The sequence below is a fragment of the Mustela lutreola genome, chromosome 2 (assembly GCF_030435805.1).
Source record: "Mustela lutreola isolate mMusLut2 chromosome 2, mMusLut2.pri, whole genome shotgun sequence".
Lineage (NCBI taxonomy): Eukaryota > Metazoa > Chordata > Mammalia > Carnivora > Mustelidae > Mustela > Mustela lutreola.
Genome location: NC_081291.1, coordinates 144,727,701 through 145,304,416, shown reverse-complemented (window position 1 = coordinate 145,304,416; position 576,716 = coordinate 144,727,701). Strand labels below are relative to the sequence as shown.

The 576,716-nt window shown below is 37.9% G+C and overlaps 3 protein-coding genes, 1 long non-coding RNA gene and 3 other non-coding genes across 14 annotated transcripts; 3 read left to right on the top strand and 4 right to left on the bottom strand.

Moving 5' to 3' along the window:
• Positions 1 to 129,516: 129,516 nt before the first annotated feature.
• LOC131826260 (small nucleolar RNA SNORA8) lies at positions 129,517 to 129,649 on the bottom strand. Its single transcript, XR_009351509.1, has one exon. It is a non-coding gene; the product is annotated as a small nucleolar RNA SNORA8 (small nucleolar RNA).
• A 31,644-nt stretch (positions 129,650 to 161,293) lies between these two features.
• Positions 161,294 to 284,761, top strand: ARHGEF26 (Rho guanine nucleotide exchange factor 26). Of its 4 annotated transcripts, none has more exons than XM_059163714.1 (15): positions 161,294 to 161,445; positions 161,869 to 162,994; positions 164,359 to 164,398; positions 168,589 to 168,734; positions 189,808 to 189,864; positions 194,049 to 194,209; positions 228,439 to 228,591; positions 230,645 to 230,774; positions 234,756 to 234,830; positions 243,670 to 243,759; positions 250,214 to 250,368; positions 268,108 to 268,317; positions 280,463 to 280,530; positions 281,834 to 281,938; positions 282,534 to 284,761. In XM_059163714.1, the coding sequence occupies exons 2-15, from the start codon at positions 161,915 to 161,917 to the stop codon at positions 282,674 to 282,676; spliced, it is 2,613 nt and encodes an 870-aa protein (XP_059019697.1). In that variant the 5' UTR covers positions 161,294 to 161,445; positions 161,869 to 161,914; the 3' UTR covers positions 282,677 to 284,761. The 4 variants fall into 4 exon arrangements, with proteins under 4 accessions (XP_059019697.1, XP_059019696.1, XP_059019694.1 ...); XM_059163713.1 differs by having other exon boundaries at positions 161,312 to 161,746; XM_059163711.1 differs by having other exon boundaries at positions 161,312 to 162,994.
• On the top strand, positions 260,601 to 260,707 carry LOC131826147 (U6 spliceosomal RNA). Its single transcript, XR_009351444.1, has one exon. It is a non-coding gene; the product is annotated as a U6 spliceosomal RNA (small nuclear RNA).
• A 4,652-nt stretch (positions 284,762 to 289,413) lies between the features above and the next one.
• Positions 289,414 to 342,672, bottom strand: DHX36 (DEAH-box helicase 36). Its single transcript, XM_059163707.1, has 25 exons — positions 342,328 to 342,672; positions 334,941 to 335,065; positions 333,771 to 334,002; positions 330,864 to 330,902; positions 328,666 to 328,836; positions 326,617 to 326,696; positions 325,763 to 325,837; positions 325,453 to 325,619; positions 323,899 to 323,980; positions 319,503 to 319,643; positions 319,140 to 319,242; positions 318,680 to 318,767; positions 315,325 to 315,380; positions 313,595 to 313,659; positions 312,731 to 312,874; positions 310,012 to 310,129; positions 309,266 to 309,364; positions 301,035 to 301,208; positions 300,808 to 300,894; positions 299,729 to 299,812; positions 296,828 to 296,927; positions 296,638 to 296,728; positions 294,519 to 294,639; positions 293,108 to 293,260; positions 289,414 to 292,701 (listed from the first exon to the last, which is right to left on the bottom strand). Exons 1-25 carry the CDS (start codon positions 342,583 to 342,585, stop codon positions 292,516 to 292,518), a joined length of 3,039 nt encoding a protein of 1,012 aa, XP_059019690.1. The 5' UTR covers positions 342,586 to 342,672; the 3' UTR covers positions 289,414 to 292,515.
• A 50-nt stretch (positions 342,673 to 342,722) lies between these two features.
• LOC131824966 (uncharacterized) lies at positions 342,723 to 535,389 on the top strand. 4 transcript variants are annotated; one of them, XR_009351063.1, is made up of 6 exons: positions 342,737 to 342,776; positions 344,064 to 344,156; positions 349,512 to 349,608; positions 512,803 to 512,879; positions 518,401 to 518,787; positions 535,159 to 535,389. It is a non-coding gene; the product is annotated as an uncharacterized LOC131824966 (long non-coding RNA). The 4 variants fall into 4 exon arrangements; XR_009351062.1 differs by lacking the exon at positions 344,064 to 344,156 and having other exon boundaries at positions 342,723 to 342,874; XR_009351064.1 differs by lacking the exon at positions 344,064 to 344,156 and having other exon boundaries at positions 518,583 to 518,787.
• Positions 354,552 to 418,251, bottom strand: GPR149 (G protein-coupled receptor 149). Of its 2 annotated transcripts, none has more exons than XM_059163709.1 (4): positions 416,696 to 418,251; positions 415,498 to 415,690; positions 410,248 to 410,705; positions 354,552 to 357,089 (listed from the first exon to the last, which is right to left on the bottom strand). In XM_059163709.1, exons 1-4 carry the CDS (start codon positions 417,635 to 417,637, stop codon positions 356,517 to 356,519), a joined length of 2,166 nt encoding a protein of 721 aa, XP_059019692.1. In that variant the 5' UTR covers positions 417,638 to 418,251; the 3' UTR covers positions 354,552 to 356,516. The 2 variants fall into 2 exon arrangements, with proteins under 2 accessions (XP_059019692.1, XP_059019691.1); XM_059163708.1 differs by having other exon boundaries at positions 416,624 to 418,250.
• Positions 491,739 to 491,848, bottom strand: LOC131826227 (U6 spliceosomal RNA). The gene has a single exon (XR_009351481.1). It is a non-coding gene; the product is annotated as a U6 spliceosomal RNA (small nuclear RNA).
• Positions 535,390 to 576,716: the final 41,327 nt, after the last annotated feature.

The window sequence follows — 576,716 nt, the reverse complement described above, 5'->3', positions numbered from 1 at the left end:
CCATTTTTTACAAGATATTAATGCATATGTAGCCTAGCAAAAATATACTATCTGGTTCTGATAGACTCAAAAACCTTATTTATAGAATTGCCTCTATTTGACCTATGTCATATGTAAAAGTGGCAATTCCATGTAATTCAACTTCAGAACTTAATTTAGTTTTATAGCATTTCTGTTTTTCAAGACATGTTCCTTCTAAAGAAGGAAAGAGTTCTCCTCTACCCTCCTCAGGTCTCCAGCTGAGCCTAAGAATTAGACTGACATAAAACAGATTAACAGGAGCAAAGCATGCAAATTCCATTAAATTTTTACATGTACGTGGGGACTTTCACAAGAGAATGAGACCCAAAGAAGTAACCAGAACAGGAGGCTTTTATACCTTTTCGACAAATAAACCATAAATTTGTGAACACTTGACAACACAAAGGCGTTTGGCCTGGGGTAGTAAATGATGAAGTAACTGGGAAGACACAAGCTTAACAAGGTTAGTTTGCACAGATTTCTTGGCCCCAAATTGCCCCATCTCCACTGATAAGAGTGTCTTCCTTCCCCACCAGAGTAGGGAGGAAACCTTTCACTGGAGAATTTTACCTCTTACTTTCAGGAAGAAAATGGGCAATCAATGTCTTTTTTGCACCTACTGTTTCTTAAGTGCCTTTAATTCAAAATAATCACCATGTAGAAGTGGCACATATTAAGTTTCCTTCACCGCGTATATGTATAGTGCCTAATTTTCACTATGAGGTAGGTTAAAAGGAATATGCCCATTTTATGAGGAACCCCAGAGAGGTGAGTTCCCTTCCAATGTTTACCAACATTGCTGACAAGGGTAAGGTTAAAATCAGCAATCTTGCCTCACTTAGCTCATTCCAACTTCCTACACTCTTAGAAGGAATAAATTATTTTTTTCTCCTTTCGTATGTGATTCTCTTTTAAAGATCATTAAATTCTGTGTGTTCATCAAGTTGGAAAGGACACTTGTCATTTTAAGACCTGATGGACCAAGATGCCATCTCAACACTGAAAATGCATATTTTCAAAAAGAGCACTAGGGCATGAAGTATTATAACCAAATAATCATTCAAGACTTTTAAGAGGATAAAAGTTGTAAATCCCAACAAACCCCTAATCCCCCCCACTAAAAGTTGGAATCATTTTACAAGTGGTGACCAAGACTCGTGTTTTATGATTAGCCAGCCAAATAGTTGTTAGGTTTTAGAAATGACATTATAAAAAATTTTCCATACCAATCCTCTGGGAAAATTTCAACTGTCCAATTTTATTTCTTGCCCCCTCCAGAATTCAGTTAATTTACATAAAATATTCCTCTAAGCCACAAACCACTTAAACTTCTTTTTCCCAGAAGTAATCTTCCTATTACTATTTCCTATTTTAAAAAGAATTATGTTCATATGGAACAATTAATCTCAACGGCATCTGTTTTTTTTTTTTTTTTCAGCAAGAAATTTAGTTCTTAAATAAGGATAATAATTATTCTCAGCTAAAAATCTGATTAAAGCTCATAGCAAAAAACATAGTCTGGCATAGGAAAAAAAAAAAAACTAAGTAAAATCTTTTTGGAAAAGAATTCAGATAAACCTAAAACTAATGAACATTCCTTTGCATTTTACTTAAATTCTAAGCTAGTTTTATCCCTCAAAGATTTAAGTTAGTAATTACTTGAACTAAATTCTCCTAAACACTGAGTTCAGATTTTATGTCAAAATCTATCAAATTCTAACTTGTCTAAGGATTTTCAAAATCAAATTTTTATACTGTATTTTTCACAACAAACTTGAAATAGAGAATAGGAATGGGATGGATGAGGAATGGACCTATCTTATTCCTATTCTCTTCAGGGTCTTTCTACACGTAGACCCTACTCACCACCTCCTTTAAGGACACATATACAACCTCCTATCTATAAAATCCCTAGTAACAGATCATGTGTATGTAGGTGTGTATGTTGGTTTCACTTGTCAATAAATATTTACTGAATATTATAAATATGTAGAACTATTTTAAGCAATGGAGATACAAGAATAAAAAGGAAAAACAAGGCTCCTACTCCCATAGAGCTTATACTCTAGTAGGAGACAGATAAGCAAGAGGAAAAAAATAAGCAAGATGATCTTAGAGACTATAGTCAAGTCATTTAATTTATAAAGAGCAATCATTTCACATACTCAGAAAAAATCTAACCCATAAATTATTTTATATGTGATGAAATGATTTACACTTTTTAGAATTTTTAATTGAAGTAGAGTTGACATATAATATCATATTAACTCCAGATATACAACATAGTGATTCAGCAATGACATATACTGTTTGCCATGATAAGTGTAGTCACCATCTGTCACCATACGAAGTTATTATAATATTATTAACAATATTCCCCATGATGAAATTTTTATCCCTGTGAAATATTTATAACTGAAGTCTGTACCTCTTAATCCCCTTCACCTATTTTGCCTTTCCTCCATCCCCCTCTCCTCTGGTGACCACAAGTTTGTTCTCTACATGTAATGAAATTTTTATGAATACTAAATTTAAAAATTTAATAAGGCTGACCTGTTACATTGAAGACACTTAAACTTATCTTTTACATTTTGTTGTTTCCCTTTTGTATTTTGGGGCCATTGATTGCTTTTTTCCAGTCACAGACATTTTTGTAGGCTGAAAGAGAGCCTAGAGCCTGGACACTGTGTTCATAGATCCCGGTGGATAAGGAGACTGTCCTTGTAGGCTATGTAAAGGTCTGTGTTGCATGCTGAGGGTGGGTAATGGGAAGATCTGCTGAACAGCAGGGGAGTCCACTTCCTGCTGCCCCACACACAAGGACGCAGCTCCCATTAGCTACAGGGGCTCAATCCAGGGGCTATCTCTAACTTAGGGGCTTAGCAAAAAATTCTGAGTGGTTGGGGATTAGCAAGCTAAAGAGAAGCACATGAATGGAAACTGTGGAGTGGGGTCTATCCCCACTTTGAAAATTACTGTAATATACATTTGTAGTGACTTTCATTAAAGTGCTTTTTTGCTTGCATGTTAATCAGTGTTAAAAGGTTAAATAGTTGGGGCGCCTGGGTGGCTCAGTTAGTTAAGTGTCTGTCTTTGGCTCAGGTCATGATCCCATGGTCCTGTGATCAAGCCCCACATTGGGCTCCTTGCTCAGCCGGGAGCCTGCTTCTCCCTCTCCCTCTGTTGTTCCCCTTGCTTGTGCTCTCTTTCTCTCTAACAAATGAATAGTCTTTTTCTTAAAAAAAAAAGGGGGGGGGGTTAAATAGTACCACCCTGAACTGTTGCCTCAGAAAGGGAGGTACAGTTAATGATGCTGCATAGGAAATGTCATGGCTGCCCTAGCACCATCAAGGAGAGAACTTATTTTCAGTTGTTCCCTTAATCAGGAAGTTATGTTTATCACACAAGGTAGTTTTAACTCATTACTTACCAAACTACCACACAGAAAGCAAAGAGGGCACACCCCCAGGTAGAAACACAGAAAGTTGAAAAGGCTACAGGTTAGTTCAGGAAGACACCCCAGCTTTCTCATTCTATAAATCAGATGTGTGAGTCACACCCTAGCTGTGAGACCCTAGACAAGTTGGTCAGTATCTCTGAGCCTCATTTGCCTATCTATAAACTGGGATAATTATCATACATAATTTATGGGGTTGTGATCAGTAAGCAAAGTGACAAAGTGACACAATAAATGTTGACTGTTTGCAAAGAGAGAAGTAGCACCATGCAGAAAATGAAATCTTTGAGCGACTAAAGAAGAAGTAGGCGCCTGGTGTTTTGCAGGTATATTGTTTAGAAATTCTCATATAAAGGGGTTCCTGGGTGGCTCAGCTGGTTAGGACTCTGCCTCAGGCTCAGGTCATGATCCCAGGGTCCTGGGATCGAGTCCAGCATCGTCAGGCCTTCTGCCCAGTGGCAAGTCTGACTCTCCCTCTGCCCCTCCTCACCACACATGCATGCACACTCTCTCTCTCTCAAATAAATAAAATATTATAAAAAATAAATTCTCATTTCAGGGTCACCTGAGTGGCTCAGTCATTAAGCGTCTGCCTCTGGCTCAGGTCATGATCCCAGGGTCCTGGGATCGAGCCCCACATCAGGTTCCCTGCTCCACAAGAAGCCGGCTTCTCCCTCCCCCACTATCCCTGCTTACATTCCCCCTCTCGCTGTATCTTTATCTGTCAAATAAGTAAACAAAATCTTTAAATAAATAAATAAATAAATAAAATACTTGAAAAAGAAATTCTCATATCAAAACTTTGTATTTGGAGGAAATTTTGAGCAATAATATAGGATCTGATAGTTTTATTCATAATTAGTAGTTAGATTTTGTTTTTTTTTTTTTTTAAAGCAAGCCTCCAAATATCCTATCCCATTTCAGCACAGTTTGAATAACACTTATATCAGCAACTCAATAATGACTTAAGTTTGAGAAAAGCAGGAAAAAGTGGAGTGCGGTTTCTTTTAGATCAATTCTTTATAGAGGAAAAATTGAAAATGGTTATTCAAACCATCAAGGTGTCAGAAACCCAATATTAGATGTTAAGTAATAGAACTGTAACCTGTACGGAGTTCTCATTCATTCTAGCGAACCCTTATGATGTATTCTTAAAGTTTTGATTGAAAGATTCCCTCAGATTACTGACATTGATGAAAACTTGGCCTGAATGAAGCCTTCTTGGTGCCCAGATGGCCCTGGCATCAACCAGGATGGGTTTCTTTTTTTTTTTTTTTTTTAAGATTTTATTTATTTCCAGGCTTCTAGTGGACTCTATTGCAATCTCGTTATTCTTCTATACTTGGTCCTGTTCCATGTGTTCCTTTTATGATAAAGAAACTTATATCTAGTAAAAAGATCAACATTAAACATCAGCCTAGCAGAGCGTCGACAGAATGCTGGACTCATGATGGTTTCAGCAGACTTGACTGGCCTTCCCTGATTGACTCCATGATAGGAAAGCAAACCTGACCAAGTCAGCACTGGATTTTCTTGTGGACCCAGTCTGGCTAGAACACAACTTCCAGCTACATGGGAAAATCGTGACTCTTGGAAAAGAGACTGCAAAAGCAGCATTTACTCAACCAACCTGAAAATGGATGCGTGCTTTTACAAAGGTTCTGAAAAGCTATCTAGATATTCATGTACATTTCTGTATAGTCAGCTGCTACATGGGTATTTTAAGAAGCAGTCTGGGAAGTCACAGCAGGAACCTGGCTTTTGTGTTTCAAAAGTATCAGCTTTCTTGAAGCTCAAACAGAAATAAAGGGGAAACAGAATCATTACCTGGCAGGTTTTTCAGAGTGACTCCAGCAGGAGTTCTCACCTTTCTAGCTCCAACATGCTTGCCTCCCCAGCCTTGTGGAAAAGAATGCTATCTTGGCAGAACCTGAACCAAAAATAATGAAACGTGGTTTCAACATTTTCATGCCATTTTTACCAGGAAATGCTTTCACTGGGAGCATACTGGTCTCCTTAGAACATGTGTAACTCTTCTTTTGAGAACAGAACATTTCTTTATTCGGTGGCCTCAAGAGCCCTTTTACCTTCAGCTGGATGGAGGGAGGAAAGAAATGGAACTCCAGTGGAAAGGTAACTATACATCTCTGTCACACACTTTCTTGCTGAGCTACATAATGGTTTATAAGCTCTCAGCTGAGACTTACAAAAGTGTTCCCAATTGCTGGTTCAAGGTCTGCAGCCAGCTTAGAAATTGTTGAAATGTACAAAATAAATGAGGAGAAAAAAAAAAAAAAAACAGCAGGGAAGGAAATTCTAGGTCATGCTTTTAAGAGCTGTCTGACCAGAAAAAAAAAAAAAAAAAGAGGATGGGAACAATTTTAATTTTAATGTTCAGTTTTTTTAAGGGTCACAATATGTGCATCTCTGGGACAAATGATTCGATGATCGAGGAGGGTTTAATTCTACATCTTACAAAATGCAAATACACTGAATAGTATGGAATCCTGCCAAATACCAATAATCCTCATTTGTGTGGCTCAGTTAAGCCTCTGTTGCCCTCTCTCTTGTAACAGCAGTTAAAAAAAGAAAAAGAATTTTGAGTTGAGGTCAAAGACAGGAGACAAAGTGATGGCACAGCAAGAATAGTATATTAAATTTTCAAGACAGTCCTAAAATACCTGAAAGGAACCTGAGAAAAATACTGCAGTGCCCTTTGGAAACGATATGCTCACGATGTCAGGTGAGGATACTCTGCTGTGCTAGGATATGGGATCATGGCCTCAACAGAGTTGAGGGTCCCTATAATGTACTCTATCTCCAGAGAATACACTTCACAGTTGATTTTGTATTACGAATAAGGGATTAATGGCTGTCTCCCACCATCTCCTTAGAGTTCAACCTAGTGCCTGCCTTGGTAGCAGGTCTTCAACAGACATTGGTTAATGACTAAGTTTAGCGACGGATAGATAAATAAACTGAAAAAACAATAGAATGGAGGTGGTGAGGTAAATCGATCTCCTACCGAGAGAGAGAAGTCAACAGTCTTGACTCTGTTTCTAGACACAAACAGACCACCCTATGTTAACTTTTAAAATTTATATAGGAAATTCAGTAACATTATTTTCTCTCCCCACTCTATAGAATTTCTGAGGCATGTTACCACTTTTCTGCCCATCTTAACATTTAGCACAGTGCCCGCCGTTAAAACACATCCATTCTATATGAAGAAATTTAAGTCTTATCTGCCATGTGGCATAATCATTCTGTACTTGGGATTGGTGGATCTCAGAGACAGAGAGACTTCAGAGAAAGGAGGCTGCTAAGGCAGATGTGGGACCTCCACATTTTCTTTTGTGGTATATGCCACGAGCGGCAATCACACAGCTCCTTGGTCATTTAATACCCTTGAGACACAGCACAGGACCTCTTCCTAAATGTGAATTAGCCCGGTTTTTTATTGTGCATTTTTTCAATGACCTATGGTAATGGATTCATGCAAAAACTAGTCATCTCTAAGGACTTAAAGTTAGATGCTCAAAGCAGACCGCAAAACATAATTCTTCCTACCCTCACTCTTCTCCTTTCTGGTCATTACATAGCTGCATAGAAGAAAGTACAACAGTGAGGCAACTTCAGGGATGATCGTGAGGAGCAGTCTAACATCGTGGAATCCCAGGGATGCTAGTAAAAACAAACATGACTGAAGCCATAAGTCAACAGCGATAATTCTGTAATGATCTAGCTTTCGAAATGGGAGATACTGGTATATCACTTATAATGGAGGTCTGATTCAATGCTAATTTAAGTGAACCACTTGGTCCTTACTTTGCTTTTGGGTTTCTGCAAAAAAATTTTTTGTAAAATGCAGGGCATGCCATCATGATTCTCAAATTTTCAGACATATACAGCCCTATTTTATGTGCAACTGTACAATTTGCATTGAAGTTATTATATACTACCTTCCCTTTTGCTCTTTTTTCCCCTACAGACAGAAACAGTCCTATGTGTTCCAAAGCCCTGTCTAAACAATTCACAGTAATGACGGTCTAAAATACTTTCAGAAAAAATATAAATAAATAAATAACTTTCAGAACCTCTTTATTCAAAAGGCAATTCACTCTCTATATTCTAAAATCACCATTAGACATAGAATTATCTTGCCTTATCTGGAAAAAATATTTATAATACTTACTTGCTCATTTATTCATGTATCTAATAATTTTTATGGTAGAAATATACATTTTCTTCTAGGAATCAGTAGCCCCAAGTTTGAATTCTATTCTAGATGGTTCTATGATCTTTGAACTATAACTTAATAGCTCAGTAACTAAGTTACTGTAGAATTAAGGGTTTAGACTAATGCACTGTAAAGTTCCAGACCAGATTTGATATTTAAGATTAAGTAATTATAATAACTGTTGACAGAGATGGGGGCCAGATATTCTGCTTAGTATCATATATTTTATCTCACTATCTCCAATAGTCCTATGACATAGGTACTATTATTATTATTGACATTTTACAAATGAAAAAAGGAGACACAGGGAGGTTATGTAACTTTCCTAAGATCATTAAGTGGGGCTGGAATGGAAATCCAGCTCTGACAAACTATTCTGCACAAATCAGAGGTCAGGAAGTGAAGATAAAATTAACTCAAATATTAAAGTCAGTCACTTCAGATAATCTCAGTGGTATCTCTGGTTATGAATATTATAGATTATTATGAATTATTCAATTACAGGGAGGATATTTTATGTCTCCAGCTCTGTATGACTCCTAGGTTATATTTGACCAACACAATTCCCATAGACTCTAGTCACCACAAGCCACCACATAGAAGTATGCACAGACTCATGTATGTATATGGACACACACACAGTTCTGGTTCAAGGATATTTACCTACTCTAAGTCTAGCTTACATTACATAACAGTTTTTTGTAAAGCAACCCTTACATAATAAGATTGATGTGTTTGAAATTCAATTTTTATAGAGGTACTAGTACTTTTCATTTAATTTCCACAGAAATACCTACAGATACAGCCACATACATACAGTCATTGGCCTGAAACTATTTAAAACATTTTCTTATTACCAAAATTTTTTTTCTCTTCAAATTATTTAGGCTTAAGGAAGAAACAGACAAAAATCAAAAAGACTGAGAAATTATGATGACACAGAAGGAATCCAGAAATAGGAGTCAGAGGACTTAGATTTGACTTTCAAGCCATGTGACCGGAGCAAGTCCTCTTGCTGCTTCATGCCTCAGTTTTACCATTTGTAGCATGGGGACAATGACAGTATTTACCTCAACAGGTAGCTGGGGTCTTAATGAATTAAAAAATATTCTAAGAAAGCATATGTGAAGTTGCTTAGAGAGTAGATCTTAGTTCTCATCATAAACAGAAAGTTTAGGTTATAGGTTGAGTTTGGGTTAAGAGAATATATTTAATTTTGTTAGTTAATCTTTAACTCATTTAAAGAAATTGTTGCTGGGACGCCTTGGTGGCTCAGTTGGTTAAGCCACTGCTTTCAGCTCAGGTCGTGATCCCAGGGTCCTGGGATCGAGCCCTGCATCAGGCTCTCTGCTCAGCAGGGTGCCTTCTCCACCCCCACCCCCCCACCTGCCTCTCTGCCTACTTGTGATTTCTGTCAAATAAATAAACAAATAAAATCTTAAAAAAAAAAAAAAATACCACATCAAGTGACCGTCAGTTGAAATACACCATGGATGAAGAGATATAGGATGAGAGAAGACACCATGAATGACAGACAGTAAAAACAACAGTAGAAGGAGATCCACAGAGGTTCCATATATAAGAAGGATAAGCCATAGACTTTAAAATAACTGTTCTTACTATGTTCGAGAGTATAAGAAAAGCTATGGCAAGAATTAAAAACTATTAAAAAAAAAACTATTAAAAAATTAAACAGCTGATGTGAAACAGAAGAAAAAGGGAACTCCATAACCAAAAATTGCAACAGAAATTAAGAACTCAGTGTTTGATTTCAACAAACTGAGCCGAAGAAACAATTAGTGAGCTGGAAGATAGCTTAAAAAAAAGGGGGGAGGGGGTGCCTGGGTGGCTCAGTGGGTTAAGCCGCTGCCTTTGGCTCAGGTCATGATCTCAGGGTCCTGGGATCGAGTCCCACATCGGGCTCTCTGCTCAGCAGGGAGCCTGCTTCCTCCTCTCTCTCTCTGCCTGCCTCTCTGCCTACTTGTGATCTCTCTCTGTCAAATAAATAAATAAAATATTAAAAAAATATATGATAAAGCAAATAATGGAAAACCGAGAAAAGCAATTGTGAGACATAAAGGATATAGTGAAAACATTACTTACAATAATCAGAATTTCAAAAGGAAAGTAAAAAAAAAAAAAAAAGAATGGATCAGGTACTATATTTAGAGGTAATTCCTAAGAATTTTTCAAAAGTAATGAAACTGTTTAACTCACAGATTAAAGACCAATGGACTCCAAGGTGGATAAATTAAAAAATTTACATCTATGGTAGGCAAAATTCTGAGATGGCTTCCAAGACTCCTACCCCTTGGTGGATATACCCTGCATAATTCCCTCATACCCTGGCATATATAGCCTGTATAATCCCCTGTCATGATGAGACCTGTGAATATGATGGAATAATCCCTTGATTATAAGTTACAGAACATGGCAATGTTGACCAGATAGCTACTACCTGTAGTTATGCTAAATTATATGACTCACTAGTAACAAAATGAAGAAAGATTTTCCTGATGGATTTGAGTAAGCTGACATGTCAGATGGCCACATGCATAGGACCTGATGGCCTCTAGGACTGAGAGCATTCCCAGCTATTAGCCTGACACAAAATAGGGACCTCACTCTACTGCAAGTAATTGAACCCTGCCAAATCTAAATGACCTTGGGAGAGGATCCTGAGACTCAGATGAGATTGCAGCCCTGACTGAACCTTTCACTGCAATCTTGTGAGCCCCTAAGCAGAAGACCCAGTTAAATATGCCAAAATCATGGTTGTGTCTGTGTTGTTGTAGGGTTTTACGTAACACTTTTCCTTTTCATTATTTTCTAAATTTTCTTCAATATTTTGTATTCATTTTAGTATTTTAATTTTATTATTTCATACTTCAGTTTTCTGAAGATATTACAAATGGAATTTTTCTGAGTCAGGTTGGCATGAATTAGAAGTTTTCTTGAAAACATAGCTGCACCCTTTTTGATCTTTATTTTAAATATTCATTTCTAAATCTAATTGGAATCACTGATCTAATACCTTATCCATAGCTCATTTCACTTCAAATACAAAATACTTCTGGGCTTCTCCCCACAATCTACCACACTATTAAATGAGTACTTATTTCCTAACTCATTACTCCAAATAGCAAATGGAAAATAAAACTCTCTTTGACCTTGTTTTGACTTTCATAAAGAAAAATGACAAATTTGAACATGCTTGTACCATATGACAATAATTAATTTCCTGGGTAAGTGAAGTGCTCTTTGAAGATTAATGGTTCATTCATATAATAAAATTTATCAAATTTTTCTTTCATGGCTCCTGGATTTCGTTCACTGTTTAGAAAGTTTTGCCATTTAAAGATTATTTTTCTTTAATTTCTATATATATTCTTATATTATTTTTATGGTTTCAACTTATTTCCACATTTAAATTTGATCCACATGAAATTTGGTGGTAAAAATTAGTAAAAATCCACCTTTATTTTTTCCAATTTTCCTGACACAATTTATTGAATAATCCATCATTTTCGTAAAATGTATGTTTTATTATATTTTCATGTTTTCATTACATTTTCATATATTTCTATTTCTATATCTTGATTCTGTTTTATTTCATCAATCTTTATACCTATGTTTATTCTTATACCAACTGTCTTATTTACTGCAGCATAGTGCACAAGTTAAGAGCATCAGATTCTGGAGCCTGATTATTTGGGTTTGAAGCCTGGTTCTTCTACTTACAAGCTGTGAGACCTTAAGCAAATTACTTGACCTCTCTGTGCCTTGGTTTTCTTATCTGTAAAATGCAATAATAATAGCATGTTCTTAATAGGTTTGTTATAAGAATCGCTACAGGATAGGGGCACCTGGGTGTCTCAGATGGTTAAGCGTCTGCCTTTGGCTCAGCTCATGATCCCAGGGGCCTAGGATTGAGTCCCACAGTGGGCTCTCTGCTCAGCTGGGAGCCTGCTTTTCCCTCTTCCACCCCTCCCTTCCCACACTTATTCCCTCTGAGTCTCTTTGTAAAATAAATAAAATCTTTTAAAAAAAAAAAAAAACAAGAATTGCTACAGGATAACATTTAATATATATAAAGAATTTATAACCATGTATAGCATACAATAAATACTACCAAATGTTTATTAAACACAATTTAACATCTATAACCATGTACTGTTTTGTTTTGTATTATTTTCTGTAATTTTCTGAATATTCTTCTATGTTTATTTTCCACGTGAACTTTAAATGTCAAAGACTAATGTTTCATCTTTATTGGGTTCATATTAAACTTGTAATTTATATAGTATTGGTATTTTTACAATAATATCTTTCTCTCCAAGAACAAGGTATATATCACTACATTTGGTCAAGTTGTCCTGGGGGTCTTAGAAGCAATTTAAAATTTTCACAAAGATTTTACAAAATTCTCGAAGGTTTATTCATAGATTTTATATCTCTGGTTATTACTATAAATGTAATCTTTCCATTATGTTCTGGGTTTTTTGGTATTGTACAACCATTGCTTTTTGCATATTAACACAGTAATCGGCTACTTTAAGGAGTTCTTGTCTATTGCTTTTATTATTTTATCAGCTAATTAATTGGGGTTTCTCTATATATGGTTGTTAGGACTGAATTATGTCCCCACAAAATACATACACTGAAGTCCAAACCATATATGTGATGATATTTGGACATCGACCTTTGAGAAGTAATTAGGTTTAGATGAAGTCATGAGGGTAGTGTCCTTATGTCCTGGAGGGTCCCAGGCACCCCAAGAAGAATGAGAATATTATCTTGTCAAGACCGCTCAACCTGGGATGCCTGGATGGCTCAGTGGGTTAAGCCTCTGCCTTCAGCTAAGATCATGATCTCAGGGTCCGAGGATCAAGCCCCGCATTGGGCTCTCTCCTCAGCAGGGAGCCTGCTTCCCCCCTCTCTCTCTCTGCCTGCTGCTCTGTCCACTTGTGATCTCTGTCAAATGTATAAATAAAATCTTAAAAAAAAAAAAAAAGCACTCAACCTATGGTATTTTGTTGTGGTAACCCGAGCAGACAAAGATAATAGTCGAATCATTTCAAAATAATTGTCATTTGCCTCTTTCCTTCAATTTCCATACCTCATCTTTTTTTTTTTTTTTTTTTACTCAATTGCATTAGCAAGAACGTCCAGAAAAATATTAAATATTAGTGATGACAGAACAGCTCTGGGGCACCTGCATGGCTCAGTGGGTTAAGCCTCTGCCTCTGGCTCAGGTCCTGATCTCAGGGTCCTGGGATCAAGCCCTGCATCAGGCTCTCTGCTCAGCAGGGAGCCTGCTTCCCTTCCTCTCTCTGCCTGCCTCTCTGCCTTCTTGTGAGCTCTCTCTCTCTCTGTCAAATAAATAAATAAAATCTTGGAAAAAAAAAAGAACAGTCTAATACTTCTCTACTAAACATAATAATTAAGGCTTCATTTTCAGTTTTGCATAATGTCGCTAATAATTATTGAATACTTAGTGTATTCTGTGCCCTTCATATATACTGATTGAATTAATCCTCACATTAACACTATGAGGAGATCCTATTGTCTCCATTTTACAGATAAAGGAACTGAAGCACAGAGAAGTCATACAAAATGTCCGATATCCTCCTCCCAAAACAAGACTTGCACTAACTACAACATTATAGTTTTTGTTTTATGTATCTGTTTCCTCACTATTCTGTACTTGTGGAGAGCTGGCTTTCTTAAGACAAAGCCTGAATACATTACACATTCAGTAAATGTTTGCTTAGCAAAGGAATGAAGGAGTTGGTTTCTGAGAAAACAATGGATTCTGCTTTGGGGATATGACAAAAGTGAGTTGCCTGCAGAAAGTCTGGGCAATATCCTATAGACAGTTGAATGAACATCATGAGCTGGGAAAACATCTTGGCTAAAGCTAAGGTTTGCAGTCTCGAATTCTATTTTAATTATGGGGCACCTGGGTGGCTCAGTGGGTTAAAGCCTCTGCCTTCAGCTCAGGTCATGATCCCAGGGTCCTGGGGTCCTGGGATTGAGCCCCGCATCGGGCTCTCTGCTCAGTGGGGAGCCTGCTTCCTCCTCTCTCTCTCTGCCTGCCTCTCTACCTACTTGTGATCTCTCTCTCTCTCTCTGTCAAATATATAAATAAAATCTTTTTTAAAAAATTCTATTTTAATTATGATTTTCTCATACTACCTAATATTAATTTTATATCTTATTATTAAAGATATTGAAATGCTAGTCAGTAGAGAATTCCATTTAATAGGAGCTTTGAAGTCATGAGAGTGGTTGAGAACATGCAAAGAGGACATGTAAAGTGAGCAAAAAAATGTGAGGAATAGGCACATCATGATATTTCTCCCAGTACTGAGGATATGGCTAAACAATATGCCTAGGAAACAGGGAGGATAATTTCATGCCAACACATTTTCTTAACAGATTTTTCTCAAGAAAAATGTATATATTTTTAAACTATTCTAGCCTGAACAAGAATACATTGTCTGGAAAAGAAATTTTTTCTCAGCTCCACAGGTACACTCTATTACCTTATCCTTCCCTTCAGTGATCCTTATTGTTTTTCCCACTGTTGGTTTTACTTAATCTACAGCAAATGCACTTACCTATAGCTTTATTTCCTGCTGCATTATCTAAATTTCCCCCCAGTGTCTTTACTATTCCTTCTGACACAGATAACCAATTCATATCTTAAAACCACTGACTCATCAGAATAACGTAAAACATGAAAAAAAAAATTGGCGTTCAGTGGAGTTGCAGGCTCACTGACGGAACCAGTTGTTTTTGTTTTTGTTTTTGTTTTTGTTTTTGTTTTAAAGATTTCATTTATTTATTTGACAGACAGATCACGAGTAGGGAGAGAGGCAAGCAGTGAGAGAGAGGGGGAAGCAGGCTCCCCACCTAGCAGAGACCCTGATGTCGGGCCTGATCCCAGGACCCTGGGATCATGACTGGAGCCAAAGCAGAGGCTTTAACCCACCTAGGTGCCCCTTGATGGAACCAGTTTTAATGAGAGCTACCAACGCAAGGAACAAGCCAGATGCCAGGGCCTAGGAAGTTTAGGTGAGTCAAGATCAAAGGAAACTCAGGCACAATGACAGAGTAAGTTGGCAGAAGCTAGACTTCAGTGACCTGTGTCAATTTCTGCATCTCCCTGTCAATACTAAATGCCACAACCATGGCCTCCCTGGAATTCCCAGAAAACATGTTTGTTCAGAACTGAGTTTAGCCACAGAATAGGGTTAAGAAAATTCTACTGTCAAATTTAAAATGTAAATGAATGAATGAATGAATAAATGAATAACAGACTACCTTCTATATCTATACCCATAATGCCATTTTGTCTGTTGAGTGATTTTTGTTGCTGCTGTTTGGAGTGGGGTGTGCTTTTAGAAATTTTTGCTGGGGAAAAAAAAAAACAGAAATGCCAGTCAAGATTAGGTTAAGCAATAAGAAATTTTTTTTTCTGTTACATAAAAGGAAGTCTAGAGATTGATTCAGCAGCCTGGTGATGTTAACAAGAATACAAGCTCTTGGGCTCGTGGGAGGCTCTGTCGGTTAAACGCCTGCCTTTTGCTCAGGGCAAGATCCCAGGGTTGGTAGCCCCGCCTCCAGCTCACCACTCTCAGCTGGGAGTCTGCTTCTCCCTTTCCCTCTCCCCCTCCCCCCACTCATACTCTCTTTCTTATTTTATAAATAAATGAAACTTTAAAAAATACAAAGAATAGGGCACCTGGGTAGCTCAGTAGGTTAAGCCGCTGCCTTCAGCTCACGTCATGATCTCGGGGTCCTAGGATCGAGTCCCGCATCGGGCTCTCTGCTCGGCGGGGAGCCTGCTTCCTCCTCTCTCTCTCTCTCTGCCTGCCTCTCTGCCTACTTGTGACCTCTCTCTGTCGAATAAATAGATAGAATCTTTAAAAAAAAAAATACAAAGAATACAAGCTCTTTCCATTTTTTTTACTCTACTGAGCTTGTTTTTCCCTACTCTCCGAGGCCAGTCTACCTCAAGGCTGTGGCTGCTAGCCAGCAGGAACTAGAACAATAAGTTCCCTTAATCACGTTACAACAGGAGATGAAGAAAACATCTCCCCCAGTTGGAGATTGTACGATGCTCATTCTGTCAAATTGGGCAAACCTAATGAGACACAATAAAAGCTACTGGGCATATTCTATGTACTCATCCTCACTCATACTAATCAAGATCCAGCCCTAGGGTTTCAGATGGGAAAGATTTATGAAAAAAGAGAGTTTTATTTGAAAAGAGGGGAGAGGGGAAATTGAAACTAATGGGTCCTTTACATCCAATCAGAAAATCTGAGGTAGTAATTATAGGCACAAATTTTGCTGTGATTTTCCAACCTAGTATATTCTGTAAGTTTATTGCTATATAAAATATTTTTATTGTATCTTAAAATATCTCAGTTTATTTGAATATATTTTACAAAACTACAGATTTTCATTTAAGATAGAGTTGAATATGATTCCATTACATTTTAGAGTCATTTTTTGACCAGAAAAAAAATACAACTAATTTTCCAAGGGGAAAATGTATAAACTAACAGAGATCCAGCAAGCAAAAAATACGAGCTTCTGCATTACAAAAAGTAGAGAAATAGAAACTCTTTAGAATAGTTATTACTTTCAGGGGTGCCTGGGTGGCTCAGTTGGTTGAGTAGCTGACTTCAGCGCAGGTCATGATCCCAGGATTCTGGGCTGGAGCTCTGAGCGGAGCCTAGCATACTGCTTGCCCCTCCGCCCCTCCCTCACTCACACACAAGCAAGCACTCGCCCTCTCTCTCTCCCAAATAAATAAATAAGTAAACTCGTTAAAAGTAATTAGTGACTACTTTCTGAGTCAATCAGTGGCATAAATTTATTTATTTCCATATTTCTTGTAGCACCTATAACCATTATTGGTAGTTTTCAAAATGATGTTAGTGCAGAAACATCTTTTGCAAATGAAAGCTTGCAAGAAATGCCAGTGTATAAAACAAGCAAAAGTGGAATTTCTCTGACTGAAGCAGCATTTCCACCTACTTTGTCTCCTTTCACCATCGTGGATATCAGCAGGGGTGGGGCTGGCAGTGCTGTGAAGCAGCTCAAACACAACTGACCTATATTATTGCCAAATATCATGGAAGGAAAAAAATGTAGAGGGCACTTGGAATTAAAATGACATGGCAATAATGCTAATTTTTCTCTGAAGATTCAGATTCACATCCTCCTTACATTAATTTTACATTTATTATTAAAGATGTAGACAGAATTCCATTTAATTATCCAGGGCATGCTATATTGTGAACAAATATAGTAAAAATGTCCATGTTAGAGTATATGATAATGAAACACAAATAAACTTCTTGTTGAAAAATAATGATTCTTTTGTGAATGCATCATTATATATATCGCTCTTATATGTGAGGCTTTTTTCTTACCACATCATCTTATCAATTATGTACTGCAGATCAATTTCCTTCTAGTTTAATTATGATTTTGCTCACACACTTGCTATTACCAAATCAATATAGGAAAATATAATGCATTATAAGAAAACATGCCATTATGTGGTTGGCACTGTAAAAAATTCCAAATAAGATATTTGTTGGAATCACCATAACTTTTCTTCAACATGATAGAGTTTAGTTTACCCCTATATTTAAGTATTGTGTGTGTAGGAATTGACATGGCTTTTGAGATTTGTCATGATTTAAGGAGAGCAGGTCAAGACTTATTCCTACACACACACACGCACACACACACACACTCACACACCAATCCTAGTGACCAATCATTGGGTCTGGGTGTCCTCAAGAAGAAGGGTAGTATATAACCTTGAGTAAGATAGCTATTTCTGTTGAGGATATTTCTAGGGAAGGTTCAGCTGTGAGTCAGCAGCAGCCAACTGTCTCCCTACACACACACACACACACACACACACACACTCACATGCACCAATCCTAATGACCAGTCACTGGGTCTGGGAGTCTTCAGGGAGAAGGGTGGTACCTAACCTTGAGTAAGATAGCTATTTCTGTTGAGGATATTCCTAGGGAGGGTTCAGCTGTGAGTCAGCAGCAGCAAACCTTCTCCACAGCTGGTGAAATGAATGTCTTGATCCTTAAGAGAGAATGGTGATGTACCACCAAATCAACTCTGACTCCAGTTCTTTCTTCTGAAAATTGATCATTGAAGAGAAAAATTAAAAATCCTAAAAAATACCATAGGCAGTAATTTCTCTGTCATCAACCATAGCAACATTTTTCTAAATATGCCTCCTGAGAGGGGCACCTGGGTGGCTCAGTGGGTTAAGCCTCTTCGTGTCAAATAAATAAATACAATCTCTTTTTTTAAATTAAATAAATACGCCTTGTGGGGCAAGGGAAACAAAAGCAAAAATAAACTATTGGGACTACATCAAAATAAAAAGCTTCTGTATAGCAAAGGAAATAATCAACAAAACTAAACAAAACTAAAAGGTAACCTACAGAATGGAAGAGGATATTTGCAAAGAGTACAAAACACCATTATTCTGTTTGTGAAGAAGAGATTATATCTGAGACTTCTTGCCCCAAGATGAGGCTATTTAAAATTCTAGCCCAATTTGCTTTTTTTAACTGAAACTCCCATTAAAATATGCAGGGGGAATTTCACTCTCATAGCCAACTTACTACAAGGTTGAATCCTCTAACTATATATTTATACTAATTTCTACAAATCTAGAGACTTGGTCAAATTGGAGCTAAGGTTAATATCTGTTTGAACACTCAGACTTTTTAGATAGAGTGTCATAGTATTGACTAGAAATATCACTGATATCAAATTTGGGGAGACAGGGTGAAAGATGGAGAATACTGGGTGTGATTGGAGTCAGGTGTTTGGGCAAAGGAAAGTGTCAGACTCCTGACATCACGAGCCTTTAAATGAAATAGGTTCTTTCATTAAGAAGGTGTTCACCATAATGGAGATAACTCAGAATCCTGATATTCTCCTTTACAAACCAAGGATGCATAAAGCAAGCCTTACTACCTCTCTTTCTTTCTGTCTATATTTCAGTGCAGCTCATACTATTGAACAAACACTAGTTGTGTCACATGAAGCATGCACCCTTTTCTCCAGATCTGGATTTTTGTGTTTCTATCTTAATCATACCATTTGTGATGTTCTCATTGCCATAATAAATGAGATTTTATAGGACAGTTCCTTAACTATTTGGGGGTTACAGGCTCCTCAGAGTATCTATATCACTCAGGGTTCTATTTGTAAGCAATGAAAGCCAATTCTGCCATGTTTAAGTGGAATATTGACTCACTGAAGAAATATTGACGGTTTCTAGAATGGAGGTTTCAATATGGGAGGTAAGCAAAACTATGAGTTCCAAAACAGATAAAGGAAAATTTAAAGGATAAATATCCAATACAAAATCTCTAATGAATGTAGATTGTTCCCAGAAAAAAATATACACATACAATGTTTTTATTCATTTCTGAAGGTTCTTGAATCTTTAAGACCCACCTGTTTGACTGCTAGAGAAAAAAAAAAATGGGTCCTCTTGGTGGTGGCTGTCCTCATTGTTTGAGAAAATGAATCCTGCTATACAATATAAAGCCTCCTAGAGAGAATTAGTTCTAATTTTCTAAATAAAATATTCAAACTTATTTATATATCAAGTTGAGTTCTAGATGAGGAGTGTGGGTATAGCTGCATGTTTAAAATGAACTTATATAAATTACCTCTTCCCTTGTGAGTGTTATGTCCATAAAATTCCTCAATTATCATCATGCTAATGAAAAGAATTTTTATTATTATCAATGTAACCATAATATTAATCAGGGTCCCCTGTGTCCTATCAGCTTTGAATCCTTAGCTATAAGCTGCATCATATATATATATATATGTATATATATACACATATATATATTCCAGCTCTCAAAACTAACTTCAAATGAATTCAATTTTTTTTAGTTGAATCTCTAAATAAATAATAGGGAGGATTTAACTCACAATCAATGACAATATCTGTTAAAACTTCCTCTCCTATTCTTCCTTCCATCAGATTCTCATATACCCTAGTTTCTCAGGAGAAGTGCTATCCAATAAAGTAGCCACTAGCCATATATAGCTATTTAAATTTAAATTAATTAAAATGCAGTGAAATCTAGCATTCTGCAGTCACACTAGCCATATTCAAATATTCAATAGTCCCAGACATGTTAAAAACAGAATAATTCCATAACTGCAGAAAGTTCTATTGGAAAATACTGCTTGAGGACCTCTCACCTGAACAAAGCACCAGCCTCTTCCTGATACCCACCCAAGTAGCCATCTGCACCCCCAAACTTCCTCAGATCTTTGAAATGAAATGGCACTCTCTTTCAACCTTTTTTTTTCCTTTCTTCCACTTTAGTTCACCTCCTTTTCTACTGTATTTTTCTAATTTTATACCACAAAGAGATACAGGGACTGAGCTGACAACAAACAGAAAGCTCTCTAAGAGAAATGCAAGCAGGGAGTCAGGCAAGAAACATTTACATGTTAAGATGCAATCACATCAATATAACAATTACTATCATTTACTAAATGTTTTCTGATGCACTCATCACTTCTAAGATTCCGGAAACCCTTCAGAAGTAAAAGTACTTCAATTTCATTTAAAGAACAAAAATTAGGCTTGGAGAACCAGAGATAGATACATTATTTCCTCCCTGTAAGGCCCATGTTCTCTCCTCTCTACCATATTGTAGCTCTCTGAAGATATAAAAATGGACATTCCCATAGCAACACAAGCAGACACGGGTAAAATTCCCAAAGATCTCCCTTAGATAGGTTAAATGAAAAGCCTCTGACACAAATATATTTTTGGATAAACTCTTTGAGGATAGAAAAACCTCCTTGATCATGTCCCAGCACAGTCTGGACATAGACATTTTAAAAATTCACAATTCATTATAAAAATGACTAAAAAATGCTTTCCATTTTGGACTCCCACAACGCTTTCCAACTCTTCCAGTTTGGTCTTAAAAATAAGTACAAAATGTATAATCAAATAAGCAGATGGAAAAATGCCAGTTTTATCCTCATTACTGACAGTCTATGCAAAACCATCTGATTTTAATCTTCCCACTTGATTTACCTCATGTTTTAAAAATTCATCCAGCCAGTGAGGAATAAATGCAAAACAAGTATAGTGTTATGTTTTAAGGCTTGCCAGGAATTCAAATGTAAGCATTACCAGTTTGCTATAAAAATCAAGGTAAGGAATGTTTTAATTCCACAAGCAAAAGCAGAAAGGCACTTATTTCCCCTCAAAAATCATGTTAAGAAAAAAATACTTTCCTCTTGTGGAATTTACGGAGAATATAGTTTAGAAAAATAAAACAGTTAGAAGAGAAAAGGGGGAAGACGGACCTTGCTAATCTCGCCTTTCTCCTTTTCCTAGTTCTTCAACACATTTCCCTTTTGCCAATAGTAAAATTCGTTCTTTATTGTACATATTGGACCAAATTCCTGCCCAGAATATTGGTATTTATCTCCTACTAACTAAGGAAGTGGATGTGTATCCAGACTCAATTTAACACATATTCTTTAATCAAGGAATATAACACTATCACATGCAAGGTGAATTGGGCCGATTATATTTACTAGTGTCTAGGAGCTCTTTACAAGCACCGTATGTGATTTTAAACATTAATAAGAACTGCTGAATGAGGATAATATGATTTTCAAATACCCTTGTAAATTTGAGTTGTTGAGTAAAGAAAGTGTTTAGATTTTACTGAGTTTTGATAGACTATATATTGAGTTTATCCTACAAATTATCACAGAACTAACATAGAAGACTACAGTGGGAAGAGACCACAGCTACTTTCAGGTTGTACCTAAGTCTCAGCTCAGCTGTGATTGCATCTGTAACCCTGTTTTTTCCCAGCCTATTCTATATTTTTTTAACCTAACTACGAACCTGAAATATTTTCCAACTCTAACGCCCTGGTTCTGCACTTGGCAAAGCACTAAATCCTCAGGATTTTTGAACAAGATTTCTTATTAGTTTACAAACTAAGAAATGGTTCAATACTATTCTAGAATTAGCATTAATAGGATGTCAACAAACCAAAAGTCTTTGCACTCAACTTACCTCCATTCCCTTTCCAAGTCCCACTCAATATCATGTCATCTCTTCCCCAACATCCGTGTTCAAAGTAGCCTCTCCTTCCCTTCTGTCACTATCACCTACATCAAGTCTAATAAAATCATGAAGAAAATGAGTTTATTCCATGCTAATAGCATAGGAACTGACTAGAAGTCTAGAGATTCATGTCCCAGCAAAGTCAAACAAAGTGACCAACTTAAGCCAAAGGGGTCAAAAACTTCATTAGCAATTTCAATTCTTAAGTCATACTCTGGAATACAGTGAAGTGGGCATCCCGTGGTTCCCAAGATCATGCTTCAGCTAAAGAAATGCAGAGCACCTTGATTTATAGACCCCCCCAAACTGCAATGAAATGGTAATTCCAGAACCAGAATCAAGCACTGTCCTGAAAAGGGGGGAATGCATAATAGGCAAATGTCCACTGCACCATTCATCTGACAACACATCAGGCTCTGCCTACAAATGTCCTCTGGTTTTCATTCTCAAATGTTATTTACATTCCTTTTTATTACATAACGTTTGATGAATTTCTTATATTTCATCTTTCCTACTAAATTGTTAGCACCTCGAAGGCAAAAATAACATGTGCTTAAACCACCTGCAGTACCCTGTACAAAAATAAGTGGTCAATAATAGTTTATTAATTTAATATAATTTCTTAAAGGTTGGCTTTACATCACAGTAAGTCACTTTTGAGGTTTTTCAATAATGTATTTTGGAATCTTCTTAAAAAGTAAGGTTCTTACTATCTGCAGCTGTTTTTTCTTTCAAAAATATTTGGTATTTCCTTGGCAAGAGAAGCTGCTGGAATAGTTGCTGAGTATGAGAAGAACATGTCAACAAATGAGAAGCTTAGCATTCACAAAGGGTTTATTTAAATCTTAAATATTTACTTCACACTCTAAAGACATCAGTCATTGCCAAGTAGGGAAACTGTGTCCAACATACTACAGGATCTGAGCTCCAAGAGTCAAATAATCTCTGACCACTTTCGCTTCTCCACAGAAAAACTGCCAATAAGACAAATTATAACCATCTATAAGGAACAAAAGTCTCTGCACAAGTGGTTATCAAACAGAACCCCAGAGGCATATTCCCTACAGCTGTCCTGTGTAGACAAAGTGGCCTATGATGGAAATGTGATGCTTCCCTTTCCATTAACTGGCTGTTTCACCCTGGGTATTATTCTCTCCCTTTCATCTTGAGCTTCCTCTCCTATAAAACAAAAATGCTAGATTAGGACATCTCACCAGACTCTACTGTTCTCTGTATCTGTTTCTAGGCCTTTCATCTTCAAATGAGCCCCAAATCATACTTTCCACTTAATAATAATAATAATGACTAACATTTATTGAGTTCACACTATGAACTAGCCTGAAAGTTCTACATAGTAGTTACTGTCATTTACCACAATCTTCACAGGTAACAATTATACCCATTTTATATAAGAAAAAACTAAGGTTGCAACTAAGTAGTAACTAACCTAAGTTCACAAAATGAAGAAGTTTTAGGGTCAGGATTCATATCCAGTTCCATCTCTCTGCAGAGCTGCAGCTATTAGTACACCTACAGCTTTGTAAATATCCTCTGTCACCATACATTAAGCCATTTTAAATAAGTAGACTCGATAGTATCAACTTAAGCTACTAACTACAGGCATAGTTTCAGTGCTCTAGCATAGATCAGTGAAATATCCACAAGTATTTTAATACTAGAACATGAATCTTTTCTTTTATTTTTACCATAGTAGTACATTATCATTTCTCCATCGTAACTCCTTCACTCAACAACACAACATTCAAATGTCCACACTGTGAAAGACAAGCAGGTGAAAAACTATCACAAAAACCATCATCATGCATAGAATGTCTATTTCCATGGGTTGTATCCATATGAAGTGAGGCAGGAGACTTCAATCTCAATTACTTGAAAGTAGTAGCTGTGAAAATAATCTCAACATAATAAAGGCCTTATATGAAAAACCCACAACCAATATCATACTGAATGGTGAAAAACTGAGAGCTTTTACCATAAGGTCAGGAACAACACAAGAATGCCCAATCTCACCACATTATTCAACATGATACTGGGACTACTAGTCCCAGCAGTCAGACAACAAAAAGAAATAACCAAATTAGTAAGGAGGAACTAAAACCCACACTATTTGCAGATGGCATGAAACTATATCTAGAAAACCCTAAAGATTTTACTAAATAAATAAATAAAACTAGTGGGACTTATAAATTAATTCAGTAAAGTCACAGGATACAAAATCAATGTACAGATCTGTTGCATTCCTATACACTACGAAGCAGCAGAATGTGAAATTAAGAAAACAATCCCATTTATAATTCCACCAAAAACAATAAATATCTAGGAATAAGCATAACCAAAGAGGTGAAAGACGTGTATTCTGAAAACTATAAAACACTGAAGAAAGAAATTCAAGACAGCGCAAAGAAATGGAAAGACATTCCATCCTTAAGGGTTGGAAAAACTAATTATATTAAAATGCCTATACTACCTGAAGCAATCTGCATATTTAATGTAATCCTATCAAAATACCAACAGTATTTTTCACAGAACTAGAAAAACAATCCTAAAATTTGTATGGAAACAAAAAAGACCCCAAATACCCAAAGCACTCTTGAAGAAGAAAAATGAAACTGGAGGTACCACAATTCCAGATTTCAAGTTACATTACAAAGTGGTAGTAATTAAAGCAGTATAGTGTTGGCATGAAAATAGACATACAGATCAAAAGAACCCAGAAATAAACTATAATTGATCTTCAACAAAGAAGGAATTTGTATACAATGGGAAAAAGAGAGTCTCTTCAACAAATGGTGTTGGGAAAACTGGATAGCCACACGCACAACAATGAAACTGAAGCATTCTCTTTTATCATATACAAAAATTAACTCAAAAGGAATTAAAGACCTAAATATGAGACCTGAAACCATAAAAATACTTAGAGAGAGTACAGGCAGTAATCTCTGACATCAGCCATAGCAATATTTTTCGAGATACATCTCCAAGGAAAGGAAAATAAAAACAAAAATAAGCCATTGGGGGTGCCTCGGTGGTTCAGTGGGTTAAGCCTCTGCCTTTGGCTCAGGTCATGATCTCAGGGTCCTGGGATTCAGACCTGCATCAGGCTCTCTGCTCAGCAGGGAGCCTGCTTCCCCCCCTCTCTCTGCCTGCCTCTCTGCCTGCTTGTGATTTCTCTCTCTCTCTCCCCCTCTTTGTCAAATAAATAAATAAATAAATCTAAAAATAAGCTATTGGGACTTCATCAAAATAAAAAGCTTCTGCATAGCAAAGGAAACGATCAACAGAGCTAAAAGACAACCTACCCAACGGGAGAGATATTTGCAAACAACACAGCTGATAAGGGGTTACTATTCAAAATACATAAAACACTGATACAATTCAATACCTCCAAAAACCAAATAATCCAATTAAAAAATATACAGAGATATGAACAGACATTTCTCCAAAGAAGACATACAGAGATGGCCAATAGACACATGAAAAGATGTTCAACATCAATCATCATCAGGGAAATGCAAATCGAAACCTCAATGATATATCACCTCACACCCATCAGAATGGCTAAAATCAAAAACATAAGAAACCAGTGTTGGCCAAGATGTGGAGAAAAAGGTATCCTTATGCACTGTTAGTGGGAATGCAAACCAGTATAGTCATTGTGGAAAACAGTATGGAAGATCCTCAAAAAATTAAAAATGGAACTACCCTATAATCTATGAATTGCACTACTGGGCATTTACCCAAAAAATATAAAAACACTAATTCAAAGGAATGTATGCACCCCTATGTTTATTGCAGAATTATTCACAATAGCCAAGACATGAAAGCAGCCCAAGTGTCCATCAACCAATGAACAGATACCAAAGATGTGTACACACACAAATATGTACATATAATAGTATATTATTCTGCCATAAAAAAATGAAATTTGCCATTTGCAACAATATGGATAGAACTACAGAGTATAATACTAAGTGAAATAAATCAGCCCATGAAAGACAAATACCATCTGATCTCACTCATATGTGGAATTTAAGAAATAAAACAAATAAGCAAAGGGAAAAGAGAGAGAGAAGGAAACCAAGAAACAAACTTTATAAAGAACAAACAGTTGGTTACTAGAGGGGAGCTGGGATGGGGGGATGGGGAAAATAGAGATAGAGATTAAAGAGTACACTTATCATGATGAAAAAATAAAATTATTTTTTAAAAGTACTGGTTAGTTTTTATAAGCGATGTCTCTGGAAGGGAAGATGAAATCTGTGTTTGATTGTTTTTTAAGTTGAAGCAGGAGCTTTGCCTCAAACAAAATTGCACAAAAATTACTGTCACTCTCATTCTCTCAATACTGCCCATAGTTCCCTCATTCAGTAATGCTTCTCTCTTTTCAGGCTTTATACTTCTGTCCTTTGTCTTTTTTAAAACCTTTCTTGAAAACCACTGGGACACATAAATGTCTCAAGGTATTCAAGAATGAAAACAATTAAAAGATATGAGGGCTGAGGCCATCTGGCTGTTAAAATGGCTTAATTAAGAATATAGACTAGCTATGTCAACATAAATTAGTTGTTCCTTTCAGGAAACTTTGCCTGGGAAAGATAAAGCTGTAAACCAATTGGGGGGTGGGGGAAAAAGAAAAAAATCTTTGCTGCTTGCTTCAGGAAATTCCCACTGATCAATTGTCAGAGACAAGAATCTGCTCACCCTGCCAAACACTTGGTTATCATACCACGTTTACTTATCAGAGCTTATTTTAAGATCCTCAGTCACTAAGTCCATTAATCACAAACTATAGTATCACAAACTTTGCCCAATTCAAATCAATTCCTCATCTTGAAAGACCTACCTCAAGCCATTTGAGCTCTAACATGAAAGCCCTAAAATTATACCACTTCTGACTTCATCCTTCTGAGACACTTTTAGGACTGGTGAGATCGTGAACTACCTTGCAGCGAGTTCTAACAAATTTAGCTTTGCTTTATTAATAGTTCAACCGGTAATTTGGGGAGGAATCCAATAGCACTGTATATAAGGTGATATAACCCATGTTTCTCTAGATCACCGAAATCTGGCAATAAAACTTTCAAGAAATAATATTTCTCTGACAAATAGCTAGTTGCTAAAATGGGAACCAAATATGCCCATCTAATCTGAATTGAGGGACTTCAAGTTCTCCAAAACTATGCAACTGTTTCTAGAAGATGCCATGTGTGTCTCAACTTTAATTTTGAACAAGTTTTCTCAGTATCTACTTACTCCTGAGACTTCTGCTGCATTAAAAGTTAAGTGAAAGAAATGGCACTGTAGGGAGCCCAGCTTCTGCCTTGGCTGTAAAAACTACTGGTATCCCCTAAAGTCACTAGCCTTACTGCCCACCATTTAGATCACCACGGTTTTAGCCTTCTGTAGCTGTTCCTGTGTTGAAAGCTGAACAAAATCAGTGCTGCACATATCACTGCTTCCAGAGCTGAAGTTAGGGAGTATTCACAGTGAGAGATGCTTCAAAAACTACAAGGCTACACTATGTAAGCCATTACCTGCTCCACATATGTATATGATCAACGGAAGCCCACACATCCTCATTATTGTTGAGCATTTGGACCATCAGGGAAACAAGCAGGATGCAAAGATCAAATGATATTTTACTCATTGATTCCATCTTTCATGCATACAACAAGCATTTGATTGTCTTGTTACCAAAAGGAATTCATGAAGGGTCTTAAAGTGCTGGTATCCATCCAGTAGTTTTGGCATCCATTCACCACTCACTCCATATTTACTGAGCACCTTCTATGTGTCACAGGCAGTGCAGCACTGATGATTAAATGGACAAAAACAAAAACAAAACAAACAAACAAACAAAAACAGAGAGTCCTCACCAAGCCTAAAGGTGGAATGGGAAAATAGATAATGAAAAACTAAAACAATAGAATGAGGGGCACCTGGGTGGCTCAGTGAGTTGGGCCTCTGCCTTCGGCTCAGATTGTGGTCTCAGGGCCCTGGGATCAAGTCCCGCGTCGGGCTCTCTGCTTGGTGGGGAGCCTGCTTCTTCCTCTCTCTCTGCCTGCCTCTCTGCCTGCTTGTGATCTCCATCTGTCAAATAAATAAATGAAATCTTTAAAACAATAAAATAAAATATAGAATGACAAATTCAATACAGGAGTAGATGGTAATGCAAGAGCAGAAAAAAGGACCTCACAACTAAAGATGCATACAGACTAAAAGTGAAGGGATGGAAAAACAGTCATAAAGATGAAAGTTAAAAAAAAAAAAAATAAAAAGCCAGGAAAGCAATATTTATATCAGATAAAATAGACTTTAAAACTAAGACTATAACAAGGCACAGAGAAGGGCATTACATAATGATAAAGGGATCAACCCAACAAGAGGATATAACAATTTTTTTAAAGATTTTTCTTTATTTATTAGAGAGAGACACAGGGAGAGAGGGAATACCAGCAGGGGGAGTGAGAAAGGGAAAAGCAGGTTTTCCACCAAGCAGGAGCCCGATGTAAGGCTCGATGTGGGGCTTGATCCCAGGACCCTGGGATCATGACCTGAGCCAAAGGCAGGTACTTAATGCCTGAGCCACCCAGGTGCCCCAACATTTTAAATGTCTATGCACCCAACACTGGAGCATCTAAATACATTTAGAAAGCAAATATTAACAAGCGTAAAGAAAGAAATTGACGGTAATAAAATAATATTAGGGGACTTTTAGCATTCCACTTACATCAGTGGATAGATCATTCAGACAGAAAATCAATAAAGAAACAATATATTTGAATAACACATTGCACCAGATGAACGTAACAGTATATACAAAACTTTCCATCCAAAAATTAAAGAATACATATTCTTCTCAACCATACATAGAACGTTCTCCACAACAGATCACAGATTAGGCCATAAAACAACCCTCAATAAATTTAAGAAAGTTGAAATCATATCATGCATCTTACTGGTCATAATAGTAAATAAATCACAAGGAAAAAAATTGGAAAAAAAATAGAAATACATGGAGACTAAACAACATGATACTAAACAACCAATGGGTCAATAAATCAAAGAAGAGCTCAAAAAATAAATGGAGACAAATAAAAATGAAAACACAAAAATACAAAATCTCTGGGACACAGCGAAAGTGGTTTTAAAAGGAAAGTATATAGCAATATACCTCAAGAAACTGGAAAACTGCCTCAAGAAATAAGGCGGAAAAAATCAAATAAACAGTCTTACCTTATACTTAAAGGAACTGGAAAAAGAACAACAAAAATCCCAAGGGGTGTAGAAGAAAGTCAATAATAAAGATCAGAGCAGAAACAAGTAACATAAAGACTTTAAAAAAGGTGTGGGGGGGGGGGTAAAATCAGTGAAACCAAGAGCTGATTCTCTGAGAATATAAACAAAATTGATAAACACTTAACCAGACTCATCAAGAAAAAGAGAAAGGATCCAAATAAAATCAAAAACAAGAAGAGAAATAACAACTGACACCACAGAAATACAAAGAATTGAAAAACAATACTAAGAAAGATTATATGCCAACAAACTGAACAACCTAGAAGAAAAACATATAATCTTTCAAAACTGAACTGGAAATACATAGAAAATCTGAATAGATGGATTACAAGTAACAAAATTGAATTAATAACCAAAACTACCAAAAAATAAAAACCCTAAATCAAATGGTTTCACGAGTGAATTCTACCAGACATCTAAAGAAGATTTACTACCTGTAATTCTCAAACTATTCCAAAAAATAGAAGAGGAAGAAAAGCCTCCAAATATATCCTATGAGCCCAGCATTACGCTGATAACAAAACTAGTCAAAGATACCAAAATAAAAGAGATCTACAGGACAATATACCTGATGAACATAAATGCAAAAATTGTCAACAAAATATTAACAAACCACATAGAAGAACATATTAAAAAGACTGTTCACCATGATCAGGTGGGACTTATTCCTGGTATGCAAGGGTGGTTCAAGATGTACAAATCAATGAATTTCATACACGATATCAACAAAACAAAGGATCTAAATCATAGGAGTATCCTAATCAATGCAGACAGTTTTTGACAAGACTTAACAACAATTCTTGATAAAAACTCTCAATAAAATGGGGCTAGAAGGACCATACTGCAACATCGTCAAAGCCATATATGGAAAACCCACAGCTAACATCGTACTGAATGGTGAAAAAATGAGTTTTCCCTCTAAGGCCAGGAACAAGGCAAGGATGACCATTCTCGCCACTTTTACTCAACATAGTACTGGAAGTCCTAGACACAGCAATCAGACAAGAAAAAGAAAGAAGAGGCATCCATATCAATGAAGAAGAGATTAAACTGTCACCATTTGCAAACAATATGATATTATACACAGAAAATTTTAAAGATTCTACCCAAAAACTGCTAGAGGTAATAAATGAATTTAGTAAAGTGACAGGATACAAAATTAATACCCAGAAATCAGTAGTGAAAAAATAATACCATTTACAACTGTACCAAAAAGAATAAAATACTTAGGAGTAAACTTAACCAAAGAGGTGAAAAACTTCTACTCTGAAAACCACAAAACACCGATGGAAGAACCCGAAGGTAACACAAACAAATGGAAAGATTGGAAGAAATATTATCAAAATGTCCATATTATCCAAGCAATCTACAAATTCAATGCAGTCACTATCAAAATACCAGTAGCATTTTTCACAGAGATAGAACAAATAATACTATATATGGAACCATAGAAAACTGTGAAAAGCCAAAGTAATCCTAAGAAAGAACAAAGTTGGTGGTATCACAATTCCAGATTTCAAGATACACTACACAAAGCTGTAGTAATCAAATCAGTATGGAACTGGCACAAAAAAAGACACATAGATCAGCCCAGAGACCTCAGAAATAAACTCACATTTATGTGATCAATTAATTTATAATAAAGGAGGCAAGAATATACACTGGGGGAAGGATAGTCTTTTTAAATAAATGATGCTGAGAAAAGTGGACAGCTACATGTAAACGAATGAAATTAGACTACTTTCTAGCACCATACACAAAAATAAATTCAAAATGGATTAAGGGCCTAAATCCTAGAAGACAACATAGGCAGTAATTTCTCTGACATTAGCCATAGCAGTATTTTCTAGATACAACATCTAAGACAAGGGGGAGAAAAAGCAAAAATAAACTATTGGGACCACATCAAAATAAAAAACCTCTCTATAGCAAAGGAAACCATCAAGAAAACAAAAAGACAGCCTATTGAAGGGGAAAAGATATTTGTAAATGATACAGTTGATAAGGGATTACTACTTAAAATAGAAGTACCTGGATAGCTTAGTCAATTAAGTGTCTGATTCTTAATTTCAGCTCAGGTTGTGATCTCAGATCAAGCCCCACATGGGCTCTGTGCTCAGCGGGGAGTCTGCTTGAGATTCTGTCTCTCCCTATTCCCTGCCCCCTCTCCCTCCCCCTACTCACGCTTCTTTGCTCTCACTCTCTCTCACTCTCTCAATAAATACAATATTTTTAAAATATATCCAAAATACACAAAGCACATACACAATTGAATATCAAAAAACTCCCAAACAATCCAATTAAACATTGGGCAGAGGACCTGAATAGAGATTTTTTCCAAAGAAGATGTACAGATGGCCAATAGACACATGAAAAGATGCTCAACATCACTAATCATCAGGGAAATGCAAATCAAAACCACAATGAAATATCACCTCACACTTGTTAGAGTCACTAAATTCAGGACAATAAGAAATGACAAGTACAAATGAGGGTATGAAGAAAAAGGAAGCCTCATGTACTGCTGGGTGGGAATGTAAATTGGTACAGCCACAGTGGGAAATAGTATAGAAGCTCCTCAAAAAATTAAAAACAGAAATACCATATAATCCAATAATTCCACTACTGGGTATTTACCCAAGGACAGTGAAAACACTAACTCAAGAAGTTAATATGCATTCCTACTGCAGTATTACTGACAGTAGCCAAGATAGGGCAGCAAACTAAAGGCCCATCAATAGAGAAATGAAAAAGGAAAACGTGGTGTACACACACTCCTCCACACCCCACACACATCCACATACAATGGAATATTAGACATCCATAAAAAGGTAAGATTGTGCCATTTAAGAAAACATAGATGGACCTAGATGGTATTATGATAAGTGAATTAAGTCAGATGGAGAAAGATGAACACCATATGACTCCACTCATAAATGAAATCTTAAAAAATGAATAAAGAAACAGCAGAATTAGAACTATAAATACAGGGGAAAAATTGATGGCTCCAGAAGAGAGGAGTATGAGGGTTGGGCAAAAGAGGAGAAAGGAGAGAAGGGGATATAATCTCCAGTTATGGAATAAGTAAGTAACAGGAATAAAAAGCAGAGCATAAGGAATACAGTCAATCATATCGTAACAGTGATGTTATAAGTCAGATGGTAGCTATACTTGTGGTGAACACAGCATAATGAATAAATTTGTCAAGCCACTAATTGTATATCTGAAACTAATGTAACATTGACAACTGGACTCAAAAAACAGTAAAACTTAATTTAATTTTTAAAAAGGAACAGAAAGAAGGTGAATCAATCCAGATTTTTAAAATCAGGAAAGGGTTCCTGGATTAAATGATCTCTGAAGGTTCAGAAGCAAAAAAGAGTATTATGTATTCAAGGAACAAAAGTTCAGTATGGGCAGAGCATACCATGTGAATCAGGAGGATAGGGATACATTAGGCTGCATCCTGGGAAATATTAGGAAACAGACCACGAAAGTCATATTGAGGAGTCTGGGATTTATTCTCAGGGGGAAAAAAGACTATTGATGGCTTGAACTAGAGGTGTAAATATATCAGATTTTCAGACTGATTAGTAACACCATAGACACTGAATTAGAAGGAAGCAAACAGGAGGCAAGAAGACCTAGTAAGAAGCTGTAGAAATGACTCAAGTAAAAATTAAGGTCTCCTGAACTAGTGTGGTAACAATGATCATGAGACAGGGGGAAAAAATATGGGACAGATCTAAGAAATAGGGTGGAAATAGAATTGATAGCCATAGTGATTGACTATAGGGGTGAAAAATATAGAATGCAATCTTTCTCAATGGATGAGTCAGGTGACGTCACTCCTAAGCTCAAAACCTCACAGTGGTACCTGTATCACTGAAAACGAAAGCTAAGATCTTTACAACGGTCTATAAGGTTGACGAAGATTATACATACCACACATACCCCTCCCAGAGCACCATTGCCTCACTGATTTCACCTCCTACTGCCCTCCTACAAGCTTGTTCTACCTCTTGAAAATCAACCAATGTTTCAGGCCCAAGTCAGTAAGACAGTGCATCAATGTAGATCAGTAAGATAACCCTATTCCTGTACTGTTCAGCATCACACAAGGCATTTGTCAAAATAAAGACAAATATGTTTTAGGGATTCTATTAGAAATCTTACATAGGGGCGCCTGGGTGGCTCAGTGGGTTGGGCCACTGCCTTTGGCTCGAGTTGTGTTCCCAGAATCGTGGGATTGAGTCCCGCGTCCCGCATCAGGCTCTCTGCTTCGGCGGGGAGGCTGCTTCCCCCCCTCGCCCCCCACCTGCTTCTCTGCCTACTTGTGCTCTCTGTCTGTCAAATAAATAAATAAAATCTTAAAAATAAAGTTTTTTAAAGTATTCATACATAAATAGGGGTGCCTGGATGGCTCAGTGAGTTAAAGCCTCTGCCTTCAGCTCAGGTCATAATCTCAGGGTCCTGGGATCGAGCCCCACATTGGGCTCTCTGCTTGGTGGGGAGCCTGCTTCCTCCTCTCTCTTTCTGCCTGCCTCTCTGGCTACTTGTGATATCTCTCTCTGTCAAATAAATAAATAAAATCTTTAGAAAAAGAAAAAAGAAGTCTTACATAAATAGACAAAGGATTGACAAACAATCATAGACACATACGGTTGTAATTTACTCAACTTTTCATCTAGCAAGGGTTAATACTTTTTTCCCAAACTGTAAGTCAGTTATCAAATAAGAGATAGGCTAATGGAGAATAATACAGGTTTCATAACAAGAAAGTGCTAGTAAGAGGCAGTTAAATTCTCGGTACCTAAACCTATTTTCCTTTGTATCTTTAACAATTTAGAAACCTCAATCAATTCTAAATAGTGTTTTGCAGTCCAACTGAGAACAAGTTTTCTCAAACTTTAACATGCATCAGAATCACTTTGTTAATCAGGCTTGTTATTGCTGGTGACCAGGCCCCAAATTGGATTCAGTAGGTCTTGGGTGGGCCCCAAGAATTTGCATTCCTAACTAATTCTAGGTAACATAAATACCGCTGGTTTAGGGACCACACTTTAAAAACCATTATAGGTAGGGCACCTGGGTGGTTCAGTTGGTTAGGCAACTGCCTTTGGCTCAGGTCATGATCCTGGAGTCCCGGGATGGAGTCCCACATCAGGCTCCCTGCTCAGCAGGGATTCTACTTCTTCTGCTGACCTCTCTCCTTTTCTCTCTCCCTCACTCTCTCTCTCTCTCTCAAATAACTAAATAAAATCTTTTAAAAATAATAATAATTATAATAAATTTAAAAAAATTAAAACCATGATAGGTCAATAAGGCTTTTCTGAGCCAGTCTGTGACCAGTTTGACCATTTCAACTGGGATCTCTAGGACTCCCAACTGAAGTTGGTAGAATTAAATACCTGAACACAGAATCACTGAAAGGTATAAAATTAATTCAAATTATTTTTAAAACTTCCTTTAACTTAATTCTGACATTTTTCACAATATAGTCTGTCAGCTATCCCTTTCTTTTAATTTTTGATTAAAGGAACATTTACATTTACATGATTGTATAAATATTGTTCATTACTAAACAAAGCATTATGTGCATTGTTTCCTCTTTTATATAACTTTTTATTTTCTCTTAAAGTTAGTAATTGCTTCATTTTTAATTTGCTTAGTTTTCTATGACATCACTATATGTGATAAATCTTTCAAATACTTAGTGATAATATTTTCCAAATGATCAAATCCATTGGATAATCAAAGAGTACAAGTTTTTTCCCCTGGAGACCCCACTCCATCTTCCTGTTCCAGTCTGACAGATAGTTTCCCAGGCTTGCTGCACAATCATTATCCTAGAAGTCCCTTTACCATCTTCCTGTGTTGGATCCACTATTTCCTAATCCCATACTTATTATTTTTTTATTTATTTTCTTACACTGTTGAAACATATACTCTAGTTGTATCAAAAGAAAGGAGATAGGTGAGGTAAATTTTGTGTTGTTGCATACCTCAGGATTTCTGCATTTTAGATTAGCTGGGTACCATATTTTCAGCTAATTTTTCTCACTTTAATTTTGAAGGCTGTGCTTTATTGCTTTCTAACTTCCATTGTTGCTAATGTTTTTTTTCCTTTGTATGTGACTTTTGACTTTTCTCTCTTGAACTCTTAGAATCTTCTCTTTCATCAGGTATTCTGAACTTTCACACTAATGTGTCTTTTCTCATGGGTCTCTTTTCATGGGCTGGGCCCTGAGTGGACTATTTTGGTTGAGGGACTCACACCTTTCAAACTCTGAGACATATTCTTATACTATTTACTTGACAATCTCCTCTAAGTGTCCAAGGAACTCCTATCAAGTAGATTTTAGAGGTCTTGTATGAATCCTTCCAATTTCTTGCAAATTCTTTCCAATTTCCCAACTATTCATTTTGATTTTTTGTTTTGTTTTTTTTTTAATTTTAAAGATTTTATTTATTTATTTGACACAGAGAGAGAGAGATCACAAGTAGGCAGAGAGGCAGGCAGAGAGAGAGGGAGAAGCAGGCTCCCCGCTGAGCAGAGAGCCCCATGTGGGGCTCGATCCCAGGACCCTGAGATCATGACCTGAGCTGAAGGCAGAGGCTTAACCCACTGAGCCACCCAGGCGCCCCTTGTTTTGTTTTTTAAGTTGCCTTTTTCAGGGCACCTGGGTGTCTCAGTCAGTTAAACATCTGCCTTTGGCTCAGGTGGTGATCCTGGGGTCCTGGGATAGACCTGCCCTGCACCAGGTTCCCTGCTCAGCGGGAAGCCTGCTTCTCCCTCTCCCTCTGCTTGCTGCTTCCCCTGCTTGTGCACACATGCTCGCTCCCTCTCTCTCTCTCTCTCTTCCTGTCAAATGAATAAATAAAATCTTTTAAAATTAAAAAAATAAAGTTGCTTTTTTCAACTTTATCTTTAAACCTTTCTATCAAATTTGTTTTTGTTCTTGTTTTTTTATTAACATAATTCTATCAAATTTTTTAAATTATTTTCTTATATTTTACATACGATTTTATTTTAATTAATTTAATTATTCAATATATATATTGAAAGGAGTTATATATATTGAAAGGAGTTCCTTCTTAATTTCTTTCAGAATATTCTTTAATCTTTGTCATCATAAGTATAGTTTCTTGGATTTTTATTAACATAATTCTATCAAATTTTTTAAATTATTTTCTTATATTTTACATACAATTTTATTTTAATTAATTTAATTATTCTAATCAAATATTTGTTATATATATATATTGAAAGGAGTTATATATATTGAAAGGAGTTCCTTCTTAATTTCTTTCAGAATATTCTTTAATCTTTGTCATCATAAGTATAGTTTCTTGGATTTTCTCTGCTGCTTTCCTGTATTATTTTTTTAATTCAGCTTTTTTTTCATAATTTGATTTCTCTCTTTCATTTGGAAGCTACTTCTCTATGTTAGCAGATCTAAATATTAACCAACATCAGAATCATCTGAAAGCTTATTAAAACGCAGATTGTAAGGTCCCATCCCCAGAGTTTCTGATTCAGTAGGTCTGGGGTGGGTTCAAAGAATTTGCACTTCCAATGAGTACCCAGGGGCTACTGATGCTACTTATCCAGAAACCAAACTTTTGTTCAGGGTGACTGGGGTTGTATACCTTGAAGAGTAAAGATGACTCATGTCCATAAAGTTGAATGACCTGATCTAGGCATTCTGTCTAGACTCTTCCTCAGAACCCCTGAGGCTGTGATTTTAACTAAACCCCAAAATTCAGTGCTTTGTAGACTGGGCTCAGAATTGACTCTGGATGGTTGACCTAAAATTTTTAACATATTTCACAGCTTGGTACAAAATTACTGTGCAGATAAAACATACAAATACATAACAATATCACACTACTGTAATTCCAAAATTTGTGCTTGTAAAATAGAGTTTTCATAGAAAAGAAAAGAGAATAAATTAACAGGAAGTTTCCAGGAAAAGTTTAGGATTTAAGATGTCGCTCTGACTTTAGCTACTGTAAACTAAAAGAATGAGTAAATTGAATAATACATCCTGATTATTCTTTACTGGCTATTGACGTCTTCCCTGTAAGTGGAAGTGTGAAATTGAGTTGCAGCTTCTAAACAATCTGGAAATGATGTACTACTATCAGAAAAGGAGCACGAAGTATATACTTTAGGAGTGTCTCTCATAAAAGATATCATTTATAGTTTTCTCTTTTCACGGACTCCAATTCTCTAGCAAATCCTGAACACTCCAAGGTCAAAAATAAGACAAACAGCTCTGTCTAGTGGCAGATTTGATCATTGCAGCCAAAGTCAAGAACAGCACTCAAGTCAGACTCTTTAAAAATCTGTCTAAAACTTGGCAAGCAATCTTGACAGGAGGTGGCTCTTTTATCCCTGCTCAAAAGACACAATGGATAAATACTTAAAGCCATCAGTCATGTCATCTCCATTCGGGATTCTCTCAGTAGTTAAGAGGGACAGGTGCAAAACCCAGCTCAGTAATTTAATTTAAAAGGAAAATACTTCTATTTGTGAAATTGTGCTTTTTAGATAACTTTGTCCAAAACATAAGTTCACACCTTAGCCTGCTCTTATCGTCACTCTCCTTCCCCCCACCCCTTTCTCCTTTAATAGAAATCTGGAATTGAACTGAAATTCAAAACCTTGTCATCCTTCATATGGCAAATCTGAGCTACCCCATGGCAGCTGAGGTGTCCTGAATTTGACAACTGTTTCCACAAAGCCCTCCAGAATGTGAATAGAACATCGCATGGAGAAAAGGAAGAACAGTAGCTATTTGCTCCTGGTTCCATCATAAAGCATTCAGAAAATGATTTTTTTTTTTTTAAGCACTGGCATATCAGGGCAAAACTTTTTTTTTTTTTTTTAAGATTTTATTTATTTATTTGACAAACAGAGATCACTAGTAGGCAGAGAGGCAGGCAGAGAAAGAGAGAGATAGAAAGAGGGAAGCAGGCTTCCTGCGGAGCAGAGAGCCCGATGCGGGGCTCGATCCCAGGACCCTGAGATCATGACCCGAGCCGAAGGCAGCAGCCCTAACCACTGAGCCACCCAGGCGCCCCATATCAGGGCAAAACTTAACCACTTTCCATACCTTTCTACTTTGAAAAATAATGTGAAGAATCTTATAATTTTTTTAAAAAGGAATAAATAAAGTCATAAATTTAAAAAAAAAAAAGTAAGGGGTGCTTGGGTGGCTCAGTGGGTTAAGCCTCTGCCTTCAGCTCAGGTCATGGTCTCAGGGTCCTGGGATCGAGCCCCGCATTAGGCTCTCTGCTCAGCAGGCAGGCTGCTTGCCTCTCTCTTTTTCCCTGCTGCTCTGACTACTTGTGATCTCTCTCTGTGTGTGTCAAATAAATAAATAAATAAATAAAATCTTAAAAAAAAAAAAAGAGTAAGAAAATCAAGTTAAAACAAACAAACAAACAAAAAAAACAGGAGATGAGGCATCCAACTTTGGACTAAGACTGGGGTCCATCGTATTTCTGGGTATGAGATGGAGAGGTTATTTGGTGAAATGAATTAAAATGTATTAAACACAGAGAATGAAAACTTGGTAGCTTTTTAATACATAGTAGTTACAAGATATTAAGCTCTTGGTTGTACCCCCAAAGGAAAATGATCAACGGCTAAAATCCTGCATGTTTTCTAAAGACAATATTCAAAAACATAATTAATGTTGAAGAAGTCAATTAGAAAACTGTAATTTAACATATATTCAAGAAAGATTCCCGGATTATTTATCTAAAGATAAATGTAACAAAATGCATATTATTAAGACAAACAAAGAAACTTACAATACCAAAACACCACAAAGAAGGTAAAAATTACCCATAATACAAGATTTACAGATGGGCACTATCAACATTTAGTGTAAATCTTTTACAATTTTATTCTTGTAGGAAAAGAAGCTACTTGCATTCTGAGGAGAGCGATTATACTTTTGAATGCATTAATATGTATGGGGGGAACACTCATGGTAAACATAAAAAAGAAAAAGCTAGCTGATCCAATAGGAAAAGTAGATAGGTCTTTTTTTCTTTTTTTTAAGTGTAATTTAAAAGATTTTTTTGAAGTTTTTTTTGAATTCCAGTTAGATAAGACACAATGCAATATTATTTTCAGGTGTACAATACGGTGATTCAGCACTTCCATATGACACCCAGTGCTCAGCACAAGTGCTCTCCTTAACCCCCTTCACCAATTTAACCATCCAGCACCCAGCTAGCTCCCTTCTGAAGCAAATTATTTTTTAAATGTATCAAAAGGATGAACTTGTGTAAACAGTCCACATTGTGAAGTCAAAAAAGATAAATTTCAAGACCCCCCAAAATGGCAGTGATACACATGTTTTAGATTTTGACATATTCAGCTTGGAAGGAGAAGATATATATATTCTATCAAACCTCCCCTCAGTGGCAATAAGTTACAAAATGATGACCATATCATATAAGCAAAAAGGCATGAAATCTAAGAATCCTGCCTATGATTTAGTGTTATAATTGAATAAAACCCATCACAAGGCTACTCTGACACATACGTAAAGACGGCATAATCACTGTAGCATTACACAGCAATCTGGCATAAATGGCAAAGTATTACATAAATGACTGAAATTAGCATGACTTTCACACAGACAAATCAAACATTTCTGGAGTTGGCTGGAGAGACGGATGACAAGACAGACTGAAAAAATGCTTTAAGACCCTGCCAAAGAAGACCAGGCAGCTGAATCCCCCTCCTTCTCTGGTGGAAGCACAGGATTGAGGGAGGGAAAGCAGTAAGGTAGGGGTGGGTCTTACCAAGGAATCGGGGAAGTACAGCTTCTGGCTGCTCGCTACTTTCTCTTGGTTTTCCTCATCTGAGGGTTCCTAGAAAACTCAAGACAACGTGAACTTCCTTGCCATATCAATGGTAGCCTCCAACCTCCAGACTTCTGGAATTAAAAACAAAAGCATCGGGCCCCCTGGGTGGCTTAGTCGGTTAGGCAGCTGCCTTCGACTCAGGTCATGATCCCAGGATCCTGGGCTCTCTGCTCAGTGGGGAGCCTGCCTCTCTCTCAGCCTGCCACTCCCCCGACTTGTGATCTCTTGCTCTTTCTCTCTCTCTCTGACAAATGAAAAATTAAATCTTTAAAAAAAAAAAAAAAAGCCCTTGAAGCTAATTTCTGCATTTACTGCTACTGTCACCCTCATCATCACCACCAAGCAGAACCCCTATTTAGTCTGAAATGCCAGCCACTTCTCCCAGTTATTAATAAACAGCCTTGGGATGGTTAACAAGTGTACTGCTGGACATTCATGCTTATAGCAGGAGCACTGGGTGTTTGGGTTGTTGGAAAGGGAATTATAAGAGGGAAAAATAAAGACAGCACAGAAATGAGAGTGAGAAAGAAAAGACAAATTTTCACCTTCTTCAAAAATTTTACCAGAATTATTTCTGCCTATTAAGGCATCAAAAATAATAAAAGGAACATAATCCTTTTTTTTTAATTTTATGTATTTATTTGAGAGAGCAAGAGAGCACGGAAGCACAAGTAAGGGTAGAATCAGAAGCAGAGGGAGAAGCAGATGCCCCCACTGAGCAGGGAGCCCAACGTGGGACTCTATCCCTGGACCTTGGGATCATGACCTGAACCCGAGGCAGACATTTAACCAACTGAGCCACCTAGGCACCCAAAAAGAACATAGAATTTGAAGTTAGACTTTAAAAAGTTGAGATCATGGTTGTACAACAGCAGAGTGAGCTTGGAAAAATTATTTAACTTCTCTGAGCCTTGCTCTCTTTATATGAAAAAAATAAATAAGAAAAGTATACCTACCTGATTCACAGAAAAATTCAAAAGATTAGTTAGCATATATCATGCTTCTCACATGCTTTCACCAAAGAGCTTACCTTAGTCTGCCCTGCTGTATCAGAATACAATAGCCTGGGTAGGTTAAAAAATAAACATTTATTTCTCCTGGTTCTGGAGAATAGAAAGTCCAAGATCAGGGTGCTGGCATATTCGGTGTCTGGTGAGAACCCCCTTCCCGGTTTGCAGATGTCTTCACATGGGAAAAGGAAAAGAGAAAAAGCAAACTCTCTCATGTCTCTTCTTATGAGGACACTAATCTCATTCATGGGATTCAGGACTCCAACTTCATGACCTAATTATCTTTCAACAGCCCTACCTCCTAACACCATCACATTGAGGATTAGTCTTCAACATAGGAAATCTGAGGGGATATAAATTCAGACTGAATAATCCACAGAACCCAACAGCAATTGAGAGTGCTTTCATGCCTGTGGAGATCCTGGGGGCAGAGCAGTCCTGAGGGACCAAACTGGCTGCAAAAGTATTTGAGATTTCATACTTTAATTTCACTTTTTATACACACTTTATATTTTATTCGTTATGCATGTTGTTTAATATAAAAATAAATGTTTTAAATATTTACATCAAAGAAAATGCATACCATAATGTTTAACTTCTGATGCAGCATAGCACTGGCCCACACTCCAGTTTGGGAAGTCCAAGTTCATGTAAAAGCAAAAACAGAGTGCATCTAGGACACAACAAATAATTCCTCCCCTGTCTTCCCCTCTCCTCTTGTCTCAGAAGCCAAGAGCAACTATCTTCAACCTTCAACAGGTTTCTCTCTCCCTCTTCCTGCCTAAAACGCAGAGATGAGAGAAGAAAATGCACTAGCTACTGGGTAGTTTTCAATCGGGAGTGATTTTGACCACTGGGGGCCATTTGGCAATGTCTGGAGACATTTCTCACTGTCACACCTGGGGAAGGGAGGTACAAGAAGATGAGATCTAATGGAGGAGGCCAGGGTTGCTGCTGAACTTCCTGCAATGCCCAAGACAGCTCCCACAACAAAGAACTAGTCGGCCTAAAATGTCCCTACTGCTGAGGTTGAGAAACACTGAGCTAACCAGCCCCACTGTAACCATCACCACCAGAGACCCAGGCTAATTGAGCTATGTGGGAGTGTTTTATGTTTTGCCAGGCTGTAGACACTCCCAGGCTTCAGGGGACCTAAATTTAAACTTGAGCTGTTGAAAACTGTTTCAGAGTCTTTACTAGATTCTGATTTTTTTCAGATACATGAAAGGCTCATGTATCCAAGAAATACATGTCTGGAGTATAACTTTTGCCAAATAGTCTGAAGTATAACTTTCTTCATCATATATTTCATATTCCCCTGCAGGCACGGAAAAACCTATAAGCTAATCCACTTATGCTCTAAGGGAACCTGGTATTCTAACCTTAAGATTTCTGCAAAAAGTGTGAAAAATCGAAACAGTGTTTGATACCAAGTCTTGATTCAGAAACACATACTCACTCATAAGCTCGTCAGAAAATTTTAAAAAATGCTTATTGCACTGGGTGTTATACACAAACAATGAATCATGGAACACTACATCAAAACTAATGAAATACTGTATGGTAACACAACTAATTAATTAGTTAATTAATTAATTTTAAAAATGCCCATCATCCTCAGACACGAAGTGGGATGTGATATTTTATGATATGGTTGCTGAAGAATGATCTTCTGCATGTATCTGCCATCTCCATTCCCCTAATTTCTCGATTTGGCACTTGAGATCAGCTCATTGACATAATCCCCATGCTGTGAGGTGTTCAGAAGCATCAGGCCTGAGCTGAGAAGCAATTCAAAAATGATGATACTCTCAAGGGGGAAAGAGATGTGAAAACTAATGAACGAGACAAATCTTAACGGAAATTATATAACTACACATTTACCCGATAAGAATGACAAAATGTGTATCCAGCTACACAAATTATATCTGTACACACTAAGGAACGCTGCAACCCAGGCTTCATATGTGTCTGAGTACAGATTTCCTTTAAAGCCTGATCAATCTGTTTGTATTGCCTCCTTCTCATCTCTGGGCACAGCAAACATTCAACATGATGGTCAGCAGGTGGAAACCAAGGGGAAAAAAGCCTTTGGAATCCAATGTAAGTCAAATATAGCCGGAAAAGTTGAGAGTTAACAAATGAAATACCTGTGCTTTCCATAGAACTTTGCTGTGACAGAAATTAATTTTTTCTTCCTCTTACTATAAGAATTCCTGGTTTTACTTTACAGAATTTAGAAACAAGAACTACCTTTAGATTTGGGCAAGAGGGCACCCTCTCCTTATCCCCATGCTGTAAAGACATCCATTTTTCCTCTCCTCTGGTCTTCCCTGTTCGAAGGCGTAAGGAATCATCTGCCCATAGACCATGCTCTGGGTACACAGGACCTGAGTTCCTTTTCCAAAGACCTCAAACACTTCCATGAGCTACAAAAGTCTTTCCTCAGATCTTTCTTTCTTCCTAAGAAGGACCTAGGCCTAAGAAGCAAAGAAGACCTAGGCCTAGGAGCAAAGGGTGCTATCTCAGAAGGGGTATAGAATGGAGCTTAGCTATATGAGCCAGAGAGTCCACAGTCTTAGCAGATCAGGCCTTATGGTCCAGGACAGGGTGAGAGATGGAAGGGCTGCATGGCTGGGTGAGCAGAGTACAGGCCAAAGCCCCGGGGAAATGGGTCAGCTTTCCAAATACTGACACAGGCTGGCTGACTCCAAGTCCAAGAATTTGAAATGTGAAGTGGCCTTCAAAGTCTTTGGGAACGTGTATTTGTCAAGGTAGTGAACAGAACATTTTATTTGACAGCTTAGTAGCTTGATTTGTAAGTTTTAAAATATTTATGCATGCGGGATACGGGCTTCCGTTTGATCTCTTGCCCCTGGCCCCAGGTGTTTTCACCCTACTCCTCACCCCATCCTACCTCCCGTGCTAGCCTCTGTCTTATTTGGTTCAGTAAACATGGTTTTGGTCTTAATGCTACCATATCTCACCTGGCTATTTCCCCTGCCTCTCAGAGTTTAGATGATGGCATGTGGTTTAATTTGCTGGCATTTTTCATCTACAATCTTCTCCTTGGAAATCTGCTGAGCAGTTCCTTGTCTCAAGGCAGCTTCTCCAACTAGCTTTGAACTTGTATTTTGAAGCTGCTGTGTTTTGACCCTTTCTTTCCTCTCCTCACCCTCCTCTGTCCCAGGGCCCACACGCGTGCATGCCTATTCCTCCCTGACAACTCTTTTTACAGTGTCTAACTCGCTCCAGGCCCTTCGTGTTCCTTTCTGGCTCCATCGATTGTAACTCCCTGCCAATTTCCTGCAATCTTTGTCTGCTCCTCTGCTCAGCATACTTTCTGGCTGCTTCTCCCTTCTCATTCTTTAGCAATTTCAATAGCTTTTCCAGGGAGCACTTCCCTCCTCCCTCTGCTTCATGTGTCTTTATAGGAAATAGGGAATTAATCATTCTACTCCCCTTTGGGGCACTCTCCCTCCTTCTACCCCCCCAGACACTGAGTCCCCACCCCACAGAAGGGGAAAAAATATAATAATAAAACTAGCTTTTAGTTCAAGACTGACTGGTTCACACTGGCTTTGAAAGTAGGGTACTGGGGCACGTGGGTAGCTCAGGCAGTTAAGTACCTGCCTTTGGCTCAGGTCACGATCCCAGCGTCCTGGGATCACGCCTCATGTCAGGCTCCTTGCTCAGTGGGGAGCCTGCTTCTCCCTCTCCTCCTCCCCCTGCTTGTGTCCCTCTCTGACAAATTCTTTTTTAATCTATTAAAAATAAATAAATAAAGTAGGGTATTGCCATATTCACCTATGATTTTCTAGTCATTGCTCCATTTTCATTTCCTTTCCACTTCCTATTTTTCTCCCTTTAATGGAAGTTGCCAAACAGATTTCCAACCGGAAACGTACCAAAATTAAGATCAGTTTTGCTTCAGACCACTTTACATACCTAACCATGAATTCCTGCGATGGCTGAAGGGCTCCCCTGCATTCATGCTTATGCTTTCTACTTCACATGGAAAACTGTACTTTTTCAAGGCTGCCAAAATGACATGAGACTTTTTGTAAATGTATCTTAGAATTTCAGGACGAGCTGTGGTGGAAAGAACCTCCACAGAGTTTATCCAGCCCCAATCCCTTATTTACACATAGAGAGATTTGGAACAGAGAATTTGACAGAGAAGTGGTTTCACAAATAATAAATCATAGCTATTATTTATAGTTTATGTGCTAAAGACCTCAGTCAATACTCAAAGCAAATCTGTTCTAGAGTAAATATACTATTTTTGGGTGAAACTTTAGAAAGAGTCCAATTAAAGTCAGGAACAAAACAATGACAGCTGTTATCATTGTCACCCTGACATTGCTCCACAGGGCTAACTAACCCAACAAAACCAGGGGAAAAAAAAGTTTTCAATGTATAAAAAAAGAACACTTAGAAAATAGTCTTAAGATCCATAAGGTGAAAGACTGACAGATTTAAACCACATGAAAAAAAGTAAAACTTTTTTATTTTAGAAAAAGGACAACATAAGCAAAGTTAGATAACAAGTGAGAGACAGAGGGATATACTTTGAATCCATGTTGAAACAAAAAAATTAATATCTATAATATACAAATCAGTTAAAAAGAATGAAACTCCCAAGAGAAAAATGAGAAAAAAATATAAATAGCTAATATATAGAAGAGGATATTGAAATGGCCAATAAATATAAAAGACAGGCTTGACTTCAGTTTGAGATTTCATCAATATTTGTCCATTTCCACTCTCATTCCCATGAGGTGGTTTTTGTTTGTTTGCTTTGTAGTAATGCTACCTTGAAGGTGCTGGATTAATACGGTAACATTCTGAGTCTGATCCCATTGGATCAGACTGATCCCACTGATCCCAATACTGGAATCTATCCCAATGGTGGATACAGGAGGTCTCCACACTACCAAGCAACTCAATTCTGACTCTATCTACCTGGAGCTAGCATCAGACCCCACAGGTTAAGGGCTCAGTCCTACAAGACTGCCTTCCCCTACACACATTTCAGATACCAGTCACAAGTCCAGGCTGTCCCTTGTGCTTCTGACCAACTGGCTACAGAGGGGACGTTCCAAGGACCCCATCTATGGGTTTGATTAATTTTCCAGAGAGGGTCACAGAACTCACAGAAATATTTTGTTTGGTAGATCACCAGTTTGTTGTAAAGGACATAACTCAGGAACAGTTAGGAAGAAAAGATACAAAGCACAAAGTATACAGAAAGGTTGCAAAGCTTCCATGCCCTCTCCAGGTACACCATTCTCCCCACATCTCCAGATGTGCACCGACCTGGAAGCTCCCTGAATCCCCATCTCCAATTATAGTCACATTCGGGGTTGTACTCAGGGTTTAGGACTTCGACATATAAATTTTAGGGGTTTGACACAATCTCAGTCCATAACAATAGCAAAAATAAGCAGTGTCATATCTTAACTATAATACAAAAGGAAAATATAAGGAAAGAAATTTATGATGAAATCGTGTGTATTTCAAAGTGTAAATTCTTGAGCATCACTGTAACAGAAGATACAATGAAACAGTAAGATGCTTGCATCCACTTATAATGAAAACATTTAGATTTAAGAAAAGTAAAATGATCAGAAGCCAATTCTATCAAGGAGATGGAAGAAAAAAAGAACAGTGGCATGAGTAGTACTGGAGTAAAACCTATTACGATGATGTTATAATGGACCCGAATTTTTTTTGTACATGGTAAGGCAGAGAGGAAAATAGCACCTTGGATGAAGCAGGGATAAATGCCAAGATTAATTACATACTGTAAAAGTGGAAAAAATGAGTAACATAATCTCACAAATGAGCTGGACCATATTTATAAGTATAGTGTTAAAATAATCATCTTATTATGACATGGCAAGAAACGGCACAAAAACCTCTTCTGAAATATCTCCACATGTTGAAGTGTACATTTAATCTCAGAATTTAGAAATGGACAGAATTTACAATTTTCTAGGCTACCTAGTAGTCATAACCTTTAAAAGGTGATGGAGAATAGACTGTGGTTTTAAAAAAGGAACTTCATGCAAAAGACTTAAGAGAATCAGTAATGTGGGCCTCTGACAAGAGTATCAGAGTAATGTTGAAAAGCAATGGGCAGTGAGGTCCTGGGATTGAGCCCCGCATCGGGCTCTCTGCTCCGCAGGGAGCCTGCTTCCCCCTCTCTCTCTCTGCCTGCCTCTCTGCCTACTTGTGATCTCTGTCAAATAAATGAGTAAAATCTTAAAAAAAAAAAATTAAAAAAAGAAAAGCAACGGGCAGTCCAAAATAATATCTAATTCCGTTATGTAATTTTCAAAATATATATCATTTTTAAACACACATAAAAATAAAAGTATATGGAATGCTATGAAATTATTTAATGAAACAGCTCACTGGTAAAATGTAATGAGATCCTCATATCTCATGTGATTCCATCAGTTAAATGATATTTAGTTCTGAGTCTGCTCAAAACAATTTCTTATTTTCTCTATTACACATGACAGTCAGACATGACAAAATAGTCCAGATTTCTGATTTTGGAGATTTATGTAGCATAAGTGCTGTTACTGTCAATAGGTTGATTTTCTGAAACGGTGAATAATCCTTGATTAAGTAAAAAACAAAATAAACTATGTTTCTGTGAATTAACATAACAGTTGTATCTTGGAAAATTCAGTGTATAGTAAAATTTTGTCGAAAAAAAAAACTTAGTAGTACCTAGCATAAAATATGTTCTTCACTTATGTAATTTTAAATAAGTGTTTCACTCACATGACTGGGATATTAGAAAATAGCTCAGGACATATTATAGTCCTTCAGTGTACAAGACTGTTCTGCAACCATAGTTGGCTCCCACCTACTAACTATCAGAAGCTCTCCCTCATCTGTGACCACCAAAAATACTACCATCAATTTCAAAAATATCCCCTAGGCGGCGGTATAGCTCTGTTGGGAACCCTGTTCCATCTCTACTTGGATACTGTTTTCTAAATATTTGTAATGTATCCTTCTTTCCCCTATTATTCCTGTCACAAACCATTCTTTATCTTTTTTCCTGGAATTCCTCAGAATGAAACTCCTGTCTCAGGCCTCAATGCCCTTTAATTCACTACACACTCATTCCAGACTTAATTTTCTAAAATATAAATCTGGATTTCTGGTCAGGATGGTCTGTGATTTCACAGGAAAAACCAATCTTCCACCACCCACCTCCACCCCAAAATAGCAAAGACATAATACAAGAAAATAGACAAACATATAGTCATCCTCACAAAGAAATACCTCCATTGGGAGAGAAAAAAATAGAACAAATATTAAGGATGTAAGCAGTGGCTGTGAGACCCAAAACAGGCAGAAAAATTTTACCTCTGCTATGGTAGATGGGCTTTAAATCCTCAGTAACTGTGGGGAAACAGAGCAAACAGACCTACTACATCAATCCTGATTATCCTTCCAAAGTCAGTGTTACCTCTTCTGCAGAGGCTGTTGAGGAGTCATTGGCTAAGTACTCAAGAAGGAGCAATAAGATGTGGACCAAATTTCTGAAGTTGATTTGTGGTATCTGTTCACACAAAAGTCCTGACCCACCAACATAAGACTACTGGAGGATCTTGCTGAGACCAGTGGAAGCAACTGTAAATCTACCAGATACCAAGAAGCAGCAAAATAGCAGGAAAGGGGGTAAAGTGAGAGGGAGACACAACAAAGAGGAACTTGCAAACTAAAATTCTAGAGCACATACAATTCTAGAGCACAAACTAAAATTCTAGATAACAGTAAACAAAATAATTTAAAATCGTCCAATAAATGGGAAGATTTTAAGTAAATGCAAAATTTAATTAAATCAATTTTAAATAAATGCAAAAATAGAAAAGTCTTCTAGAAAAATTAAGTCCTCAAAAAATTTTAAAGGAAAAACTTCCCCCTGGAAAAAAGCTAAAATAAAAACTATGCAACAAAACAAGATGCTATATATTGAGGACAACAGAGATTTTTGAAAAAGCAGGAGGGAGTAAGAAAAGGAGGAGAGAATATGAATGAGAGAAACAACACTTAGAAATCCTAGGACTTAAAATTTTAGTTGTTATTATTAATTACATAAATCTTTAAAATTAATGGATTACATAAATCCTAGCCAAAGAACTGTTAAAAAATTGGAAGACAGTATAGGAAAAATGAACCAGAAGTTGTACAAAGATATGAAGAGCTTTTTTTTTTTTTAATTTAAATTCAATTTAGTTAACAAATAGTCTATCATTAGTTTCAGGGGTAGACTTTAGTTATTTCTCAGGTGCATACAACACTTTGTGTTCATTATATCAAGTGCCCTCCTTACTACCCATAATCCATTTAGCCCATCCCCCCACCCACTCTCCTCCAGCAATCCTGTTTGTTTCCAATAATTAAGAGTCTCTTATGGTTTGCATCCCTCTGTTTTTATCTTATTTTATTTTTCCTTCCTTTCACCCATGTTCATCTGTTTTGTTTCTTAAGTTTCACATGTGTGAAATCATATGGCACTTGTCTTCCTCTGACTGACTTATTTCACTTAGCGTAATACCCTCTAGTTCCATCCATATTATTGTAAATGGCAAGATTTCATTCTTTTTGATGGCTGACTAATATTCCTGTGTGTGTGTGTGTGCATGTGTGTGTGTGTGTGCATGTGTGTGTGTTTGTGTGGGTTCTTCTTTATCCGTGCATCTATTGATGGACATCTGGGCTCTCCATAATTTGGTTATTGTTGACAATGCTGCATAAACATGCGGGTGCATGTGGCCCTTTGAATCTCTATTTTTGTATCCTTTGGATAAATTCCTCCAAGTGCAATTGCTGGGTCATGGGGTAGTTCTATTTTTAACTTTCTCCACACTGTTTTCCAGAGTGGCTATACCAGCTCACATTCCCACCAACGGTATGAGAGGGTTGTCCTTTCTCAGCAACCTTGCCAACATCCATTGTTTCCTTAGTTGTTCATTTTAGCCATTCTGACTGGTGTGATAGTATCTCATTGTGGTTTTGATTTGTATTTCCCCAATACTGAGTGATGTTGAGCATTTTTTTCATGTGTCTGGTGGGCCATCTGTATATCTTCTTTGAAGAAATGTCTGTTCGTGTCTTCTGCCCATTTCTTGACTGGATTTTTGCTTTTTGGATGTTGAGTCTAATAAGTCCTTTACAGATTTATAAATGAGAATGAGTAAGAAGCAACAACTGAAAATACAATGCTGATAATTTTCTGAATTGCAAAAAAATATAATTCTTACACACAATGTGCACAATAATTCTTGAGTAGCACAGCATAAATAAAAGTAAATCCACACTTGAGCACAGCTGGTATAAAGACAGATAAACAGAGCAGTAAAACAGATAGTGTCCTCAAACAGTTCCATTCCTACATGGGCAAATAGTATGTGCCCATTGGGAGTGGTACAAATCAGCCAATTATTTTCAGTCTTGATATTTTAGCAACAGTTCTGTGAAAAGAGGAACTCCCCTTCCATATTTTAATACATGTGTATTCAGAGCTTTTTGGAGATGAAAAGAAGTGAAAATAAATAGCACTCTCACTTTCCTACAGCTTCCCTGTAATACTCATTATGAGATACTTTTAAATACTTTATGAAATCACCACTCTAAAAGTCAAAAAAATTTTCACATCACTAAAACCCTTTGATCTATCTGAGGAAATGTCTCCTATTTATCTAAATAATGATCAAATAAAGGGTATGATGCCTGGACACAACTAAGGGACTAGCAGCAGAATGAATATCTTAACTCTATGTAAAAAAGATAAAACCCAATGTACGTTTCATTAAAGGTTATTATACTTTCTAAAAAAGAAAGATAATCTACATGGAGAAAATTTAAGTCCCAATTAAAATAATTAGAGCATCAAACGATCCTAACTAATGAATAATTATTTTCATTATACATCTACTCTAACTAATGAAGCAGTAATCCTAAAAGCTAAAACAAATAATAAATTTCCTTAAATGGGACCAGAATTAAACTAGCAGTGAGTATAGAAACATCATTACTATACTAGATAAGAGCAATATTTAAAAAGAGAAAGTTATAGACCAACTATACTCATGAATAAAGATGCAAAAATCATTTTAAAATGTAGCAAACAAGTGAATTCAGCAGTGTTTTGTTTTTTGGTTTGGGTTTTTTTGGTTTTTTTTTTTAATCATGAACAGGGTCACCTGGGTGGCTCAGTGGGATAAAGCCTCTGCCTTCAGCTTGGGTCATGATCCTGAGATCCTGGGATGGAGCCCAGCATTGAGCTCTCTGCTCGGCAGGGACCCTGCTTCTCCTTGCCCCACCTGCTTCTCTGCCTACTTGTGATCTCTGTCTGTCAAATAAATAAATAAAATCCTTTAAAAAAATTAAAAAATTTTAAATTTTAAAAAATTTTAAAAATCATGAACAAATAGAATTTACCCAAGGAATACAAAGACAGTTTATCTTCAAGAAGCTTATTAAATTTAATACACCATATTAACAAAACAAGGTACATAGAACAAAGAACAAAACACAAGTAACATACACACCTGGCAGTAGTTGCTCATATACAGCAACTCAATACCAAAATGCACTTGGTAAACATAATGCTCACTCTGTTATTAAGACAAAACAAAACAAGTAAACAAAACCATTGGAAAAACAAGAATGGACTGGAACTTTACTAACCTGATGTATTAGTTAGAGTACAGTCAGAAATATAGTCCTATTTAAGGAATTTAAAGAACTAGTTACAATGATGTGGGAAGAACTGAAAGCCAAAAAGGTAACAAATTCATGAAGTTGTAAGTTATTACATAGCTAGAGGAGGAACAAAAGGAAGAAGTGTGTGCATCCAAGACCTAAGGCCAGCAAGCAGCTGGATGTACATGGAAACTATCTAGTATAAACTATATAAACTAGCCCCCACAAAACAAGGGGCTGTCTAGTAGGCGGTGATAACATGGAGTAATGGAGCTATGGTACACCAAGAGATGAGGAGAAACTCCCTGACTTCTCTCTTCCTTCCATTCTAGTCTCCTTCCAATATATTCTATTGCCCCAAAATATCCAAAATAGTTAGGAGTATCTGGGAGATGCAGTTTACAGGAAAGCAGCAGAGATCTGAAAACAAAGACACAAATGACCAACATACCAGATGTGTATCAATAACCTAAACAAACTTTAAAAATCTTCCTTTAATGTCAGAAACAAGACCAGAAAATACTCATCAACACTTCTATTCAACATCGTATTGACACCTAGAAAAAGAATTGAGAACGTAATAATAGGAAAGTAGTATGCAAAACAGTTATCTGCTGACAATATGATTTTCTATATAGACAATCCAAAAGAGAGGCACTTGGGTGGCTCAGTAGGTTAAGCATCTGCCTTCGCTCAGGTCATGATCCCAGTTCCCTGCGATCGGGCCCCACATTGGGCTCCCTGCTCAGTGGAGATTCTGCTTCTTTCTCCCTCTGCCTCCCCAAGCTTGTGCTTGTGCTCTCTCTTTCTCTCAAATAAATAAAATATTTTTTAAAAAAAAAGAAAAGAAAAGAAAATCTAAGAGGAGTGGCTGGTTGGCTCTGTCAGTTGAACTTACTTTGTTATTAAGACAAAACAAAACAAGCAAACAAAACCATTAGAAAAATAAGAATGGGTTGGAACTTTACTAACCTGATCTATTAGGGTACAGTCAGAAACATAGCAAGAAAATCTAAAAGATAACAAAAGGGTGCCTGGGTGGCTCAGTTGGTTAAGCTTCTGCCTTCGGCTTGGGTCGTGATCTCAGGGTCCCGTGATCAAGCCCTGTGTCGGGCTCTCTGCTGGGCGGAGAGCCTGCTTCCCCCTCTGTCTCTGCCTGCCTTTCTGCCTACTTGTGATTTCTGTCAAATAAGCAAATGAAATCTTAAAAAATAAATAAATAAAAATAAAACTGACAAAATTTGTGCAAGATCTTTATGAAGAAAGTTGGAAGATATTATTAAAGATCTGAATAAAAGAATAGCAATTCTATATTTATGGGTGCCAAGGCTTAAGACCTAAAAAGTAATAAATATCCCCAAAATAACATTTAAATGTAATGCAACTCCAATCTAAATCCCAACAGGGTTTTATTTAATATGCTGATCCCGAAACCATATGAAAAAATCAAAGGAGGAAGAATAAAAAAGAAAATTTTGAAGAATAAGGAGTACAGGGCTAATATTAAGATATACATTTTTTAGGGACACCTGGGTGGCTCAACCGGTTAAGCATCTGCCTTCAGTTCAGGTCATTATCCCAAAGTTCTGGGATCAAGTTCCGCATCAGGCTCCTTGCTCAGTGGGGAGACTGCTTCTCCCTCTGCCTGCTGTTCCCCCTGCTTATGCTCGCTGATAAATAAATATATAAAATCTTTAAAAAAAAAAGATAAATAGTTTTTATCCTATCCTTCAAGTTAGAAGAACATTAAAACAGGGAAAAGCTAAGAGACCAGGAACAGAATATAGTTTAGAAACAGATAGAGAAATATATGGACTTGATATATGATAGAGGTGGCATTGCAAATAATTCAAAAAATGGGACTAAAACAATTGATTATCCAAAGGGAAAAAATGAAACCATATGCCCACCTTACATCATATATAAAAATGAACCCAAAAGGATTAAAAACCAAAATATTAAAAATAAAATTTCTAAACATTTGAAAGAAACTATAAAATATTTTATGACCATATTATAAGAAAATATTCCTTAAATAACACATATATTGCACAAATCAAGGGTACCTGGTTGACTCAGTTGGTTAAGCATCTGCTTTCAGCTCAGGTTATGATCCCAGGGTCCTGGGATTGGAACGCCCACATGGGGCTAGCTGCTCAGTGGGGAGTCTGCTTCTCCTTCTCCCTCTGCCTCTCCATCCCCCACCCACATGCATGTTCCCTCTCTCTCTTAAACAAATAAAATCTTCAATAAATAAATAAATTGCACAAGTCATAAAGTTATGAATAAATAAGCAAAAATTAAAAACTAGAAGATATATATCAGCAATACATATAGCTAAAAAAAAAACTGGTATCCAGAATAAATACAAGAATTCCTAAAAATTAAAAAATAACATTAATAATCAAGCCTAAAAACTGGTAAAAAATTAGAACAGATACTAGTCACAGAATAGGAAATCTAAATGGCCAACAAACATGTGAAAAGATAACCAACCGGACAGAGAATGCAAATTAAACAACTATAGAAATAATCTCTTAAAGTATAGTCTTAGAGAATGCAAATTAAAACAGTAAGCTTAAACAAAACTTGTTAATCATCCATCGAATTAACAAAAATTTTAACAATGTACCAATAACAAGGTTTGGCAAGTATGTTGAGAACCCAGTCAGAGGACCGTAAAAGTGGTACAAACACCCTGAGAAGAAATCTGGTAATAAAGTTAGTGTAATAAAGCTACACAATAAAGTTTGTCTTGTATTAGTTAGCTATCATATTATAAGGCTGTATAACAAACCACCCCAATAGCCAGTGGTATAAAGCAGTAATTATCCTCATACTCGCAGCTCAGCGAGAGAATAGATGAATGATACAGTACATTCATAGAACAGCCTAGTACATGACAGTTTAAATGAACTAAAGCTACATGTATCAAGATAAATAAATGTCTATCCCACAATGTGGACTGAAAGAAGCAAGTTAGAAAAGAAGAGCATTTAATATAATATCACTTATATTTAATGAAATTTTAAATTCAAACCAAATATGGCAAAAGTGTTTTCATGGCCCCGTGTGTTTATTACAACAGTGTGTCAGAAAAGTAGATTAGCTGACACGGAAATATCGCTTTGAGGGAAGTTATTTTGAGAAAGCTCATGGATATTCCGATGGTTTCAAATTCCACATGTAGTCCCTCTAGACCGTTAATCTGCAACATATTTTATGTCATTCTTTTAGGCATCTGTGCTAGAACCTGCAGGAAGCCAACAGTCTGTTTGCTTTTATAAAGAACTAAGTACTAGTTTGAGGTCATGTTGGGAAAACTGAGAGTCAATAAACTGCAGCCCCACTGTACTTATGTCATAGCCTCCAGATGATTGCACTGGTCTCTAGCGCCATTTACAGTCCAACTGTACAGCAGACACATGAGAAAACACCGCAAACCTAAAAATACCCATACTGTTATGTGTTTTCTTATGACACAGTCACCACACTTGAAGAGCTGACCATATTGCAAAGAGGAGACTGCTTGGTTTGAGACAAGAGCTGGGTGTTCCCCGTGGTACCAGGCTGTTACCAGATGGGAAGCCATGCTTGACTTCAGCAAAAAAATCTGTCTGGAGTTAGCAGAACCTTTGCCACAGACTGACATTCAAGGGCATAGCTCAAAGCCCTAGTAAGGGAAACAAGAAAAAGCCAGGACACAGAAGAAGAAAAATTGAACACCAGACAGTCTTTAAGGCAGAAGAGGGGGCCCAGGTTTCAAGGTACTCAGGCATCAATCAGCCATCTCACAGCCCTTGACAGAGGGCCCACTGTGTCAGGCTCTGTGCTGGAAGCCAGGCACAAGGGCCAGCTCTCATTTCTACTTGGGCCTAAGAATTCCCATACTTATATATGCACATATTATTATTGAAAGTCTACAGGTTACTGGTAAGAGAGACTATAACTGGCGAATGAAAGGTAAGAACTGGGGACTAAAGAATCAAGTATTTTACCTTTGCAATTTTCATACAACTTGAGTTTATTATGATGAGCTTATTTTAATAATCTATAGTCATATAATTTCTTAAAAATAAAGTAATAGAAAGACTATTCTATAATCAGCTTTACAGATGTGTAAATTGAGGCTCAGAGACATTAAGTGACTTATATAAATTCATGTGTTGGAATAGCACTAGTGCCAGTGACCAAATTTAGGTCTCCCATGTTTCAGTAAGTGTTTTTGTTCTGTTTTATGCTACACTTTCTGATCAGGATATATATTTATACATACTTACTTAACTGGACATAGCCAGAATTCTAAGAAACTTTAAGTGTCTTAAGTTTTGAGAGTTAGTGGAAGAAACAACTTGGTTGATAAGTCTGATAAACAACTTTTAATGCATATTTTCATAATGTTCTCTTTGACAGCCAAAAATCTGCCTTGGTTTTATTAATCATACTGCTATCTAAATTCTATAAATAGTCCAAAATAATGAGAACAGCACAGAGCTAATATTACAAGAACATGGTATTTAAGATTTGATAGGCAGCTCTGATTTTATAAGAAAAACATAAAGCAGCAACATAAAAGTCTAGTTCACTAAAAATTTTTTCCAAGTTGCTTCAAAAAATATCTCTTATAAATGACACAAACAAGCCTAGCTTACCAAGTCTTGATTCTAGCTTGGATTTTGTACCATTTTTTTCCTGACTTATTCTTCCTGAGCCATATCAACCTTCACAGTTTCCCACTGTACTTTCCACTCTGCTACCTCTGCTGATTTCAGTCAATAACTATTGCATTCAAGAAACTCTGCCCACATTAGGCTCTTGGTAATAGCTATTGATTTGAGATTCTTATTTCTGCCTTAGCTTTACATTTTCAGTCTTAATTCATCTACTCTCTTATCGTCTATCTCATCTTATTTCTTGATTAGCACATTTAGCCAGATGAGATTATAATTTTGATAATCTATATTTAACACCCACAAAAATACCATCACATTTTTCTTTTACTCAATATTGGTCAAAATTAAAGGGATATTGGAAATGACTAGAATGTATAAACTGTTTGTTCCAGGGCCAGGCAATCAGAAAACTCTCAGCAGAGAGCAGGGGTGAACCAGGAGAGCATGGCAGGAGGCAACAAGTGGGAAATCTGGAAAGGAGATAAATTTCAGTATTAGAATTTGGTAGCAGGAAACAGAATGGGCAGAAAATCTAGAAAGACAGGACGTCAGAGAGATCCAGCAGCTATTACACCAAAGATATGAGAATACAATATAACGAATGATGATTGTCAAAGCTGGCTGCCTACTCAATACCCATTTGTACCACTTTCTTTACAACAAAAGAAGTGCGGTAGGGGTGGAGAAGAGAAGAGAAAAGCAAAGGGAGAGGAGGGGAAAGAAGAAGAGAGTGAGAAGGGAAAAAAGAGAGAAGAAAAAAGCAAGGAAGTAAAGAAATAAGTGTAATTTCAATGTCAATGTATCCAGCTAAATGCTTTTATTGTCCAACCCAACTTCTAGCTAGGAACACACTGGCATCTTTCTATCAGTGGAAAATTTCATTAAAGGCTCCAAACCCATGATTCACTTTGGCCAATAAAATGATCTTTGTCAATTCTCAAGGCAAGAGTCCTTGAATATATTTGCGTGCTTACCCTTACACTTCTGCCCTACATGTGATAGTTCACTAGTTCCACAAAGAGGAAAATAAACCAGTGATGTCAAGCCTAGAGAACAGCACCTCCCGCCCCCACTCCACCCTGCCCACCTATAGATGTATAAGTGAGCTCAGCAAAACTTAGCAGAAACACCCAAATGAGCCCAGCAGTCCTGGTTTGCTAAACCCCACAGCATGATATATAAGTGTATGTATTCATTGTTGTATGTCATCAAGGTTCTGTAGTTATTTGTTATGCACCAAAAACCAATACACTAATCAGGGAAACATATGTTAATATCTGAAGGCAGGGGAAGGAGAGGCACTGAGTAAGCTTTTGCTTTCCTAAAACAGCAATACCTCGTTTACTTTCCTCCCTGCTTCAAGCTTAAAATGAATATAGGAAAGTATGGCAGCCATCTTGCAACCAAGTGAATAAACAAAAACATGCACAAGGTGCCCAAACAAAAGGACAGAAAAGACCTAAATGTCTAACAGCATCGTTAAGCAACATGGCAGTCCCAGATTGCCTCACTGTGGACTTCTTGTTAGGTGAGGCATGCAAGATGTACGAAAAACTCCTAATTTTTAAGCCATTGTATTCAGAATTTCTGTTATAAATAGTCAAAAAATTATTCTTCATCCTAGAACTGAAGACTGACCCAGTTTCTAGAATTGGACATCTGGGAGAAGCAAACGGTAGGAGTCCAGCTAGTGGAAATAAAGACCAAGTCAGGATGGAGTAAGAAGCAGGACTGACCTGACACCAGACCATTGCTACTGTCCAGCAGAATTTATCACTCCCAGTTTACAATAATGGGATTAAAGCCAAGAAAGAAAGGAGCTGAGTGAAAATGCTTAGAATCCTGCAGAGATAAGGATCCAAGAAGCAATGACATTTTGATGTTTAATTTGACCCACTGGCCACATGTTTAAGTCCCTAGACTATTTGGGGGCATAAAACTTTTCCATTTTCTTTTTCAAAAACATTTCATTACTCTTTCTTTTCTAGTAGTCTCCCTTTTCCTATTTTTTTTTTTTATATCTATACACCTTTGAATTGGCAAAAACATTCACTTCTGCCTTGAAATATATTTTTTATCCAGCGGGATTTAATTTTTTTTGGGGGGGGGATTTAATTTTTTAAGTCAAACCATAATAGCACAACTTGTTTCTATGTTAAGTTGTAAAAAGGACATACTAACTTACGATAACCAAAGAAAAGACACATTCGTTTGAAAAGCAGCTAAAATTTCACATAATCTTTGTATAATTTATAGCACAAATGAGGAATGAGTATCTTGAAAGCAATCTTAAGAAATCATCAATGTGGTGTGAATGTGTGAAAATACAAGTCAAATATGGAGAAATATCTGAGAAATGCCACAATATAAGGAAAACCTTGCCTGTCCCTTTTGCAAATATACTTTCCTAGAACTGGCTTGCCCTAGGCTACTGGAAAAATAGTTCCAACTTTCAAATGCAATACTGGCTTTTCAAATGCCAGATGATTTAATAATTCCCTTCCAAACATGGTTAATATCCATGGAATTATCCTCCATGTCTTTTTGTTGGTGATAGCCAAACCTAAAATTTGGGATTTCATTAACACAAAAAATTAAATTTATTAAATATTCTCTATGTGTTAGCCTTTAAGCACTGATCAGTTATATCAAAACAAGTACTCGGGGCGGGGGGGTGGAAACTTGACAAAGTCCAGCTGAATTCTTACTGCCTTGGGACACTGAGGCCTTTGAGAATAATAATATGATAAATATAGGACACCTTCAGTGGATATAGAATTGAATTTAATTTTTATACAGTTAAATGAATTTATCAATTAGGATTCTTTGACTGCAAGCAAAGGAAAAGTAACTCTTGGTAACCTGAAGGGCGAAAAAAGAAATATGCTGAAAGCCTATAGGGACAGTTCAGATTGAAGGAAAAGCTGAAGAACAGGCTTTAAGGAAAGGCAGGAACCACAGAGGCTCCAGGGATCTCAGCAGCAACCATTACTAGGCTGTTTCTTAACAGCATCAGTTCTGGGAATAAATCAATCTCAACTGGTTTTTGTCTAGGAAGAGAGTATCTGATGCCTAGAGGAAGACTAAAACACTAGCTAAAGGGTATGAGGGAGAACCCCAAGGGAAATGTAATAATTGTTGTGAAAGGAACAGGTCATACATGTTGGGGAAAGTCAAAAAATAGCCACCATAATGATGAAATTACAAAGTCCTAGGTTCAATTTCCCTGTGAAGAATAAGGCACCAATAAGGGGAATTAAATATTACAAAGAGACTCAGGGTCGAAACAGAGCTTGCATTCTACTCAACAGATTCATCTACCTTACTTCTCCTAATATAATATGGATAGGAAGCAAAAGAGATAAGAGAATTTCCACTTTCTAAATTAGCATAAACCATCTCTAGAGAGCAAAGGGTAAAAAATTAGGTTTCTACAATTGTTCTTCCTTAAAAAGTAAACTACTACTTTTTAAAAAATGTTGTCCTTTGCATACAAATGGTCATATAACTCACATTGGAAATGGTTAATACTAATATTACATCTATATCATCACACTTTTTCTGAACCTTTATTTTTCATGAGTGTAAGTTAAAATGCAAAGTGGTTACATTTTATAAAAGCAAAGTTATTTCATTTCATTAAACAAATGGGAGGGGATTAAATGCAAAGATTAACACAATCATAATCAATTAATATTTGCTTAATGTCCTTCTGGATACATACAGGGGCACCTTGGTGGCTCATGGGGTTAAAGCCTCTGCCTTCAGCTCAGATCATGATCCCAGGGTCCTGGGATCGAGCCCCGCATTGGGCTCTTTGTTCAGCGGGGAGCCTGCTTCCTCCTCTCTCTCTCTCTCTGCCTGCCTCTCTGCCTACTTGTGATCTCTGTCTGTCAAATAAATTAAATCTTTAAAAAAAAAAGTCCTTCTGGATACAAATCAGTATTTCCATATAATAATATAACACAAGTACAATCATGTATTAAATGGCAAGTCAATTAATCATGTTAAAAGTGCTGATTTAAATGCCAAAAGAATTAACATGACCTTTTATTATCAAGAACTATTGGCATTTTGAAAAGAAAAGATTTAGAAATTCATTTTTGTGCATACTTCAAGACCCTCAATAACCTTCTGAGCTTATTTCTTTCAATGACAGTCCTCTCCTCAAATGTAATATTATAAAAAAGAGCTAAAAGTTTCTATAAAGCAAGATTTAAGCATTCCTCTACATGAAAGAATCATACTAACACTCAAAAGCTCTTTTGAAATATGTACCCATCTTCATATACGTGAAGTATACATCTCAGCTGCAGCAGAATATGAAATCCTGATATGTATGGACAAATTTTCAAGACAGAGGGGGAGAGTCCACCAGAAACGTATGCTTCAGGAGATTCTGAAAGCTAACTCATCCTAAAGGCAGCAAAATGAAGTAAAAATGAGTGGGACTATGTATGATAGGCGTGACTCTTTTTTTTAAAGATTTTTATTAATTTATTTGATAGAAGATGCAGTGAGAGAGGGAACACAAGCAGGAGAAGTGGAGAGGGAGAAGCAGGTTTCCTGCTGAGCAGGGAGCCCAATGCAGGCCTCGATTCCAGGACCCTCGGATCATGACCTGAGCCAAAGGCAAATGCTAAATGACTGAGCCACCCAGGAGCTCCGATAGTCATGATTCTAAGATGTCTCCTGAGGACCGCAGGACCTAATCTTCACACCTATAAATGTGATGAGCTAGCACATCTGCTGTTATGTTATCTTATGTGGCAAAGGAATCTTGCAGTTACTAGCCATCTGACTTTGAGTTAATCAAAACTGAGGTGAACTACATGGGCCCTATACACTCCTATAAACCTTTAAAGGTAGAAAAGTTTGTCGGTGTTGGGGTCCATTATCAAATGAACAAGACTGAGACAAAGTGAAAGTTATGCAAGGCCTTATTCTATGCCAAGGATTAGAAGTTAGACTGACCAGCCAGGGCCGCCTCCAAAAAGAGCGACCCCCTCCTGATCTCACAGGCTGGTTTTATAGGGCATAACCGCAGACCCAAGGACTTCTATTGTTAAGGCATTTACTCCTGGAATCGATACCCGGAACCATACCAGGAACTATGGGGGCGTTTACTCCCGGAATGAAGTCCGTGGATGTAAACAACAGTATGGCTACCTAGGCAATATGGAGTTGCTCTGGTTAAGCAGGCCCTAATAGTTAAACAGGTTTTGACATTAAATTGGCCCTAACAGTCTGCTGGTGGTGAAAGAGAAAGTCAGAGAGATTCAAAGCACAAGAAGGATTTTAAGCAATACTGATAGCTGTAAAGATGGAAAGGACCATGGTCGAGGTCCAGAGAGAAGCCCCAGGAGGGAGAATGGCCCTGAGCTGACAGGCACCAAGCCAATATGGACCCCAGTGCTACAGTTAAAAGCTACTGAGTTCTGCCAACATCCTGGATGATCTGGAAGCAGATTCCTCCTCACAGCTTCTGGGTAAGAGCCCAGATTGCCTGATACCTTATAAACAGAGCACTTACACTCAAAGGGTGAAAAGGAATCTCAAGTACAAAGATAAGCTTTTTTTTTCTTTTTTTAAATCAACTATTGAAGTGAGGCATCCAAAAAAAAGTAGAAGAAATAGTATCTGATGCAGTGAAGTTAATAAAAAAAAAAGAAAAAATTTACATGAAGTATAACATTCTAAAATGAATATGAGATGATACCATTTCCATGAGAAAATAATATTCATTATAAAAACATAATTATTCCAAAATAACAAAAATATACATATTTTAATGATATTTCTCTTTTGGGGATACATAATTATGCACAATAGGAAAAGCAAAAGAAGTTAAGCTAACTGAAGGTTGCTGGGGGGCGGGGGGTAGGGAGAGGGTGGCTGGGTTATGGACACTGGGAAGAGTATGTGCTATGGTGAGTGCTGTGAACTGTGTAAGCCTGATGATTCACAGACCTGTATCCCTGGGGCAAATAATACATTACATTTTAATAAAAAAAGAAGAAGTTCTGCTAATAGAATTAATAATTGAGATTTTAGTAGATTGGAAAATAAAATCAAATAATTAAGTAAAAACTCTGCAATATTCTGCTAAATAATGCAGTAAAAATCCCTTTTAAACTGGAAATATCAGTAGGTACATATTTTTTAGCTCTGTGTAATTACGGACATGGAAGCAATGATGAACCAATAGCAAGAGTATTCCTAATAGCAGATTGTCTCTAAACTGGACCTTTTCCCACCAAAAGAAATCAAGGTTACTTGAATTATGCCCAGTATAAACCTGGGCAGAAAACACACTACTTAAGCCTGGGACATCCTGCTGTGCTAGAAAGAAAGGCAGCTATCAGGGATGACTCCTGCCATTTTAAAAAGACACAAAGCCCGGGGTGTCAGGGTGGCTCAGTGGATTAAGTCTCTGCCTTCAGCTCAGGTCATGGTCTCACGGTCCTGGAATCAAACCCCGCATCCGGCTCTTCTGCTCAGCGAGAGGGAGCCTGCTTTTCCCCCCTCTCTCTCTTCATGCCTCTCTGCTTATTTGTGATCTCTCTGTCAAATAAATAAATAAAATCTAAAAAAAAAAAAAAAAAAAAAGACACAAAGCCGGTTCTGAATCCCATTGGCTAAAGAATAGAAATTTGAGTATCAAAGATGAATCATGAGGGGTACTTGAGTGGCTAGGCCTTCAGCTCAGGTCTTGGGATCCAGCCCAGCATGAGGTTCTCTGCTCAGCAGGGAGCCTGATTCTAGTCTCCCCCTCCCTGATGCTCTGCCTACTTAAGTATACTCTCTCTCTGTGTCAAATAAATAAATAAAATATTCAAAAAAAAAATCATGACTATAATAGAAACACATCAAATACATAAGAATCCATGAGTTCATAATAAAACGCCAAAATTCTATGTTTAACGACCTGTGAACTTTGTTAGGACACCATTTTTTAAATTCTAAAAGATGAAAAATAAGGTGAATTAATTAGTATTTATCTTATTTTTTCAGAACAAACTATTTCAGGGTAACTTAAACTTAATGAGGGAAAGTTCTCCCTTGTAGAATAATTACTTCTATTAGAAAAATCAACATTTTTCTGCCCCTAATAATGGTTAATTCAACATTCATTAATGTCTGCTAAAAATACTAGGTAATACATTGATAAGGATCTTTATAATGGATGGATCAGGCAAACAATTCCTGAACCCACTGACTGACCTTAACATCACTAAGAGAGAACACACTTTTTTTTTTAAGGATTTTATTTATTTATTTGAGAGAGAGAGAATAAGAGAGAGAAAGCATGAGAAGGAGGAGGGTCAGAAGAAGAAGAAGGGAGTCTGATGCGGGACTCAATCCCCTGACTCTAGAATCATGACCTGAGCTGAAGGCAGCTGCTTAACCACCTGAGCCACCCAGGTGCCCCAACCACAAGATCTTTGCATACATATCTAATAAGATTTATGCATTAATCTTGTCACAAATTGAATCTAAATCTCACCAAGTAGCTATATCAAAATGTTAATTTATACGAAATTCAGGTGAAGGAAAAACATATTAATACCACAAAGATACAATCCACGAAACTCAAAATATAGGAAGTTCTTCAGGACAAAAAACTTCATTTCTTCTATTAAAAACATAGCATTTTAGGGGCGCCTGGGTGGCTCAGTGGGTTAAAGCCTCTGCCTTTGGCTCAGATCATGGTCTCGGGGCCCTGGGATTGAGCCCTGCATCAGGCTCCCTGCTCAGAGGGGAGCCTGCTTCCTCCCTCTCTCTCTGCCTACTTGTGATCTCTGTCTGTCAAATAAATAAATAAAATATTTTTTAAAAATAGCATTTTAAAAATCAGGTGGGGGGCACCCAGGTGGCTCAGTCCTTACATGTCTGCCTTCAGATCAGGTCATGATCCTGGGGTCCTGGGATCAAGCCTGCCATTGGGCTCCCTGCTCATTGGGAAGCCTGATTCTCCCCCTCCCACTACCCCTACTTCTGTTCCCTCTCTTGCTGTGTGTCTCTCTGCCAAATAAATAAATAAAATCTTTCTAAATAAATAAATAAAATGAGTGGGGACTGTTAGAGAATAAAAAGCCCAAGATACTTCCAAAGGTGGCAGGGTAGGAGAACACCAGGCTCCTCTCCTCCCATGGATAAAACTATATGCCACTCACTGGTGCAAATAATCCAGCACCACAAACAGCCCAGGGAGATACAGCAGACACAAAAGAGTTGAAAGATGCCTGGGGAATACTGGAGGTAGAGTTATTTACTAATCTCAGAGCATGTCCTGGAGTGACAGAAAACACTGGGGAACTCCTCCAAAAACAAAGGAATTGACAACCACCATTTCTCTCCCCCACTCCCCAGCTTTAGTGTGGCAACCTGCAGGATTCCTTCCTAACTACCTAGCACTGTCACCTCCACTACCCTGCAGCCATCCCCCAGCACCAAGCTGTCCCCCCACCCCCGTCCATGCTATTTCCTCCAATCCACCCCTTGGAAAGCCTACCTCAGTCCAGCAACTACAGAGTCCCTCCCATAGAAGACAAGGGTCATGAGCAGCTTCCCAACCCACTGCATTGCTCCCTGCACTGTGCTTCCAGGGACCTACCCCTCCAGATGGCCTGCCTCAGTCCTGGCACTGTAGAGCATCTCCAGCATAGGACCAATGGCATCCAAAGCCTACTAACACCCTAGCCCCACCAAACAGTCCCACCACTATGCTTTGGCAAATCCATCCTCTCCACCAGGCTCTGGCAGTGTGCAAGTAGCCCCTACAGTGGCCAGCACTGCTCTAAAGAGATTCCTATCCCAGAGAGAGGGAAAGATAACCACACACACCAGTGAGGCAGAGGTCCTAGCAGTGGACTGGGGCCAGACACCTGGTCTAACTGCAGACTCCACCCACCCCAGAGGAAGCTTCTCAGGGGACAACACAGAGAAAGTGCCTGCAGTTTGGCACTACTACATCTCTGGCAAATGACTGGTCTGACTCAACTCAAACCCAAGACATCCCCAGACTGGCTCACTAACACTATAGGGACCTAACCCTGTCCACACCAGGCAAAGAGACATACTGCAGATGACTGGACTAAAGGAAAGTGCAACCTAGCCACAACAACAGAGCACACACATCACACATAGGAGTCATTCCTGAAGTGCCAGGTTCTAGTGAACAGGGCACATGGCACAACAGGAGAGCACTGGATCTATTTTTTATATCTTTCAAATGCAGGAGATACAGCTGTCTTTCCCAACACAGAGATATAGACACAGAGAGACAAAATGAAAAGACAGAGGACTGTGTCCCAAAAGAATGAAGAAGAAAAAAATCACAGGAAGATCCTTAAATGCAATAGAGATATAAGTAATATAACTGACAGAGAATTTAAAGTAATGATCATAATTATATTAATTGAACTTTAGAAAAGAGTGAAGACATCTGTGAGACCCTAAACAATGAAATGAAAGAGAACAAATCAGAGATAAGGAATTCAATAACTGAAATTAAAATGCAATAGATGGAATAAATAATAGACCAGATGAAGCAGAAGAATGAATCAGACACCTGGAGAACAGAGTATTGGAAAAGTAATCAAGCTGAGCTGGTGAGAGAAAAAAATAGATATATACAAAATGAGAAAAGATTTAGGAAACTCAGCAACACCATCAAGCATAATAACATTTACATTATAGGTATCCCAGAGGAGAAGAGAAAGAAAAGTGGAAGAAAAGTTATCTGAAGCAATAATAGCTGAAAACTCCCCAAATCTGGGGAGGAAACAGGAATCCATAATTCAGGAAGCACAGAGAGCCCCCCAAAAAATCAATACTGGAAAGTCCACACTAAGACATGTAGTAATTAAGATGTAAAAACTAGTGATAAAGAGAGAATTTTTAAAGCAGCAAGAGAAAAGAAAGCAGAACATAAAAGGGAAACCCCATAAGGCCATGAGCTGACTTTTCAGCAGAAATTTTGCAGACCAGAAGAGAGTAGCATAATATATTCAAAGAGCTAAAAGGAAAAAAATCTGCAACCAAGAAAACTCCATCCAGCAAGGCTACCATTAAGAATAGAAAGAGAGATAAAGAGTTTTCCATGGGCGGGGGGTGGGGGGGGAGTTAAAGGAATTCATGACCACTAAACCAGTCCTATAAGAAATGTTAAAGGGGAATTTCTGAATGGAAAGAAAAGACCATAAGCAGAAGTAAGGAAAGTAGGAAGCCAAAAGCAGTAAAAATAAGTATTTCTGTACAAATCAGTCAAAGGATTCACAAAATAAAAAGATGTAAAGTATGACACTATATCCCTAAAATATTAAAGGAAGAAAAGTAAAAAATCAGCTCAAAATTAAGTGACTATCAACTTAACATAGACTGCTATATACTGAAGATATTATACATAAACTAAATGTTAGCCAGAATTCAAAAACCAATAATAGATGGGAAAAAATAAAGAGAAAAAGTCCAAGTATATCACTAAAGAAAGCCAATTTGTGTTGAGAAAAGAGAGCAAGAAAAGAAAGAAATGGAAGAAGACTACAAAAACCATAAAATAAGTAACAAAATGGTAATAAATATAGACTTATCAATAATTACTTTGAATGTAAATGGACTAAATGCTCCAATCAAAAGACATAGGATGATGGAATGTATTTAAAAAAAAAAAAAAAGACCCATCTATACGCTGCGTACAAGAGATTTGTTTTAGACCTAACAACATGCAGATTGTAAGTGAAAGGATGAAGAAGAATTTATCATATAAATGGTTGTGAAAAGGAAGTTGGGATAGCAATAATTCTATCAGAGAAAATAGACTTTGAAACAAAGACTGTAATAAAAGACAAAGAATGACACTATAGAATGATAAAGAACAATCCAACAAGAGGATATAACAATTATAAATATTTATGCATCCAACATGGGAGACCCAAATATATAAAACAGTTAATAACAAACATAAGGGAAATCATCAGTAGCAATATAATAGTAGGGGACTTTTAACATACCACTTGCATCAAAGGGAAGATCATCCAGATAGAAAATCAACAAAACAGTGGCTATGAATAACAAACTGAACCAGATGGATTAGCAGACATATTTGGAACATTCCATCCTATCTTTTCAAATTCACATGGAATATTCTTCAAACTAGATCACATATTGGGCCACAAAACAAGTCTCAACAAATTTAAAAAAATCAAAGTCCTATCCTGCATCTTTTCTAACCACAACACTATGAAACTAGAAATCAACTGCAAGAAAAAAATCTTGAAAGAACACAAATACATGGAGGTTAAGTAATATGCTACTGAACAATGAATGAGTCAACTAAGAAATGAAAGGAAATTAAAAATTACATGGAAACAAATGAAAACACAACAAAATCCTTTTGGACTGTTGGGATGCAGAAAAAAATGATTCTAAAAAGGAAATCTATAGTAATAAAAGTCTACCTCAAAAAGTAAGAAAAATCTCAAATAAATAACTTAAATACCTAAAGGGCTAGAAAAAGAAAAAGCAGCAAAAGGAAGAAAATTATAAAGATTAGAACAGAAATAAGTGATATTGATACTAAAATAAATAAATAAATAAATAAATAGATACAGATCAATGAAACCAGAAGCTTGTTCTTTGAAAAGATCAACAAAATTGAAAAACCTCTAGCAGGACTCATCCAAAAAAAGAAAAAAAAGGACTGAGAGAGAGAGGACCCAAATACAAAAATTACTAATGCAAAAGGAGTACAACCAACACCACAGAAATAAAAGCAATTGCTACAGTATTATGAAATCCTACATGCCAATAAATTGGAAAACCTGGAAGAAATGGATACAATTCCTAGAAACATATAACTTATCAAAACTAAATCAGGAAGAAAGAAAATTTGAACAGAACAATTACCAGTAATGGAACTGAATCAGTTAAAAAAAAAAAATTTTCAAACAGTCCAAAGTCCTGGATCAGGGTGCCTACGTGGCTCAGTGGGTTAAGCAACTTCCTTTGGCTCAGGTCATAATCTCAGGTCCTGGGATCAAGTCCTGCATCGGGCTCCCTGCTCATCAGGGAGTCTGCTTCTCCCCCTGTCCCTCCCCCTGCTCGTGCTCTCTCTCCCTCTCTCTCTAATAAATAAATAAAATATTTTTTTAAAAAATAAGGTAAATGAAATGGTAGTATAGACTACCCAAAGCAATCTACGCATTTAATGTGATCCCTATCAAATTACCAACATTTTTCACAGAACTAGAATAAACAATCCTAAAAATTTTATGGGGAAAAAAAAAAGACCTTGAATATCAGAAATAATCTTGGAAAAGAAAAGTAAAACTGGAGCTATCACAATTCCAGTTATATTAATTCAAGTTATATTAATTAAAATAGTATATAGTACTGGCATAAAGATACATAGATCAATAGAATAGAACAGAAAACCCAGAAATAAACCCACATTTATATGGTTGATTATTTTTTTACAAAACAGAAAAGAATATACAATGGGAAAATAAGAGTCTCCTCAAAAGTGTTGGGAAAACTGGGCAGCAACATGCAAAAGAATGAAACTGGACCATTTTCTTTTACCCCACACAAAAATAAATTCAAAATGGATTAAAGACTTGAATGTGAGACTTGAAACCATAAACATCCCTGAAGAGAGGACAGGCAATAATCTCTCTGACATCAGTGACAGTAAGATTTTTCTAGATATGTCTTCAGAGGAAAGGAAATAAAAGCAAAAATAAACCACTGGGACTGAATCAAAGATAAGAAGTTTCTGCACAACAAAGGAAACAATCGACAAAACTAAAAGGCAACCTACTGATTGGGATAAAATATTTGCAAATGGCATATCCAATAAAGGGTTATTACCCAAAATACATAAAAAACTGATACAACTCAATACCCAAAAAACAAATAATCCAATTAAAAATGGACAAAGACATGAACAGACATTTCTCCAGGGAAGACATACAGATGGCCAATAGACAGATGAAGAGATGTTCAACAACACTCATCATTAGGGAGATGCAAGTCAAAAACACAATGAGCTATCACCACACACTGTCAGAATAGTTAAAATCAAAAACATAGGAAACAAGTGTTGGTGAGGATGTGAAGAAAAAAAAGAATCCTTTTACACTGTTGGTGGGAATGCAAAGTACATATACCACTATAGAAGGAAATTCCTCAAAAAATTAAAAATGGAACTATCCTACAATCTTGTAAATGCACTACTGGGTATTTACCCAAAGAATACAAAAACACTAATTGGAAAGGATATTTGTACCCCTATGTTTATTGCAGCATCATTTACAATAGCCAGATTATGGAAGCAATGTCCATTATGTCCACTGATGGATGGATAAAGAAGATGGGGTGTGTGTATGCATATATATACCATGTATATAATGATGTAAATATAGTATATATAATGTTATAATAGAACAGTATGCAGCAACAAGAAAGAATGAAATCTTTCCATTTGTAACAACATGGATGGATCTAGAGAATACAATGCAAAGTAAAATAAGTCAGACAGAGAAAGACAAATACAATATGATTTCAATCATGTGGAACTTAAGAAACAAAACAAATAAGGAAAAAAGAGAGAAAAAGAGAGACAAAACCAAAAAACAGGCTCTTACCTACAGAGAACAAACTGATGGTTACCAGAGGGGAGATAGGTGGAGCGATGAATGAAATATGTGAAAAGAAGTGAGAATATACTTACCATGATAAGCACTGAGTAATACACAGTATTGCTGAGTCACTGGTTTATACACACGACACTAATATAACACTGTAAGTTAACTGCACTGGAATTAACACTGAACACTTAATAAAATTTTTAAAAATAGAGATTTAAAAGACAAATCAACCAAATGCTATATGTAGACTCATTTGAACATATTCATAAAGATACTCAGAGAAAACTGGCCATGAACTAGGTGTTCGGTACTATGAATCATTGGTAATTCTCTTAAGAGTGATAATAGTACTGTAGTTAAATGGAAAGAAAAGTCCTAATCTATTAGAAATACTTAAGTACTTACTGGGACAGCTGTGTGACCCAGTTGTTTAAGCATCTAACTCTTGATTTCGGCTCAGGTCATGATCTTAGGGTCATGAGATCAAGCCCCAAGCAGGTTCCATACTGGGCATAGAACCTGCTTAAGATTCCCTGTCTCCCAGGGCACCTGGGTGGCTCCGTTGGTTACGCATCTGCCTTTGGCTCTGGTTGTGATCCCTGGGTCCTGCAATTGCCCCACACTAGGCTCCTCCCGGAGCATGTTTCTCCTTCTCCCTTGGCCTGTCCCTCCCCCTGCCTGTGCGTGCTCTCCCTGTCTATCAAATAAGCAAATAACAATCTTAAAAAAAGAAAAGGTTCCTCCTATCCCTTTCCTGCTGCCCCCTCCCCATGCTTGTGCGCTCTCTCTCTCTCTCTCTGTCTTTCTAAAAATAAAGAGAAGAAAAGAAAAGAAATATTTAAGTACTTACTGATAAAATAATATGATGTCTTGAATTTACTTAAAATACTTCAGAAAAAATACATATTTTATACATATATATACACATATGGAATATTCAAAGGAATAGATCAAAGTGGAAAATGTGGATAGTTATTGAGATTAATAATGGATATGGGAGGCTTCAATATATGCATGCAAAAACATTCACATGCAAAAACATACATACACACACACACAATTTTACTATTTTATTTAGAATGCAGCACAAAAGGGCCATAAAGAAAAAAGATTAAAGCTCAAAAATCTCACTGGAAATGCAAATGGGAGGACCAAGAGGAAAAAGGTTTGCAATTTTTGTGTTAATACAGAATTTTAAAAAGGCAGGAATTTTTAAGTCCATGGTAGAATAAATGAAAAAGATCCATTCTCTAGACACATAAACATGAAATTTCAGGACATCAAAAAATTCTAAAAAACCTTTAGAGAGGAAAAAGGATATCTTATTAAGGAGTAAGAACTAAAATGACCCATAACTTCTCATTGGTAAAAATGAATACACAGCAATGTAAAAATATCTTCAATAATTTATAAAAGAAATACTTTATTTTAGCTTTTTGAGGTATAATTGTCAAAATTTTAAGATATTTAAGTTGTACAAAATGATGATTTGATAATCATAGATGTTGTGAAATGATTCCTCCATCTAGTTATTAACACATCTATAATCTCACATATTTACCCTAACCCCTTGTTTGTGTTAGAGAACATTTAGGTTCTACTTTCTCAGCAGATTTCAATTACAGAATACAGCATTATCAACTACAGTTGCCATGTTATACATTTAGGTCTTCATCCTTATTCAACTTATAACTGAAACTGTGTACTTTTTTAGCAAGCTTTCCTTAAGAAGAGGAATTTTTAAAAAAAGAGAAATAATTTTGATTCTAGAATTTCATATCATTTATATGAAAAGGCAAAATAAAGATAGTTTCTGTTATTTAAAATGTAATTCTCAAAAACCTTGAAAGATTAACTAGGGAATTTAAGAAAAAAATCGATAATGAAACAAAAGCAGAATAGTAACTGTTAAGTACTGTTTACAAGGAGTATTATTAATAAAAAACATGTAACTAAACAAGTAACTAAAAACATGTAACTATATAAAATATTTTTAAAAATCAATAAAATTTTCAAAATTTAGGAAAATTTAGAGTCCCTAAAAAATATAACTTATTCTTTTTTAAATGTATAACTTCCAAACTATGGATGGCAATGAAAATAGAATAACTGACCAACCTAAAAATAGGTAGAAAAGGAAACATCAAGGAATAAAAAGCATGGCAAGTAGAGTATAAAACATGATGTGAGGTGCCTCGTTAGCGCAGTAGGTAGCGCGTCAGTCTCATAAAACATGATGTGGCAAAGATAAATACAAACTTTATAGTAATCAAAAAAAGTGAGTAGTTTAAATTCTCATCTAAAAAAAGAGATTCTCAGATATAATTGCTTTATTTATTTTTTTTTTTAAGATTTTATTTATTTGTTAGAGAGAGAGAGAGAGCACAAGCAGGGCGAGTGGCAGGCAGAGCAGGCAGAGGGAGAAGCAGGCTCCTCCCCAAGCAAGGAGCCTGATTTGGAACTCAATCTCAGGACCCCGCGAGCATGACCTGACCTGAACACAACTGTTTAACCAACTGAGCTATCCAGGAGTCCCGATAAGTCAGTTTTAAATCTAGTTTATATGATTTATAAAAGACCCATTTAAGCAAGATGACACAAAAGATTTGAGATAGTAGATGAAAAAAGTCTGTAACAGGTAAACATTACAAAGGAGACCTGCTATATTAGTACATAGTAGCAATAGAGATTTTAAGGCATTAAGTAGGACATTGATATTTCAGACTTCTTAAAGGAAATAATTCACCAAGAAGTAAAAATAGTCAAGTATGTCTTCAAAATAAAAAAAATCAATAGAGAAAATGACAAGACCATAATCATATGAGGAAACCTTAATATGGGCTCTGTCAAATACAAAATATGCACTCTGTTCAAAAATGAATGGAACATTAACAAAATGTAATTATATACTACATAATTTTATTTCAAATCCTGTAAAATCAAATTTAAAAACCCTTTACTAAAGATAAGAAGACAAATTATCATATAATTATAGGTGGCTATCTCAATCATGAGTGAAAAATTTATTACCATAATAATTATTTTTTTCTCCTATAACTACAATCTGGTTTATGAAAAATAAAATTATACAAGACCATGATGAAGGTCTAGTTACTGTTGCTCAAGGCAGTCTGTGTGAAAAACAAATAATGTTTGAATGAACAGAAGAATGACCTAAATCTTACAAGTTTTCTTAATAAGTAGTCTTGTGATAGAATCTTGGACTGCACTGGTCTGCATATCAATCTATTAAGTCTCTAAAATCAAAAACTTTTAACATGGGAACTCTGGATCAGAAGAGAGGAATCTCCATATTACATTCTGAAGGTTCTTTAGGGAGAATAGATGCCAATGTCAGCTAATTCACACAGTGTTGTTGCACCTAACTGTCAGGGCAGCAAATGTGTTCAGCTCTTAGTACTACGACCAATATTGACTCTTTACTTTCCTTGTGTGTGCAGTACATTAGTACAATAAAGGCCCTTATAACTGGAACAATATAAGCAACAGTATTTGGAACAGAGTGCCCTGAGGCTAATTCTATACTGGCAAAATAGCACTACAATTATCATGCTTTGCCAAGAAACATCGCCTCACATTAAATGGGAACTGAGTCTAAGTTTGGGTTCCTTTTTGAGGCAAGAAGAATCTTATAAGAAATTTCCCTGAAAAAAAGACAGTTGCTCAGCTGTAAATGGGGCCCTTGTCTAAGATAATAAACCAGTTATTCATTTTCACTGAACATGTTTTCAGTCAGAGAGAAAATCTAGAACTGTATGTTCTAATACCAATTTATAAATTTTCTATGAGACATTCATCTTTTGTCCAATCTTCACCTTTTTTTCCAAAGAATATATTTGATTCACAATTTATCAGAGAATCTTAATGGTCAACTGAATATTAATCATTGAATTTTTTTTACCCCTACCATACAAATTCTGTGTGTATGTACATGTGTGTGTATTTTGTATAGTACACTTACAGGTAATGGTATATTGGTTAATGTTTAAGAACTGGCCCATCTTGGAGGGAGAAAAGGGAGAAGTCTCGGTTTGTAATCTTTGCTGGTTTCCATGGTATAAATACTCTCTCCATGATCAATATCAAGCTACACCCACTCCTGAAAATGTAACAATCGACTCTGACAAGCCAGAGCAAGCCAGTTCCAACACACTAGGGGGCCAGAAATGCTTTTGAACCATCAAAACAATTGGTGACAGTATCTGTATCTTGCTATTCACAGTGTGTAGTTTAGGGTATATGACTTTTGGTAAATGTTAACTTTGATGCTGTACTCAATTATACTTTTACTTACGCAAAAATTCTGCCACACAAATATCATCAACTACCAAAGAGACGGTTGAATATACTAGCACAAGAAAAAAATTAATGTTTAGTAGTAGGTAACACTGCAGAATAAAAGCAGATTTTAAAGAAATATTTGAAGAGCTCTTTAAAGTACAACCTAAAGATAATAAATAGGTCTTTGTACTGATTTGTTTCATTTTTTAAAATGTGAGGTAGATAATAACCTCTTCAGCCCTGAGAAGAGATTTTCAAGCTATATTTCAGAAATGCAACATTAAAGTCATGCTGAGAGCTTTTTCTTTTAAAGCAGACAACAGCTTTTATAGATGTGAGAAGTCATTCAGCTGCATTCCTGACTCTTGGCCTATGTGACTCTGAAAAGCTTTGTATGATTTTCACATAGGAGAAATGATCTTACTGACATTTTCTCCCAACCTCGAAATGGGCTCCTTTTAATTGGAAAACTAGAGAGCATGAAGTCTCATTTTTTCCCCTAAGTTAATGTATTGTCTAATTGTTATTCAAATTTTTGAAATTAGATATCACTTTCCAAACATCAGTAAATTTGCTCTATTTAATTCTATCCATTATACCAAAACACACACAGACACACACGTTTTAGAATTCTTTCTATTCACATGAACTCTCCAAAGAAATTGCAGTACTTAAACAATTTTAAGAATGAAAGGAATTCACATGATGCTTCAAACATTAATCAGCACTGCCAGTTCAATTGACACAGCCATGGAAATTCTGTCATTAGGATAATATTCCCCCCATGAAAAGAACAAAACAAGCTAGGGGGTAATAAGCACAGCAAATGATAACTAACACTAAACACTTCTACATATTAATTCACTTAATGGTTTTTAGACTATATTTTATGAAGCTAATTAATTAAGGTTATGTTTCACCAGTAAGAATATGCCACAGTATTGGCAATATAAACTATCCAAATGAAATAAAACTGCTTATAGGTAATAGGTATTAAGCTTTTGCTACCAGTAGGCCCTTTTATTCTATTTGTTTGTCATCATGTTCTAACACCTTTCATGTCCATCTATAAAAAGAGTTATTTTCATGAAAGTGATTTTTTTCAAATACCCATAACCATAATTTCAAGTAATTAATGCCTGAGGATCTATTTTGCACTTTTAATCAATTCATCAAATGTTTAAAAGCTTCTACCATGTGTCAAATGCTAAGTCTGGGAGAAATCTTAGGCTACAGCATCAAAAATACTTGGGTTAGGTGTCATGAAACATTGTTTATATCCCTTTTTTGTGATGTATGACCTGAAAGTGAGTTTTTGGTACAAAACTGCACCAAATAGTAATTCCCAATTATAATACTGTGTTCTCTCAGTAGTAAAATACATGAGTCGATTACTCAATTAATCATCAATTACTTGATATATTAACTATAAATATGTAAAGATGTACAATGAAGTTGCAAATGAACCATAAGGAATTTTATCAAAGGGCTCTAATTTGCTTAAATATGTTTAACTTAATATCAATGACATCTTTAATGTCATTAAAATATCAATTTCCAAACAAATGATCAGCACTGTTTTTTTTCCTTATTTCTGAGCTTAATAATTTTTATTGTATTTTGTTTCTACCACACTCAAAATGTTATCCATAAATAAATAATAATAGAAATAATATTTAAGAATGTACATAGCAAGATGATTTACACCAGCTGTTTTCAGACTAGGATATAGTAGCTCTGAGGCAATACCTTCCAATGAAGTATAAGAACAAAAAATAGGTTTTTTGTTTTGTTTTGTTTGTTTTGTTTTGTTATTTATTTATTTATTTATTTTTAACGATTTTATTTATTTATTTATTTGACAGAGAGAGAGATCACAAGTAGGCAGAGAGGCAGGCAGAGAGAGAAAAAGGGAAGCAGGCTCCCTGCTGAGCAGATAGCCTGATGCGGGGCTTGATCCCAGGACCCTGGGATCATGACCTGAGCCGAAGGCAAGGCTTTAACCCACTGAGCCAACCCAGCGCCCCAAGAACAAAAAATAGTTTTACATAAATCCATTTAAAATGGGTCTCCAGGGACGCCTGGGTGGCTCAGTTGGTTAAGCAGCTGCCTTCGGCTCAGGTCATGATCCCAGCGTCCTGGGATCAAGTCCCACATCGGGCTCCTTGCTAGGCGGGGAGCCTGCTTCTCCCTCTGCCTCTGCCTGCCATTCTGTCTGCCTGTGCTCGCTCTCTCCCCTCTCTCTCTCTGATAAATAAATAAAATCTTTAAAAAAAAATAAATTAAATTAAATGGGTCTCAAAAAAATAAATATATAAATAAATAATATAATAAAATGGGTCACCAACACCAAAAAAAAATGAATAATCTGATTAAAAATGGGCAAAGAACCTAAATACACATTTTTCCAAAGATATACAGGTGGCCAACAGACACAAGAAAAAACGTTCAACATCACTAATCATCACGGAAATGCAAATCAAAACCATAATGAGTTACATCTTATACCTGTCAGGATGGCTAAAATCAAAGACAAGAAATAACAAGTGCTGGCAAGGATGTGGAGAAAAAGGAACTCTCATGCACCACTGGAGAGAATGCAAATTGGTAAAGCCACTGTGGAAAACACTATGAAGATTCCTCAAAAAATTAAAAATAGAAATACCATATGATCCAATAATTCCACTACTGGGTATTTACCATAACCACCACCCCAAAAAAATACTAATTTGAAAAGATAAATGCACCCCTATGTTTACTGCAGCATTATTTACAATTACAAGATTTGGAAATATCCCAAGGGTCCACTGATAGATGATTGGATAAAGAAGTTGTTACACACACACACACACACACACAAAATGGAATAATAATCAGCCATAAGAAAGGATAATATCTTGCCATTTGCAATAACATGGATGGACCTACAGGGTATTATGCTAAATGAAATAAGTCTGACAGAGAAAGACCAACACCATATGGTTTCAGTCATATGTGGAATCTAAAAAACAAAAAAAAATGAATAAAGAAACAAAAAGTAGAATCAGATCTATAAATACAGAGAACAAACTGATGTCTGCCAGAGGGGACAGGGGTAGGGGGATGGACAAAATGGGTAAAGGGAAGTGGGAGACAGAGAGTTCAAGTTAGGGAATCAATAAGTGACAGAAATAAAAAGTACAATGTAGGGAATATAGTCAATGGTATTATAATAGCATTGTTGGTGACAGATGATGGCTATACTTGTGAGCCCAGCACAACATATGGAGCTGTTGAATCACTATGTTGTACACCTGAAACTAATATAACATTGTGTCAGCTACACTCAAAAAAATTAAATTAAAAGGTTTTCTTTAATAATTGTCCCCCTCTGCTTCACCATAACATTGCCTTCGGGATGTAATAACCTCTGGAGCACCAAAGACACTATTTGAAATATTGGTGTAAATGTTGAGAAAGCTAAGAAGTGGATACAAAATCATTTTCTTTTCTTTTTTTTCTCTCTCTCTTTTTTTTTTTTTTGCAATCAATGAGTATTCAGTTCTTTGCCTTGAAAAAATTTAAAAAACTAAATCAACTGCCAAATGATAAGGGATTAAAAATATTTTTGATAAGAGATTGTATGAGTCAGGGTCCTCCAGAGAAACAGAATCAATGGAATCAAACTGAGTGACACTGCCATAACAAAATTTCCATTCCTATTTAAATAGACATTATCTTTCCATCTGTAAATATAAAAATTAGAACAGAATTAATATTCAATCCTCTCTCATTTTACTAGTAAGTAATACCCCTCTATGTCTACATAAAATCATTTGTAAAAACTTCCATCTCCCTAAGAAACGTGTTTCCTTAATTATTATTTGTCAAAACTTATAATATATTTGCATTTAGTTTGATTATATTATGATAATTGTAATAAAAACTCACCTCAAAAATTTTCATAGATCCTTAGGGACACAAATCTTTTAAAAAAATATTTCCAAATAGCATACATACTTTTATTAAAAGGTAATCTACTATGGTGAGTGCTGTGAAGTGTGTAAGCGTGATGATTCACAGACCTGTACCCCTGGGGCAAATAAAACATTATATGTTAATAAAAAAATTTTTAAGGTAATCTAATGATTAATAAAAGATGTTGAAGCATAAATATAATTTAGGGTAAAATTCTGTTGAGGAATAGAATAGAAATGTAAGTACAAAGCAAAATAAAAATGAAGTTGTTGGTTTGAAAAATTCATTCACAAATTTTGGGGGGAATGGGGCAGAGGGAGAAGGAAAGAGAATGTTCAGCAGGCTCCACATCCAGCACAGAGCCTGATGTGGGGCTCAATCACACAACCCGGGGATCATGACCTAAGCTGAAATCAAGAGTCAGGCACTTTACTGAGCCACTCAGGTGTCCCTATTCACCAATTTTTAAACGAATTATAGTTAACAACACACTGTTGTAGCTTTTAGGTAATACTGAGTGCTTTTTAAAGAGGTCAATATTTACATTATCCTGAAATTATACCCTTTGTGACTATTTATAATTATGATAAGAAATTTTAAAAGTACACTTAGATGGCAAATGAATATGTAGTTTTTCCAACATTCTTTCAGCAGATTTGAGAGAAAAACTATTAGAAGACTAGTGTCATAAATCCAGCATCCTTTCCTGATTAAAACGCTTCAAAGTATAGGGATAGAGAGAACATTCCTGAACTTCATAAAATCCATCTATGAAAGACCTACAGCAAATATCATCCTGGGAAAAAGCTTTCAGCCTTCCTGTTGAGATCAGGAACACAAGGATGCCCACTCTCACCACTCTTGTTCAACATAGTATTAGAAGTCCTAGCAACAGCAATCAGACAACAAAGAGAAATAAAAGGTATCCAAATTGGCAAGGAAGAAGTCAAACTCTCTCTCTTCGCAGATGACATGATTCTTTATATGGAAAACCCAAAAGACTCCACCCTCAAACTACTAGAACTCATACAGCACTTCAGCAATGTGGCAGGATACAAAGTCAATGTACAGAAATCAGTGGCTTTCTTATACACTACCAATGAAAATACAGAAAGGGAAATTAGAGAATCGATTCCATTTACTATAGTACCAAGGACCATAAGATACCTGGGAATAAACCTAACCAAAGAGGTAAAGGATCTATACTCGAGGAACTACAGAACACTCATGAAAGAAATTGAAGAAGACACAAAAAGATGGAAGACCATTCCATGCCCTTGGATCCAAAGAATAAACATTGTTAAAATGTCTATACTGCCTAGAGCAATCTATACTTTTAACACCATTCTGATCAAAATTCCACCAGCATTTTTCAAAGAGCTGGAGCAAATAATCCCAAAATTTGTATGGAATCAGTAGAGACCCCAAATCGCTAAGGAAATGTTGAAAAACAAAAATAAAACTGGGGGCATCATGTTACCTGATTTCAAGCTTTACTACAAAGCTGTGATCACCAAGACAGCATGGTATTGGCATAAAAACAGACAAATAGACCAATGGAACAGAGTACAGAGCCCAGATATGGACCCCTAACTCTACGGTCAAATAATCTTTGACAAAACAGGAAAAAATATACAGTGGAAAAAAGTCTCTTTAATAAATGGTGCTGGGAAAACTGGGCAGCTATATGTAGAAGAATGAAACTCGACCATTCTCTTACACCGTACACAAAGATAAACTCGAAATGGATAAAAGACCTCAACGTGAGACAGGAATCCATCAGAATCCTAGAGGAAAACATAGGCAGTAACCTCTTCGATATCAGCCACAGCAACTTCTTTCAAGATATGTCTCCAAAGGCAAAGGAAACAAAAGCGAAGATAAACTTTTGGGACTTCATCAAAATCAAAAGCTTCTGCACAGCAAAGGAAACAGTCAAGAAAACAAATAGGCAACCCACGGAATGGGAGAAGATATTTGCCAATGACAGTACAGACAAAAGGTTGATATCCAGGATCTATAATGAACTCCTCAAACTCAACACACACAAAACAGACAATCATATCAAAAAATGAGCAGGAGATATGATCAGACACTTCTCCAATGAAGACACACAAATGGCTATCAGACACATGAAAAAATGTTCATCATCACTAGCCATCAGGGAGATTCAAATTAAAACCACATTCAGATACCACCTTATACCAGTTAGAATGGCCAAAATTAGCAAGACAGGAAACAACAAGTGTTGAAGAGGATGTGGAGAAAGGGGAACCCTCTTACACTGTTGGTGGGAATGCAAGTTGGTGCAGCCACTTTGGAAAACAGTGTGGAGATTCCTCAACAAATTAAAAATAGAGCTTCCCTATGACCCTGCAATTGCACTCCTCGGTATTTACCCCAAAGATACAGATGTAGTGAAAAGAAGGGCCATCTGTACCCCAATGTTTATAGCAGCAATGGCCATGGTCGCCAAACTGTGGAAAGAACCAAGATGCCCTTCAATGGAAAAATGGATAAGAAGATGTGGTCCATATACACTATGGAGTATTATGCCTCCATTAGAAAGGATGAATACCCAACTTTTGTAGCAACATGGACAGGACTGGAAGAGATTATGCTGAGTGAAATAAGTCAAGCTGAGAGAGTCAATTATCAGATGGTTTCACTTATTTGTGGAGCATAACAAATAGCATGGAGGACAAAGGGAGATGTAGAGGAGAAAGGAGTTGAGGGAAATTGGAAAGGGAGGTGAACCATGAGAGACTATGGACTCTGAAAAACAATCTGAGGGTTTTGAAGGGGCGCGGGGGCGGGGGAGATTGGGGGAACCAGGTGGTGGGTATTAGAGAGGGCACGGATTGCATAAAGCACTGGGTGTGGTGCAAAAACAATGAATACTGTTATGCTGAAAAGAAATTTAAAAAATATATATATATATATAGTTTCATTTTGGCATGGCTTATTATGAGCAATAGCTGACTGATTCAATAATCAATGTAAATAGAACTGAGAATATTAAGAATTAAAAAAAAAAAGAAGACTAGTGTCATGGCTTGAGAACACGAAAGGCATTTCTGCCTAAAAATAACAGTATTATTGTTACATCGGGCAGACAACTTGCTCTTTTTGTGTCTCAATTTCTTTAAAATGAGAGATTTGTACTAGATTACTTTTCTAGTACCTTCAAGTTCTAAAAAAAAATCCTTTGATATGTGGCATAACAAAAAAAGGCAAAGTGAAATTTTAATTTCAATGTTTCCAGTCACAACCACATCCTGTATGTTTGAATTAATGGTAACAACTGTATATTAAGGAAATATTCTGTGGTATTAATATTTATTTATATATTCAGCATATAAAAGCACCACAACTTACATCAGATCCTTGCTTTAAAGAAGCACATATTAAGGCAGTGAAATGGATATATATCTATATATGTGTATTTTCTCAATAGTTTTAGGTATTTATATGGAAGGATATATGTCATTTATAACTGGATAACATTAATGTAGGTATGTAGGGTTTCTGGAAAAACAGGGAAGTACTTGAAGGAGAGTTACACCTGTACTATATTAATCTATTAATGGTAGCAAAGTACATAGGCAGGGATTTATTTGAGATAAGAGAAGTGCTAAAGAAAAAAAGTAGAGTTAAACTCGGGAGGTAGCATTGTGAAATCCTTTGGACGAAACAACCTTAATATGAGAATAAAATTAAAGGGAAAGTTCTTTTTTTTCTCTCTCTCTTTTAAGATTTTATTTATTTGACAGAGAGAGACAGCAAGAGAGGGAACACCAAGCAGGCGGAGTGGGAGAAGGAATTCCCGCTAAGCAGGGAGCCTGATGGAGGGCTCAATCCCAGGATCCTGGGATCATGACCTGAGCCAAAGGCACACCCAAAAACAGAGTCACCCAGGTGCCCCTAATGGGAAAGTTCTTAATGAAATGAACAGAAAAAAAGGGGAAATATTGTTAAGAGGAGGCCATGTGGATGAGAACAATCTCGGAAATCCTGCCTAAGCTCTAGGTATAGCCATTCATCCCTGCTGGTCCGTCTGGAGGGCCATCTTACCACTCTGGAACTTGGACCCCTCACCTACAGAGGGAGAAATGACTAACTCTCCTACCTCTCTTACAGGTATATTGTAGGGGCCAAATGAACCCATGAAAGCAAAAATGCTTTGCTGCAGTGTGTCAGATCCCATAGCCTGCTGATGGCTCAAGAGACACTTAAGGAAGGATGAGAAAGAGAAAAAGGCGTTGCTTCTACAGGTGGTGATACAGTGGTAGGATTAACACTATGCCTCCTGAAGACCTGTGTAGGCCATCCTTTGTGTTTCTGTTAACTGATTTAATCCTGGTATGGACAAATAAAGGTTTTACTTATATGTAAATAAATTAATTAATTAAAAGGAACTGTATTAAATCAAGAAAACTTCAGGTTCTCAACTCTACATAATACATTGCTAAAATAGGACTGAACCTTAGAAATCATCTAAGGTTCCAGTAATTTGGTTTCATTATTATAAATGAAAAAACTGAGTCCAAAAAAGGTCGTAAGAGGGTTCCTCGACCTACTCTAGTATCTTTGACTACGTTATGTAGAGATGTCTTGACAAAGCCATTTGGCACGTCATCTTGCTCTTTGGACAATAAAGTAGAAGAAGCAAATATACAATATAATATTAAATATATGAAAAATACGAACATTATGATGGTACCTCATTAAGAAATTACATTTACTCAGTATTTTCAAGATTATCCTTTTTCCTAAGAATAAATTTAGACTTTTAATCTGGGTTTTCAGAATTTAACAGCCATTAACATGAATTTGTTTGACAATCTGACATATAAACTCTTGAACCATATAAAATAGCTACTAAATAATCATTCACCTTGGATTCCAAATGTCCTGAGAGCCAGTGTGTTACTGTGAAAGGAGAATTTGTGTGTTTTTTCTGAGATAAAGTGTCAATATAATAATTACTAGGTTTTTATTAAGCAAAAACATGGACACAAAATAACCAAAACAGTATCATATTTGTCTATGGCAATTTATATCAGGATAATACTATTTTCAAAAGGATTTCCTTTTCCTTTTTTTTTCAGAATTTTCTACAATGTGGTATTATTGCTTTTAGAATGGCATTCTCTTTTCAGAAGTGCTCAGAGAATATACACTGCTGTAGGTTCACTTGATCTTAGCCAAAAGGCCGAGAAGTGATACACTGCTCTAGGTTCACATCTTTAGAGCTTAGATAAAAGCCCAATATTGGGCAGAAGAAGACAGATTTTTAGAGTTTAAAACAGAGCTGCACTAAGGGACATAAGGCATGGTAAGAAATAAATAAATACTAAATGCATTTATGTTTTCAGTCTTCAGTTTTACTTAATGCAATTATTTCATACCGTCAATTGAAGAAGAGGTAAGTCTAACTCTGTTGGGTTATAATGCATAAGAGTTAGCCCTAGAGTAGCATCTGTCAAGATTCTCAGTCCAAACTTGCAAAAAGAGGCTTAAGTGGAATTCTATTGCTTAGTTAAAACCTATGCAAAGACAGTAAAGGGAATCTATTTCGAAGCACTCAGCAAAACATCACATCTCCCTCTCCTCTCCAGTTCTCTCACATTCTGTACCCGCAAGTGCCTCCCATTTGCCAGAACCCAGGGAAGGGGAAATCAAAACAACAACAAACAAAAAGAAAAAAGAAATATTTTCTCTTCAATTTCTGGTCTGCAACTATGTCTCTGTCTGCCCCCAGTCTTTGGAAAGCAGAGACTCAAAGTCTTTGCTGGGTTCCCCGCCTTCTCATGGTAGTGATGGATGTTAAGTGGGATAGAACAGTGAAAGTGGGTTGGGAATTAACAAGATTCTTGAATAGTTTTTGGCTCAGCTGAGCCCATTCAAGTTTACCTTTAGAAAAGACAAACACTAAATGTCTGCTCACCAAATCATAATGAATGCATTTTACTCATCATTTTTGCAACAAAAATCAAAAGTTGCAGCGAACACTCACTTCCTAAAAAGTGGTGCTAATAAAAACAAAATCCCATAGTCTCTGAAGCTCTATAAAGTGTGCACATTGGGAGAAGTGTGTGTTGATGTGCACATGCAATGTGTCAGAATCACCTACTACAGGAACATAGATACAGCGCGTGCAGAAGCCTATGGAGATGAGGATGCCCTTGGAAAAATCCAGCAGCACCAGCCATAGGATCTTCTTCACCTTTGCTTGGCCAATCTGTCTTTCAGCTTCTGCAACTCAGATGCCTCTTGCTCATGATCAATCACTTTTATTTCATAAAATGGCCTCTTAGAGTATCTTTCATCTAGGCATGACAGTCCCCTGGATCACACCCATATCTTGAAGGCAACAGCACCTGCTGAGTGGTTCTCAGTTCTCAGCCTCCCGGATGACACCACTGCCTGACCCCTGCCCCTGCTGCTCGGGAGCAAAGAGCAAACCAACTTACAGTAATTTTTTAAAAATTTCACAATAACAAATAAATATTAAAATATTTTAAAGCAATTTTTATCTTCCAGATAAATGATCAATGTATATAAAACCCAGGACTTTTTTTATTTTATTTTTTTAAGATTTTATTTATTTATTTGACAGACAGAGCTCACAAGTAGGCAGAGAGGCAAGCAGAGGGAGGGAGGTGGAAGCAGGCTCCCTGTTGAGCAGAGAGCCCATACGGGGCTCGATCCCAGGACCCTGGGATCATGACCTGAGCTGAAGGCAGAGGCTTTAACCCACTGAGCCACCCAAGTGCCCCCCCCATGACTTATTTTTAAAGGAATGAAGAGAATATATGAAAGAGGAGGTAGTTCTGGAGAGAACGATACTGGCGAGGCATTCTGCAAATTGGTCCCTTGACCAAAATAGAGTCCTTTGGTCCACCTAAAGCCATTGGGGATACTTTCAGGTTAGTATACATACCTTCCCTCAAAGTACACACAATCTTGGAGTATTATTTTTAAATCAGATGACTGTTCTACTAAAATGTGCTTAAGAAGAGTTTCAGAAAAAAAATGGATTTTATTTGAGAGGTCTGAAGAATCTGAGTATGGAAGAAATAGTCAATAGTGGACAAGGAGGCCTTCCATGAGAAAGATAAGATAAAAAACTATGGTCAGGAACCGAGGAGGTACTTTAGAGAGGTCCTCAAGATGTTGAAAAGTAGCATAGATAGGGAGGTATGATACAAAAGATATTTTGTGAGCATTATAGCTTTGCCTAGGGTCAGTGTTTTGCCCAGGGTAAAAGGAGAAAATGCCTTCCAGCACTGAGTATCACCCTCAGATCCTCTCCATGGACTAGCTCTCCTTTCTGCCTGGTATCTATTCAGTTATTCATTTATGCAGTATTTATTCATAGCCCTGTTTATACAGCACAAGAAAAGTTAACTGGGGTGTTTTTGGACTGGTCCGTCAGCTAACCATCATTTCATAGCCACACTTCATGGGGAAATGCACACCAAGTACCTAAAAATATGAACTCAACTTGTTTTAAAAAATATAGGGGAAAAAACGTAAGACTCTTTATAGAGAACATGAAGAAAAAAAAAAACATTATAAGGAGCTAAGTAGAATGCATAATGTGATTGTCCTATTCAAACAACATCGTCAATTAGTCATTTATACAATAATGCAAAGTAGTTAAATTTGATTGTTTTCCTCCTGATTATTAGCTGACACCACTGCCAGGAAAGGGAATTTGTCTTTGGGGATAAAATGTAGGTAAAAGACAACACTATTTTGCAACATGTATCACTTTTGGGGGTCTTATAGGCCATGATACAGAAAGGCAGGGGAAAAAAAAAAGTTGGAGTTATATAAATCATAAGGGTCTGCTGAAGACCCAGTAGGAATTCGATCATTTTTTTTTTTTTTTTTAATTTGAGAGAGAGAGAGAGAATGAGCCTGACGAGGGGCAGAGGGTGAGGGAGAAGCAGGCTCCCTACTGAGCAGGAAGTCTGATGTGGGGCTCTATCCCAGTACCCTGAGGTTATGACCTGAGTGGAAGGCAAATGCTTAACCGACTGAGCCATCCAGGTGCCCCATCGATCATGTTTTAGACAAATAACCTATATGTGAATAACTCAGGAGTTAAATGTTAAGTGCTGAGATGATCCCTCTCATTTATATTTATTAGGAACTATTCTATACAAGAAGGGAAAGAACATTTAAGGGAAAGGAGGATTGCCAGTTGGCAAGTTTGAGGAAAAGGTGTAACAGAATGTTGTGGAAAAGAACAGGTATGGGATGTCCTGCCTGATGCATTAACCCAGACAGGGCAAAAGGAGCAGACAGAGGTGAGAGGGTTTTTACAGAGTTGTATTTCTTAAGTAATTCAGTGCAGGTATTAAGGCCTTAAAGGATCTTGTTCTTAAAGAGAATGAGAAGCTGAGTTGTAAAATGACTTAACAAAACACATCTCACACCTTTGAACTAGGCCTTCTATTTTAGACAAGTTGTATACTGCTCGGTTTGTTTCCATTTATAGACAGAAGAACACACTGAATTAGGTCATTAACAAGACACACCCAATGTAGTGCCTCCTCATTACATAAAAACATGAAAATTCTTTCTGGTAAAAGTAACCCTGTCCTTCGACATTTTGGTTGTTGGACATTGTACTGGATTAGATTGCAAAGATTACATAATCTCTCTGAGGGCTGCAGGCCTTTCATCCTCTCAGCTGGCATAAAAACAGCTCAGCACTGTCAAATAGCCCTGGAAGAAATATGTGGGTATGTTCTATCACTTCATTTATACCACAAATTCTTGGCTTTTAAAACATGAAGTTGATTTATCCTTCCTCTGAGTAATGCTCCATCATGATCCAAGACTGAGGAAAGTAGGTTCTGATTTCAAGAGTTTTTAATCCCTTGAAAGAAGAATTCTTCAACAGGATCAGGATTGCAGACTATCAGACTTCAATAGATCTTAGAGCTTGTCTAGTCAGTCCCACCTTCTATAGATAAAGCCACTAAAGACCAGAAAACTACTTGTCCAAGATCACACACCTAGCTAATGGAAAAGGAGAGATCACATCCTGGCCTTTTGAGTCTCCGGTCTGCATACACGTAAACTAAAACTAAAATTAACTTAAGCTAAGGTGTCATGTGTCTCAAATCTGGCTAATGCAATAGAATCACCAGAAGAATTTTTTTTTCCCCTTAGGGAAATTCTCAGACCCCACCATAGACAATCCAATCAAAATCCGTGGGTAGAAAGATAGGGCTTCTATTTTTTGAAAGTTTGTTTGAATTTTCCCAGACAAATTCAATGTTTGAAAACTACTAGTCTCGAGAAAGAGCCAATCATCTTTGGCTAGAATGACCACATATACCCCCCTTTCCCCAAAATGTTCTTGGTGTGCTACTGTTGTTCCAGATCTAGTTATTAGTAGAAGCTACTTTCATTTGTAAAAGTGTCTCAGAGAGGTGCCTGTGTGGCTCAGTTAAGTGTCTGCCTTTCGCTCAGGTCATGATTTCAGGGTCCTGGGATAGAGCCCTGACTCAGGGTCCCAACACAGCAGGGAGCCTCCTTCTCCCTCCCCCTCTCCCTCTGCTCTTCTCCCTGTTCATCCTCTCTCTCATATAAAAGATAAAATATTAAAAAAAAAAATGTGTTCCAGAATGTATGACAAGCTAACATTATCTTTAATTCACCTGACTTGTAAGCACTGAAATAATATCTCCAATGGCAAATGCAAAATTCCCCCCTAAAGTACTAAAAGCTAGAGCTAGAAATCATGGGGCTACCCCAGAAGAAAAAACCTGTTCAGCCACTCTGGAATTTACCCCTTAAAAAAGAGACATATCCATCTCCATAATGATTTTTGGCTTCCTAAGCTAATGGTGACAGTGTGGTCAAGTTATGAAAGACTTTAGGAAGGCTGTTTTTCTGGGATCTCCCTAAACTTAATACTATAAGAGTTCCCTATATCTCTAATCAAGATTTGGCAATTTATTAATGTCAGATACAGGAGGAGCTAATAGCATCCTGACAGAAAACCAAGTTATTAAAAAAAAAAAAAATACTTAGGCCTGCAACATATCCAAAAAAAAAAAAAAAAAAAACCTCTTATGTAATTCAAGGGATTACTAAATTGTTGCTTTTTAAAAAAAAAAAAAATCCCCATTTCTGTTTGTTGCTGCTTATTTTAGCCTGGACATTTTCAGTTACAGTAAGAGAAACCCAATTCAACTAGCTTAAGTAAAAAAAAGAAAAAAAAATTATTGACTTATATACCTGGGGAAGGAAGGAGTGGCTCCAGCAAGCATAAATAAATCTGGGACAAGGTCATCAAGATCCTTTCTCAGATGTCTCAACTCTGCTTCCAACTAAAGAGACAGGAGCCTCATTTTCTCCTATTGTTTGCAGATTCCATCAACATTATAAGCAGGATAGTTGCCAGTGGTCTAAACTTCATATCCTTCAAGCAAAGGGACCATAAAAACAAGAGACAATTTTCTACCCTTGTCCCAACAGAAATATACCAAGGAGTCTGAATGGTTGTCTGAAGTCATTAAGTTACTTTCTGAACAAATCTATTACCCAAGGAAATGGGTGCTCCAATTAAACAAGACTGTGCCTCATAATTATCCACTAATATCATAGTGAATAAAGAAAGGGTTCATTATATAAAATTGGGAAGGGCACAAGAGAAAACTACCATTTAACTAAAAACTATAATAATCCTCGTAAACCCTCAAAAAGCAGATGCTTCAATTCAATAGATCAGTAGAGAAAATCCTACAACAGTTTTGGGAAAAGACCCGTGCATTTTAAAATTAAAATAAGAGGGTATGCTGAGTGAAAAATATAAACCTTATTCTTCTAAATGTCTAATTCCAAATTCGACATGCAGCAAGAATGACCTTTCTTCACAAAAGCACCTGCATCTCTATTGGGAAGTTGCTATTAGAAACGCAGTTACATACCAATGAAAGAGAGTGACTGAAATATCTCCTTTATCTTAATAGGACACTGAGTGCATTTGGAGAAGCACAAAATTATACAGGAAGTCTAGAAAAGAATGAAATCCAGACCCAGGATGTCCTAACCCTTCACTGACCCCTAAAAACAAAATCTTTGCAATCAACACTTTAATGCTTTATATTCAAGTATCAGGTGGTAGCAAGAATTTGTAGATTATTGAAATGAAGACTGAAGAAAACAGGTAAACAGAAAATAGTCATGAGAATAGGTAGTTAATTTTCTCTCTGATCAATTTTAGAATGTATTTCTTAGCTCTCTGTCTTCAAGTTGGGACCACATTCAAATGTGAAAAGAAATAAATATTGATTGAACACAGATGGTGAGCATGTTAATACTGCAAGTCCAAGAGAATAAAAGTATGATCCCATGAGCTCCTCTCCAATGTAATCTCTATTTATTATCAGATGTTCTAATGTATTCAATTCTGCTGCAGGAATACACCTTCTGCACTTTGTAAACATGAAACAGTAATGTGAGTCCATAATTAATTCACAGAGAAGAAAATTAAAGCATGAAGAAGTTGGGCTTTTTCTGGAAATCCTAGTAAATTATTACAGAGGTTAGAAACTGGATGCTGAAAAAGATGCACTAGTCAGTGTAATCACAATGGTCAGAGAGGAAAATGTTTTCCATATTCAACTACTAACTTCTCAATGTTATGCTTCAGGGAGCTAAACTGTTATTCTTCAGACCAAGGTTTCTCCGAGTTTGAGATATTAGTGTAAAATGCACAAGACTGGGTATTACTTCACCCTTGGTGACTCAGAATCTATGAAGAAAGGGAGTGACCAGGAACTTTTATTTAATTAAGCATCCTCAGGTAATTCTTCAGAAGCTAAACTTTTAAAACTTCTGCTTTACTCTTTATTAATTACTACTGTAATATTCACCAGCTGCTATAGATTACTGCTTTTTTTCCTTTATACTAGAATCTTAATAAAAACAATACATAATCAGTCTTGACTTATATTTTTTAAGTAAATTAGAAAAGCATTCCTTAAACAGAGTTGAACTTATGATCAGCCTAAGGAACGTGGTCAAAGTTCCCCTATCATCCCTTCAACAAATATTTATTATTTATTATGTGACAAGCTCTACTTTCTGTGTTGAGGGTAGAAAAATGAGCACAATAGAAAAATTCTTGCTTCCACGGACCTTACATTTTAGGTGAAAGAGAGCCATTTATTAAGACTTTTTGTTTTTTAATGAAATATACGGTTTAGATAATGATACTTGCTAAGAAAAGAGATGAAACAGACTACAGCAAAAGGCAGTATACCAAATGAGAGGGAAACCATGTTCAAAAATTTAACAACTGACTCCCCAAGTGAAACAATGAAAGCTTGAAGAGTACAGTATCTTTAACTCACTGAGAGAAAAAACAACAGCCAATGTAGAATTGTATACACAGTGACACTGCTCTTTAAAAACAAATATAAATAAATGCATTTTCAGATAATAAAAAATTGAGAGTATTCAAAGTTAATGCAAGATCAACTTCCAATAATGGTGGAAGAAAGAGTAGTCCCATAAACCAGCAGCAGGTAAGAATGATAAAATATGGGGAAACATTTTTAATAAAAATATTTAAATTCAGTAAGAATTATCTAAACATACAAATAAACTCAAAGACCTATATTGGATGGGCGCCTGGGTGGCTCAGTGGTTTTAGCCTCTGCCTCTGGCTCAGGTCATGATCTCAGTGTCCTCGTATTGAGCCCCACATCGGGCTCTCAGCTCATCGGGGAGCCTGCTCTCCTCCGCCTGCTCTCCCCCCCACCACCTGCCTCTCTGCCTGCTTGTGATCTCTGTCAAATAAATAAATAAAATCTTAAAAAAAAAAAACTATATTGGAAAGGCTAAGAATTTTCAATTCACAGCATGAAAACAACAGAGCCAAATTCAGAACCTAAATGCCCTAAATTCGGACAGATAGCTAAACTATGTATTATGGGACACTACAGAGAAGCAGGTAGGAAGCAGAGAGAAATATATTTTTTAAAAAAAGGAGTAATGCAGAACTGGGTAAGTGAATTTAATACTGTCCTTAAAGGAGTACATTCCAGAGCACCTGGGTGGCTCAGTTGGTTAAGCAACTGTCTTGGGCTCAGATCATGATCCCAGGTCCTACTGTGGGGAGCCTGCTTCTCCCTCTCCCTCTGCCTGCTACTCGCCGGCTTGTGTGCTCTCTGTCAAATTAATAAATAAAATCTTTAAAAAAAAAATGTTCTAACCTGGGGGAAAATCCAGTAGCAGAAAATCTGAAGGTCGGAATACAAAGCCCAAAGTAAACAAACCAGGAGGTAATTACCTGTATCCTTAGAAGCCTTCCTTGCTTTTTTGCCTTGTTTTTATGTCTGTTCTGCTTTTTAAACCTGGTCGTCTGTGAGTTTCCCCTATACCTAAAAAAATTTTGCAGTGAGCCAAGTACTTAAGCATGTATGAGGCTCACCACAGTGAGGCTTATCTTGTCTACAAATACGTTCAAATTGAAAAAAATATATACGGTATCAATGAATAAACAGATACTCAATCTCACCCAAAAATAAATATTATTTTTAATCGATAATTCTAAATCTGAAGAATATAAATATTAAAGTTATAAAATCCCTAACTGAGCACTACAATAGACTGGAGATGGCAGAAAAACAAGGAAAATCTAAGACAGCTATTGAAATTACTCAATTAGAAAAAAAAAGAAAAAACAAGACAGAAGAAAAGTAAACAGAACCGAAAGAACTTATGGAACAATAAAAAGCAGACTAACACATGAGTAGCTGGAATCATAGGAAAAGAGAAATAGGCAGAAAAAACAAAATATTTGAAGAAGTAAGGGGTGTTAGAGAGGAGAAGGGAGTTGGGGTAAATTGGATGGGGAGGTGAATCATGAGAGACTATGGACTCTGAAAAACAATCTGAGGGGTTTGAAGTGGCCGTGGGGTGGGAGGTCGGGGTACCAGGTGGTGGGTATTATAGAGGTCACGGATTGCATGGAGCACTGGGTGTGGTGAAAAAATAATGAATACTGTTTTTCTGAAAATAAATAAATAAATTTAATTTAAAAAAAAAAAAGAAGTAATGGTTGAAAACTTTGAAAATTTGATGAAAAGCTTTAATTTACATATCTAAGAAACTCAACAAGAAAACACAAAGAAATCCATGCCAAGATAAATCACAGTCAAATTGCTGAAAGTCAAAGATAAAGAAGAAATCCTGAAAGCAATCATAGAAAATCAACCCCTTAAACAGGATAATAGTAGTAGTAAGACTAAGAGTTGACTTCTCAGAAACTATGAAAACCAAAAGACAATGGGATAACCTATTCAAAGGGCTGAAGAAAAATGCTATTAACCAAGAATTTTAAGTTTAGTGAAGTTTTTCTTTAAAAGTGCAGGTTAAAAACAATAGAAATATCTCAATCATTCAAAAAAAAAATAGAAACACTTTGATAGACATCACTACCCAATAACAATTTTTTTTTAAATCTTGGCAAAGTAAAAATAGAAGATGATGTCTTTCATCACATACAGAAAACACTGTACGTAACGGGAAAGAGGCCATGTTAAGAACTCAGTACTCTGTCATACTCCAAAATGGTTCTTTCTCCCTCCCCCTGCTGGAAACATGAGGAGATTTTTCTCTGACATTTACTGTGAAAACCTGTGTGAGTTCCCAGAGATAAAACCACAAAAGTATGCCCTCCCAACTATGACGGAGTCCCCTGGAGTTTCTGACTCTCAGATTTGTCCACACCTAGCCACCAGCAATTCACCAATTACAGTTCAGGTTTTCCTTCCACATCCCTGGTTCCCACAGAGATTTCTGCTCTGGTATGCTGTGATTCTCTGTATTCATTTGTCTCTTCAATCTGGGGGAGAGTTATTTGCCTTGTGGCTTTCCTTTTCTTACAGATCTAAGAAGAGCTGTCAATTTTTCAGTTTGTTCAGCTTTTTACCTGTTGATAGGACAGAGCGGTGACCTCTAAGATCTTTACATGTGGAATTAAAAGTACAGTTTCTTTTTGAAATTGAGAACAAGACAAAGATATCTGCCATCACTGCTTCTATTTAACATTATTTGAGTTGATCCAAAGTTAAATAAGGAAAGAGAAATGAATAAAAAGAATAAAATTGATAAACGAAGGACTCCTGTTGACTTAAAAAAAAAAGAAAGAAAGAAAACACCATTAAAGACTGAAAATGCAAGTCACAGAATGATAGAAAACGCATAATTGTAACCAAGGACTCAGATCCAGAATACATTGATTCTGCAAATCAATATGAAAGAGATGACCACAGTAGAATGAACAGGAGATGAACAAAAATTTAAAAATAAATAAATAGAAGAATCAATGAAACAAGATGGGATTGGGAGGGAGACAAACTATAAGTGACTCTTAATCTCACAAAACAAACTGAGGGTTGCTGGGGGGAGGGGGTTTGGGAGAAGGGGGTGGGATTATGGACATTGGGGAGGGTATGTGCTTTGGTGAGTGCTGTGAAGTGTGTAAACCTGGTGATTCACAGACCTGTACCCCTGGGGATAAAAATATATGTTTATAAAAAATAAAAAATTATAAAAATAAATAAATAAACAAAAAGTAAATTAGATTAAAAAGTTTTAAAAAGGACATCCAAGTGTCCAGTAAATAGAAGAAAGTTTCTCAATCTCATTGGTAATCAGAGAAAGGGAAATTAAAAATCACAGTAGTTTCTCACTACATATTTATCAGAATGGCTAGAATAAAATTAACAGAAATCCTTACACTCCATCAATGCGAATATAAATCAATCAACAATCTGAAAAATCATTTGACATTATCTAAGTTGTGTATACATATATCTTGTCACTTAGAAATTCCACTTTTAGATAGGCTTCCTACATGTAATTCAAGAGACATGTGCCAAATGTTCATAGAAACATTATTCATAATGGAAACATTATTCATAAACATTCACTCAAGAATATAATAACTCAATAGCTTGAGTTATTGAAGTAACTCGTGTCCATAAACAGTAAATGGATGAATAAGTTGTATTATATTCATTCAGTTGAATACCAACAAACAACGAAAATGAAGAACTGACTAACAATTAGGACTGGATGAACTAAAATTCCAAAGACAGAAGAGTCCTTCCTAGGAGACATGTCGATCATGGTCATTAGCTATTTTCTGCTCTGGGGGTTTTGCCAAATCCTGGTAGAATCTGAGAGCAAAGTCTGATTCAAGCAGAGAGTCTCTACTAGCAAAGATATTGAGCGAGAAGTCAGAAAAGTTCCAAGGGTCTTAAAGAGCTCCTGCAACAGATGAAAAACTATAGGAGCCCAATTTGTAGCACTTGATATTTTTTAAGACATATCCAACTTGAATGTGTTCTTGTATTTCTATGTTTTTCACTTTCCTGTATTCTGTTTGCTAGAGTTTGTTCAGGAGTTTTTGAACATGTATTCTTGAATGAGACTGTCCTATAATTTTCTTTCATTATAACATCCTAGTCTGGTTTTAGTTTCAGAGTTTACTAGGCTCATAAAATGAGTTGAGGAGTGTTCACTCTTTTCATATTCTCAATAAAGTTTTTTTTTTTAAGATTTTATTTATTTATTTGACAGACAAAGATCACAAGTAGGCAGAGAGGCAGGCAGAGAGAGAGAGAGAGGAGGAAGCAGGCTCCCCACTGAGCAGAGAGCCCAATGCGGGGCTCAATCCCAGGACTCCAGGATCATGACCCAAGCCGAAGGCAGAGGCTTTAACCCACTGAGCTACCCAGGTGCCCCATATTCTCTAGAAAAGTTTTAAATTGCTTTTAAATTACATTACAAAAGGGTTTTAAATTATACTATAATTGACTCCTCCATGAAAACTTGATAGAATTCACTAATAAAAGTGTTAGTGTCTAGTATTTTCTTTGTAGCGGTATTTTTAACTATTCCTTCAATATTTGAATAGTTATATACTAAGGTCTTATTAAAATTACTGAGTTTTGCTGAGTTATGTTTTGTTTTCTCAAAAATTATTTATTTTGCCTGTAACTTTTTAATTCACTGGCATAGATTTGTTCACAGAAATCTCTTTACATTTTAAATATGTCATTCTTGGGGCGCCTGGGTGGCTCAGTCAGTTGGGCATCTGCCTTCAGCTTGGGTCATGATCCTGGGGTCCTGGGATCAAGTCCCGCATTGGGTTCCCTGCTCAGTAGGGAGACTGCTTCTCCCTCTTCCTCTACCCCCTTCCCCACTTGTGTTCTCTCTCTCGCTCTATTTCAAATAAATAAATATATATATATATATATATATATATATATATATATATGTCATTCTTCCAATGGTATCCTTTTTTCTTTGATTTGCCTTTTCATTATGAACATTTTCAAACATACACAAAAGCAAAAATATTGGTACAAACTAAAATAAGTCACCTTATAGTTGTTTCTGTACTTTCATTTTGAACTTCTTGTGTCTTTTGGCTTTTGAGAGTACCCTTGGGGACAGCATTATTAGACTTTTTATTTTTTAAACTTGCCCTCCCAACTATGACCTGACAATCTCTGCCTTGTAAAGGAAAATTTAGCCGCCACTTTTGTAAGTTTAATTTTTAATTCTACTTTTTACAGTTTTGAAAAGTATATACGCTATTTCTATTAATTTGTTAACCTTAAGATTTTAACATGAAAATTTATGTTAACATCTAAATTTTTTTCAGTATTTAAAACCTTCTCCCAAACACAAATATTTTACATTTAACTCCTATCACATCCCTCCCATCTTACATGTTAATTTTGCTGAATATTTATGTTCTATCTTAACTACCCAAATCAACTATTAATATTTATACCACAGAGTTGTGTTTTCTTGATTTACCCATGTGTTTCCCAAGTTCCTTGCCCATCTGTCCTTCTTGCATTTCAGAATTCCTTCAAGGACAATTACTTTCTTCTTCAAGAACATCATATATATCAGCTTTAATGAGCTCTAATTCACAGAGAGGATTAGTTTCCTAGGGCTGCTATAACAAATTACCATAAATTTAGTGACTTAAAACAATAGAAATTTATTCTCTCACAGCTGCAGAGGCCAGAAGTCTGAAGACAGAGTTGGTAGAGCCACGCTCTCTTCAAAGGCAGAAGAGGAGAATCCTTGCTCATTTCTTCCAGCTTCTGATGGCTTCCAGGATTCCGTGGCTTGTGGTAATGTAACTCATTGTCTGCCTCATGGTCTTCTCTCTGTGTCTCTGCTGCCTTCTCCTCTTGTTCTTAAGACATCAGTCATTGAATGTGGGGCTCCTCTTAAATCCAGAATGATTTAAGCTTGAATTCTTTAATTACATCTACAAAAACCCTATTCTCAAATAGCCATCTTCTGAAGAGCCAAGTAGTCATGAATTTGGGCTAGGCACTATACAATTCTCTACACATACCATACGATTTACCCATTTGTACACAGTATAAGACAATGGTTTTTAGAAAATAGTTGTGCAATCACCACAATCGACTTTAGAACATTTCCATCAACCTCCAGCCAAAAGGAATACTGTACTCCCAAGCACATAATATAAATCTTCCTTTAATACCTAATGGTTACAATTGTTTTCAGTTTGTTTTTGAATTTTTTCTTATGTTTGAAAGTGTCTTTACTTTATATTCATTCTTTAAAATTTACCAAAGATTAAAATTCTAGATGAACATTTATTTTCTCTCAAGTTTAAATAAACTATTCCATCATTTTTTGAATCTTTTACTATTGTTGAGAAGACTGCTATTAGAATGATTGTCATTTCTCTGTGCGATCTGTGGTTCTGTTTTGAAAATCTTCTCCTTATTTTTAGACTTCTGTAGTTCCACTGTATCCAAGTATGATTGGAATTTGTTGTAATTATTAAACCTGTAAATTTCTATATTTCATCACCTCTAAGAGAATATCAACCATCACCTTTTTATATAGTGATTCTTTCTTATTCTTTATACTCTGCCCTTCAAGAGACTTACATCAGAGGGAAAAATTAACTTCCAGTTAGTTCAAAAGATTGCTGTGATCTGGTCCCTTTTTTAGTAGAAAGCCTTTCAGGGACAGCATTATAACCAATGGCCAACTCACAGATATGTAAGGTTAGTCACAGGAGAAGCTGCAGGGAAACATGAAGTTCTCAATATGAAGTCATTTCCACACCCATCTGAGGAAAAACTCAAAGCCATTCACCGAGAATGGTGAGTATATTAAGAATCATTTCATATTAAGGACTATGTTGCTAATCCATAAGCGAAGAGAAGTACATTAATTATAAAAGAAGAATAGAAATAATTGCCTGGTTCGTAGATAAATATTTGAGCTTAGAAACTGATCTCTATTATTTCCATAAATGTTCCAGAGTAAAGGTACTACAGAAATCTAATCAGTCATACTTGCAGTTTTCAAAGAAAACACATAATACCAACTGAGCAATGACTGTAGCCAATATCCTAGTATATAATTCCAGTTAATTACAGTTTGTGACAATACTTTTCTTTCAGTGAGCAAAACTTAGGCTCCGAGTAAGACATTATCTTATTCATTATGCCAGAAATGAATTTCTAAAATAGATGATGAAAATAAACTACTACAAATCCAACTGTCTAAATGGAAGTTATGTCTTTGTCATAAAACTTACTCAGGATATTTGGAAACTATAATTTGAAAAACAGAAATCAAATATGTCCGAGGGCAACTGCACATTTATCAGAATATTTCCATATGCATACTTTAATTGGCTCTCCTACATGGTATAATATACTTATGTATGTTTGGCAGAAGTTATTGCTGCATGAACGTGAGTTTTTTCTTCTCTATTTTCCCTTCCCCCTGTCCAAGAAGGTAGACAGGCTCTTTTTTAATATTCTTCCCTCAGTGTGGTAGCCACTGCCAGGCCTGCCCACAGAAAGTCCTTAAACAGACTTAAATGAGAAATTCAGATAAGGAGAGAAAAGTCCCCATGCTGGCAAAGTAGCAATTTCAAGACCTGGAACCCAGGTTTGGTTTTTTTTTCCCCCTCTGGTTCACATGGCTTCCTGGAGAAGCTGAAGGATGGCCTTTTATGGTAATAGATTATTTCAGGGTGCTGATGTGGCTGGAAATATAAAGGGTAGTGAGCCTACCTCCCACCTGGTGGACATTTCCCTTTTCCCATTTCTCTTTTCAGGGATTGCCAAGACCCCAGAGACGAGGTGCATAACTGTTAGATACAAGGGAGGCAAGGAAGAGTACACCTATACACTTCTATCTCTGTATTTATATGTTTATACTCTGCTTTTATTCTGCTTCAGGAGGAAACAGAGTCCGTATTATACTCCTTACCTATCCTTAAACCTGACCAGACTCCATGGGGATATTTGCATAAGCAAAACTACTCGAAGGCAATCTTTTGTAAACGTCTACACTTGTCAGATATATTATGCTAGTTCTGGAGTCCCTTTGAAGTATGAGTCTGTGTCTGTGTTGATGGGTGGGGCATGGATTTTGGAGGGGTAGCCTGGAAGGAGAGAGAGTCTAGAAGATCTACATCCTGCTCCCTAGGGCAAGTGACAAGCCTATAGATGAGTTCTGTCCAACATATGGCATGGAAGAAAAGAACTGCTGAATTTCAAGGGTTCAAGGGCTTGGGTCATGAAGGTATCAGCAGCAGCAACACCAGATTAGAAAATCAAGACCCTGCCTTTGTTTCTAAGCCCTATATGAGCCTCTAGATTTCCGGGTAATCCTGGGGAGGGGAGAGAATTGCCATCAGGATGGATACCACATTCCCCAGCAACTTCTCAGAATGGAGAAACCAGGTTAGGGTCTAAGTTGATTTAAAGGAAATAAAGTAATGCATTATTTCTGACTATGTGACTTAATATTAATACCTACTATATATGGTATATATCTATAACTTATCTTTCAAACTGACAAAATTTCAAAGATACCATCTATCATTTTGTTATAAAACACATAAGCACACCCACCCAAAGGCATATACACACATGGACACACTCACGTGCACAGTCCCCTTATTCTTCTTCTCTTTCATAGGGGTGTGTGTGTGTGTGTGTGTGTGTGTGTATTACTTTTATATATTTCCCACTTTCCACAGTATCAGATTTAGTGTAACTGTGATTCTCCTGTCTACCTTTTTCTCTTTGGTTGGAATCCAATCCTTACGAACTCTTTGCAGATGCATTTTATCCACCCTTCATCCCCCCTTTATCTCCACCTCCTTCAGCTACCAGGACCACTGAACCACTGAACCACTGAACCACTGGCTCCAATGGCTTCCTCTCTGGCTGAGGCACAGTGAGAATTGCTCTGTCTTTAAAATGTTAATTTTTTAAAGATTTTATTTATTTCCTTGAGAAAGAACGTGAGTGGGCAGGAGGGGCGGGATGGGGGGGGGAATCTGAAGCAGACTTGGCACTGGGTGTGGAGCCCCATGCAGGGCTCAATCCTACGACCTCTGAGATCATGATCTGAGCTGAAACCAAGAGTTGGATGCTTAACTGACTGAACCACTTAATTAATTTTTTTTAAAAATTGCTCCTGCATCATTTTCTTTTTATTTGAAGTGTTACATTTTTTTTTCTTCCCTGCTCTAAAACTCCAAATACTTAACCTGTGGATAGAATAAACTCTGACTTCTTTTGTAAGAACCTTAGTAGAGAAATGAAAAAAATAAAAAAGTATAGTTCATTACAAAAGCAAATAGAGGGATGAGATATTTTCAACATAAGACAGACATAGAAGTGATTCTCCTCAGAAGGAAAAAAGTCAGAAGAGTAGGAGGAGGCCCTGAATATGTGAGAAAGAAATGGAAAAAGAAGCAATTGCTACATGAGACAAGAGAGAGTGGCAAGAGGGCACCTGGGTGGCTCAGTGGATTAAGCCTCTGCCTTCAGCTGAGGTCATGATCCCAGGGTCCTGGGATTAAGCCTGACATGCAGCTCCCTGCTCAGCGGGGAGTCTGCTTCTCCCTTTCCCTCTGCCCCTCCCCCCACTGGCATTCTCTCCTTGCTCTGCTCTCTCTCCTTCTCTCTAAAATAAATAAATCTTAAAAAAGAGAGAGAATGGCATCAAGGGTACCCAAAAAAAGAAGAGGTTTTCAGGGACATCTTATAATTAGAATAAAGAAGAGAGACAATTAATAAAACCACATTTAGCGTTTTCATAACAGTCCGCTTTCCTCAGAGGTTACCACAGTCCCTACTTTTTTTTTTTTTTAAAGACTTTATTTATTTGCCAGAGAGGGGGGGCGGGGAGAGAGCACGTGCAAGCGAGCACAGGCAGAGTGGCAGCAGAGGCGGAGGGAGAAGCAGGCTCCCGGCCGAGCAAGGAGCCCGATGTGGGACTCGATCCCAGGATGCTGGGATCATGACCTGAGCTGAAGGCAGCTGCTTAACCAACTGAGCCACCCAGGCATTCCAGTCCCTACTTTTAAAAAAAGACACTGGAATATGCCTTCCTCCACTCCAAGAGTCAATACTTGACAGGTAAGTAATTTTTTGAGCCACAGTAAAAGAGTATTTAACCCTCAATTTTTCCTGCCCTAAAATGATATCTATCTTGCTCCTCTGCCTTGCCATAGTTATTTTATTCAAACTGGTATCCCATTTTCCTTGGCAGTGGTGATTTTTTTAAGTAGGCCCTAGCATCTTATATTTAGAACTTCCTTCTCAAAGATAAAGAACAATGTTCACACTTGGTTGATGAAATGAATTGCCTTATAAATCCTCTAGCATACTGTAATTCCCGAACTCCTGAAACCAGAGGGGAAAAATATGAATCTGGACTGTGACCCATTTGTGCGTGCTTCCCTGTGCTCTGACAGACTTCTTCTCAGCTGAGTCTGTGGAAGATTCAAGATGACCTCAAAGTCTCTGATACATTTTTTTGTCAAAACATTGGATCTATGTACCCACCCCTTGAATGTGGGAAAATTCTGTGATTCCTCTGACTAAATAAAATATGGTAGGAATACTGCTTTGGTCACTTGTGGGACCAGGTCCTAAGAGACTAACAGCTTCTATTTCTTCTCTCTTAGAAGACTCACATATGACACCCTAAGCACATTATGTGAAAAAAACTGATTGCCTTGATGAAGAGATCAAACAGAAAGACTTGAGGGCACAAAGAAAAGAAAGACTCAACTGGGCATCACCTTCCTGTCATTACTAAGGCCCCAGGCATGTTACTAGAGTCTCTGGGCCAGACCACAAACCCCCTGTATAACACTGAGTAACCCCAGTGAACACCATGTGGAGCAGAAGAATCACCCAGCCAGAGCTTGCCTAAATCTCCAAACCACAAAGACATGAATATATAAAAATTATTATTGTCTGAAGCCACAGAATTTGGGGGTAATTTGTTATGTGGTAATAAATAAACAAGGTCTCTGTGGGCACACCCAAAGGAATACCACTCATGCATAAATAGATGACCCTCATTTGTTCCTCAGTATATCCACATTTTACAGACAGGAGAAAAAACAGCAGTGCTACTGTTGTAGTCAGTAGAGTATGCGGTTAAGATTGTGGACTCTGGAATCAGACTATCTGGTGTCAAAGTCACCTTTGTCATTTACCAGTTGTGTACACTTCTGAAGCAAACTGAGCCTTAGTGAGTGTCCAAATAAGCTTGTTACAATGAATTATAGAACATTTAAAGTAGAAGTGATCTTGGGATCATCTAGTCCAGTGGCTTCCAAACCATGTTGTTGGGAACTCCTCAAGAAAAAGATGGAAGGATGGGAGGTAAATATTGACCAAAGTAACTATCCAATCCGTGTTAGGCTTCCAGACAGAATTTCCTTAAAAACAAAAACAAAAACAAAAAAACCACACACACACACACACACACACACACAAAATACACCTGCTGCTAAAATAAAATACTAAAACACACACATATATTCTATACAAACTCCTAAACCCCCAGATTCAAAGAGAAATTCTCAATTTGTCAGAATCTCCAAATGGCAGCAAAAATGTTATTTGCTTAGTTATAATAACAACTTCCAGGGTTTATCTACTCTTTTTTTCTGAATTTTAACAAACATATGTTTGTAGCCCATGATGTTTAGAATGAGGTCATTTTCATTAAGCTGAAAGTATATCTTAAGTCTCGTACTTGATCTTTTTTCAAGCATGGCTGAACATCTTTCCACAACAGCTTATGTTAAATTTGTCTGTAAGCTTTATGCATAGGCATTACGTACATAGGTGAGGATAGTAGAATATGTCAACTATTATGAATAATAATATTTTTATTTGTTTTAATGTGCTAATGTGCCCTGTCATTTCATCCCAACTCTGTGACTTTCCATGCTATCATATGGTCTTGTGAGTGCCACACAGGATGTGGCAAAGGTCAGGATTTGCAATGAAAGGCCCAGACTGGGAAGTCTGATAGATCAGAGGAGGCCTGATAGAATTTGGAGTAGGCAAGTCGTACAACCCAGTGAGTCTCAGCTACTAGAGTGCAGTCAGGAAGCAGACACCCGGCCTGAGTCCAGAGTCCAGGTCATGGGGTAAACAACAATAGAACTGTTAACCGGGATCGTAATTTCTTTTTTTTTTTTTTTTTTTAAAGATTTTATTTATTTATTTGACAGAGAGAAATCACAAGTAGATGGAGAGGCAGACAGAGAGAGAGAGAGGGAAGCAGGCTCCCTGCTGCGCAGAGAGCCCGATGCGGGACTCGATCCCAGGACCCGGAGATCATGACCTGAGCCGAAGGCAGCGGCTTAACCCACTGAGCCACCCAGGCGCCCGGGATCGTAATTTCTGATCCAAATCATAGACTATGTTGTTTCCATTCTGTAGAGGTGGCCTTGGGCCTATAGGATTTCACCATCAGAAAAAGCTCTAACAGCATAAAAAGATGATTTTATCCCCAAGTATAAAATTTCTAAGAAACTGAAGAATTTGGAATTAAAATCTTTCAGGTTTGAATTTTAATCCAGCTCTAAATTTCACTTCTGCACTCTTACATGTTAAAACTCCTTTGTATATACCTAAATTTTGGCATCTGCATCACCCACATGAAACTGGTTTTATTTTTTTTAAAGATTTTATTTATTTATTTGAGAGAGAGAGAGACAGTGAGAGAGAGCATGAGCGAGAAGAAGGTCAGAGGGAGAAGCAGACTCCCCATGCAGCTGGGAGCCCAATGTGGGACTCAATCCCGGGACTCCGGGATCATGACCTGAGCCGAAGGCAGTCGTCCAACCAACTGAGCCACCCAGGTGTCCCATGAAACTGGTTTTAAAACAGTTAAACTCCTGAGCTTCTCTGCATCCAGGAAGAATGTTTAACAAACTAAGACTGGAATTACAATGGCATTATGCTTCTTGCCCAATGGGGATCTTTTCCAGCTCAGACTCATACTGCAAAATACTTTCCCTCACAAAATAAGTAAAATAAATCTCATATTGCAACATGCAGGTAGAACATAAAGGCAATAGAGAATATTCAAAAAGAAGCCAAAAGTTGCAATGCAGCAAACGAAAAAATAAGCCATTTTCAGGAAAATAAGCAGAATTGCCAGAAGGCATTTAGCAGAAATGCCTGGATAGAAGCCATCCTCTTTAAAAATAGTTAATAGGACTTCTATACTTAAAGTAAACTTAAAGTAATAATACTTAAAACACACACACACACACACACACACACTTTCTCTACTCAGTAATTAAGGCACAGACTCAAGAATATAACTTCCCTAGCACAGTCAAGCACATACAAGAGATGTATGACAGAACAACAAAGACAACTTAAGAAAACAAAACAAGAACAAGGATAAATGTATGACTTCATTTGTTAAAATTTTCAGCAGTAAATTTTTTAAAAATAGGAATATTATTTTCAGCATTAGTTCATTATTCATGTTTTATCATTAACTCAACAGAACACTTAAAGAGTCCTCATTCCAAAATACAGGCTTGGTCATTTTCAAATGCTGCTTTCTGCTGCTAGAAGTTCCAAGTCAAGAACCATCTAATCATTGGTATAGATACTGATTAGGACTAAATGTACCCACTTCTTTATTTTGGTTGAGACACTGCTGCCCAGAGCCGGATAAGGTAAGCAAGCAGCCAGTCACCTAATCATACATGTTGGGCCACCATGGTGGGCAATGGAGAATACAACACATTTCAGGTAATTCTGGTATATGTGTAAATCTCTCCCATTACACACCATACACTGGAACTACAGCAACTAAACTAACTCCAGTCTCCACTACATGCTGATCTTGAGGTTATGAATATACTTCTTGACCTGATTAAGGATTTCTGTGTTGTGTGTGTTTTTAACTCTCCTTGAAGCCCATATTCACCTCCAGCTACTTTCCTGTGACTATTTTCCTTTATGCAAAATGTTGGTAAACTGCTAGATTGGAGTACACTGAAGAATATATGGGAGATGCAGAGAGGGTACACACAAGACATTTTCCATATAGGGGAGCATTAAAGCCAATCCGCCGTGCTATGATTTGACAGTAGCTATAATCTTCTCTGGAGGCCACACAACATGTGGCCTTAGGACTCACCACCAGTGCTGGGGCACCTGGGTGGCTCAGTGAGTTGGGCCTCTGCCTTCAGCTCAGGTCATGATCTCGGGGTCCTGGGGTCGAGCTCCGCATTGGGCTCTCTGCTCGGCGGGGAACCTATTTCCCCTTCCCTCTCTCTGCCTGCCTCTCTGCCTACTTGTGAAACAGATCTCTCTCTCTCTCTCTCTCTCTTTCTCTCTCTCTCTCTCTGTCTAATAAATAAATAATCTTTAAAAAAAAACTCACCAATGCTTCAATATTTACTCTCTTTGCCTTTCATATACTCTTCAACACACTCTATAATGCAGACATTAGAAGAATGAAGCTACCATAAAACTACAGCATAAAGGAAGGGAGCCAGGGAAATGTATCTGACCTCTCTCTCAGAGGCTGAGTCCACCATCAAGCCAGGGTCAAGGGAGTCTGGATTATACAGCTCCTAGAAATGAACTTCCCATGGCACAGAGTGGCATGCAGAAAGGCAGAAAGACAAATGGAGAAATTTCAGTAAGCTATTCTCTCTTGGTTTTGTCTTCATATCTCTGACCACCCTACTCAATTTCATGATTTCATTTTCTCCTGTCTGACCACTAGATGTTTGAATAGCACAGTCTTCACTCCTAGGCCCCCTTGTCTAATTTAATTCACACTGTCTCCTCAGGAAAGCTCAGCTGCACTTACGGATGCACTTACCACCAGGGATCCATATAGGTAGTATTCTTTTCCAGATCACTCCCTGGAAACTAAAACTTCAATTTTCAAATGCCTTCTGGACATCTCCAGTTACATGTCTCAAACTCAAAATGTCCACAACTGCCTTCACAATCTTCTCCTTTACATGACCATCTTCCAGTTCTCCCTTTCTGTGAATGACTGCACTAATGAGAAAGTTCTACAACCCCAGAATCCTCTCCTTCACATTCCACATGCAATATATTACTAAGCCCAATGGATTTGCCTTGCAAAGTCTCTCAAGTCTATCCATTACTATGTATACACACCATCACTAAGGCCCAGATATCTTCATCCACACCAAGACCACTATCACCCATCTCACTTCTGCCTATACTCTAATCCACTTTCAATACAGTATAACCTAGTGATCTTTTAAAATATTCATAACTGTGATCCTTCCACTGTCATGCTTTAATTTTTTTAAGTAACCCCTACCCAAATCATGGGGCTCAAACTCAAGACCCCAAGATCAAGAGTCACATGCTCCACCAACTGATCCAGCCAGGTGCCCTTCCACTGTCAGGCTGTAAAGGCTTCATTCATTTCTCTTAGCCTACTGAGGAGAATCTTAATCATAATCTACAAGGTTTTGTTTAGATCCTCTCCCACCCTGTTCCTTCTCATTCTCTAGGCTCTTGTCTACATTCCTGGGCAATACTGACCCTCCTCCTGCCAGAGGGGCTTTGTGCATGCCCCCATCCCTATGAAATCCTCTGCTTACCCCCACCTCACTCCTTTAGCAACACAACTCCAACTCATCTCAGAAAAGCTTGAATTTTTCTGGGAGAAAGCCTTGCTGCTGATCCTCCCCACTCCCCAACCTGGTATCCTCTACCATAGCAGCCTCTACCTTTTCTCCGTAGAACTTGGCTCATTCTTAATTGATTGGGACTGATTATCCCTTACCCTCAGTAGACTGTAAGATCTGTGTGAACAAGACTGTGTCTCCTTTTGCTTACCACTGTATTCACAGCACCATGCCCAGTATATAGGACAAAACTGTCTTAGTTTGAAATGCAGTAACAGGATACTATGGACTAAGTAGTTTATAAACAACAAATATTTAGTTCTTATAGTTCTTGAGGAGAGATTCGATATCTAAGGAGAGCCCTCTTCCCATTTCATAGACTTTTTACTGTGTCCACAAACAGTAGAAGGTGCTAAGGAGCTCTCTAGGGTTTCTTTATAAGGACACTAATCCCATTTATGAGGGTTCTGCCCTCATGACCTAATCCTAAAAAAGGCCCACTCCCAAATACCACCACACAGGGAATTAGGTTTCAACACATGAATTTTAGGGTGATATAAACATTGAGTCTGGAGCAATGACTAACAAATAAAATTGGTTAAATGAAGATATGGATAGACAACTGGATGGATGAATAAATAAATGAATGAATGCTAAGCCTGCAGCTGGGAAGCACTACGATTCCAGCTGGGAGGTCTTGGGTGGAGACTAATAGTACAAGTCTGAGACATGAAATAGAATGTGGAAACCGGATTTTTAATGATTTCAAGATCTGTGTAAATTAGAAAGTCTATTTAGCAATCCCTTGGGTGGGCCCTGCCTCAAGGCATTCTGGGATCTCAGCACTGGAGGCCAGGAGACGAGGGGAGGTACCTCCCTTCTGCATACATTAACATAGGGCCTGGGGGAGGTGAGGAGCTCAGGAACACAGTTCAGCCTTCTTGGATTAACGCTCCGGTGCTCAGAGTTGACAGAGAGGTGAACACAGAGCTCAGTTTCTGTTACAAAGAGCTGTCCTGCAGGGGTTTGCCATACCTATCAGTCAGTGGCAAAGACTTTCCAATCAGATAACACACATGAGAGCCTGGCAAGTTGAAAACTGGTCAGACTGGCTGTCTGGTCAAACCGGCTGTCTTTACATGGCCGAGTGCTCTCGTTTCAAGGAAACCATTTTGCGTATCTTGATGCTCCCCGCATCGATGCCAACACTCCTTTTTTCCACTTCCAAAATGTTTTTTAGCTGTCATGTAAACTCGGCCTCTGTGATTCAAAATAATCACCAAAATTATTTTTGGAAAGAAATACACTGTTCATTGTTTAACCCAAAGTGAATGAAAATACTTAAGAAACCTGTTTTGGAACTAGCACATCTTTGTGTCTGAATATAACATACTACCATGGTGAGAAACAAAAATCCACAACTAACAACTGTAATACATAAGGCTGAATTCTTAGCCTGAGGAGTTACCAAGGATGTATGGAATTTGAAATTTTTAAGTACCAGGAAAACTGGTCTTCTTCAACATCAGATAAATGGTGCCTTATCCAACTTCAGAAAATATCAAGTCTCAGACTCCCTGGCAGGCTGGGTTTTGTTTGTTTGGTGTTTGTTTAACTTGTAAAGCACTTCTCCATTTTTTAATATATGCAGTATTCCCACTTTGATACAGTCTTTTCAGTTATTTGTAGAGCCTGACTGGACACACACAGCGTGCATACAAAGAATGAAGGGAAGAAAGAACAGACCCAGGAAATGCCTTCCCGTAGAGGCATACTAATGCCAAGGCTCAGACTTGACTTTACAGTTTTCCAAACTTGTCTCTGTTTCCAATGGCAACTGTGAAATACAACCAGCAGAGTGTTTCACATTTAGATTGCTTTTGTCAGTAGGTTGCATAATTAGATTGAATGTGCTTAATCTCTCTTAGAGCTAAAACATGGAAAGATTTCATTTGGTGAAAGAAAAAAAAAAAAGCAGTGGAAAGTATTTGAAACCAAAGCATTTGTGGATTTCTAACATTAATATATAGTGTCCTTTCCTGGTTTGGTGGCAGATGTTGCACACTGGAACTCTACATCTAAATGTAGAGTTTTACAGAAAAATTTGTTGTGGTTGCTTCTTACAATCAGAGCCAGAATGAAGAAGGATTGCATCATATCTCTTATTATTGGGTTAGGGAGAGAAAACAAAATTATCCCTCTCAACAAACCTTTTTTGAGGACCTATGATGCCAAGGCATTGGGTTTGGCCTGCTAGGGAAGATACAAACGCAGTCCTGCCTCTGTGAGTTCGCAGCCAATTAAGGAGAACTGCCCTGTTAAAAATGATAAATAATATAACAGTGACTATTTTGCATGTCTTAAAATTGTCAAAGTCCTCTGTGCTGATGTGATCAAAGACTTCTTGGGAGAAAATGTCAGTTGAACTGAGCCTTAAATGAGCAAATGCATGGAACCAAGACTCACATAACACCATACAATCCCTTCCCCAGTCTAAAATTCCACTGAAACAATGATCAAAGCACACATTTTGAAAATAGCAAGCAGCTTTAAACTTTCACGTTTATCTCCAAGGACTGCCAGACAGGCTCTCTCTCCCTCTCTCTCTCTCATTCATTCTTTTTTCCCCCCAAATAAATTTACATACCAGAACTGGCCCTACCAGAACTCTGGAAATCACCTAAACTAATATAGATATTCCCATCCTTCAAGACGAGTAGAGAGCCTGGGTTTGGTTTGGTTTGTTTTTTAACTTCACAATTACACAGACATATTTGCAACCTCAGGTAAGGCTTAGATTAGGCTCAAAAATGTGTTTTAAAAGCTTTACTGGTCAAACTTTCATCCATCTCCACTATCCCAACACCTCAAACATTTCCTCTTCCACTACCTCAAATGTAGTGACCTCCTACCAGATCCATTTCTGCCAGGAAACTGAGGCCCTTACTCTCTTCAGATTTGTGTTTCCTACATACGTAGCCATTCCTACATACACACACACACACACACACACACACACACACACCACACGCAGCATGCATAGAGGCATCATGGGAGGAAGAAATAAATTCTGTCCTTTTATATCTCCTCACTGTCATGAAACTATCTCCTGAAAGCCCAAAGAAAAATGCATTTTAAAGAGGGAATATGTGTTAACTTCACATAGTTATGATAAGCTTACTTATAAAACCAACTCCTAATGACTGGCTCAGAAATACATACATAACAAATGCAGTTGATATATATACAGCCATATAAACGGGGGTGGGGGGGCTAGATAGCTGCCCAGTCTCTCTTTGACTACCTCAGAATGGAGAAGTCAGTGCATCGCAAAATAAGTCTTTTTGCAAAGGCTACTTTATTCAACTAGCTGTCATTCAATAAATAACAAAATCCATTGTGAAATCATACTTTTCATTTTAAAGCAATAGTGTATACACTCTTTTTTTAATATCATATTTATTTATAGTATTTTTTTTTACTTTTACCACTTTACTTCTTTAGTACAAATATATCGGACATTTTAGAAGCTACAACTAAGCAAAAAGAATAAGAAATCTCAGGGTGCCTGGGTGGCTCAGTGGATTAAGCCTCTGCCTTTGGCTCAGGTCATGATCCCAGGGTCCTGGAATTGGTCCCACATTGGTCTCTCTGCTTGGCGGGGAGCCTGCTTCCCCCTCTTTCTCTCTGCCTGCCTCTCTGCCTCCTTGTGATCTCTCTCTCTGTCAAATAAATAAATAAAATCTTTAAAAGAAAAAAAAGAGAATAAGAAATCTCCTACAATCTAGCCATCTCTTTCCATTGTAAAATAGTCTGTGAATGCCTTTTTATCTTCAATTACAATTCCCCTGAGTCTTAAAAACATATCCTATTTATCTGTTTAGCCTTCACATTCATTGCACATAGCTGGGAGTTTGTAAATAAAGCACAAGTTTCAACTTGGCTGGAGGGAAGGTATAGAGAATCACACAGGAAGCTCTTCCCAAATCACACAGACTGCTACAGGTCCCTCATCCACCATACCACTCTTTCCTGGGAGATTCTAGAACAGTGATCTGCAACCTTAACTGCACACTAGAATCACCAGGCCAAACCCTAGAGCAGGGTTTCTCAACTTTGGCCATGCCGCCATTTTTCCCTGGGTAATTATTTGTTGGGGAGCTGTGCTGTGTGTTGTTTAACAGCATCACCAGAAGCACCCCTCTCCCCAGCTGTGAGAATCAGAATGTCTCCAGACATTTTGTCCCTGAGGAACAAAATCTCCCCAACTCCATTTTGAGCCAGGGCTCTAAACCACTTAAATGAGATTCTCTAGGGGTGAGACCTGGGAGCGTCAAGATTTTCAAAGCCCTCTGGGATATTCTAATGTACATCCATGGAGGCTCTAATACAATGGGACCACATCTGCCATTCCATCTTGTTCACTGCTCTACCAGCAGGGCCTATGCCTGGTAATGGCAGGTTTTTAAAAAAGTAACATTAATCAAGTGGTGATTAATTAAAATAGTACATGACTAATTAATAGTACTTAATTAACGCAACAGAAAAAAATCTCAGTAGAGAAGGAAAAATAATTTAAAATATCTCCGAATATAATCCTGATGACATTATCAACATGGACTACTGGACTGGTACAGCTGAGAATCACTAGGTTGGACTATACAATGTTAGAACTAGAAGGGCCTTATAGATCATTTAGTCATTGCTGTCAGGCTGTGCTCTGCGAACCTCTTTAAGTTCCTTGATGGGTCTTCAAGGGCAACTCAGGAGGATAAGGGAAACGCTAAGCAAGAGCGGGGTACAGACTCCATGGCATCCCTGCCACACAGTTCTTTTATTCATTTACCCAGCAACTATTTGCTGGACACATATATTTTGCCAAATATATGGCAATGCTACAGACACAAGAATGAGAATAATAATTAACCTTCCTGCAACTTATAATTATTTATCTTACTTGTTGGGTTCCACAAAGAATTTCTTTGAAAAAGGGTTCTGCTTCAATACACAGATAGGTAAAGAACATGGTAAAAGCCTAATTGCTCATTTTGTAGATAAAGACATTAAGGTCAAGTGAATTACATAATTAACTTAATCAAAAATTATCAGAACAGACTAAAACTTACCTTCCCTAATAGAAAACCCAATGATCTATCCATATAGATAGATATACTACTTCTACATTCTAGATGTAGTGATTTCATGAAAGAGCTGAAATTATACACAAGAACAGATCTCCCAGCACTTCTAGTCACCTCATGGAGCTCTTTTGTAAAAACTGAATTACCTGGGGGACCTGACTATCTCAGCTGGTTAAGCATCTAATTTCAGCTCAGGTCATGATCTCAGGGTCCTGGGATGAAGCCCCCGTTGGGCTCTGTGCTCAACGGGAATTCTGCTTCTTCCTCTGCCCACCCACCACCCACCCCCTCTCATGCTGTCTCTCAATTAAATAAAAAATAATAATAAAATAAAATCTTTTTAAAAAATGGAATTACCTGAAGTTCAATGTATTTGTCAGGGTGACTTTAGTTGCAAGTAACTAAAATTCCAACTCAAACTGGATTAAACAATACAGGGAATGTATCGGCTCACGTAATTGAAAAGTCCAGAGCAGGTCTTGTCTCAGAAGAAGCTTAATCCAGTGATTAAAACAACGTGACTGGAATGTAGTTGCTGCCTCTCATTCTTCAGCAATATTTCCTTTGTGGTTGTTCCATTCCCAGCAGGCACTCCCCTTGAAGTTTCAAGAAGGTCCAAGGCTACATGTTTTTAGCAGAAAAGAGAAAGTCTGCTTTCCACAACTGGTATCCCAGAACATTGGATTTTGGGGTCTGATTGGCCTCACTCACCAGTACCCTACTGAGCTCATAGGCTGACTGGTTTATGGTGACCTAGAGCCACTAAAACCAACACAGGTATAGGATATTTGAAATATTTTTAGAAGAAAGGGAGGAATGATGGAAGGAAGCAACCAACAAATAAACACACTTCACTGGCTATTCCAAGGTATTGTATGTGAATCAAACTGTGTAGCCCAGTAAGCAAATGAGAATACTAATGAGAGATAAACTTTTGATTTAACAAACATTCAAATGAGGATGTACAAATATTAATGGTGGTAAAGATTCAGGTTATGTCTATCTTTATTACCATACTCTATATTGTTTGAATTATTTATAAAGTAATATTTAAATCATTAGAATGAAATACATGACAATGCATGACTAACTCCAGTCCACCCAAATGCACTTTGGTTATGCAAATAAGTGGCAAATAAAAATCGTTGGCTTATTTACAGCATTGCTTCAGAAGAAAAGTAAACTTGATCTATTTGCTCCTGAGTACTGAAAGCCACAACCAAAATATGCTGGTTTTTTTGCTTTAAAGTACAATTGATAGGGTCACTGGCTGGCTCCATTGGAAAAGCATACGACTCTTGATCTTGGGCTCCTAAATTCAAATCCAACATTGGGTATAGAGATTACTAAAAATAAATAAATAAGCTCTACAAAAAGGTACTAATGACTTACTCCTAAACATGGTATAGATATTTAGTTTTTGCTTTTAATTAAAATATTCATATTTCAGATTATATTTTTATAATGTGTTGACCTGATATAAAAGTAATTTGCCTTCATAAGGCTAAAATTTAGCCTACACTGATTCCACTGACAGCATCTGCCATGTCTTCTTACTTCTGAAATTATATCTGAAATTATATAAATTGGTAGAAATTATTTTATATGTGTGTACAATAATAAGCAAGGTTTTTGGGTGGGTTTTTTTGTTTGTTTGTTTCTTTTTGTTTTAAGATTTTGTTTCTTCTTTTGAGAGAGAGACAGAGAGACGAAGAGGGAAATGCAGACTTCCCACTGAGCAGGGAGCCCAGCACTGGGCTTGAAGGCAGACACTTAACTCAGCCACCCAGGCACCGTAATTGATTTTTAAATTTTATTTACTCCATTTTATTTCCTAGACAATTAAGAGAAATGTTTCCTAAGCCAGTGTTTTGAGTTTGCAGGAAAATCAGTATCTTTGGCTCTTCATAAATCTTGAGAATACTTAAAACAACGGAAATTATGAACAAGATAACAAATCCTTATTTTCTCTTGCTTCCTATCCAACCACTTTTTTTATGGATTTATTTGTCTGGCATTGCCAGATAATAACAAAAGAAGTGCGTTTTATGATCCTCCTCCCTGATGAATGGGTGAATGATACAGGAGTATCTAGGGAGGGCTAGCGCAGTTTAGTGGAAGAATGTACCCAGGAATGTTCACTATTTAGTACACTCTATGACGAAGATATAATAATAACAGTTAACATTGCAAACATAATGTACTTTGCAAGTCTTAACACACTGAAATCCTCACGACAAGCTTATGAAGTATTATATAATTTCATGAATAATTACATAACACAAGGAGATTAAGTAATTTTTTCCTCAAGATTATTCCAAACATCAGCCCTTATTCTTATCTATCCAGTATGATTCTCTCAGATTATAGGAAATTGGTTCTCACTTCCTCCTGACCAAATACATGAATGTGTTTTACTATTGATAATCCTGTAACCAGCTATTTGATGAGGACATAGAGCAACCGAATTCCCATATACTGCAGGTAGGAATGTAAATTGATACAACTGCTTTAGGAAAAACAATTTAATCTAGTAAATCTAGTAAATTAAAAACAATTTAATCTAGTAAATTACTTGCTCAAGTAATTGAGCAAGTAATTTACTGCCCTAGAAGTAACAGCTAGATGGCCTTCACTGTCTTGGTTTTCACTTGTTTGATTCGTGAATAATATCTGGCTCTGAACGACAATTTGAAGCTATCAGATTCACTCCTGCCGACATCCCAGAAAACTGGGTTTTGAATCCTCCTCTATTTTCATAGTTAACATTCACTCTCTTGATCCAACTTCTTCCCAGTCCTCCCTGATTTCATCTCAAAACTAATTTCCTGTTTACTTCCCTAAGCGTCTCCAGACCTGATGCTCAGCCCCAGTGCGACTTCCCTTTCCTCCTTAACTATTACTTGTGCTTCCACTGTTCCTGGTAAACATTCCTCCTATCCCCTTCCTTGACACAACCCATAGTGGGCAAGGTTTACCTGAGATAAATGTGCCCCTGGCATTGGGACTGAAATATCAGGTTGTCTATCCCGTGGTTTCAGATTTGCCTTCTCAAAATTCAATTCCAGGAAAGACAGAGGAGTTTCACAGTAATTTCTTGGTATTCTCCAGTAACAAGAATCATCTGCCATGCTCTACATGAGAGCTGGATATGCAGCATATTATTTTGGGTCTAGCACAATCCCTGGACACAAGAGTTACTCAAAAGTTTGTAAAACTGCATTAAACTTCATACTTTCTCATCAGAATCTAACATAAAGTCAATTTCTTATGCTTTCTCAAAAACGATTTGCTGTTTTTACAAGATTATACATGTGTGTGTGTGTATACACACACATAAATTAGCTCGAAGCTATTTTTCAATTTGAACAAGTATCATGAAAGTGTCAAACAGAAAATTAAGCAGTAAATAAACAGGGTTTTATAGGCGCATACTGAGAGAAGTATAGGAATTTTCTATTTAACGAAAGAAAAAATAAAATAAAAAGGCCTCATAATGTAGGTAACAATATCCTCAAGCTATTTACTTTTAAACTTGTTCCCAATAGTCAGTTAAAGCAAAAAGGAGAGGAAAAAGCAGGAGTGTTTATCTAAAGATGTCACCGTGAAGTATTACATCATAATTTTAAGATGATAAATACATAGTAAAACTCTTTAAAACATCTTTAAACACACAAAACCAAGGACACATTGCTGATACAAATCATTCTTGATGGACTCAGGCAACCAACCCTCAGTGCTCTGACGTCCTAATTAAAACTTGTATATAAACCCACCTTTCTATGTGCTAGACCCAGAATCTCCTAAAGGGATTTGCTTTTCTGTAGACCACAATACTCATGTCATTTTCCTCTATCCTTTTTCTCTATCCCTAGACCAGAGGTAAGATTATTTTCTCCCCAGTTGTTACTTTTCCATTAGTATAGATGACATACAAATGACATACAGATGATGTACAAATGGTTCATTTCAGGATTCTCAGCCTCCTAGAATCTAACGCTTGCCAACTATTCAGCACGTTGTAGAATAAAATATATAAAGAGAAACATGTATATAAAGTATATATGTATATAAAGTATATTGTATATACATATACATATATATTGTATATACATATGTATATATGTATATAAAGTATATTGGTTAATACTATTTTGGTTGTGAGAGAAATTAATTCAATGTAGCAGATGCAAAGGAAAAAAAATGAGTAGGGCAGGGAGTAGAGTGGAAAACTGATTTCCTCAGTGGACTGGGTAGGTCAGGAGTATTTTTCCTGACAGAGGCAGGTCAGCCTTATACAATGACTTCATCTAAAAAAAAAAAAAAAAAAAAAAAAAATCAGTCTTGTCTGTAATGTTTCTCTCCACTCCTGAGTTTTGCGTCTCTCTACTGTACTGGCTTCATTCTCTCCTACTACAGACGACCTCCTCCTTGCAGTAAGGGAAGAAGCATGGCTACAGACAACTCTAGGTTTATATAATTCAGCCAATGAACCCAGAGGAAAGAGAGATCTTCTGTTCTTCTCAGTGTCCTAGAATATAAAATTCTAGGGCAGTAAGATGGAATCCAGCAGCCAGCGACTGGCACACCAGACATGTGTGGAGTGGGGGAGCATTAGTTTACCAAAAGAAGGGCAGATGCCATGATCCAAAGTGGGTAAGAAATATTGGCCAGATAAAAACAGATATCCTGATTATCAGTGTGGCAAATGCTCTTGGTGTCCACCCCATACCCTCTTGGCATGCCTCTGTGTTCCCCTGTAGCTATGACAGATGGTTTCTGGCACACTGCCAGCCCCCCAAATCAAATTCCTGACTCTCCCTCATTCTTCTCCCCAAGGGCTTTCTCCACACTGTGGTAGCTTGCATCACTGCAGAGAAGCACAATAGAAAGAAGTACTGGCAAGTTAACCTCTCAGCATGCAGTCAAGCCTTTATCTGGTGGAGAATGGGGTATGGAAGATTAAGTCCTAGCTTTCCTGTTGTCCCAGGAAACAATTCTGAGTCCTGTTCTACAGGGTTTCTCAGAATGCCCCCACTGAGACAGAACTTCTGCTGTCTACAATGATATGTGGCTTATGAACACACCTTTTCTTGCTTCTTCTCCTCTTTCTGGCTCACTTTCCTACTCTATTGCTTGACTGCCTAAGTTCACATCCCAAATACACCATGTCTTTCCAAGTCCTTACGTCAAAGTCAGCTTTCAGGGAATCTATAGGTAGACAACCAGATTATCCACTCAGTTTGCCAAACAATAACTGTACTAGATCCTAGGAATATAAGACTAAATTAGATAAGAATTGTCTTTCTGGGAGAGGATAGCAAAGAAATTTATCCTCTAACTACAATTGTCAACGTATTATTCTCATGTGCATTCTTGGTGCCATTAAAATAAAGAAAATAATTACATAGCTTTGTCTCACTTATTGGTATAGACATTGGCTATAAAGGAAATTTATTTTTAAGTATTCAATTAATTAATATATTTATATGCATTTATGTTTTCCTTTGCCCTAGCCATTATAAAATTAAAGTTCAGGTCCTACTCAAAAATTTAGTCCCCAATTCTAAGAAAAAATCAAATTTAAAAGTGCTATAAATGGACTCAGCCCCAGGCTATTTCTTAGCCTATCTTCATCCTGTCATCAAACTTGTTGCCATCTGCAGGTTCAACTTTCACTTTAAATTTTGGAATCAATCCTAATCTTCAATAAAAGACATTTAAATAGTTTTTGCCCCATCCTTTGGGATTCAACAGCTGGTCACCTCTAGCTTCAAGTCACCCAAATCATAAGACTTTGGTCTTCTTTCTGAAAATTGGTGCTCAGCATGAATCATCTCCTAACAACTGGGTTTCTTTACTCCCGGTCAGCATCTAATGTATCAGATATCAACCACAAGTGAAAGAACCCAGGTAACTGCAACAATAAAGGAGTGCCTTGGTCCAAGCAACTAAAAGGTACTAGGGTAATGCTGTCTTCAGACATCAAACGATTCAAGGTTTACCGTATGCTGAGGGTTTTGGATTCATTTCCCTGCCAATTTCCAGCTCTGCCCATCTGCTTCTATCAACTCCTCCTTCAATACAGCTCCCCACATGATACTAGAACTGGCAGCAACAGTGCCAGAGCAGATCTGCATTCTAGCATTCTTTGTAGAATTTCACTATGATTGATACAGTTCATGTCATGGATAATATGCCTCTTGGCTTAAACTATTCAGGGCTCACCCCAGGACCAGGGTGGGGTCAATTCCATGCTTACCATCTGGCTGGTTTCCCAAAGGAACACTGTGGTAGGAAAAAAGAAAATGGAAGCTGGGCCCTGCGTTGATGACACTAGAATGCCACTGAAGAACCTTTCATGTTCCTTCCAAATGAGACAGGATTCAGAATAGGTTTAAATAATTTGTACATGGCTCATCTCTTTAAGTTCACACTCCTAAAGTGTTTGAGAGCAGCTTGTTCTTTTTTCATCTTAAGCATCTCATCTGTAGATTCCTTTCTAATAGTAAGCTGCTTTAAAAAATCCTTTCACCCTCTTTTAAATGGTTCAAAAACAAATTTTACCCTATGTCACAGCTGTTTTATTACAAACTGCTAATTAGCCAAAGCCAAAATTACTAACATTTTATTGTACCAGAAACTAACTCTGTAAGTGGCTAAAGCAAGTAAGGTGGTTTACCAGTCCCAAAGATGGTTTCTCCCCTTCAAGGAAAGTATTCCTTTCTAAAATGTCACTCTCTTAGATCTTTTACCAAAAGAAAGAAAAATAAACAGAATTTAAAATAATATACTATAGTAACTGACTTAAAATAATGTGATCCTTCCATTTCAGATCCTCTGCCCTGTGCACATTAGTGACTGATAAAATGGTAACTAAACAAATTTAGCATGTTTTTGATCACCCATTTATTCAGGTTTCATTTTAATGGGGTATACCAGTGTCTAGAACAAAATGTTGTCTTTCATAAAGAACAAAAAAGAAAACAGAATTTCAGATTTCAAAAAGAACTTAAAAATTTTCAAATGCAACCATCTATCTAAACTACTTTCAAGGGTATTTCCAGAGTATTTAATTATTTCACTGCTGAAGTATGCATATAAAAGTTCTTTATTATCTCCAGAGGACAAAAATCTGTGTTTCTTACTAAAGAAAAGGCAATTTTACCACCGTATTTTCCAAATCTGAGAAGCACATAAGAAAATATGTCAATCCCCTTTAATATTGGCTGAATAAGTACTCTTATTATTTTGAAATAATTTTTCCTGTCAGATGATGTGGTTATTTTCTAAGGAAATAAAATATTTCACTATTTGACAATCTTTTTCTGGTTGCCCATTTTTACTACTAAGTGGAAATATTGGTGCATTTATTTTTTTTCATAGCATGAAGCTGAATAAGGTATAGAATTACTATATGTTTCTGTAAATTTCAGTATTTACTTTAACCACTTTAAACAACATAGAAAAATATGATAGAGCAAATATTGAAAAGAAACAAAACATATGTCTGACCTTCTTAGGTTTGGTTTTGTTTTAATTACTGTTTAGCTTAGAGCTAGGTTACCTTCTCCAAGACTTTTTGGATATAGGTTCCCTCCTGAATTAGTTACCTTACTTCTGCTCTCTCATGGTATCTTGGACACATCTCCATCATTGAATTTATCACACTGTATTATAATTATATGCTCATGTGTCTGTCTCCCATCTAGATTGTAAGGGAAGGATCATTTTACTGATATCTGAGCCTGTAAGGCACTATTAATACTGAGTATATAGATATAAATAAGATATGGCATCTGTATTATGGGAAATCACAGCTTTATAAACTGGCCTCTTGCCCTCCCAGTCCTCAAAAGATGGCAAATAAACAACTATGGCTTTCGAGAGGCCTTTAGATATGTTTTCTTTGACTCACATAATAGAAAAATTTGAACCAACTTTAAAATGTGGGTGATTTCATACAAATCTCAGGATTTCAGTTACTCTTCAAATATCAGAAAACAGGGTAGAATTTGGCCTGATGTCTCATATGGCATTTTCAACTGCTGCTGATCAATAGTTATTCTTTTTTTTTTTTTTTTAATACTTCACTTATTCATTTGACAGACAGAGATCACAAGCAGGCAGAGAAGTAGGCAGAGAGAGGAGGAAGCAGGCTCCCCGCTGAGCAGAGAGCCCCATGCGGAGCTGGATCCCAGGACCCTGGGATCACGACCCGAGCCAAAAGGCAGAGGCTTTAACCCACTGAGCCAACCAGGTGCCCCTATAGTTATTCTTTTACAGGGCATACAGTCTCCTGTTTCCCTCAATCCCTATTGCTCCCTATTATTCCCTGATGTCCAGACTGAGAATCAGTAGCCATTAATACTTGCACTGAAACTCTTTTGGGTGCAGAAATATTTTTCCATACCAATGTGGTTCGTTTTTGCTATTGTTGTTGTTATTGTTGTCAATTTAACCAAAAAAGTAAAGAAAAAAAAAATAAAACCAAAGACAGAGCTAGAGGACTACCTGATTTTCAAAAATATACCAATTTTCTTTATTTACCTGCTCACTTGAAATATTTCAATAGCCTTTTGATTAACCCATTCAATACATTCAAATGTGTGCTCCTGGATCTAAGCAGTCTTCCCATCTCCACTTTCTCCCTCATTCTAACCCATTATATGTTCTCTTAGCATGCTATTACTCCCTTCTACAATCTTTAGTAGTAGTGGGAGAAGTAGTAACAACAACAATAATTAATATCTACTAATGCTAATGATAACTAGCTGTCCTGCCTTGTTCTATGTACTTTACTTACATTCACATTTAATTCTTATGTCAACCATGATAAGTCGGTAATATTATTACCACCTCTGCATGGACTCTGGCCAGTTCCACACAGACAGCACTCAATAGTGGCTGACTTTGTGCCTGTACCATGCACCTCTCCTCTGCCAGAGGCTTCCTTGTGGTTACGGACACTGTGGACTCCCTAAGGAACCATGTGGTGCAACTCAGAGGAGTACAGCATCAATGCCTGTCAGGCATATCTTTGACATTTAGGAACTAGGAGTCAGTGGATAAATTCCTCCCCATGGAAGTTAGAAAAATCATTGTTACTGAATATTAAGTGACATCCGCTCAATACCACATCCTCATTGTATCCTTCTCCTCTCCTATCTCTCTCTTTCCTCTCTCATGCCTGCCCAGCAGGGCTGCACTAATAAATAGTAATACTGTTGCATCTTCCCCAGGCTCTGCTTTCTCAGAAACCTAGACTGAGAGATACTTTCATACGTCCTCTTTCCTTTTTTAAAAAACTTAAGTTTATGATAATTGTCTTTCTCTGATTGACTTATTTCACTTAGCAAAAGAGCCTCTAGTTATCACATGATCTCATATCAATATCAATTATCACATGATCTCACTGATATGTGGAATTTTAAGACACAAGACAGAGGATCACAGGGGAAGAGAGGAAAAAAATGAAACAAGATGAAACCAGAGAGAGAGGCAAACCATACAAGACTCTTAATCATAGGAAACAAAGTAAGGGTTGCTGGAGTGGAGTGGGGTTGGATGGATGAGTAACTGCCTGATAGACATTGGGGAGAGTATGTGTTGTACTGAGCACTGTGTATTATATAAGACTGATGAATTACACACTGTACCCCTGAAACGAATAATACGTTATATGTTAATTAATTGACCCTAAATTCTAAATAAAAAACTTAAATTTATATTGTCTTCAAAATCCACCTCATCATTTTGTTCCCCCTCCCCACCCTCCCTCTTTCTCATCTTGGCTCTAATCAGCACATCAGTATCAACTTAATTTTCTCTCTGGTCCAGCTTCCTCCACATGGAGAGGGCCATGGTGTGTGAGAATTCCCGACAGAAATTTCCCACAGCTCCTACACACCCAGTGTGATTGCTTCTGTTCCTTAAAATTCCTTTTGAGAATTCTCAAAAGAGATCGCCAGATGACTTGACTTAGGATGGGACATTAGAAAGAGAGGGAAGGAAGGTCACAGAGCACTGGTATCAAGAGGAAACTTCATGGGGCAGGACTACACTATAAACAACGTCTGTAAGACTCAGCCCCAATGTTACTACCCACCTGAGCCTCCTTGATCCTGAAAGGCACCACGTGGTTGTGTGTGTGTGTGTGTGTGTGTGTGTGTGTGCTTAAGAGTATTTATTTATTTGACAGAGAGATCACAAGTAGGCAGAGAGGCAGGCAGAGAGAGAGGAGGAAGCAGGCTCCCCGCTGAGCAGTGAGCCCGAGATGCGGGGTTCGATCCTAGGACCCTGGGACCCTGGGGCCATGACCCCAGTCGAAGGCAGAGGCTTTAACCCACTGAGCCATCCAGGCGCCCCTACTATGTGGTTATTTAAAAAGCCCCATAGTAGTATGCCGGCGGTCCCCCTCGGATCTGTCTCGAGCTTCAATACTATTCCGGCGGAACAGACTCAGGGACGCGCCTTTTCGCAGCCTCCCACCACCCTCCAACCCCTCTTCCAGTCGCCGCCTTTGGAACCCTGTTCTCAGCCATCCTCGTCCTCGAGGACCAGCCAGCGCCGTCCTCTGAGCTGCGCTCCTCCCTGCCATCAAGCACCACCGCCTCCCAGATTCCCCACAGCGGCTGCGCGCAGGTGAGTCCCGACAACCGCCCGGTCAACACGCGACTGCGGCCTCCGCACCTACCTCTCCCTGGGCCGCCGTTTCTCTGCGAAGACGTAGCTCGCAGTGGCCGGGCAGCGGGGGCGGCGGAGGCCCCCCTCTTCCCGCAGGGCTGAGGGGCAGCCGGACGGCTGGGGGTCCCCGGAAGACGCAGAACCAGCGCGGGGCTGTGCCCTCTTCCAGGACGCACAGAAGCCCTCCCAGGGTCTGGGGACACCCCTGGATGCCAGGGAGCCGCCGTTGCTCTGGACAAGAGCCTGCAGCAGGCCCTTCCAGACCTGCACACCCTGAGGTCCACCCGCGCACACGCCCGCTCTGTGACTTCCTGGAGAGCCGCTTCCTGGAGGAGGAGGCGCAACTCCAAGGAGATGGCGACCACCTGACTACATGCGCAGGCTGCGGCCAGGTCCTGCTGGGCCAGTGTCTTCTCAGTGTCTCTTCACACCTTCATGCTCCCCCAAGAGCCTCCGCAGCCCAGCAGTTTTTGAGGGGCCCTCTAGCATCTCCCCCTTGGTGCCCACGCTTCTGCCCGAACCTCTCCTGTAGCCACTCTAACCACCCTGGAGGTGTCTGGACCCCTCCCACCCAAACCCTGGGCCAAGGGGAAACAATAAAGCTTCTTGCAGCAAAAACAGAGAGGGCGAGCCCCACAAGCCGTACATATCCAGCTCAAAGTGACAGCTCTGAGTTCTCCACATGCAAACCCTTATGAGCCTCAGTTCCATCACATGTGAGGTAGGTATAATAATGCCCTTCTTTGTGAGAGAAATGATTTTTTTAAACACCTAGCATGAAGTAAGTATTCAGTAAATGCCCTGAGACAAAAATTTCCCTTTAATAAATTTACACACATAATAAATCTCTATCACTCTGTGTCTTTGTCACTATTTTCTATTGTACCTCCCTTATTTGATCAAATATTCCCTAAGAGCAAGGAATGTCTTATTCCTCTTCTTAACTGTGTTAGCCCTGGTACACTCCAGCACATTCCAGTCAAAGAATAAACATTTGTTAATAGAGTAACTTCAACTGTGCTCAATAAAATGATCTGGTTTTTATTTGTGGATTTTTACCACTTTTTTGAAAATGATTAGTTCTTCCACAGATTCAGGCAGCTAAGCCTTTTCCCAACTGTTTTATGAGGAAAAACTTTTCCTTCCTCTCTCAAAAATGTACCAAATGCCTTTTGTGTAGCAAGCACTGTTGGAAGTACTAAGAATTGAAAAATGAATAAAACCATCTCTGCCCTCGAGGAGTTGAATATTAACTTGTTGATGTAGTTATTTAACTTTCAGATGTATATTTCTATATAGTTAATTCCACATGTTCCTCAGATGCCGAAAAAAATAAACATCCTTAAATTTGGCTTCTTCCCTATTCCATGTTGCCTTTGAATCCATGCCTATGATGCAAGTGGAAACTGTTCATGTGTATTTGATTACATGAAAATAGCTTATGTATTTCCTTCTATTAATTAGAGTGACTCTAAAATTTATAAACTATTTCCTTCTCCATCCCATTTGCCATATTCTCACAATATTAGTTATACATCTTTGATTTAATGTAGCACAAAAATATTTGAGAGATATAAATATGGGGCTTTAGTCACATTAATTTTCTAAGTTTTATGTATGAATCTTTTTTCTCAAAATTTTTTAAAGTTTTGTTTATATGAATATTTTAAAGAACTCCTAAGTAAAAATGAAAAAGTTTAGCTTTTCTCTCAAACTAAATGAAACAGATTATTCTGTTACAGCCTATTTCACTCTTTAAGGCTTAAACCATGTTTTCTTTGACTACTTCAGTGAAGCTACTGAAATTTAGCCAGTTTTGTGTAGTTGAAGGCACTGGATAAAGTAAAGAATCACACCCACTCAGAACACCCAAAACCAAATGAACAGAACCATTCCAGACATCTGGTCTGGACATCACTGACCTCTCTTGGGCCTCAGTCAACTGCAGAGTTTCCCAACATAGAAACACGTACCTGTAGAGCTGGACGAAGCAATTGAGATCAAGAAATCCAGGCCCTTGCTTTGCAAGTGAGGATAAAACTCTGGTGAGATAAATGTTGACACAAATGGAGTGACTTGCCCAAGTGTACATATAAATTACTGAGGGAACCTTGTAGAAGGACCACATATCTTTATAAAGATATGTGGTCCTTCTACATAGGAGGACTAACCTCTAAGGGCCAGCTCTCTTTGACTCCTTATTACTCCTTCCCCAGTGTAAAATACTGAAGTGAAAAATATATATATATATATCTTAGGGACTTAGTTCCACTCTTCCCTGAGTGCTTTCATGCACCCCACATTCAAGCAGGCCTGCTTTTCAGGTGCACAAAAAATTCACATTCTTTCCTTTCAACCATCAGAACCCCTTTCTTTTCCAGCCTTCCTAACCCCATTGGTCAAACCAATCCATCCTTCACTGTACATAATTGATTTAATCCTTTCTGGAGGGCTTGCTTATTGAAAGAGTTTTGTTAGCCCCAAAGAACAACTCTAATGATAGCACCAGAACAAGTTCAGGGTCAGGGCTTGGCAACAGCTTTAAAACTTCTGTAAAATTAATTTAGGTGGTGGCTGCTCCAGAATTTTTATGTAAGAGGCACTCGGAGGAGTGTTCTTGTTGGAAGGGGGTATTGTGGGGCTTTTGGTGAACCTGCATTTGCCTAGCAAACCCACTATTTTTACATGGATTTTCCAGGAAATTTATTTATTGTGGCTTTGGGAACAATGATGGAAATTCAGGCCAAGTCATCCCTTGAATACATCAACTGATTATAGCACTTTTCCAAACTGGTAGTATTTGGCATAGGAGATGACCTAAAATCTTGTCTCACTTTCTTGGAAATTCCTGCCTTCCCCATGCTGGTCACAGTTGTCTTAACCTTTCCTGAAGTAAAAAAAAAAACTGCAGAAGCCATGAGTACTGCCCTAAAAACGCTCTATGTACTTTTAAAAGCAGTTTTAACTGAAGTAGTGAATAGGGCCAGTTTATGAACTGGCTCAACCATTTTCCATTTTACAAATTGATTAGAAAAACAGCAATCAATATCATAACTTACACATATTTTGCACACTGTAAAAGAAGGGAGTGAAAGATACTGCTTAATGTATCAGACTGGAGATTTGATGCCAGCTCAGGGTTCTGCCCAAATTCATCCTGACATATGGCCTATCGTAGCAGGTAAATAAGAGAAGATATTGTGTGGCAGTCGATCAATCCATACTTTGGAGTAGGAGATTATCCACCTCAAAACAGCCAAACAGACAAAAAACATTTGTCAGTAGCTGTCACCAGGCCTCAGATTCCTGGAGCAAATTATAAATTCTTTGAAGTCTGCACTGAATCTTAATCATATCATCTTTTTCTCTCTGCCTCCCACCCAAATCCAAGCAAGCGTTTAATAAATGATTCCTAAGTGGAAAAATCAAATAGAATTCTGAACTTAGTTTATTATCAACTTTTCCAAAAACATATAGCAGATAAGCTGCTTCTCTAAGCCGTATTTCACTTGGCCCAGGTATTATAAAAGACTATACTTCCCATTTAAATATATGCTCCATTTGCCTCTTATGATTACATAATTTTTAGATCATTTTCTGTACTATTTTTTCACAAAAAGAATAAAAAAATGTTAGAAAAAAGGAAAATTTTGATAAAGAAGGAAAATGCTTACATGTATGTTTTAGGAAAAATAGGCCACTTGTGGTTTTACTTTTAAGCTTTTTCATAGGTCATAAGTTCCTTAAGACAAATGTACATTTTTCCATATTTTATTAAAATGCATTATACATTTTAGATATCCAGCAATTTAAAATAGTACAATTTAAAATAATAAGCCTTCCGTGAGCTTCATTGCCCAGTAGCACTCTGAATAGTTTTGTACAAACAACTCATCACCATAGTTGTAAACTTGATTTGATGGGTATACAGCAATATTTCACCTCCCCAACCTCTAGTGCAGAACATAATTTTGTACTCACAGCTTTTTTTCTAGAAAAAAAAGGCTAGTGCTTGTCTACTTTTACTATGCTACCCTTCCCCCACTTCAAGATGTCACTCTGGCTTCTATTTCCCCCTTAATTCTGAAATCTTTTTCAAAAAATTTCTCATCCCATCTCTTAATCCCATCTCATTACCACTAGGACTACCTTGCGTCCTTCCTGCTGGTCTAACAACTGGCACAGAGAGATACAATGGCTGATGATTTTCTACCTACCAGAGTAGGAAGTATAGTGATCATCTTCACCACCCCCCTTAAGGCCATGATCACTGATAATCATTCTCTTGTGCACCCAGAAACAAGTAGGCTTTTCCCAAAATTCACTGAACTTCTCATTGCAGAACTTAATGACTAGAAGCCTTCGCTCCAGGGTCAGATCGTTGGGTTCAAATTCTTGATTATCGCTTAGTCATCTATGACCTTGGGCAAATCAGCGTCTTTAGGCCTTTGTTTCTCACTGGTCACATGGGGATAATGCTAAAAATAATTTTGAGGCCAAGGGGTTTTGAAGATTAAATGAGATCATGTACATAAAGCATTTAGAATATTGTACACAAAATAAGCTACTAAACCTATGTATTATTGTGACAAACTCTGTATGAGAATTACAGATTAACAAGATTTACAAATGGAAGAAACTGGAAAATCATACAGTCCAGGGCTAAAAATATCCAAATGCCAACAGGGTCTGGACAGGTGATCTGATTGATACGACTGAAGCAAATGTACATGATGGGAGGGTTGGGGAGGCAAGATCTGGGTGATCTTGCTGGAGGGACGGCTGCTACTGGGTGAAGTACATTGCTGTCATATGAGATCAGACTAGTCTTACCAGTGCTTCTAGTTTTTCAAGAAAAGCCAGTAATACAGATTTTTATTGTATTGTAATCTCATTGTTCAGATGTTAACGGTTAATTCAAATTTTTAGAAAATTCTTTATTGGTTTCTTTTTTTAAAAAATACAATAAAAGATGGTAGCTTCTAATTTAGAGCCTCTAATCCAATCTAATTACATGTCATTTGAAAAATGGAAAAAAAAACAGGATTAAGAAGAAAAATGTCACACACTTAGTTGTGTGTCATCGGTACACACAACTAATTGAATAGCAAAACTCTAACAAAGCTCCAGAAGATTCTGACATCCTTCCGCATGATGCTTTACCTTCCTTATATCTACTTCTAATCTGTCACTAAACACTGTTATTCTATACTTTCCAGTCCATTTTCATGGCCATCAATGCTTTCTGGGCCCCTCAAAATCTCCTCACTAAAGTGTCTCCTAATCTGATACACACTGCCTGTTTGCTAAAATCACACTGACCTTCTTACTATTTGATCACATCCCTGCCCTAAGTCCTTCAAAAGTCTTTGTCACCCACTGCATTAGAGCCAAGTGCACGGGCCTGTAATTCACTCATCCAGCCTCAGACTGACTGCCTTTTGCTAGCCTGCTTCCTGGTTCCTCCATGAACAATCTGTGTTGCCTTAGGTGGATTAGTCACTTTACATCAGGATTTCTCTAACTAAGCTCAAAAATGATAGCAAAGTATAATGATAGCACTAGCCTCACAACGTTGTTGTAGATATTAAATGAGTTAGCCCCCCTAAAGTACTTCGTATAGAGCAAGCACTCTTAAATGCTGATTGTTGACGCATGTACCTTCATGTATCTCTGCTACCAGATTCTAAGTGTCTCCAGAGCAGAATCTTTGTCTATTTGGCTCTTCCCACCCAAATATGAAGCAGAATCTATGTCTAATGTGTTCTTCCCACCCAAATAGTAAGCGCATACTATGTACTCATCAAATATTTTTTCACAGAGAGAATGAATACAGAAGTAAATGAAGAATCTGTACAATCAGATAAACATGTCCGTGTACCAGAAACGAAGCAGAAATGAAAAGCAGTGGGTGTATTTAAGGTCCGCTTGACTCCAGGGACAGAAGCAGGCAATGATTGTGGGAAATTTGTCTTCTGCCAGGTAATGGTGACTTAAAAAGTTTCACTTAAGTGATGAGCCAGGCTCTCTGCTTGAATGAAGGCCATGGATGTGGCCCCTTTGCTTGTAAAAGGAGGCTTAAGAAAGTTGTCTTGCTGCCTAAGATTACAGCTTACCTGGACCAGGGTGATGAGAGAATAGAGGCACGGCCTTATGGCTGGGAACAGAACCAAGCCACTGGCTCTTTCTGTGGCTGGACCTTCAGTGTTTGTCAGAGCACTAAGGAGGAGTAGTCCTACATCACCATCACAAAACCGAGCTCTGGATCTTGGGCACTGGGAAGCCATTGGAGGTTTGAAACAGAAGCATGCCATCATCTGATCCATATCTAAAGACTTTTTCATTGTCTTTTGTTTTCAGAAGTTTAATTATGATGTGTCTTGGAGTACGTTTCTTTGCATTTATCGTATTTATGTTTGATTCACCTTCTTGAGTCATTTTGACATCGTTCGCCAACTGTGGAAAGTTTTCAGCCATTATTTCTTTAGATACTTTTCAGTCTCTCTCTCTCTCTCTCTCTCTCTCTCTCTCCTCTCATTTTGGGACCCCAATAATATAAATATTAGTCTTTTTTATTTTTTTTAATTTAAAGCCAATAAATTTTTATTTAAGGAGTTTTTATATGTGATTACTTCCACTGCCAGTCACTGCTCATCACCATAGTTGCTCCAAAGTTAGAATCATAATCTTCAAAACAGCCCTTTTAAAAAGAACTTGATCAATTCACAGTTGTCACTGTCACTCCAGAGTTCTTTCAGCTGGGTTTCTTGCATCTCCATTTGAATACGGACATACTTTAAGAACTCCCCACCTGTAATCTTTGGGATCCAATGTCTTTACTTCAGGGCCCTGTTTAGGGTCTGAGTGTGGATCTGTCTGGTTCTCAATTTCAAACACCCTAGAAAAGGAGAAGCATTACTTCCTCTTGAAAATTATCTCAAGCTGAGCAGTATGAAAAACCGTTAAGATACTGTTTCAGGGACGCCTGGGTGGCTCAGTTGGTTAAGCGGCTGCCTTCGGCTCAGGTCATGATCCCAGTGTCCTGGGATCGAGTCCCACATCGGGCTCCTTGCTTGGCAGGGAGCCTGCTTCTCCCTCTGTCTCTGCCTGCCACTCTGTCTGCCTGTGCTTGCTCTCGCTTCTCTCTCTATGACAAATAAATAAATAAATTCTTTTAAAAAAAAATACTGCTTCAATAAAAATACCAGGTTTAACATGCACGAAGCCAAGAAAACCAACGATGCCAGATACTGAGTTTCTATTGCACTGTCTTTTGAACACCCAGCAGGAATGAGCTGCTGAGTATAAATATTAGTCTTTTGTTATTCTCCCACAGGTCTCTGAGACTCTGCTCATTGTGGGGTTTTTTGGTTTTTTTTTTTTCAGTCTATCTTCTTTCTGATATTCAAATTGGGTAAGTTCTGTTAGCTGTCCTCAATTTCACTGATTTTATCCTCTGCCGTCTCCAATTTACTATGGAGCCCATCTACAGAGTTTTTCTGACTTATTATATTTTCCCATTGATAATTTCCATCTGGTTCTTTTTTTAGGACTTTTTTTGCTGATATTTTCCATTTTTCATTTGTTTCAAGAGAATTTGGGATTGTTTATTAAGACATTTTTAAGACGGCTGCTTTAAAATCTGTGTCAGATCATTCCAACACCTAATTCATCTTGGTATATGCATCTGTTAATTTTCTTTGCTCATTCAAGTTGTAATTTGTTGGTATGACAAGTGATTTTCATTTTTAATTATATCCTGGATATTTGGGGTAATATAGTATGAGACTCATGATCCTATTTAATCCTCTTTTTTAACCAGCAGTCACCCTGTTGAGATGTAGTGTAACGACAGAGTGGTTATGCATGCTTAGCTTTCTCTTGGGCCCTGCCAACAGCACCCCAGCAAAGGTGGAACACCCACTTACACTGCCTTGTTGCAGATGGGGAGGTGGAAATTCAGCTCCCCCATCAGCCTCATTGACACCTTCCACTTAAAGCAAGGTACCAATGAGTTTTGTCTCATTGCATCTAAGTGGGAATATAAGTTTAACTTCTTTTATTTAGTTTTTTAAAAAGAGTTTATTTATTTATTTGACAGACAGAGATCACAAGTAGGTAGAGAGGCAGGCAGATGGGGGGGGAGGAAGGAGGCTCCCTGCTGAGCAGAGAGCCCGATGCGGGGCTCAATCCCAGGACCCTGGGACCATGACCTGACCCAAAGACAGAGGCTTTAACCCACTGAGCCACCCAGGTGCCCTGGTTTAACTCTGGTTAGGCCCTGCTGATAGCAGGGAGAGGAAAAACAGAAGACTGAGTCACACTGCTTTGAACTGCAGCATCTGGGCAGAAGCTTGGTCCCCCACTAAGCCTTGTTGATACTCATGGGTGGGGGATAATGAAGTCCTGACTCATTCAGTCTCTTGCCCAAGGGGTGTGGAAGTGCAGCTTGCCACTGGACCTCCCCGATACTACCTTGGCAGGAGAATTGGAGCCATGCCTGCTTCTGGTGAAAAGATTAGCTCCTCGTTGAGTCTTGCCGATGCAACCCAGACAGGGGAATCAGAGCACAACTGCTTCTGCTGAGTGGGAGATAGAAGATCATATCCCCACTCATTTTCCCCAACTTTACCCCTGCAGAAGAATCGGAGCATCCCCACCTGTTTTGGGGGGGGTAGGGGTGATGACAGGGACAAAGGAGGGATGGAAGATCAGCTTCCTGTTGGGCCCACTGAAACGACAGGAAGACAGGCAGTTTTTCTGTTGGTGTTTGACTAGAATAGGGTAGGCATTACCAGAAAGATTTTCTGTTGTGAGGCTTTCCTTTTCCTGATCCTTTGGTTATGGGAACAGGTTTTTCTTGGAGCTTTTTTGTCCATGCCCATTGACAGTTCCAGGTTGGAGGCAACAACCTGTCTGGAACATAGGAGAGGCAAGAAAGAAACTCCGGGAACTCATCACTATGTCCTTCCTCAAGTCCTGAGGTCCCTAGACCATCCGCCTTCCTCTTTCTACCTTTTGGAGTCTTTCTATGCTTGTTTGGTTTGTTATCTCCAGGGCTTTTTTAACTTGTAAAAGGAAGGACTTGGAGCGAATGGGCCTCTCTTATTTTGAACCTGGTCCGTGTTTTTAAACAATTGGCATAACAAGCAAACAATGTAAGGGGACATTTTTGAGACAAATTGGAACATGGACTGAGGATTAGATGATATTGAGAAATGACTTTTAATTTGGTTTTATTTGGCTTGCTGTGATAATGGCATTATGGCTATAGAAGGAAATATTCTTTATTTCTTCAGATGCTTTTTGAAATATTTAGGGTTGAAATTATACAATATCAGGAATTTCCCATTAAAAATACATTCACAAAAATAGAGAAGGCAGTGAAGGAGGAAGGAATGAAAGAAAGGAAGAAGGAGAAAAGGAGGAAAGTAATGAGGGAGCATGGAAAAAGGGAAAGATTAAGCAAGTAAGCAAGTGTGGCAAGATGCTGGTAACTGTTGAACCTGTCTGATGAGTAGATGGGAGTCATTATTCTATTTTTTCTACCCTTTGATGTATGACTAAAATCATCTATAATAAAAAGCTGTTTATGTAAAGAAGCACCCTGGCTGTATTGTGGATAATGGGTTAGAAGGGGCAATATAAAATAAGAATTGGAGAAAGCATTTAGGGGCCAACACAATCAACCAGGAGAGAGATAATGGAGGTGTTGACTAGAATGATGGTAAATAAATGAGAAAGAAAGACGACAGAAACAGTAAGCAGAAGATAGGAGAATTTGTGGTGATGATTTGGGAAAAACATGTTTAAAAGAAGATTAAGTATGACTGCCTGGTTTGGGTTAGGCCACCTACCTATGACAGAAGAGGTGGAAGAAGGTGAGTTTGGAGTGGAAGTAGCTAAGTGGGAGGATTAAAAATTGGTTTTGAATCAGTAAAACAGCAAGTGGAGGTTTATAGGTAGCATGTGATATAAAATCTGAATTGGAGAAGGGAGGTCTAGTTGGAAAACCTCAATAGAAAAAACTCAGTAGAAACCTAGTGTTGGAAATTGGGAAAGAGATGGTCTGCAAAACCAGGGTTGAGAGACTGGAAGATAAAGAGGCTGAGGGATTTGGGGCAGAGCTCTAGGGAACTGAAGCATCAGTCTATAGGTGGGGCAGAGGAGAGCTTTCTTAAAAGTGGCCGAACAATAGGAATGGCTAGCACCCAAGAGCTTGGTTTCTAAATACTATTCATTCCTTCATTTCTTAAGTTAATAAGTTGGGTGACCCCTTAATTCAATAGGACCAGTGTCCTTAGAAGAGAAGAGATACAGACATGCAGGAAGAACACCATGTGAGGACAGAGGCAGAGGGTAGAGTTAGGCAGCTGAGAGCCGAGCAACACCAAGGATTGCTAGCAATTACCTGAAGCTGGGAAGAGGCATGCTCTAGAGCCTTCAGATAAAGCACAGCCCTGCCAACACCTTAGCATCTGGAGCTGCAAGACAATACATTTCCTCAGCTTTAAACCAGTCTGCTTGTGGTAATTTGTTACTGCAGTCTTAGGGAAAAAATACACCATTCATTTACTCAAACACAGTTAAAGAAAATAGAGAAAAGCACTTTCCCTTCTTCTTTCCTTTCCTGAAATTTCAGTCCTAAAGCTATAGGGACCATTAGTGATCCCCTTAACAACTACAGGGTATAGGAACCCCAGCTGGTGTGAGGAGGGCATCACTGCATGGGGGTGAGGGGGAGTTTGGAACAGGTGTCCAAACCTGATCAAGGTAAGCAGTGCTTGCCCTCGAGGGGACAGTTCTAAATGGGAAATCAGAGCATCACTGGGGGAAGAAGGTATTCATACATGGGGTCAGTACCCCATGGAGTATCAGATCTGGGGTAAGGAAAGCAAACATGGAGAACCAGGCAGATACAGTGTCAGAGCCTGAATGGGATGGCAGGGGAAATGTAAATTGTCAACTTTCAGGTAAACTGATTAAGTAAATATATTGAAGAAGACAAGGACTAAGTTTCTCACTCTCAGAGAGGGGAATTACAACAAAGAAAAAAGAGAAATCAAACTGTGACAGACTGGAATTGAAGGTTTTAGTATAAAATCATGGTTTTGGATAAATAGGGAAGTGTGTGTGTGTGTGTGTGTGTGTGTGTGTGTATGTGTGTGTGTGTGTGTTACATGTACATACATCTAGTCCTTAGCTCAGTTTTCTGGGAGGGCAACAAGAATGCCTAGTGCTCAGATGGGTTTCTGAATACCATTCTCTACTAGAAAGATCCAAGAATTCCTTGGAAAATGATGGATTCCCTGGCTGGTTTTTAGGGTAAGTGTCAGATGACCAATATTAACACACACACAAAAAAACAAAAATTCAACAGAAACATGTCAAAAGGACACAGAAGTCAATTATGAGGTGCTTCCGTTGGCCAAATTAGGGCAACTTTGAACAAACAAACAAACAAAAAAAGGTATTAAAGGACCACCAAATAAAATGAGTTCAGTTGAATTAAATCTAAACCATGAATCTAAAGACATACATAAATGAGTAAGTTGGAAGTTTGATGAAAAATGGAATATTTGCATAACCTGAAAGAACTCCCAACATAGTCCTTATAAATTACAAGAGTGACGAGAGTAACTTTTCAGCAGAGAAACATGGCAGGCATTACTTTAATTAAGTAATGAAAAGTGACCATCATTGATAATATGGCAAACTGAAATCATAGGTCACCTGACAGGATGCAGTGAGAATACAGCATCTCCTCTGTGATGTTCCCACCAGTGATTTGTAACCTACATCTAATTCTAAGGAACCATCAGGAACTGAGGGACATTCTACCAAATAACTGGCTGGCTAATCATCAAAAGTCATCAAAGTGAAAAAAGGTGGAAAAACTGTTTCAGAATGAAAGAGACCAAAGAGGGGCGCCTGGGTGGCTCAATTGTTAAGCGACTGCCTTGGGCTCAGGTCATGATCCCAGGGTCCTCGGATTGAGCCCTGCTGCATCTGGGCTCCATGTTCAGCAGGAAGTCTGCTTCTCCCTCTCCCACTCTCCTGCTTGTGTTCCCTCTTTCACTGTGTCCATCGCTGTCAAATAAATAAATAAAATCTTAAAAAAAAAAAAAAAAGAAAGAAAGAAAAAAAGAGACCAAAGAGAAACAAAGAGAAACAAGTAAATGCAGCACATAATCCTGATATGGATCCTTTTGCTATACAGGACTTTATTGGGACAATCAGCAAAAACTGAATGAGCTCTAAGGTTTGGTTTAGTAATATAACAATGCTAATTTTTTTTATGGCATTGGGGTTATGTAGGAGAATGTCTTTATTTGTAGGGAACACACATTAAAATATTAAAATATTCAGTGAAGATGGGGCATTATATCAGCAACTTTTCCTTAAGTGGTCCAGGAAAACAAAACAAAACCTAATTACTACTTTTCTCTAAGCTTACGACTATTCCCAAAATACTGTTTTAAACCTTCTGTATTTAAGACATATTTTGAGATACGGTGCAAAATACCAAGTTCTAGAAGACACAAAGAATTTACAACTGAGCAAAGAAGTTGAGACACCTGCATATATTCTCCTGGTAAAATTATACTGAGCCAAGCGTATTATGACTGAAAATTCCTCCACCCTGACAGAGTGCTTGCCAAATCATGTATCACAACAAGGAAGGTTAATACCCCTTTTAAAAAATGGTTGCCCTAACTTGATCCAACTTATTTGCAATGTTATATCTGTGAGGAATTCTTCACGCTTCAATCCAATCCTCTGGTAATTGGTTAGTGTGGGACTGAAGAGAGCACTTTCACTAATGACCCAAATTTATAAAGGAAGTTGTAAGTGAAGAAAAATGGAGCTCCAGAGACCAAAATAAAGAACTTTTTGTTTTATATTCACTATACCTGTTTCCTAGTAACATTAATCTCCAGAGTTGCAATCATCCCCCACAGAAAGCTAATTTCTGAGATAGAAGAGGCTACCACAGTAAATTTGTCACAGTGTTTTTCAATCTCCTAATAAAGCAACAGGACCCCGTGATCACTAGAGGGCACAGCTGGGTTGTTCTCAGGCATGTGTAAAGGAAGGAATTTCTTCAATTTCATATCTAAAAGGAATTTATGCTATCACTTCACCTTTGAAACACAGTAGATAAGGGAGTTCATTTCCAAGTAGGTGGCTTGTCTAATACAGATGATTTAGTGGCAGAGGAAAAAAATGCTTTGAGCAAATTAAAACACTCTCTCATTTCTGGGTTTTAATGTCATTTAAGTTTTTTTCTGGTTCTCATATCTGTTACTTTGTAGCATTTAAAACAGAACAATATGTCTACTCTCCTGTGATTTGTTTCATTGTGAAAGCAGCTTTGCTTTCCGTAACTTCTATCGGCACTGCAGACACCATCTTCTTGCTGACATCTTTCCAATTGTTTTACCTTTCAACTTTGTACTGGGAATTCATCTTGAAGAAGATTTTTAAAGACTTCCTCAGGGGTGTCTGGGTGGCTCTGTGGGTTAAGCCTTTGCCTCCGGCTCAGGTCATGATCTCGGGGGCCTGGGATCGAGTACTGGCTATCAGGCTCTCTGCTCAGCCTGGAGCCTGCTTCCCTCTCTGCCTACCTCTCTGCCTAGTTGTGATCTCCCTCTCTGTGTCAATTAAATTTAAAAAACAAAAACAAAAAACAGAACAAAAAAACCTTAAAAAAAAAAAAAAAGACTTTCTCAGTAACTCAGAGTGATCACTTCTTTACCATTCTCACTACTGAGTAACAGAGCTTTTAAATCCTACTCTCTACTACTCTACGGAAACTTCTATTTTCAATTAGATTCTCCTGTTATGTTAATCAAGCAATTGGGAACAAGAGTTTCTCCATGGCTACTTAGTACCAGGCTTAGCAGCCTATGCTGTGTGGTGTGTGGAAAGCCAGCTGAGGACAGGCTCACCATTAGTGCTACGTACACCGCTCCTACATCCCACATCCCCACCACACCATACAGCTTTTCCTGCTCCATCCCAAGCATAACCCAGCCAAAAAACACTTGCTAAGCATCTAAGCAAGGGAAAGAAAGATTGAAAAAAATAATCATGGACCCAGACCTTAGAATCTAGCTAGAAAGACAAAGCACAAAGCTAGGGAAAATGTCAATAATACAAGGCTATCTAATAATAATTGTTTAGTTCTAAATGTTCCAGAACTGCATCAACTTATAATATTCTGATGCACTGTCACTTCATGTGCTTAGATCTCAGCCCTTAGTATTCAGCTCTACCAACACTGAGGGGTCCGAAGACATAGATTAGAATGGGAACTTTGCCATTTATTGTGGGACTTGGGGCACTCTTTATTTCTCGGCACTTCAGATTCTTCATCTGTAAAATGGGAAAAGTAGGAGGAAACCTAGAGTTAATACAAGCATTTCATTTTCTGGAACAACAAGCAGCATGTGTCTCCCTACAAAGGACAATTTTATCATCATCATGTGTGAAAATGTAGGTTCAGAATTTCTCATTTGAGAACCAATAGCATGTATCAGGTACAACACTGAGCACTAGAAAAAGATAACACACAGCCACTGCCCTCGAGGGGCTTACTGCCTGATGTTAATATTAACTTTAGCATTAGAAACATGTAACAAGTATGTTTATATTATAAGTACACACATATATACATACATATATATTTATGCATATGAAAGTATAAATAAATTAAAATACACATGGAGGAGGCTGCCCCCAGAGTTTTGGGCAATAGGGGTGCATGATAGGCAAAGCTGAGACACCATTGACAGGTCCATTAACAACTAATTACTGTCATGAGTTAAAAAAATTCTGCAGAGGGAGTATGAATTAAGTGTAATAAGAGCTCAGAGATGCATGATAAATCTCAATAGTCTTAAGTGTGGCTGGGAATTCACCAGCCAGAACAATACGGAGAGGAAAGTTCAGGCAGAGGCGATACTTGTGGACTGTGAGCAAAGCTGTGTTGGAACACGGACTCCATTACTTTCCATCTGTGTGAACTTTGATTCCTCAGTGTGGATATGGGGATAGTACCGCATACCCCAGGGCTGCCTGAGGATCCCTTGTTTTTTCATTAAGTGAAATAATTCTCATGAGTTTATGCTGTTTCCTCACTCAATGTCTCCTCCTTCTCTCAGGAGAGTACTCCTAACTAGACTTGTCCGCACATGCCAGGCAGGTAAAGGACATAAGGGTTACTGGGGTTCTGGATTTTTTGTTATTGTAGGTCAACCATTTGTCTGTGGTTCGTGCCTGCATTTTAGCCCTTATGACTCTCATTCTGTGTGGGTTTCTGGGACCTGTCGTCTTTCATCCTGAACTTCTGACCCTCTGTCTGGCTTTGAACTGGAACTCACTATAGTGGACATTTCTTATTTTGTGTCCACCCACATGTTTTCTCCCTACTACTGGCAGCAGCACTCTGCATCCTTCAGCAACACACCTATTTCTCTTTTAGTTCGTATGGTTCCGGGGGTTCTAGTCAGTCACAACAACTTATCCACCTGCCTAGAGCAGTTGGGTTCAACGTGGAACACAATATGAGTCAAAGAGAGCCAGGCTTTCATTGGAACTTGGCAGGAGAGATTTTCTCTTCCAAATGTGGAGCTCAGTTGCCAGGGGCCACTATTAAAGAAATACCTGTTTGAGAATGAAGTCAGTATAATAAAGTATAACCAAAAGATAGAAAGAAAAGAACATTTTTTTGAGCACCTGGATCCAAAAGTTCCTGAAGCCAATAGATCTACTATTGAATCTTTTCCTGTGTGAGCCAATATATTCTCCCTTCCTTTAGCCTGGTTTTGATTTTGGGTCACCTGTCACTGAAAGAGTTCTACTATCTCTGAAATTTGTCAGCCAATCCAGTCTTCTGACTCACTTCTTTTAATATTGGCTGCCTCCCTAGATCAAGTTTCCAGCTTCACTGCCATCATTGGTAGTTGAGCTTATTATGAACTACAGAATAAACCCCGCTGCTTTCTTAGATCTGTTATATTTATGGTAATTGTAGCAATTTGCCTTGTGTTTGTGGACTACTTCCACACTTTGAAGCGTATGGTAAGCTCCAAATAAGTTTCACCTCCTACTTCTCTCCTGCCTTTAAAGCGCACTGCCTTTAACCAGCTCCTCTCACAGTTTCGGTGCTACTACCAATAATAATAATGACAATAATAACAACATCAAGAAGAATAACTGCCACTTATTGAGTATCTAGTAAGTACCAGGCATGATACTATTAGTGGGTTATGTTTGGTGGGCTATAGCCATCATTAAAAAAAATAAAATGGAATAGAATAAAGTAGATCAGAAATGAATGGAAAGGAATTGTCCAGAAAATAAGTATTCAGGATGCATACAATTTGTAAGAATAAATGTTCATGTGCAAATTTTTCTCTCCATTATATTGTGTCTGTGTGTGCATGTGAGTACTGATTTGCAATATTTTAAAACATACATTTTTAATGTGGGTCGTGATGAAAAAAATAACTTACTGAAAGTCGCATGGTTAGTAACAGAGCCAGCTTTGAATCCAGACATGTGGCTCGCCACTGACTGTCTCAAGCATATGGCATGTATAGATAAGGAAATGAAGTTGAGAGAAGTTAAGTAATATAAGAAAAATGATAACGCCTCCCATATAGAATGGTAAAGATTAAATCAGATAACACAACTGACTGGTATATACTAGAGCAAAATAAAAGTTAGCTAACATTAAGCCATTTTGGAAGTAATTTTTTCATGTAACATTATATTATGAACAGATTTCCATTTCTTTAAATACTCTTTTACAACAACATTGTAGATGTCTGCATTGCATTCCTTTGTTTGTATCTGTAATGATGTCTTTGCTTTCCCAGTCTTATATCTTCAGACATTTAGGTTGTTTCCGTGTTCTTGCTATTTATAACAGCTGTTAATAGCTTAAAGCACAATTTCAACATATAAATATTTCCTTAGGACAAATCTTGAGAGGAGGAATGGCTAAGTCAAAGGGCATACACATTGCAAACTTCAGAAAGTTTAAACCAATTTGCACTTTCTCCTAGCAAATTGCTCTAATCTGGCATCAGTAAAAATGGGGTATTATTTTCAGGAGCTTTCTAGTAACTTAAAAACCCATTTGTGGGACACGTTACTGCTGCCATGGTAACGCCAGCCAAGCTGGTTTCGTGCAGAGCTCATCAAAGCATCCCCATGCCTGTCTCCAACTGCCATCCCCCTCGTGTCGTACAGCCTTATGTCTCTCCTCAGAGTACTCTGTTTCTTCACATTCATAATGATTCCCAGGGCGTCTGGGTGGCTCAGTGGGTTAAACCCTCTGCCTTCGGCTCGGGTCGTGATCCCAGGGTCCTGGGATCAAGCCCCCGTGTCTGGCTCTCTGCCCAGCAGGGAGCCTGCTTCCTACTCTCTCTCTCTCTCTCTCTCTCTGCCTGCCTCTCTGCCTACTTGTGATCTCTGTCTAATAAATAAATTAAATCTTTTTTTAAAAATTAAAAATATAAAAAATAAATAATATAAAAATATATAATAATATAATATATAAATATATTTATATATTTTATATATATATATATATATATATATATATATATATATATATATATATATATATATATTTCCCTTCCTGACCATCACTGGGTACACTCACCTGGACCTCAACCTGTCTCCTGAATGCACAGGAACTGAGCAGGATCCTATTTTATTTCCCAAACATAATCATACTTGGGTACAACAATATTGGTTGCATAATTACTTCTGTAAAGTCTTATAACTATTACTTGTAAATAACAAAAAATAATACTCTTGCCCATCCCTGTTCCTTTTTTTAAAGATTTTATTTATTTATTTATTTGAGAGAGAGAGAGAGCATGAGAAGGGAGAGGGTCACAGGGAGAAGCAGACTCCCTGCAGGACTTGATCCTGGGACCCCAGAATCATGACCTGAGCCGAAGGCAGTCACTTAACCAACTGAGCCACCCAGGTATGCCCTATTCTTCTTTCAAAAGCATCCTACTTCTTTCCCACTTGTTTCTTTTAAGGTACACCTCCCCAACTCTGTGTCCTAGTGAGGGCTTTTAGCACAGTAACTCATCCTTCCTGTCGGCAGGGGTGGAAACAAGATCCAATCTGGACCTGGATAATAGTAGTTTTGTTTTCTGGATAGTAGGTCCCAGGGGCAGACAGAGGACACAAAGAGGGCCGATGACAGCCTCTCTCAAAGACTGCTATACAAAGTTGAAGAGAAGGTACTTCTCTCACTGTGGTTACAAAATTATGATTGGGTAAGCATGGTGCTGCTGGCAGCCATCTTCCCAAGCGGCACAGAGGAATCTGTTGGGTCCAGAAGAAAAAGAGATCAGCACACTAAGAGACCAAGAGACCTGAGCCCCTGCATCCTGCAGGGCCTAAGGTCAGGGGCCTTCTGGGTTTAAAAGAAAAATGTTTTGGCTAAGGCATGTTTGATTAATTTTTGTTTGCTTGTTTGCTTGTTTGTTTTTGCTTCTAGTAATCAAGAGTCTTGACTGACATAGTTGTAAAATGAGTGGCGTTAACCTGTATCTTGAGTTCAGAGAAAAGAGGCATATAGCAATGAAATATGGTAATTGTAGACATTAGGTGGAGTAATAAAAGTATATAAATAAGAAGAGTTACAAGAGAATGGTCAATGCAAAATACCTCAAAGAAAGTTATTTATAAAGATAACAACATAATGACTTTCAATAGAAGAGTGTAGAGTGAGGAGACTGGTTATGGTCTCCAATTTACCTCTACACAGCTACACGTCCTGACCAAATCACATCCATCAGGGTTTAATTTTCTTGTCTGGAAATACGTGGACGGAACTGGTTGAGCTCTAAGCTCTTCCACTGTAAAATCTGTAAACCTCGTCCTGGAAAGTCACTGTCGTTTGGTCCCTGTGTCTAGGAGATGCTGTGTGCTGATTGGCCCCGGCCTGGGTTACTGACTATTGATGTGGGCAAGGAGGATGCTATATGCTGGAGGGGGACAGTGGGGACTGGCCCACCCAAGCCACCTGTTTTTTACGCATTAGGGGAGGGGCAAGGTAGGTATTGAGGATACGATCACTATGATCATGCAGTGCCTTTAAGAGGCATCTCTGTTGCATCCCCGAATAAACCACTGTGATGGACAATGAAGCTGTTGAGGATTTCATGAAATTATTCTGGGCTGTGAATGAGTAAACTTCAATTTACCACCACCCTCTCTGAATGTCTGGCCTCCTCTGGAACAACTCTTAGGGCAAAGGTTACAAACTGGTAGGCCACAGATGGGTTTTGTTAGGACCACACAATATCTGTCCACATAGTATTTTTAAAATTTAGAATTAATTGCCAACATTTTTTAAAAATTGGGAGATTTGCATAAGAAATCTGGATTTCTGGCTTCTCTTGAATCAGAAGCTCTCTTTGGCAGTGCTGAGCCCACATTCCCACATGGCAACAATAGACCAGGGCTGAGTAGCAGCTGTTCCTTTTAGACAAGGCAAGCATTTTCCAGGTTTCCACAGATTGCTGTGGACTATTTTGTACAGGTAGGTTACTTTGGCCTCTGTAGACTTGTTAATCTGTTATCATTGTGTCAAAGCCTGGTAATGAAATTGCCCACCCACTATGCTGGTGCTCTCAATATGGTAATAATCGAGCTTACCCTGGTACTGACCCTGGACTCCATATGGCAAAACTGCTCTAAATTGTGGCTGAGAAATAACTAGTTCGTCAAGAACAAATTCCCAGAATCTCCATCTGCAGAGTCAACCGAATACCCAGTCTAGCACAGAAAAATGGAAAATTCCACCTTCCCCTCTATTATGATATTTAACATGACAAACTTTTTTTTAATTGGCAAATTCTAATCTGAGACTCTCTAAGTATGAGTAGAAAAAAAATCAATAATCAAATAAAGAGACCAAAAGTTCAAAGGAAATGGATTATTCTGAAGAATCATAACAAATATTCATTAGGAAGTAAATTTACTCTAAGAATCCAAAATTTAAAAGAAAATCTAATTCATAATCTCTGTAAGGGTCAAAAAGACATTGTCTCTCTAAGTACATTATGAAATAAGGAAAAGTTTTAACAGATGGAAAATCATTTTCTGTATTGTTTTTAAAGGCAGGTTTATTAAGGTACAATTTACACAGTAAAATTCAGCTTTTTAAAATGTACAGTCTTCATGAATTTTGACAGCTACATAAGGACCACAATCAAGTTATTGGAAATTTACATCACCCCAAACAGTTCCTTCCAGCAACTGGGTATTCTATTTCCTCCCCCCACACTGATGCCTCTAGCAACAACTGATCTTTCTTCTGTCTTTATAGGTTTGCCTGTTCAACAGTGTAAAGCCTTTTTGTTTTTGGCTTCTTTCACTGAATATAATGATTTTGAGATTCATCCATGTTGTTACATGTAAAAGTAGTTTGTTCTACCTCATTGTGTGAATGCACTACAATTTGTTTATTCATTCATTGGTTGATGGAAATTTGGATTGTTTCCAGTTTGTAGCTATTATGAGTAAAGGTATTATAAATGTTCATATAAAGGTCTTTGCAGGAACATATGTTTTCATTCCTCTTCATTAAATACTTAGGAGTGATATAGCTAGGTCATACAGCAAGTGTGTACTTAACTGTATGAGAAACTGCCAAACTGATTTCCATCAGCAATTTATGAGGGTTTCAGTTGCTTGCAACCTTGTCAGCACTTGGTATTGTCATTCTTTTTAATTTTAGCCATCCCAGTAAGTGTGTAGTAGTAGCTTGCCATGGTTTAAACTTGCATTTCCCTAATAGCTAATGGTGTAGAACATCTTTTTATGTGTATTTGCCAACTGTACATTTTTTTTCTGGTTAAGCGTCTGTTCATATCTTTTGCTCATGTTTTTACTGAGTGTCTTTACACATTAGTAATTTATATATGCTAGATACAAGTCCTTTATCAGACATGTGTTTTGCAAATATGTACGGATGCAATCTGATGGCAGAAAAAGCTTCTATATATTCAAAAACAGGCATCCAATTTTAAAATACTGTGTCAGTAATGAAAAAAATCTATTAGATATTGCAAAAAACATAGTGATTTAGAAGGTTAAGAAACTCTCATTTTACTATGAAAAATTTCAAGCGAGAAAAAAAAATAATAGTATTTATTCTCATGTATCATCATCCAACTTTAGTAATTGTTGACATTTTTTGCTAATCTTGTCATCTCTTACATATACTTTTTTTGGCTAACATATGTTAAAGCTTATTTTAAGTAATATCAATGATAAGATATTGATGCTAATAAACAACTAGCATGCCAATTTTTTTTTTTTTAATTTAAGGCCATCATTAGATAAGTATTTATTGATTATCTGCTATGTGCCAGGTTTCTAGGCAAATATACTATGACAAAAATTGGATATGTTCTTCTAATCTACATTAATGAGTGTCTATGTGTCAAACAACATAGCATAAAATACAAGGGGCGCCTGGGTGGTTCAGTCGGTTAAACATGTGACTCTAGATTTTGGCTCAGGTCTCCATCTTGGATTCCTAGGATTGATACCCGTGTTTGGCCCCCTACTTAGCAAGGAGTGTGCTTCTCTCCCTCTCAGAGCCTCTGCCCCTGTCTCCCTCCTCACTTGTGTGCACAGGCAGTCTCTCTGTCAAATAAATAAGTAAATCTTTAAAAAATATATATACAAAATAAAATCTATAAGAAATCGGAGTAACAAACTGAAAAATTAGAGACATTAATCTCTCAGTTTTGTACAGACCAAGTTAACAAATATACATTATATAATTTTAAGGCTTAATTAGTATGTGTATTGAACTTTTTAACATATAGACATATATTCTTTTCATAAACCCATGGAGCATTTACAAAATGTTGTAAAGCAAACCTTAATAAATCTCATATGGTATAACTAGTAAAGGCACATTTTTATTGCAATGCGATAAGTCAATATTTGTACAGCAGGAAAACATAAATAATAAATAAAATCCACCTATTACCTAAAAATAGAATGTATGTGACTACTGAGTCACAGAAAATGAAAGCATCAATAACATTCTAATTAGAAAACAGCAGTAACATGTAGACATGACAACCCCAAATTTAAAGAGAATCCCATACATCTGCACTCAGAACAAAACAGGTATCTTTAAAATGCTTTTATTGTTCAGTAAGAATTAATGACACCATGTGAGCTAGTTAGGGATTGATTACCTCATCTCAAGATTTATCCTTTCTGACTGCACTGTGAAAATGGACCTGAGCCCTTTAAATATCCTTTGCTAGCTGGCATTGCAACTCTATTGCTGGAGAACTGGATAGACATTGCAGAAAGAAAGGACTTGCTTCCTGCTTCTGATGTCCTTGTTATTAGGCAGGCTCCTATGGTGTATAGTGGGTGGTTTTCTTAGCGCCAGACTCCTGCAGCACCTACAGCTTCTTGAGCTCTCAGCTTCTGTGGTGCCTGGAGGCCAACAGCACCTAGATCCGACTTAGTATTGTAACAACAACAGCAGCCAGAGGTCAGCAGCTCCCTGCTCCATCCCTTATCCCTCATGCACTCTTCCTTCTAAGTTTTGTGCCTACAGGACTTTCTGTCTCCTGCAGGGTTGTTAGCTTCTCCAGCACTAGGTTCCTGCATTACTCTCAGCTTCTCCAATGCTCAGCTCCTGCAATGTACAATTGACATCGGCACCCCATTGCCAGATGCTTGCCCTAGCACCTCCCTTGGGTAGTTTTGTAGCAAGGTGACTCCAGTAAGGCACCTCCTTATGAAAAGATTTTTCTGACACACTAGAGGGCAGATTTCCAGCAAGATTCACCAACACAGTAAGGTAATGACTTCTCTGACCTCCAGGGAGCCAGTGTAGCACCCTTTCCAAGCAGATCTGGATCTCAGCACCACCACCACTCTGGCTATCAGTGTTCCAGAAGAAAACATGAGTAATCATGTTTTAGGTTTTTTATAATCATAGAATGGGACAGGCCTTTCCAAGTTTGACATAAAAGAAAATACTGAAACATTTTTAGATTTTTTTATAGCAAGGGACACAGAGTCAAAAGACAACAAACTGGCAGAACATATAATCAGCAAAGGGCTGTTTTTCTAGATAGGCCAGGAGCTCAGATTCAATAAGAAAAGGATCAACCACCCAACATAAAAATCATGAAATATGTATATATGTGTATATATACACATACACATTAGAGTTTAAGCCAGGAAATCTTTTTTTGCTTATTCAAATTCTATTTATCATGCCCTCAAGAAAGCTCTCCAGTCTTCCAAAAGAAGGTCCCTCCCTATTCTCAATATTAACCCATCCCATTCATCTGGAAATACTAAGAACTTCTTTGAACAAATAATATATGCATACAAACCAGTTAACATTACACAAAGTGAAACCAACATTTTCTTAAAGTGAGGTCAAAGGGTTACGTACATCAGAATCACCTGGACATTTTATAAACCACAATTCCATGGGTCCTGCTGCAGACGGCAGAATAAGAATCTCCAGAGAGCCCAAGTGGCCGAGGCAGATGCTGATCTTGGATATGTTGAAAATTCTCAGGTGACTCCTACATTGACTTGGCTTTGAGAACCTTGCCCCTGTGAATCAATAGTAAAATATCCACCTTTGTTTTGTAGAATTCAGAGTATTTTCCATTAAGTACTTTTTAATTATACACCCAATCCTGGTGACTGTCAGACATTAACCCCACTTAAAAATAAGGAAAAAAAAAAAGAAATAAAATTCAGGGAGATGGAGGGACTTGCTTCAAGACTCACCTAGAAAATGGTGGAGCTCTGATTTGATTATCTTTTCACAAGGGCAAACTCCAGCTCCACCCCACTTACATAAACCCCCTAAAATTCACGTTTCTTCATGTTTATACAGCAAACTCGCGGTGGTTCAAAACAAGTTGATAATCACAGGCAGAAATAGCAGAAGCAGAGATGAAAGCACCTAGGAAACTCATGGCTCTATGATGTGGGAACTGAGGGCCAGTAAGGTGCATAATCAGAAGGCAGGGCCAGGAACACACCACTAAACAGGAGACAGCAATAGGAGTTAGAGGCACTTTGAGAAGACGATAGCCAACTTATAAAGAAAGGATGCTCAGGGATGCCTGGGTGGCTCAGTGGGTTAAGCCTCTGCCTTCTGCCCAGGTCATGATCTCAGGGTCCTGGGATCAAGCCCTGCATCTGGCTCTCTGCTCAGCGAGGAGCCCACTTCCCCCTCTCTCTGCCTGCCTCTCTGCATACTTGTGATCTCTGTCTGTCAAATAAATAAACAAAATCTAAAAAAAAAAAAAAAAAAAAAAAAAAAAGAAGAAGAAGAAGAAAAAGAAAGAAAGAAAGAAAGGGAGCTCAACCTGAGTTGAACTCAAGTTCAGATGAGGTTCAAGAACAGCTGGGCAGAAGACACTCAGCAGCAGAAGCGATAGCAGTCCTAAGATCAGCAACAAGGACCCCAGGCTAGAGGCTAGGAGCCAGTCATGTCACCCAGAACCTCTGCATTGATGGATTCCTTAGTCTGAGGGACCACAGGTTTCTGCACCTCCTTTCTAGATGCTTGAGATGCCTGAGAATCTCCCCGCCCATAGCAGAACCAGCCCTCTTGATCCACAGCTGGGCCTGGGAGCACCGGTACACAGACCCCAGTAGAGGTTCTGGTAACCTCAGCCCAAGACTTGCTTTCTGATCTCTGATACCTACTTTATGGCATTGTCTGAATGTTTCCCTGGCTTCGCAGTCTACGTTTCACCCACAAACCCCTTTAGTGACTCTATATGTCCTTCTTCCCGCAACCCCTGTGACCCTGCAGACCTCCAGTGAAGCAGGCTGTCTAGGTGGGAATATCCCAGTGGGACAGTTCTGAATTGCTAGAAGAGTCCATCCACTGAAATGAGCTGAGGATCCCCTAAGGAAATCCTAACAAAACTCTATGGCAGCTATCTGTTGGTGGGTTTTATTCTGAAGATGCTGTTTTTTCATTTTCATCACTGTAGAATTCTGTAGTGGGGCTATATGACATTTTTAAATCCATTCCTGTGTTGGTAGATAACTGGGTATTTTCCAGGTTGGGCATGTTACAAATACTGCTGCTATGTTAATGCATTTCTCTTCGATACTGAGGAGTGGAATTGCTATGTATTGTAGCTTTAAAAGATAATGCGAAGAAGGGATCTTTACTGGATTAACCAGTTTTCTCACTCACAGACAATATATGAGAGTTCTTGTTGCTCAGGATCCTTACCGACATTTGGTACTGTGATACCTCAACATTTTTTCCAATTTCTATGTAGTTTTCTTTTTAAAAAAAATTAATTAATTAATTAATTGGACAGACAGAGATCACAAGTAGGCAGAGAGGCAGGCAGAGAGGGAGAGAGGAAGAAGCAGGATCCCCACAGAGCAGAGAGCCCGATGCAGGGCTGGATCCCAGGACCCTGAGATCATGACCCCAGCCGAAGGCAGAGGCTTTAACCCACTGAGCCACCCAGGCGCCCCTGCGTAGTTTTCATTTTCATTTCTCTCGTGACTAAATGAGAGAGTGCTTTTCATAGGATTTTGATCATTAGGAGTTACCCTTATATAAAGTGTGTTCAGTGGCACCTGGGTGGCTCAGTCATTAAGCATCTGCCTTCAGCTCAGATCATGGTCCCAGAGTCCTAGGAACAAGCCCTGAATCCGGCTTCCTGTTCAGTGGGGAATTTGCTTTTCTCTCTCCCACTCCTCCTGCTTGAATTGCCTCTCTTGATGTCTCTTTCTGTCAAATAAATAAATAAAATCTTTAAAAAAATAAATAAAATGTGTGTTAAGTATTTTGCCAGATTTTCTAATTGATTGGCCTGAGTTCTTTACATACTATAGATACTAGTCTTTTGCCAGTTATGCAAGTCACAGATATCTTCTTGCATTCTATTGTGTTCTTTTCACTCTTTATGGTACCATTTAACTAATTATTTTATAAAAACGTATTTATAATGAAACTTTTACTCTTTAAGAAATAAACTTTTTTTTCTTTTAAGAGACTGAAGTAAGCGATTATTGGGAGGAAAGAGATTAAAGAAGATTATACATCCTGTATTGTGTTTTTCTGTAATGTTTGAATTTTTCTAGTGGTCATGTACACCTTTGTTCAATTGAGCACATAAAATGTGCCAAGAACTAATTTAGGTCCTAGAAATCCATTACTGAACAAAAGAGACAAAGATCCTTGACCTAATGGAATTTACAAGATAAATTTACAGGGTAAATTTTTTATTTTAAAAAATATAAACCCTTTATTTAGTTTCTCTCAGACTTTCATTTTGAGCTTTTAAATGCCTATACATAAAAACATGACACAGAACTCAGAGTAAACATTTAAAAATATAAGCAAAACCTTTTGGGGTTGCCATTGATTTGCCATTGATTTGCCATTGATTTCAGCAGCTAATTTTCCAGAAATCATGCTGGAATGTCAGAAACCAGTCCTCTCTAATAGATACAAATTGTGCAACATAATATAAAGAAATTTATTTTCAAACACCTTATTGTAATGAGCCATTTTATTTTATTATTTTTTTTAGAGGGAGAGGGAAAGAGAGAATCTCAGACAGTTTTCATGCTGGGCCCCAGTATGGAGCCTGATGCAGGGCTTAATCTCAGGACCCTGAGATCGGTTGTCAGCTGAAATCAAGAGTCAGATACTTAACTGACTGACACCCAGGGGCCCATAATGAAAAATTTTAAATCAGAGATACAAGTAATTTAAATGTAAGTTAGATTCTGGACTGAATTTGTCATAATCATTTAAATTTTTATTTAATTATTTTTATTTTTATTTTATTATTTATTTAAATATAATAACTAGTAATACATAGCAAAATAAATCAATGAGTACATAAGATATGTGAGCAAATACACCTTACTGCATTCCCAACCCACCCACTCCAAACCTCTTCAACACTCCCTCTGCCCTGTACCCCTGCATTCCCTCCTCTTCCATAGTTAGCAACCTCTTGTTTGTCCTTCTGGAGATGTTCAGTTGTGTGCAAACACATAGAGATTACCTATGCATTCTGTGTTTTGTACTTCTGGGGTAGGTTGGTTCCGAGCAGCAGATTTCGGGGGTGGGTATGAAGAGCAATGATCCAGATTGAAGACAATGTAACAGAACTGGGCCAGGTGAAGTTGGAAGGCAGGGTTAGGACTAAACCTCTGCAGTCCCAGGCTGGCTCTCCATGCTATTGCAAGTGGCCTGAAATTGAATACTGCCTGGAGGTAGAAGTGTCCACTGTGGGATCCCCAGGTTGCACCCCTCCCACCTCAGCCCAAGCTTTAGAGTGCATTTTTACTTAGAAGGCTTTACTTCCTCTCCTTCCTCCTCTAAGAAACAAAATGAATGCGAACTGGTGTGGCCAGAGGGGACGGGGTGGGTGAAATAGATAAAGGGGATTAAGAGGTACAAACTTCTCATTATAAAATAAATAAATCACAGAGATGAAAAGTACAGCACAAGGAATACAGTCAATAATACTGTAATAACATTCCATGGTGACAGAGGATAACTACACTTAACATGGGAAGGATTTCATTGTGTCTATGCTGGTTGAATCACTATGTTGCACACTTGAAACTAATGTAATATTGTATGCCAACTATACTTCAATTAAAATATAAAATAACATCAGGTGCCTAGGTGGCTCAGTCTGCCTTTGGCTCAGGTCATGATCCCAGGGTCTTCCCAGGGTCTTGGGATCAAACCGAGCCCAGCATCGGGCTCCCTGCTTGGTGGGAAGCCTGCTATTCCCTCTCCCACGCCCCCTGCTTGTGTTTCCTCTCGCTGTCTCACTCTCTGTCAAATAAATAAATAAATCTTTAAAAAATTAAAAAAAAAAATACATGCTGATAGGCCACTTCTGTCTCCTCCCAGATTTCTAGACAGTTCCCTCTCCTCATCACACAGCAGTACACTCTGTTGTACATACATGTCTGTTCCTGCACTACCAACCCCTTCTTTTATCTGTCCTCCCCTCCTTTTCAGTTTTCCTGATGCAACCTTAGGATGATTCTCTTGTTCCTTTCTGTCAGGTTCTGCCCTGCCCACACCTGTGCTTCAGGCTTCTTTGGAGGCCCACTAGTCAGTGACCTGGATAAGAGGTTTTAGATCCAGAAAGTTGGCAGCCCTGAGGATCAAGTCACTATATCTGATGTATATTTTATAGATACTTCTCGGCTTTGCACTACAAGTCTCCCCCAAATTGGGTTACCAGATTTAACAAATAAATATACAAGGATGCCCAGTTAAATTTGAACTTCAGATAATTAACAAATAATTTTTGAGTATCAGTCTGCTTGATGTGATCTTTAATCTGTATTTAATCCGCCAACCCTATTCCAAAACCCAGTTCAGCAGTTAAGTTAAACAGTCTTTCTAATCTGCATGTCTTTGCCCTGAAAACAAAGTTCTAATCCTCCCTTCAGTGACTGTGGCCTATGCACAGCAAAACACCCCACCAATTTTAAAATTGGGCATTTTGAGTAGTCTCCAGCCAGCGCAGGAAGCATTTCAAAGTGGTTGCTAGGTGGCAGATCTCAATTCTCGAAAGCATTTTTCAAATTCTATTAATCCTGCTTGGTGAGAGGAGCTTGGTAATGAGCCCAAATGTATTTGGTTTACCATTTTTCTTCCAATTTAAAATCTATGGCAAGACCGAGTTTAAATAACACTTCTAAAAAGCTTTGCCTTTTGAACCAAATGCCAGAATGTCTAGGTAAACACAGAATTCAGTAATCATGGGCTTAATTTATTTCAGCTATTTTTTCCTGCTGAATTTTTGAGATAGGTAAGACTGGATTTCTTCCAAACAAATCTGGGCAGAAAAAAACTTGAAAGTATCGGCTAGTTTTAAGTGTCCCCACATGATTCCTGATACAGTTTTACCTGAAAAATGGAGTGTACCCAACAGATTTTTTTTTTTTTAAATCTCAAGTTCTTTCGCAAACACCAAGTTCTTCACACAAAAGGAACACTGTGGCCCATGCAGATATCTCTTGTTCAAATTACTTAAAAAACTTTAAGAAATAAGAGTTGTGATTCTACATTCTGTTTTGATGATCTAGAGAACGAGCAGGGTCCAGGAAAGGACAGAAAAGGGAAACAGACACTGAGAATTTATCACCAAAGGAAATTAGTGAGTGATGATGGCACCTGTAATCCAATTTCCCCAAAAAGGAATAGAACTCTGCTTAGAGCACGTTCTCCATATTTCACCATTAAGATTGTACAAAAGAACAGATTCCAAATTACACATAATAGAATTCAACCATACCTACATCGTTGTTCAATAAAGTGTTCTCTTTCACTTCCCTGCCTATTCCAGACATTGAAGAATGAGAACAAAGCAAGGAATTACGGAAATTTAGAGCTAGAAAGAAACTTTTTTTTTTTTTGTTATTGGTGCTCAGGTTTTGAAAAAAAAAATGATTTAAATATTTATCAACAGAAAATTTGCTTACCAATTACATAATATTAGATGAAACCATATGAAGTCACTGGTATATGACTGCTTTTGACTTACAAAAATGACAATTCGGTTTGATTCTACCTAAGGCTATGCAGACATTAAGAAATACATGATAGTTCTAGAAAGTACTGGAATGATATGGTATGGAATGATATCTAAGGTAAATTATAAGGCACAGAATGTTGTGTTCCAGCATATTTGTGTATGTGTGTCTACTGTATGTGGGGGTATATATATGCTTACATTTCACCATAAATCTGAAAATTTATAAAATACAACAAACCTTTCACAGCGGATACCTCTGGAAGGCCAAGTAGGAAACTTTTTTACTTTGTACAATTTTTACCCCATAAAAATATTCAAATTTTAAAGATGAAGTGGAAGGAAAAAGCCAAACCACCAAGGAAAGTACTGTATAAAGAAGGGAAGAGTCTGTTCAGGCCAGGCAGTGACCCCAGACTAGAACCCATTGAAAGTGGCTGCCCAATCGCTTATCTCATTCCTACACTTCAAAGAACAAAACAAAAGCTGCTGGAGCCTCACCAGTTCTGAGAATCACTCTCCACACTGACCTTGTGGTTTACCTGGGATTTTAATCTCTCTAGTTCAATGAAGACCCTCACTGGAGGGTCAATATATTACGTCTGAATCGTTCTCATTGTAATCATGGATTAGCTGATTGGATGCTGTCTTCGAGGACTAGGAGCAGGAAAGCTCTTTCTTTCTGGAGCACGTCTTCCTACCATTTCCTTGGACCCTGTCAAGAAGAGTCCTCAGAGCCATTTTCACCAAGTTCTAAACTAGCCGAAACCTTTTTCTCATTATGATCTTTGTTTGTTTGTTTAACTCTAGAGTTAGAATAACAGAATTTTATTCTGATTAGCTGCTGTTCAAGATAAGGGGCAAGTTAATTAGGAGTTAGTTTTCATACAATTATCTGCCCAGGCCCCCCTACAATCCCCACTCCACCTCCATGTCACCCTTCCCCCCAACCGTCAGATGGACCACATCCAAATCATTCTGTCTGTACCAGTGTTTTCCAAATTCTACTGAGGAGGAAGAGCAACTTCAATTTATACTTGAAGGAACTGGGAGCTTAGAGATTAAGTGACTTGTAAGAAAGTGGCAGGCACAAGCTGAGACCCAGCTTTCTGACTTCCAGTCAGGTGTCCCCAGTCTCGAAATAAAACTGCTTGTTTCTCCTTTTCCCTCACCTGATTGTCCTTTCTTCCCTTCCCTTTTACAGTCAAAATGCCCCGCACTTGCAGTTAAGGGCCTGTGGTCTTTCCTGATAGGCTGTTAGCGGACTCTGGCGGGGGGCTTTCTTCACTACTCTTTATCTATAGCCAGCCCAGGGCCTGGCATTAACCGGGAGCCAGATAAATACTAGTTCATGACCAGGACTACCGATTTGACTTCCGTGGCTAAAACCCTCCCTTTCTAAGGCTTTTGTGTTTTCCCAACTAGACGGTGACGGCGTGCTGACCACACTGACTCCATCTTGGGTCCTCCTTCTTGTCGGTGAGTGCGCAATGACCTCCCTCGGGGCTCCGCGCTCCCCGCTCCGTGGGGATTCATGTGCCCTGATCAGAATGCAGGAAGGCTTGTTCAGATCTTCCCTAAAGGGGCCCACTAAAGGTACGGTTTTAGGTGAGTAGCAGACGTGATTGGTGCACAGAAGCCCCGGCTGTAGCTAACTGGTAGAGACCGGCCGGTGCACAGACGGTGCTCCTTGACATAACTATGCTTTGACCTCACCACCGCACCCTTCGCTCTGTAAAACCTGCGCATGAAAGTTTGGATGGGGGTGGAGAATGCGGGCATAGCGCCATGGATTCCCCGTCTGTTTGGTCCTTCTATCAGTGAGTTACCCTGAGTACCCCGCACAGGGTAGGGAGAGGCTTGCTTCGTTTTTCCATCTCAAACTTGGTTTCTCTGGAGGATAATTTGCTGACCCTGCCCCACCTTCTCACAGCCCTCTTCCTCTGCCTCCTCTTTTTATGGACGTTGTCCTCAATTAATCAATCTGTCCATTACTGAAGAACTATAGGAGATAGAGAACCAGTCTGACATTGGGGTGCTTACATTTTGTGTGTGAAAATGTAGATATAAATGAATAATGGAGTCACAAACAGTATAAAAATGGAGTAATAGTTGAGAGCCAGATTGGAGCTAGTCCACTGGGACTTAGCCTCTCTGTGCTATAGTTGCCTCATTTATAAAATGGAGATAGTGGCAGTTTTTAATTCATAAGGTTAGTGTGAAGATTAAGTTATTTACATTTGAAGCCCTTCTGCAAGGACCTGGTATATCCTAAGTGCTCAAAAAATGTTTTTAAAAACACACAACGTAATATATAAGTCATCATTATAAGTGCTGTAGAAAGTCTCCTTTTAAGAACTTTTTATCCAGGGGTGCCTGGGTGGCTCAGTGGTTTAAGCCTCTGCCTTCCGCTGGGGTCCTGGGATCCAGCCCTGCATCGGGCTCTCTGCTCGGCGAGGAGCCTGGTTCCCTCTCTCTCTCTGCCTTCCTCTCTTCCTGCTTATGATCTCTCTCTCTGTCAGATAAATAAATAAAATCGCAAAAAACAAAAATAATCCCCTTTTTCCAGTGAGAACTCTTCAGTTCTCAAAACTTCCTCTTCACATATCCTTTCCAAACTTTCCTTTGTCATTTTGACTTTATCTTTTCATTGTACCAGCCAGTAAGCCAGGCCAGGTTGTCTTAAGGTCCAAGAAAGAGACAATTGAGGAGCCCCAGATAACAGCCAGCCCCAACCGGCAGGTATGTGAATGAGGCTGTCGGTGTCCTTCTGATCCAGCCCATCCCATGGCTGGTGGGAGAGCCCAGGGAAATCAGTAGAAAACCCAAGAACCAGCCCACAGGATGGTGAAAAGCCATAAATAATAAGTTGTATTTTTTTTTAATGGAACTGGTTTCTTGTTTGTTTTAAATATTTTATTTATTTGAAAGAGAGATACACAGCAAGAGAGGGAACACAAGCAGGGCGAGTGGGAGAGGGAGAAGCAGGGTTCCTGCCGAGCGGGGAGCCAGATGTGGGGCTCCATCCCAGGACATTGGGATCATGACCCAAGCCAAAGGCAGATGCTGAATGATTGAGTCACCCAGTTGCCCTTAACAGTTGCTTTTTAAGGCACTAGGTGGTAAGGTGGTGTGTTTCACAACATCGCATAATAGAAATTTTGCTGTCCAGGGGTGACTGGGTGGCTCAGGTGGTCCAGAGGTAAATATGCTAACATTTTAAGTATGCCAAATCTGGATATGACGTCTATACACATAGGTATTTGCATTTTTAAAAACACAAAGTAGGACATTCTGTATGATGTGTTTAAAGGCTATTTTTCCCTACATATTTTGAATTTTTTAATGAATAATTCTATATCTGTACTAATCATTGTACATCATGATTTATTAATGAATTTCCTATCGATGAACACTTGGTGTGGTTCTAATTTTTTTGGCATAGTAAGAAATGTTTTGATGAACATCCTTGAGCATACTTCTTTGCACACCTTGAGGGTTATCTTCTCAGGATTATATCCTACATAATGGAATTAATACATCAAACACTGGTCAGTTTACAGGATTTTGAGTATGTATCATCTGATTCCTTTCCAGAAAAGTTGTACCAATTTACATTCTTACTGTAAATGGGTCAGAACTTTCTATTGCCTGCACTTTTACCAACAGTGGATTTTTAAAAAAAGATCTTTGTTGACCTAATGGATGAAGACCTATGATCTCATTATTATTTTAATTATATTTTTACTATTGAGACTGAAAATATATAGATATATAAAGATTTTATTTATTTATTTGAAAGAGAGACACAGCAAGAAAGGGAACACAAGCAGGGGGATTTAGAGAGGGAGAAGCATGATAGAGAAGGAGAAGCAGGCTTCAAGCTGAGCAGGGACCCCAATGCAGGGCTCTATCCCAGCACCCTGGGATCATGGCCTGAGCGGAAGGCAGATGCCAAACGACTGAACCACACAGGCACCCTGAGGCTGAATATATTTTCATGTATGGTGGGCATTTGTGTCTTCTCTAAAAGCTGCATTCTCACTCTGGTCATTTTTCTGTTGTTACCTTTTTCTTACTGATTTGTGAATGTTACGGTTATTAATACTTTGCCTATTCTCTGTGTGTGTGTATAGATAGATAGAGATAAATTAGAGAAAAATATTGAGATATATATCTCTAAGATTTCCCTCAGAGTTTATGGGGTTAGGTGGATTTCTTTTAAACCCACAAACAAATCTGTTTATTTTTATTTCTGAGACGAGTGTTGACAGATTTATTGTTGTTGTTGTTTTTTAAAGATTTTATTTATTTATTTGACAGAGAGAGATCATATGTAGGCAGAGAGGCAGGCAGAGAGAGAGGGGGAAGCAGGCTCCCTGTTGAGCAGAGAGCCTGATGTGGAGCTGGATCTCGGGACTCCGAGATCATGACCTGAGCTGAAGGCAGAGGCTTAACCCACTGAACCATCCAAGTGCTCCATCAAATTTATTGTTTTAAACAATTGTGAAGTTTACATCCTTTCAGAGAGTGTCAGATACCATCCAGGTAATACCCAGGTCCCTCAGTTTAGGACACCTACTATATTCTGTTCTCACCATATATAGCCACATGAATCTCTTGCTACTTCCAACTACAAACTCTCAGTTCTTGTGAATTTAGTTTCTGGTATGTGGTGCTTGTGGGCTCCGAAGTCTGAGTCTAACAGATCTGAGTCTGAGTTAGGATTCTGACTCAGCCACTCACCAACAGTATAAGAGCTTTTTGAACCTCGACACTTCATATTTAAGGGGAGACAGGATTAATGAAAGTTTGAATTATATGTAATGAATGCAATGTTTGACGTACAGTTGGCACTAAATAAATGTTTTCCAGTCATCCCCCCCATGTTTTTGCTCATGCTGAGACATGTTTCTGGGGTATGCTTCTCTTGTCCTCCACCTCCCAATATTTTACCTATTCTTCTGACCTAGTTCTACCCAGACTTCTTTACAAAGGTGTACAGAGAACAGAGAGCCTACCATGCATCTTATTCAGGTTAGGTTCTTATAGTATCATTTCAATATTTTAGATCTTGTTACCTAACAAATGACACTTAAAAATAGCCTAATTATTATGCGAGTCATATCATTAGGGATTAATGCAAATTGGTTTAGTAAATAGAGCAATAATTGGTCTCTCAGCCTCTGGTATCTTATACCATTGAATATATTAATATCTTTGGGCAAAGGAGGGAAAGTGGTCAAAAGGGGCAAACCTGGGAGTTATAAGTAAATTCTTGGGATCTAAAGCATAGCATGATGATCATAGTAAATACTTTATTGTCTCTTTGAAAGTTGTAAAGAGCAAATTGAGAAAGTTCTCATCACACACATAAATTATAACTGAGGTAATGTCTGCTAACTAACTGGTAATCATTTTGAAATATATACATATATCAAATCATTATGCTGCACACCTTAAACTAGTACAATGTAGGTCAATAGAACTGGAAAAATTAATTTTTAAAAATTAAAAAAATACATATATACCATTGGAATATATAATTCCTCATTAACTCAATATATACATCTCCCCAGTTCTAAGAAGTGTTTATACATTTTAATGTATCTGAAACTAGGATATGTCTTACTTAAGAAAGAGACCTTGGCCCAATGGCAGTCATGATATTGTTGGCATTGGCTCTGTATTTGTGAAAATGGTCATAACTGTTCTGTCATCATTTCACTGAGTTTTATGCAATTTAATTCTATACACATCAAAGTCATATGATAAAAGATGCTACTGAAGGCAAAAGAAATCACCAAGTGTGTTAGATTAGGTAAAAAAAATTCTAAAGCAACAAGAGACTGATGTAAGCATCTAATGTATTATATAGGCCTATAGTTAAAGCATGGAATTTAATCTGTCAGAAACTTCTTTGTGGCCATTCACAGAGAAGCTGCAGAGTTTATGGTGGCATAGGATTCAGCTGAAAAGGAAAACTATGCTTTTGATCAAATAGGATAGCACCAGCATCAAACTTGCAGAATGATTGTCAGTGGCTAGGAAGCAAATTCCAGAGATCAGATTAGGGTATTTTAAGAAATACTGTCCTATCAATGATATTGTGCAGAAAAACAAACATATTGATTCTTTGTGTGAAAAGGGATTCAGAAGAGTTAGATTTAGTGTACAGAATTTTTAGAAATTCTTTACTCAATTTATTTTGCTTATATTTCCCTTTGCCCTATATGCACATTACTGTAAAAAATCTATGTCTAAGTCTAAAAGCACTCTTTAAATAAGTAGAAAACAAAAGTCCTGTATGACAACATGTGTCATAGTTTAATTGGCAACTCTTTCTTGGTGGCACATACTATTGATGATGGCTTCAATTTGGATATGATAAAGTGAATGGAGTCTAAACTATGCCGTATGTCTGTGAATTTCCAGACTTCCCCTAGTGAAGGAAGGAGTTTGGTGTCTTGCTGTTCTTGTTTTGGTGGATATGATGTAGTTGCCTAGGAATGAGGTAGGAAGATCCTGTGATTTCCTTGACAGTCTTTTGCTACACTTGTTTGCAGACCCAACAGAGGTTGAAGAGATTATCACCATTTATAACGTTTTAACATAAGTCACAGATTGCATTCTGAATCAGGTAACACTTCATTTATCATTAGTTAAACATTTTTAAATTATACTTTCCCAATATAAAAGTATTATGTTAGTATGGAAAACATTCTGTGTTAAAAAGTGGGTATGTATGAGTATGTAATTAGCTATATTTCTTCTTTAAATTTCTTAAAATTTTTTAAATTTAATTTTTTTAAACGATTTTATTTGACAGGAGAAAGCGAGAGAGGAAATAGAAGCAGGGAGAGTGGGAGAGGGAGAAGCAGTCTTCCTGCTGTGTAGGTAGCCTAATGCTGGGCTTGATTCCAAGACCCTGGGATCATGACCTCAGTCAAAGGCAGATGCTTACTGACGGAGCCACACAGGTACCCCTGAATTTCTTAAAATCTTTAAAAAAAATTCTTGGGGAGGGGGGCGCCTGGGTGGCTCAGTGGGTTAAAGCATCTGCCTTCAGCTCAGGTCATGATCCCAGGGTCCTGGGATCTCTGCTCAGCAGGGAGCCTGCTTCCCTTCTTCTCTCTCTACCTGCCTCTCTGCCTACTTGCGATCTCTGTCTGTCATAAATAAATAAAATCTTTTTTTTTTAAAGATTTTATTTATTTATTTGACAGAGGTCGCAAGTAGGTAGAGAGGCAGGCAGAGAGAGAGAGAGAGAGAGAGAGAGTGGGAAGCAGGCTCCCCGCTGAGCAGAGAGCCCCATGCAGGACTCGATCCCAGGATCCTGAGATCATGACCCGAGCCAAAGGCAGAGGCTTTAACCCACTGAGCCACCCAGGTGCCCCAATAAATAAAATCTTAAAAAAAAAATTCTTGGGGCGCCTGGGTGGCTCAGTGGGTTAAGCCTCTGCCTTCTGCTGGAGTCATGATCTCAGGGTCCTGGGATAGAGCCCCACATAGGGCTCTCTGCTTAGCAGGGAGCATGCTCCCCTCACCCCCTGCCTTTCTGCCTACTTGTGATCTCTGTCGAATAAATAAAATACTTCTAAAAAATTAAAAAAAATTCTTGATGCCATTTCTCCTTTACAGAAGTGTCTCTGATCAAAGTAAGTATACTTAACGTACAACATTTGGTAATACAGAAAAGTATAAAACATAAAAATACTCATTCTTCATCTCACAATCCAGAGCTTGCCTCTTACTATTTTGACCATTACATTCAACGTATGTAGGGCAAAAATGAGTAGCTTAAGTTGCACACAGTGGATGTGCACTGTATCTCTGCTGAATGAATGCATGAATGCTGAATGAGAACTTGGAGAACAGCCCACAAGTCTTGCTGATAGAATTAATTACATAGATCTTACGGTCATTTGTCCTCTCAAGTTGGCCTTATTCTTCTCACATAACAGGAACTTGGCGAGGATACAACCAACTTTCTACTATTTGGCAATGGAGCACTCTGGAAAGATGGTTACTGTCCTTACTTCATTCCTCTCACAAATTCATTCAACAAATACTAAGTACCCACTGTGGGCCTGGAATACAGAGGGGCAATAAATCAACATGGCTTCTGCCCTCTTGATGCTTACTGTCCAAAGAAGACAAAACAGATAGTAAACATAAACACAAAAATAAATGTGTATATATGTAAATTGTCATTAAATGTAGAAAAGAAAGAGAACAGGTGGCTGGGGGAATATAAACAGGGCTGTGACGGTTTGATTCAGTAGGGGTCAGGGAAATCTCTGATGGTGTAACACCTCAGAAGGTCAAGGAGAACAAAAGGGCAGGTTCTGGGGAGGTCGAAATTGGAAGTAGCTGTGGCCTAAGAATAATGAAGAAAAAAATGTTGGGAGAAAAGACTGTTGCAGAGGTAGGCAGATCCTGCAAGGCCTTGTAAGTTATAGAGTTTGGGGGGGGAAAAAAAAAAGAAAAAAAAATATATATGTTTGTAACTTAATTTACATTTATCTTTTACATGGTAAAATCCAGGATTCAAAACAAAATGTTCTGGGCATTTGTGTGATTCAGAGTCACGATCTCAAGGTCTGTGAGATTCAGCCCCAGAGCGGCTGGCGCTGGGGGTGGAGTTCCCTTAAGATTTTCTTTCTCTCCCTCCGCCTCTCCCCCTTTCTAAAAACAACCATGACAAAAACAAAAACAAAAACAAAAAAACACAAAGCATAAAAGATCCAAGATCTTTTGAAAGAAAATTCCCGCTCCCACCAGTTTCCTAGGTACCCAGTCCCACCGTGCTCCGCCCCCCCCCCCCCCCCCCAGCTGCCTGCACACAAGCCTCTGGAAATACTCGAAGCACAAGCAAGGGCATCTATCAGTCTCTATTATAAAGTATTTTAAGCCGGGGAGTTAGGGGATCAGAGTTGTGTTTTAAGACCACCCCAGCGCTGAGAGGGCACTGACTCCCAGCGTTTAGAGCTACGCCTCCCATCTCACGCATTTCACAGACCCTCCACTCCCCGGACTACCCCCCCAACCCCCTCAGCACCACCCCCCAACCCTGCCCCCAGGGCTTTCTAAATTGCAGCTTGGCCTGGCTCCCACGCTCGTTCTCACGCTGTGCTCCTGGCAAGCACTTAGCGCGCCCACAGCTCCCCGCACGGAACCCTGAAGTTCCGCACCCAGCCCACGTGTGCACCAGTGTTTCAAAGCAAGACGGCAGGAGACGGAAGGTACGCCAAGGCAGAAGGCAGGCTCCGATCCTCCGAGCTACTGCGACAGAGGCGGGTGGGAGGAGGGCTAAGGCTGGGGTGGGGCTAAGGCTGGGGCGGGGCTAAAAGGCTGGGGGCTGGACCAAGCTTGAGGGCGGAGCCGACGGCTCGGGTCGGCTGCTGTGCTCTCCGGAGCTCCCCGGCTGCTGCGATTCTGTCCGAGACCCGGGCCACCCAAGGGCCGGTGGACGCTCGCTGGCCCTGGGCTCTGTAAAGCCCCGAAGGTAAATCCGCCTAGGAGCCGGGCGGCTCGAGCGAGAGGGGGCCAACGACCGGGCTGGGCAGCTGGATGGCGGCGGAGGGGAGCGTCGCGCGGCGGCAAGTTTCTCCAAAAAGCTGAACTCGTCACAAAGTTTCCTGTGCATCAGCTTGCACCCTGCGTACTGGTGGCGGGCTTTTTCCGTGCGGGTGGTCTTTGGGCGCTGGAGGGACGCGGAGGTAATTGGATTATTCCGCCTGGTCACAGCTCAGATTTCTCTCACGGACTGCGCGTTGCGGAGGGCGCAGATTTTTGCCCTAGCAGAGGTGGGTAGTCCACACGCAGTTGGGTCGCGCACAGCAGTCGGGTGACCGCCAGGCTTGGAGCACGTCTGCAAGGCGTGCCTACTTGTCCCGAGGCAAAGTTCCATGATTTCTTTCCTCTTTAGGCAACTGGGTGCTGTTCCTTCCCGGGCTGACCTCGAAGTCTCCGCTATGGACAGCGAGAGTGAAGTGGATTTTTCTAGCAACAGCTTAACCCCTTTGTGGCGGAGGCGGTCAACTCCTCAGCCTCCGTTGCTGGGCCGGAGCAAGCCGAGGCCCCAATCCTACCAGAGCCCCAGCGGGTTGCTGATCACGGATTTCCCCGTGGAGGACCGAGGGACGCTCCCCGCCATGCAGGCTCCCACCCAGGGACCCACCGCTTCGGAGGGCAGGACGGTCCAGGGGAACCCACAGCTTCTGTGTGCCCATAGGAGGGTGGTGACCAATGGGAGTACGATCTCACCGGAATATAGATCTGTCTCTCCTCGGCTGCGACGGCCCAACTCTCCCCAGGCTCCCAAAGCAGTGTCAGGGGTCTCCTCGAAATCCCCAGCGAATGGCACTGTGACCTCGCCCCTACCGCAGCCTGTGTGCCCCCAGCGGACTACCAAGTCGCCCCCCTGCTGCAGCTGGGAGGTAGACCTGACCGCATCGACGACGAGCCCCCTGCCTTCAACCGCTGCAAATGGGCTTTTCCCTGAAATCGACTCCCCAGGCGCTGGTTCGCGATCTGGCCAGGCAACTAATGACCCTGAGCCAGAACTCACGAAACTCTCTCCTGCGCCCCAGAAAAGTTCTTCGGAACACAAACTCCCCCTCCAAAGGCTGCCCTCCCAGGAGAAGGAGCTTCCAGAGAATCCTTCAGTGGTTTTGAGCACCAACAGCCCCGCCGCCCTCAAAGTGGGGAAACAGCAAATCATTCCGAAGAGCCTGGCCTCGGAAATTAAACTAAGTAAGTCCAACAGTCAGAATGTGGAGCCCCACAGGAGACTCTTCAAGGTGCGCAGCATGGTGGAGGGCCTTGGAGCGTCTCTGGGCCCCTCAGAGGATGAGGGCGACGCGGAGAACGACGTAGACAGCCCAGGGTCTCTGCGGCGAGGCTTGCGATCCACATCCTATCGCAGGGCGGTGGTCAGTGGCTTTGATTTTGACAGTCCTACCACTTCAAAGAAGAAGAACAGAATGTCCCAGCCTGTTCTGAAAGTGGTGATGGAAGACAAGGAGAAGTTCTCCAGTCTGGGAAGGATAAAGGTAAGAGTGGGCAGGAGTTTCGCTGGCGAAGCCAGGCGTTCACCAAGCCAAAAGCAAAGGTGTTGGGGGTGGGGAGGAGGGGCATGGAGGAAACCAGAAGTTATTGTTCTCTTTCAATTCTCTTGTTGATCAGACCGGTGCACGTCTGTCTCTTGGCCATGCTGTTTCTGGCAGTCACAGCCAGGTTAATGCAACTTTGTGGGAGGAAGTAAAACTCTTATCAGGGTTTTACCTTTTTAATCTCAGTCAAAATGTGGAGGCCTACCTAATGTGAAAAAGAAATGCAGCGAATTAGGTATGGGCTGAATCCTGAACACTTTTAATACAGGAAACTGAACAGAGGGTGGAGAGCAGGCATGGTACTCTTGACTCTAGGTCAACTGTCTGGAGTTGGTCTAGAGGTGTCAGTTAGGGGTTGCTGATTCATCACCCGGTGATACAGGAAACTCCTCATTTCTTTTGAGCATGTTGATTATTTTAGTTACTTGAAGTAATTGATTTATGTTAATTAATTAGAATGACTTTTTGAGTGGTGATAACCTACTAAATACCATTCAGGTAAAATGTGAATTTTAAAAATGATTGTCAGAATTACAGAAGATACAAATAGTTTGTCATCTTTGTTGTTGCTTCTTTCTGTCACCACGGTCTGTGGTTGTGTTTTATTCCCATGTTGTACCCATTTATTCTTGAACTTGAGTGCATCTAACTAGTTAGTAGCTCAGAACTTAAGGTTCCAGTGAACTGTGTGTATTGCTCCCTGATAAAGGCCTGGGAGTTGCATGTGTTAAAATATTGCCAAACATGACCTAAAGAGATAGAGGAAAACCAAAGAAGGATATTTTGGAGTGTGCATCTGCTGCTTTCTCTGGGAACAAGGCAGATCTCAGCAGAAATTCGTTTGGGCAGCCACAACTTTTCTTGATTAATAAGAGAACTGGAACCAGTTATATGAAGGTCAATATGTAATATACTAGGAAGGCTATTTTATTTTTTATGTCATGGCCTTAAAGAAATTACATAACACTTTAGGTGCCCCCCCCCCAACAAGTATAGCAAAGTTCAATTTAACAGTGATGGTGTATTTTGAGTAGTGAAATGAGCTGAACTACTGGTCACCTCAGGGTTCTCAAGCTCTTTTGCTGGGGGTGGGGGACATTGTACATTTCATTTCACCATTTTATTGGATTATGATAATCAGATAAGTGAACTACTTGAGGGATCATCTGCTATCTGCTTTTGGAAATCTAATGAATGTAACAACAAGAAGTAATACTTTTTCTTAAAATAGCTGTATTTTCTATTTGGCTCATTCATACATCGTTTGCTTTGCTTTTTCCTTTTTTGCTTTTCTTGTTTCTTAGAAAAAAATGCTGAAAGGACAAGGAACATTTGATGGGGAAGGTAAGCATTTGATTTTCCAGACTTTTATTGCTGTTTCAATGTGGAATATCAATTATAAGTTGAAATCCAGCTGCAGTAACAAAAACACTTAAGATGAGAAAAATGTCCAACTTCTTCCCAAATTATACAGTACAAAACTCTGCACTGAGCTAAATTTTCATCCAGTAATATCAGCAGTGAATGGAATTAATAACATTTTTTGTAAGTTGATGACTTTGTCAGCCAATGTCCTGGATTTTTACTTCTTATCTACTCTGCCTCACCTCCCTCGAAAAAATGGAGACAGAGTAAGAGCTAGTCCAACTTTTTAGTTAAAAATCCTGAGTTTGGGGTACCTGGGTGGCTCAGTTGGTTAAGTGACTGCCTTCAGCTCAAGGCATGATCCTGGAGTCCTGGGATTGAGTCCTGCATTGGAGTCCCGGCTCCATGCGGAGTCTGCGTCTCTCTCTGACCTTCTCCCTTTTCATGTTCTCTCTCACTCTCTCAAATAAATAAATAATATCTTAAAAAAAAAATCCTGAGTTTGGCATTTAGATCTTAAGTCTTACTTCCTTTGACTTAATATTCTTTTCCCCATATTTCCACATTTTAGTGTTACTTCTGACTTCCTGTTTGCTTATCAAGTTTCAATTTTGGGGAATTCTAACTCTCCTGGCTGCTAGAAATATATTCCTAACAATCTGTAATCCGTATAGAAAAGCTGCTTCGGCCAGGTGTTCAAACCCTAATCAGATTAGCAGACTTTGGTAAACAGATGGGTCAAGTGTCCACCAACTGGAAGGGCACAAAGTGAGTGAGGAGCCCCACCTGCAGCCTTGCAGGTCTGGGGAGCATGGTGAAGGTGAAGGTAGTTCCTTGCTGTCGTATTTTGAAATGTTAAGATTTTTTCTAACGTTTGAAGAGTCATGAAGAAGAGTATACCTCTCTGTAAGTAAATCTAATGTAAAAATCACCCAGAGTTATAAAATACATAATCTTAGGTGATTATAAACTATTTCCCTATACATTTCTTATAAAAATCAGCTCCTTTGGAGGATTGCAACAGGACCAGTTTAAAAAAAAAAAAAAAAGTTTTCATTGCACGAATCTTAAGAAACTGCTCTGTATGGAGAAGAAACCCAGATACAGTATTTTAGTTGGTTTGGACAAATTCATCTCCCTGGTTTTATAGTTGAGGAAACTGGGAGCTCAGGGAGGTTTAGTGCCTTGCCCACTGTCACACTGGGGTAGTAGGACAGATAACTGGTTCTTAGTCCATTTGGCTTCCTCTTGTACCTCTTTGTGACCATCAAGTGAACAGAGTGTCTGCCTAATACGTATTTAGAGATGTTTTGCATCTTCTTGAATTTGACATTAATTTTGGGACCTATGTCTTAAAGGGTTAGAAATTGTGGCGCTTTTTTTTTTTTTTTAAAGATTTTATTTACTTATTTGACAAACAGATCACAAGTAGGCAGAGAGGCAGGCAGAGAGAAAGGGGGAAGCAGGCTCCCTGCTGAGCAGAGAGCCTGATGTGGGGCTCGATCCCAGGACCCTGAGATCACTACCTGAGCCGAAGGCAGAGGCTTTAACCCACTGAGCCACCGAGGCGCCCCACGCTTTTTTTTTTTTTTTTTTTAAGTCAGAGGACACAACTTTTTTATAGTTCTATGTTGTTTTCCTTTTTTTTTTTTTTTAAAAAAAATTATTTATTTATTTATTTGACAGAGAGACATCACAAGTAGGCAGAGAGGCAGGCAGAGAGAGAGAGAGGAGGAAGCAGGCTCCCTGCTGAGCAGAGAGCCCGATGCGGGACTCGATTCCAGGACCCTGAGATCATGACCTGAGCCGAAGGCAGCGACTTAACCCACTGAGCCACCCAGGCGCCCCTGTTGTTTTCCTTTTATATGGAGCTTTTCTATGCGTTCACTTGTGTCTTCTCAAATATGATGACCTGGAAATTGTTCTTACATACATGTACATGAGGAATACAGAATTCTTACCGATAATGACTAACAAGACTGTAAGTCAGGATGAGGTGCAGGAGAGTGGTAAGAACCTGTCATGGTGGAGTCAGGGACCTGGGTTACTCTCCTACTGCTTCTGTTCATCAGCTGAGTGACTCTGAGCAAGCATCGTAACCTCACCAAGCCTTAGTTCCATCATGTTTGAGAACTCTTACTGCCTTTGTTATGATGTTATGCTGAGAACGAATGAGAAATCTTATCAACTGTGTGCATATGTTTTGGGTCAGCCTCTAAGTACTTTAAAGAGCACTACAGACGTGTGGTAACCCAGTCTTTTCCCTCACCATCAGTTTCACATGTGTAAGACAATCCGCGAACAGGAAAATCTTGCATTGAGTCCAGTATTATTTTAGTCACGGTGCCTACAGAACATGCAGCAGTTGCTGAGAGAGGGGGCAGACGTTTGCCAGCTTTGGTAGGTGGGAAGGGCAGGGCAAGCTCAATGCGTCCCAAGCCAAATTCAGTCTTTCCCTCTGCCCGCTGTATCTTTTCGGGTGTTGCCATCTCCTCCTGTGCTGTTGTTGGGACCTAAGGACCTAGGAAACATCCTGATCACCTCCCTTTCTCTGCCCCGCATCTCCAACCCATCCCCAGGAACCCAGGTGATCATTCTCCCATAGCATCCTAATTAGTCTCCTACACAGTCAGCATTTTCTCCAACAACAGAATCCAGTTTTTCCTTTCAGTGGATTCACACTGCAATCAGGATAAAATGCAGTCTTTGCAGTGTGAAAGAAATTCAGTCGTTTTGGATGTGGGATAAAAATCTAGTTCTTTAACATTGCCTGCAAACCTCCGCATGATTTAGACTGTCTGGCTCATCTCCCTAAACTCACCTTATACCTTTGCCCACTAGACACCCGTGCTCTACACGTGGACTTTTCCTTTTTTCTTTTAAGGTATTACATTTCTTCTTGCCTCAGGGCTTTTTTTATATGCTTTCTCCTTACCTCTGTTACTTCTCATCTGTCATCTTAGATTTTTTCCTTAGAAACACTGTCTGACCCCCAGACTGGGTCATTCCCTGCTGAGAGACTCTTGTTCTCAGAGCACCTGTATATAAATTATCCAGCTTGTAGGTATGTTTATGTACAAGATTATTGTGTCCTCCACCCAACAGTGACTTGCCTTCTTACGTGGGGTGAAAACCAGAGTCCTTTAGTGGCATGGAAGCAGGGGCCTGCATGATCTGCCTCCTGTTCATCCTCAGCCCCCCTTCTTAAGCTTTCTCCCTTTCCTTACCCCATTTCAGCTGTACAGCCTTCCCTGCTGGTCTTTGTACATGCAGATGTACAAAACAGACTCCCGACCCAGAACCTTTGTACTTGCTCTTCCCTCTGATGGTCTGTTCTTTCCCTGGCTGTAAGGTGGCTTGCTTTCTCACCTCTTTTAGGTCTTTGCTTAAATGTCATCTTGGTGAGGCCTCCCTAAATCACCCTATTTAAAAAATACAACCCCCTTTGTAACACTCCCTTCCTTTCCCTGTTTTCTTTTTCTCCGTGACACTTACCAGCATCTGACATACGCGAAGAGTTACTTATTTATTGTCATTCTTTGCTCACTTTGATGTCTACTCTATGAAGATCGAGATTTTCATCTTTTTTGTTCATTGTTGTATCCCTGTTGCTCAACAGTTGTTGGCATCTAGTAGGCCTTTTCCAGATATCAGTTGAATGAACAAATGAGTGAATGACTTGGACTATTTTCTCTTCCTATTTTTAGCTCATGAAGGCACAGGAAGTATCTTTTATTTTCCATTTACTCCCAGCTCTTGGCACATTGTAGATATATAGTACATGTTTGTTAAATAGGTAAATGAATGGTGAGGGACTTTGAAGGAAAAGAAGGATATGAATTCAGTTTACCACCTCCCCCCACAAAAAACCCCCAGTGATTTAATAGGCCTGGCTATCCTCCAAGAGGGGTAGACAGAGATGTGGAAACTTTGCTTCAGTGGGTATTTTATGCATGGATCCTTTCCCTTCCTGTGCATGAATTTGGGACAGAGCTGTGCGAGTGAGAAAATCACTTTTTGGTAATTTTTCTTCCGTGACAAAATCCATTTGCTTCTTTGTTGTTTATTAAACTAGAGACCAAACACTTTATAAATCTGGATGTTTGTTTAGAACAAGTAGCATAATGATGGGAGCCATTAGTGACATGTAGGGTTTGTGTTTCTTGCAGAAAATGCTGTCCTGTATCAGAACTACAAAGAAAAGGCTCTTGACATTGACTCTGATGAAGAGTCGGAGCCCAAAGAACAGAAGTCAGATGAAAAAATTGTGATTCACCACAAGCCACTGAGGTCCACGTGGAGCCAGCTGTCTGCGGTAAGTGTTTACCTTTTTCTTCCCAATGTGTGGCCCTGAAAAAACCAAGTTGTGGAAATTAGGTTTGGATGTGGTTTAAATTTTTTCTGCCAATGATCCTGTAACCTGAAAGAGAAAGACTCTTCTTTTTAGATTGTGATACGTTTCTTGAAACCCTCCAGACACTAGTGAGAATGTTGATTTTGATTCTTCTGATCAAGAAAATTAGGTTTTGATAAAATAAGGTATCTTGACAATGATATACTCTACTCTGGAAGCTTCTTTTCCTGCTTGGTCTCTCTTTTTTTTTTTAACGTAGTGTGTATATGCAGAGGTAACTTAATCTATCCTGAACTTTATCATAATTATGACTATATGTATAAATATATGTGTGTGTATCTATGCACAATAGGGAGTTTATGACAGTTCTTCCTTGGAAACTTCATTTGATTTAGACACTTTTATATGTTCTTGCAGCTGATTAATGAGTGGCAGTCTGTTTCCTTTCCCTCTGTGCATCTTTTGTGTGAGTGTGTCTGACAATTATGTTGTATTGATGAGTAATTTCTCCTCTCTGCATCAAACATCTTTTGTTTGTAGCTATAATTTCTCTTCCTCTTGGCTTAACAAATGTCACAGTGTGCTGCTTAGTTTACTTGATATGAGTTTGAGCTCAGTATCTGTGGGCCTCTGATGCATTACCAAGTAGAAAGGAATTCCCATGGCTGGCTTGGGTGGTGGGAGCATTGCATTGAAAACAAGCCAGTACACCTCTGTGAGTCCCTTAGGCAACACGGGAGCAGAAGCTATTCCCTCTTAAGCTGAAATGGGCATTGTTCAGAGTCCTGAATCTCATGTGTTCAGGGGACACGCTGACCTAAGAGAAGGAGTTGTGTACGTTGGAGCTCATAAACAGGCCATGGGAATGGATGTATGGTGATGATGGGAATGACTTCGGTCATGTTCTTCCTTCTTTCTTCTAGTCTGTGTTGGAATTCAGAATTCTAGAAACCGAGCCCTTTCTCTCTGTCTCCCTCCCAACCTCTAATTCTGCTCTAAGGAGAATTTATTTATTTCCAGTGCCTCCAAGGTGTGGCACCCTTAATATGTGCCATGGGCTAAAATGCCTACAAGGGCACAGCAAGCAACATTAAGGGGAGGCTGGTGAGTGTGGAGGTTGAGGCCTATGGGGATTATGGTGAACAGCCCTGATATAACTTCAGTCGCCGCCACTTAGCTCACACCAGCCCAGTGTTGCTGGTGTTCCTTCTGACGTTTAGGAAATGTTCCTTCTGACATTTAGGAAAGAGAACGCAGCAGTCCAGAGTTTTATGAGTATTATCCCAATTCATATGATAGAGAAATGATGTGTAAGGCCAACAAAGTATCTATGGGCCAGTCTTGTCTCCTCTGCTGACAGTTTGGAACTTCTAGGATATTTCTATGATTTTTGCCTGTGCTCAGGTGATAATACCTACTCACAGAACTGACATTTGGTAACCTTATACCCTAATTCAATGATTTCATGATATTCTATCCCAAGTGCACATGTGGAGAAACTGGTGACAAGGCCCATGGAGGCCATGTTGGCTCTAAATGGCTATCATTCCATTCTGGTGTGGACCATTTGGTAGAGGACTCTTGAAAAGAAAGCTGTGGATTTTTTGAGTTCTTCCTCCGTGGAAACAGCTGCATTTGTTAGCCCAGGCCTGAATCTTGCCATTGTTCTCTGAATGCTGAACAGCGATGTGTACTGATGTATCACACTCTGATCCTACCTACTCTGAGTACTGAAAAGCAAGCTGCCATACTTAGGCCTCCAAAAGTTTGGCTTTCAGCTAGATTAACAAACGCACATTAAAATAATACTACACATCCTTCTGCACAACTGCAAATATGGGCATGCATTTCATTGGGCCAAGGATACGTGTACCCATGTGCCTTTTGTTAACAAGATTTCTATCAAAAGACTGGTGACAAAATGTAAAACTATAAAGTGGGTTCTAACTTCAGTGTGTGTTATCTTGGGTTTTAGTGCTCCCAGGAGGCTTGTGTGTATTTACTGTGTTGCTTGGCAATTACATTTAATCAGAGCAACATTGGACTTTGCCACCTCCCATTCTTAGACTTCAGCCCGTGATTTCTTTGTGCATTTTGTGTCTCCTTTTCACATTTAAAATATTTTACTTTTTTAAAAAAATTATAAAGTACTTCAGGGGCGCCTGGGTAGCTCAGTGGGTTAAAGCCTCTGCCTTCAGCTGGGGTCAGGCTCTCTGCTCAGCAGGGAGCCTGCTTCCTCCTCTCTCTCTGCCTGCTTCTCTGCCTACTTGTGATCTCTGTCTGTCAAATACATAAAATCTTTAAAAAAAATTATAAAGTACTTCAAACATGCAGAAAAACTTAAAAATGAGTATGTGTAAGAGATTTATGGGTACCTGCCACCCCCATTGAACAAATGCTAACATATTTACTGCGGATCTCTCTTTTTTTGGGCAGATCCAGTTCACCACCCTCCTCTCCAGTACTTTTCTCCTTTCTGCCATCCCAAAATAATCACTGTCCTGAGGTTCTCTTCTATACTTCCCACATGGGTTTTCTATCCACTAAAAAGATGCAGACAGCTCTGGCTTTTAGGAAAGTGGATATTTCAATGAAAAAGTGGTCATTTCTTTTTCAGAAGCTTAGCAGTTGTTAGGTCTAAGTTGCCATTAGGATCCTAAAGAAAGGAAGCTTTTGTGAATTATGAGCATTGTCAGGATGTCTCTGTAGGGATCAGCACCTCCATTTCTCTGTCTGACCTCATGCCCCAATCCTTCCTTGAAGACGGGCCACAGGGGTTAGTGCTGGTCTCAGAAACATCTGCTCTTCCCATGCTTACCTTTAATGTGCCAAATTGACACGGTAGCTGCCATCTCATCATGCATACATCACTTTAATACAAAATTCTTTTTTGAGTATGGTCTTGATCCCAGAAAGAGGGTAGGGCGGGTGGTTTTCTGTGTGTGAGGGTTTGCATGAGCACATATGTGCATTAGCTGTTGTTGGTTGTTTTATTGTCTTAAAATCTCTTTGTTGCAAACACCTGCCTGCCTCTTGGGATGATGAAACTTTGCTTATCAGTTGACAGTAAGAAGAATTCAGTATGCAAAAGTCTCAGTTTGCAGTGATGATATACAGTTGTTGCATAGGTCTTCAAGTTTTCAGTCTGTAGTATAATGTTTTAGTGTGCTTGTCTCTATGTCTCCTTTGGTTCCGTTGGACAATCACACAGGTGACAGGTGCCCCCCCCCCACTCCCCCTTAACATTAAACCTTAGTAGGGCAGGTTTTTTTTTTAATTTAATTTTTTATTTGATTTTTTTTTTTTTTTAATTTATCTGAGAGAGAGTAAGAGAGAGTATGAGAGGGGAGAAAATCAGAGGGAGAAGCAGGCTCCCTGTGGAGCTGGGAGCCCAGTGCGGGACTCAGTCCTCTGGGATCATGACCTGAGCCGAAGACAGTCGCTTAACCAACTGAGCCATCCAGGTGCCCTAGCAGGACAGGTTTTAACTGTAATGTTGTGATTATCTAACAATAAGGGAGAATTAGAACTGTATAAGAAACATTTACTTGTTCCTCAATAGAAGGGAAAATCTAGCTGCCCAGACTTCTTGAGTCAGCTTAAAGTAAGCAAATGCGGATGTACTTAGCAATGGTGCCTCTGCCAATGGGTTCTCCATGCAGCAGTGGCTATTCTCCTATAGTCAGAAATACAACCTGGGCTCCTTAGTCTCATAAGAGGGTGACAGGTTTACTTTTCATTCCCTTGATCATAGAAGGAGGTAGAACTCTTCGAGTATATACAGAGTAGGTAGGTAGGTGTAGGATGTCTTCATTCCAGGAATTATAACTTTTCAGGCCTGGGAGAACACTGGTATATGAGAAATAATTTAAAATCATTATGGTTCGTGGATTTGAGGCTTGACATTGGAAAGTCATTTCTGATTTCTAAAGATCTGTGCCCAGAGACCCAGAACCTGCCACACACACAGGTCAGGTGCCCAGTGACTCACCTAAAATGGCAGCATGAGGATGAAGCCAGTAGTTCTCGGACCTCTGGGAAGAGCTTGTGGGTTTGAAGATAAACATCAATATTATTAGTTGGGGATAGGACACTAAGTCCTTGGTATAGTGACTGCCAGGTAACCCGTTGAGTCCTGGATACAAAGAGAGCTTTAGGATTTCCTACAGTTCATCTTTTAATGGGATTCTGGAAGCATTTGCAGTATTACAGAAAATAAAGGATAAATCTTGACTGGAGTCTTTTTGTTTTTCCTCCTAACCACACCTCCCTGCCCCGAACTCACATACTGTGCATGTCCTGAAAAATGATGGTTGTGAAACCAGTGTTTGTTTTTTCAAGATCAGTGACAGCACCGAAGCCACACTCACCAGCCGTGCCCTGACCCCATTTATTTGCTATGGGGTGTGTTTGTGTAATTTCCATCACCTTGACATGCCAGGTACCTTTGAAAAGGGTGTTTAGGCTCTAGAGGCAAAAACAAGCACGCAGGCGAACTTCCCACTGGGATTCAGCACCTAATAGAGTCATCCTCTGCTCTCCTCTTCCTTTGCACTTGCTGACGGGGGTTCATCAGTCATCTTCAGTCATTTTGATCTCTTCAGTTTGTTCAGAAATGTTAAACTCTCTAGTTTTTCCATTTTCCTCAGAGTATTCCTTCCGCTGTGCAGAGTGGGGCTAATGGTTTAACGGGAGGTCTGATGTCAGGACATCAGTCTCTGAGTCCTGGCTCTGCTCTTCAAGCTCACATCGTTTGCCACTGGATGACTTTCTGAACTGCCAGGAGAGGAAGGATGATTTGAAAAATAGTCATTTTGTATATGTATAATTCCATCCAGTTGACTATATAACAGACACCTTGGTGACTTAGCAGTTTGATCTGATGGGGCTTACCCTTCCAGAATTTACACCATGTTTGTTGTGAAAGGTCTGTTTTCTATAAAAACTAGAGCTCAACAGATGTAATAAACCTGAATATCATCCTGTTTGCAGAAAATGTTTTATGCATTCAGAGATCATAGAAAAATGTGCTCTTTTTCCTTAAATTTTCATACTTGTCTGAATTAATTTTCAGCTGTTCAGTAACTTGCTCCTTAAAATAATCTCTTCAGTCATATAATTTTCCATTCATATTTTGCAACATTGCAGTCTCATAAAATTATTTTTTACCTTAGATGATTAATGCCTTTTACCATATCTATCTTTTCTGTTCAAAAAATTTTTTAAAAAATGCTCATTTTTCATGCCTGGCTTGGTTTTAGTGCTCAGTGGAAATTGTCAGAGCTTTAGATATGTACTTGTCCACACTTTTAAATTGGGCAGTAGTTCTCCTGGATTGTTTGTATTTTTATAAACAGAAATAGAGATCCATGTGCTTATGTCTGAGAGGTACTCAGAGATTCTGTTCTAGTCAAGAGGGCTAGAGCTGGGGGCCCGCCTAGCTGTCAGTGCAATTAGATGATGCTGTTCTTTTAATGTTTTTGAAAATTAATTTTGATTTATATTAAGCAACATATAATATGTTCTCCATGTAAAAAATAAATGAACATTTCAGGTAAGACTAAAATCTCTTTCATCACGTCTGCAATCCCAATCTCTTTCCCCTTCTCTTTAGGAATGCCATTCTCAATTTGATAACATTCTCAAAATCCACATATATACATTGAAGAGAAATATAAAGATTGCATGTGTTTACTTAAATATATACTCTGTGGCTTTTACAGTTTGCTTTTTTTCTGAACCATGTGTCTTATAAATCCTTTCATGTCTATACATGATGATCTTCAGTATTCTTTCTAGCTTCGGCATTATTTTGTAGGATGGATATCAGTTTTGCTTCTCTCCCTTTGAAAGGTTATACATGCTTTGAGAATGAAAACTTTGAGGCATGGCTTTTCAGAAAATGCACACACAAGTATATAAATATTTGTTTATAATTTTTTTCTGTTTCTTTATTTCAGTTTGAGGTTTTAAAAGATTTTATTCACTTATTGGACAGAGAGAGAGGGAGAAAAAGAGGGGGGGAACAGAGGGAGAGGGACAAGCAGAGTCCTTGCTGAGCGCAGAACCTGATGCCCATGATCTCCATGTCATGATCTCCCATGACCCCGAGATCCTGACCTGAGCTGAAATCAAGAGCTGGATGCTCAACCAACTGAGCCACCCGGGTGCCCTTGGAGCTCTCTATGTATTAAGTATAGTTCCCATGTTGTTCATATCACATTTAGAAGTTTTTCTTTTTCTGAATTGTAGCAGATTTGGAACTTGAGCTGTGTAACTCTTTCTGAAGAATATATGTAGTCTTCAGAAAATGAAAAAACTTTTCCAGCTGGAGCTGAGTAATGAAAGGGCAATTGAATAGTAGATATGGCAATGTTTATGTTCTTAATTCTCCCAAGAGAACAATAGGGTGTGAAATGTGGGTATGTGTGCGCCATGCCCCTAGGGAGGCAGAGTGCAAGAGACAGGTGCTCCAACCAAGTGGGAGGAGATGAGAACAGGGATATTAAATTTTGATTGGCATAACTACAAAAAGTCATTTCAGTCAGAAACCTAGACTTGGGACCCAATACAAAAAGGGTCTTATTATTTCATTGAGCACAAAACCAACAAGAGAGGCTGGCGAAAGATTCCTTCATTCATCTAGAGTTAATGGAGAGCCAGCTCTGTGCTAGATGCTCAGAGACAAACTCCACCTTGGTTCACTTCCTTACAGACACCCTTCATGGTGACACAGATATCAAATAATCACACAAATCAATGACAGAATTAAAACTGTATGAATGCCACGAAGGACGTGTTTGTGCTGCTCTGAGATCCTACGGGGGAGGGCACCTGTCTGGGCAAGGTGCTGTCAACTGATAGATGGTAGCAAAGGAAGAGACATGAGCCGCTATCAGTGGCGTGTCAAGACAGGTGTCTGTCTGGGTGAAGTTGGTGTGGGGCCCAGGGACCGAACTGAGGAGTCCCAGGCAGGGAAACTGTCCTGTATGTAGATCCTCAGGGGTAATGGTGGGTGAGAGGGGTGAAAACAAAATTACTGCAGCTGGAGCTTCTTGCTCTGGTTGGTGGCACTTACTTCCTCACTCCTCCCATCTCTAAATGTTCCAGGCTCCCTAGGCTCCATCTCTGGGGCTCTTACCTCCTGTGCTCGGTTGGTGATCCCCTCCAATCATTTTTTTTTTTTTAAGATTTTATTTATTTATGTGACACAAAGAGAGAGAGAGATCACAAGCAGGCAGAGAGGCAGGCAGAGAGAGAGGGGGAAACAGGCTCCCCACTGAGCAGAGAGCCCGATGCGGGGCTCGATCCCAGGCTCCCGAGATCACGACCTGAGCCAAAGGCAGAGGCTTAACCCACTGAGCTACCCAGGCGCCCTGGTGTTCTCCTCCAATCTTGTGAATTTAAATACATCATATACTCTGGTGACTTCGGAGTTTCTATTTCTAGGCCAGACATTTCCCTGAGTTTTCAGACAAGGGTATCCAGATTCTTTTCTGATATAATGGGCCTCTCAAAGTTAATCTGTCTAAAAGTTTATGTCTGCTGATTTTCTTCTCTCCTGCCCAGACCTGCTTTTCCCACTATACATATATATATATATATTTTTCCTAAGCAAATAACAGCTTCATCTTCCTAGTTGCTAAGGTGAAAAAACCTTGGAATCATTCCTCAGTCTTCTTTTTCTTCCATAACCTTTTCCAATTTGGTACAAATCTGGTTTGCTGCCTTCACCTTCAAAAGTGGATTATCCCCACTGCTTTCCAGCTCAACTCCTGTATCTCCTGGGATCCCTTTACATTTCCTCTCCATGTGGCAATATGGAATTATATTGATTATTTTTTATGCTGTTAAAATATGCTGAGATACTGTCTCTTTGTTTGACTCCCTCAGGTGTTCTCGAGTCCACTTAGAGTAAGGGCCAAGTCTTACAGTGGCCTGGGAGGCTGTGTGATCTGGCTTGATTCCCTTCCTGGACTGATCTCCTGGTTCCTCCTCCATATTGCCCAATGCTCAGTCACTCTGATGTTCCTAGAATATAAGGTGTACTCTGCCCCAGGGCCTTTGCATTTGTGGTCTGCCTAGCGTATAGTAGCTCTTCCTGCAGAGAGCCACATGGTTTTCTTCCTCATCTTCTCCCTAGCACCCCTTTAATATTTTTTATCATTTTCATGACATTAACTCTGTCACATACTGTGTGATTTACTTTTTTGGTTAATTGTCCAACTACTCTGCTGAAATAAAAGCTGCATAAAGGCAGAGGTTTTTGTCCATTGTGTTTCCTCCTATTTCCCTAGGACATGAAACAGTGCTTGACTTATAGTAAGCTTGCAGAAACTATTGGGTGAGTTTATGAATGAATGTATAAATAAATGAATACATGTAGACATCTAATCCCAGAAGTGAAAGTAGTAGAAAGTTACTCAGCAGTGAAAGCAGTGAGGAAGTTTCCTACTCAGAGACCTTTTGGAGGCTGTTTTTTATTTTTATTAAAAAAAAATCTTGAGGGACGCCTGGGTGGCTCAGTTGGTTAAGCAGCTGCCTTCGGCTCAGGTCATGATCCCAGCGTCCTGGGATCGAGTCCCACATCGGGCTCCTTGCTCCGCAGGGAGCCTGCTTCTCCCTCTGACTCTGCCTTCCACTCTGTCTGCCTGTGCTCGCTCTCACTCGCTCTCTGACAAATAAATAAATAAAATCTTTAAAAAAAAAAAATCTTGATTATTGGTTGGCTACATCCTGGATTTAATATACATGTCTTTGATACATTGGGGAATTTGGCATCTTCATAGTTTAAAACTGTGTTAGCCCATGGTAGGTATTGGCTGTTGTGAAATCAATTCAGTAGTAACCTAATTTTTCACTTGGTATTTCTTCTGGGGAGGTCAATGGGAGGCATTCAAGAATGATAGCCTTCTATAGGAATACAGTGCAATTAGGTCAAAGGAGGGAAGGCTGAGTTACTTTGAGCAGTTCTGAATGTGCAAAAAAAGGTCTAAAATACTGAGCTTCGGATTGTGGAAATCATCTATCAGATTCTTGTTTTTACCCTCTCCATCTTAAGATGTGCCCGTGTGGCATCTCCAGGCCTTTAGTCCAGTGGGGAGACTGTTCCTCAAGGCCACATCCACAGAGTGATTTGTTTCCATGATGATTTGAGAAGTCATCACTATAGAAACTATTATTAAATCTTTAAATGCTGGACTTAACATTTAAAATTTCATTTCTCAATTTTTTTTTTTTGATTTATCCAGAATGCTGATAGCCTGTTGATTTTCTACTTTAGTCTGTGCTCTAATGTCTTACGATTATTACTGCATTCATTATCTGAATATCTATTATTTGAAGAGGTGAAGATTACAGAGCCAATGGATAGCTTCTACAGAAGAAGTAGTATTGCCATTGAAAGGAAATGGCAGATTATTTTCCCTTTTGGTGTAAGGGATCAACACAGCCACCCATTCAACTGAAATAACACAAAAATGGAGTGGTTCCCATTTTGAAGCAGCAGGAAATTCTGCTTCAGGTAGTGATATGCGAAGGAGTAGGATTGTTGTTCGCTCAGCTGAGCAAGAGGGATCCCCTATATCCTCATGGGTTCAAGGTCTTGCTAGGAGCAGGCAGTGCAGGGGCTGACTTGCAGAGCTGTAGCTCAGGGACCTGCCTTTGGATCATTATGCTTTTAATTTGTTGACATGCAGTTAAATTGTTGGCCACATATTTGCAGAGGACCTACTGTGCACCAGGGGTTATACTCGGTGATTTCACTACAGTTTATGTGGCCCTTAGGACAATAGCAGGATACCTTGTCTACTTTGTATCAAGGCAGTTGAGACTACACCAGGTTAAATATGGTTTCTCTCCAGCTATTTTTGTTAGGGTTTTGAGATTACCTAGAATGGAGCTGTGGGCTCTGGAAAAGCAGGAACGGTATTTCTCTCTGGTACCTGGCCGATAATGTGTCTTAGCAAGTATTTGCCTGGTGGCTCTCATCTTGCCATGAATTCATTTTCCTTTTTGCTATATCTGTCTTTTCTCCTGAGAGCTCCTGCACATTCTGTTTCTGAGTTCTTGTAACATAGACTTAAGGTTATCTTGCGTGGTCCTACTCACCTCATGTTTTCCTGTCAGCTTCCCTGTGTAAGTACCCAGTTCAGTTTCTTGAGAGAATCCTGTCAGATCAGAGCAGCTCAGCACTTTCCCCCCATTTAATAGGCCACTTAACCAATCTTTGTTGTTTGGCCAGGTGCCTAACTAGCTCTATTCCAGTCAGCTTTAGCCTCCATTATTCAATATTGTGAGAGATGTGGCCCCCTTGGTTGGTTTGTTTTGTGGAGGCCTGAGTAGAACAGTGTTCCTTGTAGGGATCTGTGAGATTGGTTAGCAACATGACTGACCTATCTAGTGTGAATTTGCACCTGGTGGCTGGGGTGTCTGGATGGCTCAGTCCGGTAAGCATCTGCCTTCAGCTTAGGTCATGATGTCAGGGTCCTGGGATTGCCTGACATTGGGCTCTTTGCTCAGGGGGAGCCTGGTTTTCCCTCTCCCTCTGCTGCTTCCCTTGCTAGTGCTCTCTCTCTATCTCAAATAAATAAGTAAAACCTTTAAGAAAAATTTTCACATGGTGGAGTTGGTGTTGGAAACACTGTGTATATCAGAGGCTTAGCAAATGAGCAGCACATTTTACCTTGTAGTCTTTTGTGTGTATATGCATGTGTGTGTGTGTGTGTGTGTGTGTGTGTATCTCAAACAAAAGTTAGAAGTTACCCTTAATACTTGCATTATACTATGATATTTCTGTCTTTTCTGTTTTGTTACATTTCAATAGGTGTTGACCAGAAATTCATGGACGTTATTGTGTAATTCACTTGTAGTTTAGAAAACACTGGTATCTGATTCGTAAATTCATTGGTATTACACTGCGTCGTGGTGGATGTGGCAAACAAAGCAAGCCTAAATCCCAGTACCTGCCCTGTAGGAACTTAGAAGCTGGTTCAGAAGACAATAGAAATGAAACAGCTAAATGGTGTTTCTGAAAGAATGTAGGGTACAGTGCCAAAATGAATGACATAGATAGAAATCACAAAGAGCCGTAAAGATTATGGAAGCTTTCTCTAGGGAGGGTGACTAAAACAAGGTGGGCAGAAGAGTAGGAAATAAAAGCATTGAAAGAATGAAATATGGCTTGAGTGAAGTTCAATGTCTAGGTCAGTGGAAGAACAACAGTAGTAAGTCTTGCCAGTGTCTCAGAATCTCCTCCATACGATAAGATAATCCCTGTCTGATGAAAACTTTGCATGCTTTGTGCATCTAATGTTAAATATCAATTCGCTTTTGGGGCTCAGTCCTTAAAGTGTCTGTCTTTGCCTCAGGTCATGATCCCAGGGTCCTAGGATCCTGGGATCCATTGGGCTCCCTGCTCTATTGGGAGCCTGCGTCTCCCTATCTGACTTCCTCTGCTTGTGTTCCCTCTCTCACTGTCTCTCTCTGTCAGATAAGTAAATATTAAAATTATATATATATAATATGTATTATAAATTTTATTTATATATATATATATATATATAAATATATATATATATATATATATATATATATATCAGTTTGCTTTCTTACCCAATTTTCCAGGACAGGTTTTCCTCAGGTTAGGTTTTTATTGCAAATCTAGGAAATTAACTTTGTTGTCAGTGTTGTTTTAAGTAACTGACTGGTTTGGAGTTGATCATTCCTCTCCATCTGCCACTTGACAAAAACCACAAATAAAAATGGAGTAGCATCCAGACACCCGCATCACGTTCACGAACAGGAACTCCTCTCCTACAAGGGGGGGCACCGCCCTGTTCTGCCCTTGTCAGACCTTGTTGATGTAGGCCTTCCGTAAGTCAGGGGTGCCGAGCTCAGTTACCCCAGTCCTAGCCCAGTCCCCGTTGCCATCACACTTGCACACCTGCCTGGCCTCACCTCATTTTCATCACTGCCTTAGAAGCCACTGTGTGGTTTGGGCTTGTCTGAAATCTGGCTTTCTTATTGCCTCCCTTTCCCTGCTTTACTTCCTTTTTCTGCTGGTGGTCACCTGCCCTGTCTCTAGCTTTCCTTGTGGACAACAACAAAGAAACGCAGGTATTATTGCCATGTTTAAACAATTCCATGTGTTTGCCCTGCTTGCTTTATTCCTTTCTTGAGAAAGGACTTTGAAACCTATTTTAGTTTTTATTAAAAACGAGGCTTTGATTACAAAGCCGAGACATGTCTACTAAGCAAAAATAGTTATCAATAAACATAAAGAATAAAATAAAGATTAGTTGAAATTTCTTCCTCTCCTCATCACTGTTGACATTTTGGTATAGAGCTTTTCAGACAAGGGTGTGTATGTGTGCGTGTGTGTGTGTGTGTATAGAGGTTTTTTTTTTTAAATGTGTGTACATATGGAGGTTTTTTTAAGCAAAAATTCAATAATACAATATTGTCTTATTACACATATTTTCCCCTTAGCAGTGTTGTCAATATCCTTTCATGCCATTAAACCTGGTGTTTTATAGCACATCTTTTTTTCTCTTACCCATGTTGTGAAGTGACTGTTCATGTCATTAAACTTTCTTCATAAGAACTTTTTAAAACCCATATTGTATTTCATCAAATAAGTGGGTGTTTGGTTCTTTTATCCAACTCCCTATTCGGTTTTCAATTTAAAACCCTTAATTTAAAGGTGATTAAATTCTTTAAAACAATCTTTTTGAATTACAGGAGTAAAACAGATAGGTTGTCCTTACTACAACATTAAACACACCAGTTAAGACTGAAATCTGCTTTGGTTTTACCACAATTCCCAATCTCTTCCCCTGTGAACCACTATCAACACTGCTCCTCAGTATTTTATGAAGTGTTCCATTTATTTTTTAATTTTTATTTATTTTTGTTTTAAAGATTTTTTATTTATTTATTTGACAGAGAGAGATCACAAGTAGGCAGAGAGGCAGGCAGAGAGAGAGAGAGAGGAGGAAGCAGGCTCCCTGCTGAGCAGAGAGCCTGATGCGGGGCTCGATCCCAGGACCCTGAGATCATGACCTGAGCCGAAGGCAGCGGCTTAACCCACTGAGCCACCCAGGCGCCCTAAGTGTTCCACTTTTTAAAACTGCTCATCTTTTATTAAATACTTGTAGAGAACTGTCCATCGCTTCTAAAGCCGGTTTCCTTTTCATCCTTTCCACTCCATGTCATTGGCTTTTCATGCCTTTCCTAACTTCATTTTCTTCTCTTTAATTGTTGATAGATAAAGGAAAGCTGCTTCTCTTGCTTATCTGGAGGGGGAGAGGGTGAGGATGTTGGAGTCTGGGCTCAGTAGCCCCACAGGGGAGAGAGAAATGTGCTTAGCAGGAGTAAGGTCAGGACTAATGAACGGGTTAAATCCCAGGGCACCCCACGGACAGTTTAGCTTTCACAGTAGCTGAAGCTGGGAACCCAGTGGGAGATGAAGTGTCTGGGGTATTCAGGAGGAGGGCCACAGTTTAGGGGAAGAATAGCTGCAGATAGCAATTCACAAGTATTAAAAGGCAGTCCTGCCGGGGTGGTTAAGAGCTCACAGACTCTGGGGTGGGGAGCAGGCAGGCCTGGGTTGGAGCCCCAGTTTTACTACTTTGTAGGGCTAATGCTTTAACTCTTCCGTGACTCTGTGTTTTATCTGTAGAGCAGGGATACTGCCAGCTTCCTTGTGGGGTTGCTAAAAGGTTCTGCTGCATGGTAAGCATTTGAAGCAGGGGTAGTTTGAAAAATAAATAAATGAAAGACTGGCAAGAACTCTGTGTCAGGAATTGGCTGATATGGAGAGCTAGCTCTAGCCATAGAGAGGGCTGATTACAATGAAGTAGTGCATGCTTATCTCCTAAATTGTACAAAGGACAACAGTTTATTCTTGTACTTTTAATTACCTGTCTGCTTGTGGTTTGTACTCTCAGCCTCCTATCTGTATTGAAATAATTTGGGTTCATTCAGAAATCCTGGCTCTGTCTGTAGAAGGTGATGCAGGGCATAGGGGAGCAAAAGCCTCAAGCCCCAGCGTGCCCTATCTGAGTTTGCCATTGGTTTAGCAGACCTGAGGTTACCTCCAGGAGGCCGAGAGGGCTGGCTGCTTCTTAAGATCCAAGAACTTTGGCGAGGATTGCAGAATTATGAAAGATCTATTATTATAGATCAAAGGAGGGATCAGTTTTTAGAACAAACAAATTAAGGGATCCCTGGCACAGTAGTTGAGATATTTTTAAAATAATTTTATTAAATGGGACATTGTCTTCTACCTCTCCATTTTTTTTTTAAAGAGTATTTTATCTGTTTACCCATCCCTTCCTGAAAGTATGATACTGTCCTCCTCTTGATCTCATTTATCTGATCTTTGGTGACACAGATCTCTGATCCTTTAGACTCCTGTCCCAAGGAAGCTCATAGCTTAGGAGTGATGTCTCAGGATCTCCTGCCATGGTTGAGTGGGCCTGGAGAGAGCCTACAGGCCTGGTTACAAGGACACTGTTTCTAGATTCTGTCAGATTTTTCATTTTAGGAACTTCAGACATACTCACGGAGAGTGGCTGTTCCCATGTTATTTGCAGTGAAAGGACTCTAGCTCATTTGTAATTCAGGGACTATGTGGGTTGTATTAAGTCTATAGAAAGGACCTTGGAGTGATTGTGTCTCATGGTATAATTTTGCTTGGCAATTCATTCCCTTACCACTTTTGAACTCTTGAGAACAAAAGCCTGGGAGTAGGGAATCACCAGAAAGCATGAATAACCAGCTGATTTCAGCAAGTGGGTAAACTTCAGCAAGTTTAAAGGTCTTAGCTCAAATTGAGTATTCTGTGTACATTAGTGATTTATGGAGCCGGAGTGATCTTGGATTATAAATATCTGATCTAATTTTTAACTAGCTATGTTTCGGAGCCTTTTGGGATGGTCAGTCTTTTGGGACCCTCCCATTCTGGTTTCCCTGGCTGGTGGGGAAACATGGAAAGAGTGTGCCACCCACATGATCTAGAAATGGTATCAGCTCACAGAGGGCCTGAGAATATACCCCACGGAAAATGGTCATCTGCTCGACCCAGAGACTGGTGTCATTAATGTTGGCTCCCTCCCCAGATACTGGACTGGTTCTATTCCATAGATAGAGCCCCAGGTTCTGTAGAAATGTCAGTACTGGGGCTCTGTTTGGGCCTAGAGAACAGGCTCATAACCTATTCCAGAGAGTGAAGTCAAAGGCAAGGAAAACTTTGCGAAGTTTATGGATGTCGTGACACAATTCTCTGCAAGGTGAAAAATCCCATAGCTGAGCTGAATGCAGGAATGGAATTCACTGTCAAAAACCTGCCTGTACCCTCATAGGGTAGTCCTCTAAGAAGTTCAGACTTGCTACATATCAAGAAGCAGCCAGGCGTGAACTGTGGATGGAGTAGTAGCTAATAATTAACTTCTAGCTTTATATGTTTAAGGAGTTTACCCTTTTATCAATTTCAAAAATTTTAGCTCTAACCAGACAATATCATTTTCATAGATGAAGTATCTTATACAGTTCTTTATTAATTTTAGCCAGTTGTCAATCTCCCTCCTGTTTGGTTATGCAAAATATATCCATTACAAAGATCATGAGTGAACAGTTTCAGTACTGATTACAGCAGTACATATATAAGTGTGTGTGTATATATATAATCTATAATTATGAATGTAAAACTATTATAGCATTAGTGAGTTCTCTGCATTCACTGTTTTGATAAGCCACATATATGTTTATATTTTTAACTTATGTTAAAACTATTTAGATGTGGGCTCAGTTCTGTTGTTGTACTTGAATTAACTTTTATCCACTTAAAAGGATGAAGATAGCAACATGTATCGTACTTTCTTTTTAGAGTCTAGAATCTTCCATGGTAGAATTTGAGCACTTTTGTGAATTGGTTAGGTGATACAGAATCAAGAACCCGAAATTGAATCCAGTTCTTATTGCTTCATTAAACTACTTCTGCAGTTCTACTCACTGATGACATTGTTAAGTAAAAAATTTAAATCTGTGAGGAATAAGAAAGCTTGAGTGAAGTTCAAAGAAACCTCTAGAGGCATGTTGCTGTGGCTGTCCATGTGTTCCCAGTTGACCAGAGCTGCCAGTATGAAATAGAGGTTATTAAAATATAGAAGAAGCCTATACAAGTTTAATTTTTTTCATTTAAGGTAGCAAATAGGAATCAGGTGTTAGAAACTGCTGTACTATTTCTTTTTTCTTTTCCATACATGGAGACAAGAGGAACACTTGATGAAGTGTGATAAACTTGATAATTTTTCAGATTCTCGTAGCAAACATGTACAAACTGCAAAAAGCAGGTAAACTTTAAAATTATAGGTGTAAACATATGCTTTCACGCTTTTTTTCCCCCCCTTGGAGAGAAAAAAAAAAAACCTGAGCCTTCCAGTGAGTTAAGTTTACTGATAAGGTTTGCTGTTTTTGAATTAGAAAATTTCTAGAGGTGTTTGCTTTTTTTTTTTTGAGAGTGAGTGAGCCTGGGAGCAGGGATGGGGGAGGGGCAGAGAGAGACTCTTCAGCATGCTTCAGGTTTAGCACACAGCCCAACATGGGGCTGGATCTCAGGATCCTGAGATCATACCGAAATCAAGAGCTGATGCTTAACCAATTAAGCCACCCAGGTACCCTTAGAGGTATTTACCATTAAAAACTTGGCACACAGGGCGCCTGGGTGGCTCAGTGGGTTAAGCCGCTGCCTTTGGCTCGGGTCGTGATCTTGGGGTCCTGGGATTGAGTCCCGCATCGGGCTCTCTGCTCAGCAGGGAGCCTGCTTCCTCCTCTCTCTCTCTCTCTGCCTGCCTCTCTGCCTACTTGTGATCTCTCTGTCAAATAAATAAAATCTTTAAAAACAACAACAACAAAAAAAAAACTTGGCACACAGTTTCCTTTTTTTTTTCCTTCCCTTTCCACCCCCCCATCCCTCCTTTCCTTCCTTGTTTTTTTCTGCTTGATATTTTGCTCCACTGTGTTCATTCTACCCTAATATTCTGTTCTCTGCCTTTTCACCAGCCTCCCTGGGGGCCCTCCTTTGTATCCTTCTACCCGTTTCTTTCTCTGGTTTTGTTTCTCTAAACCGCTCAGTCTCTAAAAGCATCTGGCCTGTTCATGACCTTCTCCATCCAGGCATCTGCTCTCAGGTACTACTTAATTTCGAGTTGAATGTGGACAGAAGTCTCAGGTGGACGTAATGACTCCTCTTGGCTCAGGAGGGAGAAGCTGTCCAGCCTGCCCTGTACAGGGGACAGAAGGGCCGGGAGAGAAGGACGGGCGCTGGAGCCGTGGCGTGGCAGCCGGCCAGCAGGGGCTGGTCTGTCCTAACTCCACAGCCAACGTGTCGTCTCCTCCATTGTTCTGCACATCAGTGTTCTTAGTTATGATCCAAGAACGCTCCTTTCTTTTTCTTTTCTGTCTCTGTAGTTTTACATGGGTTGCTGGTTTCTTATGGATGACTTTTCGGTCAAAGGAGTACTTTATCATTGTTTGTATCAGTATTAATGAAATATGATAATTCTGGGAGTTAGCAATTTGTCTTTTTCAGAACTACCTTTTTCCCCCCTCAAAAAAGAAATTATTTTGTCTGGGGATTTTTTTTTTTTTCCTTCTTCTTCTTAATGGGATAAAGTACTCTTAATCCCTCAGTAAACTCCCTGTCACTTGTGTAGGTCTCTAAGTCCACATGGCCCATTGTCTTTCTCTTAAGATTTTTGGGTCTGAACTCATTAGTAACTCTGGATGACAAGGCCAGTGCAAGGAAATTCTTGCTGGTGATCTCACCTGCAGAGATCGTGGGCATGGCGCCTGGGTATCAATCTGCCAGGACTGTGTGTCAGGAAGGAAATCTGTGAAATTCCTCTTCAGGGTTAACCAAATGGGAGTAGTTCTGAACAGTTTCATTCTTCTGGCTGGTCCCCTCCCTTATTAAAATGGATGAAGAGGCCTTTTTAGCCATGAACTCTTGCTGACAGGCTCACCCCGGGTCAGGATGGTAGGTAAGACTAAGAACATTCCACAGTATGGGTGGATGAAAAAGAACATATGGAGACTTGATACAGGCCTGGCATTAGAAGGTATTTTAGTAATGATTGCCCAACCCTAGAAATGGAGTGCCTCTTGCAGAGAACAGGGCTCCCTCAGCCACCTGGGGCATGTGAGTGATGCAGTTGGCTGGGGTTCCGACTCCTGCTTTTAGCTCAGGCCATAGTCTCAGGGTCATGGGATCAGGCGCTGCATGGGGCTCTGCGCACAGTGGGGAGTCTGCTTAGGACTCTGTCTCCTTCTCCCTCTGTCTCTGCCCCCACTTTCTTTTTCTCTAAAATATATAAACCTTAGAGAGAGAGTGTGTATGGGCTCTGGAGTTAGATAGGCATAGATGCAAATCCTTCCCTCACTACTTGTTAGCTGTGTGATCTTAGATCTTAAGCCTCACTTATTATCCCCACCTGAATTGGGGTAAGGATAGTATTGACTTTCGTGAGTTTTTAGTAGGATTCAATGGGAAAGGGGATGTAAAAATACTTACCACACATTTAGGCACACAGTAAATGTTCCATAAATGATCGCTGATTTTACCACTGATTTAGGACTCTTTCTACACTACTGTACTACTTTCTGTTCTTTTCTGAAAGTTAGGTTAGAGACCATATCATATATCCTCATTTCCATGACAGCACGATGTAGGGCCCTATGCTCCTATAGTCTTCAAACTAAGGTTTACACCACAGGGGATTCATGAAGACCATGCAAAGTGGACAGGGATCATTTTAAGGATATATTTTTTCAATCTTTATGTTCCGGGTATCTTCCTTTCCAAAACTGAGACTGCGTCTGCTCAGTGTTACCCCCAGAGTTTTTTCCAGTCTCCTCTTACATTTGTCCTTTTTACAGTTTTACTGAAAAAAGATGTTCCTCTTACCCATCTCAAATCTTAGTGTGGTGCCTTGTTCCAAGGTGCCAGTCCACTGGGGTACAAGATATGGGGGGTCAATTTAAAATACTGGTTTCCATGAAGCCTCTTAACAAAGCCACTACAACCCTTCACCTTACTAGAGTTTTCATTCTTAGTAAAATTTACTTTTAGAGACTGATGCATTAAAATCTGAAGTTATTGTGTTATTTTGGTCACAGTTTATTAATGATATTCGTGGTGATCATATAATCCAGAAGAGTCTCTTTTATACTTAGCTCAGTAGTCACAGGAAATTTTAGAAAATTGAGTTGAAAAATATATTTTGCATCAGGGTATGCTAGGGTGATTAACAAGATAACCTAACAGATAGAATTACATTAGGAAATTTTGGAGGAAAATTTTGACATAGAAATGTGATTTCTAAGGAGAAAGAAGAGGAATCTCCAGCTGTTATGGGAAGCATATTTATTTTTAAATGGAGGATGGTAGATACCAGATCTCTGTGCCTTTTTTTTTTTTTAAAGATTTTTATTTATTTATTTTGAAAGAGAGAGAGACAGAGTGAGAGAGAGCACAAGAGGGGAGGTCAGAGGGAGAAGCAGACTCACCATGAAGCTGAGAGCCTGATGTGGGGACTCGATCCCAGAAGTCTGGGACCATGACCTGAGCGGAAGGCAGACGCTCAACCAACTGAGCCACCCAGGCGCCCAGATCGCTGTGCTTTTTAAAAGTGTTTGAAGACCTGCATTATATTTTATTGTTATTAGTTTCTCACAAAAGGGGAGAACTCTCCCCTTTCATGCTGTTCTGTTAAGCACAGAATTTAATCGGTCAGTATTTTATGTATGCCTTACCTTCTGCTAATTTAATCTTCAGCTGAAAAACAGGAGTATCTTTCATGTGCCAGACTCAGTGCCAGGTATACCAGAAGACACACCAGACCCTGCCTTCATGGAGTTCATGGAGCCTCCACTCTGGTTTAGAAGCTGAATCATGTGCAGCACCTGGGTGTCTTAGTCGGTCAAGCACCTGCCTCCGACTTGGGTCATGATGCCAGGGTCCTGGAATCGAGTACCACCACATCAGGCTCCCTGCTCAGTGGGGAGTCTGCTCCTTATCTCCCTCTGCCCCTTCCCCAGCTTGTGTGTCTGTGCATGCACACACTCTCTCTCTCACAAATGAATAAAATCTTAAAAAAAAAAAAAGTTGAATAATGGTAGGCACTGTAGTAATCAAATAAAAATGTGTGGTAATTTAGGTAGAGCTTGCAGTGATTCAGCCAGTGGTCCAACTGTGTTACTCCAAGTACGGTACTGGTGTTCTTGGTTCTTGTGGGTATTGGTGTTTCTCCAAAGACTATCAGGTTAACATCCTTCTTTGCCAAATTGATCAATTAATTTTGAGAGAGAGAGAGCATGTGAGCCAGTGTGGGAGGCAGAGGGAAAGGGAGAGAGAGAATCTCAAGCAGACTCCTGGCTGAGTGCAGAATCTGATACAGGGCTCAGGACACTGAGATCATGACCTGAGCAGAAATCAAGAGTCCTTCTGGTGTTCAAAGGACTGAACCACCCAGGCGTTCTCTTCTTTGTCAGTTGTCACTGTACTGAAAAGAATGCTGAAACTGGGACAAAGGGGTCTTTTTTTCCTGTTTGCTTGGGTTGCTATGGCAAGCACAGGTATTCCATGGAGTCTGGGTGAAAAATAGTGTGATCCAATGTGTGATCCAGGGCAGTAAAGTCTCAGGAGGGGTGGCTTTACTTTCTTTATTGTTAGATTTCTTCATTTATGGTTTGGGAATTTTTTTGATAAGCATTTTAGAAATATCTAGACCTAAGACTAGGACAGATTAGCACAACCTGATGAGATAATGTTCTAGACATTTTGCAGTTCTTTTGTGTTGATGCTAATTTATTATTGTGATTAAATATTGAGGGGCCCCCAAATTAATATGTGCTGAATTCACACATTTTGCATAATTTCCTATAATTCATTTCTCAAAGGGCATGGAGTTATGTGTTACATAATAAGTTGTTGAAGTAAATGAGCTCAACTTTATTTTGCTTTTTCCTGTAGGTGAAAAGAAATGGATTATCACAGACAGTTAGTCAAGAGGAAAGAAAGAGGCAGGAGGTATGTTTTCTACTGAGCAGATACTTTTAAAGCTCCAAAGAGTGAGTGTTTTCACCTACTGTGTGCACTGGGTCAGGGTTTTCTTTTGAAAACTTATTCATTTTGTTCTTTTTGCATAAGAGGTATGTGTTCATTGTCAAATAAAACTACATCTAAGAACCAGGAAAGAAAACTTAAAACACCTTAATGTCATTTTAGCTTAAACAACAAAGCCCCTAGTCGAGGTGTTGAAACTGGAAGAAATATGTTGAAAAATGAAAGAGATATTAGATCCCAGATTGAAACAGGATATTAGTGGGAAAACTGGTGAAATCTGAGTAAAGTATGTACGTTTGTCTACAGATAAAATGTAATGTACCATGGTTATGTCATGTGCCCTGGTTAGGGGAAGCTGGATGAAGAAATAAGAGCTCTGTTCCCTCTTTGCAAGATTTCAATAAATCTTAAATTATACCAAAATAAAGGTATACCTAATAAAAAATAAAACAGATAGTAATAGGATTATATAACTTGAAGTTTAAATAAATGCTGTTTAGGGAAATTACTCATTGTAATAAGGTAGTGAAATTCTAAAAACACTTTTCTCCTGTTTGCATATTATTACGTTTATGTGTATACATGCCTGTAAATTGCACAAAGGACATGCACTATATTTTTATTTTATTGGCATGAAATAACAAAAAATAAGGGGAACTTATACTGTCATTTTTTGTTTAAGTTTAAAAAAACAGAATAGGGGGCGCCTGGGTGGCTCAGTGGGTTAAGCCGCTGCCTTTGGCTCAGGTCATGATCCCAGCGTCCTGGGATCGAGTCCCACATCCGGCTCTCTGCTCAGCGGGGAGCCTGCTTCCTCCTCTCTCTCTGCCTGCCTCTCCGTCTACTTGTGATTTCTGTCTGTCAAATAAATAAATAAAATCTTTAAAAAAAAAAAAAAAACCAGAATAGTATATAATATTGGTGTACCCATCACTGAGAATTAACAAATGTATTACATTTATAATTTTTTCCTCATATTTTTTAAAGAAAACAAGACTTTCAGTAAAGTAGAAGTCCTATGTTCTCCTTGGTGCTTTTTCCTTCCTTACCTCCTCAGAGGCAACTATAATTATGAATTGATGTGTACCTGTCCAATCTGTGTTTGTTTGTTTGTTTGTTTGTTTTAAGAATTTATTTTTTTATTTGAGGGAGAGAGAGAGAGAGAATGCACAAGTGGCAGGGAGGGGCAGGGGGAGAAGCAGACACCCTACTGAGCAGGGAGCCTGATGCAGGGCTCAATCCCAGGTCCCTGAGATCATGACCTGAGCCAAAGGCAGACACTTAATCGACTGAGCCACCCAGGCGCCCCTCAATCTGTGCTTTAAAATTATGTATTACATATATTTATGTACATATTTTTGTGTGAATATGTGAGCATTAAAATGTAGATGAGTGATGATTCTGAATATATTTTTTCTTTACTTTTGCCACTCAGCCGTTTTGGGATTTATCTATGTTAATATATATTAATCCAGATCATTCATTCAGCCCACCATATAGTATTCCACCTTAAATACCACCTTAAAAAAATCTTTTGTCCAAATTTTACACAGTAGGTGGTATGTTTTTTTCTTCATTGTTAACACTGCAGCATAAATAATGTTTGTGGACCAATTCAAGAGCTACTCCAGGGTCCTAATCCCTGTATTCTTTTAAACCTTTTCTATTTTGAGCATACTCATTTCCTTTATATTTTGGAAATATTCAGATTTGTGATATTAAAAAATACTAATAATGGCAGCAAATCAAACTTTATGGTTCCTTTCTATTCCTGTATAGCTGTTTTTAGAAAGTTAGACTCAGTTTGCTTTTAAGTAGTTGACGGCTCTATTTTAGGATGCTTTAACAGTTATTACAGTTAAATCTATTAATTTAAACTACTACTTAATCATTTTTTCATGTGATCTGTTCTATGTAGTTCTTGCAGTCTTTCTGTTTAAATCTTAGTGTTTTGCATTTGATTACAAAAGCCTTTGCTTTTGAAAATATTTTGTCATTCGGGGTGTCATAACTATCAACAACGTGACATCCACTGTTTTTGGTCAGGAAGCGACCGTTTCCTTCAGTTTGCACTACATTTCCCAGGGATAATTGTGTTTATTGGATAGAATTATACAAGATACAGGTCAAGTGAGACTCTTCATGTTCTTACCCTTTACTCATTAGATGATTATATCATTTAAGTCCCTGGAACATGACTGAGGCTAGACTAGCACATTTAAATAAGACTTCCTTTAAAGCTTGTGGATGCTGAAATGGAGATGAACATTGAGACTGGCACCATTAACCTGACCTTCAAAATATGGACCACTTACCAGCAGCTAGGGGGTCCACTTGGCTGTGCCTGCTTGCCCCCACCCAGCTTCAGCCATAGCACTGGGACTTATGGGAAGAACCTCCTGTGCCTTCTGGGCCAAGGGCTTGAGGGGGGAAGAGACCTGGAGGCCAAGGGGAAGATCACAGTGTTACCAGGAAGAGATCTAGGAAGGATGTGACTCTCCAGCCTGCGAGGGTATTGACCATGCCTGCCTAAAGAGGAATCCCTGTTTTGCCATTCTTGGAGGATTTGAAGTTGAATCTGTTAGGGAGCTAGGTGAATTCCTTACCCAGGGCGTTGGTGCCTACATATGTGGGTTGGCTTTTTATCTTTTTTTTTTTTTAAAGATTTTATTTATTTATTTGACAGACAGAGATCACAAGTAGGCAGAGAGGCAGGCAGAGGGAGAGAGGGGGAAGCAGGCTCCCCGCTGAGTAGAGAGCCTTGATGCAGGGCTCGATCCCAGGATGCTGGGATCATGACCTGAGCTGAAGACAGAGGCTTTAACCTACTGAGCTACCCGGGTGCCCCAGGCTTTTTAACATTAATGAACACTTATCAGGTAAATGACTGTGTGCCTGACACCACGCATTTCTGCAGAGGGTCCTTCACTCCTTGAGATAGTGACGGGAGCAGAGCAGGTGTCTTGTTAAATGAACAGAATCACTTTCAGTTGTATGAGCTTAATGTAAAAAAATTCCTGTGCCTGATAACCTTTTGAGGATAGATACAGTCAGGCTCTTCTGCTACACCCAGACTCTTCGCTATAATTGACTGCAAATTTGTTGGATTAAAATATGGGTTAGATGATCCAAAGGGGCACGTGTACTTGAATGTTTATAGCAGCAATGTCCACAATAGCCAAACTATGGAAAGAACCTAGATGTCCATCAACAGATGAATGGATCAAGAAGATGTGGTATATATACACAATGGAATACTATGCAGCCATCAAAAGAAATGAAATCTTGCCATTTGCGACAACATGGATGGAACTAGAGCGTAACATGCTTAGCGAAATAAGTCAGGCGGAGAAAGACAACTATCATATGATCTCCCTGATATGAGGAAGTGGTGTTGCAACATGGGGGCTTAAGTGGGTACGAGAAGAATAAATGAAGGAAGATGGGATTGGGAGGGAGACAAACCATAAGTGACTCTTAATCTCACAAAACAAACTGAGGGTTGCTGAGGGGAGGGGGTTTGGGAGAAGGGGGTGATATTATGGACATTGGGGAGGGTATGTGCTTTGGTGAGTGCTGTGAAGTGTGTAAACCTGGTGATTCACAGACCTGTACCACTGGGGATAAAAATACATGTTTATAAAAAATAAAAAATTATATTAAAAAATATATATATGGGTTAGAGAAGGGGAGCCTGCTTAGGAGGAGAGCGAAGAAATGTATTTGTGAAAATGTTCTTGGGATTCCAAGTGATGTCTATAAATCCTTCGTGTCCCAGAGCAGCATACTTTGAAAACAGACCTGGAAGAGATGACCTCAAAGGTTAATTAATGTCACAGTGAGGTTTTATGACGTTCTCTAGCTTTCCTTCCATATATTCTACCCCTTGACAAAGCATGACCTCAGGATGCAGTCTCAGGTCACCGAAATGCTTTCGCTTTTTCATTTTTACACTGTGGACAGTGACTCTATTTCTTGAGGTTTATGTGCCTTAGATGAAAAAGACAGTAGTTTGGTGAGGCATTTTTCTTCATGCTTATCTTTTTGTGCTTTTCAAGATATGTTATTTTTATAGGAGAATTATGAAAGCTACATTTAGTTCTTCAATCACAGTAATTAATAATACATTTCTTTTTCCTTCATACCAGGCTATCTTTGAAGTCATATCCTCTGAACATTCCTATTTACTCAGCTTGGAGATTTTGATACGAATGTTTAAAAATTCTAAAGAACTGAGTGAAACAATGACCAAAACAGAGAGTCACCATCTTTTCTCCAACATTACAGATGTCTGTGAGGCAAGCAAAAAGTAAGTTCATCTTAGTTGGCCTTTGGTCAAGCTGAGACCTTCCTTACTAACAAACATCTATGTTATCTCAAAGGGAAGACCCTTAGAAATATGAGGTCTCTCATTGATTTGGTTGGATTTTGTCTTGATCCCTTGAAATAAAGTTCAAGATATGTTTTGGGTTGTTGATGTATAGACGGATGGCAGGTGTGTAATGAATTGTCACCACAGACAGTTACATCTGAGGTTTCTCACTCCTTCCGTGTCCCTGCCTCTTCTCCTCACACTTGTCCTCTTCTTCCTTTTAAATTATTTGGGTTTTAGAGGGGAAGGGGTCAGGGGGATGAGTGAGCCTGGTGGTGGGTTTTAAGGAGGGCACATATTGCATGGAGCACTGGAAACAATGAATCTTGGAACACTACATCAAAAACTAATTATGTACTGTATGGTGACTTACATAACATAATAAAAGAAGAGTAAAAAAATAAAAAAATAAAATAAAATAAAATATATGGATAATAGAACAACCCTTGGTTGTGAGGGAAAATAACTCATGGTATTTAAAATAACTCATTGTATTCAAATACAAAAATTATTTTTGTTTACATTTTCATATTTTTTGTTCATCTATGTAAATATTATTTTGAAAATGTAGTTACAGTGACTATCATGGTTACCTTAGGTTTTCCCTATCTAACATTCCATAAGTACCATTTGAGGTGAATTTTCATTATCAGTTTTAATAAGTGTAGGAATCTCAGTTTATATACCAGTAGTGAGCTCTTATATTCTTCTGAGTGAACCACAGAGCCGATATGGGAACCCTTTGCCATCAGTGTGATCCATCTAAGTGGCTATTTTGGTAGAACAAAGTAGTCGAATATTGGCAATTTTATATCATTGGGTCAAAGTTGCCTTTACCATATAATCAGTGAAGCTGAAGCTTCAAGGTTTCTCACTTGCAAAGGTACCTCTTAAATATTTGCTTTTGTGCCTCATTTCTTTCTTGGTGGGCCTGCATATTGTACAAGCCCTACGGCCACGAAAATTGGATCTGTCCCAGAGGTGAGTATCTAGAAGTATTTTGCAAATTTGGACCTTGCTTATTTGTCACATGAGGGCAGAGCCAAGCAGTCAGGAATGATAACATATTCCTGCCTGCTGGCTCCATCACCGTGTGCAGGTAGACCTAACTTTTGAACTTACAAGATAGAACATTCATGGCAAACATGTTAACATGTCAGTTGGGGCTACTTCAGAGAGCTGGGGTTTGTGGTCAGATCAACGAGATCTTCAGATTTCCACGAAGCCAGCTTCCACTACAGGAGGAGATACTGGCAATCTTGATATTGACATGGATACTTAAAAATACATGGTCAGAGGACCCACTGGGCCTTCGGGAACACTGGTGGCCCATACTACCACTTGGGATTCCTTGTTTAGAAGCTGGGTTGTTCCTTGTGTTCAGCCTACTGGTCCTTTTGGTACCAGTCTTTCTAGTTTCAGTAAGAGAAATGAAAATCTCTTTTCTCCCTCCGTGAAGAGGTCAGAACAAGAGGCTTCAATGATATGTCCCTTTTTGAAATGTATTCTGATTTCAGAAGGAGTCTCTTTCGTTTAAACTTGTACTTTGGTTGACCTACAGAAGCAAAGCTCTGTATTAGATACACAGCTATCAAGAATTTTTACTGTTTTGATAACTATAAAATGTAAGTCATGATTTTAATGAGAATATGTTTTCAAAAAACCACAGTGGCATGTTTTTCCGCTGCTACGAAATTGTGCTTTGAATTGTGTGCGCATGTCAGCTTCTTACAGTGTACACATGACTCCAGAGAAGGCCTTTCATTAATTCCATTGTAACGTAACCACAGTTCTTGAACAGAGGCTGACTTGGGTCCTTAAGGCTTTGGGCCCTGACAGCACGGCTTGTCCATCAGTGTGGTTCATGGGTGCATGGCCTTGAATAGTCACTTCTTCTTTTGGTAGTTGGTTGATCTTGAGCAGGTTGCTAACCCTCACCCCCTGAAGTATTTACCAAATAGGGATTGAAAAAAATCCATGCCTGGTTAACCTTGAAATAACTAATTTAAATTATAGATTAAAATTTTATGATCTTAATTGTAATCTTTTACAAAATTCAGAAGACTCTCAAAATTCAGGAGACTCTCAAGTGATAACTACTTGATGTGCTACCCCCCAAAAGAATTTCCAGTCAGAAGAAAATGCCACATAAAATGTTGAATAAAGCAAATGATGGGTGTTTAAATTAGTGATTACAGGGGCGCCTGGGTGGCTCAGTGGGTTAAAGCCTCTGCCTTCAGCTCAGGTCATGATCCCAGGATCCTGGGATAGAGCTCTGCATGGGCTCTCTGCTCAGCAGGGAGCCTGCTTCCTCCTCTCTCTCTGCCTGCCTCTCTGTCTATTTGTGACCTCTCTCTCTGTCAAAAAAAAAAAAAAAAAAAAAAAAAACAAACCACCAACTTTAAATTAGTGATTACAGAGGCATTAGCATGGCATTGTTCAAGGTGGCATAGTGAAGACTACGTTCATTGTTGTACTTTCCCCTAAGGAAAAACTAGCCAGAAAGGATGGGATATTTAGAATAGAGTGAGGTCAGAAAACGCTCGATATTCAGCTTTGTGGATTCAACAGTGTGACATCTGGTCCCCTTTATAGTGGCTCGGGGTCTTCACTGCTTGCTGATGAATAACATTGAGAAGGCTTTCTGTGTAAGTAGACATTATATGAAAGCAGCAGAAGACATTATATGAAAGTGTGCGAGATCATTCTAATGCTGGGTGTGAGTGCTTATCAGTGGTGTGTCCCTACTAAATTCTTTTCTTTATAAAGAATTGCTTACTTTAGTCAACACTTGTGGAACCTTTGATTCTATTCTGCAAGACGCCTGGGTTCTAGAGCATTTCTGATGGCGTCCACACAGTGACTGTTTGTCCTCAGGGATGGATGCTTGCTGGTGGAACATCCTCGGCATGTGTGCAGAGGAATCCTCTAGCCCATATGGGTCACTGAAATGCACGGGTATGAGTCGCTCTGGAGATTGTGGGCTTAAGGATCCCTGTGAGAATTGAAGGAGAGGGTTAGAACAGATGACACAGGCCTTTGTGTGCTCTGCTGAGGTGTTTTTATGGTTTCCTGAAGGCTGTGTGGAAACCTTAAGTGATCCAGTAGGAGATGGCCGTGGTGGTCCAGGAGATGACAGCATGGTGTTTGCATTAGAGAGGAGGTGAAGGGGGCGCCTCAATGGTGGCTCAGTTGGTTAAGCAACTGCCTTCAGCTCAGGTCACGATCCTGGAGTCCTGGGATTGAGTCCCGCATCAGGCTCTCTTCTCAGTGGGGAGTCTGCTTCTCCCTCCAACCCTTACCCCTCTCATATTCTCTCTCTCAAATAAATAAATAAAACCTTAAAAAAAGAAAAAAGAAAGAGAGAGAGGAGGTGAAGTTGCTGACAGATTTGACGTGACAGCAATGTAGCCAGACTCAAAGGGAAACTGGGGGTGGGTCTGAGAGCGAGGACTTGAGGAGTATTTGGAACATGGAGTCTTGAGGACTTGGTGAGAAAGAGTTTTGTTTCCCTCCCAGGTGTCTGCTAAAGAACTTTGCAACATGCTTTTCTTCTTCCCATTGCAAAGTTGAAACAGCATATTTCTTTAGGAAGGAATTTTAAAGCTAAAACTCTGCTGTCTTCAATTTCTGCAGAGTAAAATAAAAATATCCATCAATTTGCTTTTGTGTCCTAAGGAACTGAATTTGTTCCCAACCTGTCATGAGCAGCTGATGCCAAACTTTTCAGTTTCTGCCTTGCGTGGAAGAGTAAATAATAAAAATGATAAATGTATAAAATAATCCCAGCATTTGTTCCCCCAGAAGATTCTTTTTCCTGATTTTAATCAGATTATATTGAAATTAAAGTATCATGTGACACTAAATACCGTTCTAATGCATATGCTTTCATGTTATTCTGTGAGATAACTTTTTATTTCAAAAACCGACATTTGACTCAAATAATGCTACAGTATATCTGCATTGTGAAGTGTGTTTCCTACTTGGTAATTAAAAATTCTAAGCTTTAATGAGATAACAGGAAACTTTGGATAGAATTTTGTCTTTCCCGACTAAGTTTTAAGGCTAAATTTTAAAAGAAAAACATTAAATTTAACTAGGCCAGAGAATATGGAACTCTTCATGTTGTAGAACCTTAAATATTGGCTGTTGACACTGTTTTTTGTTAACAGATGCTCTTGTCTTACTCAGTAGGCAACAGAAGTTTTTTTTTGTTTTTTTTTTTTAAGATTTTATTTATTTATTTGACAGAGATCACAAGTAGGCAGGGAGGCAGGCGGAGAAGGGACAGGGGAAGCAGGCTCCCCACTGAGCAGAGAGCCCGATGTGGGGCTTGATCCCAGGACCCTGGGATCATGACCCAAGCCAAAAGGCAGAGGCTTTAACCCACTGAGCCACCCAGGTGCCCCAGTAGATAACAGAAGTTTACCACAGACTCTTTGGTAAATAAAGCAATTGCCCTATTTCTCTTCATGTAACAGAAAAACTTCCTTTTTAAAACCAAACTTCTCTGGCTGGTCGTTGAAAGACAGTGACCCTCAGAAGCCACTTTTTATGACATGCTTTGACTTTTTTTTTGTCCTGAGATAAATGAAGAAGTTCATTTGAAATTCATGAATATTTTAGTCCACATTGTTCAGCATTTATCAATAGCTGGTATCTGGGGTAATAGTAAAAGAAATAAGCAGTTTTTATTTAAGTATCCTTTCAAGTGGGGGAAGAAGGACAACAGCTGTCTGAGTAATAGTCCCCATCCTTTCAGGTAAGACTGTGGAAGAGCAACGGGTCTGAAGTCTTTATAAAAAGTCCTTGTAACTGATGCCACCCGTTTAAGATGACTGCTGAGACACATGCCCTTCAGTTCATTCCCTTTTGAAATCCCACAAAAACGATAGGATAGTCAATGCATAAACCCCCAAGGATTAAACAACGACAACCACAAGAAAAGAAACAAGAGCAGCCGTGTTTTGGTCCCTGAAAACAGATGGACTCTTAGCCTTCCCAGATTGCCTCAAATCGTTGCTAACTCTAAGCTGGTACTAAGGAAAGCCAAGAAAGAACCAGATTTAAACCCTAGAACCTCTGGAAGGTGCAGGAAGTGATGACATTGGAGTAAAGGTATGACTAAAAACAAAATTTTTGTGAAATCCGGTGTGAGAAGTGGAGCCCCAACATACACCCCCCACCCCCACCGCCCTTCAGCACTACACAGCTGGATGGTACCCTGCTTCACCCAGTAGGACTCCAGACCAAGAGATCCAGGCCCAAGTGAGGGGGGGGGGGCTACTGTAGCATAGGAAACCAGGTGAGAGCTGACACCTTGAAGCCCCACTCTCCTTTTGGGATACTGGTTACAAGGTGCATGGATAGCCTTCACTCTGTTTTTGTCAGATGGCAATTGGCATTAGTTTGAGTTAAGTAATATTTAAAAATTTTTATGAACACTATTTTTGTTTATTTTTTATTTTTAAAAAATTTTATTGTGTTTATATTATTACTTCAATTACCATTATTACGATTTGTAGGAAGCCTCAAGTTGAAGATTACAACACAAATATGTAAAGCCTCAAGCTTTGAAGACTATCTTTTTAGCACTGTGGTAGGCAAATACTTACTCTCTCTCAATCTTAGTTCTTCCTCTCTCTAATGGGGACCATAGCTTATCTAGCCTCTTAGGGCTGGTATGAGAGTTAAAGGAGATAATACTTAGCACCACAGTAGGTAAGCTCTCAAGGGGCAGTGATTTTGTTGATAATATCACTGTGCTTTTGATTCTCTTTGCCTGGCATTCTGAAGAAATGTGTCTGGATTTTTTATGTAATGACTTTTGAATGATGTCGCCTCTATATTTGCCTTTGCTGGCATTGTTCCAGGACTAGGTTAAAGGACAGGTCTTGTCTTACAGTATTTGCACAGTGGTTTGCGTGGGTTTGTTTTTAAAGGTGGTGGTGGCGTGTCTTAACGACATTCTAAGAACCCCCTTCGTTTTGACATTGAACGAAGTCTAGATAAATGGATTCCTCCCTCACCATAAAGCGTGAGCTGTTTGCTTCCCCTCAGCCTGGGGCTTGCCTTGCAAGCAGTCGATTCCTTGAACCAGTACTTCCCAACAGGCCCTGACATGCTGCAGCTGCCAATGAGGCCGTTCTCCTGGTTAGTTTTTGCAGACATTTGGGGCTACTACATGCTTTTTTCCTTCTTGCATTGCTTTTGCAAGTTCCAAGAGTCTGTGGATTCTGAGTTGTCACATGGAGATTTAAACTTGGACAATGCTCCTGCTTGGGACAGATGAAAGTGTTACCAAGCTTAGTCATTAGCTGTTATCAATCTTAAAAGAGGGTAGAACTTTGGAAAAAGAAACAATGGCTGGGGTTTAGTTGCAGTATTTCATCTGCATTGCATTTACAGCTGGAGATTTTGAAACATTACATGGATTTTTGACTCTGCCAGTTGTGAGTTAAACAAGCAGGACCACACAGTTTTTCTGGCCGATGGAAAAGATTTTAATGTAAACTTTGTGATCAAGCCAAGTTAAATCTAGCACTTGATTTAAGCATGAGGAGGATGGTTGATGAATTAAATTTCAAAAGCAAGCTCTGTTAAGCTTGCTGATTGCTCGTTTATTGTGGGATGTTGCCTTTAAATGTTGTGTGTTAATTATTAGCACCTAGGCATCAATTCTGTGTTTTTACAGGGCTTTTCTTATTTCAGCTGAGTTAATCTCTTATAGTGTCCTGGGGAGTGCTGTCATTTCTCTGCTGCAGGTAAGGGGATTGAGATCCAAATCACGTGAATTGGCTTAAGGTCATTCACGTTTTTAAATGGAATTGAAACCAGTGACTTTATTTATTTATTTATTTATTTATTTAAGATTCTGCAGTATACATTCCCCAGGACCACTGTTTTCAAAACTACACATACATTTTAAGTGCAGTTGAGGTTTCAGTCTAAAGAACTAAATTTCGGTTTAGGCCTCTGCTAGGGATTCCCTATCTGGAAAATAATTAGGATTTGCTCTTTTTGGTGTCTACCAGTAGACATAGAATGTGTTTAGACTCTTATCTCATATTTGAATGTCTTTGACCTCTTAGAATGTAGAGACCTTAAAAGCAAAGAGCATCTGGTTTTCTGACACTGCTCAGTGCATGGCCCATCATAGCTGTCATCTTGTCCTTTCCCTGTGGTCATTGTTCCAATAAAGATATTGTCCAGTGTCTTGACCAGAGTCTCTGAATGTGGCTCGTGGTTGACGTGTTGACAGTATGAGCTAACTGATTATGAAAGTGTCCTATAACTTATATCTTATCAGAAGCCCTAATGTGCAACTATACAATAAAATTAAAAAGAAATCCAAATTGTTTATGTTAAAGTCCCAAACTGCTTTCACTATGATTTGGGGGAAGAAAATGAAATACATGTTTGGAAAGTGCTGTCTAAATTCAGATTAAAAAAAAAAAAGAAGAAGAACTAAATAAATTCAGATTATTTGCTGCTGCTTTGTGGAAAGTCTAATGTTTTCAAAGTAAACTTTCATAGAAAATGAGTTTGCAAGTCCTTCTTGGGACTTAAATGAAAGAATTCTTTGTTCCTTAGGTGGTAATATAAATACTGAGCAACCTTGCAGGAAAATATTTTAATTTTTAAAATGTCAACTTTGTGTAAAAGCTGTGAAAATATGATTTTATTAAAAAATCTGAAATCACTTTCTATATACTAAGTAGACAGGTGAATACTGTCTTAAATATTAATTCAGTATATTATTACCATATTGTTAGCCTATTTTTAAAGGATGTGGATTAAGTCATACAACCCTTGCGATTTTAGATTTTATAAGCGTGTCTATAGAAAAATTTCTTGAGGAAAATGTGTATCATGAATGGTATTTGTTAAAGGACCTAACTGATACTTTATCTATACAGTGTTTTCTTTGGATTTCAAAAAGGTTTTGGGAAATGATTTGAGTTTAGAAAAAAATTTGGTGGAAAGGTTCCATAGAAATGTCAAGATTGGCTAAGATTGACCTTGTCACTTGTGGGGGTTGCAAACAAAGGTCCCTTTGTAGCAAGAAAACTGTCTCTGTATCGGGAGTTCATTGGAATTTCTTTTCGAGCACAGAAAAGTGATATGAACGAGCAGAACAGGGCACAATAGCAGTGTTTGTGTTTATCTGCTGGAGTTGTCCTGTCCTGGAGCTCCTACTTCTGATTCTCTAGCATCGTGTGTATAGTCGATGGACAATGCTTTGTTATATATATTTGTGCAATATATAGTTGTGCCATTTCTGTATATGTTTGTGTATGTATGTAGACAGCTTTGAAAAATCTGCTAAGAAGAAGATATTCTCCAGGACATCTTTGATAACCACTCTCATAAGTTGAAATTTTACTTGAGGTCTGTTCTATTGAAAAGAGAGCAGAAATGATTAAGCCATGAAATTATTCGCTAGGATTTCAGTAAGTAAGGTGAAGTGAAAAGATCATTAAGAAAACTGTTTTTTAGAAGTCTCTAGGACAGATTTAGTGGCCTTTTCTCTAATTTTTGGAGCATCTGGTAGGGCCATTTGAGAATTCATGTTTTGCAGGTTTTAAACCATACTAAATATCAATGAAGAGTTTGGTTTGCTTTGTGTCTGTGCCATCTGTAGGGATCACTGTATTAAAATGCCTTCAGTTGGACCCTTGCCCATCCCTTAATTTTTATTTTTCAGTCATTCTAGCCTATATCCAGTTTACTAAGACAAAACTATCTTTGTTATCAGAATATAGTTTAAGTTAGGACATCAGAATATCAGTTATTAATAAATCCATAGATCAGGATGTCATTTTATTAACATTTCTGGATGGTATACACTAGGTGGTTCTGCTTTTTTGCTTATTAAGTATCCTTTCCAACAGAGAAAAACTGTTAAAACTGTGTTTAAACTGAAAATACTCTTCCCTTGCATATTTTTGAATAAAACATATTCCTTTGGACTCTTTGAAGACCCCTATGTTTGGAAGCTCAGAGGTTCAAACTGGAGAAATTTTGGCTTGCCTTTGTCTGTTTTATTGCAGACCTTCTTGGCATGAACTGATTCCTAATTTTGAAGACCAGTTCTTGCTGATCACACTTCTCTCTCCTGAGACTGGAGTAAGGAATGCTAATCTCATCTGTAGGCAGATCACTTCATCCTTCCACATGTCAGCTGTTAAGTGAGTTTTCCATCAGCATGGAGCTCATGTTTATCAGACTAACTAAGGAATCTAAAGCTGGGGCCCTGAGGTCCTTGTCTGCTTGGGAGTCTGTTATCACCAACTCACACTTGGAGAATTACTTATTCCTACCAGTGCTTTTGCTAGACGGTATATTCTTCTCGTGGTATGAATTTAGGAAAGTTGGTCTCACGAGGGTGAGCTTTGCAAACATTTCCTTAGGCTCAGGAGTCTGACTTCCATTAGGGCCTGGCTGTGGTAAAAGCCTTTCGGGGATGGTATGAAAAAATGTAGCTGTACGCATTGCCAGTATTTTGTTTTTTAATGTGGGAAAGATTGGCTAGAAGAAGTGAAGATGTGAATAACCTGCTAATAAGATAATATGTGAAAACGGTTTTCTGAGCATCAACATCCAAGCTATGAAAAACAGATGGGGCAGAGGGCCTTCTAAGCATAACTGCTTTCCTTTCCTCTGCAAACTGTTGAACACCATATTTGACGAAACGTGGCATAACATTTTGATCATCTTAGTGGATGTATTTCTTCTAACAAGCCTGGAATTCAGTTGTAGGCAAAGTGTGCCGAGATAAAAGTTTAATTTGTCTAGAACTGCTTAGATCCATTTGAAATAACTGCTTTTTCCCTGTGAACTGTGTATGCCCTTGAGAAGGGCTGGCTAGATGTGGATCCATCTGGAGGAGGCTACTTTGTTATAATCCAAGAAAGAGTAGCTGAGAGGTCCCCCCCCCCCAATAATATGTATATATGCTGAAAAATTTAAATTCTGCCAATGGGTTTGTTGTAGCTTCCAGAAATGTTCTTTGCACATACAAATATGATTTTTTTTAATAGGATGATAGCTTACTACACATGCCATTATGCACCAGTACCCATTTTCTTTTCTTTTAGTTTGTCAAACAGCCAGAGTCTTAACTGAAGAATAGGACTAGATATTTTCCTTTTCTCTTCCAATACTGCCCAAATTAGCCAGGGCTTCCTCTCTTTTTTTCTACTTTAAATGAATGGTTCCATATGAGTTAATGGAATTTATTTTCTTGGGGGAAATAGTCATTTCTGTGAATTTGAGATTTTTAAGCATTACATCTTCCTCTTTAATAACATTTTTTATCAAAATATTGCTATGATGAGATCTTTTTTCCCCCCAGCATAATTTATAGAGCACCTACTATGTACCAGATTTTGGGCTAGGCATTGGAAATGTAACAATAGATAGGTCAGGCATAATTCCTGTCCTGGTGATCTAATGAAGTAAACACACATGGAACAGGCACCTGAGAAACAGAAACCTGAGAACCCCTCAAAGCAGGACTCAGAACGGCCCATGAACCAGCAAAGTGACTTTTCTAACTGTTAATTACTCTTCCTTCCTCCTGCTCCCTTATTAATCTCCTAAGATTAATAGTCTTTAATAGATGTTTTAATTCACATATAATTCAATTTTGTCTTTAACTATATGTAGAAATACCATACTAGTGATATGTTGTTAATTATTTAATATTTGCAAGTAACTTCATTAAATGGGCAACTGATATGTATAGAATGGGGATTAGGAAACCAACATTTCTGTAATGTTATAAATTGATCGTTTAACTACAGTATGAAGATTAAAAGAGAGCCTGGGTTGTCTCTGTCACAGTTCAAAATACTAAATATGCTTCTAGTTTGAATATATCATTCTTCAATTTCCTTACTCCTGAGTGATTTATAAATCTGGGGGATTTGGATACTGTCGGTTTATCTAGCTTAAGGAAAACTCATCAGATTTATGCTTTATTAGAAACCCCTTTTATATCATGTTCTTAGATAATGTTCAGTTCTGTTAAGATTTCTGTAATTCTTTTTTTTAAAATATTTTATTTATTTATTTGACACAGAGAGAGAGGTCACAAGCAGGCAGAGCAGCAGGCAGAGATAGAGGGCGAAGCAGGTTCCCTGCCAAGCAGAGAGTCTGATGCGGGGCTTGATCCCAGGACCCCGAGACCACAACCCAAGCCAAAGGTAGAGGCCCAACACACTGAGCCACCTGTTTTTTTAAACATCCAGATTATTTATTTGAAGTAGGAAATAGACATTGTAAAACCTACCAATCATGTTTGATAATTAGCTTTACTAAGATCTAGGCTCACTTGTATTAATCTGTGCCTTGTAGTAAATGCTGACGTACCAGTGAGTTCGAGTAACACTTTTACTTTGTTTTGCGATTAATAAACAATTTCCCTGGACTTTTGGGCTTGAGGGTAAGCTTAGAGGCCATCTATCCCCGTCTGTAACTTAGAGTTTCCTAGGCCTCAGAACTGATAAGAATCAGAGCTAAGTCTAGAACCCAGATGCTGCCCTTGCTTGACTCATTGTTTTATAGGAGAGGCTATTTCATTGTGTTTTTAATAAGTCATATATGCACACGACTTAAAAGTGCAAACAATGTCAATGGTATGGACTTATGTACTGAGATGTCCTCCATGACCTCCTATCCCCATTGATCCTCTTACTCCCAACCCTCTTTTGCTGTGAAGGATGTCTTGTTTCTCCTGCCAGCATTTCTGCAAGCAAGTATAGGCAAATACAAGTGGTTTCTTGCTGTCCCTCTTTTCCTAAGAGGTAGCATATTGACAAGATATACTGTCCTGCATCCTTTTTTCCTCTCTTTAGGGTTTAGATTTAGGCTCTCTGAGAAGAGTCAGTGTGCCTACCAATACCGCTGCATTTGCAGTTAGATCAGAACCAGGTTCCTATATTTAGCCTGACTCCATAGCATATGAGAAATTTGGGGGCTTAGCTCTGTAAAGACCATGTAGTGAAAAATTATTAGAAATGGAAAATAAAACTCAAGATGAAAAGTTACTTAAATTACTATTATGTGACCCAAGGAAGAGAAGGCTTGGTGAGTACGTATAAAGTACCTGAGTACTTTACAGGTAAAAAGAGAAGGCTTAGCAGGAGGTAAGTTACTGCAGTCACCCAACCATTCGGTGTCTGGCTGGGGATTTGCACTCAGATTTGCCCGTCAGTAGCAGAATCTCTGTACTCTTGGCTGCTGTGGGAACTTGGTATCTTTGTGAGTGACATGTTCAGTTGATACTCATTATTTGTGGATTCCATATTGGCAGATTGGCCTGCTACTCACTAAAATGTATTTGTAATATAGAATTAATACTTGCTGTGCTTTTGCAGTCATTCAGACATCCAGTCTATTTAATGTCACTTTTTTTTTTTTTTTTTTTTTTTTTTTTGCATTTTTGTGGGCCTTTTGCTTGGCGATCTTTCTGTTTAAAATGTCATCCCCCCGCCCCTCCCGAGATAAAGTGTGCAATTGCTGCCTGGAGTTTCTAGGTTCAAGAAGGCTGTCCTGTGCCTTATGGAGAAAATGCATGCGGTAGATAAGCTTTGTCAGGCATGAGTTGTGGTGCTATTGGCCACAAGTTCAATGCTAGGGAATTAGTAATATTAAATGAAACATCTTTAAACAAAGACATACACCAAACAAGGTTATGTATTGATCAAATGATGAAAATGCGTTGACCAGAGGCTTAGAGGAAGCTAAGCCTGTATTTCCACGAGGAACAATGTTTCAGTATTTGCAAACTCAGTGTTCACAGTAACTTTGCAGAACATAACTACCATGAATAATGAGAATCGACAATACACATAAAACCTAAGTGGCCAGCTCCTTGCCAGCTCTAGTTGGGCTTATCTTTTCTCATCCTACCCTAAGTACATCAGGAATAATTTCAATTGGATGTAAAAGAAAGGAAATTACACAGTAAAGAAATAATCCAGAACTACCAAGAACTGTGATTAAGATTTAATTGCTTGTTCTAAAGCATTGTGAAGAGTGAGACTTCTAGAATGTCGCTAAAGTCATCCTACGGTATAGCATGGTGACTAACCATGAGTGTCAGCGGTTGGCCTGGGTTCCAGTTCCTGTTCTACCTCTGTGTGTGTGTCCTGTGTGACCTTGTGCAAGCTTTTTAACATCATCGTGCCTCAGGAGTCACATACATAAAATGGAGATAACAGTACCTGGTTCCTTGGGTTGTTGTGGAAATTAAATTAGTCAGTACATGAAAAGCAGTTAGAATAGTCGCTGGTATTCAGGGAGTGGTCTTTAAATTATTAGCATAATTGAGCCTTCTCATTTGCCTAGGATAATTTCAGTTGTTCAGAAGTAATTATTAATTGTCCCATTTCACTCTCAAAAGGTTTCTCAATTTGGAGGATAAATTATGCATTGATGCTAGCCAGCTGTGAGGGTGATTCTTCATTATCAGATAATCCCTAATCAGTGGCTACTTCTGTAAATACAAGCTGGGATGATTATTTTCTTTTTTCCTCCTCAAGAGCTAGGGTGAAAACTTCCGTCTTCTAGTTTTGGAGGGCTGCTAGGGGGAGAAGAATTGGAAGAGGAGCATGGTGAGTATTCAGGTGTGGGCAGGAAGGTGTGTGACTTACTCATTTTGCTTCCTGCTCTCTGAAAAAGAGTAGCCTGGAGTCTGGTTCTGGTTAGAGAGTGAGGTCTTTCCCACGGGGCAGCTCTTTCTCCAGGAGCCAGGAAGGACTTGGGGGAAACACGATCTGTCAAGGGATCTAAGAGATCAGGGTGGGTTAAGAAGCTTGCATAAAACTCATCTTAACTTTTTTTTTTTTTTTAAGATTTTATTTATTTATTTGACAGACAGAGATCACAAGTAGGCAGATAGGCAGGCAGAGAGAGGAGGGAAACCAGGCTCCTTGCTGAGCAGAGAGCCCGATGTGGGGCTCGATCCCAGGACCCTGGGATCATGGCCTGAGCTGAAGGCAGTGGCTTTAACCCACTGAGCCACCCAGGCGCCCCTCATCTTAACTTTTAACCATGTGAGAAGAGTCAGGGTGCCTGTGGACTCCATTGATGGAAGTATGAACCAGGGGCTGATGTCAGTGCTCCTGAAGGTTGTTGCCAAGGACCCTCCTTCCTCTGGAGATCTTTAGAAAAAGCATTATGAACCCTTCTAGCTAGGATACTGTAAATATACCCTGAAATGCATGAATAGAGATTGAGTGATAAGCTTTGGGGAGTCCCTCTTCACTTAGCTCATTCACTGCTGTTGTTTTAAAGTACTTTATTTTTTAGAATAATTTTAGGTTATAGCAAAATTGAGTGGAAAGGACAGAGATTTCCCAGATACTCCCTGACCTCCCACAAACCCAGCCTCCCTCAACATCAATACCTTCCTCTAGAGTGGTACCCTTGTGACTGTCCAACCTTTCCTTGACCCATCATTTCACTGAAAATCTTAGTTTATTTTTATTTTTTTTAAAAGATTTTATTTATTTACTTGACAGGTGGAGACAAAAATCACAGGTAGGCAGAGAGGCAGGCAGAGAGAGAGAGGAGGAAGCCAGCTTTCCACTGAGCAGAGAGCCCAACACAGGGCTCGATCCCAGGACCCCAGGATCATGACCTGAGCTGAAGGCAGAGGCTTTAACCCAGGCGCTCCTGAAAATCTTAGTTTATATTAGGGTTCATTCTTGGTGTTGCATGATCTATGGGTTTTGACAGATGTTTAAGGACGCACATCCACCATTATAGTATCATATAGGTTAGTTTCACTGGCCCAGAAATCCCCTGTGTTCTATCTGTTCATCCCTTCCCTCTCTCTCTCCAAGCCCCTGGCAACCACTAATCTTTTTGCTGTCTCCATAATTTTGCCTTTCACTGTAGTGTTGACTTTTTAAGTGGTTAGTTGTCCCACATGCCCTGTACCTTTTGAAGTGGCTGTAAGATCTGGAGAGGCACTGGTGAATAGACAGTTAGGTATGTAAGTCTGGATTTGGCACATTGATGCTTGGAAACATATTTGGGAGTGGTTGGCATTTAGATGAAATTTCAGACAAGGGTGGCTGGGTGAGGTTACGGGGGAGAGGATGGAGGTAGAGAGGTGAATGCTGGGCACCAAGCCCTGGGACCTTCCAACGCTGAGACTGGGAAGATGGGAGAGGGGCCAGCAAAGGAGACTGAGAAGGAGCAGCTGGTGGGGATAGAAGGAGACCCAGGGGAATGGTATACTCCAGAAGCCAAGTGGCACCTAGCTTGTTTTTTTTTTTTTTCTTTCTATATTTATAAAGGAAACAAATCAACATACCTTAAGAATGACTTCAACCTTGTGGTATCCTTTTGGAGATCCATATTTTGTACTGTGTCTGTGAGTTGCCAAGTTCTATACCAGAAGCACTGGCTGTAGGGTTACCTCACCGTATGAGCCGTGCGTGAAGGTTGCACCTTCAGAACCCATTAGTCTCAGCATGGCTTTTTGGAGGATTATCAGAGTAATTGGCATTCCTGCCAAGTGGAGAAAGGAGGGATTGAGCCCTTCATTCAGAATGGCAAGATGCCCTTAAAGTTTCTCTGGGACAGTCGGACATAGGTGTTTCTTCCTGGTTTCATTTGTTTTCTGAATGCAAAGACAGGTCTTTAAAGACAGGCCAGCCTAAGATCTGGACACGGAGAACAGAGATCTTCCAAATGGGAACGTTTTCATCCCCAAACTGCTTTTTTTACAGAATGAACCATCCAGTGTTTTTTGTTTGTTTGGTCATTTGTTAGTGATTTGATTTACAAGACAAATTAGCTTTATAGAAGCATCTGTTGCAGAAATAAGGTACCTGTTTTTATAACTTCAGGTGTTGTTGTGTTAGGGATAGGCCCTGTTTTACTAATATTGACTTTGAAGTAAAGTGCTCATAAGGATCATAATTTAGCCCTTGTTTATATCAATTTTCACATAGACAGTAGCCAAAATCAACATTTGAGAAAAATGGTTAAGGCTTCACGACACCGTTTACTTACCCTCAGAATGTCATGTGTTCAACCAGGTGGTATTAATACCTAAATATGCCAGCGCAAGAGAATTTATTACTGAAGTTTCCATGGATTCCTTTTGCCTCCTTGCCCAGCCCCTCTAAAAATTCATTATAGTCCTGCCTTGGACTTTTGCCAGCATGCTATAAATAATTGGATTTAGCTTCTCATCTGCTTTCTTCTGGTTCACATTATGAATATAAGTTGACAAGACTTTCCTACTAATTCTTGCTCACTAAGATTGCATTAAGGTTATGAAGAGATGGCTGAGTATAATTTTTCTTCCTTTCTTCCTTCTGTAATTGAAGTGTAAAAGTCCCCAATTAATTAGAGTTCTTACAGAAATTTCTGTTACTGCAATTTGCAAACTCCAAAGCCTTGATAATGTGGGACAAACATTTTATAACCATATATTTGTTAAAATTTGATGCTAATTGCAGGAATTAATTCTTCCTCACAGTTTAAATAATATTTTAAGGGTTAATAAAAGCTTGATTTCTTTCTTTTATGTTACGAGGAGAAACTTTCAGCTATAGGGAACAATCCATAGATGTATAAAATGTTTAAGATTTTATTTATTTGAGAGAGAGAGAGGCTGGGAGACGATGAGTGGGGGAGGGGCAGAGGGAGAATCAGGGAGCTCAAAAGGGAGCCTCATGTGGGCTCTGTCATAGGATACCTCTTGACCTGAGAATGCTGGGATCATGACCTGAGCTGAAGGCAGATGCTTAACTGACTGAGCCTCCCAGGTGCCCCCTATAGAACTATTTCTGATGAACAGTATATTGCTTTTCTTAGGAACTGAAAGAAAACCAGAGGTTGCAGAGGTTTTTATATTTTTCTACATATGTGGCCCTTGCAGTTTCCTTACAATTAAAATCTAATTAATTAATTAATTAATTAAATTTAATTGTAATTAAATTAAATTTAATTACAATTAAATTAAAAACTTAGCTTTTAATCACCCATAAATTTGAGGCTCTAGAAATGGTGATATCAGAAACCTTTTTGACCTGGATGGAAATTAGCATCTTCTCAAGTATCCTTTGGATGCTCTGTCATTTGGTGATGATAACACTAACCACCGGTTATTCCGTCCCATGTGCCAGGTGCTGCTGTGCTGAGTCCTTTCTCTATTTTGTGTTAAGTGATCCTTGGACACTCTGTGTGGCAGATAGTATTATATCCTTTTTAGCAGGTGATAGAGAGGTTAAGTAAATTGCCAGAGTGGTAAGTACTCAGATACTAAGTGATAAGCCAGAAATCAGACCAGAATCTGATTCTGGAGCCCTCTCGACAAGCGGGAAATTCAACTCTCTGCCTTGGCAGCCAGATGGCATGGCTGAATACAGCAGGATGGGTATGAGATGGTTCTCGGTAGTGATGGAGTCACTGTCGACAGCCACTGGGACTGCTGTGGGAATTTGAGCTCAGTGTTGTGATCTGGTATTTCGAGGAGAGTGCGAAATCTGGATGTGTAGGTGCAGTCTTTTGATTTTTAAATATTGGGAGCTAATTCTGGTTTTTTAAATACACATGTATAGGACAGCTTCAACCCATTGGCCACCCGTCTGAGAGCTCTGATGCACATTTTGTTGATTTAAATTAGCCTGATAAAATCATTTTGGCCTTGTGCCCATCCACAAAGTCACACTCTTGGAGTTCCCCAGAGACCTTCTTCATAAATTTAGCAGCATCGGAGGACAGAGGAAAGGGAAATATGTTTCAGTGTATTAGGGTACATGCTGTCACCAGGACTTAGGGAGATTAAGCATAAAGTATTTCAAGTACGTTTCTGTCTAGTAGTATGTAATTTGAGGCATTAAGAAAACACACTTGTATAATTTTCAATAGCCCATGCTTATTGTTATTTTTCAGACTGTTACAATTCGATGGGCACTTGAAATAATACAACTTTGTCAAATTTTTGATAATAGAACGATCGGGTAGACTTGCCTTTTTTATGGCATTAACTTAGAAGTAAACACAGTGTCCATTGCCTTTCTTTTTAAAGAATAGGGAAATGTGTATACAGACATAGACACACACACACATAGTTGAGTCTTGCGGACCTTGTATAAGCCCGGGGAGGAAGGGTAATGGGACCTGTTGTGTTGAATCACTGGAGGTCCAAGATGTAGTGTAGATACCCACGGCATGCAAGTCACGACCTACCGGTGAAGGGTCTCCTACCTAGAGTGCTCTCAGCCTCTACTTTTCCAAGAATTGAATTTTACTACCATTATCAGAGAGGAGAGGGTAAAGTTCCGGTTCTGAAAATCTAAGAAACTGTGATGACATCCCTTTCACCTTGTTTTAAAGGTCACTAGAAAAGGTGATGGTTAGATTTTTTGACCCCTGTTCTTGCACCTGCAGCTACACTTAAACCATTGGAGTCTGACTTGGCTCAGCACATAGAGCTTGGGGTAGGGAAACTGTGGATCCGAAGGTTATGTCGCCTGTTGGAGAGGGAGGACAAGCATTCATTCATATGCCTGTTAACTTTCCCAGGCAATAAAATACTTCCCTCTTTTTCTTTGATCTTCAAGCTGACCTTAAACAAGAACAGAAATACTTGAGGAATTAATATACAGAGACCTGAACATTTGTAAAAGAAAAACCTTCATGAAATTATATTTTTCAAAAGTCTTGAGTTCATTGAAAGTTCCTGGAGATAGAGGTGCCTGGGTGGCTGAATGGTTAAACCTCTGCCTTCGGCTCAGGTCATAATCTTGGGGTCCTGGGATGGAGCCTGGTATCGGGCTCTCTGCTCAGCAGGGAGCCTGCTTCCCCCTTCCCCCCTGCCTGCCTCTCTTGCCTACTTGTGATCTCTTTCTCTCTGTCAAATAAATAAATAAATAATCTTAGTAAATTTGGCATTGGTTATTTAACATATTGCCGATTGATAATAATAATAAAACCTCCAAATGATTTTTTTGTTTCAGAGACCACTTCTCATGGAACAATCTTCTATAGCCAAAAGATCCAAAAGATGGTTTTTTAGTTTGCCAAAAATATTTTTTTTCTACCGTATGTTTTGTTTAGTTTTGTTTTAGAAAGAAGCCAGTGGGTAATTATTTTGCATAGCTATGATGAATTCTAAGGAAGGCCCCTAGAAAAGGTACAACAGCTTAATGGAAAGAATAAGACCAGTTGGAAACTGTGAAGCACTTAACTAGAAGGTTTAGTTAAGCTATCACTAGAAGGTGTGATAGCGGATGGTAATTCTGTAGTTGAAATTGATGTTGGCTTCGTTAGCACAGGTGCCAAGGCATCTTCATTTTCTGATGCATTACAGAAACTAGAGAAGCTGCTGACAACTTGTGTGGTGGGTCGCTTGCTGCAACAGGACCTGGGTCCTGATGTCCTGCTCTCCAGTTCTCCAGTAGTACACCCCATCCCTCCCACGGAGGTAGCCACTTGTATTCCTTTGGAGTAGAGACCATCACCCTACAAAGGGATCACAGTGCAGCTTTCCCTTGAGTAGACTACAAAGAGGCAGTTTCTTTAGCTTTTTTCTCAAATTCCTACAACTAGCTGAGAGCCGGCTCTGCTTCTGTGGCAGGAAGGAAGGATGGAGAGTACGGTTGGGTGCTCCTCTTTGATGGATGAGTGACCAAATGCAAGTATATGCGTATATTGGCTGAAGTCCAGATTAAGCTTTATGCAGGAGTTTCCACTATAGCTATTAAGATGTCAATAAAAGAGAAAGAAGGCTAGAGGATGACAGACTCCCTACAAACTGTAAGGGGTTAGCTTGCTCCGGTCCAGCCATTGGGTATGCTGGCGAATGACCTAGTTGTGGTGATCTTGGGTGAACATTCTTAGCAAGCGATGCAAGAAAATTTTGCAGTGACCTTGTCCTTCCACAGTATGTCGGTGGGTGCAGGCATGTAGGCTGGCTTTGTAGAGTGGCTCAGAGAGCTGTTTGGGAAGGAACCAAGAAGAGGTATGCATCCGTGGCCATTCTTAGAGGGAGTTGTGTGGTTAGAAGCCAACAGTTAGAAATCTGGTTTGGACAGCTGGGTCCCATCAGTGGTTTAGAAGGAGATGATGGGACCAGAGTTTTTAGAAGGAATTTTGGTAGGTTCTTAAAAGTGGATTGAAGCCGGGGAAAAAAGAGAGGAGGGGAGGTACGGAGGTATCATGAAGAGGAAAATACCATTGCAGAAGTGTGTTTTGGGGCCAGTGATGTGGTAGGGAAATAAGAGGAGGGGGTGCATCCATAAAAGAGAACACAAACACTGGTGAAATGTGACTGCTCACAGTTTATAAATTACTGCCTAGCAGCAGCATATGTAGATTTAAGACGTGCACATACTATAGACATTTCTCTAAAGGAATAGAAAATGTGCCTTGTAATCCTCAATTTAGCACTATTAAAGAGAGTAAGTATCTTGGTCGTGGTCAAATGCTAGGTAGAATTTTTGGAACATTTGGACTCTTCTGGATGAAACGCCATCACTGGACCTCTCTGAAAGTCTTATGGGAGGGTGTAAAAGCAAACCTTTCTTTGTTTTTTATAAATGAAACCATTATCCCCTCTCACTGCGCAGTCTTGTCTGGTGAGGGAACAGAAGGCTAACAGTTGTTACTTGGGTCAAAGGCCTGTGCAAGTGGGGCAGGACTGCTTTAGAGTGGACATACTGTGGATATACTGTGTCCAACTGCCTGGTGTGGCTGGGGAGATTTTGGCTAGGTTCCCTCTCAGTGACCCTGCAGAGATGCTTAACATTCCCACCTCTCGCAGCCCTTTGGATCTGTGGAGTGGTTTCAGATTGTGTTCCACGAGGTCTGGAATTCCTTGAAGGCACGTTAGGCTTGGCCAGTTTGGGTGTCAGGGAAACCAAACAACTGGACTCTGGGCGTCCAGACCCACCTCAACCAGGACAGCTCACTTATGTTGTTTAAATCCCGGAACTTTTCAGAAGAGTCACTTGAAAAGAGACCAAACACATACAGAATCACTCTCTGGGAAAGTAGGAAAAGACAGTGCTTTAGACATAAATGAAATTAATGGACATCAGCTTTTACCCCTTCTGTCCATTTCCCAGCTGTTGCCCCTTTGATTAAACAGCTTTATTGAGAGAACAATTCACATACCATACAAATGATCTATTTGAGTTGTGTAATTTGGCGGTTTTCAGTACATTCACAGGCTGAACTAAGATCACCATAGTCCATCCTGCAACATTTTCATCACCTCAGAAAGAAAGGCTGTATCCGCTAGCTCCCACTGCCCATTTTCCCTCAGACTTCCGCATCTCTAGACAAGCGTTGATCACTTTCTGTTTCTATGGATCTGACTTCTGGACACTCCCTATTAAAAGAATCATGTAATATGTGGTCTTTTGTGACTGGCTTCTCTCACCTAATGTAATGTGTAATCTTTCTGTGTCCACTGTTTTCATTATACAAAGCCAGTGGTTCCAAAACTCCTCTGCATCATGGACTCCTTTCAAAGTCTACCATTCGCAAACTCTGGGGTCCACCACCGTCCCTGGGCACGGACTGCCAAGTTCCCATCTTTGCTCATACCATTCATTCCCTCACTTGCCCATCTCCCGCCTCCTTTCTGGGAGTTACCTAATCCAAAGCTCTTACCTTTTGAAGTGTCTTTTGGGGGACTTAGAAGAGAAAGTGTTTTGTTCTGTTTTTCATCAGTGCTGCTACTACTTGCTTGAACAGTTCTCCAGTAGGCCCAGAAGGACTAGAGCAGGGAGAGCTCACCTCCCTAGGAGCTAGGGGATTTTTGTTGGAATTACCCTGGGCTGTGTGTTCTGTGGGTCTAAAGTAGAGCCTGACATATAATAGGTGTTCAGTGAATAGTTAATGAATGAGTAGGAGAGGGAGCTGGGTCTCGCACCTTCTACTTTCTGGAAGTGATGAAGCTCTGAAGTCAGGCCTGTGAGTAATAGAGGGGCCTTCGAACAGATATTGGATATTAGATATTGGAGAAGGAACAGAGATTAGGCCCTCTCTTCCATCTCTAAAGCCAACTGCATCCTGTTTTCTTTTCTCTGGGACTTCTGCTTCTGTCCTTACCTCTTCTATCTGATCCTAATCTTCCTATCTTCTGCTTAGAGGGACCCTTATCATTGTACTGGGCCTGCCTGGATAAGCTAGGATGACTTCCCATTTCAAGAGCCTTAATCACATCTGCAAAGTCATTTTAGCATGGAAAGGGACATGGACATCTTCGGGGACCATGATTCAGCCTGCCACAGGGCGCCCTACACAGAAACACAGTGCCTTTTGTGTTTTTGCCAAGTATGCCTGTGCCTTGCCTAGCTTAAAGCCTCTTAATTGTGACATGATTTCTTACAGTGTAAAGTAAATTTCTCAGTAGAAAATGGTTATTTTGCCCTGGTTTGTTGCTTTCCCCTTTATAACTCACGGAAAAGGTACCAAAGCATAGTAGGACCTCAAAAGGACCGATTAGATCCTCCTCTAATTTTGTCATTGCTAAGTACCTATTAATTTTTTTTTTAAGTTATTGAGGACATGCATACCTGTGATTTTGAGACTTTTTGGTGGATGGCAGGATTAGTTTATTCCTGCCCACCCACCCAGACTTAATTGATAGAAATATAGGAGTTGGGCTTATTGTCCTTGAACAGAGTGGACTGGAAAAGCAAGACCACTTAATGGCATTATTTAAAAGATCTGTGAGTTCTAGGCATTCCTATTGGAGGGAAAGGCATTTGTTGCACTTTAAATGATAATGTTAATGAACGTGTACCATGTGCCAGACCATGTTGTAACCACTTAACATGTTTTAATTCATTCAGTCATCATGACAACCCGCATGAGGTCATACCATTATTATTCCCATTTTACAAATGAGGAAATGGGACTTACTGATGTTGGGCAAGTTGCCTGAGGTTATACCACTAATAAAAGAGAGAACCGGCATTTGAATCTCGGCCATTTGGCTCCTGAGCCTGCGCACGTGTTCCAGAGGTGCATTGTGATGGTACACCCTTAGCCTTGTTACAATATGTGTGAAATTGACTTTATCTGGAAGTGTACTCATTTACAGCTATTACTGTCTAATAGAGTTTACTCGTGAGATAAGAGATCATAGTTTCCCAATACTGGGAAAAAGCAGGAACCCAGGTCTTTGGTATTGAGATGGTGATTTGGAGGCTAATGATCTCACCATCCCTCTTTTTGTTCCTTCAAGTTCCCCTCCGTTTGGCCCCTCCCTCCCCACCCCCCCACCCCGGAATGTTTCCCTCTTTGCTGTGTTGCTGGTGGTCTTTCTGGGGCTGATTACTGTGTGTGGCAGGACTGAAGATTGACCCCGTCTTCTCCATTCAGTTGTTGTTTTGTTTTAGTAAATGAAGAAACAGATTTATCATGATCTAAAATCAACTTACAGCCAGGATGACAATTTGTTTATCCCATAGATCCTGTTCTTTGGGTATTTTGCTAACCAGTGCTAATATCATCTAAAAGGAAAGCATTTTAAAAGTCCTTGATGAAAGTTGGAGAGGGCTGTGGGAAGGGGGTGGGGGTGGGGACTGGAGCCAGCTGCTGTATAAACTGGAACAGGTTTGAAAAATGTCAGAGAGGATATGAAATTCTATTTCCCTTGTATAGACAAGCAGCATGTTTCTTTTTCTAAATTGTGCCTTAATTGTTTTTCTTTTTGATGAAATTGATGGGAGCCATAGGAAGTATCTCTTACTTGAGGAGGACAGCTTTTGGGGACATGGTTAATAAAGAAAAGCAGAGATGCAGAGATGTGGGGTTTACTTTAAATGTTCTTCTTTGCGGATTGAATTCTGATTGAAATACTGTGGGCACCACCTAAAAGGATCTGGAAATAGTGCCTGAAGAGAAATGTGTTCTTTTGTGTGCTGGTTTTATTCCAGAATGACCAACCCACAATAGGAAAGGGGGCTTCAGCACGAAGACTGTTTTGTTTTACTTGACTTTGTTCCAGTATTCTATAAATTTATTCTCGGTGCTTTTTCCCAGCAGCCACCAGAAATCCACGTTTTCCCGGTTTGTTTATAATTGATAATTTATATTCCCAACTGCATCCACAAAAGGCCCAAGGCAACTTACAGTAAAGGACATGTTTGAGTGCGGAATGAGTGTGTCCGTTTAAGTGGGAAACAGAAGACCCGGTAGTGAGGAGGAGAGCCCACGTGCTCAGGTACCTCTCCTGCTGGCGTTACTAGGAGTGAGGGTTAAACACAGTAATCTTCTTCCAGGTGGCGATGGTAAAGGGGTCACAGAATTGGTTATGTAACTGTCATCTAATAAAAGGAAACAGTTCCTCAGAAGTCATAAATCTTGCCTAGGTTGTGAGTTTTCAAAGGATTTTTGCCAGGCCGTGGATTAGAGGAATTACCCCTGAAGTTACAAACCCAGGATCTCAGATGCTGTGTATAAAGCGTAAACACGCATGCGCCATGCAATATTTGCCGACCTACAAAGCTGTTCGGAGCCACCTCGCCCCAACCCACCCATACCACGAGCACCCTGGTAGTTTAATGTAGTTATTAAAGCACACCTGGTGGGTACTTGCTTCATATTGTTACAGGCTGTAGCTCTCCTTGGAAGATGGCACTTTAACAAAGGGGAAAGGGCAGGCATCTAGTATTGATTTCATTTGGCACATTTATTGAGTGCTTATTCTTTGCTAGGTTCCTGCAGATTCAGTGGTGAGCCAGGCTTACTTGATCTCCGTCCACATGGCCATATATAAAATTGGGGGGTGATTTTCCATTGTGTGGAAATTAACAGTTGTGTTCAAATAAAACAAAAATTAAAAACTGTAAAGCAGTGCATAATAAGTCAGGGCATCACTGGCCCATTCATACAGCAGCATTTATCTCTTCTAAGGACCTTTGGATAAGAGTACTGGCTGATGCTTTCTGTCCTTCATTAGCATGTGACCCTCATTCTGGGAGAAGTACCATAGGGATGAATGCACGTGAGTAGCACCGAAACAAGATAATCTAGCATGCAGTCAGTTACCATGGGAACAAGCCCCTTTTCCTCCAATGTATTTTTGTGAAGATTCAGATGATAACTACTTTAAATTCTCATTTTTAAGTGAAAATAGTCTAATGACATTAAAAATGCAGGAACTTTTAAAACACTGTTTTCCTATCTTGGTGTGGTCCTTTTTCTTTCCCTTTGAGTATGTACATTACCAGTGAGAGGAAGAACTAATTAAAGGGGAGCCTTAGGGGACATAGAGGAGCATTGGGGGCACTTAGCTCCCTAGTCTCTCTTTGCCTTTCTCTTCCCTGGTCCCCAGCTCCACCCTCCTTTTTTTTGGGATTTGCTAGGTGCCTTGAGCTAAAGGTACCCAGGGGAGCAGGATTTAAACGCAAGCAAGCTCTGTGTTGTGTGGTATCTAGAGTAAGAAAACCCTTAGTTTCTTTCACCTTTCATAGGACAGTCTCTTCTGTCCTATGCCTAGGCCGATCTTAGATGTTTTCATAGGATGATAAGCATCTCTTGACAAAGACCATCCTGGAGATTTAAAGGATCCAGCAGGAGATATCAGAATGGGAGTTAGGGCTCCCAGAACATTTTTGTTTAGGATTTTTTTTCATCTCACATTCCCAACCACTCTTAATTTCAACCCTTATCCCTTACCCATTTAGAGAGAAAATTTCAGAAGGAAAGGCTAAATAGAACAGGGCAAGATACATCGTCTGCTGAGGAAGAAACAGCCTGAAACCTTGACCAGATTAGGATGTAGGGGAGTCTGACTGAGAAACTACAGCCTCTGTTTTTGTCAAATTAACATATTTTCCATGATTGCCAGTCTAGGGAAGCATTCATAGGTGAACTTCATCTTATTCATCGATTTTGACTGATCCCAAATGTCTGCTTGGAGTGCAGACTCTGCCTCTGGGGAGAGGGCCACAGTTGGTTGGTGATGCCTACCGTGGGTCTGTGGTCGTACTCTTGTCCTGCACTGCTATCCCCAGTCCAGTGCAGTCGTAAAAGAAATCAATGCCCATCTTTTAGTGTTGACACAACCACCAACGCAAAGCCCCGAGCAAGCCCCAGGTCTCACTTATCTACAGCAGAATATAAATTCATTTTTGGTAGAGTACAGAATGTTCTGTTGGTGCTCTGTTAGGAAAGTGTTTCCAGCAGCACATAGTTTGCTGCTACTTATCTGGAATATTTCTTTGTTTAGTGGAGATATTTTATTATATAACAACAACTTAGACGTGTGAAACCTGCCTGGTATGTTACATGTCTCCAGCCCAAGTGAATATGACCCTCTCTGGTGGGAGACAGCAGCTGTTTCGATTGACAGCTTATTCAAGTGAGGTTGTAGTCCAAGAATGATTTGAGTTTGCTTTCTGGGCAGATGGATATTAATGAAGGAAAAGTACCTTGAAAGGATGCCATTCCAGGAAGGGCACAGGACAGCGGTGATTATAACCAGATCCCTACTTTCTGGGCTCTCCCGCTAGAGTGCAGAGTGCTTCTTAGACCAACTAGAATCCTCTCTAAATTGGGTAGGGGAAGGGGCTGGTCTGGCAGGTTTTTTAGAGTGTAGCTGGCACTGAACAGACTTGGACTGCACCTGGTCTCATTTTGGTGACCCTACTTGACAGGACTGTGTCTTCATCAGCTGGTGACCCTCCCTGTACCCGGCATTGTTCTACGAATCCAGTCGTTAGTTTAAAAAAAAAAAACAAAAAACAAAAAACCTCGTTCACTTGATTTATCCGTGAGTAAAGCAAAGTAGAGACTGACCAATTTGTGGGTGTTACATGTTTGGTAAAAGACCCATAAAACAAAATTACTTGAACATGTTTTATCTTTAATTTTCTATTTCAAACACAAATTTGATTTGTCACATCACATATTTGATTAATATGTTTCAGGTACTGTGGCCAGGTTTTTTGGTCATATAATGGTTAGGGTCAGTACTTGAACAAAGAACACATGGTCCCTGTCCTCTAGACCTTGCTAAGAGAGACAAACATAAACACAATCATAATATAATTAGTTACAATGATAGTAGTGATACCAAAGGAGAAGTAGGTGTTTATAAAGACGTGGAATGACCCAACCCAGAGGGCCAGGGAAAACTTCTTGAAGGATATGGAATTTAATCCGAGACTTGAAAGATTGAGCCAGGGTTTGGTAGGGAAAGTGGAGCGCAGCTGGGCACAGGGGGGCAAGAAATGAATGACTCTGAGTTTTGCAGGGCACCTGTAAACCAGTGTTTGCTTCTGGTGCAACAGGCAGGACCAGAACACATCACTAGCTGTGGCCTTCCTGGTGGTCTCTCCTGGAGGCTGCCCCTGGGGTGGCCCACAGCTCTTCCACTGTCCTGTGGATCTGGCCACAGCATAAATCCACAGGGGTGGAGGGAGTCCTGACTACGCTGATGTGTGCGATTTATGTGCTGAGATGATTCAACAGCTGACGGTCTTCTTGGAAAATACTTTAGTGCTTTCTCAGCTCCAGCTGTAAGTCTTTTTGCTGGCTGTCTAGACTGAAGGATGGGCGGTGCTCAGGGGCAAGCTCAGTGGGCATCTGTTCGCAGAAGTGGTAGGGGTGGTTTGAGCACGGGCGCTGGACTCAGGAAAGCCATGACTCTGGTTCAGATGGAGGCTCAGATGTTTTGAGTTTTGACTTAAGCTCTCTTAGCCTTGGTTTTGTCATCTCTAAAATGGGTCTAATAGTCATCTCAGGAAGTAGGCTTGAAGACTAAATTTAAAATGAGGCGGTATATCGCAAGCATGTAGCACTGGGCTTGGTAATCATTCGTATCGACTGTTTGCTCCTTGATGTCTACCGCAGCCTGTCACCTTAAGCTAGACACGTGTGAGGAGATTTCGCTGGTTAACTGATTGAATCACATTTGTTGTTTGTTTAATTCCTCTATATATTGGTAGATTTACCCTACAGTCCTCAAGAGCTATCAGGAATACTCCCGTTTGACATGCCAGTCACAGTGCCAATGAGCTTAATTCTTAATTCTTAATGATGGCTGTTAGTAAGGTATTGAGTATATGTATAGCTCAAATTTGTGTCTTTTCTACCCATTACAGAAGGAAGAAGGGGAAACTAACAAAAGGACATGTGCCAATTATATCAGAAACAGCTACCTCATTGGTGACTTTGTTTTTACCCCACAATGCAGTTCTGCATTTAAGACCATCACTTGCTAAAGCAGCCACAGAAAGCCTTGAGAATATGCAAAGAAGTCTTAGAAGGAAGTCTAGGAAGTCTTAGAGGAAAAAGAATACCAGGCTATGATTAAGCTTTTCTACCATAGACTTGCTTTAAGTCATCTTGAAGTTCCAACTCCTGAGACGCCACCGTGGTGTCCTTGGTGTCTGACCATTCTCTGCACAACTGGGGAGCTACATGGGCAGGTCGCAATCATCTGAAACATGGGTGTGATAGTGCTGTGCCCTTGAGACAACAGTCAAAAAGGGCTAACTTGGGTTTCTGGTTAGGAGGTACTGTTTCCAGGAAGCCTCTTCTGGTACCTTAGAGGTTTCTCAAAATCTAGACTTTAATGATGAGAATAGAATTTTGGGGAGAAAAAAGAAAGAGCAAAAGATTGTGTAACATTGTTTATAAAACATGATCATCTTGGTAATGCTACAGAAATGAAATAATGAAGTATTGTTCCAGAAAAACAAAACAAAACAAAACAAACATTCACAGTACTGAAATATATTTCCATTAAAATGTTGTCCTTCAAATAAGCCAAATTACTTCACAAACTCATTTAAATTTCATTGAGGGAACCAGAATGCTGTTACTCAGGTTTGATTTGGATCTCCAGCATCTTTGGTTATTGAAATAATATCTCATTCTTCAATAATAACTTTTTTGGTCTTTTTGTAGCTCAGCTCACTTAGTAAAATATGCAAATTTGCCAAAATAACCAGTAGATAATTTCACATAGGAAGCTTTAAATTATGTCTTAATTATGCTAATGTCAAAATAAAAGATGGGTGGCTTGGTTTATATTATACTGAAGTAAGTAGCATAAACACATATTTCATTAGTGCTTTGTTTTTAATCTTGTACTTTGGCAAGGCTTTTACTGTGATAAATGAATTTTCCTTTTCATTGGGAAAAGCCAACTTACTGTTGTTTTTGGTTATGTAGTTGCATTCCTTCAGACTATAATAGTTAGTTAAAGACAAGAAACGGATTAGGAATATTTGCTTCTGAAACATTCTTTTCTTAGATTTACATGGTAATGACCTTATGAATGGTTTCTTATTTTTTCAGTTTTCTTTGAACATTTTCCTGAAAGACACGTGGAGTTAAAATAATGAACAAATATTTTGCATTTATATGAAAACCAGCTAAAAGTGAACTAATCCTGACCACGTACTACCTAGATAGAACTCCTGTGGCTCTGAATTCTCACAGACATGTATTTTCTAGCTGTCCTTTTGATGTGTCCAAGGCAAAATTAAACTGTTCCTTCTCACATTCCCTCACTCCTAAATCCCTATCTTTGTGATCAATGGCCCCCCTTGCTGCTCAGCTGGAAATCTTGAATAGAAACCCCAGCATCTTCTTGACTTCCCATCTGATGATTTTTGTTGTTGTTGTTGTTTTGTGAACTTTTCCTCCAAATTGTTACCCCACTCTGTGTCTTCCCACACCCCCGCACCCCCACTACCAGGCTCGATGTGCACATTAGCCGTTTTGTTGGCCTGCTTGTGGTCTGTCCTCTCCCCACTTGGACTCCATCCCTTCTCTGTCCTCAGAATTCTTTGATCGAATAATTGGTTGTCTTCATCACCTCTAGTGGTTCTCATTGTCCACAGATGAAGACAAGCTCCTCAGCACACAGTCAAGCCTTTGCAGTCTGGCGCTGACCTACTTTTCAGTCCTCATTCTCTGCCTTTGGTCCTCCTGTGGTCAACACCTCAGCCCCACTGAATGCCAGTTTCCCGATTCGTGCCTGTAGCTACATTGTTTCCCCTGCCCCTTTGCTCCCCCTAATGCCATCCTCATACCTTTCCTCGCTATCAGTCACCAGCCCTCTGGACTTTTCACTGGATGCCTCTGTTATAGGTCTTGTATTGTAATTAACGGGTGCCATGCTTCCCATGGGCTACTCATCTATGCGTGCTGGGAAGGAAAGGATCATTTTCTATTCAATTTTCACTTAATGAAACAATCTCTTCTTGGCTTATAGCTCAGTTTCTTCTGTACTGATTCTTGGTATTATACTATCACTTCCGGGTATATACTACTTTTGGCAGAGTCAGTGAGGTTAAAGTTCCACCTCTAGGTATATGACTCCAAAGACTTGGAAACAAGGACTCAGACGGATGCTTGTGTGCAAATGTTCATAGCAGAATCATTTATTCACAATGGCCATAGGGTAGAAACAGCCTAAGTGTCCATCAGCTGATGAATGGATAAGTTTAATATGATATACATACACAATAGAGTATTATTCAGCCATAAAGGGAATAAAGTTCTGTTATATATGTCAGCATGGATTAACCTAGAAAACATTACCCACTAAATGTAATAAGCCAGACAAAAGGCACAAATAACTTATGATTCCACATATATGAGATATCTTGAGTAGGCAAATTTATAGAGATAGAAAGTAGATTAGAAGTAGTCAGAAGGCACCTAGGTGGCTCAGTTGGTTGTGTCTGACACTTGATTTCAGCTCAGGCCATGATCTCAGCATTGTGAGATTGAGCCCCATGTTAATGTTGGGCTCCATACTGGCTGTGGAACCTGCTTGGGATTCTCAATCCCCTTCCCTCTCAGCCCCCCCACTCCCCACCAAAAAGAAGTGATTAGTGGCTGAGGAGAACAGAAATGGAGCATTATTACGTAAAGGGTATAACATTTCTATTGGAGGTGATGAAAATATTTTGGGAATAGTGGTAAAAGTTGTACAACATAACGAATATAATTAATGCCATTGAATTAAAAATGGTTAAAATGGCAAATTTTGTTACATATATTTTACCCCAATTAAAAACATACATAGTTCATGTAATTTAATAAAAGATACTGACGCCACCACCCTTAGGCACATGTGTTCCAACATGTGGTTGTATGCAAACATGTTGTCTTTCTTTTTTTTTTTTAATTATTTTTATTAACATATAATGTATTATTTGCCCCAGGGGTACAGGTCTGTGAATCATCAGTCTTACACATTTCACAGCACTCACCATAGCACATACCCTCCCCAGTATCCATAACCCCATCACCCTCTCCAGACCCCCCTCCACCCAGCAACCTCAGTTTGTTTTGTGAGATTAAGAGTCTCTTATGGTTTGTCTCCTTCCCGATCCCATCTTGTTTCATTTTTTCCTTCCCTACCCCTCAAACCCCCCACTATATCCTCAATGTTTATCGTCCTTACCTTCACAATATAACACGGATTTCTTGAAGTCAGGAACCCGTCTTTATAGAAAATATCTTTTAAGAAATGGCTTTTAGGGGCACCTGGGTGGCTCAGTGGGCTGAAGCCTCTGCCTTCGGCTCGGGTCGTGATCCCAGGGTCCTGGGATCGAGCCCCATATCGGGCTCTCTGCTCGGCAGGGAGCCTGCTTCCTCCTCTCTCTCTCTCTCTGCCTGCCTCTCTGCCTACTTGTGATCTCTGTCTGTCAAATAAATAAATAAAATCTTTAAAAAAATAAATAAAAAAAAAAAAAAAAAAAAAGAAGAAATGGCTTTTAAATATCCTTTAGCAAACAGAGGTTTAGAGTAGGTTGTTTTTGCAATTGCTGAAACTTTTAGGAGAGCATTTGATATTTTACGTGAATGTTAATATACTTAGCCTTGACAAAGTGATATGAAGTTGTTTTGGAACATAATTTGGTATTTCTGACTATTTAGGAATTGTGCATATTAACCCTGATACCTTTGGAAGGAAAGCCAAATAACCCAGCCAAGTGTGCTTTAAGTTTTTTCTTTTGCTCTTTTCAACAAAGGGCTTGGATAATTAGGCCGATGACAATCTATGGATAGGAGTCCTACTTATTATTTTCCCTAAATCCTCCTTAAAGGAAATAAAAAATATTCTATACTTTGTCCGAGCATAAATAATTTTACTTTTCTCGGAGTTAAGGTGTATTTCTTCATCTTTTAAGATCCTATGGAAATGCTAAAAAATAAAATTGGTAATGATGACAAACTAATAGTTTATACTGCATTGTGTTTAATGTACATGTAAATATGTGAAATCAAAACCTCTTAAAATCTAGATTGTTTTATTGCTGAGTGTCAGGATATTTTTTGAAAATAACTGAGACGTAAATGTGAGAAGATGTTAGCTCATATTTACTGTTACTCATCTTGTGAAAATTTCTGTTGTCTCATTCGCTGTCAGCCTTGAGTTTTGTATTTGGAATCCACCCAGCAAACTAGTTAGGAGTGATGATGTGATGAATGCTAAAAAGGTTATTGAAAACTAAATTTCTCATGGGGCGCCTGGGTGGCTTCCTCAGTTAAGCCTCTGCCTTCAGCTCAGGTCATGATGGGGGTGGGGTGCTGGGATTGAACCCTGCCTTGGGCTCCCTGCTCAGTGGGGAGTGTGCTTCTCCCCCTACCCCTCTTCCTCCTCATGTGCTCTCTTTCTCTTGCTCTCAGATAAATAAAATAAAATAGAATAAAATTAAATTAAATTAAAAAAGAAAACTAAATTTCTCTTGTATGACTATTCCAGAGGTCAAAATTAGAAATCACTGTTAATTTCACTTTCATTAGACTTTTTTTGGAAGGTGCTTTGGCCACATGGTAAAAGTGCTTTCTAACAGATTTTCCTATCCCTCCAAACATGGACAGTAAATGGGATCTAGGGAGTTTCATCTCAATTTTTACTGTGTATTTGAATTATCTGAAGATCTTGATAAAATGCAGGTTCGGACTAGTGGGATGGACATGGGTGGTGAGATTCTGCATTTCTAGTAAGCTCTTAGATGCCTGGTCTGTGGACTGCAATTTTGAGCAGCATTGCTCTGGGTGGAAACTTATTTCAAATATCTGATTTTGATGTTCTGTTAAAATTGGCTGCCCTCCAGAGTTGCTAGATAAAATACAGGGTGTTTGCTCAAGACGTCCCATTTACTATTTTTGCACATATCGTGTACTACAAAATAATTCATTTATCTGAAATTTAATTTTCACTGACTGGACGCCAGATAGATAGATATAAATATACCCCAAATCTGGCAATTCTAAAATGTGATCTTAATAATTTCTGAATACAGTTAAATATCAGCATATTTTTAGATATAAAATAATATGATTATTTTCAGAGAAAAGATGCAGAATTAGGTTTATTTCAGACTTTTCTTTTCTTTTTTTGAGAGAGAAAGAGAGAGAGAGAGATCGTGATTAAGCAGGAGAGGGGAAGTGGGAGAGGGAGAGAGAGAATCTTTTTTTTTTCATTTAAAGATTTTATTTATTTATTTGATCGATAGAGATCACAAGTAGAGAGAGGCAGGCAGAGAAAGAGCGAAGAGGAAGCAGGCTCCCCACGGAGCAGACAGCCCAATGTGGGGCTCGATCCCAGGACCCCGGGATCATGACCTGAGGTGAAGGTAGAGGCTTTAACCCACTGAGCCACCCAGGCGCCCAAGAGAGAGAGAATCTTAAGCAGGCTCCATGCTCAGTAGCATGGAGCCAGACACAGGACTCTATCTCAAGACTGTGAGATCATGATCCGAACAGAAATCAACAGTTGGGCACTTAACTGCCTGAGCCACTCAGTTGCCCCTCTGACTTGTTTTTTCAGTACTTATTTAGATATTTTGCTCATAGGCTTTTCAATACAATCAAATATGGAAACATGACTGCACCCCCTCCAGTATCTAGGAAATTCTTGGAAAAAGAGTGAAATCTGTACATTCTAAAATATATCTGATAGCACAGAAGTACCTGTTATCAGTATTTTCAGTTGAACACTTGAAATAATAAGATGTTAATATGATAGATTTGAATTTAGACAATCTTTATAGTTTTTTTCTTGTTATCTCTTCGAGTTGGTATTGTGTACTCCTGGTACTTTCAAATCCTGTGTATAATTACATTACATGAGAATGGTCTTTCATTTTCTTCAAGTGTATGTAAGAAAACGTAAATGCTTTTCTTTGTTTTTCCAGATTCTTTACAGAGTTGGAAGCAAGACATCAGAGTAATATCTTCATAGATGACATAAGTGACATTGTGGAAAAGCACACAGCCTCCACATTTGACCCATATGTGAAGTACTGCACAAACGAAGTCTACCAGCAACGCACACTACAGAAATTGTTGTAAGAGATGTTATTGAACGTTACGGTGAATAGCCTAACCTCGTTTTAATTAGGTCACATTGATTGAAATTAATTGATCTCTTACATCGTATTTAGAAATGCCTTCTGATAAGCTGCTTCCCAGTACTGCTTTCAGGGTGAGGGTGTTTGAATAGAAATATCTAGTCTGTGGACAACTTTCTCTCTAAAGCAATTATGAAATTATGGCTTCTGTTACTGTTTTCCTTGTTGTTGTTTTAAATTGCTGTAAGACACAGAGTGACCATTATTCTAAAACTTCCGTTTTCCAAGCCATTAACTGGCCATTGAGTAATTTGCCTGAGGCCAAGAGAGTATTTGAGTTGAACTAGTGGCTAGGATTCAGATTCTCTGCTCTTCTAATCTTCCTTCATTCAGGTGACAACTCCATTAATTTTTTTTTAATAGGAATTGCCGATTTTCCCCTTCTGGGTACTTAGAAGTGAAGAGAGAAGGGAAGGTCTGAAGGATAGCAAAAGAAACAAATGTTCTTAAAGACTTTAATTTGTGAAAATGATGCTTTAAAAATCCTTCCTCACCTTTTTCCCTTTGTCCTATTTAGGTTACTGAGAGTTTTGATGTGATGTGTATGGCTTTAGCCTTAAAACTCAGTGATTGTCTGTAATGTCTTGTTTTATTTCAGAAGACCCTGCTTATCTCACATAGCTCTCTGTTCTCTAGCACAGTGTGCATTGCCATTAACTCAGCTTGGGGGCTGAAGGCTATTATCAATCACCCCCCCCACCCCTGCCCCAGTGGGCTGTGACATTTACCACCACAGCCTGGAGCTCTGGTCAGCTGCTACGCAATGTGTGAGCCCCTGTGGGGTTGGTGCAGAGAGAAACGGTGCACTGAAGTTTCCAAGTCTTTGGGAAGGGCTGATTGTGCCCCTTCTTCTCTCTCCACAACCTCATGAAACTCTTGTGTGGGCAGGGGGGAAAACCAACAGCGGGCAACCCCGAATGAGGTTTTTAAGTGCAAAACCAGTGTTGTTGGCACTGTTGACATTTGGTCTGGATAAGCCTTTGCTGTGGGTGCTGTCCTGTGCTTTGTAGCAGGTTTGATAGCATCTCTGGCCTCTGTGCACGAGATGCCCCTCACTCCAGTTGTGACAACCAAGGATGTTTCTAGATGTTGCCAGATGTTCTTAGCGGCATAAATTCACCCCTTGCTTTTCTTAATCCCACACCCGTTCAGGAATCACTGGTAACTGTAGAAGATGCAAATTATATGTTTGAAAACAAAGCTTTGAGTTAGAGCTAAATTTCATTTTGTTTTCACTTTATTTTTCCAGATTTAGGAATGGTGACTAGGTACTCTTGTAACTCGATACCATTGCCTCTTCATTCATTTACTTCCCACTTCTGTAAATTTGTAGCTCATATGTTTTTCATTGTTCATATTGATATCTTCATTGCCTATCTTATATCCAGTCGTTACTATAAAAGGTAGACAAGCCATCTGTGTCTATGTCATTGTTTGTTGATTTATATATTAAAAGATCCAGTATATGAATTTATCAGAACATTTTATACAGGCATACCTAGTTTCATTGTGCTTCACTTACCTCACTTTTAACAGAAGGTTGTGGCAACCCTGCGTCGAATTAGTCTGTCGGCGCCATTTTTCCAACAATGTTTACTCACTTGGTGTCCCTGTCACATTTTAGTACTTTTCACAATATTTCAGACATTTTCTTTATTATCGTAGTTGTTACAGTGATCTGTGGTCAATGATTACGACTCACTGAGAGCTCAAGTGATGGTTAGCATTTTTTAGTCATAAAGCATGTTTTAATTAAGGTATGTGCATTATTTTTAAGACATAATGCTCTTGCACATTTAATAGACTACATGACTTTTATACACACTGGGAAACCAAAAATTCCTTTGACTGGCTTTATTGCAATATTTGCTTTATCGTAGTGGTCTGGAACCAGATCCACCATATCTTTGAGGTAGGCCTGGGATATGTTTTTACTTCTTAACTTGAGGAGGAAGTATTTTGAGTTTCTTCTTTCTTTGTTTCTTTTCAGAGCCACTAACCCATCTTTTAAGGAAGTACTGTCACGAATTGAGTCCCACGAAGACTGCAGGAACTTACCCATGATCTCCTTCCTCATTCTCCCCATGCAGAGGGTGACTCGCCTGCCCCTGCTCATGGACGTAAGACATGACCTAATGGCTCTTCCTCTGTGGGTAGCTGTGCTGCTATCAATCTGGTTAAGAAAATTATTCTTACTTCACTTAAATCAATGTACTATAGCTCTTCTTCAAATTCCTCCAACTAAATGTAAGTGTTGGAAAGTCTCACTGTGTCTGATATCTTTGGAAATTACCTTCAACTTAGGCTTGTGTGGGCACTCTGAAGATTTCAGATTATATCACTCACTTAACATTTTTTGAAATGGGAAAGATATCAGTTTATTGAAGACAAGGGGCTTGGATTCTGTTTCCAGCTGAGCCACTAGGCATGTGAGCTTGAGCAAGTCACTTAACATCTTCACTTTTCTCAGATGGATCACCAAGATCCCTTCCCTGGAGGGTTCCCAGAGGCTGTGGTGCTTCTGCTGTATGTGGGGATGAGACACACTTAAGCACTAGAAAGGGTGACTCAGTCGTTGAGCCTCTCTGCCTTCGGCTCAGGTCATGATCTTGGGGTCCTGGGATCCAGCCCCGCATCTGGCTCCCTGCTTGGCAGGAAGCCTGCTTTTCCCTCCTACCCATCACCCCCGCCGCCCCCCCTGTTTGTTTACCCTCTCTTGCTGTGTGTCTCTGTCAAATGAATAAATAAAAATCTTAAAAAAAAAAAAAAAAGAAGACATGCACTTGCCCTCATTTTTTATTGTACAAAGGAGGAGGAAAGGCCAGTGTCCTTATTTTAGGAAACATTCATGAAGAAAACAGGGATTTGATTTTGAATGGTGGCAAGACATGCCTGGGGGCATCGAGTAGAGACTATCTGGTCTGAAATGCAGCTGGGAGGACAGCCCACAGCAGCAAAGACTGAGAGAAGAACCAGGTGGCCCAGCACAGCTCCCATCTGGCTGGTGGGCCAAATTGTGTCTTTTTGATCAAGTTAAAATATTTTGCCGTAGTTTTACTTTAAAATTGGATCGTGATGTAAATGTCAGTTTTAAATGTATTTGAGTTTTGCATGTCAAAACACAGGATAAAAATACAGCAAAGAATTATGATTGAGTAAAGTTACAAGATAAATTCCATTTTCCATATTCCGTTATAAATTCACAAAGATTTCCTTAAAGCACTGACATTTTGCCGTGAGTAAAAGCATGTGATCCCAGTCACTTTGTTGGCTCTGCTGGCAGGTTGGGGGTGGGGGGCTGGTTGTTTCAGGATTCCCAGCACCCCGCTGCTCTCCAGCTTCATCTCAATTTACTACCTTCCTGCGTTTCCTTTGTGATTTTGGAACTTCTCTCCTTGCTAATATTGGGAAACTTGCAGAATTTTGAAAACTTAGTTCTCTGATTTTTTTTTTTTAATTTTATTTGTTTGACAGACAGAGATCACAAGTAGGCAGAGAGGCAGGCAGAGAGAGAAGGGGAAACAGGCTCCCTGCTGAGCAGAGAGCCCCATGCAGGACTCAATCCCAGGACCCTGAGATCATGACCTGAGCCGAAGGCAGAGGCTTTAATCCACTGAGCCACCCAGGTGCCCTGATTTTTTTTTTTAATCACATTTCTCATGTTTAAGGATGGAATGCAGCCAAGTTATCAAAACCAAATTTTGGCTTAAAAAAGGATTATTTGTAGGTTCCCTCCACACTCGTTCCCTGACTTTCCCACTCTGCATCTTCACATTGTTGTTGGCTGTCACTTCTCAGCTTTGTGACTAAAACAAGCATGTCTTTCAGGCACTAGTTCTAATGATCCTTCTTTCACGAAGCCTTCCTCATTGCCTTTCTGAGCAGATTGTCTTTTTCCCCATCTGAACACTCACAGCACCTTGAGAGAAGGGACTCTGATAAGGTAAACTTGGTGTGCGAGAAACCATGTGGCTTTTGGAGAAAGACAGATCTGGGCACAAATTCTGGCTCTCCCACTTATAGTATGATCGCTGGCAAACTGCCTAATTTCATCTGAAGCATAAGTGTAATAAGTTCTGGAGGGATTGGCATGGAAATAAATGAAGTAGTAAATGTTAAGCCTGACAGTAATAGGCAATCAGTGTTTCTTAACTAAATTCATGTATGTAGTGTTCAGGCTTGTCCTGAGTCATGTAAATATGGTGAGTTTTTCAAAGATACATTTGAGGAGCAGCTACTGTACTTTCTTCCATAAAATTTTATCAGCAGTAAAATGTCATTAAAAAAGTTTTATTTTATGAGATTTCTAACATTTTCATAAAAATATGAAACTTTGATCTAGAGAAATATTTCAAATTTTGCTATTTTTTAAAAATGAGAAATGGGTACATTTCTTGCAATGTTATGAATGTTTAAGGTTCTTTTTCTTCTGATAATGTATTTTAGCCACATTTCTTTAGATTCTGTTGATGCTGTGATCTCTCAACCTTCTGTATTTTCTCTGTTTAAGTTTGAGAAAATTGCTTGAATAGATTGGGACTCATAGAATCTAACATACTGTCTTTTACCATGTTGGAGGTTAATGCTGTGAATGGCCAGTGGGCTCAGAAGTCTTTTGGGTCAGAGACCCTTCTGAGATTGTGAATAAAGCTAGAGTCATTCTCCCTAGAAAATTCAGTAGACACAAAATTTTACATAAAATTGAAGTGTGCAAAGACAGCTTAGGACTCAGGATGCCAGCTTTTAGGGACATATACCAGTATTTTTCATACTGCTTCTGTACACATTAGTGGGTCATGAAATTGATTTTTGAACCATAACCAGTATTTATTAAAAAAGTGGAACAGAGGGACACGTGGGTGGCTCAGTCCTCTGAGCGTCTGCCTTTAGCTCAGTGGGGAGCCTGCTTCTCCCTTTCCTCCCTGGTTCTGCTCTCTCACTATCTCTACTGCTATCTGTGTCTCTTTCTCTCAAATAAATAAATATAATATTTTAAAAAGTGAAATAGAATAGAATGTATGGAATGTGATATATACATAGTTCATAATGTGATTATATATTTTATAAAAGACCTTTTTTCATTTTTATGTTCACATGTCCTGGTTGCTAATGTAAATGGATTTCTTACAGTGGGTCATAGTAAAAAATGTGAGAACCATTGACAAAAGTCCACAGGTGGGACACTCTGCTTCTCACATAGCATTATGTAATAATCCTGACACCTGACTTCCAGCTTTGTATGTCTGGTACTCACGTACATTTAAGGTACCAGTTCCAAACTTACCTTCCATCTCTGTTTGATTCCTATTGCTGTAATCAGTTTCCGCAAATGTGAGAATCTGGCCACCTGGGCAGAATCTAAATGTACTTAAAGCATCATCTCTTCAATTTTGCTTCATTTGGAGAGTTAGTTAAACGTGTTGAGGTGAACATTTTTAACAATTGAAATGATTCCATTGGCTTTGAATGGATATGGTTTCAAAGATTATTTGTATTAGCCCTATTTGAAGTCAATTTTAGCATCACAAAAATTGCAGTATAGCTATATCAAGAGAAAGAGAAGATCCAGCAGCCTGTTTTTCTTTATCTTTTTATTCAGTGATAGTATCTACAAACATAGTTACTTTGAGTAATGATGACAATGTTAATAATTAGTTTTACCATTCATCGAGGGCCTACTGTATGATAGGCACTCATAAAGAGCTGTATGTGTATTGTCATTTAATCCTGGCAATAGCATTGTGACATAGTTGGCTTTATTCCCATTTTACAGATGAGGAAACTGAGTCTTCTAGAGGTAGGGTTGGTGACTTGCCCACAATCAAATAGCTAGTAAGGGACAGAACTTGGATTTGAAACCTGGTTCCTCCACCTCTGAAGTCCATTCTCTTATGTAATCATTCCCTGGATTTACTTAGATCCTGTGCATTTAAAGACTGTTTCCTAGTTTTGTCATCAGATTTTAATGTAATCTTTATAGTCTTCCATAATGTCATGTTCAGCATTGTTAAGTTTGCTAAGAGGTTGTGGCTGGACCTTGATTTTATTTTACTTAATAAAATAAATTGATTTTTTTTTTCTTTTCATTTACTTCACTGCAGACTATCTGTCAGAAAACACCGAAGGACTCTCCAAAGTATGAGGTCTGCAAAAGAGCCCTAAAGGAAGTGAGCAAGGTAACTATTGAAATCTACCTTGTCCCTCAGTAAACCCTTCAGTTTCTCAGAAGAGCACACATCTGGGTTTGATGCTGAGCATTGGGAGTTCTCAAAGCCATTCACATGGCATTCTTTAGGGAGCTGAGAAACAAAATAATGTTTGCTGTTCTCAAATGAAGAGAGTGTTTTTATTATTTTACACGGTCTTGCTATAAGGGCCAATAGAGATCTCATTTTCCTTTGGTGTCTGGGTAGTCGTTTATTCATTCTTTCATTCATTAAACAGCTGTTTACTGAGTATCAACTACTGTGCCAGGCATGATGCCAACCCCTGAAAATGTGGTGATGTAGACTAGACGTAAGACAGTTGTGGTTAATGTCCTCATGCAGTGTGCTGTGTAAAGGGGAAAGCAGGTGTTAAGTAGGAATTACAATAAAGAATGGGGAGTGACACGGTAGGGAAGGACATAGTGATGTTTTAGCTGAAACCTAAAGCAAGCTGAGCTCTGAACCAGGGCTTGGTGGGGAAAAGAGTGTCTTGAGTATGTGTAGAAACCCAAAGGCAAGAAAAATACTTGGGGCATTTGAAGAAATGACATGTTCTTCATGCGGTTATAGAGCCCAGTCTAGGAAACAATACTGGGGAGCCAATGTTAGGGAAGTGTGGACCTTGTCTTACGACGACGATGCAGAAGGTATAAATTCATGTGTTATAATGGTGGCAGTAGGGGTGGGACCATTTTGAGGCTTTTGTATTGATTAGGCTAGAGGTGACAGTGGCCTTTATGGATGTATAGTAGGCTGTAGAGAAGCGATGTATAATATTGGGGAGGTGGGCACAAAGATTGATTGGGTAAGTGTATTTAAGATCATGGAATATCAAGGAGTCAAGGAGTATGGTTGCTGGCTTGGGCAGCTAGATGGATGCTCTTATTTACCTTCACAATAGAAATATAGGGAGAAGTTGATGGGTTCCATTTTGGATATGTGACAGTAAAAGTTAAAAAAAATTCTATCAAAGTATAGAATATTCAAGTTGGCTGAATAAACAGGCCAGGAGCTCATTGGAGAGACTGGAATTGGAGACGTGGATTTGGGAATCATGGGCATGTGATGATTTTTGAAGCCGGGAGAGGAGATGAGATCACCCAGAAAGAGTGTATAAAGTAAGAAGAGTAGTGAGTCTGGGACACAACCATGAAGACCACCACCACCATTCATCTTGTTTAGGGGAAAGGTACCTAGAGAGAAGACTTAAAAAAACAAAACATACCAAAGAAGGAGGAAAACCATAATGGCCTGGCGAATGGCAGATCATTTGGTGGAAGGACGGTCAGCTTGGTTGAGTGCTCCTGTAAGATAAAGTGAAAAATGAGTCAAGTATTTATAGGTTTATCATCAGGCGAATTGTGTCCTGGCGCTGGTGGGCGTGGAAGCTGGATTGCCGTGTGTTGAGGAACGAGTGGGAGATGTGGAGATGCTGCTGGCCAGCAAATGTAGCTGCTGCTTCAGCACTGGGGCTGTGCATGGAGAGAGAGAGCTGCAGCTAGAAGGAAGTGTGGGAATGCCTTTTTGTTTGTCCAAAGATTAGAGAAAATGTGGGAGCATTTCAATGCCAATAGAAATGTTGAGCTGAGAGCAAGCAGTAGGTGTAGGAGTCAATGAAGATAATGTGTGAGCTAGGCAAAGCGGGGCAGAGACAGTGGTAGTGCCAGAAGTTTCCCAAACCACTTGTAGCTACCATACCACCTTCAAGTCTGGCACTTCTATTTTTTTTTTTTTTTAAGATTTTATTTATTTATTTGACAGAGAGATCACAAGTAGGCATAGAGACAGGCAGAGAGAGAGGGGGAAGCAGAGAGCCCGATGTGGGACTCGATCACAGGACTCTGAGATCATGACGTGAGCTGAAGGCAGAGGCTTAATCCACTGAGCCACCCAGGTGCCCCAAGTCTGGTACATTTTTGTGCCAGTTTCTGTGAGATAGTTTTTCTTTCTTTCTCTCTTTCTTTCTTTCAAGACTTATTTATTTATTTTAGACTGAAAGTGAGTTGTAGAGACGGAGGGAGAGGGAGAGAGAATGCTCTTGCAGACTCCTTGCTGAGCATGGAGCCCAGTGTGGGGACTCAATCCCAACACCCTGAGATCACGACACGAGCCGAAATCAAGAGTCGGCTGCTTAACCGAGTGAGCCACCCAGTGCCCCTGTACTTTTGATCAACTCTGAGGTGACTCTGTTTTATGTATTCTCATCCTTGCCAATAGTACCTACAAAATCATGGGTTTGGTGAGCTAGTTATTATTCTAATATATATATTTTTTAAAGACTTTATTTATTTATTTATTTGTCAGAGAGAGAGAGAAAGAGAGAGAGCGAGTGAGCGCACAAGCAGGCAGAGAGGCAGGCAGAGGCAGAGGCAGAGGGAGAAGCAGGCTCCCTGCCCAGCAAGGAGCCCGATGTGGGACTGGATCTGAGGACTCTGGGATCATGACCTGAGCCAAAGGCAGCGGCTAAACCCACTGAGCCACCCACGCATTCCCTACTATACATCTTTATATTAAAAGTAAGTTTATCTGTGTCTTAGTTCATTCAGGCTGCTGTAACAAAATACCACAGACCAGGTGTGTTATAAGCAACAGAAATTTATTTCTCCTAGTCCTGGTGGTTGAAGAGTCCAAGATCAAGGTTGGGTGAGGGGTCTTCTGGTGGGCGGCAGATTTCTTCTTGTAGCCTTACGGTAAAGGGGCTGAGGGCTTGGTAGAGCCTCTTTTATAGCACTAACCATATCATTAGGGCTCTATCCTCCTCATGCCTTTTTTTTTTTTTTAAGATTTTATTTATTTATATGACAGAGACACAGCGAGAGAGGGAACACAAGCAGGGGGAGTGGAAGAGAGAGAGAAGCAGGCTTCCTGCTTCAAGCCCCAATGTGGGGCTTGATCCCAGGACCCTGGGATCATGACCTGAGCTGAAGGCAGACGCTTAACAACTGAGCCACCCAGGTGCCCCTACCCTCATGACTTTTAAAGCACCTCCCAAAGACCCCACTTCCGAATACCATCATCTTTGGGGTTTAGGATTTCACTATATGAATTGGAGGGATACAAAAATGAAACCATAACAATCTGTCAACTGCTAAAATTCACCTCTTGCCCCATCAGTGGTGTGTACATCCCACTTCGGGAAACACTAAGTGAAGAAACAGCCTGACAAATGTGAGGTGACCTTAGGTCCCACCACCAGTGGGTCTCTTCTCCAGGACCCCGTATCCTGTGCTGCCTTCCTGGAGGCGGTAGGTAGATGGTCTTTAGGAGATGCTACTAATGAACTTCTAGCATTGGACTTGGAAGAAATTTTGTCAGATTTTACTTGGTTGTTACTGAGAAGTTGAAAAAGAATTCACACAGAAGAGGAAAGAGGAAGGCTGTAGTAATTGTTGAATTGAACTAGGAATGATATTTAGTGTTTTTCAAGAATTTCACACCGCAGTTAAAATAAACCACTACATTCCTTCAGGCATCTCTTGTTCACTGGATTTGACACTGGTAGTTGTAGGAAAGGCGGGCAAAAATGTAATGGATCAGTGAATTGCCTTAATCTGATACTATAAACATATAAAAGGCTCTCTGTGAAGAAATGCCCTTCTAGTGACTTGTTTCTCTGCATTTCTTTCTCTCTCTTGAGCACAAGTTATGAACATCAGAATTATTTCTTGAGTCTCCTAGTGGTGTATGGTAGCTAAAACCACTAATACAGCCAACTCAGGAATTAACTTCTTTTTCATCTGTCAAGGTTACTGATGGGGTTTAAAGATTCTGGGAGAACAATAATCAGTACTTTCAATAAAAAGAGTGTATAAATAGAGCATTTGTTGTTCAAAATTAAAATGCAGAAATTTTACTTGTTTGCTTTAGTTGAAAAGAAAAGAAAGTAGGAGTTTCCAGTATTTATTTTAGAGAGTGACACTTGGTATATCAGGGTCCAAGTTTTTAGAAGGAGACTACCTAAGGCCCTTGGGCAAGTGTCTCTACATAGTTACTCATTCTTGGAAAAAATGAGTAATATCTTTTCTGGCAATTAAAATACTAATGAAATTTATTTGCGTAGTATGAATAATATGTCACTGAAATTCCTCGTACACGTTGCTGAAGTGAGTGTAAGTGCTTACTGAATTTGGGGCCTTAGAAAGACTTAGTGGCCTCATTGAACAACTCAAAAACAAGAAAGATATTTCTGTTAAATAAAAATGTGTTTACTTCCCGATTTTCTGTTCACATGCTGGGGTGGAGCTACGGGGTGGGCGATTGCCCGGAAATCTCAAGTTCAGCTGGTGCGGAGTGGTGTCTGAGGTTCAAGGAGTGGGAGGTTGGAGGGTGGGTTTCTTGTGCCAGAGAAGTCTTTCCTGCCCTCTTCTTGCATTTAGTCTCCTGAAGGGACTAACTGCTTTCATTCTCTCCTCATAAAGATGATACTTCTGTTTGGAGATCTGTTAAGGTATAAGCTTTTCTCCTGGTAGTGAAATAGCCACTTCTCTTTAATCTTCTTCTGTAGCTTACTGGTTCTACCATTTGCAGAAAGGTAGGCATACATATCTGTTTCCCTGGAAAGATCCCTAAGCTATATCGTTACGCGAAGAACATTAAGTTGCAGAGCCATACAGATGGTGTAATGACATCTAGATAATCAAGTGTGTTGATGCTTGTATGTATGTTAGCGGTGTATAGTTTACCAGTGTATAGAAATCGTCCCAGAATCATACACATCGAACTTTGAACTGTGTGGAAGGGAAAGATTCACAAGGTTTCTATTTTCACTCTAAGTACTACTTTAAGGTTTACAAAGGTATACTCTGAAAATAAACTAGTAAGTGTACATTATAGAAAACTTGGAAAATTTAGGTAAGAGAAAATAAAATATATTGGTACTTTTGTCAAAAGTAATGACTGTTGGGTCACTTGGGTGACTTATTTGATTAAGCATTTGCCTTTCGTTCAGGTTCTGATCCCACAGTCCTGGGATGGAGCCTGACATTGGCCTCCCTGCTCAGTGGGGAGTCTGCTTCTCCCTCTCCCTCTCCACACCTCCCCCCTTCCCCCACCACAGCCCCATTCTCTCTCTTGCTATCTGTCTCTCAAATAAATAAATAAAATCTTAAAAAAAATAAGAGAGGGGCGCCTGGGTGGCTCAGTGGGTTAAGCCGCTGCCTTCGGCTCAGGTCATGATCTCAGGGTTCTGGGATCGAGTCCCGCATCAGGCTCTCTGCTCAGCAGGGAGCCTGCTTCCTCCTCTCTCTCTGCCTGCCTCTCTGCCTACTTTGATCTCTCTCTGTCAAATAAATAAATAAAATCTTAAAAAAAAAAAAAAAGAGTAATGACTGCTGTCATTCTACTACATATACTTCCAATGGGATGTCTAATCCAATACCAATATATGGTATAAATGTACCCAGAAAAATTGATTCTTATGGTACCCATTTCACTTACTATTCTACTAGCACTGCCTGGAACCTTGTCTTACATAAATGATTGTGCTTATCTCATTATTTCTAAAGACCAGTTTCTAGAAGTGGGTTTGTTGGGACAAAATTTAGGTATTTTTAAAGGCCCCCAAGTACCTTCAAGAAAGGTTGCTCCCAAGCCCATGGCCACCAAAAGATATGTAAATGTCTGTCTTTCTGCACACTTATCAGCATCAAATATTCATTTAATCTTTGTGAATGTGGGGTGTCTGAGTGGCTCGCTCAGTGGGTTAAATCCTCTGCTTTCAGAGCGGGTCTTGGGCTCTCTGCTTAGCAGGGAGCCTGTTTTCCCCACGCTCCTTGTAATCTTTGTCTTTCAAATAAATAAACTCTTAAAAAAAAACTTTGTGAATGCAATAGATTGAAAATATTTTAAATTTATATTTCTTTGTTAGAAGGTTTGAGCTTTTTTTAAAAAATAAATTTGGCTTAAAAAAAGTTAGCGAGTTGAATTTAATAAAGCTTTGACAGCTGCTGAAGGAAGGCATTATTTTAATATGCTGAGCCTGATTTTAATAAAAACACCAGAGCACACATTTGCAAACGAGTTCTTGTCCCTTTGAAATAGTCATTAAAATGGGCTCCACTGATGAGACCATTGCTTAAGACATTTGGGGAATTTTCTTGTTTTTAATATGCTCTCTGAAACCTTGTCTTCTGTTGTGGTGGCTGACTCCATGGACTTTTGCTGATGGAATCAATATTTGGAAGTTTAGGAAGTGTGATGATAACCCAAACTTAATGCCATTTTCCCTTCTCATTTTAAAATAGGATAATTATAAAGGAACTGCTGCTCCTCTACCCTGACCCCACCCCCCTTTTTTAAAGTGACTTAGAAACTGTCTCTGAAGGCTGTTTACACAGAAACATTTGCTGAGTGTTCCTTGTGTTTTTAGGTGCTGGGCTGTGGGCACTAGGCTGACAAATATGGAAATCTCACAATCTCTGCTCTCCATTCTCTTTAGAGAGAAACTGTCCCAGATAAGTCCTGAGAGATAGGTGGGGGGTTATAAATCTAGATAAGAAGGAGTCGGTTGGACAGAGTGGACTGAAGGGTGTTCGGGCAGTGGGAATCACACATGCAAAAGGGCAAAGGCAAGATGGAATGTGGTGCTTTGACCAGACATTTTGTAAGGCTGAGGTCCAGGATAAGAGCAGTTGCCAGATCATGGTGTTGCTAAGACCTAATTCTGAAAGCTCAGGGGAGCCTACTAGGGATTTTATAGCCCAGGCGTTTCATGATCAGATTTGAACTTACAAGGACTGATAGTGTTATCATCAGGATGTGTAAGGGTAAGGTAGGAGCAACGGGTGACAGAGAATTAGTAGGCCAGTAATCCAGGGAAGAGGGGGTTTGGGCCCGAGTTCTGGGCACAAGGCAAAGGGAGGGAAATGTTACAGAGGACAAAGGAGAAGGAGGCGACTGAGAACAGTGAGGGCCAGGGTTTCGGACTGGGAAGGTGGATGATGCTAGAACTAGTCACTGGCCTAGAGGACACGGGACCACAGGGAGGGGGTGATGAAGGGGGTGTGTAGGTTTGGTCATTCTCATTTTAGAGTTCGAGCTGCCTGTGGGCCATATAGGAAGTTGGTAGTTGGTGGTAGAACCCAGGGGACAGACCAAATTCAGGAACATAGATACGGGAGCTGTGAACATATTCCTCAAGAGAATTTGTGAAAATGTCTGGAGCCTTGGCCGCCTGGTTAGATTTCCTTTCAGCATACTTAATCCTTTCAGCATACTGCAGTTTCAGATTGCCCCTAATCCTACGCTGGGTGTTTTAGGCCCTTGTTTGTGACTGGGTGTAGCCATCCATCCTTGCATCGGTGGCCTCCAGGTTCAGACTGAAATATAAGCTGTAACTGAAGATAGGGGTACCCCCCAAATCTAGAAATCTGTTAAGCAATTGGAAATCATTTAAGCGTCCATCAGTAGGGAATTGAACAAACACATTGGGGAAAGCCTGTGATTGTAGCATAAATTACATCCTCTCTCTCCCCTGCTGAAAGCCTGTGAGTAACGCTTCTCTTTGCACTCGGAATGCAGTCCAGATGCGTTAAGAACTTGTGTGCTTTGACCCTGGCCTCTGTCCCTTCATCTTGTGCCATCTTCCTTGTGTCAGGCTCTTTTCCTTTCTCATGCACAGAATCACTTTACCATGATCAGCCCTTTGCTCTTGGTGTTCACTGTGCCCAGACCAACGCCAGGACCAGGTCTGAAAGGGTCTCGAGCCCAGAGCTTCTGTCTCCACGGAGTGTGAGGTTCACCAGCTCCCCCAGCACACAGATGTGTTCTTGTGCACCAACTTGGAAGCTCTCTGAAATTCACAGTCTGGGAATTTTTAATGGAGGTTTCATTCTGTAGGCATGATTGATTCCATCACTGACGATTAGTGATCAAGCCAATCGCCAGCCTACTCCCGTCCCCAAAAGTCTGGTTGGGGAGGGTCTGGTGGGGCTGAAAGTTACAACCCTCTCTGTAATCACTTGGTTGGCTCCCCTGACAACCAGCCTTATCCTTAGGGGGTTTCACAAGCTACCTCACTAAGGTAAATTCAGATGTGGTTGAAAGGGGCTTGTTAGGAATAGGAAGACACTCATTTCAGCATTATGGCCTTGGAGCTTTCAGGAACTGGGAACAGAACTACATATTATAACTAAAGATGCCCCCCTGGCTCTTATATAGGAAGTTACAAGGGCTGAAGGGACTGTGTGCTGGGAACTAAAAACCAAGACCAAATGAATTTTTTATTATAAATTACAGGCCCCCATTAAACGTCTTGGAATACATTCAGTTCCTAGGTAGTTCAGTAGTTCTAGTTAAACTGAATCTCCCTTAGCTTGGCCATCCTTGAAAAATCATCGACCCTTGGGTTCTACCCAGAGCCTTCCCTCTTTTGGCACCCTGTGTATGGTTCACATGCTTTGCAGGTAGGACTCTGCTTAAAATTTGCCTTTGCAATTGATAGTCTGATTTGGAAGTGGGGAGAGAGGAAAAGCTTGCCCTGAGGCTGGCTGAGGTTTCCCTGGGGAAGGAGAGGAGGAGGACAAAGGAAAGGAGCCAGAAGGTCAGAGACCAGACTGTGGGAGAGCCCTCAGAGCACATGTGTCCCGGAGACTTCTCAGGACTATTTTTCCCCCTCTGTCTTCACATCTTAATGACACCATCTATAACTGGGTACAATGTCTTCACTGTGTAAGACTGTGAGTTCTTTAACTGTTCGAAATGAGTCTCTGGAGCTTCCCAAGTGCAGCTTATTTCCTGCGAGAGATCTGCATTTGAGATGGAGGTTTCTCTCCTTGACCTCTTCACCGTCCTTCTTCTTCTTTGTTCTCAGCTGGTTCGACTGTGCAATGAAGGAGCTCGGAAGATGGAAAGGACTGAAATGATGTACACAATTAACTCCCAGCTGGAATTTAAAATTAAGGTATTCTCGTGTTTCTTCATAAACAGATTTATTGCTGCTCTTGCTTAAATCTTATGTAAATAGAGACAGATAGTTAAGGGCAACAAAGTGCATAGGAATTTGCTTTTCAAAGAAGGGCCATAAATTGACCGGAGATGAACTGCACCGGCTGAGGGCATCATAGAAGCTCCAGGCAGCTCTGCTCCTGCTTATGGTAACCAGATAAAGTTGCCTTTCTCAAGGCCACAAGGTTAGGTTTATCTAACTAGCACATTTCCTCACGCTGCCTCCCTAAATTTAGGAAAAAGGGTAGTTTAAAAAAAAAAAAAAGAATTTTAGAATGGATAGTGATGTCACGACTATTCTCAAAGTGTCCTGCAAAACAAACAAAATCCATACATTGTAGCGCGTGTTCTCCTCAATTAGGTAAAGACACTCCTCTTCCATTCTGAAAAAAAAGAAAAGAAAAAGATTGTTAGTGGAGTGTTCTTTTCAAATTAGTTTTTCTTCCCTAATTCTTTTTTGGGTATGTGCTGCCTCTCCCTGCTTGTCGATACTGTTTAGGAGTGGATGACAGGATGTGTAAAGAAGAAAATGACTGTTAATGGCAAATCTGGGTCATAGTCCTTTGTTGGCTCACAACTGAGTTCTGCATGGATGCGGGATCACACGATTGTGATTCTGTTGTATTTGTAACTTGTAACTTTAATTAAACAACTTAAAGTGACTAGTCGTATTTTTTCATAGTAAAAATGCTCCTAAATTGCGTGGTAGGTATCTGTGAAAGGGATCAGCATTTCATGGTCTTGTGCGGAAAGGAGATTCTCTGCCTTGCTGTTATGGCTGGAGGACCACTGGTTCAGTAGAGCTGTATGCTTTTATTTTATAAATGAGGAATATAAAGTCCAGAGAATACTTAATTGTTAAAGGGATCACTGGGCTAGTGGTGATGGAATCAGGCGGAGGGGCCTGTGTCTTGACTTGAAGATCAGTGTAAACTCTCACCAGAACATCCTGACTACAATGGTTGAGAGGCAGGAACGTGACACATAATTCTTAGAACGGAAGATGATGTGTACTTGTGAAAAACAAATGCACATATGCAGTTTGTCATCATGGCCTTCTACAGAAATGTATAGCCATTTCCAAACCCATCTTTCCTCCCTCCCTCCCTCCTTCTCGGTAATTCGTTTCTAAGTATTTTAGAAAATATACCTAGACATCAAAAGCTTTATCTCATCCTTTCTGAAGATTATAAATTCCTAACCATTTTGATTTTTAAAGATGATAAATCTTTTCCCTGATCATTTTTCTTTACTGAAAATCTGTTGGCTTGAGATATCTTTAAGCTCTGTTTCTCTAGAGCCCCAAATTAATTTGTAATTGAAAAATGCTTACCCCACGGATCCTTAAAAATATATGGTTAACATCAATGGAGTTCATGAATTTTGGGTTTTTTGTTTTCTTTTGGTTCAATGATTAAAATATTTGCAAGCCTAAAGGAAGATATTCTGTGTTTAGATTTACAATAAGACCCTTAATTCAGACTACTTAGGAATACGTAAAATCTGAGGATATTATTTCCATAGCACTTTATGGGCAACAGTGGACATTTTTATTCCATTCATTTTAAAGAGGAGAAGCTATAGCTGTTTGAAGAAGTCAAATGATTTGTCCAAGCACATGTGTTGCTTCAACAAATTTTGTGAGCACTTTCTCTGTGGAAGGCAGCCAGAAAACCAAAACCTGATTCCTGTCTTCAGGAAACTTAACCGTCTACTGGAAGACCCCTGAAGTACACAGGAGTCTGCATCGTCTGCTGCTGTCACTGTGGATGGAAGACAATTGAGAACTTCTCTCCTTTCTTTAAAAAAATTTGTTTTAGAATTCAGTGATTCATCACTTACATACAACACCCAGTGCTCATCATAACAAGTGCCCTCCTTAATGCCCATCCCCCATCTAGACCCTCCCCCCACCCACCTCCCCTCCAGCAACCCTCAGTTTGTTCTCTATAGTTAAGAGTGAATTTTATGGTTTGATTCCTCCCCGCACATTTTTTTTGGGGGGGGGAGAACACTCTCAATGGGAAGGGGTGGTCAGCCCTACCCATGAGACATACTGGGCCACGTGGGGAGCTAGTCGCAGTCAGGCAAGGCTTCATACCAGAGGTACCTTTAAGCTGAATCTTGAAAGGTGAGTTAGGAAGGGTCTTATAGAAGTAAAAAGGAGGAACAAATGGACAGGGCATGGCTTCAGCTGCTTTAGCCCAGCAGTTGTATGCATCCAGTGTGGGTAGGCATGGGATGCAGGGGGAGAAGGCAGAGTCAAGCAGTAAACAGCAGTTCACGTTGGGGGGCCTTATGTGCCAAGAGGAACAGCTGAGCAAGGTCATCTGGGAGCTACTGAAAAGTTCTAAGCAGGGAAGCGACACTTCAGCAACATGGGAAAGGCCTTTTGAACTTATTCCAAATCCAGAAGTCATTAAAAAAATTGGTAAGTTCATATATATGAAAAAAATTTTAAAATTTTTTCTATAGAAGAGAAAAATAAGACTTAAAAAAATAGAGAGAGAAATAGCAAACTGGAAAAATATTTGCAACTCACATATAGACAAGAAGTATCTTCAGTGTATAAGCTCAGAGAGATAAGAAAAAGTTAAGGGGAAAAAAAAATTAGGAAATTGCAAATTAGAAAATAACTCCAGCAGCTACTAGCTCTGTGAGTTTGGACATTACTTTATGTCTCAGTTTTCTGAACCTTAAAATGGGACTGATGATAGTTACTTTCCCTTAGGGAGTTATTGTGAGGATTAAATTCATTATATAAAGGACTTGGAACAGATCTGATTGACAGTAAGCAAGAGGTAAATATTCAGATTCTTTGTCAGAATAGTTTCATAGTATGGACTCTGGGAAACAAGTGGGAGATTTTAGAAGGGAGGGGAGTTGGGGGCGATGGGTGAGCCCAGTGATGGGTATTAAGGAAGGGTACCTATTGCATAAAACACTGGGTGTTATATGCAAACAATGAATCATGGAACACTACATCAAAAACTAATGATGTACTGTATGGTGACTAACTTAACATTAAAAAAGAAAGAATAGTTTCATAGGCCTGGTAGGCATGTTGCAGAGGGATGAAGAGTGAATAAGATGTGAAACTGTTTAAACAGATTAGACTTTCCATCCAAGAACCCTGGCAGTAGGAAGGAAATGAGGGCTCTGGAGAAAAACTTGGTCACCAGTTAAGATCAGACACCAGTTTGTACCTCAGATCCGAGTATTTTTTCCTGTAGACCCCAGCTTTCTCTAAAAGTTGCCTCCTCAGAGTTGGGGAGGAATATTTTTTTGTCTTGTAATGGAAAGTTTGGCCTTATGAATAAGCACATGGGGAAGTTGAGGATGCCGGGCTAGACCATGAAACATAAATTAAGTGCAATGGAGTGGGGTGGTGTATTGGTGGGTGGATAGGTTTCCTGGTCATTATTTGGGGACTTGGCTTATAACTAGAAGTCCAAGATATAGTGGACAAATGCAGAAGTCTGAGGTATTAAAAAGTCTGTGCATTACAGAAGACAGTTTGGTGGCTTCGAGTTCTCATATGACCCAGCAATTCCACTGCTAGGTAAATACTCAGGAGGACTGATGACAGTCATTCAAATGAAATGTTTTATGTGAATGTTCATGGCAGCATTATTCATAATAGCCGAAAAAGTGGAATTGACCCCAATGTCCGTCAAGAAAATAGGTGAACTGATGAATAAAATGTGCTACATTCATAAAGTGAAGTAGTGTTTAGCCATAAAAAAGGATTAAAGTTCTGATACATGCCACCATTGAAGGTCCTGTATTCAATAATTCTGTTGATATGGACTATCCGGAATAGGCAAATTTGGAAGGTAGATTACTGGCTCCCAGGGCCTGGGTAGGAGAGAGAGGGCAGTATGGAGAGTGACCGCTTACTGCATATAGGGGTTTATTTATTTATTTATTTATTTAAATTCAATTAGCCTACATATAGTACATCACTAGTTTCAGATGAGGAGTTCAGTAATTCCTCGGCTGGTGCTCATCACATCACGTGCCCTTCTTAATTCCCATTGCCCTGTTACCCCATCCCTCCACCAGTAACCCTCAGTTTGTTTCCTATAGTTAAAAATTCTCTCTTGGTTTTTCTCCCTCTCTGATTACTTACCATTCAAGTAATGAGAATGTTCTGAAATTAGGTGGTGATGATTATTGCATTGCACTGTGAATGTACTAAAAGTTACCGAATTACATGTACACTTTAAAATGCTTAAATGGAGGTGCCTGGATGGCTCAGTGGGTTAAACCTTTGCCTTTTGGCTCAGGTCATGATCTTAGGTTCCTGGGATCGAGCCCTGCATCGGGCTTTCTGCTCAGTGGGGAGCCTGCTTCCCCCTCTATCTCTGCCTGCTGCTCTGCCTACTTGTAAGATCTCTCTCTCTCTGTCAAATAAATAAATAAATAAATAAATCTTTAAAATGCTTAAATGATTAATTTTATATTGATTAAAAAGTTATTCATCAGCAACTCTTCTTTGTATTGCTGGCCTATAAAATTGTTAAATTTTACGCAGAAGCTAGTTTTCTAAGATGCTGCTTAAAACCAAAAAGAATGAAAAGTCTTTTCTCCATAGAAATTATTTCAGGACTTTTAAGGAAATATTTTTGTTCATGTATTTCTTTTCTAGTGTTAGTTCTAGTCAGAGTTTCTTAACTAGGGGCATTCATTTATTCTACCGTGGATTGTCTGGATTCTCTTCTTTGGTCATTTTAGTAGTTTCTTCTTTAAAAACAAAAACAAAAACAAAAAAAAACCCAAAACTATTGAAATGAGTTTAATCTCCTAATAGTAAATTTGTAAACAAACAACACTTATAATGCCAGATTTTTGCTTTCAAAAAAGCATTGACATCTTGAAAACTGCTGCTGATTTTAGATCTTAATTTTTGCCTCATGGAATGTGAGGAGTCCATAAAAATCAATCTGTTTTTAAAACTATGTAGAATGAAAGATATACTTCCCTTGTTTCCTGAACCAAGAACTGCTCTCGGGTGGCGTATACACTGGACCTGAGCCGAAGAACGCCCTCAGTATATCCTGTAGGCTTACACGCGCTAGCAAGTTAGCTCTGTGTTCTCCACAACTGCATCCCTTTCATGGGACCAAACCCGACACGTGATCCCTTGTGGTGACCTCTGGGGTGGGATGGTAGGGTCCTCCCGAGTTGTCTAAGCATCTCTCTGTTATTGCCTTTTAAGTCTCAGCCATCCCAGTTGGATAATTGTTTGATTTGCGATTTGGGGGCTGGAAACTCCATGAACTCCCTTAATAGCCAACTTCGAAAGTTTGAGGTCAACCATAATCTTTCATCTTCCTTTCTAAACCTTCAGGAAAATAGTCTGTAACTGATGAGCAACCTCCTTACAAAGGTCCCTTTATAAAATTAAAAAAATACATATATGAGCGTGTGTGTGTGTGTGTGTGTGTGTGTTCGTGTATGAAATCCTTTCTTAGCTTTCTTATTTCTTCTCTATACCCTCAGTTTCCTCTAGCTATTTTTAAATTACTGTTCCCTGAAAAGGATGGCCTTTGGAACTATTACAGCTGTGTATGTGTCCAAGACCTTTTGCTTATTCTCTGGGTACAGTTTTCAAAATCAGATTTTTGACAGTAAGCATTTCTCATAACTTAAAAAAAAAAAAGAACTCAAGGATAAGGATTATTCTGTAGTTTTGAGAGTTTTTCAGTTGGAAACTGGGCACTGAATAAAGAAAAAGCAGTATGTAATTCCTTGGATACAGGCTTTTCTATGAGATGAAGATGGATTATTTTGAAAGAACATAGTTTGCATAATGAGAAAGTGGCCTGATGCTGTCAGAGATGAATTTCTATGAGGAAAACTACTATAAACTTAAGAACAGGTGTTCTCCAGACTATGACTAAGTAAATATCAGTAGACAAAACATAGTTTGTAGGGTTTTTCCTGTTGAATAAAATCCTTTTAGTTGATAAAGTGAATGTAGACGTTTTTGTTTTTTGTAACTATAGTTATCAGGTTCTGTTCTGTGATATTTAAAATAGCAGCAGTTTGGTACTGATAGATTTCCTTTTGATGCTTTTCCATTTTAAGTGACTCCCTGTCCATCTTTTGAGAGTTACAGAAGGGTAATAATTTGGGGCTGACCCAATAATATTTTCTCATTGAGTTTTAGTTGTCTTATAAGCAAGTTAATAGTTTTTTCTATTGGGAAATAATTGTTCTTCTTTCATTTCCTCTTGGAGAATATACTGTACTTCTCTAATTATATTTCACTGTTATATACTTATAAAGTAATGATGTATACCAGGATATGTATTGTTTGTTTAGATGGGAGTTTAACTTCCCCTTCAATAATCTTAAAAGGACTTTCATTTGGCTTCATACACTGAGTTTTTCTCCTTCTGTAGCCTTTTCCTTTAGTCTCCTCTTCCCGGTGGTTGGTCAAAAGAGGTGAGTTGACAGCCTATGTAGAAGACACTGTGCTTTTCTCAAGAAGGACATCTAAACAGCAAGTCTACTTCTTTCTCTTTAACGACGTGCTCATTATCACCAAGAAGAAAAGGTAAGCCATTTTGTGATGTTGCTGGCCGTATGTCTGGTTTTAAAGCTCTGTAATTCAATTGTCCTTTAGGGTTGATTATCCTTTAAAAGCTTGTGATGTTAGACTTACAGTTTCCCTGTGTGGCATCATAGTAGCATCCATGTTTCATTTTCTTTAAATTTCATACCCAGTCGAGACTGAGATCATCCCTGCCAACCTCTGTCTAGCTTTTCCAGTGCGCAAGCCGCAGTTCTGAGCATTTTACACATTTTATCATTGGATTCTCATAACATCCCTGGGGAGGTAGCACTCGTATTATTCACTATCAGCGTTTTTCACACTTCTTCTGTCATAGAATTTCTGTACAAAACACATCAAAGTTGCTCCAGTTGAGAACAAGCTGGGACACAATTCGAGTGTTTGTAACTTAATTTGAAACCCACTGCTCTTAATGGCTACTGGTCTAGGAATTCTCCCTGTGACTGGGAGAATGAGAGCAGTACGCCAGTACTTCCTTCTGAAGGGGATAAAGTCAGTCAGCTGGGAGAGTGTTTCTCACACACACACACACACACACACACTCACACACACACACATACACTCCCCTCAGCTCTGTGTTTTTAAAGATTTTATTTATTCATCTGAGACAGAGAGACAGAGAGAGCACAAGTGGAAGGGAGCTGCAGGCAGAGGCAGAGGGAGAAGCAGACTCCCCACGGAGCAGGGAGCCTGATGCAGGACTCCATGCCAGGACCCTGAGTTCGTGACCTGAGCCGAAGGCAGATGCTTAACCATCTGAGCCATACAGTGGCCCCAACTCTGTCTTTCTTTAGGGAACATTCTTCATCAAGTGTACTCAGTGTCTTGAGGGATTGCAAAGTATTTTTTTACTGGTCCTTTGTAAATACTCCATCTTTTCTAGAATGTGAACTTAGAGAAACAACATAAATCTGTGGTGTTTTTTCACATAGGAAGGCAATGATGGTGGGTTGAACTGCTGGCATAAAATAGGTGTAAGTGTAGTTCATGGGGTGCAGTTTAGATAGACAAGGGGAAAGGGAAACCTGGTAACAGTCCTCTATAAATGTATAAAATAAAAGTGCAGGTTTATCATGAGATAGTTTAAATTCTACCTCTGAGTTGCTGATATTTCAGCTTGAAAATTCAAGCTAAATTGAAACAGAGTAGGAGCTTTTCTTTTTGCTTCTTTTAATTTGCCTGTATTATAAATTATTTCAGCTGCTGCTTGGTGTCCAGCTGAAATGAAAATTATGTACAGTCTATCCTGAAAAGCCGTACTACGACTATGATAAATACTTAAAGATGCTACTTACTGTTTTTCATACTTAGGAAAATACTGTTGCCATAACTTCAGGAAGAAATTATTTCTCTTACCTGGGACAGTTTCAGTAGTCCCGATAGCTAGGTAAATTTGATAAATAAAAATTGGGGAGGGATTATAATTTTGTATTTTTATGTTTATTTGGTTTCCTATGAGATAGCATGCTTTTTTGGCTTTCTTTGAGATGTTTTGTTTTTAGGAGAAAGTAATTATATATGACTCTTCAAATGCCATTATTCTGGACTTTTAACATCTTCCAGCTGTTGAAATATTTGTTCTGTCTCAGTGGACCAAAAGCTGGAACTAAACTTTTCATTTTCTTGATAAAATATACGTTGACAGGACGAAGCTGATCTTAAATATAAATGTAGCTTTGATTATGATGTCTTCAGTGAGTTCATGAAAACATTAAGGGTATTTAAGCCAATATAGCACAACTTTTATTCTCAAACTTGCGTAGAACTACCCAGTAAATAGACTTTTGGAACTTGAGAATTAAGGTATATGCTCTTCTACTCAGCCATGTGCTTTGCCCTCCATGGCGGATTTTGTCGTTATGGCTGGTTTTGCCTCCACAGCTCTCCCACATGTATTTGCTCAGGTATGTTTGAACTTGTATTATTAGCAAGTGAAAGGAAAAAATATATACATATGGCTCCAACGAAGAGGGCAACCTTGATACCTGTCTTTGCCTTTACCAAACTGGGATTTCTTTTTTCCCCTTCACCATGAGCTCCTCATATTTCTAGGAGAATAGCACTGAAGGCTCAAGTTGTTTATGACCTGAATTCACGGTGACGGTGACAAGCAGACCTCAGAGACTTGATAAACAGGCTCGGTTAAAAATGTACAGTATGTGCAGCCGTATTTACCCTGTAGCTTCAAGGAGGCAACTACGAATGCTTTGCATGCCAGAGGCAGCAGCGAAGGAGATACGACAGCTTTGAAGACGGCAATAATTTAGACTTGGCTGCGAGGTACAGATAAAGGATAATTACCTGTGCCAACTCTGGAGGGCCGAGCCACCCACCCACTGCCTAATTGTAATTCCAGGGTTCAGCCAAGGGACTTAGCTGCTGGGTCTTCTAGGGGTTTCAGCTTCAGGGAGGCTCCTGGCTACCGGGGGAGACCGCCTGGGAGAGCGGTTCCTCTTCCTCCTCTGACCCAGTCTGGCAGCTGGTTTACGCTGAGCACACTCCATAGATGGCAGTAGGTGTGGCCGCCTCGGCTCTGTGACCTGTGTGTCAGTGCCAGGCTTGCAGAGCTGGTAGTGACTGCAGGGCTGTCCTCCAGGGCAGGGGTTTTCACCTTTTTTAGACAACTAGAGGAAGTTTCCATTATCCCTGGGCTGGTTATGGGTCACTGTATTAATAGTCTCTTCGACCACATTTCTGAAGGATACGTGACCTGTTAGGCTCTTCTGGATGAGAAAGTGAATTCTTTGTAGTTGAAGCTCTGACTGCCCGTTATGTAGGTACTTCTAGAGCAGAGTTCTCACCTCAGTGCTCTTCTTTTTTTTTTAAAGATTTATTTATTTGGGGCACCTGAGTGGCTCTGTGGGTTAAGCCTCTGCCTTTGGTCCAGGTCATGATCTCAGGATCCTGGGATCGAGCCCTGCATTGGGCTCTCTGCTCAGCAGGGAGCCTGCTTCCCTTCCTTTCTCTTGGCCTGCCTCTCTGCCTACTTGTGATCTCTGTCTGTTAAATAGATAAATATTTGAGAGAGAAAGCACGAGCCAGGGTGGGGGGCGGGTAGGGAGAAGAAGACTCCCTGTGAAGCAGGGAGCCAGATCTGGGGCTCGATCCCAGGACCCTGGAATCATGACCTGAGCTAAAGACAGATGCTTAGCAGACTGAGCCACCCAGGTGTCCCCTACATCAGCACTCTTGACTCTTGACAGGATGTTTTAGCAGCATCCCTGGTCTCTACGTACTACTTGTCAGTAGCCTCTCCTTCTCAGTTGGGACAACCAAAAATGTCCCAGACATTGTTGTATATCCCTGGGTGAAGGGTGCAAATTGCCGCCATTTGAGAACCGCTGAACCGCGGTGATGCCAGACTGTCAACGAGTACTGCCTTCATGATAGGGGGTGTGCAAATGTGTCCGACCTGACAGAGCACCAACAGTAATACTGTAATAGGGGAACAGACTGCCACATTATATTCCTAGAGTATTGAATAATAACCTATTTATTATTATCCATTACGGTACACAGACCATCCCATGTCCAGCCTCAGGGACCAAGTACTTTTATGTCCACATTTGAAATGTGAAAACTGACTCCAAGACCTAAATAGGTTCAGACTCGCACAAGCCTTATTTTGTGAGGTAATTCACTGCCTTATTTTCCTTCGGTGCCTTCTCTCTGGCTTGAATCCCCTCCCCCGAATTTCTTCTGAAGTAAAAGCCGTTCCTTCTCTGTTAGTTCTTTTCAGCTGCTATAGCAGAGTCTCACAGACTGGACGGCTCAAGACATTAGGAATGGACTGTGTCCCAATTTTGGAGGCAGGGGTCCAAAATAAAAATATTTGCAGGGCCTTGCTCCCTCTGAAGTCTCTGTGGAGAATCCTGCCTCACTTCTTCCAGCTCCTTGTGGCTCCTGGGACTCCTTGGCGTGGAGTAGCATAACTCCACTCTCTGCCTGTCTTCATATGGCCTTCTCTCTGTGTCTCCGTGTGTCTTGAAATCTCTCTCTCCTTATAAGGACACCAGTTACTGGATTTAGGGCCTGCGCTACTCCAGGATGATCTCACCATAACTTGATTACATCTGCAAAGGCCATATTTCTAAATAAGGTCCCTTGGACAGGTACCAGGGGTTAGAACTTAAGCAGACTTTTGGAGGGCACAGTTCAACTCCCTACACTCCCCCAGCCCATCACCACTGTAGATTATGATCACATAATGAATAAATTGTGCTTAAGAATGATGTCTGAAGCCAGTTGTAGAACACACCTTTTTTTTTTTTTTTTTTTTTTTAATTTTAACATTGACTGATGCCATTTTACATAATTTTGGAATGTCGTCTTGGTCATGTGACTCCAACACCTCCGTTTGGAGGACTCATAGTTTACCTTTATCTATATCTTCTCCTTCAGACCTTTTCCTTCTCCAGGGTCTCTCCTCCTTTGTTAAAGCCACTCCCTGCCTCCAGTTGCTCCACAATTAACCCAGAAGATGACTTTGGCTCCGTATCCTCATCGCATTCCCCTGTCCAGCCAATCACTTATCTCTTAAGCAGCCCGTGTAATGGCTTCTCTCCTCTCCTATTGCCAGTGCCCTTGTGGAGACACCTTGAATTCACCTATGAGACATCTAACTGGAACGCCACCATCCCCCCATCCACTTGACATTCTACGGAAGAATGTAAAAGTATGCTTTTTAAAGGACACATCTACTCAGTCCATCTCTTGCAAATGGCCCTTCTGTGGTCCTCCCTTGTTCTTAGACATACTCCACTACATTTCTAGCCACCAGGACCCGGCACAACTTTCTTTGCCCGACTTCTCTCCCTCCTCACTGATCCACTCCACCCAAGCCTTTTCTAGGCAAAGTCCTTTTTTATTCTTGAGGTCTTGAGGTCTAGATGAATTGTCACACCCACTGGGAGTTCTTATCCAGTCCTTGGTAGTGGATTCATTTCTGTTGCTTTATGGTCCCATAAAACCCTGTACTATCTCTAGCCATAACATTTGTGTTATTATGTGTTCACGTCTGTCTTGCTGACCTTTGTATACTTAGTGGGTAGCCCAGTGACCAGGCCCATAATGATCATTTATAAATGTCTGTTAAATTTGAACTAATTGTGGAAATATAAACAGTTGGAGTGAATGCATTATTCCAGGGGCAGGTCCCCCTCATTCTACTCCCAAACTAAAATTACTTTGAATTCTTCTTTATTTTTATCTTTATTTTATTTTCTAAATGGATTTTATTTATTTATTTGACAGAGATCACAAGTAGGCAGAGAGGCTGGGGAAAGCAGGCTCCCTGCAGAGCAGAGAGCCCGATGCAGGGCTTGATCCCCAGGATCCTGAGATCATGACTTGAGCTGAAGGCAGAGGCTTAACCCACTGAGCCACCCAGGCACCCATGAATTCTCCTTTATTTTTAAAGGATGTGATTTTTGTATTCTGCTCCCTTAGATATTAATTTTTGATTAATTTTGACAAAAACAAATCTGGACCTCTGTTTATCATGTGGCTTATCATATCTCTGGGATTTTACCTTATAACCTCAATTTCAAAAACATTTAGGACTATGTTTGCAAAAGTGTGCCCTACAGAGGAAGTGTTTTTAGTACTGCTTTTCTTTTGTCCTATCATATCAACTAATGTTTGAGCTGAAAGGAAAAGTGTTATCATACTAAAGGGTTTAAGGTAATAAAACTGGTGAATCATCACACACACACACACAGACACACACACAGCAAGTCAGGTGACCTTGGGAAACCCTCCATCTCCATTTCTCTTTGGGAGATTCACTGTTGGATCACTTAGGAAAGCTTTTGGCTGTGTGCAACAATTCTCAAATAACAGTGGTTCAGATCCTCTAGATAGTTCCTTCCCTCTGCAACATGTGGCAAAGTGGGGCAGTCTGGGCTCCGTGGTCACAAGTAACTCAGCCCTTGTCCGTTCTTCAGCTGTACCATGCTCTCTCCACTTTTTGCCCCCAGGCAGATACCTTCACAGTTGCAGATGGCTTCTGCAGGTCCAAGCCTCATGATTTTGTTCAAAGACATAGGAGGGAGGCAAGGCTTAGAAATAGAGGCTGACCAGGGGGGGCTCTTTACTCAAGAGGCTTTCTTTTTTTTTTTATTTTATTTTATTTATTTATTTGTCAGAGAGAGAGAGAGCATGAACACAGGCAGACAGAATGGCAGGCAGAGGCAGAGGGAGAAGCAGACTCCCTGCCGAGCAAGGAGCCTGATGTGGGACTCGATCCCAGGATGCTGGGATCATGACCTGAGCTGAAGGCAGCTGCTTAACCAACTGAGCCACCCAGGTGTCCCGATTTCTTTTTTTTTTTTTTTATCAACAGAGGAAAACCTTCCCCAGACAATTCCCTGAAGACTTCTTATGTCTCATAGTTCAGTCATGGGTCCCAAGACTTATTAGACAGGAGGCTGGGAATGCTGGCATAGGACAAAGGTGAACGGGAGAGCCATGACTGTTTCAGTTCAGCTAGGATGCGTCCCCTAGGGTTGGACACAGTGGGACGTGGTAATTGAGAAGCAGGGGAGGCTGACAGCTGATTAGATCAGACAGTTCCAGCCACAACGTGGAAATCATCTTTTCCATGGGACACTAATTAACATACAAGGAGTTTGGGAAGCCTAAAGAATGCTGTAAAAGAACTCAGGCTTGCCTTTAGGATAACCGCGGGGAAGGGAGTGTGGCCTTCAAGTCAAAGAAGCCAGAAGTGATTGGAGATCTAGAACCCACTTCTGTTTGGCTGTTGCTGCTTATCCGGCTGTGGTTCATGTGAGTGTCTCTTCGGTAGTGCTTTTTTGTTCCCATCGGCCGAGATGTGTCCTTCAGCACGTTCAGAGCGCGGGGATCCATGGGCCTGATGGGGGGTGGGGAGAGGGCATTGGGCATCATACTGAGAGAATGCAGAAGTCCAGTCTAGTCTTGTCTGTAACAGTAAATGTATCACGTTCTGATTTTTTTCATTCTTCTCTTGAATTCTCCACCCACAAACAATGTGACCATGGTGTTTTCAGGTATTTCCTGCAGTTAGAGGAGTAGTGATAGTAAGAGTGATCGTGATGATAAGAACCTGTATTACGGAGCATTAACAGTATACCAGTAGCAGTGCTCCAAGTGCATAGGGAACATAACACTGAGTTGTCAAAACAACCTAGATTAGTACTATTTCCATTTTATGGCCGAGGACCCTGAGGCAGAGAGAGGGAGCGGCTCTCAGCAAAGCCAGGATTCTAATCTGAGTTTCTGACTCCACAGCCCCTCTCAGAACAATTTCTTGATGCCTATTCTTTTTAAAGATTTTAGTTGTTTGTCTGTCAGAGAGAGAGAGAGGGAACACAAGCAGGGGGAGCAGCTGGCAGAGGGAGAGAGAAAAGCAGGCTTCCCGCTGAGCAGGGAGCCCGATGCAGGACTCGGTTCCAGGACCCTGGGATCATTCATGACCTGAGCCAAAGACAGATGCTTAACTGACTGAGCCACCCAGGTGTCCCTATGCTTGTTCTTTTTTAACTTCATTTTTCTAGACTATTTTCACTTTTCTGCCATCCTGTAACACCATTGGGAAAAATAACCTAGACACTTGGTATATTTCTTTGTTTGTTTTGATAAACACCTTTACTGATCTAGGAGAAAATTAGAACCAGTACCAAATTGTACTTGTGAGCTTTCCTCTGCCTTTCGATAATCTAGCGTCAAAATGTAGGGAAGAGTTTCCTTTTCATGACATTTCCTTCCTGAAGACATTTAAGGCCGTGGATTTGTACTTTCTGATTCCTTGTTACATAAATCTTCTATATATTGACATAATTTGGACTCTAAGACACATGACAAATCCTCATGGTTTTAATAAAGGATTATCTATAAAAATTACTACCAGATCATTATCATAAGTTCAGGGACTTAAGTTAGAACTTGAGTTTCCCCAAGGAGTTTGAATGCCCAGTGGCTTACAGCTGCACAAACTCCCTGGAAAGGGTCATGGAGTGCCTTGACCCCATTTTGAGTTTTTCTATTTTGAAGGCTTTCCTACCATAGAAAGTTGAAGTCACCTGACATTGTCTCTTCCTCTGCAGGGTAAACTTCTTCCCTGGAGATTAATTTTAAGAGAATCTTGAAAAGGCCATAAGATTCTCTTACTCAAAGCACTTGTATTCCCGGAACATAAACCTTGGTTATTTCTGATCACTTGTGGTACCGGGTTCTAAATTCAGGATAGTGAGATAGAATAGGAGAGGTATGGGAGCCCTGTTTCTTTTCTTTTTATCTTCTTTTTCTCTGGCTGCCCCACATACCGTTGATTCCTCTAATGTCATGAATAGTTTGGGTATCAGTTCCTCTAGCCCATAGGAAGAGTTGACATTGCTATTCAATGCTAAAAGCTGTGGTGACCAAGAAGCAAGAAATCCATGTCTGGGATCAGATAGACCTGGGCTCAAATCCTGGCCATGTGATCTTGGGCAAGTTACTGTTAATCTTTTAGAGCCTCAGTATCCTCATCTGCAAAATGGGTTTAACAGTTCATCTTCTTCATGGAATTTCTGTGAGAGTTAAATAAGATAATGCATGTAAAGCTCTTAAGACAGGGGCGCTTGGGTGGCACAGTCATTAAATGTCTGCCTTCGACTCAGATCATAAACCCAGGGTCCTGGAATTGAGCCCCACATTGGGCTCCCTGCTCAGTGGGAAGCCTGCTTCTCCCTCTCCCACTCCCCCTGCTGTGTTCCCTTTCACTGTCTCTCTCTGTTGAATAAATAAAAGCTTTAAAAAGAAAAAAAAAAAAAAGCTCTTAAAGCAGTGGACAGTCCCTGCTCAGTGGCTGAAACATGCTGAGTATCATTATTATTCCCAGTATCCTCTCTCTCTCTCTCTCTAAAGATCTTGGCACAAATCAAGTTACTGCCCTTCTGCTTCTAGATTATTTTATAATTAAAAAAAAAATGGTTTGATACCTTTAGCCAGTGTTTCACTTCTGAAAGTTATAGGGCACTCTGTGGTCAGACCTGATTTATGGCTCCTGCTATGTGATCTTAGGAACAAATGTGTTTAATCCAATGCCTCTCCCTCTCCATCCATATCAGATGACAAGTGAATGAGCAATAACCATTGATCTATTTTTATTCTTTTATAAGTTGATGTGAATCGCTTGTACCATTTTGTAGTAGCGGTTCTCTAGCAACATCCCTTACGACTGATTAGAGATAGGATAACTTTGTGGCTGAAGAAAGTGAATTCAGTGTGTATTTTTTCCTTTCATTCATAGAAGTCAGTGGAAGGAAACTTGAATGTGAGGATTACTTAGTTATTTGTAGTCACCCTGTTACCAACTTAAGAAGCTGCCTACCAGTCCTTCAGAGCTTGTTTCTGGTTCTGGTTATGTCAGCGAGAAAGCTTGAGTAAGGTGCTAACAACCTCTCAGCCCTGCCCATCTCTCCTTTTTGAAGACCACAGGTTCAGGGCATCCTGTGGGCGCTCAGGGTCCTGGAGTGTGGAATCTGGAGCTCTGTGGGGAGGGGAAGGAGGCCTCTAGTCCCTGTGATGGGTAACTAGCCATATTTTGGGGGGATGGTGATTCACATCAGATCCTTATCTTACCAACAAACACGGTCCTTATAACTATTTGTTATATGATGACAATGAAATAGGAAGCCTGCAACATGTTTGTTAGTCTTCAGAATAATTTTTGAGGAACTGAGCAAGTAAGTCTTTTTGAAATCATCTTCTGGATAAATATCGTGCCTTGTTTTGCTGGGAGTGCTGCCACACCATGGATTTCTTGACCCAGGTGTTTAGTTCAAATCATCCTTAGTCTACTTGCCCGTTTGCAAAGTGCCTGTAATTATCAAGCTTTTAACAAAATGTCAGGCAATTAAAATGCGTGATCTGTCAGGAAAATTAAAAATAATAGCTAACGTTCACTGGTTGTGAGCCAGACATGATTCTAAGAGCTTTATGTGCAATAAGATATTAAATATATTATCTCTCTTAATCCTTACAACAATCTAAGGAGATTAGTATATTGTTCCTATTTTACAGATGAGAAAACACAGAGAGGGTCAGTAACTTGAAGATCACAGTGAGTAAGTGATAGAATTGAGATTCTTACCAGACATTCTAAACCAAGTTTCAACTCCTACCTATTATACTGTAATTCATTAGTTGAAACTTGTACAGCACTTCAATCAAAACTTGTTTGTATCATTCTAGTGCTTGCTTCGGTGGCACATAAACTGAAATTGGAATGATACAGAGGAGATTAGCATGGCCCCTACGCAAGGATGACACGCAAATTCATGAAGCATTCCATATAAGAAACAAAAACAAAAAAAAAAACTTGTTTGTGTTATTCTAAAACCAAGCTTTAAAACTGAAATCAACATCCATCTTCACTCAAAATAAGTTTCAGTATAGACCAATAGTCTTTGTCCCAGAAATATTAACTAGGGTAATCTTTATTCTCGTTAATAAGCACAAGATCAAATATGGGGATTTAGAAATCGTGTTTTCAGAAGGGGAAGAGAAACAAATTAAGATCTGCCTAGGAAGAATTCTTACACGTGTCTTGAAGGAAAGTAGGAGGAATCTCCTTTGATCTTATAAAAACCTCCTCAGATCGTGTGAATCAGCACACTGGGAGAATGGTGGAGCCATTATAAATCCCTGAGGGAAAAGCAGGGGACTAGGAGAGGATCTTGGAGAGTGACCGGAAAGGAGGATGACTTAGAAATGTCACAGAGACATTAGAAGAGGAAGATAGAGTTTCAGGCTGTCGCAGGTGCTCGACATAATCAAATTTTGTAGATGTTAAGGAATGAAATTCAGGTCATTGGATTTGGTGGGGTGCTGGGCCACGATGGCCTTGGGGAGCAATTCCTTCAGCGCATAGGGACAGAGTCTGAGAAAACAAAAAACGCAGGCAACTGCTAGCCCAGAAGACATACATCTTGGCACTGGCCAAGTAAGTGTTTTTCAGAGCAGGGAACCTGAGAGTATGTTAAATGAATACACATCACTATTTTGATATATGCAGAAAAGCATGTTGGTTTGGACAATTCTTGATAGCATCTTTTCTTCTAAATTTAACTCTTTTTTTTTTTTTTTAAAGATTTTATTTATTTATTTGCCAGAGAGAGAGAGAGAGAAAGAGAGCGAGCGAGCACAGGCAGGCAGAGTGGCAGCGGAGGCAGAGGGAGAAGCAGGCTCCCCGCCAAGCAAGGAGCCCCATGTGGGACTCTATCCAAGGATGCTGGGATCATGACCCGAGCCGAAGGCAGCCGCTTAACTGACTGAGCCACCCGGGCATCCCTCTAAATTTAACTCTTATGAGAAGAAGAATTGCAGGTGCTGGTTGGGTTTCCACCTGTCAGATTTTAGCTATAAAAGAAAATTCCAGAACGACGCCATGGTCAAATGGTCAAATGTGAGACGACTCACAGTTAGGGCTGGGGAGCAGTGGGTTGTGGGAAATCAAGCCTTCACAATCCAACCCTTCTCACCACATTCCCCCCCACCCCCATCTTTCCTTTCCAATGTCTCGCTCCATCTTGGTCAACTAGCCTAATTCTTGTTCCTGGTCACCCTTATTATGTACTTAAAGTAAAACATTTGCTAAAAAGGTTTAAGATGGAAACTTTCCCGAAGGTATTTGCATGTTTAAAAGCACCTCCCCCAGGCACAAGGCAGGCCCTGATGGGTCTGTGCTCTGTTGCTTCCTTGTGACTCTTAATGTACCCTGAGCTTGGGTCCAAGGAAATATCCTGGTTACTGAATGAGATGGGGATCCAAACTTTTTTTTATTTTTCAAATGTTTCAGTATTATTTGGTGACTAACCTATTAATTCCCCATAGATCTGAAATGTCACCTATACTATGTCCTAAATTCCGAAATGTGTTTGGGTCAATTTGTGAACCCACTATTCTGTTTCACTAATCCATCTGTCAACTACTGGCCCAGGCCCAGTCTTTGAATTATTGTAGTTTTACAGTATGCTTTTGATGTGTCCTAGGGCTGGATCACTCTCATTCTTTTTCATAATCCTTCTGACTGGGCTTACATGTTTATTTTTTGTATGGTTTAGAATCAGCTTCACCCAGAAATGCTGTGTGTACTTCATTGGGATTGTGATAAAATTATATTTTGATTTAGGAAGAATTGATACCTCTCTAATATCAGACTTTCTTATCCATTTGGGCCTTCTTCTGAAGGAAGTGTCTGGAGGCTGTTTTCATATAGCAGAAACTGTTAGGTTTAATCCCAAACATTTTATGGGTCTTGTGGCTATTATAAATAAGATGATTTCTTCTATTACATTTTCTAAGTGACTATCATTCATACACAGGAAAACTTTTTTTTTTTTTTCCACTCTCATTTTGCAGTATCTTTTTAGGCAATGATGTCATCTGCCAATAATCAGTTGTCTGTAGGGCAAAAAAAATTCCATCATGCAATAGTCACTTTAACTGTACCCTCACACATTCATTTATTTTATTATTTATTATTAATATATAATATATAATTATTCATTAGTATTTATTTTATTACTTGTTATTAATTTATTAATATATCAAGCATTTATTATTAAGTTTTTGTTTACAAGCTGGGCTTAGAAAGTATTTCAGATGTACAGAAAATTATCAAACACTGACGTACCTATCATCTAGATTGAAGCGATACTTTTTGCCATATTGTTATCAGAGCACTCCTCTCTAAACAGAAAAACCTGAGGTAGAATTACAGACGCATTTGCAGTGGAGCATCCCCTCTCCGTCCTCCTCCTCCTCCCCAGAGCAAGTCCCACACTGAGGTTGGTGTCTGGCATCCTACGCTCGCTAACGCACGTGGATATATGTGCTTGTGGTGTTTTAAAAATGAGGGCATGTTGTCCGCTGTTGTCACATGCTGTCCTGATTGAAAAGTAATGAATATCGGCCCATTATGAAAAATTTCACCCTTTAGAGAAACTGATGGGTGAGAAAGTTCAAAGTGATCCATAATAATCTTTTTAAGAAGGCCAGTATTCACAGTAAGGTATATGGTGTTCTAACGCACGCGGCGAGGTAGCGTAGAGTAGGACCACACACTGTCTAAGGTGCCTAACCAAAGAATGCCTTCCCGAGGGAGAAGAGTTGAGGTGTGTGTTTACCACCACATCCTGTTGTCTACAGATCGTTCTCTGTCTCGGTTCAAAGAAAAAGACAAGACAAGAATCTCAGCAGAGGTTACTAGAACTTTAGGTAGGTTTCAACAGGGAATCGGATCGTTGTTTACACCACAGAGCTAGAGACTTCTATAGATTTGATGGCTGCACCTGATAGGGGCCGCTGCCCGCGCAGAGCAGACGGGCCTCCACGTGCAGCTGGCGAACTTGCAGCTCCTATCAGACAATCGGAGGAAGTCCACGTATAAACTTCTCCATGCAAGGAAAGGTGGTTTTTCCATTTGCCTTTTTCTGAGCAATTTAACTTCCTAATTACATGGTCCAAATTGTTTCGGAGACTATGTAAACCATATGTTTGTTAAATGATAGAGACAAACACGGGGAAGTCTGATTAGCATCAACTTCCCTCCGGAAAGGGGTATCTTTCCCAGCCCCACTGAGGCTGTGTTATCCCGGGCGTGGGGGAGGAAGCCGAGTGGAGCACTAGTTTGTCAGTTGCTGCCTCTGCCTGTGGATTCGCCCCTCTTCCTCCTGCTGAGGCACATATTTTAACCCAGAGTTATCCTTTTGGTAGCAGCATGAGCAAGTAAGGCACTGATGGACATGAGCAGAATGAATTTCATCCAGTGTTTAGCAGATTCTGAGAGGAGAAAATATGGTTATTTTGAACTTTCAGGAGGTTGAGTGTGTGAGCCTGGATGTGTGGGGGAAGACAGACATGCTAGCGAGATGGAGTTGCTTTTTAGTTTTTGTCCTCTTGGGTTTGAACAGTAGAAGGTGAGCATAAATAATTTATTTCACTACTGTTAAATGAAATGAAGGTTTTTTTTTTCTAATATAAGACTATTAAAAAAGAAGTAAAGAAGTTGTGTTATTTATTGTGTAATAAACAAGTTTACATGTCTAGAAGAAATAATGATATTGGATAATTGCTGTTGAATCCGTTAAAAAAAAAAAAAAAAAAAAAAAAAAAAAAAACCACCACCACAAAGACATGTTTCCTGTGTCCTGTTTGGATGCAGAAGTCCGAACAGTGGGGCAGGTTCCCTGTTAGGTCATAATCAGATGTGCGGATGCACAGAAGTGGGTTCCTCACAGAGCTGTAAAGTGGCCACAGTTCATCTTCCTGGGACAGCAGGCCGAAATGGGGTCATACAGTCACCTCAGCTCTTAATGCTGTTGTGATTGTCATTGCTTAAGAGAACAATAAAAAAAAAAAAAAACCCACTCTTAATTTTTCTACTTTTTCTGGCCTTAATTGCCCCCAGAAGAAAGATTCAGAGCATTAATGAAACACACTAGTAGATATTGTTTGTATTTATATAAACACTGGGGAAAAGAGGAACTCAGAAAATCAAAAGGAGAAGAAAGACTTGATTAGTTTATTCATGCCTGTTTACATGGCCTTCCTGTGGCCTCTTGGTCTTGGATTCTAGTGGGGACTGCCACATAGGGGGAACTTGAGTCATCTTGCATGATGGTTCCTTTGCCTTTTATTTCTTTGGAAATAGGAAGAATACCTGTGCAGTGTCATTGTTTAGGGTACTACCTGAATACCCATGCACACGCGTTAGGATGCTTGGATTTCTCAGAGCAAACAGAATTATTTTTAACTGGAAAGGGGTGTCTTTGCCTACCCGACCATCTTGTTTACCTTGTGAGTTGGACCAGAAGATTAAGAGGAATAGACAGAGCGCGGTAACAGTGAAGCCCTCATTTATCTCACCCTTTCTCTTGGTTTTGATGTTGTTGAGATTTTATTTTAGTTTTTTTGCTTTTATGTTTTGAGGTTTGGTGTTTATCCTGAGTCCTGAGCTGTTAAGTCAATGTTTGAGATATCTAGACAACATTATAAACTTTCCCTGCACTGCCAAAAATTTACTGCTTTGTTTCTGGTAAAATGGCTTGTTAAAAATAGAACCTGGAGAACCTGGGTGACTCAGTTGGTTAATCAGCCAACTCCTGATTTCAGCTCAGGTCGTGATCTTAGGGTCGTGGGATCAAGTCCATGTCAGACTCTGAACTCAGTGGGGAGATATATATATATATATATAACTTTATTTGTTTGTAAAGTATAGTATCCTGCTTTCTCTTTTTGTAAAAATCATATGAACTTTGTTAAACCTTACTCTGATGTGAGAACTATTTTTATATATCCTGACTATGGCTGTCTTGGTCTGTAGGCAGTTTCAGGAGAGCATTGGAAATGATTTTGCCATGGGAACTTTCAGTTAATACAGAAGATTGCCCTAGCAACAAATTAGACTTGATCAGAAGGTAGTATTTTGCTTTTATAGATAACTGCTTGCTGTCTTTTTGAGGGGGGTATCCATCAAACTAAATTTTGGTAAAGATTTTTAAAGTTGTCTAAGGAGAGTTACAAGGAAAGGGTCGACATGCAGATGTCCACCACTGAATGAGAGAAATTCTAAGAAATCTTGAGCAAAGTGGCCTATCCTGAAATTCCTAGTGTAATTGATTAGGCGCAAGGGGTTTCCTTTTCTCTTAGTTCTTCTGAGTTCATACATTTGCAATTATTTTTAATTAAGGTAAATAGTCAGCTTTGTTCCTAGAATGTATTAGGATACATAACGTAATCATCCATTTATTCAGCAGTTATTTCTAGAGCTCTCCTGCATTCAGCTGCAAGGGTACACATACAGGCAGAGTAGAGGGAGAGTTGGATCTATCCAGGGTTGGGATTTGCCAAGGAGGTGAGCGTGTTTGCGCGGAGTGGTTATAACTACATACTGTAACTACAAGAGGTCCAAGCTGGGTAATTTAATAAGTATGAATGAGAGGGTGTGAAGGGTTTAAGGACAGGGGAAAGGTGGTAGAGTCAGAGAGCTAAAGAATGACTGGGGTTGAGGATTAGAAGAAAGAAGGAAATTGGAGAGATGCTGGTGGAAGAGGTTGATTGACATTGGGATTACAGAGACATTGCGGTTGATGGCAGTGACAAGGGCTGAGAGGTATGACAATGGTGGGGTAGCTGAAGGACAGAGGATAAGACAGTTGGTGAAGAGGAAGTCAAGGAACTGAGAAGCCAGAGTAATGGAAGGCTCCCCTCCATGGAAACTCAAGAAAGTCGTGTTGGGGAGACATCAGAGCCAGCAACTAAACTCATAAGGGGCGATGACTCATAAGGAGTGTGTCCCTGACTGATTCTGAGGCAGAGCCAGACAGCATGAGCTTCTAAGCAAAAGACTTTTTGGGAAGGGGAAGTGATCATTTTCTGGCAGCAGCAACAAGAAGCAAGCTGGCAGGAGAACCTTCAGGGGAGGCCACATTTTCCAGGGACAGCCAAATTTCTCTTAAGGCCAGAAAGGGAGGGTTCAAGGACAAGGCTGAGGATTTGTTAAGATCTTGCTGGATTTCTTTCGTGAGGTCCATTTCCGGAGGACCCAGTAGAAGGGGTTCAGAAACCAGCTGAGGAGCTCAGGGAAGGTGGGGCCAGACCAGGCGTGTTTGCAGTGCTATGGGAATGAGAGTCCAAGGGAGTGAGGACTACTGGGGATCTTGGGCAAAAGCAGGGATAGAGAAATCAGTGCTGATGGTTTCTGAAGCAGGTGGTAAGGCTGTGTGTGTTGGGAAAAGGACAGCTCAGGCAGACCTCTGACACTCTCCTTCTGCCCTGTGCCTAGTAGTTTGGAGGCTGGGAGTGAGCCCTTGTTACCCAGAGCGTGGGTAGGTTTGGGAGTCCCTCTTTATTCTGTGGACAGAGGGAAGACTGGGGAAGCATACCTGTCTGAGCATTACCACTATGTGTGTATGTCTCTCTTGTGACAACAGTTCCAGGATAATATAAGATGAAAGCGAGAGCGTTTATAATTATTATTTTTTATTGTGTTATGTTAATTACTGTGCAGTATCTCATTAGTTTTTGATGTAATGTTCCAAGATTCATTGTTTACATATAACACCCAGTGTTCCTTCCTTAATGCCCACCACCAGGCTCTCCTAACCCCCCGCCCCCCTCCCCTCTAAAACCCTCCATTTCTTTCTCAGAGTCCACAGTCTCTCAAGCTTCATCTCCCCCCTGATTTCCCCCAACTCACTTCTCTCCATCTCCCCATGTCTTCTGTGTTATTCCTTATGCTCCACAAGTAAGTGAAACCATATGATAATTGACTTTCTCTGCTTGACTTATTTCACTCAGCATAATCTCCTCCAGTCCCGTCCATGTTGCTACAAAAGTTGGGTATTCATCCTTTCTGATGGAGGCACAATACTCCATAGTGTATATGGACCACATCTTCCTTATCCATTCATCCATTGAAGGGCATGTTTACTATTGCTTTTTAAAACCTGAGATAGAATTAAGCATAATACAGAGAAATAGTAATTAACGGGCTTAATTTGGGAAGTGTATATTGATTCATAATCATTGTATAGATACAAAATTCAGATTCCAGCTCACATTTTAAAATAAATTATTCTCTCCTTATCCTTCCTTCCCCCACCACACCTTCTCCCCAAAGGCCACATGAAAACTGACCATGTCACAGTCCTATCCACTGAATTGTTGACATGTTCTTTTCCCTTTTCCTCACAGTGAAGAAAGTTACAACGTCAATGATTATTCCTTAAGAGATCAGCTACTGGTGGAATCTTGTGACAACGAAGAGCTGAATTCCTCTCCAGGGAAGAACAGTTCCACAATGCTTTATTCAAGACAGAGCTCGGCCAACCACCTCTTCACTCTGACCATCCTTAGTAACCATGCGAGTGAGAAAGTGGAGATGCTGCTCGGGGCTGAGACGCAGTAAGTGTGTGCGGGGACAGGGTTGCAGCGTGTCTGCTCCCTGTCTTCCCTGCTTCCACGCCCTGGTCTAAGACTCCCTAAAAACAGTCAAGCGTAGCTACTGTATACTTTTTACTGAGTACCTGTTAGGCACCAAGCACTGGGTCTGGGGGCTTCATCAAGCTCATGTTTTCACTGTGATCCCCTCAATGTCTCGAGAGATGGACATGATTATTTTCACCATCATGAATCCTAATGGATGCATTGTGCTTTAGGCGTGCTTTTATATTTAGAGAGTAGTTTAAAAATCCCTTTATTTTAATCATTGATAAAGATAGGACCCATGAGCCTTGGGTTAGGTGACATCTGGTAGTTTGTGTCTCGGCCATAAGTTTTCCTAGATGAGGGACCTGAGGCCATTTTGCAGTTATTTACCATCAACCAGACAGCAAATACCCCATGATTTCTATCTAAAGAGATTCTCCATTTGGGAAAACATTAGTGAATCCACTTTCCCATCAGAGTTGATGCAGAGGCTAAATTAAATAAACAGTCCTGCTGTTTGTGGCTGCTGGTGCACGGTGGCTGAGGGGTTAGACAGCCTCACACCGGACGAAGGCAAGAGGGCTTCATCTCTGAGTCCACTCTTGTGATGTGGTCCATCTAGAGGTCGTCGACCTATTTATTTGTTTGGAAACTGGAAACATCCTCTTGAAACAGTCATCACAGGAAGGTGTTCTACTGGGCGGAGTGGTAGAGGAAGAGTCGGGGAAGTCCCTCACTCTTTGTCTTCAGGGATCCTCCACGTCCCTCCTACTCGAGTGGGCCAGGGTTCCCACGTGGTGCGATTAAAGTGCACTGACAGCTGGTGAATAACAACCCGAAGACTGTCACAAAAGCTCAGTGAAAATAAACCCAGGATGGTATCTCTCCTTCTTAAGAGTATTTTAACAGTGGTTCTCAGATCATTAAAGAGAGACATCCAAGAAAGATTAAAATTATCAAGCATCCAACTAAAACATTTTAAATGGTCATTTAAAGTAACTTCTCAAAGGCTAAAGAAGACCAAGAGGAACAGGTTGTTGTAAAATCTATTTGAGGTTTGAAAATGGCCCAAGTGGAGTATTCCAAATGAATTTGAGAGTTAGCACAGGGAATAAGAAAAGAACCTTCTTCCTTTGTGTTGTTTATAAAACAAAGAAATGTCTTTTTCTAAGGTCCTAGAACTCTTCCCTGAAATTGCTAGAGAGCACAGCCACATTCCAGGCGTGTTTGCTCCTCTGGGGGAGTGTGGTGCTAGCTGGTCTATACAGGTGACCAGCAGAGACATATCCAAGACCCGGGCTCAGGAAGGCATTTCCTAACTTGGAAAGTGATTAAATCCCTTGCAAGTGAAGACAGATCTAGCCTTCCTCTGTTTGGGGAAGCCTCTCTTAAAAAGAGAATTTTGTATGTCTGGGATTTGGCTCTTATAGGACTTCTTTTTTTTTTTTTTTTTTAAATAGTAGGCTCCATGCCCAGCGTGGAGTCCAATGTAGGGCTTGAACTCAGGACCCTGAGACCAAAACCTGAGCGAAGATCAAGAGTCGGACGCTGAAATGACTGAGCCACCCAGGTGCCCCCTTATTTGACTTTGAGGATGAAAAGTCTTAAAGGCTTTGGAGATGAGTGGTAGTCTAGACATTCTAGAGACATCTCAGAAACAGATTTTCACTTGTCAGTTTTCGTTTGTAATGGTGAAAGTGTTACTGGTTTTGCTTTGTGTTTTCCTTTTCTCTCTGTTTATAAGGGTTCTTCTTTATTCACGTCCTGCAACATTTCGGCAGAGCTTTTCCTGTCTCTTTCCAAATTCATGTGACCTCCACCACTTGTTTTGAGATTATTCCAGAAGAGTAGGAAGTAAACTGACATGTCCAGTTCTTTGTATACCAAGGCCAGATCCTATCCAGGGACGTTCTGTAGCATTTGTTCAACCCCATTGCCATTTGATCTTGCCATGGGCTGAATGTATATTCATTTCCTTAATCAGAAATGTTCTCAGAATATTAATTTGTGTCACCCATAAATGGTATGAGCCATGGGTCTGACTCAGATCTGTAATTCTTTAATGAGTGGTGAAAGAACATTCTGGAAGTTCTAGAGAGGCAGAAGTCTCCTTGCACACAGGAGCGACTCTTCCACTGCCTTCCCATCCGACACCAGCTCAGTTTTGGTTAAGAGGTAAATAAATGGACCCTTGGAAGCACCCAAGGCATAAAATAGCATTGGTCCTGAAGGAAAATCTATTATAGCCAAGATGTATTTTCCTTAGAAAAAACATCTGACTGCTTGGAAATTGTTATATGCCATGTTTGGAGAAGTGTAGGTCAGCCCTGGGCTTGCCTGGCTTTGGGCAATCAGAGTTTTGGTCTGTATAGACTGTTCTGTTTGCTTCTGAGATTTGCAAATTGTATACGTGAATATGTGTGTTTTAAGTTTCCTCTCTTTTATGTTATATGTGGTTAATATGGTCTGTTAGCAAACTGATTCAGAAAACAAGGTTTTCACCCCATTCTAGCCTTTTTAATAATTGTAGAACATGAGACTCACGTAGGTCCTTTGACTACTTATTCTTTGGTTTGAAAAAGGAGGAGGTTCATACCTAAATATTTACCTTTTTGGAAAAACTGTTGTCAGTAGGAGGGGCACCGCTGTTTGACACAAGCACAGTTCAGTCTTTCTAGGATGGTGAAATTATAGAATAGACTAGGAGTTTGGGCTACATAAAGCATGTAGGAGAGCTCCCAGAAAGGAAATGGGGTGAGCACTTCCAGAGCACCTGGGATGTGCCAGATGGAGCCAGCCCTGGAACATGAGGAAGGTGAACGCCCATAGATGTTTCCAGAGAAGGGGGGAACTTGGGAGCCGAGGTGAGGCGACATCATCCTGGTTTCCCCAGGATCAATATTACGTGTGTTGTGCTGGCAGAATTAAGAACAGCGCCCACTTTGACTCTCAGAAGCGTCTTACTTAGGTAGTAAAATCGGTGGTGACCCTAATGATTAGTCTGTGCTCCATTTCCTGTGCTCCAAGGCTAGATCCTCTCCCCGATGTAAAATGAGATGAAGGTGACGTGATTTGCTTCAAGTCACACAGGAAGTGAGTTGCTGCCAAAACTGGGACCAGGCCCTGACCCTCCTGAATCTAGTGTCCTTTCTGGTTACAAGTTTTAATTATCTTACTGAGCCTCCATTCAGGAGACTGCTTAGCCCTCCCTTGCCATTTGGCCCTGTTGGACATCTGGAAAGGGAAACTCCAGGAAGCCAGTTGCTATGAAATGGGAAAACCTACTAAAACGTGGATTGTTTGCTTCGGTTCATAGACTCTAAAAAGGAAAAATATTTGTGGAAACCCAGCTGGGCAATTTAGGGCCTCCCATTGTTTGAAATATTTAGTAATAAAATCCAGAATAGATGGTATAGGAAGACATCTCTGAGGTGACATTTGGACCGAACCCTGAGTGATGAGGAGTCAACACATGGGAAAATGCAGGGCTGGAATGATCCAGGCGAAGGCAACAGCAGGTGCACAACTTCTAGGGAAACGGGTCTGATGTTATCAAAAGTGGCTTGAACAGGTTGAAAGAGGCAAGGTCAGAATAAAGGAGGGAGAGAGTGGTGGTCAAGAGGCCATCAGAGGCCAGAGCATTGGAATTCCCGTGTGGTGGTTGGACCGTCCGTCCTCACACTGTCTCCGCCTCGCATGAGGGAACGGGTTAAGAACTTAGAGCATTTTGACATGTTGGCAGCCTTAAGGCATGTGATTAACAGTAACTCATTTTTTTTTTTTTTTAAAGATTTTATTTATTTATTTGACAGAGAGAAATCACAAGTAGATGGAGAGGCAGGCAGAGAGAGAGAGAGGGAAGCAGGCTCCCTGCTAAGCAGAGAGCCCGATGCGGGACTCGATCCCAGGACCCTGAGATCATGACCTGAGCCGAAGGCAGCGGCTCAACCCACTGAGCCACCCAGGCGCCCCAACAGTAACTCATTTTTGTTGTGTTTCGAAGAACACTTGGTCCACAATGGACGGGGTGGGGTGGTGAGGACTGGCTCTTCACCACACTCATTTTGAGAAGCATCATCTAGAGTTTAGTAAGCTATAGCAGAGTTCCCCGGGGAAGACTGGAACAAAGGCAGAAGTCTCAGCAGGGAGAGCAAATAGGGTCGTGTTACGGCACCTGGGTGGCTCAGTCAGTTAAACATTTGCCTTTGGCTCAGGTCATGATCCCAGGGTCCTGGGATTGAGACCTGTATCGCACTCCTTGCTCAGTGGGGAGCCTGCTTCTCCCCTGCCGGCCCTTCTCCCTGCTTGTGCACCTCTCTGTCTCTCTCTCTCCCTCCCTGTGTGTCAAATACATAATCAAAATCTTAAAAAACAAAACAAAACAGGGTCCTGTTGCAGTAGTCAAGGGGAGTCCTGGATGTGGCCTGGGCCGGGGTCTGAGAGAGGAGATAGAAACAGTGTTGTAGGGGGGTTGGATGAGTTGGGGTGGCCATGCAGGAAAGAGAGGAATCGATGGTGCCTTGGATTTTAGACTTGAGGAGCTAACACGGTATGCTCAGTTGCTCCTTCACGGTCTTGGGTGTACCTTCTCTCCTGCCCTGTCGAGGCTGTTCCGTGGAGAGTGTAGAGCAGCGGCTGCTGGTGACCCCAGCTGGCCGTCTTCCTTTCTCTCCCTTTCGTCTCAAATCATTCTGTTGACTGATCCGCTCTCTCATCCTGACCCCCTTTTTGACATTTTCTTAATCTGTTATCTGTGCTCTTTTAGCTTGCTTGCCTTCCTTCCTTCCTTCCTTCCTTCCTTCCTTTTAATACATTATTTATTTGGGAGAGAGAGGTCACAAGCACGGGGAGCTTTCCTTCTATCTCTAGCCATTCCTCTTTGCATTCCCATCATAAATGCAGCCTGCCTGGACCAGTCAGCTACCCAGCGCTTTCCCCAAATGCACATTTCTGAAACTGGAACCGTTGGCACCATTTCACATTTATCCAGTCTGGAGACTTGGTGTCATTTGTGACGCTCCAGGTCTGCACAAATCCGTCATCTGCCAATTCTTGCTGTACAAAAAAGTCCATGGCATCTCTCCTCGTTTCCATGCCACTACCTCCCTCTGGGGACTACCCATGTATCACTTATCTTGTTTTTTTAAAAGATTTATTTATAGGAGAGAGCGAGTGAGCAAGAGTGAGCAGGTGAGCAATGAGTGGGGGGTAGAAGGAGAGGGAAAAAGGGAATCTCTAGCAGACTCCCTGACGAGCGGGGAGCCCGACACAAGGCTCCATCCCATAGCCCTGAGATCATGACCTGAGCTGAAATCAGGAGTCGGATACTGAATCGACTGAGCCACCAGATGCCCCTGTATCACTTTTTGAGCCACCCTGTAATGGCCCCCTAACCATCCCCCTGTTCTCCAGTTAGTTGTGCATGGTTTTATGACTAATCCCTACGCTCCGCTGTCTTTGTTTTTTTTTTTTTTTTTTAAGATTTTATTTATTTGACAGAGAGAGATCACAAGTAGGCAGAGAGGCAGGCAGAGAGAGAGAGAGGAAGAAGCAGGCTCCTGCTGAGCAGAGAGCACAATGCGGGGCTCGATCCCAGGACCCTGGGATCATGACCTGAGCCGAAGGCAGAGGCTCCAACCCACTGAGCCACCCAGGCGCCCCCACTGTGTCTTCTTCTCACTTTGTACATAGCAGGTTCCTAGTATGTATTTTTGGAATTGTTAGACAAGGTGGAATTGTGGCCTCTTGGAGGGAAATCATGCTTCCCTGTCACTGTCTGTCTGGATGGTCACTGTCCCTTTTGTGCTGCCAGAGCAAGTTTTCTCTAAATTCCACTTGTTTTTCCACATTTGCTATGAAGGCTGTGGTTAACATTCCTGTAGGACGTACAATTAAGCCACGTATACTGGGTTCTCTCTGTCTGCCTGTGAAGGATCTTAAATCACGTTGTTCACAACACAGCAGTCTGTGAAAAGTATAAAAGCGTATCCTTTATAAAAGGACAACGAATGTTTTACTGCTGTCATTCTTATCCCTCTGGGCCTTTCTAGAGGAATGTGGGAGCCGGACAGCCCCTTTGTCTGCCTTCATGAAGACGAAGCAGGGACAGCTGCAGCTGGCACGGCCGAGGGACAACAGCTAAGTGGTGTCCCCGGCTTCCTGGGTTTATGGTGGAATTCGTATGGCATGTGGGTCCAGTGTGTGCGGTGGTGAGACATCCAGGCGTGTTCAGGGATGAACACACATTTTCTTTACCCTTTATGTTTAACTATAGGATATAATCACCTCAGACCATAATCAAAATTGAGATCGCTTGCAAAATTTCTCTCTCCCTGGAAGAACTAGAAGCCTCGCGGATGTGGTGGGTCCTGTCAGCCATCCAGACAACCAGTTCCCGGGCCTCCTGATAAAGGGGCATTGTTTGCTCGGAGTCTGTTGTGGCCTTCCTGCCTCTGTTAATGATTTAATTAACAACAGGAAGTAAATGGGATGGAAAAAAATTGTAAAGTATGTCAGACATACTCTTACCCTTCATCCTCTAACAAAAATTCACAAGAGAGGATAATTTATATGGGAAAAATGTGTTTATTAATAGGCTGTAATATCCCCCGCTCAATGCATCTGGAATCCTCATCCAAGTCTGATCTCTTCCATCGTATAGTGCCCCTCAGATCACTTGGTCCTGTGTGACACTCATCGCCAACCCCGAGGAAATAGGAGGGCAGGCGACGGTGTGAGTCTTTTATCATGGAGCAAAAACGGAATGGACCCACTTTCGGTTATTCCAGGGTTCCAGGCCCGACTCTTGTCTCATCAGCTGTTTGATAGGACACACAAGAAATAGTGGCTTTAATTATGTAACACATCAAAAAATCTAAATTTTAGAACTCTTGTTGTGGGCATCGGGAATTATTTTGCTTTGGTTCGATTTTTTAAATTCGGTGAGCTGAGTGTGTGTTCAGCTTTGTTAAATTCCGTTGTACAGCGTCTCGAAGACCCTTTGAACTTTTGGGCTTTCTTTCATGGAGCCGTTCATTGGACTCATCTGGTTGAACTGAATGTGGGAGAGAATGAACAAAGACCACCACCATCCTCACAATCCCACCCTTCACAGAGGCTCCAAGGACTTGTGCCCAAAGGCCATGGGGACAGGAGTTTGAAAAGGAAGTGTAGGTAAATTTGTAGACTGTGGGAAGGAGCACAGAAAGGACTTGGCCGGCTACCACTGGAAGACCCTGCAAGGGAGGGTAGAGAGCTGCCACCTGGGGCGCCCGGGTGGCTCAGTGAAGTGTCTGCCTTCAGTCTGGGTCATGATCCTGGGGTCCTGGGAACACGTCCTGCCTTGGGCTCCCTGCTCAGTGACAAGTGTGCTTTTCCCTTTGCCCTCTCCCTCCGCCATCCCTCTCCGCTGTGATTGCTTTGGCTCTCTCTCAAATAAATAAATAAAATCTTAAAAAAAAAAAAAAAAAGCCGCCATGGGCTGGCTGCTGGTTAAAGCTCACTTCATGAAGTCCTCCGTGGACACGCCCCACGCTCTTCAGTCCCCAGATCTGTCTGTGGCCCTGTGTCTTTTGTTTCAGAGCCCAGTCTCTGTGCTCTTGGTACACATCTGTTTTCTAGCAGATGTCTGCTGGCCTGTGAGAAGTCCAGCTTTGTGTCTTTGACTTTTTTTTAAGATTTTATTTATTTATTTGACAGAGAAAGAGAGAGAACAGGTAGGCAGAGAGGCAGGCAGAGGGAGAGGGGGAAGCAGGCTCCCTGCTGAGCAGAGAGCCCGACATGGGGCTCAATCCCAGGACCCTGAGATCATGACCTGGGTTGAAGGCAGAGGCTTAACCCACTGAGCCACCTAGGTGCCCCGTGTCTTTGACTTTTGTGTGGTGAAGTTTAAGCCTACTGTGTGACCGCAGTTGGCTCCTGCAGAGGGAGCCGGGGGTGCCTGATGGTATGTCGTGCGTGGAGAACTTGGGTTTAGGAGAAGCCTCAAGTGCAGATACTTATGTCCGATGTCTCTTCTCACTTGGTCTTCTCTCTCTCAGCGGGCGTCAAGCGCCTTAAGCAGAATGTTCTACCACACATAGCCCGTCGCACACTGTGTTGGATTCTGTGTGTTTGTTTTCTTTCCTCTCTGCTCCTTCACGCTGGGGGCTGCTGAGAGCAAGAGACCCTGTTTTATTCACTTTGCAAGCCCGTCCTAACACAGGGCTTGGCAGTTGGTGGTCCACGGAAGCAGTGGCCGGGCGTCTCGGAGGTGATGTGCCCACGTCCACACGAATGCAGTGCTCCTCATTCTCTCAGTTTATTTGGGCAAAGGGAAAGGTCTATGAACAGAAGGTGGGGCGGGCTGTGAATTCACACGGATTGTTTCTTCCTGTCTCCAGAGAAAAGAGCATCTTCGGCTGAGCACCACACTTCATATCTCAGTTTAAGAATGGGTATGTCTCTGCCCCAGGTTCTCTTGTTCTTAGAATTCCCTCCTCTGTTGAGGGAGTCTCCTCCCTGCTTCAGGGATGCAGTGCTTTCTGCTTCCTAGTGGGAAGGAGCTCCTTGGCAGGGCTCTCGGAGGCCCTGGGGGGAAGTTGTGTGGTTTTGACGCCATGTGGGGGGGTCGGGGGGGGTGGGGGACCGGCTCTATTGAAGCCATTTCAAGAAGCAGCTCCTTTCAGCGAAGGCAACAAGGAGTGTCTTGTTCTGTCCTCTCGAGGCTCTGTGAGGGGCCGCGGTGTCAAAGGGAGGCCATTAGCATCCAGGCAGCATGCCACGGGAGTGAGAGGTTTCATCTGGACTTCTGGAAACTGGCTGCAGGGTCAGGCTGTCCCTGAAAAGGGCCACCGGATGCCAGAAGTGGGCTGTGCCCAGGGCGGGACTCAAAGGGCCCCAGACGGGAGTCAGGGCCATGCAGAGGTGGGAGGCCAAGAGGAGGCCGACGTGGTCGGCTGTGGCGCACAGGGATGCACACGGTCACCTTGCGTTTCTCTTGGTGAATGGGTCTTCCATCTGCCAAGTAGGACTTCGTTTTCAGTTGCCTTTGTGCTTTGGAAGTTCCACATGAGCCTGAGTATAAAAATAGATCTTTTCCGACGAAGAGATGGTATCAAAGATGGAAGTGTTTGCGTGGGATCATTTTATTTTTATTTATTTTTTTAAAGATTTTATTTATTTATTTGACAGAGAGAGAGGGGGAAGCACGCTCCCTGCTGAGCAGAGAGCCTAATTCGGGACTCGATCCCAGGACCCTGGGACCACGACCTGAGCCGAAGGCAGAGGCTTAACCCATTGAGCCACCCAGGCGCCCCATGCGTGGGATCATTTGAAAGGAGGTTGTGCTTTATAAAGTCGTGCTTTATAAAAAGTCGTGCTTTATAAAGTTGTTCTTCATAAGACCTCCCTGAAGCCCTTTGTGGCCTGTAGCAGGGTTTCGAAGAGCAAGCGGTACCATCAGTGTCTTGGTAAACTGCGCACATCACTTACTCCTTGACGCACCGGTGTGACGGGGGACCAGCCTCAGTTTCTTACCGGAGCCTGCCTTTCAGCACACTGCAGTTCCCACCCTCCCTGACTTCCTTCAGTGTTTTGTGAGCACCTGCTAGGGACCACCGCCTTTTAGGCCCGAAACTCCCTGGCTTCTATGCTGACTCTACCTCTTAGCCTTGTCTCTGGAAGCAAGTGCTTCTTAATCTTCCAGACCAGCTTCGTCCTCCGAACAACACAATGGAAATAACGATGTTGCTATTTAATTTCCATGATTGTTGTAAAGATGAAATTTGATGGGACTTGCAAAATACAAAACAATACTGTCGCTGGCACATCAGTGCTCCCTAACGATTTAGAAGGAGACCCAGTTCCTACCCTTCTGAGGCTAATGGCCTAGAGGAGAAACAGATGAGTGAGGCTGTGGGGGGCGGTGCGTGATGACTGATTCCTTAGGTTAACGGCTGTTTTCAGGTCAGGCCTCGTTATGTGCTGGGCAGTGTTCTGGAGATGCAGCAGGGGACTGAACAGACAAGGTGCTTGCCTTCATGAGGCTTACAGCTGGCTGGCAGTGGGATAGGGCTGTGCAGGGGAGAGACTGGGAGCAGGACCGACAGACTGGTTGAGGATGGAGGTTTGGGCTTTGCATCTGAGGAGGTCACCTGGAGGAGGTGAGGCTTGCGTTTTCAGAACTGAGTGGACGTGCTGAACAAAAGTGGACGTGCTGTAGGATTCCATTTTCATAAAGCATAAGACAGGTGCAGCTAGTCTGTGGCGGTGGTTCCCTCTATGGGCGGTTATTGATGGGGAAGGGACAGGTGTCGGGTGCACCTATGAAACCACTCAAGGATCTGTATACACTGAAGATTAGTGCAGTGTTTTATGTATGTTCCTTGTTGATGAGGAGTGAGCTTAATGGGTAGAAACAGGAGGAACGTCCTACTTGAGAGCAAGAAGGGCAGACAGGGGCACCTGGGTGGCTCAGTGGGCTAAAGCCTCTGCCTTCAGCTCAGGTCATGATCCCAGGGTTCTGGGATGGAGCCCCACATCGGGCTCTCTGCTCAGCCGGGAGCCTGCTTCCCTCTCTCTCTCTGCCTGCCTCTCTGTCTGCTTGTGATCTCCGTCTGTCAAATAAAAAAATAATAATAATAATTTAAAAAAAAAAAAAAGAAGGGCAGGGAGGAAAGGGTGTGGGACAGCGTGTGCCTCAGGCCAGCAAGCAGTCTGTACCGCCCAGATGAAAAGATACCTGAGGGGTGGGGAAGGTGATGTAACAGCAAGAAGCACCTTTAGGTACAGGCTGTTGCAGAAGAAAAAAAATTTTTTTTCAAGCCCTGGGGATAAAGGCATCCCTTGCTAAGAAGGCCGAGTGCAGAGTCCAAACTCACCTTGGTTTGGATCACTTGCCTCAGGACGTCCATGCAGCCTTCTCATCCTTTCAGCGGCCTTTTGGGGGATGATGTGAAATAATGGATGTCAAGTGCTTCATCTGCCATGTAGTATGGGTTTATTTTATTTTATTTTTTTAAGATTTTGAGAGAGAGCACAGAATGAGGGGAGGGCAGAGGGAGAGGAAGAAGCAGAGTCCCCACTGAGCAGGGAGTCTGATGTAGACTTGATCCCAAGACCCTGGGATCATGACCTGAGCCGCATGTGCCCCTATAGTATGGGTTTGATCAGTGCTCCTGCTGCTGCTGCTTCTTTTTTTCTTTAAAGGAGACATAGCAAGAGAGGGAACACAAGCAGGGGGAGTGGGAGAAGGACAAGCAGGCTTCCCACTGAACAGGGAGCCCTGATGGGGGGGCTCGATCCCAGAACCCTGATATCATGACCTGATCCGAAGGCAGCGGCTTAATGGCTGAGCCACCCAGGCTTCCCTAATCCATGCTTCTTAAGAGACTTTAAAGTCTGTGTGTGTGCGTGCGTGCCTAGTTTAATTAATTGCAATCTTGATACTTGACTTCCCAAATCAAAAACTGGGGATAACTGTGTTATGGAATAATGCTTATCTCAGACTTCTGATCCTTCAGTTAAATAATTATTTTGTTTCATGTAATTATAGGTTATTATTATTTAAAAAGTCTCAGTTGTATTTTTCCTTAAAAATTTTTTTTGGCTCTGTTCATTAAGTCCTTTTAAGCATTTGGGAACAGTCTAAGAAAGTTCAAAGAATTTTTGTTTATTTTAGTAAGGCTCAAGTTTGGCAATCTCAGCCATAAGAGGAACTTTGAATATGTCTAGATTCACCTTTCCTGAAATACTTTGAGTGTAGGGGGAGGAAGAGAGAATGGAGAGAGACTGACTTACTGGAATTTTTTAAAGTGAAATTTACTGTTTAGAAATGTTGAGTCAGAGTAGTCTAAATATCTTTATGTGATTATGTGTTGGTGTAATCATCTCTTTATTAAATCTTAAACTGTCCTGTGAGAAATTCCACTTAATAAGTTGCCAAGTTCATTCAGAATCTTTTTAACAGCAATGACTAGCATTCAGCCTAGATTCCTCGGATTATCTTTCTTAACTAACTCATAACCCTGTTCTAAAGGCCAGCCCTATAACTCTCCAGGGAATCTCCCGTTTTCTGGAATGGCTTTGCTTGCTTTGTCCCAGCACCTTGAGTCTCTTAGGTGTATATACCCTCTCTGTTTAGGAGTGAGCGAGCCCGCTGGATAACCGCCCTGGGACACAGCAGCGGGAAGCAGCCTCTGGACCGAACCTGTAAGTACCTGGAGGGCAGCCAGCTCTGGAACATGGAGGGCCTGTGCCCCCTGCTGGACGCTGGGTTGTTAATGGTTCACCTCCCCAATCCCTGGCTCCGTGGTTCTTGTCCGAGCATTAGTTCCTGTGGCCTTGCATCACAGAACCCTGTGATCCCTGCTTTGGAAGCCAGCGGATCTGAATTCATATCCAAGGTGCAGTTCTTTGTCATGTCAACGTGGCAAATCATTGCAAAACTTTCCTGAGCTTGTTTACTCTCCTGCGAGTTAGTTGCATTACTATATACAATACGGGGTTATCGTCAGGATTAAGGTAAAGAGCTTATGTCGAAAGCCCTGCTTGTCCTCTAAAGCTCTTAGATTTTCCGCTCTTGTTAATGGACAAGAGTCTAATGTTTAAGCCTTCTCCATACGACAGTCTGAAGCTTAGCTGAAATGTATTTTTTAACCTAAAGAAAATTACTTTACATTACTTTTGGCCTTATTTATTAAAGTGATACTATTAAGAAAATGCATTTCGTTCTTCTAGGGCCATAGGAACGGATGCAGGAAAGGGCGGTGTCCTGTGCTTAATAGCGACTTAACTTTGATGTTCGGCATCTCTGGGTATTTCTAGCTGGAAGGTCAAATCAAAAGAACCAGGGCAGCAAAACTGGTTATCTTGGAGTGCTCAAAAACCACAACTTTAAGCTTTAGAGCCAAAACTAAAGTGATTGGTTTGAAAGTTGTCTATAATAAAGTTTTCTATTATTAATAAAGAACAAATTAAGAACTCAAGTCAGTCAGTCCCAAGTCACTGAAGTTATAATGTTTGGTTCTGATTTAGCATTTTGGGGGAACTCTAAAATGTCCAACTTTTAGCTTGGAGCTCCTTTTTTTTCTGAACATCTTTGGCAGCTTTCCTGTGCCGACCGGCTGGGGAGCCCCGTGGATGGGGGCCGGGGGAATGGATGTTCTGCAGATGTTGGTGTCAGTTGTATGGCCTTGGCACGTTCATCTGTCTGGCCTCAGTTTCCCCTATGCACAATGGGTGTTATCTGCTCTATTGTGTATAGCTTGTCCTGGCTCTATTTGAGGGAGTTTATGCATCACAAAAGGCCTCTCATGATCCAGAGCTTCTAAAGTTCTAAGGCTCTAAGCCAAGTAAGACAGTTCCTGGAGCAGAGTTTCTGTTTGGTAGACGCTTAACTTGTTTCTGCCAGCACCGGCCTTGAACTGCACAGAAAGATTGAGGAAACATACAGTATCGATTTGTACCTGTCTGGTTCTCCTCTGCTCAGCGTGTCCCCCCCTTTCCCTCGCAGCACTGACCCAGGTGGAAATCATTAGATCGTTCACTGCCAAACAGCCAGATGAACTCTCCCTGCAGGTGGCAGATGTGGCTCTCATCTATCAGCGGGTCAGCGATGGTGAGTGGGGGTTCTTACGGGCACACCCCACGCAGCTTTTGGGGTGCCAAAGAACAGAGGAGTCTGGTTTTGTTTCTAACGCTCACATTCCATATCCGTTTGGTTTTCTCATATGCACCTGCCTTTCCTCTATCAACACTATTGCTTTTCATGTTTTCGAATAGGAATGCAGTCACATGGTGTATGACTGAAAAGCAACCTTGAATGGTCGCCCTTCCTTCCCAGCCCCCAGTGACTTAAGTGCTCATCTCCAGAGGTTCTTTCTTCCTCACTTAAAAAAAAAAAAAAAAAAAAAAAATCAGTTTCCTGCTGCCCCCCTCTTTATGCGTAGCGTCCCCTTCCTCAGCTCAGCCCAACTCCTGGGCTCTTTTGCTCCCTTCGGGGCCCCTGGTGGTGTCCCACCTCCGGTAAGTCATTCATTCCTTCTTGAGGCATTTCCCTCTGTTGCCTTCTCTGCTGGCCTTCTGTCCTCAGTCACGCACCAGCTGGGGTTAGCTGCTGCCTCTGAAGTTCGCTCACGTCCTCCCCGAGCCGGGCAGGGTTCCGGTTCCCCCACTGCCCCGTCATTTCATGGGGACTCTGCTCTCCTTTGCAGGCTGGTATGAGGGGGAACGGCTGCGAGATGGAGAGAGGGGCTGGTTTCCTATGGAATGTGCCAAGGAGATAACCTGTCAGGCTACAATTGACAAGAACGTGGAGAGAATGGGACGCTTGCTAGGACTGGAAACCAACGTGTAGCCTCCCCGACGGCCTTCCGCGAGCGCGCGAGATTTGCACTACATCCGGCTGGCTGGTTGGTTCTGGGCCGGCTTTGTTGTTCATTTTAACGCAGCCCGTTTCATTAGAAGAATGGAAACACTTACCTTTACGCTTGCCAGGTGGTTCTGCTCTCTCGGGAGAACAGTTACCAGATACAGTGAGTTCGCAAGTCTCCGTGGGAGCACACTGTCCACGTGCAGCCTTCCTGAGGCCCACAGATAGAGGGGAGTCTGCTGCGGGGGCCAGGAGGCTGAAGCTCCGGCCGGGCTCACCCTTTTCTGGCCTGGAAAATGGATATTGGAGTCTGTGCCCTGGTTTTCTTTTTCCTCTTTCGCCAAGAATGTTACTGTCCCTCCTTTTAACTTCTCCTTTGTATGGTTCTCCCGGTCTTAGCAAGAGTCTGTGTGTTTAAGGAATGCCCAGTTTTGTAAATGTTTTTTCTGCCTCTTTTATTTTAGATCTGATTCTAATGCTAAGAGCATTTCACAAGGAACTTGTAGAGCTCAAAAGGTGAGCTGTTGAGTTTTTCTAAACCTCTTCCCGGGGAAAGGGAAACTGACACTTGAATTTTTGCCACCTCTTTCCTCATTAGGAGAGAAGCTTACTTTAGAGATTTTCTTTTTAAATCCATCTTACCAGTATTGGTCTCCGATAAGTAGAGCCTAATGAAACCCTACTCAGGCTACTCAAATAAGATAGAATTTAGATGGTTCACATGAGTGAAAAAATCCTGAATATAGGAGAGGGTCCTACTTTTTTTTTTTTTTTTTGAATGTTCCCAAATGAGCTGATAAACTGACATGAGGCTGCTTTGCCTTTAATAATTTTGCCTTTTATAATTTCTTTAATAAAGGTTTTGACTGTTGCTACTCCTATTTCTAAACAGGAAATTGGCCAAAACACAATCTTAAGGTAAAATTAGACCCTACCAAGGAATCAAGATGCCAACACGGCATCTAACTGAAACATTATATTTTGGTCTTAACGGGAATCCATTTTATATGCACTAAAGGTCTTGCTTGCTGCATTTGGAGGATCTCTCCACCATGGGTGTCTGCAGAACTTTATTTCTCCCCTCTCCCGCTGGTGCAAGGAGAGAGGATTTTAATGGTTCGTTTCATAGAGAGGGAATGAGGGTTTGGAAGATGGAGGAGGCAAGGTGGTTTTTACTGGCAGGTAGGTTCCTCTCCATTCCATTTTCTTCTACAGAGTGATAAACCCTGGCAAAGGGTGCATTATTCAAGAACTCAGATCTGTGACACATTCCACCCACTGCCCGCCAACCAGGTACCCAAATCATGAGCAAAGTGGACAAAGCAGAAGCTCAGGGTAGGAGCTGTGTGTTTGCCTCACACACCCTGTCTTGCCAGCTCAGCTGTGAGCCAGTCCAGTGCACCCGGGGCCTTCTCGTCCCTGGATTGCTCTCCTTGACTTATGCAGACATTTCTGGGTGTCAGAGACAGGCAATCCCCTGAGGGCCTTGAGGTTTGGGCCAGTCACTGAAGTAAGAGCAGTGGACACAGCACATTTCTCCAGGTTGGTATAGCAAGGAGTCGATCTCTTCTTTTGTGTCACAGACCTTTTAGAGGAGAGGTTAAGAAATTGTACTCTAATCTCATGTGATGTTTGCATTTAAGAAGGTAAATGTTTTGCTTGCAAAGGGATCATTTTGTTATTTTTGCTAATATCCATTTGAAGCTAAAAAGCAACCGTATGAATCCTGTGAATTAATTTATAAGTAGAGATGTTAAACAGTCTTGGAAATACAGGTGTTTTATAAATCAAAGCCTCATCCAGCAAGCAGGTGAGTACTGTTACTGGGTCGTGTTGTTATACAGCGGGTGTGTAACATACCCAGTTTCATTTCCACCATGAATTGTCATTTTCATAGGACAGTACTGTTTTCCAACCTAGTTCAGTTTCTACGAATAACTTCTCAGAACTGTACAATGTATTCATTTAGTGACCTGGGGAGAACAAAAACACTCATTTTTGTCCCAACGAATTGATACTGCTTGTATACTTTTGGTGCAGTGAATTTATAAAGATTTTGTATATACTTGTTCTTTTGTATTTGTGTGCTTTAATTCACTATAGCATGTATTCATTTATATAATTTGCTAAATGTTTGGTCAACTCAGGCATTCTATTCAGAAGGTTATCTACAGCTAACATAAAAGGGCACTGATCTTGTCAGGTACATGTTGCCATCAGCTGCCTTAGAAGGCTGGAGCATTTTTTAGAGCTGGGCCCTGATGTTTCTTCTAGTTTCCACAAAACTGCACACCAAGAATAACTTAAGTAGTTGGTGGTTCCCTAACTGCTAGCTCTTACTCATTTTGGCAACCTAGTATCTGAACCTTTGTGCTTGTGAAATTTCACCACCTTGTGAATCTTGGTGGAAGGCAAAAAAAAGACTGACTCCTGTGTTAGTTTTCTTTAACTGCATAAGGATGACCACAAACTTAATGGCTGAAACCAACATCCATTATTATCTCACAGTTCCATGGTAAGAAGGCCAACATGGCACAGTGGTTCTCTGCTTAAGAGTTTTGGTCTCATAACTGACACTAACACCAAAGTGTTAGCTGGTTGCTTGCTTAGCCAGAACTTGCTATTACCTTCTTTCATGCTCACACCTGTTGTTGGCAGAATTCAGTTCCATGTGGTTGTGGGACCAAGGTCCCTGCTTCGTTGTTGGCTGCCAGGAGTGTGGGAAGCTCCCAGCTTCTTGAACCTGTTCATATTCCTTACCATGGGTTGCATGGATTCCATGCAGTTCCATGCATATTGAATCTTCCTCATTCTCACACTTGGAATCTGACTTCATCTTATACTACCAGCTAGAGAAAACTCTGCTTTTAAGGAACTTATGTAAGTTACATTAGGCCTACAGGATAATCACCCTTATGATTAATTCAAAATCAACTGACTTGTGATCTTAATTAGTTACACAAAATTCCTTTACTGTGCAATGTAACATAATCACAGGTGTGACACCGGGCCAAGCGGGTGGCATGGCGATGATGGGGATCATCTTTTAAGTTCTGCCCTTTATACTACTATAAACCTTAAAATGCTAGATACTTAGTTTCCTTTTATCTTGTATTTACGAAAATGCAGCCTTGAGGTTGGAAACACCAATCAAAGCCTTCTTTGTTGGAGTTTTACTCAAGTTAGTGATGGAAAAGGAAGGAGATGTACCTTCTCTGGAACTAGCAAGATACATTCTCCTTTGCGCCACACTCTCCCTGGGCTTTAGAAAGCAGCAGAGACAGAGCTGCCTGAGAGGACATGAGTGCAAAATACTGCAGGGCAGAGCTCCGTGCCTCAGGTGCTCACTCTTGTGTACTGAATCCCCAAAGGGCTTACTCTGGAGTGAGGATATGAACTTGGAGGACCTCAAGTTTTGCTCCCTGAGCTTCTCGCACACTAAGGACCAGACAAATGTTAGTTAAACCTTATTGTGAAGGAAGCTAGCATTATCTTAGTTCTCTTATTTCCAAAAACAAATTCATAAGAGGTTCGGCAAATTACCAAACACTTTGAGACATAGCCATCCGTGATACGGAAGAAACAGATACTTAGATACATCAAACAATTATTGCTACCATTTTTAGAGAGAGAAAGCCAAACTTTAAAATGCAATATAGTACAGGGCACCTGGGTGGCTCAGTGGGTTAAAGCCTCTGCCTTTGGCTCAGGTCATGATCTCTGGGTCCTGGGATCGAGCCCCACTTCAGGCTCCCCGCTGAGCAGGGAGACTGCTCCCCGCCCCCACTGCCTGCCTCTCCACCTACTTGTGATCTCCGTCAAATAAATAAAGTCTTAAAAAAAAATGCAATATAGTATTAACAACCCTAAGCAACAGAGGAAAACAAACCAAAAACCGAAACACCACCAGGAATTCTAGAACTAGGCTGAACAGATAAGATAGCTGGTGAACTGGAAGAGAGGCTGGAAGAAGAGCCCACAGGGAAGCGTGTAGAACAGAGACAGAATGCAAAGGTTCATTTGGAGTTCCACAGGAGGGAGGAGAGAGGAGCATTGGCAAGGGGACCTTTGTAACCTGTTCTGACTGGTCACCGGATGCAGGCTGTCCCCGGGGAGAGGAAATGGCCTTGGGTAAAGTGGCTCTTTCCAGCTGAGGACAGTTCCTGCAGAGGGCTGACAGGTGAAGGCCATCATGTGACAGCACTTGTAGCAGCTAAGGGAATTGTCCTTCAATCCTGAGGGAGGATCTGGGCAGAACATCACAATATTCAATACACAGAGCTATTGTCAATGTTTGACAAAATAGTCTTGAAGATAAAAGGTATGACCAGGGATAGAGTGAGCTTTAGATAATGATGGAAGGTTTATTGAACCAGCAAGACAACGATTCCATATATTCCTCCCAAGAATATGGTCTCAATAGATACAGATAGATATTTATCTATATATAGATAGATATAGGTGTAAGTAAAAAATAGATATAAAACAAAATTTGGGAGAAACAGAAGAAATCAAAAATCATAGCATATGACACTTAAACTCTTGCTACATAAAAGTATAATAGATAAAAATCAAGCAAACTGTGGAAGATCTGAACAACAATTTAACTTAATAGGCATATACAAGAAATTGCAACAATTTAAACATGTATGTTCAAGAACACACAATATTAAAACATTTGACCATTTCCTGGGTCATAAAGCAAGTTTCAACAGATTTTAAAGAACTGAAATTACACAGATTTCTAGGACTACATTTAGGTTAGAAATCAGTAACAAAAATAAATAACCACTTACTTGAATGCTTAGACCTAAATGTAAAAATATAAAGCTATAGAACTCCTAAAAGGTAACACAAAATCTAGGTGATCTTGGGTTTGGTTATGCCTTTTTTTTTTTCCCCCAAAATTTATTTATTTATTTGACAGAGAGACAGAGACACACACAAGTAGGCAGAAGGAGAGGGGGAAGCAGGCTCCCCACTGAGCAGAGAGCCCGATATGGGGCTCGATCCCAGGACCCTGAGACCACGACCTGAACTGAAGGCAGAGGCTTAACCCACTGAACCACCCAGGTGCCCCTGGTTATGACTTTTTTGACAACACCAAAAGCAATGTATATGAAAGAGAAAATGATAAATTGAACTTTGTTAAAATTAAAAAGAATTTAAAGATAATCCACAGAGCAGGAGGAAATCCTGCAAAACAAACAAAGGCTGACATCCAAAATATATAAAGAACTCAACTCTCAACCATTAGAAAACAATTCATCTAGAGGTGTCTGGCTGGCTCAGTGGGTGGAGCGTGAGATTCTTGGTCTTGGGGTTCTGGGTTTGAGCCCCAGGTTGAGTGTAACTCAATTAAAAAATGGGTTCTTTTGGGATGCCTGGGTGGCTCAGTTGGTTAAGCAGCTGCCTTCAGCTCAGGTCATGGTCCCAGCGTCCTGGGATCGAGTCCCACATCGGGCTCCTTGCTCGGCAGGGAGCCTGCTTCTCCCTCTGCCTCTGCCTGCAATTCTGTCTGCCTGTGCTCGCTCTCTCCCCCTCTCTCTCTCTGATAAATAAATTAAAAAAAAAAAAAATGGGTTTTTTGAAAAAATGAATACAACTGATACACCTTTTAGCAAGACTAAATAAAAAGACTAATTACTAGTGTCAACAATGAAAGAGAGGCTAGGCACCTCAGTGGCTCAGTCGGTTAAGCAACTGCCTTCTGGCTCAGGTCATGATCCCTGGGTCCTGGGATTGAGTCCAACATCGGGCTCCCTGCTCAGTGGGGAGAGCCTGCTTTTCTCTTCCCTCTGCCTGCTGTTTCCCCTACTTACATGCTGTCTCTGTCAAATAAATTTAAAAAAAAAAAAAAAAAAAGAATGAAAGACTATCATTAGATTCCTTAGACATCAAAAGGGTAAGGAGATATTTAAATAACTCGAGACTCCTAAATTCAACAACTTCGATAAAATGGGCCAATTCAAGGAAAACCACAAACTATCAAAGCTCTAAATAATCCCATAACTAATAAATAGATTGAATTTGTCTAAAAACTGTTGAAAAAGAAATGTCCAGGGGCAAATGGTTTCACAGAATTCTTCCAAACATTTAAGGAATTAACACCAATTCTATACACCTCATCCAGAACTTGAAGAGGACTAATACTTCCCAACTCATTTTATGAGGCCAGAATTACCCCACAAAAAGGAAACTATAGATTAGTTTATATCATTATAGAAATAAATACAAATTAAAACCACAATGATCTAGGACTCCACACTCACTGAAGGCCAATATTAAAAACCACCAAATTAACAACTAAAAGTATGAAGTCCTGGAAAGGATCTGAAACACACGGAAGCCCTCTATTGCTGGCAGGAATGTAAAATAGCACACCTAGTGTGCTGGAAATCAGTTTGGCAGTCTCTTATAAAGTTAAACATGCTTACCACCTGATATAATGATCTTAATCGTGGCTATCTTCCCAAAAGAAATGAAAAGCTTTATCTACACACAGACTCATATACACACATCCATAGCAGTTTTATTTAATAATTAAAAAAAAAAACCTGAAAATAACTCAAAGGTCCATCAATTAGTCAATGAATAAACAAACTATGGTTTAACCATACAAAGCAATACAACTAAATGATAAAAAGGCAACTAACTACCGATACATGCAATAACATGAATACCTCATAAGTGTTAAGTAAAAGAAAATAGAGACAAAAGACTAAATGTGATTTTCCATTTATTGGGAATTCTAGAAAAGGCAAAACAAGTGACAAAAAGCAGATCTATGGTTGCCAATGGGTAGAAGTAGAAGCAGGGGATTGGTTGCAAAGGGGAACAAGGGAAATTCAGGTGATGAGAATGTTCTAGATCAAGCCTGTGATGGTAGCAATTATAGGACTTTATACATTTGACAAAATTCACTGAATTATACACTTAAATTGGCAAATTTTATTATATATAAAATAATACCTTGAAGCTTAAAAAAAAAGCATGGAAATACATCAAAATATAACAGTGGTTAGCATGCTTTTCTTTGTTCAATTCTCAAATACTCTACAATGAGGGTATATTGTTTAAAAACCCGAATAAAAATGCCATTTAAAAATAATTAGCATATTATATGATTATACCACATGATCCTGACAATTACTTAAAAAATGCAAACTCGGCGAAGAGTGGAAAGACATGTACGATTTACTTTGGGTGAGGGGATACTAAAATTCCTTCTAAAGCTTTTCAATAATCTCTACCTCTCAGGGTGGACTTTGTTTCACAACTACATTAAGAACAGAAAATTACTTGTTGTAATAGGTATAAATGTATCTAGAGCTTTTCCTCAGGTTAATGAATGAGGAAGCAATGCATATACTCACTTTTCAAAGACACTTTCTAAAAAGATTATTCAGTGGCTTCTTTTTCCCCCTCTTAGTTTCTGCTTCAGGGTTTAAGAGTTAGTCTAGGTATCACTAAGACTGGCGAGGCAAACAGATTTTTCTTTTTAATGTCTTACTCCTTAAAACTGCTAAAAAACATAGTTCTTAGGCCTGGAATAAATTTTCCACTCAGTAATACACTATTTTGTAAACAAAAGAAACAACACAAATAGCACCTTCAATCAAGATTTCCATCCTGATCAGCTGTACAGGAGACAGAAACTGGGGGGGACAGTGACTGCTTTAGCCTCTTTCAATAGCTCATCTACTTAAACAATCCTTCAGAAACAATTTCCTCATTCTTATGGAGATTAAATACTGGTTTGAGAACATGGAACAAATGAACCAATAATCCTCCCTCCCTTTTATTAACAGATTCTTTAAATGCTATTTTCCAAGACCAGTTTGGCCTACTGTGAATTTAAACCAGAGAGTAAAGGCAAGAAAACACAGACACAAACATAAACACCCTTACAAACAGACACTAATGGTCATCTTAAGTTTAGGAACAAGACCACAACACCATGATATGACTCAATCTAAGAATTCAGTTAAGAGATCACTTTTGGGAGACTAGCTGAAAGAATGGACTTAGGACACACAGTACATTCAAAACCTTTAGAAGGCAACAACAGGCTGACATACATTCACAGAAATGGGAGCAGTACCTGAACCAGTGGTGCTAAACACATCATCACAGCACTATCAATCAATCCCAATCACTGTTTTGATACTCTTCCTTTGGTTTCTCTGCATTTACTGGAAGGCACAAGAAAATGTGTATTTTTAAGGATGCAGCAGATGGTCTTCCTAAATTTCTTTTGCAGTATGTTCAGGACTACTACCTCTTACACCTTTTGTCATACATGTGGGTCAAACTTAGATCACAAAAGAAGTGGAAGAAACAGGCCTCTGCAAACAGTGATGCAGACTATGTATTTCAGTTAATATGCTTTCTGCCAAGTTAAACAAAATACACTACCCGAAAGTGGCTAACTCCATAAAGGAGGGTTTATCAAAATAAGTCCACGTGCAAGGCAGGTCTCAAATTGGGTAATTCAGCAGCTCACCAGCATTATCATGGACTCTGGTGAATTACATCTTCCCACTGAGCCAACGTCATTATTCTCTGCAATGCTAAAATGGCTACAGTAGTGCTAAATTCAGACAAGACAATGTCCAAAGGAGAAAACTCCTCCAAGTCTACTAGTGAAGAAAATCTTTCTCAGATGTCCCCTTGCAGATCTCATCAGTTGCAACAGGTTCATTCGCTGATGGCTCATGTTACTTGTAAGAGTAAGGCCATATACGATTGGCTTAGAACAATCCGATCTACCCTTGGGGAAGAGTCCAATATCCCTGGGCACCAGGCTACAGAGGGGAAACCCTTCAACAATCAAGCAAATGGGGAGGGCCAAATGGCTCTTGGGATAGCAACCAATGATACTTGTCAGTCCGCTGAAAACACTAGCCTATCACTCACTAGCCCTAAAAATCACACGAGCTTCCATGATCTGAGAGAGTAAAACAGGACTGAGGACATGGAAATGAGTGTAACATAACAGATTGTTAATAAAAAAATAAAATTCAGGGACAAATAAAAACTAAGATTTAGTGAGTACATTCTGTGTGTCAGAAACTAGGCTATGCACTTTAAATGTATCATCATATTTAATCCTCACAATTGTTACCTGTATTTTAGAGATAAATAAAAAACAGAGAAGCCAGTAAGTACCTTGCCCAAGGGAGCTGGTAAGTCACAGCTGAAGTCTAAACTTTAGCGACCAAGTTTAGATTCACTTTCTCAATTGCTACATTATGCTAATGTAAAAGGGGTACAAATATATTCTAAAAAGATTTAAAAAAACCGAGTAAGCCAAACGATAGAGATGTAGAAACCAAGCCAAAATTTAGCTGAGATTTATACACTGTACATTTTATTAAATACTGGGCTTTTTTACAACAAATTAATTCTGAGAGAAGTTTCCTTTAAAAATGTGGTTGTGTTCAAATTCTTGACACTGCTTCTTGCCATTCTTTTTCCTGGTTTCCATACTCAGTCATACTACAGGCAGAAAGATTAACTTCTCATAACAGAACAAAGGAATTTCTCAAGTGGTACAACTCAATATATAGCAGAATAGTCCTCCCAAAGTGTGGCCATGACCACAACAGAATATATGATGAGAGAACATATTGCTTTTTATGGTACATTTATAATAGCTACAGATAACATTTTTAAATCATGCACATTACGTCTTTACTACCCACTAAAGGTTTCTACTTTACATATGGAAATTATTCATGTCCCATGGTTTGGCATCTAGCCAAAAATTAAACTATGATGGAAAATGGCTATCAAATTTTCAGACCACCACAGAAAAGTTGTCAGCTGTAATATCCATCCTGGAATCGTGGTGGTAAGTTCCTGGGACTTGCTTTTTCCTGTGTTTTGATCAAGTCTATGATAGCTGACAGTACAGCACAGTCTCTGGATTTAGTGTCTTTCCAATCTACAGGATGAGGACTTTCGATCTTCTCTTGCAGAAGGATATCTAGCTCCTTTCTTAATTCCTAAGGTTGGAAAAATCACATATGTTCAACAAAGGCAGATATACTATTAAACTATGTAATACATAAAAGTGACTGTAGCTGTTACAAGCAAATTTCATAAGCTATTATATAGAAAACAGAAATATTTAGTGAACTACTAACTAAAGTATGTTTATGAGTACCCAACTGAAGTACAGTAAAGTTAATAAATTCAAACTTCAATCACTGAGCCATTTAGAATGGCCAATTCATAAGTACCTGAAAAAACAATCTGGAAAAACTATGTATAAATTTCTCAACAAGGTTTGCTCTACTGAAATAGAGCAGGAAATGTTTAATATAACATATGTAACAGTTGGTACAAAAACCACAATACCATGTGCTAACTCCCATGTAGATTCAGATAAAATCATGTAAAGTCAGTCACCTTAACAAGATGGGCAATTCTTGCTGGAGACTGAAAGACAATCCATTCATCTACAGCAATAGTTTCTTGATCATTATCCTTCTGGATGGAAATATCACCTCCAAAGAATAAGAGACAATATGGGGAAACTTCTGTGCAGTCATATAAGTAAATCTGTAATGAGAAAACAAATTAAATATTCAGTAGACTAAAAGGATTATTTCCACATTAATTCACAACCACCAGTATTGATCTATTAATGTTTTCCTTCTAAATTAGGTATTATCCTACTAGTGTCAACTACAGAAACTAATTTTTAAAATACACCATTTTGGGGCGCCTAGGTGGCTCAGCGCTGCCTTCAGCTCGGGTCATGATCTCAGGGTCCTGAGATCGAGTCCCGCATCGGGCTCTCTGCTCGGCAGGGAGCCTGCTTCCTCCTCTCTCTCTGCCTGCCTCTCTGCCTACTTGTGATCTCTCTCTGTCAAATAAATAAATAAAATCTTAAAAAATAAATAAATAAAAATAAAATACACCATTTTAATTAATTTATTTTTTCAAAAGATTTTATTTATTTATGTGGGAGAGATGGAGTGAGCAAAAGCAGGGGCAGTGGCAGAGGAAAAGGGAAAAGCAGACTCCTTGCTGAGCAGAGATCCTGGGATCATGACCTTAAGCCAAAGACAGACACTTAACCAACTGAGCCACTCAGGCGCCCTGAAGATACACCCATTTTCAACTGGCCAGTCTTCATTAATTCAGAGAAGACAAGAGTTTTTATATTTCTGTTTCGATTCAAACAATAGCACTATACTTTCTGAGTGACAAAATGAAAGCATTAGTGTATCTGAAATCATTTTTTAAAAAGATTATTTATTTATTTATTTGACACAGAGAGAGAGAGAGAGAGAGAACACAAGTGAGTATGGGAGTGGGAGTGGGAGAAGCAGGCTTCCCACTGAGCAGAGCGCTCAATGTGGGGCTCAATCCTAGGACCCTGGGATCATGACCTGAGCATGGTGGCTTAACGACTCAGCCACCCAGGCACCCTGAAATTATTTTTATCTACACATAAGCAGAATTTCACTCAATGTTCTGACCAGTACTTATAGCTATATTGACATGTCCACAAAATTCTCTGTATGGTGTAAACTCCTGTATACACCAGTACTTCTTGAAAGCGGGCTCTGAAGGAAAACTACGTGAATCAATTAACTGTCCAAAGTAATTAAAATACAAAGATCCATCATGACAGACACGTTGCACATTAAAAGTATAGATTTGCTTAAAGAACTTGTAATTCAGGTCAGAAAAAAATATTTCAGAACTAATTTTATGTTTAATTGTGGTAAGTACATAGAAGTAAAAATACATCAAGACTGATGTATTTGTCTTCAGTTCAGATCCATAATTATTTTAAATATTCACTTACACTACTTGTTCTCATCTTCAGATGATAGATAAGCCAGTTGTAGTGAAATTCTGTTTGCTCCACATTAACAGATTTAGGATGAATAGCAACCAGTCCATCAGATTTTGTGTAAACTTTGACCCTTTAAAAAAGTTAAAATGCAGTTTGTCAATAACAACAACAATAATTCTGGGAGATTCCAAACCAATCCCAGAATCCAAAAAGAAAAAAATTACACAGATGAGGCCAGATTATTTTTGTAATATAAATTTACAAATCTATATTTGAGAACAAAACAATTTATCTCAATTGGAAAGAGCTTTAAGTTAACATAATTCAGCAGGGACATGTTTGATAGTTTATCTTTAAATAGTCAACGGTAATTATTTGTATTAAATGACAGCATAAAAGCTAGTAATCCTTCCTATTTGTTTTTAAGAGCATCTTTTCTCTGGTTCTAGGAATTCATAAATGCTTTATCCGAAATCAAGAATCACGGTCATGAGTCATTATTCAGAATAAAATCAGAAATTATTTGTCCTTACCACAATCTATTTAACCAATCCCACCCTAGAGCCCTACATCACTACAGCAGTGGGGGCTGGTGAACTCTTTGCACAGGAACAGAGAGGAAATATTTTAGGCTCTATGGGTGTTATGAGTTCTGTCACAGCCTCACAACTCTGCTGACGGAGCAGGAAAGGACATAGACAACATATAAACAAATAGGTGTGGCTGCGTTCCAGTAGGAGTTTACTGAAACAACATTTTGGCCAAGCATGCTGAAATGTGAACCCTGGCTGGGCTAGACCACAATAGAGCACCAATACAAACAGAGCTACATTTTTTCTATAAATTCTTCCTAGGATGGCAGAGAGATACATAATATGTATTTCAGAGTCTCTCTGTGACGCTACCTGTAAAGTCAGGAAGAGATAGGAAAAGAAATCTGACAAAGTACTGGTATCAAAAAAGTACCTGGATCACTTAAAATGAGGATAATCCAGCCACAATGATGAAAAATTCATGTAACCCGTAATTTCATATGTTCAACAGGGTTTCTCAACCTCTGCGTTTTTGACATAGTAGATGGAGTAATCTTTGTTGTGGGTGGATATTAAAGGTTTAATAGATCCCTTGCCTCTATCCACTAGATGCTAATAGTACTGCCCCAGGTCTAACCACCACAAACGTCTCCAGACACAGCCAAATAAAATGTCCCTTGGCAAGCAGAGTCATCCCCACTTAGAAACACTGCCCTAAAACAATGTCTGCACATAGTCTACCTGCCCTAAAACAATCTCTGCACATAGTCTACTCTGCATCTTTATAGTCATAGGATATCTAAATTTTTTCATTTAAAGTCAGAATTATTTTGTTACTACACAGTTTTATAAGCCTATGAGCTTAAATGTCATTATAATATATTATTAAATAATCTCCTCACTGGTATGGACATCTATGTTCTTTACAATATAGCTTTTAAAACACATGTAGAATTACTTCCCTAGGACATGGTGCTCAAGTTAATACATTTACCTGTGAATCCACCAAGCCACTATTTTCATGTCTTGACAACTGACTCTAATCTAGTGTGCCTTCTAAAAGGGTACTACTAGTCATTTGAGACTTTTAGTTTCTCCATTTCCTCACTAGAATGAACTCATTTGGTACACAAAAAATGTGCCTCACAATCTGCAATTACTACTGAAGCTGATTATTTGTAAATATATATATTTTAAAGTTCTACCTTATTTTTCGAAAGAGATAGATCATCACAATTTTCATCAAAGAGGTAAATCACAAAATTATGTGTCTTAGAAGAAGAAAAGAAATCCTAAAAAAATCTTCTGTAATATCCATCCACCATTGATTTTTAATAACTGGCTTAGTTTCCTAATATTTATTCTAGTATTGTATTTTATTAACATTCTTTGTGAATAATAGCTGATGCCAGATATGTGCTGTGAGGGAAAGTGATGCCCATGTCAAACAAATGCCTTCATTAAGTGATCAAAAGTAAATAAGAATATGGTCCAAATATAAATAAGAACAAGTTTACAATAGAAACTCTGCATTAAGAGGATTTCAAAAGCTTAAGGAGAGAATTAAGTAATTCATAATAATCTTCAATGCTTACATTTTCCTTTTTTTACCCAAATTTAGTCGGATTTTAGCAACTTTGGGATATAAACCAGCACAAATGACAGCTTTAATTATCTTCTCATTATCTATTGGGAGTAGGAAGACAGAGGGGGGAAAAAAAGTAAAATATAGATATAACAAACAAGGGCAGCAAGCTGATTTTTACACTGTATTTTCTGCTTTACCTGAATTTATATTAGATTTTGGATCTTTAGGATTTCTACTGCTTACAAATCCAGCTCCAAGAAGATGCTCAGCAAACTGTCCTTTCATGTTATGCAGCATCTAGGGAGCAATGGTAACAAACAGAACTAGAATACCTTTCACAAGGGCTTACAGGAGCTGTAAAGTATGTACTCATTGATAGCTGTAAGTTTTCCACGCTTTATAAAACACTGGCAAAAATGTGATGTTTTTAGAGCAGAGGTTGCAAAAACCTGTTTTTTTTGTTAATGAAGTTTTTTTTTTTTTTTGAACAGTCACGCTCCCTCATCTATTATCTATGGCCACTTTTACACTTATAAAGGCAGAAGTGAGAGACCATTTGGCCTATAAGCCTAAAGTATTTAGTGTCTGATTTTTTTTTTACAGAAAAGGTTTGCCTGCTATAGGGAATAACCACTGACGTTTAAGTACTGCTCCATTTTGCAAAAAAGATTCACTAATGTAATTTTTAAAGTTATTCTCCATCCTATATTTTGAAAAAAAATTCATAAAATTAAATAAAATAACCAACATCCACATTTCTACTACTGAGAATTAACTGCTGTTACAAAGTGGCAAGAAGGCTTTAAGGTCTTTTTTTGTTTTGAAGAATCATAATTTGAATACAAATGATGCATGGCTCATTATAAAGCACACAAGTAATACAGAAAAATACAAATGAAGAAATTTCCCTAAAGTCAGTACTGTCAAACTAACCATTAACTTAGGTAAATAATACTGTAGACACTTATCCATGTATACTGACAGAAGAATTTGACAGAAAGGCTATCCTAACAATGGGATAACAGTATAAAAACTGTTTCAATAAAAGTATTAAAATTAATTTTAGTTCAATTTTTTGGGGGTGCTGAGTAATTTTGTTTCAATTTAAAAAGAAAGTTAAATAGAAATATAAGTTGATGAATCCCAAATCTTCACAACCATGAGATAATAAAAGATCCCTACAAACTTAAAATAAGACATTATGATGGGGTGCCTGGGTGGCTCAGGTGGTTAAGCCTCTGCCTTTGGTTCAGGTCATGATCCCAGGGTTCTGGGATCCAGCCCCACATCAGGCTCTCTGCTTGGCAGGGAGTGTGCTTCTCCGTCTGCCTGCTGCTCTGCCTGCTTGTGTTCTCTCTCTCTCACTAATGTCCTATCTCAAATAAATGAATAAAAGCCTTTAAAAAAAAAATTAGAGATTATGAAACATAAAGTTGGTCTTACTTAATTGTATGCCCCTTTTATGAACTGTAAGACTTAAGCTTCCCTAATTTTTCTGACTCTCTAGAACACCTCCTGGTTTTTTATTATCATTACTTTATACTGTTCAAGATAATAACCTTTATATTCTATTTTGTACCTATAATTCCAATACTGTTTTGCAATTTTACTGTATGCAAACAATATCACTGCACATGACCCACTGACTTAGCATGTACTCTCTATTCCTGAGACTCTTTTTGATTTATCTCTTAATAGACAGCATTTTACTGTCAGTGAGTTATTCAAGAACAGTTCATGGATGTAGTATTTCAAGTGCTTTCTTGAATACCTGTCCTGTCTTTATAGTTGAATTAATATGTTGAGTGGATATAAAATTCTTAACACTTAGATTCAGCATTGTTCATACCTGTAGTTCATGCTATTTTTTTTTTTCTATTTCAGGGAATGCTCTTGCACATATCTTTGGATAGATATTCATAATTACACTTGAATTTCCTACGCAGAGACATCTATTGTCTTCATGATGGATCAGTCCTGTCTTGTCTACAAGCTTTTTACTTACAGCTTTAAATTTTTCCTTTTGCAACTAAACCTAAAAACTGATCATCCAGAGCCTTTCTTTAAAGGAACTTCCACTTTGTTCCTTGTGATTCTTTTGGTCATGATGTCTTCTTAGGTCTTATCTTTGTTTTACAGAATCCATATTCTTAAATTGTTCCTTACTATGAAGGAGTTGTAAGGTATGTCCCATCTTTGCCCTCTTTGACTGTCGTTAACTTTCAGAATGTTCTGATTCTTCATTTTGTTAATGTTTGAGCAGTTTTGATTAGATTTGCCAGACATGCTAGATTCTTGATTCTTTTTCTTTTTTCTTGTTTTTAAGATTTTATTTATTTACTTGGGGGTGGAGGTGGGGGAGGGGGAGACAAGCCAGAGGAGAGACAGAGAGAGAGGGAGAAGCAGTTCTCGGCTGAGCAGGGAAACTGATGTGGGGTTGATCCCAGGAAACAGGAATCATGACCTGAGCCAAAGGCAGGCGCTTAACCAACTGAGCCACCCAGGCATCCTTAGATTGTTGATTCTTTTATCCCCTTGTAGATTTGTTAAATATCCAGTACCAGGGCTCATGCTACAGAGCTAGAATGTACGTGAATAAGGCAAAGTGAGGAATTCCTATTCTTACACTTCTCCAATTCACTGTAGAGTCTTAAGTCTGATGTGTATTTTTCCTATTTATTATCTGCTGTTTCACAATGGTTCCTGTCGAGTGTTTTCGCCCAACACAAAACAGTTAAACTACCCAAAAGTTAAGGTACAGATATTTAGTATGTTAAAAGAAAGACAGTATTTGATTTTTTTAAAATAGATTCTTTTCAGGCTGAATCATCAAAACAGCAATTAGAGGGTAGGGGCAGACCAGAAGCCAAGCTTTACATTTCCTGCTATACTTTGGATCTGGTTCCTTTTCTTAGCTATTAGCTTTATACCTGCTTTGTTGCAGCTGATTTATTTAATAAAAATTCCTTTATATTGTATAATAATTTAACTTCCTATGGCAAACTCACACAATTAACATTTTGCTATAGATGTAACACAAAATGGGTACATATATACTCTAACATATCTGGGAATCATTTCAAAATATTCATCATTACCTGCAATGTGTTTGAAGACAAAAAATATTCCCAGCAGTAGTCTTTTTCGTATCTGAAACCACGTCGCCTAGCTTCTTCCCAGCCCTATGGGGCAAAGAAATAAAACTATATTGTTCCTCAAAACAAGGATGCTTACTGGTTTGTTTTTAATCTTGGTAATAATTTAATCTTCTGATATTTCATTTTCTTTGTTAAAAAATTCAAAGAATTTTGAAATTTATAAAAAAAAAAAACAAAAAATCCATGAGCTCCCCATGATTCTAGTTGAGTGATAGCCACCAATGAATTTCCAGACCTTTCTTCATATAAACAAGTCCTATAGTAATATATTGTGTATTTTATATAAAATGTCAATATATATAGTATGTAATAAACAAAAAGAACACTCTGTTGGACAATTTTCTAAAGCTACTGTATATGATTCACTTTGCAAATATAGATGTTTTTTAGAGAAGAGAAGTTGGGGAAAAAGAAAAGTTACTACTAGATGAACTCAAAGGAAAAAAATGTATGAATTTCCCATAACATAAAGTACAAAACTGGATCTAGTACTACAGTAAAAAGATGTCATCTCTAAAAAACCAAATTACATTTAAATTTTGCAAAGATGGGTGATAAATCTTTTCCTCAAATAAGCATGACTTTTGGGAAGAGAAACAGTCTCTCTAAATAATATATGTGATCATGATACTCTATCAAAATGTTAAATCCAAATATAGTTTATTAATGAACAGAATGGGACCATCTTTCATGAAAGTAATGATGAACAGTATCAAATAACATCAAATGAACAGTATGAAATAAAATCAAATAGATTTCTGAGATAAACTGTTCACTTGTTCTTTTGTTATCAAAACACAAATACAGACTTTTTTCCCAACAGGGTAAATTTAATGAACTATCAGAAAACTGAAAAATCATGTTCAATTTTTTTGAATGTTCACCTAATTTTCAATACTTAGCAGTTTAATCCTGATACTTATAATAATACAGATTTTGAAAATGAGTATGTTGCTCTTCTATTAGCAGCTTTTCACTTGAATGAACTGTCACAATCTAGGACAAGTCTTTTTTTTTACCTCAAATGCATTTACAACTGTCAGGTGGTCACTTTTAGTATCTTTTGCCAATTCTTTTCTTCTTGCATCTGCAATCTTTTCTTTGCCCTTCAGAAAGGAGGGAGAAAAAAAAAATGAAGGCAACTATACAGAAAGGCATTCTAATAAAAAGTTTATAAAAAATGATGTAAGCAACAACTATTCTGAGTCTATAAAAATGTCTAGCTTTTTACTTGTATCTTTCTTACCAATGGAATGACAAAGGGATCTTTGAAGCTGAGACTAGCAGCAATGGTAAGTACTGGATCTAAACAACAGAACAGAGCTCCAAAAAGAATCATCTTCCCGATGTGTGGTTCAACTGGTAATCGTGCTAAGTGGACTCCAAGGGGTGTCAATTCTTCTTGTTTATCCAAAGCGTTCTGTAAAGCGAGGATTTATGTTTAAAAGACATACTGTAAAGCATCACATTCAAAGCTATTTTAGTTTCTTTTAAAATAAATAAACAGCAGGACAGTCCTCACTCTCTTAGGCCCAAATGCCCTAATATTGTTCAATATTTTTTTCTTCATCAAAACATAAGTTCTGAGGTCAAAAAGGTTAGAAACTCAGATTAAAAAAAAAAAAAAATCCACAACCCATCCTACTCTAAATGTTAGGAGACAAATAAGAGAAATGCCACATTAGCAAACCTTCAATAAAATAAAGAGAATCACCCACTAGACTTATGGGAAAAAACAAAAAGAGAGACAACTATTATATATTTGGAATAAATAATGCAGAGCCTTGATTCTAGTAGTTTAAAAGACATCAGACAGGAAGGCAAGAAATAATGAGCATATCCAGAACACTGAAAAATGGAGGTGGACTACTGCTCTGATTACCTAGGTAATTTGGTCCAATCATCCCACTGAATATAGCTAGAAAAGCTGGCTGAAGACACTGAGGAGTTAAAAAAAGAAGTACACGAATTATAAATCTAGAATTTGAGGGGGAAAAGGAAGTTCAGGGAGGTGAGCCCAGCAATGGGGCTTCTTTTTCCTCGCAGAAGCAACATAAATCCTCTCTGGAGAAAGTTATCACCATCCCAAGCTTCAAATTTGTATCTACAAAGAATTCTGTAAATACAATATCAAGTATTCAATTAAAATAACTAAGTATACAAGAAATTATCAACCAAAAATAATAGGATAAAATTGTAACATATGTGTATCCCATTAGAAACAGACTTTACTAAACATATATGGCAGAAATAACCTTAATCTTAAAAAATTTCTTTCAGAAAATACAAACACAAAAAATATATAATGCTCCCAAACTTGTTTTTTGTACCTGGCATAATCTTGGTATCAAACTTGACAGGGACATCTGGAGAAAGGAACACTACTGAATAATCTTATGCATGAGAAACCAAAGCAAAACAATGGCAAACTGAAGCCTAGCAAGTCAGATTTGTTTCAGAAATGAAAGCTGGTTTAACATTTGAAAAATCAATGTAACCCAATACATCACAAATTAAGCAAGAAAAAGAAAATCATCTCATAATCTTATCAGAAGCAGAAAAGGGATCTGACAAAATCAATTATCCATGAAAGATAAAAATCTTTTAGTAAACTAAGAATAGAAACTTCCTCAATTTGAATTTTCACAAAAAAAAAAAAAAAGAAAAAAACAACAATAAACATGCTCTTAACAAACTGTTGACAGCTTTCCCTCTAAGAATAGGAACTTAAGAATGCATTCTATCATACCACTTCTGCTCAACACTGTGCTAGGGATCCTAGATAAGTGGAAAGGGATATATAAAACTGTCTTTACAGGGGTGCCTGGGTGGCTCAGTTCATTAAGCCTTAATCAAGGCTCTGATTTTGGCCTAGGTCATGAGATCAAGCCCCACATTGGGCTCTGCTTGAGACTCTCTCTCTCCCTCTCTCCTTCTGTCCTTTCTCCCGTGTGTGCACCCACACTCTCTTTCAAATAAATAAGTAAATAAATCTTTAAAAACAAAACAAAAACCAGTTTCATTTCTGTATATCAGAGTCATAAGAAAATGAAAAATTTGTTATAGTAGAATCTAAAAATACTACTGAGAAATGAATCTTTTTTTTTTTTTTTAAAGATTTTATTTATTTATTTGACACAGAGAGATCACAAGTAGGCAGAGAGGCAGGCAGAGAGAGAGAGGAGGAAGCAGGCTCCCTGCTGAGCAGAGAGCCCGATGCGGGACTCGATCCCAGGACCCTGAGATCATGACCTGAGCCGAAGGCAGCGGCTTAACCCACTGAGCCACCCAGGCGCCCTGAGAAATGAATCTTAAACTCCTAAAACTCCTACACAGAAAACACCAAAATACCAAGAGAGATTAAATACCTAAACGAATGGGATAAATCATGATCCTATTTGGTAAGACTCAGTATTGTTAATTAAGGCCGCATGGCCTGGTTCAACAAACACATATGAGGGCACTAAAGCAGAACAGAGTCTACAAATCCACAGACACTCGATCTAAGATAAAAGCTATAGAACAAAGAGGAAAGGATGAATTTTTCCATAAACAGCATTTAGTCAAGTGATCCAGATTCAATAAAAATTTTGAATCCTACCTTACCAAATGCACACACAAATCAACTGCAGATGGATTAAGTATCTAAATGTGGAAGACCAAACAATCAAGTTAACTCTATCTCTGGGATACAGGCTTACTACAGGACAAAAATTACTAACATAAAAAAAAGACTGATATATGTGATATGTTACTATATTAAAATTAAAATTTATTTATTGAAGCACTATTAAAAAAGTAAAAAAGCAAAAACATAAGCACATGCAATACACAGCTGACAAAAGCTCAGATCAAGAGACACAAGTATAAAAATGAATTCCTTACACCGTAACAGAAAAGCAGGCATCAATAGTTTCAGAAGAGGCAAACCTACAAACCTACAAAAAGCTGTTGGCAAATTCATTGTGATAATGCAAACTAGAACTACCACAAATCAGAACTACCTATCCGCACCCTCAGAATACAAGATTCCCAAGGACTGGTGCAACTTTAGAGCAATGAGAACTCTCACCTACCACTGGCACCAGCAGAATGTCAAGTGGTTTGACAACTTTGGAAAACTGTTAGTTATCTACCCAAGTTCATATATATATGAATACACACCTTGAGAGCCAGTGAATTCACTCCTAAGTCTATGCCCATGAAAATACATAAAATATGTGTACCAAGAAAGTGAATACTGAAGATTACTCATACCAGCATTATATGCAGTAGCCTCAAGCTGGAAATAAGAAAAATGTCTTTCAGTAGTCACACAATAAAATACAGTAAAGAACTGAAACTGAATTAATTTCAGTTAAAAGCAATTATGTAGATGGATTTCACAATATTAAAAGAATCCAGAAACCCCTCCCCTTCAAAAGAAATCCCTTATATCCTGTATGAGTTCATGTAAAGTTCACAAATTAAACTAAGCTCTTTAAAGAAATGTACACTTATATGGTAAAGTGATTACCATTAAGGTCATGATAGAGGTTATCTTCGGGACTAAGGGACAGTGGAGTGATTGGGAAAGGGTAGCAGGGGGCCTTTTAGGATACTGGGAATTTCTTACTTCTTTAAAATGTAAGCTTCCCACCAGCAGAAGGAAGGAAATAAAGATCAGAACAGAAATAAATGATATAGAAACTAAAAAAACACAACAGAACAGATCAAAGAAACCAGGAGCTGGTTCTTTGAAAAAATTAGTAAAACTGATAAACCTCTAGCCAGGCTTATCAAAAAGAAAAAAGACCCAAATAAAATCACAAATGGGAGAAGAGAAGTAACAACCACTACTATTACAGAAATACAAACAATTGCAACAGGGTGTTATGAAAAACTGTATGTTAACAGATTGGACAACCAGTAAAAAATTCCTAGAAATACATCAACTATTACCAAAACTGAAACAGAAAGAAACAGAAAACTCAGACCAATAATCAGCAAAGAAACTGAATCAATTAAAAAAAACAAAAACAAAAACAAAAACAAAAAAACCAAAACTCCCAATAAACCACAGTACAGGATCAGATGGTTTCACAGGCAAATTCTACCAAACTTAATTAAAGAGTTGATACCTACCCTCAAACTATTCCAAGAAACAGTAAAGGAAGGAAAAATACCAAATTCATTCAGCATTACTGATACCAGAGCCAGATAAAGACTCCACTAAAAAAGAACTACAGGACAATATTCCTGAGAAACACGGATCCAAAAATTCTCAATTAAAATACTAGCAAACCAAATTCAACAATACTTTAAAAAAATCATTCACCATGATCAAGGAGGATTTACTCCTGGGTTGCCAGGTGGTTCAATATTTGCAAATCAATCAACATGATACACCCATTAAAAAAAGAAAATATTAAAACCATATGATCATTTCAACAGATACAGAAAAAATACTTGACAAAATACAACTGTTTATGATAAAAATCTTCAACAAAGTAGGTTTAGAGAGAACATACCTCAACATAATAAAGCCCATATACAAAAATCTCACAGCTAATATCCTAAAAGGGGAAAAACAGTTTTTCCTCTACCTTCAGGAACCAATCAGGGATGTCCTCTCTCACCACCTAGCCTCAGCCATCAGACAATAACAATAAATAAAAGGCATCCAAATTGGCAAGGAAGAAGCCAAACTTTCACTCTTTGCAGATGACATGATACTCTATATAGAAAACCCAAGACTCTAACAAAAAAAACCTGCTAGAACCGATAAATAAATTCACTAAGGGTGCAGGATACAAAATTAACATATAGAAGTCTGTTGCATTTCTATACACAAATAATGAAGCAGCAGGAAGAGAAATTAAGGAATCAATCACGTTTACAACTCTATCAATCCTAGGAATAAATAAATCTAACGAAAGAGACGAAAGATCTATACTCTGAAAACTATGAAACACTGATGGAAGAAATTGAAGAGGATGCAAAGAAATGAAAAAACATTCCATTCTCATGGATTAGAAGAATACTGTTTATATATAATACCCAAGGCAATCTACACCTTTAATGCAATCCCTATCAAAATACCACCAACATTTTTTAAGAGCTAGAACAACCAACCCTAAAATCTGTAGGGAACCACAAAAGACCCAAAGCAATCTTGAAAAAGAAAAGCAGAGCTGGAGGCATGACAATTCTGTACTTCAAGCTATGAAGCAAAGCTGTGGTGATCAAGACAGCATAGTACTGGCACAAAAATAGGCACATTGATCAGTGGAACAGAATAGAGAATCCAAAAATGAACTCACAACTGTATGGTCAACTAATCTTCAACAAAGCAGGAAAGACTATCCAATGGGAAAAAGATGGTATCTCCAACAAACTGTGCTGGGAAAACTGTGCAGCAACATGCAAAAGAATGAAACTGGACCACTTTCTTACATCATACACAAAGATAAATTCAAAAGAGATTAAAGACCTAAATGTGAGATAGGAAATCATAAAAATCCCAGAAGAGAACATAGGCAGTAACCCCTTGGACATCGGCCACAGCAATTTTTTTTTTTTTTTTTTACAAAATATGCTTCTTGAGGGAAACAAAAGAAAAAATAAACTATGCAGCCATCAAAAAAACCCTGGTATCTTGCCATTTGCAATGACATGGATGGAACTAGAGGGTATTATGCTGAGCAAAATAAGTTAATCGGTGAAAGACAATTATCATATGCTCTCACTGACATGAGGAATTTGAGAAACAAGAGAGAGGACCACAGGGGAACGGAGGGAAAAATGAAACAAGAGAGGGAGACAAACCGTAAAAGGCTCAATCTCAAGAAACAAACTGAGGGTTGATGGTGGGAAGAGGGGTGGGAAGGATGGGGTGGCTGGGTGATGGACACTGGGGAGAGTATGTGCTATGGTGAGTCGTGTGAATTGTGTAAGCCTGAGGATTCACAGACCTGTACCTCTGAAGAAATTAATACATTATATGTCAATAAAACAAACAAATAGAACTACTGGAACTTAATAAAAAATAAAAAGCTTCTACAAAGCGAAGAAAACGATCAAAACTGAAAGGCAACCTTTGGAGTGGCAGAAAATATTTGCAAATTACGTATCTGATAAAGGGTTAGTATCCAAAATACATAAAGAACTTATGAAACCCAACACCCAAAAAACAAATAATTCAATTAAAAATGGACATAACACACGAATAGACATTTTTTCCCAAGAAGACATCCAGATGGCCAAGAAACACATGCGAAGAAGATGCTCAACAACACTCATCAGGCAAATAAATACAAATCAAAACTACAATGATCTATCACTTCACACCTGCCAGAATGGGTAAAATCAACAATGCAAGAAACAAAAGGTGCTGATGAGGATGTGGAGAAGGAGGAACCATCATGCACTGCTGGTGGGAATGCAAAATGGTGCAGCCACTCTGGAAAACAGTATGGAGTTTCCTCAAGAAGTTAAAAACAGGACTACCTTGTGATCCAGCCACTACACTACTACTTACTTATCCAAAGAATACAAAAATACTAATTCCAAGGGATACATGCACCACCCCCAATATTTGTAGCACTATCTAAAATAGCCGAATTACAAAAGCAGCTCAAGTGTCCACTGATTGATAAATGGATGAAGAAGATATGGTACATATATATTGAATGGAATGTTACTCAGCCATAAAAAGATTGAAATCTTGTCATTTGCAATGACATGGATGGAGCCAGAGTATTGTGCTAAGTGAAATAAGTCAGACAGAGAAAGACAAGTATCATATGATTTCACTCATATGTGGAATTTAAGAAACAGACCAAAGGGCATACAGAAAGTAAGAGAGGCAAACCAAGAAACAGACCCTTACCTATAGATAACAGATGGTTACTGAATTGGGGCGGGGGGTGGGGTGGGGAGTGGGGTGGGGTGGGGTGGGAGGGATGTTAAATAGGTGATGGTGATTAAGGAGTGCACTAGTGATAAGCACCGGGTGTTGTAGGGAAGTGCGGAATCATGATACTGTACATGGGAAGCTAGTATTACACTGTATATTAACTGGAATTTAAATAAACTTAAAAACAAAATGCAGGCTTTAGACTTAATGTTAGCAAGGATTTGCTGCCCTCTTCATGATTTTGTTGTCTGCAAACGGCTAAGACTGGCTCTTCAATTTAGCTCAGAGAGAGGAAGTCATCTATTCAGTCTTCAGAGTCCAGCTATCTTCTGGTTGTCCATAAATAGTTAAACTGATTTTCTAATTGCCACCTAGCTCTATTCCATTAGATAAAAAAAGCAGCAAAGCCCTATTCTATTAGATAAAAGCCTAGACCGGAAGACAGACAAGTCAGTGGTAAAACTGCACTTGCTACTCTCCTAAAATATGAGTAACCTCACTATATGTAATACAAATTCCAACAAGATAAATTATAATGCTTTTTTAATTAAAACAACTTATCTCAGAAGTTACTGCAATGTTCTGATATGGCCCAAATTCTCAAAATTAACTGTCTAGATGGCTTAAATAAAACTCAAATATGTCAAGTACATCTTCAGCTACCTCTAACACAGTACTAGTCAACAAAACTTGTAGCAGTGACTGACACGTTCTATCTCTGTGTGGTCCAATGTAATATCCACCAGCCACATGGGCCTACTGGGCATCTGAAATGTACAAGTAAGACTAGAGACACTGAATTTGTAATTTACTTCAAAGTTTAAATTGTCATATGTGGCCAGTGGCTACCTTACTGGATAACACAGCTTGAACCACTTTCTCTCTATACTCTGAGCATTACCGTATAGCACCCTTTTCCTCACTCTGGGCAGTAACTCACAGCCAGACCTGTGACTCTTCTCAATATGAACTTGTGCAGGGATAGCTAGTAGTCACTTGCCTAAGAAACTGAAACTAGTTTGTCAATCCCTGACTTCATTAAGAAAAACAAAAAAACAAAAAAACAACTAAAACAAAACAAAACAAAACAAAACTCTAAGAATAAAAATGGTAGGCAGGGGAGTATGAGGCACCTGTTGATATTCTTTCAAAAATACAAGAGCTGCCTTTAAGATGTCGAACCATACCATCATTAAATTACTTGATTTTGACAAAAGCTCTAAAAACATTAGGGTAATCAGAAGAGTCAATAAACCAACCAAATTCATTTGAAGAATACAAATGAAGACAAATACCAGTAAATTGAAAGATTTCAAGATTTCACGTAATTTTAAAACAAGCCTATAATGAAAAAAAGTGGAAAGGGCCCAGAATGATAAAACTATCACAAAACTATGATTTTAAATCTTTCTAATTTGCATTTCATATACTAAGCTGAATAGCCAAAGAGTAAATCAGATCTGGCACTATGTATTCACTGGTCTACCTTGCGGTAATGAGAGTAAATTTTTTAAAATCAGGTGGCTTATGTGCATTAACATTATAAATCTAAGTTAGAATTTTTAAAAAATAAAATTTACCAGTTCCATCAGGTGTTTTATGGAGAGTGACACTGCTTCATCTGATGGTGGATCCATTAACCTACTCAGAAAATAAGCAATTCCACCTAGCCTTAAAATCTGGGGGAAGACAAACATAATTAAACATATATATACTGACATTAACAGTTTAGTCCTGCCTGTTGATCACTTGAATAAAGCATCAAATCCATACATGATTTTCAAGTTACTACTTTCTATTACTCACCAACTCTATATTGATGGGAAAAGTAGCTGGTTAAAATCTCAGCTACTTTTCCGTCAATCAAAATAATTGATTACCAACTATTTTCAAAATAAGAAGGTTAATTGCATCAAAATATATAGAAGATGGTGAAAAATGGGGAGAAGTTTATCATGAGGAATAACACCATAAGATGCAATAATAGTACACATAGCTAACATTTACTGAACACTTACTATATGCCAGGCACTGTTCTAAGAATTTTATAAAACCTTAATTTAAACAACTTGCCAACTAACAGAACTAGCTTGTCAGGGGGAGGAGCTGGGATTCAAACACAGGCACTATGGCTCTGGAGTGTACATGATAAAAATGTGGTTAATCAACTTTTGAAGGAAGTTTAAAAACAGTTTACTAACACAAAAGAGACAAATGCATAGAAATAATTTTTCTTCACAGATAATATGCTACTTTCTTCTATAATAATGTTGAAAATTACAACCTTACCCCCCATTTACTTTTTTAATTTTCCCACCTAATTTACCTTTATTTGCAAACAAAGTTCTTCCAAAGGAGTTCTCAAAATTTCTGGTAGCTGATAGTCATCCAGAAGGCTTGCTCTAAGACCATTATACAGATGATAGCAATGACCAGGTTGAACTCTAAAAAATAAATAAAAGAGTATTACTAATGACTTTTTAGAACTCCAGAGAAAACAGGAAGCAGAGAAAGTAACCAGTATCAATTTCATGTAAGGTACAGCATAACAAAGTTACTTAACATCTCATTTTTATTATCACATATTCTTTCTCATCTGTTTTTATAAAACCCTAGATCCACTATCCCTATGTACTAGTTTTAAGAAATAGATTTCCTCCCCAAACAGTACTGTAGTTCCCTATTTCTAACTTATAAATTCCAGATTGCTATACTTAGTAATAGTAACAGCAGTCTAATGGGGTTTTTATTTCTATAGGCCCTGTGATCACATTATGTAACAAATCCTAGCATTACATTAATCCTTAATCCATCTACAGCATTTAAAAAACTTAACTATGTGCTATTTAGTGAACTTTCAGAGGGATGCTGGAAATTTTTTTTTTAAATATTTTTTTTATTTTTATTTATTTGACAGAGAGAGATCACAAGTAGGCAGAGAGGCAGGCAGAGAGAGGAAGGAAAGCAGGCTCCCTGCTGAGCAAAGAGCCCGATGTGGGGCTCGATCCCAGGACCCCGAGATCATGACCTGAGCTAAAGGCAGAGGCTTTAACCCACTGAGCCACTCAGGCGCCCCTGGAAATTTTTTAATTGTTAAATTTTTCATTAGTGATGTGAATGCTGGACAATGTTAAGGACAGATGTGTAGAGGTCCAAGGTATTCACACATCTTCAAGCAGAACAAATATTTCTATGGGATCTTGCTGCTCAAGAAAGGGGATGTCCTTTTCCTACAGGAATAAAAATAAATTCCAAAAACCTTAGCTATTTCTGTCACAAGTCTATAAAGACTCATCACCTATTAATAAAATGTGTGCAGGGACGCCTGGGTGGCTCAGTTGGTTAAGCAGCTGCCTTCGGCTCAGGTCATGATCCCAGCGTCCTGGGATCGAGTCCCATATCGGGCTCCTTGCTCCGCAGGGAGCCTGCTTCTCCGTCTGACTCTGCCTTCCACTCTGTCTCTGTCTGCCTGTGCTCACTCTCTCTGACAAATAAATAAAATCTTTAAAAAAAAAAAAATGTGTGCACATAAAATGTGTGCACAGAAACTAAGAGTGCCCCCACTGATGACCCCATAATATAGTTTGCCCTGGTCTTCAAAATAATTACTGATCAGGCTTTGCTAAAGGAATCTTTAGATTCTATAGAATTCTAAAGAATCTATAGATTCTACAAGGAACTACTGTCCATTTGAATTAAAACAACGTAAATCTATAGGTAACTTCTACCAAGCTAGTGGAAATTATATGAAATTATATGAAATGTAATACTTCATTTACTTTATTTCTGTAACTGTTTTAATTTCTGCTAATATGTTTACTATTCACATATAAAAGTATACCAAACAGTGAATACTTCTTGAATCAGTATCCAGTGGTGTTAAGTCTGCATGAGAAAACCTTAGTCTTGGTGGAACCTGAAATCAAGTTATCCTCCAACAGCTGATCAGAAAAGTACAATTCTTAGAGTAAGTCAGGACATTGCCTCAAGAGCACCAACCTTATAATCTAATAAACTGTCTCCAAATTATAATGGGATAATCTGCAAAGATTACAGCAAATGAGTCAGAGCTTTACTATGTACAAATGTAAAAGCATTAATAATCTATAAAATTTTCTTCCAAATAAAATGATCTATAAAGTGTTTTTAATTCTCCTTTCCTTACTTAATTCCAGATCTGAAAATTAGTGGAAATCTTTTTGTTCTACCTGTAAGAGGCAAAAGAGAAAACTCTCTTCTATAATTCCAGACAGGATTCACTCAGATGAATAAGGGTGTAAAAATACTGTGAAGTATGCATCAAAACAGTTTTAAGTCCAATTATTTTTGTTAAAGGCAAATTATTTTTCCTACCGTTGAAACAGAGACGTTTTTATTTCTTATGCTACCACCACATCAACAGGGAAAAGGTATGTTATCTGTGTTTTCATTGGTAACTAATAATGAAAAACCAGTATAGCTGTAAAGGACAGGATTAGGAGCCCACACTGGAACTAGACTGCTGGGTTCAAATCATGAATCTGCTGCCTACACAGCTGTGTGACTTTTCAAAGATTTTATTTATCTGACAGACAGAGATCACAAGTAGGCAGAGAGGGAGGCAGAGAGAGGGGGAAGCAGGCACCCCGCTGAGCAAAGAGCCTGATGCAGGGCTCCATCCCAGGACTCTGGGATCATGACCTGAGCCAAAGGCAGAGGCTTTAACCCACTGAGCCACCCAGGCGCTCCACTTTTCATTTTTTTATACCTTCATTTCCAAACCCTTTAAATGGGGACAATATCCTACCTCATTATACTGTAGCAAGGATTAAGCAAGTTAATACATACAAAGTACTTAGGAGATACCATGACATTCAAATATTATTACTAGTTATCATGATTATTAGTAATATGTGCTTAAAAAATTAAAATTATACGTAACAGAGTTAAGAATAAAAATTTTAATTAACTATGTTGAAGAATTAAGAGTAGAAAAATCATGAAATAGAAAACTTGACAGGTATTTTTCCAAAGAAACTATGTTTCAGACAAAGATTCCATCTTACCTTCCAGCTCGACCTTTCCTTTGTTTGGCATTAGCTTTACTAACCCACTCAGCAGACATTGTACTGATGTTGTTTTGTGTGTCAAAGTGTGTTTCTTTTATTTTTCCTCCATCTATCACATAAACGACATCATCTATGGTAATGCTGTTTGGAAAATAGATGTATAAAATATTAAAAATACATCAAAAGCACATAACCTCGAACAGGGCCTACAGACCAGGATTTTAAAGAATTTTTTATTGGTCAAAATACCGTTAGCAGTTTGGGATTCTCACCAATATTCCCACATTTACCAATAGGACAGGGATAGAGCACCTAACTGTATAAGCAGCATCAGGAGCTGCAGTGGCAGCCAATTCAACAGATCACATGAGGAATTTATTTGCCCATGGTCAAACTTCACAGCTTACTTGATGACTTTTGTACTTAGCTTGGTGGGTCTAAGTGCCATGGTTTAATATCAGCTTCCACAGAAAAATGTTTCAATAACTGCATGGACATACTAATACCTCCAAGGGAATACAACAAATTTTAAAGGCTATTCACAACTGATTATCAAACAACATGACTTCCAACCAGAAAAAGGCAAAACCAAAATTGACCCCAACTCCCAGGCTTCTTTAAGAAAGCTAAAACAAACAAACAAAAAACCAAACCAAAACATTAAAAAGGCTGTTTGTAAAGAAGGCTAAACCATTACAGGATTAAAAAAACAAAACCAAAAACCTATGCTCAATGCCATGACTAAATTAAAACAACTTTATGTACAAAAATTATGAAGCATCTTTGGGAGAGAAAGAGTCCAGGGTATGTGAATAATTTATTGGGCTCAAAAAAATACAATCATCAGTAGCTGATATTTACCTAGTCTCTGCAATATTGGTAGCAATTACTATTTTCCGAACACCAGGAGGGGTTCTTTTAAATACCTGTAAGAATAAATAAATCAAAACCCCAAAAGTAATTAATTTCTAATACAGCATACTTTCAGTCAGAAAAAGTACTTCAGATACTGTCATTTTTAGCATTCTGTGTTCATTTACATATGCATCTAATACGTGTAGATACAATTTATAGATATACATCATTTCAATACTATAAAATTCCTTTTTGGTAAAACAAACTGAACCTCCCAGATTTTGGAACCTTATCACAAACAAGATTTCAAATGCAATATGATTATTTGAATTTACAGAATCGTTTATCAACAAAAGCTGAGAAATATAAATGTCTTTTTGTGGTCAAACTTCTGAGACAGAGTTTAGTTTAGCAATAGGAACTACGAATTATCCAAAACTGTATGGGTAAAGGCACCAACCACCAAGGCAAATGCCAAGCTCAACAGAATGGATGTCTGGCTGTAAACTGTATATAAGCTTTTGAAATCAGACTAAACTTAAAAAAAAAAAAAAAAATCTTCAAATGCTGACTCCTACAAACAGCACCCTTCACAAAGCCAGCCAAGTAGAAGATATACAGTCAAGTACCACTTGGCTATAAGGCAAGGAAATGCATAAATCTGTCTCATTTATAAAAATGATAATCAAGAGAAAATGTTTTCCAATCTAGTCATGTAATCTCTAGAAAAGGAATACATAATTTGCTATTATGGAGTCTGAGAGGAAGCACTGCCACATTGTACACTGTTCTGTCTGGTCTTTGGAATTAAGAGTCTTCTCTCTTTACTATCTTCCTTTAGGTATGTACATTCTATCCAATTAAACTGGCTAAGCCTTAGACTATGGTATCAGCAGGAAACATGTTAAAAGTGCCTCCATAAAAAAGTCATTATTTATTTATTTATTTTTGGGGGAGAGACAGAGGGAGAAAGAGCATGCGGGCACATGCGCGAGCGTGCATGCGCACAACAGAAAGGAGCGAGAATATCAAGCAGGCTCTACGCTCAGTGCAGAGCCCAATGCTCAAGGCAGAACCCGCTTTGGGGCCTGATCTCACAACACCAAGATCATGACCTGAATCCAGATCAAGAGTCAGGCACCTAACTAACTTGAGCAATCCAGCTGCCCCTGTCTTGATATATTCTTAGAAAAGAAGTGGAAAAACTAGAAGGGAAGACAGATTTTCTTCTGATTAATCTCATTCTACCTGGGCCTACAGACACTGCAGTCCTGAAAACTATCTTGCCTTTGAGAACACAGCTGTATTCTAACTAGGGATATCCCTGAATGTGAAAGAAAGAACACATTCAAAACTATAATGATATATTATTGATAAAATAGGAAATCTCATGCCTACAAATATACTAATTCTATTAAATAAAAAATCTCAAACATCAAGCTTTAGTAGGTCACAGGTAAATGAAACCCAAACAAGTTATTGGTGAAATCAATCTTTAAACTTTTCCCTGATGTTGACAAAACTAGTGTTTGTTAATATCCCTCAGTTATTCAAGTTCTTGTGCAATTATCCCCTGAAGACTGATCTACAAATATTCTCAAAGAAGTACTTTTTATATATACGGATTACTAGAAAATTTGCCTTCAAAAAATAAGAGAAAATAAAGCATACAATAAACAGCCCTTAAAGCTTGCCTCAATTTCAAAGACAGAGAGTGAATAAATTTAAGAATATACCTGTGTCTGGTTAACTGTAGGCATCAGTGAATGTAGGGGTATAATAAGAAACCTGTCTGAAAATTTAAAAAGAAAATTAAACTTTAAGATAAATAGCTGCAGAAAAGCTCCAGCAGACAGACACAGAACAATAGTTGAGATGCTAAGCCATGTAACTCTTATTTATATTCTTATGTATAGTCAGGGCAAATTTTTCTTTTTATTTTCTTCTTTCCTTGGTGCTCCAACAAGTTCTTGCTCACATTTTATTGTCAATTTATTGCACACTGATAAGCATATTCCCCAAATTCCTAAAAAATGCTTAAGCTTAGAAGCAATGTTTTCAAATTATGCTAGAAAAACATCACTAACTCCATTCCCATCACCTAATTGAAGACCAGAAAATTTTGCTTTAACATGAATGTAAGTCTGTAGACTCTGGATGATCCTCACTATTTTAATTAATAGAGAATATGGTTTTTTTACAGCACATTACTTAGGAAATATCCTAATTTCCATGCCCATTTTTATGCTAAAAAATAACAGAAACAGCACTGACTAAATATAATGCATTCCAAAGATGAACCACATTTTTAAACACAATTTCATTAAAAATGTAAGAAATCATATTCCTAAAGTTTCAAAATGAAACAACTCAGTCCGTTCGTGGATATTAGCTATTAGGGAGAAAGTCTGGTGTAGTATCAGTGATGGAACTAAGGGCGTGTTAAGGAAGCAAGGGTAGATTTCATGCTTATCTACGGTTACAAAAAACTGCAACCTCACTTAAATCTCTAGTCAGTGTCCAAATGATTGAAGATAGCTGTATTTCCCCCCAGAAAAAAAAACCACAATTGCTATTCAAAGGAGATATGATGTCCCCAGACTCTCTAGGCCCCTCTGAATAAGGGTTACAAATCTTCAAAAGTAGTAAAAAGTGGTTAAGCAACTGACACTGTTAAAAAGGATGCTCTGAATTACTTACTCTCAAACAATATGAAATACACATCAACTCAATCAATACTCAAGCCAAAAATATTTCTCGAATTGGATAAAGTCTTAAGATATAATTTCCAGTTTATAAAAAGTATAGATAAGAAAGGATCAAATGAAATGACACTAGCAGGATTCAGATTCAGACATATCAAGTCCAGGTGGACCTAGTATTTTCCACAAGACATTACCATGCGGAAAGTGAAGAGGGTACGGAAATGATTATCTAGATTAAGACTTATCTGGTTTAAGTTTTTCTGTAGTGTCAATGAACTAGTTATAAAAAACACTTCGCAGGGAAAATCTGACTACAGATTGGATTATTAGATATGTTTAAGAGTTAGGTATGATAATGGCATTGTGGTTATAGAGAAAATTGTCTATTTTTAGAGATGCATATATTTTTTGAGATAACGTGATAGCTGCAATTTACTTTGAAAAGGAAAAAATTAGATCACAAAAATAACTGTTGCCTCTAGAGAAATCAATGGAGTATGATGTGCATTATGAGTCTCCAAGCTTTCTGTAAGTTTAAATGTTTCATTACAAGTTAAAAAATCAGCAGCCAGGTGAAACACTGAAAATAAAAATAATTCTGTTGAAGACTGTAACTGGGACAAACACAATTTAGACTGCTGATATTGCACAACTATAGTAATCAGTGGGAACAGAATCCACACTTAGGCAGTAAGAAAGCTGGTAAACATTCGGTAAATTGGGTTTCAAGATTTACCTTTCAATCAGTATGGAGTCAGAACAATTTTTTGACCTTTCTACAATGGCTAACAGTATAGCTGATTATTAAACCTAAAATTTTAAAACTTAACTTGAGAAAAAAAAAACATTCTTGTTAAACTTTGGAAAGAAAAGAATTGAGCTAGTAGTCAAAGTATAAATTAATACCTCCTTCTTTAGAAAACTAATAAAAATTACAGTAATCTATAATATCGTACCCTTTCCACACTTCCTCAGAAATTATAGTATTAAATTTTGGTATATCTTCCCTGTATTTTTCTTGGTAAATACATACACTCATGTTTTTTGAAATTAGAAGTAGATCATACAGTAGCAATTATTTTGGGGGTAAGAGAGGGCCAACATTAGAAGGTTCAGCCCCCCAAAAAAATTCCAGTTTAAAAAAAAAAAAAATTCAATTGCACTGTTTAATCATGACTGCGGCTTTTCTATAAAGAAAGGTTATCACTGACCAGGAAAAGAGAAATCAGTATTTCATTACAGAGAAGTCATGGTAATCAAATAAAAACATTTTCCAACTAGAGAATAGCAAGTAACTTTTAATTACAGATAATGTCTCAAAGGCATTACTATAGTGGGATTTAACAAAGAATAAAAAATACAGCTTTACTATTTCAGCCAATACAATTAGACCAAAATATCTTTAGTGTCTTAGAAAAATGTGTCAAAACACTTCAAAAGATTAGAGTCAGAACTATCAAATACCAAACAGAATTTGCTTCGTATTCTACCAATTTGGTATTAGTAATTATTCCTGAAAATGCTCTGGACGAATTTTATGGGAGAAAAATGGCCTCACGTATTTCTCTAAAACCTAAGAGATTTTGTCTCCCAAACATGATATTAAAGCATCAGAATCACCTGAGGAATTTTTTTTTTTTTTTTTTTTTTAGTTTCTAAATAGTCTTCTCTTTATTTTTTTATATAAACATATATTTTTATCCCCAGGGGTACAGGTCTGTGAATCACCAGGTTTACACACTTCACAGCACTCACCAAAGCACATACCCTCCCCAATGTCCATAATCCCACCCCCTTCTCCCAAACCCCCTCCCCCCAGCAACCCTCAGTTTGTTTTGTGAGATTAAGAGTCACTTATGGTTTGTCTCCCTCCCAATCCCATCTTTCCTCACCTGAGGAATTTTTAAGAACTACAGATGTTCAAGTCACATTCATAGATTTGAGGATCCGAATTTTAAAGCAGCACCACTAATGATTGACTTTGTTGTACAGTCTGAGCTGAGAAACTCCGGGATAGGAGATAAAATTCAACCTATGCTTCTGCCCAAGTGCAGCATTGAGTGAAAAAACACCTCGAGCTCCAACAGCTTAACTTTAAGGGCTCAATATTATTAGGCAAATTTAGGAAAAGGGGCAGAACTATTCTTATAATACCAAATTAAGAACTTTACCATATACCTAACACCTTCATCTTGTGACCTAGAATTTTATTTTGAGAGAGAGAGATCTAAGTTTTTAAAAAACCGAGGCTGGGCTTAAGACCACCAAGTTCCTATAGTAAGGCAGCCTTCAAAGCAATAGTCTTAGAAATAAAAGAAAACAACCATGTTACATATGACTTAAGTACTATTCTTGGGAGTTGCAATAAAATACATTTCTGTAATACCTGATTTAAACATCACTTGTGACATCAAGAGATCATGTAAAGTGCTGATATTGTCCCAGCCTGGTAGAAAGACCAATATTGCACCATCCTGTATGGTGGGGAAATAATGATTACAAAAAAATCATGTAACAAAACACAATAAAAGTAAACTTCTGTACATACTTAAGTCTTCATTAAAATTTTATTAGCTTAAGAAATTTAGTTACTGATTATAACTGAAGAATACAAGGTCACTTTTAAAAAACAGGGTTTACAATCCAGATATTTCATTTGTTTACTCTTTCTTTTAAATAGATCAAAGCCTAAATCTTGGTTATTTCGAGATTCCTATTTCTGGTGTTAAAGCAGTTTCTTCCATATGCTATTTTTAAAAAGCATTTAAGAAAATTATTTTTCTTTCCTCAGGGTCTTGTTATATTAATACAATTAAAATTATATCACCAAAAAGCAATAAACTAACCTCTTCTTCTAAAACAATGTGTCGAATGAGGGCAGCAATCAAATTCAGATCAACTTTATCATCATCCATCATTTCCAGAACATCTACGGTACTTGCAGAATACCTATCAAAGTTAAACGGAAAATCATCAAACACCTGATAAAGTTTCCTAAGGTTCAACTTGCTACAAAATCCTAAAAATTAACTCAATTGGCAAACGTGGAGAAACAATTAATATATAGAAAAGAATTACTGGAATAACAGTTATGAACAAGTTCAAGAAGACAAACTCTGCTTTTTTGTTTTAGTTATTCAGATCCTGTGCTGTAAAAAATTAAAACAAAACATAACGCACACAAAAAAACCCCCAAAAAACCCACTTACCTTTTTCGCAGCTCCCTTACATAATCTGGCCAGCGTTCTTTATAGATTGCTTCTTTTTCTTCTTTTTCCTGTCTATTTACATGCCCTTGCATGAAACCCCTCTTAAACTGAGACCTGTGTTCTTTTTGTTCTGGAACATATCTAAAATAAAAACATTCTTAAATAGCTTCACTTTTTGGAAACTCTTCTGGTTTTAGCAAATATCTATGACTTTTTACATTTGGATTTTAAAGAACATTTTCATTATGCTTTCTAGTGAAAGCTAATTAAATGTTTACAACTACTCATTAATTTATAAGATCTGACATTTTAGATGTCTACCAAAGTATATAAAACCAAAGTATATAAAACCATCTGCCAAAGTATATAAAAACCTCTAGATCATTATTATTAGCAGACAAAATAAAAAAAAGTTAATACTAGAGTCACTTTTACTTTTCAAGTTTACAAAGTTAACATTAACCTAAGTCCAAAATAATAGTAAATGCCTAGTGGAATACTCAGATTTTGAATACAGGATTTCCAAACCTGAGTGCACATAAGAATCCCACAGAGAGCTTATAAAATATAGAATCCTGGGGCACCTGGGTGGCTCAGGGGGTTAAGTCTATGTCTTTGGCTCAGGTCATGATTTCAGGGTCCTGGGATCAAGCCCCACATTGGCTCTCTGCTCAGTGGGGAGACTGCTTCCCTCCCCTTTCTCTGACTGCTTCTCTACTTGTGATCTCTGTCAAATAAATAAAATCTTTTAAATAAATAAATAAATAAATAAAAATATAGAGTCCTGAATTCAATCCCTTGTAATTAGGATTCAGTGGGTCTGGCTGGGATTTGCTAATCTAGAATTTTAATTAGTGCCCCAGGAAATTCAGATAATTTATCTTAATTCTGCTCCATCCTATAGTCAGAGCTAAATAGTAGAGCCAGAATCAGTACTCTTATGTGTCAGTCCAGTATTATGCCATGACTCCATCATGCCATAGTGACTGCTAAAAACAGAGGTGCATCTCCCTAAGAATGCCACCTAATTCAAGTGGGTTTGGAGAGGCATGGGGTGGGAAAAGACAAAAAAAAAAAAAAAAAAAAAGAAACTAACTGCACTTGAACTTCAAAACCCCTCCGAGTTTGCCTAGGAAGAGAGCACCTAGATCCAAAAGGGGGATTTGGGAGCATGGTCTTTAGAATTAGACAGAACTGGAATACTGTCCTTGCTCTGCCACTGATTACCTGTGTGACCTTGGACAAGGTATATGCCTCTACCCTTCGGTTTGCTTGTTTGAGAAATTAAAACTCTTATAATTACACAGGCACGAGAACAAAAGAAAAATCCAATAAAATAAAGCACAGTGCCTGACACATAGTAGGCACCCAGAAAGTGTTAATCCCCTTCCCTATATTCAGTACCTGTGACCCAGGATTCCCCTAAGTCTTCGATACATATAGAGGCATCAACTTGAGGTAGGGCAACCTGAGACAGAGATTAGTCCTAGTCAGCAGGATGGACCCACAGTTGCCTCCTTTCCCACAGTTCCAAAAAACAGAGGTAACCTTCAACCCCCCAGAGCCCAAGTGACCAGTGACAATCCTCTGTATCATCTCACCCTGCTTCCTTCCCTCTTACATCCCTACAGTGTAGCTCTTCTTCTGGGAAGGGAGAGCTGAGAGCTTCTCTTGAAAACTTCTGTCGAAGGACTATACTCCTTCAATTCCCCACTTAGGACTGACTAGGGAATGACAAGTGCACAGACACCATCTCTTTTCTTCAACAGACCCTTCCTTCAGCTACAGTTCTTTGAACATTCCCTGCCTTCCAGGGAGCTTAAGAACGCAAATCATCATTTAATAACTTCAGAGAACTGTCTCCTGAAACTTCACTCTCACTGCTGGCAAGCTGTCACCTGTTATTCTATTAGAAAACAACTGGTAATTGTGCCACAGTAGGAAGTGAGACAAATGGTGGAATCAAAGGAATGCAACAATAAAGCTTACTGATGACAAAACCAGAGCATGAGAGACCAAGATACTCTCTCATACTTTTATATGTTCTACCCTCTCTGACATATACATTACCCTCTTTCCTACTCCAAGTTTCACTGCTTTCCTGACTTGCCCAGTCTATCCCTGCTATATAATCTCATTTCCAATATATTCTTTACTTCTGCTACTACTTTGCTTCTGCTGCTACTTTGCCTGACAGCTTCTGTGTCTGTCCACATATAAGCTCTGAAGATATGTCTTTCCTTGTTTATGCTCAGGCCCTAGTGCACATAAACTTTATGCAAGACATATAGTAAGAATCTGATAAATGTGCACACAAAATTCAGCTTTTCTCCATGTAGAATATGCTGTAGGATCTTTGTTTTCACCTTCCCACTACCACTACTACTTCCTGTTTTTTTCACATAACAAGCAAGCTGTGACCTTGAAAAATCTCAAATGACCAGTGACAATCCTCTGTATTTCTACATCGGTCTATGTATTTATTCCCATGTTTACTACAGGCCAGGCACTATACTGTGCAGCAGTTACAGAGATGAACAGACAAAATTCTTGACCTCCCAAAATCTGTAGTCTAGTGTAAGAAGCAAATATAAATATACACTACATGGCAATATGTTAAATATTATAAGAGAGATGATAAAAGTGATATAGGAGTCCAGATGAGGAGGAATAAGACAAGGCTTAATAGGCAGTGAAGCTGGGATTTATAATTACATAACTGAGTTTATATATATAAAGGAAGGAGAGAGTGGCACATGTAAGTCTAAGAGGAGAACACAGCATGTAATAAAGCATAAAGTGCTTGAATGAAAGGGCACTGGCTGGCATATTAGGGAATGTTGCATTTAGCATGCATAAGCCATGAGATGCATAAGGCTAGAAAAAGACGGGGCCAGATTGTAAAGAACCTCGCGATGACTAGCTAAGGAACTTGGAACCCGATCTTACAGGCTGTGTTTTCCCAACCCTTCTCTCATCAAGAAAGTAAAATATAATTTGGTATAGTCCCCTAGAGGAGGCTTCTGGTAGCTAATGGCCTGTGTATTGAAGGGATCAATAATTTGGGCATACCAGCTGAGGTATTCTGCTATAGGCCATGACAAAACACAGAAGTCCTTAAACAAGTTTTTCTCTAAATTTATCAATCTACCTATATATGCCGTAACTGACAACTATATTAATTTAGGGAAATGATTTAGGAAAACAAAGCATAGTCCTAGTTCTAAATTAATTTAGTATCAACTTTGTGGAAGATAAAAAGCAGTTCTAGGTTTTATTACTATTCTCAAGTAATGATAAAGTCATTGTGAATGAGTGTTAGTTGTTAGTTTTATGATTACAGCACATAGTTTTCTAAATACAAATGGTTTCCCTCAATAAATAGAATATTAAGAACTGTTTTTAAAACTGAAGGTCCTTAAACAAGTTTTGAAAGAGAAATCTCAAGAGGCATGACTAGGGGAAGAATGGGCACTTAACCAGATTTTGTAGAAAACTATGTATGTGACAGTGAACACAAAAGTGCCAAAAGAAGAACTTTAAGTACAGAAGAGATAATGAAGACCTTAAGTAGAAGAAATAAAAACAAGAAGGCATGTTCAAGAAGAATGCTCTCAGGTTTGTGTTGTGGGGCAGGCAGGAGTACAGAATGATTTAGACTAAGTTAGTTACTAAAGCATGTAAAGCAGGTAACATATTCTGGTACTTAACTGCTTGATATTAGCTCTTTTGATTTACAACTTAAACAAGGGGTGGGAGAATCATGCCAGTAACCACTGAAAGACCCATTCATTTTAACTTTGGGTATAACATTTTTAGTTGGAAAAATGTGAGGTTGAGGGTATCTAATGTACTAGAATGCTATTGAGTACAGAGTCAGATTCCAAATTTAATATTCATATAGAGCTTCAGTTCTGAGAGCTGTGAAAATATGTAACTATGGTCATGGAAATAGGTTCACAGTGAAACCATAAAAGACTGAGAAAAGGATAATTAAGAACCCTCAGAGGAAATCCTATTTAAAAGATAGGCAATGGAAGCCAGCAAAGAAGAATGAAAACCAGGTAGGTGAATCAGAAGAGACGTTTAAGCACTAAGGACAAAGACTCCCAAACTCTGCAGCCCAGGGATCCTTAAAAAACTCTGATGGTTGGCTACCAGCCCAGACTTTGTAATGTAATTTTGGTAGGGCGTGAAAATGGGGCATCTGGACTTTAAAAGACTCCAGGTGAGTTTAATGTGCAACCCAGTTTCGGAATCACCGATATAAAAAAAGAACCAAAAACAATGGGTCTTGGAAGTGGCTAAAAAAGAGTTTCTGAGAGTAAAGATCGACAGAACAAAAGGTGACACATTAATATTTTTACATCTCTTTTATTTCCTAATATTTACTTACCTTATTTTTTCAATTATATCTTCCAAAAGATACTCCACAACCGGGAAAGTAAAACCAGGTATGTGTATCATTGGACAGTTACCTATTATGGCAGACAAAAGATAAATCTGTACTCAAATGTTTAAAAAAAAACAAAAAAAAATCAACAGACAAGAAAGAAGCCAATAACTCTCTTTCTTTCTTAAGTTCAGAAATGGTCCTGGCACTTTCACAGTTCTACCCTATTTTTTCATACTGAGTTTAATGAACTAGCAGTCTACTGTTCACTACCATTTTACTGCTACAAACTGTACACACACCTCAGAGTTCTACAAAGTAACCCAAAATACAAAGAATAGAGAACTTTAAGTTGGACTCAAAACTCATTACTTGAGGTCTATTTCCTCCCCATCATTAGCCAAGATGGTACCATCAGAACCCAAGTTTTATTGAAATCAACTTAAGAAGCAGTACTCCTATGGCCCCCAGAATTAGGAAAAGAGAAAAAGCAATCAAAACAAGACAATAACGAAATATTGAAGTGTTACCTACTTTCTAGAATCACCAGTTAAAATAACTGTCTCCTAGTACTGTTACTTAATGTTACTTAGTATTTCATACCAAGCAAAACAAGCAAGACGCACTAGAGACAAAGAACAACACTGCATCACAGATCAAAATATCTGAAGTGGTATCACAGCTCTGCCTCTCCCAAGTCTGAGCAAGTTACTCAATGTTAGCTCTGAATAGTTCACTGCACACACAAAAAATAAGACATAATATAATCAACTAATTTCACGGGTCTCTGAAGGTCAACCAAGCTGAATATAAGAATATTTAAATATTTATATTTATATTAAATATTTATATTTAAATAGAGCTCTATTCCATTTTAATCCCATCTACTATTTTCTTCTCCTTCCCTCATGACTGTAAGGGAAAAGAGGCATAATATTAAAAAAATGTATTCTACAGCTAGTTAAATTTAGTTTCAAATCCTCTCAACCGTCTCTTAATTATGCAACCATTATAAAGCACACTGGGAAAGACACCTATAAAAATGGGAATAATAGCACTTACCTCAAAAGGTGTTATGAAGATTAATGAAGACAAAGTGCCAAATAGAGCACATCTGGCATACTAAAGGTGTTCCATAAGTGGTCACTACTATAATTACCAGCAAACTGCCACCCTAGCCTGTGATAGTACATAAATGCCACAGAATAATCACGAAAAAGTGTTCAAAAAATTATTCAAACCTTTGATTTGACTTCACAGATGCCACCTTAAATTATTATCTGATAGTAGCACCAAAAATCTACATGTCTTCACTCTAACACAGACGATGCTGCCTTTTAAAAATAGGCTCACTTCTCTAGTTATCTGTTGTAACTAGAAAGATAGTCTCAGCTATTTAAGACAACTTACAGTATTCTCCTGAATACTTAAAATAATTGCTAAACCCTCATTTTAACTACTTTGTACCTAACAATATATTCTTTTTTTTTTTTTAAACTCTCAATTCAGTGGCTTTGTGGTAACTTTCTAAAGCAATAATCATAAAAACTTACTTACCGAAATATTCTGAAAATTTCTCAGCATTTAAAGTCGCACTCATCAATATCACTTTCAGGTCAGGTCGAAAACTGAGAAGATCTTTAATAACCGTCATTAAAACATCTGACTGTAGATTTCTCTCATGGATTTCATCAAGCACAATATGACTAACGCTGGACAAATGCCTAAGCAAAAGTGTTAAGTATGTAACTTAGTAAAAATTTAAAAACTGAACCATTCTATCTCCACAACTAGTAAAATCCAATTTAACAATTACATCTTTGATAATGTTTAACAAAATGTCTGTCCTGAAGTGAAACATACTCACGAGTCTGACTGGAGCCACTGCAGGATGATTCCTGTTGTGCAGTATAAGATAGAACCCTGTTTCCTTGGCAACCGACTGTGAATGAAAGATAGGAGTTAACAGTTTTTCGTTTTCTTTACTAACAAATTAGCACCACAAAAGTTTAAAAGAAAATCTTCAATTTAAAACTGCTTACAGTTTTAATGAAAATCTTCACAGTAAGTTTTTGGTCCTAAGAATGCCTACTGTAACAGACTAATGTGTAATACTACATTCAAGTTCACTATACATTATTTTCACTGTCATGATACAATATTAATGATGTCTTTTTAAAGGCATAACCATTAACATAACTTACATACCAGTAACCAGGCATATCCAGTAACATAACTTAATACACAGGGGGCCTAAACTTCTATTCAGTGATTGGAAAATCAGTTCACTTAAAAAGATAAATGGAATCCTGAGCTCCAGAAAAGGGCTATAGAAATATAAGGGAGTGAAGAGGGGGTTAAAGATACCAGAATCAATAGTCAGTTGGGATGGTGGTAGCAAAAGATATGAGACACCAACTCCTTTCGTGTGCAATGGCCTATTGATATACATCCAGGAAAAAGTTATTTCTCTAGCCATTTAATAATGTAAAAGCATGTAAAGTTATTTCTTTAGCTGTTTCATAATGTAAAGCATATTTTAAAAGGCATATTTAAAACTCCTGTTTGGATTTAAAAAGTTGCAAGCTTCCTATACTGTAGTTACTTTAGATGTTAATTTTAATCATAATCAGCATAACAACAGGGAACATTTTTCTCCTTAATCTCTAACTTCACAGTTTCACTAAAATCTACCTGACACAACAGGTGAATGTTCTTTACCTCTGGAGACGAATCTGGTATCCAGTACTGTTACCATTGCCACAAGATTCTGCCCTTTCTGCAGCCACTCTCTCTGCGACCTTTTAGCAAAATAAAAGACATTTACAAAAAAAATATAATTTCCTTTAGGAAGAACATGTGGAATATCCCACAAAATCTGGTTTTATTGAAAAAATGTTTATCAGTTTTTCCAGAGTTAAAAAAATAGAGACAGATACTAGAATCCCAGGGATCTAAAACTGTGTGTTGTTCCTTAAAAGCTCCAGACTACTTGCTTCTTCAATTCACTTTTCACCTCCTCTTATAAAGCCCTCCAAGGCCAAACTCTCTCTCATCATTATTTTCAAAGTGCTTTTCTACAGCATCATTCTACCTTTCTTTTTGACTTTTTTTTGACTAAGAGTTAAAATCAGGGAGGCGCCTGGGCTGCTCAGGCATTAAACATCTGCTTTTGACTCAGGTCAGGATCCCAGAGTCATGGGATCAAGTCCTGTATCCGGCTCCCTGCTCAACACGGGGAGCCTGCTTCTCCCTCTCCCACTTTCCTTGCTTGTGTTCCCTCTCTCCATCAAATGGATAAATAAATCTTAAAAAAAAAAAAAAAAAACACACAAAAAACAAAAAACAACACCCACATTAAAACCATAGTTAAGCTTATAAAACTTGTGTATAATTTGAGGGTAAATACATGTTGATACTTTTTTTTCTCCAGTTTTTTGTTTGTTTCTTCTTAGTAGAGATTGCTGTTGCTTAATTCCTGGTTGTTGGTCGTGTCCTAAAAGTTATGGCGGCCAAAGATGAACTTGGAACTGATGAAATTTTATTATAATCCAATACCGATTTATGTAACTAAAAGTAACCACAGTCATCTTGTGACAGAACACTGATTCATGAGATTAGAAACAGAAAATGGCATAATTAAGAAACAATACTTCAGAAGCAGAACTTTCCAGCCAGTATATCCTGTATTAACGGACTTAATTACTTCACTTTTTATTACTTATTAAATTGCCCATTCAAGTATTAACAGATCTTGGAAAAATAAATAAAAAGTAACCTAGTTAGCATATCTTCATACTGTCAATATATATGGGAATGCTGTATTAATGAAAATGATAATATTAACTTACTTAAATCTAGCTTTATAATTGTATTATAACAAAAGTGGGTTTTCACTGTTCTGTGATTTTATGTATTTCCTAGGAATATGAATGTACCAAAAAGACTGTTACTGTATTCTTTAAATAGTATTTCTTAGAAATCAGCTTAAGATGCATACTGTATTTCCTCCAAAATACTGCCTTAACTGGTAATGCAGCTCCTAACCAGATTCTGTACTAAATGACTTAGAGATAATAGACTATCATGTAACTAAACAAAACCATAAATTCTTATAATTGAAATTTACATATAAAATTACAACACTGAAATAAACTTACTATACACATCAAATGCTGTCAGAAACCCAAACATCCTTAAAGAACATATAACCCATACATTTAACTAGGTCATCTAACTGAACAAACAAAACTGCTGTTTGCCCTAACCATGTACTTACAACTATTAACAGGATAAACCTAAAACAATGCCCTTTTTTTAAAATGATGAATTCCCTCTTACTGAACAGCTGCATTAAAAGCTTAAAAGTGCAGTTAAAATACTGCAAGGCTTCCTGCTTTCACCACCAGTGTACTTACTGAAAAAACAGAACCAAAAAATAATACTGAATGAATGAAGGAGTAAAATTTAAAGCATCTATATGGATGGATACTTTTCGCAGCTTATAATCCTATAAAAATTTATCAGCTTTTTATTCTTCTAGTTTTATACTAAAATTTGCCTGCATTTATACTTAAACTTGAGCACCTATTAGCAGTAAGAGGTCATTGGAGCTTTTGGTGTTTACTACCAAATACCTGCTCTCATAGGAACATACCCTAAACCTAATTAAGAAGTCACTACAAACGTTCAAAATCCGTTTATTTCGAGCAAGACTAGGAGAATGGAAAATAAAAAGTGGGGAATTTTAAAAAGTGAGACATTACTTACTGAAATGGCACTAATTCTTCTTGGCTGTGTACAAACTATCCTGCATGCAGATCCTTTCCCTCTTTCAATGTAGTTATCCAAAATGAACTGAGTAACTTGAGTAGTTTTTCCACATCCAGTTTCACCACTTATTACTGTTACTTGATGGTTATCAATCATATTTACCAATTCCTATTTCAAAATGGAAAATAAGTGAAGGACATCATATGGTGATCAAGTCCAAAAAATTAATAATCACAATTCTATCAAACTGAAGGTAACTGCTTTTAACAAACATATTAGGAACCCCTAGATGGCTCAGTGTGTGAAAGCCGCTGCCTTTGGCTCAGGTCATGATCCCAGGGTCCTGGAATCAAGCCCCGCATTGGGTTCTCTGCTCAGCAGGGAGGCTGCTTCCACCTCTCTCTCTGCCTGCCTCTCTGCCGACCTGTGCTCTCTGCTTGTCAAATAAATAAATACAATCTTTAAAAATATATATATATTAATGCTTTTGTTAAAGTTTGTTAAATGCAATGCTGGCAGTATGGGTATTGGATCCACCTGTTTTTCAAAAGAAAAGCAGCACCAAATTATAAAAAGAAGAAAGCAAGGCACTGTTAACAAAACACACCACCACCACCACCAAATTAAAAAAAAAAAAAAAAAGAAGAAGAAGAAGAAAACACACCAAAAAGAATAAGAGACAACAGGTAAGTTTTATGCATAAGAATGAACACTGATAAAAAAAAATGCTGATTTGTGGGGCACCTGGATGGCTCAGTAGGTTAAAGCCTCTGCCTGTGGCTCAGGTCATGGTCCCACGGTCCTGGGATCAAGCCCCACATTGGGCTTTCTGCTCAGCAGGGAGCCTGCTTCCCCCCTCTCTCTCGGCCTGCCTCTCTGACTACTTGTGATCTGTCAATTAAATAAATAAAATCTTTAATAAAAAAATAAATGCTGATTTGTAAGGCTACTGAGTACAAGACGAATCCCAATACCTAAATAACACTAAGGATATTAAAGTTGTATCACAACCCATACAATATGGCTCTACCTTCAGAAAAAGTTTTGTACACTGTCTTAAAGAACAAGAAAGAGTGTAATTTATCTTAAGATTATTTCCTTTCAGTTAATTACAATAAAGTTTTTAGATACCTAAATCAAATTGGTAAACTAACTTCACAATTACCTGGAAAACCTTTGGTAAAGATTTTGGTATTTGGTAAAGATCTTTTTTCTTAAAAATTACAAACACTAATATTTTAACAGTAATAGACACTGTATTAATAAAACCATCCTACTACTTCAAAGAGGTATTAGAGGTGACTTTTATCTACAAAAGTTTAATCAAAAAACCCAATTTAAAAAATTTGTCCATCTACTCTAACACAATATATTTATCAGAACAAGTTCCAAGACTGAACACTGAAATTATAGCTTGTAAATACAGAGAAGCAATATGGGACTTATTCACTCAACAATTATTAACTGGGACCGAGTCAAGTAATACATAGTGAACACTCTCCTCAAGAACTTAAAATGGCTTAAAAAGGAAAGACACACTATGGCAGGTTGTAGTTAGTGCTATGAAAACCAAAATCAAAACAAAGCAATGCTGAGAGAACAGAGCAGGATAGGGAACTATATTATTCTCAGGTGACTGCATAATAAAGCATAAAAAATTAAATCACTATTTTCAGTAGTGCCTCAATATTAATTAAAATGTTTGTTCTCAAAGTAAGAAAAGGGTATTTATCCAAAGTAACATATATAAAAATTCCATTTTTGGAGTTCTAAAGATTTCAATTATTGACAGAAATGAGAAAACTTAAGGAAAATTGTTTCATGATCATTTTTTTCTTTTGGGCCTTCAAAAATTCAAGACTAAAATGAACTTTCAATAATACACTGTAAGGGGGTGCCTGTGGCTCAGTCATTAGGCATCATCTACCTTCAGCTTGGGTTGTGCCCCAGAGTTCTGGGTTTGAGCCCCACATCGGGCTCCCTGTTGGGTGGGAAGCCTGCTTCTCCCTCTCCCACTTCCCAAGCTTGTGTTCCCTCTCTCACTGTGTCTCTCTCTGTGAAATAAATAAAATCTTAAAAAAAAAAAAATACCCTTTAGGGGAAGACCCATTTACATTTTTTCTTGATATACAGATTTTAAAAAATTCTATTTAAGTATTTTGCAAATCAAATTAAATACTGTACATTCATTTTACCTTTTGCATTCCATATGAAGGCAGCTTTTCCCTGAAATGCTGAAAATTAAAAAAACTATTTTTAATTTTCACAAAAGAAATGTAATCAAATTATAATCATGGTAATCAGAATATATCTTAAATATACTAGAATCCCAAAATATTTTTATTACCTTACAGCTTATGTCAAGTACCAAGACCTAAAAAAGAATTTTTATAAAAAGGACTAATGTACTTAGCAATCCTTTATTTTTGAAACACTGAAAAAGAGAATTCTATTACAGTCAACAGAATGGAGATACTTTCTTAAATAATGGCAGTAAAATGAAATCTCATCTGTCACCAAACAGTATTCTTATAATCTCTAAGTTACTTTTACCATTTTTTATTTTACATATTCATCTTAGATTTGTTTTCCATATCACATTTGTTTTCCATATCCAATCCACCATTTAATAATGCACTAGGCATTGGAGTAGATTATTGCTGGGTACTGGCGTTTGAGAATAAAAGAAAATTTAAAACAAGTAATATCTGAAACGGGAAAATCTGGTACTGCCATTTAAGAACTGTGATCTTAAGTCAAACTTGGATCCTGAATCCCTCAAAAGTTTTATCTCATAGGGTTGCTACGAAATCTGCATGAAAAACCTTTATTAAAAAAAGCAAGTAGCAGTTTCTGATGCATAAAAGCTACTTAACAAATTTTTGGTGAATTATAACTGGAATACTCGAGAGGAGATGGTTAATTTCTGTATCTTTATTTGATAATGTTTTTCTAATTTGGAAAACTTATGGAATCTTAAACCTACACTACACAAAAATGACATACACTTAGGAGTGCTCTGGTTTACAATAACCTACCTACATGAAAAAACTTCAGTGGTATAAAAAAATAAACCACAGCTTTAAACAAACTCCCTTTATTGTAAAGGGAAAAAAAAAGACATAAAACTAGAACTGTCCTATTGCCATCATATTTTTTCCAAATTTTTATTTCTTGAAACACCCTTATTTTTTGCCTACTTGTCAAAATAGGAGACTAAAAACATCCCCAACTATTTTTTTCTATTGAGATATAATTTATATTTAACATTGTATTACTTTCAAGTGTACCAACATAAAGATTCAACATCTTTGTATGCTGTGAAATGATTACCACAATAAGTCTAGTTAATATCCATCACCACATATTTGCCATTTTTATCCCCTTCAGATGAGAACTTTCAAGATCTAAGCAACTTTCAAATATACAGTGCAGCATTATTAACTACAGTTATCATGCTTGATATGGTCAATCAGGTAATTCTTATCAGTACCATAAAAAGGGTCAATACAATGACTTAAATGAATTCTAGCAATCTGAAATAACAAGTTGCCACAATTTTCTCGGTAATTTTTAAATTATATTTAAATTATTTAAAACATTTACTGATTTCTAAAATTACTTCATGTATTCAAATGTAACCATCTCAATATGTAAGTATATATAAGCTAACACATTAAACTTGAAACTAGCAGTAATCACTTTTGCTTTTTAAACATGTAATGCTGATGAAACCAGTTAAAACCCAGTATTCTTTCTCAAGATAGACAAACCAAATTTCTAATTTCCTAATTTTGGGCTGTAACCCGGAGATAACAGAGAAATGAGATTACACGCTGCCTGAGGGCAGGAAATGTCTTAATTTTCAGAAAACAGAGCACAATGACAGGCATTTAGCAAGTGGCAAATTAATGTTTATTATATGAATGATACCAAAAAAATGGCATATTACCAACAAGGATTAAAAAGTTGAGGTCTTAAACACATCTGAATTTTAAACCTGATTCTTTTACTAGTTGTGCAACTGTAGATAGGCCATTTAACATAAGATTCTTTTTCCTCCTCTATATAACAGAGCTATGTAACCTTACACAGAGCTTTTGGGAGGTTTAAATGATGTAGCACATGTGAAGTATCTGCAATTGTCAAGCCAATAAGAAAATCAACTATTATTATGTTGGGTGCATTTCTTCTCCTAACTTCCTTTGAATTAGATTACTCATCTTCAGAATTTGAGTTCTGTCCTCCATACAAAGCAGACAGTAGCTAACTCTCCTTCTTCTTAAGCCTATAAAAGAAGCTCTTCTCTTAACCACAACATTCTGAAATAATTCAACTTGAAATCTCCTGCCTTCAAATCTTATTTTTTCTAAATGGGCATCAAAGAGCTACAGGATTCTAGCCCTGGACAACCTCACCTCACCTGTTGATCATCAGCGACAGTCAACAGATCCTTTCTTTCCCATGGAATATGTAATATTCTGGCTTTCTCACCAAGGGCAGTAGATATGTGCATATTAAAAGTATGGCCCTCAAAAGTCTGTCAGTATTTTCTCTTAAAATACATGTGAACATTTTATTACATCTATCTTTAGAATATCCACAAAGCATAAATCTTATGTTTTAACAGGAAGGGATCTTAAAATATCTTGCCTAGCAGGGAAAGAACATATTGAAAAACTCAGGAGAATTCTTGCTCTTGTCATAGTCCTATCCTCAAATGTTAAGCATAAGCACAGCATAACTTTGGGGATTTAATTTCATCATCTGTCAAAGGAAGGAGTTGGATAAAATGGTCTAGAAACCTTACAATTCTAACCACCTTGTTTCTTATGATATCTCACTAACCTGGCCTAGAAAAGTTAAACTAATTCCTTCTCCTCACTATATAAGGTCCTGTAGATGAGACAGGCTACCTTAGTTTATACTGTACCGCACCTACATTTCCACTGCTCTTCTCTAGTATACAAGAAAGAATTCCCACAGGGGTCTACTGAAATACCACTGATCTATACCATGTAGTACCTCTAAACATAAATCCATTTTTATCCATTGTGAGAAGAAACAACAAAAACTTTTTCCACATCTTGCTTTTCCATTACCTGCATTTCGATATACCGGAGGTCACTTTTTTTCTTTTGTAAATCTTCCAAGAGTTGTTGGTCTAAAGTTACATCTGGTTCATTTTCTTGCAAGAGATATTCAGAATCTCGGTCCATATATTTGTCCCTGATTCTGAATGTTCTCTTTTCTTGACTTATCAATTTCTTTTCCTGGTTTTCAACTTTCTTCTCTGAGTTGGGTTTGTTCTCAGTAGGAGATTCAGTACCATATCTATTTTGACAAAATAAAAAAATGATAAAAGGCTAAATGAAGAGCCACTCAAACCCTGAAAACAAAACAACATGCTATTTATTTCAAAATCACCAGCTTCTATTTTTTCTTAGATCAATAAAGAAAATAGATTCTTATAATGAATTCAAGATTTCCCTCTCTGTATATAGGTATTAGCAGATTAAGTTATTCCTTGTGATAGTTAAAAAAATGAAGTTCACACAATAGCCATCCCTCCACCATTGCAAAAACTTAACAGTATTTTTTTTCAGATTTTCTGAACTTTATTTCACAACTTCATCTTCCTCCTGCCACCCCTTCTGAGTGCTATAAATGGGATGCTATATTACACAGTTCCAGAAAAACCTCTACTAATTTTTCCTCCAAATGATAAAAACTCGTGTGATCATCCTAAAACAGCAACAGTTTAACTTCTTCCAGATCTCTCTTACAGGAGAATTTTGGAAATACAAGATGAGTAGGAAAACAGTAAACAGTAACTTAATAAATCTCATATCCAAATAGACTATTCTTACCATTTAGCTTTCTGTGTAATGAATATGTTGTTCAATCTCTCACCAAATAAGCTCAGTCTACATAAGAAAAAAAACTTACTTCAAAGTTAAATTACACTTACTGAAGAGCCTAAAGATGTCATTTTTATTATCATTCCTTCCCTAGCCAATGCTATTAAGAAATGTTACTATGATGGGGCGCCTGGGTGGCTCAGTGAGTTAAGCCTCTGCCTTCAGCTCAGGTCATGATCTCAGGGTCCTGGGATCGAGTCCCACATCGGGCTCTCTGCTCAGCAGGGAGCCTGCTCCCCCACCTCTCTGCCTACTTGTGATCTCTGTCTGTCAAATAAATAAATAAAATCTCAAAAAAAAAGAAAAAAATGTTACTATGTCCACTCTGTCAAATAACATGTTTTGTTTTACCCGTGATCTTCAGGAGCAAACCAGGAGATCTGTGCTTCTGCGTCTTTACCATTCTTTGCCTGGACTGAATGCAGCAGCTGCACAATCTGTTCTTCTCGCCGTTCATCCATGTGTACTACAGCTCTCTATTTTGTGCAAAGCAAAAAGTATCCTGATCAACGTTAGAAAACACGTGCAAAATTACTTAGTAACAAAAAGGTAAATGTCCAACAAATGTATATAAAATTTAAAATTACCCAACACTTGCCCTCTAGTCCAATTTCACTTCATAAACCTAATGTTAAGATCTTTGCATATATCCTTCTAAACTTTTTCTGCCACATATCTATAAAATTACCTCTAATATGACTGGCAAAAAAAAGCACATTTATTTCCCTTACTAAAACTTTGGTTCCTTTATCTTCTACCCTCTCATATACTGATTATTATCAGTTTTCCCTTATTTTAAATTTTCAAAGACACAATTAAAGTTTTTAAAACACAAATGTATTTTGCGGGGGGGGGGCTGAGTTGAAAACTGGAATTATTTTGGTTGCAATGAGCATTTTAAAGTTCTTACACTAAAAGGATAAATATCTGAAGGAAGCCCTGTAGAGAACAGTGAGTTAGAGCCATTATTTATACAGAAGAAAAGGCTAATAAATGCTAAATCCACACACAAAAAAGGATGAATATATGGAGAAGAAGGCTGAGCTGAGACGAATAAAACTGATCAACAGTCATGCAGATAATGCCTGATGCCGGTGGCTATGATGCAGTTGCTTCACAGAATGAGAATAAAACAAACAAAAAAAACACCGGAGAAGATAGAAGTTACACTGCAGACAGTAAGAACAAGAATTTCTAAAACTGCTCTTTTATCGTTGCACATTATAATTAGTTGAATTTAAACCCAGTAGTTAAGACAGGAGAGATTTTTAAGTATGCAAACAGGAAAGATGATCAAGGTATTAAATGGAAAAAAAAAAAAAAGCTGCAGAAAATATATGCAGCAGAATCTTATTTCCATTATTATTAAAATAGATCACTGACTTTACATTCTACATTTTTGCAGTATTTCTTCCAGATATATTTCTGACACATGGCAGAGCTACAGTGAAGTTTGCCAAATGGATGAATGACTGAATTTATCTTTTACAATGTGCATGTGTGACTTCTGTGTTAAAACCATTTTTCTCTTTAAAGAAATACACAAAAAGAATACTCTTCAGGGAATTCCAGAAGACTTCTTCAACTTACTAAAGAGTTTACAGATTTAGTGAACAGGGCCATCTGTACTCCAATGTTCATAGCAGCAAAGGCCACAGTCGCTAAACTGTGGAAAGAGCCAAAATGCCCTTCAACAGACTAATGGATAAAGAAGATGTGGTTCATATATATACAATGGAGTATTGTGCCTCCATCAGAAAGGATTAATACCCAACTTTTGTATCAACATGGACGGGATTGGAGGACATTATGCTGAATGAAATTTGTCAAGCAGAGAAAGTCAATTATCATATGGTTTCACTTACTTGTGGAGCTTAAGGAATAACAGAGGACATTGGATGAAGGAGAGAAGTGAGTTGGGTCAAGTCGGAAGGGGAGATGAACCATGAAAGACGGTGGACTCTGAGAAACAAACTGAGGGCTTTAGTAGGGGGGATGAAAGTTGAGAGGGCATGGTGGCAGGTTTTAAGAAGGGCATGTATTGCATGGAGCACTGGGTGTGGTGCATAAACACTGAATCTTGGAACACTGAAAAAATAAAATTAAATTAAAAAAAAAGTTTACAAAAAGCATCATTATCATACAATTAAAAGTCCAATCTAGTAAAACTCTGGTTTTACAAAGGTTTACAAAATTACAGGTTGCAAGAAAATCTGCTTATAGACAGGTACTAAAGCCCCCTCATTTTTTTTAACCTTACAGCATGAAAATCTTTTTAAATGGTTTCTGTATCAGACTAACGTATCTCTTCTTCATAGCATAGGATACACTCCACTAGGGCTAGGAGTTTGTACCTGGTTTCTCCTAGATTCTGCCCCATGCATCATCTTTTTTTTTTTAAACCTCTGAGGATTTTAATCTGTAATCATCGGTTATAAAAACAAAAACCAAAAAAAAAAACAATAACAACAAACAACAACAACAACAAAAACCATTACTGTGAGTACACCAGAACCTAAGAGTGGTTCTGGGGACTCCCAACATAAAGGATCATTATTAGAACATTTTCATCCTATATTTTAAATTCTGTAATGCCTTCAGCACTTGTTAACATTTATTGCTCTGTGTACCTACACCAGACAGCTATTAAGTTAAGCTTTTTTTTTTGGCAGTTAGAATCTACAGTAACGCTTTAATGATTACAGACTACACTGAAAGGAAGCCTCAGGACATAAAGTCATTAGGAAGCAAAGTCACCTTAAGGCCCAAAGGCACTGTACTGTTTCTTCCATTCACTTTCAAAATGACAAAGTTAAGATCAAGCATTTTTTAATCTGAGGAACAATTTCTTTCCAACTGAAATTCATGTTATATCACTACTTCAACCAACCAAAACCTTACATGTTGAAGTTCTTACCTCTACTAGCAGAATAACAGTTCTCCCTACCTTGCTATACTAAATTTAGGTATTCACAAAAAGGGAGGATGATTAAAAAAATGAAACAGCCCCTGAAAACACAATTTATACTTTCTGGAAGTTATTTTTAACAAGGTTCTTCCCACAGTGTGGTTCCAGAGGCTCTGGGCAGCTGAGAATTTAGGGGTACCAGAATTCCAAACCTGGATCTAGCCTGTTCCCCCCAACCCCACCACCACCGGGTAGGTACATGAACAAGAATATAATCAAATCTCTCTCTTTTAAACAAAAAAATCCTCTTTTGAATTCTTTCCACCCTATCTGCTACTGCCCTTTCTTCCTCCTCTCCACAGGAAAACTGCTTGAAAGTACTCCACTTCCATCTCTTCTTCACTGGCCACCCCATGGCCATCTGGCTTTTACCTCCACTGCTCCACAGAAAGGGATCTCATCAAGGTTACCAATGACCTTGTTGCTAAATCCAATAGACATTCTGAGCTCTTATGGAACCTCTCTGTAACATTTGCCACTCTTGACTACTTTTCCTTTTTTATATGCTCTCTGCTTCTTCAACACTGCTCCTGAATTCCAAAACAACACCCATCTTACTTTCCTCTTTGCTGGCTGCTTCTTCCTAGGTAAGAATCCAAGAAACTTCTTACTCCACCCCTTAAATTTTCCTGTTCCAATGATGCACAAGTTAGAAACACTGATACCATTTGGGCGTCTGTAAGGAAAACAGAATCTCTGGCTCCACCCCCAGTACATTTTAACAAGGTACCAGTTGATTCCTCGGTACATTCAAGTTTGAAAACAATGGCCTACCGAATATAGGCTTGCACCCATTTCTCATCTTCTCTGGTCACTTCCTACTATCCACAGGACTACAAACTGCCAGTCTAGATTTCTTTAGGCATTAGAATCAGATAACCTTCTACCTCCCCGAAATCCTCGTGCTTTTTTTCCCCATGGATTTTATTTATTTTAGAGCAAGCGAGCATGCACATATATGCACACGGTTGGGGGGACTCAGACTGAGCTCATAACCTGAGCCAAAATCAAGAGTCTGACGCTAGTAGGCATTACCTAGACACTGCCAAATCCTCACTTTTTGAATTATAACAGAATCAAACTCCATCCTTAAGTTGAGTTCATCAGCTTCCTCCATCAAGCCTGTTCCTTATATAACCATCAACACGTCATTAATACTTGCTTTCCCCTTGCCTCCAGATAAAAGCAGTTTTGAATCTACTTCTTTTTTTTTTATTTTTTTTATTTTATTTTTTATTATTTTTTAAAGATTTTATTTATTAATTTGACAGAGAGAAATCACAAGTAGACAGAGAGGCAGCCAGAGAGAGAGAGAGAGAGAGGGAAGCAGGCTCCCTGCTGAGCAGAGAGCCCGATGTGGGACTCGATCCCAGGACCCTGAGATCATGACCTGAGCCGAAGGCAGCGGCCTAATCCACTGAGCCACCCAGGCGCCCTTGAATCTACTCTTAAATCACTTTTTAAATCACAATTTTTTAAAAAAAGATTTTATTTACTTGACACAGAGAAAGAGATCACAAGTAGGCAGAGAGGCAGGCAGAGAGAGAAGGGGAAGCAGACTCCCTGCTGAGCAGAGAGCCTGATTTGGCTTGATCCCGGGACCCTGAGATCATGACCTGGGCAGAAGGCAGAGACTTAACCCCCTGAGCCACCCAGGCACCCTTCTTAAATCACTTTAATCTGTCCCATTTGTTCCACCCCCACTCCCAAGTTCCTAATTCAAGCTATTATTTCTCACTTTAGTTACTGCAAAGGCTACAAAACTGGTTCCCTGTCCCAGGATTGCCTCTTTTCAATTCAATTTCTATATTGCTGCCAGAATGAACTTAAACACAAATTCAATCATTTAATTTTTTGCTTCAAATGATTTAATGACTTACAGGAGTTCTTAGGGAAAGTCAATAAATTTCAAGGCCCGCCTTATTTTTCTAGCCCTAGGCTTTTCAAATTGCTGCTTATAAAACTGAAGGATCATAACCAGTATTAATAAAAAAGAGAAAGCAAAAAAGGTACCAACAACACACCCAGAGCAATATACAGATAAATTAAGTATTATTTTATACTTTTTGTTCAATTAAACGTATGTGTGTACTGGGTGCAAATTAACATATATTCCTTTATGTGGGAAGCCACTGCTCTACCTTCATCTCATCACACTAAACACCCTACGCCCTATTCTTTCAGTTCCTTGAGTCCTCCTAACCTCTAAATTGTGGCACCTGCTCCTGCCTCTGCCTGAAAATCCCTTTCCAAATCCCCCAACTCCAAACACATACACACTTTGCTATCTTTCAGCTTTCAGCTTAAGGGTTACTTCCTCTGGAAAACCTAGAATCTTCTTAGTTTGAGTTAGGTGACAGTCCATATTCTTATTATAATACTGTAACATTGTACTCTATCCCTCCTGTAACCCCTAACATACCACAATTTCTGTCAGATAGTGACTACCGTCTATTAACATAGTGCTTAAGATAGTGTCTCAGATATTTCAGATACTCAACTAAAAAAAAAAAAAAAAAAAAAAAAAAAGTTGAAAGAAAAAGAGCACATTGTTAGAATGCAATAACTTGGTAAACAGGAATTATGTGAAAAGTAATTAAAACTAAGGGAGATGACTAGGAAGCAATCACAAATGGATGACGGTGGTCCAAAAAAAAAAAAAAGGTAGCATAAACCAATCATTGAAAATGGTCATATTTAGATTGAGAAGATGGAGATGAATTTCAGAGAGAATGGTATGGGACCTGTAATAAAAAACAAAAACAGAAGTGTATTTACAAAAGATGTAATTATATCATACTGGGGACATAGGCTCAGTACACTGAAAGGAAACCTGGTATACTGAAACTATGTTACCAAGATTTCCTGTAAAATATGTTAGGATGCAATGTAAATGTATTCAACTCAGACAGAAGTGATCTGGCTTCCAATCCCAAATTATGAACTAGAGAATGAGATGACTTAATTCTTGCTTTTGAAAGCACCATGAGTGGATCTATAAAGACAGACTTAGTGGAAAGCAGGAGTGGAAGCTATAAAACTCGTTAGGAGGCCAAGAACACTGAACAAGATAGTGGCGTGATTTGTGGGGTAACTGCTGTGGAGACAAGTGGTTGGATTTGGAATATATTAAGAAAGCAGAGCAGACAGATGTGCTGAAATGAAAAAAAATATATCAAAGATAAATTCCGTTCTTGCCCTGAAACATTTACCAAAATGAAGTTTGGGTAGAGGACAGAACTCCAGAGTTCCCTTCACAATGATCCATCACGCAACTAGCTTTAGATGGAAATAATAATGAACAATTTTTCCTGATTAAACTTTTCACCTGTTTACATCTTATTTTCCCAACATCATTATTTCTTCAGATCCCCATGGCAACATGCATAACACCTAGTGGGAAACAGGGGCTAAATAAAATAAAGAATAACTTTCTAGTTACCGCATACATCCTTTTATAGCAATCAGCCTATATTATTCTTCCAGTTTTATGATGACTTAGATAGGCTTCCCTCCATTTAAAAAAAAAGTTTGTTCAATGAACAACTTTGGGCTGATGTGTGTGTGTGTGTATTAAAAGAGAAGAAGGTAATAAGGTGTGAAGATAAATGGATAACACCAAAAAACGCTTTGATGAAAAGACAAGGATAAAGGACAAATAAAAAAATAAAATGATTTAGAAACAAAAGCCTAAATAAAGGTTTAATTACACACATTCTTTATCTAATATGAAGGATGTTTTTAAAGAAGTTACTAGGGTGCCTGGGTGGCTCATATGGTTAAGCAACTGCCTTCAGCTCAGGTTATGATTCCGGAGTCCCAGGATCAAGTCCCTCACCGGGCTCCCTGCTTAGCAGTGACTCTCTTCTCTCCTCTTGCCCCCACCTCCAAAATAAAAAAAAAAAAAGAAAGTAGTTACTTAAAAAAAAAAGTAGTTACTAAAAAGATGCTTCAGACTTACAGTAAGAAGCTCTTAAAAAAAAAGTAGTTACTAAAAAGATGCCTCAGACTTACAGTAAGAAAACTTGTTTAATAAAAACAAAACACAATTAAAAAAAATTGAAGTTCCCACCAAGTGAACTTTGATGCGTCCCTTATTACAGATCTTCAAGATATAAATCAAATAGGCAATCACAACCTGAAGAGACTAAATCAAATCATTTTTCTGAAATTTCTTCTGTTTCTAGGATCCTAAGTTTCATTCTCAAAGAGGAGCTGCCAATCAACAGAACTCTCCCCAGCCCAACATTAAAAAAAAAAAAAAAGCAAACCACAAACCTGTAAGTTTATGATCATTTTAATTCTAAAAATGAAAGCTATTCTTCTGAACGACCTATATTCAGAATAGTGCTTGACAGCTTTTATTCTGCGCAAACCTGTATGTTACAAAGAAGGTCGCTGTTTTCGAGCTCTTCAGGCAAGAGTGGCCATAATTTTTCTAACAGGGTGGCCAAGGATACTATGACACGGACATCCTCATAGAGTTAACTTCGGAAAGGATCTGAACTTACTGTTTTGTTCACCGTTCTCACATCCTTAAAGAAAAATACACATTCACGTTGCATAAATCTACCTGCTGAGCATGGCTAACGAAAAATGACAAAATATCCGCTAACGCAAGCTTTAGCAGAATACCTGTGCACACTTTTCACTTCACAAAGCACATGCACCAGCTAAGAAACAAACAAAAAGCAAGGAAAAGGTTAGGGGCGGCGAACGGGGAAAAAGTGCCCGGTCTCATCCTTCTCCACTATCAAGTCTCAGATTTACCTCCTGCCTCTCCGCCTCCTTGTTCTTCTGTCCCTGTTTCTTTGCATACCACAAGCCGATTTCGCGGCCTTTCAGGTGCCCAGGATGTCTGCCTCTGCCGCCTCGACCACCACCTCCTCCTCCTCCGCCGCCGCCTCCGGAGCCTCGGTTCCCTCCATGGCCTCCTCCATGGCCCGCCCCATAACTTCCTCCATAGCCCCCGCCGGAGTTGCGGGGCCCACCATCCCGGCCCCAGTTCTGATGGTAATCATAGCTCATTGTCCCAGCTGACTACAACTCGTGAGAACCCGCAACCGCTAGAAATGGCGCCCGGGCCCGGAAGCGGGTGCACATCCACTTCCGTTTTGCTTCCGGCGCCCAGCGCGAGAGGGAGGGCCGTTTGAGCGTCACAGCAGCTGCTTCCGGTGACGTCGCAGGCGGCGCCGTCGGTGGTCCGGAAAGTGGCTCAGGTGAAGTCCTCTTTGACGTGTCTTTTGTTGTCTACCTTTGTACCTGTGGACGGAGAGCGAGCAGAGCCTCGCAGGTTTCCTTTACCTACGCCCAACATGTGAGGCAATGGGTTTTGGTTTTTACTTTCTTATTACCCGTAGTGGAATCCGAAGTTTGCTTCCAGTTAGGGTCTGGAAAATAGACATCTATTGACACAATAAAAGAACCTGAGGATGGAGGCATTTTCCCCTAAAAGTCTCAAAAGAAATGAGTTCATCTTTTTTTTTTTTTTTTTTTTTTGTAGCTGCGTCTTGAAAATAGCTTCACACCTGTTTCAAATAAGTACAAACTTTCCCTTCCTCTCTTAAAGGATTATCATTATTTATTGCCTTTATCCAACAGCATAACAAGGAGCATGGCTGGCAAAATTTAAAAAATGCTCTTAGACGGGGCACCTGGATGGCTCAGTGGGTTAAAGCCTCTGCCTTTGGCTCAGGTCATGATCCTGGGGTCCTGGAATCAAGCCCCTGCGTCCTCTCTCTGCTCAGCAGGGAGCCTGCTTCCTTCTCTCTCTCTGCCTATTCTGTCAAATAAATAAAATCTTAAAAAAAAAAATGCTCTTAGGCAATTTAAACAAAGGCAGTTGAAGAATCATATATGTTCATGTGAAGCCATTTATTGTTGATTGACCAAGCCACTTAGGGTTTAGCAAAGCTGTTTTTGAATAAATCAAATGACTGGGCCACACAGGCCTGGATGTCACCAGAGGACCTCCAGTTCATTATATATTTTAACTGATTTAAACGTGCTGGCATCAGCTTTCATTTGCTTACAGTCTTGGAAAGGCAAAAGAAATTACTGTGCAATGAGGTCCAGACTACACCTCTGGGGCATAAAAATTATTTTGAGCAAAGGCATTTGAGTTTCTGAAATATTTCAACTGCCTAAAAGCAGAGCCTCCCAAAGGAGTTCAAAAGAACTCAATTGTCATAAATCCCTTCCCCTGGGAGAGAAACTGACAAAATTGAGTCATTACTGGAGACTAGAAATCAGCATCACTCCTAAGCAGGAATTGTCACAAGACTATTATATATTCCGTTTGTTCTCATAAGAGTCCCATTTTTTCCTTCCTGAAGTTGCTTTCCCATGGGTATCTTTTGCCTCCTCCCCTTCCCCTATTAAGATAGTATATAAGCCCCAAGTTCTAAACTTCTCCTTGAATTACATTTTTATATGTAGTCCCACCCATTTGTGATTAAATCTGTCTCTTCTCTTGCTAATCTGTCTTTCATTCTTTTAATTTTCAGGCCCCCAGGATAAACCTAAGAGAGTAGAGGAAAAGATTTTCTTTCCCAGCAGGCATTAGATGTTACAGAAAAATAATTTAATTTTAGAGTCAGGTAAGTCCTTTCTAAAGAATGAGAGGTTAAGCAGTGACTTTTGAGATAAGTAGACTTTAGCCAGACTAATGGGGAGTAGAGAGATTGTTACAGGTGGAGGAAACAATATGCATGAAGAGAGATGATAAAATGTTGGAGAGTGAGCCACCTGCGTGGCTCAGTTGGTTAAGCATCTGTTTTCAGTTCAGGTCATGATCTCAGGATCCTAGGATCTAATCCCATGTTGGGCTCCCTACTCAGCAGAGAGTCTGCTTCTCCCTCTTCTTCTGTTTGTACCCCTGTTTGTGTTCTCTCTCTCTCACTCTTGCTCTCTCTCTCAAATAAATAAAATCTTTAAAATATATATATGGAGAGTGAGGAAGGTCTAACCCTTAAACTTTAAGATTGTTGGAGAAGACCAAAAAGGTAGAAAAGAGCGTAATCATGGAGGACCTTATATACCACATAGAGAACAATATTAAACTTTAAGGAGAGTGGTTATTTTTGGCTGCTTTGAAGAAAAAGGAAAGGAGGAGGCAAGAATGGATAAGCAGAGGCTAGTTAAAAGGCTATGATTTAGGGGAGGCAAGATGAAATATGAAAAGGACTAGAATTAAGAGATATTAGGAGATTAAAAAAATCTCAGATTTGATGATTCACTGGATGTGGGCAATTAGAGGAAAGGGTCAGATAACTCTTGAGATTAAGATTTGAATGACTGCCAAATAAAGAGATACCGTATCCTGAGATGAAAAATACAGGATGAGGAGGTTTTGTTTTTTGTTTTTTGTTTTTGAATGGGGGAACAGTTGAGTTAATGCATTTAAATAATACACGTGGAGGTGCCTGGGTGGCTCAGCTAAGGATCTTCCTACAGCTCAGGTCATGATCCCAGAATCTTGGGATCAAGCCCCACGTCGGGCTCCCTGCTCAGTGGGGAGTCTGCTCCTCCCTCAGCCCCTTACCCAGCTTTTCTTCTCTCTCTCTCTCTTTTTCCTTCGTGCATGCACTCTCTAATAAATAAATAAAATCTTGAAAAATTTTTATATAATACATGTGGAATTTGAAGAACCCATGAAACATACAAATTGAGATGTCTAAAAACTGGTTGGTTACATGAGTTAAAAACAGAGAGCAGACTGAGATACATTTTGGTAGTCCTTGGCAAATATGGTTAAGACTAAAGAATGAATAGTTTTAATAAATGTATTGGAATTTGTTGGACATACCTGCAATGACAAGTATGTGAATTTTCAATGGGTGAGATTGGTAGGTGTACTGGGGATCGTTGGGGCAAAATATGAAGGAAATAGTGTGGATTTTTGTTAGCTAAGAGAGTTTATGAACTGAATGGATCTCCTCAAAATTTATATGTTGAAGACTTAACCCCCAGGTTAGCTGCATTTGGAGATGGGGCCTCTAAGGAAACAGTTAAATGAGGTCATGAAGTTGGGGCTCTAATCTTATAGGATTATAAGAAAAGATAACAGAGAGCTCATTCTCTCTCCTAAGAAGAAAGGCTATGCATGGTCAAAGACATCGCCAAGCTAGGAATGGTGCTCTCACCAGGAAACAAATCTGTCAGCACCTTGATCTTGGACTTCCCAGCCTCCAGAACTTTAAAAAAATAAATTTCTGTTGTTTAAGCTGGAATAATACCATAAATGTATGGTACTTATTTATTAATAAATAGCATTTATTTATTAAACCAATAAAGTGGTTTAATAGCACTGAAACCAGTGGTGTTTTACTGAGGCAGCCTGAACAGAATAATAGAGTAATAAGACCAACAGGGAGTAAGTGGGGAAGAAAACTAGCATTTATTTGTTGCCTAGTATTTGATAAGTATTTGGCTAGGTGGTTCACATTTGTGGTCAGCAGGCTAATGACCCCCATAGATCCACATCCTTTCCCTAGAACTGTCACTATGTTAAATTGCATGGCCAAGGGAAATTAGGTTGCTAATCAGCTGACCTAAAAGTGGGGAGGTTATCCTAGATTATCTAGATGAGCTCTATATAATTAAAAATGTCCTTCAAAGTAGAAGAATTTCATAGTACTATGAAATTCTCTTCATTACTATGAATTTCATAGTAATGTGATATGAGGACTCAAGCAACTGCTACTAGCTTTGGAGATGGAGGAAGAGGGCCACAAGCCATAGAATGTAGGCAACATCTAGAGCTGGAGAAGGAAATGTATTCTCCCTTCGTGCCTCCAGACAGGAACACACCCTACCTACCCCTAGATTTTAGCTTACTGAGGACCCTTACTAAGCGTCTAAACTATAGAATCATAGGGTACTAAATTTGTGTTAATTAAGACTGAGTTTCTGGTAATTTGTTATGGCAACAGTGGAAAAGTAATATAATATTCCATATTTCACATAATCCTTAAATCCTAATCTCTGGGGTTGTCACCCCACAGAGAGGTAGTATTATCTCTGTTTCCTGCTAAATTCTATTATTTCTTTTCACCTCATGTTTGTTAATCCTAAACGGAATCTTAGTTATCAACTTAAAATTACTAATTTATCCTGACTCCTTTTTTTTTTAAGATTTCTTAAAAATATATTTTATAAGATATTATTTATTTATTTATTTGACACAGAAAGAGAGAGAGAGAGAGAGAGATCACAAGTAAGCAGAGAGGCAGGCAGAGGGGGATGCAGACTCCCTGTTGAGCAGTGAGCCTGATGCAGGGCTCGATCCCAGGACCCTGAGATCCCAGGATCCTGAGATCATGACCTGAGCCAAAGGCAGAGGTTTAACCCACTGAGCCACCCAGGTGCCCCTTTTCCTGGCTTCTTTAGCATGAAGTAATATGGTATTGCTTGAGGCTATTGCTTTAGGCAGACACTTTAGAGCAAATGTCACTGTAGTAAAAATCTGCCCCAAAGGAAGGTTTTTAAGGAAAGACCACAAAGGTATTAGTGAGAAGAAAAGTAGCAGTTGATACTTGGGGTTTTGTTTTGTTTTCCTGCTTTGCTTGAAATCTGCAAGAATTCCTAGGTTACCTAATGCCCGAAAACAAAAGGAGTGACTGGCTCATTATAGTTGCCATTGTTACTCTTGCTGATGCTCTGCTTTGTCGTGTACTCTGGGCAGGCTAGAAAGAGGTCTTTCTTAAATGTGCTCTCTACTGATCATGAGCTTTGATATTTTTACAGACTTTTTGTGTTGTATCACAGACACATCTGCTGCTATTCTTAGGACAACTAGAAGTAGGAAAAAGGATGCTAATACTGCAAGTGATATTTACTGAGTGCTTATTATATGTCAGGTACTATGAATAGGCATATTTTTTCCCTATTTTATTATGGTTAGGGTAAGAAAGTCAAGAGATGGAAGGACTAAAAAGAATGAGACCTCCCCAAGGCAAGGATCCCACTGTCATTGATATATTTTATGAGGAATAATGTAGTCTTATGAAAGTTAAAAAACCAAGTGTCTGTAGCAGTATTTATTCCTCCTTGCTTTAAAAATTTCCATTTTCAGTCCCTGAAACCTCATTTATCTATTTATCAGAGACACTTTTCTAATACTAAATCAACATATTTTTAGTCCTCACCCCTATAAGTCATGTTCCCTAGTAGACATTTCACAATTATAACTCCAGAGAGGGGAGACTGTGAAATCTGCCTTAAGAAAGATGACATAAAGTAATGAAAACCCCTGATACCTAGGAAGTAAAAAAAAAGAAGGAAGTCTTACATTATAAGAGAATATGGGTGAAGGCGGAAGGGAGGGGAAGATGAGTTTAAATTTTGACCTCCCTCCTTCATCTCAGCTTTCAACATATTTTCTGCTTACCACTTTGAAAGTACACCATATTTTGAATATTTTTTAAATCTCTGGTTATAGTTTTTAGTATATCCAGTGTGCTAAAGAGAAAATTATTCCCCTGGAATTCTGGGAGATTTTATTTTTTCTTTTCTTTTTTTTTTTTTTTTTTTTTTTTTAAGATTTTATTTATTTGTCTCAGAGGGAGAGAGCTAGCGAGCTAGCACACAAACATGCAGAGGCAGAGAGAGAAGCAGGCTTCCTGCCAAGCAAGGAGCCCGATTCGGGACTCGATCCCAGGACCCTGGGATCATGACCTGAGCTGAAAGCAGCAGCTTAATCCACTGAGCCACCTAGGTGTCCCGAGATTTTTTACTTTTTCATTATCTCAAATTGATCTGTCCTCCTTTATGCCAATTTTGTCAGCTCTTATCACCAGTTTCCTTGCTTCTCTGACTTCTACGGAATTTACCTTTTTTACTTTACTTTTAGATGAGTCAGGATTTTGTCCTGGTCTTCATTCTAAAATTGGTAAACACTCCCTGGGGCTAATAATACATTATATGTTTATAAGAAAACAAATAAAAAATATTAAATAAAATTGGTAAAACCTGAAGTGTCTTGATCTAAGAACACCAAACCTGTGTTCTACCTAGATCCATCAAGTATTCCTCTTGAACAAAGAAGAGAATCATATCTTCATCATAGTAGGGTTTTCATAGAAGTAGGGTTTCAGAGAAGTTGCAGATTCTTAACCTTCATTTAGTATTTAAAAATTTTATAAATAATGGTATGACTAAAAGATTTTACAGATAATCTTATCTGCTTGGGCTCTCTTCATCCCTAATCTTTCTAACATCCACTCAAGAATTACAGAGCTCTGGAGAGTTCAAGTGTAGTTCAAACAGTGGTAGAGTTAGAATCAGAATAGAGGTTGAAACTAAATCTTCTGATTCCTAGCCCAAGGCTCTTTCCACTGTACAGCCAAGATAGTTACACACTTGAAAGGTTATAGATTGTAGATATGTCAGGAATAGTCTCTATAGAAAATAGATGGGTGTCTGCCTTCAGCTCAGGTCATGATCCCAGTGTCCTGGGATTGAGTTCAACATCACACTGGGCTCCCTGTTCAACGGGGAGCCTGCTTCTCCCTCTCCAGCTCACCAATGCTTGTGTTCTCTCTCTTGCTATCTCTGTCAAATAAATAAGTAAAATCTTTGAAAAATGTATATTAAAAAAAAGAAAACAGGGGTGCCTGAGTGGCTCAGTGGGTTAAGTCTCTGCCTTCGGCTCAGGTCATGATCTCAGGGTCCTGGGATGGAGCCCTGCATTGGGCTCTCTGCTCAGCGGGGAGCCTGCTTTCCCTCTCCCCCTCTGCCTACTTCTCTTTCACTTTCTCTCTCTGTCAAATAAATAAATAAAATCTTAAAAAAAAAAAAAAAACAGGTAACAATCTTAAAATAAGGTATTTCAGAGAACATTTGTATATATATGTGTTATAAGTATGTATACAAGTACAAAAAATCTTTTAAAGGAACTATAAAAGATTTCATTAAGCTGGAATTAGTAGCAACAGAGATATTATTATTTCTAGGCCCAAGGTGAATGAAGAAAGGGAATGAGTACCGGCATCCTGGAAGAAAATGTCATAGGGTCAGCTTTCTGTAAGAAGCAGTGACTGCTGATAAAAGGTAAGATCCAGTCCAAGGTGAAGAGGAATAAATTTCCTCACCTCACTCTCTTCCTTGTCTCTGATCTCTTGCTGGAAGTCCCCATTGTCCAAACCCAGAGAGCATTTGCTTCTGTCTGTTTACATGGTTGGTGCAAGTCAATCTCTTGGTGCAAGAGAGTAGGATGGAGAAGAGTAGAGAAATTTGCAGGAGAAAAGTTAACATAACCAATGCTCTGGTTCAGAGCATACTCTGATGCTTTTAGTTACAGTGAACTGTAAATATTTCAATAAAAGGCAAAGATCAATCAGAGAATTTTTCTGTCCCTTTATTCTTTTTCAAATGCAGATATTATCTGTTTCAGCATCCTCTTTGAATTTAATTGTCCAAGCATTCAGTGGCTCCAGAGGTACTGCTTTCTTTGTGATTTGTTACTTTACAGTTAGCAGTAGGAGTGGGGTGTCCTCACCTTTAAGTTAAGCTTCTGATGGCATGACATACTTGTCCCCCTTTTATTACCTTCTTTCAGGGTAAGTTGATGACATCAAAGCATAATTTTCTTATTTCACGCAAAATACAGAAAGAGAGTATTTTTAAAGTTCTCTAATAGAAATATGAAAAGTAAATGAAGGACTTTTAGCAGGAAATGTATAGGCATTACCTAGTTTCCTTTTTACTTACTATAGGCATCCTTTGTTTTGGGGGAAAAAACATACAGATTAGGTGCAACTTGCTTTACAACTATAGAGTGATTGTGTAGCTTATTGTCCAATTCTATAAAAGTTAAAGAGAATGCTATTAATTTTTATGCCAGGAAAACAATTATAAATTGGGACCAGCTCAGGCAAACCAGACATTTTGTCATCGTTAACTATGAATTATTGTCACTGTCTGCTTATTCCATCTGTTTCTCATGAAAGGAAAAAGAAGGAAAAAAAAATGGATGCCAGGATCCATATTAAAGATCTTCTTGAGCATCTTGCATAACATACTTTCCCTTGAAAACTACATAATCTCAATAAATTAGTGGATTTTTCTCTGTCTACTGTAAACAGATAATCTGGGAGTTCAGGGGAAAAATATTATGAATGAGTTCTGAGGGAAAAAAAATTTAACAATGAATTTTCATCTAAATAATGAAAATACAAAGTCTTAAGTCTTCTATGAAGCAAGTAGATATGGATCTTTACTCCTGTAACCAGGGGACCATGGATTTGTCCAAACCCTAGTATTTTTTGATCCTCACATTTTAAAGCTTCTGGGAATTGTATTTCTGCTGAGTGGCAGAAATAAAATTTGCTTCAGAGATTGATTTTTTTTTCTTTTTTTCTGGACTAGTTACTCAGTGAGACTATGCATATGTGAAGGTAAAGATTTTCCTCTAATAAAGTGTTTCAAGATGAAATGAATCCAGGAATCTAAACTGTTCTACATAATATTGCAAAATATCGTCATTGTAGTCACTTTGTATTGGGATTTTGACTGTCCAATGCCAAGTCCCTGCTTATTCTCAAAAAACCCCACAAAACATGTGTTTTTGTATATGTGAATGTTTGCACGTGTGTTCTTTATGTATTTTGAAGTTGAGATCTCAAGACTGTAGGAAAGACATATAAATATGATTTTCTTTGTATTATAGCTGAAGAAGAGATCATATAAACAAATTGACCTAGGTTTGGAGCAGTACAGTCTGGTCTAGACTCAAGGCCAAATAACTCAAACTTGGGGAAAATGTACCATTCTTGGATTATGGTATGCAGTATCTCTGCATCTCATGATACCAGGGAAGGGGGCACTATTTATGTTCTATTATAGTATGGTATATTATTGTCTAGTTAGGGTCATAGCATGTGGCAGAGACCGGTTGCTAGCTGTTCACCAAATTTAGGTGTGTTCTACCTGTGAGCACGGATAAATATATATATCTGTCTCTTTTGAAGTTGAGGATGACTGTATACTGAGATGTCTCCAATAGAGCAGAATCTGCAGTGGCTGAGCCTCTGTTCTTCCAGGCCATCCCTGAAACAGTCCTTGCGGGATCCTCCTTGCCCTTTCTCCTCCTACCAGCTTAATACAGATGAGCATAATGATCATAAAAATTGAAAAGGTGGACCTGCGGGATGGAAAGAGCCTAGACTCCTAAACCATGTCTTAGAGGAGAAAGCCTCAACTGGTTAGGAACATTCATTTAACTGCTGCTGCTTTTCTTCAACTTTGTCCTTCAAATCTTGCACAAATACCTCTCTCTGGCAGATGCTAAACCTGAAACTCACTGGCAAGAAAGAATGGAAAATAAACTTTTCAGACTTCTAGTCTCTGTGATAGATGAAAGACAGTAGAAACACTGGGATTTTCCAAGGTGTTAACAGAAAATAGATTGCCATAGGTAATTTTTTTCCTCAATTTACAGGCTCCATAAAAAAACATTTAAGAAGTGAGTAATTTATTTAGTAACCAAGGAAATTCTTCCTATTTATTGAATTAGAATACAATACCATCACCATCTCCACTGCTATCACCCTAATCCTAGCAAATATCACCTCTAACTCAGACTACTAAAATAGCCTCCTGTTTCTTCTGTAATCATATTGTACTTTCATGGTCATTTCCCTTGACAACAATAGACAGTGATTTTATATTCAAACATGTCATTCCTTTGCTTAGAACCCTCAATGACTTCCTTTAAATCAAATTTAAAATTAGATTCACAGTCCATACCTGATCTTCAAGGCAGTAATGATATGTCTCTCCCTGCCCTTATCTGTCTTTATTTCCAATTGCTTTTTCTTCTTTCTCACTTCTCTGCATTTGCATTGACCTCCTCCATGGTTTCACAAAATACAAAAGGCATACTCCCAGTTCTGGGAATATGATGTTCCCTTTGCTAGAACTATGATTTCCCTAGATATATTTATCACTTTATTTGATTGATAAAATATTACCTTATCACTGAAGTCTTTCCTAACCAAAATATTTGGAAAACTAACTCCTTCCATCATTATCCTCTTATTTTCATTTTTTTCTTATCATTTTTATTATCTCCAGTACCTACTTTCTGTCAATACATTTAACATTACTTGAGATACATACATTTATACATGTATGGTATATAAATGTATAGTGTGGACCTTAACCCATCCTAAAAGAGCTCTCCCCCCTCTTGGGGAGGTTGCCTTTAAGACCCTGAAGCATGTTGCTTTATAAGAGTGACTTTGTCTGGGGCCGTGGATCAGCCAAATAGTAACAGTGTGATTTAAGGTAGAAGCTTTGTGTCATTCTTTATCAACCTGACTTCTTTAGGAGCTGGAAATCAGTCATGTGAGCAGTGAACCATGCTTACCCCTACTCCTACCATGATGGAGTCCCAACAAAGAACTTGAACACCAAGATTCAAATGAGCTTTCCTTCTTGGCAGTAATCTTTGTATGTTGTCTTACATTGATATCTGGGAAAGTGATGCTGTCCTTGACTCCATGGAGAGCAGACAACAGAAGGTCCACATTCAGACTTTTTCTGGATTCTGTTGTATATTCTTCTCTTAGCTGATTTTAGTTTATATCGTGTACTATAACTGTGAGAATACAGATTTCATGTGAGTTCTGTGGATCCTTCTAGGAAATTATGGAAATTGATAGCGGTTTTGGGGATATACTAAACTTGCACCAGGTATCAGGAGTGAGGGAAGTCTTGTGTGGACTGTGTTCTCTAAATTTGCAGTAGGTTCAAACTCATTTCATGTGTGTGTGGGCGGTGTGCATTTTGTTTTTGTTCATAGTCATAATCTTAAGTAGCTAGTACAATTTCTAGCATAGAGTAGGTATTCATTAAATGTTATAGTGAATAAATAATGAAAGTGGCTAGATAGAATAAGTAAGAAACCTAGACAAAATCTAATGAAATTCAATACTAAAGAACCATGTTGAGAAAAGCTTCCAAATAATGTATATCCAAATGGTTTTTATTATATTCAAAATAATGCTTTGGTCTCCAAAATGGTTGCCTCTGTCAGTCACAACTCTTTGAGATTATACATGTGTTTATATTAACTGGGAGTCTTAGATATGTCTTTTCAGTTTGTAGAAGTCACCACCAGATGGTGATATTTTTATTAGATAATAAGTAATTTTAGTCTTCAGATTCATCAGTTTATGGAGAAAAGAAATCAGCTATATGCAATATAGTACTTACTACTAATAAAATATAACAGGGTAAGCTATTTAAAAAGTACAAGATATCTACAAGGGTATTTCTTACAGAAACACATTTTTACATTTTTACTTTAAAGAGTAAGTAGACTTTATACTGATGTAGCTTACCTACCCTTACTGTTTCTAAACAAGGATTGGGAGGAGCCATTAATGCATATTCATAGCCCCTATAGATTTTTCTTTAGCTTCAACTACAGTTGTCTTGGACAACAACAACAATGGCAATGTGGGGCCCCATCACAGGACCCTGACCTGAGCTGAAGGCAGATGTTCAAGTGACTGAGCCACCCCTAATACACCAGAACTTTAAAGTATATCCAGTGTATAGTTAATTCAATAGCCAAGGGCAATTAAATGGGAATATCCTAGTTTGGGGTTTTTTGTTTTGTTTTGTTTTTTGTTTTTCCAGTTCTCCCAGCATAGGCCCAAGTCCAATGAAAAGAAAATAGTACACAGGAGGGAAGGAGTATTACTGTCTTCCAGTCTAGTTCTTGTGCTCTTTAAATCTTGACTTCCATCATCTTCTCCTCTGTATTAAAGAGCTATGCCAGTTATAAAGGATTTATTTCTATTTAAATCTTTATTATTTTCTTCAGTTTTATTATGATTCTGTTTCTGATTTCCTTGCTGCCAAAAATCATACTATAAGGGAACAATATCACCTTTCTTTTTCATAAAATTATACATCTAAATTTAATATATCAAAGCTTATCTTTTACAAAACATTATTAGAATATTCAACTTCTGTTTTTATAACAGGCATCCAGTGCCATTAATTTATAATATTTGATTGATCTGTCATTATGTTAAAATAGCCCTCCATTAAGGGGCACCTGGGTGGCTCAGTTGGTTAAGCAGCTGGCGTTTGATTTCAGCTCAGGTCATGATCTTATGGTCCTAGGATTGAGCCCAGTTCACCGCAGAGTTGGGCTCTGGGCTCAGTGGTGAGTCTCCTTCAGGATTCTCTTTCTCCCTCTCTCCCTCTCCCACACTCTCTCTACAAAATTAATAAATCTTTTAAAGAAATAAAATAGCCCTCAATTGTAGGGATATAAAAAGGCATTTTAAATAAAATATATTTGTAATAACATATTTGATTTTGAATTTATACATTAGACATTATTTGAGGTTTGCTTTACAAACTCTACTAATGGCATTACCTTTGCTTCCCAAGTTTAGAAGAGGAGATATTGAGAGAGTAAAAGAGACATAAAGTCCAGTGAAATAATTACTTCGAAAATGAGTTCTTGATGGCAAAAAAAAAAAATCTTCTCAAGGTGAAACAATCTGAAAGTCCATATAAAGTAATTTAGAATTCTGATTCAGTATAATAAAATATAAATCCAAATTAATCATTTAAAAATATAATTCACTCAGTCTGTAAATAGTAAATAAGATATGTGAGTGAGGTGTGGCATGCACAAAGTCACATACCATGTAAAAATGTCAACTCAATAACTTTGGAAAATAAACATTTAAGTAATACATTTAATGTATGTTTAAAGAAAGATCAGAATAAAGCATTTTGAAGTAAAATCACTTCATAATTTTTGAAATATACATTACTAATAATCTGATAAGGTGATTCTTGCATTTTTCCCAATGTAACACATTTTAAAATTAGTGCTGAAATGTATACCTTACACTCATGTAATAAAATATATTGAATTTGCTTGAGATATACATGCCTTTTAGGAAAAAACCTGAAAAGCACCTAAAATTAGAATAATATTTGTATGAAAATTTTCTATACTTCAAGAATGGCTAAAAAAGTTTGCCAAATCTACAGCTTTAGAAACACACTTTTATTTTTTTACTTAGTGGATTTCCTTGGCTTTACCCAGAACTTTGTTAATCTAATTGAGCATACCTAACAAAACTTAATCTGGCAGAATTTTTCCCCAATATCCATTCAGATAAAACAATTCTAGAAATGATAATGTGTACATTTATAACCTTTTCCAATAATGTTTGAGTTATGGACTACTAATTCCACTTGTAACATACAACATTTTGTTTCAAGGGAATCTTGACATAATGGAAAGATGAAAGGAAAATACTTAGATTTAAGAGAGAAGGGAAGAAAAATATTTAGTAAGCAATTTTTACTTTATGAAGGAAACTACTATTTACAGACTATGGGCATGCATGTTTCAAAGTTGGAAGCTAGGTAGTTTGCCATTTTACATGAAAATATATTTCTTAAACATGGGTATAAAGCTAAAGCAGTAACTGTAATAAGCTTGATTTACTAGACACATATAGACAATTCTCTTTAAATACAACACAGAGTTTTGCTACATTTTTCCACTCCCAAAATATCTTCCTACCCCTTGCAATAAAGGCCAGCCTTACGTGTTGAAACATGAGCATGTGAACAATATATTCATTGAATTTATGCAATTTTCTGTTTACTCTGAGGATGACAAACAGGCAAAAACATTAGTAAATGAGGCTGATATTTAATCTAGAAAACAGCTTTAGGAATCAGATAAGATACAAATTTTAATTACCACAGTGTGTGATCTACAGGTAATACATCAAAAGCACTTAAGTGTTTATACTAGTTCCAGCTGCTTACCCTAAAAATAGTTACTAAATCTGTGAATCTTATATAAACCAACAAGTAATAAAGGAAATCAAATAGCCTCGGAACAAAAGTGTTAAGTCAGCAGTTTGAACTTGCAGACCCGTTTTTGCCTTTATTAGACCAAATGATCACTAGTTACCCTTGCTTTCTTCCTCTCTTTTTCTGTAAGCTTTATTTAACAACTGGATTTCCTCCTGGTAGCCATCCTTCTCTTGATGCTGTCTTTTACTGTTCTGCCTATGTGCTTCAACTGTGTCCGGAATGGAGATGTTGATATCAGCGTCGGGATTACTCGTGGGTAAAAAGAGAGAGTATGAAGCTGTTTCCCCTAAATCACAAGAAACAAATCTGTTTTCTTTCCGTGAGTAGCGTAGGGATGGAGATCTGACCTGTGTAGAGGACTGGCTGATGTTGCTAATGATTGACACAGTGTCCAAGGCTTCCTCATTATCACAAATTTCAAGAACTTCCAAGTGTATTTTCACACTGGTGTCCGCAAATGTGGAGGGAGAATCTTCTGAGTTTGGTTCATGGCCAACACTTTTGGATCGATAGACTTCTATTTTCTTAGAGGCTGGGGTTATTTTTTGTCCTTCTGCACTTACCTCATAGGTAGAAAGAGAGAGGGTTTTCCCCGTAGGTGCTTGAAGAGACACAGTCCCCTGGAATGCACACAAGGGAATGGCAAGGGCACCACCAGAACGCTGGGGACAAAAACAAAATTGTTACTACTGAAAACTAGTTTCTGGAATTAGGACATTTAGAAATTTATTTTATTCATGAATATGATAGAGTTTTTTCTATTTCAGACCCATTTCCCTAGAAACCTTTATCGGGGATATTTAAATTCTACCATGAAAACACTATAGCTCAGTTTCTCCTAGGTCAAATATAATATCTAAATGAGGACAGTCAGGAACCTTTCTTTGAAGATAAAGGACATATTCCTGTAGCTTATGGCAAAATTTGTGTATTGTTGGGGGCAGCAGTCAGTGCTTCCAAAGGCAGCATATGGACATAAAATTGAATGCATATATATAATCTGAAATTGCTTTTATATTTTTGTTACATTAAAAAGTTTGCATAGGTTGAAAGAAATGCAGACTGTGTTATAAAAATGCTCTTTTTTTCCTGTTTAGTATGTCACAGAGAATGATAATTGTGAAACTGTGATTCAAATTAAGTATAAAGTATTATTCAGCTGTTAGGTTTGAGCATTCAGAAGAGGAACCAAATGTCCCCAGAACAGTGCTACACTGTGCTGACTTTTCCATGGAGAAATCACAGTCATTAAAGTAAATCTAATAATAGAGAACTCTCCCACATCTCTGCAAAAACTTTCTTGAAGGTTAGAAACTTCTATATTTTATTTAAAACTTTGTATGTTAAGATTTTTTAAAATCTGTACTTGCCACTGATCAGGGTTTAAGAAATTAAAGAAAACAGACTCTTACAATAGACTGTGTTTTATACTATTGATTCATATCTTCATACTTCCAGTTGACTTGTTTTCTTTTTTGATTACATGTGAGTCTCAGAAGGTACTAAACTTCTTGAGCAGTGCTCTCAAAGCTAGATCCCCAGACTAACATCATCAGCATTATCTGGTAACTTGTAAGAAATGCAGATTTTTTTTGAGCCCTATCCAGACCTACTGAATTAGAAACTTTGGGGGTGGGTTCTAGCAGTCTATTTTAAACAAGTGATTCTGTTGTATTGTAAGGTTTGCAATCCCTAATTAAAGAAATGTTGTAGTCCAGAAAAAGAAGGGGAAGGAAGATGGTTAACACTTTTCATACATGCGCCGATAATCTAAGAAGCTGACTTACCAACTCGATTGCCTTAAATGTGTCTTTATAGAGGAATTGGCATGAGGGTTCATGGTATTTTGCCAATTTCGGATGACCAACCTTTCTGTTTGCCTATAACTATGCCAACTTTAGCACTGAAATTCTTGCATCTCAGGAAACTTCCCAGTTCCAGAAAAAGCAGGATAGCCGGTCACCCTATTTGCCTTGAGCATTTTGTATCTGGACCTAAGTGTGGGTTTAAGAAGCCCAGGACTACAATTTGGATTCTCTTCTACTAAGAGAAAATTTTAAGGGAGGATTTATCATAAGATTCATTTGGGTGCCTTCATGCCCAATTCTTTGAGTTTAGGGACAGTAAAAAATATAGTCTAGGGTGTACAAGACATGTTACTAGTCTTTTTTAGTTATTCTCTATGGAGAAATCTTGAATTCTCTTTATCCATAAAGGGTCCTAAGAACCTAAGTTTAGGGCCTTGTACCCTAAAGGGTTGAAAACTTTGAAAACTTACACTGTAAATTTCAGTTTACCCTTCTGCTGAGACAAAGAACTTCACCAACTTCATATGTGCGACTGAAGCAGAAAAGACAGGAGCAATACTTAGATTCATTACTGTACCAAAGCATTGTTTGAGTGGTAACAGCTTTTTGGCAAAGGGGAAATGGCCTTCATTTTTTTTTTTTAAATTTATGCTTTCATTAAACATTTGGTGAGTATTGCAGTAGTCCTTCCTATCAAAAGTTTGACTTTTCACAATTTCAGTTACCCATAATCAACTGCGATCTGAAGGCTGACGATCCTCCTTCTGCCCTAAGATCAGAAGGTCAGTAGTAGCCTAACACTGTGTCATAGTGCTTATGTCATTCACCTCACTTCATCTCATCATGTAAGTATTTTATCATCTCACATAATCACAAGAAGAAGGGAATGAATATAGTATAATATGTTTTGAGAGAGACATAACACATTCACAAACCTTATATACTGTTATAATTGTTCCATTTCATTATTAGTTATTTCTGTTCATCTCTTACTGTGCCTAATTTATGAATTAAACTTTATCATAGCTATGTCTGTATAGAGAAAAACACATAGGATGTATTGGGTTTGGTAGTAACAGTGGTTTCAGACATCCATTGGGAGTCTTGGAATGTATTCCCCATGCATAAGGAGTAAGTAGTATTTGTGCAATTGGGTATACAGATATTTGCATTGGGTATACAGATAAATATGCTATTTATTCATTCAAAGACCCCACAGATATAGTTGGGTGACAAAAGCATGTAAGAAAGAAAAAAAAATTAGTTCCAACTATTTTAGTAGAGATAGGAACCAAGCTCTATGGAGTCCAGGAATGACCACTTTTGGTAAAGAGATTTCATATATTCATATATTCATATTTTGGTAAAGAGATTTCATACAGGTTGGCATTTGAAATTGATCTTAAGAAAAGATTTGCAGTTTTAAAAGCTTTGCTTTGTGAATAATAAGTCATGAGTGGAAGAGCCAAATTAAAGACTTTCCGTCTTGAGAGAAAGTTTTATCAAAGGCAGAAATTTCAGTTTTTTAAAATAAAAATGGACTGAGTTATTACTTAGTCAGAAAATTTGTCATTTAATAATGTGAATTATAAAAATAATGTCCTTCATTCTGAGAGCTAGTAATATGAAAGCTGGACTTCCTTAAATCATACTTTACTGCAGGAAGAAAAAACAACCCCAACTCATTTCTTAAAAAATTATTTTCTCTTTGACTTGGTATACTGTGTAAACAAAGTCCTATGGAATATACTTAGTTTAAAAAAGAAAATTGGATGAGAAAACTGAGTTATCAGACAGTGTTCTCAGCAGTACTGGCATGTCTATTTTAAAAGAACCTTCACTAGAGCATCAGTAGTATGACCATATCTTTATCTGTACCAACTTGCATCACTGATGAAGAGTTAATATAAAAGCAAATGTGAATTTTTTTGCATCTGATTTTATACATCCACATAATGCAGATTTCAGTAGCTCTCATGCTAACTTAAATGAGCAAAAACCTTTACTGAGTTATCAAATGACATCTCATTAAAAGTGGCATTTGAGAATTGCATAGCACCAGAATTTAGCTAAGTGTGAAGTCTGTTATTCTGAAATAGTGCACAAAGTCTTGAGTTATCAAAATTAAACTGTGAGGGATACATGGGTGGCTTAGTCGGTTAAATGTCAGACTCAGTTTTGGCTCAGGTCATGATCTCATGGGTTATGAGATTAAGCCGCAGAGCCCCATGTTGGGCTCCATGCTCTGCAGGGTGTGTGCTTAAAGAGTCCCTCCCTCTGCTCCTCCTCTACTTGCATGCACCTGGGTCTGGGCTCTCTCGCAAATAAATAAACCTTTTTTAAAAAATTACACTGCATAACATTCTTATTCAAAGGGATAGTCTCCATTTGACAGTCACAGAAGTAAAAACACAGAGACAGATTATAAAGAAGCAGATCTGATGCTGGCGAGGATGCGGAGAAAGAAAGAAAGAAAACCTACACTGTTGGTGGGAATGCAAGCTGGTGCAACGACTCTGGAGAACAGCATGGAGGTTCCTCAAAAAGTTGAAAATAGAGCTACCCTATGACCCCGCAATTGCACTACTGGGTATTTACCCTAAAGATACAAACAAACATACACACACACACACACACACACACAGACAATGGAATACTATGCAGCCATCAGAATAAATGAAATCCTGCCATTTGCTACGACGTGGATGGAACTAGAGGGTATTATGCTTAGCGAAATAAGTCCATTGAAGAAAGACAACTATCATATGATCTCCCTGCTATGCAGAAGTGGTGATGCAATGTGGGGGGTTTGGAGGGTAGGAAAAGAATAAATGAAACAAGATGGGATTGGGAGTAAGACAAACCATAAGAGACTCAATCTCACAAAACAAACTGAGGGTTTGGGGGGCGGAGGGAGAAGGTGGTGAGGTTATGGACATTGGGGAGGGCATGTGCTATGGTGAGTGCTGTGAAGTATGTAAACCTGGTGATTCACAGACTTGTACTCCTGGGGCTAATAATACATTATATTTTTATAAAAAAATAAAAAATAAATTATTAAAAAAAACAGGTCTGAGCATACATCTTTGCACTATTAATCCAAAATTGACATGTTAATTTCAGCAAAATGGTACTGTCACTTTAAGCCAATTTAGCAGTTTTAATGTTACTGGTTATGAAAATATTTAATGTATAAATTTTTTTTTGATTTTAGATTTGTGTAAGAACTATAAATATAAGGAGTTTTACTAAATATTGTTTGTATATTTTAAAGCAAAAACATAAGAATTTGATTTGACAGTAAGATTCGTAGATTTTTTTTTTCTTTCAGAGAGACCTATTGTTTAATTTAAAGAAACACTCCTCCAGATGAGGGAAAATGAGAGCTTGAATGAAGGGAGAAGTAAAGGGATAAAGATTCAGGGAGATATCTAACAATTTGTGTAAAATGAACAGAATTTCCACCTCTTTTAGGAAGGATATGGAGGGCAGACTAAAATGAAGAGAGATGGGAAGCAAAACAGACTAATGGAACCTCTAGTATTAGGACTGGGTTAGCTGGTAGGGCTATAGCAACGGAATGAAAAAGTTGTCATATCTTGGGTTCACAGAATACACAAATACCAAGCTCATAAACAATTGCATTTCCATGTAACTCATACTACAATATATCCAGGCTGGAGAATTATAAGAATATGGAATAAGTGTACTTAGGAGTGAGGGAAAAGGAGTGAGGTGGAGTGAGGGAAAAGGAGATATGGGCAGGGCTCAATTTTTATAGATGAAAAGAAATATTTGATATCAGTGCAGTTATTTAGCATTGTTCTAGAGGTCCTAGCTAGATAACAGTCAAGAAATAGTGAGCAGGAAAAATAAAATTATCATAATCTTCGGGGCACCTGGGTGGCTCAGTGGGTTAGATCTCTGCCTTCAGCTCGGGTCGTGATCTCAGGGTCCTGTGATGGAGCCCCAAATTGGGAATCTCTGCTCAGCAGGGAGCCTGCTTCCCCCCTCCTCTGCCTGCCTCTCTGCCTATTTGTGATCTCTGTCAAATAAAAAAAATCATAATTTTCATGTGAAAATATTGTACGCTTTGAAATTCTAGAGAAGGGATTCTAGAAAAGAACTAATTTGGGAGTTTTGTAAGGTAGCTAATTTGTAGTTAAGTGTTAAAACAATAGCAGTTACCAATTAAAAAATATATTTTAAAAATATCCCATTCAAAATAGTAACAAAATTATAGAAATGTGTGAGAATATATGAAAAAAAACCCACTATAATTAGATATCCTGAATAAATAGGAGACAAAAGAAATAATATTTCCACATGGAAAAATTCTACTGTGAATATGGGAATTTATTTTATTGTATTGATTTAATACAATTTAAATAAAAAACTTAATAGAATACCAATGAAATTTTACTTTAGAACATGAAAAGTTCCTCCTAAGATTTATCTGCAGATTTATAACCAAGAGTAAATGTATAACCAAGAAATTTTGGAAGTAGACTAATAAGGTAGATTTACAAACATGATATGAAGCTACAGTAATTAATACAGATTGTTAATTGCAAGATATAATAAGTTAAGCAGGGCGCCTGGGTGGCTCAGTGGGTTAAGCCGCTGCTTTCGGCTCAGGTCATGATCTCAGAGTCCTGGGATCGAGTCCCGCATCAGGCTCTCAGCAGGGAGCCTGCTTCCCTCTCTCTCTCTCTGCCTGCCTCTCTATCTACTTGTGATTTCTCTCTGTCAAATAAATAAATAAAATCTTTAAAAAAAAAATAAGTTAAGCAGTCAAGAAACAAAATATAGTCTATCACAAAGTCTTTCACAAAGATGGCATTTCAAAATAAGAAAGGAATCAAATGGCTTTCCATTACAAAATTCAACTGGATTCCTTTTCATGTTATAAGCAAAAATAATTTCTTGAGTCTTAATAATTCTTTTAAAATGCTGTGTGAAGGAGACCTTTACAAATCTGGAATGAAAAGCAGAAGTGACAAAAGAGGGACAGATTTGATTGCAGAAAAACTGAAAATATCTATGTAAAAATGTATGCTGAAAGCAAAGATAAAAAACAAATGGCATCCCAGGAGAAAATATTTGCAGCATACATAGGACAAAGTTTAATAGTTACATAGAGAGTTTCTCCAAATTAGAAAGATAAACATCCCAGGAGAAAAAAAGAAGTGGGCAAAGCAATTAAAGGAAGAACTACAAGTGGAGAATAAACATAAAAAAATGTACTCGATTTCACCAATAATCAAAAAAATATAAGTAGAAACAATGGGTCATTTTTAGCATCTCAGATTACTCTGCACAAAAAAAAAAAAAAAAGAAAAGAAAAGAAAAAGAAAAAAGTGAGAGAGAGAAATGAATAAAATGATAGATGCCATCTTTAGAGTACATCTTGATTGTATTTGATTATAAAATAAAACTGCATATACTTACCAGCCATCCTATTTCTGTGAGTCAGTTCTACCACCAAATATCAACACACATATTATTTGTTTATTTCAGCACTGTTGTAAGTCCCCAAATAGAAATAACCTAAATGTACTCGAAAACTTTCTTGAAAGAATGAAGTAAAGCTATAAATTCTGCCTGGATAAAATAATTTCAATACATTTTGAGTGATAATAGCAAGTTGCAAAACACTATGTAAAGTATGATCCAATTCCTTGTAGAAAAACATCTACCATAAAATGACTCAGCAAATTATACATGTGTAGGAATAAAAGATACATAGACACACAGCACAGTATGTATTATAGGCACAGAAAAGATTTGAAAGGCTACATTCCAAACAATTATTTCCACTGAAAGTAGATGGAGGGAGAACTTCATCTTTAATGGTTTATATATCTAAATTTTTTGATGATGTTGATGATTTTGCTTATGGAAGTGTATTAGGTAATAGAGAAGGCAGAGAGTGCAAAATATTACTAGAAGGGCATCCAGGGTGTGGGGTAGGGTACTAAGTGTGTGTTGCCTATGATGATTGCTCAGAGTTCAATTTGGTAGTCAGTTTGGAGTTTGTGCTGCATTTGGGGTTTGTGCTGTTTTTAGGTTAGAAGTGAGGAGACAAGGTGTGTGCAGGGTACTGTCTCAAAATTTTGCCCTGATAGTTTGATTGTTTAGAATAAGAGTCCCAATTGGGATACAGTTTATTTTCTGTTTGAATTTTTTAAAGAGTAGCAAACTGCACTTTTGACAAGAAAAATAAATATTTTAAATTTTCAGAAAGGGAAAGGATCATCTTGTCCTAAGCAGACAAAATAAAGTGACAAGGGTCAGTAATGAGTTACTAATTTTGCTCCTCACTAGTTTTGCTGCAAAAACTATTATAAACATTTGGGTCCAGCAATCTGTCAATGTAAACATTAAGTTCCAATAAAGAATTCTACTTCAGAAAAAAATACTATATAATTTGAGTAACAAACCACAATATAGTCCACAGATTTGAAAGCCATTCAAACAGTTGAAAAATCATTTCAAAATGAGACTAGAAGTAAAAGGCACTAAATCTTAAATGAAAATTAATATTAATTGTGAGGAGATAAAACAAAAAAACCCTGTTATTTTTTATTTAATTTGTCATCTTTGTACTGAGTTGACTAGCGTGTCCCCTCCAAAACTTATTAAGTCCACCTGTATCTTGTGATTATGATGTTATTTGGAAATAGTGTCTTTTCACACATAAACTAAAATGAGGTCAAGTGGATATGGGTGGGCCCTAACCCAGTGACCAGTGTCCTTTTTTTTTTTCTTAAATTTTATTTATTTATTTGACAGAGAGAGAAATATCATGAGTAGCGGGGGGTGGAGGGGCAGGCCTTCTGCTGAGCAGAAGCCCGATGTGGGGCTCTATTCCAGGACCCTGAGATCATGACCTGAGCTGAAGGCAGAGGCTTAATCCACTGAGCCACCCAGGCGCCCCAACCAGTGTCCTTTTAAGAAGAGAAATTTGGACACAAACTCACATAGAGGGAAGATAGCTATGTGAAGGAGGAGACAGCACTTAAGAGTTACTCTATTGTAAACCAAGAAAGAATCGCCCACTAACACCTTGACTTTGAATTTCTGGCCTCCAGAAATATGAGACATAGATTTCTGTTGTTTAAACTATCTTGTTTGCAGTAATTTGTTACAGCAGCCCTAGGAAATTAATAGAGTTTTGTTTAAACACATAATGAAACATTTACAATGTTCTGCAACTGCCAGTTTTCTTCTGGAGACCAGAACTGCATGGCATTTTTGTCTAGTCCACATAGAATGTAATCTTCTCCAGGGAAAGGAACATTTCCTTGTGGGTCTTTATTTTCTCTACCATCTATACCAGTCCCTGACACATGATGGGCCCTCAAAAAATACTTGTTGAATGAATAAATATGTGCATGAATGAATGAATCTGCAACATTGACCTTGTAGATTTTTTTAGATTCCGTATTTTAACTTCCTAAAGCAGAAAAAATAAGATCATCTTTCAAAAGTATTGCTGTTTAAAATTTATTTTTTTATATTTTAACAGCCCTATATAATAAATGATAATTACAAATACATCAGAAGAAGGTGATATTAGAACATATCCTTTTTATAAAAATAAAATAGAATATTATGGGACCCAATTGTGTGTGAACATTTACTTCATGATAAAAAAATGATAAGATTCAGAGAGCATAAAACTAGTCATTTCATAGTCTCTGCTTTCTTCCCATTTAAAAGTCTATGAATTAGCATATGCTGTCAGGAATAATGATAATCCATTATTGCTATACTCCTGAGCGTAGGTGGCTGGGAGCTTTTTTATTTGGAAATGAAAAGCAGTCTCTAAACCTCACAAATGCTTCAGAAGAAGAGAGCATGCCCTGTAAATACATTAGCACAAATAATCCGCTCTGATAATTGATTCAGACTTACTGACCTTGGGCATATTGAACTTTTTATTTCCTCACTATAAGCCTCTAGGTGAATTCAGGGTGAAATTATAATATAAAAGAGTTGCTCCAAATTTCTCTCCTAACAAGGTAAGGTATTGTGTTATCTGAATCACTCAACTTAAGAAAGACATATTATAACACATAAAATCATAGCACTTACCAGACAGAGTTCTGATTTCTCATTTTATAAAGGGAGAATTGACACCCAGAGAGGTGAAGCCACTTCCCACGGTTATGCAAGTAAGAGTAGTAGGACAGGTATCTTCATGCCCAGTTAAGTGCTCTTTTCCAATGTACCATTTTGTCACTTTAAAATAAATCTGCATTAGTCAAGAGTAGATCAAAGGTTTTTTTGCCCTGGAAGCCAGAATTCTATCACTAACTCATGAATAATCTAAGTGACTGACAATTTTAATCTAAATTAAAATCATATAGATGATCTTTAGGTTATTTAGGTGACTTTTAGGCTTCTTAAAGTACAGACATCGAGAAATTAAGTCAAACAGACCATCTAAGATGGTTAGGGGGAAAGAGATAAAGACACTAAAAATAAACAAACAAAAATAGCAGGGAGAATGAGAACTTTATGAGAAAAACAATAAACTGGTTTTAATAATATTTTTGGAATATTACTTAAAACTATGACTGCAATATTTTCATATATTCAATATCTAAAATACTCCTTGTGTCATCTTGCCACCTTTATTTAAATGTTTAGTACACTAGAATAAGGAGGACACATGAATTACTCAATTAGAAGAGAATAAGGGCAAGAAAATGAGGGCCTTTATAAAGGGCACCATGCATCATAGAAAGTGCTAGGTGTTTTAACACATATCCCATTTAATCCTCACAGATCTTCAAACTGTAAATTTAGCTTTTTTTAATTGATGAAAAGTTTCACAACTGAGTAACAAATTTAAGATTGATATTCATCATAAATAATTACTGATTCTGCTAAACACAAGCCATATGTCAGACTTCTTACTAAGCACTGTATATATATTTTCTTACTTGATTTTCATATCAACCTTATAAAATAGAGACAGTTGGGGCACCTGGGTGGCTCAGTGGGTTAAGCCTCTGCTCAGCAGGGAGCCTGCTCCCTCCCCCCCCCACCTGCCTTTCTGCCTACTTGTGATCTCTCGCTCTCTGTCAAATAAATAAATAAAATCTTAAAAAGAAAATAAAACAAAAGGGCTCCTGGGTGGCTCAGTCATTAAGTGTCTGCCTTCGGCTCAGGTCATGATCCCAGGGTCCTGGGATCAAGCCCTGCATCGGGCTCTCTGTTCAGTGGGGAGCCTGCTTCCCCTCTCTGACTCCCCCTACTTGTGTTCTCTCTTTCACTGTCTCTCTCTCTGTCAAATAAATAAATAATCTTAAAAAAAAACTCTAAAAAAATTTAAAAAAATAAAATAGAGACAGTCATTATTCCAATTTTATAGATAACATAATTGAGTCATGAGGATTTAAGTAGGTAATGCAATATTTCAATCCAAATCCAGGATTATCTGTCTCAAATGCCCTGCTCTTAGCCATTCTCCTACTTCAAGGCATAATGTTTGTGATAAAATATGAATAATCATTCTCCTAATTCAGCTAGAACCCACTATGTCCTGTGGAAACAAAGGAGAAGTGGGATCAATTATTTATACTAGGAAGTGAAAGGAGTATGTATGTATGTGAGTATGTATGTATGTATGTATGTATTTTTAAATATTATTTATTTATTTGACAGAGAGAGACACAGTGAGAGAAGGAACATAAGCAGAGGGAGTAGGAGAAGGAGAAGCAGGCTTCCCATTGGGCAGGGAGCCTGATGCAGGGCTTGATCCCAGGACCCTGGGACCATGACCTGAGCCAAAGGCAGACACAGACCAACTGAGTCACCCAGGCGCCCCTGAAAGGAATATTTAAAGAAGATACTTGAGAAAATAGTTTCTAAATAGGGTTTTAGAAGATGATTTCAGTAGGCAGAAAGTAAGGAAAATGTATTCCAGGATGAGGGAATAGTAAGAGCAAAGGCAAATGGAATTTGGAGGGAATGACATAATACAAGTAAATGAGACTAGAAATAGAGGTTGGGCCGAGGGCCAAGAACCCTGTACACCAGTATAATGAGTTTTGATTATATTCCATGGGCAAGAGGTAAATGTGGTTTTTGTCTTTACATTTATGGAAAGGCAAGAAATTAAGATATATGGAAGTCCTCTCTGTGTAGGCAGTACACTTGGCACTTTACATGTGAAATCTAATTTAATACAATAATCTATAAGGGAGGTAAAATTATTTCCCTTTTATAGTAAGCAAATTGAGGTCTGGAAAGCTTAACCAACTTGCTTAGGTTATAAAAAAGTTAAGTTTTGAACTGTGATTTATTTTTTTTTAAAAGATTTTATTTATTTATCAGAGAAAGAGTGGGGGAGAGAGCAAGCACAGGCAGAGGCAGAGGGAGAAGCAGGCTCCCTGCTGAGCAAGGAGCCTGATGTGGGACTCTATCCCAGGACGCAGGGATCATGACCTGAGCCGAAGGCAGCTGCTTAACCAACTGAGCCACCCAGGCGTCCCTTGAACTGTGATTTAAACTCAGCTCAGATTCTACATGTTTTCTACTATCCCATTTAAAGTCTAAGAAGATAATGGGGAGCCCTGTGAAAGATGGATTGGAGGAAGCGGACCATGGTGTCAGCGAGACCCGTTAGCAGGGTTTTACAATCATTGTGTGCAAAAGGAAAGGGAATCTGAGTTTCAGTACTGATAGTAGAAATGGCAAATGTGGGATGGACTCTGAGGTAATTGCAGAGGCAAAATTTGAGAGTGGGGAGGGTCATGGTAAAATATTGCTGTTGAATCACAGACACCTGCCATAGAACTCAGTTCAGTCACTATTGCTATAATCCTTACCTCTAAGTCTCGGTTTCTCATTTCTAAAATATAAAGAATAAGTGAGTTAATAGATGTAAAATGATTAGCTGAGTGTTTCACACAAGTGCTTCATAAGTATTAGCTGTTAGGTATGATTAGGAGGTGAGTAATAGAGAGAAATCCATGATGTCTTTGAGATTTCCAGTGTTAGTATCTAGTATCAGTAATTGACATAAAGAGCTTAGGAGAATGTACATAATGTAATTCTACTTTTGCAGTCTTCATCTCCTAATCAGGCAACATATTCCTCTGCAGTATTTTACCCTAATGGCCTAAATATGCTAAGTAAAAGCTAGAGATTAGCAGAAGGGGTTAAAAACATGACAGCTAGGGGCACCTGGGTGGCTCAGTGGGGTAAGCTTCTGCCTTCGGCTCAGGACATGATCTCAGGGTCCTGGGATCGAGCCCCACATCTGCCTCTCTGCTCAGTGGGGAGCCTGCTTCCCCCCCTCTCTCCATCTACCTTTCTGCCTACTTGTGATCTCTCTCTCTCTCTCTCCCTGTCAAATAAATAAATAAAATCTTAAAAAAACCCAAACATGACAACTACATACTGTCTACAAGAAATTCACTCCAAATATAATGCTATAGGCAGGCTGAAAGTTGAAAGATGAAAAAAGATATAGCATGCAAATATCAATCAAAGGGAAGCAGAACTGGCATATTATTATCAGATAAAATAGACTTCCAAGCAAAGAATATTACAAGAGACAGAGAGGATTATTTTAGTAATAGATCAGTCTACCAAGAAGAAGGTGTGTATACACCAAACAATAAAGTTGCAAAATCCATAAAGCAAACTGATAAAACTGAAAGGAGAGATAGTCAAGTTCAAAATTACAGCTAGGGAACAAATTCAGCAAGGATATAGAAAAATACCATCAACTAACATGATCTAATCAACATTTATAGAAAATTTTATAGAAAGAAATGCTTTTATTTGTAGAAAACTATACAGCAAGAACAGAATACAGATTATTTCCATGGAACATATACCACGATGGATCATATCTGGGACATAAAATAAATCTCAATAAATTTAAAACAATGAAAATTATACAGAATGTATCCTCTAGCCACAGTGGATTCAAGGTAGAAATAAATAATAGAGAGATAACAGGAAAGTCACCAAGCCCGGAAAGTAAAGACGCTTTTAAATAATCCATGAGTCAGAAAGAAAGTCTTTAAGGAAATTAAAAAAACATATTGAATGAAAATTAAAAACAACCTATCAGAATTTGTGAGATACATCTAAAGCAATGCTGAAAGGGAAATTTAAGGCACTAAATGCACACATTAGAAAAGAGGAACGGTCTCAAGTCAATAATGTAAGTTCCTGCTTCAATAATCTAGAAAAAAAGAGCAAACTAAAATTCAAGCAAGAATACGGGAAGAAAACCTCCGAATGAGAGCAGATATCAGTGAAATTGAAAACAAAGCAATAGAAAAAAATCAGTGAAGCAAAGAACTGTGCAGTTTTTTTTAACAGATTAATAAAATTGGCAAACCTTTAGCAACAGTGAGAAAAAGACACAAATTACCAATATTGGGAATGAAACTGGACATCACCACAGTCTGTGCTGAAGATAAAGGATTACTACAAACAGCTGTGCACATTTAAATTTGACTTAGAAGAAGAAATGGACCAATTCCTTATAAAACACAAACTCTAACAATATATCAGATATGAAATAGATCATTTGAAAAGCCCTGTAACTATTACGTAATTGAACTCATAATTTTAAAGCTCTCAAAAAGAAATCATCAGGCCCAAATGGTTTCACTGGAGAAATCTGCCCAACATTTAAAGAATTAACATAAATTCTACACAATCTCTTCCTGAAAATAAAAGAAGGAACACTTCTCAATTCACATTACAAAGGTAGTTTTGCCTTGTTAGTAAAACTAGACAGTATGAACAAAAACAAAAACAAAGACAAAATAAGAAAACTACAAATCTATATTACTTGTTAATTAAGATGCAAATATCCTTAATAAATATTAGCAACTGGAATTCAGCAGTCAATTGGAAGAGCTGTATTCCATGCTTCAGTCGGGTTTATTCCAGAACTGCAAAGCTAATTTCAATATTCAGAAATAAGCTGATGTGATCCACCATATTATTAATAGGCTAAAGAAGAAAAATCACATGATTATATCAATTGATATAGAAAAAGGACTTGACAAAATTCAACATCCACTCATGATAAAAGTAACAATAGAGAGTAAATTTCTCACTTTGATAAAGAACATCTATAAAAACCTTCCAACTAACATATTTAATGGTGAGAGTCTGCTTTCCCTAAAGATCAAGAACAAAGGTAAATGTCAGTTCTTACCGCTCCTATTCAACATATTGCTGGAACTTCTAACCAGTGCAATAGTCAAGAAAAGGAAATCGAAGGTAGATCAGAAAGGAAGAACTAAAACTGCAGATGACATGATTGGTCTATTTAGATATTTTCAAAGAATACAAAAATTCCTAGAACTAACAAATGAACTAATCATAATTACCTGCAAGTTAAACACTGTATTTCTCTATAGTAGCAATGAACATATGGACATTAAATAAAAGATACAGTACCATTTACAATTGCTCAGAAAAGTGAAATACTTGGGTATAAGTCGAACAAGACCTGTGTAGGACGTATAAGCTAGAATCTACCTGAAGGAAATGGAGAGACATATGTACATGGACTAGAGGACTCAACATAGTAAAGATGTCCATTCTTTCTACATTGAAATGTAATACCTTTAAAATCCCATCAAGATTTTTTTTTGCAGATATAGACATATTTATTCAAAAATCTGTATGAAAGGGCTAATGAACTAGAATGGTAAACTTATTTTGGAAGAATTAATATAGTGGGAATATTCAGTCGACCTAACTTCAGTAAAGCTATGATGATCAAGACTATGCTGTTGGTGGAGAGATAAATAACAGAACCCAGAATAGAACACCCACACAAATATGCCCAACTGCTTTTAGACGAATGTGCAAAAACAATTCAATAGAGGAAGGATAGCCTTTTCATCAAATGGTGTTGGAGCAATTGGATATCCACAGGCAAACAAAAACCCTAGAACTAAATTTCATATTTTATTCAAAAATTACCTCAAAATGGATCACAGTCTTCAATGTAAAACTGTAAAAGTTTTATTAAGAACATAGGAAAAAAATCCTTGAGATCTAAGGCTAAGCAAAGAGTTCTTAGACTTGATACCAAAAGTATGATCTGTAAGAGGAAAATTGATAAAATAAATCTCATTGAAGTTAAAAATTTGTGTGCAAATGCAGATGCAGATTCAGTAGGTATGTGGTGTTCTGAGATTCTGCATTTAATAAAAGCTCTCAGATGATGCTGAGCCTGCTTGTCCATGGATTACGCTTTTTGAGGAGCAAAGGACATACAATCTGTAAGGCTCCTTACAATAAAACAAGACAAAATCAGAGACCGAGACAAACCGTAAGAGACTGTTAGTCATAGGAAACAAACAGGGTTGCTGGAGGGGAGAAGGGTGGGAGGGATGGGGTAACTGGATGATGGAGGGCATATGATGTGAGGAGTACTGAGTATTATATGAGACTGATGAATCACTGACCTCTGCCTCTGAAACCAATAATATATTATATGCTAATTAATTGAATTTGAATAAAAATAAATTAAAAAATATATATCTATGGCTCCTTATAATTCTAAAACTACATGATTTCATGAGTAAATATATTTTATCATGTTAGCAATTTTCAGAAGTAGAGGAGAGAATTCAATTTCAGTTAAAGGAATGACAGAAACCCCCCAAAAGCCAACTTTATAGATGAACAGAATGAAAAACAAAGTTTTATCTTTTTCAGTATCTTTAATATATTCTAATGCCTTATTCGAATGGCACTTATTTCAATTGGTAAAACATTCTGATGAAAAATGATTAAGTTTCAGTATCAGTCTTCATTATCCATTAATCTTATGGACATAATGTAAGGTTCTGAAATGAATGTATCATTGTTTTTTATTTATGGAAATTGGTATTCTCATACTTTCAGTTCATACTTTTTGGCTTTATCTGAGCCTATGAGTACAACCATCACAGCCTACAAGAAATCCTGTGAGAATTTGGAATTTAAATATGTTCTTGCTCTTGGGATTAGTGGATAGGTTTTTCTATTCTCTGGTCTAATAGAAACTAAAATCTCCTATCTCTAATGATGACATTTAAACTCAGATGTGATATGTCCAAATTTATTTCCATGTATTTCCAATTCTCTTGGTTTTTCTAACAAAAAGAATAAACTAAAGCTTGAAAGGAAGCACACATTGATTTTATTTAGAAAAAAATAAAATTTTACCAGGAATAAATGAATCCTAAGAAATAGAAGTTTATCTTATCTTAATATGCATTTGTTCAAATGGACGTGCCAATTAGAAATATCCTACTAAAAATGGTTGTATGAAAAATTTTTTTTACATTTCATTGACCAGAATTAAGTCGGGAAAGAGAAACCTGTTTTCATTTTTAAGACAGTTTCAAAGGATAAATGCAGCATTTTTGGTAAGATTATTATACTCTAGAAAAGGTGTTAGAATCCATGTTGATGGTATTCATAAAACTATAGAAAACAAAAATATTTTTATCAGACAGCATAATATAGTAAAAATCAAACAACAAAAAACAAATATGTGTAGATAGAGATTAAAGGTATCCTAGGACAGGGAGTGGTGATAGACTGTGGGTAAATAGGCATGTGAGATCTAACAGATGTGATGAAAATATTCTAAAACGATTTATGGTGATTGCACAACTTTGTAAATTTACTAGAGATCTTTCAATTGTATACTGAAATGGAAGAATGATATGATATGTAAAATATCCCTCAATAAATGTGTTTTTTTAAAAGAGCATCTGACTCATCAGGACACCCTGAAATACAGCACTTGTTCTGCCACTTAATAAGTAACTGTGTGACTCTAGACAAATAGTGTACTCACTATAGGCTTTTAGTTCATTATATAAAGGGGTAGTTGGGCAGATGAACACCAAAATATCTCTTGTCTCTACATTTCAATATTCTGTGACTCTGTTTTGGCAGTTAGCCTCAAAGAAAGCACTTCTGTTCCTTGAAAATTATGGAAGTAGAGATGCTCTTCTGAAAGAAATTAAGATCACAAAATTTACTTTAAAAACTCGCCAAAAGAAATTACAGATCCAGGCCCTTTAAAAGACCCTCTTTTAAACAAAACAATCAAGTACCATTGCTGATGGAGCATGTTCTTTGCTTTTAGAATGTATGAAATTTAAGCCACAATGCACTCTGTACAATAAAAATGTCTGTTATAGGAAGATAAAATAACAAGAAAGAAAATGAAGAAGTTTATATACCAATGTTTAGAAAGAAACCTGTAAGGAGGGTTTAACAATACTTATATAATTCTGATTTAAATATCCAATCATGGGAAACATTTATTGAATGTTTATAGACAGGTAAAAGACCACATAGAATTTTGTATGTGTGAGTGTGTGTGTTTATATATACATAAATATATGGGTTTGTGTATGTGTGTATTACATGTGTATGTATAATAACTTACAGTTTTCTCTGATGATAAAATAATACATTAGAGCTTATTTTTGCAATTGAAATGATATCTGAAGAATATGCACCAAACATCCCCTAAGTTATAGCAAATTAACTAAAAGATGACTTCCATATGCCTATAATTTTAAGAATTCTAATCCTTTTGAAAAAGAATCATTCAACTCTATATAGCCTATATGAATATTACGAGTTATCTAAATTAAAAGGATTTTCTTCTAATTTTTGCAACTTTTTTTTTTTTTTTGAAAAATTCTGTAGAAAGTTCTTATATATCTTAGGTGGAAGATCATTTGGTCAGGCTAATATTTATACCTTTAAAAAAAGACAATACATGCCATTAGACCCTGGTGGTTTTTGCTCTGTGAGTGTAGTAAGCTGAGAATTACTTTTTCAAAAATCCCCTTCCTTACATGCTTTCAGGTTAGAATTGGCCAAGATAGGAACTTGCTCAGTATTTGGAAGGTAGAAACAAGGCAGTGGACATAACCATCTGGAGCTCTCTTCACAGGCAGATACACACCCTGCTCCACATCTAGCTTTTCTTCCTGACTACTGGCATTGTTGACCAATAGGAGCCACACATTCACCCCCAGGTGCTTGGCTGTGGACTCACTGAAGTCATGGTTTATTTATAGGTAACAGTTTTTCATAGACCTCTACACAGATTCCCCCTTCCTGTTCCTACATTGGTGGCTAGACATACTTGGCTTCTCAAACTATGACTGATTGGTAACTCCCATCTCTGACTCTCCAACTTCTCTTCTAAACCTTTACTTCCCCACCTTTCCCACAACTCTAAATAAGTCTCTTACTCCATAACACTCATAGTGGTTCTGCTCCCCTGACTAAATCCCAATTGAGGTAAAGTCTATTCACTGGAAGAGAAATCTCAAGCTTAATAGTAAAACAACATCAACAACAACAACAACAAACAACAGTGGTTTTTAATTAGTTATAAAGCCCAAATGTACTTATGGATAAAGGTAGTAGAATGCATGTAGTCCAATCACGGAATATCATCTAATAATAAAATCTTCATATCATAGTAGAGCCACAGATTCAAGCAGCAGCCAAATAAAAGACTCAGCCTCATGTGTAAGCTTCTGAAGATAGTGATCACAAACAGAAACAAATGATGACACACTTCTATAAGCAGCTGTACAGGAAGAAAAAGACTTGAAAATATCCTGAGAATTCTAGCTATAGACTCCATTTTGCCAAGAGGTGGTTTGAAGCAGAAGTTCTCAAAATGAGGAATTCTATATAGTCAAAATATTTTTCATTGTAATACTAATACTAAAGCTTTGATATTTTCACTGTTTTGACATGTTCACTGGTGTTGCAAAAGCATTTGGGTAAAACTGGTGGCACTTTAACATGAATCAAGGCAGTGACATCAAATTCTACTAGACATTGTATGTTTTCTCATTGCATATGTGTGTATACAAACAAACATACAGTCCAGTTTTATTTAATGTTCTTGGTGGAGGTTAGTGTTATTATCATCCTGACTTTATAGATGAGTTGACTGAAGTATTCAGTACCTTTATCTTTTTAAAAATATTGATTTATGTTAGAGGGTGAGAGCTCATGCCTATGCACATGGGGGAGGGGCAGAGGGAGCGGAAGAGAGGGGATCTCAAGCAGTTTCTACACATAGTGGAGCTCAACTTGGGGTTTGATCTCATGACCGTGAAATCATGACCTGAGCCAAAATCAGGAGTCGGATGCTCAACCAACTGAGTCACCCAGATGCCCCTCAGTACTTTTTATAAGGTCAAACAGTTACTAAATAGTAGATATGAGTTTCTAATCTGGCCAGTGTGGCTCTAAAAAAATTATATAATCCATTTATTCACTATATTTTTTATTGAGTACCTGATATGAGCCAGACACTATTCCAGGGACTGGGGATATAAAACGACCAACCTTCCTTCCATCCTTCTTCCATCCATGTATCCATCCATTGTACTTCTCTCCGTGTATGTGCCTAGAGAGCTGTGGTTCTTTCTGGGTAGTATGATTATAAGTTAATTGCCTCTCTCTTCTTTTCTGTACTTGCTTGAATTTGAAAAATAGTGAGCATGTTATTTTTATAAAAACAATAAAGTCATTATTCTTAAGACAAAACCTAATGCAACTCATTGCTCTTTTTTTTTTTTTTTAAAGATTTTATTTATTTATTTGACAGAGAGAGATTACAGGTAGGTAGAGAGGCTGGCAGAGAGAGAGAGAGAGAGAGAGAAGCAGGCTCCCCGCCGAGCAGAGAGCCCGATGTGGGACTCGATCCCAGGACCCCGAGATCATGACCTGAGCCGAAGGCAGCGGCTTAAACCACTGAGCCACCCAGGCGCCCCAACTCATTGCTCTTTTGAAGAAATACAAAGTAAAATTTCAAACCTTAAACTCAAGGAGTATAAAAAGACTGCTCTATTCTTTCTTCTCACACTTAAATTTTCTTTCTTCTCACTACTTACAAAGCAATAGAACATGACATGTGGAAATTGTTTTCTAAGACTGATTTAGAAGGCAAGGTCTCCAAAATCTTCCCATCCCACACAGCAAATACTAACATTATTACAAAGGTTCTTTAGAAAAGATCAACTAAAAACCTTAGTGATATCATTGGATCTCCAAAAAGGAGAACATTAATGATGCATTTATGCATGGAACATCACCCATATGCACACTCTGGAAATTAACCCCCTGACTTCAGAGGAGGTAAGTCCAGTGCAAGTAAAAATAGCATATCTGGCTAGTCTTTCTTGTTTCTGGGGAGAGGGTAATATACATATGTAAAACAATATCAGGAATAGGTAAAAGTCCTTGTCCTACTAAGATTGACATGTTTGTAACATGCAAGATAGTGTTTTTTAATTGATGGAATTACTAAACTGTTTACTTCTAATTTTTTCTGGATTTTCATTTTAATTTTTTTTAAAGACTTTATTTATGTGAGAAAGGGAGAACGAGCGAGCACTAGAGAACACAAGCAGGGGGAACAGCAGAGACAGAGGGAGAAGCAGGCTCCCTGCTGAGCAGAGAGCCCGATGAGGGACTCTATCCCTGGACCTGGAATCATGACCTGAGCCGAGGGCAGACATCCAACTAACTAAGTCACCTGGGGGCCCCTGGTTTTAATTCACGTTAGTTATTTGTGTAGTGGGTGGGACAACAACTTACACAAATGGATGTTTTAACCTCACAAGATGAAAACTGGTGATGCTCCAGTCTTTTTTTTTTTTTTTTAATTTGGGGCAGTGAATAGTGTTTTACTTCCTCTTTCCTATCAGTCTGTCAGTAATTACGAACATTTCAGAACAAGTTGCTGTCCTAATGTGGCAATTCTAGGAATCTGCAGTAGGCCATCCAGGTTCTTAGATCCAGTGATTCTTTATATTATAAAAATATTTGAAGAAAATTAAATCCATGGATTGAGACTATTTGCACTTCAATGAATCAGTCCTACAACCTAGCTTGCTCAGTTCTTTGGACCAGCTGTTCTCAGATGCTGCTCAGAGATTGGTGCTGAACTGATCACATAAGAATCACCAGAAGAGCTTGTTAAAAATACAGATATTTGGCCTCTCCGTGGGAGATTCTAATTCAGTAAGTTTAGAACTGGAACCAAGAATTTATATTTGTAAAGGATTCTCCAGATGATGGTTTTATATAACCAGATTTGGGAACCATTGACTTAGGAAGATACTAGAAGCTATGGTGTCACACAGAATAAATAATTTCCTGGTTAATTTACAGACATTAAGAAAAGGACATTAAGGGGATTCCTAGGTGGCTCAGTTGGTTAAGTGGCTGCCTTTGGCTCAGGTCGTGATCCCAGGGTTCTGGAATTGAGTCCCACATTGGACTCCTTGCTCAGGAGAGAGCTTACATATCTCTCTCAGCCGCTACTCCCCCTGCTTGCTCGCTCTCTCTCTCTCTGACAAATAAATAAAATTTAAAGAACAGAAAAGGACATTAAGAAATATCTTGCTACATGCATATATTCTCTGATTTCCCAATTATAACTAAAAAATCAAATAGAAATTTGTACTAAGTGGAATACCTAAAGACCACTTAAAAATATTAAAACAGGAGTCAGGAAGACACAAATTTATCATGAAGCTAAAAATTTCAGAGCCACTCACAAGCATGCGCTAACTTAAGTGCTGATTATTGTTGGAAGCTGTAGTCTTCTGGAGAGGTGAGTAAGTCAAGCTGCCATCAGAAGGCATTTCTAGGTAAGTATCTGAGAAGTAGCCTAAAGAGATCTCAGAAGAAAGACAGATACCTCAATCTCCAAGGCACTAGTACATTTATTATAATTTCTTTTCTTGTTCTAAATATAAATTCATTTTCATACCTAATTTATATTCATAATTTGTATACTTAAAGATGTGTCCTCCAAAAGATACAATATTGAAGTTCCACATAACCTGTATGAATACTTGTCTCAGGGGTCAGTCAGTATTAAGAAATCACAGCAGGAATACAGCCTTATTTAGAGACATTCCACTGGAAAAGCGTTGACATGAGACCATTTAATAATACACAGTACTAGAGAATCTTTGAAGAATTCTCTAAGAGGGACTTGAATAGAGAGTGCAAAGGTCTGATGGGGGCAAAAAAGCATGGCATCATTAAGGAAGTAAAATTATTAATACCTGGAAGACTGGAACAAAGATTTCAAGAGGAGGTTGAGAGGAAATGAAGCCACAGGAACCAACCACTTAGGCTACATTAAGGATTTTCAACCCTTATTTGAATGAAAAAGGAGCCACCAAAGTGTTCTAAACAGGTTCCCGTATGATGAAAATTACATTTTTGCAAATTTATTCTAAACTATAGTGAGTAAGGTAGATTGGAAGTGTTCAAGCCCAGAGGCAGGAAAACTAGTAAAGAGGCCATTGAGAGAGAATGGTGATTTAAATTGGGAAAGACAGTGGCAATGGTGAGACATGGGAATAGCAAGACATATTTAGAACATAGGATTTGGTGACTCATTTGATATGAATTGTGACAGAAAAAAGGAGTCAGGAATGTTGACCAAGTATCTGAGTGATGGTGTTATTTCCAGAGAGAGGGAACACAAAGGAGAAGCAAGTTTAGAGGAATGGGATAGGGGGATCGGGAGAAGATCAGGAGTTTAATGTTAAGAAAGATAAAATTGAGGTGCCTGTGGTGTGTCCAACTAGAGAAATTCAGCAGGAGTTTGGATATTGGGGCATAGGCTCAGGAAAGATTTGACCTGGAATATATATTTGAGTATATGTTTGGGTATATATTGGAGATGAAATTGAATCAGGAAAGTGTGTGAAATGAGAAGAGGATCCTGAGGAACACAAACATTTAAGAAATGGTCAGAGTTAGGGGAGATCATAAAGGAGTCCAGGGAGTAAGCCAAAGTGGTAGGAGAATAATCAGAAATGTAAAATGTAATGGAAATCAAAGAAAGAGCAGAAGAGAGGTACATATGGTTTGTCTCCCTCCCAATCCCAATGACTCTTAATCTCACAAAACAAACTGAGGGTTGCTGGGGGGAGGGGGTTTGGAAGAAGGGGGTGGGATTATGGACATTGGGGAGGGTATGTGCTTTGGTGAGTGCTGTGAAGTGTGTAAACCTGGTGATTCACAGACCTGTACCCCTGGGGATAAAAATATATGTTTATAAAAAATAAAAAATTTAAAAAAAAAAAGAAAAAAAGAAGAGAGGTACAACAGTGTCACATGTTACTAAGATGTCAGGCAGGCTAAGGACTGAAAAATTTGTTGATGCCTGGAGAGGTGGGGAATACAAGGTGGAGAATCAAGCCATCACTAAATGGCTCAATGCAAAGATGAACCATATATGCTCTCTCCTCTCAGGGCCCAATACAAAGACAGTGGTGGATGAAAGCCACAGTGAAAAGCCCCTGGAACATTTTAAAAGAAACCCATGAGCTTTCAACACTGATTGCCAAATGCTTTAATCAAATAGCTGGGTTTTATCTGACAGCTTTAGTTTGAAAAAGCCTTTCTTGCCATGAATGTCTCTTTGTCAGAAGTGGTAATCAGATTTTTGTTGTTGTTGTTGCTGTTCAAGGAAATATGATTACTTTATGTTTTAGGAATAGATATGATGAGAACAAGAGATAAAGTTCATCCTGCCTTCTACCTTCTTGTTTTCCAAAGGCCTAAAGAGAATATACATAGCTTGGTTCCACAATTCCATATTCTTTCTTGCTTCCCTCCGGACTCCTTTTTTCAGGCATCTACTTTAACTCTGCTGTGTCAGTATGACGTGTGGACTTTAAGTAACAATAATATGCCATGAAAAGAGGTAGATGTCTATTCATTGCTGCATTCTCAGTGCCTAAGACAATGCCTGGCACTTGTCCCTAAACAAATACTTATCAAATGAATGAATGGAAAGGGAAGAAGCAGTTTCAGTATTTATGTTTAATATAAGAGTGAGGGGGGGGACCTGCTACAGAAAATCTCCTAATTAGAGTTTTTACCTGATCAGTTTTAAAAAATTATGCTTCCCCTTGCAAAAAACAGTATGAGATGAGCTCTTTGAGAGCTTGACCACGTATCTAAAGTGGCTCACACAAGTCAACGTTCTCCAGGAGTCCCCAGATGGCAAGTGTTTGGGGCAAGGACTATTGGCCTTCACAATACTCAGAAATAGAAGAGTTGTTTTGACTCAAACCAGATCTGGTCAAATACCAAAGGAGAGGAACACAGACATGTCAAATTTGTTTGAATTAGTTTATATACCTCAGGGGCATGATTTAATAAGTGAAACTATTCTTGGCAAATCTTAGGAAGTAGGAAAAGATTGAAAAGCGGCTGACTGTTGGTCCGGTCTCTTGTTTTTGTGATACCATCATTGGGGATGCAGGTTTTAGTCATCACACTCTTGGAATGGGCTGAGCAAACTTACTGGCACTTCCAACAACCCACCCATCCTTTCTAACAGAATGTTCTTGCAGAGCCACTTAATAGCCTTGTTCTCTCTGGCTAGCCTTCCAAGTTTACATGTTGTGATACAGTCTAAAGATAAATAGTTAGAACTAGCTGCAGAGCAGCTTCTGATAGAGGTTTGTTTCTAGAAATTCCAATATCCTGTGCTCCTTAGGAAATATTGAATATGAAATTTTAATCCAAATGTTCACCCAAGAGTCGCTTTTTAATATTGCTTGCTTCCTTTCCTTTCCCTAGTAAGGGCACACTATCTGTGTTAATATGCAATTTTACTTGTGTTAAGTAGGAAACATTACCTCAAAAAACCTTAAATGTTTTGAGAACATTTGTCTTCAATAGTTCCATGACAAAATATGGCATTGTGTAAATATTGTATTTTTTCACATGACTTTCATCTTTTTCAAAGTTTTTTTCTCCTCATTGAACTCTATTTAATGCCATCATCAAAGCGCATCCCAGGACATCTTTGTCAGTATTAAATCTGTATAAATTCCTGTACAAAATACCTTTAGGCTATTTTGTCAACTTGAAACTAGGACATTATTTTCACCAGAGGAATAGATGTGCCAGAATGTTAATTTTTAAAATGCTGAACAGATCTTAATCTTTAAGTTAATATGAATCAAATTATATTTGCTCTTGTAGTGGCAGGTAGTCAAAACAAAAATTGTAAAAGATGAGTTATGAATTTTGTATATATTCATATCTCTGATTATGGAAAGTGTCAAAACCTTTCATTTTTTATTGTTTACTCTTTAATTCAACCTTTAGTTGCTAGAAGAGGCTTTGCTCACAAAACCCATAATGGTATTTTCATTGTTTATAAAGAAGTTGTGTAGTTAAAGCTTCAATTTTCTTAGAGACTCATTTCCTCTGTTACAAAGTTTCTAAAAGTACTTTGATAGTAGCTTTGTGCTTTTATAAATCAATTCTTTCTCCTCAGATTGCTCCTCCTTATATATATTATACAGGTCAGGAGGAAGCCATGTGTATAGAGATTAGTTATTGGGATAAAAATGCAAAGTTCTATCAGGAAGTAAAACTAACAGTATTTAAGTATGTGTATGTCTATGTGTGTATGTATGTGTTCATTGAGATTGTTTGTATGTGTTTTTAATAACTTTTCCCAATTACTAACACCAAACAAATGTTATCTAGGAGAAATGGAGAGAAAATTCATATAATGTGTCCACATATTTCATGGTTTGTCTTAGGAAAGCTGGAGGGAAAGAGCAGTATATTGAACAGGGCATTCCTGTTTTAAGGAGCTGTATCTAAAAATGCACAAGGCAACAAGTATTCTTTACATATTATGGATTCAAATCCTTTATCAGATGTATGATTTGCAAATGTTTTTTCCCAGTCTGTGGCCTATCTATTAATTTTCTTAATGGTATCCTTTGAAGCATGAAAGTTATTTACTTATCTACTTTTATAAATTAAAGTTATTTATTTATTTACTTTGATGTTCAGTTTTATCAATCTGTCCTTTTATGAATTCTGTTTTGGTGTCATATCTAAGAACTCTTTGATTAACTAAAGGTCATAAATATTTATATCTTGTGTTTTCTACAAATTTTGTAGAAATTTTATATTTTAATTCTTATATTTATACCTTTGATCTATTTTGAGTTAACTTTTATGATCTCAAGTAAGATGTAGTTTATTTTTTGCATATGGATATCTAATTTTGAGCACCATTGTTTGAATAGTCTATATCCTCTACCTATTGATTTGTTTGACCTTCTCATCAAAAATCAGTTGCCCATTAATGTAATTTTCCCCCTAGACTCTTAATTCTGTTTCATTTATCTGTACGTCTGTCATTATGTCAGTACCAAGCTATCTTGAATACTGTGTCTTTATAGGAAGTTTTGAAATCAGAACATGCAAGACCTCCAACTTGTTCTCCCTTTTGTGCTGCTATTTTTAGCACTGTTTACATTTAAAAAGTACAAGATTTAAACACAAAATCAATCCTGGTGTGTGTGTGTGTGTGTGTTTTCTGTTTACTACCACAATTTACTACCCCCATCTACCAACAACAAAATCAACAATAACAACAAAATGACAAAAAGCAAAACATTCTTTAACCCTCTAACATTTTTTAGAAAATAAAGATTAGGGTGCCTGGGTGGCTCAGTCATTAAGCATCTGCCTTCGGCTCAGGTCATGATCCCAGGGTCCTGGGATCGAGGCCCACATTAGGCTCCCTCCTCTGCTGGGAAGCCTGCATTTCCCTCTGTCACTCCCCCTACTTATGTTCCCTTTCTCACTGTCTCAAATAAATAAATAAAATCTTAAAAAAAAAAAAAAAGCAAAGAAATAAAGACTAGGCACAAGTGGTAAGTGAATATAAATGTTTTTGTTTGGGTATATAGTTTACACTAGTTAGTTCTTTTTTTTAAAAAGAAAAGATTCTATTTATTTATTTGAGAGAGAGAGAGAACAAGTGGTGGGGAGGGGCAAAAGGGGAGACAGAGAGAGAGTCAGACTGTCTGCTGAGCAGGAAGCTCAATGCAGAACTAGATTCCAGGACCCAAAGATCATGACCTGAGCCCAATGCAGACCCTTAACCTTAACCACTTAACCGAGTGAGCCACCCAGGTGTCCCTATTTAGTTTAGTTTTTTTTTTTTTTTTTTTTTTTTACTGAGACCTCTGGTAAAGTGTATATGTTTTATTATTGGTGAAACGTGTAATCATCAGTGGTGTGTAGTTCCTAGGAAATTGAACTTTTATTCAAGCAGTATACTCCAGAGAGTTAACTGCATGCATTTAATTGTACTGAAGAAACCCAAGTAATTAATTGCTAAATTACTGTTTGGTGGGAAGATTTTTCTACTATTTGAACTGATGCCCATTTCCCCCCAAACCCCTCTGTTGTCACAGTCATTTAATGTAAATAGGGAACAAAACAAAATTAAATTAAATAAAAAGGAAAGTTGTCCTTTTTTCAAGGGAACTGCTTTTATATTCTTCATTCTTACATTTATGTGATTACATTAAATTATGTGATTTATTAAAGTAAAACAACATTAATTAATATTGATATTAATAAAACCATATATTGAAAAGGTATTTGTACCTCTGTGTTTTTGGAGCATTATTTAGATTAGCCAAAATATGGAAGCAGCCCAATTGATCATCCATAGATGAAAAGATAAAGTAGATACACACACACACACACACACACACACACATGCACAAACACACACAATAGAATATTACTCAGCCATAAAAATGAGTGAAATCTTCCCATTTGCAACAACATGGATGGACCTAGGGAGTGTAATGCTAAGTGAAATAAGTCAGAGAAAGACAGATACCATATGATTTCACTCATTGGTGGAATTTAAGAAACAAATGAACAAACCAAGAAAAAGAAAAATGAGAAAATATACTCTTAAACACAGAGAACAAACTGGTGGCTGCCAGAGGGGACGGTGGGTGGGAGGATGGATGAAACATAAAGTAGATTGATGAGCATTGAGAGATATACAGAATTGTTTAATAGTGTCGTACTCCTAAAACTAACGTAACACTGTATATTAATAAAAACAAAAACAATATTATTTCATCTAAGGCTCTGTTAAAATTCCCTTTTACATGAAAAAAAATTAAGAGATTATTATGATACATTCTTTGTCATAATTATTGTGCTCTCCTCTATTCTCACCCCAGTATGTAGATACAATATGCCATGTTCAGTTTACTGGTAAGAGATCAAATATGAAAACACAGTGCTTCTCTCACAATATGGAAATACTAAGGTACAAATAATCAATTAACTCATAAATGAAATGATTTTATTATCTAGATGACTATCTTCATTATTATTAGGTTTGTTCAAAGAACCAAGACAAATCTATTTGCTGAATCTTCTTGAGGCACTTTGTGATTCTCTTTGAAATTTAATTTAACTAAAATGTTGAAATAATAGCTCATTAAAGATTAAAAATAGAAATAAACATTTATACTGATGAGAATCCTACTATGGCTGAGGAAAATAGAGGTCACTGTTTCATTATGTTCTTCAGTAAATAGGCTCTTTTATTCTGCAAATATCCTTTTAATGCCTCCCCAGATCAATTTCTCTTTTTCCATCCTTCTATTAGAAATTAACATGTTTTGGGGGCACCTGGGTGGCTCATTCATTAAGTGTCTGGCTTTAGCTCAGGTCATGATCCCAGAGTTCTGGGATCAAGTCTTGCATTGCACTCCTGCTCCGTGGGAAGCCTGCTTCTCCCTCTCCTACTCCCCCTGCTTGTGTTCTTTCTCTCGCTGTGTCTCTGTCAAATAAATAAATAAAATTGTAAAAAAAAAAAAGAAATTAACATGTTTCAAATTTAATATTCCTAATAGTTAACATAAATTCATTATTTCAAGCTCAAATTTGCTGTGCCTAAGTAAATTAAGTCCAGGCTGCCAATATCCAAGTCTATAAAAGCATTTATGGGTTAAATTATTTATATAGAGTTTTATTTTTTAAGTCCATTAGCTTAACCACCTTGCTATTAGACTGTATGTCCAAATAAGTCTCAAGCAAACCCAAATCCAACATCTGAGCTAGGTCAATATCAGATACAGGATTTTAAAGTAGGAACATTAAAGTCAATGACTAAGCTCTGGAGCAGGAAAATTTGGAAGAAAATTTCTACAGTTGTTGTATTTTTGGGGTCCAGCAGATACTAGCCCTAAACCAGTAGTTTTCAAGTCTAGGTATTCACCAGAGTCTCTTCAGGAAGACTTTTAAAGTATAAATAGCAGGATTCCACACTCAGAAATTTTGATTTAATTAGTCTAGTTGGGGACTAAGAATCATTAGGTGATTTTTTTTTTTTTTAAGATTTTACTTATTTATTTGTCAGAGAGAGAGAGAATGAGCAAGCACAGGCAGAGCAGCAGGCAGAGGCAGAGGGAGAAGCAGGCTCCCCACCGAGCAAGGAGCCCGATATGGGACTCCATTCCAGGACACTGGGATCATGACCTGAGCCGAAGGCAGCCACTCAACCAACTGAGCCACCCAGGCATCCCTAGGTGATTCTAATGTATAGTCAAGTTTAAGGACCATTGCTCTAAATAAAACCTCAAAAAGGCTGCTGAGTGTGATATCATGACTGATATAAGTGAGATTATTTTTTGTTGGCTTAATATATATTCAGTACAACATGGAAGCCATTGAGAGAAGGTTATTGCAGAATCAAGGTGCAGTTACTGGACTTTGATACCTGTGGCTATTCATGTGAGTTTATCTCTTTCATTCACACTGCCATGACCTAACAGAAAAAAATTTGAAAAATTAATGTGTTCATGTTGCTCATCAAGTACTTGCTTTTCACGTGACTTTCAGATCAGGAGTCACTATATCATTTAGACTTGAGAAACTGAGCTTTTCCAGCTAGCATTATTCTTGAGTGCCAACAAAATAAGGTTTTACTGTTTAAATTGCTATATTTTCAAGTTCATTCAGTTCTGTTGGTCTCCAAATACTTAGGGTTTAGGTTTTCTTATAACCCATTATTATTTTGAAATGCCCCCTACCATACCAGAAATGTCTACTACTTTAAGATATTGAATATAAAGTCATTATATTTGGTGGTGGTGGGAGTAGGGAGCTGCAAAATAAAACAGACTTTAAGATATATGGTGTGGAACTAACCTAACAACTTAGTAAGATCTGATTGGAGAAATAAAGGTGATGATTTGAAGTCCATTTACGTAAAAGCAGTGAAGTCATATGTTAAATCATAGCATTGAAAATTGAATTTGATGATATGTACTGTTTTATTTTGGTAAGAGAATGACCATTTTTATTTATTTTTTAAAGTTTTTATTTGAATTCCAGTTAGTTATACTTTTTTTAAAAGATGTGATTACTTCTTAGCATGAACTTTTTAAGAATATGCATTTGTTCTTACTAGAGAGTAAGGGGAAATATTCTCAACCTAAATGAATCAAATTGATGTTAAAATTGCCCATTTTGCTGCCCAACTTCTTCTATTATACTCTAAACAATAAGAAATCTTCCAATAAAAGTTATTCTGCTAAAAGCTAGTAAGTTTTTTTCAACATAAGGAGATAATCTATTACCCTGCAGGTTTTCAAGGTTTCTTATAACTATGGTATTATGAGAGATAAGGAAATATTTAAAAACTGGGTATTAGAAAAGGAAGACAGGCCTCTGGCCCCGTTATGCTTTGAGATTTGTCAATAAGGTTGAACAAGAGTAGGAATAGTTGAGTCTCTACTATATAGCTTCTTTTGGGTAAGATATGATAACAATGGCCTTTCAGTCATGAGTAAGGCCCAGCTACTTCAATAAGCGACATTCTCCGGGCAATTCTAGGGGCCATATATAGCAGAGCTTAGCCAGGAGTAGGTGGTGTAGAAAATACTCTGAAATTCAGGAAGGCTGATCATTGGAATCGGAGATTCCAGGACACTCCATATCTTTTTGCCAAAATCATTTTGCAGAAAGCCAATTAAAAGATCAATTTGTCCGGGCGGCTGGGTGGCTCAGGGGGTTAGGGCCTCTGCCTTCGGCTCAGGTCATGATCCCGGGGTCCTGGGATTGAGCCCCGTGTCGGGCTCTCTGCTCTGCAGGGAGCCTGCTTCCTCCCCTCTCTCTCTCTGCCTGCCTCTCTGCCTACTTGTGATCTCTGTCTGTCAAATGGATAAATAAAATCTTTAAAAAAAAAAAAAAGATCAATTTGTCAAAAGTAGCAATTACCAAGTGCTGATCCTGAGAAATAGTCCTCTTGAATGTATTCATTAAGAAATTTTATTCTAGCTGTACTTTAAATAACATTCAATTCATTAAATGCTGAGGGTCATATGGGTCTTTAAGTTTTCTTATGAGTATATTCTTGAAGAATTTTTTTGTAAGTAGAATTTAATGTATTCAAGAAGAATATATTCTTGATCATATTTAAGTAAGACATATTCTTGAACATATTCTCAATAAAATATCTCCAAATTCATTTACTGCATTCAAAAAGAATATAGCTTAAATTATTGATATATTGATAAATTTATTGATTTTAGTGAATTAGTCATTCAGAAAGTAACTCCTTCAGGGAATTGGCTTTTGGCAATTTTCTCTGTCTTCTGTGTGAGCTGGAATTGGGAGATAGGATGAGGGCTGAAATGGGGTGTCAAGATCTGGGAAAAGTAGAAAATGGCTCTAGTTTAGAATGTAGTGAGGGCATCTCAGGACTCAGTGCGCAGGCCCTGTGTCTGGGGCCAGCCTGCAGGAAAAGGGATACTATAATAAGCCTGGATGAATGGAGGCATTTATAGCCTACTAAAACCCAAATTGCTCTGAAAATAAATAGCAAGGCTGGATTTGCTGAAGATGAAATGAGTTGACCCAGCTGTGAGAGAACTGGGGAAGGTGGAAGCTCAGAAAACAGGCATGCGGCTGAGAAATTCCACTGAGCTGGCCACATTTAAACCATTCCAGACTGCACACTATCATTTCTGCTTCCTCTAACTCATGGGTTATCCCAAGATAGGCGACAATGCAAGTAGGATTTGGCTGAAGCCGCAAGCACCTGCTTCTATACAGATTTCTTTCCTTGAAAGAAAGCAGTATTTGCAGTTACTTTGTTTCAGTCCCTGGCAGTGAATATGGGGCACAGTACTGGGCACACTGAAGTAGGTTCAAAAAAATGCTTGTTGATATAATATGTGGACTCTTGAAAACTCTTGTCCAATCATTTGAGGCTTTACCATAGTAAAGTTCTGATTTATGCTTTGTATGGCAAATTCCCCAGTACTCAGAATCCCATATTCCATAGGCAGATGCTTGAGAAACAGAGATAGTACAGTCAGTTTTGACCTTTGAGGAAGAAATAAAGTTAAATTGCAAGATACTTGATCGAAAACATGTCCTCTGCATCAGAGTGCTGAAATTTCAAAGGAAGCTTAGAAATTCTTTTTTTTTAAGTCTTTTTTTTTTCAATTTATTTGATAGGCAGAGATTACAAGTAGGCAGAGAGGCAGGCAGAGAGAGAGGGAAACAGGCTTCCTGCTGAGCAGAGAGCCCCATATGTGGCTCAGTCCCAGGACCAAGAGATCATGACCTGAGCCGAAGGCAGAGGCTTAACCCACTGAGCCATCCAGGCACCCCAGGAATTCTTGAAGATTAAAAAGCTCCAGCCACTTCCCTAATGCCTCAGGTGTGTTGTTATTTCTAGTAAAATAAACTTGAAAGAAGTAAAGTTATAAATAACTCTTGCTAGTAAAGCAAAGGCGTAGACATTTTCTTATGTAGAAACATTTTCAGGCTCTAATTATAGGAACACCTCAAACATTAAAAAACAAAAAAACCAAAAACTATTCAAACCAAAATCTGTTTGCCTTATCAATACTGCCTCAAGGTGCATAGCTTTATAGTAGATATAAATAACTTCAATAAGAAATAACAATCCAGGGAGCGCCTCTATGGCGCTCAGTGGTTAAGCATCTGCCTTGGGTCCTGGAATGGAGTCCCACCTTTTCTGCTTCTCCCTCTTCCTCAGCCCTTCCATCTCCCTCTGCCCTTTCTCCTTTCCCTCTGACTCTCCCCATCCACTCGTGCTGTCTCTCGCTTTCTTTCTCTCTCTCAAATAAATAAATAAAATATTTTTTAAAAGGAAAAAGAAAGAAAGAAATAACAACTGAGGCAATTCCATAGTTGAAAATTCAACTGGAATTTCAACTGAGTACTGGAATAAGGAAAACCTGAGTACTCTGGAGAGAGAACCTTTTTAAAGTAAAATCTGGGGACTGTGCAATATATGAAAGAATTATAGACCACACCATTTTAGGGCTGGAAAAGACCTGAGGTTACCTAGTTCCAACCTTGAGTTCTTCCTCAAATTTCTCATTCTTCAAGTGAGAAAACAAAGGCAAAGAACCTGCCCAATGTCATAGAACCAGAGCTAGAGTCCAAATTCTGCCCAGCAACAAGAAACATATCCAAGGTTCTGGGTTTATGTGCCTTTATGTATGATTACTCCGTGCCATGTAGGATCCACGATTGGAACTCCATCATCAGAATGATGGCTCTTTTTGGCAATAGAATAACTATGGAAAAGTTTTTAGTGCTTCTCATAAGCAGGAAAGGGTGATATATGAGCCATTATTGACTCTTTTTCACCTTCTCTCCTACCAACTTCTTCTATGAACCTCCCCAAATGGGCATAACAAACACTACAGTTTTGAATGCATGTTACTTGTTTTGTGAGTGTGGTCGTGTGCATGCTTGTGTTTTGAGAAATTCTATTTCTTTTTTTTAATATAAAGATTTTTATTTATTTATTTGACAGAGAGAGAGATAGAGAGCACAAGTAGGCATAGAGAGGGAGAAATAGGCTCTCTGCTGAGCAGACAGCCTGACGTGGGACCCAATCCCAGGACCCTGGGACCATGACCTGATCCGAAGGCAACCGCCTAACTGACCGAGCCACCCGGGTGCCAGAGAAATACTATTTCTTAAGGGATATGAGCATGTAGTACATATCTGAGCTATGGGTTATATATGGGTCATTCTGTGTCTGGGGACTTGGTGTTTAGATGTTGTTAGTTGAGAAGTTATTCGCTGGAAACAAACTTGTAGTATGTCTGCTATATAATGGGGAAAGAATGATGAATTTGAAGGTTATTTCACTTGGTTTTTGTACCCTAACCTTGGGGACCCTTTGGAGATGGAAAATCCAGAGTAGGCATCTACATTTTTATAATGGTGCTGAGTACTAGGAAGCTTAAAACTCAGAAGAGGAACTCTTACATAGACAGGAAGTTATTTGTAAATATTTCAATGAATGAAACAGTGTCCTCTTTGTGAATTACTGCCTGGTCTTCTCACAGAGAGGGCGGGTAGTGAGTAGGCAAGAGGGGAGATAAAAGTGAGTCCTAGAATCTGACACTCTGGGTAGAGTCTTGACTAGGCTCTTTATAGCTGTGTGATTTGGGGGGAACTCCTGCTTTGTCTATTTACCATAAAGTCTACACATAGATTCTCCCTGTAGGAACTGGTTGAGAGACAGGCATAAATCTCAAGACCTCCAGTGCATATCCAAGGCAATAACTGTCACAAACTTCTGTAACTTTCTGAACCTGGTGCAGATAAGCAGAATGCCTAATGACTCATAACAAATATTAGTTGAATGAATTCATGAATACATGCATATTTAATTAACAACAAACACCTAATGTTTCATACTTTTAGCTTGTTTCATAATACCTTGTGAAATGAGTATTTTTATCTCCCCTTTCAGTTGAGGGTATTGAGGGTCACAAAAAGGTTGAACAATAGTTATGGATCAGAACTAGAAACTGCCAGCTTTGAAGCACATGACTCTGACTCCAGAGATCTACAGTTCAACCCACAAAATTACAAAGAGCTAGATGTCATTTCTGAAGACCCAAGAATACCGGTTCATCTTTGTTTGTAAAAGTATACGCTCAGCATGACAAATTCCCACCCAAATGATTCACATCTGACCTCATCTACTCTATTGTGGGAGAAGGATGGTGCTGTCTCATGGTGCAACTCCATGACCATAGGAAAGTGCTACTTGTATCGATGTTTTAAGATGTTAGAGTTCTGGTGGAGCCTGTACTCACCTCTCTGACTACCTAAGAAACCTTTTGTAATGTACACCAATTCCTTAAGACAATGTGCATCATTCCTCAGGAGAGAACACTTCTCATTCTTTGATGCTCACTGGGGCTTGCCTCAGAGAGACTGTGCCTTCTATCTGGGCAAGATATCCCTGTGAAAGATGTTGCTGAAGAAAATACAGGACTAGGGACAAAAAAAGAAATATGGCCACTGCCAACTTAATCCTCATGGAGCTGACACTAAGATTTGGTTATTTAAAAAAGCATTAATGGGGCGCCTGGGTGGCTCAGTGGGTTAAGCCGCTGCCTTCGGCTCAGGTCATGATCTCAGAGTCCTGGGATCGAGTCCCACATCGGGCTCTCTGCTCAGCAGGGAGCCTGCTTCCTCATCTCTCTCTGCCTGCCTCTCTGCCTACCTGTGATCTCTCTCTCTCTCTCTGTCAAATAAATAAATAAATAAATCTTTAAAAAAAAAAAAAAAAAAAAATAAAAAAGCATTAATTTACAGTTTTTCTTGTAAGGGCATTTTTTAAAAAAGATTTTATTTATCAGAGAGAGAGAGGGGGAGAGAACGAGCACAGGCAGACAGAATGGCAGGCAGAGGCAGAGGGAGAAGCAGGCTCCCTGCTGAGCAAGGAGCCCAATGTGGGACTCGATCCCAGGATGCTGGGATCATGACCTGAGCCGAAGGCAGCTGCTTAAGTTGGAGATGTCTGAATAAGAGACTCAGTATTTTTAAAATGTTATAATAATCTATGTATTTTCTTCCTAATCACCTGGGATCAACTCAACTTTTCTCTTTCAGAAGGAGTTGAAGTGTATTTTTCTCTTTGTTCCTTTTTCTCATGGAAATATCCAGGAGAATCTCAGGATTATGCTAACCACATGTTAAATTTTAAAATGTGTAACTAAATAAATATATAAGCAAGACTTATCACTGCAATTTTTGAACCAAAATTTTATACCAAAATGTAATGTTGAAAGTTCCTAGACTTTTCATGCCTTTGTGTATTGTAATGTGTTCTCTTCATCCCACCCCTTTCTGGAGGGTGGACTGTTACTCCTTTCACGACTCATAATGAAAGTGATGATTTCTGCTCTCCCTTTGGCAGAATTACCTGTGTCTGTAGCACTTTTTCACAAACTGCAGTCATCAATTTTCTTGAAATATTGTCATTATCTGTATCCTTCCGCCCTTCCTGGTCTCTGAATAACTTGAGAGCAAGTTATCTTATTGCCTTTGAATCTTATATTAGTACCTAAGCCCTGGGTTCAATGAATAGTTATTGAGTGAATGATATAGGCACAGTCAGTACCCTCATACTCTCCTCACACTACCTAAGGTCAAGATGCAGTGACTCAAACCTGACTGGATGAAAGCATAGGTCAGATCTCATGTCTCCTTTAATTTTGGTAGAGTAGGAGTCAGTGAGCCTAAAATATTTTCCTAGTTCAGTCATTTGCCATCTCTGGACATCTTGTTAAATTTCAAAAAGCTGTACCTTCTCCTGCCTCATGGGAATGGTGGAAAATAAATAAGACCACATCTAAAGAACCAGGGTTTCTTATTAGAGAGTACATTATTATTATCACATCAAGCAAGCTCTCCGGAGTGCTGAAAAATCTATTCTGAGAAGAAAAAAACAACCTGGAAACATTTTCATTCTACCAGTGATGTCTTCTATTATTAAACAGTACACATACTGTAAACCCCTATGGTATGATTCTAGAAGAATGAAGCAAAGGATAAGATAAATGTGGAAAAAAATAAGCCCAAGAATTATTTTTGTGGAGGACCACTGGTTTGTTGTAACTTGCTTCAACATGTACGGAAGTATTTAAAATAAAGAAATAATAATTTTTTGCCCACTTTGAGTTGGAGGAAAGGATGCTGGTATGTGAACTGTACACAGTTTCTAATAAAGTGCATTAAAAAATACCAGTGGTTTTTCAGATGGTTTTGAAAAATCATGCTTCAGTTAATAAATTATTTGGAAAATATCAATGATTCTTTGTTACCTTACATTGAAAACACATTTACATTTAGTTTTTCTCATCTATGAAAATGAACTGTGGCACAACATAATTGTGAATTGCTGTGTAAAGAGCAATGTTCCAAAATATATGTATTCTTCTGAATTGTAATTTGTGGGGCAAGAACCAATTTGGAACCCAATTTTCCTTTTGTTTTTCCTGAGTGTATCAGGAGAATTCAAATAACTTCTTTCTGTCTCTGTCTCTCCCTAGTTTTCCACCACACTACAAGCTTTTATTTCTCAGTTTTCTGGGTTTCTAAATACTTGGGTCTGCAACTATGCTTTTACCTGAGGACTCACTTAGGGATGACTTTCTGTTACCTTGGAAGTGATATTCAGAAAACATAGCCATGGCCCCTTTCCCCAGAAAGGTCTCTAGGAATATCTGGGAGAGAGTGGTTCAGCCCCAGATCATGTATTCTTTTATTCATCATTATGGAGCACTAAGTTCCCAGCAGGCACCATACAGGACTCTGGGAGACACAAAGATTCAATTGTAAAGATGGCAAATACATAATTATAAAAACGTATACTTAAAGACAGGGTAGAAAGAGAGAAATGCATTTAAAAAGGCACAGAGGAGGGTGCCTGGGTGGCTCAATGGGTTAAGCCTCTGCCTTGGGCTCAGGTCATGATCTCAGGGTCCTGGGATCGAGACCCTATTAAATAAATAAGATCTTAAAAAAAAAAAAAAAGGCACAGAATAAAAAAACAATCACTTATAGTAGGGGTAGAGTGCATCCAACCAAACTTACTAAAGTCACCTGGGAAATGGTCCAGATCATTTTTGGAAATGCCCTTATCTCCTATGAGTCTTCCCTTCTCACAGGGGAAACAGTGGTCTGCTGGGATCATCATAGAGGAAAGCAAATGTTTTGTAGATGTTTTAGGCAGACTAAAGCCTACTGGGTTTGGTTGGCACTAATCTTGAATTGGGAGTGAGTAGGATGGAATTGGAGTCCTGAGTGTCTCTGATTTCTTCTTTATAATAACCCGATTTTGGCAGTAATGGATGCAAAGGAAAAAATGCACTTCAGCTATTTAAAGAAGCTTTAGAACATAGATGCTGTAGAGCAGCTCCATCCAACAACTTCCTGCAATGATGGAAATGTTCTATGATTTCACACTCCAATGAAGTAGCCACTAAACACATGCCACTAGTCATATTTCAAGCCAGTTGAAATGTGGTCAGTGATACTGAGGAAAGATACTGAGGAAAGAAACTGAGGAAATAATTTTTAAATTTTATTTAATTTTAATTCGAATTTAAGTCTAGGGGCACCCAAGTGGCTCAGTCATTAAACGTCTGCTTTCGGCTCAGGTCATGATTCCAGGGTTCTGGGATCGAACCCTGCATTGGTCTTCCTGCTCAGTGGGAAGCCTGCTTCTCCCTCTCCCACTCCTTCTGCTTGTGTTCCCTCTCTCTCTGTGTCTCTCTTTGTCAAATAAATAAATGAAATCTTTAAAAATAAAATAAAATAAAATAAATTTAAGTCTAGACATATGTGGGTAGTGGCTACATTACTGGCCATTGCCTCTTTACGGCACTGAAGACCTGATCCCAGAAAACCGAGATGGAGCAGCCCATTGAGAATAACTGAATTAACAAGTATGAGTTATTTTAAAATACAATGGGGAGAAAGTTTTGGATACTATAAAACTTAGCCCAAATCTAAGTGTTTTAAACATTCCAATTATATAGATATGCTGAAGTTCATTGATTAGCATTAGCCAGTCCGTTGTCAGAAGCCTCATGATCATTGTTTTCTAACTAGCATTACAACTCCCCAATGATTAGTTTCTGTCTACCAGTTATCACTCAAGCTGAGTCCTCCCTTCTTGCTTTGTAAGAAAAGTAATTGCTTTCTTATAGACCACAAGTCTGAAATATATTGTCTTAGATCCAGCAAGTTTGTAATTCTTGTATATGCAAAACTAGTGAGGAAGAAATTTTTTAAATTGGAATGTTTTAGAAGGAAAAGTGAGTGCAGGGATACTCACCTGATAGGAAGCTAAAATAGGCCTGGAGATATGACATAAAAAAGCACGTAAATAATACCCTTAAGAGGTATTTTTATTCTTTGGATGTGAACAGAAAGGTAAGGAGGTAGATTTGGGAAAATATCTTTTAAATCAGATTGTTCAATAATTTCTAGACCAAGACTAAAACCATCAAAGCCTAAAAAAATCATATACTCTTTCAAAAGGTGATGTTTTCTTTTTTTTTTTTAAGATTTTATTTATTTATTTGACAGACAGAGATCACAAGTAGGCAGAGAGGCAGACAGACAGAGAGACAGAGAGAGGAGGACCCAGGCTCCCTGCTGAGCAGAGAGCCTGATCCCAGGACCCTGAGATCATGACCTGAGCTGAAGGCAGAGGCTTATCCCACTGAGCCACCCAGGCACCCCAAAAGGTGATGTTTTCTAAACCTTAATGTGTACAGACAAAAAACCCAGATGTGGGAAATTAGAAAATCCTGTAAAAGTAATTTCTTGATAGGAAAACACAGCTAGAGGATTCAGAATATTTATTTAATATTTGAAAGTGGTATGTTTCTTGACTGTTTATACTTTCCCTGATGCCTTAGGCTCAGGTAGGGAATTATAAATGTGCTGATGTGTGTCTAGTCTTGAACATAAATCTAAGTAGTACTGAAGTGGTTAGGATTTTCTAAGGGTCTCATTGGAACACTTAATTCCAGGCAAGGTTTTTTTGTTTGTTTGTTTGTTTTTTTAAATGTTTAATGTTGCCCAGATGAGCATCAACTTATAAATTAATTTTTTAAATTTATTTTATTTATTTATTTATTTTAAAGATTTTATTTATTTATTTGACAGAGAGAAATCACAAGTAGTCGGAGAGGCAGGCAGAGAGAGAGAGAGAGAGGGAAGCAGGCTCCCTGCCGAGCAGAGAGCCCGATGCGGGACTCGATCCCAGGACCCCGAGATCATGACCTGAGCCGAAGGCAGCGGCTTAACCCACTGAGCCACCCAGGCGCCCCCTTATAAATTAAATTAATTAAAATTTTCCTTCATATTAACCTCCAGTTCTTATTTGGGAATCTTTGTTTAGTATGGGATCAATATAGCTACTGCCATTTTATAAGTGAGACACAGGGATAAAGTCAAGCAATTAATTGTCAAGGAATATCACATTACTGGTTTCTACATTTAGGAATTTATATTTTCAAGATATAGTTAAAAAACAGTATTCTTAATTATATAACTCTACTATATGCACACTACTATATGTCTAATGCACACACAAAAATTATATATGTATATATACACATTATATATAATATATAAATATATATGTATACAATATATATGTATATTGTGTGTGTATGTGTGACTTTTAACTTAATTGTAATGGGAGACTTTAAAGTTTCTATCTATAATGAGTTGATGTTATTATTCTTTTGCTTGAAAGGTTCCCTAAACCTAAAATTTGTTACAACTCAGTATACGAACTATCCATCTAAATCGAACATTATGTAATTTGACAAGATGTCATATTCAGATGGTTTAAAATCTAAATTATGTCTGAAGGTAGATAAAATATCATGATTCTATAAGCATAATTTCAAAGAAAGCTTAACACTAATAAAATATTTTTAGAAATATAAATATTAAGATCAGATTTTTATTATATATGTAAGGACTTTGTAGGGGATAGAGATTCTTTCTCTCTTCTCTTTGTCTTTTTAACCCTTTAAGTCTTCATCAGTCATTTCCAACAGTCTGTGGTAGGGAAGGAGACAGGTTTAAAAAAAGAGAGAGGGAGAGAGAGAATGCTTTCTTTAGTTAGTTCCTTCTTATTTCAAAGAATATAATTTTTAAAAAAGATTTTCATTTATTTATTCGACAGAGAGATTGGGTGCACACACAAGCAGGGGAAGCAGCAGGCAGAAGGAGAGGGAGAAGCAGGATCCCCGCAGAGCAGGGAGCCTGACATGGGGCTTGATCCCAGGACCCTGGGATCATGACCTGAGCCAAAGGCAGACGCTTAACGACTAAGCCATCCAGGCACCCCTCAAAGAATATAATTTTTAAAAAGATCATTAAACACTGAACCAGGAGATACAGCCTTGAGTTTTAAGCTTACAACACTAGCCACATAATGTGGGTGTTTGCATATTTCCCAGTGTTTTGTTGTCTATTGAGAATGGTGGGGGGGGAGGGAAGTGTTTCTACTTTAGACCCTGCATTTGAAATGGATGCAAATTCAGTCCCTACTGTTTGGGAAAAATTGGGAGTCAAGCCAAGCTAAGAAGACCAAATGCCTAAATCAGTTGTCGGTTGAGGTGCCTGGTAAAGGACAGACTCATTAATGGTAAAATGGAGAAAGAATGAGATTCTAAGAAGAGATAGAGTGAAACATAGCAAAAAAAAAAAAAAAAAAGGCAGGGAGGGAAGAGTGCAGAACAGCTTGCTTGGACACTATGGCTCATGTGATCAGATACTGGTTGTTGTTGCACATGTTTTATGTTGAATGAAGTGTGCCAGTGGTATACTGAAACTGACCCATAAAAATTTCAGCAATCTTGAGAGCCAATATAAAAAGTATATTATATAAACTTAAACTAAATTATATTAGAAAGATAATGAATACTCAAAATTCATCTTTTTCTGCTTTATTACATTTTGTTATTATATATGCTCTTGAAATTATTTGCACCTATTATATGTATATATTGGAAATACTAAAATAATGTGCTGCTGCACATTTCTTCCTAACTGCATTCAGTGATGTTACACTGGTAGCTTGAATACACAAATATTCAAATACAAAAACAAATATTGTTTTTGTTAATTTTACAAAAACCTATGTGCATATGAACACATTGCTAAAGCCCCTCCCAGCCTTGGAAGAGATCAGGTTCTAGGGTGGCACTGTCCAATAGAACTGCATTGATGGAAATGTTTTATATTTTTGTTGTCCAGTACAGTAGAAGCCGCTAGTCATATTTGGATATTAAGCTCTGGAACTGTGAGTAGTGCAACTGAGGAACTGAATTTTAAATAAAAAATAAATTAAGTTTTTAAAATATTTATTTATTTATTTTAGGGATAGAAAAGGGGCAGTGGGAGAGGGAGAGAGATAATCTCAAACAGATTCCCTGCTGAGTGTGGAGCCCTGTGCAGGACTCTGTCTCATGACCCATGAGATCATTACCTGAGCTAAAACATAAGTAGGACACCTGACTGATTGAGCCACCCAGGTGCCCCTAATTAATTTACATTTAAATAGATCTATGTGAGAAGTGGCAACTATATTGAACAGTGCAATTCTAAGGTGTGTGTCCAAGAGTGGAATTGCTAGGATGTGAGGCATGTATATATTTAACTTTTGTAGATGTTCCCAGACTGTTTCTCATCAACTCTTGGCATTGTTAGATGGTTTAGTTTTGGCTATTCTTGTGGGTGTGCAGTGGTGTCTTTTGCTATTTTAATTGAGATTTCCAGATTGTTAATGATGTGGTATACCTTTATATATATATGTATGGTTATTTTTGTTTCCTCTTATTTGAAGTATGACTTTAAATCTCTGGTCATATACTATTGGGTTGTCTGTCATTTTCATAGTCATTTACTGGTGTTCTTTTTAAAATATATATTCTAAATGCAAGTCCTTTGTTGATGATATATTTTGCAAATATCTACACATAGAGAGTTTTTAAAAACACTATCCAAATCTTTCTGTAGACCAATTAAATCAGAATTTCTCTTGGTGGGACATTGTTAAAGGTTCCTTAGGTGATACTGATCTGCCTGTGTGAGGAGAATGGATAGAAGTTAGCGTAAGAAATGACTGCTAACTATGAAAATTATCTCTCTGAAGCAGTTATGATATACATATGTGGACTAGCTCTGGAGTCAAGATAGCCTGAGTTTGCTCCTAGGCTCTGATAGACGTTTCTGTGCTTCAGTTTTTCCATCTGTAAAATTGGATAATAATATCTACCAGATAGTCTTTGTGAATACTAAATGAGCAATTATATATGTAATTATATATGTAAAGTGCTTGAACTGTATGTGTTACACAGTTCTGAGCAAGTGCCCAGTTAAGTATTAGTTATCATCATATTATCATCATTATTACTATCATTATCATGATCAAAATATTAAATTACCTGCTTTGCAAAGTAGTGAGAGCCAATATCTTCTTTAATGAGGAAGTATCAGAAACCTTTCACCAAGATCAAGAATAAAGCAAGGATGCCCTGTCTCTTCCACTATTAAAAATTGTTCTGGAGGTATTAGCCAAGGCAACCAGACAAGAGAAATTAAAAATAGGTATAAGAACTGATAAAAAAAAAAAAAAAACGAAAAACTATCTCTATTTGATGAAATAGAAACCCTAGATAATCAATAATTTTATTTAAACAATAAAATAATTTCGTAGTGTAGCAGAAGTTAACAGGCAGAAATCAATATCCTTAATATACACAAGCAATTACCAGTTAGAGAACATAATGGTAGAAGAACCTCATTTACAATGAAAACAAAGAAGATTGAGTATTTTGGAATAAACTTAATGAAAAGTTATAAAACTTGTAGGAAGAAAGCTTTAAAATCTTCCAGGAGAAAGATAACAAGAGTAGACTAGAAGAAATGGGAAGATATCCCATGTTCTTGGAGAGGACAACAAAACATTATTAGAATGTCAGCTCTCTCTGAACTAATTTATAAATTTAACACACCTTGATAAAGCTTTTTTGTGGCATTGGACAAGTTGAAAGTGAATTAGATAGGAAGCAAAAGTTCAAGAATAGCATGAAAAATACTGAAAAAGAAAAAAATACTGGGGATGGGGGGGAGAAACCAACCCTACCAGACATTAAAACTCACTATAATAGCCTCTCCAATTAAAACAGTGAGATAATAGATGAATAGCTAGTGGAACAGAATAGAAGGCACAGAAATAGACCCAACTAGGTTTGGAAATGTAGTATAAGATAAAAATGATATCTCAAAATACTGTGAGTAATGATGGCATTTTAAAGAAATTAAACTTTTGGGGGCACCTGGGTGGTTCAGTGGGTTAAAGCCTCTGTCTTCAGCTCAGGTCATGATCCCAGGGTCCTGGAATCAAGGCCCGCATCAGGCTCTCTGCTTGGCGGGGAGCCTGCTTCCCCCTCTCTCTCTGCCTGCCTCTCTGCCTACTTGTGATCTCTGTCAATTAAATCAATGAAATCTTAAAAAAAAAAAGAATAAAGAAATTAAACTTTTTAATAAATAATGTGTAACTATTTAGAAAAAAAGACAAATATATTCGTACCTTATGGCAAATACAAAAATAAATTCCAAGTGGATCTGGGATCCAAATGTAAAAATTGAAACCATACATCTCCTAGAAGAAAACATGGGTGAATTCCATTTTGAACTGGTTTTCGAACTATGACTCAAAATCCAGAGACAATTAAATAAAAGACTGATAATTTTTACTGTAAACAAATTTTAAAAGTATGCATTCTAAAAAAGAAACAAAACAACACCATAAACAGAAGGTAACTGAGAAACTGGGAAAATATCTTTGCAATATACGTCACAGACAAAGGACTAATATACTTAATATATAAAGAACTCTTAAAAATTAAAGGATGGGGCACCTGGGTGGCTCAGTTGGTTAAGCAACTGCCTTCGCCTCAGGTCATGATCCCAGGGTCCTGGGATCCAGCCCCACATTGGGCTCCCTGCTCAGTGGAGAGCCTGCTTTTCCCTCTCCCTCTGCCTGTCCTTCTGCCTACTTGTGCTCACTCTCTCTCTCTGTGTGTCAAATAAATAAATAAAATCTTAGAAAAAAATAGAAGGATAAAGGGACAAAAACCTGATAGAAAAATAAGGAAAAGATAAGAACAATTTATAAAAAATAAAAAGACAAAAAGGGGCTCTTAAACATATGAAAACTATTCAGACCCATTTATAATTACATAACTATAACTTAAAACAATTCAGAGATTGTCTCTCAGGCTGACAAAAGTTTAAAAACACCATAATATAGTTACTGAGGTTGTGAGGAAAGGAGTCCTCTGTTACTTATTGCTAATGGGAGTGCCAATTTGTATGACCCTTCTGGGAGCGAATTTGGCAATTCCTAACAAAACTACACTTATTTTTGATACAAAAATCCTAATTTTGAGAATTTATTTTGAAGATACACCTCCAGCAACATGCAAATACATATGCATGATGTTTACTGCAGTATTTTTTGATTGTAAAATATTAGAAACATCATAAGGCCCATATAAGAGAGTGATTGAACTAACTCTGGCATATCCACACTATGGATAATTATGTGGCTATAAAAATGAAGTATCTCTATGAACTGATAGGGAGTGACTTCTATGATATGCTGGTTTGGGTTTTTTTTTTTTTTTTTTTTGGTTTGTTTGCTTTTTTAAAGATTTTTATTTATTTGTCAGAGAGAGAGAGAAAGAGAGAGAGGGCATGCACGTAAGCAGGAGGAACAGCAGGCAGAGGGAGAGAAGTCTCCCCCTTGAGCAAGGAGTCCGATGTGGGTCTCAATCCCAGGATCCTGGGATCATGACCTGAGCCTGCTTAACCAACTGAGCCACCCAGGCATCCCTATGATGTACTGTTTAGTGGAAAAAGGGAAGTGCGAAAGAGTATATGCAAGGAAGAAGGAGATATAAGAAGGTATGCATATATCTGCTCATCTTGCAAAAAAAAAAATAATACAGGTTTGTTAAACCAGAAACTATGAGATTTATTATGCACAGAGGATAGATAGGTACAGGATGGAAAGAATGGGAAAATGGGAAGGGAAGAAGGAATGAGGGAGGAAAGCATATATCTTATGTGGTTTTGACTCTTAGAATAATGGTAATGTTTCATATACCCAAACATAAATAATCAAAATCAAAAAGAAAGTGGGAGGAACTCAAAATGTAATATAAAATTAAGGGAATGAAAATGAAAATAACTAACCTAAGTAAGTGGGGAAGATCATATTTTGACTGTAAATTATAAGGTTAAAGATGAAGAGAACTATACACAATTATTATACTTCAGTTAGTACTTTTTATTTTCTCACAGGAGTGTAGGTTCACTATTCTAAATCTACTTTATATGTACACCAGGATTGAGCAAATAAGTAAATATATTTATGGAGAGTGAGAGAGCCAGTTGTCTCACTGCCAGAAAAAGAAGTAACAAATAAGAAAAGGGAAAGGCATGAATGAATCCATTGGTATTTGATCAGACTTAGAGGTATTAGTGCAAACCCATGGTATTAAATTATTTATACAGAGGAACTTTTATAGAAATATAGATATGTACATGATTATACATGCATCCGTCTCCTAGCTCTGTCCAATGATAAGGTCTAAAAGCAATATACCCCAGTAGCAATGGGCATACCTAGCACCCAATGTTGGTTTCTAAATACCATTTTCCAATAAAAGAAACAGAACTCCTTGGGAAAATGGTTGATTCTAAGGATGGGTTAGGAATAATACAAGATGAGGCTGGAATATCTTGTGCTGCTAGAAAGTAAGGACGTGCTAAAAAAGATAGGGCTAGCCACTGGATGGATATAAGAATCACCCTGAAAGAGCTTCCAGTGGCCAATCTACGACAACTGGAGTAACAAAATAAGAATAATAATGTGACTCATAAATTATAGATTAAAACAAGATCTTTGAGCCCATACTGATATAAATAAATAAGCAAGTGGAAGAGGAGAGATAGCTTTTTCTTACAGGTGAATTCCAATAATAAATAGAAAAGAAATGATAGAAATAGAAAATTACCTTCATATAATCATTTTAAGCAAGATTCATCAATTAAAGCTGAAATTAGTGAGGAAAAGTATGACATGAAACAGAATATTTGAATAGTTTCATAGTGTCTTACCATAAGATACTTATAAATTACAAGGGGAAAAATAGTAACTTTACACGGAGAAATCTGGAATACATCAAAACAAACTAGCCAGTTCAAAAGTTGCCTTAAGCCATAGAAGACATGACTGAAGAACTGCTATAGATTGGAAGAGACTGAGGAGTAATACCAACAGATGCAACATGGAATCTGGGTTTAGATTCTGGACCAAAAAGAGGACATAAGTAGGACAACTGGCAAAATTGAAATAAGGTCTATAAATCAATTGTTAATTTCCTGATAATTACATTATTGTCATATAACATGTTAACATTAGTAGAAGCTGAATGAAGTCTATATTAGAACTCTCTATACCATTTTTGAAATTGTTTTGTAAGTCTAAAATTAGTTCACAATAAAAAGTTTGAAAAGTGTAGTGAATTTCCAGGCATTTGAGTTCAAGTAAGGGATAATCACTCAATAGGAGGTCATAGAAGAGATTCAAGCCCATATATGGGAAGTTCCAGTACATAGCCTTCTAAGGTCTCCTTAAACCAGGAGGTGTTTTTGAGAATGTTAACAAAATTCTTAGCTTAACGGATGAATTATAAAATTCCACACAAACTTTGATCTGGTGGTAATCCCCTTGAATTTGTAGAAAGTCAGCAATTAAACAGCTCAGTTTTACTTCATTTCAGCAAATGATATATGCTGTGAGGTTATGAAATATTTGAAGTAGTTTACAATGAAAACTCTACCTTCAACTATCAAGACTTTAAGTACTTGAGAACGAATTTACATTCACGGATGAGTTTTCAGCTATACTCCAAACAGCCATTCTAAACTGTACCAGATAATCTCAAAAAGTGCTTGAACAATTTAAAGCAGATGGGAATTACACTGTTATACAAAGAAAAGCGATTCCAAGAGAGTATATGCAATGTGATCCTGTTTTTGTCAAAAATAAGAATATATGCATGGGAAAGAGCCTGAAGTTTTATATAAGAAGCGTAAATAGTGGTTAACTTTTGGTAGTTTGAATTGGCTGTTCTCTCTTTGTTTAATAGCAATTCCTAAATTTTCTACAATAATTATATTATTTTATAATCACAAGACAATAAAATTATAAGTGTTTATAAAAAAAAGTGGGGCGCCTGGGTGGCTCAGTGGGTTAAAGGCACTACCTTCAGCTCAGGTCATGATTCCAGGATCCTGGTATCGAGTCCTGCATTGGGCTCCCTGCTTGGTGGGGAGCCTGCTTTCTCCCCTTCTCTCTCTGCCTGCCTCTCTGCCCACTTGTGATCTCAGTTTGTCAAATAAATAAATAAAATAAAATAAAATAAAAAGAAAGCTGTGTAACAGTGAGTAATGAACTGACCGCTGTAACACATGGATTTAGCTAAATATAAGATATGTATACTCCGACAGTCATTAGTGTTAGAATGACTGCCCACAGGCTACAAATAGAAGGTAGTAAGTGAATTTTCCCCCTATGATCACTTCAGTTAAAAATGTCAAAAAGAGAACAGGTTTAAGCATTTGCAGTTACTAAGTTAACAGCGTCACAGAAAACCACTAATATTTTATGCCTGATTTTACTTTTAATAGTCTATATTTTTTAATGAAAAGAGGCACTGTTTTTAGGTCAGATAAGAGATATGTGTACAGGTAGCCCCCTCACTCATCCAGGTATCACTTTCTGTGGTATCAGTTACCCACAGTCAATCATGGTCCAGAAGCAGGTAATCCTCCTGAGATATTATCAGAAGGTCAGTGGTAGCCTAATGCTGCATCACACTGCCAAATCACTCACTTCACTTCCTCTCATTGTATAACATTTTATCATCTCACATCATCACAAGCAGGGGGGAGTACAGTACAGTAAGATATTTTAAAATTGAGAGAGTGACCACTTTCACGTAACTTTTGTTACAGTATATTATTGTAGTTGTAGTTATTATTACTCTTACTGTGCCTAATTTATAAATTAGACCGTATCTAAATATGTTTGTATGGGGGAAAAAACGGTATATGTAGGGTTTCTGTGCTATCTGCAGTTTCAGGCATCCACTAGGGGTCTTGGAATATATCCCCCACAGATAAGGGAAGACTACTATATTGGAATATTTTCTTCTAGTTTTATTTTACTTTATGAGGCATATATTAAATGGAAGGAATTAACTTTGCCCTGCCCTTTAAACTAGCATTTATCTCCCAGGGATGAGATGCTAATGCAGTACTTCTTAAATTTTAATGTGCATTTGAACAAGCTAGGGATTTTGACTCTATAGGTCTGGGATGGGACTTGTTATTTTCATCAGAGACAGCTAGGGGTTTGTCAGAAATGCAGAATCCTGGAGCCCACCTCAGAATTACTCAGTCACAGTCTACCTTTTAACAAGCTCTCCATTTGACTTATTTGTACAGTAAAATTTGGGAAGCTCTAGTTTAAAGAACCCAAATAATCTAGTTTGACTTGGTTTCTGTAGTTTTTTAAATGAAAATTATTTAAAGAAATAATATTTAAAAGTTATAGAAGCCAATGCTGCTGTTTTACTCTGTTAGCAAACCCAACTTTGCTTTGTAAAACTATTTTTAGATAGTTATAATATTTTCCTTAAAATGAGGATAAAATTTCTTTGATGCTCAGGTGACTTTAAAGTTAGTTCTTGTTTGTTTATTCATCTTTACGCTAAATGATTTGTGTAGCAGATGAAATGTAATCACTTCCCCCTGGTTTGGTCTCTCCTTTGAGGATTGTTTCAGACTCTGTTTTTCTATATTCTACTGGCACAATGGAGGACCTTTCACTTTTCAGATGCTTTGATGGGATTAGAAAGGGGATTAAGAGGCATGGTTACAGCATATCTTTTTTCTGATTTATCATATTAAATGAGTTTCTAGAGCTTTAAGACAACACATTAAAAGAAAAGAAAATGGAATGCATTGATGGGCTTTGCATTAGAAGAGAAATTAGAGTGGTCACCCACAAGTCACCAAATTATTTTATAAGTCCAATTTTCTTTATTCATAGATGACAAAATTTTTAGGTTCTGGAAAATCATTATTTCATTTGAGGAACAGTCACACCACAGCTACCAAATTAAAACTTTGTAACTGAAGAGCTCTGACATTTCTATTTTTTATGAATATTTTAACAGTGAACTTCTTAGGATCCTACCTACTAGGAATCCAAAAAGAAGTAATTGAGTGGTTAAGTTTAACACTAAATTTCAGTCTTACAAGCATTTGCAATTCTGATAAATTTTACTGGATCACATTTAAACCTACTGAAGCCATTCTTTTATCATCATCTTTACACCTTAACCTTGATCTGATGCTTTCACTTCTAGGATTTCCAATAAAATACACTGAGAATTTGTCTACTAACATAAACTCTAAACAACATGTATTGTCAAAACAAGACTCACTAAATATATTTTAAATCAAGCCTGCTTTTTTTATCCTAAGAACAAAGAATACACACTACATATTGTAGAGCAATTAAATATGAACTGATAGATGGAGCCTAAATATTTGAAAGTACAACTGTAACAATCAGAATAGATAGTATTTTTATAAACTTACTACAGTGTCCACTGCAGTTTAATGTATCACTTTAGGATACATAAGTTAACATTGGTTTCAGAGGGAAGAAGGTATTTGGGAGAAAAGGATGAAATGAAAGTGCTTTCTAAATCACCCTCTACTCCCATGAAATATCTGGTGATGAAGAATAGGTTGCAGGTTAAAACATATTAGTCATGGAGAAGTTTTCGTATCTTTTCCACCCTAAATGTATTTGGGTTACGTGTTAACTTTCAAGTCGGAGGCAGTCTTGCTAAAGGCAGGTCATATCAATAACAGTAGCCTATAATTTAAGGATTTCGTACTACTGTTTGAAAATTTATAATAGTATTTCATTTAATTTCAGTTAGTCTCTGAAAATATAAATTTTATCTTTCCTGCATGTTCTCTATTTTATCACTAATCACTTTTTTCACAACCACCATTTTAGGTCAATTTCCCAAACTACTTGTTCTTCACAGATATTAAAATATTCTTTCTTATGCAAATCCTTGTTGTTGAAAGGTATTGATTGGTATTTGGTCTGGATTATCAAAATTTTGTGTTTTCTATATATCATTTTCTTTCTTAATTTTTAGAGGCTTATGGGTAGCTTGTGTTTCATTGCGCTCATAGTACAGTATATTATGTATAAAGTGTCTGATCTTTTTATAAATTTCTAGGATAGTTAATCAAACTCCAAACTATAACCAAGACTTTCAAACCAGGACTATAAGTTGTGATATTTTAGATGATAATTTCCAATATTTTGACAAAATACATTTAAAAAATGAAGTTATTTAAAGTAATTTTGAGGGCGCCTGGGTGGCTCAGTTGGTTGAGCAACTGCCTTCAGCTCAGGTCACGGTCCTGGAGTCCTGGGATCAAGTCCCGCATCAGGCTCCCAGCTCCATGGGGAGTCTGCTTCTCCCTCTGACCTTCTCGCCTCTCATGTTCTCTCTCACTGTCTCTCTCAAATAAATAAATAAAATCTTTAAAATAAAAAAAATAAAAAAATAAAGTAATTTTGAGTGGGGAAAAAAAAAAAAAACAAGTCCCAGAAGCTTAGGTACAGTATGACAGCATCTTTAGATAGTTCAAAATAAGAAAACTAAATAATATATTGTGTTAGAAATGTACTCACTTGTGATAAAACCATAAAACAAAAAGTATGAGCAAGATTAAAGATAGCTGTAATTCCTAAGGGGTAAGCATGGGGATAAGACAGACAAGATAGCTGCAAATTATTGGGATACACACACACATACACACACAAAACATTTTGTCATGAATATTACTTAACAATTTTTAAGTGCAAGAAAACCAGGAGGTTTGGATTATTCAGGAACAAATTGATGATGAAACTCTAGGGATTGTCCTCTATACTGGGGCACCATTTTGGACGGAACTTGATCCTAGGACCCTAGGATCATGACCTGAGCCAAAGGCAGATAGTTAACTGACTGAGCCACCCAAGCACCCCTATCCAACTTACTTTTTAAATGGTGATATTAGAATAAGACTAGTAGCTTTAATTATCACAGAGAATAAAGGAAGTCTCAGAGTATTCTGCCTATATTCATATTTAGTGTTATGTGGTCATATTTTGATAAATGAGTGCATTATTCCTTGCACATATTTCTGGAATTATGTTTTTGTTTTGACAGTGGGCTTTTATTTCCATTGAATCTTATAAAAAAATAAAAAGTCTCCTCTCCCTAGTAAATCAGTAGTGTGGGAAGCAAGGGCAATTTTAATTACCAGATATGAGAGTTTGGAGTAAAGAACAATCTCATACCAATATTACACTATAGTTTTAATAAAATAAGAACTATCCCTCATTATTCTAGGCAGGCTGGAACCTAGGAGAAAACGGGATGAAATTAAGGTGCAAATTCTTTCAGTTTTATAAAACATAAAGCCATTCTTCTGTCCTCAAAGGGATAGAACATTTAGCAGAGCTTGCAGAGGCTCCCTTGGGTCTATTCTGGAATAGAACCCCCCCACCCCAGCCTTGAGTACTAGAGGGACTAGTTCTAGCAAGACTAATAGGCAAGCTGTCTAGTATAGTTGCAGCCGGACTACCTTCCTTACCACAAGCTGTATAAATATTTTCCTTTAGGTAAAAAAGAGAACTTCCCTTGTGCACTTATGGAATAATACTTTTTGGGTGGGAGAGGGAAGAATAAAATGAATTAATTAATTTGAAACAAGTTCCGAGAGTCTAGTCTGAATTTAGACAGATTACTTAAGGCTTAATTAGAAAGCTCTAGCCTTCTCGAAGAATCTGTTTAGCTCTGCCAATCCCAAAACATACAGATTTTGAATGAAATGTATGATTAAAAAAAATTTAAAAGTCCCTCAAAAGAACACCTTGAAATAAAATTTAATATTATGGAAATAAAGCAAGTGAAATTGACCTTGGACTTGATTGAATGAAATAAACAGCTGATCATTTTTTTCATTTCTACTATACTTGGTCTCACTTTTAATTTCACAGAAAGAACAACCTTTACTGTACCTGACGAGGGGTTCTTTCTGATTTACTCCTACACCATTCCCAGTCTGAAAGGTCTGGTTTCTGATTCTCCTCATGAGAAAGTCTTCTTTCAGGCCCTTCCAAAAAGGTGGTTTCTTCATAGTTAATAGAATCTCCTGTTTTTTCAGAAAGCTGTGGATTAACGCCCTTTTCACTGTGGCAATCCTGCTTAACCTCTGTAATATCAGTATTCGTGCATTTGTTGATCCCTTTCAGTATGGAACTGTCCTTAGAGGGTGCGGTGCTGACTTCCACTTTTATGGCATTAAAGATATTATGAGTATCTCTCTGAGAGTCTTTTGTCATTTTGCATTCAGAATTCATGAGATTGTGACAGGATGTAGAATTTTCATCATCATCATAGTAATCTTCATGTGCTATTTTATAAATCCCATAACTCCGTTGGAATGATAGATTGAATTCAAAGCCTCTTCTCTTGGCTAAGTAAAAGCAAAAACAAATTTCCATGGTTAGGAAAATAGATATAAACAACAACTGGATATACATTGTGAATAAAAATAGGAAAATGCAAACTGATTACTAAGAATTTAAAAGCTACCTTCATTTCCTGTCAATTATGCAAAAACAATTATACCTTATCAATTCAAGTTGTCTTATCACTCTGGACCTAACTTTTCTCACTTGTACAATGAGCTTAAAATACGTACAATTCCAAGAAAACTGCAATCTTTAAAGCAGTCTGATGAACAAAAATTTAACCATAAATTTGAAAATTCTCACGCATATTCATTTTAGTTTTAGCTTTTTCAGTCTACCAATTATCTGTGCATTTCTTTATTTGGGTATAAAAGATACTGTTTATAAATTTTATTTTGCTAGAAATTATTAAGAAGGTTGTATTATATAAGTTATTCAGCTGATAATATCACTAATAGATATGACTATTAAATATTTTGATGTACGCCACTCCTGACATTTCTATGTTTATAAATACATACATTAAAAATTAGAAAGTATTGCAATACAGTTGTTAAACTTTTTAAAGTAACATATTCATTTGGATACAAATTGGAATGAATTGTAAAAAATTGTGAATATATTTATACTTCTATGATCTAAAGCACTTTACAGCGTATCTCTAAACCTGATTAATTACAAGATGAATTTAGCAGGAATGCATAAAACTTTTTATGATTTAAGCCAAGCAAAATGTAATGCTACTGTAATGCTAATGTAGTACTACTAGGTGGTAGATATGGTACAAAGTCTTAGTAGCATTACAAGTGAGAATGAAAGAAATTGATACAATTCTTATGTGTGAATGTCATTAAATACTGGATCGTTTTGTGTATTAAGATTGAAGTATTCACAGACCTGTACCCCTGGGAATAAAAATATATGTTTATAAAAAATAAAAAATTTAAAAAAAATAAATAATAAAAATTTCCTTGTGGAAAAAAAAAAGAATGAAGTTACAGCAAGGTGATAGACAAAATGCAATTTAATGTTTTGGTTTTCTTCTTTCAAAACATGGCTCATTTCAAAGTATTTTTCTCCCTTGGATAGCTGTGTGTCGTATACCAGACATTTAGCTATCCTTGGTGGAAAAATTTGTGAAAAGTTATAAAATTTCTATGGGAACAACAGATAGAATTTGATTCATTTTACAATATACTCTAGAGCCATTCACATACTGATTCTATTACTGAAATTTTCCCAGAACTGAAGATTTACAAAGCAATTCTGCTGACTGAAAATAAAATTTATAGATATCATTCATTATTTGAGCCAAAAGTTTCATTGTTTGAGCCAAAACACAAACAAGGATTTCTGTCCAAAGAAAATGGAAAAGTAGAAACATATGTTAATATTTATATACTCTTAGGTAAAGTTCTATTTGCTTTTTCTAGTAATATGGTCCAGTAAAATTAAATTGGGGTTTTTAACTTCAACAGTGTGAAAGCTGAAGGAACTAAAAGGATGCTTTAATTATTGATGGGTTTCCCTTTTCTCTAAAAAAAGATACAGAGTGGCAAATTGTCAATTCAAAGAGAGTAAGCAAACAAAAACTCATAAAATATTATCATATAAGACAATAAAATTGATGTCTGTGACTATCTTATTAGCTGTGTTTTATAATTATGAAATATGTAAAGCAAAAGTCAGTAATGTTTTTGAAGGAGTGTGTCAGCTGTCAATGCAGAATCTGCCTCCATGTCATGAAGTGCAAGAGGTGGGCTGAGGTAGCCTCTGAGAAGGAAGTGCAACTATGTTGGACACCAAGGAGAACCGGAGAACTTCAGGGCTCAGTTATGCACATAGGTCATGTGCAGCAACCCTAACACAGCAGCAACCCTAATAATAAAGGGCTTATTGATTCTATTTTAAAGTTCAGAAAACTGAGGCTGGTAGAAGAAACCAATACTTAAGATTACTTAACTGGTAAAGAGATTTGAATTAAAAGTTAACTGATTCCAGAATTCAAGTTACTAACCTATATGTGAAATTGCTTTACTGATAATTAGACCCATGAGAGAACTAAAAGTAAATTCTGACTGAGGTAACTAATGGATATAATAGGTTATAACAATATAACAATTGACAATGTTTGACTAATAACTTACCAGAAACCTAAAGACTGTCAGAATACAGTCAGGTTCTTTTGAAGTCTATTACTAAATGTTATGTATTTGTTCTGAAAAATTAAACCCTGGACAAAACATGAATTAGCTTTAGTCTTTTGCTTTTAGCCACATCTCGTAATTGCAATTTTAAACATAAGTAATTATACCAGTTTATAAAAATAAATAGTTCTTCAGAGTAATATGTCACTTAGCAGATATTTTGATTTTATTTAAAACAAATACAGTACCTGATTTTATAGAAAATATTTAATTGTTTAAAAAGAAAACATCATCTTATGCAAACAAAGTGAGTGTGAAAGCCATATCCATCCCATATGTCTTCCACCTGAGACCTCTGTGTTAAAATCATTTCTTGAACACTTTTGTTTTGAGACTCTAGTAATACAGCTTAATGTTGGAAACAGAGAATTATTAATCTGCAAATTATTTCCCATCACTAGCATGCATTTTTAGATTGCAGGTCTCCCCATTTCCATTCACTAAGGCTGAGGTATAGAATTATACTTACATCTGCAAAATGAACCTATAGCAAATATGAATTAGGAAGCTTCCTTGTTTTTGGAGTTCCCTGACAAAGAATGTAAAAGGGGGAATCTTGGTTTGTTAAGGAGAAAAAGCCTTAATGAGAACTGAAGCCATATTCCCAAAGAATCAAGAACTTGGTCAGGCACTTGCCTACTTGAGGATGACCATTTTTGGGATTTTGAAATCCTGTTCTCATGACTCTTTTTATAAACCTACATATTTCAGAGAATTTCTTGCCTGAAATTTTAAATACAAATAAAAGCAATGATGATTTTAGAGGAAAAATAGTATTTTTATCTTGAAAGCCATGATTTTAATTTCAAACATGAGATATTAATGTAATTATTGATTCTGCCAGCCTGTTGTAGGCCCTTCTATCTTGTGCAGTATAGGTAGAATACTTCCTAGACCTTTTGCAGTGATAGGTCTGTTGCATTGCTTTGTTTTCTGCTCTGATATAGGTGTCCTTTACTTCTTAAAAATGACTGTCCTACATTACTTCAGTAAAACTTTTTATTTTCTCTGACATTGGTCTTTCGTTGCCTTTCTCTCAATCTTAAATACTATAAAACAATTCTGGCTCACTAATTCAGTGGCAAAATGTTAACATTTGGTAGAATGTTAGAACTTGCAGGCTTGTAAATGATTTTTATATATTTCTATGTGGCTCAAAAGGATTTATTATTAATTTTCTGTGTCACTGTTGCTTTAGACATTAATCTCTAGAAGCAGATAATTGTTATATAATTTCCATGGTCATTTTATTTTAAAGACATAGATGAATTTAGCCTCTATTAACAATAAAAGTTTATGGCATCCTTTAAACTAAGGAAATCTCCTGGTCATTTGAAAAATATCTAGCCATATTAAAATTTAAGTGTCTGACCAGTTCATGATTAATTGATGTTTATAAAATAACCCTGTTGTAGAATTAATTGCAGAATATATACTTTCATATTCTCCAGTTTCTGTACCTCTGAAATAGCCCGAGAGAAACTGTTTTTGTTTACCTTTTTTCCTCTGTTAAAGAGTAATATACTTGCTTATTCTGAGCAAAGGACAATTGATGAAATAGTTAATTCAGCATACACTAATGCATTTTTAGATATTAAATGGTAGAACATCCTGTCTTTTGTCTGGAATGACAAACTAATATCCTTTTTCTTCCTGGCAGAATCAAAATACAAAGGTCATTCTTCAACTTTTCCCGTCTCGGTATGGGAACAGTCTCACTGTAGAGAGTGATAATTGACCCCACTCCCATTCTAGGTATACACTTTAGAATATAGTTTTTTGTTTTTATTGGTGGTTGTTTAATGTAACTAAGATGGCTATATTCAAACATGAACATAGATGGACAAATTGTGCCACCTTTCCCCTTCCTGAAATTGAGAGTTTTTTTTGTATTTTCTGAAAGTAGAGGCATACACTTAAAATTTGTTTTCCTTTTTTTGTTTTAAAGATTTTATTTTTAGGTAATCTCAAACACCATGTGGGGTTCAAATTCAAGATCCTGAGATCAACAGTCACATGCTTTACCAACTGAACCAGCAGGCAACCCTTAAAATTTGTTTTTGAACTGTTTTCAGGCACTCTACTTTGAAAATGTTCCAAAGCCCTGGAAGAATACAAAAAGGACAATAATAAAAATTCTGTTCCATTAAATAATAATGGGCTATAATGTAATGTGTTTTTGACTCTTCTAAGTGTTCATCTCTTTTCAGATGTAGGCTTCTTATATGTAGACTTGGGAAGGGAATTTATGTTCTACTCTGGGCTAAGAACTAAGGCAGATATCTAAGCATCTAAGGGCCCTTTTGACTTCATGCTGTGTTGAATAAACTCTGTCTATTCCTTTCTTCCCTAAAATAATTATTCAATGTACAAGCACTTCACAGAGTTGTTTTAAACCTGGCTTCTTTAAAACTTAACCCAACACTGTGCTAAGAATTGTTGCACATTATAATTTCTTCCCTTTATTTACCATTTGTATTTGTCCTTGGATTCAACATTCTCTACTCAGACAACTTCTCAATAGACCACTTTTCTGTGTTTGACTATATGCATATTGCCCTCAATCTCTGCACCGTCAAGAACTTACGTTTTTCCCCATCAGATGCAACTGTATATGCGTTCTGCTTACAGTTGATAATGCAGCCACAGGGCAAGTGGGTCCAGCGTTTGGACAAGACAAACACTGGGGTTACAGTGGTGGCCAGGAGGGTTAGTAGAAAGCTGAGTGTCTCGAAGGGAGGACTCTGAAACCCCACCACGTGCTGAACCATCATGTGGATCTGCAAAGGCAAAGAGCTTCAGACCTATCCCAGGATAAAATTTTCCACTTTGCTAAGCCTTTCCCCCAAGCATGCTGCCCCACCCTCCTTCTCCAGACTCCCTGCCTGTCTGAGAGCCAAAAATGGTGTTTGGTGCTGGACCACTGGGATCCCTTGGGATGAGGTCTGATGATTTAGACCACAGGGTGATTTGCACTCCTGGGTGCCTGGTCTGTGCCCCCTGCCATGTCAGGTCTCTTTCAGGAAGAACAATTACAATGCTGGGGACTCTAACAGGAATACAGGCAGGCAAACTGGAAACCTGTGCCTGGTACTCCAGATGGCCTTTGTCACATCTCTGGACTACCCCCCCCCCTTGCTTGTCACAGCAGGGCGCCACCTTCCAAGTCAAAACTGGTCTCCCTCCTCCCTCCTGAAAGCTTGAACAAAAATCCTGTTTCCCCTCCACTCTTATCTTTCTACTTCTGGTCATGCCTCTCCAATCACTCTCCCTGCTGAGGATGGGCGGTGTCCTTACTCGGCAGAAATGGAGTGGAGAGAAAGGGATGATAGACGATTGGAGGGGCAGGAGGAAACCCCCTCACTACCTCCTTTCTTTTCTGAACATTACCAGATACTGCTATAAGAGACGAGAACACCCTTTGGCCATGATAGATCTAGGAAAACTGTCTCCTGAGCCCCAAAGCGCTCCCTGACCCCCCTCCCCAATTTTGAAACAAGAAGCACTTAGGAGCAAAGGCTTCTCAGCCAACCAGCTTTACCGGTGAGCTGCCTTGCTCCAAGTGCCTCTCTAAAACCGAGCGAGACAGAGTTGGAAGAGGACTTAACTGCGCGTCTCTTTGGGGACTCTCCCAACCAGGGACGCTAGTCCCAACACACGCATTCACACTGTCTGGTACACACACCCGCACGCTTGAGCAACTGCACTTTTACCATCATGGGCAGCCAAAGGATGACTTTTGTCAGCGCTAGGATCAAAGAGAAGCGCTTCTGCGCTACGCTCACAGTGAAGCTTCTGGTGCCATAGAGAGTCCCCCGGTTCTCACGCCTGCAGGCTCCAACCACGGCGACAGCTTCGTGTCCCGGCCCCTGCCTGGGCCGTGCCCTCGCTGATGGACCCGGTCCAAACACGGTGTCGGAGCTCGGAGAGCGTTCCCCAGAACACCGAAGCGCGGGGCCGGGAGCATCATCTGGGGACAAGGAAAGCACTTTCCCCCCGCTTGGAGGGGTCCCAGGAGTGGAAGCTCCGCGGGAAATTTCCTGGTAGTTGGCGTGGAGTCTCGGCGGCTCCTCTGAACACAATAACTGGTAAATGAGAGGGACCGAGAGGCCGGCGAGGAGTCCCAGGGCCGAAGTGTACACAACGAAGAGGAGCAGCACGTAGGAGCTGGAGCAGTCCGCCAGACAGCCCCAAGGCGTGCGCACGAAGGCGCCCCAGCCGCAGAGCGGGAGCGCGGAGAGCAGGAGACTGGCCGCCCACACGGTCAGCACCACGCCGAATACTTGGCCGGATTTTCTGGAGGCTGCCTGGCTCCCCACATCCCTGTGCATTAAGTAAAAGTTGTAGGAGACTAGGAGAGTCGCCTTCAAGTTGCTTGAGAGTCCCTGGCATAGATACAGCAAGGCAGAGGTGGTACACAGAGACTGAAAGTAATCAGGGTCCTCATTTGGCCACTGCAAAAACATGAAGATGGTCACCGACAGGACACTCATGAGATCATCCCCAGACCAGGAAGCCACAAGCATGGACACAACGGTTCTGTTCTGCATTTTCAGCAGGGAAACTAGTGAATAAATGCTGCCTGCCAGGGCTGCAAGAGTCATTAAGCATGTCAGGCAAAATAGATAGATATTCGAAGTTCTTGGCGGATTTAAAAGGTTCGTCGAATTATTTTCTATCCACAGGCTAGAGTCATTTGTTGATAAGTTACTGGAAAATCCAGACATTGTCTTTGGTTAATATTTAATTTCCCTTTCAATGAGTCTGTAAATATTCTCAAAATAAAGCATGATTGTTAGTTGCAAATCAGATCTCATTCTCTCCCACCAAGTTTCCCTCTAGATGTTCCCACGTCAGTCCAGCAGAAAATGATCAGGCATGTCTCCTTTAGATCTGACTCAACCCATATTTAAAAATTGGGTTCCATTTACAGCATCAATAAGAAACTTTTCAACATTCCAAGTTAAAAACAAACCAAAACTTCCTCCTGAAACCATTAAGTTTCTGGCATAAAAGCAAAAAGCTCCTCAGGTAGATTGAAAAACAATGATGTCTGGTTCCTTTTGTGTCCTTCTTATGGAGCAAGGCAGTTTGTAGCTTGAAGTAATCAAACTCTATTCACTTTTTAAGAGCAGTAAAGCGATGCATTTGGTTCCAAAGCTGGATTCAAAGGCAGAGAGATTATCGGGTAGGTTTCAGCTTTGCGGGTTCAGAGAGAGAGACACACAGGAAAAAGGCGAGAGAGACACACACACACAGAGAAAGAGAGAGACTGAGCACAGCTCCCCGTCGAACCGCTGTGTTCTTCAATCAGCCTGTGATCCTCAGAGCTGCAGGAAGGAGGAGTCAACTCCAAGCAGGAGAGAAGCAGGAACAAAAGGGAGGGGAGTTCAGTGTATGAGCGAAATGATGTACATCTTCTCAGCCTGCCTCATGCAAAGCAAGAAACAATTTCCTTGCTAAGCCTTCCTTTGTGGTTTTGACATATAAAACTAGCCCAGATACTTGCTCAGACTTGATGTGAATGACAAATATCATCTTTGAGCGGTCTAAGCTACTCGACTAAGAGATTGCTTTTATTCTTATCTAGACCTCTCTGATTCATAATGCTTTAGAGGAAGAATAGTCTCAGTGCCAGTTTTAAAAGAATAGGATGTACCAGATTTATTTTTTAAATATATATTGTACTTACTAAATATGTCATAATGGTCTTCATTACACTAAACAAAATTTTGCAGACTCTTTAAGCAGAGCCATACCAGCTTTAGGCACATAACTATTTCCTACCAATGTCCTCCAGTAAGCAAGCTGCCTTTGGAATAAATAATGTTTTCTAGTTGTTAAAGTCAGATGACATTATGTAGGGTCTAAAAGGGAGATTATCGCACAAAAACATTTTTAACCAGAGTATTTGGGGTGCTGCGCATACAATAACTGAATCTCTGAACTTATTAAAAATTGTCAGTTTTGCAAGATGAGATACTTAGTAAAGAAATAACAGACAACCGTAGTTCTGTTATCAGAGCCAGGTATTTGAGCTTGATAACTGAAAGGAGGCCACACCCCAAAATCAAAGGCACAGCCAAGGCTTAATTGGGGCCATGGCTTCAGCTGAAGGATGACACACCGCCAATGCAGAATAATTAAGTCTAGTTTCCCCAGTGTAGGAGAGGCCCTGCTCAGAGAAAATTCCCTCTCAAGTTCCCAATATACTAATGAAGGAAAGGAAACAAAAACAAAAACAAAAACAAAAGTTAAGGGCCTCTTCCTGATTAGTTGGAGGGGACTCATCCTGACTGGTTGATATGGGCAGGAAGCAGCTCCTCGGTGCTTTTAGGAGCCCGGCTCTTCGGTTTTAAAGCCAGCTTGTATATGGAGCCACATCCCAGTTTTGCTCCGTAAAAGAAACAGCCTAACAATAACAGCCAACAGAAAGCCCCCGAAGTGCATAATGTTTTTCACTTGGGGCTTGTTCCCATGGTCCCTGCCTGCATTCTATTCAGACATTTCCCAGGATGCTTTAGGGTAGCCTTCCTCCTCAGCTCAGCCTCTTGAGCAGAGGGTGCCTTTTCCCATACAGTGCTGGGGTCCGAAGGAAACAGGAAGGTAAAGAAGGAAGTTAATTAGGTAATCTAAGTGAATGGAATGGGTAATAGAACTCTGATCGTTACTTTCATTTTACAGGTAACGGAAGCTACGTTTTAAACCTGACTCTGCTTGTATGGAAAGTGATGGTATTAGTCAGTCATTGCCAGCCAGACCCATCAGTAAACACAGTAGGCACTTTGCTTATCTTAACATGTTTTATTTCTCCTTTGCTCAACAAATGGAAACCCAACCCACCTGTTCCAGCTAGCTCAGCACTCCAGTTCTCCCTACTGATAGTAATAGACCTTGCAATGGAATGTGGGTTAGAAGAGTCTGGAGATAAATTCATGTTAAAATAAAGTTGCTTCAGAAAGCACAAAATGATAAGCAGAACTTTTTTTTTTTTTGAAATCATTTTCGAAGTTCTGTGGTATGCTCTTCTGTGTCTTTTCTGAGACCTTTCCTTTCCTCCTATAAGCAAAATAATTCTTTTCAATATGGTATTTAATCCTGGATTTTCATTTGAATTGGACAGTTAAATGTGATACTCTTAAAATACAATGAATGGAAATTGATAGTAGCTGTTAAAATACCATTTGAGGCCTGGAGATATTTCCTCTATTATTACCATCAGTTTAGGGTTCTCCATTCAATATAAATTTGGAAAAGAGACACCTAACCAGTTTGTTGCCCTGGTCTCTAGGGTATGACAGGAGAGGCAAGAATATTAGCACGTTTCCAAAGGTTGGTGGTGGAACTGCAGCCAGTAGGGAGTTAGGAAGGATTTCTGAATGTGAACTTCAGACCCTGCTATTGCTGGCTATGTAATCTCAGGCAAAAATCATTATACTTTCTTTTCTGTTTCTGTGTCTGTTTCCACATCTATAAAATAAGGGGGCTTGAGGGGAGTATCTTTAGGCCCCTTCAAGTTGTAAAGTTAGATACAGTTTCAAAATTAGGTTAACTCTATCTTAATTTTCTTTTCTGCCTACTTCACAATAGTCAATATTGTCATAAAATGAAAGGGGGAAGCCTGTAAAACCTGATGCTTAGATTCGCCATGCTTAGTCTGCCCCACTATGATGGGAGGGAGGCCCTTACCAGTGTGAAGATGGTATAATCTTCAAGTAGCCTGGGATGTTGGGCCAACTGAAGGATCATGGCTGCCCTGGAGATCTGAGTGAGCGAATATAACCTTTGTATGAGTGAGAAGTAAGTTATTGAGTTGATTTGGGGGGCTGATTTTTACTGAGTGGTAACCTAGCTCATCCTAATATGGTTAGGTATACTGTTACCCAGATTTAAAAATCATAATCTGGCTCTGCATTCTGAATCACAACAGACATACATTTTCTAATTATCCCCTCTTAGCACCTCATGCTTGGGGACATGTCCAATGGATGTTGATTATCATAGAGTTGTTCCTCAGAAGGAACGTTTGAAATGTTTCATTTTTCAAAATGTTAATTTATAAACAACCTTTTATATTTTATAATACATATATATTATACATGCATATGTTATGCACCTATACATATAATACATATATATTATATATGAGTTTCTTGGAAGTTGTAAGCCCTCCCCTTAGCCATAATCTCATTTTCTTTACAATATTCTTTTGAGCTTAAAAGAAATTTCAAAGTCACTCAATACTTTCAAATAACTAGTATAAGTTTTGGTAGACTAGGAAGAAAGAGTTCTAAGAGGTTCCTTTGTACCTTAAAAAAATTTGCTCAGTTCCTGTGAGTGAGCCTCCTTCCTCTGTCTCTTTACTTAAATTATATACTTATATACTTAAATTACTTAATAATGTAATTAAATTCTACTTCTAAATCACTTAATAATATAAATTTATATTGATTTACATGGAAATTATGATTATACCAGAATAGCTGAAGTGAAGACTGACTTATTGTAGTCCCATTGCTGTTTTGGTTACTTTAAAACATATACTGAATATAGCATTACAATCTATAAAACAACCTACAGAGAGATACATGGCAATAATTTCATTGGCTTTTTGTTTATGAAGTCCTTGATGTAATTATACCTCTGCAAAGCACTGAAGACAATTCATTTATCTAAATGTCCACATTATTTATATCTGAAAATCCTGAAAGAGTAGAAAACAACATAACAAATTCTCGTTGAATATGGCAGAGTAACATCCTTCATTCTATGGGGCATTAGCAATAAACAAGTAACCATAGGACCAAATAGAAACATTTAGTTTTGTTTCATGATAATTTTAAAGAAGTATCAAAAATAAAGTTAATCATGAAGGTATATTTTTGTTTCTAGAAATATAATGTTATACAGACAAAATATTTTAGAGGACTGGCCCAGCTTTAAGCTCTTACTGACTTATCAAAATGTAAACAAAAGATCTCATAATGTATCCAATATATATGCATATACATATATAGTATTAAATAAAATCAAAATTTTATAAATATAATAAATATAGAAATTTATAATATATTATTACTGTGTGTATATGTATATAATTCTATTAAAAAATGCATATTCTGCTTTAGCTGATGGTTTTGCAGAAAAGTAAGTAGCAATTTGGCATCATAGGAGAACCTGGATGCTGTGATTTATTTTCTTCTCTTTCAATGTCTCATCAGAAACCTACAATATTTAATATTATCTAAGAATTATAAGTAAAGGCATAATTTAATGTGGCTATAAGTTAGACACTAACTTCATGAATCTAATCTTTAGAAACCTGCTCAATACACTGTCAACCCAGAAATGTCCCTTGATATTTGTGAGGGTTGTTTCAAAGGTCTCTCAAATGGAAAATTGCATGATTTTTTAAAACCTCTTCCCTGGATTAAAAAAAAAATTGATAGTATGTATGTATGTATATTTGTTAATGTGTGTTAGTATATGAGTGACAAATGTTACTATATGTAATATGTTAATGTAGATTAGCTACAGAAAGAAGCAAGGTTTGTTTTTAAGGGTTGATGCTTACTCAGTGTTTACTCATTTTGGATGAGGACCTTGACTATGATAGTTATGTAAGGTCCAATAGCCATATAATAAAGATAATACCTGGAGGAGAGTTTTTATGTAAAACTGTGTGAAGCTGTTGAATGAATTGAGAATAACAACCCATTCTGTAGAATAGAAGTATAAATGCTGGGACATCTGGGTGCCTTGGTTGGTTAAGCACTGGAGTCTTGATTTTGGCTCAGGTCATGATCTCATGGGTCGTGAGAAGGAGTGGGGATGTTTGGGATCCTGTCCCAGCCCTGCCTTGGGCTCTGCACTCAGTGAGGAGTTTCTTGAAATTCCTTTCTTCTGCCCTTCCCCCACTCATTCACACTCAGTCTCTCTCTAATAAATAGATGAATCTTTAAAGATATATACAAATAATATTTGTCTACCCTAAACATAATGACAACTATAAACTTCCACTCGTTCAACATCTATTTGATATCTAAAGGTCAGACATGAGGCACCTGGGTGACTCAGTCATTAAGCATCTGTCTTTGGCTCAGGTGGTGATCCCAGGATCCTGGGATCAAGCTCCACATTGGACTCCCTGCTCGGCGGGGAGTCTGTTTCTTCTTCTGTGCTCGTGCTCTCTCTCTCTCATTTTTCATACTATTTTCTTCCTTAAATTCCCCTCTGATTAACCTTTCAGTCCAAGAAATTCAATACAATTAATATTTAATGCTTAGGATTATAAGGTCCTCTGGTACAACAAATTGAATAAGCATTAAATTGGTAATGCAGGAGGTAATACAGGGGGACTTTTGTACCTTATTTTCCCAAGGTCCATTTGAACTACAAGGTTTCAAGGAAATTATTTCAACATTTAATATCTCCAGGATAGAATAATGTCCTGAGCTAAGTACTATCACTTAAGTGATATACAAAGGAATCTGATATTAATTTTTTATTTCTTTCACTAGGGACTTGATGAAAACTCACAAAAGTAACTATGAGGTTAGTTCTTGGTTCTGGTCTAGTTCAGATTTCTTTTCATCTTGAATTAGTCAATGTTATGCTAATCCTCAATTATTATTATTTTTTAAAAGATTTATTTATTTATTTATTAGACAGAGATCACAAGTAGGCAGAGAGGCAGGCAGAGAGAGAGGAGGAAGCAGGCTCCCCGCTGGCTGATCCTCAATTATTATGTGACCTCCCCTCACTCTCCCCACCACCATTATTTCTGTTCCACACCAGTGTGTACTGGGACTTTGCTTCCCTAAGTAAAGCCCTTTTTAGTATTTTCAGATGAATTTTTCAGTCTCTACCTCTATAAATGCTCACGGTTTACTTTAAATACCTAAACTTCACTGGTCATGTTCTCAAAGACGGTTGATCTTTCTAGCCCTTTTTGAAAGGAATACCACTCATTTCCGTAGGGAATGGCTCTTATGAACCTCAGTGTTGTGGCTTCACTTTCTCACCTGAACACTCTGCCCTATAGGAGTGTCATTGTCTTGCCTTGAGATGTTAACTGTGGCATGGAAATGGGTAATATGTTTTATCTCATATCTTTGGGCAGGAAGAGTATTTTCCTTTTTGGCCTTGTAGGCTACTTCATAAGTAAAGAAAATGACTTTAAAAGATTTCTTGGTTTATTTTAGTGGTTGGCAGACTATGATCTGTCTTTATAAGTAAAGTTTTAAGGGAACATAGCAACACCCATTCATTTAAGTCTTTTAATGGTTACTTTTAAGCTACAACAACAAAGTTGAACCCTAAATAGTTGTGACAGACATTATACAATCCACAAAGCCAAAAAGATGTATTATCTGACCCTTTACAGAAAGTAATTTGTTGATTCATAATTTACCTAGAAGAGGAGCATTTTGATGCAGAGTAATCTCAAATTGGTAAAATGTTTGGGTCATTGTGAGAGCACATCCATATCTTATATATTCTAAGATATATAATAATATATTACATAATGAATTATACATTGTATTTATATGTAAATTATATGTAATTAGTAATAATATCAATAGCAATAATAAGGGCTAACATTTATTTAATTCTTATGATCTTATAAGACATTCTTCAAATTTATATACATGTATTAATTAATTTCACAGTTCTTTGATGTATTAGTTTTAGCCCTATTTTCCAGACAATGGAACTGAGGCACTGAGAATAAATAACCCACCTAAAATCACACTGCTGGTAAGCAAAGGCGTTAGGTTTTGAACCCAGGAAATCCAGAGACAGAACCCTGACTTATAGAGGCAGGACTGTATATGCTTTATTTTCCTGCCCTATTCTCTAGATTTCCTGTCTGTACAAAGATCCTGGGAGCTTCAATAAATCAGAGGGATTGCTGGGGAAGAAAATGTCCTGAGGCAACACAGTTTTCTGAGGTCCTAACTCAGTAATAGAATGATGCAGATGGCTGCCTGTTGTTTCTTTTCATTTAGTATCCTCGAGCTCCAAGGGTTTTAAAGAAATTATCTCAGTAGCTCTTTCTTCCCTAAGGAGTAGTGAAGTTTTATCCAAATTCTACAGCTGAGAAGTTAGAGCATGCAAGCAAAATCATGTATTCTAGATGATACTATAATTTGGTGACTAATGTAAAAATTAACCTTCCTTCTTTTTCTTTTGTTATTTGTTCACACGGACAGAGCTATGTTTTGGATGTATTTGAAATGGAAAGTTTATTTATTTATGAAGAACATATAAAATCTTGAATGATAGAGAGACATGGTATGGGCTTAGAAATAATAGTCCTAAAGAGGTGAAAAGTGATATTGATTCTCTGGTTACTGTGGTAGAGAAGCTGGAATCCAAAAACCTGGATGTGATCTCATCAGGCTTGCTTTGAATCCTTCACCAAGCCACTTATGATCTTTTCTATGCCTCAGCTCCTCTATCTTCATAGACATGATAATAATACTTATCCTGAAGAACTTTAAAAGTTCAGATGAAAAGCATCGTAAGAACTTAGAATAAATAATGATGAGTTTCTGGTATGCTTATCTTCATAACTGAAATCTATCTTCAAAACATCACCAGCTCTGTGTTCTCTGGTAGATGACAATGAAGGGAAAACAGTGGTGATGAAGCTTTTATCTCCTTCCTTTCCTTCTAAGTCTCGATACATAATCAGAACCACAAAGTTAGTGTGCACATTATACCATTTCCCATTTCATGCTCAAATTAAAATGTGTGATGAAAAGAGGAAAGAGAAAAGGAGTGTGTGTTGAGGGTGGAATGGGTATTATATCTAGGCCGATCCACTGTGGTACTGATGGTGGTAGGTGTTGGGGTTGGAGGAATCTGACCAGCCTAGCAAGATCAGGCTTGAAAATGGGTTAGATATAACTGTAAAATGATAACAGAAAAACCCCCAAATAATACAAAAGAAAACTATTCTCTCACTGTTCAGGAGTTAATTCCCATTAGCAGTTTCATGTGCACACATATCTGGAATCTATACACACATGTGATCATACTTCTGTCTTTTGTTTTTTTCATGGATCAAACCACCTTGGAGATCACATCATATCAGCAGTTCATTCTTATTACATAACTGTTTTGTATTTGATTATATGAGATATAATTAATTGATTCCTTATTGAAGAACATGTGGATTCTTTTTCTGATTTGCTCTAAAAGTAATATTGAATGAACATCCTTGTACATATATCAAAGCATCTTTTTTTTTTTTTTTTTTTTTTTGAGATTTTTATTTTATTTATTTTTTTTTAATTTTTTATTTTTTATAAACATATATTTTTTATATACATATATTTTTATCCCCAGGTCTGTGAATCACCGGGTTTACACACTTCACAGCACTCACCAAATCACATACCCTCCCCAAAGCATCTTTTTATAGGTACGTATATAAGGTAAATTCCTAACATTGGAATTTCTAGGCCAAAGTCACTTTAAATTTTGACAGATTTGACTCTGTTCCTCTCAAGAAGTTACACCAATAACGGTAGCATAAACCCAAATATTATTAAGGCTGCCTGTTTTTCTCACATTCTTACCAGTATTGAGCATTATGAAAATTTTTATTTTTTTTCGTCCATCTGCTAGGTTAAAAAATATGGATTTACAAGTGCCTGTTGTGTGTGAAGGAAATAAAAAGGTTATATGTTAAGATATTTGTTCTGAATTTGTCAATTACATTTTGATCTTGTTGATGATTAGTTCTTATATTTTAAAAAGATTATTTTATTTAGGCTAATGAGCTTGGGAGAGCATTCTTTAAAGAGAAACAACTCAAAGAAAAAAGAGGGCCTGGGTTGTATAGCAGCAAGTAAACAAAGGAACTACTGAGAAAGGTGGAGGTGGTCTTCTCTGGAAGAATGCCAGAGCATGGTGGCCCTTTGTATTTAGCCATTTCCAGAACATAAGGGGTGGGAATCTCTCAACCATTACTATTTTCTTGGCACAAAGGGCTCAAATGAAGTTCAACATTGTCGCACTCCCCTTTTTTTCAAAATAAATTGAACAAAAACTCATAGATTTTACTCTACTTGCAAGCTAGTAAGTTAGCTTGCTACAGTTTTGTGACAAAATACAGGGGATTCCTGGATCAGAAATAACTTGATTACAGCAAGAGCAGTAGAATATCAGTATTTTCTTGTGTCAGCTTCCCAAGCCCAACTTTCCACAGAGTAATACACAGAAGGCCAAATGACTACCTGTACATACAATAGAGATTGTGTTACAGGGGAGAAATGCTGAACTAGCTTAGGAAATACCAATAATTTATCATGGTTAGTAAGTATGCCTGCCCTTTACTCTGGAGGGAGACACTTTTTTCTTCTAAGGCTGTAAGCAAACCTGCCTCTTACTTTGGATACAAACGTCATTGAAAAGAGAATATAGAAAGGCAGTCAGTTCTCTTCTTATAAGACATGCGGAAACATGAGATATGCATGGTTATTGTTTCCCAATAAGAACAGAACCCGTATACCCACTATTACCATTACTGTTGAACATACTTCTGGGGGTCCTAACCAATGTTATGAGGAAAGGAATACAAACAAAAGTTTGGAAGACATGGAAGTTAAGAAAGAAAATTAGTATTATGTGCAAATGATACAATCATAAACCTAGGAAGCAAAAGAACTTACTGACGAATTATCACAACTAAAAAGGAAATTCATCTGTTGGGCAAAAGATCAATTTTTAAAAGTCAGTAGCAGCACTTACCAACTAGAAAATGTAATAAAATAATTATTTTCATAATTTCAGCTCTTGAAGCACTAAAAATCATGAAATATCTGAGCAATTAATTTAACAATAAAACTCAAATCCTACTTAGGAAAAACTTCAAAACTTTAACAGAAGTCTGAAAAAGATGATTTAAATAAATGGAGATATATTCCATGATTCTAGAAAAAGTGACAGTATTAGAACAATAAAAATTCTTTCTAAATTTATCTGTACAATTCATTTCCCATCACAATTCTAGGGAATTAAGAAAAAAAAAAATCCAAACTCAATAAACAGCTTAAAATGTATTGGGAAGATCACTACATTTGTATCTTTAGGGTAAATACCCAATAGTGCAATTGCTGGGTCAAAAGATACAAACGTAGTGATCCAAAGGGGCATGTGCACCCGAATGTTTATAGCAGCAATGTCCACAATAGCCAAACTATGGAAAGAACCTAGATGTCCATCAACAGATGAATGGATCAAGAAGATGTGGTATATATACACAATGGAATACTATGAAGCCATCAAAAGAAATGAAATCTTGCCATTTGCGACAACATGGATGGAACTAGAGCGTATCATGCTTAGTGAAATAAGTCAAGCGGAGAAAGACAACTACCATATGATCTCCCTGATATGAGGAAGTGGTGATGCAACATGGGGGCTTAAGTGGGTAGGAGAAGGATAAATGAAAGAAGATGGGATTGGGAGGGAGACAAACCATAAGTGACTCTTAATCTCACAAAACAAACTGAGGGTTGCTGGGGGGAGGGTGTTTGGGAGAAGGGGGTGGGATTATGGACATTGGGGAGGGTATGTGCTTTGGTGAGTGCTGTGAAGTGTGTAAACCTGGTGATTCACAGACCTGTACCCCTGGGGATAAAAATATATGTTTATAAAAAATAAAAAATTAAATTAAAAAAAATGTATTGGGAAGAGTAGAGGTCCATAAATAGCCATGTCAGTGTTATAAAAGAGAGATAACCTATACACTGAAGTCATTACTCTAAAGGTGGTGTAATGTTAGTATAGGAACACATGAACTACCAATGCAGGAAAACAGGGAGTTCAGAGATGGGTCTGTGCATATCTGACAACATATATGATGAACAGGTCCCCATGAAGGATGACCTACAGAGTAGATGATGGCTTACTTTATGGAGAAAAATAAAAAATGGATCCTGACAATGTACCACATTTAAAGGTGATTTGGAATAAATGAAAGGGTTAAATGTAAAAGACAAACTATTAAGATCGTTTGTAATCCAGAGCAATGAAGGTCTTACTAATTAAAATTGAACACATATAAATCAAAAGGCGAAAAGTTCGATGAAGCTTTTTACATTAAAATTAAGAATTAAATGTTTTTCCTAAAGAAAAACAGAAACAAATATCAAGGACAAGATTTGTAGAGAAATTATAAAAGGAAAGAATATTTTTATAATTGCTAAAACCAAAGAAAAACAAGAGATTATTAATATCTATTAGAAGTAGTAGCTTTATGTGTAACTGGCTAATTTCATGTAGCATAATGTCCTTAAGATTCATTGATAATGTCACATATTGGTGAGTTTTCTTCTTTTTTAAGGCTGAATTAATATTCCCTTATATGTATAGATCACATATTTAAAAAAAGATTTTATTTACCTATGTGAGAGAGAGAGAAAGAGAGAACAGGAGTGGTGGGGTAGGGGGTGGGAGAGAGGCAGAGGGAGAAGCAGACTCTTCCCTGAGCCAGGAGCCAGCTGCAGGGCTCATCCCAGGACCCAGACATCTTGACCTAACCCAAAGTCAGATGCTTAACTGACTAAACCATCCAGGTGCCCTAGATCATGTTTTGTTTATTCATCTACAAAGGCACATTTAGGTTGTTTCTACATCTTGGCTGTCGTGAATGTCGCTTCAATGAATATGGAAATGCAGATATCTCTTTGAAATGGCTAACAGTACTGTATTGTAAATAATAAACACATTGCATCCCTAAGGAGTACGGGAAATGGGATTGGGGTATAGAAATAAAAGACAAAAAGAAAAATAATTTATTTCATTTGGGTTTTCAAAAAATTTTTGTGAGTCGAGCAAATCATTCTCCAGTGATTTTTATGATTTTCCCATATCTTGGCTATTTGTCTCCTTAATTTCATTTTTAATTTTTTTTTGTTTTGTCACTTTACTTTCTTAATTAGATTGTAGTAGGTAATCTATTTTATTGCTTTATTTAAACCACCAGCTTCTGAATTTATTTACTAACTCATTGTCTTCTTTTAATCAGTAAATTTTTTTTTAAAGATTTTATTTATTTATTTGACAGACAGAGATCACAAGTAGACAGAGAGGCAGGCAGAGAGAGAGGAGGAAGCAGGCTCCCTGCTGAGCAGAGAGCCTGATGCAGGGCTTGATCCCAGGACCCCGGGATCATGACCTGAGCCGAAGGCAGAGGCCTTAAACCACTGAGCCACCCAGGCACCCCTTAATCAGTAAATTTTTAAAAAATCACTTTATTTTTGTTTTTTAACTTCTTGGATTGAATAATTAGTTAATGCTATTTGTTTTTGCTTAGCAATGTGAATGCTTACGTTATACATTTGTAGGACACCTGGGTGGCTCAGTGGGTTAAGCCTCTGCCTTCAGCTCAGGTCATGATCTCAGGGTCCTAGGATTGAGCCCTACATTGGGCTCTCTGCTCAGCAGGGAGCCTACTTCCCACCCCCCTCTGCCTGCCTCTCTGCCTACTTGTGATCTCTCTCTGTCAAACAAATAAATAAAATCTTTAAAATTTTTTTTAAATGAAAGTTATACATTTGTAAAGTTATTTTTTAAAATCTATACTTTGTTATAGCTAAATCTCATATTTTCTGATTTGGAGTGAGATCAGAAGTATTAGTCTGTATGTACTGGAACCAGATGATATTTTCCAATTGTGAATATTTTGCTGTCTACAGAAGAGTAATTCTGGAGTAAAGTAGCATCTTCTCTTTTGAGCTCAAATAAATCTTGTTTCTTCATTTCCAACCTCCTGGATATGTTTATTTCATTGAATGACTACCAAATTAAACTCTTACTCTAATTTCAGTGAAAAGCCCTACTAATCACAATAGGATTTATCTGCTGCTTGAAAATGAATAGCTTTCTGTTTTGGGTTTTGATTGTTTCCTTGGGCTTTGCCCTGGCAGTGGTGAATACTAGAGTCTTCTTCAATGCCTCCTCATAGAATGGGTAGCATATTTAGATAGAATGAGCAACACAGGAAAGGAGATGAAGGAGTATGTAGGGATTCATATTACTTTCATTATCACCATTTGAAAAATTATATGATATTTGGGCTGTTTTTCATTTAGATCCAAAATTATATGAAGGAGTTTTCATTTTTAATTTCTAGAAGGGAGGATATTTAAAAATATTTTCTACATACTTCTAATATGAGAGAAAATGACCCGCATTATTTATTAATTTTGGAATGAATTTAAGTTTTCTTCATTGTATAATATTTAGTTCATTTTTATGAAAGACCCATGGGCACTTAAAAAGATGTATTCTCTGTTTTAAGATATAGCACTTAATAGATTTTTGTATAACTCTCTTCTGGACTATAGTACTGAAAGATAAACTGAGGCATAATAAAATATATTAAAGTTTTAGAAGTTTTATTTTAGCAAAACTTGGTTTGAGTTGGGCAGCCCCAAACCAAAGTGGTTAGGAGTGCTTCACTGAGAGGAGCTATTATTAGAAAAGGTGTGGGCGCAAAGAAAGGAAATGATCCATTGACTGTAGCTTAAAGCCTGATTGGCTCTTCGTAATTTGTTGCCCTTAGGTTTCCATTTCCAAGCCTGGAGTCATTTACAGGTTTAGATTTTGGTTTGCTTATGTCGACCAAGAGGGCTTTAGAGCCACCTCCATCTAATGGCCTCCTTGTTTAATTAATTTAACAATGGAAACATGTGTTTGCCTTGTCCTCTTCCCACCACCTTCAGTAAAATATTTACTGATCTGGACACCTTCATTAAAGATGGAGTCTTATTCTCTATTTTTCATTCTCCTTTTTCAGGGGAGGGGTGGTTAGTTTCATAGAGGTATGTTGAGTAGAAAAAACTTTTCACTATTATCTTTGATTAGAAAGCCTCTCAAAAAATACTTTAAAGTAAAATTTGAAAATAATAATGATAATGAAGACCAAGTTAAATATGTAGAACTCAAGAATTCATTTGCTTTGAGTGAAAGCAAACAGTCTATGTTGCACTGATGTTCGATAGTAAAAATGCCTTAGAATACTTCATAGGACTCCTCTAATTCTCTCTTTGTACTAAAATTTTATTGTCTTAAAGATTCTGATTCCTAGAATCTCCTTAGAGGACTGTTAGAGTGATGCCAATGTCTTATTTATTTATTTTTATAGAGTTTGGTTATAATGGGATTTGACCAATTAAAAAAACCAACATTTGCATTTTAAAAATATTTATAATATAATGTTAATATTATAATCAAGTTTCTTAAATAAAGCCAATGAATACTATCAATTGGTAAGAGAACTGATGCATCTTAAGTATAAAAATGGATTTTAGTGACACCTGAGTGGCTCGTGTCTTCCGATCAGGTCATGATCTCCAGGACCTGGGATTAACTCCCAGATCAGGCTCCTTGCTCAGCAAGTCACCTTGCTGAGCAGGGAGCTTGCCGGCTGCTCCCCCTACTTGTGCACTTTCTCACCCCCCCCGACAAATAAATAAAATCTTAAAAATAAATAAAAACAGATTTTAATATATATTGGTAATGGATAAACAGTTACATAAATAATAATTATGAGAGAGAGAGAAAAAAAAACCCTGCATGAAGATTTTCTCTTCTTTCAAAATCACCTTCTAGGAAGACTTTAGATTGTATTGTGTCCCACACAGAACAAGCACTGAGTATTTGTTTTATTGAGTTGAACTGAACGGCCTTTGTAAACAAATAAACAATGGTGAAGAATCAAGATGAAGGTAGAGTCATAGCACCCTATCATTTTAGAGCAGGTTCTCAACTTCTGAAAAAAATTTGGGTGTCCTGAATATGACTTAAAGTTAAGAGGAGCCTTTAAAATATTCCAAATAAGAGGCTGTTAAAGAAATTGGGTACAGAAAAGTCTGAGAAAGAAGCATTTTTAGGGGTTTGATGGTAAAAGTGATAATATCTTGCATTTATTGAATGGATATTACATGCTGGAGTCTCTTCCAAATGCTTTACGTTAGCCATAACCGCACATTTTATAGGGTTTTCATATGGAAGTGAGATTAGATTTATTCTTTAATTCTCCATCTGAAGAAATTAGGACCATACTATGGAAATTTGAGAGAGGCAGATTTAAAGTGAATATATGCTTTTTAAAAGGAACCCACCAGAACTCTTTGCAATTGAAATGAAGATCTCCCAAGTAGTGAGATTCCATGTCATGGGAAGTGTCCAAAGGGCACACAGGTTCTCTTGCTGGCCTGGGACATTTTAGAGATAATTCCCAATTCCAGTTGAAGGTTAGACTGAGTGACATAGAAAGCCTATTCCAATTCTGAAAATCTGTGGTTCCAGGATCCATTTCTTGGATCTCTTTAAGGAAAGTAATGCATTTTTAGAAATAAAAATACAAACTTTTTATATTAAAATGTTGAAATTACAGCAAATTCTAACTTCTCTTAGATTTTGGGACACAGTAAAATAGCAAATTGCAGGCTAGTTAGTATTTGATGAATAAAATCAGTAAAACACAGTTGTCTCTAAAACATAGCCCTAGAAGAGAGTTTTACTCTACTTTTAACATAGCCAATAACCAATATACAACTCCTGTTAGTTTATTGAAAAGACAACAAGCATGCTATGAGACTATAAAATATTCTTTTTATAGTTCCACTTATCAACTATTAAATACATGCAATATATAAATCTAGCTCTTTAGATTTTTCTTCTCTCTTTCCCTCTCTCCTCTCAGTCTCTTTCTGTCTCTCGCTTCTTGTTTCTCCTGTTATTCTTCCAAACACAGAATTTCCTTTTAGGAACTTGTAGAAACAGAAATGACATAAAGGCAAAATATGATTAGAATTTTTGGTTTTCTCAGAAGGATTACAGAAATGGACTCATCTTTTATTATACTCTAGCATCCTTAAATGATGATGTGTCTTAGTACTTTTCTCTATATTACTTTTAGTATTTTTTACTTGTAAAGTGATTTACAGTTTACTAAGCAATTTCACCTACATTGTGATCATCTTTACTCCCACTACAGTATGGCTGATTTAACAAATATTTACCAGCAATCATTATCTTTTGCCTTTTGCATGTGTACACTTTTCATTTTACATTTCAAACTTTTCAGTGTATACAAGAAATTACTATGGCATATAGTTTCTCTCATGGATTTTTTTTCTTTTTCTGGTCAAGAACAATCTCTTTTTGGGGAAGCTTTTGATTCTCTGCATGTTAGTCACCATCCTGAATTTCATTTTCAGAGAACATTTTAAATAAAGAGCAATGTTTCTGTGATTACAAATCAATTTCAACAAAATTTGTAGAGTTTGAGATGCTGTGTGTTCAGCTTGATTTACACAATAGCTCAATGTTTCACTCTCACACAAAAAACTTGTCATGCATAAATTGGGCAAAACTGTTGACAAATTAATACATGGCATGAACCTTTTGGATGCTTAGAAGTACTCAACATGATGAATGTTGCGTTGGGAATGACATGGCCCAGCTCTGTGTCAAAGAAAGAACTGACTTTCAGTTGCTGGGAATTGCTTTCATGTTTGGAGTGGTTATCTGAAGTTGATGTTGACAGGAACATGATATTTTATGGGGCTTTAGAGATCTTGATAACATGGAAAATATTCCTTGTGAAGTTAGCAGAATAAAGAATGGGTTTCTTCCTTAACTCTGTGGTTCCAAGGCCCTGTGTTTTATGGCCCCAGTAGTAGCTGGGTAGTGAGTAATTTTGAAGGAGACTCTGGAGATTTGTCTGTACTTTGGAGGTATGGCTTGAGTGCTTTAGAATTTAATGAAGTGTTTCTCTGAAGCTATCAAGATCCCTAGTATGGTGAACTTTTTTGGCAACCAAGATTTCATTTAAGAATAATCAGAGATAGCACATTGGGGACATAGGTTTTGTTGTAAAAATCTCAAATAACTGATGTCTTTCTGCAAAGAGTTTGATTGATTGCCTAGAGGCACTGAGACTTTGTAATCCAAGTAAACAGATAAATCAATTTCTACCATTTAAACCTGAGTTTGACACAAATCCCTAGATGTGTTATGTGCAATTAGCATCTAAGCATAAAAGTCATAGAATTATGACTCATTCTTCTTACCTATCCAGAGTTAGTGGTTGAATTGTTTTTCTGTAAGTCTAGAGAGCAACTATAACCCAGATGATGGGTGGAGCCTTTTAAGTTTTACCAATAAATTGTTCAAGAACTAAATTGATATCATGATATTTTCAAGCTAGTTTTTATAAAGACTCTTTAGAGACTGTTAGGATTTTCATAGCATTTTGCTATTACAGAGTTGTGGTGGGTGACTCAAAGTTAAAAATAAATTTGGTCTAGTGCATTAGCTCTATTTCTTGGTAATTATCTTAAACTGGGTGTCAGTCCATATCATTATAAATAAAAGCCTAAAACACAGAATGAATGGATTTTAAGAGTAGACAGTATTATTATACCCAGAAAAGAGGTGCAGGATCTCTGCAGTAGCCTCATGAATTAAAAAGAAAGTATTTTATTTTTCCTTGGAAGAGCTTAAATTCTCAATCTACTGTTATAATGAAAGAACTATAGAGCTGCAAAGGACCTTTAGGATCATTAGTTAATGCCTTATTTTGGAGAGTTGGAAACTGAGGCTCAGAGAGGCAAGTGACTCATCCAAGGTCAGGAGTTAGCTAATGGTAGAGCTGGTCCTGATTCTAAGTCCATCAAGAATTAAATAATGCTTTAATTTCTTTGAGAGCATTTTCAAGATTATGAAATTTCCTAGTTCTTCTGCTAGGCTGGTGGAAACTACTTCAGAAATGACTTTCTGGTTCTCTAAGTCTTTTTTCTTTTTCTTCCACTCCTAGTGTCTGTCCAACTTCATTTCCCTTTGTCTACTCCTCCAAACATCTCTAATAGATTTTTCTATAGGCCCAGACCCACCTGATTTTCTGGCTAGGTCTGAATGAGTTAAGATGTATAATGTAGTCAGTCCTATTATCTTCTGCCTCCAGCTAGGGACACTTTGGCCTAAACCACCATCCCAGAACTGTTTATTGTTCTTAGAAGATATCATTTGACATCTTATTTTCTATTTGGAGTAAAAATCAATGAATGGAATGGATAATCTATCATTGGTTTACTTATTCAACAAATATTTATTGAGCAATTACTGTGGGGCCAGACATTGTGCTAGGAAGTGGGGATACAGAAATGAATAATCCATGATGCATGCCTTCAAGGACTTGGCAGTCTAGTTACAGGGGTTATAATGTTGTATGTGTCTCCTGGAGACCCAAGTGAAGCTCAACTGATGCAAATTACCTCTCTCTGGGCACCTGGGTGGATTAAAGCCTCTGCCTTCAGCTCAGGTTGTGATCCCAGGGTCCAGGGATCGAGCCCCGCATCAGCTCTCTGCTCAAGTGGGGAGACTGCTTCCCCCTCTCTCCCTCTGCCTGCCTCTATGCCTACTTGTGATCTCTGTCTGTCAAATAAATAAATAAAATCTTTTTTAAAAAATTACCTCTCTCCTACCAGGGAGCCCTTGAATGCATCATGGTTCACACAAATATTCTGTACCAATTTTTAAAATTTTTATTTAACAAATACACAACACCATGTTCCAGGCACTATTTCAATAACTTTACAATTGGTAATTCATTCAATCTTCAGTTAACCCTAAGGGGTAGGTTCTATGATTATTCCCACTTAAAGATGAGGAAACAGGCACAGAAAAAGTTAAGTAAATTGCCTAAAGCCACAAAGCTAGTTAATGGTAAAATTAGGATTTGAACCCAGGTAGTCTGTGTGCTTAACCATCACATTAAGGGTGTAGACTAAATGAAGAGGGAGCACTGATTAATTCCATTTTTTGTAATAAAAAAGGGAGGAGAACAGAAGGACATGAGAGTTTCTGGAAATTAGTTTAAGAAAAGATTCAGAAAATGAAAAGGATGCTATGAGAACTTTTGAAGAATTGATATGCTGCTCTTTTTGCCTACAGTAAACTGTAGAAAAGCTAGTTAGGTAAAGGTCTGGTGTACTTATTTTGAGATCCAACAGAAAACAGTTAGCCTGGGAAAATGGCATCAGATTTTCGTTTAAACTTTCCCCCTTTCCTTGGTGAGTATCAGCACTATCCACTCAGCCTCCCCAACCACAACCAACAGTCTAACATTGGGACTCATTGAAGTCACCTGTGGGAAACTTTCAAAAAATCCTGGTATGTGGGTCAGAGTCTGGCCCAATTAAACCAAAATCTCTGGGGTGGGAATTTTCTTTTTCTAAGTTTCCCAGGCAATTCCAATGTGCAGCTATGTTTGGAAACCAATAGCTTCAAGTGCTTTTCAAACTTTAGCATGCATTGGTATCCCCTAGAGGCCTTATTAAACATGGATTGCTGGGCCCCATATCCAGAGCTTCTCCTTTAGAAGGTCTGAAGTGAGGTCAGAGAATTTACGTTTCTAAAAAGATCCTAGGAGATGCTTATGCTTCCATTCCAGGTACCCTGCTTTTAGAATAACTGGCCTAACCATGTCTCTTACTCCATAACTCCCTTTCTGATCACCCACAAAGTCTTTTATATTCTACCTTCTAAATAACCCAGCTTTCCTCTCCATTCATTTGTCTCTGGCCTAATTCTCGCCTCTTAAAATAGCTTTCTTCCTGGGTTCCTGTTTTCAATCTTACCCATTCAAATTAATTTCCTCATTGCTGCCAGAATAATCTTTCTTTAAAAGCATGTGTATTATGTGACCATGACTCCACAGGTTTGAATTGTTCGAAATGTGAAATCCAATGACTCTTTTATAGTCCACTGTATTTCTTTTTTCTTTTTTTTTTTTTTAAAGATTTTATTTATTTGACAGAGACAGATCACAAGTAGGCAGAGAGGCAGACAGAGAGAGAGGGGGAAGCAGGCTCCCTGCCGAGCAGAGAACCCAATGCGGGGCTCGATCCCAGGACCCTGAGATCATGACCTGGGCCGAAGGCAGAGGCTTTAACCCACTGAGCCACCCAGGCGCCCCTAGTCCACTGTATTTCTATCAGTTATTCCATATTCTAGCCAACTCTCTTGGTTCTTTCCTGACCCCCAGGAAAAACTTAGCATCTCTTTTCTATCTTGTACAGTGTTGAATCTGTACCTCTGTCATAGTATTCATATGTCATACAGTGATTATTTAGACAGAAGTCTTCCCTTCTTCACTGTATAATAACTGGGGACAGTATTATATGTTATTCATCATTGTATATCAAGGATTTTTAAAATTATATTATGTTAGTCTCACCATACAGTACATCATTAGGTTTTTGTTTTTTGTTTAGTTTGAAGCACTTTTATTTTTTAAAATTATTTTTATTAACATTTAATGTATTATTTGCCCTACAGGTAAGGTCTGTGAATCATCAGGCTTACACATTTCACAGCACTAACCATAGCCCAAACACTTCCCAGTGTCCATAACCCAACCACCCTATCCCTTAACCCCAGCCCCCAGCAACCCTCAGTTTGTTTTGTGAGATTAAGAGTCTCTTATGGTTTGTCTCCTTCCCGATTCCATCTTGTTTAAATTTTTTCCTTCCCTATCCCACATAACCCCATACCCTGCCTCTCAAATTCCTCATATCAGAGAGATCATATGATAATTGTCTTTCTCTGATTGACTTATTTCGCTAAGCATACCCTCTAGTTCCATCCACATTGTTGCAAATGGCAAGATTTCATCTCTTTTGATGGCTGCATAGTATTCCATTGTATATATATATGCCATCTCTTCTTTATCCATTCATCTGTTGATGGACATCTAGGTTCTTTCCATAATTTGGCTATTGTGGACATTGCTGCTATAAACATTCAGGTGCACATGCCCCTTCAGATCACTGCATTTTTATCTTTAGGGTAAATACCCAGTAGTGCAATTGCTGAGTCATAGGGTAGCTCTATTTTCAACTTTCTGAGGAACCTCCATGCTGTTTTCCAGAGTGGTTGCACCAGCCTGCATTCCCATCAACCCTTTTCTGCATCCTCTCCAACATCTGTCATTTCCTGACTTATTAATGTTGATTTTAGCTATTCTGACTGGTGTGAGGTGATATCTCATCATGGGTGTTGATTTGTATTTTCCTGATGCCGAGTGATGTTGAGCATTTTTTCATGTGTCTGTTGGCCATCTGGAGGTGTTCTTTGCAGAAATGTCTGTTCATGTCCTCTTCCCATTTCTTGATTGGATTATTTGTTCTTTGTCAAGATCCTTGTTTCCCTTGCCTTTGTTGATGTTTCTAGGAAGAATTTGCTGCAGCCGAGGTCAAAGAGGTTGCTGCCTGTGTTCTCCCCAAGTATTTTGATGGATTCCTATCTCACATTGAGTCTTTCATCCATTTTTAGTCTATTTTGTGTGTGGTGTAAGGAAATGGTCCAGTTTCATGTTCAATTTTCCCAACTCTGTTTGTTGAAGAGACTGTCTTTTCCATCGGACATTCTTTCCTGCTTTCTCAAAGATTAGTTGACCATGGAGTTGTGGGTCTATTTCTGGACTCTCTATTCTGTTCCATTGATCTATGTGTCTATTTTTGTGCCAGTACTATACTGTCTTAATGATTACAGCTTTGTAATAGAGCTTAAAGTCTGGAATTGTGATGCCACCAACTTTGGCTTTCTTTTTCAACATTCCTCTGAGTATTTGGGGTCTTTTTTGGTTCTGTATAAATTTTAGGATTACTTGTTCCATTTCTTTGAAAAATTGATGGTATTTTGATAGGGATTGCATTAAATGTGTAGATTGCTTTAGATAGCATAGACATTTCACAGTATTTGTTCTTCCAATCCAAATCCATCATTTGGTCTTCTATATCACTAATTCTCTCTACTGCCTCATTTATCCTAGCAGTAAGAGCCTCCATTTTTTATTGCACCTCATTAATAGCTTTTTTTAAATTTCAACTTGGTTAGATTTTAGTTCTTTTAGTTCTCCAGAAAGAGAATTTATTTCTCCAGAAAGGGATTCTCTAATATCTTCCATGCTTTTCTGAGCCCAGCTAGCACCTTGAGAATCGTCATTCTGAACTCTAGTTCTTACATATTACCAATGTCTATATTGGTTAGTTCCCTAGCTGTCAGTACTGCCTCTTGCTCTTTCTTTCTTCCTTCCTTTTTTTTTTTTTTTTTTTTGGTGGTGAGTTTTTCCGCCTTGTCATTTTCTCCAGATAAGAAGAGATGAATGAGAGAGTAGAATAATTAAAGTGTGGCCAAGATCCCAGAAAAATATATGCTAACCAAATCAGAAGAGACCAGAAACTAGGGGAGAAGTAAGGGGGAAATAATAAATAAAAATATACATATGTATTAGACTGGTGAATAGAACAAAGCCATTCACTTGATTTTGGGTGTATTCAGGTCTCTTAGAAGAAACTACCTCCCGGGGCATCTGGGTGGCTCAGTTGGTTGAGCACCTGCCTTCAGCTCAGGTCATGATCCTGGCGTCCAGGGATTGAGTCCCATATCGGGCTCCCTGCTCAGCAGGGAGTCTGCCTTTCACCTCTCCCTCCAACCCTTACCCCTCTCATGCTCTCTCCTTTTCTCTCTCTCTCTCTCTCCCCACCCAATAAATAAATAAATAAATATTACAAAAAGAAGAAGAAACTACCTCCCAAAATTTTAAAGAAGGAAAAACTTATATATATATACAAAAATAAAGGTAAACACAATGAAGGGATAGAATATGACTATAAAGATGAAAATTAAAAAGATTTTTAAAAAGGAATTGATAAGTCAGTTAGAAAAAAAAAAAGAGAATGTGAACAGGCTAGAAACTAGTACTAAGTCATGTGCTGGATTTAGGGTATATTTTGATGTATTAGAAGAAATTGTATCCCAAAATTTTAAAGAAAAAACCCTATATATAAACAAAAAATAAGGTTAAATACAATGAAGTGATAAAATATGACTATAACAATGAAAATTTTAAAAGATTTTTTTTTAAAGGCATTTATGGAATAAAATCATTAAAAAACTTTAAAATACAGGGGCGCGTGGGTGGCTCAGTGGGTTAAAGCCTCTGCCTTCAGTTCGGGTCATGGTCCCAGGGTCCTGGGATCATGCCCCCCATCAGGCTCTCTGCTCAGCAGGGACCCTGCTTCCTCCTCTCTCTCTGGCTGCCTCTCTGCCTCCCTGTGATTTCTGTCTGTCAAATAAATAAATCTTTACACTTTAAAATAGGAAAGAGGAAAAATTAAAAAATAGAATAAGAAAAAAATAAAATTTCAAAAAATTTAACTTTGAAAGACTAAAGGATCATGGGGAAAAAGCCATGAATTCTATGTGTTGCTTTCCCCTAGCTCTGGAGTTCTGCAGTTCTCATTGATTGGTAAACTTGGTCTTGGATGGATGTACTTGCTGATCTTCTGGGGGAGGGGCCTGTTTTAGTGATTCTCAAATGTCTTTGCTCCAGGTGCAACTGTACTGCCTTTGCCAGGGGCCAGGTTAAGCAATCTGCTTCAGTTCTGTACAGCTTTGGAGGACGGGAATGAAAATGGCAGCCTCCCAGTCTCCAGCCAGTAGGAGCCAAGAGTTTGGGGCTCCACTCCTCAGTGCGCCCTCATAGTGCAGTCAATCCCTTCTGTTTGCCTGGTCTCTGGCTTCACTCCATGCTCACCCAGCCTGTGACCAAGTGTTTCTATCTCTGGTGCAGGGCCCTGTTTGGAGGCTTCAAACCCGGTAGGTTCCCACCACACATTCCTGCACCATTCCTCCTGTTAGAGGAAGGAGGAAGTCTCTCTGGATCTGCCACTTGTGGGGTCCCTGCTCGAAGAGCAGTGGTCAGACTGTGCTTCCCATCATGCTTTACGGTAATGCCGAGCTGAGAGTGCACTTCTCAGCTCCATCTCTGCAGCTTGCTTCCCCTCTCTTATACCTGGCAGTTCTGCCACACTCAGATACCCTCAGGCTTTCTGTAACCCTGGGGGGTCCTGAGACCACACTGTCCCTGCTGGGGCTCCAGCCCCTGCTAAGCCTCTGGAGTGATGTCCCTCAGTGGAGCAGACTTCTAAAAGTTCTGATTTTGTGCTCTGCTGCTCTCTCACTTGCTGGGAGCTGGCCCCTCCCCCCACAGTCTATCTTCCTGCACATCCTACCTTTGGCAAAGTGATCAATTTTTTGTCCCTAGAATTGCTGCTCTTCTTCTCTTCTATCACCTGTTGAGTTTGCAGGTGTTCAGAATGGTTTCATAACTAGCTGAACTCCTGGGACCTGATGATATTTCAGTCTCCTATTCCTCTGCTATCTTGCTTCCCTTCTCTTTTTCTTTCTTTTTAACATATTGTTTGATCAGGATTGAAATAAGATTATGCATTTAGGTTACTTGCTATGTCTCGTAAATAACTCTTAAACCTTAAATTCTCCTTCCATCTTTTTTTTTTTGTCCTTGAAGTCTATTTGTTGAAGAAATGCATCTTTTATGTTGTAGATCCTCATACTCTAGAATTTGTTTATCAGATTGTTTCATATGCTGTCAAATAACAAGATTTTCTGTCCTCTGTGAATTGGTAGTTAGATTTAGAGGTTTGGTTAAGATTCAGTTTCACCCCCCCCCCTTTTTTTTTTTAAATACTACATAACTAATGTGTATTTCCACTAGGAGATGCATAGTATCTGGATGTCTCTTTTTTTGTGATGCCATTAGCCATTGATACTCACTTCTCAGATTCATTAATTCACTAGAGGTTACGAAAATCTGTCAGTTCATCTTTATTTATTAGGTGTGATAATTATAAACAGAAACTCCCTCACCAACTATTGTATTATCCTGGGGTATAGTATGTTTTAAAACAGCAGGAAAAATTCTGGATTCTTTCCCTTTGTTTACCAGTTTTCAAAATAATGAATTAATATCCTAAGATCCTCAAAAGATGACCAGTTGTTATTATGTTTGAAATATTATTATGAACTCATGGATATAAAATTTTTAATTTTTTCTATCAGTTATAATTTTCTTTATTGTTACTTAAATTTTCCCTTCGTTGTCTAGTGAGAGCCTCTTATTTTAAAGTTGGCCCTTGAATCCTTTTCACACAACTCTAGTAGTCTTTCATGGTTTCCTATCATATTGGTATATGGATAAGAAGTAATATTCTAGGCTTATCTTATGTTTTCTGCTCCAGATATAGTAATGAATAATATTACTATTTTTTTAATAAGGGAAAGTTTTAGTGTCAACTTGAATTGACTAATGAAAGTCACTTAATAGATGATCCTGCCATTCAAGTTCTCTAAGAATATTTGATTAAGATAGAACTGAAGGTCCCTTTTAAACCAACCAACATTTGGGAAGTGAGTTTTTTTTTAAGATTTTATTTATTTATTTGACAGATGGAGATCACAAGTAGGTAGAGAGGCAGGCAGAGAGGAGAGGGGGTAGCAGGCTCCCTGCCTTGCAGAGAGCCCAATGTGGGGCTCGATCCCACGATCCTGGGATCATGACTTGAGGTGAAGGCAGAGGCCTTAACCCACTGAGCCACCCAGGGGCCCTGGGAAGTAAGCTTTTGAGGGAGTGATGGTTGTTCCTGTTTGTATTCTTTGGACTGATTTGACACGTTTAATGGCTTCATTCATGTGGACAGATAAGACCACAGATAACTGGGGGAAAAAAGTCAATTTTTACCTACTGGGTCTATTTATCTTATCTGTCCTTTTAATATATTTATCCCCGTCTACAGATCTAGTACCCTGAAACCTCTTTTTTTTTTTTTTTTCTCCCATTTCTCTGCTTTGGTCCTTGGGGATTGATTATCTCTGGGGGTATTTTATTTGGCTCTTGAGCTTCCCTCCTCCCTAGAAGCTTGCCTCCACCTCTGCCTAGGCTCCTTGCTACATAGGATGTGCATGGTCCCACCTCATTCCTCATTTAAGCTGGCTTCTCAGAACCCCAGCCTAGGTAGACATCAGTTCTCTCTTATTCTTCTGGAGGAATTTGAATATTTGTCAACATTATAATATGACAATAGATAGTACACCTGGAAAGATTATATTATATGACTTTGCCAGGTTTTTTTTTTTTTTTTTTTTTTTTTTAAGAAAAGAAAGTTACTACCTTGGACCAAAAGTCTGTAATTTTTTTTTAAAGAAAAAAAATATATATATTTGAGATTTTATTTATTTATTTGAGAGAGAGAGAAAGTGACTGGGAGGGAGAGGGTGAGAGGATTTGAAGCCGACTCTGCATTGAGTGCAGAGCCCAGCACCAGGCTCCATTCCACAACCTTGAGATCATGACCTGAGCCAAACCAAGAGTTGGATGCTTGACCAACTGAGCCACCCAGGCACTCCAAGAATAATTTTTACTACAGAAAAAAGAAGGAAATCTCCCAAACTGAAAACTTTTGATTTACTTATCTGTTTTAAAGGAGAGGCGCTATATCTGATTCTGCTACTGAGACTTTGAATTGTATTCCAGTGTGTGTGTACTTTACAAAAGGAAGTACAGAAAACTTATCATTGCCTCATATCAAGTAAAAGGAAAACATCCGTGGAAGCCTTTCCTAAATATGTTATTCTTCATTCATTATGCACTTCATGTTTTGTCAGTAAGCTTGGTTGCCTAAAAACATTAAGAATCCACATGATAATGATACAGTCATATAAAACATCTCAAAGTTGTTATTAATTCTCTGAAAGAACATATAAGCAATGAGGTGAATTTACAAAGAAATGGTAGCAGAATCTGAGTAGAGATGTTAAGAAAAGAAGTGCTATTATATATAGGAAGATTCACAAATCATGCATTTGCCCGTTTTAACACTTCAAATCCTAAAGGTGGATTCGACAACAATAACAATATCAATCATGTAGTGATTATTTATTATCTGTCAGTCACTATTAATACCTTACTCATTTACTGAATTTAACTTTCACAGTGGCCCAGAAGGTAGGGAATCTCCCATTATGCAGATAAGAATGTTGTCTTACTCAGCTAGTTAGTGATGGAGCAGAAATTGAAAATCATAGTTGCCTGAACAGAAGGTTCACAGTCTTTCCATTAACACTTCATTATCTTGAAATTACCTTAAGAGGGTAGAAATGTACTTACATTCATGCACTAACCCCATCTCCTATTCTTTTTTTACTTTATATTGCAATAAAATAAAATCTAATTTCTGACATTTATGTCATATTTGTCAGATATTAATATAATATGACTAAATAAAATTAGTGTATATACTAATAAATATAGTATATTAATATATGCTAATATGCCATAGTATATAAATATAATGACGAATAAAATTAGTATAATAACTTCAGAATAAGTAATTTCATTTATGTTGTCCATTATGTGTGTTCTAGCAGTCAGAGGAAACATCAATTTTAATATTATCTTTACTTTGCTTAAAGCATTGTTAACCAAATTTATACATTCACATTTATCCCATGAAAGTTTCAGACTACAATGAATAATGTATTCTTTAAATATAATATAGTAAATGATAAAATAAGGCATAATTATGTTGAGTGCATTATGGTATTTAATGTCAAGATGTGTCATAATGTCAAATAGCAAAAGGAAATGAAGCTACATATATGATGCAAATCATTTATCTTTTATGAATCTGGTTAAACAAGTACTAATGAGATATTCTTAAAATACCTTTGGAGAAGATAATGTAGTATCTTTGCTGCCTCACCAATGAAAATATATTGACACAGAAAAAAGAAGGTGTGATAAACTTGAAAAATTAAAAGCTAGAAACCTTAAATTTGAGTCATTGTGAAAATTTTGGTTGGGGATCACCACTTACTACTTCTTTTTTTTTGGTTGGGGATCACCACTTACTACTTCTTTTTTTTTTTTTAAAGATTTTATTTATTTATTTGACAGACAGAGATCACAAGTAGGCAGAGAGGCAGGGAGAGAGAGAGAGAGAGAGGAGAGGAAGAAGACTCCCTGCAGAGCAGAGAGCCTGATGTGGGTCTTGATCCCAGGACCCTGGGATCATGACCTGAGCTGAAGGCAGAGGCTTTAACCCACTGAGTCACCCAGGTGTTCCCACTTACTACTTCTTTAACTTAGATCACTAACATATTTTCTAATAGTCAAGCTAAGTCAGTTTTGCATGATGCTAGACTATCCCAATATTGTTGAATAAAATAATTTTTCTGGAAAAATTTTGATTAAATCTGATTTAAGAAGACACAGTTGATTAATTCCTGTAAAGTACTAAAACATTTTTTTAAATGTTCTGCTTTTCTGGAAGCGTTTGTTATTTATTATAATCAAAAGGTTTAACTGAAAGCCATTGTTTTGATGATTTATTATGAAGTTTTGCTACACCAGTGATAGATTAAGTTCATATGTTAAAAGCACCTTTGATTCTCTAAAGAATGTGCATAGTAATGGTCTTTTAAATAGTAATAATCAAAAAGTTTTTATTTTAAAATGGTTTGTTTGATCAGTGGAATTCTTTTTTCCTGGGTATGATTCTTCCAATAATGTGGCTGAAACAAAGCAACACAAGCAAAAACTAAAGGAAAAACACCATTACCAGCTGTTTTGAACTGAATGTTTATGTCTCCACAAAGTATGTATGTTGAAATACTACCCCAAGTATGATAGTATTAGGAGGGAGGGCCTTTGGGAAGTGATAAGGTCATGAGGTTAGAGGCTCAATCAATGGAATTAGTGCCCTTGTAAAACAGTTCTCAGTGAGCTCTTCACTGTTTCTGCTCTGTGAGGATACAAAGTGACATTGGCTGTTTACTTCCTCAGAAAGGGATGTCACCAGAATCTGACTGATGGCATTATGATCTTAAACTTCCGCCCTTCAGAATTGTGAGATAGTAAGTTTCTCTTGTTGATAAGCCACCTAGTTCTTGGTATTTTTTATAGCAGCCCAAGCTAAGATACCAACTACATTAGTTTCCTAAAGCTGTGATAACAAATTGCCACAAACTTGGTAGTTTAAAACAACAGAGATTTATTCATATAGTTCTGGAGGCTAGAAATATGAAATCAAAATGTAGGCTGGGCTGTGCTCTCTGCTAAAGGTTCTAGGAGAGAATCCTTCCTTGTCTCTTCCAGATGCTTGTGTCCCTAGACATCCCTTGGCTTGTCACTGCATCACTCCAATTTCTGTCTCTGTCTTCCCATGGCTGCCTTTACACCTTGTGTCTCTCTCCTCTGTGTTTCTTTTAAGAATGGTTGTCATTTAATTTGAGGCCTACTAGATAATCCAGAATGTTCTCATTTTGAGATTCTTAAGTACATCTGCAAAATGCTTTTTCCAAATAAGGTGATATTCACAGGTCCCAATGATGAGGATGTAGACCTTTGGGAGCCATCATCACCACTGTAATAACTTTACCCAAACTTTGTGTTTATAGTTCAAAAACAGACTTTAGGATCTGTAAACTGGAATTAAGTGTTGGCTCTTCCACCCACTAGCTGTATGATATTTGGCAAGTTACTAGTTTAGTGCATACACTTGGAAACTAAGGTTAAAAATAGTGATCATAGGGGCGTTTGGATAGCTCAGTAGATTAAGCCTCTGACTTTTGATTTTGGCTCAGGTCATGATCTCAGGGTTGTGAGATAGAGCCTTGTGTTGGGCCCCATGCTCAGCAGGAAGTCTGCTTCTTTCCTTCTTTCTTTCCCTCCCCCACTCCCTCCACTCTCTCTAAAATAAATAAGTCTTTTAAAAAAGTTATCATATGGGGCGCCTGGGTGGCTCAGTGGGTTAAAGCCTCTGCCTTCGGCTCAGGTCATGATCTCAGGGTCCTGGGATCGAGCCCCACATCGGGCTCTCTGCTCAGCAGAGAGCCTGCTTCCCCCTCTCTCTCTGCCTGCCTCTCTACCTACTTGTGATCTCTGTCTGTCAAATAAACAAATAAAATCTTTAAAAAATTTTAAAAAAAGTTATCAAAGATGATTGATGGATGTAAAATTAATGAAAAAGGGATTGACCTTTTTCTTCTTGTTTATTGAGTAGATTTCTTTTGACCATCCACATTTTACTTGGTCACTCTTATTTGACCCCTCTGTGTTATTTGACATTATTGACCACTTTTTATTTATTTATCTTTTTAAGATTGTATTTAGAGAGAATGAGAGAGAGCATGAGGAGGGGGAGGGTCAGAGGGAGAAGCAGACTCCCTGCTGAGTAGGGAGCCTAATGCAGGTCTCCATTCTGTGACTCCAGGATCATGACCTGAACCATAGGCAGCTGCTTAACCAATTGAACCACCCAGACACTGCCCCCTAAAAAAAGTTTTTATTTATTTATTTGACATAGAGTGACATAGCAAGAGAGGGAACACAAGCAGGTGGAGTGGAAGAGGAAGAAGCAAGCTTCCAGCTGAGCAGAGAGCCCAATGCAGGGCTTGATCCCAGAACCATGGGATCATGACCTGAGCCAAAGACAGATGTTCAATGACTGAGCCACCCAGGTGCCCCGACCTCTTTCCATTTCTTGAATATATTTACTTTGTTAACCTCAGAGATATCATGCTTTCCTGATTGTTCTCTACCCCCCCTGACTACTCTTTTTCTTTCTTGTGCTCTTATCATCCAACTTAAATATTGATTTCCTAAGGTTCCTAGTACAGGCTTACTCTTTAATTATGCTATAAACTTTCCCCAAGTGACTTAATCTGTTCCTAGGTTTTCAATTAAGGCCTGCTCTCTGATGATGCTGAAGTCTACCTCTCCAGGTCAGATATACCCCCTTCAGCTAGAAACCTGTATGTGAGTGCCTACTTGGCTTCTATGCTTAGACATCCCACCTCTAAGTCTTCATATTTCACATTCAAAGCTAAACCATAATTCTTTCATCTGGAAGGAATTGTCATCTGGGAAATCTATGTTTTCCTTGTAGGCATACTTATTGTTACTCTCCAGTCATATTGGCAACCAGTATTTCCCCAAATGTGTCATACTCTTTTCCCCTTCTTGTCTTTATCCATATCTTTGTCTTGCTTGGAATGCTCTTTCCCAATTTTGTTGACACCTATCTATTTTTCAAGACTTATGTCAAGCATCATTTCATTCCTTAAGATGACTGTTTACTCTTTACATTGTAACCCCAAAGAATTTTATACCTGTTTCCATCACATTAAACGGAAGTTTTTCTCCCCCATTACACTATGAACTCCCTGAAATAGGTGTCTATGCCTCTTTCATCTTTGTATCTTACTTTTTAAAATGGTGTCTAACAGGGGCGCCTGGGTGGCTCAGTGGGTTAAAGCGTCTGCCTTTAGCTCAGGTCATGATCTCAAGGTCCAGGGATTGAGCCCCACATTGGGCTCTCTGCTCCATCAGGGAGCCTCCTTCCCCTCTCTCTCTGCCTGCCTCTCTGCCTACTTGTGATCTCTCTCTGTCAAATAAATAAATAAAATCTTTAAAAAAAATAGTGTCTATCATACAGTACTCCATAAATATTCATAAACATCGTACAATTATTATTTTTGTTTAGCTTATTCTTAAAAAGCACTTAATGATACCAAAATTGTTAATATTTATGGAGAACTACTGTGTCAGGCATCAGCTTTCCAAGAGGACTTTTAATGTTTCTGGCCTGCTGGCATCCATGTCCTTGTGTAATCCCCCCATTAACTATGGGTTGGACTTCTTAACATGCTTTAATGAATAGAATACAACAAATGTGTTTGGCTTTCACTTCTGAGATTAGGTTACAAAGAGAATGTGACTTCCCTTGTGTTCATACTCTGTTGCTTCTCTCTGAGGAAGCAAGCTGCCATATTGTGAGCTCCTCTGTGGAAAGCCTCATGTGACAGGGAACTATGGGTACCCTCCAGCCAACAGGCAGAATGAACTAAGTTCTTCAGTTCCACAATCTGAAAGGAAGTGAATCTTGCCAACCACCACACGAATGAACTTGACAGGTGATTCTTCCCCAGTCAAACCTTTACTCCAGCGCTGGCCAACACAGTGATTGCAGCCTTTGAATAGAACCTGAGCTAAAGGATCCTCATAACTTTATATATGGATTCCTCACCTGGAAACTGTGAGATGATAGTTGTTGTTTTAAGCGACTAAGTTTGGGTGTATTTTGCTATGTAACAATATGTAATTCAAACCCATTGTTTCAAGCAATTCACACCCCATTTACAGATGAAGAAAACTGTACAGTTTTGGGTCTGGGGACAGTTTAGCTGCTCTCTATTCATGTCTCAGAAGGGTATCATCAAGGTTTTGCCAGGCTCCAATTCTATTTCTGGGTAATGAGAAGGTGCATATAAAATGCTTAACCTGAGACTGGGACATAATTAAGCTTTTAAATTAACATCAATATCATTATAATCATTACTATTTCTTCTGACTTCATTCTCATTTTACTCTAGATTCTTGTAAATCTATTTGATATAAGATTTCTTCTTGATGTCAGTAAGAATGCAGATATATTTGGGATATGAAGAAGAATAATCAAATAGTGAGTTTTATTTACTAACTGTGTGACCTCAAGTAAATCACTTGGCTTTCTCATCTATAAAATGGAGATAGCATAATGCATTACATAGTTTCTTGGATAATGTATGTAAGAGAACAAATGTCAGTGATATAATTTACACTCAATAAATTAGTTTATTCATTTTGAAAGCTCAGAATATTCCAAGAACGTTGTACACATACTTATAATAAAATCTTTATTAAATAATTCATTTTTCTATTATATCCAGAGTTTATGGAAATAAAACAGTTTGTAAAAGATGTATTATACAATTAAGGAGAGTGATTTGAAAGGAATAAGACAATGAGCTGTTCTTAAGTAGGGCCTTTTTTTTTTTCATTCCAAGCAAAATCTGTAAATCTGAATAGGTACACAGAATTTTGTAGTTTCTATGTTTCTTAAGGATAACTTAAATAAACTTTTGTATACTTCTAAAAAAGATCACTTTCTGGGGTCCCTGGGTGGCTCAAGTTGGTTAAGCCTCAGACTCTTGATTTTGGCTCTGATCATGATTTCAGAATTGTGAGATTTGAACCTGTGTCAGGCTCTGTGTTGGGCATGGAGCTGCCGTGATTCTCTCTCTTTTTCTCTGCCCACCTCACATCCCATCTAAAAAAATTAAATTAATTAAAAATAATCACTTTCTCTAATAAATAATATATTTTCTCAACCATTTTCCCTGTAGATTTATATAGCAAATAAAACATTTTCATTTTGTTCAAAATTAGCTTCTTTAGTTAATATTTGCCATGTCTATATCAGTTAGTTGCTATATTTTCAGTACATTCATTTTTATTTTTCATTGAGGTTTGTCATATTCCAGTCTTAAACATTCACATAGAAACTGTGGGCTAAAATGCTGAAATGTTCTGTAAATCATTGCATGCTAATTAAATTCAGTATTATTAGACTCTTTTAGCTTCTTTTTTCCAGGAAGATATCTAAAGATTATTGATGGAAATGTTATATTTAGAGAAACATTTAGGCCTATCTGCATTATAAACACAAAAATAAACCAACTTGTAAGTTTCAGAGCTAAGGGTGATTTTGTGAGGAAAATGCTCACTGATTTTTGGAAAGTTTGTAAATTTAGCTAAAAGCATTTTATTTCAGTAAAAAATGGGAATGTCTCAAATAGTCTTTTGTACTGTTGATGATGTTCTTTTACATTGAACAAATGATCATTTAAGAAGACAGGATTCTATAGGCTGTTGAGTACACAGCATGGTGGGGGCCATTCTATGTGTTGGCTAAAAGCAGAGAGTCAGATTGGTTCTGTGTGAACCTGCCACTTGGTACCTCAGTTTCCTCATCTAAATGGGGAGTACATTGTCACTTAAAAGGGTTCTGTGAGAAAACAATGATATCATCTGTATGGAGTGCTGAGGTTTAGTATATTATAAGTGCTCAAAGTTAATTTTTATTCCATTACTATAATTTATGATATCATCTTCATAGACAGTTTCTGAAATGCTAAACCATTGCTTTTCTAATGCCTCCCTAATGGCATTTCTTTGAAGAAAACCTGATAATATTTAGTCATTAAATTGAACTGTGGCTGCCAGATCTCAATTCTGATGGGATTTCTCCATGTGCCAGTCCTCATTCTAGATGAGCATGAGGAAGGTCTTAGTTGGCCAGAAAAGGGATTATAAAGCTATTTTCTTTATAAGTTAATGAATCAAAATCTTCCCAAGATGATTCGTGAAAAGTTTTAAAAAATACTGTGATATTCATTATGTAGAGGATACTATGGGATTAAATAGAGTGACATTTATCCTCTTCTCCATCTTCTACTTCTACTAGATGAACTATATTTAACTTAGACCAAACTCCTATTGTTCCAAAATGCTATGTGTTTGTAATAGCTTCTCTTCCACAAGAAAGGTTTCTGGCACCCCATAAAGTCTTGTAGTTATATTACATACCTCTGGGAATCACTCCTGGCTCTGCCTTCCACTTTTCCTTAGTCATACGTTTGCTCTGCTATATGGTTCCAGAACTCTTCTTCTGTAACTATCCAGATTTTTTTTTTTTTTTTTTACTGGATAGGAGAGTTGTTCTGATTCTGGTTTTACCTTTAGATAATCTCTGAGTTTTTCGTCTTGGTTTCTATGTTCTACAGCCCACAGAGCAGCATTATTCTACTCCATCCCTAGTCCTGGCCTCTAGAACCTTGGTTCTGGTAAATTACCTTAGCAGGTAATCTTATATGTCTAGAGATAAGGAGTTAGCAAGTGCCCTAAGTCTTGAGTATTCCAGTATAGAGGCTTCCTGAAGAACTAAAAGTTCATGTTTGTTTTTGAGTAGAGAGGCCCAAGTTTTTTGTTTGTTTGTTTGTTTTAAAGATTTTATTTATTTATTTGACAGACAGAGATTACAAGTAGGCAGAGAGGCAGGCAGAGAGAGAGAGGGGAAAGCAGGCTCCCCGGCAAGGAGAGAGCCCGATGCAGGGCTTGATCCCAGGACCCTGAGATCATGACCCAAGCCGAAGGCAGAGGTCTAACCCACTGAGCCACCCAGTTGCCCTGAGAGACCCAAGGTTTTATGAATGAGGTCTTCTGGGTCAACTTAGCCCCCAATGCCTCTTTACCAACCATGAGAAAATGAGATGATGCTGAAATTCTGGATACCTCTGATTGATGATAACAAGTTTATAACAATTTCCATAAATGCCTCAAGTGAATACAACCACACTCTAAGACCTTGATTTGGAATTACACAGTTCTCTTGATATGATGAAGCAAAATTTTGATATCCATCAAAATGGATATTTCTGAAGATTAGACTTTTGAGAGTTAAAGAAATATCCAAAGATGATGCCCTTGTTCAGAGTTGATTTCCCCTGCCAAAGCTTCTGATGAATTTGTTCTGAATCATACAGTTCCCCTGACCCAGCCTTCTTGCATCTAAGAGCACTCATGGCTTACAGGTATACTTTTTAGAGAATTTTCCAGCCCAGTGATAGCTGATTTCCCCAGTCCTACATGGTCTACATCATTTCTCTGCATATGCCTTTTGCCTGCAGTGTTTCTTGTTATCCCCACCTTGCTCGTTCACTCATCTTTCTTCATTTCTGATGACACGTCTTCTGAGAAGCTTTCTCAAGGCTGGGCTAGATGTTTGCTTGTGCTTGCTGTTGAATCCAGTATTTCCTTCCATCAGAACATTTATTTTTTAAAAATTTTAACTTCAAGTTAGTTAACATATAGTGTAATATTGGTTTCAGGAGTAGAATTTAATGATTCATCACTTACATATAACACCCATTGCTCATCCCAGCAAGTGGCATCTTTTTCCACCCATTTAGCCCATCCCCCTCTTCTCTCCTCTCCATCAACCCTCAGTTTGTTCTCTTAACTATAGAGTCTCTTATGTTTTGCTTCCCTCTCTGTTTTTATCTTATTTGATTTTCCCATCCCTCCATGTTCATTTGTTTTGTTTCTTAAATTCCAAATGTGGGCAGAATTATATATTTATCTTTCTGACTGACTTATTTTGCTTAGCCTAATATACTCTAGTTCCATCCATGTTGTTGCAGATGGCAATATTTCATTCTTTTTTATGGCTGCTGAGTAATATTCCACTGTATGTATGTATATACATATATACCACATCTTTTTTACCATTCATCAGTTAATAGATATTTGGGTTCTTTCCATAAATTGGCTACTGTTGATAATGCTGCTATAAACATTGGGGTGCATGTGCCCCTCCAAATCAGCACTTTTGTGTCATTTGGATAAATACCTAGTAGTACAGGTCATAGGGTAGTTTTATTTTCAACTTTTTGAGGAACCTCCATACTGTTTTCCAGAGTTTGCACCAGTTTGCAGTTGCTACCAACAGTAGAGCACTCATTTTTTAAAAAATTTAATTTCTCTTCAGTGTAACAGAATTCATTGTTTATGCACCACACCCAGTGCTCCATGTAATACGTGCCCTCCATAATACCCACCACCAGGCTCCCCCACCTTCCCACCCCCCGCCCCTTCAAAACCCTCAGATTGTTTTTCAGAGTGCATAGTCTCTCATGGTTCATCTCCCCCTCCAATTTCCCTCAACTCCCTTCTACTCTCTAACTCCCCATGTCCTCCGTGTTATTTGTTATGCTCATTTTTATCTGCAAATCCTGCCTGTTTGTCTGTCTCTCTCACTGGAAGGCAGAGATTGTGTTTCATACTGCATAATATATAATAGATCCCCAATAAATATTTAGTGAATAAATAAAGTAGAAATAAGTGTAGCACATTTGGGATAGAGTAAAGAGAGAGGTTTAATGAAGGATTTATTAAGGAGAGTGTTGGGAAATAAGGTTGAACAGAATAGGATGAAGCCAAATAATAATGACCTTGAAGCTAGGCACAAGAACTTGCTTTTCTTATTTCGGATCCGCAATTCTTCAAACGACTTCTAAAAAATTCTGGGACTACGAGAGACTCTTTGATAACTGATCTTCATAGTCAGACAAATTTCAGAAACTCTGCATAATATATCCTTTTATAGATATTACAGTAAAGGAACCAGTTTAATTTTGTTTAATCCAGGATAATTCTAACTTTCTTGAGTGGAAACTTTTTCATTGTTAAAATAGCAAGTACATTTTGAGGACTTGAACTCTGTGCAGTTCACTTTGAGAGATGTTGATTTGGTTACACAGGACCTGAAAGCCTATAACTGAAGTGATAGTCTATGAAGACACTCCTGGCAGATACAGAGTGGATGCAATGGCGAGAAAGAGAATGAGGTACAAAGATGTGCTCTGAATCATGCCTGACAAGGAGGATCAACATTTTTTGGACTACTTCTTGCAATGGATAGCTTTTTAATACAAACTGGGGGAAGTTTTACTTTGATAAAACTACTTGTTTTTCCATGTTTTCTTGATTAGCAGTAATTCTCAGTTTAGAGTAATCTGATACATAATAGTTATATAGGGAATCCAAAGTCTGTGAATACTGGATGAACAACTAGACTCATATCTTTAATTTTAGAAGTATACCATCTGAAAATATATTGAGCATGATATTTGAAAATCAAACTAACATTGTTTAACAACGTTTGTCCTGCATTTTCTAATTTTGCAGACATCCTATAGAGTATTATATGTTCATATGTCTGACATGTTGGTAAATGGGAAGTGAGGGGGTCATATAGGGACAATAGCTATAGGTGAAAAGCTATTAAAAATTTTCCATAGTTTTTTTTTTAATGGCAAGTTTTTAATTGAATTTCAATACCTATCCTGAGTCTATCTGACATACTAGAATATTGGTTAAAAAAAAAAAATCTAAGAGTGTTGTGTTTCCCAAACATGTTCCACTAAAAATTCATGAAGTGTTACAATGCATACACACACACACACACACACACACACACACACACACTCACACACACATACTCACACACATTTGGAAAATGCTGGTTAAACAGAATTGTTTGCTGCAGGAATTCTTTGGGCCTCCATATGATAAGGTACAAGTAAATCTTCAAGAAGAGATTTTAATATGCAGGGTTTCTACAGATCATTTGACCATGGGATCTTTTTAATAAGAAATACCACTGGGGCGCCTGGGTGGCTCAGTTGGTTAAGCATCTACGTTTAACTCAGGTCATGATCCTGGAGTCCTGGGATTGAGTCTTGCATCAGGCTCCCTGCTCAGTGGGGGGTCTGCTTCTCCCTCTGACCTTCCCCCCTCATGCTTGCTCTCTCTCAGATAAATAAATAAAATAGTAAAAAAAATACCATTGGGTGTCTGAGTGGCTCAGTCAGTTAAGTGTCTGCCTTTAGCTTAGGTTATGATCCCAGGGTCTTGGGATCGAGTCTGGCATTGGGCTCCCTGATCAGCAGGAGCCTGCTTCTCCCTCTCCCTTCACTTGCCACTCCCTCTGCTTGTGCTTTCTCTGTCAAATAAATAAAATAATAATAATAATAATAAAAGAAATACCATTTACCTTCACTAGTATTTTGTAGAATATCAATGCTGCACTAGTATATAAACATGCCATAGATGGTTAATAGATTTACTATACAATTACAATAGAGGACAGCTTCAGTACCAGGTTCCCCTGCATGGTATCTGGCTCTATGGCCCAAAGCTGTGTGATCTCGGGCAAGTTGCTTAATCTTTTGCTAGTCATTTTCTTCCTATATAAAATTGATACAATAATTCTATAAATCCCTATGTTATAGAATTGTTGTTAGGATTAAATAAGATAAAGTAAACAGAGTGCTTAGCTTGGTACCTTGTATACTACAACTGCTGGCACGTACTCTCTCTTACTGTAATACTGTTACTATCACAACTTGCATCTACTATTTGACTTTAGCACTACCAGTGTTTGTCATTACCCCTCTAGAGTTTTCCTGCCATGTGCTGTGAGTTTCAAATAGCCTATTGTTATGTACTGATACAGAGCACTATGGTAAAATCAGCTTTAATGTTAAATAAGATAACATTTTGTCCTATAATTTCAAAATACTATGTTTCAGTAAATTTGAAGTATTTCTCACTTAATTGTAGTGCATAGTATCTGAACTTATAATTGTAGTCCTCTGAAATCCATGAAACAGAGAAAGAATTTGCCTTCTCATGAAAAGATGACAAGAATATTTCTTAAATTTATTTCCTGAAATTTATCATTGTAAAATAACAAAGAGAACTATACATTTCTAGAATAGCTAGAAAAAAAATCTTGTTATTTATACTGTTGATGTCAGAATGCCAGGGAACAAAAGAATGCTCAGAAAATAGTCTTCCTGTGATATACACCTCAAGGAATTGAAGAAAATCTTACCATTGTACAGATCTTAATACTAATATCAATAGTAGAGCATAAAAGTTTATATCTTTCAAAACTTTTTAACTTTAATGATCTCCTCTGGTCAAATATATTCTTGCCCTGGTAACCCTAGATTTGGAAACTGTACATGGATTTATTCTGAAAATCCATGCATGTAAGGAAGGTCAAAATGTAGCAGAAATTTGTGTAGGTTATAGCTTTAGTTTTTTTTGAATCTTATTAAATCCTTCAGCATCCAGTGTACAATATTTAAGTATCTATTGTTTAAATTAGAAGGAAATGCAAATTAAAGCAGTTAAAAAAATTTTTTAAGGATTTATTCATTTGAGAGAGGGTGAGAAAGCACACATGGAGGGAGAAGGAGAGGGAGAAGCAGTCTCTCTGCTGAGCAGGGATCCTGATGCGGGGTGCCATCCCAGGACCCTGAGATCATAACCTGAGCTGAAGGCAGATGCTTAATTGACTGAGCCACTCAGGGATCCCCAAATTAAGGCAGTTTAAGAGAGCACTATTACCCCTCAAACCTAGATGACCAAAATTAAAACTCTTAAGTGAAAGATAAAGAGCAATTAAAAAATATAGCTAAAAAATTACAGGTGAATTACTTATCTTTTATCTTGTACAAATGACTGAAACCTAAGTGTAATTTTGTTCTTGTTTTCTGTCCTTTATGTGACATTGGTGTTATTCAACTTGAGAATATTCATTTTCTTTGGAATCACAGTAGCAACAAACTGGGTCAGGAAGGAATGCCTGCCAAGGCCCATCTACTGACCCGTCCTTGGCAAGCCCTTAGACCTCTCTGAAACCTAGTTTCTTCACCTGCAAAATAGGCCAAATAATATTAACTGTACATTGTGTACAGTATTATCGTGAGGATAAAAAAATCAAATTAGTGTAGGTGAAACAGAAGTGAAAGCCACAGATCAAAATATAAATGTTAAGGATTATTGTGGATCATAAACCATTCGAATATTATTCTTGGCTCCCAGATCTTTGCAAGGCTGGCTCCTCATCTGCTAGCTTTTAACTTAGATGTCATCTCTTCAGAAAGTGCTACCCTGACCAGTTAATCCAACGTAGAAATCCACAACCTCTACAGGTCACTCTTTGCCCAGCTTCCCTTTTCATACCACTTGTGATTAGCTGAAATTTGCCTGCTTATGGTTTATGTGTTATTTTCTGCTTCCCTATCCTGTAGTGTGAGCTCCATGTGGCTGGGAATGCTGTTTGTTGTATTCATTGCTGACCCCCTAATGAACGGAACATGTACAACAGAGGAATGTACTATTTAGAATCACTCTTGTCTCTAGGTACATCTGGTCAAATGGATTTAGGCCTTCGAGATGTGTCAAGCTGAACATTTTCACAGAACTTTCTGTGTGCTTGGCAACAAAAGGTTTCAGAAAGTACCACAGGCATCCTCCCAGCCTGAAGATGAACCATCCCAAAGGGAATTGTTTTTTTCTGTGGAGTCATTTTCACCTCAGGAAAGGTCACTTTATTCAAAATGCTGTGCAGAATTCATCTATCTCCAGAGCACCATAAGAGACTTATTTTGTGGTTCTCCCTTTTAGACTCCTTTGTTGGTATTACTCTCTTCAGAGCCAGCCAGGAATTATGATCGTAAAGCTGCTAAGTCATTCTGGCCTTCCCAGATGGTGCAAACGTACTTCACATATTGGTTAACGAGGTAGGCGGCTTATTCCTATCAAATAAAGAACCCCAAAGCTTGTGTGACTGGAGAAATATAATACCCATGCCTTACAAAACTAGTGAATGAACCCCAAATCTTTACAGTCCCTTATAATAAACTCTTAAATCGTCTAGTCTCCTGTTAGTCTCTCTGGCTTTGTCTGCCGCATCTCTCATCACTCCTTTAACTCCAGCCATGCTCGGCCTCCTTGCTGTTCCTACAAACCTCTAAAATCTCCCCTCCCCCAAATATTCACAAGGTTTACTCCCATATAGCCCTCAGGTGTTTGTTCAAATGTCACCTTAGAGATGCCCTCCTGTCCACCCCTTTTAAAATCACAAAAACGGGGTGCCTGGGTGGCTCAGTGGGTTAAGCCGCTGCCTTCGGCTCAGGTCATGATCTCAGGGTCCTGAGATGGAGTCCCGCATCGGGCTCTCTGCTCAGCAGGGAGCCTGCTTCCCTCTCTCTCTCTCTCTCTGCCTGCCTCTCCATCTACTTGTGATTTCTCTCTGTCAAATAAATAAATAAAATCTTAAAAAAAAAATAAAATCACAAATCCTGTTCTCCACTCCTTATCACCTTCCCTGCTGCTTCTTTTTTTCCATACTTATCTCATCTGTTTGGTTTATGTATCTGTTTATTTTGTTTCTTCTCCTCATAGTCTAAGTTCTATGAAGGCAGGAATTTTTGTATGTTCACTGCTGTGTACTGTCTAGCGCATGGCAAGCAATCGATAAATATTTACTGAATTAATGAATGAAAGAAGAAATTAATATGCAGAAGAGAGCATAATTTGAATAACTAAAGCTCAAACAATTTGTTAAAATTAATTATATACAGTCCTCCAACACTTGAAGCTGAGTGTTAATTAGATTGCTGCAAGGAACAAAAACTGCAGGATCACCCCAGGACATAGGACTTTATTTTAAAGGTTTTAGGGAAATTAAGAAAGTAAGGAAATGGAACATCATTCAGACCAGCATTTAGGGTATAGTCGCTGACCTAGTGCTATGGTTCTTGAACTTTATGGTTCATCAGAATCATCTGGGGTGCTTATTAAAAACACAGTTTGCTGGGCACCTGGGTGGCTCAGTGGGTTAAGCCTCTGCCTTCGGTTCAGGTCATGATATCAGGGTCCTGGGATCGAGGCCCACATCGGGCTCTCTGCTCAGTGGGAAGCCTGCTTCTCCCTCTCTGCCTGCCTCTCTGCCTACTTGTGATCTCTCTCCCTCTCTCTCTCTCTGTTTCAAATAAATAAATAAAATCTTTAAAAAAAAAACAAAACCAAAACCAAAAACACAGTTTGCTGGACCCCACTGAGTAAATCTGTGAGGGCCCTGAGAATTTGTACTTCTAACCAGTTCTCAAGTGATTGTGATGCTGCTAGACTAGGTGTGCACTTTAAGCACCCTGGTCTCGCAACATAAAAGTCATTGTGTTGACCGCAGGGCAGTCTAGGACTAGTGACTTGGCTCTTTCATCTTTGCTTCCTATATTCTTATTTCATTTTATTCTGATACCAGTTCCTATTTGGATCTTAAGTCCTTGGCTTATGCAAGAGAATCTAGTGCCTCCACACTTCTGCTTTTTCTGTTTCCCTTTGCATTTATACCTGTCAGCTGTGTCTGTTTCTCTCACTTAAATTCCCCCCAAGATATTCCAGTCACTCTTGATAGATAGTAATCCACCGGGATCAGCTCTCATAATAAACACCTCACAGTCCGCTTTGGTCCTGCGAAGATCGTGGACTACAAGCAAGGCCATGTGGAATAAGCCATAATCACCTATGTGTGACACATCTCGTCAACTTTGTTCAGAAGAGGTCTGGGAGCATGAAGACATGAGGGTTTTCAGAAGAGTGCTCTGTACATGATAGGCAGCTAGCATGGAGTAACTACTTCAAAGTGATGAAGGATATTTTGAAAGAGTGCAGAAGAGAATGACTTATTTTAATGCCATATAAATCATAAATTTGCCTAGTTATACTGGACAAATTTTTTGCTTGTCTCTGGACCTCAATTTCTCCAGGGATAAAGTAAGAGAATTTGATGTGATAGCTGCCAAGATCCTTTCCAGATACAGTGCTTTGATTTGATTAATCTTAATTTGCTAGTGTGTGTACATAGACGCGTGACTAGATCATTCTCAGTCTCCAGAGTGTTAGGACCCAATCTATTTTGCTTGAACTTTATATTCTCTTTTCTTCAGTTTTTGAGTTTTTGTTGTTGTTGATGTATTGTTTTGTTTTGTTTTTAGAGACTAGATATAGAAACAACTTGTCTGCTAAGCAGTTCTGCCACTTACCAGTCATTTGATAAATTTGCCTTGGTAAATTTCTCTGTCTGAGCCCCAATTTCCTTATCCATATAATTTGGATTATGGTGTTATAATATGGATTATATAATACTTTTATTTATAAAAATATATATATTATATATAATACTTTTATCTATAATATATTATATAATAAAATGTTATAAATAAAAGTATTATATATTATATATACTTTATATATAATATATTAGATCATAATATATATATAATTATATAATATGGATTATATAACACTATATGGATTATAGTGTTGTGGGATTAAATGAGTGCTTATGTGCAAAAATACTTAAAATAGTTGGGGATGGAGGAACCTAAGTGGTTCAGTCAGTTAAGCAACTGACCTTTGATTTTGGCTCATGATCTCGGCTCAGGTCATGATCTTAGGGTCCTGAGATTGAGCCCTGCCTCGAACTCTATGATCAGTGGGGAGTCGGCTTGGGGTTCTCTCTCCTTTCTCTGCTCCTCCCCCACCCCTTGCTCTCTCTAAAATAAATAAATAAATCTTTTAAGAAAGTGATTGGGGATGAAATGGTTTAATACATGTTCAAGTATTTAGTGAAGTATCTGGCACACAGAAGAGACTATATAAATGCTCTTACACTTATTTTCATATACAGTGGTTCCCACTTACCTGTGGTTTTATTTTCTGCAGTTTCAGTTACCAGCAGTCAAAAATGATCTGGAAGCATATGTTCCTCCTGATGAATCAGATCATCAGAAGGTCAGTAGTAACCTAATGCTCCGTCACACTGCCAGCATCATTCACCTCTCTTTATCTCATCACATCAGCATTTTATAGCTTACATCATCACAAGAAGGGTGAGTGCAGAACAGTTAACATATTTTGAGAGAGAGAAAGACCCTAGTCACATAACTTTAATTATACTGTGTTGTTGTAATTGTTCTATTTTTGTCAGTAGTTATTGCTGTTCATCTCTCATTATACCTAATTTATAAATCAAGCTTTATCACAGGTATGTGTGCATAGAAAAAAATATAGTATATATAGGGTTTGGTACTATCTGCAGTTTCAGATGTCTGCTGGGGTCTTGGAATATATTCTCCGTAGATAAAAGGGGACTACTGTATTTTCATCTGTGTTTAATATTTTGTCTGTTTTAATACATATGACTATACTGTACATAGAATTTTTCCTTAAAATTTTGCTTCAAATATGAAGTTATCAGAAATTTCCATAGTAAAATGCTGTCGTAGTGAGAAAATTTCCAAGTGTTTTATAAATACTTATATTCTTTTTAAAAAAATTCGATTAGCCAACATATAGTACATCATTAGTTTTTGATGTAGTGTTCATTAGTTGCTTATAACAGCCAGTGCTCATCACATCATGTGACCTCCTTAATGCTATATTCTTAAAAAAATTTTTTTTAATATATTGAGAAAGCCCATGCGTGCACTTGTGGAGCTGGAAGTGTGGAAGGAGGGGCAGAGGGTGTGGAAGAGAGGGAATCTTAAGCAGACTCCAAGTCCAGCATGGGCTCTGGACTTTATTTCATGACCCTGAGATCATGACCTGAGCTGAAAGAGTTGGAGGCTTAACCAACTGTGTCGCTTATGCACCTCAGTACCTGTATTCTTTTAAAAGATATTTCTGGAAACAAAGCGACATGTAAAGACATACTGTTCTGTAAAAGACAAAACTGTGAAACATATCAATAATCATCGCCAAAGGCTAGGGAGGAGAGGACGAGACCAACCACAAAGTGGCACAAGAGAAATTTGAGGGTGATAACCATAGTCTCTATCTTGGCTGTAGTCTTGGTTGAATGACTGAATATGTTTGTCAAAACTCATATATAAAGGAAGGAATCAACTTTATTGTATTTATGTTGAAGCTAAATAAACCAGACATTTATTTTAAAAAATGCTTCTTTTGATCTGGGAGATTTTGTAGAACATGCAGCCGTGTATAATTCTGATCCTGCAAATTGATTTCCTCAACTTGAATTCATTTTTATTTCCAGTGTTTGAAATGTAACATAAAACATCAGTAGAAGCACTACCAGAGCTGCCACCATCTTTGCAGTACCGGCAGCCCTTCCCCACATTTGGTTAGATAGTCTGTGGCACTTTCTTATCAAAGAATTCCAGCTTCCCTTGCTGCTGTCTTAAATGCCATCCCTGCTCCTCCTGTCTGCTCCTACTCATTTCTCCTCTGGAGCTTTAGGCTTCCCCTCAACCAGAAGGGCCTATTTGATATTTGTTGATGCTATTTTGAGTGATACTATTTTGTACAGGTCATTTTCTAAATTGTAGCTGCTAGTATTCTGAAAAAAATTCTTTTATGAGTATCTTATATTCATTAACTTAGACAAATTTTATATTTTTTAGATATTTTTGTTGCCCATTTAAAAAATCACATTAAAGAAGCTCCTACTTGCTATTTTTAAATTATTAAAACAGATGTCAGATTTTATGAAACTTTTTTCCTGCATCGAGATCACATTTTTTTCTCTTCATTTTGTTAATGTGAATTATGCTATTTTTTAAGTGTTAAAACAGCCCCGATTATTATGACCTTAACTATTATGTTTTATTTATTTTGTGTTTATTGAATATGATTAGTTAATATCTTTTTTAGGATTTTTGTGTGTATGTGCATGGGCGGGGTTGGACAATCTTCCTTAAGTTCTTGGAAAAATTCACCAGGGAAGCCACCTTGGCCTGGAGTTTTCTTTAGGAGGTTTTTAATTATGGATTAATTTCCTTCACAATCACAAGACTATTCACATTTTTATATCTTCTTTGTTCATATTGGTAAGTGTTCATTACATTTGTGTCCATACCACGTAAATTTTCAATATTTTATTAGTGTAAAGTTATAACATGCTCATATATATTTTCAATGTTTGTAGGATCTATAGTAATGTTCCTTGGGTGATATGTGTTGTCTCTAGATTTTCCTGATTATTCTTCCAAGAGTTTTACATAACAGGTTACTCTTTTCAAAGAATCAGTTGTGGCTTTAAGTGTATATTTGTTTATTTCATTAATTTCTGCTCCTTCATTCTTCTACTTTCTTTGAGTTTATATTGTTTTTCTTTTTCTTACTTCTTGAGATGTATACTTGATTCATTAATTTTTAACCTTTCCTTTCTGATTTTGCATTTAAATTAAAAGCTATAAATATCCTTTAACATTTCTTTATCTACATCACAAAAATTTGGATATTTCATTTTTTGTTATAATTTTATTATAATTTAGATTTTAAACTTTTCTAATTTTTACTATAATTCATTATTTGACACATGAGTTATTTAGTACTTTTAAATTTCCAAATATAGAGATATTTGCAAGTTGTGTTTTTATTATTGACTTCCATGATTTAGCTTCACTAAATTTCATTCAATCACTTGAAATTTAGTGAGGGAATCTTAAGCGATTTTAATCACTTGAAACTGCTTTTTACCCAATATATGCTCATTTATTTTTTGTATAAGTGAAATAGTTGAAATAATTGGCTTTGTCTGGGATTTAAAATCTGGTATCCACGGATTTCCAAGAATCCCACAGATAAGAATCAGGAAATTTGTGAGCTTAAATAGGCAAAAAAAAAAACCTCCTACATCTTTATTTTTATTGATCTCTGACTAAAATTTAATGTTTCCTTCAATATTGAATGAGCAAATCAGAATTGACTACCACTGTAGATATTTTCAAATCACAAAACAACCGTTGGAAATATCTTAAATATTTTTCTCCTCACTATATTAAGATATGGTAGTTATTAGACTAGGTCATCTTGTATAATGCATTAATAAGAAAACACATGTGTTATTGTACCATAGGTTTTTTTTTTAACATTTTAATATTTGAATTTTAATATAATTGGTTTCCTTTGTATTCCTAAACATTGTGTTTTATGCATTTAATAACATTACTCTGAAAAGAATCCAAGGCTTCACCAGACTGCTGAAGGGTCTCATGGCACATACATGTGCACACACACACAGGTACCCACACACACAAGGTTAAGAATACTATTGCAACAGGACGGAAGGCAGAGTATATGGATACAGAAGCAGGGAGTTGAGCTTATTTGGCACTGGAGAAGATTTTGTGCTATTGCTTCTAATTTTCTGCATGATAAGATGTCAAGGTCATCAAGATAGAGTGGGAAAGGAGGGAGGAGATAATGGAAATTTGAGTATAGAAAAGGAGGTGTGAATTAGTTTTCCAAGAGAAGAAGGAAGTTAATTTACTAGGAGAATGCAGTTAGATTGCAGGGTAGTGCTGACTTCAAGGGAGACCACAATTGTGTGTCTTTAACCTGCTCTGTTCAACTGCACAGAACAGAACAGTATCCAACTCTTTACTCACTCCCAGCACTGCAGAGGGAAGCAAGAGTTGAATTAAACAGAATTAAGATTTTCCAAAAGAGAAGGATGAGGGAGAAAGGAGCAAGGAAAATGAATGGCCCATATAAAAGAATGATACCAGAGAGGGATTCCTGATCCCCAGCGGGATAAAGGGAGAAGTGATAACATAAAGGAATTTTTAGTCAGTTGTAAAGTCAGTGGATAGGAGGTTTCTACAAGGTGGATGAATTTGTAGAGTGAAGGATGCTGCAGTAAACTAAAGAGAGAGGAGGTAGGTTCAAGAGAGAGAATGAAAAAAAAAGTTCTTAAATACAGTTCTTAAATAACAGAAATTATAGTTTAAAGGAGTGAGAAGCAAGTGAATGTTTTAAGGAGGTTTGTAAGCTTACAACTGAAATTTTGACATGAAAATCATTGCCCTCTTTTCCCAACTGTCTGATTCCAACGTTTCAAAGCCTAACCCTCCATGCATCATCTTCTCTGTCTCTGATTTTGCTGAATAGAGGAAATTGGTTTCCCTTTCAGTATTCCTGAGACGGAAGCTGTTATGGAGTAGCAATTTGCAAATTAGTAAGACAATGGCCTAGAGTTAGTATTTATTTTGTGTTTGCTCTGTACTCTGTACTATTAGGCAGTTTTTGTGAGTCTTTCACACAAAATCCTGTGACGTGTAGTTGAATAAACTGAAGCTTGAAGAAGGAAATTAACAGGATTAACATAAAACAGGTATACATAATGGAGCTAGAATTTTAAAAAAAGTGTTTGACTATAAACTGTTGATTTTTCCATGCTGTTACCTTGTTCAGGACCCTTGTTTTACCACCATTTGTAGGAGATATTTATACACAAGCCTAACTTTGGTCATTAGTGATGCTTCCCTGGAGAGATCCATTCTTGCTCTTAAATGACATTGGAACATAAATCTTACTTAATTTTGCCATAGTTTATTAAATTAGTTGAACCTCAATTTTTTTCTTTTTTTCTCTTCTTGTCTATCTTCCTCAAGCCAGCAATCTGCTTTGAGACTATATAAATAAAATGTGCCCCCAAGTCCTTCTGCTTAAGAGTATTCAAATTTATGTGTCTTCTTTCTTCTCTTTTACATTATATTATTCTCAGTATTATAATTTCTGTAAATTGTGATTCAAGTTGTTCCTATACAATGTCAGAATGACCAATTTGTTATGTAATTCATGGAAGGAAAATCAAATTATCTGTTAAATAATATGTATATCTAGCATGCTGTAGAGTGACTAAATTTTTATACTGTAATTGGATTAGTTTTGTGCTGCCTAGATTTAACCCATGTATTATGAAGATAAAACTTTAATATAAGACTCCTGGTTCAGCTGAACATACTCATTCATTCCTTTATGTACCCAGCCTACACTAACTCCAAAGTATTGAAAGGATGTGGTATAAGAAGTAGCATTGTTTCTAAAATTTCTCTTAGCTGTGGGACGTCCTTAGGAATCATTAGATTTTTTTTTTTAAAATACTATTTATTTATTAATTTATTTATTTGAGAAAGAGAGAGAGGAGGGGCAGAGGGAGAAGGAGAAAAACTCAAAGCAGACCCCATGCTGAGTTTGGAGCCTGATGTGGGGCTTAATCTCACAAGCCTGAGATCATGACCTGAGCTGAAATCAAGGGTCAGTTGCTTAACTGACTGAGACAGACAGATGCCAACTTCAGGAGATTAAAAAAAAAAAAAGTGATGAGGGAGTCAGCTACAGTCTTCTGATCTACCAGCTGAGCTATTGAAGGGACTGAAGAAATCAGAGAGGGAGATAAACCATGAGAGGCTCTTGACTATAGGAACAAAACTAAGGGTTGCTGGAGGGGAGGTAGAGGTGGGGTGGGGTAACTGGGTGATGGGCACTAAGGAGGACACGTAATGTGTTGAGCACTGGGTGTTATACCTCACTGATGAATTACAGAACTCTACATCTGAAACTAAAGATGTAGTATATGTTGGCTGGTTGAATTTAAATTAAAAAAATTGTGATGGGGACCCACTCCTATATATTTTAACTTAGTGGTTCCTAGGTGGAGGTGGATTACCTTTGTGGCAGTAGGGAAAGACACCCTCTCCTTCCCCACCGAGGATGCTGTTGCTTAGAGGCATGATTTATCTATCAGAAGACATACTAGGGCAAGCAGTCCCAAACCTCTTTACCTCTTTGGTTAGACATTTGTGCAGGGCCCCAATAAGAAGCCCTGGGTCTTAGCATCTTGAAAATGTTCTTTCTCTGTCATTGTTAGGGATGCCATTGTATTAAATGCTCTCCTTAAGTGAATATTGGCTGTAGGCCTCTGCCTCTCCCACTACTATGTCCATTTGTATTGGGAAAACTAGACCTTCTGAATTATTTTTCCACTAAATATATTCTGATGCTCTATAGAATTATCTCCCTTCCATCACCTGTGTTTATGATGCCAAGTAATAAAACAAAGTAAATATATTATCTACATATACCATTTATGTGTTCCTAAGTTCCAGGTTTACCTAAAGTTTTCAATAGTGAGTAAAATTAATAGCTTTAATTTTAAAACTAATAATTATAAATTTAGTAAATTTATTGCCTGTTCTGAATTGACCACTATTTACTGAGTTCTGCTAGGATGATACTCTGTGGTACCTACAAATATAAGGGTATGAAAAAAATTCTTGCCTGGCAAAGTTAGCACTTAGGACTAGAAAAGCCTGTGATTATAAAGTTAAACTTCAATTTTTTTTTTTTAACTTTTGGAATTTGCCAAGCTATTTCTAGAAGGGATGGTATAAATTTGTCAAATCTCAGAAACAAATAATGCCAGAAAGAGCAAAATAGAATTGATCAGGGAGGCATTATCTAGGACATAGGATAAAAATGGCTTTGAATTCTTAAGGAAAAAAACTCAAGGGCACTTACTTTTTAGAGACTTTGACTATTCTGAAGTTACTCTATCCATGACAAAGGTAATGATTTTGAAAAGTAAATGCAACACCTCAGAATAGCTCTCCTTTAAAAAAAAATCTAAATGTAATTTTCCTATTCAGGAAGTAGAGATGGATTTTGCACTTTAAAAAATGAAATCAGAGTTCTAAAGAGAAAGAACAAAGTAGAGACAAAAGCGTATAAAATAGTTCAGTAACTATGATGAAAGTTACTAGGATGATCTCAGGTCATAATTAAAAATAAATCTATACCTGAAACAGACTCTAAGGTTTTAACAACAAACTAGCCATAAGTAGAAATTATTTTTCTTGCAAGTTTCATATTGGTTATCATTTTTCTACTTTATAAAATCTTTATGTGCATTTTTCTGGTGATAATTGGAAGATTACTCCTATTGTACTCCCAATTATCCAACTAAAAAAATTTCTTAAATGTCTAGTATCATGGCCATTATATTTATATAATGCTACCTACCATTCCACTTATTTATGCTTTTAAAAAGATTAAAATATTTAAATTAATGTTGTTTTCTATGAAAATTTTCATGTAAGAAAACAATATTCATACTTATTTTTTTCAAATGTTAGAATTGTCCCCAGATTAATGGTGAGATTACAAAGAATGAGCTAGATTTCTAATGCCACAGTTGTGTTGTCTTACGGAGGCTGGCAAATGAACAAGCATCTATTTCAAGATGATTTAAAATTCAAAACCAAATGTGCAATTTGAAAAGCAGCCATGATTATTTCAGTGAATATTACTGTTTACTATATACCAGGCTCTAGGAATGTCAACACAAAGCAGGATATCACCAGTGGGGGGGAGTTTTTGCTCATTAATGTGTTTCTCAAATGTCAGATAATGAATTATCTCAAAACTCGAATCACAGAGGTCTCTGTGGGGCAGATGAATCACTGTTTCATTATGAAAGTTATTTAAATCCTTAAAATAACAAAATATGTTATTTTCTCCTTCATCAGTAATAGGTTCTACTGGTTATTTACAAGACCATTTTATTTAAAAGTAAAACACAGATATAGAAACTCTTCAAAAACAGATGGATAGTTTATTGATGTATTTAAGGCAAGCACTGTGTAATCTGTAGCAAGTCAAGGAATGGAACTTTGTCAGCTTCCCCAGAAGTTCCCTCATGTATGCAGTCCCTCAAAAGTGATTGCAACTTTACTAGTCAAATGTCCTGAGTCTTTTACTACATACTATGTAAGTGGGAGTTTGGGGGAAATAAAATGAAAAAACTATAAATTAAAAAAGACTTTGAAAACATTTATCCCAACTCCTAAAATGACCACTTCCTTCTTTTCTTTGTAGTTTTCTTACCCAAGTGTGAATTCCTAAAAGGTATAGTTTAGTCTTGCCTCTTTAAAATTTTACTTGAAATGTCTTTAAAGTCTCTTTTAACTTGCAGGTTTTTCATTTTGTGTCTTTCCAACTCCCACTTACATCGTAGGTAGTAAAAAAACCTCAGGATATTTGACAGTAAAGTTTTCTGCTATCAGGATTTGGCTGATATCCTTTTCATGGTCAACATCATCCTATACCTCTGTCCTTGTAAAATGGTAACTGGTACCTGGAGTTCAATCCATTGACTGAGCTCAGATTGAATCCCTTTGGCAAGACTCTAGGTCCTGGTGTGTTCCTTCATCAAAAGGCATGTAATGTCAACTTTTGTCTTTTTTTGGAGTTAGAAGGTGCTCAGTGCTCCATGATCAAGTGGGCTCCTGAGTCCTTTTGTCATGACCTTACAAGTTTTTGAAAACTTCTTCACTCTATGGTTGGACAAGCTTTCCAGGCTCATCATTCACATTTTAATGTGAAATTTGTCTCCCTGTGATTTTTGCAGGGGTCGTTGCTCAAATAGCTTTTCTCCTTTCAGTGTTCTCTCATCTCTTATTTTTGCGTAGTTTTCCAAAGGATGGACTCTTACTTTTTGAGATGTCCTGGTTCTCTTCCCCTTCCCCACTTTACCTAGACCTTCTATTTTCTTCATCTCTGTTTCATATACCCTGCTTGATTTTGATACTACTTCCAGCAGTTTCTCCTCAATGTAGACTCTTTCCTAAAAAAGAGCCATGACAAGTTGGTTTCAAGAGTACCCAGGCTCTGGGAGCTAAACCTCTCAATCCTTTTAGTTCCCCTCATGGAATCCTTTTATTCATCCAATATTGAATTGAGGAAAACCTCTCCTGGTTTTAACTCTTATTTCCAAATCAGCTTGATATGCTTTCCAGTGATAAGCTGTTAGCTCTTTTGGGGTTTTCTTATTCTTAGATCCATCAGATTCCCTGCCTTTTTCTTCTGCTTTTTCTTGTTCAAGTGTTAATGCCATCAAGTCTTGTGGTTATAGTTTGTCTTATTCTGCTTAATATTTTGAGCTTCATGAGGGAAGTGTGTCAGCTAATGTTTTTCATGGCTTATTTAGTATGGTTCTCTAGTCTGTTTTTATTCATGCTTGTTGCTGTCCCATCTTTCCAGAATCTTCTTATGCTAGATTTTGGTATAGATAATTTGTAGTAGGTCCCAAATTTTAATAAACATATATGGAAAAAAATAGATTGAGAGTGTTCTTTTCATTACTTATCAGTAGTAATTTTTTTAAAAGGGGTTACTCTTCTCAGAAAACCTCTATGAAGCTAAGACAGTAATACAGGGAAAATAGTTACAGAAAATAAAATAATACATTAAAGTAGCCATGGTAAATAATATACCTATATTCAGAAAATAGACTCCATGATATTTTTGCCATGTAAATATCATAAGAATATGATGATTTTATTATCTCATAAGGACCTACTTCTGAATGTTTATTCCTTTTGAAATAAATACCTCTTTCTAATGTCATTGTGGAACACTTTTAAGAGAAAGGTAGGAAAACTATTTCAAGGTTGTCCTTTTTAAAAATAAGATCCCCATAAAGACATAAAGCTCTGGGAGACTGAAATTGCCTTGCTGGATGAGTGGGTTGAATAGCTTGGAAGGCAATATCATCTCTTTCAGGTCATCAGAACATCATTTAGTAATCACTGATAATACTGCTAAAGATAGTATCCCTGTGGTTCTTAAGAGTTAATGCAGCTTCCAGGGAAGGGAGAGGCAGAATGCAATAAGCATTGGGGTTAGAAACATAAGATCTTGCACCAGTCCTGATGTTTCCATTTATGATATATGAGATCATGGGAAAGTCATTTAATTTCTTTAAGCCTTGAGTTTTTCACCTGTAAAATGTATATTATAGTAATTGGTGGCAAAGTAAAGGACCGTGAGGTAATTCGAAACAATTATAAGTGTTATCATGAAAATACCAGTTTCTAGGGAGTGGCCGATACACATAACAGCTGCATCTTTTTCCTCAGTTTTCAGTCTTCAGCAAGTAGCACAGCACCCATTCAGTTGCCCAAGCCAGAAGTTCCAATTATTCCTTGTCCTTTCTACTGGCATCTAAATAATCACCAGGGCCTACAAAGTCGACTTCTTAAATATCTTTCAAATCTGTTTGTCACTATACTTATTACTACTGTAATTCAGACCATCACTGCCTTTTGTCTGAATTATTGCTAGAGGAGCCTCTGACTCCTTCAAAAATTCATGAGTCTAAGACTCAGCTTCCTCTCTGACTGAAATGTTATCCCATGTAGACGGAGGTTAAATGAAATAAAAGAAATCAATGGATATGAAGAAGTTAAAGATACTTAATTGGTGTACTTGAGGCACTGCTAGAATATAGGAAACTCCTGTTCAGTTACTGGGTAACACCTTTAGTAGGACTCTAATCAACAACCCGCGGGCCTTCTCTCTTGCCTCAGAGTCCACCTTGGAACCTCTGTGTCTCCTGAGGAAGGCTTAGAGTGCCATGATAATAACACTATCACCCCTTCCCCACGTAGCCTTCAGTAAATTTCTGACTAGAGTTGGTATCTACATATCCCAGCTCCCTTGCCCTCCGGGAAAACTTTCAGGGACAAAATTAAAAATTTAAGAGACAAGACGTCCTTGTACCTAAAAGATTTTTAAAAACTTAAAAAAATGATTGAACTCAAAATCTGCCATCCGATGGCTGTGTTTAAGTGACAGCTTCTTGGCTGGCTTTTTTTACTTTTAATAAGCCTTATGATGTCAGTGGTTGTCATCTTCAACATCACTCATCTCTTCTGCCTGCAGGCCACTTGTGTTTTGGATGTCAAGGCAAGGCAGCTACCTGGCAGTTTTGGATGGCTTTCATTCTGTTGTCAATGAGGAGGAATTGCCGTCTTTGAAATGACTCATTACCTTCTACAGTCTTCCTACTGACACAACCTTGAATTTGATAAGCATTTTGAGTCAGATATATTCAAAGTATTGTTTAACAATAGGTCATATTTTTTAGTTATTTTTGCTTTTGTTTTCCAGAAAGACACCAGGAGTCACATTTTCCCAGCCAGCTGGTACTCTGGGTGTTAGTTCTTAAGGACACATTAGTAAATCTTACAGCTCTGTGGAACCCTGTTCTTGAAGCAAATGCCCATCTTGCAAGACTCCAAAAAGAAATATCACCCCAGGGTTGAAAAATCCTTCTGTGAGAAAGTTAATGTCCTCTTTCTGCCTGGCTTCCTAAATTAGGATTATATTTTAATGTCTACCTTATATAGTTCTATCCCTCTGCTCAGTTGGAAATAAATATCCAGTGGAGAGAAAAATATTAAATTATACCGTACCACTCAATTGTACAATGGGAATATTTGAAAAGTTTCTAATAGACAACTTATATTCTAGTTACTATGTTAGGTAAAACCTTTCTTCAGAATTGTACAACTGTCAATTAATTATTTATAAATCAATAGGAAAATATCTAAAACAGAAAGATAAAAATACGCTTGATATTTAGAAGTAGAATCATCACAGAGAGTTGAAAATACCTGCTTATGTGGGATAAGAAATAGGGAGAGATAATCCCCCTCCCCCTGACCACAGGCCTTATGAAACTATTAGACTCCAAGTTATATGTGTCTTACTTTATAGAAATTAAAAAAGAGGGCTATAAAGAGATTTATAAGTCCAGAAGAAAACATTTTTAAAAGTATACATTTGTTTTTAAATTAAATTAAAATTATATAAGGATAAAGCTCTATTTAATTTGAAGAGAATTGGTTGAGAAGTGATAACTTAATAATTGCCATCTCTTATGGCAATTAAGCAAAGTAGAAAAATATATCATTTGTTCTCTTTATTGTTTCAGTTTAATTACTTAGAAATTGTTTTTATTATTTAGGTATTGTTGATATACAGTATTGTATTAGTTTCAGATGCACTGTATAGTGATTGGACCATTCTATACATTATATGATGCTCACAACAAGCGTAGTTACCATCTATCACCATAGTGTTGTTATAATTGACTATATCACCTTTGCTTTAATTTTTATCTTCATCACTTATTTATTTTATAATGGAAATTTGTACCTCTTAATTTCTTCACCTGTTTTGCCCATGGTCTCACATTCTCTCTTTTGGCAACCATCAGTTTGCTCTCTGTATTTATGAGTCTCTTTTGTTTTTTGTTTGTTTGTTTTATTTTGTTTTTTATATTTTTGGTATTTATCTTCCTATGACTGACCTATTTCACGTAGTATAATACTCTCTAGGTCCATCAGTGTTGTTACAAATGGCAAGGGCTCATTCCTTTTTTTTTTTTTTTTAAGATTTTTTATTTATTTGACAGACAGAGATCACAAGTAGGCAGAGAGGCAGAGAGAGGGAGAGGGGGAAGCAGGCTCTCCACTGAGCAGAGAGTGCGAGGCAGGGCTTGATCCCAGAACCCTGGGATCATGACCTGAGCCGAAGGCAGAGGCTTTAACCCACTGAGCCACCCAGGCGCCCCCTGGGCTCATTCCTTTTTATGGCTGAGTAATATTCTAGGGTATATATTCAAAGGAGGTGAAAGTGAAAGACTCCTCCCCTAGAAGATAGATAGGATAACTAACCGCTTGTTTGCTTTTCTGTGAACCGCTGGCTTTTAGGTGTAAATTAGGTCATTAATTGCTCTTTTGCCCTTCTGTAACCGCTTGGCTTATAGAAATAATAGAGACGCCATGATGGCATTCCTACCTTCCCCCTTCTTGTTCCCCCTCCCTGCCTCTCTCCTCCCGCGCGCAGGCCCTCAGAACCAATCAGCTTGTTCCCCCTTCCCGCCTTTCTCTTCGCGCACGCGGGTCCCCAAAGCCAATCAGCAAACTCCACTAAGGCCTTTTTCAAAAGTTCAAATCGTCCACCAATCAGTTGCACCCCACCCAAAACTTGTTTGTACCTTCCTATAAAAGACCCCGCTTCACTCCGGTCGGGGTGCTCGGTTAGCTGGAGCTGCCGAACACCCGCCGGTACCTGCGCAACAATAAACCTCTTGCTGATTGCATCCAGTGGCAGTGTTGGATTCTTGGGTAAGGGGATCCGCGGGTCTTTCAAAAGCACTTCAAATAGATATCTGCATCCCCCACATTCATAGCAACATTACTTATAGTAACAAAGACATGGAAACAACCTAAGTGTTCACTGATGGCTGAATGAATAAAGAAGTTGTGATACGCACGCATGCATGCACATACACGTGCGCGCGCATGCACACACACACACACACACGAATGTTATTAAGCCATAAAAAATGAGGCAATCCTACCATTTGTGACAACATGGATGGACCTTGAAGGCATTGAGCTAAATGAAATAAATCTGACAGAGAAAGACAAATAGTGTATGATTAAAATACAACAACAACAAAACAGGGGCGCCTGGGTGGCTCAGTGGGTTAAAACCTCTGCCTTCAGCTCAGGTCATGATCCCAGGGTCCTGGGATTGAGCCCCGCATTGCATTGGGCTCTCTACTCAGCGGCGAGCCTACTTCCCCCTCTCTCTCTGCCTGCCTCTCTGCCTACTTGTGATCTCTGCTGTCAAATAAATTAAAAAAAAAATCTTTTAAAAAAGTAAATAAAACAACAATAAACTAGGAAAAGAGATCACACTTGTGGTTAGGTGGAAATAGGGTGAGGGAAAATTGTGGTCAAAAGGTGCAAATTTCCTGGTATAAGATAAATAAGTACTAGGGATGTAGTATACAACATGATAACTGAAGTTAATGGTGCTGTATAATCTAGGAAAGTTGTTAAGACAATAAATCCTCTGAGTTCTCATCACAAGGAGAACAATTATTTTCTTTTCTTGTCTCTTTTCTTTTTATTGTATCTGTATGAGAAGATAGATATTAGCTGAACCTATTGTGTAATCATTTCATAATATATGTAAATCAAACCATTATGCTGTAATATTTTAAACTTATAGAGTAATATATGTCAAATATTTCTTAACAAAACTAGGGAAAAAATAAAGTGGATTATCTGGCATGACTGCCTGTAAACCTAAGATTTTAGATTCAGTAAATCTAAAAAAGAAAAAATACTGTGGATAATTAGAAAAATAAAAGAATAATAAAAATTGTTTCTGCCTTCTCCCTGGATTCTGTGGGCCCTTGTAGGACTAGAAGTCCTTATTGGACCCATCAATAGCAGATGAAATAGTGATTTGTGTCTGTAGTTCTCATAGTAGAGGTATTTAACCTCCTTAGTTAAATTTATTTCTAAGTCTTGTTTTTGATGCTGTTGTAAATGGGATCAATTTATTTCTCTTTTGGAAAATGCATTATTAGTATAAAGAAATACTACAGATTTTTTTTGTATGCTTAATATGTATCTTGCAAACCGAATACATCAATTAGAACAGTTTTTGGATGAGTCTTTAGGATTTTTTTATATATAAAACCTTACCATCTATAAAGAGACAATTTTACTTCTTCCTTTCCAATTCTGATGTCAGGTTTTTTTGTTTGTTTGTTTGTTTTTTTGTTTTTCTTGCCTGATTGCACTAGTTAAGAATTCTATTCCTTTGTTGAATATGAATGGTGAAAATACGCACTCTTGTCTTACTCCTAATCTCCTAATCTTAGAGGAAAGGCTTGCAGTCTTTCATCATTGAATGTAATGTTAACTATGGGCTTATTATATATAGCCTTTATTATGTTGAGATATGTTTTTTCTATGCCTAATTTGTTAAGAGTTTTTGTTAGGGACAATGTTTTTTCTACATCTATTGAGATGATCATGATTCTTTTCTTTCATTCTATTAATTTCTTTCATTCACATTAATTGATTTGCATACATTGAGACATCTTTGCCTCCCAGGGATAAATCCCACTTGCTTATGTCGAATGATCCTTTTAATGTGATACTAAATTTAGTCTGATAGCATTTTATTTTGTTTATTTATTTATTTTTAATAGTATTTTATTGAGAATTTTTGCATCCGTATTAATCAGGGATAATTGGCCTGTAGCTTTCTTTTCTAGTAATATCCTTTTATGGTTTTGGTATCTGGAAAATGGTGGCTTTGTAAAATGAGTTTGGAGGTATTTTCTCCTTTTCAATTTTTTGGAAGAGTTTGAGAAGAATTGGTGTTAGTTTTTCTCTAAATATTTGGTAAAATTCACCAATGAAGCTCTCTTGTCCTGGGTTTTTCTTTACCAGGAAATTTTTGTTTACTGACAGTCTCCTTAATAGTAATTGGTCTATTCATATTTTCTATTTTTTTTATTTAGTCTTGCTAAGTTGTATGTTTCTAAGAATATTTCCATTCCATCTAGATTGAGCAGTTTGTTGTATATAGTTGGTTATATTAGCTTCTTAATGATCTCTTAAATTTCTGTGGTATCTGTTGTAATATCTCCTTTGTTCATTTATAAATTTTCTTGATTTGGGTCCTTTGTCCCCCTTGGTTGGTGTAGTTCAAGGTTTGTCAATTTTGTTTGTCTTTTCAAAGAATCACCTCTTAGTTTGGTTCGTCCTCTCTATTGTTTCTCTGTTTTCTAATTTATTTTTGCTCTAACCTTTATTTCCTTTTTTCTGCTAACTTAAGGTTCAGTTTGTTCTTTTTCTAGTTTCTTAAGGCCTAGATTTAGGTTGTCTATTTGGAATCTTTCTGTCTTCTTGATGTAGCTGTTTATGGTTATGAAGTTTCCTATTGGAACTGATTTTGCTGCATCCCACAAGTTCTGGTGTGATGTGTTTCTATTTCTACAAGTCTTTTAAAAACTCTGTTCTTTAAAATTTTCCCTTTAAGTTTTTCTTTGATCCATTGGGTGTTCAGGAAAGTGTTGCCTAATTTTTACTTGTTCAGGAATTTTCCAATTTTCCTCTTGTTACTGATTTCTAGTTTCATGCCATTGTCGTCAGGGGAGATACTTGGTATGATGTCAGTCTTCTTGAATTCGCTAAGACTTGTTTTGTGGCATAACATACTATCTTTTCTAGAAAATGGTCCATGTGCACTTGAGAAGAATGTGTATTCTGCTGTTGTTGGGTAGAATGTTCTGTATATGTCTGTCAAGTCCATTTGGTCTATAGTGTTGTCCATATCCTCTATGTCCTTATTGATGCTGTGTCTCAATGATCCATTCATTGTTGAGAGCTGGGCATTAAAGTTCTCAACTATTGTATTACTATTTATTTTTTTTTAAGCTTTATTAGTTTTTTCTTTAAATATTTAGGTGCTCCAGATTTGGGTACATAAATATTTACAATTTTTTGATCTTTTTAAGGTACTGACCCTTTTTCATTATATAATTACCCTTTTTGTCTCCTTTTACCATGTTTTGTTCAAGTCTGTTTTATCTGATATAAATAGAACTACTCCTGCTTGTTGTTGTTACTTTGTTATCCTTTGCTTGAAATGTCCTTTTTCATCCCTTCACTCTCGTCCTATCTATGTGTCTTTGAAGCCAAAGTGAGTCTCCAGTAGGCTGCATATTTTTGTGTTTTGTTTTTTATCCTTTCAGCCATTCTGTGCCTTTTAATTGGAAAATTAATCTATTTACATTTAAAATGATTATTGATAGGTAAAGACTTATTATGGTCATTGTGCTTATTTTCTGGTCTATAGATCTGTTGTTCCTTGTTTCTTACCCTGCTTTTTTTTGTGTATGCTTTGATGTCTTTTGGTGTTAGTGTGCTTTGACTTCTTTATTGTATTCTTCTGTGTAGTTACTACAGGACTTTCTCTTGTGGTTACATGAGGATAACATAAAATGTCTGAAACTTATAACACCCTATTCTAAACGGATAACAGCTTAACTTCAGTAGAATTTGTAAATTGGACATTTTTACTTCTTCCCCTCACATTTTATTACAATTTAAATGTTTTTTACATTGTGTAACTAGTAACAGATTATTGGTAGTTATGGTTATTTTTTATTACTTTTTTTTTAACTTTCAAACTAGAATTGTAAGTGAATTAAGTACCACTATTCCCATATTGCTGTCTACCTATAAGTATATATTTACCATTACTGTAAAGATTTATACCACTCTTTTATGTTTCTATGATGTTAATTAGCATTCTTTTGCTTCTACTCAAAGAAGTCCCTTTAGCATTTTATGTAAGACAGGCCTGGTGGTAGTGAACTACCTCATCTTTTATTTGTTCAGGAAAGACTTTATCCCTCCTTAATTTCCAAAGGACAGCTTCACTGGGAATAGTGTTCTCAGTTGACTGTTATTTTCTTTTAATGTTTTGAATATATTGTCCCATTCTCTCCTGACTTTAAAAGTTTCTCCTGTTGAGAAATGCACTGATAGTCTTATGGAGGTTCCCTTAAGGTGTTTGTAACTTACTTTTTTCTCTGCTGCTCATATAATTGTCTTTGACTTTTGGGTCAATTTTATTTAATTATAATGTCTCTCAGTATAGTGGTATTCAGATTCAACCTATTTGGATTCCTTTGGGCTTTGTGGATCTGGATCTGCAGGTTTGGGACATTTGCAGCCATTATTTCTTTCTTTATTTTTGGGGGGATTTTATTTATTAATTTGACAGAGAGAGAGACACAGTGAGAGAGGGAACACAAGCAGAGGGAGGGGGAGAGGGAGAAGCAGACTTCCTGTCGAGCAGAGAGCCTGATGCAGGACTCGATCCCAGGACCCTAACTTGAAATGTCCTTTTTCATCCCTTGGGATCATGACTTGGGATCATGACTTGGGCCAAAGGCAGATGCTTAATGACTGAGCTACCCAGGCACCCCTGCCATTATTGCTTTAAATATACTTTCTATCTCTTTCTCTTTATCTTTTTCTGGAATCCCCATAAAGTACATATTGTTTCTTTTCATTGTGTTCTATAATTCCCATATGCTTTCTTCAATATTTTTCATTTCTTATTCTTTTTTTACAACTTTGAGTAATTTCCAATATTTTATCCTCCAGCATTCCTTCTTCAGTTGAGTCTACTTTTGAACTTTCTATTGAGTTCTTCAGTTCAGTTTATTGTATCTTTTAATGCAAGAATTCCTGTTGTTGTTGTTTTTTCATGGTTGCTATTTCCTTGTTGAGCTTCTTATTTTGTTTTTTCATTGTTTCCTGAATTTCATTTGTCTGGGTTTTTTTGTTTGTTTGTTTGTTTGTTTGTTTTGTAGTTTGGTAAACTTCCTTAAGAAGATTATTCTGAAATCTTTGTTCATAGTTCATAGATTATTTCCTTTATTAGAGCTTTATTAGTTTCCTTTGGTGGTACCATATTTACCTGATTTTTTTGTTATCTTCCTTTTCATATGTTGTTATCTGTGCTTTGAGTAATCAGGCTCTTCTTTCAGACTTCATAGTTTTTCTTTGGCAAAGGCAGTTATTTGCTAGTCAGCTTATTTTGGGTTTCTGGGTGTGGTCTGCCGGTGATATCCTTGGGAAGGTGGGGCTTGCTCTTATACTCTATTTTTGGGTGAAGCAACTGTTTGAGCTCTGAAGATGGGGATAAGAGTGTATGCCACTGGCTTATAACAGTTTGAAAGGACTGTTGGTTTTGTTCTCTACCCAAGTTGAACTGTAGGATGGACTCCATGATTACCTGGATTCTCTGGTAAGATTTACTAGATGGTCAGGACTAGGTACTATATTCAGTAGTAGATGAGGCTAGAAATTAGCTTTCTTCCTCTGACAGGGCAGCAAGACAGGGCCCAGGGCTGGTATAGCCTCTAGTTTGGGGACCCGAACTAGGCCAGTGTACACTGAATTCCCTGGTCATGTAAGGTGACTAGTTTTGCTCTGCAGGTGGGGGAAGCCGTGACCCATGCTTTCTGTTCAAATGCCACTGTACATGTGACTGCTGAATGGGCTTTGTAGCTTCATGTGTTCTCTGGTTAGGTTCCCTAGAAGACAGGATAAGGCCATCTTCAGGGATGACTAGGGCTATAAATTAGATTCCCTGCTTAAGGAAAGGAGCTCTAAAGCCATTAAAGCTCCTTGTTTATTATCTTAGCTCAAGCTGACCCACACCCCAAATTCTCTGACTAAACAGGACCACTGGCTTTGTTCCACAAACTATTGGCTCTGCCTGCCTTTTGGTTTGAGTGCCACTGGATTACAGCTCCCAGGAGTTGTCTCCAGCCCTTGTGGTCAGGTGGGGTTGGAAGACAGTATCCATAGTGGGTGGGGCTATGTCTCAGCTCCCTTGCTTGCATGGGATGAAATGAGGTCACTTCAGGCTACTGTGTTTTTCTAACAGGAGGTCTGGTTGGGAGGGGCCAAGAGCTACCCTCAGCCTTGGCTAAGTGTTAACCCTCCTGTATGTGCACAACACAGGAATGTTCTGTGCCTGGTGATGGCTTTCTACTCTAAGAATGATCAGCTCCGCCCACCTGCCTCTTGGCTTAAGTACTGTGGTGCTACACAGTTTCCATGGGTTGTTGCCAGTCCTTTTGGTCATATAGGACCAGAAAACACTCTTCAGAGTGGGTGGGGCTATGATTTCTGGCATGGATGAGTAATACATGTGTGTCAGGAAAGGCACATATCATTTCTTCTAGATAGTCTTGGTACTTGGCTCTTCCTTTGCTGGAGTCTGCTTCAGAGGTGCTCTTAACAGGGGAAAAATTCCTTAATTCTATTAGTTACTGGCCAGGTGTCCCATGTTGTTGGGAAAAAATGACAAAGAAGCAAAGATGAAAATGCCTGTGTATAGGATGTTCAATATAGAATTTATATCCCATAGTGATTCAGGATGTGGATTAATTGCACTGTATACAAAAACAGTGAAAGGGTAGAAATATTTTGTCCTGATTTTGTGTATCAGCTGGCTATCTCTCTTTGAGGGATGAGTAGTAGAGAAGTGGTTGCAAAAGTGGAGGGCTTAAAATAGCCCCCTGTAAAACCAGGATGCAAATGTGGCGTAAGGCTAAAGGCCAGGTAATTGGACAGCCTATTGAGCCAGGGTCCTCTCAACAAACAAAAGGGTTGTGACTGGGGTGCCTGGGTGGCTCAGTGGGTTAAGCCGCTGCCTTCAGCTTGGGTCATGATCCCAGGGATCCCTGGGATCGAGCCCCGCATCGGGCTCTCTGCTCTGCAGGGAGCCTGCTTCCTCCTCTCTCTCTGCCTGCCTCTCTGCCTGCTTGTGATCTCTGTCTGTCAAATAAATAAATAAAATCTTTAAAAAAAAAAAAAGGGTTGTGACTGGTGTTAATGGAACTAAATGATAGCTTTGTAAATGGTTCAGGTGAGTTTGAATTGTAGATAAAACTTTTAGGTTTAACTGGAAAAAAAAAAAAGAAGAACTGATAGAACTGGTGACTGGCACTGAAATTTGATGTCAGGGAAATTTATCAAATCTCCATCCACACATATTATATATTAATAATAATGAGAGAAGTTATTGATTCATTGCTATGTGCTAACCACTGTCAAAATATCTTAAGTGTACTATCTCATTATATATAAGCAGGTAAATATAGTATTATCCCACTCTTACAAATGAGCAAAATGAGGCACAAGTATGTCATCACATCCTTATTCCTTAAGTAGAGAAGTTGAATACAAAACATTCTGTGGTGGAGGACCATCTGACTAGGTGGGTTAGGGGAGTTTTAGCTCTGGTATTTCTATTTCACATACCAAGGGGGAAATAAATAAATAAATAAACACTCATTTCCTTTTCCATTAGTAAGCACAGACTATTATACTTTTTGTTCATGTGTATTTCCATTCACTTTTCTGCCATTTCTCCCTTAAAATAATAAACAAATGAATAAAAATTCGGCCTCATTTTTAAGCAGCTCTTCCAGCTGTTTGTGCCAGTGTGCTCTCTCTCATTAATAAAGTGAGATGGACTAGTTAAAACATTAATGTTAAGGGGTGAGTACTAGGGACTATTCTCCCCAGTAAGATACTGAGATATATAAAAGGTCTGCTTCAGGAGCAATGATAATGGCATTTTTGGAGGAATCAAGACCACTGAAAATTGTGAGAATGATTAATGGTTACTTCATCCTCAGTTTACATGGCAGAGTTTGAACTCTATTATTCCTGGCCTTTTTAATATGGGCTATATTTAACTAGACCATTTCCATTTTTAGAATGACACTTTTTTGATACTTACATTTATTCTGTCACAAATGCACACTGCCCACTATGTGCTGTTATTATACTAGATTCTGGGAATAAAGATTGAATAAGTTGATAAACTCCTTACATTCTTAGGTGAATGTGAGTCTGAAGGAGACAAATATAAAACACGACTTTACAAGTGTTTGTTTAATTAAAATGATAAACTGTCAAGGGAAAAATGCAGGTTTATGAGATATCAAGGATGCTAATTCTAATATGAAGGTTGGGGAAGGGAAGTGAATACAATCAAATCAAGTCTTATGGGCTTTCAGTGGATTCTATTTTAAGTGCAATGAAAAGTCACCAAATAGAGAGACTGAAAGAGAAACACCTCCAACATGAAACCACTGGAATAGTGAAATGATCACATTGTAGGGTCTTGTTTTATGTGGTAGTCTCTGAAAGAAAATGGACAGTTGAGTTATAATGTTAAGTATGTGTCAGAATGGCTTGGTCATTGATAACGTAATGCAATCTTGAAGTTAGAAAGAATAGGAAATTTGGATTAAAGGACAAATTTTTATTTTTTTTTTTTTGATTTCACATGACCTAGGAGTATTCATATGAACCCTTTATAGATAATCCAGACCTAGTATTTTGTAGAATGTGGAATTGTAGAATTGGGATTCATTCACAGGACTTCTGTGTATAGTGTAGCTGGCTGAGTCCAAGGAAGGTGCAGATCTTTCAGATTTGTACAAAAGTGGCTTATAATAACAATATGTGCATCTGCAGAGCTGTGGGTACCCAGAAAGTCTGCTTTCTTTGCATTCACACTGGCACTCTATGAGGTAATAGCAGATCTGATCCATAAAATCAATTTAAACTGGAAATTGGATGAACTCTTAAGAAATGTGTGTAGAGTAAAAGAACTAGATCAATATAAGTGAATGGGAGGAAGATAAGGAACAGGATAATATGATGGAAACATACTGTGAAAATAAAGAAGAGATTAAAGCAAACACAAGACAAAAAGATATGAATGAGAAAGTCAGTGCAGCAAAAATGTTCAGCAAGGTTAGGTTGAAAAACAATGATTGGATTATTAATGAGTTAGGGAAAATAGGGGAAAGTTGGGTATATAACCCAGATTTATTTAATTTATATGTCTATTCATTTACTCATTCATTTAAAACATTTATCCGAATCCCTTCAGTGTTCTGGGCATGTAGTACTATGGGAAGTTTATATGGTGCGTATATGCCTGATGAAGACACTCAAAGGGCTTAGCCTAGAGAAAAAGATGGCCCAGAGGAAGTTTCTTTTATGAAGATTCAGTCAACAAAAGAAATATCAAGTTTCCTTTAAAATAGAAGTAAGATAGTCATTGAATGGGAAGACATTAAGAATAATAAAATCATTAGGAAGAAAAAATATAGGAATAAGAACTTTAGAGATTTGAGAAGGAAAAGAAGATAGCTATAGGATTTAAAAAAATGTTGAAGTGGCAGTGTATAAATATTATGTCATCGACCCTGGATTTATTAATCAGTTTTTATGCCTTACAGATATATTTTTGACTAGCTTAAAATGCTTTTTATAAACTTCTAATGTGAATTTCAGCATGGGTTAGCTACTATATTAAGAGTAGATTAAGTTAAAATTTACTACATTAAGGTTTTGTTGGTAGACCAAAGACAGAGGACATAGAAACTGAGGCATTTAATTAAAGTCTTTAAGAGTCTACTTCGGGGCACCTGGGTGGCTCAGTGAGTTGGGGCCTCTGCCTTCGGCTCAGGTCATGATCTCAGGGTCCTGGGATCGAGCCCTGCATCAGGCGCTCTGCTCAGCAGGGAGTCTGCTTCCCTTCCTCTCTCTCTGCCTGCCTCTCTGCCTACTTGTGATCTCTCTCTGTCAAATAAATAAATAAAATCGTTAAAAAAAAAAAAGAGTCTGTTTTGAGTACCATCTGTCACATTCTCTTCAATAAGTTTTATCATGGATGAAGAGTCAATCAATTTATGAAGATATTACTAGTAAATAAATTCTGAACAGTCAATCTTATGTGTAACTATACTTGGTTTATATTTTTCATAGTTAAATTAATTGATTTACTTTTTAAATAATTTCATGTGGTGAATCTGAGATAGTGGAGACATTAGTGTTTCCATTAACAATAAACATTTAGAAAATGAAACTTTAAAATTATATGCTTTATAATAGTATTAAAAACATTTTAGGGATGCCAGGGTGGTGCAGTCAGTTAAGCATCGGACTCTTGGTTTTGGCTCAAGTCATAATCTCAGGGTTATGAGATTGAGCCCCATGTCAGGCTCTCCACTTAGCACAGTCTGCTTGAGATTTTCTCTCCCTCTCTCTCTGCCCCCTCAACTCATGCTCACTGTGTCTCTCTCTCTTTCTAAAATAAATAAACAAATCTTTGAAAAAAATTTTATATTCATTAGTAACTTAATAATAATGCACACAACTTCTGCACAGTAAGTGAAAAATATTTCTGAGGGAAATTTCAAAAAACCTAAACAGATGGAGGATTATGCCATCTTTATGGATGAAATCAACTAATATTTTTAAGATGTAAATTTCTCAAACTGACATAGAAATTCAATGCAATCCCACTTAAAACAGCAACAGATCTGTATTTATTTATTTATTTGTAAATATAAATAAAGTGATTCTATAATTTATTTTCAAGTAAAAGAACCCATAATAAACAAAATAATCTTGAAACAAAACAATAAACAAAACTGTCTTGAAAAAGAGCAAGGTTGGAGGTCACATTACTTGATTTCAAGACTTACTGTATAATTATAGTAATTAAGGCTATGATATTAGAATAAGAATAGAAAGATACATCAATGAAACAGAACAGAGCTCAGAAATAGATCCACCATTTATGGTCAATAGGTTTTTAATGAAGGCACTAAGAATTTCAATGGAGAAAGGAAAGTTTTTCAACAAATAGTGCTGTAACAACCAGATAAATATATGAAAAATAATTAATCTTGATCTCTACCTCATATCATTCACAAAGTTTCTTTTGATATAGGTTATAGAATTAAACATAAAAGCTAAAAATCTAAATATTCTGGAAGAAAATGGGCAAATTGAACTTAAAAATTTAAAAACTCTGCTATTTAAAAGACTCCATTAAGAAAATAAAAGGTAAGCCATCAGACTGGGTGTTAATAACTTGCAACACATGTATCATGCAAAGAACTTGTAGTCAGTAAATATAAAGACTTCTACCTTTTTTTTTTTTTTTTAATTTTTTATTTTTTATAAACATATATTTTTATCCCCAGGGGTACAGGTCTGTGAATAACCAGGTTTACACACTTCACAGCACTCAACAAATCACATACCCTCCCCAATGTCCATAATCCCACCCCCTTCTCCCAATGGACTTCTACCTTTTTAAAAAAAAGTTATCTGAAAGGAGAAGGGGACTTCAATATATTTATTTCAGAGCCTGAAGTACTCAAACAGTAGAAATAAATACTTCTTCAAAGAAAGTAACAGGAAATACTAACATTCTACTGTATTTACATCATACTGTGTGTTTTTCAAGATACTTTCAAACTGATAAAAATGTGGGCCTGTGCCTTGGTGACAATATTCAAGAGAATTGTGCTTCCCAACAGTATTTCTCATTTAAGATATATTTTTTAAAATTTGCTAGTCACTATGTTCTACCAGAGCAAAGGTCTAACTACTTCATAGTGTCAAGGTTAGAAGGGGTAATAAAAGTCACCTACTGTCTAGACTGCTGACTTGCTATAAAATGTGGTTACATTATAACCACTGTCCTTTTGGCCAAAAAGATCAAGAGTCAACACCAGCATTAGTGAAAGGTTAAATATCGGAGAGGGGGTGGGGGATTGGGGAAGAGTGCTGGAAACAGAAGCAGCTTATCTCAAGAAAACACAGGAATCCTGTGGTGGGTGAATACAAAGAGAAAAAAGGGAAGGGATGTTTTTCATGCAGACAGCCTCAAGTAGCCTTGTTGAAGGTGAAAGTGTAGAAACAGAGTTTCAGCACCAGCAGGTAAATTTGCTTTTTCTTTTTCCTGTTCATTTCTGATTAGTCTCTGAAACTCTGCCTCAGCCTCTCAGAATAGCCAGAATACTTAAACTCTGGGTGGGTGGAAGCAGTAGTCATCCAAGAGGGATCTTACAGTAAGAAAGTGTGTGACAGCTCCCATTCTGGCCAGGCTGTCGCACTGATGGTTTTTTGTTTTGTTTTATAGTTGCTTTGTCATTAGTCATATAGGTGCTTAAGAATTAGAGTGTTTCAGAACATTATAGCTAGAAGGAACTTTCTACATTCTGTGCATTCTGTACATTAGAGGGCATTTTGTGAAAAAAAGAAAAAAAAAGGTTTGTTATCAAGTAAGTTAGCTACTATCACAGTAAGCAGGTATATGACCTTTTCCCAGCTTTCAATATGCTTGATATGCACTGTAAATTTCCAAGGAGAAGAGAAAGTATGCAAGGATTCTTAAAATTACTTAATCATAAATTTTATTTATTTATTTATTTATTTATTTATTTATTTATGTCTACAGATTATCTCATAGGACCAGTGCACCATAGAACACATATTAGGAATGCTGAACTCCTAGAACTCACTTAATATAGTCAATATCAAGTCATTTGACTTTGTATGAAATAATGTGAAAATTTTAGCTTTAACAAACCAGAACATGCCTTGGGGATGGGAAATAATACTCCCAAGAACATTGGTGTCAGTAGGAACTTAAACAACTAATAAAGATGGTTACATTGTTCTGTATGACAAAACAAAAGGGATCTGTTTTTCTCTTGAGGGGTAAAGAGACTCTGGGGAGAAAGGAAGCAGCGAGGTGATGTGTAGAAGAAAACCAGATGAGGTGAAAATCTTCAGAAACTTCCTAGAAGTCAGTACTAAGGAGAGGCTGCCTATTATGTAGTTTGAAATTATTCCTCCTGCATTTAAATTTCTTCTGTAAAGTCTTCCACAAATGGGGTGGTTAAACAAGTGTTTTTGAATGAAAATCAATGAAAGATTTGGATTTCATATCTGGATCAAAGCAGTGAAGAATGGCAACAGCGTATATGGAAACAGAAGTTAGGCATGGAGAAGACTATAAGAATGTAAGAACTCAGGAATTTGCAGACCTCTCTGGGGACATGAAGCTGGGACAAATCTTGTCTGGAACTCAAAGAGTAGAAGAGTCTTAGTTGGCATCTCAATATATATGTACATGCATTACCATCATCATCAGATTTTAGTGGACTGGATGGGGCCCCAGCTGACATCTGAGGTTATTACATACATACATTAGTATCATCCAGGCCAGAGGTAATGGTGATGAGCAGTAAGATGCATTGCTTTCAGGAAAAATAAAATAATAAATTAAGAGAAATAACCTATGACAGAGACTGACAAGTCACCAAAACCATTTCTTTGGGCATCTGGATGGCTCAGTGGGTTAAGAATCTGTCTTTGAAACTCTTCGACCTCAGACCTCAGCCGCAGCAACTTCTTCCTAGGAACATCGCCAAAGGCAAGGGAAGCAAGGGCAAAAATGAACTATTGGGACTTCATCAAGATCAAAAGCTTTTGCACAGCAAAGGAAACATGAACAAAACCAAAAGACAACTGACAGAATGGGAAAGGATATTTGCAAATGACATATCAGATAAAGGACTAGTGTCCAAAATCTATGAAGAGCTTTGCAAACTCAACACCCAAAGAACAAATAATCCAATCAAGAAATGGGCAGAGGACATGAACAGACATTTCTGCAAAGAAGACATCCAGATGGCCAACAGACACATGAAAAAGTGCTCCACATCACTCGGCATCAGGGAAACACAATCAAAACCACAATGAGATACCACATCACACCAATCAGAATGGCTAAAATTAACAAGTGAGGAAATGACAGATGCTGGTGAGGATGTGGAGAAAGGGGAACCCTCCTACACTGTTGGTGGGAATGCAGGCTGGTGCAGCCACTCTGGAAAACAGCATGGAGGTTCCTCAAAAGTTGAAAATAGAGCTACCTTATGACCCAGAAATTGCACTACTGGGTATTTACCCTAAAGATACAAATGCAGTGATCTGAAGGGGCACGTGCACCTGAATGTTTCTAGCAGCAATGTCTACAATAGCCAAACTATGGAAAGAACCTAGATGTCCATCAACAGATGAATGGATAAAGAAGAGGTGGTATATATACACAACAGAATACTATGCAGCCATGCAAAGAAATGAAATCTTGCCATTTGCGATGACATGGATGGAGCTAGAGGGTATTATGCTTAGCGAAATAAGTCAGGCGGAGAAAGACAACTATCATATGATCTCCCTGATATGAGGAAGTGGAGATGCAATGTGGGGGTTTTGGGGAGTAGGAAAAGAATAAATGAAACAAGATGGGCTCAGGAGGGAGACAAACCATAAGAGTCTCTTAATTTCACAAAACTCCCCCAGGGTTGCTGGGGGAGGGGGTCGGGAGAGGGTGGTGGGGTTAAGGACATTGGGGAGGGTATGTGCTGTGGTGAGTGCTGTGAAGTGTGTAAACCTGGTGTGTAAACCTGGTGATTCACAGACCTGTACTCCTGGACCAATAATATATTATATGTTTATAAAAAAATTTTAAATAAAAGAGTACATGCTTTGGAAGCACAGGTACCCGAGGGGAGGGAGAAAGAGAGAGAGAGAGAACATGCTACAGTTGCAGGACAGTATACTCCAAAGGCAAATGCAAATGACATTGGCTCTTTTTCTATTATTTGGATTAGCTGATGTTTTAGATTAATTACTATTTTGGGTGAACTCTGCCTCTACCACCTTCCTGTAATATTGATCTCATTGAGTATATAAGTGCTTCTTTTAACTTAAAAAAAAAAAAAAAGAGTCTGCCTTTGGCTCAGGTCATGATCTCAGAGTCCTAGGATCCAGTCCCACATTGGGGCTCCCTGCTCTGTGCGGAGTCTGATTCTCCCTCTGCTCATTCTCTCCATTCTCTCAACCCCTCTCTCTCTCTCTCAAATAAATTAAACCAACCAAACAAACAAAAAAACAAAAAACATTTCTTCTTCCTGGGCCTCAACTTAACTACCTTTCCTATCCTGCCTTGGCAGTTAGTGTGAGCCTATGACTGAGTTCTTGTCAGTGACACATAAATAGAAATGATACATGCCATTTCCAGACCTTGCCCTTAGAAACCATTCTCATGAAATTCTTCATGATCTTTCTCCTTTGACTGATTTGATATAACCAAGCATTGTAGCATTGAATACTGCATGCAGAGGCTAGAAAAATCACTCAGAAGAAAAGGCTAAATTCACTCTTCTTTATTACTGTGTGAAATGGATTTGGGCCCCAGAGTATTTTTCCATTGTCACCAAGCACTGAGGCTTTGCAAGTACATGATGGAGAGAGACTGAGGGAGAGAAGAGCTTTGCTTCCTGGTTCCAGTGTATGCTCACTCACAGGCTCCTGTGTCACTTGCAGCTTCTTCATCTTCTGCCTCCTACGGTGCCTGGCGGTCAGCAGCTTCCCCCAGTGATATTGTAGCAGAATGCCTCTGGGGAGATGTATCCCTGTGAATAGCTTTCTCTGACAACCCAGACATCAGATTTTTAGGAGGTTTTGCTGACACAGTACCACAGTGACTTCTCTGTCATTCAGTGAGACATGGCCATGCCCTCTCCACCAAGGTCAAGATCTCAGTCTTTTAAAATGTTTATTCTAAAGAATTTTAGAACTATATATTTTAAAATCTTTGCGGGAACAAGGGAAATTTTTAAAAATCATTTTTATTAACATATAATGTATTATTTGCCCCAGGGGTACAGGTTTGTGAATCATCAGGCTTACACATTTCACAACACTCATCATAGCACATACCCTCCCCAATGTCCATAACCCAACCACCCTCTCCCTACCCACCCTCCCTGCAGCAACCCTCAGTCTGTTTTGCAAGATTAAGAGTCTCTTATGGTTTATCTCCCTCCCAATCAGATCTTGTTTCATTTTTTTCTTTCCTTACCCCCCAAGTCCCTCGCCCTGCCTCTCAAATAAGGCAAATTTTTATTTATAGCATATCTCGATCTTGATGATACACTGTCCTTTTATTTTTTTCCTCTTGAGTATAGTTGATATACACTGTCCTTTTTTTTTTTTTTTTTCCTCTTGAGTATAGTTGATACACAGTGCTGCACTAGTTTCTGGTGTACAACATAGTGATTCAACATCTTTATGCTTTGTGGTATGTTTACCACAAGTGTAAGTCACCATCTGTCACCATATGATACTATTACAATGCCATTGACTACATTCCTTATTCTATATGCTCCACTCTGTTGGCCCATTCATTCTGCAGTTGGAAGCCTGCATCTCCCCACTCCCCCTCACCCATACTGCTCATACCTCTGCCCCTCTTCCCTCTAGTAATCGTCAGTTGTTCTCTGAACTTATAGGTCTCATTCTGCTTTTTGTTTGTATATTTGTTTTTTAGATTCCACATTTAAGTAAAATAATATGGTATTTGTCTTTCAGCTATTTGACTTACTTCACTTAGCAGCATACCCTTTAGGTCCATCCATGTTGTCACGAAGGGCAAGATATTATCCTTTTTGGGGTTGAGTAATATTCCAGTAAATATGTGTGTCTGTGTATACATACATATATGTATATATTCATATATTTATGTGTATGTATGTATATACATATAAATATATGTACATACAGATATGTATACATGTATATTTATGTATATGCACACATGTGTCTATAAAATATACATGTATGTATACATCTTCTGTATATATTCATCTATTGATGGACATTTTAGGTTGCTTCCATGTCTTAAGAAATATGGACTGCTTTAGGAATTTGCATGATATCATTGTACAACAGCCATGCTAATCTTCTCTATATTGTTCCCATTTTAGTATATGTGACATGAGCATTTAGTATACTGACATGAGCACTAACCTATATGATTTTGAAGAATTCCATTTTTCCTTTTTTTTATTTAAGGGAAAAGGAATTATTACATTTATTCAGAGTCAGAGTGCTCATTGTCATTAATATTTCATTTAGTAGCCATTCATCTTTCTGAATGACTACAGAAATGCCTTTACTTAATTCCATCAGAATTTGAGTCTAAGTTAAGAATTACATTTTGTGGGGTACATTTGATATTCAGATAAATATATTTCATAAGCATTCCATTTTAGATTTAGTCAGAAATTAAAGTTTGTAAATTCTTTGGACATAAATGGAGAGTTCAGAGATAGATGCTTTATTTTACTTCCCCACTCTTACAGAAATGTAATTCTATATTTTTGCCTTCAGAGGAGTAATTCACACTTTATTTCCACTATATATCAAATAACAATGCTTCTGCAGTAACTGATTATAGTAAAAAATATATCTATTTGAATTTTTTAACTGTAGTGTGAGTGACTAGTATCATTTTTCTGTATTACAAAAGTTTTCATAGACCTATGGAGTGTTCTGTGTTAACATATTTAAAATGAAAACTTCTTGATGTTAAACCCAGAATAAAAAGTATTTTGAAAAGTTGAGCCTATATGAATATATTTTTGAACTGAAAAGTCACATATATTAATACAAAGACCCTGAGTATATAATATACTTTATTCCTAGTCTAAGCAATTTTTCTACTATGAAGCATGGCTATTGGTATTTAAGAATAACTCATGTGCATTATTATACATTTAAATGCAGTATTACCCAAGATAATGGTTTAAATTTAGGTAATTAGGGGCGCCTGGATGGCTCAGTGATTGAAGCCTCCGCCTTCGGCTCAGGTCAGGGTCTCAGGGTCCTGGGATAGAGTCCCGCATCAGGCTCTCTGCTCGGCGGGGAGACTGCTACCCCCTCTCTCTCTGCCTGCCTCTCTGCCTACTTGTGATCTCTCTTTCTGTCAAATAAATAAATATTAAAAAAAATAAATTTAGGTAATTAAAGATTTGACTTGTACACACACACACACACACACACACACACACTTTAATTAAGGACATATACTTGTACATATATACTTAAATTGTTAGTATGAGTCTCACATTTTCATGAGTCATTTATCTGACTTCAGTATTATAGAAACAGAAGTTTCTAATTCTTATAAGAAATGCTCAGATTTTATTAATGAGTCTAATAGGCCAATTAACAAAAAGAAACAAGTAAACCAAGCTTTTTAGTTATTTTTAGTTATTTATTATTATAAATTGTGTACTAACTGATATGAAGTGGAACAGAAATCTAAATACACTTTCCAGACTTATTAGAAAGTGTATGTTGTTTGTACTCATTAAAGGGATCTTGGATTATGTTACAAATTATTTAAAGCAAACTGAAGTAAAAGTCTGAATCCAGTGCTAATGGGGAAATCATTGAACTTTCTGTTCCAGCCAGTGGCAATTTGCCTGTATATGAACAGCCAAGAAGCTGTATCCTGCTTTGCAGCTTGTACAGTATAGAGAAATAGCCTTCTGTCTCTTTGAGGAAGAAGCCTTGAGAAGCAGCAGCCTTGCGAGTATCAAGTACCTGATTCCAAACTCAACCATCTCGTCTACCTATATTTCTGTGAACACATATTCACTAACAAACTATTGTTTAAGTAAAACAGGTTTGTCTTTTGTTTGATCACCTATCATCTAGGGAACTGAGGCCTGTGTTTATGCAATAATTTGCAGTATTGTGAATACTAGAATGTCCCTAGGCAAGTTTTTGCATTAATGTAATAATAAAACAATGCTCAGGTTAATTGCTTTTATTGAGCTGGTCTTGAATTATAGCAGGCATATAAAATTATAGCAGATGTGATTCTAGGATCCCAGGGAAAACCCATTTCCCAGAAGAACATCACTACAATTACAAAGGTGCAAATACCTGTCCTGATATTTTAATGTTTGGAAAGTACATACAGATACAGATTTAATAATTAGATATCTCTGGGAATAATGAGCCACTTCAAATTACACTAAATGCCAACAGCAGCTATTGGATTGCTTTTGGAGAACTGGGGGAAAGAGAGAGTACTGGGTGCCTCACAGGAAACTAGGAAAATACAGGACAAAAGGAATGCAGAAAAGAGCTTTTGAGAGACAATATAAATTTAAAACTTTGACTAAGAGTTATACAAAATTGTGCATATTTCCAGAATTTTAAAGCATATTGACAGTTTGTTATATTTACTTTAGATCCCATTTTAAATAGTGAAAATTAAAGTTGAGGTTCTATCTTTCCCTTTCTAGGGTATGTGCTGCTGCTTCTCTCTGCAGGCAATCCCTGTAGTGTTTCTGTGTATCCAGTCCATATTTCCAAGCTTTCATTACATAAGTATGTGTCTGAAACAAATGTATAGTCATTGTCCCATTTATTTAAAAATTTACATAACTGATTTCATATACAAATAACTTCCTACAACTTGCTTTTTTCACTCAAGATATTTTAGAGCTGTAACCATTTTAACTGCTGCGTAATGTCATCTGTTTGAATGCATCGCAAAGTGTTCATCCATCCCTCTCCCATGGACATTTAGATTATTTTCAGATCTTCACCATTACAAGTCAATATTCCTTCAAAAAAAAAAAGATTTTATTTATTTATTTATTTATTTATTTATTTGAGGGAGAGAGGGTGAGAGAGAGCATGAGAGGGAAGAAGGTCAGAGGGAGAATCACACTTCCCCAGGAGCTGGGATCCTGATGCGGGACTCTGTCCCGGGACTCCGGGATCATGATCTGAGCTGAAGGCAGCCACTTAGCCAACTGAGCGCACCCAGGTGCCCACAAGTCAACATTCATGTTCATGGGTGCTTAAGCTTTTGTGGGAAAGCCTCTCTAAGGAGTTGTTAGGTATTAGGGTATCCCCACTAGTCACTTTTCTAGTCACTAGTCACTGGGAAAGTTTCTATTCTATAACTGTTTCATGGAGGGATGCCTACTTAGATAGATACAAACATAAAAATGCTTAAAATCATACTCTTCTCTTTCATTTATTCTTCTCCTACCCCCTTAAGCCCCCATGTTGCATCACCACTTCCTCGTATCAGGGAGATCATATGATACTTGTCTTTCTTTTTTTTTTTTTTTTTTTTAAGATTTTATTCATTTATTTGACAGACAGAAATCACAAGTAGGCGGAGAGGCAGGCAGAGAGAGAGAGAGGAGGAAGCAGGCTCCCCGCTGAGCAGAGAGCCCGATGCGGGGCTCGATCCCAGAACCCTGGGATCATGACCCGAGCCGAAGGCAGAGGCTTTAACCCACTGAGCCACCCAGGCGCCCCGATACTTGTCTTTCTCCGCTTGACTTATTTCGCTAAGCATGATACGCTCTAGTTCCATTCACGTTGTCTCAAATGGCAAGATTTCATTTCTTTTGATGGCTGCATAGTATTCCATTGGCGATTCACAAATCTGTACCCCTGGGGATAAAAATATATGTTCAAAAAAAAAAACCCCAAAAAACAAAAAAAAACAAAACTATACACTTTTGAATCCCCTCATGCAAACTGCATTTCTAATAATACAAGATTTTTTGTTTTTTTTTTTAACCTTTATAGTTTCTTTAGTGTAATATATTTACTCAAATTTTCAGTTTCTTCTTGAGGTCAAATTTAATGGTTTTCTCTTTTGCTAGGAAGTCATCCTTCTTGAGAGGTTTACAAGTTTGTCATTGTTCTTGAGAGGTCTATAAAATTACAGAATTACATACAAATTTTAATTATTTGCATTTTCCTTTGTCTAAGGTTCCATTCTCCTTTCTAAATTCATTTATATGCTTGCCTCTTTTTTCTTTTTCTTTAAGATTTATTTATATATTTTAGAGAGAGAGAGAGAGAGAATGTGAGCAGGGGAAAGGGCACAGGGAGAGGGAGAGAGAGAATCCTAAGCAGATTCTCTACCAAGTACGGAGGCTGCCATGGGACAGATCTCATGACTGAGAAATCATGACCTGAGCACAAACTATGAGTCGACACTCAACCAACTGAGCCACCCAGGCACCCACTTCTGTTTTTTCTGATCAGATTAACCACTAATCTTCATATTTTCAAAGAACCAGCTTTGGATTTTCATTTTTTTCATTAAAAGTTAACTTGAGGGTGGCTCAGTGGGTTAAGCCTCTGCCTTTGGCTCAGGTCATGATCTCATCGTCCCGGGATGAGCCCCACATTGGGCTCTCTGCTCAGCGGGGAGCCTGCTTCCCCCTCTCTTGCCTGCTGCTCTACTTCTGATCTCTTTCTCTCTCTCTGTCAAATAAATAAATAAATAAATGAACAAAAATCTTTAAAAAAAATTAACTTGAGTATTCCTCATTAATTTCATCTTTATAATTTTTAAAATTTGTTAAATTTGTTAAAATTTGTTTTTATAATTTTGTTGGTGAGTACCAAATTATTTTAGTTTTCATCTCAATAATGTTTTTGTTGTGCCTCATTAGTTTTGGTATGTATTTGGTAAATATTTATTGAACACTTGCTGTGTTCACTAATTTAGGAACACATAAACACAAAATTCTTGCCATAAACGTGCTTACATTCTAGTAAAGTTTGCATTCCTCTTTATGTGCTATGTAGTTTTTTGTTCCACATTTTGTTTGATCTTTTTTATGCAAGGCTCTCGATAAGAGCAAGTGCTAATATCTGAGTACTTGAGGGTTTTTCTTTTAAAACTTTGTTTCTGGGGTGCCGGGGTGGTGCAGTCAGTTAAGCGTCTAAGTCTTGGTTTCAGCTCAGGTTCTGGTCTCAGGGTGAGATCCAGCCCCAAGTCAGGCTTTGTGCTCAGCATGGAGTCTGCTTGAAGTTTCTCTCTCTCTCCATCTGCCTTTCCCATACCCCTAAAATGAATAAATCAATTAAAAAAAATCTTTGTTTCTAACTTAATTGGATTTTATTCTGACAACAAGGCTTTCTTTAGAGCCAAACAAATCAATTTGGTAAATATATGCTGTATATTTTTTATTGTCAAGATCTGTATCATTCTGAAATAAACCTATTGGAGGCTTTTATTTTAATAGTATACATATAAAATTCCTTTTCCATTTTGAATGTTTTTGCTTTATATAGTTAATTACTTGTGTTTTTAAATTTAAGTTTTATTTTTTCAGTGTTCCAAGATTCATTGTTTATGCAGCACACCCAGTGCTCCATGTAATACATGCCCTCCTTAATACCCACCACCAGGCTCACCCAATTCCCCACCCCCCTCCCCTCTAAAACCCTCAGTGTATTTCTCAGAGTTCACAGTCTTTCATGGTTCTTCTCCCCCTCCAACTTCCCCAATTCATTTTTCCTTTCCTTCTCCTAATGTCCTCCATGTTATTCCTTCTGCTCCACAAGTAAGTTAGCTTAATAACTTAATTGTTTTGTACATATTAATTTATAACTATTGTATTTTCTTTGTTAAGTTGTAGAAGAACTTCTATTTTGATATATCTGTTTGTATCCTGTTTATTGCTTTTAACTTTAAATTTCATCCTGTTGATATTCCCATTTTTGTTTGCCTTTGCCTGGTATTTTTTTCTTTTCTTTTCCTAACTTGATTTTTTCCACCATAACTTTATGGTAAGTGTATTTCTTTGAAGCAACAAATAGCCTGTTTTTTTTTTTCTATTGAGAAATAAATGGTGTACATTGCTGTGTATGTTTAAGGTGTATCACATGATGGTTTGTGAAATGATTACCACATAGGTTATGTATCCTATATTGTAGAATGATTACCACAACAGGCTTAGAGCCTAGTTGACATCCATTATATATCTCATATAAATACAATAAAAAGAAAAGAAAAAAAATCTCCTAGTCATGAGAACTCTTAGGATCTCTCTTCATGTTTTTTTGTTGTTGTTGTTGTTTTAACTCAGTCCGATTAATGATAGATTTTAGTGTTCACATTTAGTGTAATGCCCGATTTGCTTGGTTTATTCCTTCTGCCTTCATGTCTGTGATTTATAGTTTTTGTTAAGCTCTTCTGTTCTTTTTCATTTCTTTTCCCCTGGGTTGAGAAAGTTGCAGTCTACTTCCTTTATTTCCCTCTTCCAATGTTATATGGATCATATATTTCTTTATCCATATTTTCCTGTATTTTTAATTTATATTGTAGTAGAAATAATTTTTCTATGGTATAGGGCTTTGGCTTGGAATGCATTTTTGATTTTTTAGTGTCAGAAGTTTATAAGACCCAGACTGCTCTAGCCTCAATTATAGTATAATCCATAATAGTCTTTACTCACTGTGGATCAGAAGTTTCCTTGTGCATCTTAGATTGGTCCACTGTGCTTTCCAGAGGGTGCTTATTCATAATTTTAGCACTCTCCCATGCTCAGGGCTAGCTAATGCCTAAGTGCCTTCTCTCTACTTCCTTCCATACACCATGATATCAAATGGATTTTAGTGGCTTTTACCACCTCCTTATTTGTGGGGATGTCTTATCACCTAGTTTTGTTGTTGATGTCTCAAAGATCCATGGCTCTTTGTTTTTGCTCTACTAGTTGCTCTCTTTTTATGAAAGGTCTTGAGAGATTCATAAACCAAGTCCTCACTGCCAAAATCGTTCACAGTGCCTCCTCTTTGATTTACTTTTTTTGATAGAAAAATCTGGCTTCTCTGTGAAGAGACAGTAAGGAGAGTAATAAGAGGTATTGTAATAACACTGACAAGAAAGTGTGGTGGCATGGTATTGAGAAGTGGGTCACATTCTGAAATCTCTGCTAGTGTGTTCTTATTGTTTTTTAATTCAAGGCCACGTTTTCTTCTACAGCTATTCTGTTTCATTGGAAATTTGTTCTGTGATTCTTTTGCCTGATGGCCTTTTGTAGATGTGATTTTTCCTTGTTGGCTCATTACAGCTCAGGTCTGGCCATGCAGTATTTGCAACTGTGGGAGCTGCAGAGGTGGTGGAATGTGGAAGAGGGGTTTCTGTCTCTGTAGCCTGCTATTGTAGAGACAGGCAGCCTGTCAGTTGTTTGTTGAGGCATCTGGCACATCCACTTTGTTGTTTCTGTGCTCTCCAAACCTGAACTGCAAGAAAAATTTTGTTCTCACAGTCATTCTTTATTGGTCTTTCCAGGGTCAGGAACACTTTCCACATTCATAAAATGCTAATGGCAACTTTACCTTGGGAACTCTCATTGCTTTTCATTCTTTGTCTTTGGCCTGGCACTTGGATAGAGCCATACTAGTTCCGTGTGCCAGAATGAGTTCAAAGTCTGCAAACCTATAGATTCCAGGAGGCATTTGGCCAGGAAAGAGAAATAGCTTAAAGTTCAGAGTCACTATGCTAAAAGAATTTGCTCTTGGAAATGCTCTTTCTATGCCAAATATCTTTAAAATTGTCAGAACTTGATTAATCTTATCTTAATATACATGTGGATTCAGTATATTTAGTTAATAGATTGCCCTTATTGTAAGTTGTCAAATATATTGATAAAACTATGAAGACCATAAAAGAATTATTCTACTTTAGGAAGAAAATATAATATTATTTTTTAATCTAAATTTTTCTCGAACTTTTTGCTTTTCAAGATTATTTGGAAATAGAAAGAAATATAACAGGGTTCTTGTTCTCTGGGTGTTTATAGTCTGTTTAAAAAATGGCATATAGGGGCACCTGGGTGGCTCAGTGGGTTAAGCCTCTGCCTTTGGCTCAGGTCAAGATCCCAGGGTCCTGGGATTGAGCCCCGCGGGCTTTCAGCGGAGAGCCTGCTTCCCCCTCTCTCTCTGCCTGCCTCTCTGCTTGCTTGTGATCTCTGTGTGTCAAATAAATAAATAAATAAAATCTTTTAAAAAATGGCGTATATTCATTATTTTTTATCTCAATTTTTCTTGAACTTTTTGCTTTTCAAGATTGTTTGGAAATAGAAGGAAACATATGACAGGGTTCTTGTTCTCTGGGTATTTACAGTCTGTTTAAAGAATGGCATATATCAATTTTAAAAAGAAAGAAAAGGAAAGAAAGAAAAGAGTATCTCATTTAAGGCAGTGCAGTTCCATCTGTGCTTTGTGGACAAGTGCCATAGAAATTCAGAGGAAATACAGACTTCTGGCAGCAGTTACCTTAAGTTTAGAAATTGGGAAGTTCTTCATATTTCATGTTGATATGGCTAACCAATGGTAAGTTAAGTTTTATTCTACAAACATCTATTCATTAAAACTATGCGCCAGGCCCTGAGGATTCAACAAAGGCAGCAACACTGATACTCCTTGCCGGGAATTAATGATTTAGGAGGCTCTACTCAGGATGGCATCCATCTTGGACTGATTCTGTTTTTGAGCTTTGTGATAGATTTAGTTCCCCACCAACAACATACATATGTATACGGTTTGACCAATCAGTCAAAAACAATGTCCCTAATGGCTTGTGCTTCCAAGGAGATCAGCAGATGCAGTGACACTGCAGTTAAGCTTTGGAAAGTTCCTATGAACATGATAAAAACCTAAATTTCTCAGTGTTTGTCTGTTCTGGATATAGAGATGGAACTTGCACTTATTCATTTCTAATGCTGATCTCATTAGAGAGTATGTGAAAAATGTAAAACCATACATTTTTACTTAAAAATTATGATTCATGCTTCACTGGTGCTGAAACATTTTGTTTAGATGCAACTCAATTATCTTTCAACTGAGTCATTTTCAACACTTATTTTAAGCAATTGATTTTCAGTAATAATTCATTAATCTTTGTGATGTTAAAATCATTAGCAATAATAAAATCTTTGTACAGAGTGGTCTGAGCAATATATAATTTCATTATGGAGCTAAGTGACATGCACCCTTTTTGGCTATTCATGATAAGAAAGCATAAAGACAAATAAGTGTTTTTTTTTTCTTTTTTTAAAGATAAATTAATTCTGTCTTTTTTATTCTGTTTAAGAATTCACGCTTATCCTCCTTCAGTTTTGAATAAATATAACAAGAAAGGTCACTGAACTAATATTAGACACTGTGGTATTAAATCCTGGAGAAAAGTTGTATAAAAAGGAAATTTATTTCATATTTTAGTTCCAATCATGAAAACATAATACTGATGCTTCTAAATAGGTTTGTGAAATGTTTTTCAGTAACCCAGGGGCTGTTTTGAGGCCTTGGCCATGGTCTGTAAAAATTAAAGTCTGAAAAATCCAGATATTATTTTCAGTGAAATAAAAATCTATTCACTAATGTAGTGATTTGTCTTACTCATGGCTCATATTAAGGTATGGAATAAAATCTACAAAAGCCTGTGACATTACTCAATGTCTGAATGGCTAATGATTTTGAAAAGTATCATAAATACTTTCAAAATGACAAAGCATTAAAAAAAGTCCTATTCAACTTGAAATTATTCAGTGAATTCTTGACAAAGGGGCCTTTGGCCACTTCAGATTCATAATGTCTTAAGTATAATATTAAGTATGTGCATATCTAGAACACTAGAATTCTTTAAAAAAATGTCAAGAATTCAAAACTTTTTATTTCTACGACAGTTTCATGGTTGCCATGGCTTCAACAGAAGTATTAAAGTATTCAAAATTTTTTCCAGCAGTCTGAGACTTTTCGGTATTGTTGCTAGAATGGAACCAGGGGCTCTCAGTGGCTATAGGAGCTTTGTTACTCTCACCAGAGCACAAAGCTAGTGAAGGTCATGTCTGAATTTATTTACAGAATCCTATCTGCAACAGATTAACTGTTGAATATTTATACACAGAACATGTTAGGAATTCAGGAAAGATTTCTCTGCGGCTTACCTTAGAATTCACGTTTTCTTTAATTTGGTCAATTTTAAAATCCCAAAGTATAATGCGTAGATATTTGCTTCCAGAAGACTATACTGACTGCCCTCTTTCTTGGGCCTCACTGTATCATAACCCCTGTGCCACTGGATGAACTTCCAATACCCCTGACTCATCAGAAAGCTCCTTCAGGCAAGCAGCCATGTCACATTTGTCTTTGTACTTTCACTGCCGGGTCAGTGCCTGCATCATAGTGAGGGAAAACATGCCTATGGGATTAATCAATCCCAGGTTTAAATTCAAGAGAGACAACAAACTGATGAGGAAGGCAAGTAAGATAATCTTTTGTGTGATTACATAGTGTATCAGCTTACTTAGATGTACAAGTTACTTATCATCCATTTCCTCTTTACAACTCTTTTTCTTCTCTTTATAGACTACAGTTTTCTACCAAAGTTCTTGTAAAAACACAGAATGAATGAAGATCCCCAGGGGCCAGAAGCTTGGTCTGAAGGGATTGTCATAGTTGCAATATTTTTATGGTTTGTATTTTTTTTTTTAAGATTTTATTTATTTATTTATTTGACAGAGAGAGAGATCACAAGTAGGCGGAGAGTCAGGCAGAAAGAGAGAGAGAGAAGCAGGCTCCCGCCGAGCAAAGAGCCCGATGCGGGGCTCGATCCCAGGACCCTGAGATCATGACCTGAGCCGAAGGCAGCGGCTTAATCCACTGAGCCACCCAGGCGCCCCTATGTTTTGTATTTTTAAAATGTGAAATTTCCTGGGGCGCCTGGGTGGTTCAGTGGGTTAAGCCCCTGCCTCCCGCTCAGGTCATGATCTTGGGATCCTGGGATCAAGTCCTGCATTGGGCTGCCTGCTTGGTGGGGAGCCTGCTTTCCCCTCTCTATCTCTGCCTGCCTCTCTGCCCACTTGTGATCCCAGTCTGTCAAATAAATAAATAAAATCTTTAAAAAAATAATAAAATAAAAATGTGAAATTTCCCATTATCCATCTGTATTTTATTATAAGCTATATATAAACACATTTATAAACATAATCTCCTATATTTATTTGATTATAAGTATGATTTTTTTCTCTAAATCTTTAAATTAGATAGGGTATATTCATTTTATTTATCCTATGGATTTTTTTTTTTAAGATTTTATTTATTTATTTGACAGAGAGAAATCACAAGTAGATGGAGAGGCAGGCAGAGAGAGAGAGAGGGAAGCAGGCTCCCTGCTGAGCAGAGAGCCCGATGCGGGACTCGATCCCAGGACCCTGAGATCATGACCTGAGCCGAAGGCAGCGGCTTAACCCACTGAGCCACCCAGGCGCTCCTATCCTATGGATTTTTATAGCTTCTGATGATAAATGTGACATCAAGATATCTCTCTTCAACAATAGGCCATTTCTGGAAACACAGCCCACTTTTCAACTATGAGCATCTTGATTTCTTCCCCACATAACACTTCTGTGAGCTCAAATTTGTTCTGAAATAATATATTAAAATTTTAAATGATAATAAATTTAGATTTCTTGATTGATCAATCATGATCAGAAATATTATCCTCTTAGAGAATACAGAAAATATTAAAAATATTACACAACAGAGGGAAAAACAGTGTATTCTTTCTATTGCCATTTACTAAAATGATTCCTTCATTCTTTACCTCATCCATTTATCACATTATCAGCCATCTAAGGTGTTTATGACTCTTGAGGAAAGACAGGCAAGAAAATGACTTATCACAGTCTAAAATAGAATGTCCGTGCTGTAACAGAGATGAAATTCCTAGTGTGGGAGTGCATGGAGAGGTGAACATAGAGATGTAGAATGGGGAAGCTATTTTGGAGGAAGGTGTGTATACATGCAGCTAATTGGAGTGCCAGGATTTAAAGTTTGGTATAAGAAAATCACCACCAGTCTGCTAGTAGAAGACTACCAAACTGGTTTATTGCAGCCAATAAAGAATATGAGATTAGAATGAAATGTCTACTGTATGTGGACCCTAATATGAAAAATAGAATATTGGGGAGCTTGCACAACCCTCAGCAGAGCAGTCCAAGATTTAGCTGCCTGGGCTCCTTTTATTTATTTGTTATTTGTTACTTTTATTTTTATTTTTAACTGGGCTCCATACCTTGCATGGAGCCCAGCATGGGGTATGAACTCACCACCCTGAGATCAAGACCTAAGCTGAGATCAAGAGTTGGATGCTCAACTTAATGAGCCACCCAGCGGCCCCTGGGCTCCTTTTAAAGAAGTTTTATTATTCCATACTAATTATTCCATTCCTCAGATTTGTGCACTTAATCTTAAAGGTGTAGACCTTGACTGGAAGAACTCAGAAACTAAAAGATAAATATTGGTAAAATGGTGTAATGATCCCATCAAGATTTTGAAATAATTGAATAGATTATAATTATCTAATAGACATTGTTCCTGATGTTGTAGTTATGCCTGACCTTACTGACATGAACGTCCATTTATTCCTCATGACATTCAGGGCAACAGTACCAACAGATTCTTCTGTGTTGTTCAATGGGGATCCTTAGGGGAAACACCTTTGGCCCTTTTTAGGGTTATCCTTAATAACCAGAGATAAATATAAATGGAATAGGTTGAACTTTGAAATAATAAAGAATTATAATAGCACATTTTGTAGTATTTTAGAGGTTATAGTTTTTATACAGAAGTCTATGTAAATGGCCATTGGTTTATATTTCACTGACAATCAAGTGATTATTTCATAGTCATCCAGTTAACAGGCCACACATCTTGATCTTACTCTTTCACTCCTTTAGTTACAGTTGTTTCTGCTGAGATAAGGTGACTGCCGGTCAGGGATGCTCTAGTCTACAGGGAATTTCTACCCTGGGTTGATTTAGATGCCATTTCATGTCCTTGAGCCTCTAAGAATCCTCGATTCTGTGATTAAAAATTTCAACTCGGGCAGAAGCCTGTGGACTGTGCAGGAAAGTTTGGTCGATTTGGAGAATGCTCCCTCTGCAAAGCAGTAGAACTTGGACGTAGGCTGTCTATACAAAGTTAAGGAGGAAGATAACATAACTTAGGAATTTGTCCCTTGTAAGTTATATAGTAGTGGAATTAAACATAATTCACATTTTAAATCTCAGTTAATGATTAAAATAAGGCCCAAAGCCTCATTTGTGAAGACATTAAAAAATTGAATATATTTTAATCTCATGGTGTTGACCCATTATAACTCTTCTTTCGATTCCAAACTTCTGGAATAATTTTTTTTCACACATAAACACACAAGCATATTTTGATAACTCTGCTCAAAACTTATACTCTATCCTTGACTTATTATGATTCTTTCATTCAAATGTAGAAAAAAACCTATTGTAACTATTGTACCATAATCACTGAGGAATTGTCTACTTCTATTAATTTTTCAGGGCTTACTTTTGCAGGCTTCTCTAACCAGTGACTACAAGGACAGTGACTCCAAGGACAATTGCCAGCTGCTATTTGAATGAGTTTAGCACTGTCCTTAATCAAATGACTAAAAGGCACTGTTTTAGCCAATAAACACTGTGAATCTCAAGGGCTTCATTCTTCTAAAACTCACAGTTTACATGGCAACCATTTGAAGAAGAGGCTCTGGAAGGGAAAAATATATAAATGTTTGTAGAGTAATTTAAATACTATTAATTGTGAACTATTAATGTTTTTTCTTCTTAGTCTTTCATTCTTTTCCCTGTGTGTTCACCATACACTTTTATTCCACTGTCATAGAATAGTTAGTGCTATGGACTGAATGTTTGTGTTCCCACTCCCAACACACACAAATTTTATATGTTGAAATCCTAACCCCTAAAGGAGGTGGTATTATTAGGTCTTTGGGAGGTGATTGAGTTATGAAGGTGGAGCCCCACAAATGGGATTAGTGTCTTGTAATAGATTGCCCCACAAAACTCTCTGGTTTTTCAGATTTTCCAGAGAAAGTTTGGCACTCTACCACCCAGAAGAGGTTACCATGCTGGCACTCTGGTCTTGGACTTGCAGTATCCAGAACTGTGAGAAATAAATTTCTGTTGCTTAATAGCTACCCAGTGTGGGTGTTTTTGCTACAACAGCCTGAGTAGCTAAGACAACTAGTAATCATTAATTCTGGAAGCAACTGGGATGGGGGAGGTGATGAAAAGTGTTACTAATTTATAGTTTTCTTTTTATTAAAAACACAAATTTAAGGCATTTGTGAAACACTTTGTAGGAAAATTAGATAAGCCCATACACTCATTTCTGGAGCTCCAGAAGAAAAACTCTTACTGGTAAAACCAACTTTTTGTTTTATTCCTGATAAATCTCTTCAGCAATTCATACAACCCATGGCCAGAATGTTGGGAGCCTAATCATGACCAAAGCAAAATTCTTATGCCCCTCTCATTTTTAGCCCCACATTGCTGTTGCTCTCCCAAATATCCCCCAAAGTCTAAATAAAGGTTGGATAATAGGGTACAAGGCCTGAAAGCTTCCTCAGAAATTATTGGAAAACCAATGTGCTGGCAAATGCATCTGTCTATATCTATTTCTAAAGTACTAAATCCAATTTTGGAGCCTCCGAATGAAAATGCTCTATTTCTGGTACAGGCTGAGAACATCTCTGATGAAAGCTTACTCCAAAGGAACATCGTACTGAATGCTGGATAACAATATCTGGCTAGATAATAGATGAAATTATTTCCCCAGCCCATTCATTCAAAGTTTCTTTTAAAAATTAGTTTCCTACACTCTGGACACAAAACTTTGTGAAGCTTTATGATAATTAGGATAGTACCTTATAGGGTTGTTCATGTAAGGGTATTTTTTGGAGGAAAAATCTAGTATGGTTAAAATTTCTTTTATGTTGAGATTGGAAAAGAAAACATAGGTTGAGGGGAAACTAGATGTGACTGGCAAAATGACATGTCCGCCATAGAAGGACTTTAATATATTTTAGGCTTTTTCAGTCTACATTTTTTCCCTAGAAACTTAGATTAAACCTTATAGCTCAACACAAAAGATAAATAAAATGCAGAAGAAAATATGCCCTTTCTATTTCTGTGACAAAAATTAAATATTTTTGTCCACAAAACATGGTTTCTCGGGGCACGTGGGTGGCTCAGTGGGTTAAGCCTCTGCCTTCGGCTCAGGTCATGATCCCAGGGTCCTGGGATGGAGCCCCATGTCAGGCTTTCTGCTCAGCGGGGAGCCTGCTTCCCGCCCCCTCTGTCTGCCTCTCTGCCTACTTGTGATTTCTCTCTCTGTGTGTTAAATAAATAAACAAATAAATAAATAAAAACATGGTTTCTCACTGAAAGGAAATATCCCAAGGAGTCCATGTATCCTTTTAATTAATTCGATAATTTAAGAAAAAATTATTGTCCCCCCAAATCTTTGTGACTAACATCAGTGGCTATAGCATGATAATTTAAATCAGTCAGGGAAATTTTCTTAGAACCTGCCTTGATATAAAACCTCTTGTCAGGAAGCAAATACCTGGCATTATACATCTGGCTCAGGAGGCTGAGATACTGTATTATCAACCTAGAGACCCAAGGAAATTTTAATTCTTTAATGTGTTATCTGAATATAACACACTATTATATATCTAAGTCTATTTAAAATAAAGGGACCTGAAATCCCAGAGATATGTATTTAGCATGTTGGAGATTGCATTCTGAAAGGCTGGCTTTTGTGACAAAGCAGGACTGACTTGGAGAAAATTGAGACAGCTTATTCAGTGGAAGACAGAGTGAAAATTTCAGTGGCTAGGATGGTAACTGGTCTTCCCCTCTTTCCCTCCCTTTCTTTCTTCTCTGCTTTTCCTACCATTCCCGACTGCCCTGCCTTATTCCAGAAAAGACTGAAATATTTGACAATGACCATAAAGCATGCATTCTGTAAGAAAAATATAGTCCACATACTTTCAACAAACCCTTTTGAGGGCTGTATCAGTCAGGGTCCCAGTAGGAAAGAAATAGCACACTCCAAAGGGCAACTGAAAAAACTTGAGTAAAGGGGATGGTTATAAAGTGTAGGTAGGGCTGCAGGAATCAATCAAGAATGGTGAAATACCCAAGGACAGGCTGGCAAATAGCAGGAAGCTATTATCCTCTTTATGCTTGAAAGGACAAGGAAAAGGTAGATATTACAGGAAGCCAAAGAGTGACAAGGCAAGAGAAAACTACTGCCAAACCTTGGACCACCAAGCAAAATACAGAGAAAAAATACCCTGAATTCTGTGCCCTCTTTTACCATCTCTCCTTCTACTGGTGTCTCCCATCCAAAACCCAACGAGAAAGCTGAATGTAATAGACCCTGGCTGAAGCCAGAGCACAGAGCAGGATAGTGAAGACTGCAGAACTGATCTGAAAAGGCAAAGGATATCCAGTGCAAGTATGTGCCAGGCAATATATTAAACTTAGCATCTTTTTCTTTCCCTGAGATAATCTATATAATGTAGTAGATTAAGAGATTATAAGGGGAATGGATTTCTAGTTTCAGGAAAGAATTTACAAAATTTCCCCACAGAAGTATCCACACCATCTCCATCACCTCATTTCCATTGTCTGGTCCACCTATTTTAAATGGGCATGAATCTACCTCACTCCCTGACTCTACTCTAGCCAGTCACAGTGACTAGTAACTCCCATCCTAACAGACCCAATAGCCATTTCTCTATTTCTTCATGATATTGGACACGACTGACTATTTCCACCTTCTCAAAATACTCTCCTTTCTTGTCTTTTGTGACACTTCACCCTTTCTTCATACTTCACATCCATTTCTTCTCATGCCCTTTGGCTAATGTCTCCTTTCTAATTGATTTCTAAAGAACGTAGGAAGTAGAGTTTTGTCTTTGGTCTTCTTCTCTTCCCTAGATGGTATTTTCTGGTTTGGTGCTTTCAGCACTCTCTAATTCATATCTTTATCCAAGAACTTTTCCTGAGAATTCTAATGCCTGGCACCCACACGTGGATGTCTGATAGACATATCACACACACACACACACACACACACACACACACACACACAGGCATATTCAATACCAGCATCTTGAGTTTATTCTCTAAACTTGTACCACCCTCAATTTTCTCATCTCCCTAAAAGATACTGCCATTGCTCAAGCCAAATTCTTACAAATCTTAGTTTTTCACTTTTTTCCCTTATGCATTGGCAAGTCCTGTCAATTTTACCTCTAGAACAATTTTTGAATTTACTTACTTCCTTAGGCTTCATTTGCCCGGAACATCGACCAAGCTGCCATTCTTTCCAACTGTATGACTGCATTATCCTCCAACTGATCTCCCTACTTCCATTCATTCCCTTGGAGTCTATGTTCTACAAAACTGCCAGAGTGCTCATTTAAAAATATTCATCAGAAAACCAGCTTTTCCCACTCAGACCTTTCATAGACTAAGATGCAAATTCCTTGCTCCAGCCCAGAAGACCCAATGATTGTGCTTTTTGCTATCACTTTAACCTAGTCTTTAACCATTCTTTTTGCTGGTGACTTCCCAGGCACAATAGTTTCTGTTCTACCAAAAAAATCAAACTCTTCTACTGTGCTTGGTATCATGTCTGCTAGAAAAGCTCATTAATTAATCATCAGCTGAAATTTCACCTTGACTATGAAACTTTTTTCCTTCCCTCTGAGTCAGGGTTAGTTAATCTATCTTTCGTACTCCCACTACACTCTGTTCTGACCTAGAGGCAAAGAGCATCTTTAGTCACTCTTTCATACAAAGTTTTTTTTTACTCTAGAACAGAATATGCTCACCAAACAGGTGTTGTATTTATGAAAGAACCTTACAGATATTTTGTGAGAAGAAAAAGCTGAAATGAAATGCCCAAGATAGTTGTTTTCAGTGATGTGTAACATTATATAGAAGAGATAGAACATTTGTTTCCTTTTAGGACACTCCTGGGTTTAATGTGTAGAAGTTGGAAAAGGAGGTTTTGTTCAATTTAAGAAACTTCTAAAGATTAGAACTCTACAGCTATAACTGGAAGAGTATGTGAAATTAGACTGACTCACCAAAAATACCCAGGAGAACAGACTGGCTGACTGCAGATTCGTAGGGAAGAGATTCCTGCATGGGGTGTGAGGTTTTTTGTTGTTGTTCTGTTTGTTTGTTTGTTTACCACTACATTCTATATGGCCTGTATCACCCTCAGCTTCTGTGTTTTTATAAATTACAAAAGTTGCTTTCAACTTCTTAAATCTACTCTTACTTCAATTTCCAAGCCTATTTCCTATATACTCATCTGTATACTCATGTAACAGCTTTTTTGCCTCTTGATAATTCTCAATTCCTTTTTTTTTTTTTTTTTTTTTTTTTTTGAGGGGCGAGAGGGGCAGAGGGAGAGAGAGAGACTCTTAAGCAGGCTCCATGTCCAGTGAAGCCTTATATGGGGCTTGATTCTGACCCTGAGATCATGACCTGAGCTGAAGTCAAGAGTTGGACACCTAAGTGACTGAGCTACCTGGCATCCAGTAATTCTCAATTCTTGCCTAGTTATATGATTTTAGGTGCATGGTTTTATTTCCTGCTAAACTGATTGAGTATTTATTGGCAGAGAAGCAGCATGTATATCAAGCAGTTCAGTATATAGTCTCCAAAACCAATCTGCCTCAGTTTGAATCATGCCTTTATCACTCACCAGATCTGGAAGCTATTACTACTTCTACTGCTACATCACACCTTATGTTTTTTGTACTCATTAATTACATCTAAGGTGTTATTAAGCTCTAAATCTGTTATTTGCTTGTATTTCATATGGTTCTACCTACTTAATTAATCCAGTTTAACCTTGGCCTATTTCTTTCATGGTACTTTTTCCCCCTTTATTTTATTTATTATTTCTTTTCAGTGTTCCAGAATTCATTATTTATGCACCACACCCAGTGTTCCATGCAATACATGCCCTCTATAATACCCACTACCAGGCTCACCCAACCTCCCATCACCTCCCCTCCAAAACCCTCAGTTTGGTTCTCAGACTCCACAGTCTCTCGTGGTTAATCTCCCCCTCCAATTTCCCCCAACTCCCTTCTCCTCTCCATCTCCCCAGGTCCTCGTATTATTCCTTATGCTCCACAAGTAAGTGAAACCATATGATAATTGACTCTCTCTGCTTGACTTATTTCATTCAGCATAATCTCTTCTAGTCCCATCCATGTTGATACAAAAGTTGGGTATTCATCCTTTCTGATGGAGGCATAATACTCCATAGTGTATATGGGCCATACCTTCTTTATCTATTCATCCGTTGAAGGGCATCTTGGTTCTCCCCATGGTTTGGCGACTGTGGCCATTGCTGCTATAAACATTGGTGTACACATGGCCCTTCTTTTCACTACATCTGTATCTTTGGGGTAAATACCCAGGAGTGCAATGGCAGGGTCATAGGGAAGTTCTATTTTTAATTTCTTGAGGAATCTCCACACTGTTCTCCAAAGTGGCTGTACCAACTTGCATTCCCACCAACAGTAGAAGAGGGTTCCGCTTTCTCCACATCCCCTCCAACACATGTTGTTTCCTGTCTTGCTAATTTTGGCCATTCTAACTGGTGTAAGGTGATATCTCAATGTGGTTTTAATTTGAATCTCCCTGAGGCCTAGTGATGATGAACATTTTTTCATGTGTCTGATAGCCATTTGTATGTCTTCATTGGAGAAGTGTCTGTTCATATCTTCTGCCCATTTTTTGATATGATTGTCTGTTTTGTGTGTGTTGAGTTTGAGGAGTTCTTTATAGATCCTGGATATCAACCTTTTGTCTGTACGGTCATTTGCAAATATCTTCTCCCATTCTGTGAGTTGCCTCTTTGTTTTCTTGACTGTTTCCTTTGCTGTGCAGAAGCTTTTGATTTTGATGAAGTCCCAAAAGTTTATTTTTGCTTTTGTTTCCTTTGCCTTTAAAGACATACCTTGAAAGAAGTTGCTGTGGCTGATATCAAAGAGATTACTGCCTACATTCTCCTCTAGGATTCTGATGGATTCCTGTCTCACGTTGAGGTCTTTTATCCATTTTGAGTTTATCTTTGTGTACGGTGTAAGAGAATGGTCGAGTTTCATTCTTCTACATATAGCTGTCCAGTTTTCCCAGCACCATTTATTGAAGAGACTGTCTTTTTTCCACTGTATATTTTTTCCTATTTTGTCGAAGATTATTTGCCCATACAGTTGAGGATCCATATCTGGGCTCTCTACTCTGTTCACCTGGTCTATGTGTCTGTTTTTATGCCAGTACCATGCTGTCTTGGTGATCACAGCTTTGTAGAAAAGCTTAAAATCAGGCAACATGATGCCCCCAGTTTTATTTTTCTTTTTCAACATTTTTTCATGGTACATTAAAAAAAAATTCATCATTTCTTTACAAAGAATAATTCATATTGTTTGTAGAAATGTATTTTAAATAATAAATATATATTTCAGAGTGACTTCTAATGATTGAATAACATTACATTATCTATATATACTATAATTTGTTGCATAAATCATTTAAAATTAAGTATGATTTCAGTTTCTATTACTATAAATGGTAAATATCTTTCTTCAAACACATTTGCATATTTACCCCTCAATTTAAGTAGGATCAAGACATAGAAGTGAATTTCTGTGTTCAAAGACATGTACTTTGTAAGGCAATATATATTTCAGTTACTCTCCAGAAAGTTTCATGGCTTCTAATAGCATATTTTCTCATTTGATTCCTAATGTTGTTGTAACTAAAAGTAGTTTCCTCTTCTATTTATGTGTCACTATTTGTTTAGTAAATTAATTTTCAGTCTTCTATGTCAGTTCCAGGACACATTAATTTATTTCAAGATACTTCAGCCATTTCTCTAATTTTCCATCATATGTTTTTTAGGTGCATGATTTTTCTATGATAATTACTTAGTGCATCTTTAATTTCTTCTAACATATTAAAATGTTTAATACATTGGTTTTTATTTTCTAATCTACAAGGAATAATTTAATTAGGAATCTTATTACTTATCCACATATTTAAGAAGGAAGAAGGGTATAATTTACTCATTAGTGCTATACTGATTTTTTTCTCTGTAGAAATAGCTTTGAGCTATTCTGTATATCAAAGCATTTATATTAATAGCTATCTATCACTGAACTATATTCATAATTATAAATTTTGTGTCTGTTTTGGCTATTTAGATCTCATCTAGAACATTAAAATCAATATACAATGTGATTTTTAAGAAATCAAGTGATGAAATTCTTCTCATTTACAAGTAAGTCTTATTATTTTATATAGTATTTTCAATGTGAGTCTCTAGGTTTTCTGCCTGTTATAATCCCAAATCACTGTTGGATTTGGCAATCCTCAATACAAAATCTAAAAGGTGATATCCACTTTTTTTTTAGAATTTTAGAGTTATTTTTTGGTCTGGGATATAGACTTGAGGGTCATTTAATTGCACTTTTTTTTTTTAATTTTTTATTTTTTATAAACATATATTTTTATCCCCAGGGGTACAGGTCTGTGAATCACCAGGTTTACACACTTCACAGCACTCACCAAATCACATACCCTCCCCAATGTCCATAATCCCACCCCCTTCTCCCAAACCCCCTCCCCCCGGCAACCCTCAGTTTGTTTTGTGAGATTAAGAGTCACTTATGGTTTGTCTCCCTCCCAATCCCAGCTTGTTTCATTTATTCTTCTTCTACCCACTTAAGCCTCCATGTTGCATCACCACTTCCTCATATCAGGGAGATCATATGATAGTTGTCTTTCTCTGCTTGACTTATTTCGCTAAGCATGATACGCTCTAGTTCCATCCATGTTGTTGCAAATGGCAAGATTTCATTTCTTTTGATGGCTGCATAGTATTCCATTGTGTATATATACCACATCTTCTTGATCCATTCATCTGTTGATGGACATCTAGGTTCTTTCCATAGTTTGGCTATTGTGGACATTGCTGCTATAAACATTCGGGTGCATGTGTCCCTTTGGATCACTACATTTGTATCTTTAGGGTAAATACCCAATAGTGCAATTGCTGGGTCATAGGGCAGTTCTATTTTCAACATTTTGAGGAACCTCCATGCTGTTTTCCAGAGTGGCTGCACCAGCTTGCATTCCCACCAACAGTGTAGGAGGGTTCCCCTTTCTCCGCATCCTCGCCAGCATCTGTCATTTCCTGACTTGTTGATTTTAGCCATTCTGACTGGTGTGAGGTGATATCTCATTGTGGTTTTGATTTGTATTTCCCTGATGCCAAGTGATATGGAGCACTTTTTCATGTGTCTGTTCGCCATCTGGATGTCTTCTTTGCAGAAATGTCTGTTCATGTCTTCTGCCCATTTCTTGATTGGATTATTTGTTCTTTGGGTGTTGAGTTTGCTAAGTTCTTTATAGATTCTGGACACTAGTCCTTTATCTGATATGTCGTTTGCAAATATCTTCTCCCATTCTGTCAGTTGTCTTTTGATTTTGTTAACTGTTTCCTTTGCTGTGCAAAAGCTTTTGATCTTGATGAAATCCCAGTAGTTCATTTTTTCCCTTGCTTCCCTTGCCTTTTGCGATATCCACTTTTTAAAAAAAGATCTTTATTATTTATTTCTCAGAGAGCAAGAGATAGAGAGCACAAGCAGGCAGAGTGGCAGGCAGAGGCAGAGAGAGAAGCAGGCTCCCCACTGAGCAAGGAGCCCGATGTGGGACTCAATCTCAGGACTCTGGGATCATGACCCAAGCCAAAGGCAGCTGCTTAACTGACTGAGCCACCCAGGCGACCCAGTGATACCAATTTTTAACATGAAAGTGAATTTCTAGTTTAGATTTAAAAAAAAAATGTTATGACATCCTTGAGTTTATTTTAAATACAACTGAGATTATATATAACCTTAGCTGGGAGTCAGTTTCATACCTTTCTATTTGTTGATGTTTGTGGAAAACAAAATAGAAATTACTAATCCTGTTGAAATTCAGATATATTGAATTTCTTGTTCTTTATCTGACTGGACAATCCAAAATTTGGAGGCAAATTTTGATTATATGTAAGTCTTTGAAAAATCCACATTGATTTTTGCAAATCTGGAAGGCTGTTAAATGGTTGTTGGGTGGAATAAGTGACATTTGTCCCTTTTCTTGCCTTGACCATACCAGATCTTATTTTCTTAATATTTTAAATTCAACTATAAAATCAAAATCACCTCTAGGCATATGCCAATTAAAGCTTTTAAAAGCATCTTTAGAATTAAAAAATTATTCTCAAGGACTGTGTAATTCATAATTTTGACTTATGGTATCATTTGATCTTTCTCTTGATTTTCACTTTGACATTTTTATTTTTGTTCCATTTTGATTATTCAAATTTCTGAATTCATTTGAATGGACAAAAATGGTGTTTCCTTAAACCATATTTTTCAATAAAGAAAAGGCATTGAATATACTAAGAGACAAAATTTTTATATTTTCACAAACAATTATAATCAGACATATGCTCAACAAACACTTGTTGAATTCTTACTATGTACCAGGTGTCGTGGAGCCTAGAAATGAAATAAATTTCTTTCTTTTAAGAGACTGAGAATGAAGAGAGAAAAATAATTGTGATAAGATATAATAACTCCTCTAGGCAAATATCTTAAGGTGCAATTGCCGCCTGGTGAGTATCTAATTCAGCATGAGGGCTCAGAGTGCAGTTGAGCTTAGCCACAAATGTGCATGTGGTATAAAGGTATGTAGAGTGATACCACTGCACAAAAGACAAGATTTCAGTTCTGAAAGATCCTGTATGATATTATATTTCTTTCCTCCTGGAGTTGAAGGGTAGCCAGTAAGGATGCTAAGCAGTGAAATGATGTGATACAGTTTGTGCATTTGGATGTCACTCTGGAAAAGGGAGAAGGATGGATGGAGAGAGAGCTAAGACATTGTAGATTCAGTCAAGAACTGTCAATGAGTGAGCTGTAGAAATGAACTTTGAGAGCAGGTCTGAGAAGTATTAAGGGAATAGTAAAGTTAGTACTCAGTGACTCATTGATTGTAGGAGATCCTGGTAAGAAATGAGATAAGAATGATGTTCAGATTTCTTGCTTGGGCAACTGGATAAATGATAAGATATATTCTGAAATAGGAAACAAAGAAGAGAGGAGATTAGTAGGCATGATGACAAGTTCAGCTTAAACATGCTGAGTTTGAGATACCAGTGATACATTCAATGGAGGTGTTGTGTAGGAAGTTAGGAACATGGATTTGACAGTCAAAAAAAAATTGAGGCAAAAGATCAGATTCCAAAGGTATAGATGATATTATGATCAATATTTCGGTGGTATTTGAAACCACACATGGGGAAGAAATGGCCAAGAAGAGAGGGAGGGTATGAAGAAAAGAGTGCTGAGAAGGAAGCCCAGATGGTGCCAGCCTTTAGGATTGGGTAAAGGAATAGAATTTGCAAAGCAGTCTTTAAAGGAGTCCCTAAAGAGATAGGAAGACTATTATCAGAAAGTGATTTCATAGAATTAAAAGCTAAGAACTGCAGATTATACATGGAATTGGATATATTGGAGGTAATGGCTAGGTTGGTAAGAACAACTGCAGTGGAATAGTAGGGACTGGATACTGAATAGACTGGACCTCAGAGGTGATATAGAAGAAACAAGTTGTAATGAACAATTTCTTCAAGATATCTATGTACCATTGAAGGCTCCCTGCATCCTGAAGATCACAAATTGGTAATGTTACCAAACTGCAGGTTTAAAAGATTTTTTTTTTTTTAGAATTTATTCTCATTCTTGAAGGCTAGGAGTAGAGAAATATGGTAGGCAATTGGTGACATATACCCATCAAAAAGATGACTGTAAAGAAGTTGAGGGCATTGATGTTTTAGATACTAAATTAAAAGAAGCAGGAAACAATAACCTAATATTGGTATAAATGTCCCTGTCCTCAAATTAGGCTAGGACAAGGTGAAATCACATTATTTGAGTTCCAGATCTATGCCTTAGACAGGAAGGCTGTTAAAATTTAATTTTATACACAGCCTTCGGTAAATGCACAAATTCTCAAAAGGAATGAGAAGTGCTTGCTCTCCGTGTTTCAAGGACACCACTACAGTTGAAAGCATAAAAGATCTATGATGTGCTTGCTGAATGATTAAAATGTGTTCTTCTCTACTCTTGTGTCTTATCCAGAGAAGCAAACTATTCAGTGTGACTTGGGGGTTCTCCACCTTAGTGTTAAATGGGAAGCCCCATCTGTTAGCACATAAATGTCAAGGCAAACATGTCAGATATCTCTGTGTGTATAAGAGGAGTCACTATGTATAAGCTATGTGGTTCTGGGGCTTTTGTCAAAACATAAGACTCTGAGATTGAACAGCAGGCACGGGTTTCAACACATTAGCATTTCACTGAGAGAGGAAGAATAAAACCTACATGAGCTACACCAGTAATCCAACTATGTGTTCAGACTGATGAAAACAAACTACAGGACAATAGGCAAGCAGCCAATAAACAATTTAAGACTGGGAAACCATCTGAATAACTGAAGGTAGCTGGCAAATTAATGCAGTGATGCCATTTCAGCAGGATTACACTGATAGGTTAGGAAAGATCTCTCTGCTGCATAAGACAGATGCGGCCAAACCTGGATTTGAGATAAAAATCTTCTTCATCTTTTTCTTTATATTTTTCTTCAATTTGAATAAAAACCCTGGTATCTTTCTTTACCCCAGAATTCTATGAATTCTATAACAAGCTTTGTTATACTTGTTAAGTAACTCCAGGGAAAAGGGAAAAGGGAGCATTCATTAGTGCTGAAAAAAAAAATCTATCATCTATTTAAGTGAAAATGTGCAATATAATGAAAGCCAAGTGATTAAAAATTACTATGATATATGATATCCTCATTTGGTTACTTGCACAATTATAGATGTAATCTGATACTTACAATTCTGAGTTTTTTTTAAGCTCACAAATTATAGATGACTTGTCTGGTTTAAATTATCGAGTATCCCTACAGTATAACAATAGTAGTTGTTACCAGTAAGCCTTTTATGGCTCACAATACGAAAAATATTATACCACAGACTAAATAGGCAAGGAGTTACAAGATCATATGAAATAAAAATTTAGAAGCTGAAAAAATATATATAGCTGTAGGTTGTTGTAGTTATGTGTAGGATGTTCATCCTACACATCCACAGCCATCCACTGCCATCCACAGCCATGTAGAAAATAGCTTGAGATGGAGAGGAAACTAAAAGAAAATTTCTTTAGGGACCTAATAGAAAACTCCAGTCAATACATTAAAGCTAACATAGTGATTCCCGTTAAGAGCACTTATCTTATTTGTACATAATTGTATATTTCTCTCAGTCAGCAGAGAAAATTAGAAGTACTAAAAACAAAGTAAATATGTCTATTGAGAAGGCATTACATTTTAATAGAAAAATAGGGAGCAAGGCATGGTTGGGAGTGGGGAATGGAGATGAATAATTCACACAGATCTAGTTTATAAGAATTCTTGAGATTAAGAGGAGTGAAGTGTAATGTTACATCTACTGAATACCAGATGGGGGATCTGAAACACAGTATTTTATGAGACCTCTCTTTAAGCCCTGGCTTGTTGACTTCCTGGCAGTGTGATTTTATGGGCAAGAAGAGATTTAAGCATCTTATGCTCCCATCCATAAAGTGACGGTACCAAAGCTACATTTCACTGACTACAAGTAGCACTTTGTTTAAATTTTACCACCCTTGAAATAGAGAAGTTTTTCAACTGATGGCATCGTGTCATTGCAGTGAGCCAGGCAGTTTCTGTGACAGTGGACTGTCTGCCTATACACAAACTTGGTTCCTGCTGTCATGGTTAGACAACTACAAGCCATTACTGATTCAGTCAACAAACAACTGAAGGATCAAATAAGGAAGAGGCATTTGTCTTGGTTGTTGTCTGAAACCTTTTATTGGCATCTTCTTACAAGATCAAAATAGCACCAACATCAAAACTTGCAAAATGGGTGTCAGTGTCTAGGAAGAAAATCCTTAAGACAGAAGAAGGGCACTCGTCTGTGACATGCTGCCTCACCCATGCTCATGGTGGCACAGAGGAGATACTGGATGGAAAAACAGAGGCATCTATCATGAAGAGTTGAAAAGTGATTCAAAGGAGTCAAGCCAATCATGAAGGTAATTGAAAGAATACTGTATATAGCCTACTTACTTGACCTTCTTATCCTTTTTAAGTATGCTCAGGACTATGTATATGATAGAAATTTATACCTTAATAAATCTAAAGAAACCCTTTGGATAAAAATCACAAGAGATAAATAATTGTTAGTTTAATTGGCAATTTATTGTTTCTTAGTGCTACATGAAGTAGTGATGTCTTAATCATGCCATCATTCATTTAACTAATATTTTGTCAATGGATATAAATGTCCACCTACTTCCTCTCATAAACAATGTTACAGTGAATTCTTGCATCTTCATTTTTTTGTACAGACTTGTTTAGTTTTTCCTTACAGTAAATTTATACATATGAAATTGATTCATCAAAAGGCCTGTAAGCTCATTTTGTATTTGGGAATACAGTGAAGTTTTTTTCTCCAGAAAGGTCATATTAAATTTTGCTGGCTCAGCAGTATATTATAGAAATAGAAATAATTTCACAGACTGATCTTAGTTAAAACATTAAACTGAAATAGATTTAGTATTGAAGCCTCGTGGATCTAATGTAGAGTAGTTGGAATTGTCCACCTTGGCTAGACTAGTAGCAAATGGTTAGAGCTTTCTCATGGGGGTGCTATTGGCATTTTGGACAGGACTCTTTCGTGTTGTGGGACTAATCTGTGCCCTTTCGGAATATTCTGACTATCAAGGGCTCTGCAGTGATAGTGTGACAAAGAAAACACTTCCATAACATTTCAAAATGCCTCCTAGGTCAAGGGAACTGGGTTAAATAAAAACATTGTTCCAAGACAAAACAGGTAGTGGGAAGACCTTATGGAATTTAAATTAATACAAGATCTGTTTCTCTCGGTGTGCTTCTAGAGCAGATTCATTCTACTTTTGGTTATTTCACTGTGGGATATTCAATGCTTAACTACAAAGTTGTTTTTGTTTTTGTTTTTTTTCTAATCATCTAGAAATGCAGCTTTGCAATCACGAAGGATAGGAATGCCTAGAACTTGTAAAGTATTGTAGTGCTCTTTTAAAATCTTTAGATATATGTTTGTTGTAGAGAATGAATTTTTAAAATTTTAAATGTAAAAGAAACTGTGATCATCACAATGTAAATTGTGTAGGTGGGTCATTTGTTATTCATTTTGTTTTTGTTTTTGTTTTGATGTTGAAAAAAACCTCAGATGGCTCCCAGGTCTTATTTTCACCATTTGCCTGCTCAAAATGAATAGGGCTTCTGCCATTAAATGCATTTTATTAAATGTCCATGTGATCCAAAGCCTCCCACAATATGAATGTTCTTTGACCACACTCTCATCGTATCTGGTTAATAATAATAGAGTAGTTGTCAATAGTACAGCTCTAAAATCAAACTGCCTTGGTTCAGACATTGTTTAGTCATTCCGTGCTTCACTTTCTGTATCTGAAAGTTTCAAGGATAGCACTAGAATTCCTTCCAAGAACTGTCAAGAATTAAACCTGTGCTTGACACATAGAAAGCACTTTACATGTTTATCGCTTTCATTATTATAGTTATCTGTGGTGGCTTTGCAGTGTGTCAGCTGAGTGAGAAATCATGATTTCCAGAATTCCTTCCCTGCATTGTGTGGGTTCTTTTGACCACAGGAAAATCTACATGCCCTTTGGAAAAAGAGAGTAAAGCAGCTGGTCTTTTGGAGACAGAAGCTGTTGCTGTACATGCCCATTGCTAATGCTCTGCCCCCTCACCTTGTTAAAGCAGGGTAGCTGCCCTGTACATCACCAGCAGCCCCCTCAGCCCCACCCCCAGCTCCTGATCTGAGACTCCTAGACAAGTGCTGGTGCATGTTTAGCTTTTTGAGGAAATGTGCTAATGCTTCTGCTTTCACCCCATCATTAAAGCTAGAAATTTGGAAGCAGTGAGAGACAGAGGTTCTGCAGTTCTAGAGAGTTCTAGCCATCCATGGGCTCCTACAAGTTTCTAGATTCTAGTTTTTCTTGCTGTCATGTCTTTCTTTCTGACTGCCAACCCTGCCAACCCAACGGCAACTGACTTAACCTGTTTTTAACCACCTTTCACAAACACATCAAACCCAACCCCTTATAACATATTCCTTGTAATTCTCATAGAGGTTAGGGTCATTTTGCTATTGGGAGAGCAAAAAGTCTCTTTTTTCTTTTTAAAGACTTATTTATTTTAGGAAGAGAGAGAACATGTGTGAGTGCCCTCTCTCCCTGCCCATGTAGGGGAGGGGCAGAAGGAGAGAGAGAGAGAGAGAGAGAGAGAAAGAGAATTTATTTATTTATTTATTTTTATTTTTTTATTTTTTATAAACATATAATATATTTTTATCCCCAGGGGTACAGGTCTGTGAATTGCCGGGTTTACACACTTCACAGCACTCACCATAGCACATACCCTCCCCAATGTCCATAACCCCACCCCCCTTCTCCCAATGAGAGAGAATTTTAAGTAGAATCTTCACTCAGCGCAGAGCCCCATACGGGGCTTGAGCTCAGAACTCTGAGTCAGATGCTTAACTGACTGGGCCACCCAGGCGCCCTTTTGTTTTAATGTGTACTTCTTTATTATTAGAACTTGAATATCTTTTGGAGTGTTCATTCCCTTATCATCCATAATTTGCCTATTTATATTTTCCCAATTTTCTATTAGATTGTTCTTCCATGTTTTTTTTTTTTTTTAGAGGTAGAGTAAGGGTAAAGAGAGAGGGAGAGACAGAATCTCAAGCAGGTTTCACACCCAGGGGCTCCATCCCACAACCCTGAGTCCATGACCTGAGCCTTGAAAGCAAGAGTCGGTTGCTTACCCAACTGACCCACCCAGGCACACTTAGATTGTTTCTCCCATATTGCTTTGTAGGAGTGCATTATAAATTAAGGTTATCAAAACTTTTAAATATATATTATATGTGTTGTTTATCTTTTAATTTTGTTTATGTATTCTTTTGCCATGCAGAGTTTAAATTTTTTGTAATTAAATGTCACATTATTTGACTTTATAAGTTCTAGCCTTGATGGTGTGCCTTCCCCATCAAATAGAGAACTATTTATGTATCTCTTCCTCCCAGACATCTTGAGATATAATTGATATGTAACATTGTATTAGTTTAAGGTATACAACATGATGATTTGATATATGTATATATTGCAAAGCAATTGCCACAGTAAGTTTAGTTGAAATCCACCATCTCACATAGTTATCATTTTTTTGTGTGTGATGAGAAATTTTAAGATCTACTCTTTTAGCAACTTTTCAAATTACAATACAGTAGTGTTAACTATAGTCGCGATGATGTACATTATATCGCCAGAACTTATTTATCTTGTAACTGGAAGTTTGTTCTTTTTGAGCTCCTTCATCCATTCTGACCAGTTACCGTCCCTTACCTCTGGCAACCACCAATTTCTTCTCTGTATTTATGAGTTAATCATAGCTATTGGAAATAATGATGCAGTCAACATGAGGATGCACATAGTGGTAGTGATTTCATTTAAAAATAGTGATTTCATTTCCTTTGAATACATACCCAGAAGTGGAAATGCTGTATCATATGGTAGTTCTATTTTTAGTTTTCTGAAGGAACTCCATACTGTTTTCCATAGTGGCTGCACCAATTTACATTCCCACCAATAGTGCACAAGGGTCCCTTTTTCTCCACATCCTTGACAACACTCATTGCTGCTTATCTTTTTGATAATAGCCTTCATAACAGGTATGAGGTGATACCTCATTGAGGTTTTGATTTGCATTTCCCTGGTGGTTAATGATGTTGAGTACCTTTTTATAGTTGTTGGCCATTTGTATGTCTTCTTTAGAAAAATGTCTATTCAGGTTCTTGGCCCATTTTTAAATCAGATGGCTTGCTTTGTTTTTGTTTTTGTTTTATGTTGTTGAGTGGTATGAGTTCTTTATGCATTTTGGATATTATCCCCTTACCAGTTATATGATTTGCACATATTTTCTCCTATTTGCTAGATTGACTTTTTTCATTTTGTTGATGGTTTTCTTTGCTGCAGAATAGCTTCTTAGTTCTTATAATCTTATCTGTTTATTTTTTACTTTTGTTGCCTTTGATTTTGATGTCAAATCCAAAAATACCATTGTCAAGACTGATGCCTAGAAGTTTACCCCTATATTTTCTTCTTGGTATTTTATGGTTTCAGGTTTTATTTTTAAGACTTTAATCCATTTTATGTTGATTTTTGTGTGTGTTGGAACATAGGGATCTAATTTTGATCTTTTGCATGTGGCTGTCCAGTTTTCCCCAACCATTTTTTGAAGAGACTACCTTTTTCCCACTGTGAATTCTCACATCCTTTGTCATAAATCAATTGACCATTTATGTGTAGGTTTATATCTGGACTCTCAATTCTGTTTCATTGATCTGTGTCTGTTCTTGTGCCAATACTATACAGTTTTGATTACTATAGCTTACTAATATACTTTGAAGTCAGAAAGTGTGATGCCTCCAGCTTTATTCTTTTTTTTTTTTAAAGATTTTATTTATTTATTTGACAGAGAGAGATCACAAGTAGATGGAGAGGCAGGTAGAGAGAGAGAGAGAGGGAAGCAGGCTCCCTGCTGAGCAGAGAGCCCGATGCAGGACTCGATCCCAGGACCCTGAGATCATGACCTGAGCTGAAGGCAGCGGCTTAACCCACTGAGCCACCCAGGCGCCCCCCTCCAGCTTTATTCTTCTTGCCCAAGATTGCTTTGAGTATTTGGTCATTTTTGTGGTTCCATACAAATTTAGGGCTGTTTGTTCTATTTCTGTGAAAATTGTCATTGGAATTTTGGTAAGAATTGCATTAAATCTGTAGTATATTTTTTTAATTTGGAGAAAATTTATAACCAACCCCTTGATATGTGATTTATATTATTATTGGAACACTTACTATTTGGGTAAAATGGTCAAATATTTTGAATACTATATATATTATTAGATGGACTTCTCTCATAACAAATATATACAGTTTGTAATCTGTAAGTGACAGATTAAAAAAATTACACAAGTATTGCCATCGTTACAAAATTATAATAGCAGTTGTAGCAATCAGTTGAAAAAATGCTGGAAAATAAAATTTTTTTTTGTATTTATGACATTAAATTTGGAAAGGACAGTAAAGGTCACCTAATCTAAACTCAGTCAGAAAAGGAAACTCCTGGTTTTCTTGGTATATCATTCTAACTTTATTTATTAGAAATTATTTTGTAATTCTTATCTGTTGCTTCTAGTTTTGCTGTCTGAAGTTCTGCAGAGTATGTCTAATATTTTCTTTTTCAATAGCTTTTAAATCTTTGAAGGTAACTTTTGTAGTTTTGTTAAGTATATCTTTTCCAGTTCTTCATTCATATTCATTTAATTTATTCAACATTTATTGAGTATTTATTGAGTACTTATAATGTGCAAGCAATCTTTCACGTGTTGAGTACATTACAGTGAAAAATAAGACCATGACCTCATAGAGCTTACATTCAAGTAGTTAAAAATTCCTTATATTACAGATTTTTATACTAATTCTTTCTTTCTTTCTTTCCTAGATTTTTAAATATTTATTTGAGAGAGAGAGAGAAAACAGAGAGAGAGAGAGAGAGAGCTCACACACAAGCAGAGGGGGTGGGAGGGGCAGAGGGGGAGGGAGCAACAGACTCCCCACTGAGCAGGAAGCCAGGGATGTGTGGCTCCATCCCAGGACTTGAGCCAAAGGTAGAAGCTTAACCGACTGAGCCACCCAGGTGCCCCTCTTTATCACTTTAGTGAGACTTCTATATTAGTTAGTTTCTTCTTAAGTGCTTTGCCTAGAATAAACAAAATATGACAGACTGTGGTGTAACTAGTATATCTGTGGTGATGAGTCATGTGTTCTTTCTTCACATACAAATAATTTTCCATTGAAATTAATTACATTTCAGTGATTAGAAATTCAAATATAGTAGCAAGATTAGCTTGTTACATGCAGAAGTGTTGCCTTATAATACTTCATATTGTGTCAGGAATTTGTCTAGGAAAAGAGTTCAAGATCAGATGTTTTAACACTAGGGAGGTGGTTAGACTATAGAAGCTTTTGGAATACTTTTTAGCAAACCAGTTGGTTGCAGAAGTAGCCTTTCAATCTTCAAGTACATGCATAGAGGCTAGGACCGTTATTGGAGAGGACTTGCCAATTCAGTGACTTCTTACTTTATGGTTGACCTGTTTCCTGTCTATGTTCTATGTCCCATTTATATAACATCATGTTGTTTAAAATTGTAGCCTTTGCATTTGAATAATTCACACAGGAAGAATAGGACCCCATGCATTTATCTGTTAAAACTTAAAGTAATAATGATTGAGAAATTATGAATGTGATTTATTATCAATAAATAAAGAATCGATATTTGTTGTTGGAACAAAATTTCCCATTCCATATGTCTACTGGGGCTATCACTATCCATTTTGCCCAATTTTCTTACCTTTTTTTATTTCCTGTTATGATATCAAAAGTAAAGAAATTAGTTTAGAATGAGTTGAAATCAGAAGGTCATTGGATAAGGATTTGGATGTCAGCTGCCTGTCTCTGAAGAGGAAAATAGAGGACAGTTAACTTAGACAGTAGCCTTTGTGTAATAAGAAACTCTTCATGCTGATGGGATCTCTTCATATTTCTGTAGAAATGCTGTATAATAGAGCAGACAGTACTTAGTATTCAAGAGGCTGTTTTTCATCTCCTGAGCCAGTAGCTTCTTCAAATTTCTTAAGAAACAAGCAAAAAATGTTTGCCTTTATAAAACTAAATAGGCAGTGGCTTTCTTCAACTATGCAGTTTTATAAATGTCAGTAACACACATTTTATACTTTAAGCGCCAAAATAAGTTAAGTTGTCCTGAAACCATTTAAGCTTATTTTACAGAGAATGAAATTGCACATTCTCTTAGTAATTGATTGATAATAAAAATATACTGCTATTTTTTAATGTTTTTAAACCTATTTAAAAATATGACATCGGGATGATCATTTTATTTATCTATTTGTTTTAATTTTATTTTATTTTGTTTTAAATTTTAAATTTAAAATTTTTAAAATTTTGTTTAATTTAATTTTATTTTAAATTTCATTTTGTAAGGAAGTTCTACACCCAATGTGAGGCTTGAACTCATGACCCGGTTGCATACTCTACCCATACCCACTGAGCCCACCAGGCACCCCTAAGGATGATCACTTAAATGTTTATTTACCTTTCTTTATTATTGTTGTAAATTTATATTGCCCAATTATTTATTTTTGTGTATTTGGATTAAAGTTGTTAATTTTTTTAGTAACTTGCCTTGTTTGTAAAGATGGACATTTTAATCACTCATTCATTCATTTAACAATAACTTATTGAACACTTATGTGCCTAGAACAGTTTTAGGTACCATAAATGCAATACAACTTTCCAGTGCAGGAGCAAGAAGAGAAAAGAAAAATGCACATGATTTCAGGTTGTCTTGGTAGCAGATGGAGTGATTAAGATCTGGAATTGGGGAACTTAATAGATTAAGAGGAGTTAGATCATGAAGGTGAAAACCAAGAGCTTGTGCTTAATCTTGAGGGTAGTGGGAAACTCTTAGGGCTTAATCAGGGGATTAACATGAACAGGTTATTATTGAGGAAAGATCACTTTTGGATACCATGCAGAGAAGGGATTGCAGAGAAACTGCAAGTATAGCAACTGTTAGGAAGCTGTTATAACAATATACGCAAAGATGATGCTGTCCCTAGGAAGTACAGGCACTTTATAGACAGGTCTTCTCATCACACAATGTGTAATATTTGAGTGGAGGAGGAGCTGAAATTCTTTGGAAAATAACATTTAAGAGATGGGTTGAAGAGAGAGACTCCACAATGAACACTAGAGTGAGTGGTGAAAGTATAACCAGGAGATCTTTTGGAAGAGGAGTCCAAAACTAAATGTTACACTTTATTACTTAAGTGCTTGGGGAGAATAGTGTTTTGATGTTTGTGTTAGGTGAAAATAAAATAGTGGTTTTCTTTTTAAAACAAAGCACAGACAGCATTCACTAAGTTATCACTATTACTTGATCCATTGTCAATAACAGGTCAATAGTAATTTCGGGAAAGGGAATTGGAGCAAACCTCCTTAATGGGAGACACTCTAAAAGATGTCTTGGAGTCTGTATGGGTAATGAGGCTAATCTATCTGCATCATCCTGTTATTTCAGGAATGTAGTGATGATAAATGTGAATATGTCGTAGTTCCAGAGACTCTTTGTAATTAATTACCAACTTACAGTTATCTTCAGACACTTATTAACAACATTTAAATTTAGTGTTAACAATCTATCATAGTCCTTTTAAGTAGGAGGTTTCTAAATCCCAGCAGTTGTTTTCATTAGCTGCCAAGTAGAAAAATGACCATGTGCTCTGTGCAAGTCAGAAAAGCTAGCAGCACTTCTGTTTTCCCAAATGTTCATTTAACTGCAGGGAGAAAGAGCAACAATAATAAAATTTAAAAAGGACTACATTTCATCCAGATCTATATTTCAAAGAGCATTTTATTTAAAACAAAACAAACATTTTATTTATTTATTTGTCAGAGATAGAGCAAGTGCAAGCAGGGGGAACAGCAGGCAGAGGGAGAAGCAGGCTCCTCACTCAGCAAGGAGCCCAACTCAGGGCTTTATCCCTTGATCTCAAGGTCCTGGGATCCAGCACTGAAGGCAGATGCTTAACCGACTGAGCCACCAGGTGTCCCAAAGAGCATTTTAAATATGACCTTTACATCATTTATTAATAACATCTAATTGGTATGAACAGAGTTGATTTTACAGTAAATATAAACAAAATTCTTACAATAATCCTAGGAAGTCACTATTTGAATGCCGTGTCTCTATTTAACCAATAAGAGACCAGAGTCCCCAAGTGGGTTAGTTTATACATCCACAAGTGGGAGAACTGATATTCAAACAGACCTTCAAATGCTGAAGTCTTTGCTCATTTGACTTTTTCAATGGTTTTAAAATACTTGTTTGTCTTTTGAGTCCAGATCCCTGTCTATAAAAAGCCTAATCTGTAAAAGCTCCTGTCTCCATTCCAGGGGCTCTGGTGTGCCATCTCAGAATTCTTATGGCCTCACAAAGCTAATTTAAACTATGCATCAGCCACAAGACTGCCTTCTATTTAGATGAATTTACATGAATTCCAGTGCAAAGAAAGATGAACAAGAAAAAAAAAAAGCTAACTTGATATATTGATGAATTTTTTTAATAAAAATCATTTATGTTTATTGGGTACAGTTCAATGTTGTCTGGAAATTTTTTGAAAAATATATTTCTATCCTCCTTTCTAAAAAACATTTTAACTTTAAAATACTCTTAAAGCTCCTTTATTTCCTCACCCATGTTAACATGTCACATGACCGTAGCACACTGACTGAAACCAGTAAGTTAATATTGCTGTTTACTACTCAGTAATCTCCAGACTTTAGTTATGCATCAGCTTTTTCCCCCAACTTTCCTTTTCTGTTTCACAATCCTACATTGCATTTAGTTGCTGGGTTTCCTCCAATCCTGCGGCAGTTCTTCAGTGTTTCTTTGTCTTTCATCCTCTTGACATTATAGAGGAGGACTGGTCAGTTATTTTGTAGGCTATCCCTCAATGTGGTTTCATGTAATGTTTATTCATAGTTAGAGTGATGTATCTTTGGCAAGAATACCACCAAAGTGATAATGTGCCCTTCTTAGTGAATCACATTAAGAAGTACATAGTGTTGGTGTGCCTGGGTGGCTCAGCCAGTTAAGCACCTGCCTTCAGCTCAGGTCATCATCTCCGGGTCTTGGGACGGAGCCTGGAGTTGGGCTCCCTGCTCAGCAGGGAGTCTGCTTCTCCCTCTCTCCCTGTCCCCCCATAAGTAAATAAAATCTTTACCAAAAAAAAAAAAAAAAAAAAAGGAGCACATAATCTCTCTTTCTTGTTATTCGTAATGTTGACTTTGATTACTTACTTAAGGTGATACCTGCCAACTTTCTCCACTCTAAAGTTACTGTTTTTCCCTTTATAATTAATAAATATCTTAGAGGGGAGAACACGCTGAGACTATGCAAATATCCTGTTTTTTTTCTGAAATTTTTATCCACTAATTTTAGTACCCGTTGGTAGGTGTTGCTTGTAAAAATGATTGCTGTGGTGTTTTCATGGTGACTTTGTATTTTTCTCATTCCTTCTATATTTATTAATTGGAATTCTTCTGTATGGAAGAGGTGGCCCTTTCCCAAATTCATTTACTTATTCAATTATTTATGTTTATCGGTATGGACTCATGGATATTTCTTTTATTCTATGAGTTATAATCCAAAATCATTATTACTTATTTGTACTGTTATTGAAGCTTTGGCCTTTGGAAGCTCCTTCAGGTTAGCTTATGTTTCGTTTTGGTGTGCCCTCATTTCTTTTTGAGCATACTTCTTTGCTTCCTGGAACCACAAGATCCTCCAGGCTCATTTTGTGCTCTCCCTGCCTCAGTCTTGGTACCAATCACTTTTTTTTTTAATTTTTTATTTTTTATAAACATATATTTTTTATCCCCAGGGGTACAGGTCTGTGAATCGCCAGGTTTACACACTTCACAGCACTCACCAAAGCACATACCCTCCCCAATGTCCATAACCCCACCCCCCTTCTCCCAACCCCCCAGCAACCCTCAGTTTGTTTTGTGAGACTAAGAGTCACTTATGGTTTGTCTCCCTCCCAATCCCATCTTGTTTCATTGATTCTTCTTCTACCCACTTAAGCCCCCATGTTGCATCACCACTTCCTCATATCAGGGAGATCATATGATGGTTGTCTTTCTCTGCTTGACTTATTTTGCTAAGCATGATATGCTCTAGTTCCATCCATGTTGTCACAAATGGCAAGATTTCATTTCTTTTGATGGCTGCATAGTATTCTATTGTATATATATACCACATCTTCTTGATCCATTCATCTGTTGATGGACATCTAGGTTCTTTCCGTAGTTTGGCTATTATGGACATTGCTGCTATAAACATTCGGGTGCACGTGCCCCTTCGGATCACTATGTTTGTATCTTTAGGTTAAATACCCAGTAGTGCAATTGCTGGGTCATAGGGCAGTTCTATTTTCAACATTTTGAGGAACCTCCATGCTGTTTTCCAGAGTGGTTGCACCAGCTTGCATTCCCACCAACAGTGTAGGAGGGTTCCCCTTTCTCCGCATCCTCGCCAGCATCTGTCATTTCCTAACTTGTTGATTTTAGCCATTCTGACTAGTACCAATCACTTTTAATGAGCCCTGGTTTCTCTTTTAGAGAATGGTATTTGGGAAACCAAGATTTGGATGATGAGTGTGTGTCCTTGCTCCTAGGCCCCCTCAGTGGACAAGCTTGGGAATATAAGTATACCAACCCATGCATACATACTTTTATATTCCGTTCCTTCTGTATTTATCTATTAAACTCAAATTCATACTGATACGTCAGCCACCTGGTGGGCTTAATTATCATATAAATTATTCTAATTGAAATCCTTGAAAATTTTTTCATTTTCAAGGTTTCCAGCTCTAGTTACACTAGGCTCTAAATAAAGAATGTGTGTTGTGTTTCCAGATTTGCTAGAAACCAGTTGTATCACCTTGATCTCTCCTTTTCTTCCTCCTGACCTGTAAAAGTAGTGTAACAATGCCTTCCCTATCTAGGTCACCAGGTGGTTTCAGGGCTTAATCAAAGTCTTGATTCTGTCTCTCCTTCTCTGTCAGTGTCTCTCTGTTGTTCTTCATAGCTCATCTTCTTCCCTGTCTCCAGTTCTTATTCCCCTGAAAGCTTGCCTCCGTCCTACAGATAGAATGACCAGTCAGAAATGAAATTTCTTTTCCTGTTTAAACTTTCAGTGGCATTTTATCTGCTAAAAAAAAATCAGATCTAAGGGCATGGCATGATAAACAAAACCCTCTATGATCTGATACTTTCCTATTTATGGGTCCCATCTCTTATTATTTTCTATCCTCCTATATTATGTGCTAGTATATTGAAATTCTTGAAATTGTCTTCCTTTGTCAACAGGAGTCTTTTTTCCAGTGCTTTGTTTTTGTGGTACTATGTGGCCATATTTGGATTGAGATGCCTTTAACAGTTTCTTCTAGCTAACTCTTACCTAAATTTCAAAGATCAGTTTGGTGTCATAACACCCATTTATTTTGTCATATGCTGGTAACTGGTACCTGGTCAATTCAGTTGATACTTGATAACTTGATGAGTTGTTTTTACTTTTTCTGTTACCACTTCCCTATTATTCCTGTTGCCTGATACCTAAAGCCACTGTATTTTGCTTTCTGCCTCCATTAATATTCTAAAATTGCTCTGGGTAATATAAATTGCCAAATTTATAGATAATTTTTAGTTCTTTTTTTTTAAGATTTTATTTATTTATTTGACAGACAGAGATCACAAGTAGGCAAAGAGGCAGGCAGAGAGAGAGAGAGAGAGAGAGAGGAGGAAGCAGGCTCCCTGCAGAGCAGAGAGCCCGATGTGGGGCTCGATCCCAGGACCCTGGGATCATGACCTGAGCCAAAGGCAGAGGTTTTAACCCACTGAGCCACCTAGGCGCCCCGACAATTTTTAGTTCTTATCTAACTTAACATTTAAAGTATATGGGGTGTTAGAGGTGATTCATTGTGGTTGCCATACAGAGAGTTCTAATGGCAATGCACGAATGGAGGTGACTTAGCTGGGGAAAGAGCAGTGCTGAGAGACAAGGTTGGAGCAGTAAACTAGGGCCACCTTTTATAGAAATCAAATTTAGCCTGAAAGCAGCAGAGAGCTGTATAAAAGTTTTAAGTAGGGAAAGTAATATTTTAAAAACATAATTTTGAATGAACTTGACAAGACTGAATAGTATGTCAAATGAAATAGGGTAACACTGGAAGGAAGGGAAATTAGATTGTTGCATAATTCTAGAATTAGAACATGATTTGGGTAAACTAAGGTAGAAACAGTATGGTGAAAAATGGAAGCATTGAAAAGATATAGTAGATAGAATTGACGTGATTTGATGACGAAGAGGAAGTAGAACTTAAGTAGAAAGAAGAAATAATGGATTTTTAGTTACTTTTTAAATGATAAAGGGAGGGGCGCCTGGGTGGCTCAGTGGGTTAAGCCTCTGTCTTTGGTTCAGGTCATGATGATCTCAGGGTCCCGGGATCGAGCCCCGCATCGGGCTCTCTGCTCAGCGTGGAGCCTGCTCCCCCCCTCTCTCTCTGCCTACCTCTCTGCCTGCTTGTGATCTCTCTCTGTCAAATAAATAAATAAAATCTTAAAAAAAATGATAAAGGGATTCCCAAAGATCAGGATACAAGAGGTTAAGTGCCTTTGGGAGAAGATGTTGAGTTTATTTGGAAAGATTGAGTTTGAGACTCCAGTGGAGTGATGGAGTGATCCCATTAGCAGCCTCATGTGTATCTTAAGCTTTAAATACAAATATCGATAGGAGATGCAGGTTTTGAAATCAATAACATGTTGATAGTAAGTGAATCTATGATTGTAGATAAGATATCCCAGGATGTCTATGGAGTGAAAAAGGATAGAGCACCTTCTATTTGCATTCCTCTTCTCATCTTAGTGAATAGAACTACCACTTACCCAACCTGAAAACCTTGGAGTCATGCTCAATTACATCCTCTCTATCTCCTATCCAACCCATGTATAAGTCACTTTCCTGCTTAAATCCTCCTTGTTCTGACTATCTCTGCCCTAGCTCAGGATCTTGGAATTTCTTTCATGGACTACTTTATGACTCGTCTTCAGGCTATCAACTTAAGATGGTTCTCTTACTTATTTTATACCCCCAGAATCTCTTACTTATTTTATACCCCGAGAATCTATACATTATTCATAAAAATATTTATTGAGTTAATGAGTGAATGAATTTTTTTTTGAAATGCATTGTGCTAAAAATTTGGAGCTAATAAATTTTAACCAAGATTGAAATCTCAATTCTCTTTAGAAACTGTTCTATAAAAATTTAAAGGTGATACTAGATAAAAATAATATTAATATTTATTCTCTTTGTGGGTACTTAATACCATCTATCATGAGCAGAAGGAAATCTCCTTTACAGTAATCTTGAAGAAATACATAACTATTATATGGGGGTGTAATATGTAAGGTGATCTAGATAAGGTGTTGTCTTAAGGCAAGAGGAAGAAAAGAACATCAGAGAAGTCCTCAGAGTAATTGCATATCTCACCCCAAATTTCTGACATGATCTTTGAGGTTCTAGGACAAAGAGTTGTGATGGCAAGCAGCCAGATTGTGTCGTCTTTAGCTGGTAGCCATTGCAGAATGGTGGGGACCTTCTGGTACAAACTACATTGCCACAAGCCAACTCCTGTGATAGCATACACAATATGATGAATGCTTAGGCTTAATGGTTTTAAGAGAATAAACAATAAATGCAGACATTTTAGATACTTAATATTATACATGGATAAGGCCAAAGAAGATAAGATAATCTCTAAAATGGTATATCTGGATCCTTTTAAGAGTTCGTTGAAAAGCAACATGGAGACAAAGGGAAGAGCAAGGAAAATATCAAAACTGATCTTTACTTAAAAACAAAAACTTCATCAATAAAGTTTCTTTTTTTTTAATAAGTAAAGTTTCTTAACCAATTGACTAGGTTTTTATTTTTTCCTGCTATTTTGCTTCCTTCTTTCTTTTGTGTGTAATGCCCAGAGGTAATTTTATTTTTTATACTGAGAATTCTGTTTTCACACCACTACAGAGAACCCTCCAAAAAACAAAAGAAGACAGACATTTAATTCAGACTCTAAATGTTTATAAATATGATGGCTTTTAGAATGCTTAGACTGGTAAACCACCATAGCAGGTTAGTGAATTTGGAGTAAAGAAACACATTGATTTCCATACAACTAATATTTCTTCATTTGTTGATTAGCATATATTTACTGAAAAATAAATGTGCATCGGATACATTATTGATGGAGGCGTACAACAGTGAATAAAGCAAAGTTCCAGCCCTCAGTAACTTTACATTTGAGAGAGAGAGATTGACAATAGAGAAGTATATTATATATAATATATATATATATATATATATATATATATATATTATATATATTATACTGTCAGATAGTTATGGGTGTCATGATGAAAAACAAACTGGGTTCTGAGATAGGGAGTAAAAGGGGAGTTATTTCAAATGGAGTTGACATAATTCCCAATGGGACATCTAAGACCATTTAAAAGGCTCAAATATTTTATTATTTTTTTTCCCAAACAACAAAAATTTGATAACATACTTGGGTAACAATAAACCTGATTCTGAGTCAGCATAGTAAGACAATTCACTCCAGGAAGTGAAAACATGATAATACTTTAAAAATAATTAGGGTAACTCTCTACATTTCTTGATAAAATGAAAACAATCAGGTGGTGGCAGGAGAAGGGGGTTTTACTCGCATCTAGTTGGCAGAATCTAAGGATACTGCTAGAAAATCCTATAGTGTACAGGACAGACCTCCATAGAATTTTCTAGTTCAAGGGTAAATAGTGTCAAGATGGGAAATAGTGTCAAACGGGAAACCCCGTCTTAGCTTAAGGCTCAAGTATTTTAATCTACATATGTACAGGAGATAGCATTTGGAGAGTGGCATTGTATATTGGAATCTATATAAAAGTGGGACTCCTTAAAATGTCATTTAAATTCCAGTATAATTAATGTACAGTGTTATATTAATTTTGGGTGTACAACTTGGAAATTCAACAACTCTATACATTAACCAGTGCTCATCACGATAAATGTACTCTTAATCACCTTCACCTGATTCAACCATTCTCCCACTCACATTTCCTCTGGTAACTACCAGTTTTATTTATTTATTTATTCATTCATTCATTCATTCATTTATAAAGATTTTATTTATTTATTTAACAAAAAAGAAACCTGCAACCAAGAATACTCTATCCAGCACTTTGAATATATTATGCCACTTTCTTCTAGCCTACAAAATTTCCACTGAAATTAGCAGATAGCCTTATGAAGTTTCCCTTGTACATAACTGTTTTCTTTAGTCTTGTTGCTTTTAAAATTCTCTTTTTACTTTTTGCCATTTTAATTACTATGTGTCTTTCTATAGAATTCCTTGGGTTGATTTTACTTGCCTCCTGGATCTGGATTTCTGTTTCCTTTCTCAGATTAGGAAAGTTTTCAGTTATTATTTCTTCAAGCAAAAAAGTTTTTACCTCATTTTATCTCTCTTTTCTTCTAGGATCTCTATAATGTGAATGTTGTTAAGCTTGATTGAGTTGCTGAATTTCCTTAATCTAGTCTCATTTTTTTATTAATCTTTTTCTTTTGTTCAGCTTAAATGCTCTCCATTACACCCCAATGTTCACAGCAACAATGTCCATGATAGCCAAACTGTGGAAAGAGCTGAGATGCCCTTCAACAGATGAATGGATAAAGATGTGGGCCATATACACAATGGAATATTACTCAGCCGTGAGAAAGGATGAATACCCCACTTTTGCATCCGCATGGACAGGACTGGAGGAGACTATGCTAAGTGAAATAAATCAAGCAGAGAAAGTCAATTATCATATGGTTTCACTTATTTGTGGAATATAAGGAATAGCATGGAGGACTTTAGGAGAAGGAAGGGAAAAATGAAGTGGGGGGAATCAGAGGGGGAAAAGAACCATGAGAAACTATGAACTCTGGGAATAAAACTGAGGGTTTTAGAGGGGAAGGGGGTGGGAGGATGGGTGAGCCCAGTGATGGGTATTAAGGAGGGCACGGATTGCATGGAGCATTGGGTGTTACACGCAAACAGTGAATCATGGAACGTTACGTCAAAAACTAATGATGTACTGTATGGTGATTAACAAAACATAATAATAATAATAACAACAACAATAATAAAGTGTTTGTACCACTACATCTCACTTCAGCCTCGTAAAGCCTAAAACTCAATAAAAGGCATTGATTTCTTCCCTGAAAAAAAAAAATGCTCTCCATTATATAATGTGCATTCTAAGGTATTTGGTTCCAGATTTTTAAAAATATTTATTTATTTGAGAGAGAAATAGAGCATGAGCATGGTGAGGGGCAGAGGGAGAGGGAGAAATAGACTCCACACTGAGCAGGGAGCCCCATGTGTGGCTTGATCTCAGGACCTTGAGACCCAGACCTGAGTTGAAGTTAAATGTTTAACCAAATAAGCCACCCGACCTCCCACCCCCATTTTAAGGTCCTAGCTTTTTCAGAGACCTCATTATTATACTCTCTGACCTAAACAGAACATAAAAAGAGTCAGATTTATTCTTTGTATCTTGGAAAAGCCCTCAAAGTGTTCATGACAACTATATAAATTACTCACAGATTTATGTCACTTTTATTTCTAGTAGCCTAAGGCTTAAAATGCTAAATGTACCTAAAAAAAAGTGCTAAATGCACCCTCAGGGGCAGAAGGCCTTAAATAGGAAGGACAATTGTCCCCACATTGACTACTTCAGGATGAGGGGCAGCTAAATGGAGAGTTCTAAATTCAGCATGCATATTCATCTTGGCTATATTTTGCAGCATTTTACATTTATAATAATTTAATAGCTATACTGAGGAAGCTGTGGGACTCCCTATGAACTCACTGGACTCAAAATTGTCTATTTTCCCTTTAATGAATAGGATTAAATCCTCCACAGAGTCCAGAGACAGTGCTATTTAATAGAAATATAATGTGAGCTTTATATTTAATTTAAAATTTTCTAGTAGCCACATTTTAAAAAGTATGCAAAAAAGGTGAAATTAATTTTAATAATATATTTTATGTCACCCAAAATATCTAAAATATTATCATTTCAGTATGAAATGAATATAAAATTTTGGGGATTATTTTTCATAATAAGTCTTTGAAACCTGATGTGTGTTTTATACTAACAGTGTATTTCAATTTGAATTAGCCACATTTCGAATGCTCAATAGCCACACATGGCTAATGGTAACCATATCGGACAGCATAAGGTTAGAAATTCTTTATCTTTTGAAGTAAACTTTGTTTAATTTTTTTCATTCTAGGCAATCCCCACCCCCACCACCCACAGAAGTTTTTTTTGTTTTTGTTTTTGTTTTTGTTTTACATTTTTTCATGTATGAACTCATAGTAGATATTTTCTGATTGTGGAAGACCTGGAGTATTACACTACCTATGTCATTTACTTCTCACCCCTCCAGCTTTTGTCTAACAGAAGCTTATCAGGCTTGTGCATAATGGAACAATAATAATATCCATCAAAAGAATGTGCTTTGTATATCTAAGTCATTCAGGGATCTCAAATACATGAGACCTAAATTTGCAATGGCACTCTAATTGTAAAAGTCAATCTGATGCAATTATTGCAAAGGATTCTCATTAGCTTAAATTAGAAAGTGAAGTTTTAAGAATAACATTAAGCTACCTCATGGAACCAAAAAAAGAGAGACAGATAATGAAGAAACAAAGAAGTACATTATCCCAAAGACCATATCTACACAATTATCATTTAAAACGAGTTAGCTTTAACAATGTTTTGCTTCTAGGTCCCTTTATTATAAATACCATACATAGCCCTGAGAAGGAAAAAATAAAGAGAATCTGATGGGCCTAGCTCACATCAGGTATCTGCTTCTGGACCATTCAGGTAAAGTAAGGATGTGGGGTAATGTAATAAAAGTCAGAGATACTGAAATTCTAGCCCCATGTTCTAGGGACGATTCTCAGAGAAGGAAGAGTCATTGTAGGCTTACAGTATTCTGCCCCAAAGGACAAAGAACGATAGGAAATGCTAAGATAGAAATAATGCTTCTGTTGCTAAATTAGTAGATTTTTTTGTTTGTTTTGTTTGTTTTTGTTTTTACTTTGCCACTAGTCTTTGACTCTTCATCTGTTTTGCCAAAAGCACTAACAAATGGTAAAATGTTTTGGTTTTGAAACTTCTTAGCTTTGACATACTATAGTTTCTCTGAGGGTGTTGAACTAATTACATTTCAGAATAATTCAAGTGGCAGCTCCATTTAAGAAGCCAAGGAACTTGGGGCGCCTGGGTGGCTCAGTGGGTTAAAGCCTCTGCCTTTGGCTCAGGTCATGATCTCAGGGTCCTGGGATCGAGCCCTATGTTGGGCTTTCTGCTTCGTGGGGAGCCTGCTTCCCCCCGACACCCCCGTCTGCCTCTCTGCCTACTTGTGCTCTCTGTCTGTCAAATAAATAAATGGGGGGGGGGGGGGACAAGATGGCAGGGAAGTAGGAGGAGGTGCCTTTTCAACCTGTACCCTAAAATGAGCTGATTACCTACCAAAGAACTCCAATCACCCATGAAATCAGCCTGAGATCAGAATTATACATGTCTGGATCTCTACAGGGGCAGAAGACACCAGTGGGCAGGTAAAGCGGAGTGGCAGGGAGCCACCAGATGTGACTGGGTGGAAACTAATACCCCAATCTGAGAGTGCCCTGCGTCTGGGGACCAGCATTAACTTGGAAACTGGTTGAAAGCACTCCAAAAGAGAAAAGGGTCGGGGGGGGGGGATTGTGGGAATCGGGGCGGCTAGGGACAGGGGCTTAAGTCCCCCATCTCAGGACAGTCTCCTCTGGCGCTGAGCCAGAGAGACTGCGGCGGAAAAACCAGGTCTTGGTCCGTGAGTCCCCACTGCGCTCGAGATTGCGTGGGGCCTGGCTCCTGTGAGGGGATGGGAGCCATGCCAGACGGCAGAACGTGCAAGCCCTGCTACAGAGCCTGAGATGCGTGCACCCCTCATCCTCGCCTGAGAGAGGTACAAAGGCCCAGCCGGTGCTCTTTGACCTGCGCCATTGTTTCAGAGCCTAAGACATGCGCCCAAACTCTTCCCTGAGAGAGGTGCACGAAGGCCCAGCCTGGTGCTTTCGGACTTGCGCCCCACTCTCAGAGCCTGAGAGGGGCACGCGACTCACAGCTTCCCCCTAAAGGTGCGTGCAAGCCGGGTGCTCTTAGACCCAGAAAGACCAGGCACTACCACCCCGGGCCAGCAGGAAAATCTGTGTGCGATTGCCACTTGGAACATTTCTGGTAGTCTGGAGCTGCCCAGACAGCCGCCGCTGCGGTGGTTTTGGGTAGGAGCAGAAGATCCTTCGTCCCCAGGGACCGCGACTTGGAACCTGCTCTGCCAGTGGCCAAGGGGAAATTTATATGGGCTCTGCAACACCCACAGAAGAACAGACTGAGGCTTCTCTCTGAGAGGGAGGTCAGGGTGCAGTTTGCTTTCCTCTAAACCTACAAAAACCATCAAAAGCGGTCAAGGTGAGAGGGAAAAAAAAAAAAAAAAAGTGAACAAACATAAAAACCTCCAGAGAATAAAAGCCTGAAAAAACCGGTTTTCTCAGAGCCCACCCCCTTGAGGGGGACTGGAGGACTTAACTCAAGGAATATCATTGGCTGAAAACCCACGTGGCAGGCCCCTCCCCCAGAAAACCAACTAGGAAAAAAAAAAAAAAAGACTACAAGAGAACCACCACCACTACTTCATAGGACAACTTTTATTTTTAATTTGTTCCCAATATTCTGGCTCATTTTTTAAATAAAGATAATTTTTTAACCTATTTACCATCACAGCAAGCTGTCCAGTACATCAAATTCCATAATAATCCTCTAGCCTGAACTTTTTGATACATACACCTGTGTTTTTCTTTTGCATTTCTATTTTTTGAATTTCTTTTTTTTTAAGTTTAGTTTAGTTTAGTCTAGTTTATTCCTTTTTTATTTTTATTTTCTAATATTCATATAGAGTTAAACTTCAAAGTAATCCCCTTTCCCCAATCAATACTACCCCTATAGGTAAACCAATTTTTAATCCCCCTTTATCTTAGGAAAGTTGAGTCCTTTAACAAAGATATCAAGATACATCCAGGAAGAATCAAAACAACCTTCCTTGCCCACACTGAGAATTTATAACCACTCTCCCATCTTTTTTTTCCACCACTGTTTCAGTGTTTTTGTGTTTATCCTGATAGTATATAAATCTTACACTTGGGGTTCTTTTTGACGAGGTTCTTCCTTTATTTGCATATATATATTTTTCTCTTGTTATATACTTTTATCAGTCTTTTTGTTTGTCTGTTTTTGTTTGTATACCTCATAAATCTTACCTTGGGTCCCATTTGGGCTGAAACTTCTCTTTCATTTTCCCTTTCTTTCCTGTCTCTCTCTCTCTTTTTTCTCTTTCTTTTCTTTTTTCTCTCATTTAGGTGGGGAATCCTGATTGCTCAGAAGTGTTCCAGGGTGCACCCTACTGCACCACAGTCAATACATCCAGCTACATCTCTTCAGTCGTCTCTCACCAAAATGACTAGGAGGAGGAATGCCCAAAAGAAGAAAAATACAGAGGATGGACCTTCTGCAACAGAGCTAATGGCTATCAACATAGACAATATGTTGGAAAGAGAATTCAGGCTAACAATTATCCAGGCAATAGCTAGGTTGGAGAAAGCCATGGATGACCAACTGGAATTGATTAGGGCCAAGCTGAAAGCAACCAGACAGGATGTTCATAATGTTAGGGCATAGCTAAAAGCTACCAGGGCTGAGGTTCACAATGCTCTCAATGAGTTCCAATCTAATCTAAATTCTCTCAAAGCTAGGGTAACTGAGACAGAAGATAGAATTAGTGATCTGGAGGACAAACAGAGAGAAAGGATCAAGAGCAAGCCTGGGAAAAAACAGCTTAAAAACCACAAAAACAAAATCAGGGAAATAAATAATGCCATGAAACGTTCCAACATCAGAATTATTGGAATCCCTGAAGGGGAGGAGAAAGAAATAAGTCTAGAAGATATAGTGGAACAAGTTCTTCATGAAAAATTTCCCAATCTCATGAATGGAACCAGCATTCATGTACTAGAGGCCAGACGGTCTCCATCCAAGATTATAGATTCCAGAAAAACATCAAGGTACCTGATAGTCAAATTGAGGAATCATAATTGTAGGTATAATCTTTTGAAAGCTGCTAGGACAAAGAGGCTCCTTACTTACAGAGGAAAGCCCATCAGAATAACGTCAGACCTGTCCACAGAGACCTAGCAAGCCAGAAAGGGCTGGCAAGATATATTCAGGGCACTAAATGAGAAGAACATGCAGCCAAGAATACTTTATCCAGCAAGACTGACATTCAAAATGGATGGAGAGATAAAGAGTTTCCAAGACCGGCAAGGCTTAAAAGACTATGCAACCACCAAGCCAACACTGCAGGAAATATTAAGGGGGGTTCTATAAAAGAGGACAAATCCTAAGAATAACATTGAACAGAAATATAGAGACAATCTACAGAAAGAAAGACTTCAAAGGTAACATCATGTCAATAAAAACGCATCTATCAATAATCACTCTCAATGTGAATGGCCTAAATGCGCCCATAAAATGGCACAGGGTTGCAGATTGGATAAAACAACAGGGCCCATCTATATATTGTCTACAAGAGACCCATTTTGAACCTAAAGATACACCCAGACTGAAAGTGAAGGGATGGAGAAGCATCTTTCATGCCAATGGGCCTCAAAAGAAGGCTGAGGTAGTGATTCTCATATCAGATAAATTAGATTTTAAACTAAAGACTGTAGTCAGAGATACAGAAGGACACTACATCATTCTTAAAGGGACTACCCACCAAGATGATCTAACAATTGTAAATATCTATGCCCCCAATATGCGAGCAGCCAATTACATAAGAAAACTGTTAATCAAGATAAAGAGTCATATTGATATGAATACATTAATAGTAGGAGATCTTAACACGCCTCTCTCAGAAATAGATCATTGAAACAGAAAATCAATAAAGAACAAGAGCATTGAATGACACATTGGACCAGATGGACCTCATAGATATATACAAACATTCCACCCTAAAACAACACAATACTCATTCTTCTCAAGTGCACATGGAACCTTCTCAAGAATAGACCACATACTGGGTCACAAATCAGGACTCAACCTATACCAGTAGACTGAAATTATTCCCTGCATATTCTCAGATCACAATGCTTTGAAACTGGAGCTCAATCACAAGGAAAAGTTCAGAAGGAACTCAAACACCTAGAAGCTAAGGACCACCTTGCTTAAGAATGCTTGGATCAACCAGGAGATCAAAGAAGAACTGAAACAATTCATGGAAATCAATGAGAATGAAGACACTTTGATCCAAAACAAAGGCGGTCCTAAGGGGGAAGTACATAGCCATCCAAGCCTCCCTCAAAAATATTGAAAAATCCAGAACATAGCAGCTGTCTCTACACCTTAAAGAACTGGAGAATCAACAACAAATCAAACCAACTCCACACATAAGAAGGGAAATAATCAAGATTAGAGCTGAGATCGATGAGGTAGAAACCAGAGATACAGTAGAACATATCAATGAAACTAGAAGCTGGTTTTTTTGAAGAATCAATAAGATCGATAAACCATTGGCCACACTAATCCAAAAGAAAAGAGAGAAAGCCCAAATTTATAAAATTATGAATGAAAAGGGAGAGATCAAAACTAATACCAAGGAAGTAGAAACAATCATCAGAAGGTATTATCAACAGTTATATGCCAATAAGCTAAACAACCTAGATGAAATGGATGCATTCCTGGAAAACTATAAACTCCCAAAATTGAACCAGGAAGAAATTGACAACCTGAATAGACTGATATCTAGTAACGAGATTGAAGCAGTGATCAAAAACCTCCCAAAAAAACAAGAGCCCAGGACCTAATGGACTCCCTGGGGAATTCTACCAAACTTTCAAAGAAGAAATAACACCTATTCTCCTGAAGCTGTTTCAAAAAACTGAAGCAGAAGGAAACTTCCAGACTCTTTCTATGAAGCCAGCATTACCCTGATCCCCAAACCATGCAAAAAACCTACCAAAAAGGAGAATTTCATACCAATATCCCTGATGAATATGGATGCTAAGATTCTCAACAAGATCCTAGCAAACAGGATCCAACAGCACATTAAAAAGATTATTCACCATGACCATGTGGGATTCATTCCTGGGCTACAAGGATGGTTCAACATTCACAAATCAATCAATGTGATAGAACAAATTAATAAGAAAACAGAGAAGAACCACATGGTCCTCTCAATTGATGCAGAGAAAGCATTTGACAAAATCCAGCATTCATTGCTGATTAAAACACTTCAAAGTATGGGGGTAGAGGGAACATTCCTGAACTCCATCAAATCCATCTATGAAAGAACCACAGCAAATATCATCCTCAATGGGAAAAAACTTGCAGCCTTCCCTTTGAGATCAGGAACACGACAAGGATGCCCACTCTCACCACTCTTGTTCAACATAGTATTAGAAGTCCTAGCAATAGCAATCAGAAAACAAAGAGAAATAAAAGGTATCCAAATTGTCAAGGAAGAATTCAAACTCTCTCTCTTTGCAGATGACATGATTCTTTATATGGAAAACCCAAAAGACTCCACCCCCAAACTACTAGAAGTCATACAACAATTCAGCAACATGGCAGGATACAAAGTCAATGTACAGAAATCAGTGGCTTTCTTATACACTAACAATGAAAATACAGAAAGGGAAATTAGAGAATCGATTCCTTTTACTATAGCACCAAGAACCATAAGACACCTGGGAATAAACCTAACCAAAGAGGTAAAGGATCTGTACTCGAGGAACTGCAGAACACTCATGAAAGAAATTGAAGAAGACACAAAAAGATGGAAGACCATTCCATGCTCTTGGATCGGAAGACTAAACATTGTTAAAATGTCTATACTGCCTAGAGCAATCTATACTTCTAATGCCATTCCAATCAAAATTCCACCAGTATTCTTCAAAGAGCTGGAGCAAATAATCCAAAAATTTGTACGGAATCATACAAATTTTATATGAGGAGACCCTGAATCGCTAAGGAAATGTTGAAAAACAAAAATAAAGCTGGGGGCATCACTTTACCTGATTTCAAGCTTTACTACAAAGCTGTGATCACCAAGACAGCATGGTACTGGCATAAAAACAGACACATAGTCCAGTGGAACAGAGTAGAGAGCACAGATATGGACCCTCATTTCTATGGTGAAATAATCTTTGACAAAACAGGAAAAAATATACAGTGGAAAAAAGACAGTCTCTTCAATAAATGGTGCTGGGAAAACTGGGCAGCTATATGTAGAAGAATGAAACTCAACCATTCTCTAAAAAAATAATAATACACAAAGATAAACTCAAAATGGATAAAAGACCTCAACGTGAGACAGGAATCCATCAGAATTTTAGAGGAGAACATAGGCAGTAATCTCTTTGATATCAGCCACAGCAACTTCTTTCAAGGTATGTCTTTAAAGGCAAAGGAAACAAAAGCAAAAATAAACTTTTGGGACTTCATCAAAATCAAAAGCTTCTGCACAGCAAAGGAAACAGTCAAGAAAACAAAGAGGCAACCCATGGAATGGGAGAAGATATTTGCAAATGACCGTACAGACAAAAGGTTGATATCCAGGATCTATAAAGAACTCAAACTCAACACACACAAAACAGATAACCATATCAAAAAATGGGCAGAAGACATGAACAGACACTTCTCCAATGAAGACATACAAATGGCTATCAGACACATGAAAAAATGTTCATCATCACTAGGCCTCAGGGAGATTCAAATTAAAACCACATTGAGATACCACCTTACACCAGTTAGAATGGCCAAAATTAGCAAGACAGGAAACAACGTGTGTTGGAGGGGATGTGGAGAAAGGGGAACCCTCTTCTACTGTTGGTGGGAATGCAAGTTGGTACAGCCACTTTGGAGAACAGTGTGGAGATTCCTCAAGAAATTAAAAATAAAGCTTCCCTATGACCCTGCAATTGCACTCCTGGGTATTTACCCCAAAGATACAAATGTGATGAAAAGAAGGGTCATCTGTACCCCAATGTTTATAGCAGCGATGGCCACAGTCACCAAACTATGGAAAGAACCAAGATGCCCTTCAACGGACAAATGGATAAGAAAGATGTGGTCCATATACACTATGGAGTATTATGCCTCCATCAGAAAGGATGAATACCCAACTTTTGTATCAACATGGACGGGACTGGAAGAGATTATGCTGAGTGAAGTAAGTCAAGCAGAGAGAGTCAATTATCCTATGGTTTCACTTATTTGTGGAGCATAACAAATAGCATGGAGGACATGGGGAGTTAGAGAGGAGAAGGGAGTTGGGGGAGATTGAAAGAAGAGGTGAACCATGAGAGACTATGGACTCTGAAAAACAATCTGAGGGGTTTGAAGTGGGGGGGGGGGTGGGAGGTTGGGGGAACCAGGTGGTGGGTATTAGAGAGGGCACAGATTGCATGGAGCACTGGGTGTGGTGCAAAAATAATGAATACTGTTATGCTGAAAATAAAAAAAAATAAATTTAAAAATAAAGGTTAATTTGAGACAGATAATATGCCTAAATAAATAAATAAATAAATAAATCTTAAAAAAAAAAAACGAAGCCAAGGAACTGGTATAATGTAAAGAATAAATAAAAATCTCAGACTATAAAAAGTGAAAAATTTGAAAGACCATAGAAACAATACAGATTAAGAATAACTGATTTTGAAAAAGAGATGCTTGATTTATATTGCAGTATATTATCACTTTCTCTTTATCCTGCTAAATATGTTCAGTAGCAGTTAGGCAACTTTCCATTAAAGTTATATTAGTTTGTGTATTTGTTTATTGTCTTTCTACTCCACTTATTATTTAAACCCTATGACAGAGTTTGCTGCTTATTGTCATATTCTCTGTGCCTAGAACATTCATTTCCTGACACATAGTTACAGGCACTAATTTATACGTGTTTATTAAATGGATTCATTGATGAATGACAGTTTTGAACTCTTTCATTACTTTCTTGTTGCTAGAACCAAAAAAAAAAAAAAAGGACAGGTGGAAATTTAGAGCTAATAACAACTTTGGAGATTATTTCAGTTTTCTTATTTTATAACTGAACTAATTGAGGCCCTTGTAAATATATCTTTGACTTAGGAGACTACAGGAAAAAAAATATGAAGTCAAACACAGAAAGTCACCTAGGACTGGATTTCTTTTATGAATATGAATATACTATGCTAATGTCGAGTGAATCATAAGGCATCTACTCACTGACAAGAAAATTATATCACCACTACTTCTCTGGGTTCAACTCCCCACCAAGCACAGCTCTGTTCCCAAGCCCTCTGGATTACTGAATATAAATGTAAAGCATAAATATAAAATGTTCATTAAGTCATTAAAATTTGAAGCATCTGAAATACACTCTACAGGGATTCCAAGTATATATTAAAATATTAAACACACACATCAGCATTTTATATGCTTGGTCTGTTCAATCCAACATTATAGGAAACTTCCAGAAGATCAAACTATGGTATCACGGATCCTGAACATTAGGCCCATCTGAATAATCCAGGCTAATCTTCCCTCTTCAAGATTCTTAATCACATCTTCAAAGTCTCTTTTACTATGTAATATAATATATCCACAGTTTCCAGGAATTAGGATGTGGCCATCTTTCATGGGGGACATTATACTGTATATCTTCATCTCTCTTGGACAAAGATCTACAAGTTAACCTCTCCCTCTACAGATCTGGCTCAGTCAGTAGAAAATCAAGGTTAGTATTGTATTTAAAGAACACTTAGTAATCTCTTTTTCATCAATTTCTGAGTTTCAGTTAATTTTTCTAACTACTTAGAATCCAGTTATATTTTGGGAGAATGCTATGAAGGCAAAGGTCACTGAAAACAGTGGAAGAAAAATACATTTTCTTTATTTATTTTTAAGGACTTATTTATTTATTTATTTGAAAGAGTGCAAGCGTGTACAAGCCGGGGGGGAGGTAGGGGTAGAGGCAGAGGGAGAAGCAGACTGCCACTGAGCAGGAAGCTTGATGTGGGGCTCAATCCCAGGACCCTGTGATCATGACCTGAGCCAAAGGCAGACACTTAACTGACAGCAACCCAGGCATCCCAAGAGAAATGCATTTTAGAGGGTAAAACTATCAGTTTGAAGAGGAGCTCTTGTTTTAATTTACTACATAATTTTTTGTTAAAAAGGCCTCATGTGATTCTGCTATAGAGGTTTTGTAGCTACCTTTGTCTGACTTCCAATTTCAAAAGATACAGTAATTGAGGAAGAAGAGTAAACTGCATATGCAATCCCATGTCTCATGCCGTCTGAAAATTGTAGGTATATTACAAAGAGAATGCTCATTATAGCTGAAAGTCATAAAGAGGGTAAATAATAAAAGATATTTTAAGAATACTTTTTATTTTTTTTAATTATTTAATTTTTAAAATAAACATATAATGTATTATTAGCCCCAGGGGTACAGGTCTGTGAATGGCCAGGTTTACACACTTCGCAGCACTCACTCAGCATAGCACATATCCTCCCTAATGTTCATAGGCCCATCACCCTTTCCCGACCCCCTCCCCCCAGCAATACTTTTTATTTTTGTATGACTTCTTTTTAAAAAGATAAAAAAAAACAAAAATAAAGATAAAAAACCATTAAGCAATTGTTGATAAAAAAGCTCCACCTTAATTAAAGAGTTCATTAATATTCAGTTCTTGGGGATTGTGGCAATTATTTTGGAAAACTACTATTAAATTTCTAGGAAGTGTGACTCTATTTGTAACCTGACATGGAATGTCAGCCTTGATTTATAATACTGTTTATTCATTATCTTTTAGAACATAAGCCATTTGTTAGATGGAAACTATTTTGGCCACTCTGGAGAACAGTATGGAGGTTCCTTGAAAAGTTAAAAATAGAACTACCCTATGATGCAATAATTGCTCTACTAGGTATCGATCCAAAGGATACAAAAGTAGTGATTTGAAGGGGCACATGTACTGTATGGATGGAAATTTCTGTGAATTGTCCTGCATAACTGACCACCCCAACCTGCATATATGCAGGCAGATTAAGGAATGTTTGTGAAACTTATGCTGTGCAAGTAACCTCAGGAACCTACTTAGTTGACATTAGCTGGCCTCCAGGTCAGAATTGGCTCTTCTGGGCTGGATGCCAAGAGCTATAAATTTTGCCTACATCTCCCCCATCTCCAGACGGGGCTGGCTCCCTGGAATGGATTTTCGGCGGGGAGGCAAGCACACATAGCGTAGGTTCCTTGAATATATAATGACATCATAACAGAAATGCAGCTCACTCTAAATTGCATAGGTGAGCAAATGTTTAACTTCAGACCCTGTCATTTGCCCTGTAAATATGGCCATTACGGGAATGGTCAGCTGGAAGTCTCACTTGAGGGGAGGTTGCTCGGTCCAGGCATCTCAGCTGGGACTCCAGCCTGGCTGTCACCATGGGGATTCCCCAGCTAATGAGGTTGGATCTTTTAAGTACCTGATTTGATGTAACTTCGTCTTCTTCTCCTTACTGCTTACTATTGCCCTCATCCATGTGTAAATTTCCCTTTTCTTCTTACTGTTTCTATTAGATTTTTGTCATATGAATAGTGTTTTTTCCCCTTAGAGACTGAGAGTATAACTGCCATGTATCTTTTCTTTAGAATAGCACTCTGAGGTTTATAGCAGCATTATCAACAGCTAAATTATGGAAAGAGCCCAAACATCCATTGACTGATGAATGGATAAAGAAGATGTGAATAGACTATTACTCAACCATAAAAAAGAATGAAATCTTGCCATTTGCAACAATGTAGTTGGAGCTAGAGAGTATTATGCTAAGAAAAATAAGTCAGTCAGAGAAAGAAAAATGCAGTATGGTTTCACTCATGTCTGAAATTTAAGAAAAAGAACAGATGAACATAGGGGAAAAGAAAAAAAAAAAAGAAAGAGCAAACCATAAAATAGACTCTTAACCATTGAGAACCAACTGCATGTTTCTGCAGGGTGGGCAGGAGATGAGCTAAATGGGTGATGGGGATTAAGGAGGACACTTGTGATAAGAACTGAGTGTTGCATGTAAGTGATGAATTACTGAATTCTACTCCTGAAACTAATATTACATAATATGTTAACTAACTAGAATTCAAATAAAACTTTAAACAAAAATAAATCTGTAAGGCAAAAAACCCCACCAATTTTGTATTTACACATATAAATATTTTAAAATTCAGATTAAGTGATTATTAAGAAATGGGTATTTTCTAGTGAGAGTTTATGGATGATAACAATAAAAACCCACACGATAGCAGTGTATCCTATTACTCTTTATGTATGTTGTTGGTTTACTCCAGTCATTGTTAAGGTCAGTCCTGTGGATCCTGCTGGATGTTGCATCTACTTATTTATTAATGATTTTTAGCTAATGGTTGTTCTAGTGGTCTCAAGTCTGAGCTTTGTTGCTTTCTCTGATTCTGCTGGAAATCAGAGGTAGGCAGCAGCATAGGTTGTACAGAACAAGGATAGAACAGGAGTCAGTGGAACTAATCTCTTTCTCTTACTGGTCTTACTTAATCCAAAACACGGCATGGGATGCCCAGCCTTCAAGCATGCTGCTAGAGCTCTTATTAATGGCTCTTGAGCTCTTATTAATGGCTTCAAATCCCACTATGTTCATACAACAAGTAGCTTGTTATCAATGTAAATGTTCTGAGAGCCCTGAAGTAGTAAGTACACAGGACGCTGGGTTTATAGGCATTTCTCGGTTGCAGCTGATGAATATTTAATCTTATTGAGCACTTGGGAAAAAAATGTAAAAGCTTTGCTAAAAATCCAAGTTTAACAATTAGGTCTTCTTGTAAATTCATGTTCTGAATATCTTTGAATTTATCATACTGAATGGCTAAGGAGGGAAAATAGGTTTTAAATCTGTTACCGGAAATTACTTGGGATTTTTTTCGAAGGGTTGTGAACAGTAGTGTAATTACCCTTATCTCCCTGTAGAAACAGTAGCCTCTTGGGTCTGCTATTGGCAACTGGAAGAAAGCACTCTAATGTTCTTATCTTATTCCCAAAGCTCTGGTAGTGATGGTAATGGACTTTGTTATAAACAGACTAAATGACACCTCTTTTAATCATTACAAGAATCTTATAAATCTATTGTCAGAATTACCAAAATGGTGGACATATATTTGTAAAGATATTTTATAGAATGGAGGTGGGAAAGAAGTGTCTTCACTTTCTCTCCTTCAAAATACCCCTGAGATTGGGAGGGAGACAAACCATAAGTGGCTCTTAATCTCACAAAACAAACTGAGGGTTGCTGGGGGGAGGGGTTTTGGGAGAAGGGGGTGGGATTATGGACATTGGGGAGGGTATGTGCTTTGGTGAGTGCTGTGAAGTGTGTAAACCTGGTGATTCACAGACCTGTACCCCTGGGGATAAAAATATATGTTTATAAAAAATAAAAAATTAAAAAAAAATACCCCTGAGCATTTGCCTAATTCAACCATATGAGTCTGTGTGCTTTAGTTTTCCACTTCTCTGTTTTGCATTACTTTCTTCTTCACTCTGGCTCTTTAGTCAAGTGATCATTTCCAAATTCTCTATCTTTTTCAGTGACACTGGGGGTAATCTTACCCATTTAGTTCTTTTTTTTTTTTTTAAGATTTTATTTATTTATTTGACAGAGAAATCACAAGTAGGCAGAGAGGCAGGCAGAGAGAGAAGGGGAAGCAGGCTCGCCGCTGAGCAGAGAGCCCAATGTGGGGCTTGATCCCAGGACCCTGGGATCATGACCTGAGCCGAAGGCAGAGGCTTTAATCCACTGAGCCACCCAGGTGTCCCACTCATTTAGTTCTTAATGTCACAATCTTTTCTCATTTAAAGAATAAATAATATTGAAGATGAAATAAAAGTTTTCTCAATAATTTCAAGAAATGAAAAACAAGTTGAAAGAAAGTAAACTCAAGGGAATGACAACTTAGCTGATCTGATACTTACATGAATTTGCACACTTGCATTCTATAGCTTCTAAGTCTTTCCTCAAAATGCCAAGGAGTGGAAGAAAGTCTTAGTGTCTCCAAAGGGAGAGCAAAAGGAAAACTAAAGCCTCTCTGCTTACAGTCTTCATAGATTACTATTTTATCCTGCATTAAACATTTCACCTTCCCATTCAATAGGTCTTTGCCCAGAAAAATTAATTATTATGGAACAGATGGCCTCAGACTTTGGATAAGATTTGCTAGAGACCAGTAGGGACTTTAAGGGAGAATTCCCCCAAAACAAATATTTTTTCTTGAAATCATTTTTGGGGACAAAAGGAATATGTGATGCCAAGAAGATGTGATGCATTTTCTCACCTCTCTTCACATCAGTATTGTTCCTGCATACCAGGATAAAACTGCAAATGAGGGTTTTTATATTGTTTTATTTCATTTTTATTTCTTATTGTTTAAGGCCACAATCTTTCATAGCTTGATATAAATCAAGATTCATATAATAGTGACATTAAAGCCAATAAAATATTCTCAGGACTTCCTTGACAAACCAATGGTAAATTATTATTCATTAAAATAAAACTTGCTACTTGCTGAATCAATTTCTGTGCGAAAAGAACAAAAACAAAGGTAAAAGCAAAATTGTAGAAGATGCTTATGATTGCTAGTAAAAGAAAAGCTCACTTAGACTGCCTTAAATTAAAAAGAGAATAATATCAATAGACACATAAAAATATTCAACAAATTTAACACTCTTTCATGATAAAAATTCAATGAAAAGTTGGGAGCAAAAGGGATTCCCTCAACAAGATAAAAGCACTTATGAAAAACTCATAGTTTACATCATATTCAGTGATGAAAGACTGAAAGCTTTCTCTCATGGATCAGGATGAGATACAGATGAGATACAGATGCTCATTTTTTGAGCATTGCTGCTGCTATTCAACCTCATACTAGAAGTCCTAGCCAGAGCAGTTGGGCAAGAAAAAGGAATGAAAGGTATCTAAATTGAAAAGGAAGAAGTACAATTATTTCTGTTCACAGGGAGCATGATTCTATATATCGGACATTCCAAAGAATCAAACAAAAAAAATCATCAGAGCTAAGAAACAGATTCAGCAAGGTGGAAGAGGACAAGATAAACATACAAAACACATTTGTGTTTTATATACCAGAAAAAAAAAATAAAGAAAATTAAGAAAATAATTACATATACAATAGGATCCCAAAGAACAAAATACCTGAGAATAAATTTAAACTGAGGAGATGAAAGCCTATACATTGAAAACTATAAAATGCTGCTGAAAGAACTTAAAGAAAATCTAATTAAATTAAAAGACGTGTTATGTTCATGGATTGGAAGACAATATTGTTAATATGGCAATACCTTTCCAAATGATACACAGAAACTTTGTTCCTCAAAAATGCCATTAAGAAAATTAATTTAATTTAATTTGATTTATTTGAGAGCGGGAGGGGGAGGGGGAAGAAGGGCAGAGGGAGAAGGAGAGAGGAAATCCCAAATAGTCTCCATACCTGCATAGCTGCACAGAGCCTCATTCAGTGCTTGATCTCATGCCCCTAAGTTCACAACCTGAGGTGAAATCAAGAGTCAGATGCTTAACTTACTGAGCCTTACTTTACCCTGATGCCCCAAGAAGAAAATTGAAAAATTTTAAATTTAAATTTAAAATGCAAAAAATTTAAAATACAAAACTCAAAGTATTTGCAAATTCTATCTCTTGTAAGGGTTTAGGATCCAGAATATATAAATTATTTACTTAATTAATTAATTCAACAACAAGAAGACAAATAACCCATTTAACAAATGAGCACTGGACTTGACATTCCTCCAAAGATATACAAATGGCCAATAAGCACATAATATGTTTAATTTCATTGGTCATTAAGGAAATGCATTGGTCACAATGAAATATAACTTCACACCAGTAGAATGACTAGATAAATTTTTAAAACTCAGACAGTAATAATTGTTAATGAGACTGTGGTAAAATAGGAACTCTTGGGTATTACTGATGAAGATATAAAATAGTGCAGCCACTTGAAGAACAGTTTGGTAGTCCCTGAAATGTTAAATACAGAATTACCATGAGACACAGCAATTCCACTCTTAGGGATATACCCAAGGGAAATGACTGTGTTTTTCCGCACAGAAACTGGTCCATAAATGTTTACGTCAGCCTTATTCATAAAAGCCAAAAGGTAGAAACAATTCAAATGTCTTCCCATAAATGAATGGATAAATGTCACATATGAAACATGTAATGGAATATTATTCCAATATAAAAAGGAATGAAGAACTGATACATGCTACAATTTGGATGAACCTAATAAACATTATGCTAAGTGACAGAAACCAGACACAAAAGGCCACGTAATATATGATTCATTTTATACCAAATATCCAGAAGAGGCAAATTCATAGAGACAGAATGATTAGTGGTTGCCAGGGGATGGGGAGTGGGAGGAATAGGAAATGATCACTTAGAATATGAGATATTCTTCAGGGGTGTGTTAGTCAGAGCCCTCCAGAGAAACAGAAGGAATAATGTGTGTGTGTGTGTGTGTGTGTGTATTTATTTTAAGAAACTAGTTCATATGACCATATGATTATAGAGGCTGGCGAATATGAAATCTGCAAGGTGGGTCAGGAGGCTGAAAACCCGGGGTTGTGTCAGTGCTGTAGTTTAAGTCTGAAGGCTGTCTGCTTTCAGAATTTCCTCTTGCTCAGGAGGTCAATCTTTTGTTTTATTCAAGACAACAACTGATTAGTTGAAGTCCCACATAATGGAAGGCAATCTGCTTTACTCATAGTACTGATTTAAATGTTCATCTTACCCCAAATACCTTTATAGAAACACCCAGAGTCATATATGACCAAATATCTGTACATCATGGCCCAGCCAAGGTGACACACAAAATTAACCATCACATGGGGGTGATGAATGAGTTTTGAAACTAGAGAGAGGTAATATTTGTACAGCATTGTGAATGTATTAAATACCACTGAAATGCACACTTTAAAATGGTTATTCGCATGTTGTATCTGCTTCACGCCACTTTCAAAGCAAAGCAAAATAGTTAAAGAGCATATCACATTGCATTTCCCTAATGACTGATGTTATTTATCAGCTATGTCTCCTCTTCATGTTTTTTTTTTTTTTTTAAATCCATTTCTAATTGTAGTTTCAGGAGTTCTTTATATAGTCTCAGTATAAGGCCTTTGTCAGATATATGGCTTGCAAATATGTTCTTTAGCCTGAAGCTCCTCTTCTCATTCTCTTTAGAAAGTCTTTCACAGGGGGAAAGTTTTTCATTTTGATGAAGTTCAGATGATCAGTTTTTCCTTTATGTATTATATTTTTGGTGTCATGAAGTAATTTTTAGTGTTAAGTATATAATTTGTAATTTCTGACAAATGGGAAAATCCCTGCAGGACTCAGGTGGACACTGAAGAATAGCAAATTGACCAGAACAATACTCCCTCACTACAGGCCGGTGCATATTGAAGCAATATTTTAAATTACAGAAGTTTAGTATGGTGTTGCACTCATTCTTAACTGCATCTTTCAGGAGCACAAAGCAAGCACAAAGCATCTTTCAGGAGCACAAAGTGCCTGGGTGGCTCAGTTGGTTAAGCAGCTGCCTTCGGCTCAGGTCGTGATCCCAGCGTCCTGGGATCGAGTCCCACATCTGGCTCCTTGCTCTGCAGGGAACCTACTTCTCCCTCTGCCTCTCCCTGCCACTCTGCCTGCCTGTGCTGTCTCTCTATCTGTCTGATAAATAAGCAAAATATTTTTTTAAAAAAAGTACATGTTCTTACATAATGTCTACAAAATAACTATGCCAATTCACTGGAGAAAATGGCGAAAGACTATTTTATAGGAGTAAAAAATTGTCTATTTTTGAACAATTATAATAGACTTTAGGCTGAAAATAGTTAGAGGGGTGCCTGGGTGGCTGAGTGGGTTAAAACCTTTGACTTCAGCTCAGGTCATGATCTCAGGGTCCTGGGATCGAGCCCCTCATCAGGCTCTCTGCTTGGCGGGGAGCCTGCTTCCTCCTCTCTCTCTGCCTGCCTCTCTGCCTGCTTGTGATCTATGTCTGTCAAATAAATAAATAAAATCTTAAAAAAAAAAAATGTAGTTAGAGTGCCTGAAAAAATATAGGGCTCTTAGTTAAACTTGAGTTGAGACACTGCATGGGACATACTTATCCTAAAAAGTTATTTGTTATTTATCTAAAATTCAGACTCTACTGAGTGTTCTGTATTTTTATTTGTTAAATTTCGCAACCTTAAATGTAGTACAAGTGCTTTCATGAAAGGGGTGCTATGGGCTATTTAATGAAGCTCTCACAAAATAGGTATGTTGAACAAATATCTGTTCTATGAGTTCAAGTCTTTTTATTATTACATTTTGTGTTTATTCAATTTAAATGATATCTAAAAGACATTGCCTTTAGAATAAAAAACTAATAAAACTGGAGTGAACCTAGAGGTCACCCAGTTCAGTTCTCTCGACCTACAGATTAGAAAACTGAGGCCTGTAGTAAGTACCATTGTAATTTTAGAGACAGAAGTGGGGATCATTGCCTCTATCACCCCCATTGGAGTTTCAAAATTCCCCACAGGCTCAGAATATGTGAAAAGTTCAAACATTTTATAGCCCAAGCAGCTTAGGAACCTAGTTATTTGGAACCAAAGGAAGTGTTCTAGGTTTTGACAGAACTCATTATGTCTTTTCATCTATGTTAAAATATTAAATAGAAAAAATAAAATATAAATGCTAGCCTATATGAAGTTAATATTTACTTCTGGAGGGACATAAGCATTTAATTTAGAAAAGTTGAAGAATTACTGGGGGCTTCTAAAGCCTCTCTGAGTAGTTTGCACTTATTACTACCACTAAGTGAGAGCTCAAGTCACCAGAAATAAGGATTCAAAGATGAAAAAATACTAAAGACATTTCCTATAGTCAGAGATATTCTGGGCAGCACATCTACACCATGCCGAGTTAATGGCTTTATCTCTTTCATGTTCTCTTTTGGTTTGTCTTTCTTTCTTTTTTCTTCTTAATTTTTTTAAAAGATTTATTTATTTATTTATTTGACAGACAGAAATCACAAGTAGGCAGAGAGGCAGGCAGGGGGTGGGGGCAGCAGGCTCCCCGCCGAGCACAGAGCCCGATGTGGGGCTTGATCCCAACACCCTGAGATCATGACCCAAGCTGAAGACAGAGGCTTAACCCACTGAACCACCCAGGTGCCCCCTTATATATATTTTTTTTAAATCTCTCCGTCTCATGAGAAACATATTGCTGGAAGACTTCTGAGACATACACAAAATCTCTAAGAAGCATATGTATTCTTTTAGTATGTGCTATAATTAATAAGTCAGCCAATGCTCAGTTAATGAAATTGTTCTTTAAAAACATGCACAAATTCACAGCTTTGTAGATAGTGGGAGAAAGGATTAACAATGTGCAAGAAGAGTTCAGTTGGGAGGGATGTAAAAATCTAGGATAAAGGCAGCCAAACACCAGAGAATAAGAAATGATAAAAGAAGCAAAGTTTATGAAGGTCAGAACCGATTGGGAGATGAAGTAATGATTGTTACCGAGCCTGTGTGAATTGGCAGGAGAAGAGCTCTGAGTGTCTAGTGTGGGAGACAATATTTTCTGCATCCATCACTCAAAAGAAATGCAAACGTTTACATCAGGACAAATGTGGAACTCATTTGTATTTATTCACATGATCCTCCCCTGTGTATCTCTACTTTGTATCTACATGTATTAGTTGGGCAGAATATAAAGAACAGTGTTTTCTCTATATCATGAAGTGTGTCTCCTCTTCCCACCTTCTTTAAGCTAGGAATTCAGCTCTTCTAGCACCTTGTGGAACTTGCCCTTGCCGATGGAGACCTAGGGAACTGCAGAAAAGAACAGTCAGTTTTTTCCCTTTGGCCGGTAAAAGGAGAGGTAAGACACTCAGCAATTATACTTCTGTCTCAGGGCAGCTACCTTTCGTTACAATCCGTCCACTCCCTCTGAGTTTTGATTTCTTAATTGAAGGTTCAGGGGGCCAGGAAAACGAGATTGTTAGGTTTTCTGACTCTGTAGTGATTTGTCTGTCTGGTCCTTCATCATCCGGATTCTTAATTCCAAGACAGGGGCTGCAAAGTGTCCTAAAAGGTCAAATCTGCATATCACCTTTGTCTTATGTCTTCCTCAGTTGATGTGAAGACTTGTGCAAAGCCATTTTTATTGATATCAGTGGTAAGAAAGAAATGATTGGAACTTTAGACTTGAACTCTGTCACTGATTTTTTTTTTCTGTCCTATTGAAAGTCACTGTGTGTTTTTAAATGTGTTGGCTGAAAATGAAAACAGGAGAAAAATATGCTCTGGTTGTTCTCCTTCCTTAACCTTCAACATCATGTTTACTGTTCACTGTCGCTAAATTGGGAGTAAAAATATCAGGAGGCAAGGGAAGAGATTATGCAAGTAAAAGTTAATTAGAATGATTTTGTATTTGAAAATTTACTTATTGATTCTAAAACTGATTAAACATAATATAAAAATGATTTAGCAATAGAAACCACTGGCATACCTACTTTTCCAAAGTCTAAAATACATAATTTTAAAAATCAAAAATTGTACAACAGTGATATATCTGGCAGTAGTACATGATTGTATTGAAAAGAATGTAAATGCTGAAGAATAAGGATCAAGAATTCTCTGAGATATTTTTATCTATATGTAGCCATTTTAATTGAAATTCTGATTATATACCAGTTGAAGTCATCAGTTTTGGATTAAAAGCATGTAAACATATTATATGACTCAGCTGATGTTCAAAGTGCTTGTAAAGAAACACTGTTATTCTATTGGCTATATCTAATTTTCTGTTATTTCTAAATAGATAAGAAGTTAAAAGCACTACTAACATAAACATTGAAAATTTTCTATATGGATAGAAAAATAAAATTGTATTGGGATGCGTGGGTGGCTCAGTTGGTTAAGCATCTGCCTTTGACTCAAGTCTGGTCCCCGGGTCCTAGGATTGAGCCCCATGTCAGACTTCTTGCTTAGCCTTCTCCTTCTCCCTCTGCTGATGCTCCCTCACTTTCTATCTCAAATGAATAACATCTTTAAATAAGGAAACAAATGTATTTTACTGATTTAGAGTGGGGAGCTGGAGAGACGATTTATTTAACATACTCTTTCTCCAATTTTTACTGTGTCTACAAATTATTGGAAATCTTGTTAAAGTGAAGGTTCTGATTTGGTGGTCTGAAGTGGAAACTGAGGTTCTGAATTTGTGACAGACTTCTTGCTAATGCCAACTTCTGTTCCCTTGACCATGCTTTGAGTGTCAGGGACCAAAAACAAAGATATTTATATAATACCACAGATATGAAGAAGAACCATAATACAAATAGACTAATAGTATCATTTGTTTTGCTTTATAATTATGCGGATAGAGTAGTTTAGAAATTCTTCTGTTATAAAAACATTAAAAATTATTATTTAAGAAGTTATTAATTTGTATCAATTTTATAGTGATTCCTTTCTTTTAACAATTAGAACATTTTGTTTCTTTATGAACATGGACAATAAACGGCAAGTAGGCTTCCAGAGGTCTGAATGTAGTTTATATATGTATAATTGAATTGGCTGACTGATTGAATATATTTGACTGAATTATCTAAAATTGACTAAAACTTCTACTCCAGACTACAGGATATTATATAGAGCAGTGATTCTTAACTAGGCATGATTTTTGTCCCCCAAGGGATATTGGGCCATGTTTAGAGATATTTTTGGTGGCCATAACTTGGGGGGATGGGCATAGGGCAGAGAGATTTGCTACTGGCTCATAATAAGTAGAGGCCATATATTCTGCTAAATACCCTGCAATGCACAGGACAGCCCCCCACAACAAAGAATTATCTAGCCAAAATGTCAGTGCCAAGGTTAAGAAACCCTCATGGAGAGTATGAGAGAGGTATGATGTCCCCTGTTGAGGGGTGTACAGATATTTGAGGATACAAGATTAACCTAATAATTAGTAAATATGTCTTGAACAGCACTGTATATAGGGAAGTAAAAACAGAATGGTGGAAGACATCCATGTGGTATACTGCTGTCAGAACAATTTGTGAAAGAGGCAGCTCTGCAAGAAAAATGGGCAGAATTTAGTTTAATAAAGACTAGAGGAATGAAGATTATACTTGTCCTCTTTATAAGAAAGACACTTCTCATCTTCAAAATGAAAATTGTTCTCTTACTTGATAGGAAGTTTTGAGAATGAGCTTTTACAGATTTTTTTTTTATTTGAAGGCAATTGAAATTCCATTTTAATGGGTGTACAGCTATCAACTACAAGTGCATTATGAACACATCCAAAGTTCTACCTATCCTTTCTCTAATACTATTTCAGCTTTCCAAAGAGTGTTATCTTTGCATAAACACTAAACAAAGAATATTTATGGAAGAGAAAGGCTGAATTTTTAAAACTTTAAAAAGATATTTTAAACTACTTAGAACTGATAAGTTTTTCATTTTATCCTTACTATCTTCATGGAGATATAAAGACCCTAAGAGGAAAAAGAAAAAAAAAAAAAAACCCTGATCATAGCTAGTGGGTAGGATGGTAAAGTTGTATTTTATATTTATAAGCATTGTAAGTATATAGTGAATATTACATATGAGTATATAAATAAAAATCCATTTAAAACAATAGAATAATATTTGATATCATGCCTTAACTTTCTAAGATCTTTCTAAAACATGGTGTGAACTAAGAAGTATATTTTTAAAATACAGTTGATTTTCTTATTTGGAGATTTCATATTTGCTAATTCACCTATGCATTAAAATTTATTAATACTCAAAAATCAGTACTCCCAGATATGGTTATTTGTGGGTACTCTCAGAGCAACAATAAATTTATGTTGCCCACTGCACACATTTTCAGCTGAGGCTGAACGAGGTAATGCTCTGCTTTCTTATATCAGTACTCATAAACAAGTGTGTCCTTTTCAGTCTTTTTTGTGACATATTTCTTGAATTTGTTTGCTCTTTGTTGACTTTGCAATTTAATGTGTCCCCCAGTCATACTGCTTGAGATGCTGTGTAGGTTCCTAAGCATAAGAAGGCTGTGATTTGCCTTCTGGATAAAATACATGTTAGATAAGCTGTGTTCAGGCCTGAGTTATGTGCTCTTGACCATGACTCCATTGTTAGTGAATCGACAATGTATATTAAAAAAGATGCAGAAACACACATAAAAAGCAAGGTTATGTATTTACCAGCTGATGGAAATGTTGTGACCAGAAGCTCATAGGAACCTAACCCTGTATTTCCCCAGGATCACTGCGTGAGTAGTTGCTAATACAGTTCTCCTTAGTGACTGTGTAGACTTAATAGAACTAAAGGAACCACAAATAGCAATAATTAACACTTAATAATATTATCAAATTGACTATTTTTATGTTATATGTTTTATGTATTTTATTTTATGTATTTCTTTCTTTCTTTATTTTCATAGAGTAAATGGTAAACCTCATCACTTCCATCATGGACCACATGGTATCATTTTTGACTTGGATATTACAATAGCCTTCTAACTGATCTTCTTGTTCCCACCCTTGTGCCCTAGGCCTGCTCTCTACACAGCAGGTTGTAAGTCGGATGTATTACACTTAGTTCAAAGCCTTGTGACAGTTTTTTTCATTTCACTCAGAGTAAAACCCAAAGTTCTGAAAATGAACTCTGAGGCCACGCAGTATTCCCCAGTCCCCGACCAGCAATTTACCTCCCTGACTTGCTCTCCTATATAGTCCCCCTTGCTGAGCTCACCCTAGTCCAGCCTCTCTGATTTTGCTCTTACTTCTGTCTGGAAATCTGATATGTATATGGCTTACTCCCTCCCCTACATGGTTTCTTTGCTCAAAAATCTTATCCATGAGGACTTTCCTGGCTGCCCTATTCAAAATTCCTACCCCACCTGCACCCCATATTTCCACTCTCCTTCTTACCTTTCTTTTTTCCTGTGACACTTACCATTCTTTAATATGTCATAAACTTTTATTTGTGATATTATCTGCAGGTAAAATCTAGATAGAAGATACTTCTGGGAAGAAAATAATTTTCAGTGTTTTCTTATATTTATAATATTCTAAATTTTTCTTCCATTTTCATTATCTGAGAAAAATTAGGCTTCTTAATGTTCACCAGTTTTAGTTAACAGCAACAGCAACCCCAAAGAATAATTAATCTAATCTTTTTTCAGTGTAAAAATTTGTATTTTCTTATTTTACGAATTTAAAATCACATTGTATATAATCCCATAGCATGCATTTTTTGCACAAATACAAATCACAATATACAAATAGTAAATGTTTATTGCTCCAATTATACCTCTGGGTTAACTGATTAAAACATGTTATTATAATGCACAAACCATATGCATGGTAGATTTTGGCATGCCTAAAATAGTCACATAATTTTAGAGTGGTGACTAATCACCATGTGTAAACTGAAGACTCCCACATCTTCATCTCTAGTTCATTTACCTCTGTTGAACACCCTGCATATTAAGCTGTCTAATAGAAGTTGTCACTTGGAAGTATTATCGGTCCTCAAGCCCGACGTCCCTTTCCTAACTGCTCTGTTCTTCCCTCTTGCCACACAGACTTCTTTCAATATCTTGAACAAGTTATGGTTTTTCTTGACTACAGACCTTTGTACACATGTTTTCCTTTGGTTAGAAAACAATCCAGAAACCCCTCAACACATACTATCTACTCTCCTGTTTATCCTGCATGTCTCAGCTTAACTGCAGCCTGATTTCCCTAGACTAGGTTAGGAGATTGGCTGTGTTTCCATAGCATCCTATAGGATCCTCACACTTTACTGGAACTATTTGTCGAATGTGAGCTCTGCAAGAGTAAAAATTCCATGCATCTGTCTCTACTGCTTAACGTATTATTTGGCACATAATAGGTACTCAGTGTATATTTGACCAAATGAAAAAATAGTACATTGGTAACATAAATGCCTAGTTACAAATAGTAAATTGATAGCACAAAATCTATCTTCAAAGATGTTTACTGGTATAAGAAAACGTCAGATATAATGAGAAGTAAAAAAATCATGCTATGGGATTATATACAGTGTGATTTTAAATTTGTAAAATAAGAAAATACAATTTTTTTCACTGAAAAAAGATTAGAAATATACCAAAATGTTACTAGAGAAAAGGTTTTGCTGGCAAAAGTTTATATGATTTAGTTTTATGATCATAAAAAAATGAATTATTCTAAAAGAGAAATCAATATTCTTTTCTATATTACTATTAAGGATATAAATAAGGAATAAAACCATTATTTTCCTGTTCAATCTTTTAGTCATTTTTGATGGAAGGTTTTGGCATTTTTATACTCTTTGTGTCCCATGAAACATTTTTCAAAGCAGACGCAATGATCCTATGTTAATACAGCTTCTCCTGGGCTTAGAGGCACTCTGAACACGAATGTGATTCTGTACTTTTATATATCATTTGTAATTCTATAATATAACTCCATTTATTTAATCTGTAGGTTTTATTTAAGAACTGTTTCTTTCCTGAGAAATTACTTCTGAAAACATTGTCATATTTCTTTTTTTTATTTTTTTTATTTTTATTTTTTTTTATTTTATTTTTTTTAAATTTTTTATTTTTTATAAACATATATTTTTTATATACATATATTGTCATATTTCTTACCAATTAGGATTTTGAAGGGTTTGGCATTCTTTTTTCAATGGCCAAATTTAAAGAATATAGATTTTTTTTATACTTTTGTAGAAAATATGTGATACTATTAAAGAACCACATATCACTGGTAGATGTGAATTACTTCACAGTGGGATAAGGCACAAAATAACCATTTTTTAAAAAAGATTTTATTTATTTATTTGACAGACAGAGATCACAAATAGGCAGAGAGGCAGGCAGAGAGAGAGGAGGAAGCAGGCTCCCTGCTGAGCAGAGAGCCCGATGTGGGACTCGATCCCAGGACCCTGAGATCATGACCTGAGTCGAAGGCAGCAGCTTAATCCACCGAGCCACCCAGTCGCCCCCAAAATAACCATTTTTTGCTGTCTCACAGCTTAGTAATTCTGGCTGGCTTTTTAGTATTGAAATCTCTCATCTTTTTTTTTTTACTTTTCAATAACACTTTAAAAAATTATTCTGAAATGAAATATCCAATATTGTCTATTTTGATTAACTTTAGCTTATTTATTCAACAAATGTATATAGCATACTTTCATATGATTGACAGATTGCCAAGCTTTGAGAGTACAAAATGAATATGATATGGTCCTTGTCTTTGAGGTGTTATTGAGGGAGAAATATTATAAAAAGATATATGACAATATAGCACAATAAATCCTGTTATATAAGGAGAACAAAGTACTTGAGGCAAAGAGATTAAAGGTGAGTGTCATTTACCACATCTTCTTGATCCATTCATCTGTTGATGGACATCTAGGTTCTTTCCATAGTTTGGCTATTGTGGACATTGCTGCTATAAACATTCGGGTACACGTGCCCCTTTGGATCACTACGTTTGTATCTTTAGGGTAAATACCCAATAGTGCAATTGCTGGGTCATAGGGCAGTTCTATTTTCAACATTTTGAGGAACCTCCATGCTGTTTTCCAGAGAGGTTGCACCAGCTTGCAGAGAAAGACAACTATCATATGATCTCCCTGATATGAGGAAGTGGTGATGCAACATGGGTGCTTAAGTGGGTACGAGAAGAATAAATGAAAGAAAATGGGATTGGGAGGGAGACAAACCATAAGTGACTCTTAATCTCACAAAACAAACTGAGGGTTGCTGGGGGGAGGGGGTTTGGGAGAAGGGGGTGGGATTATGGACATTGGGGAGGGTATGTGCTTTGGTGAGTGCTGTGAAGTGTGTAAACCTGGTGATTCACAGACCTGTACCCCTGGGGATAAAAATATATGTTTATAAAAAATAAAAAATTATATAAAAAAAATAAAAAATAAAAGGTGAGTGTCATTGAAGCCTGTACCTTTTGTATCTTTTCTGCTTCTAACTACCATCACCTCTTACCTTGATTGGCAGAATAGTCCCCAAATGGTCTCCCTGTTTCGATCCCTCTTTCCTGTAATCTATTCTGAACACAGCAGCCAGAAGATACTTTCAAAAATGTGTTGAGTATGTCCCTTCTTTGCTCAAAACTGCCCACTGGCTCCATGTTTCACTGAGTGAAAACCAGAGTCCTAATCCTTCATGATTGTGCCCTTCTGTCACAAATTACCTTTTTGACTTTTTCTCTTCCTGTGTTCTCCTTTACTGAATCTGCAGTAGCCACATTAACCCTTTGATGTTGTTCAAACCTACAGCATATTTATACTTTGGGGACCTCACACCTGCCTTCCCTCTGCCAGAAAACTCTTGACCGAGTATGATTCCCTCCTTACTCGCTTTAAGTCTTGATCACATATTACCTACTGTTTGAGGCCTAACTGGGCCATCTCAAATTAAAACTTGTACTTTCAAATACTCCCAATTCCCCTATCCTCTACTTTTTAAAAAAAATTTGGTTTGCACTTAGCACTATCCAATATTCTTATTGTTTATCTCTCTCCCTCCATCACTCAGTCACAGATTATTTTATTCACTAATGTATTGAATACATTTACTAAAGGGGCTTGCATATATGTTAAATGTTCAATAAATGATAGAAAGATGACTAAACCGGCTTTTATTAAAGTAAAATCTAAGTTTTTACTTTAGATTTTATGGTAATTCTTCTTGGATTCATATGAAATTTATCTTTACATTTTCTATTAACATACTATATATATATATTTTTGGTAACTAACTTTTAAGTTGGAATGGGAGAGAAAAAAGAATAGCTTCTTTCAGACAACTGTTTTCAATCAATTTTAACTGTTTATAGAGAGTAAATGAAAAACTGAATTCTAGCTGAAAATCTCTGCCTCAGATTTTGATTATTATTTGTTGGCATAAAATTGCATTTCCTTTAAATTGGTGAATTCTTCAGACTTGAACTGATTTTGCACTAGCCTTCTCAGCTAATTGTGTGCCCTAAAGAACAATTGCAATATTAAAAGAAGTCAGATAAGTACAGATATAAAGTGGAATGTTGCCAGGATATAGTCTTTATAAACCTCTGACATTCTAAGAATCTTTGATTCCTGATGAAGACACTAATAAGAGCCTTTAATCAAGCTAATAGCTAAATCATGTTCTGTTGGAAAGACACATTAGAAATACATTAATTATTTGAGGCAACTGGGATACCATTATTTCACTACAACATTTCAGTGATCTTAAAAATGGTAAATGGGGGTGCCTGGGTGGCTCAGTGGGTTAAGCCGCTGCCTTCGGCTCAGGTCATGATCCCAGGGTCCTGGGATCGAGTCCCACATCGGGCTCTCTGCTCAGCGGGGAGCCTGCTTCTCTCTCTCTCTCTCTCTCTCTCTCTCTCTGCCTGCCTCTCTGTCTACTTGTGATCTCTCTCTGTAAAAAAAATAAATAAAATCTTAAAAAAAAAAAAAGGTAAGATTAAGAGTCACTTATGAAAAAAAAAAAAAAAGGTAAATGGAAACAATGGACTAGTAACTGAACCCTGTGACATTAGGTGATTTCTACAAGGGCCGGAAGACTTAGTGACTGCTGTAAGTGTTCAGTACTCATAGAAATTTGGTCCTTTCTCCAATTAAGTCAGTGTGTTGCTTCCACGGAACAATCAAGGCAGTAGGGATCTTGAATTGACTTTTTTTGCGTTCTGTGGTATGAGGTCTTACGCTGAGCTCTTCACACTTGGGGCAATTCTCCATTACATGTAATGCTATGTATTTGCCAAGTAGTTTGTCAGACATATAGTTCAGTTTCTGGCCATGGACCGATGATCCTGAGCTCACTACCGTGGAATCGGCATTCATTTTCAAAAGGACCCTAGTTCTCTCTCAGTGGCACTTAAAGAAGTTAACTTTGTTAAGAAAAAAAGACATGATGACAATAACGAGCTATTTGGCATTTTAAAAGACCCAGGGCTCCTCCCACTCTTCCATGGAGAAATTACCTAACTGCTAATTTGCTATGCAGAAAAGCCTTCCAAACTGCCTGCTACCTAATTAGCTTTATTAAGAACACACATCAGACTTGCTTTGAGTGGTGGGCTTCTCGTGTAGAAACTGATGCAAATAGGGGATTACTGGATGAAAACAAGTAAACAGACGCTCACTTATCATCAAGATGTTAGAATTAACTAAAAGAGCATATTAGTAAGTTGGTCTGTTTTTCTCAAATTGCCAAGCAGGTGGGAGGTTTGAATTGGTATCTTTTGTGAGCTCTTGGTTTGAAATGAAGAGTGTGAGTTTTCCTCCACCCCCGCTTATCTTATGTTCATTTTAACTTGAAGTTCTCAAAGATATTTCAAAGTGAGATACTGTTCTTTCCTTTCCTCTTTGAAAGTTTAATCAATTAGCGTTTGACATGTGTATGAAATGATAAGCATTAGCTAGCATAATAAGGAAGTAGGAAAGCAATTTGCCTTTTCCTGCTATATATTGGGAAAATAAATCAGTGCTTTAAATCCTCCCCAACTCCTTTTTTTCTCCCTTACAAATGAGTTTGTATTCTGAAATTATGAGATTAAAGAGTAATTGCAGTATAAACAGGAAATGGTGAATATGGGAGGGTTTGACTGAATTAATTCTATTTAGCATTTGGCCTCCTGTATTTATCATTGCCAATTAAATGAACTCCGTTTAGGTTGGAGATAAGCTAATGTATGCAACATTGCTATCAAATCTTTAAGATGCTCTAAATTGGAGAAACCCCATGTAATAGAAAGATCAAAAGGGGAGAGGTAGGGGTTCAAGTCCTGATTCTGTCACTTTTTGTGTGGCCTTGGATAAACAGCTTATCTTTCTGAATCTCAGTTTTCTCATTGTAGATGTCATGGATTCTATTCTATTAGAAGTGACTGTGAGGATGATGGAACACCTTGTATGATGCTCCAACAAATTAGGACTTCATCTATAGCTTCATCTATAGCTCCAACAAATTAGGACTTCATCTATAGCTCCATCTATTTTGACCTCCAAAGGATTAACATTGACCTTTTGATACAGAGATCAATGACAGATAATAGTTATTCTATAATATAATTGTCAGAGAAAGAGTATAAACTTTTGCATTTAAGTGTGGCAAAATACAGTTTTTAATGTGGTTCTATCTTTGAAAACTCTTTTATTTGTCTCTGGGATTTTTCTTGCATAAATCTGAGTTCACCTGAGGGAGGGTTCCAAGGAGCATCTGGGTTATTTCTGGGTTGAAGATATTTAAAGCTCTGACTAAATCTTAAAAAGAGAATAATTTTCTTCCCTCAGATAGCAGTGTGATAAAAAAGGTGATTGGACTATTTGGATGAATATATAAAAGCCCAAGTGAAAATATGGAGAGAATTCATATATTTGCTTTCTAGTTTACTTATAACATATTAGCTTTCCCTAGCAACATAAAGAATCCTCTAGACTAAGATTAAATTAGTACAAAGTCCAAACAACCAACACCACTTGTTCATTAATGCCATACTTCTCCTATTCTTCCTGTGTTCAAATGTCATACAACCCTAAAGCTAAAACAAAGAAAAACGAAATAAAAACCAAACTGACCTCTAAGGTAAATAACAAAAAAACTACTACCAATACCATTCCTGACTGCAACAAAAAGCCAACCCCAAGTCATAACAAACAGATACTTAGAAGTAATTTAGATCGTTAACATTGCCATGTTTCAATAGCATAAAGATTCCTTATGTAATAGGGTTTAATGTGTTAATAGGCAATGGTTAGGATAGGAAGAATTGAGATTCTAAGTGTCCAAAAGATTTTTTTCCAAAGATTTTATTTATTTATTTGACAGAGAGAGATCACAAGTAGGCAGAGAGGCAGGCAGAGAGAGAGGGGGAAGCAGGCTCCCTGCTGAGCAGAGAGCCTGATGTGGGGCTCCATCCCAGGACCCTGAGATCATGACCTGAGCCGAAGGCAGAGGCTTTAACCCCCTGAGCCACCCAGGTGCCCCTAAATGTCCAAAAGATTTAAAACTTCTAACACATTTTTGTAGTATGACTTTAATATACCTCTAAAAGTTTTCAGTGCTTCAGCATTTATTTCCTAACTGAAACTTTCATTTATTAAGAATCATTATTTAAAATTCCTGAGGTGCCTGGGTGGTTCAGTGGCTCAGTTGGTTAAGTGTCCAATTCTTGATTTCAGCTGGGGTCATGATCTCAGGGTCATGAGGTCAAGCACCAGGTCTGGCCATGCTCAGTGAGGAGTCTGCTTGGAATTCCTTCTCTCTCCCTCTCCCTCTGCCCCTTCTGCCTCCGTGTGGTGCGCGCACTCTCTTTCTCTGTGTCACTAAAAAAAAATGCCTTTGTAAAATAATGACTTAAAAATAAAATAATTCCTAAGTACCTCCTGTAAATCAAATGTATTTTGAAGAATATCTTTATGTTATTATTACAACAACCTATAAAAAAATGTACACTTTATTTAATCAATGAAGAAACCTGGTTTCAGAGTTTAAGAGTTATATACCCATGGAGTAAAGTTGTTTTGCTGGTAAAACCAGGTTTTGAACCCTGTTTTCAAAACTGATGATCATTTTATTCCACCATGGGTTTTTCCCAGTAATATCTACCTTGCCTACTGTGTAGGATTATTGTAGGCATCAAATAAAATAATGTGTTTTTACAAAACTAAAATTCTCTGCATATGTGTTAAATGTATATATGATCTCTCCTTTTTGGGAAGATTTCATGAGAAACTAAGTCACATGGAAACAATGTGGTGTAATGGAAGGAACTTGACTGTTAGGGTCAAATGGAGGTTAAAAGAAGGTCCTTCTGGGATGTTATTTTATACTTTATATCATAGTTGAAAGAGATCTATGGCTTTGCCATTGACATTTTCCTCATTCACAAGATACTTTATTATAGCCGACTCCTCTTTATGATTCATATCCCAGCCCTGAATTCTCAGAGATACCCTCTTTGAATATGCTATTTAATATCCCATTTCTGCTAGGGTACTGTTTACCATTTTCTCCACTTTTTAATATTTTAACAACTTTTATTATTACTTAAATTACTGATTTTTGTTGTTTGTTTGTTTACTGTTTTCATCAGGGGAACCTGTCTTTTTTTACTGTATCTGTGTTCTTTTGGTATAAAGTTGAAGTTTAATAAATATTTGTCAAAAGAGCATCATACTATTAGTTAAGAGACCTTAGTTCCATTTTGAGGCTGGTCACTAACCAGCTAGGTGACATTGCAATTCACTTAATTCTTCTGGACCTAAGAATTCTCATATTTTAAAATAATTGCAAATCTATAGAGCCCACAGAGAGTTTTCACATCCATTATTTAAAAAATAAGCAATTGAGAGAATCAGACTAAATGAGCACATGAATCCTTTTAAATTCTAAAAGTTTGATGTATCTAAGTCTTTGATGTATAACTTATTTTAAGTGGTCTATAAGTAATCATATAGAAATATGTGCAAAAACCTATTGGGATTTGGAATCCTTATATATTATTTCTTTTCTCTACTGACTATTCACAATATTTATGATCTAAGTATTCTGTGACTATCATATCTGTATATTTGCTAGACAGTGCAAGTTTTTAAAGTTGATAAAATATGACATTTTTTTAAGAGTATTTTCTTTAGAATTTTAGTCAAAACCTTTTTTGGAATTATGATCAATGCTCAACAGTGATAGTGTCTGAAGAAATCTGCCCTTTGGCTGCCTTTGTCATTGCATTTCACATTTATCATGATTTGGAGTCTGTTCAGATAGTGATCATTCACTATGCACTGTTTCGTTCCATCAGAAGCATTATGTGCATATCACTTTCTTTTTCTAAAATAGGGTGTTAGGCTTGTGTAAGGATAACACTGTGTTTAAAACTAATTAAATAAAATGAAGAACAAGAGATTTTGGTGATGACCTTATTGAAATGATTGCTAAAGTGCATTTCATTATTAAATCAAAGAATCATGCCTTGGAAAAATAAAAAGACCAGAAAGGAAATCAATGAACCTAATTTTATTTATTATTTATTTTTCAAGTTTCCACCACTAAATTATTTTTTAGGATTCAGACTGGTATCAAATAGCCTTTTGAGTGAACTCCTTTAAGTTTTCCTACTTAAGTGCTATAATGATTTGTCTAAAAGAAGTTTTTGGAGACATTGGTTGAATTGTGAATTGCATTTCTATTTTCAGTAGTTTTCTAATTTAAAATTTTCTTTAAAATTTTTACCTCTTCAAAAACTTTTTTTTTTTACCTAAAGTGCACAAAATTAGGACAATCATAATTGTTTTTTAAAAATATTTTATTTATTTATTTGAGAGAGAGAGTGAAAGAGACAAAGAGGGAGAGTGAATCTGAAGCAGAATCTGTACTGAGCATAGGGCCTGAAGCGGGGCTCAATCATACAACTGCGAGATCATGAACTGAACCCAAACCAAGAGTCAGATGCTTAACTGAATGAGTCACTCAAGCGCCCCAGGATAATCATAATTCTTATTTCATGACACATTTACATCATTAGTTTATGTAAGGTTCTTATTTATTTGTTTATTATAAAAGAAGCACCTAAGGACCCATCACCCAACACAAAAACTAAAATATCAATAAGCACTAATATCCACCTAGTCTTCTGCTAGCCTGTTCCAAATGATCTCAGCCCTCCTTGTATCATACCCCTGACTGTTACCTCCCCCACTCACCTTTTCTTTTTTACCCTCATTTACATCCTCACCATAATTCTGTTTCATCTATTGCCCTTAGCCTACAAGTTCTATCTTGCAAAAAGAGGATATGGACAAAGGGGAGCCCTCTTGCACTGTTGGTGGTAAGGTGAACTGGTGCAAGTCACTCTGGAAAACTGTATGGAGGTACCTCAAAAAGTTAGATTGAACTATCCTATGATCTAGCAATTGTACTACTAGGTATTTACCCAAAGGATACAGAAAATGTTAATTCAAAGGGGTACTTGTACCCTGATGTATATAGCAGTATTATCTACAATAGCCAAATAAGGGAAAGAGCCCAAATGTCCATCAACTGATGAATGGATAAAGAAGATGAATGGATAAACAATGCATATATATACAATGGAATATTACTTAGCCACAAGAACGAACAAGTTCTTGCCATTTGCAATGATGTAGATGGAGCTAGAGAGTTTTAGGTTAAGTGAAATAAGTCAGAGAATAACAAATACCATACAATCTCACTCGTGGAATTTAAGAAACAAAGCAAATGAGCAAAGGGGAAAAAAGAGAGGGGAATAAACTAAGAAGCAGACTCTCAACTTAGAGAACAAACTGAGAGTCACCAGAGGGCAGGTGAGTGGAGGGATGGGGAAATAGGTGATGGGGATTAAGGAGTGCACTTGTGATTAATACCGGGTATTGTATGGAATTGTTGGATCACTATATTTTATATGTGAAATTAATGTAACACTGTACATTAACTGGAATTTAAATAAAAACCTTTAAAATGGTGACATAAACAAACAAACAAATAAATAAAATGATCTGCTAAGATCCTTTGGTTGTAAGCAACAGAAATTTATTCTAGTTCATCAGAATTAGCTAGAGTTAAACTTATTTAATAGAATTAAACAGAATTAACTGGAATTAAACTGATTCAAATCAATCAGAAAAAAAAATTGTTCTGCTTATGAGAGAGCTTAGGCAGTAGGACAGGTTAAGAACCAAGCTTCAAAAGGATAGGAACTAGAGTAACTATAGCTGAAATACATAGATAGTTGTTTTCTTTTCTCTTTTGGCTAGGAGAGGGAGGCACGAATCAACTCCAGTGCTTTCCAAAGCATAATTGGTCTGGCTCAAAAGCATATACCATAAAACTGTATCCAACAGAGAACAGTTTTCCCAAAGCAAAAGTTAGTTTGCTATTTCATAAAGAAAGGGAATAAATATTGAGGCCAAAGGCAACACAAGTGAAGAAATACTTTCCTCACTTCAGACACTGGGCTAACTGAATTTAACACTACAGTCTTTGCCATCAGTTCTCTTTTAATATTGAACTACCAGTTATTTATTTGTGACCTAAACAAATGGCCATTTCACATGGTTTAACTAAATATAGCACTATAAGGAGAAGTGACTGACCACAGAATATACTTTCCTCTTTATTAGTTACTATAAGAAGACCTCACTATTGGTTTTTTTGATTCTTTGAATCTGTCACTTTTATAGTTATTTTTTCCACTTTGCTGTACAGCAAACAACCTCATATGGTTTTCTAATAGATAATGGGACAGCATGGACTAATATGCAGAGAGATTTGGGTCTGAGCGCCTATACAAGAGTGTAAACTCGGAGAAATCATTTAACCTCTCTAGGACTTGGATTCTTTATCTATTAAATGGGTACAGCAAAGGTTTCCTATCTCACATTGTCCAGAAATGAGTGAGTTATGCATCTAAAGTGCTTAGCACAGAGCCTGACAAAAAGGAAACATGGAATCAATGTTAGTTGTTGCTGTTGAGTAATGACACTTATAATTGTTTTAATTTGAAAATTGTTATATTAATCTTCAATCACTTGGCTACTTAGGAGAGAAAATTGCATTTGCTGAGGGAGACAGGTATTCCCTTTATTTAGGTGAATCCATTTTGGTTGAAAGTATAAGCTATATACACAGCTTCGGAGGATTCTTCTTTAGACTGACAACTTAAGTGTTTTGTTTAATGATGAGAATGGTTCTAGTCACAAAAAGGGGCCCTTAAAAATTAGAGAAATGCATACACCCGCATGAGACACTTGTTGGACAGGGTCTTCTAGTTTCGAGTTTATAAAGGACAGGCTCTGAAAAATCTCTTTTTGGCTGGGAGCAATATCTGTGCTCTGTCCAAGTGATGCCCTAGAGATTAGGACTGGAGACCCCATTACTTTACTAATTCTGTGCATCCTTAATTTTTCCTTCACACATGGAACATTTTTTTCTAGCCTTGTTTCTTCAAAAAGTAGAGCCTTAAAAAAATCCTTACATGTAACATAGGAATAACATGATTACATGAAACTTCTAGAGTAGTTGTAAGTCTATGATAAGGTAATGAATGCAGAATGACATTTTGTGTATCATATATCACTTCATACAACTAAAGTACTATTATTATTTTAATGATGTTTATATTGTTTAGGCTAAAGACAATGTATAGTAGCAGTAGTAGTTAAGAGCATGAATGAAAGAGCCAGATGGCTAAATTCAAATTTCATCTACACCACCTTGGGCAAGTGACTTGAACTTTAAGTGGCTCATTTCCCTTGGCTTTGTGTTGAGGATAACAATAGTGCCTTTCTCAAAGTGATCATTTTTAGAATTAAATGAGTTCATATATGAAAAGCACTTAGAACAATGCCTGACACAAAATAAATGATATAAAATTATTCCTGTTATTATTATTGTCCTCCTTGTGAAAGCTAGTACTTTGAGTTCTCCTTTTAACATTTTTTTCAAGATTTGTAAATATAACTATACCACACTTCTATGTCTTATTTATAAGTTGCTGGAATTATATTGTTGGGTGAATTATTCATCTCTTTGTGTCTTATTTTTGCATCTGGATTATTTGGCCCTTTGGGGTTAGGTAATGTTGTCCACATTTTGTTGTTTCTCAAAGGATCTAATAATGCCCTCTCACATGAGTTAAAACCTCTCTTCCATTCTTTTTCACTTGCCTATTGGTTTCTCCTAATCATTTTGCAGTTTTTATTTTGACAGAAGGGCATCAAAAGCTACTGGATTGTATTGAAAGTATTTTTACTATCGGTTTCCAGTACAGTTTCTTTGCACAGTGAAAAATCACTAAGCATGTTGGGTCAACATGAAAAGTTACTTAAAATTTGGTTCTGTTAGGACCAAGTTGGCTACTGCGTCTATGGATGAGATTATCAGAAATCTTCAAAAAAACCAACACCTCAAATTCTCACTTTGAGGAGGATTGTCAATTCTTGGCAGAAATAAACAAAACAAAGTGTCTCCTTCTTCCCCCTTCCCCCACACACTCCAAAACAAAGGTTAAAAAAAAGAGAGAACTGAATTTTCATTTATTTAAAAAAATCTAATAAATTTGGCTTGAAGATTTTGCCATTATGAGGCATATTTATCAAGGTAAAAAGTCATATTGTATATTAACATTTTTAGCTTGTTCAATAACTCTTAAATATTTAGGCATATGACAAATCAGCCTCCATTTGTACTCTTTTATTGTGTTAAGATGATTTAATTCTTTAATGACAGAAAACTGGGTTATATTTAATGTAGATATAATTTGTAGGGAACTGATTTCAGAGAGAAATGTCATGCTACATTTGCATGCTGGAGTTTCATAAGTATTAATAAGTATTTCTATTCATAAGAATGAATCCATTAATCCAACAAATATTTATTGAGTTCCAACTATAACCAGGAACTCTTAAAGGTACTGAAGGCATAGCAGTGAGCAAAAAAGACAAAAAGTTCTTGCTTTGGAGGAGTTCATGTTTTAGTAAGGGAGGAAGATAAATGACAGGTAAATAAATATATAATGGAATCACTTAGTGATAAGTGCTGTGGAGAAAAATAAAGCAGGGAAAGGGACTGGCAGTGTGTGTTGCTGGTTTACGTGGTAGCCAGAGAAGACCTTCCTGAAGAGATGATGTATAAGTGGAAGCCTGAAGGAAATGAGGGAGAAACTTTGCAAATATCTGGGCAAAGAGCATTCCAGGCAGAGGCAGTAGTGAGTGCGAAGACCCTGTGATAGAGTGGGATAGGCATATTTTAAGGAATAAGATGTTGGAGAGAAATAGGCAAGGGGGACAGAGGTAAGAGGTCCAAAAGGGGTTGGGCCAAAAGGACTCCATGATCTTAGTCAGGAAATATATAGACATTGGACTTTATTTTGAAGGCAATAGGAAGTTACTGGTATTTTGAGCAAGAGTAGTGACATGATCTGAATCAAGTTTAAACAATACCTCTGCCTAATATTGGATGCATTAAGGAATGGGAAATTTATGGGCTGAAAAATCTGAATGGTGGAGTTGGATGGGACTTCAACGTAGGAGGCATTAGTCCAGCAAGAATCATTATTTTAGATGTTGATTCTAAATAATCAATAATCTTATTGATTTCAATAAGCAAAATATTTCTTAAAGGGTCAACACATAGGTGTTGAAGTGTTAGTGAGCTATGCCTCCTCAAATTATTTCATATTATACTAACATCCCTATAAAGGCTAATATTTTCCCTGAAAGAGAAAAGATACTGGGTTTAAAAGGTTTGAAATAAAGGTTTTCTGATGTTCTAAAACACACTAATAACATACCAAGTCAAGTCAATTGTCACATTTTCTTTAATTTTTCTGATGGAAGAACAAGCTGTATATACCCTAACTTTTAGAGACCAGGTAAGTTCTGTCAGGGAAGCTAAAAAATACTAATGAAAACACTTTAAAAATGAATTTTATAAGAACATTATCATGAAATCAGAACATATTTAAATGCAAAATTAAATGCCTGTTTGAGGCACTGGTTCATCTTCTGTGGCCTTTACAATGTCAGTGTCACAATATAAAAAAGGAGATTGAAGTTAAGTTGGTAAAGAATGAATCACTGGTAGCTACACACCCTTGCTTACTTTACTGGTAAAACTGAAATTATATGAAAGACTTCCAACAAAATCAGAATTCTAGAGACTGTGGCTCATTGATTCTGTATGTTACTGTCCATTATGTAAATGCTGTGATGACATTTACAATATTAATGCACTAATTAAAAGGAAGTTCTGGTAACTTATTCCTGTATAGTGGATGTTGATCTATAATTCTCCAGGTGTATATTTATTTAGCTGAACACACTGAGATTACCATTTGCCTTGAAAATACAGGATGATTTTAGATATATACTCATTCACACATCGTTAGGGTCATATTATTTTGTTGCTTATTGTGTATCCACGAGCCAACAAATAAACTTTAAGTTTCTGTTGTCCAGTATCATGCTGGGTGGTTAGGATCAAAAGTCTTTGTCTATAAGGCTATTGCATAACCTGGAGAACCCATTTTTCTAAGGTTTAAGGGTTTTCTCCTTACTTAATATTTATAATTTAGAAACTCTGTTGAGGAATCAAATTGAATTGGTATTAATGAGAAACCTGCTTTGTCTCAGGGCCATGCTAGGTGCAGAGGAGTTATGAAGACATGCTTCCTATTCTCACAGAGGTTACCATGGCTAGAGAACCACACAGGGCAACCATACTAAAGCTTGAGAGTGGGTGGTCAGACTCTAAATACTGCAGAAGCACTGAAAAGGTGGCACCATTATGGACTTGGCGTGGTGTGGAGTCATGAGAACTTGGTTCTGAAACTATGGCCTGAGGTATGAAAAGTCTGTGGAATCCAAGAAGTATATGTCAGAGATTCAGTCTGTTGAGAATGAAGAAATAGGGCAACACTTGGATGTAGTAAAAATAGATGAGGTTCTTTAGGTGCCGTAATGAATAAGAAGTGGCTTGGTATTATTCCTACCAACTTCCAACCTCCTGGCCTGGGAGTGGACTTCTGAATGATATTTTTCTGTTTTGGTACCAAATCAAATAGTTGTGTTAGCATCAGGTAATCATTGCTGAAGTTTCCATTCTTGCTGTTTGTCACTTTCCTGTGACTTAAAAATATGGGGCACAAATTCTCCTGACCACTTTCATTGGTTAACAACACTTTGTAGAAGCACTTTTTGCCTCCAAGCTACTGCTATGATATGGAACATAGAGTACAGGTATTCCAAATAACTCACTTCTTGCAGAAATTGCTGAGAATCCAAAAGAAAAATCAATCATAGTTTTTCCAA

What these genes read in the sequence shown, in the direction of transcription:
- DHX36 (XM_059163707.1), bottom strand. Translation starts at nt 342,585, where the DNA reads ATGAGCTATGATTACCATCAGAACTGGGGCCGGGATGGTGGGCCCCGC. An exon ending in TCCGGTATATCGAAATGCAG is followed by an intron (nt 330,903 to 333,770) that starts GTAATGGAAAAG and finishes TTTAATTTTCAG; the next exon opens with CATTTCAGGGAAAAGCTGCC. An exon ending in GATATAATTGAAAAAATAAG is followed by an intron (nt 319,644 to 323,898) that starts GTAAGTAAATAT and finishes TTTTTATTTTAG; the next exon opens with ATATGTTCCAGAACAAAAAG.
- GPR149 (XM_059163708.1), bottom strand. Translation starts at nt 417,637, where the DNA reads ATGTCTGGATTTTCCAGTAACTTATCAACAAATGACTCTAGCCTGTGG. An exon ending in TCCTTTGGCTGCCCATGATG is followed by an intron (nt 415,691 to 416,623) that starts GTAAAAGTGCAG and finishes TTGCCTTTGCAG; the next exon opens with ATCCACATGATGGTTCAGCA. An exon ending in CAGAAAGAACCCCTCGTCAG is followed by an intron (nt 357,090 to 410,247) that starts GTACAGTAAAGG and finishes TTTTGTCCCCAG; the next exon opens with CGTTCTGGTGGTGCCCTTGC.
- ARHGEF26 (XM_059163711.1), top strand. Translation starts at nt 161,849, where the DNA reads ATGATTTCTTTCCTCTTTAGGCAACTGGGTGCTGTTCCTTCCCGGGCT. An exon ending in AGGAAAGAAAGAGGCAGGAG is followed by an intron (nt 189,865 to 194,048) that starts GTATGTTTTCTA and finishes CCTTCATACCAG; the next exon opens with GCTATCTTTGAAGTCATATC. An exon ending in CTGCTCGGGGCTGAGACGCA is followed by an intron (nt 268,318 to 280,462) that starts GTAAGTGTGTGC and finishes CTCTCTGTTTAG; the next exon opens with GAGTGAGCGAGCCCGCTGGA.